General features: G+C 39.6%; 1 protein-coding gene across 5 annotated transcripts; it reads right to left on the bottom strand.

Annotated features, from left to right (window-relative positions):
* Nucleotides 1–119,564: 119,564 nt before the first annotated feature.
* Nucleotides 119,565–383,825, bottom strand: GLI3 (GLI family zinc finger 3). 5 transcript variants are annotated; one of them, XM_060781580.2, is made up of 16 exons: nt 383,417–383,825; nt 356,680–356,842; nt 291,592–291,834; nt 259,228–259,260; nt 236,158–236,263; nt 210,215–210,420; nt 201,648–201,794; nt 191,274–191,475; nt 175,796–176,012; nt 175,098–175,214; nt 173,329–173,469; nt 138,421–138,570; nt 137,167–137,331; nt 134,900–135,190; nt 131,152–131,479; nt 119,565–128,080 (listed from the first exon to the last, which is right to left on the bottom strand). In XM_060781580.2, exons 2-16 carry the CDS (start codon nt 356,801–356,803, stop codon nt 125,826–125,828), a joined length of 4,725 nt encoding a protein of 1,574 aa, XP_060637563.2. In that variant the 5' UTR covers nt 356,804–356,842; nt 383,417–383,825; the 3' UTR covers nt 119,565–125,825. The 5 variants fall into 5 exon arrangements, with proteins under 5 accessions (XP_060637563.2, XP_060637564.2, XP_067326275.1 ...); XM_060781581.2 differs by lacking the exon at nt 383,417–383,825 and adding an exon at nt 382,886–383,201; XM_067470174.1 differs by lacking the exon at nt 383,417–383,825 and adding an exon at nt 382,886–383,201 and having other exon boundaries at nt 175,098–175,211.
* Nucleotides 383,826–576,716: the final 192,891 nt, after the last annotated feature.

The following is a 576,716-nucleotide window of genomic DNA, read 5'->3' as shown; positions in this document are numbered from 1 at the left end:
TGGTGAAAAGCAAAATCATACCTTGGGAACAATGCCAACGATAGCAAAACCTACTCTGCTTTGGATTTTTAAAAAGCAAAACGCAAATAAGTAAAGGAAAGTAAAACTTGTTTCCCGTCACTAATGCTGGCCTTGATTAAATAGGATCCCACAGGTACTTGCAGTTGGGTGGCTCCTTCATCTCACATATGAATGTTTTTGCCTATTTGCATGCACACTCATACACTTCACCCATCATAACTGACATTTTGCTAGTCCACCTTTTAAAAATCATCTTTCACATGCAAGCTATTACAGATTCTGTGTGGTCTTGAGATGCATATTCATTCAGTTCATCTAGTGTAACTTGTCAGTGGTTTAATTAATCCTCGTACAGTTGCATCTTTGAAATTAACAATTTCAAGACTCCTTCTTAAGTGTGTGAAATATTTTCAGTGAAGCCTGAAACCACTAGAATGTGGCTTGGTTTTAATGTTAATTACACATTCATAACACAGATCAGCTGTGTTGAAAAACTTCTGTCCGTCTTAGAAGTTTTAAAAAATGACTAGTCTGTCTCTACCCCTTTTCAATTAGCTGCAAAACTCGGAGGCCCCTTCTCCACTGCCATATGAAATCCAGATTATCTGCTTTGAATTGGATTATATGATAGTGTAAATTCATATAATCCAGTTCAATCAGATAATGTGCATTATCTGCTTTGAAACTTTGGATTATATGGCAGTGTAGAAGGGGCCATATAATCCAGAGGACTGTGGCGCAGCTGGCTGGGAGTCAGCTGCATTAAGATCACTACTGACCAAAAGGTCATGAGTTCAAAGCCAGCCCGGGGTGGAGTGAGCTTCCGACCAGTTTGAGTAGCTTGCTCTCGACCTTTGCAGCCCGAAAGACAGTTGCATCTGTCAAGCAGGAAATTTAGGTACCGCTTATGCGGGAAGGCTAATTTACGACACCATAAAAATCTCCAGCAAGCATGCAAAGAATGAGGAAGTACTTCATCAGTGTCACAGTGTGGAGCCCCCGGTGGCTCAGTGGGTTAAACCCCTATGCCGGCAGGACTGAAGACCGACAGGTCGTAGGTTCAAATCCGGGGAGAGGCGGATGAGCTCCCTCTATCAGCTCCAGCTCCTCATGTGGGGACATGAGAGAAGCCTCCCACAAGGATGATAAAAACATCAAATCATCTGGGTGTCCCCTGGGCAACATCCTTGCAGATGGCCAATTCTCTCACACCAGAAGGGACTTGCAGTTTCTCAAGTCGCTCCTGACACGACAAAAAAAAATCAGTGTCACAAATGGACGGTAAAGCAACAGCTCCCCTGGTGGCCAGAATACCCTCATGAAAAAGCTGGAATGTTAAATAGCCTCTGTGTGTCTGTCTATATATGTTGTGTGTCTATGGCGTTGAATGTTTGCCATGTATATGTACATTGTAATCTGCCCTGAGTCCCCTGCGGGGTGAGAAGGGCGGAATATAAATACTGTAAATAAATAAAATAAATAAAATAAACACCCAAGGGTCACATGCTCCCTGTTCCTGTTTCAGTGAAGTCAATACCAGGCAAGATTCTGGGGATAAATGTTAAGGAAGTGGTCTGCAAACACTTAGAAACAAATGCGGTCATCGCTAATAGTCAACATGGATTTATCAAAAACAAGTCATGTCAGACTAATCTGATCTCTTTTTTGATAGAGTTACAAGCTGGGTAGATGCGGGGAATGTCGTGGATGTAGCGTACCTGGATTTCAGTAAGGCCTTCGACAAGGTCCCACATGACCTTCTGGCAAGGAAACTAGTCCAATGTGGGCTAGGCAAAACTACGGTGAGGTGGATCTGTAATTGGTTAAATGGATGAACCCAGAGGGTGCTCACCAATGATTCCTCCTCATCCTGGAAAGAAGTGACAAGCGGAGTGCCGCAGGGTTCCGTCCTGGGCCCGGTCCTGTTCAACATCTTTATTAATGACTTAGATGAAGGGTTAGAAGGCAGGATCATCAAGTTTGCAGACGACACCAAATTGGGAGGGATAGCCAATACTCCAGAGGACAGGAGCAGAATTCGAAATGATCTTGACAGATTAGAGAGATGGGCCAAAACTAACAAATTATAGTTCAACAGGGACAAATGCAAGATACTCCACTTCGGCAGGAAAAATGAAATGCAATGCAAAGATGCAGAACGGGGGACAATGCCTGGCTCGAGAGCAGTACGTGTGAAACAGATCTTGGAGTCCTCGTGGACAACAAGTTAAACATGAGCCAACAATGTGCTGTGGCGGCAAAAAAAGCCAATGGGATTTTGGCCTGCATCAATAGGATCATAGTGCCTAGATCCAGGGAAGTCATGCTACCCCTCTATTCCACCTTGGTTAGAACACACCTGGAATATTGTGTCCAATTCTGGGCACCACAATTGAAGAGAGATGTTGACAGGCTGGAATGTGTCCAGGGGAGAGTGACTAAAATGATCAAGGGTCTGGAGAACAAGCCCTAAGAGGAGTGGCTTAAGGAGCTGGGCATGTTTGGCCTGAAGAAGAGAAGGCTGAGATATGATAGCCATGTATAAGTATGTGAGAGGAAGTCACAGGGAGGAGGGAGCAAGCTTATTTTCTACTTCCCTGGAGACTAGGATGCAGAACAATGGCTTCAAACTACAAGAAAGGAGATTCTATCTGAACATGAGGAAGAACTTCCTGACTGTGAGAGCCGTTCAGCAGTGGAACTCTCTGCCCCAGAGTGTGGTGGAGGCTCCTTCTTTGGAAGCTTTTAAGCAGAGGCTGGATGGCCATCTGTCAGGGGTGATTTGAATGCAATATTCCTGCTTCTTGGCAGGGGGTTGGACTAGATGGCCCATGAGGTCTCTTCCAACTCTATGATTCTAAGACTTTCAAACTTGACAGAGTGTGTTTTTTCCCCCCTGCAACATCTTTCAGGCAAGTTTTTCTCCACATGCTTTCTGTTAAAAACAAAACAAAACAAAAACAACACAAGCTAACCAGTGGTTCTCAACCTGTAGGTCCCCAGGTGTTTTGGCCTACAACTCCCAGAAATCCCAGCAAGTTTCCCAGCTGTTAGGATTTCTGGGAGTTGAAGGCCAAAACTAATGGCCTTCAACTCTAATCTATTAGATCAACCCTCATAGATATAGAGATTCCAAGACCAAGAGTGAGGCAGCAGCTGCATCGTTTCTCAATAAGGGGAAGCAGGGATGGGAAATGCTGCACCTGTTCCTCTCACCTTCCCATGCATCTTTCTATTGTGAAAAAAGAGGTAGGTATGCTCTCCATTGTTTTGATAGAAATCTCAGGCATTTTTAAATGAACATGAGAGAAAACAAACCTAAAATGCTTTACTTATTCATTTTTATAACATTTTTAATTATAAATTTATCAAACAAAATGTATAAGCATCCATTCTTCCCTCTTTTTACAACATCTTAGATTTGTCTCCGAAATGTTAAGAGTGAGGGAGCCAAGCTACTCTCCTTAGGTAGGGCGTTCCATAACTGAGGGGCCACCACAGAGGCCATGTCTCTCATCCCTGCCAAACGTACTTGTGATGAGTATGTCATATTATATACAATCTAACAGTAAAAAAAAAAAAATCAAAAACATATTTAAGCATATTTCTTATCATTTTTGGTTTTAATAATTTTATTCATGATTTTTCATTGACAATAAAAACAGCTTTGAACTGGGGGGGAGTGCGTCGTCGTCGTCGTCGTCATCGTCGTCGTGTCGTGTCAGAGCAACCAGTCCATTATATTACATTTCTAACAGAACAAAGCAAACAAACAGAAAAATACAAAACTTGTGAGTTTGGTAGTTGGTTAAATGTCCTTTGACCAGTATCTGGCCACTTGGAGTGCCTCTGGTGTTGCTGCAAGAAGGTCCTCCCTTGTGCATGTGGTTGGGCTCAGGTTGCATTGCAGCAGGTGGCCAGTGGTTTGCTCTTCTCCGCACTCACATGTCGAGGATTCCACTTTGTAGCCCCATTTCTGAAGGTTGGCTCTGCATCTCATGGTGCCAGAGCGCAGTCTGTTCAGCGCCTTCCAAGTCGCCCAGTCTTCTGTGTGCCCAGGAGGGAGTTTCTCATTTGGTATCAGCCATTGGTTGAGGTGCTGGGTTTGAGCCTGCCACTTTTGGACTCTCGCTTGCTGAGGTGTTCCAGCGAGTGTCTCTGTAGATCTTAGAAAACTATGTCTAGATGAAAGTCGTTGACATGCTGGCTGATACCCAAACGGGATGAGCTGGAGATGTCACTGCCTTGGTCCTTTCACTATTGGCTGCCACTTCCCGGCGGATGTCAGGTGGTGCAATACCGGCTAAGCAGTGTAATTTCTCCAGTGGTGTAGGGCGCAGACACCCCGTGATAATGCGGCATGTCTCATTAAGGGCCACATCCACTGTTTTAGGGGGAGTGCGTAGGGATACGGGAAGAAAGAAGGGGGGTGAGGGAAGATAGGGGTAGGGAAAGACACTTGGGGGGTGGATGTTCTTCCGTCTCTCACCATATAAGCATATATTGTTGTTCATTCGTTCAGTCATCTCCGACTCTTCATGACCTCATGGACCAGCCCACGCCAGAGCTCCCTGTCAGCCGTCACCACCCCCAGCTCATTCAAGGTCAGTCCAGTTACTTCAAGGATGCCATCCATCCATCTTGCCCTTGGTCGCCCCCTCTTCTTTTTGCCTTCCACTTTCCCCAGCGTAATTGTCTTCTCTAGGCTTTGCTGTCTCCTCATAATGTGGCCAAAGTACTTCAACTTTGTCTCTAGTATCCTTCCCTCCAATGAGTAGTCGGGCTTTATTTCCTAGAGGATGGACTGGTTGGATCTTCTCGCAGTCCAAGGCACTCTCAGAACTTTCCTCCAACACCACAGTTCAAAAGCATCGATCTTCCTTCGCTCAGCCTTCCCTAAGGTCCAGTTCTCACATCCGTAGGTTACTACAGGGAATACCATGGCTTTGACTAGGCGGATCTTTGTTGCCAGTGTGATGTCTCTGCTCTTTATTATTTTATCGAAATTGGACATTGCTCTCCTCCCAAGAAGTAAGCGTCTTCTGATTTCCTGGCCACAGTCTGCATCTGCAGTAATCTTTGCACCTAGAAATACAAAGTTTGTCACGGCCTCCACATTTTCTCCCTCTATTTTCCAGTTGTCAATCATTCTTGTTGCCATGATCTTGGTTTTTTTTTATGTTTAGCTGCAACCCAGCTTTTGTGCTTTCTTCTTTCACCTTGATTAGAAGGCTCCTCGGCTCCTCCTCGCTTCCGGCCATCAGAGTGGTGTCATCTGCATATCTGAGGTTGTTAATGTTTCTTCCAGCAATTTTCACCCCAGCTTTGCATTCATCAAGCCCTGCACATCGCATGATGTGTTCTGCATACAAGTTAAAAAGGTTGGGTGAGAGTATGCAACCTTACCGTACGCCTTTCCCAATCTTGAACCAGTCTGTTGTTCCATGGTCAGTTCTTACTGTTGCTAAGCATATACAGTAAATATTTTTTTACTCTCTTCATTTCATCGGTAGTGAGTCTGTATAAATGAGTTTTATTCTTGTCATTGTTACTGTTCCATTAATACAAGTACTTTATTTTCTATCAGCCAACTATTTAAGGGGGCCCAGTCCGTCTTCTTCATACTTTTTTTGTGGGCCTCTTTCAATAAGTATGTCAGTTTATCCATACACATTATGTCCATCATTTTCTTTATCCATTGTTCTATCTGTGGTCTAGTTTCTTGTTTCCACGACTTAGCGTATACTATTCTCACTGCCGTAATCATATAGGAAAAGAGCCTGTCTTCGTTGATACTCCATTGTATATCTATCATCCCTAGAAGAAAACTTTCAGGTTTGAGTAAAATTTTCTTTTTTAGTACTTTTTGGCAAATTTCTGAGATTTCCATCCAATAGGATCTAGCCACTTCACAGGTCCACCACATGTGGGTGAAGGACCCTCTGCACTTCCCGCATTTCCAGCACCTATCAGGCCCGGTCCTGTTCAACATCTTTATTAATGACTTAGATGAAGGGTTAGAAGGCAGGATCATCAAGTTTGCAGACGACACCAAATTCGGAGAGACAGCCAATACTCCAGAGGACAGGAGCAGGATTCAAAACGATCTTGACAGATTAGAGAGATGGGCCAAAACTAACAAAATGAAGTTCAACAGTGACAAATGCAAGATACTCCACTTTGGCAGGAAAAATGAAATGCAAAGATACAGAATGGGGGATGCCTGGCTTGAGAGCAGTACGTGTGAAAAAGATCTTGGAGTCCTCGTGGACAACAAGTTAAACATGAGCCAACAACGTGATGTGGCGGCAAAAAAAGCCAATGGGATTTTGGCCTGCATCAATAGGAGCATAGTGTCTAGGTCCAGGGAAGTAATGCTACCCTAATATTCTGCTTTGGTTAGACCACACCTGGAATATTGTGTCCAATTCTGGGCACCACAATTCAAGAGAGATATTGACAAGCTGGAATGTGTCCAGAGGAGGGCGACTAAAATGATCAAGGGTCTGGAGAACAAGCCCTATGAGGAGCTGCTTAAGGAGCTGGGCATGTTTAGCCTGAAGAAGAGAAGGCTGAGAGGAGATATGATAGCCATGTATAAATATGTGAGAGGAAGCCACAGGGATGAGTGAGCAAGCTTGTTTTCTGCTTCCCTGGAGACTAGGACGCGGAACAGTGGCTTCAAACTACAAGAGAAGAGATTCCATCTGAACATGAGGAAGAACTTCCTGACTGTGAGAGCCGTTCAGCAGTGGAACTCTCTGCCCCGGAGTGTGGTGGAGGCTCCTTCTTTGAAAGCTTTTAAACAGAGGCTGGATGGCCATCTGTCAGGGGTGATTTGAATGCAATATTCCTGCTTCTTGGCAGGGGTTTGGACTGGATGGCCCATGAGGTCTCTTCCAACTCTTTGATTCTGTGATTCTATGATTCTGTGTTATCTATTCCACTGCATTGTCAAAAGCTTGCTCAAAGAGCCAGGGCATTACTTTCTTTTAGAAAGTAAATATACAGACAGGTACAATATGGTTTAATTTTGTTAAATACAATCTTAAATACAATCTTCTCAGGTTTATTTCCCCAAATATCTTCAAAATTTGCGATGGAATGAAAAACTAAAATCCAACAGCTTCATATATCCCTTCAGATGAGTTCTTCTTGACTGAACCATTCAAATGCAAACAGGGAGAGAAAGGGAGAAGGGAGGAGAAAATGCTAACAATTGCAGCTTTTTCATTGATGTGGGGCTTATGTTCTGTAAAAATGATGATCAGAGAGTAGACCTATATTTTACGAAAGTGAATAAAAGAAGGACATTCACAGATATTGACAGATCCCCTCACCAGGAAATAGATTTTCCCCCTGTTCTGGCAAGCTCCCTCCGTGACCCTGAGTTTCTCATGAATTTCAAAGCACACGAAAGCAGGAAGGCTCGAGTCTCATTTCATGAGGCGCAGAAGTACTTTCTCAACCTTTTATAAGGAATGAGACAGGAACACCAAGGTCTAAATTGAGATGGTGGATTTAAAAAAATGTACATGTGCATAGTAACAGTTTTCCCTAGAAAACATGCATGATTGAAGAAGTAAGGCATGCTTACTGCTTAAATGTTTTAAACTGGAGAATTAACTTTGGAAGTGGAAGGCAGAAAGACAGTCATGCTTTTCTCTTCCCCCGTTACCCATGCTCCTTTTAAATTTTTTGCCATTTTTGAATTGAGTTGTGTAAATAGGATATTGCTGGCATTGCCCCCTCCCTCTCCCGATGTGTGATGGAAAATTATTGATAACTGTGAGAGAAATAAGGTTGAAAACTGTGAAAGCTATCCACTGCATGGCTATCAGCTTCCTGCCAATACACTCAAATCAAGGAAAAGCTTAATGAGAACCACCACTTCTCTTAACATTCTCCCAGCTACAGCAAGAGTATCCCTCTGAGCAGGTAAACCAGGAAATCCCAATTGGTTAGTCCAGAATGGGCAACTTGGAAGTCCCTGAACAGACTCAGAAGTGGAGTGGGCAGAACAAAAGACAAGCTGGCAAAATGGAACTACTTAAAAGAATCCTCCACCTTGTGACTTGGCCACGGTAGTCCACGCTCTGGTTACATCCCATTTAAACTACTGCAACGCTCTCTACGTGGGGTTGCCTCTGAAGACTGCCCGGAAGCTTCAATCAGTCCAACGTGCGGCAGCCAGATTGCTAACAGGAGCAGGGTACAGAGACCATACGACCCCTCTGCAACGCCAGGTCCACTGGCTGCCGATCAGCTTCCGGGCACAATTCAAAGTGCTGGTGTTGACCTATAAAGCCCTAAACAGCTCTGGCCCAGTTTACCTGTCCGAACGGATTCTCCCCTATGAACCACCAAGGCTACTAAGATCTTCTGGGGGGGGGCCCTGCTCTCGGTCCCACCACCCTCACAATCACGGCTGGTGGGGACGAGAGACAGGGCCTTCTCGGTGGTGGCTCCCCGGCTTTGGAACTCCCTCCCACTAGAGGTTAGATCTGCCCCCTCCCTCCTGACGTTCAGGAAATCGTTAAAAACATGGCTCTGGAATGCGGCATTCAAAGACTGAACCTAGAACCTTCCCTGTGATGAATTATGATGAACTGTGACTATGAATATGATTATGACCATGACTGGATTGACGATTTGGCGTAGGAAACTGTAATGATGTAATGATGAGGTTTTTTATTGTACTGAGTTGTACTATTTTAATATGTAATGTTTTGTATTTGCTGTTTTATATGATTGTATTTGATATGCACTGTAAACCAACCTGAGTCCCTCGTCGAGGTTGAGAAGGCCGGTATAGAAATCTTCTAAATAATTGTGTGACTATGGAGCAGAATAAACAACTCTGCATCTGTATGCTTTTTCACAATGTACTTCCTCATGTGCAGAGGAAGATGACAAATATGTTTATGTATACCTTCTTTTTGTGCCTTTTAGAACAGGGGATAGATCTTCCATAAACATTAGAACCCTGACATCCTACTACCACCTACATATTCATCTTTCTTTGGGTTTTGACTATATAGTCAGCCCTCCATATCCATGGATTCAAGCATCCATGGATATGCTCGAATATAATAATAATAATAATAATAATAATAATAATAATAATAATAATAATAATAATGTATCCCAAAAGCAAACCTTGTTTTTGCTATTCTATATCAGAGACACAGAGTAGAGACATCACACTGACAACAAAGATCTGCATAGTTAAAACAATGGTATTCCCCATAACCACTTATGGATGTGAGAGCTGGACCATAGGGAAGACTGAGCAAAGGAAGAGAGATGCTTTTGAACTGTGGTGCTGGAGGAAAGTTCTGAGAGTGCCTTGGACTGCCAGAAGATCCAACCAGTCCATACTTCAGGAAATAAAGCCCGACTGCTCATTGGAGGGAAGGATAGTAGAGACAAAGTTGAAGTACTTTGGCCACATCATGAGAAGACAGGAAAGCTTAGAGAAGACAATTATGCTGAGGAAAGTGGAAGGAAAAAGGAAGAGGGGCCGACCAAGGGCAAGATGGATGGATGGGATCCTTGAAGTGACTGGATTGACCTTGAAGGAGCTGGGGATAGTGACGGCTGACAGGGAGCTCTGGCATGGGCTGGTCCATGAGGTCACGAAGAGTCGGAAATGACTGAACGACAACAACAAATCAGAGACACCATTTTACTCTGCTAATTATATTGAATGGGGACTTGAATATCGCCACATTTTGTGATCTGGGGGTGGGGGTTCCTGAAATCAAATCCCAACCAACTAAGCTCCAGTGTACTTACTATATTTTCAGTTTGATGTTTGTATATGAAGTTGTACACACACAAGGTTGTAAAGTCAGGAGCAGCCTGGACCCCAGGATTTTGGGAATGGTCCGTGGTGATGTCATTAAACAAATGTTTCCCAACTTCCACTTTACATGTGTACAAAATGTCATCACCTGTTGTTTAGGATGCAATGAACCAGTAAGAAAGAAAATACTTTCCATCTTTGTATAGGTGACTATATCAATATGATATTGTTGCAACTCCTAATTGTTTGAATCCTATGTTTCACTGGCAATTGTTGATTAAAAGAAGTGGATGGCACACATGGGCAATCCTTCTGTAAACTCCAATGGTAGACAGGATTCTCATTATTGGAGAGAGATAGAATCCAAGGTAGAAGTTTGGTTCATACAGAGAAAGACTTCAATTGTATGTTTTTTTTAACATGAAAACACTGTTTTTGTTGATGGTAGCAATCAATATAAAACTGCTTTATCAATAGTTTACATTTTTATTCCTGACACTAGTTGTGTAGGCAAGGGCCAGTGCATGGATGCCTATTAAGGTGTTATGACAGCCCTGCAATAGACTAACAACCTCATAACATGAGGAGAAATTGGCATCTAGGATCACTGCCAGGATGCTTCCTCCTTGGAGCCTGCCACATGACGTACAATAATTTCCAGTGGGGCCCTGTGCAGGAAGTATCCTGACAGCCTGGTAATATGCTTCCTAGGGAACAGTGGGGATGATGCTGGGGGAAGCTGCATGGTGACACTTCCCCATGTGTGATGGGGAAGCGTAGCTGCAGGTGGGGTGCAAGGTGATGGAATTGCCCCACAGATTCACCACAGAAACTGGTGAATTGCCCCATGCACCCTCATCAATTTAATGAAGTCCATAGACCTATGAAGATATATGTGACACTTACTCTTGCATTGTGGTTTATTGAGTAAACTAAGGAACAAGGTTCCTGTCCCTTTAAGTTTCCTTTTCTACAATAGTAGTAAAGAGGCAGGAGCAATTTCCTGTCCCTTGTTTCAGCTGAAAACCATTATGGACCAGTTAGAGGGAGCAGAAACAGTTTCTTGCCAAGCCTCTTTACTAAAATATAGTATTGTGTATTGTAGCCAACCTGTCGTATACCTCTTGAATGGGCCTTCCACCCTCAGATACAACTGGTTTGATACCTTCTCTCAAATGGTAAAATGATAATGCCTCAGGTAGCAAAAGGGAATCATATAATATTGCTGTTAGGAGACTCTAATGATACATGTTTTTATTGACTATGCGATGGTTTTATATTATCTTAATGTTTTAATTGTATTGTAATTGTATTTTATGGTCTTGGTACTGACTGTAAACCCGAGTCGCCTGGTACCCGAGTTGCCTGCAGGTTGAGAGGGATGGTATATAAATGTAGTAAATAAATAAATAAATAAATAACATACAAAAATGATAAGCACACACACTCTGGAATACTAGACATATACCTTCTTAAACACTGGGTGGTATATTTCTGAACTACAAAATTTGGCAGCACTATATTACCATGTGGCTTAAATCAAGAAAAGCAGAGGCTCACTCCAAAAAGAACATATATTTACCCAGTCAGCATGCCTTTGAAGTTGTCTGGCTGGACTGGACATTTTAAAAAATTTAAGATACTGGTAATCTCTCTACTATAATATGTGGCAACATTAGAGTGGAATGTTGGCACTCCATTAATTACGTGATTGATGGGACTGCGCCGGGGAGTACATTTAGACTATCTTTTTAGTAGCACACTATAGGCTAAAAATATGTTTTCCTTTCTTTCCATAGTATCAAGATTAGGAATGTTCTAAAGAAAGTCTCATGAACGTAAGTCTAGAAATATTCCTATCTGAGCAGAAGCCTGCTATCACACTGTGGAGTGAGCAGACCTGATTGTTTTTGACTGTTGATATTTTTAAAAACATAATTTGACATATATATAAGTCAAATTATGTTTTTAAAAATATCAACAGTCAACAGTCAAAAACAATCAGGTCTGCTCGCTCCTTACATATACACATACTTCTGTATTTGGATTTAAATATTTTAAGGAAATAGTTGTAGTTTTGATTTAATAAGCTAGAATTATCATCCATAAATGGGCATTTGCTCAGTATGATAATAAAAACTGGTTCCATTCACTGTTCTTTTGATGTATAAATGAAAAAGGTCTAATTGTGGTAAGTGACTTACTATGGAAATGCATAATTATCTGAATTTGACTATTTCAGAACTTTTGTTTGTTTGTATTGCAGAGATCAGAGTTACAAACAAGATAGGTTCTGTAGGTTTGTTTTCAATTTGAATTCATTTGTAAGCCCGAACAGGTATATTTTAAATGTAACCAGTGAGATAGATAGATAGATAGATAGATAGATAGATAGATAGATAGAGATAGATAGAGAGATTATAGGTTTTTCTGTTTGTGCCCTTATTCAGAATATTTCACCTCACTTTCTGTCCCTGCGATAATTGGATTTTGAAAAGATTGGTTTGTGAAAACAAGGATTAGTGAGAAAGCTTCAGTTGAGACAACTTTTCCCTCTTTCAGGAGTAGATGTCCCTTCCTAAGGGTAGATTTCTCAAATGTCCTGTTATCTCACCTCTGTTTTAAACTATGAGTTATTTGTAAGTCAGATGTTTGTAACTCGGAGACTGCCTGTATATGTATCCACCGAATCACATGGAGCTTAGACTAGTATTCGTAGAAATACCAAGATGCTTGTTTATAAATATATTTCAATTCCTGCAACATGTTGAGTCAACAACACCAATATCAATGGATTTTAAAGCACATTTAGTGCTTTAAAATTACTGCTACATTTTATTTCTAGCCTTCAAAACAATGTTAAATTTAAATAAGAGGAGGAGGAGAAGTAGTGTCATTTGCCAAACCAATTACACATTTTGAGTCATGTCCTGGGGTGCATCTTAACTGTATAATTAATGCAGTTTGACACCACTTTAACTGCCATGGCTCAGATTCCTCACCACAACTTTCATGATTCCATAGCATTAAGCCATGGCAGTTAAAGTGGTGCCAAACCTCATTATATACACTCTGTAGAACAACCCATAGTCCTATAATCTATCTATCTATCTATCTATCTATCTATCTATCTATCAAATGCTCTGTTTGTTTTGAGTGACATAGTAACTCAAAATCCTATGGATGAACTGACGCCAAATTTGGCCACAAGACGCCTACTAGCCCAAGGAGTGACCATCACTCAAAAAATTCATTTTGTTATTTGGGAGTTGTAGTTGCTGGGATTTTTAGTTCACCTAAAATCAAAAAGCATTCAAACTTGGCACACACTCCCATGACCAACAGAAAACAAGTTTGGTGGACATTGACCTTGAGTTTTGAAGTTGTAGTTCACCTACATCCAGAGAGCACTGTGGACTCAAACAATGAAGGATCTAGATCAAACTTGGCACGAATACTCCATATGTCTAAATGTGAACACTGGTGGAGTTTGGGGAAAATAGACCTTGACATTTGGAAGTTTTAGTTGCTGGGATTTATAGTTCACTTACAATCAAAGAGCATTCTGAACCCCACCAATGACTGAATTGGGCAACACATCCCACATGGAACCCCCATGACCAAAAGAAAAGACTGTGTTTTCTGGTGGTCTTTGGAGACCCTTCTGAGACCCCAGGGGGTCATGAATCCTAGTTTGAGAAATGCTGCCTTAATGTCATCCAGTCCAACTCCTTTCACCAGGGTAAGAAATCATAATCAAAGCCCTCCTGACAAAAGGCCATCCAGTGATTCACACACACACACATGTATATGACAGATGTGGTATCATAGAATTAAAAGGGATCCCTAAAAAAGAACAATTACATGTTGCAAGTTCCAGAGTAGGCAAACCCGACAATCTCTACATCAACACTGACAAAAAAACCCCCAAGAAATACTGTTTACTCACAAGCAAAACAAAATTACATATATGAGAAACCAACACTTTCTCATTACTTTATTTTCCAGATCACTAGACTGGGCCACAACAACGTGTGGCAGGGGATGGCTAGTTAGCTAGTTAATAATAAAAATATAATAATAATAATAATAATAATAATAATAATAATAATAATACTTTATTTATAGGCCGCCCAGTCTCCCCAGAGGGACACATTTACATTTGCTATAATGCTTTCACATTTCTTCCTTCCTTTCCATGAGCAAACCACCACCAATAAAAACAGTGGGTGATTGGAAGCAAAACTAAACCGAAAAGGTCTTCCAAACCTTTTAATGTGTTTTTCTAGATAGAATCTTCCACACTGTGTGAAACACTAAAACCTTTGTTTGTGTTTTTTTATTATTTTAAAATCCTCGAGCAGCCTGCAAAACTTCAAACGGTCACAATGTTTACTTATCCCTAATAATTATCACTTAATATGTGGCTTGGCTCCACACTCTCCCTGGCTTATAGAAATACACTGATTTATTTCACTGACTGCCAATGAAATAAATAAGTATATCTGTCTAAGTCTTGGAAAATGTGCATGTTCTTCCCTAGACACTGGTATAATCACATATAATGTGACTTCCGAAGCCAACTAGGAAATGTTAAGAGTGTTGCTATCATCTAATATTTTGTCCAAACTTCTGGTTCTCTAGCTGTAATACAGAAAGGAGAGAAAAAGATACACACACCCCCAAAGAAAACCCACCCTATCCTAAAGGATAGACATGGCTGGACAGATGTGATAAGAAATGAAGTCATGAATCCATTGAAATGTATAAACATGATCACCATATACTTTAAAAGAACTTACATTTTAAAGAAAAGTTATTTTATTGAGTTATCATTTCCCTGGATATTATTTGAGAAATCATTACTTAAAAATGCTGAAGAGTAAGGCTGATTCACCAAACTGTATAAGTTTGAAGAGAATTTAATTGAGGAATTAGGTAAAAGTGTAATTTTTATTAATTTTGTAAAATTGCTGCATGATTTTTTATAAAATATTGCTATTTATTTATTATTTATATTTCAAATATTTGTACCCTGCCCTTCTCTATCCCCGGAGGAGGAATTAAGGTGGCTTACAGCCGGCAACAATTCAATGCCCCCCATATACAAACAGATAAAAAAACAGTTACATAATAAGTAAACATTAAATTAGATTAAAATTCATTTAAAATAGTGCAAATTGAATTGGTTGGCCATATCTAAATCTGAGTTCTACGACCAACAACTTAGTCTAAAGCCTTTCCATAGTCCATTTCCCATAGCATTGTCATCATTCGGTTGTTGTAGGTTTTTTCAGGCTATATGGCCATGGTCTAGTGGCATTCTCGCAGATTCTTTTTGCACGGTCTGCCAAGGCTTTAATGGTGCTTCTTTTTTTGACTTGGGTGATGTTTGGAGTTTTTATGTAGATATCTATCTGTGTGTGTGGGTTTTCTGTAAACGGTGTCACCCAATTGTTGATCTGGTTTGCGGATGACTAGGACATGGTGAACTGGATGTTTGGGGTTTGAAAAGATGTTTGGGTGGATGTTGTTAAGATGGTCCAGGAACCTGTTTAGTTCTTCTTCTCTGTGGCTCCAAATGGTGAAAGTGTCATCCACATATCTGAACCATATAGTGGGCTTTTTTGTTGCTGTTTCCAGGGGTTGTTTTTTAAAGTGTTCCATGTAGAAATTAGCTATGACTGGGCTGAGGGGGCTCCCCATCGCTACTCCATCTTTATGTTCATAGAACTCATTGTCCCACTGAAAGTAGCTGGTGATGAGGCAATGGTGAAACAGAGCTGTGATGTCTTCTGGGAACCTCTGGTTGATTAGTGCCATGGTGTCTGCTACTGGGACCATGGTAAATAGAGACACCACATCGAAGCTGATCAGTTCTAGATGTCCTAGTTATCCGCAAAACAGATCAACAATTGGGTCACACCATTTACAGGAAACCAACACACACAGATAGATATCTACAGAAAAACTCCAACCATCACCCAAGTCAAAAAAGAAGCACCATTAAAGCCTTGGCAGACCATGCAAAAAGAATCTGCGAACCCCACCTCCTTCAAGATGAACTGAACCACCTCAACTGGGCTTTACAGGCCAATGGATACTCCACCTCACGTACCAGAAGAGCTGCAAGACCGAGAACAAGCCACGAGAATAAAGACGAAGATCCACCCAGAGGAAAAGTGTTCTTGCCATACATCAAGGGAACCACTGACCGCATAGGGAAGCTGATGAGGAAACACAACATACGAACTATCTACAGACCCACCAAGAAAATCCAACAAATGCTACATTCAGCAAAGGACAAGACGGATCCTCTTACTTCTGCAGGAATCTATAGTATACCATGCAGCTGTGGAGAAGTCTACATATGGACCACCAAATGCAGCATTGCCCAAACACGAGTCAAGGAACATGAAAGGCACTGCAGACTACTTCAACCAGAGAAGTCAGCCATAGCAGAGCACCTGATGAATCAACCTGGACACAGCATATTATTTGAGAACACAGAAATGCTGGACCACTCTTACATTGCTACTTACATTCCTTAATCCTAGCATGAGAAATATATTACAATTCAGATGTTGCATTACAACTCTCCTTAGCCCTAACCAGTAAATCCATTAATAAGGACCAAGAGAACTGTCATTGTACAAAAAATGGGAGGGCTGCACATTTCCATCCCTATATTACACAATCATGTAGCAACTAATGGTTTTTAAAATGGTCTGAAGCAGGGGTTGACTAGTTGTATCCTTTTCAGGATCTAGAATCCTGAAGTCCACCGATATGTTTTAAATTTACAAATATACAAATGTACAAAACAAGAGTTAATATTCAGAATTCCTTAACAATCAAAGCATAACTAAGACTGCATCAAAACCGCCCTGTATCCCAGGATCTGATCCAGATTATCTGATTTGAATTGGATCATATGAGTATACACTGCCAGATAATCTGGGATCAGATTCTGGGATATAGGGCAGTGTAAATCTAGTCCCTTCTATACTGACGTGTAATCTAATTTCTGATTCCAGATTATTTTCTTTGGAATGGATTATGTGGCAGTGCAGATTCATATAATCCAGTTCAAAGCAGATAATCTAGGATCAGATACCGGAGTATATGGCAGTGTAGATCCAGCCTAAATTATGAATCATGTAAGTTTTTAAAAGAAACAAATTATTTTACCCATAACTCTGAATCGAATACATTACTCACTATTGCCACTGCAGTTCAGAAAGATAACTTGTGTCCTTTCTTAGTAGTGTGTTATTTAACAAGCGAGGGGACTGCTCTCTGGTTCACTCGTTGGCCATTCAGATATCCTACTTTGAAAGTTCTGTGAAAATTACTAAGGATATTACAAAGCAATCTTTTGCTTTAAAACTCTAAATCAAAAACAAAAAAAGAAAATAATTATTTCAAGTACCCAAAGATAATTGAAAAATGACTCATTGTCAAATATAGAGTGAAATATGAAATGTGAACAAAATTGGAACTGTTAAACCATTTTCAGAATTTTGCAATCTTGTTATATTTCTATGCAGAACTAAGCTCCAATGAATTAAATAAGGTCTCTGCTCGGATAATGAAACAATATTGAAAATATTTTAAAATAAGAAATAAGCTGTCAAATAAGGGGCACCAAGCTGTCTGCTTTCTGTCATCAGTTTGTCCTATGTATTTGGATGTTGTTTGGATATATGACAAATGCTACCTTCATTGGTTTATCCTTACGTATTGAGACAGCGTTTGATGTTAACAAATAGAAGTCTTGAAATTTTTCATCTTAACTTATCCTTGAGAATTTCTAGATGTCACTATTCCATCTTCCCAAGCATCCATTATATGCTATCTTTGTGTGCTGTAGGAGGAGATTCCTAAAACTAGAAGACACTCAGCCATCTATTGGAGAATTACAGAGAACAAGTACAAATGGCACTGAGTTTAATTGTGCAACTGAACTCAAATTAGAAGGATATTCAGCCGCTGATTGCTCAGATATAAAAGGAAATTTTAGAGCAGCAGTACAGTGTATATAATAGGAATATAGATACTAGAAATAATAAAATAAATACAGTACTTGGTTACTTGGTGTAAGTAAACTAGAGTGGACAGGAATTTATAGTTTCTTACTTTGGAAGTGACAACCTGAAATGAACAGTGGGTGGCATCATGGTGAGATGTAATGTAGCAAACACAGTCAAGGGATATAATCTGACTGAATACTATCAACAAGGCTGCATGGAAAACCTGTCAATATCACACTAATCCCCATTATACTCCAGCTACAAAAATATAGAGAAAGAAATTGACACATTTTATGGAGGCATCTAGAGAAAGAAAAGATCACTCACTAAAACATGATGTGTTGACAGTTATAGGATACTGGAATTAAAAAGCAGGAAACAGAATAGAAGAAAATACTGTTGGAGAACTTGACCCAGGATCAGGAAATGAAGGAGGAGAGGGACTTATTGAATTTTGTGAAGCCAGCAATTTATTCATTGCAAACACATGCTTCAAGCAATTCAACAGAAAGCTGTGGACAACACAGGTTGGCCAAAATAAAAATCAAATAGATAACTAGAAGCAGAAGATTGAAAAGCTTTCTTTGCAACACACAACTAAAACCAGACTATGACACAGAGCAAGAACTGCTAATATGAAATTTTAAAGTAAAGCTAAAGAACATTAAATAGACCATGGTGCCAAAATATAACTGAAAGAATACCACTGGAGAATTTAAAAACCACACAATAAACTGTTTTGCACTATTAAACCTGTGGACCAAAACGACTTTAACTCTTCCAATAGTTAAGAAAAAGCAAAAATAGAAAATTAAAGATGGCTGAAATAGGATTAAAATTGTTGGATGTAATTGCCCAGAGACTTGCACATAAGGACAAAAATAACCCAAATTATAATAATCCCTTTAAAAAAAACACAACAGAAAGGTAGAAGAAAAGAGGTTTTCCACAGGCTACTAGGAATCAAAGTGAAATTAAACCAGGAGTAGAGGAACACATTATACCAGGAGTGTCAAGCTCATTTTCATCGAGGGCCACATCGGCCTTATGGTTGTCTTCAAAGGGCCATTGAATCCATGGATAGAGAAGCACTTCCCAAGGCTGAGAGAGAGAAGTATCCCGCATTGGTAAGCGTGTGGGGGAAAGAGGGCTGAGAGCGCACACCCAGGGGCCAATGAAGCACTCAGAGGAGAGAGAAAGGAAATTCACCACTCTGTTTTAAAATGCTTGCCCAAACTCCAGGCAGAAGCGAGAGGAGAGAGAGAGGAAATTCATCTGCTTGAGCTGAGGCCAGGGATCAGAAGTGGGGAAACATCATTTCCGACTCACTTACTGCTTCAGAACAGTAATGGCGGGAAAAGCTTTGGAAGGGCAAAGGGACTTCCACTTTCCTTAAAAACTTCAAAATTGCTTCAAAAAGCAAGTCTTTCCGAATTTATTCCGAATTACAGAGATTCCGACCGAACCTAACCATGCCTAGTATCTATTTGTCATCTCTCTCTCTCTCTCTCTCTCTCTCTCTCTCTGTCTGTCTCCCATTCATCTATCCATCATTGCCTTATTTGTACTAAGATCTTCATTTGACTTGCAGTGTTGCAGTAATTAACTAATAGCACAGTAGTTTTAGGAGTAAGGGTGGAATTATTCCCTTCTTTGTACTCACTCACAGTCCAAAAACTACATGAAACAATCACAATGATTAAGCTGGAATGACAATGAGCACAACATAGTGAATAGTTTTAATATCATATACCTTTATCAATTATACATATAAAATATATTTTTCTAGAAACTGTTTTAGTCAACAATCAGAAAAGGTGAACAATGGAGATTACAATCTGATTGCTGTTTAAACACTAATTGCTTGTAGTCCTGGTAGTATTTTCTCTTGATTTTACTTACACACCTTAAACTCTCCAGAAAGAGAAATTATCACATTTTACTGATTTAATAAGCTTCCTTAAACTTTCAGTCTTATATTAGTGTTGTATTATTCCTGGCCAGAGTTCTAGATAGGGTCTTATGTTTCTTATACTGTTTCCAAATTGCCCCTCTTCACTTTATACTTAAAGCATATCCCAGATCCACACTGCACATTAATCATGAGAAGGACTGATCTGAGTAGAGCCATGGGGGTGTACAGATTGAATTCTTTTTCAATGCTGAGGTTGCTACAGTGGGAAAACCTAGGCCAACACCATGGATTTTTTCCAGATGTATTATGATCCCTAAATTACAATTGTACTTCCTTTCATATTCAAATATAAAGAAAGAGTTGATCTCTGTTCAAATGAAAGGGCATCATTGTATGGATGCCATGAACAGCCTTAAAGGAAAAATTGATCAGAGAGCAAATAAAATCTTAATTCTCTCTAGATGATAATATGACTATATTATGATTCATTACAAAAAATAATATTACTGGTTAAAGTTGAAGGCTGTAGGAACAAAAAAGACCACATTCTGGACTGATAGGAAGTCATGGCCCTGTGTTTGCAAAGCCTGAGCATGGCTGTTAATAACAAGTCATCTTGCATGTCTCTCATTCAAAGGGTTGCCATAAATTGGAGTCATCCTGATAGCCATTAACATCAACAAACATGATGGTATGATCACCATGGAAAAAGTTCTCATTTCCATGCAACCAAACAACTAGATAAAACACATAAATCTGGAGTAGAAATTAGTAGTATACTAAAAACTTGAAAGTTTGAAAGAAGTAGTCATTCTAGGACAGGGTTGGGCAACTGAACTGGAGGTGAGAAGGAATAGTGTAACAGTGTTGTAAGACTGAAGCTCTTGTCCTTAAAACATCATGAAGAAACACGATAGTAAAGGAACACTGGGATCCCATCTGTAATGGATTGGCCTACCCTAAAGGATTGGTGTTTAAGGGGTTGGTGTAAAGGCAGAAGCCAGGACCAGCTTGCTGAAGCTAAGCAGAGTTTAGGTGTGGAGCAATCAGGCTGTCTCTAAGCCAGAGGTGCAGTCTGATTGGTTGAATAAAATTGGAGGGAAAGCTCAGTAGCTGGAGATGGGTGGAGCCAGAGCCAAAGGAAGAAGACAGCAGCCATTTTAAGAAGGAGAAGGAGCTAGGAGCCTGAAGGGAGGGAAGGAAGGAAGGAAGGAAGGAAGGAAGGAAGGAAGGAAGGAGGGAGGGAGGGAGGGAGGGAGGGAGGGAGGGAGGGAGGGAAGGAAGGAAGGAAGGAAGGAAGGAAGGAAGGAAGGAAGGGAAGGAAGGAAGGAAGGAAGGAAGGAAGGAAGGAAGGAAGGAAGGAAAGGAAGGAAAGAAGGAAGAAAGAAAGAAAGAAAGAAAGAAAGAAAGAAAGAAAGAAAGAGATTTGAGGAACTGTTTTGAGTTATAAGAAAGAAACCTCTTTGAGGAATAATAGTTAATAGGCCTCTATAGTGTTTAGAATGCTGTGAAGGAAAGAGGGGAGAATTCAGAAGGTTTTAAAGGATTCCTGTTTGAATTTCTATATGGGGAAGTTTGTTTAAAGAAACTCAAGAATATAAGTACCATCCTCTGTATTGAAGAAAAGCCTGACTAGTTATCTGCAACCATTAAGCTTATTGACTGTTCAAAATAAACAATTTCCTGTTTTATTCCAACTGAAATCTTTGGGTGGCTTTATGAACATCCCAGTAAAGGAGGTGGCCTAATGAAATAATAAACTGGTGGCAGCAGAAGGAAAAATCTTTAATAAATACTTGGAAGGAGCAAAGGCAAAATAAAAACATACAGTAGTGGCTTTCCACTGACTGGCTTTGTGTGAATGAGGGTGTCCATGTGCTCTAATTCCCTCATGGCCTTGCCTTGGGCCAAGCCTTATTGTTTGTCTTTTGTCCTCCATCTTGTGTGGGCAAATTCTGCCTACTGTCCCTCCGTTGTTTGTCATAATTGGGGGCTAGTTCTTCATACCATCTACACTGCCATGCAATGCAGTTTGAAACTGCACTATATAGTGAATGTAGATTCATATAATGCAATTCATTCACTGTATTATATTAGTCTATGCAGGCAATATATAATGCAGTTTCAAACTGCATTATATGACAGTGTAGATGAGACCTGGGACAGTACCGGTAATTTGTTTTCTGTGCACCCAATGGAAAAAACATGTAAAAAAATTAAGGTATCCCATAGCTCTAAGATTGCTTTGGACATTATTTTCCTGCCCTCAAACAGGATGCAAAAGAATATGTATCAGGCATAAAAGCAGTGCATCTGAAATGCAGTACTCACATCTCTCCCATCTGGAGTTTATGCATCTCATTTTTGGGGAAGTGCAAAGGCTTCATTTCAGGTGCAGCAATGTGTGGATGAAGAGGAAGTGTGGGAACATGTATGTCCTTTTCCTGCTCAGCAAGAAAGTCTGAAGTCAGTCTGAGTTATAGGCCTATTTTTCATTTGATCTGCATTAACCAGAGGGGAACTAGGGTGATTGAGGAGACGCTGCGCAGACAGGACATTCACCAGCTACAGTGCCAATTAGCATACCAGAATTCTCTCACTTCCACATGTTATGTTGTTTTCGTTGCAGCGGAACAACAGTTACATCCAGCTGCTTGCTTACATGGAAAAGTCATCTTCAAAAGAGGAGGTTGGGAGTGACCCAATTTTCCCATATTGTTTCCTATTGCTACCACAATATGTGTATTGGACACACAATATACTGTGGAAAATTTATGTTGTCTCTGAAACATCTGTGCTGGGCTACTGTGGGACTTTCACTAGAAAAAAAATGGTTTGTGGAAGGAGATTCATTGTTAAATTGGATTAAGAGGCTAGATTATTAAATTGGATTAAAAGGCTAGATTAAACTGGTGAAGGTAGTTTAAAACCTTTAAAGTTGTACATTATGATGCTATTATTTAGGACAGAGTCTCAACAGGGCTTTTTTTCTGGAATCACTCAGCATAACACTGATATGCATGACCGCATCTCCATTTACGAACCCACACGTTCACTCCGGTCATCTGGAGAGGCCCTGCTCGTGATCCCGCCCGTGTCGCAAGCGCGCTTGGTGGGGACTCGAGACAGGGCCTTTTCTGTGGTGGCCCCCCGACTCTGGAACGCCCTCCCAAAAGATCTTAGACAGGCCCCTTCGCTGGCAGTCTTCAGAAAGAACTTGAAGACCTGGCTGTTCCGATGGGCCTTTTCAGATTAGGAACCCCCAATACCAAGTCCTAGAAGCACTTTAGTAGAACTGCTGCACACTGCACTTACTTTATAATCCTACATACCTCCTGCCACATCAGCACTTTTAATCTTGTACCCATTTCTCTGGCCCGGCCCAGTTTTATAGTGTCTTGATGTATTGTTTATTGTTTGTTGTTTATACTGCTTAACTGTTTTTAATTTGCTTTAGGTATTGTATTGTTGTATTGTGTTTTGAGGCCTTGGCCTATGTAAGCCGCATCGAGTCCTTCGGGAGATGCTAGCGGGGTACAAATAAAGTAATAATAATAATAATAATAATAATAATAATAATAATAATATAATATGTGGACAGTGAAGATTGCCATTCAAATTTCACCTCAGCCATAGACCCATTACATAGACTTATGTGGGCCAGTTCTTTTGAGCTATCCAACCACATCATTTTATTTTTAAAGTACTGATCCAGGGTGAAATTGGTTCTGCAAAAGGTGGAGGGCATTATAGACACCCTCCCCTGCAAATGCGCATTAAGAGGTCCCAAACAGTGGACAGTGAAAAATGCCCCAAGGACATGGCTGGGCATGTTGTGTCCCTTTCCCTTTGTGTCCTTTGAATAGAGTTTGGACAGTTATGGTAGTTCCTCAGAGTTCCATTTGCAGAGAAATTCATTTGATGCTGCCATTCAGATTGATATGGATATAAAATCCTCTGAAGTGTATCATTGGAAAACTACAGTGCACATTGCAAGAACTTGAACGAGTACTTACATTGATATTACTGATAAGATTTTTTCAATGCACCGGGACTGTGGCACAGTTAGCTGGGAGTCAACTGCATTAAGATCACTACTGATCATGAGTTCAAAGCCAGCCTGGGTCGGAGTGAGCTTCCGATCAATTTTGTGTAGTTTGCTGTCGACTTTTGCAGCATGAAAGACAGTTGCATCTGTCAAGTAGGAAATTTAGATACCGCTTATGCCGGGCGGTAAATGTAACTAATTTATGAGGCCATAAAAATCTCCAGCAAGCATGCAAAGAATGAGGAAGTGCTTCATAAGTGTCAGAAATGGTTGGTGAAGGGACAGCTCCCCTGGTGGCCAGAATACCCTCAAGAAAAGCTAGAATGTTAAATTGCCTCTGTTTCTGTCTATATATGTTTTATGTCTATGGCATTGAATGTTTGCCATATATATGTACAGTGTAAACTGCCCTGAGTCCCCTGCGGGGTGAGAACGGTGGAATATAAATACTGTAAATAAATAAATAAATAAATAAGGGCAATGCTGGGGTTTACTCATTTGGGGAAAAGCTCTCCCAGGTATTCTCTTCGTGATTTGTGAGACTAGAGGTTTTTAATAATAGACAATTAACTCAAAAGTGATTCCAAAAAAGGTTAAGCAAAAGCTGTTTCCCTAATTAAGACGATAGATAAAGTTGCTAAAAAAAAACCCTTACTCCTGACCAAATCTAAAAAGGCTGTGGGTGGTGCGACTCAGCTTAAAGGAGCTTGAGACAAAAACACACGTGGATTTTATCGCCCACTGATGTGATGAAAAGTCCAAATAAGGCAGGGAAACAGGTTCTCAATAAAGATGAATTTAGACATTTCTGCTGCTCTTGCTTCTGTGGAAAATCTCTTTGGAATCTCTGCAATCTATCTGGAATCTGTGGGATTTCTCTCTTCTCTGGAACATACCTCTTCTCTGTGATTTTTCTTTGGAAGCTCTGGAATCTATGAGGACTCTTATTCTGGAATCTTTTACTTTGCTTTGCCCCTCTGCCTATATTTAGCCTATTTCTAACATCAGAGCTGTCACTCAGAGTGAAGAAAAAAAGTCTCCGTATGCTTGAAGGGAAGGGTGCAGAAAAAGCGTATATGTGCAAAGGGCAGAAATGAATGTGACTCTGTCATCTTTTAGTAATGTCTCCTAGGCCCCATCTGCATGGATCACTTTGGTTAATGTTTGATTGCATCAGCCCATGGGTGGCTGGCTACACACCACCCATGTGTTTTGTAAGAGTGATTCTCATTAATCCGGAGAAAGCTGCTTCATGTGGTTGTATCCTGGTTTAATATAACTCTGGGGGAAACCCAATTCTTGCATCAGGATTTGGATTCTCCCTCAAGTGAGTGTAGCCCAGACAGCCATTCTGCACTTCGCCTGTGTAGCAAGCAGCAACGTCATGGCCAACCTGTTCCTGGGGAGCTGCTTCTTTCTTCTTCCATGTCAGGTGACTCTTAACAAAGATATGGGGAGGGAAAGAGAAGTTCCCCCTCTTCCCCATATCCAGTTTCACAAGTTACATAAAAAGGGTAATTGCAGTTGGGTCTCTGACCAGCAGTGCTAAACTGGGCTCACTTTATTTGACAATGTAGAACCATGCCTAGTGATTTTAACTGGTCCTCTGAACATGCAATGAGATTGCAAGACACATTCCAAACCCAATCAATTATAAGGTATACACTTATGAGATTTCCCATTTAATAGGAGTCAACAAGATATTAAAGCACTGATTGCTCTCTTGCAGGCAACTATGGGCCCTTATACATTGCCAAAAATCTCAGGAGGAACTGAGTTATTTTAACACAGTTCCTCACAAGATTTTGTCTTCACCCCCAACCTAGGCTTTCTCTCGGAGGTGCACCATTTCCCCGCAAAATCATAACCACAGGCCCCTCTGGAGAGTGCAATGCAGGACCTTCTGGAGAGTGCTCCTGATGTACAAAAATGATGCTTCAGGAGATATGGGGGGAGTCATTTTTACATATCAGGAAAGCTCTCCAGAGGGCCTTGCTCTGCCGGCAGGCCCCTCGGGCAAGTATTTTCTTAGGAGAAAATGGGAGCTGGAGGGGAGCTGTTCAGTGCCATCCTGCTCTTTCATGCTCTGGGAGCTGTAGAAGCAGTCCCAGGAATCAATCCCCACAGACTCAGCACCTACAAAGATCCAGACCTTAGATTAAGGTCCAGACTTTAGCACATGTCAAATTAATCTGGAGAAAACGGATATCCCAGTTTTTTCCAGATTAATCGGGAGAAACTGATCAAACTTTTCCCCGAGGTGTTGTTTGGAAGCCTTAGGTAAACCTGTGACCCATCACAGATTTGGGCCCTGTGTAGAAGGGCCCTATGAAAGATTCCAGTTTATATTTTTAAACAAAAACTTGTCTTCTTCCAAGATGACCAAGGATCCAGATCACTCTTTAGTGGTCCATTGTTCAGAATACAACAAGAAGCATCTCTCTGTTTAAAAACCTGCTTGCGAGTCATATTTATTGAGCAAAGGGTGAGCAACTTTCAGCCATGAATTTAAGGGAGATTTAATATCAATTGGATCCAAGTCACAGTGTGCAAATAAAAGAAAGATGTGGATCCTTTTCCTTACTCCCTCAGCAACACACAGGGAAGAGAAATGTGAGATGAGGCATCCTTCCCACCCATGGGGAAAATACACATGCCACACACACAACCTTACAAGTACAACTGTTCCCACAAGACAATCACAAGACAACATACTTTTATCCAGAAGAGCACATACAGTTTGCTGGGTTTGGCCAGTATACCTAAGAGGTATACAGTGAGTCGGGCTCCCCCTGCTCTCTAGTAGTACTCCCACAGCTGACAAGAGGGGAAAAACAACTGCTTCCATCCAGGATTTTGAGGCTCCATGTTTTGGCCCAACAGCACCTCCCTCTTTGCCACTAGGGTGTGCACAATATTGTTTTGGTGTAGAAGATTCAAGGGATTCAGCTGCCGAATCCCTGGAAATATGCCTGGTGGGGGCAGCCAAAACATTAGCCTATATGGATCACAGCAGCGAAATCTTTTTGGCTAATGGGAACTAATGGGCACTGAGTGGCACACTATCTGAGGTGGAGGTGGCATGTGGGCAGCTTCACAAATCAGACAAACTGTGGCTCAGCAATAATTTGTTGGTGATGAAACAACTCCAAGTTACTCAGTCTCAGATACTGAGACAGGTTATATTTCAGATTACAATCCCTCTCTCAGTCTTGATGTATCTTAAAATAAAATTGTGTCCTCATGAAATACAGCTGTGTCTCATCCCTTACTTCTGGATAGGCATGCAATTACAAGATATTAGCTACATATTTCTCATTATAGTATCATTTCCTTTTAAAATGATAGGAAGGAGATTTTCAGTTGAGTACATTATTGGAAGAGCTAGTCAGTCCAGACTGTAAGGACAATTGTTAGTTTAATCTTATAACTGTGTACGGATATGATTCACACAGTTCCAGTAGTTCATATATTAACAACAAGGAATGAGCCATGAAATAATACATTGACTGAACTCAGACATTTTACTGCAGCTGTTCATGCTACTGGGAAAGCTGATTCATGTAAACTACTGTAAACAACTTTTAAAACTCCCATCTTGAAGAATTTTGACAGTGACCCTAAGGATAAGTAAAAGGGCATTTTAATAATCTTGTTTCAGTGGATAATGTAATCTTTCAAGTAAACTCAGTGTTTGAAATTATGGGAAGGAGACCTTGCTAAATTATAGAGTTTTGAAAGAAAACATTTTTAGTTGCATTACTGGCTGATAATATCATACGACAACATTTTGTGGGAAGGTCTTCACAAGCTTGCAGATTTCAATTGGAAGTTTCAGTCTGTACTTAGTTGAACTTCTGTAGAAAAACATATGTTGAACTCAAACTTTAATCTTTCATTCTAGATAGTCACTTTTAAGTAACATGGAAGATGATGTATCACTTTAGCAATTTAAAGTATTATTTCACTGTCCCATCTACACTGATCACTTCATGTGTTTTAAGGGGGATCAACCGCACAGCGGACAAATGCTGCACAAAGCTGATCTGGGGTAACTCAGGGCAATGCCACATTAACACAGCCTTGCTCCAAGTTTCCCAAAGTTGGGGGAGAAATTCAAATTCTGTCACAGATTTTCCCTCAAATTTGGACTTGTAGGAGCAGTTGCACTGGTTCTGAAATTTAACCAATTGTAACTGTCAGGGCAATGCCACATTAACACAGCCTTGCTCCAAGTTTCCCAGAGTTGGGGGAGAAATTCAAATTCTATCACAGATTTTCCCTCGACTTTGGACTTGTAGGAGCAGTTGCACTGGTTCTGAAATTTAACCAATTGTAACTGTCCCCATAGCCATCCCACCTGTTTTGGTGGGATAGGACAGTATCCCCACCCCTCCAATTGCATCTATCTCCAGACATGACACAGGTCCTACCTGTTCAATGTTACATGCCATGACACTGGTTGAGGTGATAGGGAGCACTGCAAAAAGAGAGGAAAGAGAAGGGGGTTCCTTCCCCTCTCCCTTGGCACCCCTTCACTCTGCTGTCCTAATGTCATGCACCAGAGAACAGGTAGGAGACCACCATGACACTGAGGGTGTGGGATGACAGTTAGAGGAACCACCCAGAAGTGCCAAATCATGTTCGTCACCGCTAATTGGTGGGAACCCTTTCCACCTCTACAGTAGGTGGGGAAATCTCTGTATGGAAAAACAGGCTAAGAAGAAGCTCAGCATGCCGTATTGGCCCCAGGTTATGTGTCTGTGTAGATCTGCCCACTGCTGAAAAAAGTCATTCATTCATTTTGCGTCTTATGAATTGTAGTAGAAGTTCCTTCTATTAAAATTGCTTCTCTTTAGTGGTTGCTTTGCATTTCATAGAATACTAGAGCATAGGAATAGGATGTATACAGTACTCAAAATGATTAGAGATTGCGTTTTATTTTCCTTATTACTAATGTCCTTTTCCCAAATGGGAAATAGGGATGCTGGCAGTTCATAATATTCACCTCAAATGCAAAACAAAAATGTTGGTTCTCTGAAATCCTTCTGCAGCTCAGATTCTAAGCCAAGCCAGATAAATGATCCAATATTTTCTTCTTCTTGCCTATCTACCCACCTCCAAATTTGCTCTCTTCCTCTCATAAAGCTGCTCGCTTTTGATCCTTTCCTCTTTGATAGAGGAAAGGGAGAGAGGTCGTTTTCTTACTCCTCCTCCTTCTAGTGTTTGCCATGGTACCACAGTTGAAAGACAGGTATAAGGAATAATAGAAAATATACGCTCGCAATGTAATTTGTCGGTAAAGCTTGGAAAAATACACTTCTAATACCATAACAGCATGACAATTGCCAGGGGATTAAAAAAAAAGAAATACCTCCCTCCTTCATCTTCTGCTGGAGCAGCCAGTGAAGTAGAGGTGGTGATAATGGGTAAGAAGACTGCTGGGAAAGTTTGGAAACTTTATAGTAGAAGTTGGAAGGTCCTTATAGTGTTCTGTAGAATACAACTGAGCTATGTGTTTGATTCAGAAAGTAGAGTAAACTACTAGGCCTGGGTAACAACGCAAAAATTCGTTTCTAAAATCGATTTGTATTTGGGTTTTTTTTTTGTTTCGATATTTAAAATAATTACAAAATTTTCCTTTTAAAAAGTTCGATATTTACGAAATTTCATAAATGGTAAAAAATTAACGAATCGATTTCCGAAACAATAACGAATTGATTCGTTAATGGCGGACGCGACCGCGAAATACGCTAAAAAACCTCCAAAAACTTCTGAAGCTTCCCTCTCCCTCTGTTCTTGACTGTTGGTGTGATATTATAATTTTTTTTCACTAATTAAACCATAAAACTGGCCCAAACATGCGGAAATAATAACGAAACAACCTCAGAACAATAACAAAATGAATACAATAACGAAATACGAAGCATTTACAAAACGCGTTTAAAAATTCGTTTTTTTTAATGATTGCTCCAGAATGGTTCGTTATCGTTTTGTAATTGGAAAAATTAATGAATTATTAACGAATTACGAATTAATGAAACGAAACCGCCCAGGCCTATAAACTACTACATTTTTCCAAGTATAATGAGAGGGTGACATATCACTGTACCAACACCATTCATTGGGCACATTTTTGGTAGCAAAGTAGGAGGCTGTTACTGTCTTCTGTGAAACCAACTGATCTGCTCAGCAATTTGTATGCAGAAGATAACCTAGAGCAAGAACATCAAGTCAAATTATCTGTCTCCTCCTTCCATCAGAAACAACAGAAAAAATCCAGATTTTTTGGATTAGATTTTTTTTTCTTGAAAATTTGCACAATTTGGGGGGAAGGTCGCCTGTCTATATCTGAATAGAAATCTGCACCTGAGTTTTTCATTTCCAGGATCAATCATCATTCCAGAATGTTCTTACAGACTACAGCTGAATTACAGAACTAACCTGTGGGTTTTCTTCTATTTTCTTTCAGAACTAAACTAAATCATTTTCATGAAACTAGAGTCAATGCATATGTTTCTGTGCACAAATCTCTATTGGGGATTCATGACCTTTAATTCATTGACTATAGATAGGTGATAACCTCTAAATGCCAGGAGCCCCCGGTGGCGCAGTGGGTTAAACCCCTGTGCCGGCAGGACTAAAGACCGATAGGTCGCAGATTGGAATCCGGGGAGAGGCGGATGAGCTCCCACTATCAGCTCCAGCTCCTCATGCGGGGACATGAGAGAAGCCTCCCACAAGGATGATAAAAACATCAAAATCACCCTGGCATCCCCTGGGCAACGTCCTTGCAGACGGCCAATTCTCTCATACCAGTAGTCACTCCTGACATGACAAAAAAAACCCCCCTCTAAATGTATTTAAGATTATAATCCCTGTTTCAAGCTCCATCTACCCTGCCATATAATACAATCTGAAACAGGATTATACGATCAGTGTAGATTCATATAATGCATTTTAACTTTGTTGAACTGCATTATATGGCAGTCCAGATGGGACCTAATATGACAATGCTGTATTTTAGCTGGAAGTTCTTCTTCTATGCAGATTTTTACTTAGATGATGTTCAGATTTTTACCAAAATATTGCATCTGCGAATCTGGGAGACAGGGTGGTCTTCTCCACTACCCTGCCTCCCATGTTTGAATCTGAATAGTGTCATAAGGATTGTCATCTGAAAACGTTCTGTTCCCGGCTGCCACAAAGATTCCTTTGCATTTTCCCCCTTTCTTCCTCCTACTCCAAATCCACAATGGGCAAGCCACAAACGAGCTCATTTCAGCATCATCCAAATCCATCAGAGCTTGTTGGCAAAGGTTACCATGAACCATAGTTCATGAAAGCAGAAATTTACAATGGCTCAAACACAAATGTGGAATATTGCAACCATCTACAAATTTACACCTTCTGACTATGTAAGCATGGAGAGAACTGAAACTCAAACTTCTGCTATGAGTGTTGGAATTTGCTCAAAACTATTAATTCCTTCCAAACCCAGAGCCCTTATACGTCTTTCAATTCTTGTCTCCCGTACACAAAGAAAGCCAATTTCTATCACACCCACTGTATACGAATAGAATTTGATCCACATGGAAATAAATGTAATTCTGCCTTGCAAACTTATATTTTATTAATAACTATCCATTATTCTAATTCTAATCAGTGAAGAATTTCTGCTTTCAAAAATGCCTAACAAATTAATTCAGGAAATAACGCTAAGTTCCCTCCTTTCAGACCAATTATACCACCCTTCCAAAAGCAAATGTAAAAAGAAAGCGGAAGAATACTAAGAATGCCAGTAATTAGGTGCTATTTGATTTTTTTATTGTATCAGAACTTGTTACAAATGCTTTTGTGGGTGGTACCAAGCTTTTGTGCAAGTTTCGCAATCCACCCAAATTGTATTAAATATTGGTGATAGTTATTGCATATTTGTGTTTTGTGTTTTGTGATCTCTTGGCTGATTTATTTGCGTGAAAACCAAAAGGAAACATATTGTAGCACTTTCTGAGTTGCTCTTATGTTAGTGTTTCATAACACATGAGGCACCAAACATCTCTTTAAAACTTTCTGAACATCTAAAAAAGGAAAGAAAGAAAATCATATTAGGAAGGAGTCAAAAGGTGAGAGAAGAAAGGAGATACCCCCTTTGTTGTAATTGCTAAAGGAAAGCTATATTTTTCAAACTAGTTGCCAAAATATTGAATAACGTTGATAAAAATGCCAAAGAAATGTAAATAGCTTGAAAGGACCTTATAGTTCTGCAACATGCACAGTTTCCTTCTTTTTGACCTACTAACATCTTATAAGAACAAATGTTTTTTCCCCATCTCACAGCGGTTCGAATCTGAGGAGCAGGGTGAGTGCCAGCTTCCCATATGGGGACATGAGAGAAGCCTCCCACAAGATGGTAAAATATCTGGGCATCCCCTGGGCTTCTTCTCAAGTTGCTCCTGACATGAAAAAAAAATCTCACATGAAATCACATGTCATCTTTCAACAAAAGGCATAAAAACTCAGCTAGAAATGATCAAATCGTAAGTGATTATGATTTGTGGATCATCATATCTTAAAAACTATTGTTGTTTATGTTTACTTGTTTGTGGACCATCATATTTTGCTACCTTGAGTCCACTAGGAAGGAAGTCATTTGAACCATTTCACTAATGAACTGCGAGCCTTTCATGAACCTTTGTGTATTCTATTGTGTAATACAGCTATTAGCTCATCATTGACACAATAGAATATTCAAAATACCTAAAATCTGATGCATTTTCCCCATTTTTTCAGAAAGAAAGAACTATTTCACAGTTCAGAGATATTTGAGGTTTGTTTCTTAAAGGTTTTTAATTTGGCATTGATTCTTGCATGATCTCCCAGATAATTTTACAAATACATTGTAGATCATATGAATCAGAACAGTACATGTACGTCTGAAATTTGTGAACAAATATTATTGCCATAAAGGGATTACCTTGATAATAATGCTGCACAGTTGCGGTTCTCTCCTAAGGACAATTTGTTTTGTTTCATGTAAAATGAGATTTTATGTTTTCATTAAAGCTAAAATGGTGATATCTTAGTGAATCTTCCATCTAAATCCTGGGAGTACATGAATATTTGAATTCCTATGTGCCATTTTCCGAGTCATGTAACTAAGATTACATTAGTTATAAAGTGGAAGCCCCATGTTTGAATCTCTTCCAGTTTTACAATGGGAGATGGATGAGGTTCTACAGGGCAATTTGCCACCACCCATGGTGAATCAGCAGGGTAGTGGAGCAATTATGGTGCCCCTTACCCTCCCTTGCCTGCAGCTGATGCTTCCCCATCCCACACAGGGAAGCATTGCCACCACAGCTTAGCCCTGTATTTTCTACAGAACATGGGAAGCTTCCCACGTTCCGAGAGAAACCTCCTGTGCAGCAGTCAGGACGGTTCCTCCACAAGGCCCCACTGGAAGTCACTGTGATGCCTTCCAGTAGGCAAAGAGGAGGAAGTGTCTCTAAAATGTTATATGATGCTTAATTTGCCTCATATGATGAGGCGCGTAATCACTCCACCAAACCATTAACTATGGAAGAAAAAAATACAAATATATTTATTTAATACTGTGCCGATCCCTACTCTGCAAGTAATACCAGCTTTGTAATAGTTGGAATGAGGGTACCCCCAGGATGAAATGGTTTAGCCACAGATTCTCACTACATAATATTAGCTGCACTTGATAAACACTTTTCCAGCTCTTGACAAAATAAAAGTAAATGAGAGCTCTTACAATTCATATATATATTGAAATACAAATCATTCCTCGTTCATTTGTTCTCAAGAATATGGCACTGGAATTTCGATCCCTGGTGCTTCCTCTGATATCATTCTTTTTTATTTTTATTAATAAGTTTTTGATACATAAAAACAAAAGGGGAAGAAGAAAAGGGAAAAAAGGGGGAGGAGGGTCTTGAGGAAAGTCTATATATATATATATATATATATATATATATATATATATCAGTATTTTCATTTTATTATCTTTAATCCAAGTTTTTACTGAAGTTCAGTCTGCCATCTTGATACATTTATTCTGCGTCTTTGTAATCAAAAAGGTCAATTTATCCATATTCTGATATGGATAAATATTGGGAAAAGGGGAAGGTAAAGTAAGAAAATAGACACAAGGGATGGAAGAGGGTAATGAACTGGGGGAGAAAAAAAGGGAGGATGGGTTTTAGGTATAGCGGGGAAGGGTAGATAATGGAAGGTTGGGGGAGGTTAAAAAAAGGGGCTGTTCTTCCATGTCTCTTCATAGTGGTTTTCTCCAATTTGTTGGTCTTCGCTTCTTTGTATTCTACCTTCCTTTCTTCTTTCGCCTTGTGGTGGTTTTCTGTCTTAATGTTTCTAGTCTTTTATATATATATATATATCAGCATTTTCATTTTATTATCTTTAATCCACGTTTTTAGTGAAGTTCAGTCTGCCATCTTGATACATTTATTCTGTGTCTTTGTAATCAAAAAGGTCAATTTATCCATATTCTGATATCATTCTTAAGATTGTTTTAACTGATTCATCTTTCTCATTACACATAAAATATAGAAATAAAATAAAATAGGAAAACATCATGGCAACATCAAGAAATATACTGAATACTTAAAATAGGAATTAAATTAAATAAAACTATAGTGTCAGATTCTGGAAGACCTTGGAGTTAAAATCAAGCTTACAGCAATAAAATGCTGGAGACACATGTTTTATTCCTTCTTTCCACAGTCCCTAAAAAAGACAGTTCTAAAGGATTCCTGAGCAAACTTCCGGTATCTATTCAGCTTCAACTCCCATCTGCCCCCTAGTGGCCAAACACTGTGCCCACAGTCTGTTAACTGCAGTTTCAATTTCCTTCACAAAACAGATGTCTTATATATACTACCTTCCCCAACTGTACTCAGCCTCCCCCCGCCCCCCATCTCCCTTCTTTATGACATAGAACTGAAGCAGCCAGTCTCGGGCTGATATGGTGATCCTGACATATAGTCTTAAATATATAAATCAAATAACTAAAACCAAGTAGATCTGAATAATAATAATAATAATAATAATAATAATAATAATAATAATAGTAATAATAAACAAGTTTATTTATATAGCACTCTATCTCCCCACGGGGACTCAGAGCAGTTCCCAGGTAACATCACAAAACATACAAAGTAAAACAACATAACCATAAAATTAACAAAACAATATAAGCATAAAAAATTGTTGCCATAACACACATATATCAAAAGTAATCCTGCCTGTTCAAGGCAATTAAAAAATTTACAAGGCTGGGCCAAGATTTGTGCAAGCCCAAAAATTCTAGGGTCACCAGGAATTAAGTGCAATGCTATGGCAAGCAACAATAATATTAGGTATGGGTCTGTGGCTGTTCATTCCGGGGCCGATTAGAGGAAGTGATCGGGGTAATTGGTAGGGAGAATAAGGCCATATTCGACAATGTGTAAGACTGAGTTCGAACTGGTCATTTTCAAAGGCTTGTTGAAACCACCAGGTTTCCAAGTTCTTACGAAAGGAGGGGAGGGACGAGGCCTGTCTTATTTCCCGTGGAAGGGCATTCCAGAGGTGGGGGGACACCACCGAGTCGGCCCTCTCTGTCGTCCCCACCAACCGTGCTGGTGGCAGAGGTGGAACTGAGAGGAGGGCCTCCGTGGAGATGCAATAACGGAGATAGGACTGCTGCTACAGTCCTTTTTCGTTTTCCGTTCATCCTCCCTTCAACCTACTTGGGCTGAAGGAGTCTAACATGGCTATCTCTCTGATTATTTTTTTGTCATGTCAGGAGCATCCTGTTGTGAGAGAATTGGCCGTCTGCAAGGACGTTGCCCAGGGGATGCCCGGATGATTTTGTTGTTTTATCATCCTTGTGGGAGGCTTCTCTCATGTCCCCGCATGAGGAGCTGGAGCTGATAGAGGAAGCTCATCCACCTCTCCCCGGATTCGAACCTGTGACCTGTCGATTTTCAGTCCTGCTGGCACAGGGCTTTAACCCACTGCGCCACTGGGGGTTCCATCTCTCTGATGACTGCTGCCATGGCTCACTGGCAACCCCCCCCCCCCAATACCCCAGAAGCGAGGCATTAAAGGTTAGCAGGCTTGGATTTAACATATTATTTCTTCCATGAATGCTGCTGCTTCTGCCTTTCTCCTCTTGGCAAATGTGAAAAAATACAACTGCACCTATAGCTACATCTTCTATTGACCTAACGTGTCTCTTGTATTTTTATTATTACACTATTTATATTGAATCAGTATGTACAACTTTTGCAAAAAGGCTAAATTGTGGTTAGGATATATATCCATTGATCATTGAGAAAATTTCTATATAAAGTAAACTGAGTTCATGCCTTTACTTTTCTATTTCCACATTAAGATTTCTTTTCCAGTATTTTCTTCTGGAATGAGAAGCCCAGATGGGGAAATACGAGCATCATGCATCACTGACCAGTGGCGGGGGAGGGGGGGAGAGAAAGCAGGGGAAATCCTCTGTATTGCAATATGCCCTTTGTGGTCACCAAGTGCTGTCATCAAGGAGGTTTCCAGGGGCTAGGAAGGAAGTGGAGTAGGCTGCAATCATTGTGCTTAGGCAATTCAGATGGGGAAGAAGGATGCAGAGAAAACATTTATCATGTAAACAATAAACTGTCTGCAGAAGAGGAAGATGTGTGTAGTGACAGGAATATGAGAATTAAACACCACTGAATGGAAAAGAAATGTTTAACAGAAGTTAATTTATAGGATAGGATGTTGACTTCAGTTTTGTTGGCCTTACTGGAAAGGACAGACTTTATTGTAAACAAGGAATATGTGATAGTACATTATAATGTTTTCGTTGGCATGAATTTAGATAAGCTGTTGTATTTCTAAGAGAAAAATGTAAAAAGATGACTTTTAAAAACTAAATATACTGGAAATCCCCATTAAACACTGTGTTACACCCAACACAGCAATTTCATTCTCTTTTGAAATATCTATTTGGCTTCTTTGTATGAAAAACACAGATTATGGTTAGAATTGCCAACACATTTTCAGTTGAAGCAAAATTGGTAGTTCTGGCCTCCTAGTTTTGGTAATGTCTCTCACCTGTCAGAGGCAGAACCACCATCTTAATATCCTGGGAACAAAATAATTGTTGGGTTGCTTTGACAACACATTAAAATAATTGTTAATTATTCTAGTGGAATTCTGCAGAGGCATACATATGTAACCCCACAGATCCCTAAATTACAACTCATCTTGCAATATTAAGAATCAATTTGGAAGTTTGTCTATAAATGATTAACAGAAGGTTCATAATGATGAATATGGGGAGAAAGTTATGATAAAGCTAGCAGGATTTCTAAAAAGCATTCTGGGCCTTTTTTATTATAGTAGGTGATAAATTCTCATGTTATCTTCTGAACAAACTTGAGAAGTTTGTTCTCGAGTTTGGAACTCCCTCCCTAGGGATATTAGATCATCCCCCTCCCTCCTGACTTTCCGAAAAAGGTAAAAACTTGGCTCTTTCAGCAAACTTTTGAGAATGCACCTGAATAGATAACATGAAACTATGAATGATGAGCATGTAATGGCCAGACGATGTTACTGGAAAATGATTTTAATATCAGTGACTACATGTTTTAATGGTTTTTATATATGTTTTTATAATGTTATGTTGACTGTATTTAATTGCACTTTTATGAATACATGGCATCAAATCGTGCCAATCGGTAACCTACCTTAAGTCGCGTTATGGTTGAGAAAGACGAGCTATTAATGCCGTAAATTAATTTATTAATTAATAGTAAGGCTGAATCTACATGAAGGCTATATTCCAACTCCACTGCACAGTATTCTTACCCCAATTTGACCCTTTCCAGTCACACATATCTGTTTTAACCCAAACAGGTATGTGTGACAGGGGAAAAACAATCTCCTCAGGCACCAACTACATGGATGTCAGGGTCCTCATCTTTCAAGAGTGATAATGAATTTAAGGGATAGGCAATTTAGCCATGAATTTCAGGGATTGTTAATGAAATACAGGAAAAATAGAAGGACAATACAAGAGGCAGGAGGATAATACATAGCTGCAATACAGGAATTCCTGGGAAATAAATGATAGTTGGTCATTCTACCATAGAACTGCCATGAAGGTCCTAGAAAGAAGAGTTGGTCACTCTACCATAGAACTGCCATGAAGGTCCTAGAAAGAAGGTCTCCAATTTAACTCTAATGGTATTTGGTTGTATCTGTACTTTCAGTTAATTGCAGTCTGGCCAGGAACTTAGCCTCTGTGGATAAAGGGGTCTTACTATATTTGCTTAATCAAATAATCTCTGTTTTCACTTTATTCCAATTGCCCACCCAAGCTTCTATAATATGAAGCCAACAAAGACCTGCAAATGTGTGCATACAAACACTATTTTCATGATTCAGTCCTCCCAGCTCCTCAGTACTTCTATTAGGAACTGGAGACAACAGCTGGGATTCCAGAGGCTTAGCCAGAACTTGATTTTTATTGGAAATATTGGTGGGGATTCCACCAGTATCAAACAGAAGGGTTGTCTGGGGTGTCTAATGAACTTGAGGTGAGAGGGCAAGATGGAGGAGGCCATGAATTAGATTAAGGACCCTCCATGAGTTGATTTAGGCCCGTGGCAGGAGATCCTTCACCCCTGTTATAGAAAGATGCCATTTAAAAAATCTCTCTAATTACCAATGTAAAAAAAAAAAACACCTTCCAACTCTTGCTATGAATTACTCTGTAGATCAGATTGGAAGTGAATTTAGGATGGGAAGAAATGAGTCTATTGCCTTCCAACCATCCCCAAATTTCTGACAAGCATTTGTTTTAAAGTGAATGAAAACTGAACTAATCCCATTCATTATACATTAATTTTAGTTTATATTTGTATTTCTAAAACATCTCCCTTTACATCTGACAGGGGAATATTTGCAAGTTTTTTTTTTTTTTGGCATTTAAATGGAAATTGACAGACAATGAAAGGGAAGACTAGGAGGCTACCAATAAGGCACCCTGACATTTTTATGAGTTATAATTAATAAAGATGATTTGCAAGTAAGTGTTTCAGCAAGGAACTTCTTTTTGTCAGATTCTGAACAAAAATCTGGGGGTGATATTCTGGATCTCTGGCTATTAGGCTTGTTTGATTAAAAAATGGTTCAAAACTCATTTCAGATGTGGTTCGAATCTAAATTCAATTCCAATTTTCACAAAAAAAAATGTTCAAAACTTTTTGAAACTTCTGAGACTTCCGAATCCTTTTGTTAATAGTTTGAAAGTGTTATTTCCTGTTTCATTGGGTGGTCTTTACTTTGAAAATAGTTGTTCTACTCCAGGAGTGGGGGAAAGCAAATGGAGGAAATTCCTTCTTTCTCCAGTTTAAAACTGGCTTCTTTGGCTTGAGCCAGAATCTGGAAAAGCTAATGGAGGAAATTCATCCTTCTCTGGTTTATAACTGGCTTCTCTGGCTTGAGCCAGAAATGGGAAAAGCAAACGGAGGAAATTCATCCTTCTCTGGTTTATACCTGGTTTCTGTGTCTTTAAAACTGTTTTCTCTGGCTTGAGCCAGAAGCGAGAAAAGCAAACGGAGGAAATTCATCCTTCTCTGGTTTATATCTGGCTTCTCTGGCTTTAAAACTGGCTTTTCTGACTTGAGCCAGAAGCAGTAAAAGCAAACGGAGGAAATCCATCCTTCTCTGGTTTATATCTGGCTTCTCTGGCATTAAAACTGACTTTTCTGACTTGAGCCAGAAGCGAGAAAAGCAAACGGAGGAAATTTATCCTTCTTTGCTTTAAAACTGGCTTCTCTGGCTTGAGCTGAGGCTAGAGACCAGAAGTGGTTGGGGGGGGGGGGGGAGCTGAATCATTTCCAACTCACTTCCTGAGTCAGAAGAAAAATGGCAAGACTAGCTTCAGAAGGGCAAAGGGATTTCTGGTTTCCTAAAGAAGTTCAATATCACTTCAAAAGGATTTTTCCAAATTTATTCCAAATTCCGAAAATTCCGACGGTACCTAACCATGCTACTGGCTATCTTGGAAGAAACCAAGATACTACAAATTAAAATTTTCCTTTGAAGCCCCCTCCTTCTTCTGGGAAGGAAATGGGCTTATGGTTACAATCAAAACAGCAGCCAGTGCTTAAGTATCTTTTTCACTTCTATTGAATGGAGATCCTGCTAAAATGGCTTTGACTGGTATACTGATAGACTGGTGCATTGTTGGTTTCCAGAGATCGAGTAATTATTTATTTATTTATTTATTTCACAGTTTTCTATACCGAGCTTCTCAACCTCATTGAGGGACTCAGCCCGGTTTCCAGCCATAAAAAACATATACACTCATTAAAATATCATATATCACAATTACAAAAACAACTTTAAAAACACTATATATAAAACACTATATATAAAACTACAGTGGTCAGTCGTCCTATTAAGATGGATCTACATCAACTTCCATCAAGGGTCCTATGATGTTGTCCTATTTGTAATCCTATTTGTATCTGAAAGACAACAAATGCCTTTGTCCCATGTGTACAACTCTATTATTTTCATCTCCTTAGACCACTTAAGAGCCCTAAGTTTGAATGGCATCAAATATTTGCTAACTGTTAGCTGCTCTGAGTCCCTCAATAAGGGAGAGAGGGTAGGGTATAAACCAAAGTAAATAAATAAATAAGAGTCATTACCAGAAGGTGACAGGCATATATTCACATCTGCTGTTTTATACACATATTCTTGTTTGCACACAAGGCACAAGCTTTATATTTATTACTTTAAGCACATGGGGTCTTTTTTTTAAAAAAAACTCTTCATAGAATAACATTACAGTCATGTTTTGCCCAATTCAGAGATGTCTCCCTCACTCCCAGGTGACAACGTACAAGTCAGGAATAGGCTATATATAGGCAAAAGGGCAGAACAAGGCAGATCCTGTTAAAGGGCGTGAGAGAGCAGTTGATTTTTCCACAGAGAAGGAAGCAGAACCTCCAGAAGTAAAGGGTCACCAGAGAAAGAGATCTTCTTCACACACTACTTTATTACACTAGGGTTTTAAAGCAGGCAGCCCCACATTTTGGGCTTCTTCTGCTGTCTGCAGAATTCTGGGAAATATAGTTTGGGAAGCCAAGGACCTCTGCAGCTGAAAATTCAAACGGACCCACCATAAACTACATTTTCCAGAATTCTGCAGGCAGCAGAAAAATCCCAAAATGAAGGGCCGCCCGCTTTAAAACCCTAGTGTGAAGTGGATGGTTCCTTTCATCCAGAACCTGTTTCCCTATCTTCTCAGGACTGTTCTACACAGATACTATATATTGCAGTATGAAGCCAGAACTACAAAATGCACACCACCAATGTGCACTGCAAACAAGAAACGGTGCGTTTAAACAACTCACACAAAATAAGCTAGATAATGTGCTGCAGCCGGTCAAAATATATTCCATGCAGAGCTAAAAAGAGTGTATCAGCCCATCTCAGACTAGTTAAGAAAAAAACTTTGCATTTTCCAGTGTCTGACTAGCCACAGTTGCTGGGTTCATTTTTGATCTGCAGCTAGTGGACACTGTGACCACCATTCTGGTCTCAAACTGGTTCCTGGCATGTTTGTGTGGTGCTGCACAGGAAAATCAGTTCATTTTAATCTATTTCCAAACCAAATTATAGTGTTTGTGTAGAACAGCCCTCAGCTGATAGTGCTGCTGATGCCTCTTTGCCTCATAGGGTGAGAGGGATGTGTGCCTTATCCCCATCTACACTGACCAATTAATGTATTTCAAAGCAATATTCAACTATGGAAGCCAGACAACAAACACCCACAAAAGCACGCAAAAGAAAGCTCTTAATGTGCATTTGTCTGTGGTTTGTGTAATCACCATCTGAGTATCAAACTGGTTCCAGGGTTTCCCCTGTGATCAGGCATGTAGCCCCGGGGGGGGGGGGTTGAGGGTCTTCAGCACCCCCCCCCCCCAAATTCTCAAGGCCTTACTGGTACATTATTTAAACTGTTATGTTTATTCATATCATGATCTGATCACCATGTTCAATAGAGCCCTCAGTGGCGCAGTGGGTTAAACCCCTTTGCTGGCAGGACTGAAGTCGCAGGTTCGAATCTGGGGAGAGGCGGATGAGCTCCCTCTATCAGCTCCAGCTCCTCATGCGAGGACATGAGAGAAGCCTCCCACAAGGATGATAAAAACATCAAATCATCCAGGCGTCCCCTGGGCAACATCCTTGCAGATGGCCAATTCTCTCACACCAGAAGCAACTTGCAGTTTCTCAAGCCGCTCCTGACACGACAAAAAAAAACCCCATGCTCGATATATCCCATATGCATGGGGGTATTGGGGTAACAATACAAAAGGTTTGCTAGGGTAGACCTTCTTTCACTCAGACTCAGCCCCCCCCCCCCCCCCCCCCCGAATCAAAATCCTGGCTACAGGCCTGCCTGTGATCATCTACTCAGAGAAACCACTTTTTCAGTACCAGTTTGAAACTCCATTAAATAGCCAGTGCAGATGTGCCCATAGTCTGCAGTCCCTTAATTTCAGATGTACCACTGTAATCATTTTAGATTGGTCAAGGATAAAGTACTTAGCACTCATTGTTTTTCTTTGAGAAACAGCTTGTATTGAGCAGACTGTTCTGTTGTGTTTCTACTGCCTTTTATGTCTTCTTAATAAAGAAATAATAATTTTGCATCAAAATCAGCTTGTCCTTGATTTGATCTCCCCCACCCCCTTTAGAGCTACTCTGGTTAATTCTGTTTTAAAAACCTTTAGCCTGTAAACCCCTGAAGAGTTAGTGTCTGGGATTGCTTTTTCCCCAAACCAGTAAATCCAACACTTTGCTCTTATCCTTATTAATGGAAAAATAAAATCAAAGACATATAGAAATCCTCTGTACCATATCTACTACCAGGCCCGTAGCCAGGATTTTGTTTTGGAGGGAGCTGAGTTTGATTTGGGGGGGGGGGGGGGCTGAGTCTGAGTGAAAGAGGGTCTACCTTAGCAAACCTTTTGTATCATTACTCCAATACCCCCATGCATATGGGATATATTGAGCATGGTGATCAGATCATGATATGAATAAACATAACAGTTTAAATAATGTACCAGTAAGGCTTTCTCATGGACCACCATAAGAATTTGGGGGGGGGGGTTGAAGCCCCCCAAGTCCCCCCTGTCTACATGCCTGTCTACTGCTATTTCAAATGATCTTACAACCCAGGAGCAATTTGTTGAAGGACACTAAAAAATGTTAGGAAATACAATTATTTGTCCCAATGTCCATGAGTGATAATTGGTAAGATAAAGCTAGCACTGGAAAGAATCCACCAAATTTGGTTCAGACTATTAATCATATGTTTGTCCTGTTGAAATCAATAGGGCAAATCCATCATTAATACCGGTAATTTACATCCCATACATTTCAAATAACCTTCACTGAATCTTTGTGGATTCAACCCACTGTTTTTTTCGATAATTTTGTCCAACCTTACCATTTTCAAATGTGTTTCCTCTCAATGTTGTAAAGCAGGAGCTTTAATTAAAGCCATTTATATTTTCAGAATGAAGAAGACATTCTGAAAAAGACATTGTTTTTGTAGCCAATTTGGGGAACTTCTGTCTAGAAAACTAGTTCAAGACACTTTCCCACCACAACTTTCTTTCCATTATTAGGAACTTACACCAAGTTGTATTTAGTTTGGTATTTAGCCAAAAAAAGTTCCTTGTGTCTGTCTCTATGGTATAGGATTTGACAGAAAACACAACACTGAAAAAAAATTCTATATTAAGCCACTATCCTGTTCCCGATTTTCCCACCAGAAAATATAAAACCAAAACATTGGTAGTATAAATCCTTCTCTATTCCAATTTTTTGCTTTGGTTATTTATATGCTTTACTTGTGAACTATAGAAAGAAGTCTAAAGTTAATCCATATGGCTAAACCTTCAGTGTATTTCAACTGCTTTGTAAAATGAATCAACATTTATCACATTACTTCTGCTGTTTTGATGGAAGTGAATGTGTTTACTTTTTAATCATTTTAATCATTTTGCAGTGTTGCTGATGTTTACATGCCACTGCATACATAGTAGCAAAATGAAAAACCAAATCTAAACCTTTGCCACAAGAATGTGGACATTTGTGGAGCAAGAGGAGTAAAGAATGGGAGGAAGGATAAAGAGATAGTAGGCCAATAAGTAACAAAATGCAGCAAATACAGCATGCAAACTTTTGAAGCTTCAAAGGCTTCTGAATCACCTATGCAAAATTAATTGCCCCCTTCTTAGACAGAATATATTGAAATGAAACTGAACTTTGAAAAGGGCAGTTAGCTTCACACAGACCAGAAGCAGTCTTTATTTCAAATGAAGTTTTTGTTGTTGTTGTTGCTAATGGGGTTAATCTTGTAAAGGAGGCACCCAATTTGTAATGATGCCACCAATTTGTAAAGATGCCACCAGTTTGTAACAGTTTGTAAAGGAGCCACCACTTTGTAAGGACTTACTAAATTGATAACACAGCTAAGAGCTTGTAATATTGACTTGGTCTTTTTAAAATGTGTAGTGTGGCTTGACTTGGAAGTATTTGTAACAGAGACCTGGCTTTAGAAGAAACTGTAACAAGTTTATTGAAATATAGAAGAAGCTTGATGGTTTCAATGTTTCTTAACTCTTAGAAGCACATTTCTTCAGAAGTTACATTTAATACATTTCATAAAACAACTCTTAAGAGGACTATTCCTTTCACTAAGCAGGTTTTGAACTTATTTTCCTTCAAAATGTGTTTCTTTCTTTGACAGATTACTTCAGGTACAAGCTTATTCTTTCCTTATATTATTTCTGTTGCAGTAAAGATTTTTATTAGGGTTCTCTCCCTCTTTTTCTCATACACTGACTATTAATATCAATAAGTCAACTCGACCTAGTTAAACCACACAGGCTAAAAGCCAAAACCTTCCTGATTCTCAACACAGTAGAATCAGCCTTTCCCTGTAGTTCTTAGACTACAGACTACCTTTCTAGTTCTCAACACACAACAGAACCAGCCTTCCCTGTAGTTCACTGACTAACTGTTTTAAAATGGTTGCCCTGCCAAGTGGTAGTTGGCTCCGCCCCTCTTCCATGGCAACCCAGCTCAAAGTGAGTTGAGCTGGCTACCATCCTCCTCAGTTATGCTAGTTTAAATACCCTTTTAAACACCTATCTATAATTATACATAACTGTAGATTAAAACTCACACTTCACCACAATCTTTTAATTGCCTGCCTTTTTATTGTCATTTATTCCAGTTCCCCACATGAACAAGAAAAGAAGTGCAATCTACCGGCAATGAGATCCCTCTAGACCAGGGCTTCTTAAACTTTTTCAACTCAAGACGCCCATCTCCTTATGAAATTTTTATGTGATCCCAGGTATATAGGTATATAAAATAAGTTTTAAAAATATTGGATGGTTAAATCCATGGATTAGAATAGCAAACAGTATCACAGCAATAAAATTAGTTCATGTCTAAGTACCAAGTATATAAAAACCAAAGTAAAATACAGTGGATCCCCAGTATCCACTGCAGTTTTGTTACAGGATCCTCTGTGAATACCAACACTTGTGGATGCTCAGGTCCCATGATGTACAAGCATGTAGTAAAATGGTACCACTTATATAAAATGGCAAATTATTCCAATTAGTGTCCATCAGTGATTACTTCGTTAAGGTACATACTGTTTTCTAGCTCAGTGCATAATGAAGCATACAATACACTGTCATGAAAGTTAAAAGCCATCGTTTTATACCTGTAGAACCAGATCAACCCATGCAGTTTTTCTTGGAAAAGGTCATACCAATGTTTATTATTTACCAGAAAGGGGGAAAGTGTAAAAATCAATCAGACAGCCATCACATTTGCTAAATGAACCTGCACTACCCCCTCTGTTCATAATAAGAAGACAGACATATACACATACACATGGTTTGAAATTGTTGGATGAGGTCTATTACCCAAAGGGGGGAAATCAATGAAATAGTCCACTAAAAATAGTCCACTATTTTTCTTTACACTAATATGGACAATCATTTTGAGAGGCTATTTGGACACAACTCATTGTGAAAAAAGCAATTGTACACCACCATTTTGGGACATTGGAGAATACATTGGAGTATGGGTTGTTAAAGTCAAATACTGCTCATAGATCATAAGTAGTAGGCCTGGGTAACAACGGAAAAATTTGTTTCTAAACTTGTTTCGTTTTTTTTAAAGAATTCTGAAATTTTCCTTTTAAAAATTTCAAAATTTACGAAATTTTGTATAATTATGAATCGATTCGTTAATGGCGGACGCGATTGCGCAATATGCTAAAAAAAACCTCCAAATGGGACAGGGGGAACTTTGGAAGCTTCCCTCTCCCTCTGTTGTTGACTGTTGGTGTGATAAAACAAACAACAACTATAAAACTTGCACCAGACATGCGAAAATAATAACGAAATAATTACACTATTCCTGCATGGCTCAATATTGGATCGTAAGCTAATTTAAATACGAATTAATAATGAATTATGAAATTAACGAACGAAACCGCCCAAGCCTAATAAGTAGTACACATTCATAGTCATACTGTGGTATTCAATGAAACTGGAATAGCACATGGAAGGGTTTGCTCTTTGCAGTGTGCTCCATGTATTGTGGTGATGCAAATATTTCCATACACAAAGTAAAAGAACAGAGCTCCTAAGCTAGCAGATCTAACTTTGTCTTGTAACAAAAATTGAAAAGTGTTCTGTTTCTGGTTTGAAAGTGTTATCTTCTGTTTAATTGTGCACTCCTTACTTTGAAAGTAATTGTTATACTCCAGAAACTTAATTTTTGTGACTGCCACGAACTATCTTGAATTGGTCAAGACTCTATGAGATATTTGTTGAAAAACTATAGCAAAATGTGCTGCAGGATGTCCCACAAAAACAAAGTTTTCTAACAGGTAGATGGTTATAGAGATGTACATGTGCACACATGCAAAACACAAGTTTCCCATGTTATGTGTGAATGATATCAAACATTTGACCTCTATATTAGAGATGGGAGTCTCCAAATACATGTAGTATGGATTTTGATCTTCTTCTGTACTGCTTGTCAGTGTAGCATAACTTTCCCCTATAGCATATTTCATCATTTTTAATCTCCCACCATACCACTAAAATGTGACTGTTCTACTAGGTTGGGCAAAGTGTGAGAAATTTTTTCCTAAATGCTTTCATATTTCTTTTTGTAGTGGTCCTCTCCACCAATCGTACAGTACTTTCATCTTGATTCCCTTCTCTGGGATCACCTTAAACTATTCATTTTCCCCTTAAGTGTTTGTTTCTATTGAATGCTCAGAGGTAATTCCTATATCTCACCTTTTGCCCTCCCAGCTGAACAATATGTAATCAATTCTCTCCATTTTTCTTCATCCCTTTACCAGTCCTTTAATCATTTCAGATGTCTGAAGTCTCTCCAACTTGCTGTCAGTTCAAACCACATGCAATGTGTTGGTAAGTATCACAACAGTAACTTCACATGTTAGGATTCCAGAGCCTCATCAATCCTCAGTGCTGCTATACCTTAAGCTATTTATCACAGTGAAAAAACAGAGACTGCTCAAAGAAGCAGGTAACTCAATAGCCTGGAAGATAAACCAAGAGAGAAAGGAGCAATGAGAATTGGACAGGAAATTTCACTACATAGAATATGGAAGGCAGAGACATATGACTTAATCACATGGAGACCGAGAAGCATCTTCTCCCCGATTCTCAGCGCTGCCAGCATAGAGTCTGCTGGAGCCCATCAGATGATGCAGGCTACTTCCAGCGGGGTTTTGTTGGGCTCCATGATGGCATTGTGCTAGCAGCACTGAGACATGGAGCCCTGAGGAGTTGGATGTACACCCAACTCCTCATATAAGAAGCTGGGGAGGATGTGGGAGGAAGCCAGGGACATCTTGGGAAAGGATCTTACGACCAACTACACTAAGGGGACGAAGCAATATGCTGCTCCACAATTTCCCCCACTGTCCCTTGGCTTCTCAGGCTCCATGTGATGTGGTCAAAAGAGAGACACACAGCACAGCCACATAATAATAATAATAATAATAATAATAATAATAATAATAATAATAATATAATACTTTATTTATACCCTGCTACCATCTCCCCAAGGGGACTCGGGGCAGCTTACATGAGGCCAAGCCCAACAACACATCAGGAAAAACAAAACAGCAAGCAAATAAAACAGTACAATTAATATAACTCACATATAAACAATAACACAGAGAATTTAAAACCTTATGGCCGGGCCAGATGTAATAAATTAAAATTTTTAAGATAAACACTGGGCGTGAACAGAGGTAGGATGTATCTAAGCAGGAGGGTTTTAAAAGATAATGTAGGGAGACCAACCCAATGGATAGTAAAGTGCTTCTGAGGAGAATTGCAGAGAATTAATCAGAGCAGGGCATTGTTTCCTTATTCAGGGAAGGCACACTGGAACAGCCATGTTTTCAGGCTCCTCCTAAAGACTACTGTGAGGAGGTGATCAGAGTGGAGAGAAAGCACACGTGCTGTCGTGTGACAGGAGAGTAGAGGGAGATTTATTGTTTATTTCTCTGAATTCTGCCACCAACTGGTATAGTGGAGGCCAATTGTTATATGTAATCTATGGTAACTGCCACCAACATGAGATATTACTGCTGAGATATGGCAATACTGACGCAGAATGGATGGAGATGAGATTGTCTTCAACAAAAGATAACTGGTTTATTGAGTACAAAGCGTGTGGTTGCAAGATTGTAACTTATTTTATAAAACTTTGAATAATACTTGGTTAGTTAAACATTTCACTCTTCCAGGTTACACAGTATCTTACTGAGGTGAAGCTCTTATTACTAAACATAGAATCATAGAATCATAGAATCAAAGAGTTGGAAGAGACCTCATGGGCCATCCAGTCCAACCCCCTGCCAAGAAGCAGGAATATTGCATTCAAATCACCCCTGACAAATGGCCATCCAGCCTCTGCTTAAAAGCTTCCAAAGAAGGAGCCTCCACCACACTCCGGGGCAGAGAGTTCCACTGCTGAACGGCTCTCACAGTCAGGAAGTTCTTCCTAATGTTCAGATGGAATCTCCTCTCTTGTAGTTTGAAGCCATTGTTCCGCGTCCTAGTCTCCAAGGAAGCAGAAAACAAGATTGCTCCCTCCTCCCTGTGGCTTCCTCTCACATATTTATACATGGCTATCATATCTCCTCTCAGCCTTCTCTTCTGCAGGCTAAACATGCCCAGCTCCCTAAGCCGCTCCTCATAGGGCTTGTTCTCCAGACCCTTGATCATTTTAGTCGCCCTCCTCTGGGCACATTCCAGCTTGTCAATATCTCTCTTGAATTGTGGTGCCCAGAATTGGACACAGTATTCCAGATGTGGTCTAACCAAAGCAGAATAGAGGGGTAGCATTACTTCCTTAGATCTAGACACTATGCTCCTATTGATGCAGGCCAAAATCCCATTGGCTTTTTTTGCCGCCACATCACATTGTTGGCTCATGTTTAACTTGTTGTCCACGAGGACTCCAAGATCTCTTTCACACGTACTGCTCTTGAGCCAGGCGTCCCCCATTCTGTATCTTTGCATTTCATTTTTTCTGCCAAAGTGGAGTATCTTGCATTTGTCACTGTTGAACTTCATTTTGTTAGTTTTGGCCCATCTCTCTAATCTGTCAAGATCGTTTTGAATTCTGCTCCTGTCCTCTGGACTATTGGCTATCCCTCCCAATTTAGTGTCGTCTGCAAACTTGATGATCATGCCTTCTAGCCCTTCATCTAAGTCATTAATAAAGATGTTGAACAGGACCGGGCCCAGGACGGAACCCTGCGGCATTCCGCTCGTCACTTCTTTCCAAGATGAAGAGGAAGCATTAGTGAGCACTCTCTGTGTTCGTCCACTTAACCAATTACAGATCCACCTCACCGTAGTTTTGCCTAGCCCACATTGGACTAGTTTCCTTGCCAGAAGGTCATGGGGGACCTTGTCGAAGGCCTTACTGAAATCCAGGTACGCTACATCCACGGCATTCCCCGCATCTACCCAGCTTGTAGCTCTGTCGAAGAAAGAGATCAGATTAGTCTGGCATGTCTTGTTTTTGATAAATCCATGCTGACTATTAGCGATGACTGCATTTGTTTCTAAGTGTTTGCAGACCGCTTCCTTAACAATCTTTTCCAGAATCTTGCCCGGTATCGACGTGAGGCTGACCGGACGGTAGTTGTTTGGGTCGTCCTTTTTTCCCTTCTTGAAGATTGGGACCACATTGGCCCTCCTCCAATCTGCTGGAACTTCTCCCGTTCTCCAAGAACTCTCAAAGATGGTTGCCAATGGTTCCGAAATGACTTCCGCTAGTTCCTTCAATACTCTTGGGTGTAGTTGATCTGGCCCTGGGGACTTGAACTCATTAAGAGCGGCCAGGTATTCCTGGACGACTGCTTTCCCAATTTGGGGTTGGATGTCCTCCAATCCCTCATCCACTCCATCTTGCTGAGGTTGAAGACTCTCTTTTTGTGAGAAGACCGAGGCAAAGAAGGCATTAAGTAGTTCTGCCTTTTCCCTGTCCCCTGTCAGCATTGCCCCATCTTCTCCTCGAAGAGGTCCTATCGCCTCCTTGTTTTTCCTTTTTCTACTGACATAAGAATAGAAGCCCTTTTTATTGTTTTTAATGTCCCTGGCAAGTCTGAGCTCGTTTTTTGCTTTAGCTTTGCGGACCTTTTCCCTACAGGTGTTGGCTATTTGTTTGAATTCTTCTTTGGTGATTTCTCCCTTTTTCCACTTCTTGTGCATGTCTCTTTTGTGTCTTAGCACAGTTAGAAGTTCTTTGGACATCCATTCTGGCTTCTTTGCACTTGTCCTATTTTTTCTCTTTGTTGGCACGGTTTGCAATTGCGCCTTGAGTATTTCACTCTTGAGAAATTCCCATCCATCCGTAGCTCCCTTGTCTTTTAGTATCTGTGTCCACGGAATGCTGCTCAGCGTTTTCTTCATTTTTTGGAAATCAGCTCTCCTAAAGTCCAAAATGCGGGTTTGACTTGTCTTAGTTTCAGCCTTCCTTTGTACCTCAAATTGCAGGAACACATGGTCACTTGCCCCTAAGGATCCTACCACTTCGACCGCATCGATCAGGTCCTCCGCATTTGTTAGGATGAGATCAAGAGTAGCCAATCCCCTTGTTGCCTCTTCTACCTTCTACCTTCTACCTTCTACCTTCTACCTCTACATGTTTCAGTACAGGAATATCTTCCCTATTTGATCTTTCCTTGATCAAATAAATTACCAAGCTTATCCTTTAGCCTTTCCCTTGACTAAAGAAAACTGGCTATGTTTCTCCTTTCAGCCTCCTTAGACTGAGAAACCTCCAGTAGCTATTCAGGCTTCCCAAAGCCACAATCTTTGCTTCACACTTCACTCTCCCACTCTACTCTTCACTTCCACTCTTTTACTCCTCTCAGATACAAAATCAACTCCTAACTGACTCTCAAACTGTCTGTTTTTCAAAACTCTCTCCACTTGGCTCCTCCCACTTCTCCTGCCAGTTTGCCTTGGTCTCCATGGTAATGCTGACTGAGGATCTCTGAAATAGGCTGCTTCAGTGTTACTGTAGCTAACCCAAACACATATATATACAGCTTAAAACATGCAAAGTATTAATAACTTCTGCACACTACCAATGTGGGGGCTTGTCTGATATCCTTGGGGAGTGAGTTCCAGAGTCTGGGGGCCATCACAGAGAAGGCCCTCTCCCTCGTCCCCACCAATTGTGCCTGCAAAGTGGGTGGGAGTGAGAGCAGGGACTCTCCAGATGATCGAAGAGATCGTGTGGGTTCGTACTGGTAGTATATTTTGGGTCTCAGAATCATAGAATTGGAAGAGATCACAAGGGCCATGCGGTCTTGCTCTACAGGAACTCATAATCAAGTACTCTCAATTGAAGGTCATTTGGCCCCTGCTTAAAAACCTCCAGAGAAGGAGACTCCACTGCACTCCAAAACAGCATATTCCACTGCTGAACATCTCTTACCGCCAGGAAGTTCTTCCTAATGTTCAGGTGGAATCTCTTTTCCTGTAATTTGAATCCATTGCTCTGTGTTCTATTCTCCAGAGTATCAGAAAGCAAGCTTGCCCTCTCCTCAATATGACATCCTTTCAAATATTTCAGATATTTATTGATGTCAATGCAACCATTATTTTCTGGAGGTGGGTGGGGCAGGGGATCTTGATGCTAACATTGGAAAATGATCAGCTGGACAGGCAAAAGGAGTTTGCAGCTTGTCTAAAGTATGGTGACTCCTGAAGAACATTGTTTAACAGGTTCCTTAGGCGTCTCAAATCTGCCGAACTCTTAGAAATGCTTATCAGAATTCATCCCTTATAATCCTGTTTTTATCTTTCTCTAACCCCCAAAAGAAAGCATATCACAGAACCAACCCAGATTTGTTTTATCAGTTCATTTTACAAAATGCTTTCTGCCTATGCCATCCCTAAAGTTATTGTTACTACTTGTGGGGAAAACTGTCACCAATTGAGCTGATGCTTCTACAGTCTCCTTGTGTGCTGAAATGTACAAAGGGCTAACATTACCTCATGGGAGAAGGGAACTGGACCACCATGTGTTTTGCAGCTGTATAAAGTCAGTTCTGTTTACAGGTTTTTTCCTTATGACTGTAAAACCTGTAGTGTATCATAATCTCCTGGTGACTGCCCTGCGGCTCAGCTTCTGGACCTTCCAGAAGGTTGTCGCTTTACCTCAGAAGGCAAACAGGCTTGAAATGGAGTCAGAAAAGATTACAACATATTTCAGTTCACAGGGAGGGATAAATTCTAAAGAAGGGCACTCTCTTCTCTGACGTGTATCCAGAAATAAATAGATGTTGTAAGATTAATGTAATGTTTTTGTAAGAAGTGGTGATGGAAGAAGAAGGCTCATTTCTGTATCAATATACAAAAAGGAAAAAAAAATGTAAACTGATGATAAAACTAGCCTAATTAGCTTTTGCTCTTTTATCGGAAGGCTAGATGGTTTTGAAGTTCAACAGTTGCATCAGGAAAAATATGTATTTTTAGCTTGAATGAGGAGTTTTAAAGGGTATTCCTAGTTTAGTCATTGTTCTGCCTTATTATTACATACTTACTTTGGACTAGCTGTCCCCTGCCACGCGTTGCTGTGGCCGAGTCTGTTGATCTGGAAAATAAAGTAATGAGAAAGTGTTGGTTTCTTATATATGTAATTTCTCTATGCTTGTGAGTAAACAGTATTTCTTGCTGTTTCTTTGTCAGTGTTGATGTGGAGAGTGTCTGGTTTGCCCACCCTGGAATATGCAACATATCATTGTCCTTCTTTAAGGGTCCCTTTCAAATCTATGATATTATATCTCTGTGTGTGCGTGAATCCTATCTATCTATCTATCTATCTTTATCTATAGCTGGATGGCTCTTTGTCAGGAGGACATTGATTATGTTTTCTTGCCCTGATGAAGGGAGTTGGATTGGATGGCCTTAAGTATTTTCGGTTGGTCATGGGGGTTCTGTGTGGGAAGTTTGCCCCAATTCTGTCATTAGTGGGGTTCAGAATGCTCTTTGGTTGTAGGTGAACTGTGAATCCCAGTGACAACAACTCCCAAATGTAAAGGTGTATTTCCCCCAAACTCCATCTGTGTTCATATTCGGGCGTATTGAGTGCTTGTGCAAAATTTGGTCCAGATCTATCATTGTTTGAGTCCACAGTGCTCTCTGGATGGAGGTGAACTACAACTCCCAAACTCAAGGTCAGTGCCCACCAAACCCTTCCAGTATTTTCTGTTGGTCATGGAAGTTCTGTGTGCCATGTTTGGTTCAATTCCATCATTGATGGAGTTCAGAATGCTCTCTGATTTTAGGTGAACTATAAATCCCAGCCACTACCACTTCCAAATGACAAAATCATAAGTTTTTGAGTGATGGTCACTCCTTGTGTTGTGAGATGTTTTGTGGCCAAATTTGGTGTGATTTCGTTCATTGGTTCTTTTGTTTTTAAGGTACTCATTATGCACAGAACATTTTTTTATATATAGATAAAGTCCTACCAAACTCAATGGGTCATGTTTACTAGTCATGTATAGGACTAGTAATCTTCACATTTTCAAAACTCTGGTGTTATGCATCTTAAAAATAGAAAAGGCACTTTGAAATGTAAAAACTTTGGGTATTTTGTTTATTCGACATTTGGAAGATGTCCTTTAAAGTCTTTTAGGCTCTATAATGAGGCGAAAACATGGATGAGTGGGAAGTCTGCAACATGTTTTTGCCTTGAAAAAAATGAAATATTCAATTAACAGGAAAAATGTCTTGGTGCAGACAAGGACTATTGCTTTGTTTAATTTTAAAAGAAGTACTCAAGATGATTTGGTGAGAAAAGGTCCAGGTTTTTTTTTCCTTTACAGCCGAGAAGGAAAGCAATTGGGCAACCAGGAGAGAAAAGATTAAGTTTTTCCTTTTGGCCAGGAAGGAAAGCCTACAATGGATGTCACATCCCCCAAAATTAGTGGCTAAGGCACACTTTTTTCATTGCACAGTAAAATGTACTTTGCAAAACTGGATGGAAACTGGTTCAAAAGCCATAAGGCAGAGACATTAAATACAAATTTGAAACAACTTAAAACTTGGTTTGAGACAAGATTAGAATAATGTGGTGCAGTAAATAGTATTTTTATTTGTGTCTAGGGAGCTTCTGATACAGTTTAGATACTGGTGTGATAATCTCCCTGGTCTTAGGAGACTTAATCTAACACTCAAACCACTAGCCACACTGACTCTCCATTGTGAATGCGTTGTATTGTAGATATACATTATGTTTTGTACATTGTATAATGGCACCTAGTGGTTGAAATGTGTTGCATAATGTTGGTGCTCTGCATAAGGATTGCATAGTAATCATGTATTTGGAATTTACAGAGACAGATTGTGAACGTGAAAGTATCTGGCTTGCTGAATTGAATAGTATTTGTTTCTTAATATTTGCACTAATATGTGCGATGCAAGGCCAGAAAGTTATTTTTGTTCTTTACAATATGTTCTGTCTACTTGATCATTATGAAACAAATTGCATTTTTGCACAGTCATAATTTGGACACCAGCCATATCACTGACTGGTGAAGCATCTATGATTTCATATATACCTCAAGAGGGTATCATTTTGCCAATATATGTGAATAAGTGGTAATATCACAACTTAAGGTAGTTTAAAGTGAAAATTATTTCTAGACTTTTTCTTGTCTGGTTTTAGAATGGAAACAGTTTTGTTCACATTAGTGGATGGTCCATATCAAGAGATACTCAAGGGGGTACAATCCAACTGAAGGCCCTTCCAGACAGCACCAAATCACAGGATTTTTTAGAGGGGCAAAAAAAACTGGACAAAAACAAACCCAGGACCCGAGAACAGGCCCACACACAGATCTGGTCCTGGGACTTCTGCCTCTGACATCCACACTTGCAACTTTGTCTCACATTATAGAAGCCCACAAGATGGCTGTGAGATGTCCACTGGAAATTCCAGCAGTTTTTTAAAAGAAAAAGTTTCAATGCACTGATGTGGATATGCACATAGCTTGTACGATTTTTGTTCCTGGTTTATAAATGTCGGTTCCTCATTGGTTCTTTCGTAAAACATGGGGAAAAATGATTAAATGGCAAAAACTTTGTCATTGCAGGAGGGACATTGTCATCCACCAATTTAATGATATCTCTCCTGCAATGACAAAGCTTTTGCTGTTTAATCAACTTTCCCCATGTTTTTATGATAGAACCAATGAGGAACTGACATTTATAATCTAGAAACAAAATTCATAGTGTAGAAACCAACATAAAGAATCCTGTATTTTGTTAGTGCAGGGATATACGGACATGTGAATATCTGCATCTTCCAGCCAAAACCAGGATATTCAAGCACAGTTTATCTCACAGTTTTCTGGCTTTATAATTATTCCTCCCATGTTTTCAGCTAGCGTTGTCTAGCCACCCATCATTTTGAGCCAGGAGCCCCTGGGATAAAGATACTGTGTGGATGGGGCCTGATTCTCCTAAACTCCTCAAGAGCTTTAAATACTATCAGCTATGGTATCCATAAGCAACTTGTAGTTTCTCAAGTCATGTCTGACACGATAAAAAGTTTTATCATTAATGGAGGAGGACTTATAGTGTTGCAGAAAGCTGTTTCTTTTCTAATCTCACAGCTATGATAATATATATATATATATGGGACCACATTCCCTTCCTTTGGCCTGTAGGGTTCTGTAGGGTGGCATATTGTCCTCCACACTAGTCAACATCTGCAGTGAATTACTACTACACTACTACTAATTTCAGAGTCCATTTTCTGTGCAGTCTCTGATTCCTTTGGATCACATCCAAACTGTCTGCTTTAGACTTCTGTTGCAAAATGTAACTTTCCTGCCTCAGTTTCACTTTATGTGTGATAAAGGGTTCTGCTTATCTCCCATACCAGTACAGGGCCAGCCCCACCCCAAATCAAGGCAACAGGAAATAGGACCAGAAAGAAATGTTATTAATCCCTTTATGGAACTACCTAAGAGAAGTACGTAAGAGAAGTTCATAGCCATCATTGCACTTCACAAAGTCCTGAGCCCACCCCAAATCAAGACAACAGGAAATAGGACCACAAAGAAATGTGTTATTGATCCCTTTATGGAACTACCAAAGAGAAGTGCCCTGGTTCATGGCCATCATTGCACTTCACATGGTGCTGAGCCCACCCCAAATCAAGGCAACAGGAAATAGGACCAGAAAGAAATGTGTTAATGATCCCTTTATGGAACTACCTAAGAGAAGTACCCTGGTTCATGGCCATCATTGCACTTCACAAGGTGCTGAGCCCACTCCAAATCAAGAGAACAGGAAATAGGACCACAAAGAAATGTGTTATTGATCCCTTTATGGAACTACCAAAGAGAAGTGCTCTGGTTCATGGCCATCATTGCACTTCACAAGGTGCTGAGCCCACCCCAAATCAAGACAACGGGAAATAGGACCACAAAGAAATGTGTTATTGATCCCTTTATGGAACTAGCTAAGAGAATTGCTCTGGTTCATAGCCATCTATATGTTCCCTGGTCCTTGATATATTAATTTTATCCCTTTGAATTTTTTTGAAAAAAAGGATTGAATGTGTCATTTAATATTTTGTCATTGCCTTCATGCTATTCATATTGGTAACTGCTTTAGTTGGTTGCATTATTTCTATTCTTATTCACTACGGATTGTGTGCTTATTTACTGCTAAAAGTAATATGTCAGAAGTGCTTTGGTTATGTATTCCTTCATGGCAGGGGACATGACTGTCTTCAGAACCAGTCAGCATAACATTTCAGGCTGAGAAGTCTCTGTCTATCTTGGTCTATTTTATTCCTTTGTTTAGTTTGTTTTGAAATTGTATGCACTTCACATAGAAATCCCACTTTGTTTAGCAAAGCTTGCTGTTGTGTGAGTATACATACGGACTGCATCCTTGCAGACTGACAGATTTAACCGTGGGCTTCAAATTGCTGGAAATGATTTCACATAGCCACACACAAAGGCACACATTGTGCGGAAATTACCTGGCATGAAGCAATCCTGCCTTAGCTCACAGAACTATGGCCCCTTTGACACAGCGGAATAAAATCCCACACTATCTGTTTTGAACTGGGGTGCATGGCAGTGTGGAATCAGATATTCCGGTTCAAAGCAGATATTGTTATTCTGCCTTGATATTCTGGGTTATATGGCTGTGTGGAAGGGCCCTAAGCTAGCATGGTTTCTCTCTCTACAATAACCTTTCTAAGTCAATTCTGGTTTTTGGACTAATCAATACAGTGGCCTGAAAAGTTACGCAAAAGCACAACATTAAAAGTATGTGACAATAACATTGATAATCAGTTAATTAGAAGCAAATATAAACAAACTGGAGGTTTAAAACTACTATATAGCTATAGAATCAGAACATGGAGCCCAAGACCCACCCACCTGGCATTCTGCCTTAAAACAGCAGCCATCTACCTGATTCCTCAAGATAGGTAATTGTCTAAGCCTGTCGCCATTCCCTCTCCAACTCCCTGCACCATTCTCACCCAGCATTGAATGTTTGCCGTGTATATGCTGTGCTCCGCCCTGAGTCCCCTTCGGGGTGAGAAGGGCGGAATATAAATTTAATAAATAAATAAATAAATAAATAATGATAAGTTGAAATAATGTCAACCAGAGCTTGTAAATACCACTACAGCTCCCAGAATTGTCTACGGAGCATTTCCTAAAAGGAAATAACCTAGGAAACAGCATTCTCTGACTCCCACACAACATCCATTGTCTGCAATCTCTTAGAATTAGTAGAATCCAGTTTTCTTTCATCCTTCATATGTAAGGAAAAGAGTTTTATTTTTTTTTTCATTCTAGGTTTGGAATAAACAGCAGTTTCCAACTGTAGCAAACAAGGACCTCATCATATTCAGGTTGAAATTGTGGGCAATTGCGGGGGTGTTTGCTGTGTATTGTGGGAAATCTAGCTGGAAACGTGGGGAACCTGCCACCCCACACTGTAGATTGCTTGCATTGTCCATTACCTATCCCACAGAAGGAAGCATCGCCACCTGGTTTCTCCCTGTTCTTCTCAATGAGAATGCAGGAAGCCGCCTGAGTTTTCTTTGTTCCCTCTTATGACACTTTCACCTCAGTTCAGGGACTGAGACCCACCAGAAGTAAATCTACATTGTTTGATGAGATCCATAGAGCTCTGTCCCTGAACAGAGGGTAAAGTGTCACTCGATAGGCAATTTTGCCTGTGTTATGAGGTTACGAGCCTTGCTTGTCACAAGATGTTTAAAGTTATTTACTATGACAGATCCTAATAAAAAGATTATTTTTTAAAAAACAAAGGAATAACCAGTTTCTTCTGAACCAGAATTAGTGCAGGTTACAACTCTCCTCTCTCCAATCACATGCTTGTCATTATAAAAAAAATAATTCTATTATGTTGATATATGCCAAATATGTTTTAAATGATTTTTTATTTTAAAAATATTTGAAACCATTTATATTTCTAAATAAACCCACTCTGTTATCATGCCAGCACTCCCTTAAAAAGTGAATAGGATTTTTTTAACATGTTGATTACAATAAGACCTAAGATTCTTAACATTTCAGAAGCATAACACTCTTTTGAGGAATCTATATATAGAATTTCAGATCTAGAATTATTATATAATCAAAATAAATTTGCAATAGAGTTTCAGGGTTATGGATTTCACCACGTAGTTTATTACCAGGTCACCACCAATTCGTTGAAGGATACATAACTACGTGATTGCAGCTACAGATAGAAGTGACATTACAGCATTGCCTTCAAATAGGCTTTCTGCCTTTTCTAGAGTGGAATTTATCTTGAGTTCCCAAATTTCTAGAATTACAGTAATTTAAAAGTTCCGTTGACCATTTAGAAATACAGTTCAGGTGCCCAAAGAAAGGTGGCAGACAGAAATACCAAGAGAATGTAAACTCACCAAATATGAGTATAAGAGTTCTATATGTGAATGATGTTCAGGGTCTCACTCTGCAATCTTAGAAATTTGGGGATGGAAGAAACATGTCATAGCGATGGTAGAATTCATAATTTTCTGGGACAATCTTCTCATCCTGACCCCCATGCCCACAGTCCTGTATAATATTGTGATAGTTTTAGAAGCAAAACTTTTTTAATATGCTGTTTTTGACATAGTACACCCTGCAGTTCTTATTGGAGATATACATTTTGTGACCATCCCTCCCTTGAGCTGGTTTTGAACTGCATTATACAGGATGAGGCAGCATAACTTCTTTTTTTCAAAACTTAAAAAAAACCATTGTATGAATCAGAAATTTTTTATAATGTAGGCGCATACCTAAAGTTTTGTTTTACGTAGTTTTGAAGATCAAATTAGGTAGGTAACGTCCCCCATTCTCCATACACTGAGTAAACCGATTTCTGGTGTTTGTCATGACTCATGCCAGCATAGCAGGTGTCATGTTGGCAATTTCTTCCTGGATGTTGGTCTTCAAATCTTGTAGGGTCCTTGGTCGGTTCACATAAACACGGGATTTCAAAAAAAAAAACCATAGAAAAAAATCACAAGGGGCCAAATTTTCTGGAGAACGGGCCGGCCACTCCAAATCCGCTGGAAAAGTAGGCCTCAGTGGCAAAAGCATGCTCCTCACTGTTCCAATGCATGATGGCGACTGAACTGTGTCAGGACAAAGCTTTATACTCCCGCCTCTCGAACGAGACCACTAGCACTCCACTACGTCCAACTGACTGAATGGTGCGCATTTTAAAAAAGGACGTTATGCTGCCTCACCCTGTAGTGTTAGTGAAGAACCGCCTTAGTCATTCTAAGTTTTGCCATCTCAATGAGATCCTTTTCCATTTCAGCTTAGCTGTCAAAAAGCCATACCTTTTTTTCTTGATCTAATTCTCAATGAAATCTCCTTAAAACTGTTATCTCTCTTCCACCCACCTGCAGTTTAGTCTCAGAGTGTTTCTGGAGGATTGAATCTCTCCTGTAAAATAAATGCAGTTTGATACCACTTTAAATAACTACTCTCGCTCAATGCCATTGAATCACGAGAGTTGTTTTACAACAGGATTTGGGCTTTCCCTTAACCCAGGAAGTAGCCACATTAAGCAATTTTTCCCAGGTTAAAACAGATTAGCCATCATGCCCTTTTTGGCAGCCCCCCCTCCCTCGTACTGACCCTGCACTGACCTGGTCAGTGGAGATGCGCCCATTGTTTCCAACTGCCTCTTTCAGCAGGACAAACTGTTTTCATGTATAGTGTATATATACCACTGTCAAGATAGCATTCTTCCAGAGAAAATACAGATTATTCAACTCAAGATGTATTGGAATAAAATAAGAAAGCAGCAAAATCTGTTTGGTACCATAATAATAACTAACAGTGAAGGATTGTTACGAAATTACCATTAGCTCACCAAATGGCACATCTGTGTTAATTTTGAGCAGCAGCTGCTTAATATCATGAAAAAAATTATATTCAAAAGAAATTGATTTTAAGATTTTATAGAGAAATCAAGTGCATCTGCACCATGCCAAATGTGATCACTTTAATTGTTATAATGGCTCGATGTTATGGAATCCTGAGAGTTGTAATTTGGGGAGGCACCAGCACTTTTTGGCAGAGAAGGCTAAAGACCTTATAAAACTGCAATTCCAAATTGGAATTTGTGTTTAAAATATTCCCATGTTTAAATAATAACCTTTTCTTAAATTTTTAAAAATTGTTCTGTCATGCCTGTAAAGAATTGTCTTTAGAACAGGACATGCAACCTTTGCCCAGCAGGAAGCCAGGGGGCCTAAAGAGAAGTTCTCAGAGGGTTTTCACCAGAAATAGTCTTTAGATGGCTTGTGAAGTACAACAAAGTCTTTTATTAATGAACAATCAAACAGAAACTTCTCTTGTCTTCAGTAAAGTTAAGCAAATGATTCCAAGCTTTTAAGCAACTGGTGAATTCCTAATCTTGCCCACGAGGGACAGGCAACTGTCTTCAATAACTTCTTCTTTAAAAGAAAATCCCCTTTTTAACTTCTCTCAGGCTGACTGTAATCTAACCCTTACTGATGTGGGCTCCGCTACCAGGTCGAACGCCGAGTGGACCTACCAGTAAAGGCTTAGATGTTCTCCAGCTGGAGTTCTTTGGTCTTTAGGGCTGTTTTCCTGGAAATTCTTAAGAGTTAAAGCTTTTGTACAGGGGAAGCTTGCACACGTCCTATACATTAGCTTTCCTGCTGAGACTAACTAAAAAATGGCTCCCTTCCCTTCCCAATTGCCCTGAGCAAGGGGCGGGACCAAAACTTAACGATGATGGACAGGTGACTTGCCCTACAACTGCAACCAAAGGAAGCCACCTTTCTGCAGAGTCCCTGAAACCTTGGACTGCAAGCAAACATTTAATACAAAGCAAATAAAGTTGGAGCTCCTGGTACAGCTGTACCAGAACAAAAATCATTGGGAATATTCCAGCTGGGGTGGCAGTCCAAAAGTGAGAAATGCTTCATATGTGTTCATAGACATCCTATTAAGAACTAAACTATCTTTTTTTTTAAAATAATTTTTATTAGATTATATAGTGAATACAACGAAAGAGGGTGAACATTTAAAAGAAGATAGAACAGTAGGAAAGTATAATAATAAAAATAATAAGAAAAAAAAGTAGGAGTAAGAAGAAAAAAAACACTCCACAAAAAGGGTGGAGGAGAGAGAAAAATAGAAGAAAAAAAACCACACACACAGAAAAAACTTTTAAAACTAAAAAGGTTTGACTTCCATCTCCTCATCAGGTGTTGTGTCTCAAAAAATTTTTCCATTATCTTAAAAAGATAGTCCTCTTATTTACTCTCCTCTTTCTCGTAATTATCATAAAGGGTCCAGTCTGTTCTCTTTATCGGATTTCCGGTATTTTTTTTCAAAAAAAAAGTTAATTCATCCATCTCTCTTATTTCTCTAATTTTCCCTAACCAATCTTCCTTGGTAGTTACATTATCCTGTTTCCAAATTTTTGCTAATGTAATCCTGGCTGCCGTCGTTATATAAGTAAAAAGTCTGTCCTCATTTTCCTGTAATTGTAAATCCAAGTCTGTAAAGCCCAATAGATAATATTCCGGTTTCTTCTTAAAAACTATTTTCAAAATCTTTTGTAGTTCTTCATGTATCATAGACCAGTATTTCCCTATTTCTTTACATGTCCACCACATATGGTAAAAGGTACCTGTCTGCTGGCATCCTTTCCAACATTTATCGGAAGTATTTTTGTTTATTAACGATAGTTTCTTTGGAGTGGTATACCATCTGTGGAACATTTTTATCCAATTTTCTTTCAAATCTGTTGCATATACATATTTCAACTTTTTGTTCCACATCTGTTCCCACTCTCTAAATTGTATAAGTCTTCTTAAATTTTCCGCCCATTTTATCATACATGGTTTAACTTGTTCACATTCCGTTAGCCAGTTTAGTAATGTATTATAAATAACTGTAATTATTTTTTTCTTTAACTTCAAAATCTTATCCCAAATTGATTCTTCCCAGTTGAAACCTGTCTTATTATCCTGCTTTATATATTCTTTCATTTGTAAGTAGTGCAACCATGTCAAATGGATATTTTTTTCTTTTAAATGCTGATAAGTTTTAATCTCAGATATCCTCTCTATCAGAATGTCTTTATATGTTAGCCACGTTCTCCATCCCAACAATCTTCTTTGGTACGCCTCCATTGGGGACACCCACAATGGCGTTTTATTATAAAAATAATTTTTATATTTCATCCATATTCTTAATAGAGATGCTCTTACAAAATGATTTCCAAATTTTTTTTCTTTTTTCTCTCTATCATACCACGTGTAGGCATGCCATCCTACTCGTAGATCGTGTCCTTCTAAATTCAGACCTTTTTCATTTTCCAACAGCATCCAGTCTCTGATCCATAAGAGAGCACAAGCGTCATGGTATGCTTTTAGATCTGGGTATCCAAGTCCACCTCTTGTTTTTTTATCAATTAAATTTAGATATTTAATTCTATGTCTTTTTCCATTCCACACAAATTTCAATAGTTCTTTATTCCAATTATTGAAAATTGTTTGATTTCTGATTACGGGTATATTTTGAAATAAAAACAGTAGTTTTGGTAATACATTCATTTTGATTAATGCTATTCTTCCTAATAACGATAGTTTCAGTGATTTCCAATTCTTGAGATCCTTCTGTATCTTACTCCAAACCAATTCATAGTTATTCTTCAATAATTGTCCATTTTTTGCGGTTATCCAGATACCCAAGTACCTTAATTTTTTAACTATCTCCATTCCCGTAGCCACTGCTATCTTTTCCTGGTTTTCCTTCTTTACATTTTTAGTTAAGATTTTAGTTTTCTCTTTATTCACTTTGAAGCCTGCCACTTTTCCATATTCATGCATCTTCTTAATCCAATTCTCAAGGTTATTCACTGGGTCTTCTACAATTCCCAACAGGTCATCTGCGAAGGCTTTAATCTTGTATTCATATTTCCCTACTCTTACCCCTTTAATATTTGTATCTTCTCTTATTTTTCTCATCAACGGTTCCAAAGCCATAATGAAAATCAAAGGGGATAACGGACATCCTTGTCTTGTTCCTTTCGTAATTATAAATTCTTCCGATTGCTGACCGTTTATCCGGATTTTTACTCTTTGTACTTCATAAATGGCATGATTGCATTTATAAATTTTGCCCCCATGTCTAATTCCTGAATCAAAATCTTAAAAAAGTCCCAGTTTAAATTATCAAATGCCTTCTCTGCATCAATTGATAAAATGGCAGCTTCCTTCTGATGGTTAACTTCGAAATATTCTATCAAGTCATGGACTGTTCGTATATTATCCTTCATGTATCTTCCTGGGAGGAACCCTGTTTGGTCCTCCCCTATCCAATCTGTCAAGAATTCTTTCAATCTTGTCGCCAGGATATTCGTAAATATTTTATAATCTACATTCAGAAGGGATATAGGTCTATAGTTTTTAATGTTCTCTGGTGTTGAACCTTCTTTATGTATCATTACTATTTCAGCATGGTTCCAGGATTCTGGGATTCTTTGATACAGTAATGCCTCATTTAGGACCCTTTTCAATATTGGTCTTACAGTATCCTTCATTGATTTGTAAAATCCTGCTGTAAATCCATCAGGGCCTGGGGCCTTATCTGCATCCATTTTATTCACTGCTTTATCTATCTCTTCTTCCGTGATCTCTTTATTCAACTTTTCCCGTATCTCTTCTGAGATCTTTTGTAGTTTCAATTGGCTTATATACTCCGTAACTTCCTCTTTCTTTATTCCATCACTGGTATATAATTTACTGTAATATTTTTTTAATTCTTCCATAATCTCTTTGTCAGTCGTGCATATTCTTTCTCCCTCAATTATTTTCGTTATCTGCATAGCCTGCTTCTTCTTGCGAACTTGTCTTGCCAACCATTTCCCAGATCTATTCGCATTCTCAAACGTTTGCTGTTTCAAAAATTTTAGCTCCCTTGCTTGTCTTTCTATCTCCAGACGGGATTTTTCCTGTTTGAGTCTTACTAACTCTTTGTTCAATTTTTTGCTGTCCGGTTTCTTTTTTAACTCTGACTCTTTATATACAATTTTGTTCAACACTTCCTTCATTTGTCTATTTCTTTCTTTATTTTTCCTAGCTCCGTGTTGAATAAGGCATCCTCTTAGTACAGCTTTCATCGCGTCCCATATTACCTGTGTTTTTGTCTCCCCAACGTCATTAATTTCAAGATAATCTTTAATAATCTTGTTATAATGTGCTTTGTCTTCCTCTGTCTTAATCAGATTTTCATTTAATCTCCATTTTCTTTGGTAGCTTTTTTGATTTATTTTTATTTCCAATGCGCAGTGATCCGAGATATCTCTAGGTAGTATTTCCATTTCTGTTACTTTAGTTGCTAAGTTTTTTGTAATCCACGCCAGATCTATCCTTGACCATGTTTGGTGTCGATGAGAGTAGAAAGTATAATCTTGTTTCTTTTCATTTCTAACTCTCCAAGTGTCCTCCAAATCGAATTCTTTTTGAAGATCGAAAAAAATTTGTGGTAATAGCCCCCCTCCATCTCCATTCCTTTTTGGCATACTCTTGTCTTTCTTTTTGTCCATCACTCCATTAAAATCTCCAATCAGTAAGAGTTCATCAAATTCTGTTTCTCTCAGTTTTGTAGTTAAAAATTGAATGAATTTAGTCTTTGGACCATTTGGTGCATATATATTACACACCAGGATTTTCAGAGTACCCATTAGAATTTTAAGTGCAACACATCTTCCCTCCACATCTTTAAATGCCAATTCAGGTGTCAGATTTTCCTTTATGAATGTAACTACTCCTCTTTTCTTCTTTTCATATGATGAATAAAACATCTTGCCTAATCTTTTGTTTTCCAAATGCGCCACATGCTTATGGCAGATATGTGTTTCTTGCAATAGTATGATGTCTAGATTTGCCTTTTGTAATTTTCCAAATATTTTTTTCCGTTTCTGGGGCGAGTTCAGACCGTTAATATTATTTGAGAAACATTTAATTTGTCTTTCCGCCATTTTATCCAAGTAAGTCTGTATCATGTCCTATTTCGCCCAGGCTCAGTTCCGAAATTCTTTGCGCTGTCACTTCCGGTCCGTAAGCTCCTTCTCCTAAAGCTTCTGACATTGGAATGCTACTCTCTTGACTCTTGCTGAATCTCCTATACTCCTCTGGGGTCTCAATTCTTGGTTTTTTCTTCTCTTTACCATTTCCATTTCCATTTCCCGGTGTCAGTGCTTTTTTGTCTCCTTTCCTTTCTCCAGGCTTTTCCTCTTCTGATTCCTTCATTAAATTCTCATAGAAGGCCTTGGCCTTCTGCTCTGTAGTCAACCAATATCTTTCTTCTTTGTAAGTTACCATAATACCCTCAATTCTTTCCCATCGGAATCTAATTGATCTTTTCTTAAGTTCGTCTGTAAGGAAGTAGTACTTTCTTCGTCTACTTAACGTCGCTTGTGGGTATTCTTTCAGAACTGCAATCTTGGTCTCTTTATAGTAGATTGGATTCTTATTACTTCTGTATAACACTTCATCTCTGGTCTTTTTCCGTGTAAATTGTACTATCACGTCTCGTGGCGTTTTATTCTTCCTTGAGTAAAATGAGGATACTCGATATATTTGGTCTAACTCCACCTCCAATTCGTCTTCTTCACATTCTAAACATCTTGCAATCAAATTTGTCATCAACTGACTAATATCCTCCTGTTTATCCTCTTGGATATTTCTAAACCTCAGGTAGTAGTCCATTTGCTTTTGTAATAATTTCTCCTGCTCAATTTCTATTTTCTCCTTTTGTCGATCTATACCTTTAATTCTCTTTATCATGTGGGATTGTGTTTCTTCCATTTTTTCCTTACTAGTTTTCAGTTCCTTTACTTCTCCATATAGGTGAGTTATATCTTTTTTTATTTGTCCAAATTCCTCTTCCATTTTCTTTTTCATTCCTTGAAACTCTTCCGTTATTTTTTTATAATTCTTTTCTTGCTTATTGAAGAACTCTTCTTGTTTATCTGCCATATCCTTTTTTAATGAATCTTGTTTTTCTGAGAGTTTTTTAATTTCCTTCAAAATGTTCTCCATGTTGAGGCTAGTATCTAGTGATCCTCTTCTTAGCTGAATCTTCTCCTTCTCTTGTTTCCCCTTTGGTAACATCTACTCTTTATTTATTTTCAATAACAATTCCAGGCCGGATTATATCTTTCAATTCATTCAAAATTCTATATTTAAATTTTAAACATTTAATTATTAATTTAATTAATTTAATTTAAATTTTTTATATTTATATATATATATTTATTTACTTATATTTAATTTATCTTCATCAATTTTATCTATTTGGTTCTGTTTTAAAATTTACACAATTTAATTCAAAATTTCTTCAATTTAATATTGATTTAATATTCAATCGATTAATTTATTCAATTTAATATTCAGAATTCATTCAATTTAATATCAATTCTTAGTATCAAGTTATTCTCATATATTCAAAACCTGTTTCCCCTTATCTCAATCAATATCTATCAATTTCTTATCTTTTCCAATTGATTCTCCAGCTCCTCCTTCTCTTCCACTGCTTTCGTCTGCTTCTCTTCCTGGATTATCGTCTTCTTCTCGTCCTAGATCTTGTCCTTCGTCTGCTTCTCTTCCTCGCTCGTCTTCTTCTTGTCCTGGCCTTCTCCTCCACCGTCTGCTTCTCTTCCTCAATATATTTCTTTCCGTTTATTTAGGTCTATTTACATCTATCTTCCAAGGTCTGCCATTCTTGCCGCTCCGTAGAAATTTTTCTCTATGATTCTTCCTGCTTCCGCCCTTCTTTCGACTCCCCTTCCGCCCTTCTCCTTCTTTGTTCCTCCTCTTCCTTGCCGTCACTTCCCTTTTCCCCTTTCGTCACTTCCTGTGATCTCTTTCCCACTTTGTTTATGAAGAAGAGGGATCGCTAGCCATAACAATATGGCGCCAAGGTCATGTAGTCTTTCCTTCTCTTTTTCTTTCCCCGATCTAAGGGGGAGTTGGGGAGGTTAGGGAAGGGAAGGGAAGGGGGGGATCTGTTCAATAAGGTCTCCGGCTTTCAAGACTCTTTGTCTCTCTCCTCCTCTCCGATCTTCTCCTCAATAACGGCATCTAATATTTAGCATTTAATATTGTGGTGTTCCTTAATAATGTATAATAATATAGTTCCAAATTTCCAAATTTCCCCTTTAATTCCTTTCTTTCCGGATGTGATTTTGTTTTGATCAACAGTCTAATAGATTCCTTTTCCAATTTTCTCTCTCACTTTAGCTCCTTTACTTCTTTACTTCTCAACTCCCCAACTTTGTTTGTTTATCTTGAGATATATTCTCTCGTTACCTGGTGTGGAGATCTTCTTATTTATCTCTCCTCCGAGATTTCTTCTTTCTTTGTTCTTAAAATGTTGTGTGGGCTGGCAGCGGTTCAAACGGGCTTTCGCCCGATCCCAGCGGGGCGCTTGCTTCCCACCGGCTCGGACCCTCTCGGCCCCCCTCCTTGAGGGAAGGGGGCTCTTGGGGTTCTACGAGCCTCTGTGGGTTCGCTGCACCCTTGCCTTCGATCCGGCAAGGGTGGGGGAGCTGTATGCTCACCCGTTAAGCACCTCCACGCTGGTCCCCGTCGGAGCTCCCTCTCAACGAGGCTTGCCCGTCGCCATCACCCACCGGAAGTCAAGAACTAAACTATCTTGAACGCTGGTCATTGCAATGAGCATACTCACTCATGCAAGCATTAATTACAAGATGCAGTCTGTAGATTTGCAATGCACTGATTTTAAACTACATAGAGGTCAACCAACCACAATCACTAATGAAATAATAGTTACTCAAAAGCAAGATTAATTGAGCTAAGTGGAACTTGCTCCCAGAAAAATGCTTCTACAACTGCATTTTGTTTGCCATTAGATATTCATTTCCATGGAAATAAAACCCCTATTATACAATAGAATCTATTTGTGAATAGACTTAAGATTGTACTATTAATAAAGGTCTTTCTATTTGATTTTGATTTTCGAGAAGGTTGCTGACCTAAAAGTGAATAAAATGGGTTGCTGCTTGAGCTCTTTTCCCTGATTGTTTAATAGTACCTTTGGAAAAGTATTCTCAATAATTAATTGGCAAAATAGTTTCAATAAAGAAATAAATTTCACAATCAAGTGTAACAACTACTTCAATCTTACTTAAACTGAAGAATTCCTCTTAACCCATTTCAAAGGCATTTAAAAAAATAAATTAAGCCTTAGGATCAAAATCCTGAAAGACGACATTAAAAAGCAACTTGAAAAAAAATGACATCCAGTAAATCACCTCTACTAGAGAGCTTTTAGTATAGGGATGTGAGAAAAATTAAGTGTGAAGTAGCTGGAGACTGTGGAAAAAAAGAAGAATGGGTTATATATTGTTAAACAGAGCTGTTATTCCTGAAGATTTGCAAGTTTGCTCAGCAAGTTCTTATTTTTAATAAAGAATCTAAGGAACATCCTGGCAGTCTTCACCTCATACCAGGAAATCTCCTTTCAGTACGGGAAAGACTACAATGAATCAAGTTAATGCTAAACCACTGCAGCATATTCAGAATTTATAGCTATAAGAGCCAAACCCACTCTGAATTTGGAAAAGTCACGTTTTTCTTAAAAGTATGTGAGGAAAAGTGTTCTTTGGGTTAATGCAGACACCTTTCCTAAATACAGAAGAACTTGCATATTCACAAGGGTTTTTTAGAATATATTTTGTAATAAAGTGTCTTGCTCTAAAGACTATTAAAACTATGGGTGTGGTGCTTCCTAGAGCAAATAATCACTTCCAAGTCACATTGTTTTCAATGGAAAACAGGTCAACATATCCTTACGTAGTCCCTTATACAAAAACATTGGATACAGGAAATTGCTTCATACTATATCAGTCAGACTTTTGGTCCCTGTTATCAGTTCAGATTTTTTTCTTTCTTTCCCAGCTCTACCTGGGCACAAGGTAGACCTGTTGTTGCTTTTGATGATGTTGTTGTTGTCTTCCTTTAAGTCATTTCCAACTTATGTCAACTCTAAGGCAACCCTATCTAGAGTTTTCTTGAAAAGATTTGGTTGGTCAAGGACCCAAATTCTGGTCTTCAGAATCCTAATACAATCCCGAAACCATGGCACCATGCTGGCAAAGGATTTGCAAGAGATAAAGTACCATTGAACTCTGTGATTTTTTTTCTGAGATAATTATTTTAAGATTGTGCTGCACTTAAGAACATCTAAACTAGTGGTTCTCAACCTGGGGTTCCCAGATGTTTTTGGCCTCCAACTCCCAGAAATCCTAACAGCTGGTAAACTGGCTAGGACTTCTGGGAGTTGTAGGCCAAAAACATCTGGGGACCCCAGGTTGAGAACCACTTATCTAAACCATCTAAAACAGTGGTTCTCAACCTGTAGGTCCCCGAGTGTTTTGGCCTACAACTCCCAGAAATCCCAGCCAGCTTACCAGTTGGTTAGGATTTCTGGTGGTTGAAGGCCAAAACATCTGGGGACTCGCAGGTTGAGAACCACTGATCTAAAATATATTCAGCTCTAGCTGACTCATACTTTTGCTTATTACACGAAAAGCATCTTCTACCATTTCCCAAACATCTGCATGCAGTTACAATTTAGATCATGACTATGACACTTGAGTTGATGGCTTCTAAATTTTTTCCTGATTAAAACTCCTTCCAAATCAGGATTTTTCTGGTGTTGAAAGAAAGCATAGAGAAACTCACTGATATTATTTATTTACATCAAAATATGTATCACCTTTCCTATCTTTTGATATCTCCATGCAGCGTTTAAGTACTATAAAAGGAAAGAGCACCAGGGATGGAGGAACCAATTTTAACTAGAAAAAAATCCCACAGAGAAAAGATTGGTGAGGTCCAGCTTTCCGATTTGCCAATCTCTATGGCAAATTAGGAGACAGTGGGGCAATCCCTGCACCCCAGATCCCCACCTCGCTGGCAGCTGATGCTTCCCCATCACATATGGAGAAGCATTGCCACAAGGCTTCCCCCTATGGTAGCCCTGTTGTTGCAAATGCAACATGGGAGGCTCCTATGTTGGTGGCACATCTTCACAGGTTGCTTCTGCCCCCGTTAACCCACAGAGTCCTGCCAGAAGTGAGGCTACATCATATGATAGGTGGCATGGGGCTCTGTGGGTCAACTGGGGCAGAACCATCCTAGGACACTGAATTTCTATTGTGTGATGAGGTCTCCTTCCAGGGTTATAGCCCTAGTCCCAAAATGACACATATATGGTGCACATCAGGTATTAGCTCTGTTTAGCATTTTCCCAAATTATATAGAAGGCTCTATTCCCAGTTCTTCTATTTTACACTGTTATATGAAAAAATGCACATACATGTACACACACATATCTGTCAAAATTTCTCACTCTAGAGGTTTATCGTTAGCAGCTCTGGGGTTAGCAAAAAGCTGTAAGGAGGGTGGGAATGATATGGTGGGTTGGCTGCATTTGACCTTTTGGGAGTAAACTTTGGGATTCATATTTCCCCCAAACTCCTATGAATAAGTCATGGTCAAACTTCATCTGTAAAGTGCTATTTGGAGGGGATTCCCAGTCCAAAGTAACCTTCCCATAATACTATGGGAAGTTATATATTGTCATTTCTAGTTACCCAAAGTGCCAGGTGTGATAATGTGCTGTGCTCACTAGTGGTTTACAGTAGTTTAAAACTGGATGGTGTGGCTTTTTAGGCTCAAGATGCCATGGAACCAATCCACATCTACACTGATCTAAATGGTCAGTGTAGATGTGCGCCATCCTTGCTCCTTGGATATGTTACAGCAGCTGTGAGATGAGGGTTTCTAGCCTCTTTAAGCAGCTGTAGAAGTGCTTTTGGGTATATTTTCTCTGCCTTGGAGCACCTGTAGGAAAAAGAACAACTTCCAGGCCCATGCACAACCTCATAGCTAATCAGTGTTCTAAAGAGCAGAGTTACACCCAAATTATTTGGAGATTTCTTTGGATATCATACAGCATGACAAATAAGGAAATGTAATGTTGTATCTGTTCATATCTGTAACAGATTGCATGTCCATGTCCAGGCCCGTAGCCAGGATGTTGATGCGGGGGGGGGGGGGGAGTTTGATTTCGGGGGGGGGGGAGAGGGGCTCAGGATCTACCCTAGCAAACCTTTTGTATCATCCCAATACCCCCATGCATATGGGATATATTGAGCATGGTGATCATATCATGATATGAATAATGTACCAGTAAGGCCTTCTTGCGGAACACCCTGAGAATTTGGGGGGAGGGGGCTGAAGCCACTCCAGCCCCCCCCCTCCCCCCAGCTATGGGCCTGGCCATGTCTAAGAAAGCAATGTAGAAACCTACAGTCAGCCCTCTGCGCCTTGAGGAGAAGGGGATAGCACTTATTTGTTCCATCACAGCAGTGGTCACAGAGCTCCAAAGAGCCAGCAAAAGAGAGAGAGGACAGGTATCTCCCCCCCCCCCCTTTCTCTAAGGTGCCCAACAAGGTCAGGAGCTCTCTGGAGCTCTGTGGCTGCCACTCCAGTGACAAATACAGGTATAGATGAGTGTCCAGCGGAGCCAAACTCAGTTCAGTCCAACTGAACTGTTACGACTCTGCTCCTGCCACTGCTGCAGTTCAGGAGCAGAGACACATAAACATTGTGGCAGAATCTGCAACTGTTCTTCGGGGGGGGGGGGTATTGTATTTTACTGTATTGTAATTTGCTGTTTGGGCATGGCCTCATGTAAGCCGTCTGAGTTCCCGTTAGGAGAGATGGTGATGGAGTATAAATAAGGATTATTATTATTATTATTATTATTATTATTATTATTATCCCTAGATTTTGTGGTCTTCACCTCAGCAATGTCTTGTTCTATTTCTGTCTTAAACTCTTAATTTTTATCTTATTTTATGTGGGTTTTTAAAATATCTCCTGTTTGGTTTTAATTGTTGTTGAGCCAAAATACCGGATCAAGATATATATTTTTAATAAATGAACATTTAAAAAACGGGTATATGGGTCATCTGAAGGAAATGAATCTGCTTTGTTTCATTTCATGTTATCTGGTTTACAAGAAAAGTACCAGATAACAGGAGGCAGAATTACAACTATTACTCTTGTATTTGCAATGTGGAAAAGCAGGCTATAACGTTATCCTAAGGGGAAATAATCAGACAGACCTCATAGGTTTTGTGACCACAAAATAGATTGTTACAGACCTAGCTCCTCACAAATCAAGGAATCAGAGAAACTTATGTTTTGATAAGGAAAGTAAAATATTTGGGGCCCTGAAGGCAATGAGGTGATGCACTAAGCATACTGAAAGCTGATATATGTCTGTGTCTTGCATGTGTAATTTGTGCCTAGACATATGGAAGTGAATTTCAACCAATTAATAGCCAACTTTTGATAGTTTTCCAAAACTGTGATTTATTTTGTTATTGTACTTTAAGCAACACACACATATATAAAACAGCTGTATCAAAGGATGCTTTGAACATGGTTTTGAGAACTTCTTCATTACAGGATGTAGAGCATCAAGTGTCTTCATGATTTAGTCAGAGGGCTATTGTAATAAATGCGTTATTTTTATCTATTTATCTATTTAGAGTTTTATAGCCCACCTTTCACCCCCCAGAGCAGCTTACAAATCAGTACTTCGACAGTTACATACATACAGGTTTACAAAATAAAGATGGTCCTAAACTGCCATATAATCCAGATTATCAAATTTGATCAGCCAAGGCTCTTCTACACAGGCCCTAAAATGCAAAAGAAACCAGAATAAAAGTGGGGACAGCTAGATGACATTTGCCGAAAATGCGATCTGGGTCACATGAACAGCTTCTAATGCCTTTACTTTTCCCCTCTTGAGCCCTGTTTCCTTTTGGGGTCACTTGCCTGCCATGCTAGTGCCCATTGTGTACATTCAAGATCTATGAATGTTTCAACTGACCACATTGATTAGCATATAATGGCCTGACAGTGCCTAGAGCAAGCTTGTTGAGAGGTGATTAGATGTCCTTGTTTGTTTCCTCTCTGTTGTTGTGCTGCTGTAATTTTGTAAAAAAAAAAAAAAACATTCACACCTAGCTCCAGCAGACAAGAGTCCTTTGTCTCACCCTGGTCATTCCACAGATATATAAACCCTTTTTCCTAGTTCCAACAGACCTCACTACCTCTGAGGATGCTTGCCATAGATGCAGGCGAAACGTCAGGAGAGAATGCCTCTAGACTATGGCCATATAGCCCGAAAAAACCTACAACAACCTAATGTTCCATCGTTGGTACATTACGCCCAGGAAACCAAGTTTAATGTATAAAAATACTTTAAAAAATGGTAGTTTCTTTCACATGTGGTGGACTTGTAAAGAAGCAAAAAAAAATTGGGAGAAGATACACTCAGAATGTCAAGATATCCTTAAGATAAAATTTCCGAAGAAACCAGAATTGGAAGCAAAAGGAAACACCAGATACAGATGAATGGATACAAAAAGTAAGAGAAATCAGAGATATGGATAAACTAAACTTTTTATTAAAGAAAAATTCAGGTAACCCAATTAGGCACACTCACTACTCCAAGTTTGAGGAATATGAAAAAAAGGAACAATAAATAAAATATCAAAAGGCATTTCTTTATTTCTTTTTGATGGAAAACAAGAAGACTAATCTATTTTGCTGTACATCTAATTTACTTATTTTTACTTTATTTACCCTCAACATAGAACATTCTTGCACAGATAAATGCAAGCTGCAAAGGACTAGATGGAAGGCACCAAGTTTTTTCCTTTTTTAATTTTTCCCCTTTTTTTCTTGACAAATCTTGAATCTTTTTCCTGTTGTTTTTATATATTTTTCCTTCATCTTACTTTCCTACTTTTCTATCATATTATTGTTCTCCCACTTTACTTGTAGAAGAAAATACCCTTCCAATTTTTAGCCCCATATCCCCATACCCCCTAACCTCCCCCTTGTATCTTTAATATATATCGTTACCAATTAAGAGTCACTTTCAAGTTTTTTTAAGACTTGAAACTTTGTTGCTGAAATAGAACATTGATTTAATTAAGTCTATTTAGTTAAGTCTATATCTATAAAAAAAACTCTAAAATTACAACAGCATAACAACAGACAGGAAACAAACAAAAATATCTAATCACCTCTCCAGAAAAGTTTGCCCTAGGCACTGTCAGGCCATTATATGCCAATCAAGGTGGTCAGTTGAAACATTCACACCTAGCTCCAGCAGACAAGAGTCCTTTGTCCCACCCTGATCATTCCACAGATATATAAACCCTTTTTCCTAGTTCCAACAGACCTCACTACCTCTGAGGATGCTTGCCATAGATGCAGGCAAAACGTCAGGAGAGAATGCCTCTAGGCCATGGCCATATAGCCCGAAAAAACCTACAACAACCCAGTGATTCTGGCCATGAAAGCCTTTGACAATACATTGTGTTATTTGTTAGATGCTAAACCAGGGGTCCCCAAACTTTTTAAACAGAGGGCCAGGTCACAGTCCCTCAAACTATTGGAGGGCCGGATTACAATTTGAAAAAAAAACATGAATGAATTCCTATGCACACTGCACATATCTTATTTGTAGTGCAAAAACACTTAAAAACAATACAATAATTAAAATGAAGAACAATTTTAACAAATATAAACTTATTAGTATTTCAATGGGAAGTGTGGGCCTATTTTTGGCTGATGAGATAGGATTGTTGTTGTTGTTGTTGTTGTTGTTGTGTGTTTTCAAGTTGTTTCAGATTTAGGTTGACCCTGAGCGAGGGCCGGGTAAATGACCTTGGAGGGCCGCATCCAGCCCCCGGGCCTTAGTTTGAGGACCCCTGTGCTAAACAATGCAATGATATAATGCAATGATAATGCTGATATATTACCTTTTAAAACTGATGTAATATTTATCATTATACTGGTTTGTATTTAAAAAAGCAGAAACTGGAAAGAATTTGAAGAAATTGAGGGTGCAAACCTTTTTTTACACCTATATAGCACCTTGAGATGTGTCACTAGTTTCACACTTGTTTTGTATTACCCATAAATTTATATGTAAAAAACACAATAACATTCCCATCTCAAAAATACTTTAATATTTTACTCTGCAAGGTCGCTGGCAACGAGAAAAGCTTGGTTTTGAACTTCTAATATTAGTGGCCAATCATAAGTTAGGACTTGAAATGGAAGTATGTGTTACTTTTTTCCACACCTGGTTTTTGTGAATGAAGGAGAACACTTCCTTTTCCAGTGGGCTCTTCTGGAAAAATGAAAAACAAAAGAGGAAAATGCAACCATTTAAAGTTAAGTCAGAGTTTGTGCCAGAAAAAAGCTACTAAGTAATGCAGGTAGGTTTGTCACTTCATGTCCTTTAGTCCAACAAATAGCTGCTGAAATATTTTTTTTAGCAAAAGGCAGACAAACAATAAATATTTGTGGTTAGATGTTTGAAAGAGCCTGGTCTCTGTTTAGACCTCAGAATTAACAGCTAGATTTTTTTAAAAGTTTAGCATGTTGGATTTTGAAAAACTATCAACAAGGGTTACAAAACAGCTTTTCTGTTCATTTTGCTTGGAAATGTGGCCATTCTTGGGCAACCTTGTTCAGGAAGTCTTGCTCCAAATAGATACAAAAACCGTAACAATGCAACTATATTTGAATTCAGTAAGATGACAGCCTTACAAGATACTAAGAAGAAGCAAGTACTTCCCATCATTTTTTAAAAACCTGTGAATAATTAAAAATATATTTCTGAAATATTACCCCACCACAAGGATCTATGCTTCTCCTGACTGGCTGCCAGGTCCCAGATTAAGTGTAAGTCATTACCGAATGTTTTCCTCACATGGGAATGACTGGAATTGTTTGGTGTTAGTTTTGCCCTCCAACATTAATTCTAATTACCTCAAAATGCAAACATGCTTGAGTTTCCAGCAGATGACATTATTTTCTCTTTGACATCAGACATCAAAGCTAGAAAAATAAACACGGGACAGTGACAGCACTAAGCCGCTAGTCATTTTTCAGAACTTTTTTTTAAAAAAAAGTTCTAAAAAATGTTTTATTCCAGATGGGTTCCTCTTTAAGTCTTCTACAGGAGATTAGGGTGGGAACCTCACAGTGTTTCAACCAGATGAAAGCATTTTATTTTCCAATTCTCTTAAAATAAGTGCAAGGGTAAGAGAAAGAGAGAGAGAGAGAGCAAGAGAGAGAGAGAGAAGAAAGAAAAAAAAGTCTGGTTTAGATCAGGGTTGGAGACTTGGTTTTTTAGAGGCATTCACTCCAAGACTTGCTTTGTTTATTTTTAGCTTTTCTTCTGTATGCCTGTGAATGATGCATTTATGTTTTCAAAATGAACTAATTCAAAGGGATTGGTAACTTGGCAATCACAGCAAATTTTGTGGTATGCCTAATGAACACAAATTAAGATCGGAAACTAAAAAAAAGTCGAGGCCAGGCTGCTGGAGCAAGAATCCTTAATGACCTACTACATTTGTCTTGTCAGACTTTATTGCTCTTAGGTACAGCTGATGCTACCAGTGCTGTGTGGTTGGCTCTGAATGCACTGCTTCTTGCATCTTCAGGCTTGAAATCCCATCATTTTTCTCAAAAGGCATACATGAAGAAATCATAGAAAGAAGATTGGTTTACAAAGTGCTGGGTTGACACAGGATTGCAGTACTTCATTCTGCGGGCAGTCCCCAAGTTACAAACATTCGAGTTACAAACAACTTGTTAAGAATGGGGTGAGACAACAAGAAGTGAGAGAAATCTACTCCTGAGAAGGGAAATTAACTCCTGAACAAGTTATCATGGGGAAAAGGTGTCTCAACTGAAGATTTTTCCCCAATTCTTGTTTTGACAACTAGCCATTTTTTTTTCAAAATCCATTTATTACAGGACAGAAAGTGAGGGGAAATCTTTTGAACAGGGCCACAGATACCAAAACGAACGCCACAGGAGTGTTAACTCTTCCCTATGCTATCCAAAACTAATATACGAGGGGTATTTTTTAAAGTAAGGTCTGTTTTGTTGTAGACACTAGTAGTTCACGCACATACCACAATGAGCATGTGCATCATGTACCGGCATGCCTCGGGAACAACTGTGCTCAGTTTCCACTCTGTAGCTAACCTGTACGGTTCTGTTCTGTGCTTTAAAAATGTTTAAGACTATCAACTCACTCTCCGCATGTGAGGTTCGCTCAGTGATACGGTTTTTGTCAGCAAGGAACCTGCCTGCTGTAGAAATTCATCAACAGATTTGTGAAGTGTACAGTGATACTGTTATGAGTGAAAGCAAAGTGCATAAGTGGGTACGACAATTCAAAGTTGGCCGTGACAACGTCCATGATGAGGACCGCTCCGGTCGCCCTTCTTTGATTACAGTGGACTCTTGGTTATCAGAGCAGGTGGCAAGTTTTTATGAAGAGGGTTTTTTAAATTTGGTTCAGAGGTATGATAAGTGTTTAAACAAACTTGGCAACTATGTCGAAAAATAGAGTGAAGTATGTACTTTCTGAAAATAAATTTACTTTTTTGAAATAAACTTTCATTGTGTACTTATGTTCAAACGGAACTTACTTTAAAAATACCCCTCGTATTTATATTTTTGGCTGGAGTTACAATTAAAGAATTGTAACTGTTTCAACTTACATTAACTACTTTGAGTCTCCCTAGGGGTGAGAAAAGTGGTATAGAAATACTGTAAATAAATAATAATTACATGCAAATTCAACTTAAGAACATACCTACAAAACCTATCTTGCTTGTAACTTGGGGACTGCCTGTGGTCTCTTCTTGGATTGGGTTGGTCAGTCTATGATTTTTAAGGCTGGTCTCCTGTTCTGAACTCTTGTCCCCACCCATGAAAATTTCCATTTAGTCCTCAAATTTCTAGCATTTGTGTAACTTAAGACTTCACTTGAGCATTTAGAAATACAGTCCACTGATCCAAGGAATAGAGGAAGGCAAGGTGATGAAAACACCCCAAATAGAACAATCTTGTGTCTGTCATTCTAAAGATGTAGAGACTGAGGAGTCTATGCTCTCACATAACTTGCAGTGCACACACCTCATTTTGGAAAATGTAAGTAGAGTGTTGACATGTCTGTGGGTATGATCCTTGTTTACACCATACTAAATGTTCAGTAGGCTTGTGCATGGATTTGATTTGCCTGGTTGCCTTCAGCTAATTTGACTAGTCCTGTTTGTTCAGCTGGCCATAACAGCAAGGGCTCAGCCTCCATTTTATTGGTCACAACAGAACAGTGGCTGTTGAAAAACCAGCTGCCTTCAGTTACAAGTGCCATGCAGAAGAAAGGCAGTTGATAGATGGAAAAACATGAAGGGGGGGGGGGGAGGCGCCACTCCAGGGCCTACAAATCAAGAGAAAAGAAAGGGTTTTTTAAAGGAAGCCAGGGTTGGATAGCTCCAGGTCAGTCTCTCTTCCTTCCCTGGAAAGTGGGAAATCCTCCTTAAAATGCCTTGGAAAGCTGCATGCTACAGGGAGAAAGTGCTGCTCATGCCTGCACTAGAGTAGAAGCAGCTTTAACTAAGTATTAAGCCTGGTCTCCTCAACAAACAGAAGGGAAAAGATCACAGAAAGAGTGGTATCTTAACTTTGATGCTTTTAATCCAGGTCTTAATGAATGCCTAAAATGATGGGAAGGGGAGCCTAGGAAGTCCCTCCCCATAATGGGCCAGATAGAAAATAAATCTTTTGACTTTCAGATTGAAAATGGATTTCTGTCCTCCCAAATTTGGGAGGCTCCCAAAAATGGATTGGGACCCCCACCAATATCAAAAATGGATTGGGATCCACACCTAGTGTTCAGTTCAGATGGGGTCTCTCTGAGGGTGAGAGTGTGGCTTGCTGAAGGTCATCCAATGGTTTTCTGTGGCCGAGCAGGGATTCCAAGGCTCGTCCCGCAGTATCCCAGTGTAATACTCAAACCACTACATCACTCTGTTCCCTCAATAATGTAGCACAGCAATGCAATCCAGAAGAAATATCACAACATATTAGGGCAGTGTTTCTCAACCTTCCTAATGCCGTGACCCTTTAATAAAGTTCCTCATGTTGTGGTGACCCCTAACCATAAAACTACTTTCGTTGCTACTTCATTACTGAAATTTTGCTACTGTTATGAATCATAATGTAAATATCTGATATGCAGGATGCATTTTCAATCAGTGGACCAAACTGGGCACAAATACCTGATACGCTCAAATTTGAATACTGGTGGGATTGGGGGTGGGGGCTGGGGAATTGATTTTGTCATTTGGGAGTTGTAGTTTCTGGGATTTATAGTTCACCTACAATCAAAGGGCATCCTGAACTCCACCAATGATGGAATTGGTGGAGTTCAGGACTCCCATGATCAACAGAAAATACTGGAAGGGTTTGGTGGGCATTGACCTTGAGTTTTGGAGTTGTGGTTCACCTACCTCCAGAGATCACTGTGGACCCAAATAATGGTGGACCTGGACCAAACTTGTGGAGTTTGGGGAAAATAGACTTTAACCTTTGGGAGTTGTAGTTACTGGGATTTATATTTCACCTACAATCAAAGAGTATTATGAACTCCACCAGTAATAGAATTGGGCCAAACTTGGCACACAGAACCACCATGGCCAACGGAAAATACTGTGTTTTCTGATGGTCTTTGGTGACCCCTCTGACGCCCCCTTGCGACCCCCCCCCCCAGGGGTACCGACCCCCAGTTTGACAAATGCTGTATTAGGACATAAGTATTTTAAATGTAGCCATACTTTTTCATATTTTTCTGAAGAATAATTGAAAAAAGTTAGAACAAAATCACCCCAAATATTTTGAACTGATTTAGGATTTATTTTGTAGCTTCAGTAGTTTTCTAGTGGAATAGATTGCTGTTACAGTGTAAACATAAGTATTCTTCTTTAGAAGCAAACCTCATGGAATCCAAAGATATTTCTAGTAGCATGTTTATATTTCAGGACTTCATCACTAAAAGCAGATGAGCTTAAGTATGCAAGTTTGGCTAAATTGTGCATTGTCACTCTGCTAAAGAAAACAGCTTTTTTGGCCACCTACATATTTTCACTTTGTGTTATTCTTCATTTAGCAATGGAATATATGTACTAGGAATGAAAAGTGCTTGTTCCTTTGACAAATTCAAGACCTGGTGACCACCCTCATTTTTACAACATTATTAGCATATCCCTTTGTTTTAGAAGGTTTCTATATTTTGCCGACTGTCTGTGTGTGGCCTGGATTAGATGCTTACTCATATGCTTAAAGAGTTATCCTTTGAGGAGCACTACAAGGAAATACATTGTTCTTAATTATTCTTATCTCAACAGCTGCATAATGCTTGCTCGTGGTTTTTAAAAAATAAAATAATTGTCTTAAGAAGGAAGAAGTTAATGATGGATCAAAGTTAATGATGGATCCCAACCAAATTACAAAGATTAGCAGCCTCCACGTCTGAACTTTGAGAACATTCAGATCTGGATCCAAATTTGTGACTTACTTCAACTGAAATATGCAATTTGTCCCAAGAAAGGAAAAAAGCTAAATTTAGTATGTTTTAACATTTTTTTTTATATCCTACCCTTTCTGTTAGAAACGATATACTGTTATGTTACATCTGCACTAGGAAACTGAGTGAAACCAGAGCTACAGAATAACATCAATTCAAACAAAAAGCAGAATTGTTTTAAAAATTATTTGACCACCATATTTCAAAGGTGAATTCCAGCCACTTTGAGAATTCACCTTTTGGTAGGCTTCTTTTGGTAGGCTCATACTTCAGAGTTTAATAGCTAGCTCATTCCCCTCTTTTTCTGGACATCCTCACTCTGTCTCAGCCATTGAATAAAAACCTTTTGTATGTCATAATACAGGAGGTTTGTGCTTGTTTTCTGAGGGGACATCTTTCTTTTTGACACACAGAGGAAACATCTAAAGATGAAGGACAATTAGATAGTGATATAATAACTTCACCTTTGTCTAGATTGTCCCAATGAAAAAAGCATGTATGCGAAAATGGATTTTTTAACTAGGTAGGGAGCCCCCGGTGGCACAGTGGGTTAAACCGCTGAGCTGCTGAGCTTGTTGACCAAAAGGTCGCAGGTTAATTGTGTTAATTTTATCAATATCTGTATGTATATATTTTTATTCTTTACAATTTTAGCTTGTAAATCGCCTAGAGCATCTTGGATGGAGGGCGATTAATAAGTAATTAAATGATGATGATGATGAGGAGGAGGTTCAAATCCAGGGAGTAGTGTGAGCTTTCGCTTTCCACCCCAGCTTCTGCCAACCTAGCAGTTCAAAAGCATGCAAATGTGAGTCAATCAATAGGTACCGCTCCGGCAGGAAGGGAACGGCACTCCATGTAGTCATGCTGACCACATGACCTTGGAGATGTCTATGGACAACGCCAGATCTTTGGCTTAGAAATTGAGATGAGACCACCCCCAGAGTCAGACACGACTGGACTTAATGTCAGGGGGAAACCTTTACCTAGCCAGGAAAGACTCTGCAACTGAAAATCCTCAACCCAAAACCTGAAACTAGAAATAGACATTTGGTTATTTCGGTCATCTTCTCTCTCTCTCTCTCTCTCTCTCTCTCTCTCTCTCTCTCTCTCTCTCTCTCTTCCTCTGTTTGTTTATCATACTATTTAAGGCATGAGTCCTTAAACTTTTTAAACAGAGGGCCAGGTCAGAGTCCCTCAAACTGTTGGAGGGCCAGATTATAATTTGAAAAAAAAACCATGAATGAATTCCTATGTATACTGCACATATCTTATTTGTAGTGCAAAAAAAAAACACTTAAAAAACAATAATTAAAATGAAGAACAATGTTAACAAATATAAACTTATTAGTATTTCAGTGGAAAGTGTGTACTTGCTTTTAGCTGATGAGATAGGATTGTTGTTGTTGTTGTTGTTGTCTGCTTTCAAGTCATTTCAGACTTCAGTTGACCTTGAGTGAGGGCTGGGTAAATAACCTTGGAGGGCCGTATCCGGCCCCTGGGCCTTAGTTTGAGGACCCCTGGTTTAAGGTATGGCCAATGGTCTGTCAAAATTTATTCTCTCAGTATGTATAATTTTCTAAAAGTAAGGGATGTTGTTACCACATCCCTTTTCTGGACTCAGATGCCTCAAAAAAGTGAATTTTCCTTATATATGAGTTGATTTAGCCTCTTTAATCTTGAATGTGCGTTAGAATGCCTTCAAGCAGGCATGTGGCCGGGGGGGGGGGGCTTGGGGGGCCTCAGCCCCCCCCCCCCCCAAAATTCTGATGGTGGTCTGCAAGAAGGCCTTACTGGTACATTATTTAAACTGTTATGTTTATTCATATCATGATCTGATCACCATGCTCAATATATCCCATATGCATGGGGGTATTGAGGTAACAATACAAAAGGTTTGCTAGGGTAGACCCTCTTTCACTCAGACTCAGCCCCCCCCCCCCCGAACCAAACTCAGCCCCCCCCCCCCCCGAACCAAAATCCTGGCTACAGGCCTGCCTTCAAGGTAGTCTTCTCTGTAACCCCAGAATTGTCTGCATTTTCTCTCAACACAAGCCCTACATAGGTCTTTACTGGAAAGTTCCCTGTCCTAGATCCAGCACCCTCCTTCAATGAAACCCACCGTACATTGATAGAGAGTGAGCAAAGCTGAACCAGGTCTCCCCTCAAAGGCCACATAAAGTGGTGGAAAATGGTTTACAAAAGTTAAACAAAGCAGTGTTTTAGGGCTCAACTGAGGAACATTGTATTATTTTTGTTTTACTACAGTCAATAAAATGTTCTTAATGTGCTTGTATAAAGCAAGGACCTCATGGTCTGAGCAATGAAAGGAGCTATTCCTTCAGCAGCAACAAACAGTAGAACATGGTCTAAAGGGCTCCCCTGGAAAGCAGAGCAATTATCACCCTGCAATCTCAACAGGTTTGATTATCTCACCAGCTTGGCCTCTTAAAAACAGTGATGTCATTGAGTGCTGGAGAAGGTGAGGAATTTCAAAGTAATGCCATTATTTCTATGCTTCGTTACCAATGCCATGGCCTGTAGTAATCAAATTGTCAGAGAATCATTGGTTCATTATTTATTTTCCCCTGTTTTAAAACAGAATTTTAGATTACCCTCCCCCTTTCCCTTGGCAATTCTGCCATCTCCAGCATTAGTGAAGTTCAGGAGAGTAGATCAGAAGCACTCAGTTATTTATGAATACACATACACACATGCAATAGGAAAATGTTACATTTTACTTTTACTGGGAAAGCCATCATGACACAGTTCTATAGGAGGTGTAAGGTCTATGTGGTCACACAAGGACCCAAAGCCAGGAAAAAAATGGGGGGGGGGAAGGTTGAAACATTTTTTTCGTGAATCATGAAGTGTAGGTCCATAACACAAAATAATTTAAATTCTATTACTCATTCTATATTTTATATAGGCTTAATTAAACCAATTTTCTATTACAGCAATGAAGTTTCAAGTCTTAAAAAAAACTGAAAATGACTCTTAATTGGTAACGATATATACAGGGGCAGCTCAACCCATTACGTAAAGTAAGCATTTGCAGTATAGTTGATTTTGTCCAGGGGTGCTCTTGAGGCGCTCTTGGGGGAAAATAGACCTTGACCTATGCGAATTGTAGTTACTGAAATGTATAGTTCACCTACAATCAAAGAGCATTCTGAACTCCACCAATGATGGAATTGAACAAATATGGCACACAGAACTCCCACGACGAACAAAATATCAGTGATTGGTTGGGGAGGGGGGGTGCCAAAATACTGTTTGCTTATTGTTGAAAAATACCTAGGGCCACCTCTGGATATATATATATATATATATATTAAAGATACAAGGGGGAGGTTAGGGGGGTATGGGGATACGGGGATAAAAAGGGGAAGGGTATTTTCTTCTACAAGTAAAGTGGGAGAACAATAATATGATAGAAAAGTAGGAAAGTAAGATGAAGGAAAATATATAAAAACAACAGGAAAAAGATTCAAGATTTGTCAAGGAAAAAAGGGGAAAATTAAAAAAAGAAAAAAACTTGGTGCCTTCCATCTAGTCCTTTGCGGCTTGCATTTATCTGTGCAAGAATGTTCTATGTTGAGGGTTAAAAAAGTAAAAATAAGTAAATTAGATGTACAGCAAAATAGATTAGTCTTCTTGTTTTCCATCAAAAAGAAAGAAACTAATGCCTTTTGATATTTTATTTATTGTTCCTTTTTTCATATTCATCAAACTTGGACTAGTGAGTGTGTCTAATTGGGTTACCTGAATTTTTCTTTAATAAAAAGGTTAGTTTATCCATGTCTCTGATTTCTCTTACTTTTTGTATCCATTCATCTATATCTGGTGTTTCCTTTTGCTTCCATGCTTAACATAACTAATCTTGGCAGCTGTAGTCAGATATGTAAATCGTTTGTCGGCATTGGGATCTAGTGTTATGCCCAAATCTGTTATACCTAATAAATAAAATTCTGGTTTCTTCGGGAATTTTATCTTAAGCATATCTTGACATTCTGAGTGTATCTTCTCCCAATTTTTTTTGTGCTTCTTTACAAGTCCACCACATGTGAAAGAAACTACCATTTTTTTTTAGTATTTTTATACATTAAACTTAGTTTCCTGGGCGTAATGTACCAACGATGGAACATTTTTAGCCAATTCTCCTTCAAGTCCATGGCATAAGTATATTTTAATTTTTTGTTCCAAATAGATTCCCATTCTGAAAGGGCTATTGTTCTTCTCATTTTTTTTGTCCATTTTATCATACAAACTTTCACTATTTCCCTCTCTTAATTGGTAACATAGTAGTTACAAAAGAATGCCACAACACCTGTGTCAATACACTTTGTCAGAAATCAGGCTCCATCAATTAACTTCGCTGGACACTCAAGAGTACAAGTCCAGTCAGTTTTTGTTGTCCCATTGTGCTTCTTATGTATGTTCTCAAAGTTGAAAACAACCTTTCATTTGTAGCTGTTGACACTAGCAATGTTGAAGAAATCTGAAGAAGTTTCTTCACCTTTGGATTTTTTTTTATCACAGACAAGATGTGCTTCCAGTGGATTTGATGGTTTTTCTGCAAGTGTAATCTTTTTCTATTTTCTACATCACACGTCAACCTCTTCCATTAGTTTGTCAGTATCTTGAAGGCATTCATTGTAAAGTTCTGTTCACTTGTTCAAGTTGGATTTCAAAAGGCCACAATTAATAGGGAAGAACACTTGCAATTCCTGAACTGCTTCCCTCTGCCTTGTAAACCTTTCTCGAAGCTGACTGCAGAAAAAAAATAATCAAGGAATGGGATGTTCCACATTTAGCCTATAATATTCCATTGGTGTAGGACCAACCTGTAACCTGCCTTGAGTTGCCGTATGACTAAGAAAGGCAGGCTATAAATATTGTAAATAAATAAATAAATAAATAATAGTGTGTGAGATCTCAACAAGGCCCTAACATTACCCTCATTGTGCAAACATTCTTCACAGGTAATAGGTCTTGAATATTCGCTCCCTCAAGTTTATTTCTGTTTCCTTCTGCTTTCTTCTTATTACTTTTATCAGGATGACAAGTTACATCAAGATGTTTTCCACTGTGAATTAACAAGAAGTTTTCAGCCAAGCACAAGCTGTTCTAGTTAGGGTTCCTCCACACTGCACAATTACTACTTCTATGATTCCACATTAACTGCCATAGCTGCACTCTGTGGAAGGCTGGAGTTTGTAGTTTGGTGAAGCAATAAAGATATCTGACTGAGAATTCTAAATGCCCCTCCCTAAGCTTCAAATCCCAGGATTCCATTGAATGGCAGTTAAGTAGAATTGTAGTTTTATAATTACGTATTTTGAAAACTCCCTTATGGAGCATCTACACAAGCAGAAAACAGGTAATCCAAACCAGTCCAGGGGCAGCTTTACTGCTGCTTCTATCCCACTGTGGTGGCAGCATAGAATCCTGACAGTTTGGTGGTCAGAACGCCCAGTTCAGCCCCTCTGGATGGCCACCTTTACCTTGATGTTCCTCTCATTATTTTCATGGTAGCCACAGACCTTCGAAGAACTCATAGCCATTTCTGGATTCCATTGCTGACATTTGCACCTACACAACTAAAAAAGGAGGGAAAGGGAAGGGTTAAGTGATCCCCCTCTCTTGTCCAAGTTTGTAGATGCCGTTGCAACAACAGCAGTGGCTCACAAGGACAACCAGAATCTCTTTGGAGCTCTGTGGCCACTGAAACAATGGCAGCAGGACTTCCAAGATATGTGCCATCCCACTATCCTCGGTGTAGAGCCCCAGGAAAGTGGGATGGCCATGTGAGTAACAAAGCCATTTCCAATTCAGAACCAGCCCAACACTTTACACAGCCCTGTTATGTGGGGCTGTGTTGGAGCTCCAGAGAAGCTCTGGAGCATTCCCTGACTGGATGATACATGGCAAAACTACGTTAAGCAGCCTTGTCATTTGTTGGGGGTAGAAAGGCCTCTGCGATACATGGATGCCATGAGGCCGGTTCTCACCCAACTTGCTTTAGAGTGCCCTTAAATGAGTCCAACTGCAAAAATAGCCAATTGTGTACTATTAAGCAATTCACAAATCAAAACTGGAACACATTTGGTCAAGCAGCAGCATTGTGTTATCAAGATTGGGGTGCAGCAGTTTGCTTTTGCTTAATTTTACAAATAAAGCCAACATTCCTCCTTGTGTCCCCTGCTCAATGCAAACTTCATGGTTTTCAGCAACTGAAGTAAGCTACAGCCAAAGGGGGAAATGGGAGAAGGGAAGAGAAACTGGACTGTTTTGATGCAGCTGAAAAATGGAATGGTAAAGAATTAATTGGGGCTTTCCTTGCCAAACTGGGAAAGTAGGATGATATGCAATAGTATAAAGCCACATACAATTACCCCTTTTACTACTAACTGTGCTTTGCTTTGCCTGAATGAGGGAACAGTAAAAGGAGTGGGGGGAGATTGCTTTCCTTCTGCCAGACCCTTTTCTATGGAGTTGGGCAGATCAGAACCAGATAGAAAAGGCTCACGAATATTAGTAAATAATTAGTTGCTTACTCAGAGACTGGGGCTGTAAGCAACTGTTAGCATTTCTTTTGGGGGAAGGTGGTTATGAGGGACACATGTGCATGTACAATATGTTCAGCTGAATGACATTCAGCATCTTGTGATGCAACAGCACTACAGCAGAAACCTCCAGAAGAGCCCAAAAGAGTAAACCATTCTCAAGAACTAAGAGCACAGTAATATGGTCATAAGGATAAATAATGGCTCTGCCAGTGCAAAGGATCTAATGTAAAAATATTAACTCCTTAATGCTTTCCATGCCAAAATCCAAAATGCAGTCTTGTGCTGTTTACAATTTAATATCCATAAAGGAACTAGTGCAGGCAAACAATCTTTGTGAGCTGTACATCTGCCCTCCAGAAGTTCTGTTTCCAATGTAAAAGCACAAATGAGCTCTCACATAGCCTTTCTAGCTATTTATAATGTTTGAAGCCACTCAAGGCCAAAATTGTTTAAATTTGACCATGCTGTAAATGTTCTCTGTGCAAAACTAAATTTTCAAAGCCAATAGAATAGAAAAATAAGAGAAGTGAGTGCCAATTTGATCCGATGATTTGGGTGTTGTAGTACAACTCAACTACAGAAACCCTCTGGGTGACTTTGACCACACAAAGCAAATTATCAATTAAAAAAATTGTTTCATTCTGTGCCTTATTCACCTGCTTCACATGGGCCAAACAGGGCAGGCATACTCAGCAGTTGAAATGATCCATTCACAGTTATATATCAAATCTAATATTTTACATCACAGAATTAAACTAACTGTCTTTCATCAATGTATTTCTGTTTTAATAGGCTTAGACCTGGTCTATCCTTTTCTTCTGCATTTAACCTGAGCTGACATCTTTTGCATTATTATTGTTGTTTTATAAGTACTGTATAAAAAGTGTTGTTTTTATAAGTATAAGTAAAAGAAACATATCTTTCAGTGATATTCTTTGTCTCATCTTAGAAACAAGAGAAACATTCTGATCTCAAAGTGAAATGATTCCAAATCTCAGTATCATTTTCACTAGTTTAAATCACAGCTTTGTTCCCATTTTTCCATTTTGTCTGTTCATAGATGGAAACCTACTTGCTAGTCCCACACCTCCACCATCATGCAAATGGGATAAGAATGTCCTGAACTTTGAAAGCCCTTGTGTAATGTAGCTTCAGGACATACACCAAAATACAATCAGGACGATAGTCTAGCAAGTGTCTATCATCGATAGACAATACCAAGAGTCCTCCACACTTACACAAACACCCAGTCTAGTACTTTTCATACATTTACCATAATATTAATAATGTATTTGTGTTGTGCCCTATTATTTTTTCTTCCTATTGGTTTTGCTGCCAGGAAACACCTGACCAAACCTTGATTTTATTGAACATCCCAGCAAGATGTTTTCCCTTGCCCACACTAGAGTTGTGCACAGAATTCGTTTCTCCCATTTCATCCATTCTTTCATTCCTTTCGTTCCCTTCAGAAGCATGGAATGGGAAGTCCCTACTGGTTTGAAAATCAGCTCGATACGAAAGCAAGGGGTAGCCGATACCTGGCTCTCCTCCTGCTTTCATGACCATGTGGTGCTCCTGGCTCAACTGAGCTCCAGGTCATTGGCTCTTCTTTCCCTGGGCCTCTTTGAAATGCTCAGCTGAGGAGCTCCCCTCTTCCTCCCTCAGCCTCTCTCTCTTCTCTGCAGGAGCCTGAATAAGGACAAAAATCCCAGGAAAGAGAGGTATCTTTAACCCTCCCAAGTCTGATCCCCTCCTCCCTCACCATGAACATGGAAAACTTCAGCAGCAGCCACACTAGGCTTCCAGCTCCTGTTAATGGAAGCGGCGGCAGAGGGGGGGGGGAGGCTAACCACGTGCAGCCAAGGAGCTTCCCCCTCTTTCCCTCCTTCCCTCAGCCTCTCTCTTGGGGAGATGGACCTGGCACCACAGGAGACTCAAAGCCAAGCTGTGTCCTGCCTTTCCTCTATAATAGAGCAGCTTTAAGAAGCATTAAACCCGGTCTCCTCCTCTACAAAAGGGAAAGGATCCCAAAAGAGTGGTAACTCTGGTGCTTTTTAAAATCCAGGTCTTAATGAAGGCTATGGAAGAAGAGCCTGTGGGAAGACCCTCCCATAAGGGGTGCTTTTTTAACCCTGTTGCTGTCAATGGGCCAAAAAGAACCGAGTGTTTTTTTTTGTTGTGTTTGTTTGTTTTTGGATGCTGAATGAAAGCCCCATTTGACAGCACTCTCATTTTTGGGTGGCACTGGAAAACGGATATGGGGGGGTTTCTGAAACAACAACAACAACAACAACAACAACAACAACAACAGCAATCTTTATTTATACCCCGCCACCCTCTCCCCGATGGGGATTCGGAGTGGCTTACATGAGGCCAAGCCCAAACAACAATTATAATAAGAAAATAACCAAAACACAAACCAAAGACACGAACAATAAACAATAGCATCATATTAACATAAAACATATGCATACTTTATTTTTTGTCGTGTCAGGAGTTGCTCCTGTTGTGAGAGAACTGGCCGTCTGCAAGGACATTGCCCAGGGGACGCCCGGATAATTTGATGTTTTTATCATCCTTGTGGGAGGCTTCTCTCATGTCTCCGCATGAGGAGCTGGAGCTGATAGAGGGAGCTCATCTGGCGCTCCCCAGATTCGAACCTGCGACCTGTCGGTCTTCAATCCTGCCAGCACAGGGCTTTAACCCACTGAGCCACCATGCATACATAACAATGTAAAAATTACAATAAGCACAGACCCAATCATAATGGGCGGACTACATGTAATGATTAAAAGACAAACTGATTAAAACTAATTAAAAACTCGGGAGAGATAAAGAAGAGAAGCAGGTAATTTGCAGAGGAGAGCTCAATTATTAGGGGGGTGGGGGTGGAAGCAGCCTTTCCCGCGAAGGGGGGACAAATACTCCGATGACAGAACTTGAGGCTGAGCAATAATGTGAAATTATATACCTACTCATCAAAGGCGCAGCGGAAGAGCCAGGTTTTGAGGTTCTTTTTCAAAATTTCTAGGGAAGGGGCAGAAACAAATAGCAAGTCTACATGAATATACAACCCTACCCTACACCCATTCTTCTGTCATCTGATGGTAGCTATTTTATGGGGGATTTACTAGGGCCAGAGATATGCTGCACTATCAGAAAGCAGAGATATCACTATGTCAGCCACCCATAAGGACAATTTTGGATTTTTGGGGGATATTTCAGATTTCAAAATTTCAGATAAAGGGTGCTCAACCAGTATTTATTTCATGTTGAAGGAAGTTCCATGTAGTTCAAAAATACTCAGCTAGTTCTCACTCAATATTTGGATTATAAAACAGTTCTACCGATATGCTTCCTGGAATCTGTTCTTCCCTATTTGCATTTTTAAGCATGTACCATCTAGTTGGAACTAGCAATTGGATTTTTGCCCTTTTTATTTTTATTGTTGCAGCTGGAGGTGAAATGGGCAGCCCCATTCTGCAATTCAGTTTCCTAGAATTAGGCCTCAAAACAAAAATCCTTGCACTCCGCATGGCCTTTCAACCAGCCACATCTCTTAATGTCCTTCACACATCTAATTACAATAAAGACCCCACTTGCCTGAAGGAATCAATTCATTATTGTTTTTACAACACAATAAACTTTACAAAGTTACAGATAATTCCCAAATGCATATAAGTGTGTGCTGTACTAGCTAGTCAGACAGAGATTATCCTATTTGTTTTGTTATAGTTTGATTTTATTATAGTTTGAAATCATTGTGAAATATTTATTTACCCATAATCAGTCCCACCTGTCTTTTCCCCTTCATGTCCCTTCCTATGAGAAAAGAGGTTTTGCACTAAACATATTAGTGCAATTACTCTTTTGATCAAAATCTTATGACTGTAGTTAGATTCACATTGTTCTTTAACATTTCCTTGAGACATCACTGCAGCTGATCCTTTCATAGTCTTCTGAAGAGCCAGACTGTTTATTTAGTTTTTAAAATATTGGAATCAGAGAGGGGTAATAATAATAATAATAATAATAATAATAATAATAATAATAATTTATTTATATTCCACCCTTCTCACCCTGAAGGTACACATACACAGCAAACATTCAATGCCACTTTGTATAGACAATACACAGATAGATAGAACAGAAGGGGGTGGTTTGTTTCGACTCAGTGTCCAGCTGTTTTTGTTGCCATGGGAGGTTGGGCTCGAGTCCAGGGGGTGCTGTTGCTCTATCTGAAGAACCATCAGGACTTCCTCATTTCTTTTGGTCACCCAGCATTTTCTGATATTTTTTCTTTATGGTGTCGTAAAACACCTCCCCCGCTTTAAGTGGTACCTAATTTCTCTAATCACAGCTAAAGCTGTTTTTGAATTGCTTAGGTAAACAATGAGCTAGGCTGACAGTTGGCAGCTCACACCAACCCGGGGCTTCGAACTTGCAACCTTTTGGTTGATAGATCTTAAAATTGCTGATGATTTACTAGCTGTGCTAAACCTCCAGCTCCTATCTTTGGAAAATAGGATTTTTTTAGATGCTGCCCATCTTTTAAATTATTTTTGAACCCCTTAACATATATATTTAGTGGGCTGCAAAGTTTACTATACCACACACCGGAATATGCCTCACCTGGGAAGTGAGACAAGCATAACGGAGACTACCAGTTTTCAACCAGAAAGAAAAGCAAGTTAGTTGCAAGTCTCTGAAATTTCCCAAATTCAGGCACACCCCCAGTTATTATGAATAAGATAGATTATGTAGGTATGTTCTTAAGCTGAATTTGTATGTAAATTGGAGCAGGTACATTTTTAAGAGTAACTCCGGTGTGAAGTCTTGGTTTGCCTTCTCCTCCTTTGCTTCGGTTTCCCCTTCCCAATAGTGTAGACTTTCCTTTGTATTCGTTTCTGGGTGGAGCTTAAATGTTTTGTTGATTTCCCCAGGCATTAACAAGCCATACCTAAAAAACTGCCAGGCCATCAAATACTAATCAAGATGGCCAATTGAAACATTCACCCACAGCTCCAACAGACACACATTCTTTCTCCCACCCTGGACTTTCCACAGAGATATAAACCCAAATTTCCTAGTTTCCAACAGACGTCACAACTTCCGAGGATGCCTGCCATAGATGCAGGTGAAACGTCAAGAGAAAATACTTCTAGAACATGGCCATCCAGCCTGAAAAACCTACAACAACCCAGTAATTCTGGCCATGAAAGCCTTCGACAATACATTTCTTAGTGCTACTGCTACTGCTGAATTTACCACCAGTCCATAGGACAATTGAAGCTTTTGGTCAACCCAAGCTTCATAAGGAGAGAAGATTAAGGCAGTTTGTAGCCATCGCTTGGCACCAGAAGCAAAAGAGACTTTCAAACACCCCAGAGATATAGAATCATAGAATCATAGAGTTGGAAGAGACCTCATGAGTCATCCAGTCCAACCTCCTGCCAAGAAGCAGGAAAATTGCATTCAAAGCACCCCTGACAGATGGCCAGAGGCGGCCCTAGGTAATTTTCAACAGTAAGCAAACAGTATTTTGCCCCCCCCCCCAACCAATCTTTGATATATATTTTCTGTTTGTCGCAGGAGTTCTGTGTGCCATATTTGGTTCAATTCCATCATTGGTGGAGTTCAGAATGCTCTTTGATTGTAGGTGAACTATACATCCCAGTAACTACACTTACCGCACTTGCTCCCTTGCCTGATCCGCTTTGAGTTCGGAGGCATGCCTGAAGATCCTGGCGTGTGCACCAAAAGTCACCTCTTCTCCTGACTTTCTCCTCAGCCATTGGGACCGAGAGAGAGAGAGAGGTGGAGATGCCCATCTTTCCTGAAGGTAGGCGCAAAAACAAAGGAGGGAGTGGAGGTGGGAGATACCTCTCTCTCTCTCTCTCTTGGTCCCAATGGCTGAAGAGAAAGTCAGGAGAAGAGGCGACTTTTGGTACACACGCTGGGGTCTTCAGACACGCCTCCGGACCCGAAGTGGGCCAGGCATGGTGGCTCTGCCCCTTGGTCCACCCGCAGATTGGGGACAGGAGAGGAGGCAGGTGGAGCGCCGGGGGATTGGGAAAGGGAGCCGGCCATGGGGAAGGGATCGAACGCGGAGAACAATTGAGTGCCGGCTCTGCTCGTGCACCTGGTGGCCAGGTGGAGCAGGAACGAGAGGGGCTAGGTGAGGCTCAAGGGCCCGGCCCCTTTGGGAAGAGGATCGCCCGGCAGCGAGGCAAGAGGCTCCCCCTGGACTGCTAAGGCTGTTGTGAGCTGAGGGGGCGCTCCTCAAGTGGCAGTCGAGGGGCATTTACAGAGGTGCCTCTGCGCCCCTGGCAAAAAAAAGTGTTCTGCGACCGCTTACTTCGCGTAATGGACGAGCCGCCCCTGCATATGGCCATCCAGCCTCTGTTTAAAAGTTTCCAAAGAAGGAGCCTCAACCACACTCTGGGGTAGAGAGTTCCACTGCTGAACAGCTCTCAGTCAGGAAGTCCTTCCTAATGTTCAGATGGAATCTCCTTTCTTGTAGTTTGAAGTAATTGTTCTGTGTCCTAATCTCCAGATGTCTTCACCCAGCAAGTGCTCCCTCTGTAATGTATTGTTTTAAGTTGTCTCATAATAGTCCCAGGCGGAGTTAACCCTTCATTCTTCTTGTTTCAGTAAACTTATTTTGGTTATCTTTTCACCTCGCCTCAAGGTGCCTCTGTCTGCTAAGGGTCTTAATCTCAACAGAAGGTATCAGATAGCTCCCAAGTGAAGCCATACAATATAGTTGTAGGCTCAAGTGTGTCAGCACATCCAGCCATATCTGTCTGTCTGTCTGTCTGTCTTGTCTGTCTGTCTATCTATCTATCTATCTATCTATCTATCTGTCAAAGCTCTGCAAAGCATAGGGAAGGGTTAACACCCCTGTAGCAGGCATGTAGCCGGGGGGGGGGGGGGGAGCTTGAGGGGCTTCAGCCCCCCCCCCCCCAAATTCTCATGGTGGTCTGCGAGAAGGCCTTACTGGTACATTATTTAAACTGTTATGTTTATTCATATCATGATCTGATCACCATGCTCAATATATCCCATATGCATGGGGGTATTGCCCTGACACGACAAATAAATTGGGGTATTGGGGTAACGATACAAAAGGTAGACCCTCTTTCATTCAGACTCAGCCCCCCCCCCCCCCGAATCAAACTCAGCTCCCCCCGGATCAAAATCCTGGCTACGGGCCTGCCCTGTAGTATTTGGTTTGCTGTTTGTGCCCCTGTTCAGGGATTTTGATTCACTTTCTGTTCCTGTGACAAATGGATTTTGAAAATTTCTGCTTGTTGTGGAAACAAGAATTGGCGAGAAAGCGTCAATAGACATAACTTTTCCCCATGATAACTCTTTCAGGAGTGAATTTCCCTTCCTAGGGATAGATTTCTCTCCCTGTTGTCTCACTCCCATTCTTAACTATGAGTCTTATGTAAGTCAGATGGTTGTAATTCGGAAACTTTCTGTATACAGTACTCAGAGTTGTATGCTTCCTGAAAAAGACCTAACCACTAGACAAACACAGGCAAATGTCCAAAGCAGGAGATAATAGAGCATATCCATTGTAGCTCTCTATTTTTTGCTTTGTGCTGTTCTAGTCTGCTGGAAAACAGAGCTGCATCTACCACATGTCCTGTCCTGACTACCCTAAACTAGACAGCTACCCTCAGGAATGGTGAAAACAGTGTCTCATTGCCCATGTTGAAAGATAGTTTAAATGTTCACTCTAGTCTAGTCAGCTTCTACATATGGATTGGGTGTGTTTGCCTCACCCCATCCTTTGACTCAACATTAAAATCACTTAGGCCGGTCCTTACCCGTCAACATGGGCCTGATCTCTCCTCTCTGCTTGGCTTATTGTTTCTTTTGGACTGCCGTTTCTCTCCCAAGCAGGTGCTGATTTGTTCTCGTGACACAGCACCAATGAATGGAGCCAAAAATGGGAAAGGAATGCTCTTTCTAAAACTGGCAGACAGAGCTTTGGCCAGAGGAGGTAAAAACAAGTAGGTCCAACCTGCAGAATTATAACAACCCTTCAAAAGGTATCAGTAATCTACACTCTTATGGTGTTGATGATCCTTCTCTCTCACTAGTTGTTAATCAGGAACTACTCTAGTGAAGTCAGTGGTGTTGACAGCATAGTAAAAGTGGTATGAGTAGAAGGCTGAAGCTCAACATGTGGTGGAGAGTGAATAACTCAACATGGGAGATAATTAATATGATGTGGCTCAATGCAACAGCACTACAGGAAATTGAGCCCTTCAGCAGAGAGGATGTCATATTAGGTTAAGCTATTAAAGTGGTTGGGGTGTAAGGCAAGAATTTAATCAAGGGAATAAGTGTAATCTGGGTACCAAATGTTGAAGCCATAAAAAGGAACAAATAAAAAAAAAGTTTGGGGCGTGCGATGACATATGCATTGCAGAATACAGATGGTGGGATTCCTGCACTGGGGCCAAGAACTGTGCTATCTTGGAAGTCTGAATGCAGATCTTTCTGGAAAGATTTGTACAATTTTTAAAATATGTTTCTGCGCAATGCAATCCTAGAAGATCAAAATGGATTACATTAATTGTAGAATTTATTTCAAGAGCACTGCATCTTTTTCAAGTTCTATAGTAAGTGATCTTTAAAAGTGCCATTGAAGAGTATCTCAATTAGTCTGGTGACAAAACTAGAAAATACCCAAATCAGTATTTTAAATGTATGGCCAGGCAGCATGGATACCAATCCTTTTTGTTTTGTTTTTAAATAGATTTTTTCTAATATCCATTTAACCTTGAGTTAATACGAACAAGAAAAAGTGGACCCATCTCAAATCCAATGCTGACCATGCAATATATTCCAACTTGTAGTGAGTACTGCTGGTTTTCTTGCTTTAACCCATCTTTGTACCAATTTGGAGGATACTCCAGAGTTGGTTGGAAAATCCTGGCTTTGTAGCTGTTTCGACAGCTGGATGGCATCCAATTTGGTCCAATCCCTAAACGACTCCGGCCCAGTTTACCTGTCCGAACGGATTCTCCCCTATGAACCATCAAGGTTGTTAAGATCTTCTGGAGGGGCCCTGCTCTCGGTCCCACCACCCTCACAAGTGGGGACGAGGGACAGGGCCTTCTCGGTGGTGGCTCCTCGGGTCTGGAACTCTCTCCCACTGGAGATTAGAACTGCCCCTTCTCTCCTGACTTTTAGAAAATTGGTGAAAACCTGGCTCTGGAATTTAGCATTTGATGAGTGAGTCAAGAACCTTTGATCACATGGATGGATGGTAATGAATTGTGACTTCTTTTTGGATGACTGGGCTTTATGTAATTATATGATTGCTTTTAATGTATTTTATGTATTAGTGTCTTATAGGGTAATGTTTTTAAACTACTGTTCATGAATCTTGTTGTAAACCGGCCTGAGTCCCTCCCCGGAGGTTGAGAAGACCGGTATATAAAAGTTTTAAATAAATAAATAAATTCCCTATCCAGATGAACAGTATGCTAGCAATCTTTCCTGTTCGGATCAACATGTCCTCGTGTTGCTCTCCCCACTTGACTCCGGCCACAGAGCTCCATGGGAGCATATGGATGCCACAGACAAATCTGTGATGTCAGAATAGGCACCGAGGACGGCATCACATTGAGGTCCAAAATGCGGGCAACAATGGGGGGATTCACCAGGCACCATGGTGATTCCATGGGGCAGCAGGTGAAAGAATCACCCCATGCCCTACATCGCCTTTTCCCCATCACATGGGAGAAAGTGTTGCTGCCTGGCTTCCACCACACTGGCCCCATTCTAAGAAATGACACTTCCAGGATGGAGTCAGGATAGGGCACTGCTGGAAGTAGCCCTGCATCATAGGATGTGCTCTGGCAGTCTCCATCCTGGAAGCATCCTATGATGGAACAAGAAGGTAATATGATGCAATCCCTATACAGCAAGAAGGAGGGGATTGATCTACCCCCTCCTAGTTGTGCAGGCACATTACAGATGCAACATACAATGGCTACGTATTTGCACAGAGCTACTTGGCCAGCAGGGAGTTGTGATAGCAACATGGATGACCAGATGTTGGTCCAGTCTCAGCCCCACTGGAATGTCTAATGTGCTGCTGTAGCAAGTTGTACTCGGTGCATCTCCCTGACATCAGGGTCATGCCAGGGCCAATCTGGAGCATAAATTTCATGGACTGGCCACTGCTTAATTGGCCCTTAGTTTTATTAGCTTACTTTATACATGTTTCAAGTTTCTGGGTGGATACTGTATCATATCCAAGTTGGATCCTGCTTAGCTTTTAAAAACAGTGTAATTGTGATGCATATTCTTGGGCTACTTTCAAAAATGAGTATTCAGGATTTATGGAGCTTTTTTTACAAATAATGTTATCACATTTTAAAGTGCCCAACCTTCTCCAACCTTTGAATGTTTTGATCTCACCATCATGAACCAAATGGCATGTTTTTATTTCTTCCTTCTGTGAGATACATGACAGTATTGTTTGAAAGGAATAGCAAATACCAAGTCCATATGGACTGAACTGGATAGAACTTGGATATTTTCTTTTTAAAAGTAATTTGTTCCTTTTACTCATTATAGTGCTTGAAAAAGTAGTCCATTAACTGGGTTGTTGTAGGTTTTTCAGGCTATATGGCCATGTTCTAGAAGCATTCTCTCCTGATGCTTCACTTGCATCTATGGCAAGCACCCTCAGAAGTTGTGAGAACCTCACAGCCTCTGAGGATGCTTGCCATAGATGCAGGCAAAACCTTAGGAGAGAATGCTTCTAGAACATAGCCATATAGCTCGAAAAACCTACAACAACCCAGTGATTCCAGCCATGAAGCCTTCGAGAATAGTCCATTACCCTTTCTTATTTGGCACTATGAAAATAGCTTGCTGCATTACTTACCGTTTTGCTCATCACTTCTCTTTTAAAAAAAAATTAAGATGTATTTGTGAATGGCATGTAATTTGGACAATTTCTTTCAAAATACTTCAAAAATTCCTTAAAATGCCCTTTTGAAATAATTAGTAAAACCATTACAACACGAGTATAGGGGAACCAGGAGCCATTTTCCTTTAGGAGGGACTGGAGAGGACAACAGAGGTATTTGGGTTAGTTCGGGGTTCTGGTCTGCTTGGGGGAATTTCTAATTGTTTTCATGCATTTATGGGACTTTTACATTGACTCCTTCCACACAGTTGTATAAAATCCAACTTGATCTGGATTATATGGCAGTATGGACTCAGATAATCCAGTTCAATGCTGATATTGTGGATGAACTGCCTTGATATTCTGGATTATATGACTGTGTGGAAGGGCCTATAGTCTGGAGGCCAAACATTACTCAAAAATCAAAACAAGTTTAAAAAAAATTAATGATGATGGACTGCAAGGCTTTAGGCAATTGGTGGGAACTTTGAGGCTATGGAACTACAAAAGGATATACCTGATTATGTCAAATGTTGTACTGATTTTAATTACATTCTAACTGCAAAGACAGGTTTAACTAATTTGGAAGAGTTGCCTCTTTATAGTAAGAAGCCTATCAGAAAAGGTGAAAAACATTTCTATTTTCAGTTTGGTGGGTGACTTTTCTCACCAAAAAGGGGGAAGAATCAGAATGCATTCAACTGAAACAAATGAAATAAATGAAAGTACAATTTTCGGAAGTGATAAAATATAGACTTTCTGTTGTCCACATTAGAGCTACCACTGATTTTTCTAACTCGGCAGTCTCCTAGAACAATTGGCAATGCATCACCATTAGAGAACTTGGTTATAGTTTTTTTTACCTACATGATCTCTCTCCCTTCCTCCCTCCCTCCCCCCTCTTTCTCATGCACACACGTACACATGCACACACACACACACACACACACTATGAAACACAGATGTAGAATCAGATGCCTCTTAGCATTTACCACTGGATAGTCATTTGCACTATTGCCCTCTGATGGACTGAAATAAAACTGCTCATATATTTACAATTTACTTTCTAAAGCAGTGTTTCCCAACCTTTCTAATGCCACGAGCCCTTAATACAGTTCCTCATGTTGCGGTGACCTCAATCATGCTAGTACATAACTGTAATTTTGCTATTGTTATGAACGTAATGTAAATCTCTGAAAAGCAGGATATATTTTCATTCCCTGGATCAAATTTGGCGCAAATACCCGATACACCCAAATTTGAATACTGATGGGGTCGGGGGATTGCTTTTGTCATTTGGGAGTTGTAGTTACTGGGATTTATAATTCACCAACAATCAAAGAGCATTCTTTACTCCGCCAGCAATGGAATTGAACCAAACTTGGCACACAGAAATCCCATGACCAACAGAAAATACTGGAAGGATTTGGTGGGCATTGATCTTGAGTTTTGAAGTTGTAGTTCACCTACCTCCAGAGAGCACTGTGGACTCAAATAATGATGGATCTGGACCAAACTTGTCATGAATACTCAATATGCCCAAATGTGAACTCTGGTGGAGTTTGGGGAAAATAGACTTTGATATTTGGGAATTGTAGTTGCAGGGATTTATAGTTAACCTGCAATTAAAGAGCATTCTGAAGGTCACCGATAATAGAATTGGGCCAAACTTCCCACTCAGAACCCCCATGACTAACAGAAAATACTGTGTTTTCATATTGTCTTCGGTGACCCCTCTGACACCCCCTCACAACCTCCCAGGGGTCTCTACCCTCGGGTTAAGAAGCACTGTTCTAAAGCAATGGATGCTTTCAATGGACCTCCCAGTCTTTTGTAAATGTTAGCAAAAAAAAAAACCCTTAAGGGTTCAAGTGATTATATTTTCAAATGATGCATATTGCCCATTTTCTCAGCTCAGAGGCTGAGCAACAGATTATGGTAGCTACATGCATTGTTCTGTCCCGCGCTGGGCTTGAAACAAATTGCTTTTAAAACAGGACGTGCAACTTTAGCCCAGCGGGAAGCCAGGGGGCCCGAAGAGAAGTTCTCAGGATTTTCACCATAAACAGTCTTTGGAGGGCTTGTGAAATATAACAAAGTCTTTATTGGTGAACAATCAACAGAAACTTCTTTTGTCTTCAAAAGATTAAACAAATACTTCCAGGCTTTTCTGCAACTGGTGGCTTCTCACTGTTACTTTTACTCTAAAGGAAAATCCCTTTCCAAACTTCTCCCAGGCTAACTGTGAACTTAAACCTAACTGATGTGGGCTCGACTACCGGGTTGATCTGCGTCTCAAAGCACCGAGTGGACCTACCAGTAGGCCTGTAGTCACTTTAGTTGGAGTTCTTGGATGTTCAAAGCTGTTTTTCCCTCCGAAATTCCTCAGAGCTTTAGGGCTGTTTTCCCTGGGAATCTTTGGGAATCCTTTTGCTCTTAAGACTGTTCTCCCCCGGGAGGTCATAAGAGTTGAAGCCTTTGTATAGGAGAAGTCTGTGCACGTCCTGAACATTTACTTTCCTTGCTGAGACTGACTGAAAATGGCTCCCTTTCCTTTGCAATTGTCCTGAACAGGGGGCGGAACCAAACTTAATGATGATGGACAGGGGGCCTGCCCTATAACTGCAAACTTTAACAGGAAGCCACCCTTCTGCAGAATCCCAAGCCTTGGGCTGCAAACAACACTTAATACAAGGCAAATAAAGTGGGAGCTTCTGGTACAGCTGTACCAGCACATGCACACAACACTATTACACAACTTGTATCTATAGTTAGCCATCAATGGAAGCAGAGAGGAAAACTGAAACTTACCCACCATCATTCTATGTCTTCTTGGGTAGATAAGATGAAAAATTCTTGAATGTGCCATCCACTGCAAAAAGCTCCAACCTTGGGGGAGTGGGGGGGGGGGGGGGAGTGCTCAAATTCCTGATCAGTATATGAAAAAGAACCAAAGAAAATACATTCCTACTTTTCCATTGCTTCCTGTCAATTCCAGAAGGTAAACACTTATATAACAAGAAGGTTGTAGAACGGAGTTCCTTGTAAAGAGAAAAGGATTTGGCACATTAAGGTATAACTTTGGCAAAGCCAGCTGTCCAGTTGTCAATCTGGCACAAAATGTGGGGAAAGCAACAACATTAAATTAAAATAAAAGTAAAACTATTATTAATAAGACCATTAGCGTGCGAGTTTACTGTATGACCTCTCACTAGAATGTTTTGTGCCCATGAAAAATGGCTTTAGAAGAGTGAGTCACCAGGTCAATACTTCTGAAGAGGATCCCCATAAAGGCAATTTGAGGAAGAGTTGGAGAGAAAATGCAAGTTTTCCAAGTTCAGCCAGAGGCTAATGAGGGGCTTAATAATACCACTGTGCTGCCTCCATTTTTGTCTATCAAAGCAAGCCCAACTGCTCTATTTCCAAAGCACTGTAATCAAAGAGGCTCAATATTGCTGGCAATGCTGCCAGAGATAAAGATCTCATTCCAATGAGAAACACCTATTTATTCTTATTCAAAGGCACTTATGCTAGAAGTTTCAACAAATAAGGAGCACACCTATTCTCTAGTTTTCTTTCTAGGATGCATCTTTGGAGGGACAACCATCTATCTCACTATTTAAATAGGAAGATATTCTTCCACAGCTTCTGTTTCCATATAGTATAGGTCTTCCCAGTTCAACTTCTGTATTTCAGGAAGTATCAATACCAACAAAAGTAGTCTTGGGCTGACAATTTGGAAACTGCTTCTGTTATTGTCAGTACTAATTTCAAACAGGGCATACTCATAGTTCCTTCCCCAAAGAGCTTGTCAAATTTCAGTTGTTTAGAAGCCTTTAGGTGTGTTGTTGACTCAGGGATTGTCCTATTGCATTTTTGTTCCCCATTTTAAGGAAAGGGAGTAGGAAAAATAAAAATGCACCCTATTACATCATACTCTATTGTTCCAATGCCATCTTGCATAGGATTTTAGTGATGTATCTTATGTTGTACTAGCTGTCCTTGCCACACGTTGCTGTGGCCCAGTCTGTGCATATGTGCTTTTTGTGTGTATATGTGTGCTGGCAAAAATATAAATATAAATATACAAATGTAATGTTCATTTGTGGGATTAACAGAACTCAAATATCACTGGACAAATTGACACCAAATTTGGACACAAGACACCTAACAACCCAATGTATGTCCTTCACTAAAAAAAAATTGATTTTGTCATTTGGAAGTTGTAGTTGCTGGGTTTTATAGTTCACCTACAATCAAAGAGCATTCTGAACCCCACCAATGATGGAATTGAACCAAACTTGGCACACAGTTCTCCCATGACCAACAGAAAACACTAGAAGGGTTTGGTGGGCAGTGTCCTTTGGTTTTGGAGTTGTAGTTCACCTACATCCAGAGATCAATGTGGACTCAAACAATGATGGATCTGGACCAAACTCTACACGAATACTCAATATGCCCAAATGTGAACACTGGTGTAGTTTGGGGAAAATAGAATCTTGACATTTGGGAGTTGTAGTTGCTGGGATTTATAGTTCACCTACAATCACAGAGCATTCTGAACCCCACCAACAATAGAATTGGGCCAAACCTCCCACAAAGAACCCCCATGTGGGCCACAGCAACATGTGGCAGGGGATGGCTAGTGTGTGTGTATATAGTTTATATATATAGTTTTGTGCATGCATTATAATGTAATTTTTGTTTTTTGGCTTTTTAAGACTCTTCTGCTGTGTTTTTCAGTGTTTCTATGAGTGATGGTCACTCATTGGCCTGAGAGGTGTATTGTGTCCAAATTTGGTGTTAATTCATCCAGTGGTTTTTGAGTTATGTTAATCCCACAAATAAACATTACATTTTTATTTATATAGATTTAATAATCTGGTTTTGCTTGCTTGCTTGCATGCTGGAACACCTCAGCAAGCGAGAGTCCAAAAGTGGCAGACTCAAACCCAGAACCTCAACCAATGGCTGATACCAAATGAGAGACTCCCCCCTGGGCACACAGAGGACTGGGCGACTTGGAAGGCGCTGAACAGACTCTGGCACCACAAAATGCAGAGCCAACCTTCAGAAATGGGGCCACAAAGTGAAATCCTCGACATGCGAATGTGGAGAGGAGCAAACCACTGGCCACCTGCTGCAATGCAACCTGAGCCCTGCCACATGCACAATGGAGGACCTTCTTGCAGCAACACCAGAAGCACTCCAAGTGGCCAGATACTGGTCAAAGGATATTTAATCAACTACCAAACTCACAAATTTTGTATTTTGTCTGTTTGTTTGCTTTGTTCTGTTAGAAATGTAATATAATTGACTGGTTGCCCTGACAGGATAAATAAATAAATAAATAAATAAATAATCTGGTTTTCATGCATTCATTTGTTTGCCTTATATTTGAAAGGCATATGGTCTAAGCAATATTCCTGCTTCTTGGCAGGGGGTTGGACTGGATGGCCCATGAGGTCTCTTCCAACTCTTTGATTCTATGATTCTATGATCAAATAAACTTGACTTATTGGATCATCTTCACTTTAAAAACTGAGTATACGCATTTATTTTTTGAAGCATATTTGCAGCATATCATTGTACCATAATTACAGATAAAGGTCTGTACACCATGTCCTTTTCCCTCTGTGAATGAGAATCACTAGCAGGAATATTGCTGTCATCCAGGTATACTGCAAACTGCCCGGTTGCTCCCTGTTCTTTCTAATGTTCAGCTGGAATCTCCTTTCTTGTAGTTTGAAGCCATTGTTCCGCATCCTAGTCTCCAGGACAGCAGAAGACTCTATTTAAAGACTCCAAAGAAGGAGCTTCCACCACACTACGAGACAGAGTGTTCTTCTGTTGAACAGATCTTACAGTCAGGATGTTCTTCCTAATGTTCAGTTAGGCCTTTTCTGTAATTTGACCCCATTGCAATGGAAAACAAGCCTGCTCCCTCTTCTTTATGACATCCTTCAAATATTGAATCATGGCTATCATATCTCCTCTCAACCTTCTCTTCTGCAAGCTAAATATACCCAGCAATTTCAGCTGCTCCTCGTAGGGCATGGTTTCCAGACCTCTGATAATTTCAGTTGACCTCCTTTGGACACGTTTAAATGTTCTTTTAACATTCTGTCTCCTTATATGGCAGAATTATTTAATGCATGCTTAAGTCAACGTACTTCCCATAAATGTTCATATATTTTATTTTGTTTTGGCTGTTGATGTTTTGATTTTAGTGGGAATGAATTATGCATATTGAAATCAATGGGATTTCTTTCCTGAACCGTTCTCAGAGAAATTTGCTCCAGGTCCATAACAGCAGGAATTTGCAACCAAGTCTTTACAAAGTCCAAGGTTCATCATAAGCGCACAGGTTCTTCTTCCATTACCTTTGTGTTTTATGGTAAAGCTGTTACATCAGAATGTGCTACCTGTTAGCACTCTTTTCCCTCATTCATTCATGTGGAAAATAGAAAGTAAATATCCAGGTGCACTTGAGTTCATTGGTACGTTTAAAGCTAAGCCAGTATGCAAAGTTCTGGATCAGTACACAAGCTCTAAGATTTAAATGGTAGCTAAGAAAGAACAGTAAATTTTCGGCCAATATTTGCCTTGGGTGAGTTATTACTAACGTTACATCACGTCTTAAGCAGGTGCAAGGAAATGTGTCCTAAAAGTATATACTCAAGAGGACTAGGATCAGAGGACCAAACAGGAAGCAGAGCAAAGGGAAAGGAAGGCAAGGGTTGCTGGGAAGCACAAGAGGATGTGTTTCTTTGTTCTGGGATGTGGCCAAGTAGCCACCATTATTGTTCCATGAACCCCAAGAAAGGTAGACTGTTTCTCACTAGTCTAAGATTTGTTTCCAAGTGGTCTGTTAATAATTTAACCGCACGATTTTTAGTTTTCCTCCTTTGTGGTGCCAAGGTGACTTATATTTTCACAGCACAATGAATTCAGTTCTGCTTTGGAATATATTAATGAATCAGTAGTGTTCCTCTTAAGAGGTCTATAAGGTCATAAGAAGCTTGGTTTATGGAGACATGGGAGCCTTTCACCTCTGGGCTGTTTCTCCCACATCTACTACTGAGAATCCAAAAGAGAATGCTGATCTTTACAAACAAAGGCCTTGGGTAGACCTTGCCTGTTACAAATATGCACATTCTAGAATGAGACATTTGTCTTTATCTTTTAAGTCTCTCTTCCTCCCTCACCTCCCTTTCCGTCTACCTCCTAAAGAGATTTCTTTAAGAAATTGAAAAGTGCTGCTCTCCTTGAAAGTTCAGGCTTCTCAGGGTCCTGGAGATATCAAGGAACTTTGTTGAGTGCGCTAGGTGTGACTTGCCAAGTTAACTTCAGCTAACATCACATCTTGACCCATGCAATGTGCTCTAGATCAGTGGTTCTCAACCTGTGGGTCCCAAGGTGTTTTGGCCTACAACTCCGAAAAATCCCAGCTAGTTTAACAGCGGTTAGGATTTCTGAATGTTGAAGGCCAAAACATCTGGGGACCCACAGGTTGAGAACCACTTCTCTACATGGAAGTACCACTGAAGAATGTACAGGAGCCAGGCCTGTAGCCGGGGGGAAGGGTTAGGGGTTAACCCCCCCCCCCCCGAAATTTTTCAGGTTAAAAAAACCCTGGTTTACTCATGAATTTTAACTGGTTAACCAAATCCCCATGCTAAGTCTATGAGACGCAAAAAATTAAGAGTCCCTCCAGAACTGCAAGCATTATCTCAAGCAAAGGTTGACAATTTATTCACACTGTCATTACTTGCAGTAATAGCCAATGTAGCGAAGCAACCAAGTTGGGGGTGTGTGTTGAATGCTCTCATTAAGGAGGCCAGACTTGGTGGAGGTGGTTGACAGGGGTGGAGCTGCAGGCTATTGAAGGCTGCTCTGCCCCCTGCTCTGCTCTTGGCTTCAACGTGAGCTAGGAGGCAGATTTCAACCCCCCCCATTTTCACCCCCCCCCCCAATTTTCAACACCCCCCCCCCTGAAATTTTCAACCCTCCCCAAAATTTTCAACCCTCCCCAAAAACGTTTTCTGGCTACAGCCCTGCCAGGAGCTGATTGCAAAATTTGACAGCTACTCTGTACCATGGTGCACTGATCAAAATAATATTATTCCAAAATGATAAGACCTGCCACTTTTCCAAGTTCTTCTTAAATCCAGTGGAAAGTAGAACAAGCTGTTACATGGCTGGAGAAGGCAGGGAGAGGTCTGTGTTCCTGCAATTAAGAGGAATCTGAAAGCAGCTCCCAGATAGTCAAGACTACAACTGAATCATGGAAAAGCAAAGGTTTTCTTACTAATTTCATTTCTATTTAGAATTCAAACATATAGGTGGCTTGCATTTCACCTCCTCTACGAGTCCTTCCACACAGCCATATAACCTAGAATGTCAAGACAGAAAATCCCACAATATCTACATTGAACTGAGGTTATCTGAGTCCACACTGCCATATATTCCAGTTCAAAACAGAAAATGTGGGATTTTATTCAACTATGTGAGAGGGGCCTGTGTCACCACTTCCCACTTCTGGCCAGTCATGGAGTACTGTCCAAGCTGTTGCACAGCAAGCGGATCTTAGCCACGTCCCATGCACAAGACACACAAACAAGAGTAGAAATGAACAAAAAAAAATGTATGGGTTGTTGTAGGTTTTTTCGGGCTATATGGCCATGTTCTAGAGGCATTTTCTCCTAAAGTTTCGCTTGCATCTATGGCAAGCATCCTCAGAGGTAGTGAGAAGAATCTTTAGTCCTAATAGCAGAGATGAAACACAAACTTGCAATGTTGCATACAAAACACAAACAGTGGAAGAAACTTACATAGTCTTTGTAAGTAACACAATATAAGGCATCTTCATCTTAAGTCAAATGAGAAAGCAAAACATAAACCTTGAACAAACAGCTGTTCCACCATAGACTCCTTTAGAGCAGCATAACGGCTTCCCTCCAACCTGCTCCTCAGAGCAGAGCCTTTGAGCATAGATCTCCTCAGAGAGAAAAAACTCTCCAGAACTGTATACTAAAAACCCATACAGTTATACATTATCAGGTATGGTTCAATATTGCTGGTTGACCTACATTACCAGCTGCACATAATAATTGCCATCATAAGGTTTTTCTTCAACACACACACACTTGGTCCTGCTACAACTTACTGTCACACAGGCTGCTGGGTATTGTAGGTGCCACTGCTGACAGCAAAATTGGCTGCATAGGTGTCCCATTCCAACAGAGGTGCCCGCACAACAAGGTTATTTGCCGATTGACTGATTGTGCTACTGCCCTCTGTTCTGATGTCAGGAGAGGTCCCTGTGATAGGAATGAAGAGTTTCAACAAGCTTGACAGAAACATACTCTTGGTTCCCTGAGTTGCTGGAACTGGCTACTCACTCCAACAAGTATCCACAATTTCCTTCACTTCTAAGATCACACTTAATGAGGAGTTATCAGCTACATAACAACCACATCTCTGCCTTCTGGATTTTGTTAAATTCTCCCACAGTTAGATTTTTGAAAGTATTATAGAGGCAGTATAAGAAACAGAATCTATTCCAGACCACCCTTGTTTTAAATAGCCTGGGGATTGGCAAAAACATGACAAAAATTCTGCTTGGCTGCAGAGGTTATTTGGGGACAAAATTTGAATTTTTTGAACTGAGGTGCAGTTCTCCAGTGTGGGCCGGTCTGCTCCCAGCTCCAAACATTTGCATGTCATGGAGTACATTAGGCTTGGGCGATTTCGTTTGTTAATTTCGTAATTCGTTATTAATTCATATTTAAATTAGCTTACGATCCAATATTGAGCCATGCTGGAATAGTGTGAGGAGTAATTAAGATTCGAAACAATTTTTTCAATTTATTTCGTCATTAATTCGTCATTAATTCGTAATTATTTCATAATTATTTTCGCATGTCTGGTGCAAGCTTTATAGTTGTTGTTTGTTTTATCACACCAACAGTCAACAACAGTGGGAGAGGGAAGCTTCAGAAGTTCCTCCTGTCCCATTTGGAGGTTTTTTTTAGCATATTGCGCAATCTTGTCCGCCATTAACGAATCGATTCGTAATTTTACGAAATTTTGTAAATTTCGAAATTTTTTAAAGGAAAATTTCAGAATTATTAAAAAAAACGAAACGCAAGGGCCCCCTAAAAACAAAACGAGTTTAGAACCAATTTTTTCCGTGGTTACCCAAGCTTAGAGTACATACATACTGCCAGTAACATGGAGAACAATGGAGTTTGGCATCGCGGGGAGCCTGTTGCATCCATTTGGGGAGCAAGAGCAGGAATGTCTGTCAAACTTGCTGAAATTATTTATTTCCAGTGACTGTGCATGGTGAGATATGTTGAAATACAGCAGCATTCCTCTCTGATTCAGGCAGAGGGCAAGTTCAATAGTTTAGCAGAGTCATCAAGGACACTGAAGCAGTTTGTTATCTGGCAAGAATGAGAAAAATTAAACGAAGGGAAAAAAACCCAGCATTCATGCAAAACAGCCAGTGCTCTGCCAAGGATTATCATGAAGGGCATTTGAGAGACCTTATGTGCACTCTTGTCCGAAACGCATGAGTAAGGATGAGGAACATTTGCAGAAAACAAACAGACTACTTTTCTAAAAAGTCAAATCCCTCTTGATCTCTTCTTGGTGTTTATAGCTACTTTGAGTTGCATGGTATGGATGAAGCTTATCTCTTTTGGCTGGTTACGTGGTCTGTCTCTTGCAATAAGCCTTTTCTAGGAATGCTGATTGAGCGACTGTCCTTATAACCCTGCATTTAGGCCAGAGTTTCACCAGCAAAAGGCATCTCACCATCACCATCCTGTTACTAATCAAGACAGATTGCAATCAAGGTTAGTAGTTACTCTGGCGCCTTAAGAAGCAAAAAAAAAGAAGGCATCTCCTATCTCAAGCACTAAGAATGCTACAGTGTTGTTTTTTAAGTCCACAAAACTAACAACTTGCTACCATTTCTCAATGCATAAAGTCAGCAGGATGAGGCAATAGCCTCACTCTGTCTGAAGGGTGGACTGATCCATCCACTTGCGCATATGCAACACATGCACATTTTGTTCTAGGCATCCACCATTGTGGTTCTTATGTTGGCAGGAGTGTAGCTATGAGGAGGTGTAGTCCCATCAATCCTTCCACGTCCCACCTCTAAGTTTAAGATCTTCTGGGGAGGCCCTGCTCTCTGTTGCAAAAGTGCTTGGTGGGGATGAGGGACAGGGCCTTCTTGATGGTGGTCCCCCACCTGTGGAATTCACTCCCTGGTGAAATTAGATTATCGACGTCCCTCCTTTCCTTTATAAAGAAGTTAAAAACATGGATGTGGGACCAGGCCTTCGGGTAATCTTTCTGACAATGACAGTGACAATGATGACAATCACTATGGAAATGGACTATTGACATGCTTGATGGAGTCTCTAACTACAGAATTCGGCTCAGATAAGGCCACCAGGCTATTATTGAAACAGAAACAGATTTTAATTAATTAATGTGATTTAATGTTTTAAATGTATATAACGATTGGATTTTATTATGTATTTTATTATATGAGGGGTATTGTTTAAGTAAGGTTCATTTTGTTGTAGACACTAGTACTTCGCACGCATACCGCAACGAGCACGTGCGTCATGTACCGGCATGTCTCGGGAACAACTGTGCTCAGTTTCCGCTCTGTAGCTAACCTGTATGGTTCTGTTCTGTGCTTTAAAAATGTTTAAGACTATCAACTCACCCGCCGTATGTGAGGTTCGCTCAGTGATATGGTTTTTGTCAGCAAGGAACCTGCCTGCTGCAGAAATTCATCAACAGATTTGTGAAGTGTACGGTCATACTGTTATGAGTGAAAGCAAAGTGCGTAAGTGGGTACGACAATTCAAAAGATGGTCGTGACAACATCCATGATGAGGACCGCTCAGGTTCCTTGCTGACAAAAACCGTATCACATGCGGTGGATGAGTTGATAGTCTTAAATATTTTTAAAGCACAGAACAGAACCGTACAGGTTAGCTACAGAGCGGAAACTGAGCACAGTTGTTCCCGAGGCATGCCGGTACACGATGCACGCACTCGTTGCGGTATGCGCGTGAACTACTACTGTCTACCACAAGATGGACCTGTCTTTAAAAATACCCCTCGTATGTACATTGGAGACATCAAATTGTTGATGGCTGGAAGCCATCCTGAGTCCTGCCCCCCCCCCCCCCCGGGGGGTTGAGAAAGGTGGGGGTACAAATATCTGAAATAAATAATAATAAATAAGAAAGGAGTTTCCACCACACTTCAAGGCAGATTACAATTTCAACATTCCTTACCTGGAATTTCAAAATCTGAAATACCCCAAGGTTTGTCCCCACGGGTGGTTGAGGCTGTGTACTTTTGTTTTCCATTGGTTCAATGTACACAAACTTTGTTTCATGTGTTTAAAATATTTTAAAATATTGTAAAATGACATTCGGGTGATGTGTATAAGGTATACCTGAAACATAAATGAATCTCCAAGACGTTGCGTTAAGTATGCACATACAATACAGGTATTCCTAAATCTTCACACACACCCCAAAGTGAAATCCAAAGCACCCCTGATCCCAAGCATTTTGGATAATGGATACTCAACCTGCATATCATTTGGTTCTTAAATCTAGGGAGAGGGAAAAGCACTGGTCCTGTACTCTATTAGCTGCCCACTGTCATCCAGGTCAGAAATTGGACCTCTGAAATGCTTTCAATCCTGAGATCATTGTCACAAAAACCATTATAAAGCCAGTAAAGTGCAAGGAGGTGCAAGGTGTGAGAAAGGAGAGAAGGGGACTAAAGCAACTGATGAAAGTGAACAGTTTCGGTCATGCTGGCTTTATGTCCTATGATGTATGCAGATATATCTCAATTAACAAAGTAGATGGATTCCTCCTTGAAAAGGATAAGATAGAATAGAATTTCATTCTTCTGCAGCTCCAAAGCAGACATGCTGCCACCAAAAGTCTGCTAAAAGTATTTCCAGCTACACAGACGACAGGGAGTAAAGAGTCTGAACAAGCATCAAAAGGCTATGTAAGAAGAAATTTCTTACCCAAAGCCTTTGTTAACTGAGAAATGTCTCTATGAATAATTTATGTTAGATGTATTTTCTTAAGCCGTAAGAATTGTGCTATATTGCAAATGTTATATTGTAAATGTTGGCTAAACGTTAGATAAAGCCTCTCCAGCATTTGATGATTGCTTTCTAAGAGAAATACAAATGATTCAATGGGATAGATGTTTGCAAGCAATTGAAGCAAAATTCTATGTCATTTTCTTTGAGGACCATTAGATGGCACTACTAAACAAATTTTCATTGCACCTTTCTAAAAATTTGTCAAGAATCCCGTTTCCGTATTAAAATAATAGAATCCTAGTTGGATGAGACCACAAAGCCCATCCAGTCCAACCCCCTTGCCATGCATGAACACCCAATCAAAGCACCCTAAACAGATGGCCACCCAGCCTCTCCTTAAAAATCTCGGAAGTCCACCACTGTCAAACAACTCTTACCAACAAGAGGTTCTTACTCATGCTTAGGTGGAAGCTTTGCCTGAATATCAAGCAAAAATTGGGAGCTAGAAACAATATCATACGAAAGCTGACCTGCACAACCTGGGGATCACAACCAGATACAGTAAAGACATCTGCCCTTGCGCTATGCTACTCTGCTGCTGAGTATGCACGCCCAGTGTAGAACACATCTCACCATGCTAAAACAGTGGATGTGGCTCTTAATGAGACATGCCACATTATCACAGGGTTCTGTGTCCTACACCACTGGAGAAATCACACTGTTTAGCTGGTATTTCACCACCTGACATCTGCTGGGAAATAGAAACCAATAGTGAAGGATCAAGGCAGTGACATCTCCGGCCCACCCCGTTTGGGTATCAGCCAGCACGCCAACAACTTAAATCAAGAAATAGTTTTCTAAGATCTACAGAGACACTTGCTGGAACACCTCAGAAAGTGAGAGTCCAAAACTGGCAGGCTCAAACCCAGAACCTCATACCAAATGAGAGACTCCCCCCTGGACACACAGAAGACTGGGCGACTTGGAAGGCGCTGAACAGACTGCGCTCTGGCACCACAAGATGCAGAGCCAATCTTAAGAAAAGGGGCTACAAAGTGGAATCCACGTCATGTGAGTGCGGAGAAGAGCAAACCACTGACCACCTGCTGCAATGCAACCTGAGCCCTGCTACATGCAACACCAGAGGCACTCCAAGTGGCCAGACATTGGTCAAAGGATGTTTAATCAACTACCAAGCTTGCAAACTTTGTGTTTTGTTTGTTTGTTTGTTTGTTTCGTTCTGTTATAAATGTAATACAATTGTCTGGTTGTCTGACACGATAAATAAATAATTGCAATTCATCTGATCCTGGAGAATTGGATTCATTTAAATTAGCCAGATATTCCTGTACTGCAGGGGTCCCCAAACAAAGGCCCACAGGCTGGCTATGGACCTCTAAGGTCATTTACCTGGTTCTCGCCCTAAATTTTTGACATAGGGTCTCATCAGTCAAATGAAGGCCCATGCTTTCCACTGAAATATTGGTAATTTATGTAGGTTAAAATTGTTCTTCTTTGTTTTGTTTTGTTTTTGCACTAAAATTAAGGTATGTGCAGTGTGCGTAAGAATTCGTTCATTTTTTTTCAAACTATAGTCCAAACCCAACAGTCTGAAGGACTGTGAACTGACCCTCTGCTTTAAAAGTTTGAGAACTTCTAATATATTGCCTCTTTACTTGATCTGTGCCGGCATTTCCCCTACTGCATTATATGCTCCATTTTCTTTCAAGTTAAGCACTGTTTACCTTTTGGGAGAAGACAGAAGCAAAGAAAGCATTGAGCAGTTCTGCCTGTTCTCTATCCCATTATCATTTCACCATCAGCTGTATGCAGAGGCCCTACCAATTCCATGTCCTTGGGTTGTAGGTTTTTTCGGGCTATATGGCCATGGTCTAGAGGCATTCTCTCCTGATGTTAGGCCTGCATCTATGGCAACCATCCTCAATGAGGATGCTTGCCATAGATGCAGGTGAAACGGCAGGAGAGAATGCCTCTAAACCATGGCCATATAGCCCGAAAAAACCTACAACAACCCAGTGATTCCATGTCCTTGCTTGTGCTACAGATATAACCAAAAAGGCTTTTTAATTGTTTTTACTCTCTCTACTAAGAGATTGTTCTGTGCTTTGACTTTTCCAACTTTCTCCCTACACATGCTGGCTATTTGTTTGAATTCTTCTTTGGTGATTTCTTCTTTGGTTTTTCGGCAGGAAGCTGCCAAAAAATATCCCAAGGGAAGAGCTGGGCCACAAGTAATGCTTGAAACAGGTAATTGATTACCTCTACTGCTGTCACTTTCTTTTACTTTTTTTCACCTCTTATGCCTCTGGAGTGCTGGTCTGGGAAATAGAAAAGATACCGAGGCTTCTGGAATAGGTTTGAGACCGTATTTCATGGTTAGTGAAATCATCTTCCTTGTCTCAGATCTGTTCCAAACGTGTCATTTTAATTATCCGCACAATGAAACCAATTCTTCCCAAACTGGTTCCAAACTGACCTCAGTGGTGAGCATAGATAATAATAATAATAATAATAATAATAATAATAATATTTTAGTTATATACCGCTCTATCTCCCCGAGGGAACTCAGAATGGTTCCCAGGTAAAAATCACAGAACATACTGGATGGTCATCTCTCAGGGGTGATTTGAATGCAATATTCCTGCTTCTTGGCAGGGGGTTGGACTGGATGGTCCATGAGGTCTCTTCCAACTCTTTGATTCTATGATTCTAAGGCAGAAAATCCCACAATACCTGCTTTGAATTGGATTATCCGAGTTCACACGGCCATATATCCCAGTTCAAAGCAAACATCATGGGATTTATCTGCTTTGAACTGAGGGCCCTTCCACACAGCCCTATATCCTAGAATATTAAGGCACATTATCTGATTGTGAACTCAGATAACCAAGTTCAAAGCAGATATTGTGGGATTTCCTGCCATGTTATTCTGGAATCTAGGGCTGTGTGGAAGGGCCCTAGGATATATGGCAATGTGGACCCAAGGCCCATCCATGCAGCCATAGAACCCAGATCAAGGCAGAAAATCCCACAATACCTGGCTTGAACTGGAATATCTGAGGCCCCTTCCACACAGCTGTATAAAATCCCAGACTATCTGCTTTGGACCTGGTAATATGGGAGTGTGGGCTCAGATATCCCAGTTCAAAGCAGATATTGTGGATTATCTGCCTTGATATTCTGGGATCTAGGGCTGTGTGAAAGGGCCCTAGGATATATGGCAATGTGAACCCAAGGCCCTTCCACGCAGCCCTAGAACCCAGAATATGATTCTATGTTCTGTCTCCCAAGAGCCTGGTTTGCCCTACCTTTCAGCTGCTTAAGGCTGCTTTCTTTTGCATTTTGTCCCAGGGCTGCTGCAGTTTGCAAGAGCCCCAAAGGTTAATAGTAGCAAGTCTGCAAGCCAGTCTGCAGGCCTGCTTTACAATTGTTGGCCCAGAGAGTAACTTTTGAGCCCACCCCTTTTACCAGGCCAGACCTCCATTTTGGAGTCCTCCCTGCCTTCAGTTTGGAAAGAAAGTCCTGATGTGCTGGAAGCTATCAAGGAAACCCTAGAGAAAACCATCGCAAGTACTAAACTAAACTGAATAAATTGGGCTGTAGATAAAAGGTTAAATAATTTAGGATAGAAAGGTCAATTAGGCTGTAGATAGAAAGAACTATATATAAACTAAATATAAGTAAATTGAGCTTATAGATAGATAGAAAGGCTTAGGGAGCTATTGAGCTATAGTTTATTGAGCTACAGAAAAGCAACTAAGTTCATAGAATTTTGAGATAGAATTGAGTTAGTTATAGATAAAATTTAAGATAGTTATTGAGCTCCATTTGCCTCATCTTTAAACTAACCCTGGGTTGGAATAGGGAAGGTCTACGCCTTCTATAGATAGTGGTTCAGGGTTAGGGTAAAAATCTCAGGATTTTCTACCATTTGAAGAAAGGCAACTCAGTGACTGGATAAGAAAGAAAAGAATAGCTATATGGTTTCATCTATTGATTGTCTGTAACTTCGTTAAGCTGAGCCAAGTCTACAAGGACTTTGTTAATAAATATTCTGTTTGTTCTTCAATACTCAAAGTGGACTTGGTTACTTAGAAAGTTTAAGCCCTTTAAAGAAAGATTCCAGCAGTCCGCTCAAACAAAAGGCAGCACATCATAATTCCATCTTTAAGGCGTTTAGGTGTGACGGCACACATACAAAGTAAAAACAACATAGATGTGCACCAAGTGAGAGAACAAAGTTGGTCACATTAGTCTACTTCCTCAGATACCTAGGAACAGACCCTTCTATGCAAAATGTGTTTGGATGCAAAACCTATGGTCATGATGATGAAGCAGTAAGTCCAGTTTAAATAATGGTTATTGGGGGACAAAGATAGTCAGGAGAATATTGCCCAAAGCCAAGATAAGTAGATAACCAGATGAATGGTGGAGGGAATTATTGGAATGTAGTGGGATGTTGGCTGGGAGCCAGAAATGAGATGTTATCAGCTGGCCTCATGAGCATGGGGTGCTAACTAGTGTTATGTGTGGAATGCCAGGAAAGCATTGTCTCTGTTTAGCTACTGCTGATGGACTGGGATTTGTGGATATATTCCAATTCCATTGTTTCCCTTTCCAGTTTTTATGTACAAAGTTCTGGGTTCAGAGATGGAATGCACAGAGAGACCAGGGTATTTTGCAACTGACTTTGTGCATTCCCAGTCCTAATGTCTATTTTATGTCCATTTATCTTCTGATATTCCAGATTAACACAGATACATCTTTGAATTCTAATCTACTACCACCGCACATTAAACCTGGTCCAGAATCTTGTTGGGAACTTAACACTTTTCTAAATGAATCTAGACGGCAGGAATTAGAAATGGGCAGTTCTATAAGACAATAAAGGATTGCTTTAACATTACTACACAAGGGAGCCAGAAGAGTGATTGGTGTGCACCGGTCCCATTGTACATTGGGACATCAGTTAGGAAGTGCCAATATAGATAGATAGATAGATAGATAGATAGATAGATAGATAGAGAGAGAGATAGAGAGATAGAGAGATAGAGAGATAGAGAGATAGAGAGATAGAGAGATAAGAGAGAGGGGGGGATACTCTTACTGGTGTCCATTTCCACATATTTGCAGTTCACTGAGGCTTTCTTAGAGCCTCTGCTACATAACTAAATATATGGAAAGTTATTTGACATACAGTTAAGTAATTAATTTGCGTTCACAGTTGCTACTTTGTCACAATTGTGACACTATTGTTTCTATTTCAGTAAGTCCTTTAACAAGGTTCCCCATGACATTCTCACAAAGAAGTTCATGATATGTTACTGTTAGGTGGATTGAGAATTGGTGAAATGGACGAACCCAGAGTGCTCACCAATGATGATTCCTCATCCTGAAATGAAGTAACCAAGTGGGGTCTCACAAGGTTCTTTCCTTAGCCCAGTGCTATTCCATTTTATCAATGACTTGGGAGTACATAACAGAAGGCATGCTTATCAAATTTGCAGATGACACCTCATGTGGGGAGGAATAGTTAATACTAGGCTTGGGCGGTTTCGTTCGTTAATTTTGTAATTCGTTATTAATTCGTATTTAAATTAGCTTACAATCCAATATTGAGCCATGCAGTAATAGTGTGAGGAGTAAATTAGATTTGAAACAATTTTTTCAATTTATTTCGTAATTGTTTCGTAATTATTTCGTAATTATTTTCGCATGTCTGGTGCAAGTTTTATAGTTGTTGTTTGTTTTATCACACCAACAGTCAACAACAGAGGGAGAGGGAAGCTTCAGGAGTTCCCCCTGTCCCATTTGGAGGTTTTTTTTTTTAGCATATTGCGCAATCGCGTCCGCCATTAACGAATCGATTTGTAATTTTACGAAATTTCAGAAATTTTGAAATTTTTAAGAGGAAAATTTCGGAATTATTAAAAAAAACGAAACGTAAGGGCCCCCTAAAAACAAAACGAGTTTAGAACCAAATTTTTCCGTGGTTACCCAAGCCTAGTTAATACCTCAAATGACAGGAGCTTGAAGACGTGGTTGTTCCAGTGTGCCTTCCCAGAATAATAATCCCATAGCACTTTGTCCTCCAAAGCACTTTATATTGTTTTAGGTCTGCTTGTATGTTTCCACAAATGCCCCATCACTTTTTCACCCATGTCCAGCATTATTTTTAAATTTTAATTACATTTGGCCTACCCATAGATTTTAAAGTGTGTTGTCCTATTGTTAATGCTTATATTACTCTCTTGTTTGATTTTAATTGCTTGTATTGTTGTTGTTATTGGTTGTATTGTTGTATTCTGGGCTCAGTCTCATGTAAGCCACACTGAGTCCCCTGGGGAGATGGTAGTGGGGTATAAATAAAGATGATGATGACGGTGATTATTATTATTATTATTCCACGCCCTCCCCATCCAATGACGCTTCACAGAACTTTCCCCAATTACCTCTGCACAGAACATCTGTTGAACCCTGCTAATAGCCAGGGCAGATTATCAGTAGAATCATAGAATCAGAGTTGGAAGAGACCTCATGGGCCATCCAGTCCAACCCCTGCCAAGAAGCAGGAATATTGCATTCAAATCACCCCTGACAGATGGCCATCCAGCCTCTGTTTAAAAGCTTCCAAAGAAGGAGCCTCCACCACACTCTGGGGCAGAGTTCCACTGCTGAACGGCTCTCACAGTCAGGAAGTTCTTCCTCATGTTCAGATGGAATCTCCTCTCTTGTAGTTTGAAGCCATTGTTTCGCGTCCTAGTCTCCAGGGAAGCAGAAAACAAACTTGCTCCCTCCTCCCTGTGGCTTCCTCTCACATATTTATACATGGCTATTATATCTCCTCTCAGCCTTCTCTTCTTCAGGCTAAACATGCCCAGCTCCTTAAGCCGCTCCTCATAGTGTTGGGGGGGGGGGGATGTAGAATTAGACTACTAGAAGAATAACGAGTGTAATTGAATATTACTGCTATGGAGAAGACTCTTTCCTCAAGATACCTTGAAATGCCCTGTTATAAAATTGCAATAGAAAAGAGGCTTTGGAGGAGAGGCTATGTTTAAGGTAATAATTTGTTCCAAGTAAAGTCTTTTCCTTGCAACTTTTTTCAACAGTACCTTTCAGTACTGTTAACAAAGCATTTCAGAATGAGGAAGCAAATGGATGTGTTTGGTTGTTGAAGATATTTCAAATTTCCACTAACGAGGTCTAGAGACTTCACAAATTTGACAAATGAAATGTATAATTGGTTCATAAAAGAAATATAATCAGAGAACATAAGTACAAATGATGTTTTTATTGACATTGTAAGAAACATTTTCTCATTACAAAAGTGGTTCTGAAAGCCTAAGTACAGTTGATATGTACACAGTGCTACAGACCCTTAAGGGTGATCTAAGGCTCAAAGAACATCAGATCATAAATGCAGGTTGATCAAATGAAGACCACAATGGTCTCTTACATCTGAACACTAGTTCTACTGAATGTAAATGTATTTACACATTTTTTTAAAAAAAGAGATTACACTTTTTATAAAAGTTAAAAAAAAGCTGAGGTGAAAAAAATGAACATGTGTTTTTATCTTACATGTCTGCAAACTTGACAACAGTGAACTTTCCCAAAGAGGACATTCAGTTCCTACATGTACAATGACATGTAAATGTCCAATATACACTAGACAATATTCAGACCGTCTTATTAACAGTGGTATGTGCTATTATATAAGCATAGCCTTATAAAGTTTGGCACTGTTTCTTCATGTTTCCTCCCTCTTTTAACCAGATCATTTCAAAATAAGGCACATCCATTGCAGGAATAAACACTGTTTTTTGTTTTGTTTTTTATATTTGACAAGTCAAAGTAAACAGATGGTAGGACTGTGACTCATCCAATAGTCTCTTTAACTTACTGAGAAAGAATGAAAAATTCTATACACCTAAAGATCAGAAAGTAACCCTTTAATACCTAGTACCATTATGAGGACAACCCTTAGCAAGAATAGCAATCCAAACAGCAGTACTGATGGTCAAACCCATTGTACTGGATTCCATTTCTTTCTGGGATGCTTCTAACTTCCCAAACCTAGCCACGTTTACTGAAATGTAACCCAAACTGACAGGCTTGTCCTAGCAAGAATGCGTAAAATTGCAAACAATGGCTTTCCTTTTCTACATTCAATTGTACCTTTTGTAGGCAACTGATGACACAGAGTAACACTGCTGGAAAATGGAGAGGAAATATTTCACGGATGCACCTAGGAACAGTCTTTGTTAAAAATCAATAGGATGACATCCCCTAATTGTTCTGTTGTGCAGCTGTTAACTATTGGGTGACAGTGGTAGCGAAACCATAGATTTACAGTAGCCTTTCTTGGAGCTTTTTGCCTACATGTGCTGGGCTATAGCTACCATCATTTCTGTGATGGCTGGGGATTGATGGTACTATAGTCCAACCCAGCTGGAAGGCACCAGATTGGAAGAGGCTAATTTATAGCTGTGTTCCCTTTTGCTACAATCCAAAACAAAGTCACATAGGTGAGATAGCCCACTGCTTCAATGAATACATTGACACAAATAACTACATGGCAAGTATCAATTATTATTTTGGTATATCATGTCCATCTCAGCCCTGGAGTGGTGCAATCAAATGTATTTTTTTGTAGCTGAAATTCTTAGAGTAGGTAAAATTGCATATAAAACAAAAAGAAAGGGTTGTAAATGGAAATGAAGACCTTGGACAGCTTAACTAGATCATGTGCTTCAAAAAGTTCCTGGACAGGGTTGGTCTGAGAATGCTTGGGAGTTACCCTCAGTGGTAGGCTCTCATGGAGTGAGTATCTGGGAGATTCTCAGATTTAGTGTCCAACAAGTCTCCAAGAGGAGTCAACATCTTCTCTTGGACTGATTAGGTGGGAAGTGAATCGAGGGTTAACAGCACCCCAGGTGCATTCATACCTACCTCTCTACAGCACTTCCCAAATGAACCCTGGGGAAATTCAGTTAAACTAGCAATTAAATGTGCAAGGTCAAGTATGCAAGGAGGCTTCCTGTAATTTCATTTACTCCAGATCTTGAGGCATGAGGGCCCACAATGTGGCAACTGTATAGTTGGACTTCTAACAATTTAGAAAGTCACCCCCTTGATGCTTACATCTTTAAAGTACCATAATGAATCTTTCCTCCACAGTAGAGGTTCATAAACTAAATATAACTGACCTTCACTAGCATGTGCTGATAGTATGTGCACAAATTTAGTGGGACATCTCCACTATGGACAAAAAACCTTTGAACTGAAGATCTGCATCCAATGATGTTGCTAAATTATTATACATAATTATTATGCATGATCAGTGTTAGTGCAAGAGTGGTATCTAATACACGCTTGGTCATGAAAGCAGCAGTCTAAGAGGTTCTGGAAAGTACAAACAGTTCATAATATATTTCACAATGGTGTAATCCAGCACAATTGTACTAATGAGGGGTTTTCCTATGCAATATTTAATTGGATTTAGACATAAGGCTATATTCCTCTACTGATGTATTCTCATGTCAGTTTCACTAATAGCTGTCTATGAGTTCACACACATTGCGGGACTCACTTTGTTCTGAAGGCTACAGTGGAATAATGGGGACAGGGTGGAGATCAATTTTGTCAAGTATCAGCTTTTGCAGCTCAATACATTTATCTAAGTACCTTCAGTTAAAACACATATACACAAAAGACATGATTCCAGAGGTGTAGAGGCTGTAAGAATTAGAAAAGAATGTTACGTTTTATATACTGGAGTCAGCTACTACTTTTGACTCAGAATGAAATACAGTATTAATCATTCCAGACTGAATTCAAACTTAGGCATATCTGAGAGTAGATTCACAGAAATAATTCTTGTTTGTCAAGAATAACTTTAAGTACTCAGTAAGTGTACTCAAAGTATGATTAAATCTGGATCCAACCTATTGAACCTAAGAGTGAAACATAATATTCAATTTGAAGTAGCAATTAACACAAGTATATAAAAGAGTAACACATACTGTTTATTAATGTAAACAGCCTTATCCCCATTTTAAAAAAACATGCCAAAGAGGGACCTGCCTTTCCATGGATAATCTTTATGTCAATGATTGCCAACAATATTATCTGAATTATCAGGAATATTCACTTGGTGGGTTATTTTCAGACACCACAGCTCACGTATGGAGAATCACTATATAAATATATTTTCAATGTTCTCAGTTTGAGTAGACAATGCTGCAATTTAAATGCAACATTTGTGAGCCCTAGGTTGTTGTAGGTTTTTCAGGCTATGTGGCCATGTTCTAAAAGCATTCTCTCTAGAATGTATTGTCGAAGGCTTTCATGTCCGGAATCACTGGGTTGTTGTAAGTTTTTCTGGGCCATATGGCCATGTTCTAGAGGCATTTTTCTCCTGCTTCTAGAACATGGCCATATAGTCTGTTGTAGGTTTTTCGGGGCAATATGGCCATATTCTAGAATGCTTCTAGAACATGGCCATATAGCACGAAAAACCTACAATAACCCAGTGATTCCAGCCATGAAAGCCTTCGACAATACATTTGTGAGACCATTGGAAAAATGATTAAATGAAAATATCATTTCAGGTATATCATCTGGAAGGAAAACTATCAGATGGGCTTAAATATAATTGAGGAACATCTTCTGAAATGTGGCCAATGGTTGTAATATTACTGAAACTGTTTAGTTATAGTCAATTCTTATAAAGTCCACCAGCACGAGAAGGTATGGAGATGGGGCCAATGGGGGAATAAAGTCCATTTTATAAAAATCTGAGTTGCAAAGGAATCTCTGAAAAAAAAAAACATTTTGTTTCTCCCATGAATTTATAATTTATCTGTACCATAGATCTGTAAGAAGCATGTGGTTGCCATTAAGATAAGAAGCAGAGAACCATAATCAAACACAAACACTGAAGCGCAACAATTGTAGTTAAGTTTTTGTTGTGGTGTGCAATAGAACTGGAAAAGGAATGTAAACAGTAGTGGAAAAAAATAGAATGTGAAAAGAAACAAACTGGACCCCAGATGTCAAACCAACTGAGCATACTGTATCTCCAAAATGGAAACAGGTTTGTCATAAAGACATCGTAAACCTTACATGAAGTCTCTTAAGTGTGAGCAAAAGTGATATTTGGGCAAATTCTACTAATGTAGAACAACAGAAACACTATCTTGGGGTTGGAACTGGTTCTGGTCTACCAAATGTTGTGTCAAATGCCCCATTTACAAGGAAATGCCACTTAAAAAAGAGAAATCACAGCGTTCAGTACAAGATACATTTCTACAGCTCACCTTTGTGCTGTGTATTTCTAATATTCTGCATGCTTTGTTTGTCGGATGGGAATTCTTATAGTGCCTTTGCATGTGTTGTTTTGATAGCCTGCATTGCTATTGACTTCCCTATTAAAATGCAAGAGGTGGTTATTTCACTCATGCCTCATTTATATGTGCTTCTCATATGTGCTCCTTATAGTGAATAGTTCAGGCCCCCAACATCATAATGGTGGGTTATATAGCATTATGTTGTGCATTTTGTTGCCTTGTTTTGAAAATTCCTAGAAGCGATTCCTTTGTGCTCTTAAGTTTGAAGAATGCTGATGTTTGGCTGAGGCTGATAAAAAAAAGTGGGAGTGAATAGGAAGAGGCCCTTGATTCAGGCTATGGAGCAGAGATGGGCAATATCTCAGTTTGCCTCTTTTGGTTTCCACAAAAGTGAAAATTCAACTGCATTCTCACCACACTGAGATTGTTTTATAAGACTATAAGATTATGGCTCAAAGCTATGTTTATTGGACCCTTTGGGATCTGTGCTTGTCATTAAATGAAGATTTGAATGGCCTCTATAAATCTATGTGTCAAACACAATAATCTGAACAAGTCTGCAACTAGGATGCTTTTAAAAAAACTGAGTTGTGTCTTTATATTGACAGAATGTTTGAAGTGCTTTCCCATTTACAATCAAGAACTGTGGAATGTATTATTATAATGGTATTTTGGAAAATAAAATCGAGCTGGACATACAGAATGACATCAAGGAAATTTTAAGATTTAGCTCTTTATGAAATGTAGTCTATTTTTCAATCTAGAGTAGTGGTTTCCAACCTGTATTTCAGAGGAATATAGTTGTTTTTCTGGTTCCACATTGAGCACACCATAATGAAAAATAGGATTTCTTAACAGGAGGTTATACATTATCCCTGACCCTCCCCTACAATATGAACCCAATGTGGTTTCAGGTACACTCTCAGTTCATACAGGGAAGGGATACACATCCTTGTCAGCACCGGGGGATGTATGTGCTGGCTGTGGGGCTATCCGTGAACATGTTTGCACACAGATGTGCACAAAGTGGTGTGTGAGTATTCACACAAATCATTGAGATTTTTAAATTGAGAAGTCCTTCTCCTTTGAGGATTCTGATACAACCTGTTTTCATCATGCTGCTAGATGATGTGGAATAGATAGGGGGCTTACAGGGAAGCAACAATTTACACTGAAAAATTATTTAAGAATTATTTGTTGTTAGAATGTTGGTAAAATAAGTAATATATTGGGATATTTGGGACCATTTTTGAATATTGAAGGTATGCAAATCTTTGAAATTGCTGCATTAGAACATGATACTAATGGGTAATCTCATACTTGTAAATCATGAATAACAGATCATTCCTTTTACAAAAACTTACATTAACTTACTGCAAAAATATTGCCAACCTGTGGTAACTTACACAGAGGGAGGTATGGGACCCATGAAGAGTTGCACATAAGGCTTGAGGTGACACAACTTTTGTACTACTGATATAGGAGAATGAAAAAACCAACCAGTCAGGACAATACTCTCCATCAACTGTGTGCCCTTGAACAAGTATTTGAACCTTTGCAGTAGAAAGACAATGTGGGAAGAAATCTTTAAAGGTAAACAATATGAAATTAAATGGTAGAGAGCAAGAGAAATGACATCTCAAGGCATTCGTACCTTCCCCACCCCTTTTAACATCAATTGTTCACTTTGTTTCAAACTAAACTAATCTTCCCGATGGATTTGCATAGGAGATTTGCTAAGTGGAAGGAACCCCAAATATCAGCTTGGTATCTAGTAATGCTGTGTATACATGTTAGAAACTGAATGTGTAAGAGCTCTGACAACATAATTTCCATTTCCTTTTGAGTAACAGGAAGTTGTAACATTTCATCAGAATTTCTTCAAAAATAAACCCACATGCACATCACAATTTTACATTGGTTTACAATTAAAAAATAAACACATAGAGGAGTTGTACAAACATTAAAAAATAAAGAAGGGAATTGCAGGTGTAACAATACTGATTCAAAACTGAAATGGAAGACAGTTTCTCCCTAGAACACTTTAGGGTTTTTTTTTAGTCCTTATTCCATAAAAGGAATATACTTGAAACACATCCCATTTAAGTGAGATGAGACTGCTAAAGTACTTAAAACAACTAAAAAAATGACTTTAAAAAATCTTTCACCTTTTAAGTTGTTCATAGCTATTGCATAACAGCAAGAAACTTGCTTTCTTCAGCAAGTGAGGTTAACAAAGAATTCATGTCCCCAATAGCCATGTTGGTTGTGCTTATGGGCATTGCTGGAAATGTAAGAGACGCTCGGGGAGTGGTGAGACGGGAGGAATTGTGGGAGAAATTCTGGGTGATGCTGGGACTTAGGGCTCCTGAAATTAAGCTGGCATGATCACCATCATCTATGATAGCATCGAAATCGATCTGCACGCCTTCAAGGCTGTTGGTATCAATGCTGTCAACAGTGCTTGTCACTTGGTTGGCCCCTGGAGAGAGAAGCTCTGATGAATTTGCATCACTAGTCCCCTGCAGCAAGCAGTTGGCTTCTGAAAGGGGGAAAGCCCCTGTTTTCAAAGCTTGCTGGATAAACCCTGTGGTTTGGTCATACAACTGACCGGAGTAATTCTGTATATTAGAACAGAATTGTTGCGACTGACTTTGAGACTCTACTTTGATGCCATTGACCTTGTGTGGCTGGCTGGCATCCCTACAATGTCCCTGTTGCACTGGATTATTCCTCATTGTGTTTTGCAATCTGCCACAATAGCTCGCAGCACAGGGCTGGTAACCTCTGCCCATCATCAAACCTGAAGGTTGGATCCCAACATTTTCAGACAGTGGCATATAATTCTGTGACCCGTGATGAAGGTTGCGTTGTGAGGGAGCAGTGATCTGCTCTAGCATTGCTTTACTGGAATGGTCTACTTCATGGTAGTGACTGACATCATCTGCTGATTGATGAGGAAAGTATTCCTGGAGGGCCATGTTTCTTCTCTGCATCTTATTCATCACATTGGCAGATGATTCATCTGAGACCACAGGGCAGCCAAAATTGTGCTGGTTCCCATTAGCTAACATAAAATTGTTTCTTACCTTTTGCCCTTGAACCACCATTTCAGAGGTATGGTCCATTGGTTGTCTGCCAGTACTTTCACTATATAGCTGTACCTTACTAGACTGAAAGTGGTAAGAATGACTGGTGTCACCATTATTCATGACCATGTTATGTTGTAAACTACAAGAGCCATTGTTGTCTAGAAGATGCTGGTAGCCATTTTGTTGGGTCACAGTATTTGTTTCCAGCCCATTATTCTGCGACTGGACAACTACATTATTATAGAAACCAGGGGTTTGATTTTGCTGTATCAGAGATCGTTGCCCACATTTTACTCTTGAAGGAGACAATTCAGAACTTCCTGAGCTTACTTCATTCCACTGAATTGGCAGATCATTTTTACTGGTTTCTGGAGGGGCTTGCCCAAAGTTGTTGTTGTTCCCTATTACTGAACTGTGATGTCCTTTGTTGTTATCTAATCCACCATTTGGCAGTTGGTTGTACATTTGATTCTGAGAATTCAGATATTGAACCACATCATCCGGCAGAAGATCTTCATCATTCAAATTGCCATCTGCCTCCATGATAGCGGCCTCCATAGCCACATTTTCAGAGATGCTTGGAGGACAAGGTGAACAGAAGTTGCGAAACAAGCCACCATCAGAGCGGGTGTAGTTTTGAAGGACGAAGTTGCGTTTTTCCACAGAGGGAGCCAAAGCAGGAGGGTTAAAGCTATTGAGGCTGTTGAAACGCTGCACTCTGGGGAAAGAAAGATTCTCAGAGACTAGTCTCACAGGATCACTGGCTCTCCTTGTACCATTCCCCAACACATCATGAGGCAGTAAGTGTCTCCTGCTGTAACCATTGGTCCCACCATCACTACATCTTCGAGGAGAATTAGCAGGGGGCAGTGGTGACATTCCAGATTCGCGGCAGTCACCCAACAGTGCCATTCTCGTTTTCAAGCTCATCCTCTCCATATTAGGTAGTGGTGTTGGTGGAGGTCCACCAGTAGCTGCTGCATATTTTGCTTTCAGCCTGTACTGTTGGGCAGGAGTAAGGCTGAGAAGACCTGGTAAGCCATCACACTGGCTGACTTCGCTAGATCGCCTTGAGGCATCGGTTGAAATGGGGTCATACGAATCAGTCACGCTGATATTATGGAGCCTTCCCTCGCCCTGGGAAGCATTGCTGGATCTCCGACTAGAGAAGCAAGGTGAAATTCCAGAGGACCTACGGCTGCTCATGTAGGCTGAGCTGATTGTGCTGGTATTGCTGTCCCTCCTGTTCAGCATGTTTAACACAGTGATATCAGTGTTTGTGAGTTCGTTTTTGTGGGTTAGAATAGCCATGTTTCCTCCTAGGCTACAGCTGCCGTTTGACTGAGTACCTGTGAAAATATTCCAATAAAAAAGAAAAAATAAATTTGGTTAAATTAAAATTTGATTCTGAGAAATATAAAAATTGTATGGAAAATGTTACAGGCATTTTCAGAAATCACTCTTATACTGCCAGAGCGGACATAGAGCTAAATGTTTAAATGTTTTTAAATGAAGACACACAGATTCATGAATACTGCTCAGGATTCAAACAATAGTCATAATGCAACCCAGAATGAAGTCTGCTTCACTTCATTATTACTGTATTGGCCCAGTCAACAATGTAGTGTAAATCTATGTCTGCACTGTTTTACTTCAAACTCATATTCAGGTATCATGGTCACATGACTGAATATAACAATACTGTTGTATAAAAACAAAACAAGATCTGTACACAAAATTTAAAAAATCAGTTCACAGAGAAAAAAAACATGTTAACGAAAAATAGACTACAACTCTTGTGCCAAATATCTAACTTTCTACATAGAAATATTTCTTTCTATTGAGGAGCATCCTAAACTCTGAGCCACGATTTGCAGTTTCAAGATATATTTCGTGCTCCGATGAGAATGAAGCCTAAAGTACTAGGCTTCATTCTGTGATGCATTATGGTGTACTGGGCTTCATTCTGTTATCTCTTGTGAGATTCCACTAGCTCATTCTATGAAATTATGCAGTCTGTTTTAATGCAGAGTTTTAGCAAAAACTTTAGATAAAATCAGACCTTTTGAAATAATAAAAAATAAAAATTGCTAGAGGTCCAATTTGGCAAAGTTTTCAGAGTATCTTAAATAACAATAATATGTTGCATGGCAGTCAAAACTGTTGTGTTGGCATCAGCAGTTGTAACAATTATTAATTTACTTTTATGGAGTTCCTTTTATTACAATGAACCTCAGCCAGGAACACCACAGGCATTCTGCATGGATGACTGCAGATGAATAAGTTATGAAACAATGCCAGAAGGAAAAATATTTGGCCGAAATCAAAATCCTCCTATTACAAAATACTGATGAGTCCTCTAGGCCTCAATGTGTTTTTAGTGTGCTTTGCTTCCTAACTCCATTGATGTTTCACATGCACACCTACATATTTTGGAACAAACTCCAGAAACTTGCCCCATCTTCCCTTCTTACTGTTTCACCATTGCAAAACCCTGCTGTGGGCAAAGACTAAAAGCAGTAACCAAATTGAAGAATCTTAAACTGATTAAGTAGAAATCCTAACTAGGTTAGCTTTAATCATACGATAATTTATATTCCACATTTTCCTTGGAACTGGAACTCAAGACAGCTTGCAATTAAAAAAAAACAAACAAACCCTAAATTGAACCTACTACATAACTGAAACTATTTAAAACAAATCCATTAAAAAACAAAGGCCAGCAAAGCAGTACCCTATGAAAAATCCTTCCAATCCTCAAAGTCTGTCAGAACATAAAAATTTCTACTTGCTAACCGATGGACAGCATGGAGAACAATTGTTTAACTTTTTAAATGTTTTCAGGTTGTATGTTTTTAATATGATCAACAGTTATGATTGGTTTTAAGACTGAGTTTTTTGGTTTTTAACTGTTATCTAGCTCCCTTGACTCCTGTCTTAGGGGAAAAGTGAAAAATGACATAAATAAAGTTAATAATAATAGCCGGGGTTTTTTTATCACCTGTTTAATTAAGTATAGTCACAATCTTGTCTAAGGGCTAATGTACAAATAAACCAATTACATTGTGTGTTGTTCTGCACTACATGACTACTTTTAATATCACAACTGTAATCCATGCTGAACGTGTATTGTTAGCCATAGTATTCTACACACTTCCCACAACTCCCTTTGAGATAAGAGAGAGTGTCCCACCACTTCCACACGATCACTACATGTGATTATTTTTGGCCACATAACTGCTGCTTATTTACTTTTTATTCCCAGAATGCATGGACAGATCTATCATCCAAGGTGTTTTATTGTTTACTGTCAGCCTGCATTCTCATTGGATGCTGATAGCAGCTTCTCACATACACCTCTTTGTTTCCCTTGGTATGTGGAAGGCCCTTTTCCCTCCTGGCATCCTGTGTGGCACTTTCAAGGAGCTAAACACCAGATTCCCAAAGTTAGTGTTTTTAAAAACCATGTTTAAGCCCCAGATATGTTCACTACAAAAGTAAGAGTGGCATCGTGTGGATAAAGGCAATGGCCTGGATCAAGGTAATGTAGAATTATCTAGCTAGTGTGGATCTGGCCTAGGTAGTGATTGTGGATACAAAAGTTATGTAGATTTACTTATCCAAAACACTTTTATATTAATGACAGCTACTTAATCACATTTGAAACACTATTGCTACAACCTTAATTCCCCTCTCCCCAACTTCTATCTACTGCATGGGGAGAAAGAGGCCCATTCTCCTGGTGGTCATGGCATTTGAAAGATGCTTTTGTTATGTTTACTGAATAAAACTTTATTCCAGCTTCCCTAGGAAAAAGTTTCATAGCTTGGAAGCAGCCCACAGACCAGATCCATTTTTCACTATTATTGTATTCTCCCCTATGAACTATCAAGAGAGTTAAGATCGTCTGGAGAGGCCCTGCTCTCGATCCTGCCACCTTCACAGTTGCGTCTGGTGGGAACGAGAGACAGGGCCTTTTCTGTGGTGGCCCCCCGGCTATGGAATTCCCTCCCGAATGAAATTAGATCTGCTCCCTCCCTCCTGACCTTTAGAAAGCTAGTGAAAACCTGGCTGTGGAACAAAGTACTTTGCAGAATTATGGTTGAGACCAGTAATTGACTAAAGTAAGTGACCACAATATATGGACTGAATATACAGACTGAGTTGGACATGTTTTTTATCTTGCCGAATGGCTTTTATGTAATTTTTCTTATATGTATTTGTTTATTTACTGTCAATATATGATGTTTTAGATTTTTACTGTTAGCATTGAATCCTTGCTGTCAGCCGCTCTGAGTCCCTCTACGGAGGTAGAGAAGATCGGGATATAAAAGTTTTAAATAAATAATAATAAATATTATCAATTTCTCCTCTGAAAACCACATACGAACACAGAAACAGATTATATTAAACATCTCACCATTTCCGATGAGAGGTGGCAAGGTTGGGCCTTTGGAAGGTGGCATGAGGTTCAGTCTTGGAAGCGCACCATTGATTTGTTTCAGCCTTTCTAGCTTGACTTGCTCCATCCATTTGGTCTCTGTCATATTCCTCCTGGCCTGTAAGCCAAGTGCTGTGGTTGCTGTTGAAATGGTAGAGTCCATGATAGGGGTTTCATCTATGACACTGAGGTCTCCTACACTACCTCTACTGGTCAGATTAAGCTCGATCCCATGGTTGGAATAGTTGCTGATGGGGGACTGTTCGCTGCTGCATGTAGACTGACCACCAGGGCTTGGCTGAGATGCCTGTTTGCCGGGGGGAGGAGAGACAGAAAGTACAATTAGATTAGAGTATCCCTTGGAAGCATTGGGTTAACAGAAAGGCAGGAAACAATGTGAACAAACAAACAAAGACGATACCTTGCAACAGGGCTGAGAAATAAGAACATGTCATTATTAGAGCACTGACAAAATCAAATTCCTGGTTCATCTAGCCTAGCATATTATCTCTGAAAGAGGCCAATAAAGAATGCTAAGGAAAGGTTATACAATTATACAGGGTAGGAGCAAAGTGGTCTGTCTTATCTCACCCAATTCACTTTAAGCTGCTGGAATCAAAGCTTTCTCTGAAAGAGAATGCATGTGTGATTGGTTCAACACTCCAAAGGAGGAGATATATTGGCATTCCTGAAGTAATAATTCCTTTCCCACATACACTTATTGACACGTGTGGAACAACTACTGAAAATAAAGAAGCCTCAAAATGATATGGCCCAAATGAATACTCTTGATAGGAAAACTCTTCAAAATCCTGACTAGGCCAAAAGTAGTTCTTATGATCATGGCATCCATAGTCATTTACATTTGAATGGTAGCCATGTACTATCAACATAAAACATAAAAATATTCAGAAGAAGCCCATTCTTGTGTCAATATTGTCTTCTAAAGTGCTCACTCAAAAGAACAAGCTAGAAGTTAAGAGATTGTATTATTATTAATATCATGCTATCGTCAATATCATGCTATCATCATCCCGTATTTTCAGGGAACGTTGTTTGGCCACCCTCTAGTTTGAACTGGGAGCTTCTGAGATAAAGGTACTGTCTGGATGGGCCCCAAATGTTTTCAGGACAAGTGGAACAATCTAAATTCTTCTGTTTTAATGATTGTATATGTGTAGATTTTAACTGTATTGAAATTCTTTTAATGTAAGCCATTTTGAGTCTCCTTGTGGAGAAAAAATGTGGGGTATAAATAATAATAATTATTATTATTATAATAATAATAATTATTATTATTATTATTATTATATTCAGAACAGCAAAATAAACATATCTAATCGTAAGATTTTCTGATTTTAACTGAGACACAATTTAATATATTTCCAGGCTTTTTCCATTATTGCCCATGTTACTCATAGTTTGCATAGAAATCTTCAAGATACTAGGTAAGATATAACATTTCAAATAAAATAAAATAAAATATTTGAACCAGTTGGATCCCCGTGAATCAGTTAGAACAGCTATTGTATCATGCAAGCTGACCAAAAAGCCACCAAAACGGAAGAGCCAGTTGTTCTTTCAGTTGGGAAATTGCTCACGGCATTCAAAAAATAGAGAATGATCATGGATGTGTATGTAAATGTCATGTAACATTGTCGCTGATTGGGATGGACTTCATGCCATTTTATTATAAAATGCCCATTTTATGAGCGCCATGAATGCATTCAATGAAATGATTTTTTAAAGTGGCAATGAAGGAACGGTGGAGAAGTGAAAATCATCTCACCTTATTACCCACTGTCCTTAGGAAGTTATAACAAGTCATTAGATAGAAGAAACAATGAATTAGTACATTACAAAAATTACATGGTAAATCATACAACACGAAGAGAAACACGCTGTTAAATGAATGAGCAATTTGAGTATGTCCTTCAGATTGTGCACTGTTTAATGTTATGTATGATTTTAATATTTTACATTTTTTTTAAAAGTCACTCCAATCACCTACACTGCTGAAATCTTATTTTTTGTAGGAAATATTTACCATTAAATCTGAAACATAAAACCTAAACATTCTTAAACATTGCATTTCAGATGCAAGTATGGTGTTTATTAATATGGGAGAGGAGGGAACCATTTCCTTTTCCTTTTGATACAGCACCATGGGCTTTGTGATTCTATATAAATAAATAAAGTGAATTTTACAATCAGTTATATTGCACATATTGTCCACAATCTGCAACTTCAAATCGCAGTCTATGAACTAATTATTTCTGAAGTGCTAAACATGTTAACAGGTCTGTACCAGAACCTGGAAAAGTTACTTTTGGGGTCTCTGGTTCCCCAAATCCCCTAGCCTTTGGTGATTCTGGCACTTTTGATCCAACAAGTATATCTTTCCTATGCTCTGAATTGTGTAACTTCAGATGGCAGGTGGAAAGCTCATCACAGAACCGAATGTGTATGCCTCAAAAAGATTTTATTTTACATAGTAAAGCATAAATAAGGAGAAGTCTCATTCTTGCTAGTCGCCCATTTGTAGGAATCTTTTCTGTTGGAGAAGCACTCAGTCAGCTCCCACATCCATTCTGAAGTTAAAGTTACACACAGGCTCATTCACTTCAGTGAAATCTGGGACATATAAGTGATCTTCATTATGTCCTCCCTTTTTAGTTGACATTTATGACATTTAAATTGCCCAGTTTTTTTTTTGTAATTTAGACTATTTAAGCAAAACTTTTATAAATGCCATCACTAATATAAAAACATTTAACTAAGGCCAAGTCTCTATAAAAGCACATTTGCTGGCTCAATAAGTAAGTTGACTCATGTAAATTCACCTGGTGCAATGGGTCTTTTCAGGTGGAATTAACAGTAAGATTTAAATTGAAGATCTAAATCCCTCTGCTAGCCTAAACTAGAGTTCATCTGCAACCTCATCAGACAGGCAATATTGTCCATCCTACAACACTTGGATTTCAGTTGAGGCATGGAGCCCCCTGACTTCCATCACATGACGTTTATCTACTTCTGGTGGGACTTTGTGCCTCAACAGAAGTCCAAACATGGTAAGAGGCTGCTTCAGCAACATGGGTGACTTCTTGTGCTGCATAGGAAACAACAGGGGGAAGCCGGGTGGCAACATTTCCCCCAGTGGGATGGGGTGAAGAGCAAGGCAAGCAATGTGGGGTGAATCCCGGTGATGAGGTCCTTACTGAAACAACTGTTGAATGGTAAATCAACACTCATATAAATCCAATTTAATATGTCTACTTATTAGCAACCTAATTAGTAATTTTCTACAAATATTTTTGATGTGAATAAATGAAAATTAAACTGAGTTGCCACCAACTAAGAATACAAATCCTAGGGAAAGTTCTCCTGTCCAATTCTTGCTGAAATTGATGGAAATTTCACAAGAGCACAGTGGTGTCCCATCCTTTCTCAGCTTGCCTCTCTAAGGTAACATTTCAATCAGTATTTTGTAGTAACTACAATGGCAACCCAGGTCAACAAATATGTCTGAACCAACCATCCAGTTCAGTTTCCTGTTTTGGCTGATTACGATCAACCTTATGGAATACTAGGCCAGTTAGATGTAATTTTTACCACATACTGTAAGACTTCATGCTGAAGGAAAACAACCTGAAGGTGTAGTTGCAATACATTTTGCAGTCCTCAACAACCTTTGGACATTAAGAATCTTTTTTAAAGTGTTGCATACCATTGGCTTCTCTGACTTGACAGCTTTGACCTGGAGGCATTCTTCACGCTTTGAGGTAGTGTTGCTGAGGTCTTTTTGCTCCCCAATTGCACCCTGAGTCTGATGGCCGGGGGATCTGCTTTGAGAATGGCTGCCTTGGTCTCGAGGTGGGGGATGACGTGGGTGGATATCTCCACGCTGCTTCTTGGTGACGTGGGCCTCAGGGCCGTGCACAGTCTTTACATGTTTTCGGAGAGAACTAGGATCTGTGTAGCGCTTTGTGCACCCGGGTATTTTGCAGACATAGGGTTTCTGTAAGTGGAAAGAAATGTCCACGTTCATTTGGGATTGATCCCTGGTGATGTTCATGCCATATAAATGATACATTCAAACTCACAGACACTGAAAAAACTTTTCTAAGAGGCAACTGGTTTTTACCTCATTCGCTTCCTAGAGTGTGAGGACTTAATTATAGACGGTAGTTAATCCCATGGGGCAAAATAAAACTAAATTGGATTACATCCAAATACTTCAACCTGAACTCACTATTTAGTTGGGTTAGGTACTATTTCAAAACCAAATAAATATTTGGCCCTATTTAGTACAGAGCAATCAGTTCTAAGTTACAGACTTCAGCTAAAGTCAGGTTGTGTGTGTGTGTCCCTTTTTCCAAACTATTTCCAACTTTTTCCAAACTATGAAAATTTCACTGAAAATTTCACAATAATTATGCTTTTCCATAAGGCCCAGAAAATAGGAAACAAAATGATATTACTTATGAGAAGATGTTTTTTTTTTAATTTAAATAATCAAGAAAGAACATGAACAATGTTGGATTATCCAGCAGATGTCACTAGAAAACAGCAATCAAATTCTTCCGAGGACTTTTTCCGCCTAAGGAAAGATAGATGGATGTACACGTGGAAAGAGATATATTTTTCTGTAGTTAATCAAGTTGAGCTGGTTAGGCTCGGCTCAACTTGAGCAAGACCTTTGAATCAGTTGCTGAATGGTGAGTCAACATATAGTTAGAGCTCACAATGGGATACACAGTAACATGTATACAGTACTATTTTATGCAAAACTGACATCTTTTATTTTGTTAAGACAAAGATTCAATTTCACACAAAAAAACAAACAAATAAATTATCACAACACCCATACCACTCAAACAGTAATATTTGTAAGCATTGGAAAATATGTAAAATGTGATTTAAGTGAAGTAGACTTTTATGTTAGAATTATCTCTTTCAACCCCACAAAAAACAAATCACATTGAGCTAGTCTATCTCTTACACTGATCACACACTGCTGTCAGATTCTGAAGAATTTTGAAAACATTTACATAAATCTTAGACTTCAGACTTATATTTGTGAGTAATAGTCCCCTCAGTTCACTGATATTGAACGGAATTTTAAAATGGGTTTGTGGTATGGAATGACACCAAAAGTAAGCAAAAGCTTAAGTTGATCTCAGCCCTTGTTCTAATTTATTCAACAGTATACTATCAAACTGATCTAGCAGTGGTTAAGAGCAATAGGATGAATAGACATAAGAGTGGTATGCGCTTGGTGGCATATGGCTGAATACATCATTTATGAAGGATAGTAGAAGAATGTATACAGTTTCCTTCCATAAACATTTTCCCATTTTCCTCTATGAGAAAGCCAGGAGATTTTGGAGTGCCATGGAGCTAGATCATTGGCTGGCTATAGCTTTGCAGCCAGGCGGAGAGAATAGGCATAATTTATCCCAATCGTCACTAAAAATGCTTTTAATACTTTATAACTCAATGACAAACTACAACAAAAAGGACCGTTTTCTAAGCAACCACTGTTTTGGGTCCAGTTATAGAAATCTGTACTTACATACCCTTGACACCACCCTTTGATGTCAGGGAGGGCACGAGAAAGTGATTGAGCTTGCCACGGAAGAAAGAAAGTGAACACATCCTTATACAACCTTCTTTATAGTGAACAATTCACATGAAGTTTGCACAGACTGGAACTATCCAATTATTTAAACACAGCATACTGTGACTTTAGATGTGACAGAATATGGAAAATAAATCAAAGAGATTTTTTTTTTCCAAAATAACTTTTTAAAATGTTTTAAAAATAGAATACTATTGTTGAAATGGTTTCTTGTCATATATTTGTAAGAAAAAACATGAACTCTTTAATGCCTTCAAAGCTTCCTTGGTATGTATTTTATGATACATTCTTTTGCCAGGATTATGTCTATAAATGGTGGGGGATTTTTACTATCCATGTGGTTCCTTCCTTACCTCATTGGAATGAGTTCTGTTTTGGTGCTTGGCACGATCAGATGCATTGGAAAATGCTTTGTTGCAGCCCTCATGTTCGCAGACATATGGTTTCTCTCCAGTGTGAGATCTCAAGTGGGTTTTCAAGTTTTCCAGCCTGGAGTAGGCTTTTGTACAACCTTCAAACTGCAAACAACATGTCAATGTGGAGTATTTCAAACACTTGGGATTACAGAAAAGGAGGGGCTGGGCTAGAGGGATAAGCAAATGAAACAATACCACATCAAAGGAAAAGCAGGGTTTTTTAGTCATAAAACCAATACGTTCAAGATTTTACCCCCCCCCCCCCCCTCAATTTCCCCTTTGTTTGGACCCACTATAAACTCCAAAAATATGCAAGTAAAATAAAGTCTATCTTGAATATCATTATTTAAGGGAGGGCTGTTAATGAAATTTAAATTTTGCAATCACAAACATACTTACTTGAAAACAGTGAGGCCCACTTCTAAGTAAACTTCTAATGGATCTGGCTGTTAGCCTGCCTCTGTGTGTGTGTGAAAGTGTATTCCTTGTTTGCATTTAGTTCAAGCTAAACATCCAGATGGAAAAGGTTATCTAAAAAGCAGTTGATGGGCTTATCTAAACATTGAACCCCCACCCCATTCCAGACTCTGAATTCTTATGGAATTTACTTTTGCAAAATGTGGTGACTGTTACTGACATATACAGAGGTTTAAAAGGCCAAATAAATAGGATTGTTCTATCTTAGCAGCTATCTTTAAAAATACAATTGGTGTAATGAGTATCTGTTGGGGGCACCTATCACTCATCCCAAAAGATCTGCATTGACATTCTATCTGATTTGGGTTTGAAATCAAGGTGGTTGTTGTGACTTACGAAGGTCAAAACAACTTGACCTCAGGGATCTGAAAGATCACCTCCTCCAATAAAAACCACCCAATGTTTTGGGGAGCAGGGAAGAATACCCTACCAACATATTACAATATCTTATTGATTTATGGACATCATTGGTACCCACAATGGATTTCTTTTTGTAAAAAAAGCAGGCCACAAATAAAATAGGAAATAAAAATGCTAAAAAACAAAATAAGAAATATTGTTGCCTTCCATGTATGACTAATTGGAGAGGTAAAGGTGCCATTGCTTTCACACACTGCTTTAGTACTTCCCAGAAGTATCTGACTAGGCATCAACAGAAATGCGAACATAGAGACTTTCTTTTATTTTCTTTTTATGAATGTCTTAGTTACTCACAGTGCATTTGTGTGGCTTTTCTCCTGTGTGCCTCCTCATGTGTACAACCAGCATGTATTGGGCTTTGAATGGCTTCTGCTCTCGGGAACAATCCAGCCATCGACATACAAACTCTTTTTTCTCCCCGTGTATGTGATCATTGTTTATATGCTGTATGGATACAAATAATATTAAAGATAAGTACTTTGAATGTGCTTAAAAACCACATTGAGTATTGATTTGGCAAAACAAAAAACACAATGTAATTTTTATATATGGAATACTGCCTATATAAGTATTTAACAAATGATTATGATTATGCTTTGAGTTTCCACAAAGGATACTAAAATCAGTTTACACTTAAAGCATTTCAATACATTTTAAAATCCACAAATATGCAAATATTAAAAAAATTAAACATCAAATTGACAGTTAAAATTCATAAAACTCCTTATAAACTGACTTAGTCTTCATTTCTTTGGGCAACCTCCAAGGGATTGCAATTATGTGACCCTCGAGGTGTTGTCCTACCATTCCAATGCTCTGGCTATACTAGCGAGGATTGGTGGAAGTTACAGATCAGCAGCACCCGATGGGCTATGTAATTCCCATCCCTGTGACTGGATAAGCTTGTCTGCTACAGCATAGGCCTCCAGCTCCAGTTAAGTGTAGGGGAAATTTCCCTTTAGGGTTCAATGTATAAAGGCTTAGTTGATCAAAGTAACAGGATATTTAAAAAGAAGCCGCATCAGGTAAAGCACACAATGGCTGTCTGATCAGAAAACGAAGTCTAACAAAGCTTACATCATATATAAAACAGGAGCAATGAACTATTGCAAAAGCCTGTGACAATAATAAAAACTAAACAATAATAAGCAAGCACCAATTCCAAACTACATGCCAACTCAAACTGATAATGTTCTCTAGAGAATCTGTCCAGGCTACACTAACTTGCTCTTGCTTTCCCCCTGAAATTTCTAAGAGCCGTAGCAAAACTGATTGGATATTACTGTTACAGTCTGAAAATATACAACAATGGATATTATCCTCTAATAATGACATGATTGGATACAAGTTCTAACACACTAGAGAAAATAAGGAAAATAAGGAAAGTGGTAATGAACTTTATTATCATTATGAATCTGGAGGACAAGAAGAGAATTAAAGGCAAGATAATTGTGGCAGGAGTTGTGGCAGTACAACTTCAGACTTTCTTTGGATCAAAGTAACAGTCTTGGTCACTGTGGTGAATGACCTGTGTCAAGAACTGGATATGGGAAGTGTATTCCTCTTGGTTCTGCTGGGCCTTTCGGCCTTTATATTATAAATCATGGCATCTAGCTTGAACATTTGGCATATATTGAGTCTTATGATGCTGTTTCATGGCTGAACATTCCCAAAAGGGGCTACTGAGGAATTGCTGTGTGGCATAATAGGCATTATCTTACAGGATCAATGCTGCCCCTTTTAAAATCCACATGAAGCCACTGCAGGCAACCAACCAGTTTGGAAGGAGTTTGGTCTCACATCTGTGTTGATGATACAACATTCTGATTTGCACAACACATGCAAAAGTATCTATGGAAGTTCTGAATCACTGCCTGGTTGCAGTAAGAGATTATGGTGAATACTGAGCTCAGTCCAGAGAAGAAAGAAATTCTGTTAGTTGACAGAAAGGTCACGCTCAGACAGAAATTTTACCCTGTTTTGGATGGGATTACACTCCCTGTAGAAGACCTGGCTATCAATCTGAATGTTTTCTTATACACACCATTGTTGCTAAAATGCCATATAGGTACTATGTCTAGGAGGGCCTGTTTTGGCTGGAGTGCCTACAACTCTCCCTACGATTGGCCACAGTAATTTATGTGTTTAATTATCTCCTGATGAGATTGATGAAATGCTCTCTACCTGAGGATACCTTTCAAAAGTGTTTGAAAGTGACAGAAAGCACAAAGTGCCCCAGTGACCACATATTGCAGTGGTTTCCAGATTGGTTCCAAGCTTACTTCAAGCTGCTGGTTTGAAGCCTAACTGTCCTGAAGCCAGAATATCTGCAAGATTGCCTCATCCCATATGAGGCTAAAACAGGACATCCTCCTTGGAGGCTTCATTGAAAGTCCCTCAACCCAAAAAGGCTAGCTTGATGAGTGATACTGAAACAACAGCAACCAGAAATGGTGAGGAAAGGTCTCTATCAGCAGGTAGGCAGGTGGACTATTAAATTTACTGCTGCTATTTCCCATGCTGGGGCGCATGTGTTTTCAGCAGATGAAGAAAGATTAAGCCTCCCCTGCCCTGTGCTATGCTCCCAAACCTGGTGACACTCACATTTCCTTTGAAAGTTTTTGGAAATGCCTGAAATTATTTGAAATAATGCCTTTAATATAATCATTTTCTGCTACAAGTTTTATTGCTAGTTCAATTAGGTCTCTCACTATTAACAACAGCCCGGTTTATTTGCCCCCTAAGTTGGCTCAAACAGCTGTCAATGTAATAGGAGGTTACACTGGTAGCTGTTTAGACCCAATAGAGCAGGGGTCCTCAAACTTTATAAACAGAGGACCAGGTCACAGTCCTCAAATTGTTAGAGGGCAGGATTATAATTTGAAAAAAAATGAATGAATTCCTATGCACACTGCACATACCTTATTTGTAGCGCATATAAACACTTAAAAACAATACAATAATTAAAAGGAAGAACAATTTTAACAAATATAAATTTATTAGTATTTCAGTGGGAAGTGTGGTCCTGCTTTTGGCTGATGAGATAGGATTGTTATTGTTGTTGTGTGCTTTCAAGTCATTTCAAACTTAGGTTGACCCTGAGCGAGGGCTGGGTAAATGACCTTGGAGGGCCGTATCCGGCCCCCGGGCCTTAGTTTGAAGACCCCTGCAATAGAGTATCACTTTCCATTCAGTCTGTTTGGGACTCCTTGCCATGTGTCCATTCAGTGAGGACTTTAAGAAGCGGTGCCATGCTTTCTCTTTACCAACACACTCATTGTGCAATGCTCTTCTCAGGCTAGGCCAGTCCTTTCAGTTTATAATTTACCAAATCTGTTTGTTTGTTTAACATAGCCCCCCTCTCTCTCAAAGAAGCTTTTGCTCTGAGTGCATCCAGGTTGATTTAAATAGCTACACATATTTAAACTTGATTTTTTAAATCAGGATGTTTTTTTAAATTATCATTTTATCCATTACAGATGGTGGGACGGGGGGAGTCTGGAGTTGTTTTCTTTTCTTTTGCAAACTGCTTTGGGGCAGACAGCCATATATATATATATATATATATATATATTTCCATCCATACACACACACACACACAAATAAGCAAATAATCATATCCCAGTGAAGCCTCTAGGTGGCTACCTAGTTCAGGTTTCACAGCAAAAAAGTTGACAGTAAAATGACACAGCACTACATGCTTCCTCCGTAACTGAGGATGGAAAATGGGGGTATAAGAGAACGCTGGAGGCATCCATGACCAAATAGAACTGGATACCATTGCCCAGTCCTCAACATGTCACTGTAATCAATCTTCTTAAAAGTAGAAGAATCAGACACAGCAATTTATACTAGATCACAAAAAGCCAACCAAATAAATTGTATTATGTTCATACCATATGTATTTATATATACAACCTCATGTATAAGTTGAGGGCAAGCCTTGGTACCAGGATTATGGCTTTCAATTATGTGTAGAAGGAAAAGGACCAATGGCAACCTTGGGAGTCTGCCACGCCTGGCCATGGTTAAAAATGACACCATGGAGAAGAGGGTAGAGGATGTTGGTGCTTCTCTGAGGTTCTCCCAGGAAAGAGTAAGGTCTTTTGTTCGACATTCAACTCAGAAAAGGGAATGGTTCCTTTTTAAATAAGATTTAAGATATAGCACTAGCATTGATTCATGAATAAGTCAACCCAGGTTTTTTGACTAAAATTGCTAGGGTAATTACATGCTATTCCAGTGAAATTCCTTTGTGTTTTAATGTTTGATTCTATATTGCTGTGTCATCTATTATATTGGTTTTTGCATTTTATGTATTTTATTTTTGGTTTTGTTATGTTTTTGTGTAATATTGTGTGTATTGTACTGATGGGTGTGGCCTCATGTAAGCCGCCCTGAGTCCTCCTGTAATAATAATAAAGTATCATCATCATCATCATCATCCCTTTGGCAATCAGATGTAACCTTCTTATAAAAATTAACTTTATTTTCTCGTATTTCCATTTGTACTTTTTAAAGTGGCAGCAGCATAGGCAGCATATGCAATTAATTGAAGAGAAGTGCTACATATACAGTATGTAGTCTTTTATGAGTTTGTGTTTCAACTGCGTATCTCTGTAGTCCATTTATGGGTTCTGCACTAAGAAAGCGAATCAAAGAAGTGTATACGAAGTCTAAGTTTCCAAAGGAAGAAATTACTGCAGAAAACTCACTCAATTAAGAGAATTTCTCAGCATATCATTCTGAATTAAGACAAAAGTTGCAGCAGACCTGACTTCACCAGAAAAGGAGAAGAAAAGGTAATTATCACATACAAGTACAAACTAGCTGAGCTGTGTAAATCTATAACTATGAGGTTTTGTTCGACTGCTAGAAAATCCTTTCCATTTTATAATCCACAAGTTTATTGTATAATCCACATCTCATTATTTCACACAACTAAAGTGCAATTCTTTAGAGAGTTTCTAAAAGCTTCTGCCTTAATCACCTCAAACTGCAGACCAGCATGTAATGGTGTGTGTGATCATGGTGGGGCATCTCTATCCCACTGACCTAAGATGGCCTGCAGAAGGTCCAGGTCTTTTGTAAGATCCAGATAACCGTCCCAACTAAGCGAGACAGAGAGGTAGAGAGGTAGGAGGAGAGGAGAGAAGTGGGAGTTTCTGATCCCAGAAATTACTGGTTTTGTAGTGAAAAGACAATTTGAGACAATTCAGTATGTGAATATTGATGATTCTTAGCCTAGGGTTTCAAAATCTCAGTGTTTTGATGTACCCCTGCTCCTCAAGGAATATTTCAGTCAAATGATGGAGGTATCTACTCTATAACGTAATAAGTTGAATGTGTACATTAGATAAATATGTATTGTGATGTTGTTAGATTGCCAGTTTTACCATTTGGTGCTCTGGCCATGAACGCAACTAATCTACCTCTTAGAGGTTGGTTTGAGGAACCAAATGGAACTCAGTCATCTCATTGAAAATACCAGCTGAAAGCAAAGGAGACAGGACCTTTGCTATCTCCAATCACTCCTAAGTGAAAGCTATTTTTCTTTCTCATCTCACTGATTTTTCCCAACACCTACAAAAATACTCTGTACAACTCACCTTCCCCTTAAGATATTTGTACTAATGACATTGTATTTGACAACCGGGTGATTACAAGGCACTAGTGTATTGTAGTAAAAAACCCTGCTCCATAATTCTGGATGTTAGCCTTTGGATCAAGTCTTTTAGAAAAGAATGATTCCAATTCATTGGCAGATTTATCATATGCCATATTACAGAATAATCAACTACCACAAAATTGTCAACCCCACTTGCTGAAAAACACCAGACATATAAGGTAAGGTTAGGTTGTGCTCTGGAAGGAAATGGGCAAGTATCCTGTGGATTGTCAATATCAAGCTGAGCAAAAGTATGCCTAGACTGTCAACTTAGAATACATTTGGACAGAAAATCTACTAGCTTTGTAAGAACAATTTTTATTCATTACATGCACACAGGTTTCAAGGTCAACATTTGCTTTCAAAGGGCCTTAAAAATAAAATTTCATCAGTAGGAAATAATAATAATAATAATAATAATAATAATAATAAGTTGTTATGCGCCTCTCCTCACAGTAGTGTGTATGTGTGTGTGGCAGATGGATTCTTTGCAGCTTGAAGTTCTACTTCAGTTGTGCTTTTTTTTTTTTTGCTTGCATGTTATGTTACTCTTACCATATTCCGTTTAGCTACCTTCCTTCTCTAATTAAAGTTACTTGTTGAATCTTCATTAAAAGCACGTACATAAACAGCATTTTGAATTGCTGCAATGAGATTTGTAGAATGTTTTATTTTTCTACAGCATGAAAGGAGGCACAATAAATCCTTTAAATTCCTTTTATAGGATTGCTATTTTATAGGATATCAAAAGGGGGAGAGATAATGATGGCTAAACTATGCTGGCAATCCACAGGAGCATTAAACATTAAAATAAGTAAGTAAGGCGTGCATGTCTTATTTGGAACCAAAGCCTTGATAATTTACCCTTAGATTGCACACATCTCCACAAATGGCTCTATATGTATGCATCTACATGTTATATAATATAATATACAGTCAGAGGATAGAGATCCATGAGGTGAAGTAACAACATCCTTCAAGATGTTGGGGCTTTTGAAGTCTCAAATCCCAAATACAGTTAGAGCAGGTTACAGTTGTAGAGCTGTAGTTCTCTTTCTCAATCTTCCCCTCCCATTTCAGACTCCCCAAGGAGGTACCTGGGGCTCCAAACCTTGATCCAGAAATCTCAATACCCAAGCCCAATGAGTGTCTGGGGCTGTGTACTCTTAGGCTTTAGAGTATATAAGAAAACAGGAATCCACAGAAAGCAGGAGAACTCTGGATAGGCTAGGGCTGGATTAGTATCAGAAAAATGTCTGGTCAGCACTGCAGCATTTTCTGTCTGTTCAGCTTTATTCTTGTTCCCATGCACTAGCTCTGATTCAATCTTGTGTGTGTGTGTGGTGTGGAGGGGGAATCTTAAATTACTAACCTAGCATGCAGGAGGTAGCCAGGCTAATGCCTGTACTCTCTAACCAAGTTTGTGCCCTTATGGGAAATAAGATTGTGCTCCTTGCAGTTTATCCAGTTTATCCAACAAGCTAGGAAGAGCACAAGCTCTTCCAGGTGCAGCAAAGAAGAAAACCATGCCATCATTGGTTTCTTTCCTCTCATGTTGCCTACAAATATTGGGGAAAGAAAAAAAGAAAGGAAGAGAAGGGAGGTAAGAGTAAGTGAGCCTGTGGTTCTTGAACTACTCCTATTGTTCTATTTCATTCCTTTGGGAGTAGCTGCAGCTCAGTGGTCACCTCCTTTGCAAGTGGAAGGTCCAAGACTCAGTTCTTTGCATCCACAGCTAGAAGGATCAGGTGGCAGAAAGGATTAATCTGGTCCAAAAACCCTATAGGGCCAGTCAAAACAGGGCCAGTCATTTACACTGGGCTGAATGAACAAGTAGTCTGAACAGATTCTCTTTTACTAGCCAACTTTACAAACAGAGAGCCTAGCCTTCAAAAAGAGAACAACTCGATTTATAAGTGAGTGACAAGAACACAATTGGTACTCCAAAAGATTCTGGGCTTTTTAACAACATGATTAAAACAACTGAAATGTTTTCTTTTTTTCTGGTGTTGAATAATAATAATAATAATGATATTATATTTATTTATACCCTGCTTTATCTCCCAAAAAGGGACTCAACTAGGATCATCTGTCTTGAGATGGAAAGCAGGAGAACAGGAAAATTGAGCAACTAGTGCATTGTTTCAAAGCACCAAGGATTATTATATCATAGCCTCTTTTATTAGCCATGCCTTATAATGAGCAAAAATCAGAGGCAAATAGCTGTAGAACTCAGGCATAATAAGACAGGAAAGCCACATGTGTTAATTACATTTACTTGCAGTACTATATAAAAGCAAAAGGTATCAAAAGAATGCCTAGTTTGAATATTTGGGACTATATTAAAATCTAAATTTGGATGCGGATAAGCAGGCATTGAGAACTGATGTACCTAGAACCATGTTAATAACAGTATGTATAATAAGAACTATCACATGTAACAAAAGTATGCAATTCACTTGGTAGTTCTGCTGTTTTCAACCCATTTGGGAAAAGGCCCTATCCAGTCATTAAGAAAACCATCCTGATAGTAAGAGCTTTGCATAGTGAAATACAGAGCTTTGCATAGTGGTGGACTCTCCTTATTTGGATGTTTTTAAAAATAAATTGGATAGTGATCTCTGAGATATGGTTTGGTTGTGTAATTCTTACACGTTGGAGAATTGGACTAGATGATCATTAAAGTCCCTTCCAACCCTATGATTCTAAGATAAATATTAAAATGCATTTTCAGTTGTCAACTCTGGTGCTATTTATTGATGCTGTAAGCATGCCTTGTCTGACATATGGTAACTTTAAGGCTACCTTATAGGGATTTTTTGGCCAAATTTGTTATGAAGGTATTTGTATTTGCCTTTCTCTGAAGCTGAAGTAGTATGCTTTACCCAAGGTCACCCAGTGGGCATCCAGGCTTTGTGGGAATTTGAACCCTGGTCTCCGAAATCATAGTCCAATGCTCAGACCATTACAACATGGTGGCTCATTATTAAATATATTGACTGTCTGGGTATATTTCATGAGCAACACATTACAACAGACCTATATGTCTCAAATGTAGTTTAGTAGGTAAAAGTAGGTGCTTGGACTGCCATCTATTTCATTATGTATGGCCCTAGAAGAACTTAAGACTGAATTTTTCCATTTTGTTTGGCACATGTATCTAATATAACACTGATCTGTTTTTCTATCTCCCATTACAATTCAAGAACTGTTTTCTTATTGTAAGGAGAATGAATAAAAATTGAAGTTGCCACAAATAAAATGCCATTTTTCAAGTAGCATTACACTTGCCACAGAATTCCCATGAAAATATTTCAAAGTCTGTGATCGACTTCCAGGTTCTCTTATTCTGATAATTACCTCTGGATTTTTCATGGTGCTTTTGACTCCCTTGGACTGTGCTTTGAGAAAGAATGGCTAGATTTTAGTCTGCAAAACAAAGAACCTTCTGAAATAAGGGTATTATGTAAAATAGAAGCTTTAGTACAGAGCATAATAAGGATTTAAAGTGTTTCAATTTATGTTTTTAACCTTATTACATCCATGAAATGTCACATTCCAGGGACTAGATCAGAAGGATTTTCTTTCTTCCTAATGAAATTGAATTTTGTTGTGACAATTTTGCCAACTTATGAGTATGAAAAATATCTATTTTTTCTGGACTACATAACTTACTATAGCCATTGGTTCATCTCTGGGGGGAATGAAGCACCTATGGAAGTTAATTGGCAGTCCTCTAAGGAAAATTTAAATAATGTAATGCCAAACACCTTAAAATATGCTTTATGGAAAGACTTCCGTGAATAAGTCTATTTTTGACTCTGAATCATGATTGCTTCATGACAAAATATGCTGGGTTCAGATAAAGAGGTTTGACCATCTCCTATGCTGAGATTTCTGAAATATGTATCTGGTCATTATTGAAAACAAAATATTAGTCTACATGAAACTCTGATCTGGCCTGATAAAGCAGTTCTTATGTTATCAAACAATACCTGACAAAACTTTACTAATTACCTTGCAGGCTAATTTTATCTCTCTTTTTAAACAAAGTTACAAGCTTGGAGAAGAGTAAAGGGAATGCTGTAGATGTAGAATATATTGATATTAGTAAGTCTTTTGATATGGTTCTCCATTATATTCTTCCAAACAAGCTAATAAAATGTGGACTAGACAATGCTACTGTTGGGTGGATTTGTAACTGGTTGATAGACCAAAATTAAAGGTGGCTCCTCCTCATCCTGGAGAGATGTGTCTAGTCTTGGGGCCAGTGCTATTTATCAATGACTTGGCTGAAGGAATAAGGACCATGCTTATCAAATCAGCAAATCATACCCAACTAGGCAGGGTTGCTAGTAACCCAGAAGACATAATCAGAATTCAGTGTGATCTTCACAGAGGGTTGGGTTAAAACAAATTAAATAATTTCAACAGGGTGGAAAGTAAGGCACTACACTTAGGCAGGAAAAATGAAATGTACAGATACAAAATGAGTGATGCTTCACTTGACAACAGTACATGCGAAAAGGACCCAGGAGTCTTAGTAGACCACAAACTGAACATAAATCAGCAGTGTGACGCAGAAGCTAAAATGCAGCCAATGTAATTCTAGGCTACATCAGCAGGAGCATATTATCTAGATCAAGCAAAGTAATAGTACCACTCTGTTCTGCTTTGATCAGATCTCATCTGGAATACTGTGTTTAGCTTGGAAAAAAGAAGGTAAAGAGGTGACATCATAGCCATGTTTAAATATCTGAAAGGATGCCAGATTAAAGATGGAGCAAGCTTGTTTTGTGAGCTCCAGAAACTAGGACATAGATTCAAGCTACAGAAAAAGAGGTTTCACCTAAACATTAGGAATAACTTATTGACGGTGAGAGCTGTTCACCAATAAAATATGCTGCCTCACAGTTGTGGTGGAGTCTCCTGCTCTGGGAGATTTTACATTTAGGCTGGATGGCCATCTGTCATCAGTGCTTTGATTTTGTATTCCTGTACTGCAGGGGGACTGCATGGCCCTTGTGCTCTCTTCCTCTTTTGTTCAGAATACAATCCTATGCTTGCTCACATGGAAGACAAACTGAACTCATGGAACTTCCTGAGCTCCACAGGTCTTCTGAACAGACATGTAGATTAGATATGTATTATGAGTCCTTCTCATAATCCTTCTCATAATACAAATGAAATATGTATTATGAGTCCTTCTCATAATCCTTCTCATAATACATATGAGATATGTATTGAGTCCTTCTTGAACCCAACCAAAAATACCAGAATAGTGCACCTTCCATTGTGGATAAAGAAGTGTGAAACACTGAACTAATGTCATTAAGCAATTTTCAGACTCATCAGTCTCTACAAATCCATAACAACTTATTCTTTTTTCAGTACTAAGGGTTATTTATTCCCACAATATTCCTCAGTGTTTCCCCTCTTCCCCCTATTTCCAAGCAACATTTCTCAAGTGGTTCAGTTTAATAGGAATTACCTAACAGTGCTGAATATTGCTTCACATACAATTCAAATGCCAACTCCACATACAGGTCTGAGAAGAAAAAGGAAATTGGTACCACCTGATGTGTGTGTATGTGCCTTCAAGCTACCTGTTGATATATGGAGATCCCATTAATTTCATATGGTTTTCTTAGGCAAGTATATTCAAAGTTGGTTTTTGCCAGTTCTTTCCTCCTGGCATTCATTAATAGTTTTCTATCCAGGTACTAACCAGAGCTGACCCTGTTTAGCTTCTTGGATCAGATAAGAACTGGTGCTTTTTGCGTATTTATTAGGGCCCAATTAGTCCTTACATAAATCTCATCCAAAATTCAACATGTAGCTAATTTTCTTCTTACAGAATATGAAATCCTTTACCTTTAATATGAAATAAGGCAGCATGTTCAATACACAATAAATTTATGTAGATTAAGGATACAATACAAACTTTCTGCAGCTAAATATTCAATAAGCGAATTATTCCAAGCTGCAAGGTTATGCAATGCTAATCAAGTTTGCTAATTACAACATTCACACTTGCCTGAAACAGACAAGAGTTCTTTCTCCCACATGGACATTCCACAGATATATAAACCCCACTTGCCTAGTTTCCAATATACCTCACAACCTCTGAGGATGCCTGCCATAGATGTGGGTGAAACGTCAGGAGAGAATGCTTCTGAACATGGCCATACACCCGGAAAACTCACAGCAACCCAGTGATTCCAGCCATGAAAGCCTTCAACAACGCAATATTCCATACCCTACTTGCTTGGTCGAGCCATCAACAGTTAGACTATTTCTTCTATAACAGAACACTGATGTTTTAACTCACTTAACTCATTGCTACTATTCTCATGTCAAATAGGAGTCATCCCCTATACTTTCTATGCCTATTAATCAATGCTAATGATATTTGCATCACTCATCAATAGGATAACCATGACCATCACATATTTTTAAATGCTAAAGATGGAAATGTCCCCAAGGATGCATCAATTTTTGACTACTGTACAAAGAAAACACTGTATTCATAGCAGCAATTTATACACAGTGAAGCAAATAAAATACCCCGGAGAGAGGAAAACCTGCCTTATTACATTCCTGACCTGAGAGAGAGAAAAAACCTACCCTTAGGACATACACTCAGTTCACAGGGGGCAGGGGGTTTGCAAAGGAAGTAATCTAATCTTGAAAGTAAAGACAGCAATTCATAATGCTGCATGACCTTCCTTTTAATCTCTGATCAATTATACACAGTATTTATACATGCAAACTAAATGTATTTTGCTGGTTGAGCCTGAAACAGTACTCATGTAATTACATTTAGGTCTCTGGGTGTTTGTGCGGGCTTTGGGAGCTAGATGACTGTGGAACAAAATCTTGGCAGGATTTCATTCTAGTGAGATCACACTTTGCTAATTGTTAATATAACATCAACCCATCAGTGAGGATACTAAATAACAGAAAAGCAAAATCATGGGATAGATGGCCTGCACTAGGCACCTATGTGATCAAAGGTAAGGATCTAAAAGTCAGCTACCTGGCTGCAACTATTTAAGGGCACAGGCACATAATGTGGCTCAGAACACGCATGAAAATTTCTGATTCAGGACTACATTATGGCCACATAGGGGTGTCGTGAACCTCCCCTGTGTGACTGTGCCATGCCAAAGTTGTTCAGCACTTCTGGACACCTTCCTCTTGTTTAGACAAGGGATACACAACAGGAGATCTAACCTGACTGGTAGACTATAATTTGGACTCTCGCTTGATGAGGTGTTCCTGCAAGTATCTCTGTAGATCTTATAAAGTTGTTTCTTGATTTAAGATGTTGGCATGCTGGCTGATATTCAAACAAAGGATGGGCTGGAGATGTCAATGCCTTGGTCCTTTCATTACTGGCTGCTTCTTTCCCGACAGATATTAGGTGGTGCAATACCAGCTAAACAGAATAATTTCTCCAGCAGCATAGAACGTAGACATCCTGTGGTAATGTGGCATGTCTCATTAAGAGCCACATCCACTGTTTTAACATTGTGTGATGTATTCCACTCTGGACATGCGTATTCAGCAGCAGAGTAGCTAAGCAAAGAGCAGACGACTGTGTCTGTGTCTGGTTGTGACTGGGTTATCAATGTTTACTCTCATTAGAAGACAAGATGTCCTGCACATTTGCTTCTACTGCATTCATAAAAGCCCTTGTCAGCTTTAAAGAGTGGGGTTATATTGATACAAAATTTTGTATATCATATCATCAGCTATTACTTGTAGCTGAGTATGACCGTCTTCCATGGGTAGAGTCTTGGCATCCAGAGGTGACTGCAGAGATCTATTCTGGATCTGCATGGTCTTTTGCAGTGAGATTTCCAGATGGAAGGTGGTCACAACAAAGGTTTCCTTGTCTCATGGATCCATATCTGTTGTGATTGACACCTCCATACCAAGAGTTTCATGGCCAAGGTCAAGGAACGAAAACATTAGGAGCCTCTGAGTGGGAATTAGCGTGATAACACAAACCAGCTCAGATTGCAAGGCCTGGAGGCTGGATGGAAGAGCATCCTGGAGCTGAGAGAGTGAGTTTTTGGGATTGAAATAGAGAAGTTGCCCACATTCTGTCATTCGTAACTTTGCTGTATAGTAGTAACCTAGCATTAAATAAATTTCCAAGATTTCTGCAAGGTTCTGCAAACATCACAGCTTTGCGCCTTCCTCTTTGAACATTTCTCCCTTTAATTATCTATTTGTTCAGTTCTTGTGGGTTTTTTCGGGCTATATGGCCATGTTCTAGAGGCATTTCTCCTGACGTTTCGCCTGCATCTATGGCAGGCATCCTCAGAGGTAGAGGTCTGTTGGAATTAGGACAATGGGTTTATATATCTGTGGAATGGCTGGGGTGGGGCAAGGAGCTCTTCCCTGCTGCAGTTAGGTGTGAAGTTTAGCTAATCACCTTCATTAGCATTTGAAGGCCTGCCTGAACCTGGGAAAATCTGTTGCTGGGAGGTGTTAATCTGTGCCTGGTTTCTTCCTCTCTGTTGTTTAGCTGTTATAATTTTAGAGTTCTTTAATACTGGTAGCCAGATTTTGTTCATTTTCATGGTCTCTTCCTTTCTGTTGAAATTGTCCACATGCTTGTGGATTTCAATGGCTTCTCTGTGTAGTCTGACATGGTGGTTGTTTGTGTGGTCCAGCATTTCTGTGTTCTCAAATAATATGCTGTGTCCAGGCTGGTTCATCAGGTGCTCTGCTATGGCTGACTTCTCTGGTTGAAGTAGTCTGCAGTGCCTTTCATGTTCCTTGATGCGTGTCTGGGCGCTGCGTTTGGTGGTCCCTATGTAGACTTGTCCACAGCTGCATGGTATCCGGTAGACTCCTGCAGAGGTGAGAGGATCCCTCTTGTCCTTTGCTGAACGTAGCATTTGTTGGATTTTCTTGGTGGGTTTGTAGATTGTTTGTATGTTGTGTTTCCTCATCAGCTTCCCTATGCGGTCAGTGGTTCCCTTGATGTATGGCAGGAACACTTTTCCTCTGGGTGGATCTTCATCTTGACTCTTGTGGCTTGTTCTTGGTCTTGCAGCTCTTCTGATGTCTGAGGTGGAGTATCCATTGGCCTGGAGAGCCCAGTTGAGGTGGTTCAGTTCATCTTGGAGGAGGTGGGGTTCGCAGATTCTTTTTGCACGGTCTGCCAAGGCTTTGATGGTGCTTCTTTTTTGACTTGGGTGATGGTTGGAGTTTTTATGTAGATATCTATCTGTGTGTGTGGGTTTTCTGTAGACGGTGTGACCCAATTGTTGATCTGGTTTGCGGATGACTAGGACATCTAGAAAAGGCAGTCTTCCTTCATTTTCTTTTTCCATGGTGAACTGGATGTTTGGGTGGATGCTGTTAAGATGGTCCAGGAACCTGTTGAGTTCTTCATCTCCATGGCTCCAAATGGTGAAGGTGTCATCCACATATCTGAACCATATCGTGGGCTTTTTGGTTGCTGTCTCCAGGGCTTGTTCTTCAAAGTGTTCCATGTAGAAGTTAGCTATGACTGGGCTGAGAGGGCTCCCCATAGCTACTCCATCTTTCTGTTCGTAGAATTCATTGTCCCACTGAAAGTAACTGGTGGTGAGGCAATGGTGAAACAGAGCCGTGATGTCTTCTGGGAACCTCTGGTTGATGAGTGCCATGGTGTCTGCTACCGGGACCATGGTAAATAGAGATACCACATCAAAGCTGATCAGTTTGTCGTTTGTATTTAGCTTGAGATTGCTGATTTTTTCTATGAAGTGGGCTGAGTCCTTGATGTAGTGTGTAGTGAGCCCAATATGGCTTTGTAACTGTGCAGCAAGAAATTTTGCTAGGTCGTATGTGGGGGATCCCCCACATACGACCTAGCAAAATTTCTTGCTGCACAGTTACAAAGCCATATTGGGCTCACTACACACTACATCAAGGACTCAGCCCACTTCATAGAAAAAATCAGCAATCTCAAGCTAAATACAAACGACAAACTGATCAGCTTTGATGTGGTATCTCTATTTACCATGGTCCCGGTAGCAGACACCATGGCACTCATCAACCAGAGGTTCCCAGAAGACATCACGGCTCTGTTTCACCATTGCCTCACCACCAGTTACTTTCAGTGGGACAATGAATTCTACGAACAGAAAGATGGAGTAGCTATGGGGAGCCCTCTCAGCCCAGTCATAGCTAACTTCTACATGGAACACTTTGAAGAACAAGCCCTGGAGACAGCAACCAAAAAGCCCACGATATGGTTCAGATATGTGGATGACACCTTCACCATTTGGAGCCATGGAGATGAAGAACTCAACAGGTTCCTGGACCATCTTAACAGCATCCACCCAAACATCCAGTTCACCATGGAAAAAGAAAATGAAGGAAGACTGCCTTTTCTAGATGTCCTAGTCATCCGCAAACCAGATCAACAATTGGGTCACACCGTCTACAGAAAACCCACACACACAGATAGATATCTACATAAAAACTCCAACCATCACCCAAGTCAAAAAAGAAGCACCATCAAAGCCTTGGCAGACCGTGCAAAAAGAATCTGCGAACCCCACCTCCTCCAAGATGAACTGAACCACCTCAACTGGGCTCTCCAGGCCAATGGATACTCCACCTCAGACATCAGAAGAGCTGCAAGACCAAGAACAAGCCACAAGAGTCAAGATGAAGATCCACCCAGAGGAAAAGTGTTCCTGCCATACATCAAGGGAACCACTGACCGCATAGGGAAGCTGATGAGGAAACACAACATACAAACAATCTACAAACCCACCAAGAAAATCCAACAAATGCTACGTTCAGCAAAGGACAAGAGGGATCCTCTCACCTCTGCAGGAGTCTACCGGATACCATGCAGCTGTGGACAAGTCTACATAGGGACCACCAAACGCAGCGCCCAGACACGCATCAAGGAACATGAAAGGCACTGCAGACTACTTCAACCAGAGAAGTCAGCCATAGCAGAGCACCTGATGAACCAGCCTGGACACAGCATATTATTTGAGAACACAGAAATGCTGGACCACACAAACAACCACCATGTCAGACTACACAGAGAAGCCATTGAAATCCACAAGCATGTGGACAATTTCAACAGAAAGGAAGAGACCATGAAAATGAACAAAATCTGGCTACCAGTATTAAAGAACTCTAAAATTATAACAGCTAAACAACAGAGAGGAAGAAACCAGGCACAGATTAACACCTCCCAGCAACAGATTTTCCCAGGTTCAGGCAGGCCTTCAAATGCTAATGAAGGTGATTAGCTAAACTTCACACCTAACTGCAGCAGGGAAGAGCTCCTTGCCCCACCCCAGCCATTCCACAGATATATAAACCCATTGTCCTAATTCCAACAGACCTCTACCTCTGAGGATGCCTGCCATAGATGCAGGCGAAACGTCAGGAGAAATGCCTCTAGAACATGGCCATATAGCCCGAAAAAACCCACAAGAACTGAGTGATTCCGGCCATGAAAGCCTTCGACACTATCTATTTGTTCCTCTTCAGAATCCATAGTACCATTGGTAACAGCTGACCACCAGATAGAATGCTCAAGTGCCAGGGCTTCCCAATTATCAGTGTTTATTCCACATTTTTAGGTTAGCTTTAAGCCTGCTTTGAAATCTCTGTTGTTGTCCACTGACATTCTGTTTTCCATTCTTGAGTTGAGAGTAAAGTAACTACTTTGGGCAATGATGATCAGACATTAAGACAATGTGGCCAGTCCAGAGAAGTTGATGATGGAGAATCATCTTCTTCTGCTTCAATGCTGGTGGTGTTTGCTTCTTCCAGAATACTGGCATTTATCCACCTGTCTTTCCAAGAGATTTACAATGATGATAGAACTGAGAGTGATGTCTGTACCTGGTCCCTGTTTTGCAAGTGTACAACAGAGTTGGAAGGACAATAGCTTTATAAAACAAGCATTTTGTATCCCTACAAATGTCTAGATCCTCAAACACACTCTGCTCAATTCAGAAAAAAGCTCGCAGAGCTCAGACAGTGTTGTATTTTAGCATCAATGTCAACTTTTGTGAAGAGGTGGTTGCCTAGGCAGTGGAAATTGTCAACGTTTCTAATGTTACCATTAAGTTTTATTTCTGGCATTGCAGAGGGATTGGTTGGTGCCTGCTGGTTGAGCCCTTTGTTTTTCTCAATGTTCAGTGAGAGGCCAAGCTTTTCATATGCTTCTGAAAAGGCGTTTAAAGTGGCTTGTAGGTATTCCTCTGAATGAGTACAAACTACATTATCATCAGTTTACTGGACTTCTATAACAAAAGTTGTTGTGACCTTACTTTTGTCTTTCAGCCTGCTATATATACAGCAGGAACAACCGCCCAAATATTCTAAAAGCCCAAAAAGCCACCTGATCTTGGAATCTGACCAGGGTCAATCCTAGTTTGTACTTGGATTGGAGATGTGAATACCAGGGGCTGTATTTCAGAGGAAGAACCTTGCAAAATAACATTGGAGTATTAATTTCTTAAGAAAACCCTATGAAATTCATGGGGCTACCATTAGTTGACAGACAACTTGAAAACACACAGGCATAAGAATAGGAACAGCATGGATAGGGAAGGGATTCAGCCAGTTCTATCATGTTTCCCAGCTACATATGTTCCCATAACTAAGTGAATCAATGCAATCAAAGGATGCAACCATGTGTTCAATAAAAATAAAACGTATTTTTGCTGATTCAGTTTCACATTCACAAAGTAAAGTATTACAAAAATACAGCTGTTGATTAGGAGCCACAGAAACCAATATATAAAATCACAAGAAGCTGTCCAAACTTCAGAAATTTCATAAAAATATAAAAATATATAACTTGAAAAGTATTTGTACTAAAATCAAGCACTGCCTTTTCAAAAATGCATACCAGTAAGGCTTATATAACAGCCTCTTTGAGTTAAAATGTAACTATATATTTCAGCAGTTTTTTATCAGTATAGATTAGAACAGACAGACTACTTAATCCCCCGAGCCTGCATATAAATCTAAGAACTCTGTAGTTTAATGGAACAAAGCAGATCAATTGTTAATGGGGTTATTTCTTTCTAAATAATCTGAACTGTCCTAAACTATCACACTTACACAAGATCGTGCCTACACCAGTAAAAAGAAAAAAAAAGGGGGGGGGGAGAGATTCACCTAAAGCTAGTGTTGGTAGTCCAAATGATGTATGGCTACTTCTATGGAGGATAGGCCTTGTTTTGCTCTTAACTCAATTTTGCTCAAAGATAAGCAAAGTTGGAGAAAACTTAACCTAAAACATAAGCACTCCAGAGTGGCCTAAATTTCTTCACCACATGGACAGCTAGATCAGGTCCAATTTGCTCCAACCGTCCACACAGAGGCAATGCCATTTCCCTTCCCTGTATGATCAACATGAAGGGGAGAGTTGTCCCTCCTTGCTGATCACATTTCTGGGTGCCCCTTTTCACCATAGCAGAAGATATGGCACATTAGGCAGCTCTTCTCCTGAGCTTTAAGTCTCATCAGGGAGCTGCAGATCACTGGGGCTGAAGCAATGCTGGCTTAGCTGGTCTTTGTGGACAAAATGGTGTTGCAAAAGGGTCTGCCTGGTGCACGTGGTCACTAACATGGTCAGTTATGGGGTAGTCTGGAGCCTATTGCAGTCTACAATATCTGAGAATTATGAACACCTTAAGTTTTGTTATATTGATGCATTTATTTAGTACTGTAACCACTGATAACAACTCTGACAGATAAGGATTATGCTTGATGTTAGCAGTTGAACAAGGAAGGACCCAAAAAATGCCTTTATCTCCTAAGCTTGTCACATTCACACACAGGACTGTGCTTGGTATGGAACCCAAAACACATAAAAACCAACCTCTTGGCCTCCAAAAAGGAATACATATTATTTAGATATAACCTAGATTAATAAATTCAATTAGGATAATCCAAAATATAGTAAAATTAAATGCCTGAAAAGTGATGTATCCAAGATGCAAAATGAGACAAGCCATTATAAAGATGGTATAATAGATTGTGCATTTCAGACAAGAAATAGAGAAGGTTCCTTGCAACTCAAAGCCAAACTCCATGGAACTAATCACAGCAGAAAATTAGCTGTTTACTTTCATTATCGCTAATGTTAATTGAGACAACTCATCTTCCTCTTTTATCTAAAGAGAATATAAAAAGCATATAAGCAGATTGAAGGGGCACAGTTCATTCAGTTATCTCATTCTATTGCATGTGTAGACCAGAACTAAGGCCCCATTTAAGTAAGTATGAGTGTGAATCAGCCTGTGGGGGGCACAAATGCACACGCAGACAGATCTGGTCAAACTCAAGGAAAAACTGCTTAATATTATCTGCCTCATACCTCCCAAAATCCTTTGCCAGTTACATGGCATGAAACCAGGAAAAGCTACAGACGAGTGCCAGCTAGGTCCCACTGTACCCACTGTAGCTGGCAGTGATGGGATGGGAAATGGGGTAGCTATCCAGCCCTTGCCCAGTGGTGCCAAATCAGCTTTGACATGGCTGGGTATGGAGGACACTACCAAGGAAACTTGGGGTGTCCCTAGCAGGCCACAATGCAGGTTTTGGCTCACATTATGTGTCTGTGTAGACCAGCTTTAAGTGATTCAGTACACAGCATGATTAGGTTTGAGATCTACTTCTGCTATTTTGAAGTATATGAAGATTTATACAGATCTGGAATTATGTGACTAAATCAGGAAATAACAATGTAATATTTGGGTAATAATTTAGTATGTACAAGTAATGACTCCCCCCCCCCCCCCCCGAATTTAGAAGCAATTCTAGCTGGTAGAGAAAAATGTGGAGTTCATGGATATCAAAAAAAATCAGGTGGGGGAAAACTAATGAATGGATGGCTATAGCTCAGCTATTTAATCTTCTCTATCTGAAAATTTAGCGTTTTCTTACTTGCCACTTCATTTCCCATTACTGTTCTGTCCTTTAGTGCTTTCCTGACACATGTACGAAAGGGTAGAAGCTAATGAGTGTGGGTGTCAGCACAATATAAATTACTGCAAAGGGAAAACTTGATGCATGGCTCAGGATCTGAAAGTGGAACATCCGCCATTGTTTGTGATTATGGATCACATCACAATCTAATAGCAATTTTTATTTAATCAATAATTTCCATGCTGAACAGACAGGCCTGTTACAGAGGATCGACAAGCAGGTACTGATAACAACGGGGCTCGTTATTAATCTTTACCCTGCCAGCTTATCAGCCAAACTACTGTAAAACCACCACCAAGATGGATTTAGAAGCAGCTTCCCTCTCTCTGCCCCCCACCCACACTTCAAAGCTGTGCTGTTTTCCAGGTACATAATGCTTCATACTTTATACACAAAATATATTTTGAGGAACCTGGGGTTTGAATTACACACAAAAAAAAGCAATTCATATTAAGCAATTTCACAAATCAGTAGGACCTAGCCCAGTACTCAGTACCATTATAGGCTAATAAATCATACTTTCTCTTTGAGATGTCAATCGCCAAAGCCCTTTGTAAAAATGTTGGCATCTGTAATTCAGCAAAGCCTTTTCATCTTGAAATAAGATGCTCCAGACTGATAACAAGAATAATCCTCTCCTGATCAAAAAAAAATCTGCATTTTACCAATTAAAGCTGCTGCCAGAAGCCAAACGGGGCAGCACTGAGACTCCACTGAAGTTTATCTCTGCTAAACATAAGGAGGAATACAGTTAAAGCTTTGTTTCATTTTCAGCTTGACTACTTTATCTCACTCTAAGAACTGCAGCATCTCAGTCCTGGCGATACCACAAGAATGGTATACATAGACCTCATACCTATAATACAAGCCACCACAGCTACCCACTGAAGACAAAGACACCACCCATTCATTTTCAAGATTAGACACCTTGAAGAAAAGTCACAGCAGCATGCAAGTTTTTTAAAAAGGAAAACTGCTGGATTTATTACACCGAGATAAAAGGATCAGATGCATCCTTCTATTAAAACACTGTACAAAGAAAGGGCAGAGAAAAACATAATAAAATATCCTACCTTTATGGACCTCAATCATTGCCACTCCATCCAAATCAAGTGAACACCTCAAACAAAGCTGTTATACATGGTTCTAGGGCATTTGTCAGGTACTTGCATGTAGAAGAGTCAGAACTTTAAAAGCTCTCTGCTTTTCCAACAATATACTTGGCCAATTCTGAGTGACTGACAAGCCTTGGCTAGTGATGACAGTCATATCCCCACTTTTGATTTTTTTTGTAGCTCAGTTTTGTAATGTGTATTGCTGTTTTGTGCATCTAAAACTATTAAAATTGTTGTGTCATTTTTAAGGCAATCTTGTGGTCAAAATGGCATTATTCAGCCAGAATTTCCAAAGTCGGTTGTATGGTTGTTCATCTCTTTGTTCAGAACAATTTCATAGTGCAAATTTGAGTTCAAATACTACATATTTTTAATTTACTCTCATTTATGCCTTTTTAAAAAATGCTGTTCATCACTAAACTTCTGTCAAGCAAAATTCAATTGGAAATTCTCCTCCACAAAATTGCTATTAAAATAAATGGAGGACGGGCAAGACCCACCACAATGAATTTGTCTACCTCTTGTACAGTTCTACTCATTTTAGATGGGCTGCCGATTAGCTTCCGAGCACAATTCAAAGTGCTGGTTTTGACCTATAAAGCCCTAAACGACTCCTGCCCAGTTTACCTGTCAGAACGGATTCTCCCCTATGAACCATCAAGGCTTTTAAGATCTTCCGGAGGGGGGGGGGGAGGCTGCTCTCGGTCCCACCACCTTTGCAATCACGGTTGGTGGGAACGAGGGACAGGGCCTTCTCGGTGGTGCCTCCTCGGCTTTGGAATTCCCTCCCACTAGAGATTAGAACTGCCCCCTCCCTCCTGACTTTCAGGAAACTAACAAAGACCTGGCTTTGGAATGTGGCATTTGATAACTGAGTCAATAACCTTTGCCCACATAGAAGGAGGATGATAAACGATGAACCGTGACTGTGATTGTATTGACGATTTGGCTCGTATAATGTGATGATAATGTTTTATTGTACTTATATTTTAACGTGTAATGATGTTGCATTGTGTTGTTTTGTATATTATTGTATATTAACACATGTTGTGAACCGGTCTGAGTCCCTCCTTCGAAGTGAGAAGATCGGTATATAAAACTTCTAAATAAATAAATAAATAAATAAATAAATAATTTTTTATATAAAACAAACCAATACTGCATAAGGCAGCAGTGACCAAATGTCTATGACAGGGTTCAAATGTAAATTAATCCAATCTTTTAAGAGAAAATGTTGCAATTTGGTGCTTTAATGCAGAGCACTCGTACTGCCTGTCTCCACAGTTTAATACAGTTCAAAGAAAGCTTCAAACTACAGTGGCCAGATAACAAACTCCAACAAAATCACAAGAAAAAAAAGACCTTAATGTGCACCAGTGTTCTATGCCTTGTGTAATCACCATTTGGGCCTCAACTTGGTTCCATCTGCACAGCAAAACCAGTTTCTACAATACCAGTTAGAAAATGCATTAAATGGTCAATGTATATGGAGTCCATGTGGAAAATTTAAAAGCAATCAAGTCAATATAAATGCAACAACTCTTTGAAATACAAAGAAACACACATCCTTATTTAGACATTTTGCTTACTGTACTCTGTGTTCTCATCCAATTATACTTTTAACTAAAACCAACAAAAATTAAAACAATAAGTTTTCCGTTCAAGACAGTATACGGGGAGGAGGGAATTGCTAGATTGCAATTTCAGCAAATGGCAAGTATTTCCATTTGAAAAACATTTTAGAACATTGTGCATAACTTTCAGTGTATCACTTTGGTTAAGTGTTACCTCTTCTTAAGCCACACTGGGTTCAAAGCTGAGTGTTGTATAAACATTTGTAATATTCATTTTAAACTATATTTTAGGATCATAGTTTATTTGAAAAATTCTTCTGTCCGTAATGCTTCAATTAAGATGAAAAAGTTAACATGACAAAGTAATCCTCAATTTTCCCCACTGGAAATTCAGCATGGTTTTGTATCGATTCTGAGATAGGTCAATGTTAAAGAAACTAAAGCTATTGTTAAGAGAAATCTTAAAGCACAACTAGATTTGCATTTTGTTTTAAATTTCCATTGTTTCCTGCCATCCCAAAATTGAAAATATTGTATTTAGGATGTTGCCTCCTTTGTACATCATGTTAATAATCAGCCATGTTTTACAGATGAGTGTGTTTGGATATTTGCATTCACACATGCTTGAATAAGACTTGATTAGAGTATGTATTAATTAATAAATACATATAAGATTTCACTTTGCCCTTACACATTTAGTTGGGTCTATATATGCAGTAGTAGCCGATCAGCTTGGCATACATCAAGTTCATGCATTTCTGACATTCTAACATGACATGCAAAGGAAATGTGACTTGATTTATGTTTGATGCCAGCTGCATTTATCCCTGCATGGGTAAGTTTCTTTTATATGCCCATCACTTTTAAACTGGGCCTCTCATTACCACGAGAAGTAGCAAGACATCTAAAAGATTTCAGTTTGGAAGCATCAGAATGTTACACAGGGTATTTTACTATCCTGCCAGTTTTTGAGTGGACATCTGAAACTAGTCACTGTACTATTTTTACAAAAAGCTATCCAAAATGATTCCACAAATCCAAGCCTCTCGATGCATCTACAAACTGGGCAAAACTGCTTTCCTTATATATTTATGTCTAAAAACTGCTACACAGTTTGTCAAAGGTATATTCCACAAAGGGTACAAACTGTCTAATGAACATTATTTTAAAAGCCATTGTAATATTTCTTTGGCGAGGGGTGTGCAATCCACAGAAGCAATTCTTTCTTTTGGTTCCTGACAAAAATATATTAAATAGCTACAGTCCTTTCCTAAAGGAGTTTACCAAAATGAAATAAGGCATTTCAACTACTTTTAAGAGAAAGATAGAAAAAGTTTGAGTAGGGAAGTTTTCAAGAACGGGGTTCTATTCAGTGTCAGTGACAGTTTCTCCTTTGACTCTTTACTTCCTCAATGAGCAACATAATTTGGCAGTGGTTATGCAAAAAGTCTCTGAAGGCCATGAAAGGCGTATTCACTACAAACACATTCTTGACTTGCCTTGATGAGAAACAACGCAGCCTGAAAGGGGGACAGAAAAAGTGCCAGGAGGTTACCGGCTTTGCAGGCTACATATGCAAAACAGCTGTGAGACAACCATGAGGTGCGTCTGGAATTATTTACCCTTGAGACCGAGAACACTTATGCAGTTACTTTTGATGAGGGTTAGAGGTCTGGGATATAATTTTCTTCTATGTATTTTAACAAAAACCTTCCATGTTACAGCTTGATGTGTGGACAAAAAAGAATGGGAGGGAGGGAGACATAAAGGAGACAGATTTATAGTCGGGACAGGCAAGAGTTTGTACTTTTACTTTGTGCAACAACATATAAATATGGTACAGACAGCAATCTTGATAACAGAGTTTCAGTATTTCTGTGATTTCTGACTGATGTACTTATGTAACAATCAAGGCGAATGTAAAATCTAAGATTCTCTACCTTTTCTCTTCCAAAATTGAGATAAAGATGTGTGTTTCACTTTATTACTATTACCATCTGGAAATATAAGAATGTCTACAAAACCCAAATAAGTAGTGAAAATGCTCCTTTGTCCTGAGGAGGTAAAGAGAAAAGAAGGGAAGGAGGGAGGGAGGGAATGTGTGAGAGATGTACGCTTCATTTATGCTTCTCTGGCTCAAGAAAGTGTCTCTCACTGCCTAGCTTGCTTTCCCTTATTTTCTGCAATAGCCATTTCTTTTACATATTCCAAATGCTCAATATTTGCTTCCTTTTTTCCTTATGGAATATTGAGTAATATAAACATTAAGAAACCCTATTTTCCTCACAAAAAGGAATGTATTTAGTTTTGTTTAATAAATGCCATAGACAGAATTAGTCAGTTCTGAAATAACTATCAAATAGCCAATTAGCCTGAGCTAAGATGTCTAGGGAAACTCCAAATATATCTGTTGGAAATGTGAAAAACAAGAATGGGCATTTTACCTTATGTGACTGACTTATGAAAAACCTAAAAGACGCTGGATGTGAATAAAGATGTGGATTTAGAGAATTCTAAATCTGTGAACTGTTTCTTTTGGGACTGATCATTTTGACAGTGTTACGGGAGACTATTTCAATGGCTGGATCTACACTGCAATAGCCACAGGGAGAGGCGGGATACACACACAAGCACACATACAAGCTGTACCTGCCACACGTTGCTGTAGCCAACCTTCCCTCCCTCTTTTTGTCATTCCTTCCCTCCCTCTTTCCTTCCCTCCCTCTTTTTCTTTCCCTTCTTCTTTCTTCTGTCTCTGTTTCTTTCCTCCCTTCCTTTGCTCTTTGGTTCCTTCCTTCCTTCCCTCCCTCTTTCTATCTTTCATTCCTTCTCTGCTTCCTTCCCTCTTTCTCTCCTTTTACTTCTTTATTTCCTCCACTCCTTCCTTCCTTCTCTACCTTTCTTTCTTTCCTTCCATCTCTCCTTCTCTTCTTCCTTCTTCCCCTCCCTCCCTCTTTCCCTCCTTCTCTTGTTACTTCGCGACTGTCTCTTTCAACTTTATTCTATGAGTCTATTTAATTTGTATTATACAGTAATATATAATAGTAACATATTATATAGTAATCTATATAACAATAATTTATAAAATATTGTAATTATATCATATATATATATAAATATTATGAAATACATATGTATTATATAAAGTATTGTAAGATATATATGCAACCAGTCAACCAACATCCGTAGACATATATATGAGTCTACACTGCCATACAATCCAGTTCTAAATAGATAATCTGGATTTTACATGGCAGTATAAAAGGGGTGACTGGGTGCTTCTACACTGTAGATTTAATGGAGGGAGGATGATGAGGTTGGTGAGGGGAGGGGTGGAGAAAAAGACTTGGAGAAGGAAAGAAGCCGGCATGGGGAGGAGGAAGAGACACTGGGAAGCGGAGGAGGAGGTCACCCTCCTGCCATAGCAGGGAGAGAAAAGCCTCCCCCCCCCCCCAACAGTGACCATCCAGTCCGATCTCGCCAATTCTGGCGGTCAGTGTGGGGAGGAGGCAGAGGCCACCCTCTCACCACTGCGGTGTGCCTCTGCTCCCAGGACAACCACTCCAGTGGGGGGGGGGGATGAGACCCGTGCGGAGAGGAGAAAGAGGCACAGGGAAGTGGAGGAGGAGGAGACCACCTTCCTGATATAGCAGGGAAAGAGAAGCGGCTCAATGTGGCAAGCCTCCAACTCCACTCCCATGGTGCCCACTTTCACTTGTGTGTGTATGGCTGTGCATGAATGCCTGGCTCCCAATGCTTTAATGGCCAGCTGTTTCCCTCACGGAGGAGGGGGCATGGTCATGGATGTCTTCGTGGACATGCGCTGTTTCTCCCTGTAGGAATTTTGTGTTTAGAAGACATTTCTGCTTCTTTTGTTTTGTTTTGTTGTTTTTTTTGAGTGAAGGACAAACATTGGTTTAGTTGGTGTCTTGTGGCCACATTTGGTGTCAATTCATCCAGTGGTTTTTGAGTTATGTTAATCCCACAAACGAACATTACATTTATTTATCTATTTATTTTACATGTAGTATCAGAATGCAGATTAACTGCATTGTATGGCAATGTTGCTTCATATAATCCAGTTCAATACAGTTTATCTGCTTTCTGGAGCCGCTGGTGGAACAATGGGTTAAACCCTTGCACCGTCAGGACTGAAGACCGCCAGGTTGTAGGATCAAATCCAGGGAGAGAGCGGATGAGCTTCCTCTATCAGCTGCAACTCCCCATTGCGAGGACATGAGAGAAGCCTCCCACAAGGATGGTAAAACATCAAAACATCCGGGCACCCCTGGGCAATGTCTTTGCAGACAGCCAGTTCTCTCACACCAGAAGCAGCTTGCAGGGTTTTTTTTTTTTTGCTACTGACATGAAAAAAAAATCTGCTTTCTGGAACTGGACTGCAGTATAGATCCAGCCTATTTTTGATTACAGTAGGAAGATTTTTTTTTTGAGAGGTGGAAGACTGGGTGTCAAAATTAAGGGTTGGCAGAAATTGCTAATTTTTCTAAGTTTATTAGAGAAAGTACTTTAATAACTTTAAAAAAAACTCATGATAGAATTTTTGAGGGGAAAAAAGAGGACAATTATCTTGACTAACAGTTTTCGATATTAGTCAGACTATTGTAGGCACTTTTTGATCTTGGTCTAGATGCTGAATCCATATGATCCTCAAGGGTGGATGACTGGAAGCCCAGTCCTGAGGAGTAAAACATGAAAATGTTTATCTTTTTTTCTCACACACACTACTTAGGAGTAAAGGAATGGGAATGAGACTGTTCTCAGGTTCCCTAAAAGGTACAAGCTCAATATGGGATGAACTTCCTGGTTCCAATGCTGGTTTGGTGGACATTCCAGGACTGAGACCAAAGGTACAGATTCCAAGCTGGTCTCAAGGGTCTTGATTTGCTTCATATGGCTTGATGGGAACTCCTTAAAGTGTGGAAGGACATAAATAATGACTTCTTCCAATGCTTACAATCCATTGTAAGTTATGCCATACAGTTCCTGAAAGCCTGTTTTGTGAAAGCCTGGAAATAGTAGCATTCGCCTGCAATGTGGGACTCACCAAAGGAGTAGTGAGAATGGCCATAGGTCACTGGCATCTTAGACCCTCAAATATGCTTCTTAAACAAAGCCCCAGAGGCCATAAAGCAACTGGAGTAATTACAAAGGAAGAAAGAACAAAGATGGTGAAAATGAACAGATGAAAATATTTTGTTTGAATAGTGTTCCATTTTTAAGAAAAATGGAAGGAGAAATTGAGAACACAAGGAAGGTAGGGTGTTTCCAACCTCGCTGCTAAAGCCACCATGATTGAAAGGGAATTAGGAAAGAGTATAAGCTGCACTGAACATAAGGAAGAAAGGAGATAAGGATGCCACCAAATGGGTACATTCGTACTCCACTAAGAGCTCTGAAAAAGTCATTATGCAGTATGTGCAGACATAAGAATGTCCCATTTTGTGTGAGTCACAAAGAGCATAAAGAAGAAACTACTTTTAATTGAGTTACACATAAAATCACAATGAATTATCTAGAAAGGAATGCTTCGTCTAAGACCAGGGGTTTGTCTACACTTGCAAAGAACCCTGGACTCATCCCAAACACACAGTGGCTTCCAGTTCAGGTGATTCATTCTCTTTGTGAAGATACCTCAGAAATGTAAACTCTTAAAATTATATGGTAGTTTTATCATGTCATTTTTGTTGGATGGGTTTAGTTACTCTGCTTTAAAATTATAACATTAAAATTATAAGGTGAAAACAATTGTAAATTTATAATCTAGTTGATAGATTTTAAGGGGATTTTAACAGAAAAATATTTGTAATGTCTAAACTTTCATACCAATCTATATAAATAAAAATGTAATGTTCGTTTGTGGTATTCACAGAACTCAAAAACCCCTGGACGAATTGACACCAAATTTGGACACAAGACGCCTAACAACCCAATCTATGTCCTTCACTCAAAAAAAAATGATTTTGTCATTTGGGGGTTGTAGTTGCTGGGATTTATAGTTCACCTACAATCAAAGAGCATTCTGAACCCCACCAACGATGGAACTGAACCAAACTTGGCACACAGTTCTCCCATGACCAACAGAAAATACTGGAAGGGTTTGGTGGGCAGTGTCCTTTGGTTTTGAAGTTGTAGTTCACCTACATCCAGAGATCACTGTGGACTCAAACAATGATGGAAACTCTACAAGAATACTCAATATGCCCAAATGTGAACACTGGTGGAGTTTGGGGAAAATAGAATCTTAACATTTGGGAGTTGTAGTTGCTGGGATTTATAGTTCACCTACAATCACAGAGCATTCTGAACCCCACCAAATGATAGAATTGGGCCAAACCTCCCACACAGAACCCCCATATGAGCCATAGCAATGCGTGGCAGGGGACAGCTAGTCTATATAAATAAAAATGTAATTTCGTTTGTGGGATTAACAGAACTCAAAAACCACTGGACGAATTGACACCAAATTTGGACACAAGATGCCTAACAACCCAATCTATGTCCTTCACTCAAAAAAAATGATTTTGTAATTTGGGAGTTGTAGTTGCTGGGATTTATAGTTCACCTACAAGCAAAGAGTATTCTGAACCCCACCAACGATGGAACTGAACCAAACTTGGCACACAGTTCTCCCATGACCAACAGAAATTACTGGAAGGGTTTGGTGGACAGTGTCCTTTGGTTTTGGAGTTGTAGTTCACCTACATCCAGAGATCACTGTACACAAATACTCAATATGCCCAAATGTGAACACTGGTGGAGTTTAGGGAAAATAGAATCTTGACATTTGGGAGTTGTAGTTGCTGGGATTTATAGTTCACCTACAATCACAGAGCATTCTGAACCCCACCAACGATAGAATTGGGCCAAACCTCCCACACAGAACCCCCATGTGGGCCACAGCAACGCGTGGCAGAGGATGGCTAGTAATATATAAATAAGCAAATATTCAATTCTCTGATTGCCATTGTATTCATATTTAACAATAACTTTAGTCTTTTTCTACTAGCGTTGATTTTTCTAAACAGCCACTGATCTTGATGCCTAACCTTCCCTCTCTCCAATAATTTTTCCTGCTTGTAATTTTGCAGATAGTCAGGGAAGCCACTGAAGTTAAATGAGAAGAATTAAAGGAAGGAGTTGGGCATGCAGTTTCTTTTTAACTTAATTTAAATATTAAATTCAATTTTAATCTAACATTTTTAAAACAAACTTGCACACTGCACAGAACTATAATAGTATCTTGTGGGCAGATAGAGTAATGAAAGAGCAGGATGATAAAGGGCCAAGTAGAAAAGGGAGTCTCAAAAATAAATAAACCTTTTTGTGTTGATGGTGGCTCTTTTTTCCCTTAAGGAAAAAGAAAGAAAAGAAATATTTCCAAATGGTAATATATGTAGGTAATCTTTTTTAGGAGTTCTGTGCGTTGTGAACGAGACTGGCAGGAAACCCAGCAGTCCAGGTCATAGTTCTGCTCTCCAACTTTGTGATTTGCTAATGTGAAACACATGCATTGCTTTTGCACAAAGTTCAAATAACCCTGGAATTCCAGTGGTGTAGCACAGCAACTGAACCAGAACAAGGGCAGAACTTGTCAGGATTTAAGAGCTTTCAGCAAAACCCTTCAATTGCAGTCAGCACCCCATTCCTTAGAAGGATATCAATTATAGATAGTGAGTTGCTTTAGCAAAGGGAGTCAGCGCTGTCAGACACTAGATAGACAACCATGAAGAATCATGAATCTTTCTATTAACTGTAAAGGAGAGGGAGGCTGGTGGCAGGGGCGGAGGTGGAGGTAGAGGAAAAGTATAGATAGGCACTATAAATAAGACAGACCATCTGAATAGTTTAACACATTGCCTCTTACAGCACACATCATGAAAGTTTTAACAGAGCTAAATCCTAAATGGCATACACATTTGAAAGTAAACCTTAACAGTGGAAAAATGGCTACCGTGTCAAAGTCTTCCAGGTGGACTGATTGTTCCTGTGTGGCTTTGCGTGTTTATGTAATTCAATTTCTTATAGAAAGGGAAGGTTTCAGTATCAATATAGCAGGAAATGATAAATGTCAGCAATGTCAGACTTTTTTGACTTAGGAGGCAAAACAACGAATAAAATCACAATTCTGCTTCTGTCTGGATGTTCAATGCCAATGTTCCAATCTTAGAAAGTATGAATTGTAAAATAACATGAAATGGCTCTCAAATATTATATGAGTGGCCAAGAAACTCCAGAGTTTATACTACTGGCATTGCAGTCTGTGGTAGTACAGATGTTTGTACAATCCAGTTATGTATCAATCCATAAAATGCTAACACATTTCATCTTTTGAGAAACGTTAATGCATATGAGTTTTGTGATCTATCACTGACTCTTTGCATACTGCAGGAGAGCACTTAGGGAAATAATGGCATTTTCAGGGAGCACCCCATTAGACCTATCCTTGGCCCAAAAGAATAGTGATGTGTTAGTATATGGTTTTTATATTGAATGAAATATTGCTAATAGTTTAAACTGTGTGATGTAATAATGCAAGAGTTAATGCATAGAGTTGTGATGTATTGCCAGAGCATAACTTTGGAAAGTTCCTGTGTAAGGTGGAAATGAAGAACTGACAAGACTGGAATGTGCTTCTTGCAATGTGTGCAGATGAAAATGGACGCGAGTTATTGTGCTCTTCTGTAAATAGTGTATATCGGAATAAAGTTAAGTGCCGCATCGGTTTTTGAAGCAGAATTCAAGGAATCCAGCTGCGTTATTATTAACTTTGCGTCTTTGAGCAGACACTTGAGAGGTCAAGGAATATTGAGATAAGAGGAGCAATTTATCTCAATAAAATCAACATGATGGTAGGAACTACATCTTCTACTGTATTATTATGTTTCATATTAAAGAATCAGTAAGTTTTTACAGAATAGTTTGCAAAACTACAGGCTCAAGTAGTTACTGTTTCAATAAAATTATTATCATCTCTACCACCAATTTTAAAAGAGCGGCAGTATACTTGCTTTTTAATATCTATATTTTAAACCATTTTAAATTCTATTCATAGTGGAACTATATTTTCTTTTGCTTCAAGAAAAGACAAGAGATTACAGGATCCAATAATACTCAGTGGTTTTTAAAGTATGCTAAAAGGGGCTCGGCGCTTACCTGATCCTCTCCCCCCTCCCCATCCCCTAGCCGCCCAAAGCCTTTTCCCCACCTCCCTTGCTGCCAAAAGGCTTTTTTCCTCATCACCTTTGCTGCCAAAAGCCATTTTGCTTGCCTTCCTTTCTGTTAAAAGCCCTATTCCATTAACTTTCTCACCACTGAGATCCTTTCCCCCTTGTCTTGCTTGCTTCCAAAACCTTATTTCCCTTCCACCACTCAGGGGGTGCTTTGATTATGCTTTTCCTGCATGGCAGAAGGGAGTTGAACTGGATGGCCCCTGGGGTTTCTATTATTATTATTATTATTATTATTATTATTATTATTATTACTACTACTACTACAAAGGCTGAGTGGCCATCTGCTGGAGATTCTTTGATTGTGTGATTGTGCTTTTCCTGCATGGCAAAAGGTTGTTAGACTGGATAGCCCCTGGGGTCTTCCACTAAAATACTGTTAAGTTTACATTGGGTAAATTGTTCTTCATTTTAAATATTGTATTGTTCTTGCTTTCCTTTTTTGCACTACAAACAAGATATATGCAGTGTGCATTTTTTTCAGTTAGTTCACACATGCATTCTCCATCCATCTGCCACTGGCTTAGCCCACCTATGAAATTTTAAAACACAATGTGATAAAATGTGCACCCATGCCTGAGATATATACATTATATAATATATAATATACTCTATAGACATTTCTTGGGGCTCCAAGAGAAACTTTTGCTTTAAAAAGGCCTCCATGGCCCAAAACGTTTGACAACCCCTGATCTATATACTCAATATTTAGACAAATAACCAACCCAAAACAACTGGGTCAACTTTCCCAAGGGTCAGTGTGAGTGATGTACCTTAACTCTTAACAGAAAGGAACAATTCCCTTCCCTGAATAGAGCAGCAAAAGTGAAGAGTTTAATCTGTCCTGGAAGAACTGAAAAGAAGCACTAATCCCCTTTATTCTTTGTACTGCAGTGCTGCTTTTGGCCTTTTTGAATGACTGAATGGAAAACTATGAGTGACTGGCCCCCTGAGGCAATGCTGGTGTATTTCCCTCTTGGCTTATCCACAAGTCATATCAAAATCCATAATTTAGGCTCCAAAATCTACCCTCGACTTATACACAGGAGTGACTTATACACAAGTATATATAAAGTATTTCAGTCATGGCCTCCTTAGTGTGCACATGCACATATCCAAACAATCTGGAGTACTCTGCTCTAGAGCTGTCCTGCATGCAGCATGGGAACAGTATCCTTTGGCTATCTAGACAAATGGCTGGGTTGAAAACACATTGAGGCTGCTGCTTGCTGTTTCACTGATGAGAACCAGCTCCCTGGTGGAGCTTTGCTGGTGATGTTGCTCCTGATGTGGTCATCATATGGTGCTCAGTCATGTAACCAGCAGAAGTGCCATCGCTAGAAAGGCTCTGATGGGGAGCTGCTTCTAGCTGGTGAGACAGTGGTGCATCTGTTGTATGTGTGGACACTGAATTGAGCTGGATTCACCTGTCTACTCCCTCAAAACAGTGGGTGTGGTCTGAAGCTCCCCTTGCATAGGATTAACAGCCAGAAGCAGCACTTCTGCTGCAAGATAAGCCATATATCATGGGGATCTTATACAACAATTGCAAGGTATCCACTTTATTTGCCCCTGAGTTGGACTTGATCAAATTCACTCTTAATTTTTATTTCTTTAAATAAACAAAAATAGTTTTAAATAAACAACAATTACATATTTTAAAAATGTTTATGCCCCTCTTTACTCCCAAAAACGTTTCAAAGTAGTTGCAGATTGCAATCAATATGACAAAGATTGTATAGTACTTTATGATTCTGTTGCTTCAATCCTAGACAAAGATCAGCCTACATTGAAGTTTTGACAAATTAATCCTGAGAAAATACAGTAGATCAAATCAGGTGACCAAAGGCAGTGGTCAACATTGACTTGCATGGATCCCCAAAGGAAGAAAATTATATTGAAATATGCTGATAATTCATCCTGTTAGTCAACTTACTGTATAAAGATCCCCTATCACCTAAGTTTGAATGTCCATTGTAAAATATGTACTGTAAGACATGCAAGGAAAACAGGAAGCATATGTTCCATTAATAACTAGTTTAAGTTGATAGTATCTCCTTCTCTGTCAGTAATGCTCTACAATTTTGCCTTTATTCATGGGAATTGTAGTATTACAATGTCTTCTCATTCCGCAAGTAATCCGCTTCATCTTATACCCACAACAGAAAATTGATACATAACACGCACCACAAATCCTTTAAGGCTGAGGGGGGAAATTTCTCTGTCTCCCTTTTCTATTGTTACAGTCCTGTCTGAAAGCAGTGAAGGGAAATCATACTTGGCAAGAGGTTAATAATAACTCATGTCCGGCTTACTATTACTCAATAACTATCAAAGCCTCTGATTCAAAATAGTATTTTGTGGCTTACAGGATCAGAGCCATTACACTCTCTATTGAAGACTTTATTGAATTTTACACTAAGCTTTAGCTGACTGAACAGGTCAAACACTGTAGCTCAGAGTTTTGCTTTATTCGCAAAAACTCATAAACCTCTCTCCAGTCTGCAGTGCTGTTTGCAAAGAAACTTGACTCAGCAGAGGGTCAAAGAACCCGACCCTGCAGAAAAGGTCACAAAGGTTTCAAACCAGGCTCCTGAATGCCATTAACTTACATGCACTAGCTGTTCCTGCGTGTCGAACTCCCGTGAACAGCCTTCCCAATGGCAGTTTGTCTCATAGACCACTTCAGGCTCTTGCTTGCTTTCATCTTTGTCCCCTTCCTCTTTTACTAAGGTCATTCCTTCTGGTGGTTCCTGGATGAGGGTTAAAAAGGGGGGTGAGTATGAATGTGTAGAAAAGAAAAGCAAAAGCCACTTTGCGGCAAACTTAGCAGGAAAAGTGTGGGGAGTCAATATTTTATCAGCCCATTCTAGGCGTTTAGGTAAAATACAAAAATGCACAGTTAAACATGTAACACAAAGAAAGCAAAATGATGGCATTCAGAGAGCTCTCTCTATATCTTCCCTCATCCTCTTGGGAAAATCTGATGGCTGTCTTTGTTCTGCATAGGCTTCCAGTGCCTAATTTTTAACTGCTAATTTTTTAATGTGTGTAAGTCACACTTTCTGACTTCTGAAATGAGGGTGACAAAAGTTCATTACAGAATAGTTTTGGAAATGCTGTTACTCAGTCAAAGACAGACGGAAACAGCAGGCTTCATACCTAAATGACAGGGGTAACAGAACAGTGCTCTTTGGCCCCATCTGCACTACTGTTTAATGCGGTTAAGGGGTTCATTATCATGAAGTGTCTAAATGATCCTGCATATGAGAAATTGTGATCAACAATAATCAACTAAAAGCAAGTGCTGTCCAAGTAGCATGGAGCTCAATAAGCTATTCTGAAATGGATTCCACCCTAACCCTGAGCCATTGCTTTTAACCCATCAGGGGTTTGCAATCGTTCCTCAGTAGGTGCTCATGTAATCATGAGTGACCAACCCGACCATCCCTATTTATAGAACTTCCAACACCTCCTCCTGTCTTATTTGGCAGAGAGTTGCTAAACTCTCTAAAATTGCATGCTCAATAATAATGCCTCCAATGGTACCAGCACTGAAAATCTCCAATCATAACTTGGCTAGATCTACATAAGTAGGACATTCAAACAGCGTGTCTCAAGATAGCTATGGTTTTACAAGTAATAGCCATCGCTTCAAATAATCAGCAGTTTGGACCTGAAAACTCCGATGCTGAGCACATTACATTACTCCAATGTAATTAAGGCGTACACTACTATGACCAGATCTGATATTCCAAGAACTGGCACAATTGGCTCACTAATCTTGGTGGTGGAAACACTTTTAGCCATTGCCCTTTACAGCTGGATTCAGGAGTACATCGAAACTACAATGATGGACATTTAAAGGGAATTTAACCATGTCTAGCACTATTTGAATGTATATCCAAAATGTGTTGTTTTTTTTTTTTTTAAGAAAAAAAGAAATTACCAGGGGCATTTCTGCATGAAGCTCTGATTAAGGATGGCTATGTGTTTGGGTACAAAACTGCAAAACTCTGCTGATCATGGCAAAGCAAAACCATAAGTGCCTGTATTTAATTTTATTCATACCCTAGAGCAGTGGTTCTCAACCTGGGGTCCCCAGATGTTTTTGGCCTTCAACTCCCAGAAATCCTAGCAGCTGGTAAACTGGCTGGGATTTCTGGGAGTTGTAGGCCAAAAACATCTGGGGACCCCAGGTTGAGAACCACTGCCCTAGAGCGATGAGGAATAAGTGCCCAAGCTACCAAAGGCCCAGAGAGAGCCAAAAACTGTTATCAAAAACTGCTGAAGATTGATTAAACTGTGATCAACAATAATCAACTAAAAGTAAGTGCTAAGATCTAAGACAGAAAAGAATCTGTGGATGAGGACATTTTACCTGAACGCTTCCTACACCCGGGCTGGGGAGGTCGTCATCAGGTTTTATCTTGGAACGTTTGTTATGCATCGGGTCTCCCGTGCTGCTCACTGCAGATTCACTTGTGGGTTTATTCTGCTGCACATATTTATATTCCAAAAGATACAATGAGATTGAGACTAAAGTACATTCCACTAAACACATGCAGACGCTTCTGAGCAACTTTATTTTGTCAGTCAAGTGTAAGTCACCTGCAGTTTATTGTCTGAGTTCATCTTTCTAAGACTAAAAAAGGCTTTCTAACTTTTCTTCTTCATTAGAGAAATCATAAAATGCAAGGCGAACCTATGTAAGACAATTTCTGGGCGCAATTTCAGTCTCTGAGTACAATTTAATGTCAGTACAATCACTGGAAATTTTGTCACTTCAGTGAGATATAAATTGACTTCCTTTATTCTAGCATATTACAGCTTCCTATACTCTTTGCTCAAACAGAAAGATCCAAATCTAAAATATTTATAGAGGATTGAAAACACTTTGTCAGTCTGAAGCCATGATATACTCTTAAGTAATTTATAATAAAAGATTGCATATACTGCAGCCCCAAGCTACTTGTTAACCAATCTGTTGAGTGGCTGGAGTGATTAATTGCTAACATGACAAAGTAGTTGGCTCTTTAAAAAATGAACTAACACAGTGTACAGCCAATGTTCCTTTACCTGTGTAGACTCCGATGGACCTGAACTCACTTGGACAGGATTCAAGATGCTAGGAATGCCAGGGATAGGCCTCTGGGTAGGAAAGGTTGGAGCAGGGTGAATGAGTGGAGGACTGTGTCCAAAGGCTGAGCCCAAGCTTTGCTGGCGACTGATGATTTGTTGGTGCATCTGCTGGAGGGATACTGGCGTGGGAGGATATGTGAAACTCAGGGCTGGGCTGCATTATGAGTGAAATGGGAGAGAAGGGGAGGGGGAGGAAAAGTCAGTAAATCAGGAAAAAATACATGTGACATCCACATCTTTAAAATAAAGAAATTGAAATCATGTCCTCTTCTATGGTTTTAGGAGCATCAGAAGAACAGACACCATGATTTTGTGGGGTGGGAGTGGATGTATATGAGAGATACATGTGACCAAAAAAGAAATAAAACAAAAGAAAATAAGGAAAATGATAGTATTAGTTGTTCAAACACCTCCATTGTGCACAACATTACAATATACATTAGCATACTATAAGCAACAGCAACACAGTGCCAAGAGGAAAAAAGGCTCCATGTTAGTAGTGGGGGGGAAGTAGATAGTGTCATCGCTATTTGAGGAGGAAGACTGCCTACTCCATTGTATTAGTGAACCAATTGGATTTCCATAAATATGACTTCCGACACCTTGCTTTATGATGTTTAATAATATTTATTTCAAAACTGCTTCATGAGATAGGCCAGACTCTGGAGACAGATTTCAAATGGTTGAGAAAACTAATGTGTCTGAAATTACACAGTAGCAAAGGTGAGATATAAAGATTTCTAATCAGCCACAATTATTACGTTTTGTTGTAAGCAACACTTAAACCAAAACTTCTTTGTTCAGACATTATGGAAATGATGCTTCAACAAACAATGATGTCTTTATTGACGCTAGAGACTTTTAGTCAATCCCAGGAGAAAAACAGCAGTTAAGACACAAGTAAAACCATAGAAGCAATAAATATTTTGAATTATACTAGGCCTTTATGAATGCCTGGGAGGGAAAATGGCAGCAGCAGAAGTCAGGGGTGGCTGGTCCACTGAGGCAATGCTGACACTTTCCCCTCTCCATGGAATGGCTCTCAACTACCCATAGGCCAAATCAAAATCCATAATTTTGCTCCCAAACCTGATGTCAACTTATCCACTCAACAAGTATATATGGTAATTTTCTGAGGCTACTTAGGCAAAAGAGTTGAATATTGTGGCCTAGAATTCTTACCAACTGTTGAAAGTACACTTATATTTAATTTATTCCACATTCACATGCACAGATCTCCCCATAAACATTATATATTTCCTCAGTTGCTTTAATGAATGTATATTATGGAACATCTTCTGTACTGGTCACAGTAATGTTCTAGTCCAAATTCCTGTTCACTTAGACATTTGAATAAAAAGAGATTTCCATTTTTTCTCCTCATTCCTCTTTTTTTTAAGGATTTCACTGAAATGCAATGTTATTGAGTGGACATCTACTGACAAGAGCATAAATGAAACCAACAACACCATTACAAGTCTAGATGATATCGAGACAGTGAAAATTCCTGTTTCTTAACAGCATAGCTATTTTGGATAGATATAGTAGTTAAAATAAAAAAATATTATTATTTAGTTTAATCATTCATACTTTGAGGGAGGTTTTGAGTTTTTAAAGAAGGTATGCATAATAAGTACTCTCTAAAACAGGTATCCTCAAACTAAGGCCCAGGGGCTGGATACGGCCCTCCAATGTCATTTACCCAGCCCTGGCTCAGGGTCAACCTAAGTCTGAAATGACTTGAAAGCACACAACAACAACAACAACAACAACAACAACAATCCTATCTCATCAGCCAAAAGCAGGCCCGCACTTCCCATTGAAATACTAATAAATTTATATTTGTTAAAATTGTTCTTCATTGTAATTATTGTATTGTATTTAAGTGTTTTTGCACTACAAATAAGATATGTTCAGTGTGCATAGGAATTCATTCATGTTTTTTTCTAATAATAATCTGGCCCTCCAACAGTTTGAGGGACTGTGACCTGGCCCTCTGTTTAAAAAGTTTGAGGACCCATGCTCTAAAAGTTCCAAGACATATTCTACCAATGAAAATGGAAGCTGGTGACAGACTCCATTCCTCTATGTTTGATGAACAATAATGTCTAATGTGGTTTCATACTTTCACATTAAATGTTAGATGTGGACTACAAATTCTCATTAAGCTCACTGGTTACTCTTGAGCTAGTTACTATCTCCCAGCCTTGCTAACTTCATGCAATTGTTATGAAGGCATGGACTCAATGAGACATCTGCCCAAATTGCTTCAGACACTCACTTACCCTCAGTTCACCTAGAAAAAAGGTCAGCTGCAGACAAAGGGTTTTTCTAAGCAGTTTTATTGAGAAGTATGACATTTTGCTTGAAAAAGAATTTCCTTATAGTACAATGCAAAGTTTTTTTCTTTAAAAAAAGCAGATATGTGTCTTATTTTTGTTGTGTTTTATTTACAACTTTATTCTTAAATCCCCTTGTTGTGATTGCTGTAAAGATAAAACAGGAAAACTGTGCCCTTTATGCCATTTTAAAAAATAAGAAATGTGTGATAAAAAATGTAAAAGTTCCTTTTTAAAAAGCCCAACTATCTTCTGACTTCACTGGAATCTATTTCACCACAAAAGGCGATTAGTAAACTTATTTTTATGAGTTTTTATGCATATATAGAGTTTAAAAATGATAAAAAATATGTAATAGGCATGTTAGTTTATATGCTTTTTAATAAAGCAAAGACAGTAGTTATACCCACTTCATAATCTGGTTCCTGAGCAGGAAAGTATATGTGTGTGTGTGTCTGTGTGTGTGTGTGTGAAATCATTGTGTTCCATGATGAATGGCTCATACACTGTAGAATAAATTGAACAAACTGGCATAGAGCTCAGTGAACATGAAATCAGCTATTAGAAGAAAGCTTGTGAACAAATTCTGAAGCTGATATGCATCTTTTGATTAATGTCCTATCAATCATCCACAGAGGCTACCTTAGCTGATTCCTGCAGTAATCATTCATGGTCGCTTACAGGGAACACAAGCAAGGACTAAGGGGGCTGCAATAACTGAATATTATTACCAATATCTCACTAACTCTCGGTGTGAACAATTACTATTTGGGAAACCTCTCTGGCTCCTGTTATTAAAATGATGCAGTACAAACTGAAAAGGGATTCCCTCAAAAGATTAGAAAAATTATCTCTTGTATTCTTTAATAGGCGAACTATTGTAATAGGGAGATCACCCCAAGAATAATGGAAACTTAAATTGCATTGCCATTCCTGCATCTCTTTGTGGACTATAGTAAAACTGACAAAATGTACAGTCAAGAGCTATAATTGTTCTTTAAAAAGGACTGGGATTCTTTCACCCATTTCATATTAATGTTTTCACCTAACGTACTTAACTGTAGCAATAATCGTACAATGGTAGACTTCAAATTTGCATTAAACCCCCCATTGACATTACAATGCATTTTGATACCTTCAGAGACGATCTACATACATATTTTTAAAAGTAAATTGAAGATTGTATTCAGTGCACACTAAATTTTAAATTAAGTTATTAGCAAAGAATTCACAACAGTCTGTAAGACCTTTGATTACAAACAATTCATTTCTACCCTATACATCAGAAATAAATGGCTTCTCTGTGTCATTTTGTCATGGCATCATTCTTTAGACTGGAGAATACTCTGGAAAATACAATAGAGTAATGAAGTGATGACAGGTATTAGCATGCATAATAGGCTTTAATAGACATTTATTGTTGTTTAACTGGATGGGGGAGCATGCTCTTTCCCACTGGAATATTTCTACATTGGGGCTCATTGATCACTAATTTCAGTGGGGGAAAAGGTTAATCCATCAGTTTCTGCAACCACATAGCACTGATAGAAATTCTTTAGGTGACATTCTGGATGGTCTGGGCTTTCCATCTCTGCAAACAAATGAGTGATATGACAAGCATGGTGTTCAAAACACATTTAACCAATTGATTTTCTCTGTCTTGTAATAAGATCTAGAGACATATGAAAGAGTGGACCATGAGCCAAGATTAAAGAAATTGCTTCACACAGAGGAACATAACACAGCAACATTATCAATAAAAGTACTGTAAAACATGTCACCCATTCATTTTTCCGTATCTAAAGTTTGTTATTGCAATAAATACTCCTATTGGACAGTTTTCCTTTTCCTCCAGTATTTCCCTCAGTTTTAGTTTAGATAGGTTTTCAGTGCATTCTTAGAACATGCGTAGCAGACATTTTTTTGTTGCAATTTCACATAAGTTTTGTGAAAGTGGCTCAACTTGGTATAGAGCAAAAATGAATGGTCATACAGTTCTTCATATCCAGAGCACAATAAAATCAATCTCAAGAACAAATTAAATGCACAATTGAAAATAATGAATTGAAATAAGGAATGTGACACAATCAAAGTTCTCATTGGTTTTAGTAATTCTTTCTTCTTCTTTTTGTCGTATCAGGAGCAACTTCAGAAACTGCAAGTTGCTTCTGGTGTGAGAGAATTAGCCGTTGCCCAGGGGACACTGGATGTTTTGATGTGTTACCGTCCTTGTGGGAGGCTTCTCTCATGTCTCCGCATAAGGAGCTGGAGCTGATAGAGGGAGCTCATCCATGCTCTCCCCGGATTTCAACCTCCGAGCTGTTGGTCTTCAGTTTAACCCACTGTGCCACGGGGGGCTCCAGTTATTGTAATGAAGATTTCATCTTGGACAAACCAAGGAAGGCATCAAAGAGGCTGTTCCTGCCACCCACTGTCTAGAAGAAGCAGGGTCAAATGCTTTCAGTAAAAGAAAAAGCACTACTCGTTCTGATCTTGCTGACTCTGGACAGAATTTGTCACATGTGATTGGGACAGGGAAAGTGCCCTGTTCTAATGAGTGCTCATTTGGGAACTAATACACTGACATCTAAGAGATTCTCATTGTGGAAATACTGAATCTTATCAGACACCAGGAAAAAAAACTCCCATGGGCATTGCAAAGTGGAATCTCCATAGTACAAGCTTATATCAATAGTACTTTTTCTGCAAGTCCTGCATTTGGATAACTGAAGGATACATAGCCTATTCCCAAACAAGTGACTGTCCACGGCTGAAAGGTGTTTTAGGTGTGTGGATCATTGACTGAAGGATTCTACTGCCTAAGGCTGTATTCATTGAATCATACAGGTACAGTCTGCTATGTTTATTGATACAGTAGAGCAGTGGTGCCAAATCCATGTTCACCAAGGGCCATATGAGCCTTATAGTTGCCTTCAAAGAGCCATTTGTAACGGTAAGACTGTGTTGTCCTGGCACTGAAGGTCTTACAGACCACATAAAATGACATGGTGGGCCGGATTAAGCCTGTGGGCCTCGTGTTTGAGACATTTGCAGTAGAGAAAGGGCTAAGACAATGAAGGAAGAGCTAATCAGTGAAAATCAAACTCTCTTTTTTCTGCCACTGGTTTAATACAGTCATATTACTATAACTCTCTTGTCCAGGGTTCTTCCATGATTGCTGACTGGAGAGATTGGAGATACATACATAATTACAGGGCAGGGATGTATTTTTACAGTTCTAAAGACTATTTTGAATAGAGAAACAGAGAAAGATAAGAAGAGGTGAAACTCTGCTGAAGTTTTCTCAAGTGAAGTCAAAAGAGAATTGCCATGGTCTCTATAAACATTAGCACCAAGAAACATAACAGTCCAACTATTGGAATGTTTTTTAAAGATAAAGTGGTATACAAACTAAAAAGATAAATATATACTGAATGATGGCTAGAAACTAAGGAAGAGATTCACGTGCTTATTCTCCCATATGTGCCCTGACTCTCATCTCATGACAAATCCACTCTCCAAATTTTGTACAACCCACTGCTGTAGCACTGATGAAAAAGAAATTGCCATCTGGATTGGGGTGAAGAGATGGGAAACCAGAGGTTCTCTATTCATTGTACATCCTTCTGTAATCAATGCAGGGAGACAGCCAGGGTAAGCATGCTCCCCCATTCTCACTCATGGATTGAAGTAAACATATACAAGATTGTGTGATGACAGTGTTGTTATTGTTGGCTCTCTACTAAAGCGATATATATTTATATACATCTACAGGCGAAAGATAAATTCTTGGAGGATTGTTAACATAATGAAAGATATAAAATGAATGACATAACAAATACTGGCTTTCAAAGGTTTTTTTCTCTTTATCTTTTTCTTCCCCCATTTTATAAGGAGCCTTTCATTTGCATACACAAGAGCAGCAGTTATTTTCCATTTATATGTGATTGCAAAACACCATATAAATAGCTTAAGACAGGTGACTATTTGGTCCTATAGCTTCTCTTCATCCATAGTTCCTTCATGTTATAATAATCAAGGTCTTATGTCCTGCTACAACAATATACCTACACTTGATATTAAGCCTGTCAACTTGTACTCCAGCAAAGAGCTTGCTCTTCAGAAGACAAAGAGGAATAATTAGCTTCCTAGAGTGAATGAGAAACCAATGAAAGGACCAACATCATAAGCAGCAGTGGAAGCAAAAAGACACAGTAGGGAAGAGACCCGTAGCCCTTGACTCTGTATTTCCTCACATATGCTCAGTTTCCTGCCAGAAAGGCTGTGACACTTGGAAATTCCCCTTAAGCAGACAATATAGATCCTCCAGAGTCCAGGTTAAATACACTCCAGGTTGAAACAAAGACTGGGTTTAGACAGAGCAAACATCAATTAGTGAAAGAGGATCTGAGTAGAAATACTCACTTAAACAGCAACTGCATGGAGCCAAAAGGACATTTAACTACTGTAGGTTCCTGCCTGTGAGAAATTCTCGCCAACAGCTTCTGAAGACCATTTTACAGGAAAAGTGACCTGGCTGGGATTAAGGGTCATTTTTATACAAGATGCTGTCATCAGGAGGGCTGGGCCCTGCTTTATGATTCAGAAAAGGTGGGAAGGAAGCAAAAAAGATGAAAAGAACCGATAGAGAATAGAGAGAATACAGACTGGTTGGGGAAGGGAATGCCTTTTGGAAATCACTCAAGAGGCTTTTGAAGGAGTGGGAGTCTTCCTATGTAAAATTTATGAAAACAAATGAGAAGGTTGAGCCTCCAAAATTTAACACAACCACTGAATTGCCCACTGGATAAAAGGTTGATTATAATATGAGGAATAATCTACATCGAATTCAGGCATAATAAAACTAAAAGAAAAAAAGAAGAAAGACGTCTTCATAGTAAAAAAAAATGACCTTTGTTTGTGGCCTGAAATAAAGTATTCTTATTTGAAATGAAGGCCAACAGGCCAGATGTGGCCCTCAAAGGTCATTTACCGTCCACCTGCCTCAAACTTTAGACCTAGGGTCACCCTGGGTCTGAAATGACTTGGAAGACACACAACAACAGCAATCCTAATTAATTTGACTATCTCATCAGTCAAAAGCAGGTCCACAGTTCTCATTGAAATAGTGGTACATTTATGTTCATTAAAATTGTTCTTAATTTTAAATATTGTATTGTTCTTTCATGTTTTGGTGCAGTGGCCATAGGTGTACATAGGGATTTGTTTATGTTTTTTTCAAACTATAGTCTGCCCCCCAACAGTCTGAGAGACCATAAACTGGGCTGCTGTTTAAAAAATTTGAGGAAACCTTCATTAAATGTTTCTAATATAAAATATAAATTTGAGGAACCCTTCATTAAATGTTTCTTATATGCAAAAGTATATTTATTTATTCATTTATCTCTGATATGTACCTGTACTAAATTTTCATAATCAATACTCAAATCTCCAAGGTCTAGCAACAATTCAAAAAGGACAACTATGAAATATGTTCCAATAAATCAAATATGAATTGTTGGTACTAAAACTTCTTCCCGGGGTAGTTAAGGGGTCATATAATTTAATGTTCTTTCATATAAAGAATTCCCCCAAACAAAGCATTACAAGAAGAAGAATTTCTAACCTAAGTGGAAGAATCACTTCTGTAAAAAGACACGTTATCATGTTAGCTTTCATTTGTACCCCAATGCAACCAGGTTACTGTCTCAGCCAAGCTTTCTGGATTGTATGATTCATACATTTTCAAACCTTTGCTCGTCCCATTCATGCTTTAGTATTTTAAGTATATGGCCACCTCATGTGTGTATAAGTAAAAAACAAACAAACACGGGATTAATTCTATATTTAATAATACTAAGAATTGCAGGAATGGGCCATCTGTACAACTGACCATCTGAATTGAAGTTCAACCTTGCAATTATGTCATATGTCTGGTGGATAAGGAACATGCAGCTCCTTCACAAAATGAATGTTCTTGATATGACTGCCAACTAATACCAGGTCGTGTTTCAGATGGAATAACTGGCAAAAATCACCTCTGAATATTCCTTGATTAAGAAAACCTTATTAAATTCATGGGGTCACCCTAAGGCAAAAGGCGACTTGGGAGTCGTACACACACAAACACAAAAAATGCTTTTAACCACATTTGACTCTCTGTGTTGGATGCCAGCCAAGGTATTTCACTACACATAACAGAACCAAAAGATAAAACATATTGTCCTTGATTCATTTTTTATTTATTTGAGGTTCAGATTTTAAGATGTGTTTCTAAAACTCTGCAGGAGCACAAATACCATTAATATAGTTGTGCTCAAGAAGCAAAGAGTTTTTTGAAAGACATAATTAGATTCCTTTACAATATTGTAACAAAACTACACAAGAAACATACTAGTTCCTTTTGCCCTGAACTTTGTGCTTCTATGCAGCAACCTTTTCTGCCTTTAATATCCATTTTCTAAAATTTTCAAATTGAAATAAAACAGATCTGTGGATTACACTGCATGAGGGCATTATATTTTATGGAAGTATCTTCAAGAAATAGAAATGCACACACAATCAAAACCAAACACTTTGGCTACTTTGTTGCTGTTCTCCTCATCAGGTTGTGTAGTCTTATAAAACATCTGTTGTGAAATGTTAAGATATATTATTATGTGTGAGCATTTGTCATGAGACATCAGAGAGTTCATGAATGTAAACATATAAAGGCAATCATTTTTTATTATTATTGGGAGAAGCAGAGGAACTCTTTTCAGTTGCCCATCAACTGCCATTTCACCAAAACTGGACAACAATTTTAGTAAGAAGACACTGAGGAACTTGTTTTTACAGATATATTTGCTTTTTATATTACATTTTAAATATTGAATAGCTTTTATAATTGTTTAAACTATATTTTGATATTTGTTACGGCTTCAAATCGCTGCCGACTGTGAACCGCCTTGAGTCGCCTCTGGCTGGGAAAGGCGGTATACAAATGCAGTAAATAAATAAATAAAAGGTAAAATTTGGTGAAGAAGTCTTTCCAATGGAATTCTTTTTTTATTTTGCAATAATAGTATTTTCACATTCTTTCAATAATATTTATTCATTTGTTTTCCTTGATTATTTTCTTGATAGCTTACAATTTTCATTTATCTTAACAGCAAACTAATAAGGTAGCGGGCTGCCATTATTTGATATGAATTAAGAAAACTGCACAAGGTATATCCAAGGTAGTGCCTCTCACTCTCATTACTCACAATGACACACAAACCCACTGATATAAAGGTTTTCCACGTGACACAGAGACATTATCAAACACAAATTTCTGAAGTGGAAAACTGTTTGGTTTTCCAAAAGTAGCAGTGGGAAAGCAATTTTTTTGTTTCAATTCAGGCTACTGAACCACATACAGAAGCAGCTATAGTTTAGCAAAGGAGGTCCTGCTATGCAACTGGCATGAATGGATATTGATCTAATCATGATGTTCACCCACTCCTTGTTCAACTTGATGGATGAGTGCGGTGTAGGTTTCGCAAGCATTTCCTGTTGGATTCTGGTCTGAAAAACTTTCAAATGACATATGAAAGCATCAGCCCAGAAAAAAATCTAGTTGACTGTACCTGTTTTCCTGTACAAAGTGTTTCATTTTCACTCAACTTTGTTTGACAAACACCTAACAAATTCAGGTTTGTTCAATCTGCTTTCTTTCAGCAACCCAGTTTCAGGCAAGTTATATTACATAAACACTATAAACTCTCTCTGTGTGTATACCAGCCTTTGGAAATTTCTTCTGGAGTTTCTAACCATACCTCTCATAAACATCACTGAGACACCAGATCTCTGAGGTCAGTAGGGTTAGCAGGAAAGATTTTCCTATCCAATCCTATAGCTATCACATACTATTATCTACCAACACCAGGTTGGCAAAGTTTCCTGATTACAGTTGGTCCTCCATATATGAGGATTTTGTACCCATGGATCAACCATCTAAGGCAAATGATTGGACACCCCTGATTTATAACTTGAATTTCAAAAATAAATCCAAAAGGGGAAGGCTTGGAAATTTTTACATCATGAAGACTGTCTTACTCCACACAGTGTTCTTGTCAGAACCGCTACCCATGAATAGAGGGAAATACAAAAAATATTCAGCAAGGTTCAAGTCATTGCTTTTGCTGAGAGCATGGAAACATAACTGCAAAAAGGCGGTTTTCTGTGAATGGGACACATGACTGATGGAAAGTGTGTATTTAGACGTCCCAAAACAGGCAAGTTTCCACAAATTGAAAATGAAGTGTTTGTACATGTGATGGAGATGTGCAACATGTGAGATGTTGCAGATGAAAGCACTAGAGGTAGCCTGCAAACACAACATTCCACTAACTCTGTTTAAGGCAAGTCATGGTTGGGCTATAAGGTTCATGCGATGACACAACCTGTCTGTGCAAAGGAGAACCACACTATACCAAAATCCGCCACCTGATTACACCAAGAAGGTGGAAAGTTTTCATCAATTTCTCTTGCATATGCCGAAGGAAACACCATACTTCCTTTCTCAAACTGGGAATGTTGCTCAGACTGCTGTGTTCTCTGATATGCCCACAACAGTACTATTGCACCAAAAGGTGAAGCCATTGTCACCATGAGAACCAGTGGTCATGATTGCAGTGCATCATAATGCTGACCATTACAGATGATGGAAGAAAGTTACAGCTTTATATCCATGTACGGATGCAGGCAAATGGTTGAGTGGACTTAGAACTCATGGTGGATTGGGTTAATATTATGTGGAACAGAAGACCAGGTGCACTATGGAAACACCCAGCTCTACTAGTTTTTGATAGTTTCCAAAGTCACATTGCGAATGAAGAGAAGCAACTTCTCAGTTACAATAAAACAGAAGAGGTAGTGTTTCCTGCTGTCTTAACCTCTGCCTTGCAGCCACTGGATGTATCAGTGAACAAGTCCTTTAAAGACCACTTGTGTCATTTGTATAATGAGTATATGACCGGTGATCACCAATTGACACCCGCTGGAAATGTGACGTGCACATCCTTAAAACTGGTATTCACATGGGTAATAAAGAGTTGGGATCTTATCACACAGAACAATGGTATGAAAAGTTTTAAAAACTGATCTTTCTAATGCACTGTATGGATCAGAAGATGATGCACTGTGGGAGAGCCATGGGGAGGAAAAAACATCTGCCATGAGCACTGCTGAAGACAGTGCAGCAGAGAGTGACAACAATGACAGTGGTGAAGAGTCTTCCAACAACGAAGATTAAAATATTTAACTATGAAAACCAAAAAAGCTTCCCGCCTCACATAATAGTCGCAGCACCCCTTTTTATAAAAAAGGGGGAAAGTGTTACTATTATGCGATGAAATACAGTAATTACCCAATATACTCTTGTATGAGTCGCAAAATTTCAGTCAAAAAATCAACCCCGAAAAACTGGGTTGACTTATGCAAGGGTCAATGTCAATATTGTACCTTAACTCTTATCAAAAAAGGAACCATCTTTGAATTCAAGTACAGAGTGACACAGACGAGAGCTTAATCTGTCCTGAGAGAACTAAAAAAGAAGTACCAATACTTCTACCCACTCAGCCATGCCACCACTTCTGGCCTTTCTGAATGCATGGGTGGGAAAATGACAGTGGAGACCAGACAGCTTTTCCTTCTCTGTCGAATGACCTTTTACTTTATCCATGGATCAGATCAAAATGTGTAATTTTGGTCCCCAAACTTGCTGTCATCTTATACATGTGTAAAGATGGTACTTGAATCAAGAATCCTATTTAGATAAAGCACTGGATTCAAAAAAATCTTCAGGATGCCCGATATTAGTCATATTAGAATATTTTAGTTCACTGGAATTTTAAGTGAATAGCACATCTAGCTTTACATATAAAAAAAAACCAGGGAGGTTTGCATTCAGGAACATTTTTTCAAAGCAGCGTTTCTATTTTGCTTCTCTTTAAACATCAAGTGGGTACAGACACTGTATTTCAGACCCTTGAAAACACACCCAGGATTTCTTAAGTTAGAAACATAGACACACAGGAAACAATTATAACATGTTAAGTGAGCAATTTCTCCTTCTTACAAAGATATGTTAAAACAAAGCTATTGTGACATCAGAAAATGAATGCAGGAGGATCCACAGGTTAAACTAAAGGCAGAATTCAGTCCTCTAAGCACAGTATCAGTGGAATCTGAAAACTTCAAATAAAAAAATGTTGTTGAGGCATTATTTAAAGCTTTGCAGAAACAAGGGGGTCTGACGCCAAGAGACATCTGGTTCTTTTTGTGCTCTTTAGCTTTTCAAATGACTACAATGACTCAAGCCAGTCCTTGCGTTTATTTTATCTGTTTTTAATTCATTATTCCTATCCTAAAAGATTAGTTTCCATGCAAGCATGGAAATACATGTTTTGTTTTTTTCTGATGCATTTTGCATGTTTGATGAGAAGGAATATTTTGTTGAAAAGTAAAACAAAACATATGAAAAGAAATTGCACCGCTCTTTAATTCCCAAGAATAAAGAGCCTTCCTGATCTAGAATTTGCACAACTTTCTGAACTCATACAAGTCAGCCTTTCACAACTTTCTTCTGATGTCCAGGACTATGTACACAGATCACTTAAAAGAATAGCAACAGCAGTACAAAACATAACAGATCAACAACATTTTAATCCAAAAATGAAAAAAAATAAGAACCACAAAAAAGCCATTAGTAGTCATATTCCTGGACTTATGACACATGTATGTGTTCTCTCTATATGTTTGTGCACACATATGTGTACTCTCGTATAGTGCAGGGTTACATGGAGAAAGGGAGAAATGCATAATGCCACTCAATTGAAAGCCCACTCCTAAAAAAACAACTGGTTTTTTTAGATGACTCCAAATCCTACTTTGCTAGCTAGTATTGTATGTTCAAATTCAATTTAGAAGATAATAGTACTTTCCTTCTCTTGTTTATTCATATTTCTAGTAAGCAAAAGTTCCTACACTCAGTTACACATGTGCAACACCATTTTAATCAGTTTTAAGGATTTAACTGTTAATTAATGCCATTGATATTTAAATGCTACTTTAATGTTTGTATATTTTTGGATTTTAAATTGTATTGAAAGGCTATTGAGTTTCCTTTCTGGAAAGAAAAAGCAGGATATAAATAAACACAGTAATAATAATAACAACAACAATGTTCCAAAAGAAAAAAATCAATGTCTCCATTTAAAGAGAATAAGTAACTTTCACTACCACAAATCAACTATAGCAAATTTTCTTCTTATAAAACAAATGGCTATGGTAGGAAAATTGACTGAGGTGACCAAGCTGATTTTACTGTGCTTGTATCCAACCCTTTCAGCCTTGGCTGTTCTACTCCTTCCTCCTGCTGTTTGAACTTGCCTCAACCTCTTGGCCTCCAACTGCGTAATCTCCTTCCAACATTGTTTAGTTTAATCTAAGCCAAGCAACAAAGTGAAAGTAATCAGATATTGCAAAAACCTGTTTGTAATTAAGAAGACCTTGTTAATTTTGAGCTTTGGTGTAGTCTGTGCAAATGAGTAACAGAGAGGGTCAAATATCAGGGAAAAAATTTAAAAAAAACTTTTTTCAAACTTTGAAAGAATCCTCAGAGTATACTTCACTTTACACTTTACAGAACACCGTGTTGCCAATTTTTGAAGTTTTTAAAAGGAATAAGCCTACTTCTGCTTCTCCCCCTCACTTCTCACTCATACTTCAGGTGAGCTATTTTTTTATATAGCATTTTGCTCCTCGTGTAAATTCATATTGATAACCTTACTTTAAAAAAAATCAACCGATCTCCTTCCCCTCAAATGTAGAACTAGTTGTAGAACTGTTGCAGAGAACCAGAAATAAGGTACCAGTAGATTTGTTTGGCTGGAAAGCAAAAAAAGAAACCTGAATGGCCTTCCTATTCTTAAGCAGCTGCAGATTTCTAAAAGTTTATTGATTTGGAATGCAAATTCTCCCAGACAACATGAAAAGTATTTTTCCATCTGCCAAATGCACCACAAACACATATTATCTGTGTCACTCATGCACCAAGTCATAATGGAAATGGCCAATTCCTGTAACACCAAAAAGGAACTTTTATAAGTATTCTATGTTATGTACTATAAACAATAGGATCAAAAACTTTCATCAATTTGAGAGGATACATCTTAAAGAAAAAGTTATTTGTCGGGCATATGTTACTGAAAAAAAGTAAGTAAAAAATCAGGGTGGATTTCTAACAAAAATACAGTAATAGATTGTTTAGATTCTCACATGCAGTTATCACAAAAGGACTTTTACACTGATGTTTGGCAATATGTAAGATTTACACTTCACAGATTATTTTAGCACAGAAAGTTAACAGAATGCAATTAACCAAAGTGCCAAACGTTCCAATGAGGAGGGGGAAATATGTACAATAGTGGATTCTTGTGGGTTTCTCCACACCAAGTTCTTAAGAAGACCTCCACATTCAGCAGCCCCTGAGTATCACATGTTCCTAAAGCTGGCATTCTGACAGAACAAAAATGCAGTCATCTAATGAAGTTGATATCATATATGAATAAGATACACTACAGCTAATTCAGATGGTTTTAAAAGAGGATTAGACAATTTCATGATGGATACAAATTGTGATAGGATAGCATGCATCCAAAAGCTGGAAAACAACAGCAGGAAAGTGCTATTGTCCTCTAGCCCTGATTGTGGGCTTCCCAAAGGAGTATGGATAACTTCAAGAGAAATGGGAAATTGGTGCAGAGAGGTGTTTAGTCTGATTGTATATTCTATTAAATAAATATGCATATAACACCACAACATAAGCAGCATGGAAAAGAAATCTCAATTCAATAATTCTACTTGTTCTGGATCTTTTATTTTAGGCAGAAATGAGTCTCAAGAATTGGCATTTAAACATTGCAACATTCAATTTCCTGATTACAAATAATGTTCTCTGGACTAAAGCTTGTGTGCGGTGGTATATATATTGATGTATGGTCAAACAGTTTTCCAACACTGAAGGTTCCCTGCATTTCCCCAATGCTTACCTTATTGCACTTGCAGATAAATGGCCATAGGAGCCACTTGCTGAAGAACTGCTACGGGAATTGTTAAGAATTGTGACTAAGGAATTTGGAGATGTCCGGATCATGGTCTGAAGGTCAAAGCTGTGATCAGACAGAGGCGATAGGGACAGTGTTCTCTTTCGGCTTGGTCTCGTTGGCAGCCTGGGACTCGGAAACCTGGCGCCTGTTATGTAAACAAAAACAATTATCTACTCTAGTACCTGACCCTCTTTATTTATTACTGCTCACAATGGATATAAAGAGCTGCCACAACAGTACGACATGCTTTTGACAAGCTCACTCTTTCCACTTATGATCTACTGGCTACGATTGAGAAAAATTAGGAAGAAAAATTTATCTTTCCATTGCTTACCTCAGGGGAGCTCTGTTTATTAATGTGCAAGCAAAATGATAAATTGCTAAACAAAAGGAAAAGACTTTTATGTGTTATCCCTCTCATTTCTAGTGATTTATGAATCTGATGGCTGCTTAGACATTCACATCATTAATTCACTAGAAGCAAAGAGATGGAGTGGTTCAAATCTGAGCTACCAGCAAACCCAGAGTCTACCGCATTAATGAAAAGAGTCAACAAGGGCTTCTAACATGTAAAATGGATATGAAAAGTCTATTTTCCCCCTTTGTTCGTAATTCTGTTTGGACAATGAGGCAAAGATAAATAAGAAAAAAAGAAGATCCTTCTGAAAAAAAATTATCGCTATATATCTTACGAGTTGTTTGAAAACTTTCTAACAATCCTATGAGGCAGACTTAACGTTGATTTAACATAATATTAAAAGACTATTCAATACTGACTTTCCCATATGAAGTGAACAGTTCTTTCCTTCTTTATTTATACAATTTAGCTGAGCAGCAGTAAAGGTTTATTATACATTTCTTAAGTGGTTGTGGGTAGTTGTGTTTAGTTTGTGGAAGTAAAAGTGTAATAGCTTGTTAAAATGGAGGATTAGAAGTTTTCAGCAACAATTCAGATATTTATTTTCAGCTAAAAAAGGTTGTGAACAAAAATTAAATCCAGCCAAGATTAATCATTTTTAGAGTGGGGGTGATTTTGGAATATATATAACCTTCCTACTGAATTCCATAGAGATGTGCTTAAAGTGACATTTTTATTTTTGCTATCACCCTTTTCAGCTAATTGATCCAAGATTTTTAGCATCAGGATCGATGCATCACTTTTTAACTTTTCAGTAACAATAATACCCTTCTTGTAGCTAGAAAAAAACAAACACAGTCCTATTGGATTTTAAGAAATCCACCCAACCCAGCAATTAATCTCTAAAAATGCCGGGATTCATGATACAGGGAGGGTGAGGGCATGAACAGGACAGGGCACCAAGAAAATGCCAACTGATTGGTTTTCCCCTGCTTTGTATCCATTCAAAGTCTTAAACTTGGTATTTGGATCCTTGCTTTATTGCTTCTATCATGACATGATCTATTTCTAGTTAAGTTACCATCTGTGCTTCATTTTGGGACTCTCTTCAGCCATAGCCCCACAGATAAAACTGCCAACAAGAGTGTCAGTTATCTTTGGTGTCTGGCATGTGGTTCACTTCTCCCTTCTTCTACATCTGCATAACAAGCACGCACCCATGTTGTTCCAATCTTAGTCCGGATACCGTGATGACTAGTCAGCATTTAAAAGTGAATGTAACTTTTTTTTTCATCTCTTAAATTCCTTATAATTTAACCTTTTTCATCTCCCTTTTTTTGGGCCTGCGATTTAACTGTGTGGCTGCCTGCTACTTCATTAAATGCAGTATTTTGCTACTTGAGAACGGTGATGTCTTTTGCTTGTCTTAGAGCAGAGCTTTCCAAACTTTTTATGTTGGTGACATGCTTTTTAGACAATGCATCCTTTTGAGAAACATTAATTCAGTTTTACTAGCAAAATAGAGATTAAACCAAACTCTTATAAGAGTGTCATACAAATATTATACCATATATAAGTTTAATATAAGCCTTACACTTTTGGCGATTTTTTCCCTTTACACTTCTTATGTACTACAGTTGATTCCTGTGTAGTTTCCTCTATAGCTGTTCCATGTGGTTCATCACTAACATCATTGTCAATAGACTTTCTTTTCTTAATTAGAAACGTATTCATTTTAGTGGTAATGTAGGACAAATAAAATCTTAGAGCAGTCAACTCATTTAGCTTTCTGGCAGAAGTAATGGCAATGAGAAATGCCTACTTGAACTAAATTAAATTAATGGCTGTAGTCACAAGAGGTTCAAAAGCATTGAGTGAGCACTACAGTTAAAGACCAGTTAAGCAATGCACACGTACAAAGGGGAAACAGTGATTTAATCAGAGATAAGTAAAATGTAAACAAGAGCCAGTCTTGAAGCAATGATTACCAAATATATCTTAAAGATACCCAGTCCAAGGTGCTATAAAATTAATGCAGGTTAACACCACTTTAACTACTTTAGCTATGTCTCAATGCTATGGAATCATAGTTGTAGTTTAATGAGGCACCAGCACTATTGGGCAGAGGCTAAGGCTACGTAAAGCTACAGCTCCCATGATTTCAAAGCACAAGGCAGTTAAAAAGCTGTCAAATTGCATTAATTCTGCAGTGTAGTTGCACCTCAACAGATTAAACATGTAGTAAGAATTTTATAACATGGGTAACAGAGACTGAGCCCTCAGAAACATTATATTATTTCAAAAGGATATCAGATCTTATCGTTTTAGCATGAAAATATTTATTTGTAAATGGTTTCTAAACCAGGCTGGGCTTTAGCACAGCAGGTTAACTGCCAGCTGCAGTAAATCATGCCAACCAAAAGGTTGACAGTTCGAAGCCTGGGACAGGGTGAGTTCCTGGGCTTTAATCCAGCTTCTGCCTACCTAGCAGTTTTGAAAACAGCAATGTGAGTAGATAAATAGGTATCGCTTAAGCAGGGAGGTATTTAAGGTACCCATAAGGAAATGCCAGAAAAATGTCAGTGATTCGATCAAAGAGGAAGTTTACAAACAAAGCTCTTCAGCACGGAAAGTGGAATGATAGCACCCCCCCCCCCAAAGGCAGGAATCGAGCACAGTCTCCAAGATGCCGAAGATGAGAAAGCCTATATATACCTTTATCTATGTACAGTTGTCTATCTTGTCAGTGTATAACGGCATTGAATGTTTACTGTATATGTGTTGTGTGATCTGATCTTAGTCCCCTTCGGTGTGAGAAGAGTAGAAGATAAATACTGTAAATAAATGAATAATCAGTTCTCATTAACTGTCTTAAGATGGGATATGAAAGCGGAATTCCCCATGCTGTTAGGCAAATTGTTGCCAAGTCCAGGTGGAGAAAGACACCTTTCTCTTGCATCAGGAGGTCCTCCTAAAGAAGCAATCTGATATATTGGCCATGAGGTAGATGAAGCACAATAGAAAACTACAATTGATGTGGCCATCAGAGTGTGAGCAGGATGGGAGACACTCTAGAGACTGACCAAAGATTGGAATAATGTCCTTCAAAACTGACAATACTGTTTTTGCTGCCTTTCGTACCAACACTGACTCAAATCTTGATACGAGAGGCTGACAGCAGGGAATTTGGTTAAGACTTGATCTCACTCTGGAATAAAGTGGAAAGAGCCATTGATACATTTTCTTCCAAGCATGTAATCTAGTGCAGTAGTACCTATAATTCATTTTGGTTTAGAGATGGTCTAAGGACAATGAAAGAGGCAGACATACCTAGAGTGCAGGTAGCATAGGCCACAGAGGGAATGTGACCAAAGATCAGGATCACTGTATCTATTACGCAGCAGTAATATCATCAAACAAAATCTCATAGTGTCTGTACCTTCTCATTCTCAATATGCTGCCCAGCAGGGTTATTTCAAATGGTGAAAGCCTATTGAGATCAGACTCAGAGAGATCAGGAATAGAACTCTTGTCTGCCTGCTATGATAAGTAACATGTATCTCCTTGCAAGTTCATGTCACAGCTATCACAGAGTCCTGACAAGTGTCCAGTATTCCAATCTGGTCAGGTTTCTTGGGACAGGTCTCAGTTGGAGCAGACTAACAATGCAGACAAGCTGCTTCAATCAGTCAGTTCCACCACATACAAGCTAGACAGCTGACCCTCTTGGCTGATAAGATCTAGCAGAGGTGATTTGACTGAGTTCAGGAAGACATAAATGCCTCAATATATTAAGGATTAGGATGAAAGAGAAGATATCAAACTAGTTCATACACTGATGGTATCATGATTACTACAACACACTCTATGTATGGTGTTACCTGACTTTGCAGCTGCTGGTAATAAATAATACAACAGCTAGATTAGTGTTTCAGTGGGTTAAATTCTTAATAAAACATCAGTTTTCCTAAAGATATTTATTATTCTCACAAGTTGTCTCATGGCTTCTTTTCTCACCACACTAATAAAACTGGTAAAGAAGACTGAAAATTATACAAAATGGTTATATGATGATGAAGATGATGATTAGTAGTAGGAGTAGTAGTGTAGAGGTAGTAGTGGCAGTAGCAGAAACAGAAGATGTGGTGTACATATCACTAACAATAACAAGAGACATGGTTCCACCTTACATTTATAATCCTAAGTGTAACTTAAAAATACATTACTTGAGCAGAGCATGTCCAAGGGGTTGACTGACAGTAATATGAAAATAGATCATATACAGTGTTCCCTCAGTTATTGTGGGTGTTACATTCCAGGACCACCCGTGAAAAGTGAAAATCCGCGAAGTAAAGATGCTATATTTATAGCATCCCTACTTCAGCTAGCCCTCACACTTCCTTACCCACCTGCTGCGCTTGCCTGGTGCGTTAGTGTCACTAGAGCTGGGGAAATAGACTCGAGAGGCGAAGGGAAGGAGGCCGGCCCTGGCTCCTCCTCCCTCTACTTGCTAGAGCTGCCTTTGCTTTTGCTGCTGCTACTGCTTCTGCCTCTATTGCTGCTGCCGCCTTAGCTGACACCTGTACCCTGCCGGCCGAAGGTGCATGCTGCCAGGGAAGGAGGAAAATCCCCCCTCCCCAAAGAGGCATCCCGAAGGCAAGTTATACACGGCCTTCGGAATCCATACAACTCTTAACTACCACCCAATAAATGCCTCCAGAGCCACTTCCAGCAGGCCTTCCCCACCATGCCTCAGGACCGGCCCACACACCAACCTCCCTTTCTGAGGCCCGTTGGCTGCCAGATGGGAGCCAAAGATTAATGTAAATCTTTTACATTAAGATTTATTGAAAAAACGCGAAACACCGAGTCTGTGAAAAGCGAACTGTGAAGTAGCGAAGGATTACTGTATTCTCCCCCCCCCCCTTTTTTTTTTGGACAGAAAGCACCTGACTTTAACACACCACAACACTGATTGCAACTCTTAGGCATGAAATGCAAGCATGGGCATTCTATTTTATTTTAATTTTTTTTTTGCATCTTAATCCTAGCTTCTTGCTAATTGTTTTGTTTTCCTGCTCTCATCTAAAATTCTGACAAAGAAGAAAGTGGTTTCTTCAGCATGATGAATGGGTAGGACATTCAGATTCCTAGTTAATGACAATTAATTTACTGTACACCCATGCAAGTTAAGATACTTTTAATTAGTTTTTACAAAGTAAAGGGCTAGCGTCATCCTCTATTTAGATAAAAGCACTACTGCCTGACTAAACAAATTCACATCAAACAGGGAAGGTGAGGCTATATGACCTCTCCACAATTCACTCTTAGTTTAATTCTCTATTTACTGTTTAAAAACAAGCAATTTGCATAATACCACTGCACATTTGTGTGCATTTTAAATACAGTAAACAGTTCTTAATTGAAAAGTTGCTGCTGTAATGAAGCTTAAATGTGTGATCTCAACTTAAGAAAACCTTCAGACACATCTTTGTTCAGCTCAGCAGCAGGTAGGGGAAAAAGAGCACAGTTCTTTTCAATTGCCTTCCTGGTCTAATGTCCCTGACTTTCTCTCTCTCGGGATGCTATCAGTCATCAGCTACTTTGAAGGATAGCAAAACCAGAGGGAAAGCAAAGCCTAGGTCTTCTTGGCCCAAACTTTGCACTTTGACAGTCAGACACTACAGGGCCAGCACTGAAAAACAATGAAACCCCATTATATGGGGCTACTTTGATGCATTGGTTTCTTGGCAGAGCATGGAAAATCAGCTTTCATAAGAATGAATATGATGACATATGGAAACCAGAGCATTCTCCTACCATTAAATGACTTCGGCATGACATTACATACATTTTTTTTAAAAAAAAACAAAACAACTTTCCATGTCGATAACCTTGAAAGGTCTGCCTGACCATCTAAATATGTATATACATTACTAAGTCCAGTTATACAACTTGATGCTCACATAATATTGGACCAGAAACCTAGAGATACTGGAGATTATTAGAAGCCAAGCAATTATCTTCCTGCACACAGATGTTTTGGACAAATCCAAAACTCTCTATGCACTTAGGATTCCTCCAGATGAATTCAAAAAATTACTAATATATGTACTTGAGGTTCATATATGAGTAACTTTCTATAGGCCCACTTTCTTATATGCCATGTATTACAACAGAGAAGGAATGAACAGGTAAACAGAAATAAAAGAAATAGCGAGAGCTGTATGTGGGTCTTCAAATTAGATTCCCATTTTGAATGGACTGAGCTCCTAATTATGAATAATGAGCTTCATAAACATAAGAGACTGTTTTCATTAATTTCTAGCAAACGGGAAACAGATCCAACCTCAGCTAGAAAAAACAAAACAAAACATTGGCATCAGCTTTGAGGTTCTGATAAGCCAAGAAGCCAAACCTATATTCAGGAACATGCTTCAAATTTTGTAAAAATCTCTTTCCTGACTGGGTCTGCAATCATTCCATTTATATATATTGAGTGACACGAAGAGTTTAGATTCTGGTATTTACCACTTATATTTTCGAAACATTGAAGGTCTTATAAGAATTCTAGTGTTCCCCGTGTTCCCCAGGGTCTCTCCTGCTTTCCCTGCAGATTCACCTAGGAAGTAGTGAGGACTGAATTCACTCAGTTCTTGCAATATTGGTCTTGATGACCATGAATGACTCTGACACATGTCAGAGCTCAAGTATAAGTATTTTACATTGATTTTATTTAATTCCACAGGTGAAATGGGAGCACAAGGAACTGATTAGTCTTTGATAAACTCTCACTATTGTTTTATATGTTTTGCATATTAAAATATTTATATCTTGCTCTATATTTTATGCTGAGGAGTTGTTTAGCTTATGTTTTTCTTCTACAGACTTCCCTTCAGGTAACCAAAATCTTCCAAACAAATCCCTGAAAAATACCATGGATTAAGAGATGGGTCTGGGGGTCTAAAACATTCTCTAAAATCTTCTGGTTTTGAGCTTATAAGTTTCACAACCATGCATATGATTAGAGAGATTAGAGAGATGGGCCAAAACTAACAAAATGAAGTTCAACAGTGACAAATGCAAGATACTCCACTTTGGCAGAAAAAATGAAATGCAAAGATACAGAATGGGTGACGCCTGGCTCGAGAGCAGTACGTGTGAAAAAGATCTTGGAGTCCTCATGGACAACAAGTTAAACATGAGCCAACAATGTGATGTGGCGGCAAAAAAAGCCAAAGGGATTTTGGCCTGCATCAATAGGAGCATAGTGTCTAGATCTAAGGAAGTAATGCTACCCCTCTATTCTGCTTTGGTTAGACCACATCTGGAATATTGTGTCCAATTCTGGGCACCACAATTCAAGAGAGATATTGACAAGCTGAAATGTGTCCAGAGGAGGGCGACTAAAATGATCAAGGGTCTGGAGAACAAGCCCTATGAGGAGCGGCTTATGGAACTGGGCATGTTTAGCCTGAAGAAGAGAAGGCTGAGAGGAGATATGATAGCCATGTATAAATATGTGAGAGGAAGCCATAGGGAGGAGGGAGCAAGCTTGTTTTCTGCTTCCTTGGAGACTAGGACGCGGAACAATGGCTTCAAACTACAAGAGAGGAGATTCCATCTGAACATTAGGAAGAACTTCCTGACTGTGAGAGCTGTTCAGCAGTGGAACTCTCTGCCCTGGAGTGTGGTGGAGGCTCCTTCTTTGGAAGCTTTTAAGCAGAGGCTGGATGGCCATTTGTCAGGGGTGATTTGAATGCAATATTCCTGCTTCTTGGCAGGGGGTTGGACTGGATGGCCCATGAGGTCTCTTCCAACTCTTTGATTCTATGATTCTATGATTCTATATATTTATTTTGTAAAATTCATCAAATGGCATAACTGGTCCATAACTGGTTGAACTGAAATTCCTTAGTTAAGTATTGATACTTCATAATACCACTACTTCTGATAGTAATGTTACTACTACTGCTAGAAGGGAGAAGAGGGCTGTGCAGGTGTTGGAGGAGGAGCAGCAGCGAAAGCGAATTAGAGACATATTCATGGCTCCACCTGATTCCAAGTCCTTTGAGGGTTTCTCAGATTGTGAAATGGGAGAAGGAGAGGAAAGCAGGGGAGTTAAGCGGACTACTCGAGAACAAGAATCAGATGAGGAGATCCAAAGGAAGTGTATCCGTGATATACTTAGCGCTCCAACAGAAGATGAAGACTTTGTGGGTTTTGAAAGGAGTGATGGGACTGGAAGTGACAATGGGGAGGAGGATGCTTTAGACTGGACCCGTGTGCAGGAGATTAGGGACATCTGTACTCAGCCTACATCCAGTGATGACTTTGAGGGGTTTGCAAAGGACTGGCAATCTGGGAACACTTGGGAAGACCTAAGTCTTGAAAGATGCTGGCAAAGGTGGAGAGATGGGTGTTAGTGCTCAGCTGCAGGGAATGGGACAGCTGAAAGTGATGATGAAAGGGTGGGGAGCAGTTCATCCTCCGATGAGGAGTTATAGGATATAAATTGGTTTGATTTCAATGGGTCTTTGCAGAAGGTAAAGTGTCTTATTGGGTTTGGATCTTTGTTACTGCCATTACTCTCAAGTTTGGGTCCTTGGACTACAGATCTCCGTGTTTCCGTGACTTCTGGCTGGAACTCCATAAGTGCTGACTTCAACCTCCTCTTTGACTCTGGACTGTGTTTTGATGACTTTGCTTTTTGGACTGCTTCATCTCATTTTGGACGTGCCTGGACTTTGGACTGTTTTCGGACTTTGATTTTGCATGCTCCCACCTTGTTTTCTTGTGCTTTTTGGACCTTTTGAATTTCAAGCAGATTGCTGTAACTTTCTGTTATCCAAGATTATACTTCAGTATAATCCAGATTATATTTAAATTGGGTTTTTTGCTTAGCGATTGAGATAGACTTAGTTTGTGCTAGAGACACTGAGTTAAGTGTCTCTAAGCCTTTTTTGTGTTTAATAAACCTTTGTTTGGACCTTTTATACTGTGTTTGGCATTTTTGAGGCTTCTGGGTCTTGACATTGACCTAGTTGATAACTTCCCATTCAATGTGCACTCAATGGAGTCCCTGAATTAACTTTTACTCAATGTGTCAAATGATCCTTAAAACCTAATGCTGAACAATAAGGCATCAAAAATAATAAAAAAACTCTTTAAGTGCTATGAAGATGTCATTTAGACGTTGACTAAAAGAGCGACCAAAGAAGTATTAAAGGAAATGCATAAAAGGTAAAGTTAAAGGTTTCCCCTTGACATTAAGTCTAGTCGTATCCAACTCCGAGAGGTGGTGCTCATCTCCATTTCTAAGCCAAAGAGCTGTTGTTGTCCAGGCACCTCCAAGGTCATGTGGCCAATCAATAAAAACTTTGTATTTTTGTTTTTGTTTTTTGTTGTTGATATGTTCAGTGGACTGATAAATAAACAGATCTGTCTATTTAAAAACTGGGATACTTTTCACAAAATAAGAAATGAAAAATACAGTGTGTTGTAGATTAACTACAATGGGGAATGGGAGGGGAAAGAACTTCCCAGAGAATGTTGTGAAGGCAATAAAGTAACTTTGTTTTGAATGGTCACATCCAGAGACAGTTTAACCATTTGGATGTCAGATGTCTGGGAAGGAGAAGGAGAAGATTAATCTCACTTCCTGGCAAGCATGAATACTAGTGCAGACTAATAGTAGCATTGATGATGAAGAAGATTGTGATGGCAATGACAACAACAACATCAAACACCAAATAACATCGAACAATAACTCAAACTCAATATTGAAAAATTAGACCTTCAATTCAAATGCTTAAGTCCGGAGAAAACATTAACAGTTATTCACATTTTCACATCCAACAGTTCCATGTCACAACTGCATTATCTTTTGAAATTAAGTTTATTTTCAGCGAGTTCAGGAGCTTTGATTAAGATATTTGGTTACAACATTCATCACTTACTGTCCATAGCATGGAGATACTCCATATGAAGGGCACCAGCTCCTGCTGTGGCTGCCGAAGGAATGATGTCTGCATATGGGCTGCGCTGACCTGCCAACAGAGCCATCTGATGATAATATTCAGCTGGACTAACTCCAGCATGTGGTACTAAAAAGAAGACAAAAGAAAGATAATTTAAGGCAGTGGTTCTCAACCTTCCTAATGCTGCTACCCCTTAATACAGTTCCTCATGCTGTGGTGACCCACAACCATAAAATTATTTTTGTTGCTACTTCATAACTGCAACTTTGCAACTGTTATGAATTGTCATGTAAATATATGATATCTGGACCAAATTTGGCACAAATACCTTGAAGAGACTCGCTGGCATGAGCCTACCTCCAGCCTTGCCTGCTCTCCCTCACCCACACATGCACACCATGCTGCTATGCACCAAACACTCCTGCTCTCCTTTCACTGCCCCCACCTTGGCTGAGAGGCCAGCCATTCACAGCGGAGAAGGAATTTTGGTGGGTGGATTCACTGGCTGTGCCCAAAAAGGAAGAGAAGGACAGGCAGAGAGATTTTCAGCTTTCTCTACCAAAGGGGTTCCTAAGACCATCAGATATATATTTTCTCATGGTCTCTGAGATCCCCTCATGACCCCCCCCCTCCCCCGGTCCACTGGGGTCCTGACTCCCAGGTTGAAAAACACAGATTCAAGACAATATGGTAATCTGGAAGCAACTTTTTAATGTTATTCTCTTATCCATGGCAACGACTGTTTCTGTTCTGTGCATTTTAAATCTCATCCAAGCTTGTGTGACTTTGAGTTTCATCCCATTAATGGACATAATTGACCACTTTAAGTAAATACTAAAAATGTTTATCCTGGTAAAGTTCCTTTGAAATTAATATTAAAATTAGCTGTAGCTATTTTATGCATCATAGAATTCAAACTTGCTCTGGGCCCACTTGTGTGATTTGACTTATACGTATTTTTAGATTGAAAATAGGGATATACGTGTTTCAGCTTGTTTCTTCCAAATGTAAGATCTTCTAAGGATGAAACTCCAACCCTGAACAACTCTCAAACGTCTGGGCAGAAGACCAGAGCAGCAGGCCTTAATTTAAAATGGAGTTTACCTCTTTAAAAGGTTGAACTTGTTCAACAAAACAACAGCCAGCAACCATCTAGCTACCTACACAGCGCCCCTCGATCTATGGCAATTCTTTGGATTCCAGTTTATGTCTTTGTGAGTTTATATTTATCTTTGTTGTTCATTTATTCAGTCGTTTCTGACTCTTTGTGACCTCATGGACCAGCCCATGCCAGAGCTCCCTGTCGGCTGTCACCTCCCCCAGCTCCTTCAGAGTCAAGCCAGTCATTTCAAGGATGCCATCCATCCATTTTGCCCTTGGTCGCCCCCCCTTCCTTTTTCCTTCCATTTTCCCCAGCATCATTGTCTTCTCTAAGCTTTCCTGTCTCCTCATGATGTGGACAAAGTACTTCAACTTTGTCTCTAATATCCTTCCTTCCAATGAGCAGTCGGGCTTTATTTCCTGAAGTACGGGCTGGTTGGATATTTATCTAGGGTGCTCAAATTTTAGTTTTCAGAACTGGATAAGAGACAAAAATTCTTTATGTAGAGGTTAAATGTAAATAAAAAACCATTTCAGGAATTTTTAAACATCAAGTCAAAAATTCGCCAACCCCCAATCCCCTCATATACATTACACACCATAAAAGGATGAAGAAAAACATTTGAGCAAAAGACCTGACAGGAAATCATTGATTTAAAAGTTTTACAGTATTAGACAACTGTGGTATCTTTCCAGACACACTTAAAATACTTCCTGAGTTTTCTGACATAAGTGTCTGGGTTAACTAACAATAACATTAACTGAAAACTTTAAGAAACATGTCTGAAGAAACTGCAAGGATATATAGTATAAGATAAATTGGACTACATGTATTATTTACTCTAAAATTTGCTTTAGTTTCTGAAGATAAGAAAAATAGCTTTCCTTACTGTAAAATGTACACGGAAAAAATATTGTAAGAAAGATTCTGTGTTTTAGTAGCAAGGTGGTTAGCATATCTCAGCCTGGAGGGGACAATCATTTGAGGGCCAACAAAATATTGTTTATGAATAAGATTTCCTCCACCAACTGCAACACAAAACCCTTAGTGTTTATTAAGTCCAAGGGTGCACCTATACCAGGCATGGGCAAACTTCAGCCCTCCAGATGTTTTGGACTTCAACTCTCGCAATTCCTAACAGCCAGTAAGCTGTCTGAGATTTCTGGGGATTGTAGTCCAAAACACCTGGAGGGCCGAAGTTTGCCCATGACTGATCTACACTGTATAATTAATATAGTTTATCACCACTTTAACTCCCATGGCTCCTGGGATTTGGAGACATCAAGACCACAGCTTTGGATAACACTTCTGTACAGAATTTAACATAAAAGCCTACCTATTGCATAATTTTTTGAAATGATGGGAGTGGGTGATGGAGAGAGGAACATATGGACAACTAGTATTAAACATTTTATTCATCATTCTGGAAAAATATGATTTTCCCAGAAAAATAAGACTTTGGAGGGAGGGAGGGGAATATTTTCAAAGTTTTTCCACTATTTTTCTAGGACTTCACATGTCTAGCTGGCTGAAAAATACCAACAGGCAGTAAACACATCTGCTTTCTGGTGCTTTCAATCATAACCACAAACATCCCAACAACTTCATTGTTGTATTGTGACTGGTTGTGATTATATTTTGGGGCTCCTGCCCTCACCAAAATTACAGTAAACAGTTGCAGAGATACTTTATGGATGTGTCAGTGCCTTCTCATTTAAAACTGTACCCAACAATTTATCCAGAGGTTTAACCCTTGTGGCAATGATTTTTTCCCCAGAACTTTCTTCCTCTTTATCACAGGGAAAACCTTGGCCTGCACCACAACATATATCCTAAAAGGAAATAACCAGAAGAAAAACAGGCTTATGTGTCATCTGCTATAAAGTCAATTATTGAGCAAGTTGAATTTTGTAGTATCAGTGTAATCTCTATAAATAAAAATGTAATGTTCGTTTGTGATATTCACAGAACTAGAAAACCACTGGGGGAATTGACACCAAATGTGGACATGATACACCTAACACCCCAATGTATGTCCTTCACTCAAAAAAAACCCCCAAAGAAACAGCAGAAACTCCAAAAATCCACACAAGGGAAGAGCGGATGTTACAGCATTGAGAGCCAAGCGCATGCGCACGCACGGCCATACAAGCAGAACTGGCACAGCAGGCAGCACCAAGCTCCCTTCCTCACTGCGGCAGGGAGCTTCCTCCTTCATGGCAGCATACTCGGGAGCCTATCCCGCACACATGGCCACACACATACACACAACTTTGCCTTCCCCCTTGCCCTTTGCATTTTCTTTTAAAGTTGAGGCAAGCAGGTGCAAAAGAGGCATTTTGCCCGGATGGTTGTGTGTGTGAGAGAGAGTGGAGGGAAGGAATCTCCCCCCAAGGCTAGCAAGCCCTCTTCCTTTTTCCCTTCCAGCAGCTTCCTCTCCTCCTCATTCCTCCTTCTCATGCCTCTTTCCTTCTCTCCCTCACTCCTTCCCCTTGAACTTGCCAAGCGATCTCCATGGCCGCCATGACACCTTCCTCTTCACCATCCTCCTTGCCTGCTGTGGCGACGGAGGAAAGAAAGGAAGAAGGGAGGAAAGAAAGAAAGAAGCATGGGAAAGAGGGGAGGTAGAGAGAGAGAGAGGCAACCTCCTATCTCCCCTCCTCTTGGCTCTTCCCGTTGCCTTTTGCAAAGGTGGGCACTTCCAAGGCTTCCAGCCCCCACCAAACTTCTGAGGCAGGAGAGAGACTGAAGGGACCCACAGAGAGGAAGAGGAGGAGGCAGAAACACAGGCAGCAGTAGCAGCGGACCCCAGGCTCAGAGCCCATCACAGCCATTTCCGTTGCAACTTGGTGGGGATGATGAAGCCAAGCAAAGCAGGAGGGAGCCAGGAGCTGGGGGGGGGGGATAGTGCCCGACCAATGAGGGGGGTCTGCCCCTGTCAGGAAGGGAGGACAGTTGGGAAGGTAGCGTAAGATATCTATAGTCCCACAATTTGTTCACAAAACAAAACACACAATAGCATATCCACACTGTGTGTGTGTGTGTGTGTGTGTGTGTAAAGCTAAAGGTTTCCCCCTGACATTAAATCCAGTCATGTCCAACTCTGGGACTCTGGTGCTCATCTCCATTTTTTAATTGAAGAGCCAGCGTTGTCCATAGACACCTCCAAAGTCATGTTGCCACTGGTATGACTGCATGGAGCGCCCTTACCTTCCTGCCAGAGTGGCACCTATTGCTCTACTCACATTTGCATGTTTTTGAACTGCTATATGAATTGAAAATCATTCTATCTATCTATCTTTAACAACTTGGCAACATAAACATGTTAGCAGAGCAACAGTGAGTGCATATGGGTGTGTGGAGTTGTGAAAATATAGTGGAATTAATGCACATGCAAGATCATCCCCACAATACCCCCTCAAGACATGCACTCCAGCAGAACCACTTATTTCCCACGTGACTGTGTGCATTTGAGGGGAGAGTTGAGGAAATATAGTAAAATTAATATCCATGTAGGTATTCTCAACTTCCTATCAACATAGACATTGACATATTATCCACACCCATATGTGTATGCGTGTGTGCGTATGTGTGCATGCACTATCTCTCCCCCCAAAGAAAGGAAACAAAGAGGGAAGGAAGGTTGGCCACAGCAACGTGTGGCAGGTACAGCTAATATATATTAAAGTGAGTCTGTAATGCACTCATAGCTAGGAACTGTAATATATAAACTAAATACTTAATACCACAAATTAAAGCTGTAAATGTATGATATACTGTTAAACTATGTAACACATATACTTTAGATTACTGATATTTTAAAAAATGTAATGCCATAAAGTCATTTATGGAGGCCTTACTATAGCTAAGAGAGGATTAACAAATGTTTTAGGCAATTGCTAAATTTTCTTTATCACTATTACAAATGCCCTGCATATGTAATACAAGTTCTGATTGACAACAGGTCATTAAAATTTATTCTCATAAGAACAAGTACCCCTAACTAATGGATTATCTGTAAAAGTATATGTTCTTATATGTGAGGATTAATTAATTAGGGTATTATCCATTTGGGTAGTGAGAACAGTTCATTTTTCAAACTCAGCTAAAGGCAGATTGTCTGTTTTGTAAATGTGCTATTTTCATGTCTGGTGGGAAGTACTTTTCACTTAATTGAAATAGTATTTTAATTGTCATCCATACACACTGCCTAGGCTAATTTAACCCATATTAGCTCAATTTAGCATAATTACTACTTTAAATACTGAAATTGATTTTCCCCCCCGAACAATTAACAGAGACCAGCACATGCACTTTTGTTGTTGTTATCAATTGTGTTGAAATTCTTAATATCTTTTTTTCCTCTTGGATGTATAATATTTATTCAGAGCTTGGACATATATTTTTAAAAGCAAAGAGTTATTGTTATGTCACACTAAACCTACATTGTATATTTAGATGCAAGTACAGTTACTCTGCAACGACTGACATTGGACTTATTGAGTTATAGTTATAATGCAAGCTACTTATGCTGCATTTATTGCTAATTACAAGTAACACATTATGCGTAACTAGCTATTTCCAGGATCTACCAATAAAATTGAACATTTCCACCATTTCCATGTCCCAAAAATAATGTTTTCAGTCTGCTTAGGATTTCAAGTGTCTAGTTTTATTATTTTTCATGTTCCGAATGATGAACCATCCATGGAACATGAATGTGCTCACTCAACATCCTATCCACAACATGTAGCCAGAAGGAACACCAAACTAAACAGAACAATAAAAACCAAACAACAACAACATAAAATATTCATTTTAAATGTATTTTTAATGTTCATACTATTTATTATAGCTTTGTAATTCTAGTGATGCTTGAAGAAGGCCATATCTAAACTCATATGAAACTTCATATGGATTGCTTGAATGTTTTTTCACCAGTTATACACAGCTTTTCATGTAAAAAATCTGAAAACGGTTCACAAGATGTGGTTCCATATCTGTATCCATGCTCTCATATATATATATACATACACATATAAATGCACACACACACACACACACTTGCATGCATACATACTTTAGATAGCATAGGAATGGTTAACACTCCATGTGGTGCTTGTTTTGTTGACTATGCCACTGTTCAGAAGATTTCATCTCACTTTCAGTCCCAGCGATAACTAGATTTTGAAAAATATGGCTTGTGGAAACAAGGACTGGTGAAAAAAGCTTCAGTGGAGACACCTTTTCCTTCTAGGGGTGAATAGCCTTCTTAGGGGTAAATTTATCACACTTCCTGTTGTCTTGTCCCCATTCTTAACTATGAAACATTTGTAAGTTGGATGTTTGTAACTTGGAGACTGCCTGTATTTTAATAGTGTTTTGCTTTGCCTCACTATTTTAACCATGCTGTACCTTGCCTCAAGCTGCAAGAAGGGTCACATAAGTAAATCACAGTATGTCACAAGAAATGAGATCTATATCCTGGATTTCATAAGATAAAATTACAAGTCAAACACTTCCCAAGCGTCTGTGTGATATATTTTCGAATGATGCGTGCAGATCCAAGTAAGGTGGCCTTTTGCAGTTCACAGATTGTGATTTTGTCAGTGTTCATTGATTTCAAATGCCGGCTGAGACCTTTTGGCACAGCACCCAGTGTGCCGATCACCACTGGGACCACCTGTACTCGTTTATGCCAGAGCCTTTGCAGTTCAATTTTGAGGTCTTGATAACGGCTGAGTTTTTCCTGTTGTTTTTCCTCAATGCGACTGTCACCTGGTATGGCGACTTCAATAATCCAAACTTTTTTCTTTTCCACAATTGTGAGGTCTGGTGTATTGTGTTCCAAAACTTTGTCAGTCTGGATTCGAAAGTCCCATGGTATTTTGTGTGTTCATTTCCACTACCTTTGCAGGTTTACGATCCCACCAGTTCTTTACTACTGGCAGGTAGTACTTGTGACATAAGTTCCAATGAATCATTTGGGCCACAAAGTTGTGCCTTTGTTTGTAGTCTGTCTGTGCAATTTTCTTGCAGCAGCTGAGGATATGATCAATAGTTTCATCAGCTTCTTTGCACAGTCTGCATTTTGGGTCATCAGCTGATTTTTCGATCCTGGCCTTAATGGCCTTTATTCTGATGGCTTGCTCCTGGGCTGCAAGAATCAGGCCTTCGGTCTCCTTCTTCAGTGTTCCATTCGTGAGCCATAATCAGATCTTCTCCTTGTCCACTTTTCCTTCAAATTTGTCAAGGAACTGCCCATGCAATGCTTTGTTGTGCCAGCTGTCAGCTCTGGTTTGTAGTGCAGTTGTCTTGTACTGATTTTTGTCATTATTATTATTATTATTATTATTATTATTATTATTATTATTCAGTTCACATAAATGAGATGGCACTGATCACATTTTCCTTCCTGCAGCTTAATTTAATTTTGATAGGCAAAGCAATTCCTTAAGTGGGAAGAAACAGAGTGACAAATTTCAAACTGTATCCCAAGCCTGGCACTTTATGCCAGTCAAAGCAAGACATGTGTTTTGAGGGTGGTAGTTTTACTGGACTGCTCAGCCTAGCAGATCTGTACATCACAATGCAAACTCACCCCTGACATACTAAACACTTCAGTAGGGCTGGCTTTAACTGAACTAGCTCCAGGTCTCTTAACCTTCATATGGTGGATCAGGCCCATCTGTGAGAATGCAGTAGTTTTAAATCAAGTTGAAAGATGCTGAATTATATAAGAACACTAGTTTTCCACTCACTCAACTAACAATGCCCAAACCTTTAACCACAAATATGCGGTGAAATGCATTCTTAATTCCATTAACAAAGTAGGATTTAGGCTTGTTACATCTGATTTGTTCAATTGCTTTCAATGAGACCTAGTGTCAACTAAATTTAACTTGATCAGATTAATTAATATTATTAAAATTAGATTAACGCAATTCTAACTTCTTAAAGTCAAACACAACTTATATCACCTTCAAAAAGCATCCCTATTTCCAAACTATTATAGCTTTAAAGATTACAAAACACCAGAACCATAGTGTCCCGAATTATCAAGATTCTGAACGATAAAACTTCTATCTCATTAAAAAAAGAAGACTGAAGTTTTCCTGCCAACTTTAGGAATTTTTCATTTACACTCATACAGCTGGGATGAAAAGCATATTGCTTCTATCACTTGTCATAATGGCAGGTGATAGAAGCAATAAATATACTTCAATTTTTTTTAATTTTGAATAAGATGGTACTTTTGGTTGATGTTTCAATGAAGTGTACAAATGATCGGCTATAGGCTGATGAAGTATTGAAACATTTATGACATAATAAATGTGTGACAAATCTACTACAGCAGATTGGAAGAAGTATAAGAGATACTCTGACAAGATTAATATAACTGTTGCCAAAGTGAAAGCAAACAGGAAGCCAGTCTGAAACTCACCATCTGTAGGGCTCAGTCCTCGGGCTGCTGAAATCATAGACAGAGAAGGGCTGCTGTGCAAAGATCGGATATAGTCCATGTAAGGGTTAATATATGGATGAGGTGGGCTAAAAGGAGACTCTGATGCTGCAACAGGATTCCTGTGTGGGGATATTCTGATGAATGGCAAGTCTGAATATGTTGGACTACTTGATAGAGCAGAAGGCCTAAAAAAGAAAGAGAACAAAATATATGCATAAAATGTATATTTATTTCCAGGTCCATGCAGTCTGTTCTCCTCTAAAGTTAAGTAATGTTCCAACTGTAACAAAGAAAAATTAAGTATTAATTCAAATACCTAGCAAAAATGGACATCAAGTTTGTTCAAGATGGTAGGATGCAGTACATGCGGCAAGACAAGACAAATCCTTCTGCATTCAGTAAAGGATCCCTACACCGTGCTGTCAAGAGTGTAGTGTCACATCTTTTACACCACAAAACCCTGTATTCAAGTGTAGGCTAAGCATTTTCAAAAAGGAAATTGTCTGCCTGGCCCAGAACCTTGTCTGAGGTGACAACATTCCTTATCATACCAATACTCCAAAGCTGTGCAGAGTGACCATTCCCATCAGTCCTCATCTGAACCATCAACTTGCTTGCCCTTTGTCACAGGCATTAATTAAGCCTGTTTTGAAGTCGAGTACCTAACTGGATGACCCTAAATAATGCTTTTTAGTCCCTTTTACTCTAATTATCTTAGCATAGATACAGCAAAGTCTTGGGCAGCAGCTGAAAGAACTACTGAGGGTATCAATTTCCTTTGATCTTGCTCTTTAGGAATATTTGAAAGAGTGTTTTCTGTGGAGTGAGGGAATAAAGAGGTAAATTTTTAAAATGCAGTCTCATAGTAGGATTTCTAGCCATTAATCAGGCAAAACAGCCACATTAAAATGACTTGTACTTTACTCTAGTTTTGAAAAAAAAATCATTCTACAACTCTGCATATCTAGATGTATTCCTAAATAAACCTAAAAGTAAGAATCCAGTACCAGAGCAGAACAAAAAAATATATACATCCTTTCATAATATGGCAAACACTCAATTATCAGATTGAATGTGATTGGGTTTAGAACCACCGAGAACCGTGATGGCGAACCTATGACATGCGTGTCAGCACTGACACGCGTAGCCATTTTTGATGACACGCAGCCGCATATAGAGAAGCATGGGGTCACATGCCAAGGACGTATCATCCTTGGCTCCTGCACAGCCAAGTGCAGTAGCCGAGGATGAAACATTTGCTGTAGTGTAAACACGCTGTGCCGGAGGTCTGTAGGCCAAAATAACAGAACTCTGGCACAAAGCGTCTAGTTTTGGGACTTCTGGTTAGGTCGTTATGGGATCTTTGACCTCACTTCCAGCCGGTGGAGCAGGGAGCAGAATGCCACAGGGACGCATCTTTGGGGGCCTTGTGATCGCCATTATTAGCAACCACATAACCACAACAACCATCATCCAATCTACTGTTCTGGGGTGTCGTGGATATCTAATTTACCATCATTACTGAAATAAGTGAGGGGGAGGCTGGGAGAGGCAAGAGTTTGTGCTATGGATGCCATTTCCCGCCATTAGAAACAGCAGCAGCCATCTTAATTTACACTAAGAAGGTAAGTTAAATAATTAGTTTTTGGTTTATTAAAAATTGTATATTATAATTATACTTTTATGTTATTTGAACTATAAATATCATAAAATTAAGTTTTTTTCCCCTCAAAGTGACACCCCACCCAAGTTATGTTTGGTTTTTTTTTGGTGAATTTTGGTGAATTTTGACACACTCAGCTCAAAAGGTTGCTCATCACTGACCCAGAAGATGCTTAGCAGAGAAGCATTTGTTACTTGAACTGATGTAAACTGAGGTCACTGATATAATAGTGACTCTTCAGGTTGTGTTTAAGAAAAATATGTGTTGACAAATTCACATGGTGAAAAATTCACATGGTTGGGAAGCAGACTTAGTGGCATGTAATTACTTTCTTGCTTGATCATTATATCATTAACTCTATTGTTTGTCCCTAACAAGATTGCCAGTTTACCAGTGATACATGTGAATGGTTAAAAATCTCATGTTGATATTCCTGTTTGCCTTCTATATATACCCTATGAAATGGATTGGCTCAGGTCCTCTCACTTAACAAATTCAAGTTATTCTTCATGATTTCTATCACAACAGTGTACCATTTGGAACCTTCTGCAGCCAATTTGAGAGTGACTATGTCTCGCCTGGATGTGGTGAATTCTGACAAGGTCTGGATGGTATGGAAGCTTATATGGTGCCTTGAGACAGATAAAAACACAGCTGCCTGCACCAACAATGGGCAATTAGAATGTACCATATCATACCTCTTCTAATCTTGGATATTACTCTGGTGATGTGAGAAAACAAAGGAAAGGCATTCATGAGACCTCCTAAATGAAAAAGAAAAGCATCACCAAATGACTTTTTTTCCCCTCAGCATGTCCTGCTAGAGAAAATCCAACACTGAGCATTTTGGAAGATGGGGAAAGAATCCACTTCATATTGGAATGAAGTTCCATTTGTGACACGAAAGTAGACCTCTGATCAGACCATCCATCAGAACATTCTTCTTCCAGAAAAAGTGGATCACTGTAATGTATTGTTTCTTTCTATGCATCAGTCCTACAGATGGAGAATGAGATGGAGCACGGTCTTGCACGCCATTCTGCCTTGTTTGTTCATGTAATGCATTATTGTGGTGTTGTCAGTGACCATCTTTACAACTTTGTCCTTCAGAAAGGGTTTTAAGACATGGATCTCTATGTCCACATCCATCATATTAAAGGTGTTAATGTGAAGAACAGTTTTCTTGGTTGACCAATGACCCTGTATTGAGAAACCTTCTGTGTGAGCTTTCCATCCTTCCATTTGAGTGTCAGTTATAACATGTACCCAAGATTGTGGAAGGAAAATGGCATGCTGACCAGAACATTCATCAGATCAATCCACCACACCTGAAACAGGTGATAGACTAGAACGAGATTTGTAAAGGACGTATCCTGAGTCTCACTATCAGTTTTACTAAAGTAATGGAAACCATGAACCCAAGGAGCACTGATGATGTTCATACCTTTGTGAAACTGATGGAACAGGATGGCAACAAAAACAGAACAGTCTGGTCTAGTCTGTATGTAAAATCAGAGGAAAGTTGAGATGCCTTCATCCATTCCGGTGTTCCTATCATGTCTAAAATTAGCTCATAGATTAGGGCCCACTCCATCTACTATATAACCTATCTCCAAAAAGATAAATGGATTAGATTGTATTTCAGAGTCTGGTTCTGAATTCTTTTGTGGTTGGAATCTTGTAACAATATTCTTTTGTGGTTGAAACATCTCAGTCAGACTCCATGCAGAAGAAGCATACCATCCCATCTGATGATGGTGAGAAACTGGATTTGATGGCTAAGAAATTGTACTCCACCTCAGCCTTTACCTTCTGGATTGGAAATGATAATGCACAACAGGGGAATCAACAATATCCCCTTCTGACAGACAGACAGCACAACTCTGGATTATTCCTGCAAAATAGGTATAACTTGATCATCATGAGAACAATCAATATAGTCCACTTCTATTAGTGATGAAATGTCTTTGTTGACTCTGATTTGAACTTGTGGACTGGTGAGCCTGAGAACACCCTGCTGAAAGAATGATGATTCTACTTGGAAATCCTCCATTTGCCCTGATCTTTTCTTTTTCTTGTGGTATCCTTTTCCATTCCAAAAGCACACAGATTGAGACATACAGGGATTGAAAGCTCTAAAGGTTGCAGGGCAGTGCTATGAGAAGCAGCCAGTACAGAGAAGGTCAGTATCGAATATGGCAGCATGGCATGTTCATCCTTTCCTTTCTTTTTTGCTGAATCTACTGAGGTGGGGGTGGAACCCATGTCCTGCAATGACCTATTAACCATCAAACTTACCAATAATTCTTATGCTGTCAGGGTTAAGGAATGCTGAAGTGAGGCAGATGCAGAAATCAAGAAAGAAGGTTTGATTATATAAAAGTCTGAAAGAGTGATATTCCCATTTATGTGCAGTAAAAGGTTTACAATTACAAAATCCACATTGTGGCTTTCACCTAGGGACAAGAGGCATTGAGATGGTTAATTGGGATTAACCATCTCTCTAAATGTTCTTAGCCCTACAAGTAGAGCCTTCTTAAAAGATTCTGAAGAAGCAATAAGAGGTATTTACCATAGAGGAATCAACAATCCGAATCAAACCAAGCCAAGACAAACAACCATCCAAATTGCAGTCTGAGAGAAAATACCTATCGAAACCGTAGAAAGCCAAAAACCAGATGAACAAAGCTGAGTCAAATCCAAAATCCAGCTGAGAAAACAAGCCAAAAGTTAAGAAAGCCAAATGAAAATAATTCTTCAAAGCTGCTGTAGTGGTGGATGAAAAACAAGAGAGACAGGAAGCATGAGCTGCTTAAATGTGGGTGAGTATACCACCCAAACACTTATATAACAGCTTGGGAAGTTTTTGAACAATGCACCTCACAGGCACAGACAACCCATTTTTGTGAATCACAGGGACCATGAAGAAGAACTTGGAGTTGAGCCAATTCATATCACACAGCAATAGCTTGGGATATTTTTGTGCTGAGGTGAATTTGGCAACAATGTAAAAGATTTACATTATTTTAAAATCTATAGTCTGTGAAATATCACCTGATGTGTAATAGCAACTAAACAGTGTTTGAATTTCTGTGGAATATATAAACTAGTCCTACATTACTTTATCTGTCTTTTACATATTACAGTCGGAGTCCCATGCTGGGATTAAATAAATAAACAAACAAATAAATAAACAGATTTCCACAGAGTATTACTCAATGCATGTAGGCTATTAGATCCTGGCATAACGTTTAATGTTATGTTAATGTTATGTTTAATCACACGAGAAAAATGATGTAGCCATGGATGTCTTGGTTCACAGTTACAGATTTGTGAAATCTGGCATACATGCTTACTTACAGATCTACGTTATTCCTAGCTAAACTCTGAGCCACTGCAGCAACATATACAAATGACTCTGGAGACTTGATAAAATCATGCAAATCTCAGTTTTCCTTTTAAAATATTTCACTAGTCTTCATGTTTGCAGAAAAGATCTTGTAAATATGACTTCAAGTATGTGGTTACAAAAATCTGAAAAAGCAGGGGCAAATAAAATGAATGCTAACTTTTATTAATAATAAAATTAAGAATTTGAGGAGCCATTCTCATTAGTTTTATGAGCACTCGGAAATCTTTGAGCATGGCAATTGCAAGGGTTGTGGTTAAACAAGCTGGCTGGAAGTCTGGATTCTGACCTACCTTACACACAAGAAAACTTTTCCGGTTATTAAGGAGCATATGATCTCTACAGCTTTTTTATTATTTTGTTCCGTGGTGCCTTGAAAACTCTTTGTGATACCCACAAAGTAGTCTGTCCTTTTGAGGTGCTTCTGGGAATGTATTTTTAGCAAACAACAGTATCAAGATTTCAGGAATCTAAAGCAATAAGCATATCCTGTCCCTACTTTTTACTCAACTATCCCTAATTGGCTACAGTTTCTAAGTTTTCCAGTCATCATGTCCAATGTCTGCACCATCTAGGTCAGTGGTTCCCAACCTTTTTTAAAAAATCTGGGTCCACTTGATCAGGGTCCACTCTGACCAGGGCCTAGTTTGACCAGGGCCCACTTGACCAGGGCTTACCAAAAGGGGTGGGGCTGGTTAGCTCTGTGACAAGGAGCAGAAATACAATAAAATAAAATAAAGATGAAGGATATTTGCGGACCAGATTTTTGTTCTTGCAGCCCATTGCTGGGACATGGCCTATAGGTTGAGAACCACTGATCTAGGTGATGTGAATTATAACTACATATCTGCAAGTTGCCACAGATCTTGGAAAATTCCCCTTCAAAAGTGGCTATAATGGCATCCTAGGTACTGCACCATAATACTGCCACTGCTGGATCAGCATGTCATTATATTCATTTTCATTAAAACTAGCCTCCCAAGCTCTAGCTTAAAAAGGCTAGGGCAACTTGCTGTTTCTTAGCTATCTGCTCCCTTTCTCACTCAACACTCCATCCCAAATTTATTTCTAGTACTTCAAGTAATGAATCCTAGATGTTTTCAACCTCCCACCACAATTCACTTCCATATCCAAAGGAATGGATATTTCATTATTTAGTTTTTTTAAAAAATGCTGGTCTGGAGATCCCAATCTGAATTGGAATCCTAACAGTTTGTGATCTTGATAAAAGTATGATTTATTCTCAGTTTTTTCCTCACATGGTAACATGCAGCCCAATTCTTTCTGTCTTTTTGGATAAAAAAGATCATTATTGGAAAGAAAATCACTTAAATTTTCAATCAGAATGTATTCTGCATATAACAGAATGAAGGTGAAATTGGAAAGTCAGTGTAGTATAGTTGTTGGAGCACTGGATTATGACTCGGGAGACTAGGGTTCAATTTCTCAATCTGTCACAGAAACTGGGTGATCTTGGGCAAATGATAAATTCTGTCCCAGAAAACTCCATGATAGGTTCTCATTAAGATCATGATAACTTGGGAAAAAACCTGAAAACAGACACAAGAATGTAAATGAGACAACATATGTAACAGTTTGAATGTTGGATTATGACTCTGGAGATCAGAGTTTGAATCACTGCTCAGGCACAGAAGCCTATTAGGTGACCTGGGTCAAGTCATACTTTCTCAGTCTCAGAGGAAAGCAAGGGTAAATTCCCATGAAACATTATATTCTCCTGGGCTGCTTCTCTGCAATGGAACTTGAGCGCACTCATGGGGTCCTTTCAAAGCTGTTTTGCCCCCTGGTATTTTAACGTGCTGGGAAAGGTCATTTGGAATGTTGCAGTTTGTCAGGGAGTGATATGCTGATGACACCCAACTCTTTCCTTTTCATTTGATTCCAAGGAAGCTGTCTCGGTACGGAACCAATGTCTACTGACAATAATGGACTAGATCAGTGGTTCCCAACCTTTGGTTCTCCAGTGTTTTTTGGACTTCAACTCCCAGAAATCTCATCCAGTTTAGCAGCTGTTAGGAATTTTGGGAGCTCAAGTCCCAAACACCCAGAGGACCAAGGAACCATTGGACTAACTGAAGCATAATCCAGATAAGCTGGATGTGCTTCTTTATCAAAATGTAAATCAGGGAATAGAGACTCTGGTTATGCTAGATGGGTTTAAATTTCCCCTGAAATCTCAAACTTGCAGCTAGATTGTTCTCCTAGACTCAGATCTGACCCTGGAGGACCCAATTTCAGAAGCAGCCAGAAGTTTGTGGGGCTGCCTTAGAAAACTTCAGAAATGTTGGTGGGTCCAAAGTCCTGCGGCCAAATGTAGATCCAATTATAAAGAGCACGCAAATTCCATGTTAAAACAGCTTAACTAGCTACTTGTTTGTTTCTGATCACAATTCAAAATGGTAGCCATGATCTATACAGCCCTATACATCTTAGGTCCAAACTATCTTAAAAACGGTATCTGTGTAGATTAACAGTCTTAAGATCTACATGTGACGATTTTCTCTCCATCTCTCCATCATCACAGGCTCACTTGGTGAGGACATATGAGAGAGCCTTCCCTGCTGAAACTCTTGCTGCTTTCCTTTCAAAACCAGGTTTTCATATATTAGCTCTCACAGGAGCCCTTGTTATTGGCATATGTACTTTTATATGTGATGTTTTTAATTGTGTTTAAATGTTTATTGTTGAGTTTTAATTCATTCCATTTATAATGCATCTTGAAATAAATAAATAAAATAACCTGTATTGACATGCTAATTACTTTCCCCAATTAGGACTAATTTATTTTAAAATAACTGCCTAATAAAGCAGGGTTGAAATGATAATAATAATAATAATAATAATAATAATAATAATAATATTGCTGTGAAGGAATATTCTGAAAATTAAGTAAGTCAAGCTACAGGCAGATAACATGACTAGGATACCAAACTGATTGGATCTCAAAATACCATGATCAGAGAAATGCTGAAAATGATCTGTGATTCTCTACTGTATCTTCCCAAGGGAAATCAATTTAGATCCAGACTGATACCACCTATTTTTCTTTGTCAGAGACCAATTTTTATATACCTGAGCATGTATGGTTGAAGCCATCTCTGTCATTGCCCATATCCCTCAAAGTTTAGGATGGCCTATAAGGCAAAAACCTTTACACAGATTTGAATGAGCAACCATGGATGTGTGCTATGCTGGAAGAGGTATTTCAGAAAGTGGTGCAAGCTATGTTATCTTGCAGAAAGTGTTAAGGAAATTATATTACAATTGACACTCCATATTTGCAGGGATTAGGAGTATAGGGCATCAACAAAAGTAGGAAAATAGTGATTATCTTCAACCCCACAAAAATCATATTACACACACACACACACAAAAGAACAATACATCACTATAATTTCGAATTCTCAGTTCATCCTTATGAAGACTTGCTTCTGACCATAAGCACAAATGGGTGCTTCTTTCAAAGCAAGCTGAGGCTGAAAAAAAGGTGCCAAGCCCAGATCAGATAAGGGGTGGTATGTGGATGGAAGACTAGAGTGCTGAAAAGGGCATACAGCCACCTCTGTGTTTCTAAAGCGGGAAGCTGGTTGCTCTTTGACTATCTGTTGTTCACACACAGACACACTGCCCAACAATTTTAACTTTCTGGAACAGAAGTGGCATAATTCTCCTCTTGACTTAAAATATGTTATAACTATTATGTAATTTACCATGCCTCATTACAGCTGAAAAGTTTATTTGTTGATTTGCACCAGAGTACTGTGCTTTCTTATATGATGTGTGCTGAAATTAGCATGCATGTGCAGTAGATTTTGTTACAGTAAGTTGTAGCAGGACTGTGTGTGTGTGCTGAAGAAAAACCTTATGATGGTAATTATTATGTGCAGCTGATAATGTAGGTCAACCAGCAATCTTGGACCACACCCAATAGGGTATAACTATATCAGTTTTTAGAAGACAGTTCTGGAGAGCTTTTTCTTCTGACGAGATCTATGGTAAAAGGCTCTGCTCTGAAGAGCAGGTTAGAGAGAACCGTTATGCTGCTCTAAAGGAGGCTATGGTGGAATAGCTGTTTGTGCAAGGTTTTTGTTTTGCTTTCTCATTTGACTTAAGATGAAGATTCCTTATTTTGTGTTACTTACAAAGACTATGTAAGTTTATTGCACTGTTTGTTTTTTTGCATGCAACATTGCAAGTTTGTGTTTGATCCCTGCTATTAAGAGTAAAGTTTTTTTCTGTTCATTTCTATTCTCGTCTGTGTGTCTTGTGCATGGGACATGGCTAAGATCCATTTGCTGCTCAACAGATTTTTCTTCAATGAACTAGTGCACTGTTTTATATCTTTGAAACCTTCAGATGTGTTTAAACAGCATGTCAAGACTACATTAGTGCAGGGAAGTATAATACGATTCCCTCCTTCCCAACCACAAAAAAGGTCAAAGAAATGTTACTAACCTTCTCTCAATTAACTAAGATAAAGTAATTTAACCATTGTCTATATAAGATGTCTCCCACTTTCACTAATGCACTGTTAGAAAAACACAAATTCTACCCAATCATTTATTGGATAGTCAAAGGACATTATTTGAAAAAGAAAGTGTTGTATGCCGTTGTAAGAGTCTTCAACTGTAAAATTACAGGCTGAATGCATTATAACATTAACCTGCATGTCGCCTGATGGTAGATGATGACTGATTAGAAGAAAGCAGAACAATATACCTATGCAAACACTTGTTGTGTGCCTTCAAGTCATTTCTGACTTATGGCAACCCTAACGTGACCTCATCACAGGGATTTCTTGGCAGGATTTATTCAGGGGGAGGGAGGTTACCTCTGTCTTCCTCTGAGATTGAGAGAATAATCTGTCCAAGGTCACCCAGTGGGTTTCCACAGCCAAGCAGGAATTTGAACCTTGATCTCCCAGTGTCCTAGTCCAACACTTAAACTACAACAACATTCTGGGTCCATGCACACATATAAAACACAAAACAAAAAATTCAATAGTATGCACAAAATCATATATTTAAACACCAAGCAGCATTTCACCAATGACTTTACAACCATTAGATGTTTCCAAATTAACAGCATTTCACACATCCAGGTCTCTGCATTTTATCTTCTTTATTCTTTCAAATCCTGAAATTGCCTGAATAAGAGCAGAGGCTTTTTTTAATACATACATTTCTAAGAGCAGCCTGAACTTTTAGGGGAAATTGAAGAGGCTTTCTGTCAAGTACAGCTAAATCCTGCCTTTCTATATCAAAACCCCTTGGTAGAAAATTACTGTGCAGACGATAAGGCTGAAAGATATAATAAAAAGTGACTCTACTCAATTTACACTGCAATATTGCTATGACTGAATATTTTTCATTCAGGTGACTGATAAAATCACCAAACTATATTGGAGATAAATAAAGGAGGCTTCTGTCAAGAATAAACACCATTAATCATGAAGTCTCACCCTCTAGAGTAGCTATGCTATGCATCTGCACAAATACACTATTGCAAGTGGCATATAACCATTTGCTCTTTCACCATTGTTTGCTTAAGGATTATTCCCTTTTAAAGTGTTTTATTTCTTTGTTCCCACATGCTTACAGGACATGGACTGGGCAATGATGTGCAAAAGCTATGTGTCTTTTACAATGGACAACTGACTTGTTTATGTAAATCATGTGTGTTTTATTCAATAGAATTAACATAACTGTGTATCATATTCTTCAGCAAACATAAACACATCTTTTTAACCAGTACGATGTAGAATAGAGTAGCTGTTACATATCTATCTCATATAATTAACTACAGGTAAACTGCACAACAGACTTTAAATCAATTGGCTTGGTTTTCCCCACTTGCAGATCAGACAGCAATAATTTCAAATCCTGTGACCTATTCAGAATATTTGTTGGTAACATTATGTGTTTTTCACATCCAAGTTGAAAAATTATGAATATGCAAGTCATCCTTATTTTTTTTCAAATTAATTTTCAATGCTTGACATACTGAACACAACTTACATTTGATTCTAGAGAACTAAGTTGGCATTTGGTTTAACTCTGAGTAGGCTCGATTCCTATCCAATACACTATGTGACCATCAGAATTGTGGTGGCATGTTTTAATAGACAAACTGCAGTGTCTTGCTATTATGATAAATTGGGCATCATTCAAAGTACTTAATACAGAATGGAATGCTGCAGAACACTGATTTGTATATGTGTGTGTTTCTTACTTATTCATTCATAGTTATTCTTGGGAGGGCGGAGAGCATAACTTGGGAAGATGACAAGACTACTCTTTCACCACAAGTGGACTTTTTCGTTTGTGGCCTAGCCTACATGGAATGCAATTGCACAAATGATCTTTCCCCAGTCCACGAGTGACATGCCACTGCGCACCTGGTAGGGTTAGAAAAATCTGTTACTGGTGTTTTTCTAGTCAGTGGAAGGGACTGGTGTAACAGCTGATGTCCAAGAACAGCAGGCAGCCTTAGGCATCACTTTACAACAATGGGCTTGACCAGTTTAAGATAATTTTTAGAGAAAACAATATATAATACACTATAATATATTTCCTAAAGTATATGATTCACTCACTATTAAAATGGAATGTGCAGTAATGAGTACAAAACTGGAGCTAGCACTTTAAGACACTTAACAAGCAGTTTGCTTCCTTGGCAGAAACCAATAGCAAGTTGGAGCCACAGCCTAATCATCCAGGCAGGAACCAAATCGACTGGAAGAATCAGGAGACTTGCGGCCCCGAGGAATGTAATTCATGTGGAAAAGCAGTTGCCAAAGTGAGGCTAGGGGACCGTGTGGGAAGAAAACAAAATAAACAGCCTGACAAAGAAAACAAAGCCTCTAGGATAAGGGCTTTTCCAGTGCTTGAGTATACTGAAACTTCATAGGGTGCCCAAGACAAAAACCCTCATCAAAGGCAGATCCCTTCAAGAGCAAATACACTGGATAAATAGTGTACTGGGTCAAAAAGTAGTCACAAATACTTTCTTAAGGTTTTTTTTTTGTTTTGTTTAAAGCTTGATAAGATTTTGTTGTTTTATTCCTGGTTGTAAAAGAGCCAGATGGAGCACTGATGATCCAACAATGGGTCATTGTTAAGCTACAAAGACAAGAGCAGGATTGTCTTTACTATTATTTATGATTTTTTTTTCTTTTTAAAATCTCACTTCATCAACAACAATGACAAAATGCATGTGTGAGAATCAGCTATTCCTTACTATGGTGCCATAAGGAAAATGAAACTATACGCAGCCACGATGGACAACTGTGGAAAAAAAAACCACCCAAACTGTTTTTGTCCCCAAAATATAGTATGGCGTATGGAAGCATTTTCACCATAAGGCCAAACTGGTCCAAGAGGCTTACAAAATATTGTGGAAATGAGCCCCACAATACTTAGTGGGCATTTTGTAAGAGAAAAATTAAAAGGTTTTTGCCCCAGGGACCTTCAAAGGTGGTAGAAATGCGCTCCATACCCCCTAGAACACTGCTTCTTAAAATGTGGGTCCCAAACCCAAATGGGGCCCTGTAAGAAAAACTGACAGGGGGTGTCATGAAAATTTTGGCACAAGTAAAAAATTTCTGAGCCCTGGTGGCTGCTTTAGACATTCCACAAATCTGTTAGCAACAATGTGCTGTTTTTACATTGGACTTTGCAGAAAATGCTTCAGTTGTACTTTATAAAAAGGAAAATCAACCTGTTTAGTAAGCCTCCCAATGCTGATTTATTATCATTTTTTTTGTTTCAGATGGGATTTTAATAGGCTTCATAAAGTCTAACACTCAGTACAGGAACTTCGTTATCCACTTCAAATACAATGTCAAACGATTTATGCATGTTTCTTCCAGTAAAAAAGGGAAATATAAACAAACATTTTCAAGAACTGCTCAAAGTTCAAATTTGAGTTCTGGGTTTACTTTACAGTAAAACGGTTTTTACTAATGACCAAACGTGAAATTATTGAATGCTTTAGTAATACAAAAGTGGTTCATTTATTATTATTTATTATCACTAAATATTCTATTTTATATACATATATATCAGGGGTTGTATAAAAATTATTAGATGGAAAGGTGTCACTAGTGGAAAAAGCTTAAGAAGCCCTGCCCTAGAGTGCATTTGGGAGCATTCTCGAAAAAAAACTACCTTGATCCATTGTATTTCATAGGTCTTGTTTACACTATGGGAGGAGTCAGTGGCTTTGTGAAAGTGATGGAATACAGACAAAATTAAACCTCAGTCATAAACAAATAAATCTTTTTGCATAATATTAATAAATAAATATGATTTAGCAAAGGTTTCAATAGGGTGCAGTTCAAATCCCAAGAACCTAGCTATTAATAATGAGTTACTTATAAGGTGATGCATACATGGTTAGGGAGGGAAGGAGGGAATTTCATATACAGGCAGTCCCAAAGTTATGAGCAAGATAGGTTCAGTAGGTTTGTTCTTAAGTTGAATTTGTATGGAAATTGGAACAGGTACATATTTTTTTAAGTGTAACTCCAGTCATACAAACTTTGCATAGCATAGAGAAGGGTTAACACCCCTGGGAGGTTTGTTTTGCTGATTGTGCCCCTGTTCAGAAGATTTCACCTCAGTTTTTATCCCTGTGATAATTGGATTTTGAAATAACTTGTTGTGGAAACAAGAACTGGTGATAAAGTGGAGACACCTATTCCTAAGGATAACTCTTTCAGAAATTATTTTTTCTTCCTAGGTGTAGTTTTCTCTCACTTCCTGTCATCTTAGCCCCATTCTGAACTATGAGTCATTTGTAAGTCTGATGATTGTGACTTCTTGTATATAGTTAGCTCTTCATATCCATGAAGTCTTCATCCATGTATCAAGTTTACATGGCTTGAAAATATATTTTTTTAAAATCCAAAAAGGAAAGATTTGAGAACAGAATTTTATATCATAGGACTTGAGCATCCACAGATTTTGATATCCACAAGTTCTAGAAGTAATCGCCAGTAGATGCCAAAGACCCTCTGTATACTAATAGGAACTGAGCTAGCAGCAACTGACCAAGAGGAGATCTTGGGGAGATCTCAATAAAAACATGATTTTGTCTGTTGCAGAAAATATGGTGAAATCTGGTGTTGGATATAATTAGAAAGGGAAATAAAAACAAAACTTGACACTCCTTTTGCTATTGACAACTTTTACAGTTATAGGTTGCATGCAGACTCACAACCTTGGCATACATTGTATTGAAGGCCAGTGGTTTATAACTCTCTGGTGCTGTGGCTTTTAAACTAAATGAAACACCATCTCAATTCCCAATTCCCAAACTGTGATGAAACATTCCTTTGGTAAGGTGTATATTATTGAATATTTATGGTACTAAAAAGTACTCATTTTAGTTATTTCATAATGAAACAATATACAGGGTTAGTCAAAATGCATAGGCCAATAAGCCATTCAATTGAATGGCTTATTGGCCTATGCATTTTGACTAACCCTGTATTACTTTCAGAAATGCTTTCTTTTTTGGCCTTGGAATCCTATCTAGCTACTTTAAAAAATAACATTCCAAGTTCTCTTTCAAAGATTTGCAAATAGTGCCCTGTAATTACACAATAAATAATTCAGAGCTTTTGAAGAGAGATTCTGCTAAGTTTATTTTGATTTGTGTGTGCGTGCACGCACAAAACTAACCACGGTAACTGAAAGAATCAACTCCTGTCTTTATATCATTGATCATTATGAAGCAGTGTTAATTAAATCTGGAGAATGCTAGACTTACTATTTCAATACGTTTGAGCCACTCTGCTTGCCTTATGTATTTCTCCTATCAGCGAAGGCATTCTTTATTCTTGGATAACTGCCTAGAAAAGCTCTCAGGTTACCCTGTATGCATGCAGACCTCAATGCCTCCTTTGTGACTCTAAGATATTTTAAATAATTTTTAAAAATTCATTCCATTTCAAGCACCTAAAATAAGTCATGTTCTCAACACTAAGCAACAACCCTCTGGGAGTTCTGTTTTAATTACAATTTTACATACTGTAATGTGAAGCGGTGAATTAAAAGAAAATAAATGGGAAGGAGTAGCTGCACATTTTAAGTCAAATTTCTTTTTCGAAACATTAAATGCATCAAAGATATTAAGTTTGCTACAGGGATTCTGTATGTGTGAAAAATATTAATAAAAGTATTTCTGAAAAGTTATTAGATGACCACAATAACGACTGATAATATTGATTATCTAGTTTGTTTTCATTACTGCATTGATAAATGTGTGCTTTCACACTTTAGGATTAATAACTGCATTAGTTGTCATAATCATAAGTTGTTATCCAAACAGAGAAGTTCTGTAAAATGTGCTTTAAAGTCATCAGTGAAACAACCCACTACTTCTAATTCTAGCCTTAGTATAAATTATTTTCAAATGTCAGAGTCTGGCATAATATACTTAAGCATTAAAAAGCCAGTCAACATTAATGCCAAAAATCCACTTTCCCAAGGAAGTTTTGACTATCCTGTTTAATAGAGGATTTTACTAGAGCTGCCTAAAATCTGTACTGGAATTTAACACCGAGTTTCTTTATTGTTCCCAAATTTCTGACTGCTGTTTCCTCCTGCAAACTACAGCTCACTTTTCAATAAATTACTTGAGAAATCAAACTCTTGGTATGGGCCATTTGTCATTATCTGTTATTGTGAAAATACATTATATATTGAAAACAAACATAAAAAGTATTTTCATTTTAAACATTAATTTAAAATAGGCATTAAGATATAAAAAGAAACAAAAAGATAGACATGATTCTAAACTCTCTACTCTGGTTCTGCACTGATGGCAGTTTTGTGCTGTACCCACCTAGAAACTTTAAAACACTTGGTTAAGTCATTATATCCATTGAAATACTTGAGGATTAGAGTCATTATAGGGAGCAGTTCTCTGTGACATATAATTTCTACAGAATGTTTTGGGAGATGGGTTCCTTGGTGCATTGTGTCTTTGAAAAGAGACCAAGGGCTCTACACAGCCATTTTAACTGATTCGGGATGTGAATTAAAGTGAGCCAGTTTGCTGCAGAGAACCCCACAGACACCCCAGGAACTGAATGGAGGCTGGGATGATGGCCACAAAGAAACATGGATTGCGGATCAATCTGAAACCAGGACTATTTTTTCTTCCCTCATCCAGAGGGATATGCCGATAGACATATCCTGGACCAAGGCAAAGCACCAAAACCAAGGGGCAGAAAGCAAGTATTTCCATGGCAACACTATGGTTTCGTCCCCAAACGCTTCCCCTTCAGACTTTGTAAGGTGTTTGATTCAGCACTAGCCCTATTCTGATGAGCATTCCACATTTCTCTGTCTCAAGTCCGGCTCTGCATGGGATATACACTGATCAGCTGCTGTGGATTTTATGTCTTATTCTGGAATTTCCAGTGGTTTTTCTTTAATACACTGTTTCTGGTGGGATATGTGCTGCAGCACACTGATATGTACATTTTATAGATACCCTAACTTCAAGATAGCTTTGAACTGCATTTTACCCTGAAAGTCACTTGCGGCTCTGGGCCAACAGTTAATGAAGATTCCTTGAAATTATCCGAAGTTTTTTGTTGTTGAATTCTTGTTACTAAAGACAGGCAACCTAAATCAACAAGTTACCTACTAGGACAGGACTTACACTTAACTAGTAACTAGACAATTAACAATCCGTCTGCAGTCTCATGGTACTGTCTTGGACAAATAAAATCCAATGTATCTAGTACCTTTTTTCCAAGCATTGATCAGATGGGCAGCCTAAAAATAAAGTATGTGTGAAGAAGGCCCATGAGAATACATCTGGCATTGTTGGGAGTGTGACTGCTAATAGTTTTCCAGAGCATGAATTATCCAGCATATTCTTACTATCTTAATTTTTAAGAAGCTGTAGTATTACAATGTATGCAGAAGAATTTTGAGCCATGATAAAAGAAGACATCTCTACTTAAAATGTGTGTGTACACATGAAGACATGCTTATGTTTCTTGTGACACAGAGCAAAAGCTCCATTGGCAGTTCTAAATAACATTTAAAATTCTCAATTGTTAGTTCTCTTCCAAAACACTGAAAAATACTACAGACTTTGGCTACTTGAAACAGGACTTAACATAAGTAAAAGTATTGCATTTCTTTAAAATCTGTCACATTTCACTACCACATAGGAAATGGCAACAGGTCTGACAGCAGCCTTTACAGAGCCAGTAAGCTTCCAGTTGACCAAATTTGAATACTGCAATTAGCATCTGCTCACTGGCTAATAATGTTGACTACAGCACAAAGAAGAATACAAGACTGTTGTCTGACAAGCCAATATCCCAAAAGCACTGTATATTTGGAATGAGTATTCTTTAACAGATAAGAAAAGAATAATGGATTTTCAATTATAATAAAGAAGCACCTTTAGAGAAATGCACATTTATTTTCTAAAATATATTGCCTATGTGTACAATTTCAAATTGAAACATTTACATTTACACATGTATATAATACCTTACTGTGTAAGACATGTTCTTGAATTTCAATGCCCAGCCGTGTAAATCTAGCCCCATATATATATTCAGAGAACAACTCAGACATTTGCTCCCAGGGAGCAATTTTGTCATATTAAGGTCATATAGCACTGGACTTGAGAGGCACTCAATATCCTTTACCTGTTATGAGCATCAACTGTAAGATATGTTGCAGGCAACTTCCAAAGGATGATTTATGAACTTCAGACCTGAGAGTTTCATACATATATGGATCTAAAGATTGCTAAATCTATATAAAATTCCCATTGAGTTCTGCTAAATGATCTAGTATTTCATACCTAAGTAGGAGACCACTATTCCAGTCTAGATACATGGCTTCCTCTTTCCTATCTTGCAAAAAAAAAGGAGCCCCCGGTGGCACAGTGGTTAAATCCCTGTGCCGGCAGGACTGAAGTCCGACAGATCGCAGGTTCGAGTCTGGGGAGAGGTGGATGAGCTCCCTCTATCAGCTCCTCATGCGGAGACATGAGAGAAGCCTCCCACAAGGATGATAAAAACATCAAATCATCTAGGCGTCCCCCGGGCAAAGTCCTTACAGACGGCCAATTCTCTCACACCAGAAGCTACTTGCAGTTTCTCAAGTCGCTACTGACACGACCAAAAAAAAATATTGCAAAAAGTCAATTGCTGGATGGGAAAAATAATATGCAATTGATGTCTCCATTATAAGAATAAGGTGGAAGACCTGCTATTCTGTTGTATTAACTTATATATACTTAGTGTGAATTGCCTCTACCCCAAGCCATTTTCAACATTTGATGCCCACCTTTTTCCAAACAGACTTCTCCAACATCTCACTTAATTATTCTTAAATGTTTAGCAATTTAAACCTTTTTAAAATTCACTTAATATCAGGAAGAAGATATGCTCTAAAACAAAGCTTCTTAAACTTTTTCAACTCACGACCTCTTTCCCCCGCCCAAGAAATGTTTATATGATCCCAGATTTATAGGTATATAACATAGGTGTACAAATAAAACTTTTTAAAAATATTGGATGGGAAAATCTCTAAATACGGAAGGCTAACTGTACCACAGTAATAAAAAATAGTGAATGTCTAAGTCTAGTAGTGCATAAAAGAGACTTCTTAAGTAAACTACAATAGGCTGTCCACATTCACTGGGGTTTAGTTCAGGGTCCTCTGTGGATATCATGATCAAAAAGGATGTAGTAAAATGGTGTCACTTATATAAAGTGGTTTGCTTTGGGATGTAGGTAAATAGGTAGGTAGGTAGGTAGGTAGGTAGACAGACTGAAGCCATGGATGGTTGAATCTGTGGATAAAGTGGGCCCACCTTATTCCAAGGCAAGATCTGAAGCAAGATTAAGGTGAATTCTTCAAAACAACAATTAGATTTCTTTCAAGCAAGGGGTGCAGTTGGAGCTGGCAGAGGTTTCCTTCACTTCCAAACATATCTCCTCGCCTCAATCCATATCACCCTCCTTCCTTCTCCTTCCTCCTTCTCCTCCTACATTGCCCAACTTGTGCCAGTTTCTTTCTCTCTCCTTCACATCCCCTTTCCTTTCCCCCAGTGATTTGGACACCCCCTATGTGTGGGGGGGGGGGAGCCTTTCGTCACATCATCATTCACCTACGGCACTTTGGTACACACAGTTTAAGATGCTTTGTCTAACACACAACTTGGTATAACAACTAAGCAACCATACATTGAATGTTTTTTTCTTTTCAGTCTCAATATTCAGTGCTACTGCAAACAGCCATGTATATTGGATTACATACTGTCATTTCTTCATAGATGGAAAAGTTGTAATGAATGAAATTCCATGAACCACAATTTAACAGATTTTTCTTTTACATTTTTTAAGTTTACTGAAAACAATTTTGCACAAATTGTCAACTGTCAGAAGAAATTTATAACATGTGCATTATTTGGTCCTTGAGCAAGCAAAACCACAGCGGTTTTGAATATTAATATTATTTTAGTTATTCAAATATTTAATGTACATTCAAACATAGCTTGGTTTTGGAATTGTTACTTTTAAACACAGAAGTGTACCTTGAGTTTAGAAAGCAACATGCAAACAAATGTTCTCTAAACGCTGCTTCTGAAAAACAGTTTAAATGTTATGCTCCTTCATGCTAAGCTGTAAACTGAAGATGTGCAAGAAGAATTCTAAGAAATCTAAACAAGTCCTAACGAACAGGTTTCATTAACTCAAAGTGACACATTTCAGTACATATTCATAAGGTTGGGGGGGGATTATTATCCAGCTGTAATTGCAGTTGTTCTAACACCTAATAAGCTATGGTTGGAAAAACAAAGGCAGGTTAATTTGTGATTTCCTCTACTCATTTGGAGGCAAATTAAGTGTCAAACAGCTAATACAGAACATATTTCATTTTATGAGATTCTAATTTAATTCTGTACCATATCGTTGATGCCTTAATATGGGGTGGTTTATCTAAGATGAGGAGTAATTTATAAACCTTTTTTCAATGGAATCTTTAATGATAGGATATGATAGCATAATTATAACAGCGGCTGCTTGTCTTAGAGTACACAACAACATTTGACAGCAATTCCATCATCAAGCCAAACCTTTATTTTGAAGGGTTTCTCACTCTTATGTATGTATTTTTCCTCCAGAGTAACACAGGATAAAGAATTTCCTTCCTTAAGTAATTAAAATGATTTTCTAAGATCTCATTTATCTTTCAATGAGAATACCTAGTAAGAATAATCCTTGCTGTATTTAGTTTTCATATATGCTCTTTTGAATTTAGAAATGTGCTAATGCAGTAACTTTTTTTACACATTCTTTACTTCAGTTTCACTCCTAGTAATTCCAGGGAAGGAAGACTTAAGCCTGGGACAAAATGGACATGTGGCACACACAAAGAAGTTATAGTAACAAAACCATCAAAACCATCTGCCAAGTCTGCCAATCAAACCAAGTGCTAAGTTACAAATAACCTCCAGCCTCATTACCTAATTGCAAAATTTCCAGTCCGCTGTGGAAACTTTCCTTTTCTTAATCATGATTTTTCTTAAATATGAAAAGTGCAAAAGTATCAAAAGTTAAACCAGCAATATTCCATCTTAGAAAAAGTTAGACATCTCTCATAGATACTGCAAACAGCAAATGGAACAACACTCGTCTTTCATACTCTTGTCTCTGTCCTGCGGACTATTGTTACATACATATACACCAATATGTACACACATTCCACTTTATAACTCAACACTAGATAGGTTATAAATTAAAAATAAGAAGTGCCTCCTTGGCAAAATTCTACAGATGAAATATAAAATATGATTATTTGATAACTCTGTGGTTGTGTCCAAGATGAACAACCCATGCATAAAAGTAAATTACTGATGCAGCAGTTAGCCATATGTAGTCAGAGACTATTATAGAATGAAGATGAATCTACAATTGTTATCAACAAAAGTCTGTTGGAAGTTCTAGGAGAGAAATAGGGAATATGCAGCTTTCCATACATTGTTGGACAGCCATTCCCAGCATCCCCTACAATTAATTAAAGGCCACATGTTCCCCATTGCTAACCTTTGAAGATTTTCAGGACAATGTTTATAAATATGTATTTTAGAAAATCTTTCAGCTACCAACAGGAAACTATTGATACATCTAAAGACAAAGAAACAGCAGAAGTCAGATATCCTCCATTATGCTAGGATGGAACTCTAGCTGATAGTCCCCTGCCTCCAGCCACTACCTGCCACTGTTGTGTCAACTAAAAGGATCCAGCTTGGTGATCAGCTGCACAAATTGCGCAGTGAACTAAACTTACTACTTTCCAAAACTTCTTAAACAAGAATCAAGAATCCCAAGCTGACAATTTCCTCTTCCTTTTTAATAACTTTCCTTTTGCATTACAACTTTTGGTGGTGAGGCTGTGTCATTTCTACCATTACGGGACTTTTTAACTAAAATATTAGTAGAGAATTGTGCTGCGAGTCAGATGACAGAAAGTCCTTCATATTGATTCATATACACTAGGTCTTCAACCATTGAGATATACATATTTAGAGAGAGAGAGAGAGAGACCTCCTATTATATGGTTTGGGTGAGATCTCTAGAATTTTACACTGAACCCTTTCCCTGAAATTATTACTAGAGATGAAGTAGAACTGGATTTGGAATTGTACACATACACATAAAAATTCAGATCAGATATATAGATCAAAGAGAAGACTGCTAATGGACTTCTGCTGCAGTACAGATAAAGAATGAATGTTATATATTTGTTGGAACCTATGAATGATGAAAGAAGGAGTTCTGGTGCAAAAAGGTACACTTGTATTTTGTAAGCACTGTAATGCCATGAAGCTGATGCAAGAACAAGAGATGCTCCCATGAACATATGATATGGGATTCAAAAAATCACCCCCTGGCTAATGAGAAATTTTGCAACTCAGCTCTACAGCAAAGTGTAAGGACTTGTTTGGCACTAGATTCAATATATCAGAAATGCTGTTTCCTGTGCAGAAAATGCTATTTTATGTTTAAAACAAACATACGTAAATTCTGAACAGAGTAAATCCCAGCTGACAAACAGTCATAGAAAATGACGCAGTTTTTGAAGACACTTGCAATGAAATGGAAATTGCTAAAATTGTTTGTTGCTTCCTTTAAGAAGAAAATTGGTGCAAAATTGCATCCCTATATCATTCTATTACTACTTTTCTATGTATACTATTTTTCTAAAAAGCCGCTTTCCAAACTTTACCTGAATGACACCAGTATGTGTTTCAGGGAGAGGCGTTTGGTTGTCTGTTATTGCCTCCTCTCAATAAAACTCCATTTATTAAGAAGTCTGAACCCTTCTTCATCCAGTCCGACACAGCAGCCAAGCACCAGTTGGTCTGGACAGCCTCCTTGGTGACAGGCGAGAAGGAGTGACAGATTTGGACATCATCTGCATAGAGATAACATCTCATTCTGAAACTCCGAATGATCTCCCCCCAGCAGCTTCATGTAGATGTTAAACAACATCGGGGACAGAATTGAACCCTGTGGGACTCCACACAACAATGGTTGTGGGGTCGAACAGGTGTCATCCAGTAACACCTTCTGGGACCATCCCTCGAGAAAGGACCGGAGCCACTGCAAAGCAGTACCCCCAAGTCCCATGTCTACGAGGCATCCCAGAAGGATACCGTGGTCAATGGTATCGAAGGCCGCTGAGAGGTCCAGCAGAACCAACAGGGACACACTCCCCTGTCCAGTTCCCGGAGAAGATCATCTACCGAGGTGACCAAGGCTGTCTCAGTCCCATGTCCCGGCCTAAAACCAGACTGTGCTGCATCTAGATAATCCGTGTCTACCAGAAACCCCTGGAGTTGCGATGCAACCACATGTTCCACGACTTTGCTCAAATAGGGGAGATTGGAAACTGGCTGATAGTTGTCTAATTGAGTGAGGTCCAGTGATGGTTTTTTCAACAGCGGTTTTATAATAGCTTGTTTTAAGCTCGCTGGAAATTTTACCTCCTGTAAGGAGGCATTAACCACCACTTCTACCCACTCTGCCAAACCCCCTCTGAGTTCTTTTATCAGCCAGGATGGACAGTGGTCTAGGATGCATGTGGTAGGTCTCACTTCTACAAGGATCCTGTCCATGTCCTCAGGCTGAACCAATTGAAATGAATCCAATAAAACCGGACAAGCAGGTGCTCGTGTTACATCCTCAGAGACTGCTGTTAACATGGTGTCGAAATCAGACTGAATCAGTGCAACGTTATTCGCAAAGAATTGAGCTAATGCTTCACAGTGAGCTACCGAGTCATCAGGGATCTCGCTCTTCGGCGGGTTTAACTGTTCTCTGACAACTCAGAATAGTTCAGCCAGACAGTTCTTTGCAGATGCAATATTAGCAGCAAGAAATGATTTCTGTGCCGCTTTTATTGCCACGTCATAGGACCTTAGAAAGGTATCCAGTCGTGTTTGGGCTGATTTGGAGGGCCTTCGACGCCACATATTACTATTACTATTATTCATTTATTTATATAAAACCATGTATTAGGTCTTCAGTGCCAGATCATCATAGTTGCATCTTTCTATGATGATGATGATGATTCGTTTTATGATTAGTTTTATGATTATTACAATTATCATTCATTCATTCATAACCATGTATTAGGTTTTCAATGCCAGGGCAACATTTCTACAGTCTTACAATTACAAACAGCCCTTGAAGGCTCTCAGTGAAAATGAAGCACTCTGGTCGAAACAGCAACTCACCTCTATGTGGCTCTCCCAAAAAACAAACCTCTAATAAAAATGCTTTCTTTTTTTCCTTATGACTGATTACTAACTGTGTCTATTTAATAACAGTCACTATAATCATGCGTGCACACGCACACACACATACACGTGTGTGTGTGTGTGTGTGTGTATGTTTTGCCACATATCTGGGCTGTTTCCAAAAAGGCAGTGAAAAAATACACAGCAATTCACAGTTGTGAATACCATTAACTAGTTGTGAAAAACCATTAATTCTCATGATGAATTTACAGATAATCCTCAGAAATGACTGTACTGGGTGTCTTTAAAATGATCGCCCTTTTAAGCCAGTTTAATTCAGACCATTCAAATAAATTTTCCTGTACAACTAAATACATTTCAAACAACTGATGCAAATCATCTCAATGGAAAAAATAAATCACAAGTTCTTGGAAGTCTCCTCTTCTTTTTATCCCCTCCCCTCCTCCATCGCTGCTATAAATAAACAGAGAGATTTTTTAATGGTGATGGAAGCCTGAAACACAGATTTATTGCTAGCCTTCAGGCCAATTTCTTCTGAAATTACAATTTGGCTAATAAGCGACTGATCCAAAATAACTGCTGGTAAAATATTGTGTGTGTAACTTGGGTATGTAGTTAGGATAGCTAATATCAATTAATTCTGCTCACCGAGGAGGAGTTGTTTTAAAACAACTTCATTTTTTTTTACTCCGGCATATATGTAATTACACAGCTGTAACTAATAGCCATGGAGAAGCAATCTGCCATCTAAACAACTAGCATTATTCTTCAATGAATTACTTGTGCTTTTCTTCTTTTCTTCACTGTTCATGAGGGATTATTAGAGATGATTAAATGTATCTATCAAACCTTTTAGTAAAGACTGAATTTGCTTTGCGGATTTGGGTTCTTATGGAGTAGTTCTTCTGCATTTTACAGTCCAAGATGCAAGATATTTTCACCACTATCCCCTTCCAACTTGTTGGCATACCTCTCTCCATCTGCAACAGGGCAATTTTTAATTCTGCATAAGACATTTTTCTCTTTCTAGCACATAGTATCACTACGATTTTTACTTTATCTTAGTGTAAACTGTGTGCTCTGTCATATGTCCTACTCTATTTGGATGACAGTCCCATCAATCAAGAGACTAGATGCAGAATCACCACCAACCAGCCTGTCCTAGATTACTTCTTGCCCTCTTTTTTCAAGGAAACTTCTCCAAAGGTATAACAAAACTTTATTAAATGCTTCATTTTGCAAATCAATAGGCAGCTTTGTGGAAAGACAGTTCCTACTTCACTCCCATTTCCAATACAAATTCCTCCTCCTTTCCTTTGCCTGGTTTAAACATTATACATTGTTCTCTCTATGTATGTGTCTTCAAGTCACTGTCAACTTATAACAACCCCGTGAATCTCACAGGGTATTCCTGTGCAAGGAATACTCAGAGGTGTACCATGCAATTAAACCTTTAACTAGGATCAGAAACCAGAATATGAAGCAGTTTTATTAATCTTACAAGGAAAATTTATTAGACTTAACCACGTTTTCTTACAAGGAAACTTTATTAGACATAACCACATTTCCTTGTCATCCAAAAACTATCTCCTGAGTGTTACCCTATCTTGAATCTTGACTATTTATGACAATATTTGTTGACTTAATTTCTTAATTTATCAACAGATATTAAATCAGAGTTCCCCGTTTTGGGCTGGAATGGAACAATGTGGTTTAAACAAACTGGGCTCTCTGCATTAAAGCCAGCATGCAAAAGGAAGGAAGTAGAGAGGCAGTACCATATTGTGCCAATGTCATGTTTTTCAAATATCCAGGGTATGTTTTCTGAACTTGGGAATATATATTCAAAATAAGCCAGAATGCCAACATGTATTGGAAGGAAATCTCCAACTATTTCAGCACAATGTTGCCAAACCTGTAAAGCTAAATGCGAATACACTAACATTCATTAGGCCTGATCTCCATAGTTCCTCTATAATGTGCCTGTTGAGTGGTACAAATATTCATACTTACACATGTAACGGAGGAATGGGGGATGGTTCATAATGATAACGTCCCTCGTGATGTCTTGCATCAATTGGTACAGGAGGGTGGAATGCAGGAAAAAGGTGAGGTGGATCTGGAAAAAAAATATTTTCACATGTTATTCTAAATCTCAAGAGAATGATTTTTTTTTAAAAAAATCCAGCAAGAAGGATTATTTGTACATCTTACACTACAAATAAAATGAAAACATAATTATGCACCCAGGTAAACAGAATGTTAAATTCTACGAGGGGTATTTTTTAAGTAAGGTCCATTTTGTTGTAGACACTAGTAGTTCACACGTATACCGCAATGAGCGCATGCGTCGTGTACTGGCATGCCTCGGGAACAACTGTGCTCAGTTTCTGCTCTGTAGCTAACCAGTACTTTTCTGTCCTGTGCTTTAAAATGTTTAAGACTATCAACTCACCCTTTGCATGTGAGGTTCACTCAGTGATACGGTTTTTGTCAGCAAGGAACCTGCCTGCTGCAGAAATTCATCGACAGATTTGTGAAGTGTACGGTGATAGTGTTATGAGTGAAAGCAAAGTGCGTAAGTGGGTACGACAATTCAAAGATGGCTGTGACAATGTCCATGATGAGGACCACTCCGGTCACCCTTCTTTGATTACAGTGAACTCTTGGTTATCGGAGCAGGTGGCAAGGTTTTATGAAGAGGGTATTTTAAAATTGGTTCAGAGGTATGATAAGTGTTTGAACAAACTTGGCAACTATGTCGAAAAATAGAGTGAAGTATGTACTTTCTGAAAATAAATTTACTTTTTTGAAATAAACTTTCATTGTGTACTTATGTTCAAACGGACCTTACTGAAAAAATACCCCTCGTATATCTATACAGATGCTGGAAGTAACACACATTTCTACATTTTCTATTATCTTGTATGATACATTCCATAATTTTAAACTATTATATATTATCAAGTAAAGAAAGCAGATTCAGTGATTAGGCAGTCCATACGCTATCAACCGCCCTGAGTCGCCCACGGGCTGAGAAAGGCGGTATATAAATATAGTAAATAAATAAATAAATCAAGTCTATCCTAGGAATATTTCCTGATCAGACTTATGGACCCAGCTCTATTTACTTCAACAGAGAGGGATTCTTCTAGGTCACAAGCAGTCTTTCCTATCAACAGCTATTCAATCATTTTTTTGTCTGGAGAAAACAAACTGAACCAGAAGTTTTTCTGCAAGCAAAAAAAAAAAAAGTTCTAATGAGGTAAGATTTATTCCCATCATAGCCACATGGCTCTTTGGAGATGGGAACATGCTAAACTTTTTAGAAAGTTAAATGCTATTCCAAGACCAAATTTTAAACATCATGTTCTTTGGCACCATTACATAATGGTAGAAGTCCTGCAAATAAGAGTAGAGAAGCATGATAGGATAGCATTCCACAGAGACCATGTACTTTTCATTTACATGAGTCCAAGCAAAGTGTACAAGAGACAGAGTTTGGCTCATCCAATTTGCCTTGGAAAGCATGAATATTCATGTCTTAATTTTAATATTCTCTTTTCATTGCTTTAATGGAAAATTACATAAAGAAGTCCTTAATAAATAATTACTACGTGCATATGTGAAGTGTCAGATCAAAGGGATCAGCCAGTCTTTCACAAGTATACCCTGATATTTATTTTTATTAAAACATGCTTTTAAAAAAGTTACAGAATAAAGAAATCTTAATAAATACTAGTAAGATATAATATTATAATGTATATCAAAAATCAAAACATCAAAACTGCAGAGTAATACTTCAGCAAGTACAGTAATATGAAAAAGAGAACCCTGTATAGCTAATATTGAGGAACTTTAAACATATCTGCAGTTTTAAAATGAACACATTGAGTGGAAAACAAAGTTATTGATATTTAATACCTTGTAGAAACAAGCAAATATGCACAGGGGCACAGATATTTCAGAATGTTAAGCCTCATAATTATTTGTCTTTGAATTCTGACACCACAGCTCCATGAATCATACCAGCAACAACAGGCAGTCCCCAAGTTAGGAACAAAATAGGTTTTGTTGGCTTGTTTTTAAGTTGAATTTGTGTGTAAGTTGGAACAGGTACATTTTTAAAGTGTAACTCCAGCCTATGTCTGGTCTGTCTATCTATCTTTGGATAGCAGAGGGAAAGGTTGACAACCTGTGGTGTTTGTTTTGCTGTCTGCGCCCGTTTAGAAAATTTCACCTTGCTTTCTGTCCCTGTGATAACAAGATTTTGTAAAATTTGGCCTGTTGTGGAAACAAGGATTGGTCATAAAGCTTCAATGGAGACACCTTTTCCCCATGATAACTCTTTCCGAAGTGAATTTCCCTTCTGAGTGGTAGATTTCTCTCAGTTCCTTTTGTCTCACATTTGTTCTTAACTGTGAGTCTTTTGTAAGTCTGATATTTGTAACTCAGGGACAGCCTGTATAAGCAAACTATAAACTTTGTTTTGCTTTGTTTCTTCAAAGTCAATGCTAACACACTACAGCTGTTGATGTTAAATGGAGAACAGAATGTCAGCTTATATTTTTCAAGAAGGTGTCTTATGGAACTTGTGAGACAACAGAATCACAGAGTTGATAATAATCCTATAATCACGTGGCACTTAGCTACACCAAAGAAGTGGAGTAGCCTAAATGTGATATGCTTTAGACGTAAATAGAGAAGCAGTAAAGAAAGAAGCAAGTAAAACTAGAAATAAATGAGGACTTGCCCACGGTATGGATAAGGAAGGGAAAAGAAAAGAAGATTGCAAACATGTTGAAATGTTGAGTACACACATACATTCAAGCAATACCACTCTAACAGTACAACTAGAAGTGTCAAAATGCTGCAGAGTTGCTACTACTATAGAAACCAACAAGATGTAGGAACCGTTTATGGTTACTTTATATAAACTACATGGAAAAGCAGCCTCTAATTAAGCTACATGATTTGAACACTTATTTTGTTTGTTCATTTACGTTATGTTTTATCCTGCCTTTCTCTCAATATAGGAACTCAATAAAACGACTCAATGACGGTCATCCTTCAGTTGTGACGGCGCGAGTGGCGCCACCTATGTATAGAACTGTTAGTTGCAAGATTTAAACTGTTGTATCATGCTTAATCCTGCCCCTTTTACCCTGCTTATGTATAGTTGTCTGGATTGGTTACTTATAGCTGTCAATCAGTACTGTTTGGCTCCACCTCTTCCTGCAGGAGGGGAGTGTTTCCCTTCTTTTCATTCTGCCATCAGAGTTTGTACCAGATGGACATGAGTAAGAGACTTGACTCTAAAAGACCTTGATTTAAGTTACCTCTTAGCACCAGTTCTGAGGTTTTTTACCCTTGAGACTTGTGCTTCATGTTCAGACCAACCTGAATGACGTTGGAAGTCTCAAGCGCCTTCAAACTGGTTCTTTTGGCACCAAAGGAAGATCCTGAGTCTTCAAAAAAGGTCTTCAAAACATAGGCCATCTGAGCTGGGGTTGTGGTTTGCTCCGGCATTCACAGCCATTGAGGAAAGAGGAAACTTGATGAGGCTTCTCAGCTTCAAACACCTTGGACCCCGGACTAATTGAGACTGTAACATATATTTTCCTTCGCCCCTCTGAAGTTTCCAGCTTATTGTTTTAAGAAATAACTCTTTGTGATCAATAAAACTTATTTTGAGTTATTTACAGCGTTTTGGGTTTTTGAGAGTTCCAGTTTCCTTAAGGAGGGCAAGAAGCAATCCCTTGGGGGAAAGATGCCACGTCCATCCCTCCTTCATTAAGAATAATAGCCCCCAAGCATGACGGCACATCAGTTGAGGAGCCTCAAGAATAATGGTCAGCTAGAATATGCTTTGAAATGGTCCACACGATTATAACAATACTAGATGAAAAATTCTCAAGAGTTTTACAGAACAAACAGAATTGTCTTCCTAATCAAAAACAAAAGCCTAACCAAACATTACAGAGGAATTCATGCCTACTACATGATTGTGTGTATCCCAAGGTGTGTAGTAAAAGAAATGTATAATAGTAGAATGTGACATTTTTGTCAAGCCATAGCAGCTGCCTCCCCAAAATATTATGAACAATAAGAAAACTTCAAACAAGAGATATGATTTTTAAACCTTTTTCCATGGTTTCTAAGTTTTGCAATATCGAAACTGCTAGAGGCTCCGGTAGGACCTAGCAGCAATTGTAACCCAAAATCCATTAAAGCTAGATCTTTAATAAATGTATCAAATGACTTTTTGTGTAACTTGTATTGTTTGTATACTGTACCAATTTATGAATATATAAATTTGTATCAAATTTATCTTGAAGGCAGCTACTGCCCCCATGCCCCCTGTATGCATAAGCTCCTGAGAATGGAGAGTCCTACATAATTAACAAAGGGTTCTTCTAACGATCTCCCAAGCCAGATAAAATCCAATCGTTTGTGTAAACATGTAAGACAGGTGATCCTTTTGTCACCAAGATGAGCTTAAGATCTCAAGATCCACTTAACTAAGACTGGAGGCTTGACATTCCCACAGAAGAAAAGGATAAACAAATATGAATACATTAGTCTCCTAAATGGGAGGCAAGACTCTCGTTATTTGGAGCTGTCACCTTTGTCTTCTTGAATCTTGCATCTTCGTTTCAATTGAACTGCACACTTATGTCTATCAAGAAATCATCTGCATACCCATGTCATTACTTCCCTCCACATGGGTGTCTCTGCAATGGACTTGGCCTGACCAACCATCAGGTGTTCCTCTTCTCGCCTGCCTTTCATATCAACTGCATTTTCATTTCAGGAGGGCTTTTCCATTTCGTGGAATGAAACAGAAACACGAATGAAATGAATGGGACAAATTTCAGGCCCATGACTAGTAACTACACGATACTGAAACTGAAATAATCCATCCAGCTTTTATTGTTTGATATCTTATTAATGGTTGTACATGGGTTGGAATTTTTTTTCTACTGAAAAGTTGTCAGGAAAGGTTTCTTTCATTTGTAGAGTACTGCTTCTACTCTTCTATTCTTACATTGAACTATATAAAACCAATCAAGAGGTTATCTATGGGCAGTTATCATTAAAATCTAAATTGTGAAACTAGAGTCTACAAAATCTCATCTGAATTTACACAGGTTCCAATTTGGAGTTTGACTACACTTACAAAAAAATTGTACTCACCCAACCTGGCAGGATGGCTGTCCCCATGTCACTTCCATTTAGTGTTGAGGTTTGTTTGTTTCTTTTATGCTTGAAACTGACTTTGTCTCACTTTAGGCAAAGACAGGAATACATTGGCATTTGCTGAAAACTCTGGAGTAACTCAGACTTTGGGGCAGTCTTGATAGTGGGACTGGTCCAATTTGGACTGACTTACTGTTCAGATCAGACACCATCAGTATCACTCTTTCCCTGCACTCATCAGCAAAGGTAAAGTGGGTGAATTACAGTTGTGTTGCTGCCATTGCTGCTCCTAGTTGGGCATGGAGTTCAGTGCAAGCACCTGGCTATTGCAGACATCTCTCCTGACATCAGAACAGGGCATCCACGTGACCTCCTTGTTACATGGGGACCCAGTTCTGATATCAGCAGGTGAGGCCATAAGACCAGAAAGGAGGGGAGATCACCACTCTCCTTCTTGCTAGTTAACCAGGAGACCTGATGTCAGCAAAGGCACCTGTGTTGGCCAGGAGCTCACATTGACCTTCGTGGCTAGCTATGAGTAATCATGGCAGTGATATGGAGGCGGTTCAATGTGGACTGCCCAGTACAGCAGATGAGCTCCCAGGCTATCTATGCAATGGTCAGATCCAGGGCTGCTTCAGTGGTAAATGGGCCCCAGGACTCTGATTAATGATGGCATGGGCAGTGCCATCTTGGTCCTTTTTAAGCTCAAGAGAGCCATATCTCATGTAGTGCAGTCAATTTATTTCATTTATCTTGTTCTACAACGCAACATGTTGTAAGTACACAAAGTTATTGGGTTTGTTTGATGAATCAAAACAACTTCATGGACTACGTATTAATGAATAATTGCATACTGACAGTGCTCACCGAAAGTCCTACCAAGTATATAACAACAACAACAACAACAACAACAACAACAACAACAACAACAACAACTTTATACCTCATCCCATCTCCCCAAGGGAGTTTGGAGTGGTTAGTAAAGTAGAAAGGATCTGATGCAAGTTATTGATTCTATTACAATGATACATGTCACAACAGTATGTTTCCCATTTGGAAAATAGATAGGGCTGCCTCACACACTAAATGAGACTTATATAGAGCATCTCTGATTTGTTAGCATTCTGTCTCCCTGTTCTTTGTCTATAGGTAAACAAGGAATGGGGGAGGAGTAAAAACCCATATGACTGCTACATGTTATGATCTACTTCTTGGTTTCTCACCAATCTTTACAAAGAACTACAGTATGTGACCTACTCTGCAAGTTGTTATAGGCATGTATAGTGTACTTTGATATTACAGCAGTCCCCTCCCCATCTTCAGGGGATCCATTCCAAGACCCAACATGAATGACTGGAACTGTAAATAATACCAAACTGTTAATATTTTCAGATTACAGTTGATCAGAGATAACAAATCTGTGGATAAGGGGAATTTATTTTTGGGCCGCAGTTAATTATGGGTAACTGAAACTGTGGAAAGTGGCCTGATAGAAATGGGGGCCTACTTTACATGCAATTAAAACACTGTAACCATACTCCTAAAATGCACTTTAAAAAATTATCATGAGTCTTCTCACATTAAATTCTCACTGTATCTTGGTTCCACATTATTTCCTGATTCCAGTAGTGGGGGAATGGGGAGGGAAGAATGGCAAAGTATTCCATCATTGTAAGAGAGCTGTCTATGCCCACCTCGCATGTCAAGAAGAAATCCACATAACTGGCATTCACCATAATTATTCAGCTCTGAGTTTATTATTTACACATGAGCAGTACAGCTATAGAACATCATAACTCAAGTAGTATGTGTAATAAGTTGATGAACTCTAACCATTTCCTGTAGCAATCCTTGACAAAATACCCCATGATGATTTTTCCAAAGTCAAGCTAAAACTGCTGAAGCAGAATAAAGTGCCACTAAACCTGGCTACCCCTTATTTATCATACAATTTCCTGACTGATGGTTTCACAAACCAGCTGCTAAGTGCTGTGTACTCTACTGCCAGAAAAAGAACGTGCTAAATGAGAGACAGGGAGAATAATGTACTAAACCAGCAGAATCGGTTTTACTGAGGGAATGAAAGCTCTTCAAACACAGGTAAGTAGTAAATGCTACATGACAGTGGGCACAAAACATAGAACTTCGAAATTCTGTCGGTATTCATATGGAAATCTTTTTCAAACAGTTATTTAAAACAATTCCATCAGAAAGGATTTAAATTGGAGCAACTACACACACCTCAATTGCCTGCTTGGTTCCCTACTGACTTATTTTATATTTCTTATTACAGTCCTACTAGAAGAAGAAAGATTGCCAAATTGAAAGGGTGGGGACAGGATAATTTGAACTGAAATGAAATGGATGGTAGATTGAAAATGGAAGACTGTGTATGAAGCTGCTCTGGGAAGTCCGAGCAGTGCTAGTCCGAGCAGTGGACTAGAATCTCCCCAAACCAAAGAGTGAATTACCATCAAAAGATTCTGAGTATTTTCCTGTTTTTAAAACAATGGTTCAGCTACTGCAAACTACTGACAGTATGGGTCACAAAGGATTTTGCTAGGCAGTTAGAATGACAAATGTAATTTGAAGCATACCAATGGTAGAAAAAATGCATAGCCATCACAGAATATTTTTAAAAGTAGAATACATATTCATAAAACCCATCAGCTGAAGGCTAGAGTGTCAGTTGGCTTTATCACTAGATGGCATGACAACAACAACAAAACAACAACAAAACTTTATTACGGTCACTGATCAGAACAAATTGGGGCACAAGCATCCTGGGAGGGGAAGCACAGCTCCCCAGTGAAGTAGTTATTTAAAATTAGATTAGAAAATAGTTTAACATCACAATTTAAAACACAGGTTATTGTAACAGATATGGAACCAAGGGGTGTGGAAATTGATAAGAGGGATCAAAAACACTGGGAGAGGGACACTAAAGGAAAAGGTAGATGGCATGAAAATATCTCTTGTTTCAACATTTACCTATTGGAAGACATGTAGAAGTGCACCCAAGATTCTGATGCCAGTATTAGTACCAGTACTATTGTCTGCTCTGCCATACTACCGTAAGAAACACAGAGCCTTCTTATTTCTCTGTACTCTTGCAGTAACAATACAAAGCATTTGGTTTTGAAGCAAAGGTGGCTTTCTGACTACTTACAAAAATATAAGGCTGATGCAGCTTTTTTTGCAAGAAACACATCAAAGGATGACAGTATATCAGACTTAATAGTACAAGAGAGTGGTTCTCAAAGTGTGCTCCGTAGAGCCCTCGGGGCTCCACAAAGCATACTGAGGGGCTCCACACTGCCCCTCTCCTCCCCCTCCCACTCCAAGCCCGCATGGAAATGTGCAGCTGCTGGCAGCCAATTTGTATTACCAAAGAAACTGTGCTTTTCCCTCTTTCTGAAGCCTTGCCTTGTTCCCTTCCAAGTTCCTCCACCAGAGGCAGGGGAGGAACAAAGGAAAAGTCACAGAGCTAGGTCTGGATTCTCTGTTATTGTATGGCTCCTCTATTTGGATTTCTGCAATCAATTTCTGCACAATTCCTGATTGTGAGAGCTGTTCAGCAGTGGAACTCTCTGCTCCAGAGTGTGGTGGAAGTTCCTTCTTTGGAATCTTTTAAACAGAGGCGGGATGGCCATCTGCCAGGGGTGCTTTGAATGCAATATTCCTGCTACTTGGCAGGGGGTTGGACTAGATGGCCCATGAGGTCTCTTCCAACTCTATGATTCTAATAAATCATTTAGTGCACTACATTCCAAGTTTCTCTGGAAACTAATGGAGCTTCTTAGATGTGTGCCTTTTGCCGTTCTGTGCACTGAGATGGGTCAAACCAGTCTTGAAACTTTGGCGTGGATTAGAGCTATAAAATTCTGGCTGCATATACCATTTTAAGCAGATCCTGAGCGCTATATTCCCTCTCTGTTATCAGATCATTTTATTTCAGAATGGTATACTTTGATTCTCAGAAAAATTGAAGCAAGTGGCCTGTCTTTGGAAGCACTCTTAATGTTCACAAATGTGGAAGCCTGCAAGTCAGTCAAGAGCAGACTTTTGCATCTTGAGTTGTTGTAGGTTTTTTCGGGCTATATGGCCATGTTCTAAAGGCATTTTTCACATGGCCATATAGCCTGAAAAAACCTACAACAACCCAGTGATTCCAGCCATGAAAGCCTTCAACAATTTTGCATCTTGACTTTAATCTGACTCTTGCAGCAAAACAACTGGTTTCCCCTACCATCATTAATTCCATGCAAACATGGAGTCATAGCAAAAAATCTTTGCATTTTGATTAATTCCACCCAGAGGTGAGCTTTGGTGACTACAAGTTGTAATGTGTTGCCATCAGCTCTTTTCGATGAGAGATATATAAAAAGTGGAACGTTCTAGTGACTTGGTTTCTGTTCAAACACTTCATCATTCTTTATTTGTTTGCCCCAAATATGATAATATATAGCTGAAATACAGGAATTCCATTTTTCAGAGTGTTCTCAATGGCAAGGGTGTTATAAAATTTCATATCTTCTGAACAACTTTTATCCATTCTTTTGTGAGACTGCTGCAATTTTTATGCTTGGTATTAATAACTTTTAGACATAGTTTATTTTTATCTGTGTCTTCCTTTTTTGTATATACCTGTGTTGTGATTTTGTTGTTGTATGACAATAAAGACTGTGTGTGTGAACAGTTATATTCTATTTCTAGTTACTAAGGACAGAAATCATAAAAATGTAAGGAATGTTCTTATATGTATAGAATATATTCAAAGAGTAGAGTATACTCACTAAAACAGAAGGTTCAGAGTGTGGGGGGCAGCTTAGAAAATTTATTTTTTTAAAGGAAGATAGTTACATTTTGTTGAATTATACAACTATAATGTGAGCTGTCATAATTATACTGCAGACATTTAGCCATTACAGCCTTTTTAGGCAATTTCTGAGAATGTGGAAAAAACAAGCTAAGGTAAAAAATGAATGGAAGAAAAAAAAGAAATGCCAATCCCAAACAACACATTATTCAAAACCGATTTTGGCAGCAAAGGAAGTTCAGCAGAATAAAGTTCTAAAGACTTGTTGAAGCCATCATCATTTTGTTGAGATAATTGCCATCACATCGTCTTCCAACTTATGGCAACTCAGAGATATCAAATTCATAAAGTTGTCACGTTGCCACCTTGTCATCTTGCAAATTCAGGGTCATGGATTCTTGCAGTCTTCCTCTTTTCCTACTATTTTCTACTGTACCAAACATTGTTGTCTTATCTAATGAGACAAATCTTCTCATGATATGCACCATAGTATGTTGCTATCGTCACCACTGAATTATTTTGGTACATGATGCATTCAGATTTTATGTACTTTAAGGATGACATGGCACTTCTTTTACTACTTATGCCAGTCCTGGGCATGTATTATCACTGATAAAGAAGCAGTACCTTTCTTCTTTGGTAATGTATAATATATTCATAGTCACCTTAATTCCACGGTCAGCTCGTGCAGTGTGCCCTCCTATACTCTGGGGGCATGAGTGTACTGGAAGCTACACACGTTTAAGAGTTGAAAAGATGCATTGTCTCCATTCAAGCAGGGTCACCTCAAATCCTTGCCTGTTTTCTATCATGCCTGCCTGCCTCCACTGATACATCGCATCATAAATGATCAATCTAATACCGTCACTCCCAATGCATAGTTTCCACATTAAAAGACAGACTACGCATTGCAAGGAAAGCAAAGTGAATCTTTCCACCTATCAGTCATCCCCACTTAGTCTCCTTAATATTGAGAATCAATCCTCTATCCAGAAGGTATGTGAAAAGCCAAGATTGAGCCATGGCTCAGTGCTAAGACACAAACTTTGTGCTATACTTCTAAGATTTAAAAGATGTAAAAAGAAATATATGATACCTGAATATAACCAATTGGCTTTCCATGCTAGACAGCACTGGGATCCTATCAGACCTATTAACTGAATTATTTCAATTGAGTACAGAAGATGGGTGAAGTCCGAATGAAGATGCAAAAATCTTTAATAAAGATTCATCTGTGGCATCTTTTTAATAAGGTGGATGACCAGTGCTTGTTCAAAATTAGACAAATTTATGCATTCAAAAAGAATGAATAATAAGCATGCATTTTATCTATAGGGGATCCAGAGAAATTTGACAGGGCTGGGATACAAGTTTCCCTCTTAATCAAAAGCTCCAGCATCTCTTTTAAATTATGCACAGTTCTACCTCACAAGCGTGTGGATATAGTCTCAAGAAAAGAAAACAGAAACAAGTGAAACATTTTGTCCATGTCATTATGCTATTTGAAAGTGGACTTTCCCTGGAAGAAGTGGAGATCTTATTCGCCACAGGCCCTTTTTTCTTAACTTCCAGGCCCTTCTCATATTCTTAAACCTAATAATGTGCTCTCTGCAAGAAAATGACAAATTGGACTCTGCCAGAAAACTGACAAAAAGAACCCCCTCCCTCTGCTGTGAGAAAAACCAATTTGTCTCTCCCCTCCTCCAAACAGGCATTCTGGTCTGCCTTTGTTCCTCCATGAACTACCCACATATTGATATATTCACCATGACTAACTTTTCACCCAAACAAGAAAGTAAGCAAAGAAACTCAAGAAAGCAACAATGGTTTCATGTCCAATTTCCAAAAAAAGTCAACTCTGTTTTAATACAGCTGCTGCTAAATGCTCTAAAATGGTCTATCTTTAGCTACACTGTTGCAATTTCCCCTGAAAACAAATGTTTACGGCTTAGGTAAAAAAAGTAAAGCGTATTGACTAGGGCTGGTCAATTCGTTTCGTTAATTCGTAATTCGTTAAAAAATTCGTTAATTTTTGAATTACGAAACGATTACAAAACATTTTTTTAACCTGGAAGTGTTTTTAAATATCAAAACGGCAGGCGCCAAAAAATTTTGTATTTCCGTCCATTTCGGAAATACGTAAGATGGCCGCCTGCCGATGCTTGCTGAGAGGGGCGAGCGAGAGGGGCGAGCGAGCGGTGAGCGAGAGGGGCGGAAGCACTCTCTCCTGACATTTCACCCACATCTATGGCAGGCATCCTCAGAGGTTGTGAGGTCTGTTGGAAACTAGGCAAGTGGGGGTTGATATATATCTGTGGAATAATGTTCAGGGTGGGAGGAAGAACTCTTGTCTGCTGGAGGCAAGCGTGAATGTTGCAGCTGGCCAGCTTGATGAGCATCGAATGGCCTTGCAGCTTCATGGTCTGGCTGCTTCCTGCCTGAATGTTGCAATTGGCCAGCTTGCTTAGCATTGCCTATTAATAATAATAGCGAGCGGCGAGCGAGAGGGGCGAGCGAGCGGCGAGCGAGAGGGCCCGCCAGAGTGAGTGCCTGCCTTCCCTCCTTAATAATAATTAATAATAATTAATCCCTATTCTACTAAATTAATAATTAAATTTAAAAAATATTTTAAAAATATTGGAAAAAAAAGGGCGCCATCTTTACAAAATGTTTTGTAAATATTTACGAAATTTCGTAAATACCGAAACTTTTTTTGGGGAAAGTTTTGTAATTATTTTAAATATCGAAACAAAAAAACCCCCCAATTACAAATCGATTTTAGAAACAAATTTTTGCGTTGTTACCCAGGCCTAGTATTGACTAGTCCACTGACCATTCAACAGTAAAAGACAAAAACACACACACACACAAATGGACACTAATCACTGTCCTAAACCTCCTGTAAATTTAGCCTGGTAAATTTATCCATCTCAGCTAATTCACAAGTCTTCATCAAAAGTTCTTGTCCTCCTCCTTCTCTTCTCCATGTATTTGGTCCCCTTCTTTGTCTCTCCTCCTCTGATATTATCTAATCATAAACATGTTCAGTTGATGTACAATCAAACCATAAATTTGTGATCTTATGAAATTAGCCACCACATCTTTGTGAAGGTTTCTCTGTCTGGTCTCATAGGAATGCAGTTGATAGATTTTATCAACTTCCTAGCTGAAATCTTTGTATGAAACTTGCAAGAAATCAGGCAGGATTTCAGTCATTTTGACATGAATGCTGTTCTGGATGGCCTTGAACTCCCATGAAATTATCGCTCTCCTTAAAATCTGGTGCTGGTATTTCTTTTAAAAAATCTTCTGCTTGTGATTTCATTTCTCTGAAATGTTTGTTTGATTCTAAGCTCTGAGTTAAGGTTCCACCAGCTCCCCAGTCAATTTATCCAAAGAGTTTATTTAATTTATTTCCTTTATTTTTATCTCACCTTTCATCCCAGAGTGGAAATGGGACTATACACACATATGCATGCATACATACATATCACCATACTGCCCTTCCTGGATTGACAGGTGCAAAGTGTTGGTTCCAAGACTTCCACCTTTCCAGTGCTCCTTGCAGCAATCTCTCCAAGGTCTCCTTGAGCACAGATCATACGTGGTAGTCAGGCTCATATAATAAAGACCATGCCCTGATAACATGGATTTGAGGGGAGGATCACCAAATGGAGAACCAGGAGTGAGGGGGAGCGAACTCTGCTGCCTATGGCTTTTCTTTTGTTTCTCCCATCCTCCAGCTGCAGCTTGGAGCTGAAGACAAACGTATTTACATAAAAGCAAAATATTGTTCAAATATTCATATATATTATCCAGATGTTATCTAAATATCTATGTCCAAATAGCTACCGTTTCTTATGTTCTGATATTATTCTTTGGCTGAGAGAAAGGCCCTTGGAGAGCAGACATAGTAAACACAGCTTTCCTTCCATTATTTACATCTCACTCCCCTCAATGTGAATATCAAGTCTACATTTAAGCATTAAGATATGCTGTTATCACATCTAATTTGGTTTTCTATTTGTTAACTGCTGGGAGAGACCTGGGAAAGAACCAACTAAGAGTGCTGTTCTTACTAATCTTAGTAAATAGGGACAAATGAAACATTAAAAAAATAGATTAAAGTAAACGAAAAGTGTTCAGGTGAGAAAATTAATTGAAAGGGATCAAAGGGATTGGATTTGAAGGTGCCATATGTGTTTGTGTATGTGCATGCATGCACAAGAGAGAGGGAGAAACACTTTGGGGGTAGAGAGGGAAACAAACTTGGTATTGGGTGCAAATATCGATGGAACAGAGGTAAAAGAGATTGCAGAAGAATAATTCACACATTTAAAGGCTTGGCAAAGTTTTGGTTCCTAGAAACTCCCCATATCTATTATGCAAGTTTGTAACATTAATCTGCTAGTCGGTCAGCTTGATCTGTAACTATCTTCCTCAGACATCACAGTATGGATTAACATTTGATGCCACATTCTTAATTTTCATCTGACTTTAGGTAAAAAAAAAAATGCATATATTTAGACACTTATTTAGACAGAGCTGAATCTCAAAAAAAAAATGAACAACACACATGCTCTCCCATAAGATTGTAGTACATTAGGAATTATTGTTTTAAGTATAGCTCACATTTCCACAAGGAATAAGAAAAAATCTTCATTTTAAATAATAAAAACAATGTTGAATTCTAGCAGCAACTCTGTCTTTCCTAGAAGAGCCCTGAGGAATCCCTAGTATGAGGAATGATTGTCGCAGAAGGCCTGTAAGAAACCCTGGCAATATCCGCTTTAGCCCTGCCTTTTATTATTTAAACAGTTCCCTTAACTGCTCTTCCCCGAGGTAAGCTGTAGCCAATTTGTTTTCCATCCTTCTACAAAGCAGATATGCAGGGGGCATATTTGGACAGCACTACAGTTTACTTTAGGCCTTATTTAAATACCTCCTACCACATATTTCAAACAAACAGTTCACTTCATTAGAAAGGCAAACAGTTTAACTTTAGAATACTAGCACTTGAGAAGAGCCACACTGGGTAGACCAAACCCTCTGCCCCTGTGTAAACATTTCTATGTCTTCATCTCTAAGCCGCAACCATGTGGAACTTCACTTCAAAAAGCCTTTTTACAAATACTTCACACATCCATTTGTTAAGTAAGTGATAACCCTGAAGAGATTATCTGCAGGGGCCAAAACCCTCTGCTGATTATCCATGCTGTTATGTGGGCTAAGGAAGGGGAATTTGAAAGTGCATTCCCTGATAGTTGCCTGATTCCAAACAGTAAATTAATGTCATTATTGCCACACAACTAGATGTAATACATTAGCCTGCAAAGAAATAGCACTATTCTTATATACAGGCAATAGTAAAATTATGGGCCTCAGATCTTGTCTTTAATTATAGAAATAATGTAAGACTCTGGAGAAAACATTTTTCTTCTTCTGGCAGCTATACTGACCGAAGTATTCTATTCTACCAGATTTCTATCCATTTCTTCTCAGTAAGAATAATGGCGATGCTTTAACAACAGGTTTTGTAAAATACTGTATTTTTTTTTTTAAAAAAAGCTCATTATACAAATAAACAGAATCATTTAACAAACTGAACTGCACAGGGAGCTAAAATGCAAGAACCGAAACTATCAGTTCAATACTAGTAAGCAGGAATCTAAATCATAGGGAGATCCATATCCTAGATATATCATCAGGGCATGCCTTTTGCCAGCTCGGGACTTGGAAGGTGGGCACAAAGCTGAGTAGTGCCAGAACCAAGTTGGTGCTGCTCTACTATGACCCTTACCTTGCTCGATTGATCTGGCATTTGTGGTGCCTACTGGTGCTTACCTATAAATGGTTCCTCAAGTGGTCATCTGTGAAGTCACATAAATAGGTTATCCAGTGGCTGTGCAGAGAACCATTAGGAATCTTCTAGAGTTGTATTGAAACATTTTGGTTGTAGTCCTGTCCACCCTCTGTATGCCACACCCTCACAATTCCCTCCTAATTCTCAGTTCAATTGATGTGAAAGGAGCAGTCAAGGTTCTAAAGAGAGGCAGGACATGACAAGGGGAGAATGGATAGGGTTCAGTGATTTCACAGATGACCACTCAAAGAACTACCCGTAAACAACCTGTCCTCCTTCTTCCTTGTCTCTGTGAATCACACAAATGGCAGACTTGTTGTTCATTTGTTCAGTTGCTTCTGACTCTTCATGACCTCATGGACCAGCCCATGCCAGAGCTCCCTGTTGGCCGTCACCACCCCCAACTCCTTCAAGGTCAACCCAGTCACTTCAAGTATGCCATCCATCCATCTTGCCCTTGGTCAGACTAGCAAACTACTAATCACAGGAGGAATGAGTGTCATGCCTTACAGCAGGGGGTTTCAACCTTTGGGTCTCCAGATGTTTTGGCCTTCAATTCCCAGAAGTCCTAACAACTGGTAAACTGGCTGGGATTTCTGGGAGTTGTAGGCCAAAACACTTAGGGACCCACAGGTTGAGAACCACTGCCTTACAGGAAAAGGGCACAATCTTCCCATGGTAGCATCCAATGGGAACATATACGTCTTTGGCAAATATGAAAGTTAATGGTCCTATTCAAATAGCAGTGTATGGATGCCATTTAGAGAAATTCATATCAAGACATAGTCAATACTGCCACTGCCACAGCTGAGTAACCTCCCGCCTGTGCAGGAGGGGTTTCCCTATAATTGCATACACCAGTGGAAGAGTCGCTAAAACCAACTCAGCAAGACATTGATTAGAAACAGTGCAGAGGACACACCAAGCCAACAGCAGGGTTCTGATGGACACAGAGAGAATGTCCTATTCGGTGGGAATAAACACAATCTTCCACAAAAAAAGAAAGTGGCCTCTCACTGGACCAAGCTATTCCTACTGAAGCAATGGTAGGGATGACTATGCAGAAGATCATAGCTCATACGTTCTTTTTGATGTAGCTACCACTAAAAAAGCTGTCTTTCACATGAGCAATCATAGATCATAAGAAGCCAAAGACTCAACTGACTTATTGGACAGTTGAGACAGAAGCAGTTATGGGTTCTACGAGGCAAGAAGACCACACACAGATGGCTATAAGTTTTAACAACTCTTCAAAAACTCCTTAATTGATGGGTTTGAGAGAGGAACTGGAAATCCCAACATACAGCATCAAGCAGTGCTTGAGGGAGGAAAAGGACAGTCCTCTGGAAGAAATGGGAACCAAGCAGTCTAATATGTGAACCACTTTACCATCCACTGGAGAGGACCACGCAGGCTGAAAGAATTCAAAGACTTTGTACCATTTAAAGGCACGGAAGAGCCCATGTCAAACAGGCTTCCCTAAAAGAAGAACTCCCGGTATGGAGTGAACAACTGTACCAAGGAATAGTCCTCAGTATGGAGCAAATAATGGTACCAAGGAATGGCTTTCTGTATGGAGAAATCAATGTGCCAACACAGCATCCTTGTAGCAAATCTTGTTGCTTATCAGCACTCTAACTCGAATTTCTAAAGTTACAAATCAAATCCAGAGTTTAGGAGAGTTGTTTTGAACTACAGCTCTCGGAATCTTTAAGCCACTGCAGTCCAAGCACGTAATATTTCTAAAATATGGTTAAATGTAATCTCAGAGGCCTGATTTTCACAACATGGCATCTTAATGGCCAAAGACTGAAATTGAATAAGCAAGTATTGTAGTTTTTACAATTTTCAAATCTTGTGATATTTAAGTCAATTTTATGATTTCTTGTTGACTAACTCAGGGGTGTTTTTTTAAAAATATACTCCAATTAAATATTGCAGCACATAAAAAAGGGAAGATGCAAAAGGGTATTCAATTTTAGTTCCTCATTTAGAACATACATACAAATGAACACAAAACATGTTAAGTGCATGCAACTAAAATGAACATGGAGAGAGGAGGAGGATTAATGGATAGATGAGTTCTGCTTTCACCTCAAACACAGACCTCCTGTTGATACTTTTGGGATTTACACTTGCCTATAAAGAAGAGAATTCACCCTTAAGAGAGCATAGCATTTCAAAAAGAATGAAATTTGCTGTCACATCCTGCTGCTTCTCCTGTCTACTGTCAGAGATAGAAAAAAGTTTAGAGGAAGAAAAATGGTATTTGTGCATTTTAAAGTGAAGCGATACAAGTCAGTTTGGTAGAAGTAACTGGTTGGATTCACAGAATCAGATGCTATTCCCAAGAAGACAGCCATAATTCCAACCTTAAATCAGAAATACTTGAAAACCCATCAAAACCAAATATAGTAAAACAGACACAGCTATTCGTTGAATGCCCTGGTAAACTATGCAGAGCATGTTTAATCTTCCGGCACATATTATCTGCCAAGAATATATTTCAGAAATTGGTAATGTGACAATGAATGGCGCTCAAACTGCTGAGCACTAGGAAAATATTAGTTTATTTAACAATTCTAGCCAAAAGGTTACATATGCCCTTGCTAATCCAATCAGCATTCAGTCCATTTAAATCCTAGATCAGAGTTGGACAACATGTCTCAGAATATTCTTCTCCTACAATGCAAGCAATCGTCTTTTCCTTTGTTGTGTTTGAAGTGAAAGTGCTCCTTAGTTGTAATTTATATTGCAAAACATTGATTCAGCATTTTGGACTTGAGTGCCTAAAAAGCACAATAAAACACAGCCTTTATCAGCGTTATTTATTTATAGCATTTTATTATCCTTCTCTGAATAGAATCAGCTTTAATTTTGCTTTTAAAGATACTATATTTCATTGCGCACTTTTCTCCATAGCTTCAAGGGGGCAAGCGTGTAGGGGAGTCGTGCCATTCATTCATTCAGCTAGGCAGGTTTGCAAGCAAGGGAATAAAGGGTCCAACTATTGGGCGAGGAATAGTAAAATATAAATTTTGACATCTAAAAAATGGGGATCCAACTTATATGTGATGGCGTCGATTATGAAAAAAACATAATGGTGAAAAACAGTAGTCCCTGTGTTTATGGACTTACCAACTTCACAGATATAACACAAAAGGAAAACAAGATGTGGAAGGAATAGAGGAAGCAAGCAGTGTTTTAGCAAAGCTGATGGGATGGTACCGTTTCTCCCAATGTTTTCCTCTGTTTCAGCTAGCTAGAAAGCATACTAGAGGGGAGAGGTGAAAGAGCCTCCAGGGAGGTGTCTTTCAGAAGAGTTTGAAAGGAATGGTCCTGTTTCCCATCACATTCCCCTCTTCTGCAGCATAATGGAATGAACGTTAGATGTGCCTGTAAAGCACTGGTTCTCAACTTGTGGATCCCCAGATGTTTTGGCCTTCAATTCCCAGAAATCCTAACAGCTTGTAAACTGGCTGGGATTTCTGGAAGTTGTGGGCCAAAACAGGTTGAGAACCACTGCTGTAAAGAAAGGAGCCTGATGGAGTTTCTCTTTTTAGCACAGCTAGCGCTTGCTTCCCACCTACCAATTGCTGAGAAAGTGGGACATTCTCTGTGACAGCAGAACTCCTTCCTGACCAGAGAAGTACCAGACAACCACCTCCACTGATGGGGGAAAGAGCCTAAGGCCTTGGGAAAATAAAGGTTCTACTCTATCTGTATTTCATTGCCGGAATCACTGGGTTGCTGTGAGTTTTTTCAGGCTGTATGGCCATTTTCCAATTGCATTTTCTCCTGACGTTTTGCCTGCATCTATAGTAAGCTTTCTCAGAGGCTTCTTCAGAGGTCTGTTGGAAATGAGGCAATTGGAGTGTATATATATCTATGGAATATCTATCTATTTAACTAAGAAATAGTCTACTCTATACTCATTTAATAGATGATAGAGCTTTTGCTTTTTGACATCCCTCTGAAAGATTTGGCATGTTTATTAACTCTACCTTATTTTTAACTATTATCCAAGTTTTAATGTCTGATTTTATATTTATATCCTGAATAATTTACTAGAAATCATTATTGTGGTTTAATCTGGTGCTTTTAAATAATATGAATTCATTATAACACTTTACCTATTTACCTTCTGAAAGCATGGTCTACACTCTTTTACCTTCTGAACTTGTATTGCCTTTTGAAAACATGGTCTACAGTCCAAAAGCCATGGTCAGTATTAATTGTCACTCAGTCACACAAGTTTAACTATCCAGTTCTTGATAGCATGGTCTGAACAAAGAAAGTTAACTGTATGCTCAGTGTTTTCTTCTAGGTGTATGTTATTATTGCCATTAGACAAAACCAGATAGCAGAAACAATGTAAGTTTTACAATAATTGTGGCCTTTTTGCACTGGAATGTTTACGAAAAGCAAATAATGAAAGTCTTGTCCCCTCCCCCGCACCCACACACACTATTCAACATAAGTCATAATAATGGTCTCCTTTGTGGAGAAAAAAAGTGGGTATAAATAGAAATAATAATAATGATAATAATAATAATAATAATGGAAACCTCACATTTATATGACTATTTAACTAATGAGAAAAAAGATGAAGATATTTTTTTTCATGTTCATAAGGCAACTATGACAGGAACAACCCTGGTTTGACAGAATTTTTGCAGTTCAGCAATTATTCTGTACAGATTTTACACATTTTCAAAATACTGCATTTGATAATTTGTCTTTTATTGGCACAATCATCATCATTTGCCCATAGCAAAAGAGGTTAGCACAAAGCATTTTTAAATATATATATATAATAAACATACATGGGGGCAAAGTGATAAAGTAAAGAGCCCCACGTTTTGCAGAACTGCTTATAGAACTGAAAGGCAGCAAATGCACAAAGGGAATGACAAGGGAGAGAAACCAAAAGAGCAAAGAAATTGGCACTTGGATCAGAGATAAAGAAAATGAAGAAATTGGCTGCCTGCCAGGATACTTTTGTGTGTGTGACTAGAAGGATGTGGAAATACCACTTCCTTAGATTTCCAAGGGGCAAAACCTCAACTTGAACATTAGTAAAATGATTTGACAGATACATTATTTGGTCATTTTTCCAATCTTTTGGTTCACATCCACTGAATTATTTTATTCCCTTAGGCTTTTAGGGGGGAAATGAAGCACTGTTTTATGGTTTCTTGAAGGCACTCCATCTTCATGTAAAATTGTAAATATTTGCATCACCCTATCTCACTGCATGACTACCACACTGTCACAACAGAAAGAGGGCAGTATTATTTGGTGCAACTGTTTACATACCCTAATTTCAAAGTGGTGTGCAAGAAGTCATAGGACTGGGATCATAACGTGTCTATATATTTTTTTTAAAAAGCAAGTGCTTTCAAATGAGACTAATATATCACTTACATTATTTCTCCATAATCATTTTTGTTTTGAATTTTCTGTAAACCAACTGAAAAGATTTATCATTCACTAGATGAGCATATAGTCTTCCTGCACTCTGCATTGCAGCCGTCTCTGCCCATAAATGGGTTCTACCTGTTTGTCGTTGCCTTCAGTGACATCAAGCAAGACCATGGGGCAATCAGGGAAGGGTGGGAGACAGGGGAAATTTCCCCCTCCCTTGGCACACTGTTGTCCTGGCTGATGTCACTGCACGTGATGCCATCCAGAAACTGTCATGACATGGAGGATGGGAGGGGACCGTTACAGTGGCCACCTGGTGATGCTCAACTGCATTCGGAATTTCCCTCTGCCTCCAAAGTGGCCAAGGCCACACCATGGCTGATCCGGCATACTCCACACTGTATCGGCCCCAGTATACTGGGAAGGTGTAGATTTGCCCAGTCCACATAGCAATAACAGGACTAGATGTAATGTAGTCTCTAGATCAGTGGTCCTCAAACATTTTAAACAGAGGGCCAGGTCACAGGCTCTCAAACTCTTGGAGGGCCAGATTATAATTTGAAAAAAACACAAACGAATTCCTATGCGCACTGCACATATCTTATTTGTAGTGCAAAAAACACTTAAAACAATAATTAAAATGAAGAACAATTTTAACAAATATAAATTTATTAGTATTTCAATGGGAAGTGTGTGCCTGCTTTTGGCTGATGAGATAGGATTGTTGTTTTTGTTGTTGTTGTTGTTGTTGTGTGCTTTCAAGTTATTTCAGACTTAGGTTGACCCTGAGCAAGGGCCGGGTAAATGACCTTGGAGAGCTGTATCTGGCCCCAGACCTTAGTTTGGGGATCCCTGCTCGATATTGTTCTTAACATGAAACAACTATTTCCAGTAAACAGTCATGTCCTGTATTTTCTTTCTTGTGTTGTCTTAAATCATTTTCTGTTATCCTTTTCCCATGAACTCTGGTTTATTCATAAAGCATATATTTTCATGCCAATTTTAATCTTGTTTTCCTCAGTTAAAACAATCATAGCCTATCGGAGGGCTCTGAAGCTTCTCTGTCTGACACCTTAGAACGCTGCTACCAATCAAAATTGGCAATACTTGATTAGATTCATTTCTATATAAGGAAGCTTCATAGGTACAGAAATTAATCGAGAAGGCTGCCATGGTCAAGAGTCATTTTCAAGCCATACAGAATAAGACAGTGCTCTGATGGGCTGCCCTCCTCAAAGGTTTGAGACTTAAAACTTAAACAAACTTAAACAGAGTGACATATAACTGCAAAATAGCCTATAAGGGGAGAATTGAGTACTTCAAGAGAACAATCATGAACAATATAACTTTGTAAGGCTTTTGCATCAGTACCCACTAAGGTAACAGAACAGTTATTGTCCATTCTTGATTTACAGCTCAGAGTGTAAAATACTATAATCAGATGTCTCTTTCTAGTTAGTTTTCACTTCAGATTTCAATTATCACTGAAATTTCACCAAAGGAGATCTCCAAAATAATGTCTGTGGCAGCAGGGTCAGTGAGGGTTATCCTTGGATAAAGTATGTGAAGAACTTAGAGAGAAGCCCTAGCAATAATATTGGGGAAATAATTCTGCAAATGATTATTTCAAATATCTTTTAGATAGGAGATGTAGCATATTAAATGGTAAATTTAAGGTAAAATAACAGACCTGTACATTTCAGATAGCAACATATAATTGCAAATATATGTTAACTGTTATAAAGAATGTACAACAAAGAAATGTACTTACAGTACTTTATAGAATTCAAAGCAGAGGCTGAATCTGAAAAAAACAACAAAGGAAATAGTATGATTTAATTTTTTTTAATTCTTTAAAAATTACACACTTTAATAGCAAAAGAAAGCACTCTAAACCTGCTATTTTCAATCCCTTGTTGCCTTAGTTATCTGTCTGTAATTTCAGAATAGATCTTTAGAAAACTTTTGTTGTACCAATGAAATTAAGTTTAATTACATATAATTCATTTTAAATGTATATGTTTCATGGAATGTTTTGAAAAACAAATTATAATATTTCTTAAAAGCAAACCATAGGTTGAGCATCTCTAGTCTGGAATCTTGAAATCCAAAATACTTCAACATCCAAAATAGTCCAGATGGGTGGCTGAGATAGTTACACCTTGGCTTTTGAACAATTCAATGTACACAAACTTTATTTCATGCACAAAATATTTAAAATATTGTATAAAACTTCATTCAGGCTATGTGCATAAAGTGTATAAAATCCAAAATACCTTTGGCTCCAAGCATTTTGGATAAGGGATCCTCAACCTATATATGTTTAAAGGTCATAGTAAGAAGGAGCATACGTGTTACACTGCCAGAGGAAGGTCTGCTTACAGAATGGTGTCACACAGCACAAAAGATGCCTCATGCAGGATAAGATAAGCAACCAAAAGAAAAACCCAGTTACTGCATTAGACATGAGTGTATGAAAATCACTTCCTCCCAGTATTGTTTCACCTACATATCAAAGAGTATAACTGCATGTAACATGAAGTTTTGCCACAAATACCTGCATTCTTGATATTGTTATTGAGCAATGAGAACAGACAAGAGGAAAAATGTCTTCCAGTACATATACAGAATAGTTCAAGTTTTGAAAAACCCTAGCATGAACTATAAAAATCATCTTATTATTTCATAGTTAAAATAGCAGCTCGATTTGACAGTGGAACAATTACATGGTGGAAGTAGTCAAACACAGGGAATTAAATACATGAATAAAAGTTACCTACAAAGGATAAGAATAGAAAGACTTACAAATCATGTAGCAAATACTATGATGGAAACTTTCCCACAAAAAGCTTTTAACATTTTTTTTAAAAAATTAGATATATGGCTGATGAGCTTGTAGCTAATTATCTACTTGTTTATAGAACAAACTGCATGAAAGCTACATATGCTGAAAACTCCTGTTAAATACAACCATGAAAGATAGAAAAGGCCTGTTGTACTTTGTATCCGGTCACACTGAAAGGCAAACAATAATAATTCAAAGGGAAAACTTAGATTTTACATCTTCTTAAGTGAGAAATGGTAATCAGGTTGAAATACTGAGAGGAAAGTTCCAATCACTTGAAGCAAGGGTTGAAGTGTCTTACTAAATAATAATACAAATCGACTGGTATTTCCCCAGGTCAACCTCCTTCCAAAAATTCACAAACACCAGATTTATTAATCAGTTTTTCTCCAATAATGAAGGTTAACAAAAGTTACAAAATCCACAAAGTAATGGAAGTCAAGACACTTATCCCTTTTGGTACCCAGTGCTCATCGGAAAATGTACAACAGGAAAGAACCAATTTCTCTCTCTATTATCGTTCTTTCCACATTAAACAAATTCAAAACACATTATATTCTTCCCTCCTCATAATCAAGTTCCCTTTCTTTCTGTTAATCTGCAAAACGTACTGGAAGCGAATATACATAATTGTTAACATACACGTGGTTGGATGTTACAGCCTAATTAAGACATACTGAATAAACATTCCCAATTTTGCATGTTTTATTCTGCAGATTTTTTTACTGTTGTATATAATTTACTTTGGTTCTGCAGATCATGGGAGAGGGGCAACAATCAATACAGTCTATCATAGATCAGTTGTTGTCCAAAGTCTGGCAACTGTCACCTATCAATACCAGAAATCTCTATTTCTATTATCTAGACAAGAACAACTTTTGCTAAGATATTTATATATAATGAAACCTTCTTCTGAAATATGATATCCTTGAATTTAAGAATGAATATTCAAATAAACAGTTGAGTAACTCTCAATCCATCCTACACAGATGGACTGCTCCAGTCTTTGGCCAAGTACCAGCTATCACAGCCATTGAAGTAAAGGCAGCCATACAAAAAATGAAGAACGGAAAGGCCACTGACCCAGATGACATACCAGCCGTAATCTGGAAAATGCTCAAAAGCTGTCGGGCTAACTTTCTAGCATCACTTTTCAACAAAATCATAACAGAAAAATCCCCCCTCCCCGCAAAGGACTGGACTACCAGTATTACCATACTAATTTAGAAGGGCAAAGGAAACATCTGCAATTGTTCATCATACCTCCCAATATGCCTGTTGTGTCAAGCAAAGAAAGTATTTGAAAGAATACTGGACAAAAGGCTAAGAAGTCACACAATCATTACACCAAGTCAGTGTGGCTTTGTCAGGGAATGTGGCACATTAGATGCAATACATACTGTCTGGTTACTAACGGAAAAACATTGGGAAAAAGAAGAAACCACTGTATTTTGCATTCTTTGATCTTGAAAAAGCATTTGATCAGGTTCTTCATGACCTGATCAGGCAAGCACTATGGTCACACAGAATACCAGAAGACTATGTAACATGGATGAAGCTACTAGATAATAATACAACAAGTATGGTTTGCTGCCCTGCAGGGATTTCACCAACATAATGGTTAGTGTGCATCAGGGAACAACACTCTCACCATTACTATTCATACTCTGTATGGGCACTACTACAGCAGATTTGCAGACTATGCATCCCTGGACACTCCTATATGCAGATGACATAGCACTTGGCCATCAAAAACATGCAATCCTCCTACAACTGCCGCAGAAATGGAGTGATAGATTCAGTGAAAATGGATTTCAACTGAACATACCCAAAACAGAGTATCTTGAATGTGACCTACAAATAGGAAAAAACGATTCAAATTGATGGACAAACACTAAAGAATGCAACACAATTTAAATACCTATTTATTTATTTATTTGTTTATTTACTTTGCTTATATACCGCTGTTCTCAGCCCAGGGGCGACTCACAGCGGTGTACAACATAAGAACAACAAAATTCAAGACATAGTATAAAAACAATTCTGGCCCCAGAGTGGCCGTTGGTGTTGGGGGAGGGGCGCTGATGTCACAGGGGACAAGATGGCAATGTCCTCCCGGCTCCCCTTCTTTCTTCTGGCCCCAGAGTGGCCGTTGGTGTTGGGGGAGGGGCGCTGATGTCACAGGGGACAAGATGGCAATGTCCTCCTAGCTCCCCTTCTTTCTTCCTAGGGTCACTGGTCTCCATAGATGCCAGATGTATGGTCATGAACAAATGCAGCTTGGTAACTATTGGCATTCTGTGCGACACAAAAATGCCTGAATAATTCAAGGCTAAGATCTACACTATATTTGTTCACCCAGTAGCCCTCAATAGGGCAGAGTGCTGACCAGCCACAAAGAAACATAAATGGAAATGAAAATACTAAGATGGACACTTGGCTTGACACTTCTTGACCATTTGCTGGACCATGGGAGAAATGACGGCATCCATCAAAGACTAGGAATAAAAGTGATCAGCAAGAAAATACAAGCAAGACAACGGTGAGAAGAGAACCAACATCAGTAGTACAAATAGCACTACATTTGGAGATTGAAGGATGACAACCAAGTGGACGGCCAAAGAAAAGATAGATGGACACCATCAACTAATACAAGCATGCTGCCAACCTGACACCTGAGGATGCCGAAAACAAAGCCCTATGAAAATGACAGACACAATGCTAACCTCTCCACTGGGAAAATAGCTTAGAAAGAAGAAGACTGAAATAAACAGTTTAAGGGAATTCCTTCAACTCTGAATGATATGTATAAAATGATACATATCATTTTAAAACACGAACATTGGAGATTTATAAAGGACTTTAGAACAGAGAAGTATGAAGAATAATGTGAATGTGGTTTGTGAAATGAACCTATTATTTATTTATTTATTTACTGTGCTTATATACCGCTGTTCTCAAACCGGGGGCGACTCACAGCGGTGTACAACATAGAGAGGACAGGGTGCAAATTACAAGACACAATCTAAAATCAATCTAGCAGTAACAAAAGCATCATAATCAACAACATCAACAATATCAATATCAATAATACAAAAAGCCATTCGCAAAAAGTCCTCGTGGGCTCATAGGCCGAGATGCGGTCAGATAGGTATCTTGGGCCGGAAGAGTTTATGGCTTTATAGGCCAACGCCAGCACCTTGAATTGAGCCCGGTAGCAAATCGGCAGCCAATGGAGCTGGTACAACAAGGGTGTTGTATGCTCCCTGTGTCCCGCTCCTGTTAGTAACATGGCTGCCGCACGCTGGACCAGTTGAAGCTTCTGGGCCGTCTTCAAGGGCAACCCCACATAGAGAGCATTGCAGTAGTCTAAGCGGGATGTAACCAGAGTGTGGACTACCGTGGCCAAGTCAGACTTCCCGAGGTACGGGCGCAGCTGGCGCACGAGCCTAAGCTGTGTAAATGCTCCCCTGGTCACCGCCGAGACCTGGGGCTCCAGGCTCAACGATGAATCCAGGATCACACCCAAGCTGCGAACCTGCGCCTTCAAGGGGAGTGCGACCCCATCCAGCACAGGCTGTAATCCTATACCCTGTTCAGCCTTGCGACTGACCAGGAGTGCCTCTGTCTTGTCTGGATTCAATTTCAATTTGTTCGCCCTCATCCAGACCGTCACAGCGGCCAGGCACCGGTTCAGGACCTCGACAGCCTCCTTAGTAGCAGGTGGAAAGGAGTGACAGAGTTGGACATCATCTGCGTACAGATGACACCGCACCCCGAAACTCCGGATGATCTCACCCAGCGGCTTCATGTAGATATTAAACAGCATGGGGGACAGTATTGAGCCCTGTGGAACCCCACAAGACAAAGGTTGTGGGGTTGAACAGGTGTCCCCCAATAACACCTTCTGGGAGCGGCCCTCCAGGAATGACCGGAGCCACCGTAAAACAGTGCCTCCGAGACCCATCCCCGCAAGGCGCCCCAGGAGGATACCGTGGTCGACGGTATTGAAGGCCGCTGAGAGGTCCAGCAGCACCAACAGGGACACACTCCCCCTGTCGAGCTCCCGGCGCAGATCATCCACTAAGGTGACCAAGACTGTCTCAGTTCCATGTCCCGGTCTGAAACCAGACTGTGCCGAATCCAGATAATCCGTGTCTCCCAAGAATACCTGGAGTTGTGAGGCCACCACGCGTTCCAGGACTTTGCCCAAGAAGGGGAGATTGGAAATTGGCCGGAAGTTGTCGAATTTAGTGGGGTCCAGTGATGGTTTTTTCAACAGCGGTTTTATTATAGCTTGTTTTAAGCTCGCTGGAATCTCGCCTTCCCGAAGGGAGGCGTTAACCACCACCTCAACCCACTCAGCCAATCCCCCTCTGGCCTCCTTTAGAAGCCAGGATGAGCAGGGGTCTAGGATGGACAAAGTAGGCCTCATTCCTCCAAGTATCTTGTCCACATCCTCGGGCTTCACCAATTGAAATGAATCCATCAAAATAGGACAAGCAGGTGCTCGTGTTACATCCTCAGAGACTGCATTTAATATGGTGTCCAGACCGGAACGGATCAAAGCAACTTTGTCTGCAAAGAACTGAGCAAAAGCTTCCTAAAAGTAGAACTATATCTGGGTACTGTCCTTCTAAATATAATTATTGTAAATTCACACCAAGATCAATGGCAAGATTTAACAGAACACAGCATCGTTTACTTCAAACACACATATCAATATGAGTTTTTATTTCAGTCCTCCAAAGCACACAAATGATACAAACAGGGCAATATGACAGAATTTCTCAGGTAACAGGTGTTTTTCCATGTTAACATCAAGTATCTAAAAGAACTGGAGAAGAAAGATTCCACACTGAGATCACTCATATGCTAATTAAAGCTCCATACCTAGTTACCATAAACAACAGACATCTTGGGATCTGAAACACTATGTGTTTCTCTTTGATAAGTCACCTTGTGTATGACTAAAATCCCACAAAATATGTTTTAAGGTATTTGAAAGCCTCAGAAACATTAGCAGCAATGAAGAAACTTATAAAAACAATATTTCACAGACTTCACATTTCTATAGTTTTGAGCAACTTGGGAACAAGAGATTCTGACACAGAGTCCCAGCCCATACTTCCCAACTCACTGGGAGCTGAGTTGATGGTCCAGGAGCATGACAGATTCCTGGACTGTTCTGACTGCAATTTGGACTTATTCTTCCCAGAAGGGTCTGCACAAAGTAGGAAATGCCAGTCAACCGAATCAAAGCTATTGCCTGGCAGGTGGAGCTTGAGGGACCCTTTCAGGAGAGAAATTCAGGTATTTTAATAAATTTCCCAGCACCAGGGCCTCTATTTGTTTTTGAGCTTAACAGAAGTGAATCAGAGAAGCAGCAGTGGCAGCAGAAGATGTGAGGACAATGAAGCAGTAGTGAGATCATGAAGCAGTAACTGAGTGATGAAGTGGTGTGAGGATAGCAATGGCTGCTTCTACTCTGCTCTATATCCAAGGATCTGATCCCAGATTATCTGCATTAAACTGGTTTATATGAATCTAGACAGCCATATAATCCAGTTCAAAACAGATAATCCGTTTTTTATATGGCAGTGTAGAAAGGGCCAAAGTGGATCAAAGAGGAGGCAGTAGAGATATGGCAGCAAGTGGAATGGTTGCTTCATGCACAAAGTACATGTGACATCGTTATTTGATTTTAACAAACTCCTAAAAGTGTTATTGAGCTGAAATTGCTGCCCTGGATGGTTGGCTATGGAGCAAAAAGAGACTAGCATTATTGGCCTTGAACAACAAGCAGACATTTTCAAGGAGCAGGCCTACTTGAATCTTGTGAACTGGCAGGAAAACAAGGTAGCTGGAGGATCTTTAGGCAACAAAGCTGAATGGGAGTGCCACTTTTTTCTTTCTTTTTATTTCAGGTTGCTAGTGCAGGCATTGCTTTGTTGCAGCATTGGAAAGGAGAAGTCATGAGCTGGAAAAGCTATAACTGAACTGAACTCTAGTTCGGGAGCTCGGCATATCACTGCCAAATTTCTATGAGTGCATTACTGCATGTGTTTTTGGAGTAGGGCAAACCTCTCAAACACAGCACAACCTTTCCTTTATTACCATTACTGTGTCCCATTACTTAAGGTGCCTAACAAGCTGATGTCACACAATCTATTGCATAGTGTTATTCTAGGTAAAGTATCTTTGAGAAGGATATTTATGTCTGTTTGCACAGGTTAAGGGCATTATGCCACCTAAAGGCAAAAGGAGCAGCAAGAACCACTTCAAAGAACCAGGGGGAAGATCAGCTGAGCACAAAAATCATGGACGAACTTGACCGTGACTGGCGGGGGGGGGGGGGGGGAGAAAACCACCAAAACACAACATGCAGCTGGAAGAAGCTGGAACTGTGTGTAGGCTAGTATAAATGAGTAGACATTGTGCGGCTGTCTGGCTAAGGCAGTATTTTGCAACCTGCGGGTCAAGAGCCCTGGAGGGTCGCAAGGGGGTGTCTGAGGGTTCGCCAAAGACCACCAGAAAACACAGTATTTTCTATTGGTCATGGGGGTTCTGTGTGGGAAGTCTGGCCCAATTCTATGATTGGTGGGGTTCAGAATGCTATTTGATTACAGGTGAACTATAAATCCCAGCAACTACAACTCCCAAATGTCAAGGTCTATTTGCCCCAAACTCCACTAGTGTTCACATTTGGACATATTGAGTATTCATGCATTATTTATTATTTATTTATTATTATTTGCACTTGTTAACCGCCACTCTCAGCCCGAGGGCGACTCGTGGCGGTGTACAGAACATAGAACATATAAAGACAACAGTTTACAGTAGATTAAGACCATAACACAACATCTTACTAATACACAACTAATTAAACTAAAAATCCGCTTCGTCTTGTTTGGGGTCATAGTCAATCTCATAGTCATAGTCCATTCCGGTGGTCATTCCAAAAAAAACATAGCACTTAGTTGAAGGCCTTTTCGAAGAGCCAGGTTTTCAGGCCCTTACAGAAGGCCATGAGGGAAGGCGCCTGTCTGATTTCAGCAGGGAGGGAGTTCCATAGCCGGACGAACTTGAATTATTGTTTGAATCCAAAGTGCTCTCTGAATGTAGGTGAACTACAACTCCAAAACTCAAGGTCAATGCCCACCAGACCCTTCCAATATTTTCTGTTGGTTATGGGATTTCTCTGTGCCAAGTTTGGTTCAATTCCATTGTTGGTGGAATTTTGAATGCTCTTTGATTGTAGGTTAACTACAAATCCCAGCAACTCCAACTCCCAAATGACAAAATCAATCCTCCCCCTCAACCCCACCAGTATTCAGATCTATGCGTATCGAGTATTTGTGCCAAATATGGTCCAGTATCAGATATTTACATCCCGATTCATAACAGTAGCAAAATTAGTTATGAAGGAACAATGAAAGGAATGTTATGGTTGGGGGTCACCACAACATGAGGAACTGTGTTAAGGGGTCGCAGCATTAGCAAGGTTGAGAAACACTGGTCTAAGGCATCAGCTGAGATCAAGTCTCCCAATCATCCCATTTGACTCCAAGGACCTACAGGAAAATTGATGATGATGATGTTTTATGTTTATGTTTATTTATACCCCCAATTTTCTCTCAACAACAGAGCCTCATAGCTACTTACAATAAAACCAATGCCGTACAATTTAAAACATAAAAATATGCAAACATTAAAATATTATTTTATATTCTTGTTGTTCATTTGTTCAGTCGCTTCTGACTCTTCGTAACCTCATGGACCAGCCCATGCCAGAGCTCCCTGTCAGCCATCACCACCCTCAGCTCTTTCAAGGTCAAGCCAGTCACTTCAAGGATACCATCCATCCATCTTGTCCTTGGTCAGCCCCTCTTCCTTTTTCTTTCCATTTTCCCCAGCATAACTGTCTTCTCTAAGCTTTCATGTCTTCTCATTATGTGACCAAAAAAATACTTCATCTTTGCCTCTAATATCCTTCCCTCCAATGAGCAGCTGGGTTTAATTTAATATTAATGGTATTAAATACAAACAGTAAAAAATTCTTACAACTGAATAAAACATATTCAGATTTAAAATTGTAGTTGTACTTCCTGGCAGGATACCAGGCTTGGGACTTTGTATCAGGGTGAGGATGCACACGTTTTGGTTTGGAGGCTAGATACTCAGGCCCCTTCTACACTGCCATATAAAATCCAGATTATCTGCTTTGAACTAGCTATGGCAGTGTATATCATATAATCCAGTTCAAAGCAGATAATGTGGATTATCTGATTTGATAATCTGGATTATATGGCCATGTAGAAGGGGCCTCAGTTATACGTGGTGCATTACAAATTGTGCAATTGGTTGCAGCTGCTGTGGTAGGTTGGCTGAAGATGTCTGAGAGCAGGGCCTTCCCTCCTACATATGTGGTAATTTGGCAAGGGATTTTGATTCATGAATATATATATCTATATGTAACTGGTCAGATTCAAACATAGTTGAGAATTCTTCTTAGAGGACCTTGGAGCTGTGGATAGCAGAAAGATACCTTGTTGGGAGGATATTGCCCTCACTACATGCCCAGTGACAGAAGAAACCATGAAATAGCATCCAACCAGGTGGAATCTTGCATCTGTCATCACTCAGGTCATCCAGTAGGTTCTGGACACAGTCTAATGTTATCGACCAATAAGCAGGTTGTCCGATATCTAGATATGGTGCCATTATTACACCAAACTTTTGCACAGCTGTAATCCATAATGTTGTGGCCTTGATTTTCTCCTCTAAGGTGTCTAATGTGTGAAATTGTCCCTTGAAACTGCAAGTTGCAGATACTTAAGCCCTAGATTTGATAACTTACACTTGCCTGCACACGCGCATAATTATGGACACATTGCGAGTGATACCTATAATTTATATAGTGTTTCACACATAGCAATCTTAAAAGCACTTAATTATCATTATTCCCATACTACGTTGTTGGAGGTAAATTCTGCATGAAACCACTTTGAAATCTATTGGGAAGCTGCATGTACCTTTTAAAAATAAGTTATTAAATAAATAGGACTTATAGAAGGCTGAACAAGAGGCAAGATGAAAAGAGCCACCTAGTGAGTTCATGCCTGAGGGTGAGCAACTGTACCTATTCTTAACCAACAGCTTTTGTATATACAATCTATATAAATAAAATGTAATGTTCATTTGTGGGATTAACAGAACTCAAAAACCACTGGATGAAGTGACACCAAATTTGGACACAAGACACCTAACAATCCAATGTATGTTCTTCACTCACAAAAACACAGAAAAACACTTCCCCCTCTCTCCTCCCTCCCCTTTCTAAGTGACGTTTAAAACCCCACAAATGCTATAATTTTAATCTTTTAATGTTAAAATATTTAACTGTTTAACTTTAAAACATTTAAATCTAAAAATATTTAATTAACTTAATAATATTTTACTATTACTATTTTAATTAAAAAAGTATTTAGTTTTCTACTTTTAAAATATTTTCCATATCACCAAGCTAGGCCATAGTAACGCCTGGCTGGGAGGGAGGGGGATCACCAGGGAAGAGACCCTTTGATGCTATGCACAGAAGGGCGGGTGCAGGAACCCTTTGGAGTATAGGAAGGACCCCCATAGGCCATCCAGTTCAACCTCATTTTCCAGTAAAGGAAGACACCACAAAAGCTCTCCCGACAAATGGCCATCCAGTTGGAGGGCAGCCCCAAAGGCCATCCAGTCCAACCTCATTTTACAATAAAGGAAAACACCATCAAAGCCCTACTGACAGATGGTCAACCAGTTGGAAGGGAGTCCCAGAGGCCATCCAGTCCAACCTCCTTTGGCTGTAAAGCTGTCTGTCTGTCCATCCATCCTTCCATGCGTCAATTACTCCATCTACCACTCTATCTATCTATCTATCTATCTATCTATCTATCTATGTTCTATCCATGTACCTTCTGTTTCATCTGTCAATGTCCCTTCCGTCTGTCCTTTCTGTCTATTGCTTCAACTGGAATTCCTCTGTTTTCTGAGGGCCACAGCAACGTGTGGCAGGGCACAGCTAGTCTTTAATATTTTCTGCTTGTCATGCTAATCATATTACTCCTCTGTACTGTTCTCTTCCTGGTTTAACTTTACATTTCTTGGACTTAATTTCAAACGTCTTGAGTCTAGCCCTTCTCTATTTATCTTGTTTTCTTTTATATCAGCTCCTTCTTTGTCTCCTAGTTTTTCACATATGAACCGCCCTAAGATTGTCCTTTCCCTTCTCCCCTTAAAACAGCAATAGTTTTTTGCATCACTTCCAACTGTCTTTCTTTTCACATTGAAGTGTTCCTCTAACATACATGGTTCAACCCAACTGATCCTCCTCTCTTTTTCACTTTGCTTCATATTATTTATATGATTGAGAGAGAATGTTTTATCTCTAAACTATAGGTCTATGTATAGTGCCTGTTTGTTTTTTAATTTATATGCAGCACATAATAATAACAGTAGCAAACTAGATCAAAATTTGCCTTTTTTTCTCAGAAGTGATTCTGATAACAACATTTTCTTGCTTTTAATTTCTCCTGTAGTCCTTTTCTAGAATACTGAGTTTCTATAGTCAAAATTTGGGAAATTATGTGTGGTATATTCCATGTGGGTACTGATAGAAGGTGTAGCCCCTTGTAGAACTCAAGAACAACCTGGATCATCCCCAAAATTCCTGTCCCATTTTATTTTTTGTACAAATAAAGAAATATATTCATGAGATTTGTGTTCTAGATATTTTGACACTTCCATAAACATTCTCAGTCAGGACAAAGGAGATGTAGGGCTGCCACAGACAGCATGGTATTTCTTTCCCCTTTGGTGATATTTAGTAATCAAAAACATATGATGTGGCATCAAAACCCTTTAGGTTTCTCTCTCTGCAAACAGCAGCCAGTGGTGAAAAGGGGATGAAGAAATTTGCCGACATGCCACACCACTCATTTTGTATTACTAGCAACAAAGGGGAAACAGGAGGAAAAGATGTTTTCAAGCAGCAAGTTTCACATCTTTCGAACATTTAGTTCTGGGTACAGTTTCAATTTTAAGAGGAAACAGACAGCTCAGATGTTCTCTCAGGGAGACCCACAATTCCTGTCATCATTCTGGTGTGCTGAGACACAATGCCCTAAGAAGAAACTATGGAAAACAGTACCTTTAAAACAAAGAACCCAGAAAACCTCTTGTCTCTTGTACCCATGTAATTCCTCTGGTTTTAGAAAAGTACTAGAACTGAACAGTCTTTCTGGCGGAAATGAAGAACCTGCATATAGTCTACAATTTCACTACACATCCAAGAATGTTGACTCCTCAAATTCCCAACCATTATGGAAAAAATACAGTAATATTTCCCTGTGTGGTTAGGCCACTTTGGGTCTGAGAACTATCTAACTAACTAAAGAGGTAATCTGTTCCAGGCTAACAAACGCAAACTGCATACACTCTTTAATGCACAGAGGAGATTGTATGTCATTACAAAGCTAGAGTTTCAGAGAGGCAGTTGGCATCTAAGAATTGTTTCCTTTATGCAATATGAGCTTTCATGTTTTATTTTGTTTTTAAATCAAGTAAAACATGAGCTGCTCTTTACTGCGTCCCTAGACTTGGCCTCCAAACAAAGCCATTAATCAAAATACAGCATGTTTTCCGCCTGGCATGAGTGTCCTGTTCAATCAAGGGAAAGCTACTGAGAATCTTTTAAATATCCTATTTGAAAGGATACCTACAGCAACATGCTTGATTTTGATTTATTGAATAATTTAACTACAAAACACCTGTAGTCGCAACATTACATGCAATCACTTCCATTCCTTTGTCGCACATAAAAATAAAATTACCAAACACAAATTGACAGCTTAAAGTTGCCCAGTGTTTATCAGCTAGACTGACTTAACCACTTATATTAGCATGTATGTATTTAAAATATGGTTTAGATTATCACAGTTCGCTGATTTTCATAACAGTGAGATTTTCCAGCCTTGGTTGCCATGTGTATGTAAAATATATATATTGAAAATGCTGATTTGGAAAATACAAAAAGAAAAAAAGAAAAAAGAACCTACACAATTGAAGACATTGTGTATATCACTTCTCGCTCTGCAAGAAATTGCTAAGATTAACTTTGAAAATTGTTATAAAGCAATTTTCACACAGTTAGGTTTTTTTTTTCTTTAATCAAGAAATCTGCCTGATTGTGAGCTTATTTCCCAGAGGCTAGAATTGAAGGTTATTTCATTAGGCCTTTTGGGAGTAGCAATCTATCTAATATGTTTCAGAATTATTCCAGACTAAGAGGAGCTGAACATGAAAACAAAGCTCAGATTCTGCTGTAAGGAAAAACTAGCCTAACTCCCAGCTGGGAAGATTTAAGGAGAAATTTATGTCCAAACAAATACTAGAGACGTTTTCCAAGTAATTGCAGCAATTTGTCCACTGTTGTCAAATGCTGTAAACTATTGTTTATTAAAATTCGTCAGCAAGGTGCTGCTTATTATCCATCTCTCAGGGTCTTAAAATAAGGTAGAACATAGAAATCTTGTTTGCCTTCATTCTTTACTTAATAGTGAGAGTAAGAAGGATGAAAAGAAATCAGGCTAGTTACTAGTGTCCGGTACTTATTATAACAGTATCTACAAAGTATTGTATCAAGGTTTAGCACAAATTGTAGTTGCTCTCATGTAATTTATTATGTGGGAGCCAACCAGATATGACAAAATGAGTAACATCAAGTTATGTTAAAAACCTTATCAATAAGTAAGACTTATTTATATGTATTTATATCCTATCTTTCTCCCAAAGTTGGGAATCGCAGCAACTACAGAGACTCAGTTATGTAGCATGGACTTTAACTTTACTTCCCAGTACCAGCTTCTTTTCAATTTTTTTCAAATAAACTGCATGTGACTGAAATGGGTGTCATTTCCTCCATTCATACCCAGATCTGGATTCAGAATACTCTGAAGCAGGGACAATGCAGGTTATAGTGCACATAAGCCCATCCTAATTGGCTTTTTTCCTCATCCCTTCCTGCAATCTCCACTAACATTGATTGTGGAACGGCTATGGTTTAAACAACAGTAACATTGTTTAAGAACTAACATAGTTAGAGTAGTGGACTATGACTTTATTGATCAGGGTCTCAATCCCTGTCCTGCAATGGGTGGTTTTGGGGAAAGCACACTCTCTTAGAACTCAGAAAAAGGCAAATTCAACTCATCTGTGAACAAACCTATGACAGGTTTGCCTTAGGTCACCATAAGTTTAAAAAAAATGACTTGAAGGCATGCAACAACATACCTTTAAACAAAGCATGTTGTTGTGTGTCTGTTACAGGATGCTCCTCTTCCCCTGAAAGAAGAGCAGCAAAAGCCTGGGCTTCCATGTTGGCACCTGGCCCTTTGCCATTTGAGTCAATACAACTCAGTCACACCATCTCATCACAAAGGGCTAAAATTGGCAGCATGCACCAATTTTACACCAGGTCACCCACAGAGCCAGCCAGCTCCAATCACATGATGCTATGCCAACTCCGTGGGTGAAGGAGGGCAACGCCAGTGCATACCACCAGCAGGGTAACAATGGAGAACTCCTGGGTTGCCATACAATTTACAAGAGGAAGCCATGTGCTCACGCTCCCCCCCCCCCATGTGATCACCCTCACTTGGATCCAGGTGATGTGGGGCATGGGGCGCCGGATTTCCCATGTCCCTATACAAATCGGAAGCTACTTGCCACCAGCTGCCTGATGAGGTCATTAGAGTCCATAAACAAAGCATGCAGGCTTGTCAGTGTAGTTACAAAAGTTTGTGTAGTTAATACTGAAGCCTGACTCAGCCTTTCTTTTAAACCCAGAAATGCTTCCCCCCCCCCCCCCCCCCGAAATTGCCATCTGATTGTCTTTGGACATTTCTTCTTAACCAAATCAGTTGAAGAGAAAGCTAATCTAGGAAAATGCGGTACAAAATTCCTGTAATATCCTGCCAACCCTCTTTCTCTTACTTTAAGGCCTAGGCTACTGGACCACCTAATAGACCTTTCCTGGCACCAGTCTAATCCTAGGATAAAACCCTAGTAAGGTTAACCCGGATTGTGCCACTTTACATTTCTTAGAATTAGCAGTGAGACCAGCCTGTCTAAGATCCTTGAGAACTGTTTCCAAATGGATCAGGTGTGCTTTCCATGAGGAGCTAAAGATAATATTATCGATAAAGGCAGATCCACAATCCTGTACTGATCATAACACAATATCCATAAAATGTTAGACAATAACTGCTGCTCCATGTAATCCAAAAGGTTTTCCTTCCTCGGCTTTCCAAAGTTTTTTAGTTTCATTTTCATATATATTTTTTTTAGTTAACAAAGGCTTTAATAAACAATGAAAAGGTTTAAACCCCAACTGCTCCCAAACGCCTGGCTAATAAACTCTAAAGGGGGATGGAGATTGCTATAAAGATAGTCTTTGCGTACTCAATTTCTATGTTTCTTCTTTCTTAGCCTTTATACTTGAAGCGAAGTCTCTTTTGTCCTTGGAGTTAGATGGTCTTCTGTTCATTTTCAAACCCTAGGAATGTAAGTCAAGCCTCGTGGCTCCTACCAAGACTTTTATTTTGTTTTAAAAGCTAAACAGGGGATGGGGGAGAGGGGGACACCCTTGCCTATTACGAATAATCAGGGGTGGGTAATCTAGCCACCCCAATCTAAAATGGCAAGGTTTGGGGCTGGTGCCTGTGTGGAAGTAGTCAACTCAAACCTCTTATTGCAAAGAAATCAAAATAAATAAACGAGTATCACCTACCTCCTCTAAATATTGGCACCTAGTATAGAAATTCAGAAGTAATAAGGAAATAACTTAGAGCTGTTCTGGTTCAGTGAAGGGGACTCATATCCACTGTGTGATTGCATCACCACACTTGTAGAATGGCCTCTCTCTGGAAGCACAACTGATTTCAACATGGGATTTGTGTAGCATTAAGATAAAAATTAGCATTTTAGTAAAGCTTTTTGGTCTAATCGTTCCACTGAAATCTATATACATACATGGTTTGTGGCTGTTCCTTTATAAATGCCTCTACTATTATGATTTTAATTGTTTATTGTTATTGTTTTTATATGGTTTATACTATATGTAATTGTTTTTGACTGAATTTTATCTTGTAGGGCACTGATTGCCAAATGTAAACCGCCTCGAGTCGCTTCCGGGCTGAGAAGGGCAGCATACAAGTATAGTAAATAAATAAATAAATAAACTATTTTAATTGTAAACCACTCAGAGTCACTTTTAGGAGAGAAAAAGCAGGGTATAAATAAACATTGTTATTATCAAACTGATTTATATGTTTATTTTGGGGGGAAAGTAAATTAAACACACAATATTTATTTATTTATTTATTTATTTATTTAGAAGTTTTATATACCGGCCTTCTCACCTTGAACGAGGGATTCAGGTCGGTTTACAGCATGTATGCAAATACAATAATATACAAAAACAACAGAGTGCAACATCATTACAGATTAAAATAGTACAGTAAAACAATATTTATTTATTTATATAGCCACAAAGGCTCTCAGTGGCTTAGAAATCATTAAATTGCCCTCAGGCTTACAGTCTAAATAGATGCGACAGAAAAAGAAAACAGAGTGGTAATAAAGAAGGAGATTAAATTCAGTAATTTGCTGCCAGTCCTTAAGTCCAGTAGTTGCATAATATTTGAATAAGCTTTAATGTTTACTTCCGTTTTAATGTTTGCATATTTGTATATTTTATGTGGTCATGCTTTTAAATGTAAGCTGCTCTGAGTTTCCTTCGGTAAAAAAGCGGGGTATAAATAAACATAATAATAATAATAATAATAATAATAATAATTTTTCCTTCTTTGGCCAAAACAATAACAGTTGGGATGAGGGGAGAGCCTTTCATCTGTTTTTCAAATAATCCATAAGATATGATCCTTTCCACTCTCCATAATTTATCCATGAGTTCCATCCGCTTTGTTGTATTTCCTCTATTTTTGTTTACTCATGATGACAACAAAGTAAATGATTCATATACCTTTGTGGACCATGACTTTGGTAAATCTGAATTTCCTAATCCATGTCATTTTCCATCATTCATGAGGTTTTAAGAAAATGGTGGAAATAAAAGTATTAACATTTAAGTGTTTTCTTGTTGATTTTTAAAATGTCTGATGCTTCTCAGTTGGGTGAGGGGACAGGCTCTCGCAGTTGAAGACAGGGAGAGGGTCTCACCAACTGCTAGATCAAGACACAATGGAGCTGTGTCTGGCTGACTGCCTCCCACTCAGTGACCAGAGGAATGGCAGTTGAAGACAGCGGGAGAGGCTCTCAGCAGCTGCTGGTCCAGGACACAAGCAGCCTTAATGAAGATGTCCAGTTCCAATGGGAAACACACCTGCAAACAAAATATCTGACACAATTCCCAGCTGAAATACCCATATATGGATGGAGTATCACTCTCTATCCTATAATGTAGATACAAACGCACATCAGCATATGTATATTGTCTCGGGTTTTCAAAAGTATGCAACAAAACAGGTGGTTTGGGTTGACAGTGTGCTTTTATTCCTGACTTAATACAGGTTAGGTATCCCTTATTTATTTATTTTACATACTTGCATAGAGAAATATCACTAGGAGACCCAAGTCTAAACACAAAATTAATGTATGTTTTACTTTATATACATAGCCTGGAGGAACTTTTATACCCATTATTTTAAATAATTTTCTGTCTAAAACAAAATTTGTGTGCATTGCACTATTAGAGAGTAAAGGATTCACTATCTCAGGCACCCATGCGTAAAATTTTGGAGCATTTTGAGTTTCCAGATAAAGGATATTCAACCTGTATTCAAATCAGCCATAATATACTTATCCTATATGCTCATGTATACGGCTAAAACATTTAATCAATAAATCAACCCAATTTATCCATAGGTCAGTGTTAGTAATATATTTTAACTCTTATCAAAACAGATCAAAACAATCTATAAAGTGGTAAAAGGCAGGAGCTTTTTCTATCCTGGGAGAACCCAAAAGAAGCACCAACCCACTTTCTCTGCCTTGGTATCACTTCCAACTTTTTTGAATGCCTGTGTTGTAAAAGGACTGCATTGTAAAATGACTGTGGTAGTCAGAGCAGCTGACCCCTTTAACTGGCACTGGAGCTTTCCCCTATCCACTGAATAATCCTTCCCTTATCAAGAGATCATATCAAAATCCATAATTAAGATGTATATATAAGATTAATCCATACATGCATATAAAAGATTTTCAGAAAACGTTGTGAATATTACATGCAAATATTACAGGCTTTGTTTTCTTAAATTGCCTAGAAGTGATACTGAGAAACAGAGTGGACTGGGTCAATCTACCCACAAAATGCTCTGTGCTCTGCCCCCCATTTTGAAGTGGAGCAGAAAAGCAGCAGTCATTTTTCAGAAGGGTTTGATGTACAAGCCATGCAAGAGTTTGTAGTCACTCTGCAAGCTTTGCGAGTCCTACAGAAAGACCTACAGAAAGGCCTACAGAGGCCTTGTAAGGCTTATATAATAAGTTCCTATGAAAAACAGTAGTCACCTGTCCACTTTACCTCAAGTGGCCAAAATGGAAGAGAGCACAGAGCTTTGGGGAGAAGACTCTATTAAAAATAGTGGCTGCTGCTCTGCTTTACCTCAAGCACCCAGAACAGTGGGTGTATTCCTGCTGGAAACTACTTGGGCCAAAAAAGAAGGTGATGATGGAGGGATGACTGCTTTTCTTTCTCTGGTTTATACAAGGAAGGAGTAATGGCGTGGGAGTGAATCCATGCCCCACCATACCAAGGGGCATCTTGATTCTATTTCTTGTCACTGCTGTCATATTTTGTCCCTAACAGAAGTAGGTTGTATTGTTGAAGGCTTTCATGGCCGGAATCACTGGGTTGTTGTAGGTTTTTCGGGCTGTACATGGCAATTTAGCCCGAAAAACCTACAACAACCCAGAAGTAGGTTGCTTTCCTTTCCCATTTCCCCTTCCTTTCTTAGGCCACATTTTCATTCTATCTTATATTCCTTTCCATATGAATTGATGTAGACATTTTCAGGGTCAGCAGTAGAATTTACACACACATTCATTGTAACCCCTCAAGTAAAAAGATCCTCTTTCACTCTCTCAAAATCTCTCTTCCTAAGCATGCTCACTCTATGCATTTTAAAATGAAAAGAAAAAAAATATTTGTTACATGCCCCTAAAGTTTATCTTCATATATACCATCAGTCATAGCAAATCTATAATTTTGGCTCTAACTTATACATGATGTCAGCTTATGCACACGTATATGCAGTACATACCTTCAGTTACACATTTTGCCAATTTACTGCTAATAATCCAATGACTTTTCAAGCTAGTCATGGGTCAAAAAGCCCCACACCACCACCATGGTGAAAGCCAATGAAGAAAGTCAAATACCATTAATATGGAGATGGTAAAAAGAAAAATGATGAAAAGTAACAATATTTTATATAGGTGCTATCAAGGTCACCTGGCTAGTCATTCCAACAAAGCCATTCCCATGTAAAACTTAAAAGACGATTAATCCACAAGGACCACTGCAACAAGAACAGCAGCCTATCACTGAGATGGTAGCAATAGCTTGTTCCCAGAAGTCTTTTCTAGCAGAGTTTACATCAAAGCAAACTGGGACCAGATAGCAGGATTCCGTGAGAATCCCTTATCTCAGCTTTAGCGGATGCTTCTCCCTTGATTGTCTTGAACTGCCACCTGTCCCAGGCATCTTTGAAGGCAATGCTAAGTCTGTGATGGATCTGACCTCCTTGAGCTGAGATTCTTTTATGTCTTTCTTCATTTTCTGCTCTGTTACATTCTTTCCCTGTAATGCACACTACATGAAACAAAGGGAGTTCTCACTCCTTGACTCACTGTCCCCAGCTATTTGAAAGCAGAAGGGAAAGAAAAAACACAATGTTAAGGATTATACTCCATCTGCAATGTGGAGTTGTCCTCTAGAGACAAGCCTCTTATTTTTGAGAGTTATAACTAGATGGCTTTTACATGAAGATGACTTCAAAATAGAGGGTTCGGTGTTGCTAGAAGCCAAGATGAGAAGCCTGCATGTCAGAGATAACTTAGAAACAAAAAGACTCACACTACAGAGATGTATTAAGAACCACATTAAAGGAAAAATAACCAGGAAGCATCAACCCACACACTCATAATTAAATAATTAAAGAAATTGCACACAGTGCTTCATTACATGCAAATGTCCTAAATGTTTATGCCAATCTTTATTTAAAATGTACAACAATAGGATTTACTTTTGAGTAAAACCTAAGAGGCCAGCTTATATCATTATCACAGATAACACTTAATGGATACTGATAATGCTATATTCAAAAAAATATCTATCACAAGCAGTTCCGTAGGCCAACCATATGCTGTGTTAAAAATGGAGTGAAGAAGAGAGAAAAGCTGAGGTATTATCTTTGCTTTAAACCAAACATTCTGTTGGATAAACTATGGTCCTTCATATAACATAAGACAGATCCATGCTATATAGGTCATAACCAAAACTTTGAATTCTCCACAAAAACAGACTGCTAGCTGGTGAAGTTGTTTAATGTGTGAATAGTATACTCCCTGTAACTAACCCTAGGTCAATAGTCTCGTTGCAGCTTTTTGAACAGATGTTTCAAAAAGCTGCAACTTTATTCAATGGCAGTGCTTCATCACAGAAATTCAAAATTGATGTAATCATCACAGAAATCCAAAATTGATGTATGTATCACTACAGGTAGCTCAAAAGCCTGCAAGAAGAAACACAGCTAGTAGACAAGCCTTAACTGTGCAAATATACTCCTTGCCACCACGGAACCCTTAAGTTTCAGGGCTGAACAAGATGCAAATGCCTGTCTTGAAGAACAGTGCAATCTATAAAATCCCTATTCCTTCATCACTATGAATGACAGACACTTTCCTGGGTAGAGGAAGAAAAGGTAACAGGCTCTGGTATCTTTTGCATACTTATGACTTTGTTGTTGTATGTTCGGGATGAATTTCCCTCCACAATACAATAAAAAAATCGAGGACATAAAACACAATATTGAACAAAAAAGGCCACAACTTTATTACTTGCGGTTGTCAGTACAGTAGTTCTGGCCCAATTACATGGGCCTTGGATCCAGGTATCAACCAACCCATTTATTGATCAATGAGCCCTATGCTCCACACAGCTGCTGGAATCCTAGGAATGACAGGAAAGGAACCATGGGCCTAAACCCCCCTGCCATCAGGGGTGTCCTAAAAGTACCTGACCCCAAGACCAGAGCCAGACCTACCTCTACCACATATCCACATCTGAGTTTCATACAGTTACCACTGTCTGGGGTACTATTAATCTATGTCTCAAATTCAGGACCTGAATGTTAGACCCTAAAACTTCAGAAACCTCTCCAGTGGTTTCATACCTTTCATACCTTTGACTATTGGGTCGAACATAAATCTCCCAGGATCACTGATTCCATTTGTCAGTTTAGGAAGGAACAAAGTTTCCAAGTACCCTCCTACAGCTGATGAAAACATTGAAAGACTGAGCAGAACCAATAGGAGTGTATTCCTCCTGGGTAGTTCCTGGCAAAGTTCATCCACTAAGACAACCAAAACAATTTCTGTGCCAGAGTCAGGCCTGAAACTAAACTGAAATGGATCTACACAACTTATCTCATCCAGAAAGCCCTGGAGGTGGGGTGGCACCCCATACAGTAGTACAGTACCCAATAATGAGATGCTGGAAATTGAATTATACCCTTCACCCATCCCACTACTGGATATCCCATCTTGATATTTTCATCTTGATATTTTCTTTGAAGAAGTATCACAGTTATACATGCATGAGCAACACAGTTTGAGTAGGCTGAGTAATACAGGGAGAGAGGACAGTTTTCAAGTCACCTCTCTCTTGTTATCCACTGGCTTGACTATAAAAAAAATCACACTAAAACACAGGAATTAGGTTTGCTAAATTCAGGGAGAGTCTTGTACTTTTTTTTCTTGATCGTTTCTGCAATGCTAAGAACTTGTAAAGTAAGTAAGGCAGCATAACCAATTCAAACTTCCTTGACTAGGACAAGAAGAGGAATAAGGAAATTTGAAATAAGTACAAGCGTACCACAATTAACAGAACTTCCAATGAAGTTAATTTTTACAGTCTTTTTGATGCATGCCCAGCCCTTTTTTTCATCTTCTGTCTAGCATTGGCATTGGAAACATTCCTAAGGGGGCTGGAAAAATACAATTTCAGTATCAGGTTGCAACCGACATACTATCAACAGTAAAGAATACAAAGAGCTTAAAGTGAAGACACTTAGGATTTACTCAACCAATTATACTATGTGCCAGCGGAATCCCTTACTGCACATGAATTAATTGCAACAGGGAGTGAGTTGATAAGCCCCCCCCCCCCACTTACCCATTTCCTCGTTGTATGTTTTAAAAAGAGTGAGACAGCATAGATCATACGTTTGCACAACAAAACAGAAATCATAAGAAATGTGGATGGTGGAGAAAGGTAAAATTGTCCCTGCATACATTTTGCAAAGAAGCTTTGAAGTGGTCCCTAGAAGGGTGAAATTGGTTTTATTTACTTATACAAGACTTTGTTGTTTCATTGCTAGTTTTAGCTAAAATGTTGAACTGTTCTTTTTGAGGATGAAGGAATCTATCCCTATGCTATCTGTGTTATTTCTGATTCTATTACCGAAGTTATACCCAGGAACACATTTGCTTTGTTCACCTGTAGGAGATGAAAGACAAACTCATCCACTTCCATTTCTCCTAACTGAAACCAAGTGGAATTTCCTAACCTGAGCAGAGTTATTTCTGACTCTACAATTTAAATTTCTGAACATGCTCAGAAGCAGCATTCCTACCACAGACTCTGTGGAGTCCCAAGGAGGAACAACTCCAATCCCTGGTCACTCACAAATAGATGTTTGAGCGGCTGAATCTTCACTCAGCCATTTGCCCAGCCATGGGAAAGACTGCTCCCGAAATCAAGGGATAGTTTTACAAATAAAATAATAAGAAATTTGTTACAGGATGAGTTTCATGCAGAATACTTCAAATATATGAAATGCAATAGAAAGAGGCTTATGAATTTACGCAGTAGGTATAATGGGGTGGGATATTGGCAAACATATCAGAGTGAATATACCTAGAAAAAGTACTGAGGTTGATAATTTTATCATTAATACTGACCATCAAAATGATGATGGTCATTAAGACAAATTGCTGCCTGTGGTCCTGAACTCTTGATTACTGAATTATGATCTATCAACCTGAATTGTTTCCACAAACCTAACCTCATTCCAAAAAAATTGGCTTGGTTAGTCCTGACCATGCTTTCCATCAGTTTAAGCTGCCTCTTCCTCACAGAAATAGATCAAGACTTCTTGTTAAATCCTGACTTGTTTTCTAAGAACAACAAAAGAGGCTGCATAAAGTTCTACTGAAAATGACTGGCACAGATTCAAGCAGGAAGTCCCTGTTAAAAATGACAATTGCATCTCAGATCCACCTCAAGAACCAAGAATGGCTCCCCCACATTGCCGCTGAACCCCACTCAGCTCGGAAAAAAAATATGAGGAAGGCCTGCCTTTCTGCCTGTTTGAGCAAGGGGAGGTAATGGGGCCTCTTGTCATTGTTTTCATGTTGAGTCCGGCATCTACCTATGTGGAAATTGAGCCAGTTTTTCAAGGATGTTTTTTGTCATTTTTTTTCAATCTATACACAAGTATACATAGTAAATTACTTCTATAAACCAACTGTTTGTTGCTACACTTACAGTGTCACAATGCCATTAGGACAGTCACCACTTATTACAGTAATTCAAAATATCCAACAAATGAAGCAAAAACACAAAAATACAGGATTGGCAGGGACCTGAAATCCATATAGTTCAATATCTGCACTAGGAAGACTTAATACCGACCTATATCTAATGAAATTCAGATTATCCCAGTCCATGACTATGCCTACTCCCAATCTATGACTATGCCTACTTTATACTTGACCCTTAAGACCAGTCAAGAATAATAAAGACTGGCTGTTTTCAACTAGAGAGTTCTAGATTTTATTAGATTTAAATTTCCAGAAGGCATAGGGCATAATTAGCTGGGACTTCCAAAGATGAAGTTCAACAATACTTGGTGACAACTTGAGCTTCACCCTAATTGAGAATCATTGATATAGGGCATGTAAAGATGGATGTTTGTAGGGCAAAGAATGTAGACTCGGCCTCTGAGTTAGGGTACCACAGCTCTAGGTCTAAACTAGGTTTTTTTGTCCATTTGGAGTTTTTCAAAGCCTTCCTAGAGGATGGAGAGTTCTTTTTTGCCAAACAGAAATGCATAACGCACTGCTGACAAAATCTACATGTTGATGGTCCTGAAAAAAAGAAACGGTATGCAAATAAGTGACAAAATATTAAACAGGTTCTAAAACAAGATCTTATGCTTTGGAATATTCTTTCCCAACCTATTGCTTTCCAGAAACTGAACTTCCAAAATTCCCCAGCTAACATTATTTTTGTGGGACTTACAGGCCAAAAGGGGAAAGTGCTAGACTAGGGAAGGCAAATCTAAAACAATGAAAAGAGGAGAAAATAAGAAATGTGACCCTAGATATAAATCAGGGGTCCTCAAACTAAGGCATGGGGCCCGGATACGGCCCTCCAAGATCATTTACCCAGCCCTCGCTCAGGGTCAACCTACATCTGAAACAACTTGAAAGCACACAACAACAACCCTATTTCATCAGCCAAAAGCAGGCCCACACTTCCCATTAAAATACTAATAAATTTATATTTGTTAAAATTGTTCTTCATTTTAATTATAGTATTGTTTTAAAGTGTTTTTTGCACTACAAATAAGATATTACAGTGAGCATAGGAATTCATTCATGTTTTTTTTCAAATTATAATCCGGCCCTCCAACAGTTTGAGGAATTGTGACCTGGCCCTCTGTTTAAAAAGTTTGAGGACCCCTAATATAAATGGTGACAATTTCCTAGCAATCCTCCTTTGAAAACAAACAACCTATTAATGAAATTCAATGAATCAAACAATGGCAATAATCAATAATAATGCCAAGACATTTCCAAAGTTAGTATTCGGAATTAATAAAGCATTTTCATAACTTGCCATTCCATCTCTGTACATTTCATGGACAAGAAGCATTCATGTGGTATATGAATGAGAAAAAAAGAGAATCAAACAAAATCTTTATATTAAGACCATTACAACCAAAGTTTTTTAGTTCTTTCTTAAGAACCCCATGCACTTAATATCTCTTGACATCTTGAGGCTCAAAAGGCAAAGAAAACTGAAGTAATTTCAGTCCATCTTTCACACAGAACCATATGTTTATTTATCCAACACAGTTCATTTAATTGGTCAGTATAAACTGTAAGGAAATAATCTATGAAATCCCCAAATTATGTTTGTGTGTTTAACATAAAAACTAAATAAACCCAATTAAATATACTGAAGAAAAATATTGTAACTGTTCATTGCTTTCATGTGCTACATACAGCCATGCAATGTTCTGTCTCATTCACAAGGTAAGAAATAAACATAAAGAGAATATGCAAATTAACACCAAGGAGGTTTCACAGGGGCAAATACAAACCTGAAGATTAATTAAGATGTTTAAAAACATAAATATAGCATGGGACCAAATAAGTCCTTATTTGTTTTGTGTTTATGATGCTTACACACAGAGGAAGGTCTGGATATCAGTATATCCAAAATCCACATACCACATGGGACCATACTGATTTCTGTAGTACTCTCTAATTAGTCTGAATGGCAGACTGGGGAATTAGGGCAACCACCAAGGATAATATGATCTAAAAACTCTTCATTCTGTAATACTGTAGCTTCATACACAAGGTATAAGCAGACAAATAGATACTAGAGAATGGAATGTTGCTATCTACATACTCCTAGTATCTACAGAGTGTTTCAAAATTATTTTTAAACTACATATATTAGCAGTTGTTATATTCTGCTCATCACAAAACTCACAGAGAGTCAAAGTAGTTTCTCTAGAAATGTCTGCTCCCAAACCAATCTGCCCACTAACTGAATTCTGGTCTTAGGCTATTCTTTCTATCAAGTATCTGGTTGGAACATAGTTGGTTGAAACATAGGAAAAATGCCTTTCTAGGCAGATCTTGGCCTGAGAGTTTGTGGTTTCATCTTTTGCTACTTAGTAAACTCTACTTAAAGTTTGATATTTAAAATGATGCCTTTTAATTGTTGCAAGAAAAGCATGTAAAGAAAGGATGAATGAATGAACAGATCTAAATTCAGTCTCTTCAGCACTTTTGTATTGTGTGCCATACATTTCCTGGGACATAAAACGCACCAGGGATACTATGATTCAACTATTTTGTCCAAACAAATGACAGCAGATAATTTCCAAAGAGAAAAAGATTATTCCTGCACAGTTCTTGCCTGGTACTCATCTTGAAGTGTTTTCAGAAATTATTCTGCTCAGGAATTCATATTAATTTCAGTGTGCATTATGAAGGTTTCAGAAAAAAAAGTTTACAAATAGCCTTGATTTTTGTGTAGGGCAGATTTCTATATAAATACAACAATCTTGCAGAAAAAGTAACACAGAGAAAACTATAATCTTGTACAGGAAAATGTGTGCATTATGCACAAAATGACTTTCGCAATTCTTATACATAAACTCCATGTGCTTTATGCACAGAATGAATTTCTGAAACATTTTGAGCTGCGTGAATAAGGGTTAACAATTGTGGGAAATTCTCACCATTCTTCTTGACTGACTTTCCCAAGTGTCTGGAAACTAATCTTTTGGACACAAAACAAAGGTGAATATTCTACCTCTAATACAAATGCAGTGGTGACATCAAAAGTTACTACCCAACCTCAAATCCTTTTCTCCATCCTATCCATGAGTTACATTACAATGGAAAACACCTTTGGGGCAGTGGCTCCAAATGTGGAGGATCATGTTCTAGTGGGGATGTGCAAGATTTTCTCTCTTCCCATCTTAACAGATGGTACAGTGTTCTCTTCTTTTTATTTCTAGTTTTGTAATGATCTGTTTTCTAATACTGCTGTAGTTTGATATTGCTGACTCTTTTTGTTATTCCTTTAATGACTATATACTTCTACTGTTTCATTGTACTGTATTTTGCACTGCTTTACATGACACTGCTTTATGTATTACGGATTGGGTGTCCCATATCCAGAACTCTAAAATCAAAAATACTCCAAAATCCAAAAATTGTCCACCTGTGTGGCTAGATAGCGATGTCTGTGCTTTCTGTGCACACAAACATTGTTTCATGCCCAAAATTACTGTTTTTACTTGAATCTAATGCTCATCTTTTTTGACTAAATTACCTTTCCAAAGTTAGGGTGCACATTAGAGTTGCATAATATGGTAAATATCTTTTGGGGTTTCGGGGTTTTGAAAAATGAGGTCCGCATTAGATTCGATGGCAAATTAGAATCAAGTAGATATGGGTATTTAAAATATTGTGCAAAAATTCCTTCAGACTATATATATATATATATATATATATATATATATATCTGTTATGAATGAAGGCTGAATGAATTTGCTGTTTATTATGAGATTGCATCTCCAAGACAACTCATTGTATATGAATCTGCAAATACAGATATTCCAAAATCAAACACTTTTAATCCCAAGCATTTAATCCAAGCTCAACGAGTATTTTAATAGAAAAGTGTGAAATTTTAATAGAAAACTGTGAAAGTAAATAAGTGAAACTGAAACCAAACTTTTACACTGGTCCTCGCATGAATAAATTACATTGATCTCAATATAAATTACACTGGCACAGAAGTGAAGAATGAAACTGAATTAACAATAATCATCTAGCCAGTTTGGTCAGTAGATATAAGTTTATTTTCCATGCTTTCCAGAGTACTGAACACAGGACTATGTTCAGAGTATTGGAATACACTGCATCACCCCAAATGCTTAAGTACAGTATTTGTTTTCATTGAAGTAGTGAAGCTGTATCTGGCCACTATTCTACAAACCCTCAGGTAGTGAACAACATCACATAACTAAACATCCCTTCCTTTCTCACTATCTCATACATATACATCCATACAGTCAGCAAAAATTCCTATGTACAAAAAACAGCTCATCAGAGAAGAAGCTAAGCTTGATTCTCCCTGTTGTTCACTTTTGTATGCAAAGGCAATAAATTCCTATGTTAAAATATTAAATCATGCAAGTTCCCCCAACAGTCTGAAGGGACAAGGAGATCTAGTTTTCAATGGCTTAACAGCAGATGACAGTTCTCTCAATAGAAGGCTGTGCTATTCCTATCCCAAAATCACATGCCCTCAAAACACATTATTCTGCTATGTTATAACAAACTGATTCAATAAGGGATACTCCCTTAAATAGTTAGACCCTTAAAACTTAGTAATATCAATCTTGTAGGTAAACAGTTACATGCTTACATGTATAAACAAAAAGATTTCAAGCCATGCCTAACATTTGTACATTCCAAAAAGGACAAAGAGAGGAAGGGAAATTATATTTTCTTTTTTTTCTCCCCTTGATGTAGAAAAACCACCTTCGATTTCCAGAAAAACTGGAATATATAAAGAAACACAAAGCAGACATTGAGAAAATGTCACATTTTCCAAACACGGGCAATAAAAGAATTGCATGCCAAACTGCAGTGAAAAATGCTGGTTTTTCTGTCCATTGCTCACCCAAACTGACAAAAAATTGAGAGAAGGGGAAAATTCTCCAGTTCACACTCTTCCTATAGCAACAAGAGGATGTGTGTATGATTACAGAATTAGGCAGTCTTAACAGGAGCTCCTGAAGGCTTCAAGTATAATGTAACTAATGTTTTAATAAAGGTATAGGCAATCACCAGGTTATGGACAAGATAGGTTCTGTAGGTTTGTTCTTAACTGAATTTGTATGTAAGTCAGAACAGGTACATATTTTAAGTGTCGCTCTAGCCAGTTTTAAAGTTTTGAATGCATAAGGAAGGATTAATACCCGTGTTATTTTTTTTCGCTGCCTGTTCAGAAGATTTCACCTCACTGTTGATGTGACAACAGTATTTTGAAAAAAATTGGTTGGCGTGAAAACAAGGATTGGCGCTAAAGCTTCATGATAACTCTTCCAGAAGTGAATTTCCCTTCCTAGGAGTAGATGTCCTCTCACTTTCTGTTGTCTCACACCCATTCCTAACTTGAGTCGGATGTCAATCGTATGCCAGTAACTCGGGGACTACCTGTACACCTTTACACCTTACAAACATTTCTCCACACGATTATTCCCGTGCTAATAGGCTATACATATTTCTCCCTATGTATTTCATCCTCTGTTACATATATAACATACTTCCCAAGGGCATAGTGATTCATTGTATTGTAGAACCCTTCATACACATCCATATGACCATATGACAATGTACATAACAAGGAATCATACAATTATAGACCTAGAGGTGACCACAAAGACCAACTAATCCAATAGTGCAGACTACAGCCACACTATGGAAAGAACTTATTAAGCATATAGAAGCAAATGTTCACTTATCTAAATGTAAAAGTATAAATGTGAAAAGTTTGTGTTTCTTCTCCCTTGTTAACTTAGTCAGATATTCTTATCATTTAATTGTCCTTCTGTCTGAAAGTATACTGTAAGTAAAGAGGAAAATGAGAGAAAGTGTGTATGTGCAGGATTTAATATATGGTAAGGATGAATGTTCTCGAATTCTTTTGACGGGATGACTCTATAAATAACACACAGTAGATTTATGCTGAAGATACAGGATATTTTCCAGTTCCTTGAGGGTTCGCCTCAATTAGTTCTTCTGTTTAACTCTGAGATTTTTGACAGAAATCAATGAAGATGGAACTAATTCAGGTGTTGATATACCAGTCACAATAAATATTTATTCTGAAGAAGTAAATTTATAAACTTATCAGATAACTGGGAGTGAGATGTACAGGGCATGTGCTGTGCAAAAAAGCATCCCACATGGCCCAGTGTACTATTTAAAGTTTCATGACCTATGTACCAGTCCCTCTGTGTACTGCATTCACATGAAGTGATCCATGGCCCATAAGGAAGCTCCATTAGAAACTATAGGAAGCTGACACAAGATGCCAAGATACAAGGAATCTTGTGTTTTCTAAAAATTGAATGTCTTTTATAAACTGATCATTTTCAGTGAGATTATTTACAGGAATCAGAACCAACTATTTATTTACAGATTATTTGCTTAATTTCAGTTTGTGAACTGACCCTTTATCTAGTAAATGATGTCTGTAACACAGGGGACAAATTTTGGAGAAAATGCAGCAACAAGTGAAAGAGTCAAAGTAGCACACGTCATGTCATATCTTCAATAAGCTTAAAATATATGTCTGTTTTATTTCTATTGAAATAACTCCATTTGGGTGGGGAAAACTGTGATTGCAATCACATTTTGACTTTTGACAGTTCTTGCTTAATCTTCAAGAGTCTCACTGAAAATAATCAAAGCAGTGAATTTTGACCAAATCATTTAGGTCCTGTAAACCTGAAGATGCATTGCAGAATTTAAACCTGTGAACTGTCTGAAATTCATCTGCTTTAAAATTCTAGCACACTCTTGGGTACATTTTGTCATCTCCATATTTTGTATGGAAACATGCTCAGAATTGCAGGTTATTATCTAGCAGAGTTACACAGTTAGGCATAAATAATGGCATTAGAGTTTTCTCGTATGTGTATGGCAAGCCCCTCAACACCCTTTTTTAAAGACAAGAATCGTTTTTTAAGGCTTTGAAGAGGCTGAGTGCAGGAGATTTGTAGAAGAGCAAACAAAATCATTCACAAATCTACTGGGTACTAAAAGCATAGTCAGACCTAGTACGTGAAACCTCTGAAGCATTAAGCACTTGAACACCAACGTAACCGAATGTCCTTCCTGTTACACCATCTATATCTTTTATTATCAGATACAATCTTTTATTATCAGATTTTATTTAAAAGAGATGCTGTTCAGTTTGGGTGAGATTTAACATTTCTGCGTAAGACACACTTTGATCTGCCCCCTGATGAGTGAACATTCTCCTTTGCTGCTAACCCAACTAATGAAGGGATAAAATTAGCTTTTATCCCTACCACTTTCTTTACCCAAAAAAAATTACTAATCAGCTGTCTTCACTAATCAGTCATCTGGCTAATGACCTTTTGCCTCCAAACACTAACATTTCTGAATGAATTCGGGAGGGAGCAGTGAGAGCAGAAAGGAGGGAGACCCAGACTAGTCCTTCATAATGGGTCTTACTCTATCACCTGGTATCAGAAACTAAAAGGTTAAATGCACAAGCACAAACCCCACTAGATGATAAATCTATAATCAAAAGGCTGAGGTTGACACCTCAAGATGTGCTTCATTACTACCCGGCTACACGATTTCCCCTCTTTTAACTAGAAACAGATGGAGGGGAAATTGTTTCAAACTCCTTCCTTCTTTGCTAGTACACAAATCTTTTTGCACATCTGTACCCAAGAACCACTTATTTATTAATCCTTTATTAATTTCTAATCAAGTATTCCAAAGTTACAAATTATCCATGGTCTTTCCACTCTTGCTGCATATTGTTGCTACAAATATTGATGGCCACATCTGCTGCCTTCCATTCCAACCTTTGAGAAACTACTGTTCGAAGTAACACTATATACAAAGAAGACTTTTCTAATGTTTTGCAAAAGATCTGATCAGACTGTTCTTTAACATTAAATTCATTGCTTTCTATTCCATTTCCAGTCCAAACATATTATTTCTTCTGTAACAAATTACCACTAGCAACAGTTAGCATACCCTTCTTTATAGAGGCACCAGAGAACTCCTTTGGTTAGGCACATGGGAATTTACAGAACTTGCTCAGCAGAATATTAAGATGGGACATATTCAGAATAACTTTATAGGTCCTGTATCTTGTGTTAAATTTTAATGGCATAATATAACAGTGTACAGTACTTTTTCCCTTCCCAACCCACTTATTTGCCCTTTTCCACAGAACAATATTTTAAAACCTCATCAGAAATAAATTCCTTCTTAAAGTAATTTTAAAATAAAATGGGAGATGACAGCTTGCAGATCTTTCTACTTTTAAAAAATCAACTTGTAAATACTTACGGTAAGGAGGATCCATATAACCATTCCTGGGATCCATAGCAAAGACTGTCCCACGATAAGGTAATGAAGGCTCAGGAAGATGAGATATAGATCCATGGATCTCCTTCTTGATTAATGAGGCCCTTTCCTCGCTAGATGTCGAAGGCTCTTCACTGATTTTACCGAGGCCTTGCCCACCCTGTGGCTGCATTGTGATTGCGTTTCTTCTCTCTCTGTGATAGGTCTGTCCAGGACTTTCATCCTCTAGGGAGGAAAAAGAGTGGGGAGAGAAAGAGAAAGAAAGAGATTTGGGAGGGGAGAGAGGAGGAAAAGAAACTTTTAACTCAGCTGTCACAAATAATCAAAGTTTTCTTTAAAAGTTTCCTCTGTCTTATAAGTATGAGCAAAGCTACAAGGCAAGTTTAAAGGAGCGGGGACATGTGCAACAATGAAAGATGTTCCTAGAAACAAGTTAAAGGGGGAGGGGAAGGGAGAACCTAAGCCATTCAGTGTGAGGGTCTGTTGGGCAGTAGATCATCATCACCCCATTCATTGGTGCATTTACCAGAGGGGCCATTAATCGTACAGGAATGGACACCAGCTTGCTATTTCTTTCCACTGGGACAAGAAGGCTAAGAAGCGTTAGCTGTTTGACTGGGAAGCAAAAAACAATTTGTCACAAATCGCAGAAGATGAACCCTGCTAGAAGAAACTAAATCAAACCTAGCCACCCAGTGGTGCTTTGTACTGGCCAGCACACTATTTTTGGAAAAAGAAAGCTCCTTGGCATTAAAGGGAGATATCAGTTATTCACATTAAGGAAGGAGGGGAGGGGGTGCTTGCCTCCAAGCATATGTGAAGCCATGTGCTGCAGTACATGGGTGCACAGAAGTACAGGAATTAGAACCAACTATTTAAAACATATTTTGTGGGCATGCATGCCTAGTATGACAGACATAGGCTAATACTCAGTTCTACTTGACTTTTAAAACTCTAGCCATGGTCCTACGACACACTGAAACATGCCTTCTATGTTGTGTTAATACAATCATTGAAAGAAGAGTGTATTATGGCAAAGAGGAGAAGAAGTTGCTATCCAGAGTTTGAAAAGTATAATTCATTTCATCATAACTATATAAGCATAAGCGTCAGAGTGAGTCGTTTGTTGATTAGGATTTCCTCATATGTATAATATCAATGCAATGTTTTAATGCTTATGTAGTTTAATCAAAATGAATTTGAGATTCTTTTTAAAATATATGTACGGTGTGTGTGTGTGTGTGTGTGTGTGTGTGTGTAGGTACATTACTTTTCAATAGATGAACATTTCCTCATTTTTAGAATCTAAAAACCAAAACTATCTTAAGAGTTTGTCAAGCAAAATTCTTGTTACACAACTGGGGATTTTTTTTTTAATGAAGTTTTCTCATAATTTGAACAAATTGAGTTTCCCTATCCTCAGTTCTCGGACGTGGAAGTGTTTGGATTGGGGTGGGGGGGTTGAGAAACCTGTATTTCTGTTTCATATATATCCTAAACAAATAGCCTGAAGGTGATTTTATACAACATTTTAAAACAAATGTGTACACACTGAACCATCAGAAAGCAAAGGTTTCTGTCGCTCATTTCAGCTTTTGAAATATTTCAGAGTTATGGATAAGTGATGTTCAATCTGTATAACAAAGTTTTAAAATCAAATCTGTCCCTGTGTATAGATACCTTAACCACATCAATAAAGAGTCTCTGAGACACTTGTTTTTTATGTATGAATGAGGTGAATATAATGAACACAGTGGTATCTAAGCTACTCTGTTCCTAAATCATCTTGTGACAGCCAGCCACTACAGATGCAAATACAATATTTTCTGGGATCAAATCAGATACCCAGTTCAGCTGCTATAGTCTCCATTGCCCACTAAGCTGACCAAAGAATAGTATGAACCATCTAGGTGTGAGGAGGCAAGCCCTAGGAAGGAGTACACTTGAAAACTATGATACTACTCTACAAGAAAGAAGCAGGTAACTCCAACTGCAGTTTGGCTTCACTTCTTCCTGGAGTACTCCCATGGAAATACTAATGGAAACAGGCAGTTAGGCATAGTAACAACATCTCTGTAGAATATTGCTCTGACATATGTAAACATCTGAAGAAAAAGTTGCTTTTTAGTCTCTTGCTGATTTTTTCAACACATTTTAAAAATAATACCTGGACTTTTTAAGAGTAGATAATAAATTATACTTTAGGAAAAAATGCCTAACACACTGAAATTCCATGCCAACTGAAATTACATGCCAACAATATACAACCAACATGTTCTGTCAAATCAGAGAGCTGTGATTGACTGTAATTCCAGAGCAGTCATAAACATGACTGCTCTGTTGTTTTTATTGTTGTTGTCATTATTTGTTTATTTATTTATTTAGTACCATCAATGCAAATGACACTTCATAGAATACTCTGTAGTGAAGAAGGAACCAATCCTAATTTTCTTTTTTTAATGTGAAACAGTAACCTAAGATGGTCTGAAAGTTATTTCAAAGTTATCTGTAATAGCCAACCTATCAAAGGTAAAGTCTTCTTTTCAGAAGATTAAAAACATATTAACAAGAAAAATGGTTCAGACATATCTACAAAACAAAACTAAATGCCCAAGGACATTTAAGCATGAAACGTTAGCAGCAGAAAATTCAGTTTGTATCTTTTTTAAAAGTTATGGTAATTGGAGAGTGATAGAATATCTTTGTATCATTTGTGAACATTCACTATAAAATATTAATACTAAAAAAAAGCAGAAATGAAAACTTAAAATTGAAAATAATGTGCATTGTCTGCTATTAAAAGAACTAGAAATTTGTTTTTACATAAGACTAATACTGCATTTACTTCAATGTTTTAATATAAACCATTAGATTTATTTAAAATTTGTTTCATGCCAGAGCACTGTAAGGCAACAAAAAGACAAAGCATTTATCCTTCAAATCTTACCATTACTTTGCATTGATTGTAATAGTAATACTACATAAACATAAATGCAGGCTTTAAAACATTCCATTACAGTTATATGAAGAGATTGAAATTATATTAGGCATGATTCTACTTGGACCTCAGGTTTCTAACACTTTGGGAAACTAGGAAACAATTTTTTAGGTTGTTTTTTCTCTTGGTTTCAGAATAGAAATAAACTATTACACAATCCTCACTATTTTTAACAATTTTGCAATTAAAATAATTTTGTAAAATGTATAATTATAATCATGTATCTAAAAGGTTTACATGTAGAAATAAAACAATTAATAGTAACCTTTACTCTTTTTCTACAGTTAGGACATTTTAATTATGTTCTCTAGTAGTATACCAAATAATACTCTATTTGTTAAATAAACAGATCCTTATTATGTTTAGTTTATCCCAGCCCTCTTAATTAGACAAGTTTAGGTTCAATATTATATTAAGATTAATGACCAGTGAGTGTATTATACAAGCACTAGAAATACACATAAGACCTACATTATTTCTTAACGATATAATTTACTGGATCTTAGTTTGACATCACTTTCACCCTATTTGACAAGCTGCAATCCTAATGCTAAGTCATATAGTCCAGCAATCAGTTTAATTTAAAAGAAGCTTTCTGAAATAATTACGTTTAATTTTCAATTTTGTTTCAAAATGCACTCAATTGTACACTTCATTAAAGTTTTCCAACACAAAATACAAGATAGTAACAAGTGGCTGAGAGCTTCATCTTTTTGTTCTTTTCCTCCAAATGCATGATGTTTTAAACAATGGAAAGTATATAACAAATATATGGACAAAACACAAAGGGAGTAGGGAAACCCCCCACCAATAATATACTTCTCTCTCATGAAAGTAACACCACTTGTTGGTGAATCACAGACAAAACCATCCCCTTCCCTCTCCCTTCTTTTTCTGCACAATGGCATTTCTGTATTAATGAGAAATTCCATTGGACAAACCGTTTGTTAAGAGTTTACTTTGCACTCTGTACTGCAGCGTTTCTTTTTAAATAGGGCAGATGAAAAACTTGACAGGACAGACACTCCAGAATACAAATAGCCAAGTGGTTTGAAATCACGCACTCTACAAACTGAGAGGAAAAACTTTTCTTGAAATAATTCCGCCAGCTGTTATAACTGCAGTAAAACCACTTCAGTGAGCCAAAAGGTGAAAGCTGTCTAATCTTGTTCTGTTTCAGCTGAATTGTTCAATAAAATTTAAGAGTCAGTGCAGAAAAGCTGCGCCAAGCCAAATTATTGACAGAAACAGACAGTCTGCCATGGCAACAAGTGGCAGTCTATAGCAAAAATGTAAGCAAACAAGCCACTTCTTCAGCAGCATCTGCCAATCCAGCATTAAAGCCAAAAGTGTGAAACTGTTACAGCTTGCCCATGTTTCAGATGTCACCAACTCTGTCAGCAAAAGTCTATATCCACCCTCACAAAGACATTGTTGCAGTAGGCCAAGTGGCATTTAAAAGTCAATATTTTATGCTAGTTAAATGCATGGTGCTTTAGAATCTTATGCATTTCTCCAGTTTTACCCTATGGTAAAAGAAAGAACAGTAAGCAAAATATGTATAAGCATTTCCATCAGTCCACATATACTTCTCTCTCAGTTTGCAAGCATTAAACTAAGAATTCAATCCTGGAACTATATTTAATACCACAGATCACAGATTTGACAAGGAGATTTTTTTTACACTTGCAGGCTGAATAGAGAAAATAGTTCCTTTGATCACGTGAGCACTTATGAGCTATCTTCTTAGGGATTAAACATGGAGATACACTAATAGACAGTCAGAGGCCACATTAGTCCCAGTAAGATATAACATGAATGTGACTTGGACAAAATCATAGAGTTAAAATGAAAATTTTAGTTGAAGAGTATGACCAGAGCTTTTTGCCCACCCAGACATAGGTTGATTGCTACTCCATTTAAGAGGAAATACACATCCATACAAACACATGTTAAATTGTTAAACTTGTTTTCTCAACAAAAAAAAAACCCACTCTCACTTCTTTACAAACTTAGTTTCAAAGGTGGACCTTCCTGATTTCCAAAAGCCACTGGTCAAAAAGTTTCGTGTTCAGTTAAAAGTGTTCCAAAGTACCACCCTTAAGCTCAGGTTCTATGGAAAAGCAGATATAAACAAAACTCTAAAGTGAATGGCTATATCTTTTTTAAGTCAATGTCTTACAGGCAGTTAAGGAGGATATGTTACTTGTATTTGTTTAAAAAACAAAAACAAACAAGGTACTCACAACTCAATCGGAAGGATCTTGGCTTGTCTCTGGAAGCTCTCGTCTTGAGTGAAATTCTCTAGCTACTGATGTGGGGGCAATCCTCTCTTACTGTCTCTCACTTTCTCCCTCTTTTTCTCCCTCCTTGCCTCAGTCTCTCTCTCTCTCTCTCTCATACACACACACTGAATCCCTCCCTCTCTCTCAGGCAGCGCTTCTCCCATTAGAGGAATTAAAATTGGTTGGTGCCATGCTAAATTTAACAAGCTCATTAGTATTCTTCCTGTGCGCTTGGTAGTGAACTCTCCCTATTCAAGCCGCTCTCTCAAGCTGAGGGGTCAGGCGGCTAATCATTAAATCAAACTAATGTCACCCTATCACAATCGGCCCTAAGAGAAGGAGGGTTTATTATTTCAGTTTATGCTAAATAAACGGTTTTACAAATGGTCTTCGAGCAAGGTCAACAGCATCTTCAATTACAAGGCAAACTTAACAAGAGTTACTATAAACCAAAGTGCTCCATATTGACTTAAGCGCAAGCTCTGCTCCACAGATTGCCACTGGCAGACTTGTACAGGAATGCATATTGTAAATTTCTCCTTCTTCTTCTTCTTTTTAAGCAAAGGGTAATCTTTTCTTTTGCCAGAATTGGTGACTTGCGTAGAGACTGCTCATTCACCTCTCCCCAACCAGCTAGCTGCTCAGCTCAATTCACCCCACACAAAGGCTGAAGACCAGACCTCAATGGACCGAGTGAAACATGTTCAAAACTAGGCTCTCTATTGTGACTGAATTTCTTAACATCTTTTCAAAAAGCGGAGAATGCCTTGAGGCTAAAGGAAGAAACAGGCTAATGGTGAATTGGGAATACTGAGCAAATTTCAGAGCCCTTTCCTCCTAGCTTTTGAGGTTGAAAGCAAGCTCTATCCTTTCAAGTTTCAAAGTCTTTTTTCCTCCCGCAGTGTCACAGAAGGATTTGAAAAGAAGGTAATTGTGCTCACAGTCTTCCTGATCAGAGCTTACGTCCTATTTCTGGTATTTCGGAATACTTCTCGCAATAATGGTGCATATAGCTCAATCCCTTAACCGGCCTGCAGTCAGCAATTGCTCATTAAATGAACAATTGCTGGTATAAAATGCCTTTTATGTTCAAGGTCTGGATATAAGATAAGCATTCTAGTACTCTAGATTTGGTTTACTAAAGAAGCACACCATCATTAAATTACTAAAATGATGGCAGAATAAGAATCCTTATAACAGTAGCACTTAAAGCTAATGCTCCCCTCCCCGAATTTAATACTAAAATGTTTAATAGAATAGATAACCAATAATGAAGAGATTTCCTATGTGTAACAAGAAGTTCTACATTTTGGAGGCCAGGTACACTTCTGAATGACAGAACAGTATCGTGACCACTTTTATTATATGTGTGGTTTCTCATGTACCTTGATCACACATTTTTGGCCACAGTAAGAACTCACTTAACCTACTCCACCTCTTCAATTTTCCCCTTGCTTTATCTGTAGACCCTCTAAAGAAACTCTACAGTGATTACTTCCCTCAGTCTTACACAAGTTTATTGGGAGGTAATTTATGTGGAAATCAATGTAAATCTAAATAATCATGCATAGGACCAAGCTATAAAGTTTACTGTATGAAGGAAAGTTTCCAGGAATATTCTTTGTTCTAGCTTCAAGGATGTTTACCCTGCAAAATGCTATTCTTAATGTAAATGCTTTCGAAATGCATTCACAGAAAGGAATTAACAAACCAGATTTCCAGCCCATCATGAACATATAAATCAAAATTATCATAGTAGGCTAGATAGCAAACATTGGACTTTCTTTATACATAGCGCTTGCACATTGTACAAACATTCTATGCTTTCCAGCTAGTCTATACTATCTGACCTAACAATATTAAAATGTATAGATGTATATTTTCTTTGTCAAGTATTTTCAACTTATCAGTAATTTTTAAAATACTTTTTTTGTTGTTGCCTTCTTTGGATTGAACATCTATAATGCCTTCGCTATCTTTTATTTTCATACCTTGATCCATGGGGAGGAGTGTATTTTGCTTTTCTTTCCCAGAACCTTTTTAAATATCTGTGGTTATAAAAGAAGAAATGGGAGAAATTGCATATTAAGAAAAGAGGGAAAGATATTCAGGCAATGGACTTGATCTTCACACTGTCTGCTACAGTAATAATTAGGTATTATCCATATTCCCACAAAACTCTAAAACATAAGTTGCAAGCATAGGGGTTCACAATCCTGTTAAAGTGGATGGGAAAAAGACAGCAAAGCTAAGAACATAGGAAAGGATGTTAATATGAATTAAGGCAATTTTCTCCAAATCAAGATATCAATAGTTCATGGGATAAGATAAGTCTTCATGTTTAGCAGTCCTCCATGCTGACCATATTATATTTCTACTTGGTCTCTTTCTCTCATCTCCTAACTGTAAAAAAAAAGGAGGATGGAAGTATTTCATACAACTTGAACTCTGTTCCAGATCACATTCAGAACTCCTTCATAATTACTATTTTCAATTTTTAAAGTCTATTTTTTCCCACATGAGACTTCACTCATTCTTCATGGTCCTTCCTCTTCATGTGTTTTTTCTTGGAATGGGGCGCGTTAAATCAGGGATTTCCTTCCGCGATCCACATGTATTCTAAAAGAGTGGTGGCTATAACCTAACCATAGTACTATATATACTTTCCAGGGTCTGTTGGGAGGGAAGGAGGCGAAGTCAGAAAATAAGTAAGAAAAAGTATGAGTTCAAAAAAATGGTAGAAGTGGGGTGGGGGGTGGGGCAGAAACAACTGAAAAGCACGTAAAGTTCCTACAGTGCTGTAACGGTGGATGAAAATGAATTGGGGGTTTGGCAGCAACCTCACATATATACCAATGGGGAGAGTGGGTGGGGTATCTTTAAAATTCTACAATGTTCCAAAGATGCTCTGCACAGGTGCAGGATAAGCCCATTTATGTGATTTACAGAAACCACAAAGAAGAATTCTTCTCCACTTCCTCACAAGTGTTCAAAGACTATACTTCAATTCAACATGAAGCTGTAATAACCAACCCATCAATTCCTTAGGCAGGTTATTATTATTATTATTATTATTATTATTATTATTTATACCCCACCGCTTCTCACAAGAGCCATGGCAAGTGCTGATGACTGCTGGACAGACCACAGGTTAATCCGATCCACAATGGCTATCAAGATCGCCCCAAACGCAGATTCCAAGGAAGAAAGATAAGGTGCAAAATGAACACCCAAGCCCTTCAGGAGCCCTCCAAATGTGCCCTTCTCCAAACAACACTCAAGGATAATCTACTCATAGAACATCCTGAAAATGTTGAGGAACATTTGCAGGCTCCATTATCACAGCCTGCAAAGAAACCACTGGATATCAAACATCAAGATTGATTTGACAAAAATGACAATGAGATTCAAAAATTAATTGATAAGAAAAGCAAATCCTTCCAAACATGGGACCAACTGCACTGCCGGTGCAAAAGCTGAGGTCCAAAGAAGGACCAGAGAACTCAAGGACATCTGGTGGGCAAAGAAAGTTGAAGAAATCCAACACTTTGCAGATGCCCCTGATGCTCAGGGATTTTTTTAAAGCCACAAAGGTAATCTACAAACCAAGAAATCATGGCATACTCTCATCAGATGGAACCAAACTTCTGAAAGACAAAAAAATCAATTGGAAAGAGCACTACCAAAACCTCCTGAATTGCTGCTCCAACATGGCTGAAGAGGTTCTCTCACAAATCCCGCAACAATAAACCAGGGATGAGCTTGCAGCACTGCCTAGTTTGGAAGAAGTCAGCGACGCCATCAGCCAAGTAAAAAATAACAAAGCCAGCGGACCTGATGGAATTCCTGCTGAAGTCTTTAAAGAGGGTGGACCTGAGCTAACACAACTCCACTAGCTCATTGAGGGTGTGGATGACTGAGAAAATTCCAGCAGACTTCAAGGATGCCACCATCATCACCCTTTTCAAAAAAAAGGAGAAAGAACAGTCTGTGGAAACTATCAAGGTATCTCCTTTCTAACCTCCGCAGGGAAAATCCTCACAAGAATCCCTGCAAAACATCTTCTACTTGTCTCAGAAGATAACCTCCCAGAATCCCAAAATGGCTTCTGCCCCTCCAGAGGAACAGTGAACATGATCTTCACTGCATGACAGCTCCAAGAAAAATGCAGGGAACAAAATCAACCTCTGGACCATCCTCCAAAAAATCGGGTGCCCTGACAAATTGGTGAACCTGCGGCTCCTCCACTATGACATGATGGCAACAGTCTTGGACAGCAATGGCACCCAAAGTGATCCATGTAAGGTGGAATCAGATGTCAAACAGGGATGTGTTATTGCTCTAACTTTATTTTCCATCTTTATCACTATGATACTTCATCTTGTTGATGGGAAGCTTCCCACTGGAGGGGAAATTATCTATCAGACAGATGACAAGCTATTTAACCTCAACAGAGTGAAAGCCAAAACCAAGGTCACAACAACATCCATTATAGAACTCAAATATGCTTATGACAAAATAGACCATGCACATTCAGAAGAAGATCTACAAGCCATTCTAAACACCTTCGCAGAAGCTCAGCCTGTCATTGAACATCGAGAAAATCAAAATGCTCTTCTAGCAGTCACCAGCCAATCCCTCTCCAATGCCAGAAATATAGCTTAATGGTGTAACATTAGAAAATGTTGACCAGTTCCATTACCTTGCCAGCCACCTCTCCACAAAATTCAACACTGACACCAAAATACAACACTGCCTGAGCTCTGTGAGTGCAGCATTTTTCTGATTGAAGCAGAGAGTGTTTGAGGACCGGGACAGCATCCCCTGAATTGATCTTTAAAACCTTCATCTTTAAAAGGCTGCCTGAATAGAAAGGTTTTAGCCTGTCACCAGAAAGACAGCAGGGAGGAGGCCATTCTGGCTTCCCTGGGCAGGGAGTTCCAGAGTCGAGAAGCAGCAACTGAGAAGGTCCTCTCCCTTGTTCCCACCAACCAAGCTTGGAATTCAGGTGGGGCCGAGACAGAGTAGGGTGTTATAAGTTTTTTTTTATATAATTTTGTTAAATTTTAATTTATATCCTAACCTAATGTAAGCACTGCACTGATGTGGATGGATGGAATAAAGGTTAGGATATTGTGAATGGTAATTTAGTCAGCAAAGTTATGACCATTACATCTCCATTTGCCATCGTTAGTTTCAGGGTTCTTCAGAAATATGACCAGAAATTATTGTTAGCACCAACATAGGAATGGAACAATGGATGACGAATCTGGATCATGTTTTAGTTATGAGACGCTAGTGAATGGTTACTGCTGTTAATTGTTTAATGTGTTTATGATGTTAATTGTTTTTATATACCGTGTTGTTGTAGCATTGAATTTTTGCTGTTCTGTTGTTAACCGCTGTGAGTCGCCTAAGGGCTGAGAACAGTGGTATACAAATAAAGTAAATAAATAAATAAATAAATAACTAGAGCAGTGGTTCTCAACCTGGGGTCCCCAGATGTTTTTGGCCTACAACTCCCAGAAATCCCAGCCAGTTTATCAGCTGTTACGATTTCTAGGAGTTGAAGGCCAAAAACATCTGGGGACCCCAGGTTGAGAACCACTCAACTAGAGTAAATCAATTGAATCAATGGAGTTACAAAAAGTACAGAGGGCCAATCTATCACAAGTTCAGGCAAGGGCAGTGGGGGATCAGCCTGGTCATGATGACGTCCTGAAAATAGATCCCTTCCTAGGTGCTAAGTCAGATGGGAAACTCGGCTGTATAGAGCTATACACTTTTCTCTGCCATGAAAGGAGTTAGTCTCCTTTGTCTTATAAGAGAAGCAATGGAAGTCTGGCTACACTTCTGTCCATTGAGAAAGGAGCCTGTCTGTTTCCTCAGTGGAGAGAAGCAAATGAAGCCCAACTCTGTTTCTGTTCACAGAGAAAGGAGACATACTTTCTTGGGGAGAGAAATGCAGTTGGGCTTTGGTAGCTTCTCACCCAAGAAAAAGTAGAAGGACTCTGGACATTTCTCTAGAGACAGAAATGCAGACAGACTTCTGTCTCTTCTCTCCAGAGAGGAAAAAAACAGAACCCTTTATCTGCACAGTGCAGAGTATGGTTCTGCACAGTTGGGTTTCCTGCTGAATTTGGCATATGAGGCGGGACTGCCTTCTAGAGCTCAGTAAAGGCTGGGCATAGGCAAACTTTGGCCTTCCAGGTGTTTTGGACTTCAAATCCCAGGAATCCCAGCCAGTTTACCAGCTGTTAGGAATTGTGGGAGTTGAAGTCCAAAACACGTGGAGGGCCAAAGTTTGTCCATGTCTGATATAAGAAGTCTGTGTCCCAACATGCAAGTCTTCCGTTTAACTATTCTTCCTTCAGCAGGACAACAGGTGAAAGAGGTGGAGTGGATATTTTGACTCTATACTTACAGTATTTTCGGATTTCAGTAGCATGCTGTCTGGGAGGAAGGATTCCAGATATATTAGGCAAAGAGTCCCTGAATGTCTCTCTCATGTAATATTGTACTAACTTCCTGTCCAACAATTGATTCAATAGCTCTGCTTGAGTTGGCACAAACAACTGGATTTAGGTCCATGTTTTAAGAACAGGTACAATCTTGGAATGACAAAATAATAGATTTTAATATCCCCTTTCTTAGAAATTGATAGCTAAGCAAAAGCTACAGAAATGTATTCAATGGAGGATAGAAACATTATTTCAGATCTCTGTCTAAAAACATTTTTAAAAGCTGTTTTACATAAAGCAATAAGAAAGCTAAAATTATGATTAAGAATCTAAATGTACTATGAAGTTCCTGCTATTAGCCAGTTGTTAGACTGTTAGTCACTGTTTATTTTGAGTGGGCTAATTAAGTCACATCAAAGGCACTACAATAAACTCCCAGGAGATTTTAAAAATGGTATTTCTCATCCCTCTAAATGCCGTGTTTACTATCTGTGGGTAACAGGCTCATTCTGGCTTTAGAAAATATACAACAACATTCTCTAGTGTGGTCCCACTGTGCAAAGATATCTACGAAATGAATAGCTCCCTATGTACCAGACAGGATCTTATGTATGTACTGCACACAATATGCTCTAAGTAAGAACTTAACACTATCAATATACTATTTTTCCAGTGTTTCAAGCAGTTTTTTGTTGTTTCTCCAGTACTTAACTGTGCAATGCTTCCACGTCTATTTACTTTAACCTACCATGCTGGGTGTTTAGTTGTTGCTGCCAAATTACAATAGTATGCAACAACAATTACTTGAATGTACTTGTGCATACACACCAATAACTCTGGTAAAGGATCCAAACGGGAGAAAAATAAAAAAAACAGAACCCTGAAATTTGAAATATGCTCATGATACTGTTTGACATGGGAAATGTATCCCATCTCACCATGGTTATAAAAAGTCTGACAACTCCCTATCTCTAAATTGTCAGAAGGATATAATAATACTTTAGACAAACATCCATAACAGTGTTGCTGTGACAGTAAAACACCATTGAAGTCAGAGCATGTATCATATTTCTTAGTAGAAGTAAGTTCCCAAACTCACATTTTTTTCAAGTCATTGTTAATGCTGTTAAGAGGGAGGTAGAACAGTACTTGCAGAGAGTGCTTAACTTTTCCCAGCATTTTCTCCTTGTGAAATCCCTTCCTCCACAGTCTTTATTCCCAGCCAGAATATTTTCCCCTTTTGGAAAATTAATGACAAAAATAATTGCGAGGGAGTATTTACAGGAAGATCTTTGCAGGTATGTAAAGAGTTGGTCACTCTTTCCCCATCTACTAGTTTCACATGCAACCATTCAATCATGCATTAACATTAAAAAGACAGCAAAGAAGTAGAAACCCCATGGTTCCTTCAAAACATGTATTTGAAATCTGAGTTTAGTTTGAAAGACCATGAGTTACCAGAAGTGTGATATTAACAAAAATCCACACTCTCTTAAAATGTATGAAAAATCCACACTCTTCTAAAACATAATACATCCATCACAAAGTAGCCATGTTAAGACAAACTACTACTCCATGTACACAACAAAGGAAAATGATGCCTGTTACCCTCCAAAGTACATGCAGAAGACATTGAAATTATCCACACTGCAAAATTATACTGGTTTTCCATCAGTTTAACTGCCATGACTCCATCCTATGGAATCTTAGGATATGTAGTTTGTTGTGGTACTAGAATTCTTTCTCTGACAGATAAGGGTAAATACCTCACAAAATGACATATGCCACAGTACCATAGTATTTATTTATTTATTTACAATATTCCTACTCCGCCCTTCTCAACCCCCGAGGGGGACTCAGAGCGGCTAAAACTAGCAACAATTCGATGCCGCAATATCAATATAAAAACAATATAGAAACATAAATACGCAATAGATTAAAAACAATAACATTAATTATACAATCACATAGCCGTTTCCAATTATCATAACAATTATGGTCCAGTTCAGTGTCCAAGTGCTACTGTGTCTGCTAAGCGAAAGCCTGGTTCCAAAACCACGATTTCAATTTTTTCCTAAAGGAAAGGAGGGAGGATGCCGATCTAATCTCGTTGGGGAGCAAATTCCACAAGCGAGGGGTCACCATTGAGAAGGCCCTGTCCCTCGTCCCCACCAGATGCATTTGTGAGGCTGGTGGGACCAAGAGCAGGGCCTCCCCAGTGGATCTTAAACTATGAGGTGGAACATAGAGGGAGATATGTTCAAACAGGTAAGCTGTCCGGAGCCGTATAGTACTGAGTCATGGCAGTTAATATATTATTATATTAACATTATTATTGTTGCTGTTATTCTGCAGTGAGTATACAGCCAGTGTCTATTATCTCAAGACAGGTCATGACTCCAATGAATCTTTGGAGCATGATGAGAATTTTTTTATCTAATGAGCCCTTTTCTAGGGAAAAAAGGAAAATCTTAGCATGTTAGAGAGCTGGAACAAGTGAACAGAATTTACACAAATCTGAACTAAAAGAAGTTTGCGTAGAAGCTTCTACACAAAGAGACCCATGAAGATGGATTGTTCTTGCACAGACATTGCCCCATGTTGTAAGTAAAGATCAGTTAAAGAATTGTTAGGAAAACCTGAGAACTTGAGGCTTAGCAACAGAACAAGACTCCTAGAAAGGTTAATTGATTCATTTCCCTAAAGATTTTCAGATTCCGGTAGCTATCAAGCCTGAGTGAAAGTCACACAAAGTTGACCCTAATCCAACTTTCGTATTTGTATAGTTTCCTTTAAAAGAGAGTGACCCTTATTTATTGAAAATTAAAAATATGGCCTTTTTATACTGAATTTTTCTTGTCTGTTTCTTGACAGATGAAAACCATCTGTATGGTGTTTGTGCAATCATTCTAATTTTCATATATTGTTGCTCTGGTTAATTCAGGCGTTGTTAAATAATTTTGGAACTCATAGGAACTCATCAGTAAACAGAAACTATAGATTTAGTGCTCCCACCCCCTAGTCCCCTGACTGTACCCTTCCCTCCTCATACTCCCTCATACTCAATGAATGCTCCTACCCTTCCATCCAGATTTTCTTCCCTTTTCATTTCCTTCTAGCCTTTTCTTTTTTCTAAATAGTATTTTGTGTTTTAGCCTTTTAATATACCTCCGTATTCTAGCCTTTAGTCTAGACTCTAATTATTTTAATATATAATGCTTTTATGAGACTGTATCCCACTTACCTTATGCTGGTCTATGACCGTAATATTTATTTATTTAGGTTTGGTTCTGAAATTGGCATTGGTTAAAAAAAAAACCTTACACAAACTAAGATCTGTCTCTCTCTCTCACACACACACAACACACACCAAGGTCACAGTGACTACATTTACATGACCTAGGAGATTCTTGCCACTATGAGGTTATCTCCTATGTACCTTAGATTAAACAGAATTTCCAGATGAACCCATTTTTTACTGCAGGTAATGCTGCTACATGCCAAACCAAAAGTGATTTTAGGTAAAAGGTACATAACTCGAACTTATCTCACCACAGCAAATTCTGGTGACTGCAAAAATAGATGCAGAGAAAAGAGCCCCATGGTATTCTTAAGTGAAAAAAGTATCCAGTGATTTTTCAGGCAACAAAGATATAATAATGGGCATTTGGACTTACTTTTAATCATACTCATGTTTTATTAATTAAAGGTAATTTTAGTTGTTCTATCAATCTTTCAGGGTATTATGAGTCATACAAAAAATTATATGCAGTGCACATCTTGGGATGAATGGGCTGACACACAGCTTGTAATTAGGGATAAAACATGTAATCTCCTAGGAAAAAGTTTTTGAAGAAGTTGAATTATAGCTTTAACTTTCAGTCTGAATACATTTCCTGTGGGTACATCAAGCCAGAATCTTAATGTTTGGTTGGATGTATATAGTACTCATATGATTCAGTAACAGAGTTTCCCAGGAAGAACTTTGTTCTCATTTACTAAAATTCAACAAAAAGAGGCAAAAAACCCCATAAAACGTAAGTGGAAACCAAATTTAAAAGTCAGGGCAATCTCCTGAAAGACAACAGAATTTAAGACTATTTGCAACTGTGCTAATGATGGAATTAAGAACTTTTTAAAAAGGTGCTCTGTGGAACGTTATGGTATCTCTGAAGGCAAATGTTGCATCATCACACATTGAAGAAATATGGCCATAATGCTGTTTCTCTTCATGGAAATATTTTACTCAATTAAATAATTTCATTTTATTAAGATTGCTTGATTTTCTATCAGACCTTTAAAACTAATCAAAACTATTTTGTAGTCTCATAGTTTGGGCAGGTCTACTGTAAATATACACTAGACAACTTGCTAGGGATACTCTAGCTCAGAACTTTTCAGCCCATCATAGGGATATTTAAAGTTAAAGTAAAAGTTGAAAGAGAAATGAGCCAGGACTATTTACATACAACGGCTGTGTCTTTCTGTGATACGTGATTTTATGTGCTATATTTAATAATGTTTCATCAGGGGAGGGTCCATTTTGATGTTTTATACTGTATTTTATCAATGGCATGGAATTGTTGCCAACACTGTAAACCACCCTGAGTCCCCTTCGGGGTTGAGAAGGGTGGTATACAATTACCACAAATAATAAATAAATAAATGTTTCTACTTGGGGCCCCTTTTAACCCAAGAAATGTTTGCATGACCCCCAGTATATAGGTATATAAAATAGGTATAAAATAAAATATTTACAGATAACAACATTTGCAAGGCTAATTCTCCTTTTTATGAAGTACAGCTGAAGCATCTTCTTCAGAGTCCACTGTATACACTGCACAACACATTTGTGTCAGTGTCTAAAACAGCCACCCAGTGATGTTCAGAATTTAAACTGGTGTCAGGTACCATCTATACAGCATTTTATTAAAAAAATTATTTCAAGTCATTACACACTGTACATTTCAAACTCGTTGTCCAGATTCTTTCCCACTGTTCCACTTGTATTTGGCTACCAAAATTTTGTGCCCATTTGACCATAAATCTTCCACCTGTTCTTCCTCCATTTCATATTTTAACAAGAATGTATACAACTTAGCAAATAAATGAGCATCTCCAGAGTTCAAAACAGTTTCAAGTTCGGGTTTATCAATAACAAATCCAAACAAATGTGTTTTTTTCATTTGAAATTGTTCTACTAATTGTCTGTAAGGAAACCATTGTATTGGGAAGTTTTTGGACAGTAGTTCCTCTCACATCTTTATTCTATACTGATCCTAATCCAACACCAACAAGTCATTATAAGTCAACCATTTCTCTCTCAAGGCAATTTCCTTTGTAAACAGAGCTTCGTGTGGAGAGTACAACAATGACTTTCTGCTGTAATAATTTTTCTTATACTTATCCCAAACATATGATAATGATCTTCTTATGTACTGATTATTAAAAATAGAGTCCACCTCTATTTTATCATACCAGAGATAGGCATTAATCCCAAATTTCCAAACTTGTTATACTACTAGTTGTTAAACATTCATTTCTCAAGAACAACCAGTTCTTCAACCAAGTCAAAGAGCATGCAGTTTTGAGACTAGGAAGCCCTCGTCTTCTTTTCTTATAGTCTTGTACTACTTTGAATTTGACCCTTGGCCTTTTTCCTTGCCAAATAAAATTTCATAGGTCTTTTTGCCATTGCTTAATTTGAGATAAATTAGTTTAAAAGGATTTGTTGTAAAATGACATGTTTTCAGTTTCTCAAATGAAAGATGCAAGTCTGTGAGTACATGGGAAAGTGGAAGTGCATTTCAGTAAAATCTGATGTGCCTTGAGTTATTTCATTTCTAACGTTTATTTCCTTCCTATTTGAAAACATTAAAATATGTACATTCTCTTTGAGTTCTGCTGTTATTTCTTTATCATATAGTCAATAACACTATTTGGATGTTTCCAGTCAAACCTAGAACACGAACTTTCATTTTTCAAAATGCACATTGTTATTGTGTGCCTTCAAGACTCTGGGTTCTAGTAATTACCAAAATGTCTGGCTCATTTATTTGAGAGCAATGACCAATTTTGCTAAAATAGTGAAGAGTAGAGACATCACACTGGCAACAAAGATCCACATAGTAAAAGCAATGGTATTCCCTGTAGTAACCTAAGGATGTGAGAGCTGGACCATAGGGAAGGCTGAGCGAAGAAAGATAGATGCTTTTGAACTGTGGTGTTGGAGGAAAGTTCTGAGAGTGCCTTGGACCACCAGAAGATCCAACCAGTCCATACTTCAGGAAATAAAGCCCGACTGCTCATTGGAGGGAAGGATATAAGAAGCAAAGATGAGGTATTTTGGCCACATAATGAGAAGACAGGAAAGCTTAGAGAAGACAATTATGCTGGGGGAAATGGAAGGAAAAAGGAAGAGGGGCCAACCAAGGGCAAGATGGATGGATAGTATCCTTGAACTGACTGGCTTGACCTTGAAGGAGCTGGGGGTGGTGACAGCTGACAGGGAGCTCTGGCATGGGCTCGTCCATGAGGTCAAAAGAGTCGGAAGCAACTGAATGAATGAAGAATAACAACATTATAAACAGTCTCTCTCCCTCTCTCTCTCTCTCTCTCTATATATATATATATATATATTGCTGGGGAACACAAGAACCTCACCCTGCTGCCCTTATCCTCCTTTTGTGGGGTTTGCAGGGGCAGCTCACATTGTGCTCAATGGGCACAAATGCCAGCACTCGTATCTTATTATAATCAAGATGGCTGCTGTTTCCAGCTGCTTTGTGGCATAATATTAACCACTGCTTCATAGTATCTGACTTTAGTTTTAGAAACCAGTATAAACTTGTTGTGATAATTTCTTATTTATACCGCGTATACATGTATGCTGTCTTATGAGGTACAAGACAGCAGGTACCTGCCACAAAGTGCATGCAAATGTAAGGTAGAGGGATGGAGAAATAGAATTAAGTGATTCTTGCAGTTAGACTTTCAGAGACTTATAATATTGTTCCAGTAGTATCAGCAGAAGTAATGAAATCAGACAATGTTTACTTAGCCCAAAACCTTAATGGAAAAATGATGCAAATGAGCACAATTATGGCAATAATTCATCCACCATTATGATTTAGAAGAGGCTCTGTTTAGTCAAAGGAACACTTCTCATTCACTTTACTCTTGAAACAGGATCTGTCTAATACCATTTAACATCCCATTTTACATGAGAATGAAGCAAAAAAGCACAAATCCTTTATTTTGTATACTTTTTGAGTAGACATCAGTTCTAAGGGGTTCAGTTTCATCTGTATAACCTATATTTTTGAGACAGGCAATAAATATGAACGCTCTGATCAATACATTAAAGTCTGGACTGAGCTATTCTGTCTCATAGAATGTGTCCCATTTCCAAACAAATAGAAAAAGACACTAATTTTAAAGAATTATGAATTGCTAATTCTGCTTTTTAGCAAACACTGGGCAAAAATGTCAATGTACAATACCTGGTCAGTAAAAGCACCTGTAAGCATATCTGTAAACTACTTCTCCATGTTTAGGCTTTCCAGAACAGAGATGTCAGATGAAGATTTCACTTAAATGAACCATTGCTGCTATAGCTCTGTTCTTTGGGAGGATGGCTCCCTGGAACTGAAGCTAAAAGCTAAATATGCTATAGTGTACATCCTGTGACAAAAATGCAATCTTTTTAAATCAAAATTGCCATTAGGAGTAATCCAAAGTGCAGCAGAACTTTGCTACTCAGAGGATTTACTGAGGGCAAGTCTACCCAGACATTATAATCCAATCCAAGACGGTTCAAAGATGGAGTACCCACAAGATTTAAACCCTCAATGCTCACTGTATTACTGATCAATTTTTAAAACTCACCTAAAAGTCAGGAACAAACCAAAAAAATCACCTGAGGCTGATCAGAATGTATCCCATATAGGGTTCAAAACTGGGATCAGAAAATGTGGAATGCTTGTTAAAGCTGAAGCACTTTAAAAACACACATAGCTGGATGGAAGGTAAACAATGACTCTCCCAGGACTTGAAGCCACATAATTCCTATGGGAACTCTCACTTTCCGCCCCTTTATTCCCTTTTTATGTTCCCTACCACAGCCCAGCACTGATCCCAAATGGACATGGATCTGTTTATCAGCACTGTATAAGGAAAAAAGCCTTTATTTTCTGGAGGCTGTCTAAACACATATACTGTGGTTCCTAAGTTCTGTTCTGATTCACCACCAGCGGATACTGTGTGACCACTGTTCTAGCCTCAAACCAGTTCCTGGATTATTTGTGTAGGTGCTGCACAGGGAAACTAGTTAGTTTTAATCCACTTCCAACTGGATTATTGTGTCTGAGCTTTACTAAAACAGACTGAACTTATCCTTACTGCCCATTTTGCCAGAAGCCAAAGTGGCTCCAGAAAGTCAAATAGTACAGTCCTATGCATATTTCCACAGATGTAGGTACTAATATACTGTATTAGGTAATTTTTCTCCCTGATAAATGTTATTGAAATTGCATGCAAAAATCATATTCTAAAACCCCTTACTATAAGAACAAAGAAGCTAAAGAACTTTCTCTGTCAGCAGGCATTTGGAGGAGGATGTGGCAGGGTGGTTGTATGCGGCAGAGTGGTTGTGGGTGGGATTCTGTGGGATTGTGAGTTTCAAACGTAATTCTAAATGCATTTTTATATCTTAATTGTATTTATCCATGACACAAATATTTAATTGTTCTTGTTTTTTTATTTATTTTTGTATTTGCTGTTTTTAAATTTATTATGTTGTCTCATATAATTGTGAGTCACTCAAGCTCCCACAGGGAGAAAGGCTGGGTAGAAATAAAATAAATAAATAAAAAATAAATTAAAACTGGTGAATTTTTAAACAAAAAATTAAAAATATATATTTATAGTTTTTTATTTAATTTGGATGTGTTTTTATAAATAAAACATTAAATTCTCTTGACTCTCTTTAACAATAGCAGTTAAAATTATAATTCACAAACAAGCTAGTTACACCTATACTTAGATTCTCATAAAAATGAATTGGCTTCATCACATTTACACATGTTTACGTTCTATACAACATGAAAAACCAAGAAAACTCTTATTTCTTTTCCAATCTACAGTTTTTTTAAAAAAATGTTTGTGAAGTTGCAAATTAACTCTAGTTGTAGAAATGTTAAGTATAATTGCCAATCTTCTACCTTGGCTATTTACCAGTATTGTAATTATTTATGCATAACTAAGTAATATCTTTTGGCCCAACTCTTCCCTTCCCAATCCATCTTAAGAGCCAGCAGTCGTATCAGCAAAAAGAAGTCAATTCACTTCTGATCAGCTCGCAAGGAGGATGACTTTTCTACCCTGCTCCTGCAAGCAACCAGGAAGAAGAAGAAGAGGAGGAGGAGGAGGAGGAGGAGGAGGAGGAGGAGGCGGCGGCAGCAGCAGCAGCAGCAGCAGCAGCTTTATTTAGACCCTGCCCCCTCTCCCTGAAGGGACTTGGGGTGGCTTACAACAATCAACAGATAGAGAAAATAATATAAACAATAGACAATAGACAACAATAAACAAATTGTTGCAAGGATGCAACAAGGACTTGCATTAAGGTCATGCTTCTGACTGGTACACCTTCACGTACTGATAGAAAGGCAGAAGAAACCTCATCCTCTTGTGTTCAGAGTTTGAAGATACCTTCTTTTCCCAAACCAGATGCTATTTCTTAAGTTTACATGGGGTGGCATTCACATAGTTTCACAATTAAGAGTATATAATCTTGCTGAATACAGAGCAGTTATGGATCACAAAATGAGAAGATAAGAGAATCTTAGAGTTGGAAGAGACCACATGATGACCCACCAACCCCTGCCATGCAAGAAAGGTCCAATCAAAGCACATCCGACAGACTGCCATCCAGCCTTTGTTTAAGTCTCCAAAGAAAACTCTGCGGTAGAGTTCCACTACTGAAGAGCTCTCACAATCAAGAGGTTCTTCCTAATGTTCAGGTGGAATCTCCTTTCCTTTCATTTGAACCCATTGCTCTGAGTCCTAGTTTCCAGGGCACCAGTAGCTCCCTCTTCCTTATTACATCCTTTTGAATATTTAAAGCATTTTTCCTGATCTCAATTTTTTATTTTTACAATCATACTGCAAAAATTACATTTTTAATCAAAATTAAATAGAAATCATTGGTATGATTGCTTCCAATCTTCCCTCCCTCCCAAAAACTACATATACTGTGTATGTATACATAAAAACATACACTTCTGAACAGCACCTACAATAAGTGTTCCTCATTATACTATCTCCGTTCCCTTTCAAATATGGCTATCATGTCTCCTCTCAACCTTCTCTTCTGCAGGCTAAACAGGTGAGAGAATAGAAGCCAATGTCTCAAATCAAGGGTTTCTGTTGATGATTTAATGTAATCCACCTTGCATGACTTTGACCTCAACTGAAACTAGATGAATTAAGGAACTGAACAATTTATATGCCATTTATCCACAAGATTCTGCTAATCCAAAGTTTCATTTTATTTTAAAAATCAACACATTTCTTTGTCAAATGAATAAACATGTAAGCTTCATTATGCCTGGCCATTTTCTCATGTTATGGGAAGCACTGAACCTGAACAACTCTTTGTCCAGATCTCCCTCCAATATCTAGCAAAAATAATATGAAGATATATTCCAATATGCTTATTCTGTATAATGCATATACATTAGTCTCTGTCACTCTTACACATTTTCTCCAGCGCAGCTTTTATCTTAAATTTCCAAAGCATATCATCCTCTCATTTGACACTCCATATATTTGTCCCTAGAAATGACTAAAGATATGCTTCTAAGATTAAATTGAAAAAGAACCCAAGCTTTTTTTAAAAAAATGGTTCAATTTAATTCAAGTTTCTTTATGAAATCACTGAATTTCTTTGCTGCAATCTATTTGTCTATATTAGATTTTTAGATTTTCTTTTACAATAGTAGATGCAAAAAAATAGCATCTTAATTCAATTCAAGTTTGCTAATAATGGATTATATCAAAGTACAACTACTGTGTGTATGTGTATATATGTACGAGTCGTCCCCTGCCATGTGTTGCTGTGGCCCAGTCTGGTGATCTGGAAAATAAAGTAACGAGAAAGTGGTTTCTAATATATGTAATTTCTTTATGCTTGTGGGTAAACAATATTTCTTGTTTTTTCTTTGTCAGTGTTGATGTAGAGATTATCTGGTTTGCCTACTCTGGAACAGGTAACATATAACTGAACTTCTTTATGGGTCCCCTTCAAATCTATGATACATCTGTCATATACACACATATATATGTGTGTGAATCATATCTATCTATCTATATCTATGGCTGGATGGCTCTTTGTCAGGAGGGCTTTGATTATGTTTTCTTGTCCTGGTGAAGGAAGTTGGACTGGATGGCCTTAAGGCAACGTTTCTCAACCTGGGGGTCGGGACCCCTAGGGGGTTGCGAGGGGGTGTCAGGGGAGTCGCCAAAAACCACCAGAAAATACAGTATTTTCTATTGTCCATGGGGGTTCTGTGTGGGAAGTTTGGCCCAATTCTATTGTTGGTTTGATTCAGAATGCTATTTGATTACAGGTGAACTATAAATCCCAGCAACTACAACTCCCAAATGTCAAGGTCTATTTCCCCCAAACTCCATCTGTGTTCATGTTTGTGCATATGGAAGATTTGTGCCAAGTTCGGTCTAAACCCTTCATTGTTTGAGTCCGCAGGGGTCTCTAGATGTAGGTGAACTACAACTCCCAAACTCAAGGTCAATGCCCACCAAACCCTTCTAGTGTTTTCTATTGTTCATGGGAGTTCTGTGTGCCAAGTTTGGTTCGATTCCATCGTTGGTGGAGTTCAGAATGCTCTTTGATTATAGGTGAACTATAAATCCCAGCAAGTACAACTCCCAAATGACAAAATCAATTTTTTTTTGGTCACTCCTTGGGTTGGTAGGTGTCTTGTGGCCAAATGTGGCAGCAAATCATCCAGTGGATTTTGAATTATGATGTCACTCAAAACAAACAGAGCATAATATATATATATATATATATAGAGAGAGAGAGAGAGAGAGAGAGATGTATGTATGTATGTATGTATGTATGTATGAACTGCAAACAACAGGCAGTTCCTGCAAAGGCTCTGATATTTCTAGCTTTAAAATCCTTATATATTTTGAACTGTATGTTATCAGAATCCACTATCTTAAATGTTGTGAAGACTTTATTTGCCATGGACTGATAAGTGTCGATGGGAGAATTTCAAAACTCATATCATCCTGGAAATGTGGGAGGAGGCAAATCCAAAAAGATAGGAAGGCAGTAAAAAACTAATCTGGGAAATAAAGGACTAGATAACTACTTACATAAAATTATAAACGCTCCTGCTACAATAATAGGGCATTTTGTAGTGTGCCTTCAAGTAAATTCCATCTATGATGACCAGAAACCAGCTTCCTTTGGTATGTTGATTCATACACACACACACACACACAACTGGAAGAAATAGAATATTAGTAAACTTGGAACACTACTTAAATATAAACATTTCTTCAAAATCAAATTTAGATTGAATTAAGAAGTAGTTCTACATATATGCTGTGATCATAAAGCTAGTTTCTTGGAATTAAGATGTGATGGCTCATAAGGATATTAACATTACAACATAGACTTGACACAGTGGAAGGGAAGCTAACATGGCTCAATTCTATGCAATTGGTCAATCCAAGGCAGGACAATTCTAATGAGTAGCTACACTGGCAATTCTGTCCACATGAATAGTAATTTATTATTATTATTATTATTATTATTATTATTATTATTATTATTATTTACATATCACTATCTCCTAAAAGGGACTCAGGATGGCTTACAAAAGCACGTGATAGTGCAGTAAAATACACAAGATATAATAAAATCATTAACAAAGAAAATTTACATAAAACAACATACATAAAATAGTATATAAAACCCATACTAAATTAAATAAGATAATCAATAAAACATAGCCAAGACTGTAGGTTTAAAATAGGCTGTATTAATATCAGTCATATAAGTGCCAGAAATGAGACAAAAGATTTGGTTTTGAATTCACCTGATATTAATGTCAAATGGTTGGGAACTATTGATGTAGAAGGAGCATCAAAGCACAACTGACACTTACTGCATGCAATGCAGTGTAAGGCATCAATCCTGTATCTACTTGTATGCCTAAGAGTACACCTGAAGTAAAATTAATGGGGCTTTTGAGCAGGCATGACAGGATTGCACTGTGAAAGGACATTTACTTAGATTTTCCCATGAACACATTTTGATGCCTAAATAAGCACACACAAAACTATACTATAATGAACTATACTACACTGGCATTTCACCTAATCCTTGTTTTGAAAGAATGCATGGTTCCATGTACTGTACCCATACATGTTATTCATATACTGAAGTTCTTCCTCTTTTTTGCTTTCTTCTTTCCTGCAAATACTTTTCATTTTACAAATGTAATGTCAAGAATCAATTTAGAGAATGAAAACAAAGTATGTTTGAAGCACCAGATAGCAAAGTATACCACATTCCCTGTGAAATAGTACTCACACAAATTAGACTTCATGGATCTCTTTCTACATACAAAAAGTAATGTTCCTAAGAGAAAAAAAAAAAGCTTTTACCATCATCAGTAATATCAAGCCTCTGTAAATCTTGTTAAATAAGTCAGCAGAAAATGAGCATGACCTAACAGAAAATAAACACATCCATCACCATCTATTCCAATGGGGAATGCTCAGTGGCACATTCCTATGCATGTCTCAGAAGTAAGATCTACTTATTTAATAGTGCCTACATCCTAGAGGCATCATATCCCATCTGATCTTGGTTAGTACTTAGATGGGAGATCACCAACAAATACCAGTTGCCATCGGCCATTAATCACCTGTGGGGGGGGGGACTATAAGATTCATGGGGACACCATAAATTTACAGATACGTTGAAGGTACATTGGCCTGCACGCACATACCTACTCCCAAGAATACAGTTACAGATTTACAATTTAAGTATTACGTTACAAATATGAGGGGTGTTCACTAAAGATTTCTCCTGAACCACTTCCTGTAGACTAAGAGCAATGTAACTTGGCACAGTTATTAGTCCTTCTCTAAATAGCTCCCACCTAGAGACACACACTTCTTTCATCTTTTTAAGCAAGTGTAAACATCTTGTTTGTAGAAGTTGACAGGTTGCTTGCTCCAAAAGCCATGTTGTGACTTTGGAAATCAAAGTTGCATCATTTGAAAAATGCTTTTGCCCTTCAGAAATAACTTCATTGTTGGAAAGAGGTGGAAGTCCAATCATGCAAGGTCAAGTGAATAAGGGGGATGCGGTAGAATTTCAAAGTCACAGGAGCATGCTCCCATTTGGGCAACATGTGAGTTGTGAACTGTTGCAATTGTGAACTGTCTAGCAGAAAGTGGACACCTTTGGTGAGCATGCCACATTTTTTTGTTTTAATGGCCTCCGGCAATTTCTGCAGCAGTGAAGTATAGTAGGTCCCAGTGATCATGGTACCCTTTGCTAGGAAATCCATCAATACCGCTCCATGCTGGACCCAAAATACTGTGAGCCTGCCGAGATTTGGGCACGTGCCTTCTTTGGAGGTGGTGAGTCATGATGCTTCCATTGCATTGACTGGACTTTAGTCTCAGGATCATAGTGACGGACCCAGCTTTCGTCCTGTGCGATCAGTCTGTTGAAAAGGTCCTCCTGGTTTCCATGGCACATTGTCTATAGAGCGTGAGAGCATTCAACTCGTTCTTGCTTCTGGAAAGGTGTGAGCAGCTGTGGGACCTAGCAAGCGGATACCTTATGCATGTGAAGATAGTCTTGGATTTTTTCGCGCAGACCCCATACTAGTCTTGACATTTTGGGCTAAGTGGTGAATGGTTACATAGTGATTTTTCAAAATGGTGACCTTCACTTGCTGGGTGGTGTGTTCATAAATAGCAAAGTGGGGTCATCCTGGAAATTGAGCTGTTTGCATCAAAGTCTGACCACATTTAAATTGATGATGCCAGTTCTTGACTACATCATATGATGGGGAATCATTACCATAAACCTCTTTCATCTCATTGAACGTCTCCGTTGGTGTGCAGCCTTTCAAGTAAAGGATCTTGATGACTGTTATGTATTCCACTGGGTCCATTATCAAACCTCACAACACTTCAGCACCTGTAAAATCAAGACCATTATCAGTTCTGAGTTGTAAATTGGCATGTAACCTATAGAGACTTATATCATTCCACATGTGCAGTTTCAGCATCCTGCGATAAATAGAAATGGATCATGGGAAATCTTTAATGAATGCCCCTCGTATAATCAACCAGTTACAGTATATGTTGCCAGATTTGGCTGATCGTCCACTACTGATAATGTACTGTTGTTACAGTGACCATATGAACACAAAATTCTTAATTTCCACATTTCTCTTAACCTGGTGCAGTGGGCCAACAATATGTCAAAACAACCAACAGTTTATGCCAACTATTCCTCAATGTAGCACAGCTGTTAAGCAAATCAACAGTGTTACTCTATCCTAACCCAAATGTTTACATAATATCTCTTGATACAACTTGTTTGGACTGTTAAACATCTGGTGCATGTTGATTACACAGCACACAGATGCCTCTTCAGCAGGAATACAAGTAGGTTTAAAGAAACTATTAACACATGGTAAGGTAAGACAGACCATTCAGCAAAATGTGAATGTTTGTATGGAATGGTTGAAATATACCTGCTATAACCCAACACAACTTCATTTGGTTTTTTTACTTGTTATTTAACATCTGTGCTGTTCTATAACACTAGAAACTTTGCAAATTCCTTGGTGAGAGAAAAAGGAAAATGCAGGCACTATCAGCACATTTTTTCCTTTTGGGCTCTATTTGTGCCTCTTCAAAAGACATAAATAGCACCATTGGTAACAGCTGACCTCCAGTTAGAATGCTTGAAGGTCAGGGATTCCCAGTTCTCAGTGTTTATTCTACCTTTTTTAAGGTTAGCTTTAAGACCATCTTTAAATCTCTTTTACTGTCCACCGACATTCTTTTTTCCATTCTTGAACTGAGAATAAACTAACTGTTCTGGGAGATGGTGATTGGACATTTGGACAATGTGGCCAGTCCAACAAAGTTGATGGCAGAAAATAATCACTTCAGTGCTGGTGGTCCTTGCTTCTTCCAAAATGCTGACATTTGTCCACCTGTGTTTCCAAGAGATTTGCAGGACTTTTAGAAGGCAATGCTTGATGGAATCTTTCCAGAAGTCGAAAGTAGTTAGAAAAGTTAGAAAAGGCTGTCAACATTTTCTAGCATTGCGCCATTGCTTTATTTCTGGCATTGCAGGGGAGTTGGTTGCTTCCTGCTGGTTGAGCACTTTGGTTTTCTCAATGTTCAGTGAGAGGCCAAGCTTTTCATATGCTTCTGCGAAAGCGTTTAAAAGTTTAAATACTTGTAGGTCTTCCTCTGAATGAGCATAGATTATGTTACCATCAGCATGTCGGAGTTCTACAACAGAAATTGTTGTTACCTTACTTTTGGCTTTCAGCCTGCTGAGATTAAAGGGCTTGTCATCTGTCCAATATGTGATTTTCACCCCAGTGGGAAGCTTCCTATCAACAAGCTGTAGAATCATAGCAATGAAGATGGGAAATAAGGTTGGGGCAATAGTGCATCCCCGTTTGATACCTAATCTCACCTGAAATGTGTCACACTTTAGGAGCCATTGCTTTCAAATCATGACATCATTGAGGAGCCACAGGATGTTTACAAATTTATCAGGACATTCGATTTTCAAGAGGATGGTCCAGAGAGCAATACAATTTGCAGTGTCACAGGCCTTTGCAAGCTTGCTCCCTCCTTCCTGTGGCTTCCTCTCACATATTTATACATAGCTATCATATCTCCTCTCAGCTTTCTCTTCTTCAGGCTAAACATGCCCAGCTCCTTAAGCCGCTCCTCATATTAACATTTTAACATGTTATCTCTGTTCATGGGGTTTTCTAAAAAGAACATAACATATAGTTACAAATCTAAGCTGCTTAATAAAGCACAAGAATTGGTGGGGTTTTTTTTCAATAATATTTTAGGCAGTACAAATTATTCCTATAGCTGATCAAGATCACCACAAACCACCTATCTGCTATGGCAAATAGTGTCTATTGCCTGAAGCAGTGATCCTTTCTGATTAAGAGATTTAGAGTAGTGCATAGGTTGGCATGTCTTCAGGACTTGTACCAACAGGTATGTTATTCATCAAACAGGAAGTTTTTAAAAATAATTCTAGTATTTATTTTCAACCAAAGAGCTCAAGGCACTCATTCATCATCTTATCTTGCTGCAACCAATACTGACTGCTTTTATTAGGATGGTGGAAACTATGAATGAATTAAGATGGAGAAGATCCAAAACAGAATTTTTCACATTTTCCTCTTTAGTAATTATGTAGCCCTTTTCCACAATTTATGGCATTCTGCAGTGCAGTATCTTTTTTCAGTCCCTTGATAAATCTATCTATCTTGGGGTAAAAAGTGAACTCTAAGCTTCAGTACTTTCTCCATCCTATACCATGTGTGTATAAATACTGTTGCAGGTGGTGTGTGTCAAACAAGGTCAGAAAAGCTACACAAGCTGAAATCCCAGGCATTTAGAGATGAAGGAGTCCTGTAATCCTTTGTTCACTCTATTACCCCATCCCACATCAGTTATATTAGCACATCCGTACCTATGTTATACCTCTGCCAACTTCCTTTACTCAAGAGAGAACAACTTACATACCTACAGATCAATTACTTCAGCTCAAAAATGCTCATGGTTCCATACATGGTACAGGCAGTCCCCAGGTTATGAACAAGATAGATCCAGTAGGTTTCTTTTCAAGTTGAATTTGTAAACAGGCCCAGTGTGCACATTTCTAGCTGCCACCCTCCAGGGGTGGCCAGAGAAATAGGCAGGACAAATAACCTCTTCTGTTTATCCCGCCTCAGCTTCCTTGGGGGGCATATATGCCATAAAAGGAATGCACTTTGACAACACTATAATAGCCATGGCTTAGTGCCATGGAATTCTGGGGGCTAAAGTTTAACAAGGCCTTTAGCTTTCTCTGTCAAAGAATGCTACCACTTTACCAAACTACAAATCCCAGCATTGCATAGCATTTAGCTATGGCAATCAACATGCAGTCAAACTGTATTTATTCTGCAGTGTTAATGCTCCCTCGGAAGGCTAGAAAGTGTTTTAAATGCATTAAGAGCCACTTTGGGTCTTAATTAAGAGATGAAAATGGGATAGGAATAAATATTAAAAACAACAACAGTGGTTCATGTTCATGGTTCAGCTCTCGGCCACAGTCCGAGAATTCAGGATGTCAAGATAGCTAGCATCTGGGGAAAGGTCTTATAACCTCAGAGATAGGATACCTAGGACAGCTTGGGAGACAACATTTACTAATCACTGTTCATCAGCATTCAACTGTATTGATTTAATCTTTAAAAAATATTTCTTCATAATCTTAGTGACTCACGCATATGGGTCATTCTGTGCCTGCTTCTGTGCCATCAAAAGCTACTAGAGGTGCATTGCGGCAGTAACCCTATCTCTTCATCTGCATGCATATAAACTGTGTGCAAGGGCGACTCAACCCACTATGCAAAGTAAGCATTTGCAGTATAGTTGATTTTGCCCAGGGGCGCTCTTGGGGTGCTCTTGGGGAAAAATAGACCTTGACATATGCGAGTTGTAGTTACTGGGATGTATAGTTCACCTACAATCAAAGAGCATTCTGAACTCCACCAATGATGGAATTGAACCAAATATGGCACACAGAACTCCCACAACGAACAGAAAATATATATCAGTGATTGGTTGGGGGGGGGGGGGGACAAAATACTGTTTGCTTACCATTGAAAATGACCTAGGGCCACCTCTGACTGTGTGTTCCTGACAAAACTCATGTTCCTTTTTTGACTGCCATCATGGTAGGATTGTTGGGAAGTCTCAGAATTTTAGCATTTTGCCAATCCATCAGTTCATCTTCTTTTATTGTTCTGAAGATTTAATTTAGAAGCTGTGGGATGAAGATCCCATATTCTACTGTCACGCAAATTTCTTTTCTGCCTGGGTGAGGAACCTGTGGTTGGTTCATGCCTATACTGCCAGATCTTGACACTGCAAGGAACGTATAACAACCTTCCGATTTTAACTATCTTCAGTGGAATCAGGCCCTCCAGACTTCAACCCCTACAGCCTGAAATAAGCCACATCATATGGGTTCTGCGACTATGTTTTGGAATTCATGATCAATCATGAGCCTCTCAATAACACTGCTATTTTGAATCCTGTAGTAACACTGTTACTGGGAGGACCATTGATATTCTTAGCCTTATAATTGGGTCCAATACACAGCATACTAAGAGGGCCATTTGTTTCCTCCTCTTTATTATTGGGGCCAATATACAGCATATTAACACAACCCCCCCCCCCCAATTGTGAACGGGAATCAAATTCAATAATTACGCAACTTGTGAAGATTACTGTAGAAAGTTGCAGCAACAAATCTGTGAAGGTTTATAAAATGTATCTATGTTTCTCTCTATATCCTACAACAGTGGGGGTGAACTGTTGGCACACATGCCAGAAGGAACATGCAGTGTCCTCTCTTCTGGCATATGGGCCGCCCGCCCCCCACTCCCGCCCTCACATGCTTGCTTACCCATTTGCCCACCACCCACCCTCCCTTGATCACTTGCTGCTTGCCCGCCACCTGCCCCCTTGCTCATCGCTCATCACTTGCCCACCACCTGCCACTCTCCAACCCCCTTACTCACACAACACTTTCCTGCCACCAACCTACCAGCTACCATCACCACTCCCCCCCCCCCCCAGATCATTCTAGCACCCTCCAGAGGCCAATATTGCTCACTTTGGGAAGCACTTCCCTAATGGAATGCCTGTTTTGCAAGGATAAAAATACAGTTTTGATCTTTCACTCTGAAGCAGATGAATTGATGACTAGCCAGATTACCATAACAAAGGACAGAGCAGACTATAATGCAAAGGATTGCATTATATTGAGGATCACTATCTAAATGAATCCTGCCCTTGGACTTCGTTAAGTTTGTGGCATACCCCTTCAAATCCTTTAACTTCCTGTGACCTTCACCTGTTCTCCAGTAAGACAAGTTTCCTTTTACTACCACTCATAAAGACAGTGGACTGGCAGCATTTAGGGTGGTCCCAGCTTAATTTTCTTTTCACTGGGACAGGGTGTTTTTCTCCATAAATGTCTCTTTCTTCCCTAAAGTGATTTCTGCTTTCCATCTTCATCAACTGCTAGTGCTTCTCGCCTTTATACAATCCCTATTTAGACATAAATGTTAGATAGGTACTCTATTTCTCATCTGCTCTTCACCTATGCCACACGAAAGAAGAGAATGCTATCTTGCTTAATTGTACTGAGTAGTGAATCTATCCACCTTCCCTTCTCCCTTTGCTGGAAAACATATTCCACAATAGACAAAGTTCACTTGACTCAGGTGACACCCCATTGGCACGTCAAAAGAAATCCTCTCCTGGAACTTTCTCACACAGCTGCATTGTTGCAACCATGTAAGAATATTTTGCTACCTCATTACAGACTGGATGTTTGGTTACAAGTAAATGTAGCTTTTGGTTAGGTACTACACTTGATCTTAGTCAAAAGGCCGAGAAGCATTAGGTGAGACTGGCATCAGTTCTGATGTGTCCAGTTTACTAATATCTTATATGCCTGCCATCAGTGAACTCACACAACCTGCCCTCCTCCTATCTTCATGCCAACTCTCTCTCCATGCCTTCCAATAGTGAAGCTGAAAGTGCAATTTGGAGCGAAACCATGGCTTATATGATTGCAGGTGAGGGGGGGGGGGTGAGTTTATCATCAAAACACAGGTCTAAGAAATCTACACAGAGAAACAATATGACCCATATTTCTGAGTTCACAGAGAACTTGTAAATAATCACAATTACAAATAGGAAACTTTACTTATTCATTTATTTATTAACCTGCCTTTCTGTTGTCTTAGTACTCAAAAAAGTTAATTCACACACACACACACACACACACAAATCAGACCAGTGGACAGAAAAAGAACATAAACTTGCAGTTGAATAAAAATTCAGTACTTCTCACTCTCCCTTTTAAAACATGAATCATACAATTTGGTACCTCCCCACATTTTTCCTGTCACACTAAATTATTATAATTTTGAATTCTGCCATAAGTTAGATAATTATTATTCATATTTATACATCTTCTAACACTTCTTCACACCCACCCCAAAATTATTCTTTTGATTCTAGTATAATATCAATTTATCCCACTATCTTAAAAAAATCTATCATTGTAGATTATTTGCAATTCCCCAGTTTTCTTATACATATAAAATACATTCATATTTTTTACTATTAAAAGACCACACTCCTTCTCGTCCATATTTTTGCATTTTTAATATCTCTTTTATCCTGCTCCCCTATATTACTGCAATCCCTTCCTGACTTCCACCATCCTTATCCCAGCAAAACACAAATACAGAGGTTGAAGTTTTGCTTGTGGTCTTCACTTGTAGGAACCCCCATTAGAAGATTGTGATACCATAGCTAGTTACTATGAGGTCACTTCTGGTCGCTTCACCTCAGCAAGCGAGAGTCCAAAAGTGGCAGGCTCAAGCCCAGAACCTCAATCAATGGCTGATACCAAATGAGAGTCCCCCCTGGGCACACAGAAAATTGGGCGACTTGGAAGGCACTGAACAGACTGCGCTCTGGCACCATGAGATGCAGAGCCAACCTTAAGAAATGGGGCTACAGAGTGGAATCCACGACATGCGAGTGTGGAAAAGAGCAAACTACAGATCACCTGCTGCAATGCAACCTGAGCCCTGCCACATGCACAATGGAGGAACTTCTTGCAGCAACACCAGAGGCACTCCAAGTGCCCAGATACTGGTCAAAGGACATTTAATCAACTACCAAGCTTGCAAATTTTGTATTTTGTCTGTTTGTTTGTTTGTTAAAAAATACAATGCAACTGTTCGGTCTGCTCCTGACACGATAAATAAATAAATACTATGAGGTCAGGCAAGGTGACTTGTGGAGCAGTCTTAACACTACTTCCTTGTACATTAACCACAAAGTTATTAAGCAGCAGCAAAAAATATGTAACTGGATCACTGCCCTGGCTTTCCTCTCTGCAGTATAGCGCACACAAAGGCTTCCTATGCTGCCCTGATTATGTTCCATATCTGTCTAGGAAAAGCCCTTTCAGGCAAGTACTGTCATGAAACAAAGTCACAGATTGTAACAGGACAAGTATGCTATGAGAAAAAAGCTGTGTGCTGCTATGAAAAGCACAGCACACCAGAACTGAATGAACACTTTGCACACAGGCAAACTGCAGGTTGAGAGGCTGCAGTAGGTGACTGATACATGGATTTTGGTAATCTCCACTTTGATTAACAACAGCTCTCCAATATCTCAGCAGGCACACTTCTTTTCCAGCTCACTGCCTGAGACAATCCAATGACTGAATCTAAGACTTTCTGCAGGCATATGTTTAGGCACTAGACTATAAGCACATCTCCAAAACAAACAGAACACCCTCTGTCTTTCTGTCACAGCAAGGTAATTTTTTTAATTGCAAGCAACAACTGCATTGGATTGAATATCTTGAAAGGCATTTATGAGGCAGGCCAATAGCTCTCTTGTGAATGGGGAAGCAGTACAGGTATTCTGGATTACAGTCTGAACTTTGAAGTTGTTATCCAAAGTATTAATCCTTCTTGGGAATAGGGTTCAACATCTTGCACAAATTCAGAGTAAAATCAGGACTAAAAATTGGAATTCACTATCCTGCAGACATTGGAACAACCAGACTTCTCTGGAACTTTGACATGGGTTTAATCCATTCCCATTTTCCTGTGCTGCTGCTCGGCTGAGATAATGGGAAATGTGATGGAGACACTGGCATGTATGGACTGGTTTGCTGGAGCATTCCCTGACTTAATGTGAAGTTACATGGGTTTTACCTTATTTATCCTGTGTTAAGGATCAGGAGTCTCTGGACATCAAGAGCTCCATTGGCTGCCATTCATTTTCTGGTCTCAATTCAAGGTGCAGGTTCTTACCTATAAAGCCCTGAATGGTTTGGGACCCGACTACCTGCGTGACCGCATTTCTGTTTACGAACCTACACAATCTCTTTGATCATCTGGAGAGGCCCTGCTCTCGCTCCTGCCCTCTTCACAGGCATGATTGGTGGGGACGAGGGAGAGGGCCTTCTCTGGAACTCCCTCCCCAAGGATATCAGGCAGGCCCCCACATTGGCAGTCTTTAGGAGGAGCTTGAAAACATGGCTGTTCCAGTGTGCCTTCCCTGAATAAAGGAAATAATGCCCTGATTTGACCAATTTTCTGTAATATGTCATCTAAAGCACTTTATCTACCCGTTGGATTGATTTCCCTACATTACCCTCAAAAAAACCCTGTTTAGATATCCTACTGCTGTCACGCTCAGTATTTAAAAAAAATTAATCTACTACATCCAGCCCTGCCCACAGTGTTTTAAATCTCTTATATGTTACTGTTTATATGTTATTTATGATATTTGTATTGTGTTTTGCTTGCTTGGTTGGTTTGTTGTTTTTACTGATGTATTTTGTTGGGCTTGGCCTCATGTGAGCCGCCCCGAGTCCCCTTGGAGAGATGGTGGCGGGGTATAAATTATTATTATTATTATTATTATTATTATCCAGAAGCGACTTCCAGTCAACTTCTGGGTATAGGACAAGTGTAGTTAAGCCCTCAGTTGGCTAAGCTAACATAAGTCTCCTCTTTGAAACATAAATGTCATGTGACTAAGATCCTTGTTAAAAGTGCCACTTATACTATTCTACACAAATATTAAAGACTAGCTGAACCCGCCACGCCTTGCTGTGGCCAACATTCACTCCCTTCTTTCTCTTCTTTCTTTCTCTCCTTCCTTCCTTTCCTCCCTATTTCCTTCCTTCCCTTTTTTTTCTTTCTATTTCTCTCCTTCCTTCCTTCCTCCCTCCACCTTTTCTTTCCCTTCTTCTTTCTCCCCTTTCTTCCTTCTCTACCTATTCTTGGACTGCATCTCCCAGCAGTCCTCCTAATATATCTTTCTTTCTACCTACCTACCTACCTACCTATCTATCTATCTATCTATCTATCCCTATCTAATCTATCTATCTGGAGGATTGCTGGGAGTTGCAGTCCAGGAATAGGAAAATGGAAATATGCAGGGAATGGGACGTTCAAAGAAATCCAAGGAGAAGAAAGTTTGTAACTTGGAATAAGTACATTTTGCTTTTTTTGCTTTTTTTTTTTTTTTTTTTGGCTTTTTAACTCCCCTTTGCTGTGTTTTTATGAGCGATAGTGTCCAAATTTGGTGTCAATTCGTCCAGTGGTTTTTGAGTTATGTTAATCCCACAAACAAACATTACATTTTTATTTATATAGATATAGAATTGCAATAGTTTTGCATACGTTAACTATCCATAACACCAAAATAAATCACTACTATATGGGATGAAGAGAAAGTAAATGTTTTGTCAAATGAGCAGGCACGTCACACTGAGAAGTGGTGTATATTTCACAAGTTTGTATTAACTTTTCATATTTCCAGCTTTAATTCTAAGCACATTGGGATATGTAACTATGTCAGTGTTAATGTCCGTTTTATGTAATACATATTAGTTTCCCACTTGATGAATCCAACATGTAAAACTTGAGGGGAATCTGTATTCAGATGTACAAATATCACAAAATTTTACAAACACCACAAAAAAGTGTTATTACAATGATAAAGAATAGCTGGATAATCTGTCAAGTAAAACAAAAAAACCTTTGCCTTCTCTGTACATTTTTAAAGGGTTGAAAAAGCTGTGTTGTTTGAATTATCTAATAACTCTATTATGCATCACCAGAGTCTAATTCTCACCCCATGCATGTGGAAAGATAAAGGCAAGTCCTTGAGATAACTATCAACACTTTCCAAACACGGATTGTTAGATAGTGCTGTAATTTGTACACATGGACTACAAGAATATTAAAATATACCAAGTGCTCAATTTTAATATGTTTTAGTCTATGTGGAAAAAGTACAGTACTCCTGCTCCAAAACATAAAAGCTTCTCATGTAATTCTTGACTGAACCGGAAAAATTATGACATTGAAAAATATCAACCCTGAAACAAGTTTCAGGCCACTGAAATCCACAAGCATATGAACAATTTTGGCAGAAAGGAGGAAACCATGAAAATAAACAAAATCTGGCTACCAGTATTTTTTAAAAATCATCTAAAATCAGGACAGTAAATAAAGAGCAACAGTTAAAAAAACAGGAGAATTGCAGGCAAGAATCAATCAGGGCCAGCTAACACTTCCCAACAAAGATTTCCCCCAGCAAGCAACCAGCCAGGCTTTATAGCTGCAAGGCCATTCAATGCTAATCAAGGTGACCAATGGCAACATTCACACTTGCCTCATGCTGCCAGTGGACATTCCACAGATATATAAACCTCACTTGCCTAATTTCTAACAGACCTCACAACATCTGAGGATGCTTGCCATAGAAGTGGTCGAAACGTCAGGAGAGAATGCTTCTTGAACATGTCCATACAGCCTGGAAAACTCACAGCAACCCAGTGATTCCAGCCATGAAAGCCTTCGACCACACAGTTTATTTTCACTCCACAGGGCATAAGACAAGTCATTTCAATAGAGAACATACACTGCTTATAACCAAGGCACCACAAAATTTCATGAACAACTAAGTAAGATGCTAACAATAAAAAAATTGCACATATTTGTATTTGAAATTTTATTTTGTTATTTTATTTTTTATGTTACTAAAAAAACTAATAGCAGTATGAGCACTGCTATTAGGAAGTTACAGCATCATGCCTGTTTATATGCATTCTACCAAAAATGTTAACCTCGAATTCTTAGAATTCACCACGGCCACATGGGAGACATTCCATTCTATGAATTCCCTGGAAACAAAGTTGCTCTACACCTACACCATGTGGAGGGAATGCTGTTGCAAAGGATCAAAGACAGCATCTGTAAAAAGGGAGCAAAGGCCATTCACACCATAAGTTAAAAGAATAAGATCCAGTCTTCCATTTTCTTTAAGAGCCATTTTCTTTAGGTTTCGTCCTGGGTTCTGCAATTAATCCTGGGTAAGTACTAAACATGCTTAATGAATATACATACTGACCATGCCTGTACAAAACAAAGGTGGCTATAAGCATGTTTTGTTGAATTCACCACTTACATTTTAGGTGTATGTTTAAAAACAAATTCATACATTAACCAGACCAGAGGTTCTTAAACTTATTTGGCTTACTGTCCTCTTTTCAGAAAAAAAAATTCAGTGCCCATGTGGAATTCCACTTTCTTTAAGTGAACAATCCGAATTCTTGTATGTATCTGCATTTCTCCCTATGTTCTACAATGTAGTAAAGAAAGAAAGATGTTGTAAATAACATCTTGCATTGCGGAATTACAAAATTATTTATTAAAATCAACCAGAGTAATTCCTCATTTCTTGTTACTTCTATCAGATCTTCTTGTAATTTTTGAGACTCTTCTGTGTTTGCACTTGAAAAATGTCCCAAAATCTAATTGTGTATGTTCATTTTAAGAATATCTTCAAATTGTTGGTTGAAATCAGAACTGAAAGCCTCCAACTGCTGATTATGAGTAAACAAATCATCATGGGTTTTGTTCTTTGCCTACCATTACATATACGGTATGTATTTGATATTAAATTGTCAAATAAAATACATTTATCAAGAAATAATTAATGCTTTAAAATACACCAATATGCAATTAAAATCAGATAATAGTTTTAATTTAGTTTGCCCTTATTTAAATAATTTGTTCCTTATTAACCCACACCTTATTTACAAATTACCAACAATTCAATAGACATAAATGTCAATGGTTAATACGAGTTTTTTTTAAACAAATTCATTTCCAGTTTTGTTAAGACTGTAATACAAAAAGGGAAATTTGGAAAATAAATACACAAAATCACTTCATGTTACACAACAGGTGAAACATGTGTATACATGAGTTCAACATTTTCTTCTCATTTTTCTTGATGCCCCTTTATTTTTATTCAACACCCCTCCCAGGTTGTTCAGCAGGGTGGTATTGCCCATTTTGGGAATTCCTAAACTAGCCCTATAGTGTACATTTTTAAAGGAGGGGAAATTATTTCTTTAATATATTTACATGGTTATTTTGTATTTATGTGGTTATTTTGTTTCTCATTTTACTCAATGACATTTCCTTCAAAAGAAGTTTGAAGTCAGAAAAGCTCTTTCAAAATCTGAAATGTTATATGTAAAGGGTGATGAGAATGCAAAGTAACTTACTTTCTTTCTTTCTTTCATACATTCATTTTTCTTTCCTTCTTTGTTATGGAGCTGCTTCTTAAAACACTGGTTAAAAACTATAATTAAATGGCAGAAGTGTCTACCTTCCTCTTTTCTCACCCAAGTTGTAATTACTTTAATAGTTTATGAAAAAAGAGACATTTGCATTATTTGCTATCTTTAGATACTCACCCTATCTGTAAACAGAGTTATCAATCCCATTCTGAGGCCAGTCCACAAATTGAAGTTTTCTACAGATAATTAACTACAAATAAGCCTAAGGCAAGTTTGTTTCACAGCCAATGGTAAAGCAGAGGAAGTAACTTTTAATAGCGATTTACAGTTCTTTTCTGGTTTCCAGCCAACGTTTCCTTCTTGTTCTTCTGTTCCAACTAAAAAGGAATTTTTCAGATGTTCTAATTTCCCATTCAAGATGCAATCAATCCCAGCTCTAGGTGCATCTAATCTAATTGTTATGGTATGTTCACGGGCCAGCACTAAAAGGGAAGCGGGGGTGGGGGGGGGACTCTCTTTTCATTCAATGGTCTCCACTGCAATCACAAGGCTTGTCACCACCTGGTGTGAAATGTACAACAGTAAAAAGAGAGAGAGGGAAACAGCATGGCCAGAGTGCAAGGGAGGGAAATGCACCATAAAATGCCAAAAGGGCACACATTCAACTGGACTGGGAAGTTTAATCAAGCAAAATTAACATTTCTAATACAATTCCTTGGAATGAATTCCACTGAAATCAATGGAAATTACTTCTAAGCAAACATGTTTAAAAACACACTATGCATCACCTTAAATGATGACAAATTCTGGACTTTATAAGACAAAATAGTTCTCTCTTTCTAATGTTTGTTTTGTTGGGACATTTATAGCATTTTATTGCTTTTTTGTACACACCTGGGAGCCCTCTGGGTAGAAAAGTGGCTTACAGCTTCCACTGGAATCGAAGGACAAAACTTCCTGGAAACTTCAATAAAAACTAACAAAATTGATCTGTTTTATTGGGGCTACAACTTTTCATCAATCAATTAATTAGCTTCATTGATTAAATGCATTTTTAAACTAAACAATAGTTCCAACTAATCAGACAAGGCTTGTAAAAGAATACTCCCTACCATTGCAATCAACAAGAGAGAAATCCCCCCCCCCCCCAAAAAAAAGCACTGCATTGGAGATGAATGAGTTAGGTCATGAGCACGTCACCAAAACTACTTTGTTGCTTTCTAAAAACACAGCAATTACAATTTGTGCATTTGACATCTACCCACGTATCAGAAGAATAACAAACTTTTTTAAAAAAATTAGATACATTGAACATTATTTGGAGTAACTTATAAAAGGAGAAGAGAATAAAGATATTTTTTTCAAATTTATATGGAAATTCTGAACCTCACCCTTCCTTGGCCATAGGCCAAGTCTACCATTTCTAGGTAACTAGTTATATTGATTTAATCTAGTAGGTTTCTGATCAGAGGTTTTTGGACTGCAAAACTTATAATAGCCTAGCTATCATGGCCATTGACCATACCAGTGTGGGATTCTAAGAGTCATTCAAAATAATTTTTTCAAGCTCTGATTCGGATTCTGGAGAAAAGCTGCTACAAAACATCTTCTCATTTCAGAAGATTATAAGGATCAAGTTCACTTTATAGCCACATACATCTTAGGGCTCATTGTTGTAGTAACAAGAGTGTACACTAGAATACACCCAACATCCCTATTACTCAAGAAGAAAAAGACAGTAGTAGCAGGACACTAGTCTGATAGCAGGTAATGTGTCCACCAGCACTCAATGTTTTCATTGAGTAGTCTAGTCTCTGGAAAACTTTCAAAGGCATTCCAGGAGGCCTCCAAGTCTGATTTGAAACATACTGATTTAGCTCATTTATGTCCTATGGCAAATATAGAGATGGGAATACTGTTCCTGTTCCTCATATTATATGCAAGACAAACAATTCTACAGAAAACATTCAAACACTATGAAGCATAATGCTACTGCAGTTTATTATACTTTGCATCTGCACAGATTCTTTGCCAATTGCTAGAGAGCTCTGCTCATGTGTGTATCTTTTAGGAGTGACGTTTTACATACAGTTCATTCATTACAGAACTGTTATTATATTTCACAGAAGAGTTGTATGAATTTCGCTACTACTAGATTCTAGTGTAAATATACTGGATATGAAAATACAATGGGAAGTGACTACTTCAGAGCTTTCAGCTTCTTGACCCAATTCTTAAAGCCTGCCAAACACTTTATAATGAACATAGGTGCAGCTCTTTATCCAATATTGTAAAAATATATAAACATTAATTTTTTATTTAAATACACCAAATATAGAATTGCCTTTCAATTACTACTGATACTGTTCTTACAGAAAAACGATGAGGTTCAATCAAAAGTAATCAGGCTGGTTTGAAAGTTATCAGCTGGTATTCTGTGCATCGGTAGGTTCAAATGCTTGGCATATTTTTAAATGAATACTTATTATGCAACAGAAAAAGTAAATATCTTCCATAACTCTAGTCTTAGACAATAATAAAAATCTAAACCCTAATGATAGGCACTGATTTGAGATAATAACAAGCAAATGCCTTACAAAACTCTCAAGGGCTCCTGTTCCTAATCAGCAAAGATCAGTGACATCATTAAAACCTTTGATCTCATATCCTCTTTCAAGGTCAAAGGGGGGGGGGGGTGAACTGACCCTTGCTTACAGAGACAGAGCTTTCCTCCTTTTTCTTCCTTCTTGGGTTCAATTCACAGAAAAAAGATGGTCATTTAGTACTATTACTATTTCCAAAAGGCATGAAGATCATATTTCAACTAATCTACAAGTGAAATGGCCTCTGTTGCTGCCAAAAACCTGTAGGATCATTATTTGTTGGTGTGTGCCTTCAAGTTGTTTCCAACTTATATGATCCTAAGGTGAGTCTATTTTCTTAGCAACACTTCTTCAGATTTGTTCATCCTCTTCCTGAGAAGAGAGGGTAATTTGCCAAGGTCACCCAGCCCAAGATAACCTAGTTTCCATGTATGAGCAAGGATGCAAAACTTAAGTTTCCCAAAGTCCTTCTTCAATGCAGAAACCACTACAGCGTGATAGCCCTCACAATGCTTTTAAAAGACTCATATATGCAGCTAATTGCAGTTTAAACCACATTATATGAGTATACACTGACCATATAAGGAAGTTCATACTGAATTTTATTTATTTATTTATTTATTTCAGTTACTTCTACCCCGCCCTTCTCACCCCAGAGGGGACTCAGGACGGCTTACAAAGGCACAATTCGATGCTGGAATCAACATAACAGTAGAATAAAAACAATATAGCAGCAATTAAACAATTAACAATGAGTTTCTGCATTGCAACAATAAAACCAATAAAACAATTATATGGCAATATAGATCCAGCCTCTGTCTTGATCCCAGGTCTCACTGCAGAGATAAACTACAAGCTGAAACTCACATGATCACCCATAAAAATACGTATGGAAACTAAAATGCCAGGAGGAAGAACAAAAACTGACATGTTTCCATACTAGTTATCAACAAGCAATTACACTTTTGTATAGTGGAACATTCATTCATCTGATCCCCAACCCACATCCAGGAATGCTAAAACCCAGACATAGGCTTTCATCTCAGTAAAAGCCAGCCACAGCATTTGTAAATAATTTTGATTAATTGTTTAGATTCCTCACAATATAGCATTACATTTCAGTATAAAGTAACAATGAATACTTATAACAGTATTAATAGAACAGATATCCCTCAAATTTCTCTCTGGCTAATTTTGTTCTGTCAATATGGCACTATTTACTTTTTAAAAAACCCAAAAAGTCCAACCTTACTATTTGAAAGATTCAAAGGATGAGCAGAGTGTTTTATAATCTAACAGCCAGAATTTTAAAATGATCCTCACAGGAAAAAATGTAGATCAATTTTAAGTATTTTAAGCTTAATCCCCTGTCTTTCTCCACCACCACCACCCCACCTCCCGCAATCTTTTTAATAAATTTAATTGCGTTTCTTGAATGGCAGCAAACTGCCGTTTATTATCTCCCTCATCAGGTGATCAATGATTTCATTAATAAGACAGATAACAAGACTGTCATATCATCGACACTGTTATGAAAGATGATCCTGGCTTCCAGCTCCATTTTCCAAGGTCTGGGATTCTCTGTGGCAGCTCTGAATCCATTCAATATTTTCCACAGACAGAGAAAAGTGAAAATCCATTTTGAAACCAATTTCAATTAGGATCCAAAAGCTGTTATCACAGGTGTCGCAGAATGGGTCCGTAAGTGGAAATGTCGCCTATCCATTCTGAAATGAAACCTTATCAGAGGCTACAAAGATGGCTGAGGACAGCCTATCTGTAAATTACTTTTCACCCTGTGTTAACTCAACCCTAGTTCTGTCATATAGAAGCCTTTTCCATCCACTTGTTATAATGTAATGACTAACTAGGCCTTGCACCAGAACTACTTTTATTCTGCCCTAGTTTCCCATGCAAACAGGACAACAAGTGCAAAATAAATCCAAAAGAAGCGGGACAAGCCGGCATTTTTCCTAAGAGCACTTAAAGTTCTCCTCCCTTACTTGGGGGTGGGGAGAGGGTAACAGAGTTGCATTCTGAAGTCTATCTCCACCCATTGCATTCCTGGTGACTTTTCAATTGCAAACTCCAAGGCCCAGCTATTTCATTAATTCAGCACCCAAGTAGCGAGGCTTTTCTCTCACATCTTTCAGTCTCCTTTTAGAAAATTATCCCATGACGGAGGATTTATTCAGTCAAAGACCTCGGACTTTGAGAGGCAACAAAAGAATCAAGAGACTTTCTGGTCCACCTGCCTGGCGAATGATGAGGCAGGGAAAAGCCTCCCCTAGAGAAACCAATCAAACCATTGTGTGGCGCAGTCAGACCTTTTCAACTGTCAAGCCAGGAGAGCAGGAAAAGAGATGAAAGAACTCAGGATGAAGCTACCATTTACAGAACCATGTGGGAATGGTCTCCAAAGATTTAATAATTGGGATGGAACTCAACTTTCTACAGAGAAAGAGAGAAGGGGGGGAAGCATGTGCATAAGAGGCACAGGGAAAAGGAGAAAGAAGTGGAAAGGAGAAGGAAATAGAAAACATTAAGACTCACATAAATATTTTTACAAAACCTCCTCCATGGAAAAAAATAAGGGGGCAGAGAAATTTTGCACTAGTCACTATCCTTTCAAAAATTCTAAATTTCATTATGTATTCTGGAAAAAGAAAATAAAACATTACTAGGATTGCTTAGCACATTTGCAAGAATTTTTCCAGTCCCAAAAAGCCTTCATAGTTTTTTTTATAAAAATGCCTCCCAATACATACCATATAAACACATGATTGAAAGAATCCATATGTATTTTAGTTTGTTTGTTTTTTACACAAAACAAACATGAAGCTGGAATCTCCTTTCCTATAATCTGAGTCCTCATCCCTCAGGTAGCATGAAACAAGCTACTCTCTCTTCATTATGACATTCTTTCAGATATTTAAATATGGCTATCAAGACCGCTCTCACCCTTCTCTTCTGCAAGCTAAACAACTCAGCTCTTTAAATCACTCCTCATAGGGTATAGTTTCCAGATCTTTGATCATTTTAGTAAACCCTCAACCCCCCCACCCCCACCCCACGCTGGACACATTCCAGCTTGTCAATATCCCTCTTGAATTGTAGTGCTGAAAATTGAACACAGTATTCCAGGTGAGTTCTGTCCAAAGCAGAATAGAGGAGCACCATGACTTAACTGGATTTAGACACTATATTCTTTTTGATGCAGCCCAAAATCCCATTTACTTTTTTTAGGTGCTACATCACTTTGTTTCCTCATGTTCAACTTGTTTACTAAGACTTCAAGATTTTTTTCACATGTACAGTTGTCAAGTCAGGCATCACCCATCCTGTATCTGTGCATTTCATTTTTTCTGCCTAGGAATAATATCCTACATTACTCCTTGTTGAAATTTATTTTGATAGTTTTGGCCCAGCTCCCTAATCTTTTGAGGTCATTACAAATGCTGATCCTGTCTTCTGGAGTACTAGCTATCTCTCCCAATTTAGTGTCATCTGTAAACTTATTTATTTATGTATTTATTTAGCAGTTTTGTATACAGGTCTCCTCACCTCCATAGAGGGACTCAGGCCAGTTTCCAACATCAATATTACAGACAATAATTAAAAACATCATATTCTAAATCACACTAAAACATTAAAATAGCAAAATACAGTCATATAATTACAATGGTCAGTCGTCATCAAAAAATCATTGTTCGTCATCATCCACCCATATCACAGGATCGTGGCACATACTGCTGTGCCACATCCTGATCTCCTAAAACTAGCCTCTACTTCATCAATGAACTCCGTTTTGCAGGACAGTGATAAGTATGTCCTCTAAAACTTAATCCAAGTAATGAATAAAGATATTGAATAGAACTAGGCCTATGACAGAACCCCACTGGTCACTTCCTACCAGCAAGAAGAGAAACCATTGGTGATCACCCTTGTGTTTGGTCGCTTAACCAATTGCAAATCCACCTAACAGTAATATATAGGTTTGTGCATTTCAGCTGAAACTTGAGCCATTTCTGCTATATGGATTTCGGGGCTCCACAGATCCGTTTTCGTGTGCCTCCCAAAAACGGGCAGGCATTCGAGTGGATGTTTTCAGTCTGCAGCCAGAAAATATGGCTAGATCTGGCTCATTGATGGCAATGGGGGTCTTCATGGGCTCCCCCTCCCATCATTTTTAGGGCTATCAGGATAAAAATGGCCACACTTGGAGGACACATCTACCACTGCTGATCCACCAAGTTCCATAACGTTTGGGTCATCCCCTTATGACATATTTTTGCAATGTTCACTCACTACCTCATCCACATTAAGTACAAATACCATGATTATCATATTTTCACATTTCTTGAGACAGAATATGGTTCTGCTGTCAAGAGCCAAGGAAAGGCCTCCAGGTTGATTTAGTGGAACATAAAAGCCTTAGTCTAATGAAAAAACTATCCCAAATAACACTATCCATCCTGCCTTTTCTTCTGTGAAATCAGAATTCATACTAGTCTAGTGCACAGCTCCTTAAAGTTTTATGTCTGGGTGGAAAACTTTGAGAGGATTGAGGGTCAAAATTTCACTTTTCATACTGACCACATCAAGATCAAAAATGATGAAAAAATACAAAGAGAGAGGGAGGAAATTAAAACAAAAGTTCCAAGACATGGACTTTAATTTTTGATATTTGGAAGCATTTAGGTTTATTCCATTTGGCAATTACTCTAAATACAAATGATCCCTCCAAGATCAGAGAAGCCTGATTTTGAAATTGTTTGTATTTATAATACTGGGAAGGGAGAGAATGGGAATAATTGCCACAAAATGGTTTTTGGGGCTGCATGTGAATGTATAATCCAAAAATGTATTTTATTCTTCAGTGTATATATACAGGTATGTAAAAAATTGAAATCCCAAACGTTTCTGCTCCCAAGAGTTTCAGATAAAGGATACTCAACCAGCAACAGAATCCACACTGTCTCAAGTGAAGAGATGCTCCCCTTTGAGTCACAAGTGCTACATTGTTATGCTTGTCAAGCTTACACTAGGTAACAAATACTAGGCACGCAATTCTTACTTTGTTTCCTCCAAAACAAACTCTTTTACAAGTAATGGTAATGGCAACAATATTAATCCTAGAGTAATATTAATAAAGTCAGAAGGCACACTGAATACCATCGATGATGCATCTACAGCAAACTTGCCCAACATAAAAAAAGTACTGACTGAGGTTTTTCAGGGTTAACCTGGAATGATGTGAGTTGTAGTTCACCCACAACTTTGTGAATTTTGTACAATTAAAAAATGTCAAAGTTGTAAGTCGCTTTGAGTCCTCCTATGGGGGTGAGAAAGGACGGCTATAAATGAAGCAAATAAATAGATAGATAGATAGATGATAGATAATGTGTATAATCCAAAATTGCACTTTATTTGAAATGCCATGCATTCTAACATCTTTTAATCATCACACTATCACATCTCAGAAAACAAGGCTAGAACTAGAAGATACCTTTCCTATCCCAAATAACACTCATCAAATCCGTAATATCTAAGACAAATGACACCATATTGCTTGCTTTTCTGCAAACATACAACACCAGCAAATTCAGGAGTATAAACACTGAAGCAGATGTGGGTTTTTTTTGGGGGGGGGGGCATATTAATACACACTGTAATGTCTGATTCTAGCCTAAAGCATCTCAGATTTCAAAACAGACTGCACATTAGAAACACAGACAAAATAGGCCTGATCATTCTGTACATACACACCATGCTCAGAACTTAATGTGTGATGCAAACAGAGATAGCCTTGGTTCAAGCAAGGGTGAGTATTTCATCCTTAAATTTTGAGATTATGCACTCTCCACTCCCTGCATGGACCACAAGCCAATGGATAACGGCATACATACATCTGGAAAAATCACAAACAATTTACTAAATAAATATTGTAGATTTATATGGGCTAAACAGGTAGAACAATGAGACCATTTGTGTACTAAAAGTTACTTTATGCCATGGTCTTTAAAAAACTTTTATAAGATGATGTATCACTGGTATATGAATTCCAAGAAATTGTGTAAGATGTATCAAGGTTTGCTAATAAATGCTGGAAGTGTGGAAAACAAAAATCATAGAATCATAGAGTTGGAAGAGATCTTGTGGGCCATCCAGTCCAAGAAACAGGAAAATCACATTCAAAGCACTCCCAACAGATGGCCATTCAACCTCTGATTAAAAGCCCCCAAAGAAAGAGACTGCACCAAGAAGGGGCTTTCTACCTTGCTTGATAGACTTGTGAGAAAGCTAAAAGATTTTGGACACAAACACACATACTATGTCACAGCATTCTGAAAAGAAATGTTCAATTGAGGGGTTTTTCCCCTTAGATGGATAAAATGACTATCCTTAGAAAATTTATTGAAGAGTAAAAGTCTCTTGTACACTTTTTAAGGAAAGATAAAGATGATTTGGTTGTCACTGAATTTGACCATCAGCAGATAGAAGTATGCAGTAGGTAAAACTAGATGTTATGCTAAGGTTATTTTAATATTGGGGTTGGAAGTCGTTTTTTCTCTTTTGATCTATTTTATATTTCCATTGGAAAATATTTTGTAACTTATTTTTTTTATTGCTTCTATATTGTTCTATTTAAATTGAATAAAATATATACTGCCGGGGGGGGGGGGGGAGGGGGGATACTACAGGTCTGAAAAATTCACATGAACACAATTTTTCATGTCCATTTTCTTTTTTTAGATAAAACAGATGGTATGAATCTGAATTTTCATGTTCAGTGGCATTCGCATCTTAAACTTCAGCTCCACGTCTTCCTCAGTACATGGTTAGTATTACAGGTAGGTTGATCAAAATAGATGAATAATTGCTTGGCCTGGCACTTAGTAAAGACAGAATCAGATAGTCAGACTTCTTACACACCACAGGCAAATTTCTTTTGAACTGTGACCTCTCACCAGGACACCAAATATTTTACTAAGAGGCCAAAAATGGGTAATCCCCCTTATGTCTATTCTCTGGTATGTTAAAGAACAAGATTTGTAAAAATATAAGCAAAAGGCAGGAAATATGACTTCTGCAGAGCAAACTTCTGCTGAATGTTCCCCCGCCCCAAATCTAAAAATCCCCACATGGTTTCTCCTCTAAAAAGATTAAAAGGGACAAATGACATTCCTTCCCTTTACTCATCTATCAAGCTTGGTTTCAAGTTACTGTATCATTAAGATAGTAATTTCTGCTTTCTGTCGCATTAAAATATGTCCCCAATACGTTTTGATTCTGATAAAAGTAGTCAAAGGTCACAACATACATATGTTTATAATTATCCTTTCCTTCTTTTAGTTTTCTTCCTTTAAAGCAGAATAATAGGTTAATAAGGAATATCAGATTACATTAGAATGAGTTCATGGGTCAAAAACTAGACAAAACATACTCTGCTGAAAAGAAGAACTTGTCTGTCAAATAACTCCAGCAGTTCTCAGATAATGCTTGCAGAGCCTGCAACATTTCAACCAGACAAAGGAGTCGTACACTTCATCAAAATTGGGGAGAATGGATGAAAGTGTCCTGATTTTTCTTTGAAAGCTCACAATTCTTGGATAAAGCTTAGTACACTGGAAAACCTGAAGACACGACAGTGAGAAGAAATGTCAGGGCATACATACGCATGCATGTATGTTCACCACAACCACTTGTATCACCTAAGGCCTGTTGAAAAGTGCTTACTGTGTTGGAACTCATGAAAGCATGAAAGAGACTTTTAAAGTAGTTTAGTATGTCTATATTAAAACTATTTAACATTTCTCCTAAAAAAATTACATCAATCCAGTATCAAGACCAAAAATACCCCAAGAAAACCACACAAGATATTGTTGTTGTTGTTGTTGTTGTTGTTGTTGTTATTTTTTACCTGCCTCTCCTCAAGGCTTGAGGTGAGGCCCAACATAGTTAAAAACACATAATCATAAAACATAATGTAAAATAAATATATTAAAATACACAGAACAAAGATTAAAATACAATAAACACATGACTTGAGTTTAAAATTCTTAGATAAAAATGACTAGGTAGGCCTGTCGGAACACATAGATCTTCAGATGTCTCTTAAATTCTGACATCTGATTTAGCTGTAGTAGCTCTACTGACAGGTCATTCCACAGTCTTGGGGCAGCCAATTAAAATGCCCTCTGGGTTATGGTCGCTAGTTGGGTTCTGACTAGTTGGAGTAGATGCCCCACAGAAGACCTAAGTGTACAGGAGAAGGCAATCCTGTAGATAACCTGGACCTAAACCATGTAGGACTTTAAATAATTACAAATCAAACCATGATACAAATGATTGAGCATGATACCATTTGAAAATAGTAAAAATGTTTTGTTTTTTTAAAGATCCCACTTATAGTAAGAAAAATGCTACGTGGTAGTAATTCGGATCAACCATATTTCACAATGTAAAGTAGGCAAACGTACACAGGTATATTAAAACAATTGAATTAAATGACACTGTGTAATTAAAATACCTAATGGCAATAATATATCAGTAGTCACATACAAAATTACACAACCTTTTCCAACATAGCACATGCCATCCAAAGAGTTTATGCACAATCATTACATTTCACTTTTGTATCAGTCAACCAGGCAAAACGTTACAGACAAAAATGTTGTTGCGATACTGATGATTTTGGGAGTTTGGCTGATATTTTAACCCATATTCAGGAAAAAAATAGAATTACTGGACAAATGGTACACCCTTCAGATTTCATGAATTAAAGATGCAGGATCAGATCAGGACTGAGATTCTAACTTCCAAGAATTGTTCACCCCAGTGTAGATGTTTAAAGACATGTGGAACACAGCACCCTTAAATTGCTTCAAAAGCCAGTGGTCATGAGACAACAACAGGAGACCTTGTACTTCATACATCCATTCCTCTAGAAAGAACTGGAACCACTATAAAGCTGTACTCTTCAGTGCTACACAGGCTATCTTAGAAGAATATTGTGTTCACTGGTACTGGAGGCCACTGAGAAGCAAAAAAAAGGGGGTTCTAGTCTCCCTGCCTGTTCTGTTCATAGAATCATAGAATCAAAGAGTTGGAAGAGACCTCATGGGCCATCCAGTCCAACCCCCTGCCAAGAAGCAGGAATATTGCATTCAAAACACCCCTGACAGATGGCCATCCAGCCTCTGTTTAAAAGGATGAACAGGCTTTTTCCACACTAAAACTAAGGTGCAAATCGTAATAGAGCTTATACATACCTTCATTCAAACCTCTGGTTGTCTAAAGGGGAATCTACACCAGGCTTGCACAACTTGACACTTGTAAAGGGCCAATTTCTTTTAAAAAAAAAACTTCTGTGGGCCACTCTTCCCCCCTCCCTCCCTGCCTGCCTTACGAGGAAGGCACGCAGTGAAAGGGTTAGGCAGAAAAGGGAAAGCCCAACCCTTTCCATAGACTGCACGGACTACTTTTGCAGGCTGCATCTGACCCATGAGCCATATGTTGTGCAGGCCTGATCTACACTGCAGAATGAATGCCGGCGGATACCATTTTAACTGGCTCAATACTATGGAATACTAGGATTTTTAATTTGTTGAGGCACAAGCACTCTTTGACTGAATAGGATAAAGGCCTTGTAAAACCACAAATCTCATGGTTCCATAGCATTGAGCCATGGCTGTTAAAGTGGTGTCAAACTGCAATAATTCTACAGTGTAGAAGCACTCCAAGTCATCAAAGTATTATTAATCATGTCAACTACTTGCCCCATAGAGGAAACGGCAGATATTGTTGGAATGTAAAAGACTCTTGGGACAACATGACTTTTAAAAAAGCTTCTGCAGGCCACTCCTCCCCGCTCCTTGCCTGCCTGCCTTACCAGGGATAACATGGACTTAAGGAGATAGAATTTTTGACTAAATTCAAGTTTGCCCTAACCACTAAAATCATTTAGTGTTTAATAAATGACAGCTTTAAAAGTTACATTCATTTCAACAGGACTCTAGTTGGGAGCAACACTGGATTTAGTCTTTTGTGTTCATAACACAATCCATCAGAATCTCCAATAACATCTCAATGGGCCTGCTCTGCTCATGGATGTTATTCTGAACTGGGTTTTAAAATTTTATTTTATTTTATTTTTGCAAATTAGAAACAGGAAAAAATGAGGAAGCATAAGCAAGAACAATCTGCAAACATTTATTCAGATTTTAAATCAAGAACTTTAATGGCTTACTGTTATCCAACAGAGCCAATTTTTAAAATTATTGAAAGCATACCTTTACTTTTTAAAAATAAATTTGTATGTGCAGGTTTTTAAACTTTGAATGAACGCCAGCATTCACTCTTTATACAAGTTTCAGCCTGGAGCAGATTTTAATGGCCAAATAGCTGAAATTAAAATTTTATAATGGAAATGCTGGCAGCTTCTGAACTCTTACAGTGCTATTTTAACCCTAGAGCTTTATTCGTGGTTAGCCAAGTGCAATGCCTCGTATATTCCATAAGGGCATTGCATTTGGCACACACATATTTTTGGGAAACTGGAACTCCAGGGTACTAAGAAGTTTATATGGATGAGAAATGCATATGCCCAGGATAACCATTTCATAACAAGATCTCATTCACGTGAATCATTTTCACACTAACTCAACATATTACAAAAGATTTTGGACAGCTTTGTTTTTATCTATGTTATCCTCAAATATGTTCCTCTTAGTACATTTTAGAAGTTAGTTATGTTAGTGCAGGAACTCTTCAATGTAACCTAGGCCTGAATCTCAAGCCCAGAGCAAGTTCTGAATCTGAGACCTGAGAAATGTCAAAAAACAACAAGAAGAACAAGTTGTTACCATCAAACATGAATGGAAGTTGCCAGATCAGTAGCAACACTTCTTAATAACAGACCAAAGTTGAGAAGATATCTATACCACACTTCAATACAAGGTCCTACATCAGAAACATTGACTTGTCTAAGCAAGAAAGATAATATTTTGCTGCGATTTTTATAATCCCTTCTCACACTAACAAAACCAACCTTTCAACTAGGGAAAGAAAAGAAGTCACCTCTGACTCTAGGTGTGCTGAAAATGCATGGAAGGCTATAATGAAATCCCTGATCCATTTCCTCTGCTGGAGGGCAGCTGTGCATTTGAAACAGCCTATTCATTTGTTTTATTTCTATTCCACCTTTCTCTCAAAGTGGGACCCAAGGTGACTTCCAAAAACCCTATGAATTAGTCTGAAAGTGTCAAGTAAAATAATGGACAATGAAGATGTGGGAGGGAATAACCATCTTGTCTTTTGTTCATGGTCATGAAGAGAAAGTATTACAAGAGCATGAACTAAACAGGAAGCATGGGATGCACACTGTAATTTAAATAAATAAATACAGATTTCTTTGATGTTATCAATCTATATAACACAATACATCAGAATTATAAGAGTGTTTCAAAAAAATGGATGTGATTTGAAATTGCTATATCCCTGCAAACACAAACTGCCCATCAATAAAATTCTTACCACTTGAAAGGGTTTCAAATGATGGCCACCAAATGCATCTCCAACCGTACAAACAGCCCCTAGCCTCAGTCATTTGAATGATGGCGACCTAGTAACGTAAGGTCAGATGCAGTGTTTCTTAACCTGTGGGCCGTGGACCACCACTGAGCTGCGAGGACAAAAGTCTGGTCCACAAGCCTCCATCCTCTTTAATTATATATTTTATTTTATTTATTTCTGCTCTTTTCACACTGCCTTCCACTCCTTCCCTACCGCTGACCAAAGCATATGTTCGGTATCAGAAACTAATACTGATGTGGTCTATCTGATACAATTTTCTAAAATCAGCACACCAAACTGAATCTAAAGTTGACAAATAACTGATTCATAACCCTTTTGGTACTGATGTTGGAGAGTAGTTCCTGGTCAAAGTGGTCCTTGGCCAAAAAAAAAAAAGGTTGGGAACCACTGGTCTAATGAGATATTATCCATTTTGAAGTTATTTTTTAGATTTGTTTCTAGCTCAAAATGGTTAGTAAACTTGATAACCTGATAACTCATTAAACCGTTTATAACTTTTTGTGTAGTGGTACCATGTTGCTACCATAAAATATACTGCTTTGAAATAGGGTCCATCCTGTAACTAACAAGGCACATCTGGATGCAAATAACAAGAACATGACAGACGCTATCTTCATCACTTTGTTTCAAGCATACGATAATATCTTTATACAAAGAAGTTGTGTTTTGCCAGAATGGTTAATAGCAATTGATAAGCTTATCCTCCAAAAATTAATACTTTTCAACCAATCTAAACAAACAGCCTTAAAGCACTTTTACATGTTGTTGGTGGAAGTGTTTTAAAAAAGATTCTGGCCTGCAAGATTAGAATTTTTTTCTCAAAATGAATCTACTTCACTTATCAGATATTTTAGAAAGTAATGGAGCCACAGAGAAAATGGTCTCGTTCATGCCCTTAGGACAAATGCTGCTCAAGTAATGTATGGCCCTGCATACTTCGCTAATAAGTGTTCTATCCAGAAAAAAATAACACTGTTTTAAAAACCCAGACAGCTTTATGAGGTGAAGCAGGTATAGCTGGAAGATGTATGCACAGACTTACTTGGCAAATACAGCAACGGTACTTTAGCACGTTCAGAACAACCTTACCTTGTTTTGTTGTTCTTATTTTTAAATCTATCACACAGAAATCTGAAAAAAATATATGAGCTGGCCTTCCAGTAAATAGCTATAATTTTTGTTTCCATATTATAACAAAAATGTGCTATACGTTCTTAAATGTTATGTTTTATCAGCTGGCATGGAGCACTTAGCATTATTACACTAATAGCAAGAAAATGTAAATAAATTGTAAGACAGACTTTTCATTTCAGTTTGGAGAACTGTGAAAATGTGAAATGTGAAAATATTTGTATGCAGGCTAAAGAAATAAATGGAATACAGAAATTATTCTTTATTTCAACATACCTATATATTAGGCCTGGGTAACAACGCAAAAATTTGTTTCTAAAATCGATTTGTAATTGGGGTTTTTTTTTGTTTCGATATTTAAAATAATTACAAAATTTTCCAAAAAAAAAGTTCGGTATTTACGAAATTTCGTAAATATTTACAAAACATTTTGTAAAGATGGCGCCCTTTTTTTTCAATATTTTTAAAATATTTTTTAAATTTAATTATTAATTTAGTAGAATAGGGAGGAGAAATTAAAATTATTATTAAGGAGGGAAGGCAGGCACTCACTCTGGCGGGCCCTCTCGCTCGCCCGCCGCTCGCCCGCCGCTCGCTCGCCGCTCGCCCCTCTCGCTCGCCCTCTCGCTCACTTGCTCAGCCGGCGCCGAGAGAGGAGAGCTCCCAGCAAGCATCGGCAGGCGGCCATCTTACGTATTTCCGAAATGGACGGAAATACAAAATTTTTTGGCGCCTGCCGTTTCGATATTTAAAAACACTTCCAGGTTAAAAAAAAAGTTTTGTAATCGTTTCGTAATTCAAAAATTAACGAATTTTTTAACGAATTACGAATTAACGAAACGAATTGACCAGCCCTACTATATATACTCGTAGATAAGCCGAGTATTTCAGCCTTTTTTTTTAGCTGAAAAATCCTCCCTCGGCTTATTATGGGGTCAAGGCCAGGCATTGGAGCCTGGAGGCCATTGCTTGCAATATATGATATATTTCTCTCTCCTCTTATCTCCCTTAAAAGTGTTTTCTTTTCCAATCAAATGGGATGGAAAGAGGAAAAGAAACTATATTTCATGTCCTCCTTATTTGTATGGCTCTCTTTCAAACCCACCCAATTTCCTGGCTTTTTTGTGCATCTCAATGTCCTGTATTAACTTTATATGTGCATATTTATTTATTTATGACATTTATATGCCGCCCTTCTCACCCCGAAGGGGATTCAGAGTGGCTTACATATATACCTACATACATACATACATACAATATATTATATTATAAGCATAGTACAATATCAGTACTATATATTACTATATTGTACTATACCATTATATTGTAATATTATTAGTAATATTACATATAAGATATTTAATTATAATATCATATTATTATTATTTAAGATATTTAAAGCTTTACCTTTATGTATTAGCATAGTAAAAAGATGATGGACTGATTATCTCTTCTACTGATTACTTAATTAATTGATTCAATTAAGTGATGAAATCTCAACAAATGTATAAAATCAAATGTACCATTTGACATAATATATTAAAAGTCATGTTGTAGACCAAAAATAAACAACTGTACTTATAGTAAGGGGAAAGGACCATATTTAATTTTTTTCTCACTTTACACAACAGTACACAAAACACAAATAAACAGAGATGCTACAGACTTATCAGTTAATACTGTCCTGTGTATGTGATTAATCCTCAGGTAGTGGACCAATCCCATGTTCTCTGGGAAAGCAGCTGCAAAACATGCTTTGCCTATCAGAAGGCCCCCCAGTACAACCACTGAAATCTCCACCATCACTGTTGCATCCATTTAGGCAGCCACTGTCATGATGGATCCTAAACCAGTCATCCAACACCATTCCCCAAATGAGTCTGGAGCTGAGAAATATCCCTCATGCTAGCATAATAAATTCCCTTCCACTTGAGTCAGTGAAGGGAGGAGAGATTAAAAGAGGGAAACATTCTTCACATAAAGTTGTCAGGGCCTTGTGTGTAGAGAAGCAGATGCCCACATATTTCCCATCATGCCTATAACCTAAAGAAGGTTACCCAGCACTACTGAATGGAGCTTGTCATTCTATTTACTAGTTATGAGAATAAACTGACATTTACTTATTTACTTACTTAACTGACTTCAATTCCAGCAAAAAAGAATTAGATGTATGCTTCATATTTACTCCTGTCTTATTTTGGGCCCAGTTGTGCAATGATATAAACACAGATTTCTTATCATCCAATCTGATCAACATCCCATAGAAATCACTCTGTCCTGTAAAGAACTGTACAGCTTCACGATAATAATAATAATAATAATAATAATAATAATAATAATATAAAACTTTATTTATACCCTGCCACCATCTCCCCGAGGGGACTCAGGGTGGCTTACATGAGGCCAAGCCCAAGAAAATACATCAGTAAAAACAACAAAGCAAGCAAGCAAGTAAAACACAATACAAATATCATAAATAACATATAAACAGTAATACATAAAAGATTTAAAACACTGTGGACAGGGCTGGATATAATAGATTAAAAAAATTTAAATACTGGGCGTGACAGCAGTAGGATTTCTAAACAGGGGGTTTTAGAGGGTAATGTAGGGAAATCAATCCAAAGGGAGAAATGCTTCTTTAATTCAGGCCACAAAACCTGATGTAGCTTTTCATTCATGCTGATTAATAAATCAAAACACCTGATTAACTTTGTAATTTGATTAAAGATGGGATGATTCCTAAGCCATAAAAAAACATTTCTGTCTTGCTGCAGGAATTCCAGTATTTATTATGTGTTACTTAAAATACATTTGGAATGGGTTGCTGTAAGTTTGGAATGTTTTTATATCAGTCTTTTCCTTGAACATATCACCTGTCCTCTAAAAGTCTGGGAGTATTAAACAGATAAAATAGATAGATAGATAGATAGATAGATAGATAGATAGATATTAATAAACTTTAATTTACATCTCTTTGAAGGTGCTGTTAACCACATTCCTGAGTACAGATGTATTTAACCTAACTGGAGCTCAGTGCACCCACCAGGACCTTTACATAAGCTTTCAGGCATGCTGCTACTTGAGTGCTTTGGCCAACACATGTAAAATTGTATTCCTAAAGGAAATTCACACCCACTAACCCAAAACTTCAGTTTACATTATTCCAAATAAGTATACTGGCCAAGGTCCAAAGACCTGCTTATGATCATACCAAATGGCTTGTGCTACCTCAGTGGAATTTTTGACTTCTGTCTTTTAACAATGACATATAGCCACAGTTAATTCACCTCAATGCAAAGCAGTTTAAAAGCTCACTCTGTTTCAAAATCAGTCTTCCAAGTCTAACAGGATCCCGCGACCAGTTTACCTTTTTAGGATCCTGTACATATAACCAATCCTGTCCTGTGCTAGGGCACACTGCACTAGCATTTTCAGAGTTACCACAAGTGCAACGAATAACACAGTTTTTAGCTGCAGAAGGTATTGTACAAAACAGTTGTATAATTAATTATGTAAAATTGTGCATATAGTTGTCACAGCTCTTTTGCAATCACCTGCTGACACAACACCTTGCACAACTAAGTTGCACAGATACATGTGTAAAAGTATAACCCAGATTTATTTTCTGCTAAAGTTGAATTGGATTTAGGCCCTGATTGGTGACTCAATCTATTATTAAGTTATATACAGTGAAGAGCCTGAAACAGAAATATACAGCTAGTCCTCCACATTTGCAGGTTTAATTTTTGTGGATTTTATTATTCACAGAGTTGATTAATATATCCTCTCTATGAATCATGTAGGTCCTCCATCACAATTGTATTGTCAACTTCCAGTACCTGCTTGGACACAAAGGTTCCTAGAGAGGTGTTCTCTCAATCAGGATAAAACTTTTGTTCTGACTAGGTAAAGGTAAAGGTTTTCACTTGACATTAAGTCCAGTCATGTCCGACTCCATTTCTATGCCGAAGAGCCAGCATTGTCGATAGACACTTCCAAGGTCATGTGGCCAGCATGACTGCATGGAGCGCTGTTACTTGTTCTGACTAACAATATTATTAAAAAGGAAATATGTTCTCTCCATTTTAGAAAAATGTGGTTTCTTATTCGTGGTTGCTCCAATTTCCTCTAAGTCCTATGAAAGTGGAGGGCTTGTTATAGACTTCAATTGTGTATGTACATCTGGAAATAAGTACCAATGAATTCAATGGGGATTTCTTTAGAGTAGATATGCATACAATTGTACTGTAATGCGTTAAAACATGAATAGAAGGATTCTACCTAAAATAATTTTTTGTTCCACACTCTGACAGGCACTTTTATGCTATTACTTAGGGCTACCTCATATGTTACTGAAAAGATTGGTCTCCAAATTACCCTAAGATATTTATCATGTTTTTGGCATCTGAAAGGAGGACTACTGCATGTAAACACATGGGGACCACATGCCCTGGAATTGATCGAGGGAAAAGCTTGACAGCTAACAGGATCTCTAACCTGATAAACACCAGCTGTCTCTGTATGTGGGCGCATTCCTGAGAAATATTCATTGCAAGAAAAAGGTGAGGCAGACCATCCTGTGATAACTTTAACTTAAATAAAAAGGAGTTTAGTCCTAATCTTAGAACCTATCTGATAAATCTGTTTATAGGTATACCTCAGTTAATAAAATAGATGTGTTCCTGGTCTTTACTTCTTTAATAGAATCTTTGATAACAGAGGTATAAAATAACATGGAAAGAATAAGAATAGGTTACATCACACACACAAAACACAGCATGCTCTAGCAAAACTTGTATTCAAAACTAAAATGCACATATAACATGAAACAACTAGGATGTAAGTAAACAAAAGCATTTTGAATATTCTGGAGGCCACATGAAAACTTCTCACAAAATGCATACTAGGGTGATTTTTCCTTTTTTTCAGCAGTCTCCAGTTTTCTTGATTTCCATCCCAGTGGCAATATATCTATGCTTTTTCAATGTGCTGGAGAAGCTGGTGATGCCTTGTCCTTTTAATTCTGGTTTGCTCTTTACACATGATAAGTAATTGTTTCTGGAAGCAGCTGTTTACCCCTCATGTTGTATCTAAGAATACACACCTACAATACAACAGAATTCTATTTTCCACAGGTCCAGCTTTATTGCATTTTTTTTTACTGAAGACAAGCTGTTGAAATACAACACCTAAACTGTGTCTTTCTCCAGCCCTATTTCACCATACTTCCACTACCAATGCTGCTTTAAAAACGTCCAGATAGATAGAAGACAAGGAAGAGAAGGCTGAGGTAGGAGAGACTACTGTAAAACGACTTTGTAAAAAGGAGCTTCTTTATCAGAAGCTTTGTTAACTGAAATATGCCTGTGTTTATAAGTGATCAAAACTGTTTGTAAGGTTGGTGCTCAGTGCCTAATCCATGTTCAACAACTTCAGATGCAACTGATACTGAAAGCAACTATAATCGAGATCACATATATAAAATGTTGTGGTTTCTAATCTCATTTCTAAACAAATCAAACAAAACATCTTCAACAGCTGAAAGAAAATGGATGAATGGCCTGTTCCGCAGCAAATGCTCATTCCAGCCTTTTAATCTGTCATGAAAACAACTATTCCAGAGCTCCAGTGTTGTTGACATGTGGACAACTGGATCCAGGTTAATCCAGTGTTCATATCATCAGAAGCAACCTTCTGGCAGATTTTTATTTGTAACTTGCTTATTATGATCACATCATTGGGCATACTATTGTGGCCTCACCAGAAGCAATATCACCAACAACATTCTACCGGAGAGGTGTGCTGTCAGCCCAGTTGATCATTTAGACTGCAAAACAGCTTCAGGACACTTCCTTGTCAGTATGTGTGGACTCCAGCAGCTCTGGAGCAAACTACTCTGGATTATTTCCCCAGGTGTAGGCCCCATCTACACTGCACTATAATGGACTGTAGAGGCCCCAATATTATGATGCCTCAGGATAATGCAACTTAACCCAGAATAACCCTAGAAATCTAGGTTTATTCCAGCTTTAAATAACACTGCCAAAGATTCATATCTTTCAGTCAGGTTTCGATCTTTGGGGGTGTGGGACCTGTAGACACAGCTCCTGGGATCGCCATTCCTGATCCCAGGAGTAGTCCTGGGATCTACACAGCAATCCCATGTGAGGGAGGGGGACAATGCCATCCTCCCCTCCTTGGCCACCTTTCCTGTCTTTAAAACATTAGAAATAGGCTCCTTACCAAGACTGGAATGTTTCCTTTGGTCCTCGGAGCCTCTAATGATGCAATGGCACTTTTGAGAGGGGAGGAGGGAGTTCTCCCTTGAAAGCTCTGTGCATCATTGAAGGGCACCACAGTGCAAAGGAAACACTCCAGGCTTGATAAGGTGCCTATTTCTAATGTTTTAAAGTCAGGAAGGGGGCAAGGGGGGGCATGGGACTGGGAGTGATTGCAAATCAGCATAAGTGAACATGTTGTCACCCCCTTGCCAAAAAGCCAAGATTTTGGCATTCTGTCTGGGTAACAAATGGACAGGGAACTGAATATTTAAACTCCAGTTCCCTGGGCATTTTCTGCAGTGTGGAAAAGCCCATAAATGCAATTTGGAACTCCCTGGTTTGAATTTCATTTCAGCAATGAAGATAACAGAATAATCTTTGGATATAGTTGTGCAAGCCATGTTATTCCACCCGCATCTAAAACTTTTAACTGATCCAATCTGAAAAGGTTATTATATAGATTACTGAAATGTGTGTGAAATATTTTTAAGTGCTAGTAACAATCTGTAAATGCTAATAATTAGTAAGCATTATTCATATACATCTGGCACTTTCCTAGTGTTCCCTATGCTACCATGAAGATGTAATTAAAATATAAGATTCAAGAGTTGTAAAAAAACAACAGGCTAACAAACAACCTCTCTAAAAGCATAGAGGCATGAGCGAGTACAGCAGTCCCACACTGTTGACTACAGAAAGAGAGAATCTCTACGTCTACAGCATACACAGAGTTGCAACCACTTGCCACAAAATAAATATGACTTATATAAATGAAATTCAAGTGAGCAAACTAAAAAGAGTAGGCATTTACAGTCAGCAATACTACTGCATCTAGACTAATGGGCTAAGACTTCTGTGTTAATTAAATGTATTTGGTTTTAAGGAATGCCATAATTACACAAATGATTAATATGGCATATATATGGAACTATTCTTGATTAATATACATGGATTGTTACATAAATATCATATGAAATTAACGAAGTTCAAGGCACAGTTTGCAGTTATTAGCACAATCTGCAATCCACAAGACTTCAGTTCACAGATCCACAACACTGTCAAGAGTATTTACACTACACCACTGCATCCCCAGTGATGTACATGTATCTTCCAAGTTCTGAAATGTGCCTTCCTAGAGGCACACCCATGTGACATTTTTCAAGTCTCGTTTAGTATTGCAGCAAATCCTTCATTTGTTCTTCAAGTTTTCCCTGTTCCTTTTTGAGATGCATTATTATAAATAGGTATTGCATACCTTTAACTGTAGCTCGTCAAGTAATTACCTGGGAAATCACACAAATGGATTATCTGTGCCTGTGCAGGGTTTTTGGTGCCAACCCCACCCACACTTAGTTGCCTCATGCCCTCTCTGCTTGCCTAATCTCTCAGTTCCATTGACACTGAAGCAGTAGCATCCAGAAACTAAGGAGAAGCAGGACACAAGAGAAGAATAAGTATTATTGTGTAAATTCACAGAGTTCACTCAAAGAACTCCAGGTACATGTATGCAATCTGTCTTTCTTATTTATGGACTCTGCGACTCACACAAATGGGAGTTTAGCAAGCTACGAATCCAGGGGAAGGGAATGTTAAGCTAAGTAGCGAAATGGCACTGCTTTTCCAAAACTGGTGTCATCTCTGAACCATGCACGAGGAATAAATGTTAGAGGCAGTAACCACAAAGCTGCTCTACAGACTTCTTTCAGAAAGAAAGCTAACATATTAATAGACTTCATGAAATGGCTATGGACACAGACTGGAGGCTCCTTTGTGGCCAGCTCATAAACCCAACTGAGGGTCAAAGCCACCCATTTTGAGAACAGCTGTGAAGAAACTGTCACTCCCCTTTTCTTTGAATAACAAAGAGCTTTTGAGAAATATGGAATCCAGTAGTCATGCCCACATAAAAGGCTAAAGCCCAACTATCATAATCTTAGCCACATAATCAGAAGCTTAGTTTCCTTGAAGTAAAGCAGGTAAAACAACAGAGTCAGATCAGGAATAAATGGGCATTGGCCACATGTCAGATAACAACGTTGTTCATTGCAAAGAGCCAAAACACTAAGGTTTTATATCTTAAGATTTCAGCTACTGCTTGGTTAACAGGTGTTTTTCAGCTAATATCTGAGACCTATGATACCTTGCCCATTCTATCTAACACTCTAAAAATGTTGATATGTTTAACCCTTCTGTAGCACACCTATCCAAAACTATAAAAAGCCAAAAACCAGAAAACCAAATGCATGTCATAATCCAATATCAAACTGGAAAAAACATCTGGAAATCAAGAAAAGTCAGAAGGGAGTAAGATTCAGAACAATTCATTTGATGCACTGCAGTGGCTGATAAAAAGGAACTCAGGGTTTTGACAAGAAGAAGGGATATGTGATGCCAAAGGGTGGACAGGGTTACTGTCAAAAACCTTACATAATTGCTCTAAAAGTGTGCAAATAATACACTGCACAGGCACAGATAACACATTTGTCTGAATCAGAGGGACCAAGAAGAAAAGCCTTGGAATCCCTTGATGCAGACAGATACAAGCACACACACACACACAAATATTTGAAATAGCTTTTAACTTGTTTATAATTAAATGATGTTATTTCTTTATCAGAAACTCTGGTACCAAAGGCAGAAAGTAACATGAAAAGAATAGGAATAGGTTCCTGCATCACAAAACACAAGACGAACAGGACGAAAGATCAGTACATATGAAATGAAACAACCAATTGAAGTAAGCATTGCATAAGTAGAATTTTCCAGAGACCCCTTCGCTAGTTCGTCCAAAGTGCATCCATTCATTTTTGTTTTCTTTCATCAACTGGTTTGACTAGAGCAGAATCCTGCTCCTTCCCTGGTTAAGGTTTATTGCATTGTTTACTAACTAAAATATACCATTAATCTATTCAAATATATCTATGTACTATAGCTTTTCTTAAGTTTAAACATTTGTACATGATTTGCCCAGGTAGTATACAGTACTGCCTAGTTAAATCATACATAGTTATATTAAGTTTAGGTTAGTCATATTTAGTCTGAACAAAATCAGTGTGACTGGAGTCAGCAATCACTAACTTGTCCATTGATTTCAGCAGGACTAAGTCATAACTTACTCTTGTTCTAACCGTTAATGTTAAAACTACATATTTTCATGTCAGGCAGCAAATTCCAACTCCTATATATTTAATAAAGAAAGAAAGAGAAGGAGGAGAGAAGTGACATAGTGCTAGTAGCAGTACAGGGAGAAACGAAGAAAGGATGTTTTCAAAGGACAGAGGGCACTTACCATCCTTTACGGACTGAAATAAAATGAATAAATGTGACAGAAATAGAGAAGAGCCAACTGCACATTTTCTGTTTTGGGGGAAAATGCTACATATATTACAAAAAGATTTCTAAGTACATCAGACAAAAGTCATAGGCTCATGCTCTTCTGCTACTTTCTGAAGGAAAGGTGGTTCTATTACTGCAAATGGATTTAAACAATGCTCTTTGCTCAATGCTCTTTTTTAAACTAAATCAGAAACAGAAATTAACAGGAGAAAGTCTAGATAGTGTGCATGTTAAATTACCAGGAATGCAAATGTATTCTGAATGGGCCTGAATATACAGTATTTCTGCAAATTATATATTCAGATTTCTAAATATGAGCATGTTTTCTTTGTAAATAAACTGTTTTGTGTTTTGTGGTTAAAAAGACTCTGGGGGAAATAGATCCTGAGCAGAGGATATTTACAATGGACAGGTTTATGTTATTTTATAAAGGAAAAGAAAACCTTAACATTAATTCCTCACAAGGCCACTTTTGTTTCTTTCATACTAGCCAAAAATCTGAGTGGAGTAAGCAATTTCCATGGCATAATGCAAGGAAAAATCATGATTATTTTCCAAAATGCCACAATAAGATCTTCGCATAATAAATTACATCAGTATTCATAATTTAATTTAGATAATTTAGATGACAAAGATCAGATTTCATACCAGAAAAGAGCTTATTGTATTATTTACATTCTCTATTTCCTTCCCTATCAATATAAACTTGGTTGTTAGCTTTAGCTTTAATGCTACAACCATGCTGAATCCAGGTGCAAAAGCTCAATTCACATGGAATGCAGTACACATTAAATCACTGCATGTCTGGCTGCTAGTAAATCCCTGCTGTTACTCACCATTGGATGTTGTGCTAGAAGCAACAGCCTTCTCACTGACATCTGTTCGAGTTGAGCATTTCACTATGGGATTCTCAACTTTTTTCTTCTCACCCGCAGTAGAGCTATGGGACTGGGCTTCCATGATGACTTCTCATTACTTCAGCTCTCTTCACACTAATATCTGAATAAGAAAAGAGGCACAAACTTTTTAAAAAAAAGACAGGTGGATGGAAACTGCCACATTTCTCACTCTAAGAAGAGTATATTCCACATTTTCATGAGCAATCCATAAACCATCTCACAAAGCCAAACAATTTATCACCTCTCACCGCATCCTCCTCAAAACTGCTGAGAACAACCAAACAATGAGTTAGTTTGAGCTAGAAAACAGTGAGGCCAGCATGAAGTGTTACGAAGTTGGTTTGATTTTATTTATTTATTTATTTTGCTTCTACCTTGTCTTAATACCAACCCAAATACACACTGTGGATGAGAAAAGCAATCCAGAATTCTTTTACGTCATAGCTATATGGCAGTAATACTACTATTGTATAAACCGCATTGAGTCGCCTGTTAAGGGCTGAAAAATGCGGTATAGAAATAAAGCAAATAAATAAATAATAATAAATATTGTTACCCATTTTAAGATCTCTGTAGAACATTCTGGTCCACCAATCAAAGACCAATGCTTTAGTTTAGCGATTCCCAAACTCAGGTCTGTTATGTGATGTGCATTTCAATTCCCAGAAGCTTCTGCTGAATTTCCTCAAGAACCTCAAGAATTTCAGGAGCTGACATCCAAGTTCAGAGTTTGGGAAACACTGCTCTAGACCACCAGCCAACTAGTCAGAGATTCAGAAACTCTGCTCACATCTTGTTCTGCATCCACAACACTACATTACTTTTCTAGGACTCTTTGCTAATTTCTGTAGTTTATGTTAATACAATATGAACAAATAAGTAATTTAAACCCAAGGGTGTGACTTCCAAGTAGGGCAGAAGAGACAAGAAACTTGACTATATCATCCCCTCTTCCCAAGCTAACTGAACATTTTCTAAGGAATCTGGCAAAAAGCCAACTGTTTCTTCCCAACCATCTCTTCACAATTTGAACTACACAGCAGAAGTTGAACTGATCGTCGACTTGACTGTAAATCCAAATATTTAAACTTCAACATTTACTTCATTCCAGCTAAACTGCAGTGGATTACATCATCAAGGCTGATAGCATAAACAAATTCATTTTGTTTGTTTTACAACTGTAGTTCTGAAAAACATTGCTGACATAGCACACCTGTGAGAAATGCAGGTAGAACGATAGTAACAGAAGAATTGCTTTCTCTAAACAATCCTAAAATGGAAATTCCTAGAGAGATATTGTTATGCTATCTTTCACCATCTAATTTTAGGGTCACTCAATATTGTTAAGCAGTCATTCATTTTATCAGTCTTAAAAAGTACCTAGTTGTCCCTTAGCATCACGGTCACCACAGAAGGTAACATCATTGGTCATTCCTTCTCCCTCTCTCTCTCTCTCTCCCTCCCTCCCTCCCTCATTCACAAACTCATTGGTCTATTCTTTTTTGGAACCACTGTATCCTCTCTACTAGCTACTTTATGTCTTTACACATATACCTGAAGTTACACCAAGATCAACACAAATGATGGATAGCATGGAAGCACGAATTGCTATTATTTGAATTGTCCTCTGGTGAAGACAAGATCTACATGCACTGGTGGTAGAATCTAGAGAATAAGATACAATGGTACAGTGAGCCCCTGGTATCTGCTGGGATTTGGTTCCAGTGCCTCTTGTGGATATCAAGATCAGTGATTGCTCAAATCCTGTTGTATTCAATGGCAACGGAAAATAGTGCCCCTTATATAAAATGTTGGACTGCTCAAGAGAACCTGAGATTCTGTGAAATGGGGTAAGATTGAGAACCTTCAAAGACAATTGGAGTACTATTAGATTGGACATATCAATTCAAGATATCTGAGGTGCATAAAACCATTATGACACCAATTTAACTGTTACATTTCCACCAAAAGAAGTGCAGAAATCACTGATTTTTTTTCTTCTGAAAGTTTCATAATTTTCATAGAACAATATCCATGTTTTCATCTATGAAGAACAAAACCCTACTCTACCAGCAAATAACCCTACTAGAATGATTTCCTTGTGTCTAGTTTAAGGATCAAGAATCTGAAAATACCGGAAAAAATATTTTTATACAGTGTTGTTGTTGTGCGCTGAACTATTTCTGACGTATGGCAGTTCTAACAGTTTCTTGGCAACATTTGTTCAAAGGAGGTTGGCCTTCCTCTGAGGCTTAAAGAATGAGAGTTGCCCAAGGTCATCTAGTGGCTTTCCATGCCTGAGTGGGGATTCGAACCCTGGTCTCCAGAGTCAAAGCCCAATGTTTGAAACGTTGCACCATGCTAGCTTTCTCTTTTATATATATCCTTTGAAATGATACTATGGGCAGAATATAAACAATTTTCAGAATCTGTCCTATGTTCTTTGCTATGCTGCATGACATAGTGCACTTTTAACATGCATACTGCTTGTACATTTCTTTCATCCATTTTTTCTTCAACATGCTTATGCAGGTTGAAGCATAAGCAGCTTGTAATTATTATTATTATTATTATTATTATTATTATTATTATTATATTTCTTACCTGCCTTTCCTTCTGGCTTGAGGCGGGTTACAGAATAATTAAAACACATTAACATTGTAAAAATACCCCAAATACACATTTTTAAATGTATTTCTAAAAAAGATTACGCAAAAATTAACCAAAATTAAGTTTTCATTCCCAAGCATTCAGCTTCTACCACTTTCCTAATGAATTCATTAATGTTTCTTTTTAAACTATTCAGAAGTGAGCGGAAGATTAAGAAAGAGATTTGTCACTATGGTCTTTCCTATATTGCAGCTTCCCAATGATAATAATGGCAGAGGTAATTTATAAAGCTAAATAAATAAAAGCAAACAAACAATGCTACTTCTGTTTCTGCCTCATTGTCTCAAGTAAAGGCTGGAGTTGATGAAGTAAATGACAATGCACACCTGACATACAGATACAAAATTCAAAAAGGAATGCCAAATTCTTTGTTCTTTATTGAACTGCAAAATACAAAACCTGATCTATTAAGTATTTATTTATTACTTCTACAGATCAAAACATTCAAAATAGTTATTGGTGGTAATACTAAACTATTACCTATGGGTTTATTATGAGGCAGTAGAAAATTTAAAACGTTTTATTCACATTCTCTCCAATTGGTGGAAGGCCTATTCAAAGGTGTTTGCTTCCTATGTTCTTAATTGATATTATTAGTCGCAGAGCTTGAAAAGTTTACTTTTGTGGACTACAACTCTCAAAACCCCCCAATTAAAATGGTCACATGGTATTTTGGCTGGGGAACTCAGGGAGTCATTCTCAAGTCTAAGCCCTGATTTGTCTTGTAAGAGTCAGAGGATACAAATCATTAAACTCTTTTCAACAAAAACAGAACATCTACCAAAAAAAAACCTGATTCCCATCATTCATCCTAATACAACTAAGCATAGTGCTACCAAGCGATCTATACACAAGCCATATAATGATACTATTCACACATTTTCAAACCATAGCAATTTCAAATCATTTTGAAACACCCTGTTCTAGATATGGAAATCTTCTTTCAGAGGAAAATCTATGAAAAACTTGCTTGTTGCATCAAAATCCGCAACATCTATAGGCCTTTATGCTAATTGTCAACCAGACCATACCAAATAAAATGTGAATGCTCTTAAAGTAATGGTTCCCTTAGGTCATTCTGCCCTTAAATGTGATATTCATAACATCCCAAAGCTTTGCCTAAAACAATGTCACAAATTGTTCCATACAAATACCACACAGCCTATAAAGCCTATACAAGCACAAAAGCTCTTGCCCTCAATCTAAGTAAAGGGTTCATATTCATTTTGTCCTCACATTTTGCAGTTGAGAGAGGGAGTAGACCTTTACTTTGAAGATTTCTATTCTAACACCAGTTATATGTCTTACCGGTGCCCCAACTTATTGTTCCTTATTACTAAAATCTCTCTATGCTTGCTGTAGTATGGTCCTTTAAAACGTTAAGTCAAAACAGCACTGTAAATGTACATTTTTATTTACTACAAAATGTACTACAAAATTTCATTTGATCAAAGTAGTGTCTAACATCACTAAAAATGTTTAGTGCATTCTAGTTGCCTTCCCAACAGTTAAAATCAGGAAAAGTAGTTCACCAAAAACAGGTCCCAGAGAAGTCAGATGGTCCAAAGAATGATCACTGTACCTTTGGGAAAAATTAATATTTTGTGCAGTCCTTTTCTTAAATAACAGCAGCCTAAGTCTATTTAATTGGGCTTTTAGTTGAATCATATAAAACATTTTTGCATAATCATAAGCATTGACATCTAAATATAACAGGCTTTGCAGGATGATGTGGTTTTGGCTTTTATTTCAAAGTTTTCCATCAGTAACTTTCAAATCAGCCTCTCTTTTCATATCACATGAGTATTTCAACTTTGTTTTCAAATAGAAGCAAGCTAGCTTCTTATGCTACTATCTTCTGTCTTCATATGCATAAGAATGATGACCACAGCCAAGAAAAAAAGCACACAGCCCTGAACTTTCATAGGTAAAATAGAGGGATAAACATTCCTCTGTGAAAGCAAACATTCATGGTCTTTTTCCATCCAACCATGCCTGATTCCTTTGCAATTTTCCCGCAGGCTTGAGTCCATTCATCAAATTAATCTGAGCCCCACTTTCAAGCTAATCCCTCTCAGGCCAGCAACCTGCTTGCAGGTGCACCTCTGCTTTTCAAAACATTACAATGCAAGCTTGCACCAAGTGCAGCTTAATTTACACTGATGACGCAAACAATCTGTTGGTGCATGCTCAGTGAAAAAGGCAAAACAAATTATTCATTTGAATAAATACTGAGGGCAATAAATAATATGAAATTACCCTTTGTTACATCCATACAGTAATTACATCCTTTTTGGCACTTCCTTTTTCAGACACCTATAAATTAACTTTTGGTAGCCAGCCAAACATCTGTGCTCCCTGCTGACCCACCCACATGGTTGGGGATGGATCCTGTATGTGATATCACTATGAGGTCTGGAGTTGCTCCAAGTGCTTCAAACAAACAAGACAATTATGGAGGCAAGCGTATGACTACCAGCTCCATGCTCAGGTATTAGGTCTCACAATGAAGCATTCCAGATACTTTGTATTTCACAGCTTAGTTCTATGTATCCCCAAAACATAAGCAAGGAGCAACTAGACTTTGCTTCAGTCCCAAAACCCATTTCTTGCTTTTCCTTGAACACTTCTTGTTTCCAAGAAATTCTGGTCTGTTGCTATGTTTTGCTAGATATGTGCAATCTAGATCAGGGGAGCTTCAGGGAATGAGATAGGTTCCTGGAGTAACAAGTGTCCCATATTTAAAATATATATCCAATAGTAATTCTTGGGTAAGTGCTTTGTAACATTACAGATTATTTTATTTGTAAATACTAGGGCTGTGCAAAATTTTGATTAAAATTAAGAATTGAAACTTTCACCTGGTATTTTTGCAAAACTTACAGTTTCAGTTCACAGAGCAACCAAGCACTACTGGGAGGCGAAGCCAAATGTGTTGCCATGCCTCTCAGCCAATAAAGGCTAGGGGAAAGAGGAGGTGGAGCTCTGGCCATTGCTCTTTAAATTCCCAAGCGCCATACCGCAACCTCCATTTGCGATAGGCAGGGAAAGAGGAAGGAACTCAACGTCGGATTCAGTTTGCAGGGTAGTATTTGTTTATGTTTTAGTAATCATTTAATCCACCTTGCGCTGTGAGGAGAGGTGCGAATTTAATAAAACTACTACTAGTAGTAGTAGCAGGCAGGCACTGCATTGGAGAGAGAAAGAAGAAGACTAGCTTAGCTTTAGCCGACTCAAGTCCGTGCTGGAGAAAGAGGACAGAAGCTTTGCATGCTGTGGGTGAGGCACTGGCAAGGGCTTGGTTTACTGCTTGAAGGCTTGCATATTCTTTTAGGGGTGAGTGGGTGCCTTTTCCCTTATGTCTGTTTTATGTTTTTGCTGCATTTTAGACAATCTTTGAGGGCTACTGGGCTGCTGAGTGCTCACCTATTTGTGAGCACTGTGAGTCAACAACCACACAACAAGCTGTTTTAACCAAGCACCAGCCTTTTTGCCACATTTTCTAGGGCTACTTCCATCCTACTTTTGTAGAGAGAAAAAACCACACAGCTAGGCACCAGCCTTTTTTGCCACATCTTCTAAGGCTACTGTCATTCTAAATATGTGTGTTGATCCAGAAACCACACAAGAAGTTGTTTTGGCCAGGCACCAGTCTTTTTTGCCATTATCTTCTAGGACAGTGTTTCTCGGCCTTCCTAATGCTACGACCTCTCAATACAGTTTCTCATGTTGTGGTGATCCCCAACCATAAAATTGTTTTCAGTGCTACTTTTGTTGTACCTGAACAAGCACTAACCAACACTGAGTCTAGAGGGCAAAACTGGAGGCAGCGGCGGCAATGGCCGCCAGAATACTTCCACTTCCCCTGCTGCCATGGGGGAAAGATGTAGGCTACTCTCTTCCAAGCCAGGCCCAGGAGGGTCTTGTCATCACCTTCCGCCTTGGCTGTCACACCTCCAGTTGATTTGTTTTTTGTTCATTTAGGCATTGAATGTTTGCCACTCTGTTACTTTTGTTGTAAACCACCCTGAGTTCCTTTAGGGAGAAAGGGTGGTATAATAATAATAATAATAATAATAATAATAATAATAATAGGGCCATTCTGAAGTGGGTCCCTAGAGTTTCGTTTTGGTTCCTCCTTAATAAATTGCTGAAAATGCTGGAATTCATCTGACCCTGCTTCTTTTGATGCTCTATGGCTCTATGGCAGTGTTTCTCAACCTGTGGGTCCTCAGGTGTTTTGGCCTACAACTCCCAGAAGTCCCAGCCAATTTACCAGCTGTTAGGATTTCTGGGAGTTGAAGGCCAAAACATCTGGGGACCCACAAGTTGAGAACCACTGCTCTATGGCATCAGTTGGTTGTTTTTTCCTTTTCATGTTAACCTCCGGGTCAGCATGAGAATACTCCGGGTATGTCTCATGGGTCCTGAAGTGGATGGTCATTGAATCCCATGGAAAAAATGAATCACATAACATTACATTATTATAGTACTGTTGTGTGTTGTGCTGGCTGCCTCAGGTAGTAGTAGGAAATGCAGAAAAGTGGTTTATCACAGGTTTCATATAATAGCTTCAAACCTTGCCAGCACCTGAGAGTTGGAGTACTACTGTTTGGGGGTGGGAATCCTGGGGCCCCAAAATATTAAAATGAAGAACAATTTCAACCAACACAAACTTAACAGGTTTTTTTTTTGTTTTGTTTTTTTTTTTTTTTTTTTTTGCTGCAAAGGGCCTTTTGGTAGCAAGAAAGGTGGGGAGAGGAGCAGGAAAGAGGAAGGAAAGCTTAGAGGGGTGAGTAGGGAGGACAGAGGAGGAAACCGTGGAGCCCCTCAGTATGCTTAGTGGAGTCCCAAGGTCTCCACAAAGCACACTTTGAGAACCTCAGCATTAGTGTATCAGCTGCAGTGTAAAGATGAGCCACGCAAATGTAAGAAGACACCTCTAGGTCTCTGTGGAATAAGCAATAAATGATATTTTTAAATAGAAATTCAAGATCTTTGTGAGATATATTGTGTCCTCATACATATCTTCATTACAATTAATATGAGTCCGTATCTCTTAGAAGCAATTGGTTCAACTTCCAGTTTGCTAGTAAAACTGAATTGCTGTGTTGCAAAATGATGCATCTCTAAAAAGTGTGTCGCCAACATGAAATGTTTGGAAAACTTTGTTATATTGACTAAAATACTGCATTGCTCATACTGGATATTTGTTTTCTCTTCCCTTTCCTGTTTGTTTTTGTCAATTTTTATAAATGTAATTTTTATCACTGTAGAATTCATTTTGGTCCGAAAGCTGCCTGTAAACATGGGGACCATACTATAGCAATCTAATCCTTAATTTTAGAATTAGATTGCTGATTAGATCCACATGTTCAGACTGTTCACATAGATACTGTTCAGCCATGGACAATCTGTCAGCTGAAATATTGAGTGGTTTGGGTTACTTCAAGAAGCATAACACAGCAATATTCCTCTGTATTGGTTCTTTATAATAAAAAGGTAAAGGTTTCTCCTTGACATTAGGGTCTAGTCATGCCTGACTATGGGGGGGGGGGGGGGTGCTCATTTTTATTTGTAAGCTGAAGAGTCAGCATTGGCTGGCATGACTGTATGAAGTGCCGTTAACTTACCGTCTGAGCTGTACCTATTGATCTACTCGCATTTGCATGTTTTTGAACCGCTAGGTTGGCAGAAGCTGGAGCTAGCAGCAGGAGCACACCCCATTCCCCAAACCACTGACGTTTCGATCAGCAAGTTCAGCAGCTCAGAGGTTTAACCCGCTGCGCCACCAGGGATAACAATATTGGGTCCTTATTTCACCAGTTCCTTGCAACACACTCAAAGCCATATTCCTGCAAAAATTCCTACTCAACGAGAATTTATGACGCACCCACTAAAGTGATGTCCAGCACCTGGGTGATTACAAGAAAGGTCACTTTCTCTTGTAGCACTGCAAGTGCACAGGAGAAAGTGAGATGTCCATATTCCACTTAGGTTCTAATCAGCCAAATGCACCATAACAATGTGTTTGGCCTGGAAAATGTTGAAATGTAGAGTCCAGAGTGTACAAGAATATAATGCTGCTGCTGATGGACTACTAGGCCTTCACTGATACTATCATCTTTGCTGATCTACAGTAAGTCTACAAGGTTTCAAGGAATGAAGGGTAAATTACTATCTTTCTTTCTTTCTTTATTTATTTATTTATTTCTTGCATTTATTGACCGCCCCTCTCAGCCCGAGGGCGACTCGGGGCGGTGAACAATAACAGAGAAGACAGTGTACAGTGAATCACGACGATACAAACTAGACAGATACAACATAACATATACTTATACTAAAAATCCGCTTCGTCGAGTCCTGGGGTCATAGCCGAATTTCGTAGTCCTAGTTCATTCCAATGTCATTCAATACACTCAGTTGAAGGCCTGCTCGAAGAGCCATGTTTTCAGGCCCCTACGAAAGGCCATCAAGGAGGGCGCCTGTCTAACTTCAGCAGGGAGGGTGTTCCACAGCCGGGGGGCCACCACCGAGAAGGCCCGTTCCCTCGTCCCCGCCAGACGTGCCTGTGAGGCAGGCGGGACCGAGAGAAGGGCCTCCCCGGATGATCTCAAGGCCCTCGTGGGCTCGTAGGCCGAGATGCGGTCTGCCAGGTATTTTGGGCCGGAACCGTTTAGGGCTTTGTAGGATAACACCAGCACCTTAAATTGGGCCCGGTAGCAGATCGGCAGCCAGTGGAGCTGGGACAGCAGAGGCGTTGTATGCTCCCTGCGTCCAGCTCCCGTTAACAACATGGCTGCCGCGCGCTGGACTAGCTGAAGCTTCCGGGCCGTCTTCAAGGGCAGCCCCACGTAGAGAGCGTTGCAGTAGTCGAGGCGGGATGTGACCAAAGCATGTACCACCGTGGCCAAGTCAGACTTCCCAAGATACGGGCGCAGCTGGCGCACGAGCCTAAGCTGTGCAAATGCTCCCCTGGTCACCGCTGAAACCTGGGGTTCCAGGCTCAGCGATGAGTCCAGGGTCACACCCAAGCTGCGAACCTGCGCCTTCAAGGGGAGTGCGACCCCGTCCAGCACAGGCTGTAACCCTATACCCTGCTCGGCCTTACGACTGACCAGGAGTACCTCTGTCTTGTCTGGATTTAGTTTCAGTTTGTTCGCCCTCATCCAGACCATTACAGCAGCCAGGCACCGGTTCAGGACTTCGACGGCCTCCTTAGTAGCAGGTGGGAAGGAGTGACAGAGTTGGACGTCATCTGCGTACAGGTGACACCGCACCCCGAAACTCCGGATGATCTCACCCAGCGGCTTCATGTAGATGTTAAACAGCAAGGGGGACAAGATGGAACCCTGAGGAACGCCACAGGTCAACGGCTGCGGCGTTGAACAGGAGTCCCCCAGTAACACATTCTGAGTACGACCCTCCAGAAATGACCGGAGCCACTGCAGAGCAGTGCCCCCGAGACCCATCTCTGCAAGGCGCCCCAGAAGAATACCGTGGTCGACGGTATCGAAGGCCGCTGAGAGGTCCAGGAGCACCAACAGGGACACACTCTTTCTTGTCTGAAACATTGTTTCATCTTTTGGTTTGTTGCCTTAACCTTTTTTGTTAGCTGCATTCTTTAAAATGCTTATCCCTGTTTCTTTTTGATACTACTGGAATTGCATTCTATCCGTTAACAAGTGACTTGCATCCACTGAGAAGAGCTGTCTGAAATTACAGTGTCACAGCATTCATCATCATTACATCAGCAGTAGGGAAAGTTTACGCTGATTGCTATCAGCATCTAGAGTGCACTGATCAGTGTGCATGCAAACAGAGGATGTTTAATTTTTTTTTTCAGAAATAACTCTAGGTATTTATGGTGTTCATATGCTCTGCTTTGATCTGCACTACTGGCGGCAATCTTTGGGGATCTGATTCAATAGAGCAAAACCATGTGAAAATGTAAAAACACAAGGGGTAGCATGTAGAACAATCAGAAAATTAGTTTCTTTCAAGCATAAATATCCTTTTATCAGTTTTATCCAAAGTTGTTACTCCATTTCTGGGGAATATGCAATGATAAAGAAAGCTCATTCTTTGTCAGAGCCCTTCAAAATATTCGCAAGATAATATAATAGTAGAAATACTTTATGTAGATTCTACAGTCAGAAAAGTTTAACAATGATGTATGTTAATCTGTTGTGGCACAATTTTCTGAAAAACAGGCTTGCCCAGAAAACATGATACATGCTTAAAGACTTTCAATTACTTTATATTCTCAGCTGCCCTGTCAGTCCCTCACCCCCTTCACCTTCTCCTCCAGCAAGGTAAGTATGTTGTGTGTATATGCTGTACTTTACAAAAGCACACAACACACTTAAAGATGTGCTAAGTATATTGGAAGAAAATATCTTGTGTGTAATCTAAATAGAACTTCATTTACCTGATGAAAGAAGTAAGTGTATTAAAAATACAGTGGGCTCTTGGTATAAACCTGGGTTTGGTTCCAACACCTCTGCCCCAAATCAAAACCAAAATCCGTGGATTCTCACAAGCCCCATTATATGCAACAGTGTATTAAAATGCTTTCCCTTATAGAAAATAGCAAAATCTGGGTTTGTTTTTGGATTTTTTAAAAAAAATATTTTCAAGCCTTAGAACTATGAGTCTGTAGGTTCAGATTTAGTGGCTATGGAGGTTCAATTGTATGAAACAAAAACCCTACTTACTCCAACTAACAATATCTTTCTTAGATATCAGGGAGATGTCTTTTCAAGGTTCCAAAACCTTTAACCCAAGTTTGGTTAGCCCTCCAAATGTTGGAGTCTACTTTCCACAATTGCCAACTGGCACAGTCAATGGCTGAGGATGATGCAAATTGTAATCCAAGAACAGCATCACAAATAGTTTATTCTCAATCAAAAACTGAGGTCAAAAACTGAATCTTCCCAAGAGAGATAGTATAACAATTGTCAATGTATGAATAGAGTGAACCTACCTCAAACCCTATCACACAATTTTAATTGACTAACTTTGAGTCATTTACCGCCTGTCAACCTGGTTTATCTCAAAGTTCAAAATTAGATCATGACAGACATGCAGGACTACTTCATATAGAGGTTTTTAAGAATGCTGCTAAAATATGAGGAATTAATGAAGCAACTCTAACATGTAAACAGAAGAGATAGAGAGCACGGTTTCCCGTTTACTGTGGAGTATTAAGTACCTGGTGCTGTTGGCTATTTCAGATGAAGGAACTAGCAAAATGAGAACTGAGTATTCCTTGCCTAGGAAAATCTATAAGGATGCTATAAATCAAAAGATAACTACAAAGCATACACACGCAAACATACATTAAATAAGCCTGACTTTGCCACCATGAGCAGTTCTACACTAACCAACAAAGCAAGTTCAATCCAGTGTCATGTATTCTCTGAGCCAACTCAGGGATGGCAGGAAGTCCCTACTGCCATTATGCTCCTCCTATGTCATGCCTCACCTCCCTGGTCCTTGGCTCAGCCTCCATAGTGAGATTGCAGTCTGGCTGAAGGCAGCCAGCTCACCCAAGAGCAGGTTGGTGGATGTGTCACAGCTGGCAACTACCATGACTGTTACCCTGTATCTCCAGGCCTGGGGAGCATGGGATGGGTGTGAAGACAGCTGGATCCGGTTCCATTTAGAAGCTGGTCCAGCTGCTTTGACATGCTCTAACAGCTCATGAGACAACTGAAATTCTGGTTCAAGATTTTGGGCATCAAATTGTGCTACTTTGTAAACCGCCATGAGTCGCCCTCGGGCTGAGAATGGCGGTATAGAAGCATAGTAAATAAATAAATAAATAAATAAAAGTCCATACAAATCCTCATTGTGTCTTCCAGTGAAATATATATATATATATTAACCACTGTTAGCCAACCAGAAATAGTAGCACTATAAGAGCCGCCGCAAACTAGCGTCTTGGGAGAGCAAACTGTGCCAGCCTCTGTCTCCGCGCCTGCGTGGTTTTCCCTTTGCTAGGGCAGCGATGCGAGCGTACTCTCGCTGTTGAATTCTCTCAACATAGAGAGTACACTCGCATCGCTGCCCTAGCAAAGGGAAAACCACGCGGGCGCGGAGAAATAAGCAGAGACAGAGGCGGAGTCCGACTGTGCTGGCACAGTTTGCTCTCCCAAGACGCTAGTTTGCGGCGGCTCTAAAACATATAAAATGCATACACTCAAGACAACACTCTATCATTTCATATATTCCACTTCTCCAGAAGATGTGATGTAATTAAGACATTTCTCAGTTAATTTTATTATATGAAAGTTTTGGAAAACATCAACTGGAATCACTATGAGATTCCATAAAGTTTCTTTGGACCAGATTCAAGTATGAGTTACACTATGTGCCATTCCACAATTTTTAATTAAGTAACAGCCCACTGGTATCAAAATAATATGGAATTATATAATGCCGGAAAACATACAATAAAATAAAGCAATGATTATGGGCTTGAAGCATCTTCTCTAGGAGAGAAGACTGAAAATAAGACAACACACAATTAAAATCCAAGTTTCACTACTTCAAGAACTTGATATGTTACTAGGTTAGCTGGTCTTTAAAGGGGATAGATTTGTAAAAGGTAAACCTAGCTTTAGGTATTAACTGGAAAGAACAACAAAATAAAACCCCCTCATATATAAACAGAGACTAGTTTATAACATATCATTAAACTGCTAATATTTAAATGAACCCATCATTGGGTTGTTGTAGGTTTTTTCGGGCTATATGGCCATAGTCTAGAGGCAATGCCTCTAGACCATGGCCATATAGCCTGAAAAAACCTGCAACAACCCAGTGATTCTGGCCATGAAAGTCTTCGACAATACATTAAACCCATCATGCCAAAATACAACCTGAAGAACATGTACATAGGACTAAAAGATAATGTAAAAAAAATAGATTTGCACAATTATGCCTAATTGATCATGAGCCAGAAGAACATTGGATTGAAGCCATGGACACTGTTGAAGAAGAATACAAAAAGGCAGCATCTTCAGACAAATGAAAGAGAAGCCTCAATTGATAACAGGTGAAACTCTTCAAGAAGTTATGGAATGATAAACAAAAGTAAAAGATGATACAAAAACAGGGTCAGAATCTAAATTGTTCAATTGTTCAACAACTTGTGTGCAAGAACAACAAAAATTACTATAATCATCAATGTAGAAAAATACAAGGTGACAACAAAAAAGAAAGAATAAGAGATCTCTTCCACAAGATCCCGAAATCAAAGGGAAATTTATATTGTTGTTGTTGTTGTTATTGTTATTATTATTATTATTATTATTATTTCTGTTTATTTATACCCTGCTTCTTCTCTCCACAAGGAGACTCAAAGTAGTTACAGTAAAAACATTTCAATACAATTTAAAAATCTATAAATATACAAACATTAAAACAGAATTAAACATAATGGTATTAAAAGAGTGAATATGCTCTATGACCAGCAGGGAAATACATTACGTGACCAAATATGAATAAAAGCTGGTGGAAACAATACACCAATGAGCTATGTAAAAGAGATGAAAGAATAAGGGATCAATTCAAGGAAAAACTATTTGAATGTTTTTTGGGAGAAAGAAATAACCAGGAACCAATGCCATATCAAGCTATAAAGACAGAATCTACTATCAGTCTAAATAAAATCTGCCAGCAAATATGGAAAACAAAAGAATGACCCACAGAAATTCTCCATATATATTCCTGATACCCCAGAAAGGGGACACCAGAATTGCAGGACTATTGTATTAATTTTCCATAGAAGCAAGGTGATACTCTAAATTTTACAGCAAAGCCTTTTACCATATCTGGAGCAAAAAATATCAGATGTTCAGGGGAGCATCTACATTGTATGAATCTTAATATTAAGAAACATTAGCAAGGTAAGTATTGTAAATAATCAAGATTAATTGTTAGCTCACTGAGAATTGAGGGATGGCCCAATGAAGTTTTAGTGGGTTTTATATGTTATATTTCCTCCATGGTCAGTACAGTCCTGAATGTTTCCTGAAATTGAAGGTATCAAATTATGTCACAGACAAGGAAATCTTTAAGGAGTGGGGGGGGGGGGGGGGTAATGGACTGGGACTTAACTGAGGTTTCTGCCTCTGATAAAGGTAAAACTCATTTATTTAGATTACAATTGACAAGTTTTACCTATGTGCACACCTGCCTTCAAATTACATGTTGATTTCAGGTGATTTCAAATATTTCACGGGGTTTTCTTAAGCAAGGAATACTCAAGAGGTTGTTTTGCCAGTTCCTTCCTCTGAAATATAGTTCATATATCACCTAGAGGATTTCTTGAGAAATTCTGTGTTCTCTGCCTAACAGTTACTTCATACTAAACAGGGGCAGCCTGCATCTCAAGGGAAGTTACTTTTTTGTTGCTAAAGGAGTTTAAAATTAACACCTGCCTTTTGCCTTTAAGCCCCACTTGGCAAAGAATTGGAGATACCTCTGCATTCACTGAGATCCCTCCAGACCATCCTGACAACAGAAGTAACATCCGAAATAAAATGTAGATTTGTGACCCTAACATCACTTTTCTTCTCCAGTATGATTTTTAAAATATTTGCCTGATGAAGAAGCCAGTGAAGCTTCAAAAGCTTTTATTCTGTGTATTTTGGTTGGCCCACTAAAAGTAAAACTTGTGTGGTTTGGGGATTTTGTTGTATTTTGCTACATAGTCAACAGGGCCATATCTTTGTCTGATGGCCTAAAAGTGAAGAAGTGGAGAGTCCTTGCAGTTCTTCCCCACTGAGTCACCTAGAAGTGGAACTTTATTTATTTATTTAAAACTTTTATATCTTGATCTTCTCACTACAGAGAAGGGACTCAGACCAGCTTACAGCAAAGATTCAATGCTACTAATACAAACTAAAACATCAAACAACAATACAAGATTAAAATACATATAGGAAAAAATACATATAAGCCAAATCACCAAGATAAAATCATGTTCAACTCAGTCCGCATATGTGGTCACTCACTTTGGTCTTTAACTGGTTTCAGCTATTATTCTGGGAATGCTTCGTTCCATAGCCAGGATTTCACTAGCCTCCTGAAGGACAAGAGGGAGGGGGCAGATCTAATCTCAGGAGAGAGTTCCATAGCTGAGGGGCCACCACAGAGAAGGCCCTGTCTCTCGTCCCCACCAGATGCAATTGTGAAGGTGGCGGAACTGAGAGCAGGGCCTCTCTGGAAGATCTTAGAGTCCTTGATGGTTCATAGGGGAGAATACATTCAGACAGGTAAACTGACCACAAGAACACTGAAAACTAGCTGTTGTTTAAGCTACTTACAGATCAAAATCAGGTCAAAACAGCATCTGCTCTTGGATAAGTCTCTTCTACCTGGTTTTAGATCTAACCAACACTTCGCTGTCAATACTATATATATCAGGTTTTTTCAACCTCTACATCATATTAGCCAGATATTTAATTGGAATTGTGTTTTATTACTATATATATTTGTGTATAAGTCAACCTCATGTATAAATTCAGAATGTTTAGGAGCCAATATTATGGTTTTGCTGTGACTCATGTATACATCGAGGGTAAAACTCAGAAACATGTAACAAACATTTTTTTTCTTCAACAAATGTGAAGAGAGAATATATTTAAGAAGCTCTAAAGTGAAGAAAAGGGTTTGTTTATTTCAGCTGTCCCACTCCATTACTCCTCCTTTGCACAAAATGGAGAAAGGAAGCCTTCTTTCCTTATCTTCTCCTTCTTTTTCAGCCCAAGCGGCACTCAGAAGCAATGTGAGAGAGCCCAAAGAATGTGATGTATCCTCCATTTTGGGTGCTTGAAATGGGTTTGAGTGAGCAACAGAGACCATTTTTAACAAGAGATACTGTATAGACCTCACAAGGCTTGGCAGTCATTCAGAGAGGCTTACACAAAAGTCCCTATTAAAAGGGGGGTACTGCCACTTTGTTCCACCTCAAGCAACCAAAATGGCAGGCATGCCACATTTTTAGGTTCCCCTATTTTGCTGCTGAGCACTGCTCAGGTCAAAAAAGAAAGGGAGGAAAGAGCAAAGGCTGCTTTTCTTTCTTCAGTTTGAGTAAGGAAGGGATAATATGGTGGGAGCACTACTTCCATTCCCCAACATGACAAGAGGCATTTCTTGCCTCTAACTTTTATCTGTGTTTTTGTGTGAAGTCCCCAATTCCAACACCAACCCATGTATAAGGCAAAGTTTTTGGGGTCAATATTTTGCCTTATTTTAAACTAATACACAAGTATATATGGATATTTCCAAGTATGGAAAACTGTATTTAAATAAAATAGTATTGCAAATTCTGATTGTAGAGGCAGGCTTGAAATCCAATTCTTAATTATTAATTACTCTTAAGTACCTCATTAATATCTAGTAAACTCAGTGGCTATTAGTGAAAAAGTGACATGTTAAAGGTGTCCTATTTTATTATTTTGCATACTTATTACAAGATATGTCAATGCCAGTTATATATCCTTGAGAGGGCAATACTGCTATAAAAGCTGCTTATAATTATTTTAGCTAAATTACATTCAAATTCCAGCACTGGGCAAATCACAGTGTCTGCTCACCCAGTCATTTAAAAAATATGGTATCTTAGCATTTGATTTTTTATGCTTAAAAATGAGGAATTGGCATCCACGTTTTTCATTTATTTGCAGCCTAGATCAGTTTTCATATTAAATAGAATAATAACTAATGACACATGCTCATATGAGACAAGATGAAAGATCAGGATTTATGTCAGGTCCAACTATCTAAGGTAGCTAGCATTAAGCAAAATCAATCACTGGAAATTTACCATCCAGGTCCTGTGTACATGACACTGAAATATCTAGGGTCTTACTAGCATGGAAAGTGTTTATGTTTACAATATATGGGTATAATATGTAAGGTCTGAAGAAATATCCTATAAAATTTCTGCTGAGTGTTGCAAAGCAATATAGCTTCATGAATGTCATGCCTAACACCTTATAAACCTCCTTTGGATTCCACTGGAATTTCTTCTTCTAACCTCATATCTGCTTCAAGTAGAGTACAGAACAATTCCCATGATTCCATAAATGTTCTGTCTAAACAAAGTAGGGATGGGTAGATTTTTTTTACTTTTTAATTAGTTTGTTAGATATGACAAAATGGTGTATTTGACAAATACAGAAAGGTGTTTTCTGCCATCTAAATGTAACTTGCAGAATCTCAAAAAGCTCATCAAGTCGCCAGTAGGCTGAGAATTGCAGTATATAAGCGTAGTAAATAAATAATAAATAAGTAGGTTTCACAGCATTAGTAAATTACAGGGAAGTAGAAAGGGAAGAATGCATGTTCTATAAGATTTGTTTAGGGAAAATGTATTGATCCTAAATGGTGAGCAAAAGCATGCTTGTGGATTTTAAATTCTTCTCCAGACCTGCTATTCACATTCCTACCCCCTTGTACAACATAAATCCATGCCAAGCATGTGTCAAGGGAAATGCAGAAACCCCTTTAAGATTTGCAACATGCACCTCTGCTCTAAGACAGCCCTTTCATAATCTTAATCACAGCTATTCAAAATTATAAAATCACACCTCAGAAAGAGACAATCGCAATCTCTTGTACCACTCATATCGATATAATCTCAGTTGAAACTTTAATACTACTGTAAATGTTTGTGATAAAAGTAAGCTGTTTCACACTTGCTGTTTCCCTCATCACAATACAATAAAATAATCTATATAACCAACAGTTGCTTTTGGTTTGTATCCTGATGTCATTTTAACAAACAGAAAATCCAATCAGGTATATGCTGCCAGAGATAGCTTTTCCTTTTTAGTACTAACTATTGGATTGTGGTGGCGCAAATAATTTCTTATGGCCTTTTTCCATTCTTGTTAAGATATTGCTCTATGGCATCAATCCAATTACACTGAAATTCAAATCCATCAGTGTCACACAACAGGGTTCAACAAAAATATTTTTCACACACAATAGTCTCCAGAACACAGTTGCAAGATCACTACTATTTTCATGGGCCCTTCTCTGTTTGATTTAGCATATGTAAATCACAAGCTCCTACACTCAACCTTTTATCAATCAAACTGTTTACACAAAGGTATCTTGGAAAGCTACATCCAAGTCATGGGGCTCAGTTTTGGAATTCCGTCTTGCCTGCTCAGTGTACTTTGGTTAAAGATGGAACAAGGTTTCACGTTCTAAGCAAAGCCAGATGTTTTTCACCTTTCCAGTAAAAAGCATGACAAATGTTATACACGAAAGAGAAATTCCATTTGTAAGGATATATACATATCAACTCTTTCCCTGTTAGCATTAAAACTTCATTTCAGACTTTATTTCCATAAAACAAGAATCAGAAAATGTAAAAGATTGGGGACAGGTTTTTTTGTTTTATTTTGCTCAACACTGTAGTTGAGGGACAGAACTGACTTAATTGTTTTGCTACAATAGAAATTAGAGTCTGAGAGATTCCCCAAGAATCACAACAAACTCTGTCTTTTTATTCTAAGTATAAACCAATTTTAGGGAACATTAGAAATTGAAAACCTTTCAGATTTGCAACACTAACCCACATAATCAAGTTAGTGCACAAAGGGTTGCAGTTTAAATCTTCTCCTTTGAATTATGTCACACTGATTTCAATAGGATTTCTTTTTAAGCAAACACACAGATAGGCTGAGGTTTAAGAAACACCTATCAGGAAGTCCCTTTTAACTGAGCATGAGGTAATTTTGAGTAAATATATATAAAATCTAACAGCAAATACTCAGAAACAATTACTATTTTAACACTAGTTATTGCACTGGAATAAAGTATGTAATAAAGGAATTTTTTTAAAGAGTACTGTCCATTTCATTTTAGTAATATTGTAGAATTTAAGTTTGGGACAATGCTTATGTATTGTTCACAGCAAAACAAACACACAGGATGAAGCCAACTGTCTTAAGAATAAGGCTTTAACCCTTCTTGTCTCTCGACACACTCCAAATCTCTGTAGAAGGCAGACTCCAAAAGAAAGCAGGAGCTTAGAGATTGAGCTAGAAGGCAGGGAGGAGACTTACCTCAAAACCTAGCCAAGTGGAAACCTGAGCAGTAATTCCGCAAGTCGGCAGAGAACACACTGTTAAGAGCAACAGCAGTGTGAAGAAGTGTTGTACAGCATTGCCTGAGGGCATCACTAATACACTGATGACTAATGACTGGGCCAGGAAGACAATGAATTTGGGGGCTGAAAACTAAGCGAAACCATGCAGTACCTTGACAAATGAGCTTCCACAATTTCATTCACTGAATAACCTTTAAGCACAAAATTAGCTCAAGTTCCCTAGGGAAGAACTTGACACATGTTGTGGAACAATGTTATAGGTATTTTCTTTCTTTTCTTTTTTAACAAACCACTCTTATATTAAATACATAGACATGACTGCAGTGAACAAAACTTGGGAGTTAGTTGAAGAACAGTTAAGAGGAATCAAAATTCAGAACTGAAAGAGCAGACCAAATGTATTGTTCCTGATTTGATGGCTGGAAAAATACTGTCACTTTCAAATGGTGTGGATGGCTATAATTTACATTTTTCCTTACCTACTTTTTTTTGGGGGGGGGGGGGACAACAAAAAAGTCAAAAAGACACACATTTTTCAAGACCCATCACAAATCAGGAAGAAAGGGGGTAATGAGGTTTTGTTTTATTGTTGAATTTCTAACACAAGTTTCAGTTTTCAGGGACACCAATCGTTATTATCAAATAAATCAAGTTTCATGTAAAACTTTACCATGCTGTGTTCCTTCCCCAATCAATGCCTGAGGACTACATCTCTTTTTTAAAAGGGAGAAGGAATTGGTAGCTGTGATTGAACATAAATAGCTCTCCAATTTAAAAATAACAATTTGGACTATTTTTACAGACAGAATAAAATATCTGAAGTGTCTCTAAATTAACAAGAGCCATTTAGCCCAGACAGAATTGCCTTTAGCAGCTCCTAAAAACTTCAGAAAAGGGGAGATCTTAAAACAGGAAGCTTAGTAAGCTCATAAAACTGTTGTTGGAGCCAGGAACACATAGCATATTTAATCTGCAAACTGTGAGAGAGTCTACAATGATTTCAGCAAGATCTGAGGCATGCCCTCAAGGTTTGCTGGGATCTGGGATTAGGGAGTTGATAAGAACCTCAACTGCCTATGGACATGTTTTTCTTCTGCAGTTAAACACAAATGCAGAGAGACGTTTGACTGCTGCTTGGCGTTACTGCTCAAGTTATATAAAAGCTTTGCAGCTCCTTTTGCTGTCAATATATCAAAGTTGAAAAAAATCATCAAAGTGTGAAATTTCATTTAAAGTCTTTGCCAGTCTACAGCTCTATTTCACAGACCTATCAAATGAAAGTAAAGATGAGGAAAATACACAGAACTTGAAAAAAACTTTTTCACTCTGCCCCCTTTTTTGTTCATTCAGTCTATTTGCTTTATTTTATTTAGCTAGAACAAAACAATTCCAGGTTAGAAAAACAACAGACCAGGGTGAGTAAAAGAAAACGGTTCAAAGTATGTTTTAGAAACACTTTGATGAAATGCCTGCTTGAATAATTATTAAAGTGAGCCTTTTGTAAAAGAACAACAACAAAAACTTCCTCTGTGATTTTAGCATCTTAATTTAAACTGCAAACTAATTGGACGAAATATGTCTTGTAACAGACCAAATGAACTGCATAGCATAGAAAACTTTCTTCCAAGTATCTTTTCAGCTCAGGGGATTTACCACAACTGCATACAGAAGAAAACTCTGACTTTTGAGATAATCTACTATAGTCTAAAAGCATTAACATTCCATTACTAAGGTCTTCCTGAGGATTTCATGACTCATTGATTCACTCTTCCTTCAAGCCTCTTCTTCTTAGTACGTTACTGTCTCCTCACGCTGGACTGCATGCAACAAAGGCCATTAAACCATTTCCTTTCATAATTCTCGGGCCTCTCTTTTGCCAGAATGGATCCTCATTTTAATAAGCATCAGATGCTTTAATGAGAATATATTGTAAAAGTTTCATAAAATGCTTTCTTATAACAAATAAACACCATCATGGGGTGTAGATGAAGACTAAACTGTGCATTAGAACAAAACAAAAGAGCAAAGAAAATAATTGTATATGATATCAGCATGTACTTCATTAGCAAAATTAAGGAAATAATCATTACTTCATTTAAATCAATGAGAACTTAGCCAGCAGCTTCAGGGGGGAAACCTGGACTTTCTTCAAATAAATTTTAAAATTGTTCAGTATGCACAGCAGGTACTTTGATTGTCTTGTTTCCACAGAAGTTGAGTTTTTCTAATCATTTTTACTAATAAAATGTCACCTGTTTACACATAATTTCTAAAATTAAAATTCCTTAGGAAATCAATACAAACTATCTGAATCATATTACAAACCATTCTCATCTCAAATTACTTCCAACTTTTCTAATAGACTTCTACTTGATGTTGACGAGCATGCAAATTTTGCATACTTCTTGTCAAGATATTACATCTATCATCTTTGGTTTGGAATTTCTATGGAAATAAGTGTTTTAACAAAGAAAGTCACAGTGATGAGCATGTGCAGTCATACGATTTAAGTTATACACACATGCACACCTTGCAATACATTCCTTTCTCTCTAGCTTTACCATTTTTCTTTTAAGAATCCCCCTTATGAACACATCATCTTTCTATTATTCAGTAGACTCCCATCACCTTGATTTCAGTTATAATAATTTCAAAATAAACCCTATCCCACTGATTCTGCTGGAACCTATTCCTTAGTGTGTCTTAGAAACAGAATCTAACCATCAAATTGGCTGCAATCTGCTAAATGCACTTGCTCCCAACTTTAGCAAGTGTCACTGACGTCAGTGGGACTTGTTTCTGAACAAATGTGGAAAATGAAAGCTATAGTTGTTTTCTGTAGGTTTTTAAATTAAAGTAGCAGCTTCTTGCAGTAAATTCAATATTAATTTATGTTGGTTTAAAACTAAGCACTAGCAGCAAATTAAACAACTGACAGTCATGTATCACTATGCTGCAAGCAGTATTTCACGACTTCTTGAAAAATTGTATAAGCAACACAGTTCAAACTGTTCTTAGTAAAGTTTTATAAACAATTTCAATTTATCCAAACTAAAGTGCTATAAGATTATTTCTCAACTCTTCCCTTTTAGACATTTTAATAATTTTCTCTCTAAATAATATTTGAGATGTGTAATTAATAAAGTGTCATATTCCAATTAATATTTAATAAAGGGCCTAAAGGAAACAATTATAGGTATCAATCACCAAGTCATCTTTCCAAATTAAGACTATATAGCTGAATAAATACTCAAAACAGTTACAGCTACTTCTGGCAAAATTCAGCCTGTAATGTAAATGAGTGGGGGAACAATAATTTCTCTGCTTCCCACTTAATTGTAAGCATGGCCATTCCTTAGTGCTCAATAAATCCAAGTAGGCTCCTGAACTGGTGCTCCAGCATAATGTGGGCACTGAAAAAGAGGCATAAAGTGCTTTTCTGTTTAAAACAGGTGGCAATTTAATGAACAATTTATTTCAAAAGGTTTGAAAATGGGTTCTGTGTATGTGAAAATAAAGTTACAAGTTTAAAAATCAAAATGGATAAGGCCTGGAAAAAATGCAAAATGTAGTGCCTACAAGGAGGAGGCAAATTATGGTGATGTCCCCAACTAGTCAAGAGTGACCTATTTAAAGAGAAGTCTACATGTTAACTTGCAAAAAACAAAAACGAAAAAAAACTGGCAGTCTTCTCTGGATTTTTTAAAAAGTTCTGTTAGGCTGGGATGTGAACAGCCCATCATTTCAAACTGAAGTGGCAGCTGGAAAATGTGGAACAGCTGGCAAAGAGCAGCGAGAAAATGTTTTACATAAATATCTCTACGCATAAACTGGCAGAAGGCCACAAACACCAGACCCAAAGGATGGGATCAACGTGATACACCAGAGGATTCTATTAATTGGGGGTCGGTGGTTAAGTTTTTGCGCACACACACCCACACACACACGCATGGTGCTTGCAACAGACAATACCCAACTATAGGCATCTTGTTAGGGAAGCTTCCATTGTGATCCACACAAAGTTGCAAAGTTACCCGAAGATAACAAAATAGATACTTCCCCAGAGCATTGAAAGTGTTTTTTAATTGTTATTTTTTTGCCCAAAAATCTAACCCAAATTTGGTCTGCAACTATTTACTTTGTTTCATTTCCCAAGCTCCCTCCAACCTGTTTTAATACATGACTTGCAGCTAGCAGTTTTTCGAACTCAGGAGAGTTTGGGAAACTGCTGGATAGAAGTTGTGCATAGTTGTTACTGCCATGCAATCTTTGCCATCCAAGGAATAAAGTTTGAAAGAAGAAAAAGACACCCCCCACCCCCCCCCCCCCCCGCCAAAAAAAAAAGCAAGGAGAGCAAAAGTTTGGAGAAGAGAGGATAAAGAGGAGGGGAGGAGAAGTGTGGGCCCTTCCACACAGACATATAACCCAGAAAATCAAGGCAGGAAATCCTAAAATATCTGCTTTGAATTGGGTTATCTGAGTCCACATTGCCATATACCCAAGTTCAAAGCAGATAATGTGGGATTTTATTCAGATGTGTGGAAGGGGCCTGAAATCCAGAGAACTTCTGCACAGAATGAAGCAAAAGTTTGCACCGACAACAGAAAGCCAAGCATCGCTTTTGAAATCAAGTAGCAATCACTACAAAAATCGATGCCAAAATCAAGTAACCAGAATAATCCCTTTTTCTGTTTTGCAAGAGAAATCATCATTAAAGTTTCAAGGCCAAACTTTCAATGTTTGGACCTGAAGTGTTGCCCTCCGTCTCCCTTTCACACTCCCTTTCACACTCGCTCCCCCTTTTTCCCCCAAGACCTTTTCAAGCAAATGAATCACCTTGGAGGAAGGGATACTTTGATGGCGCTTTTTTCCTGCAAGGCAGTGGAGTTGGACTAGATGTGGTCTCTTCCAACTCTATGACTCTCCTTCTATGAAAGGGGAGACTGAAGAGGCATCCTTCCTTCCTTACCACTACAAATAACAGCAGGCGGTTGTGTCCGGGACCACATCCGATGGCTCGCCTTCCACCCTTCCAGATGTGGCAGGCATCCAGCCACCGCAGAACTACTGCTGAAGAGAAAGTAAGGGCGATTTCCCCCTCTCCAAATCCCCCCTCCCTGCCTGAAAGTCTGGGAGGGAAGGGAAAACTGAGGAGGGGGCTCAAATCTCAGATTCTGGATCTTCATTGCCATATAATGCAGTTTCAGAATAGAGATGAACTGTGTTGAATAGAAGAGTTTATTTAACACCCTTTGTGCCCTTTAATGGAAAACTGGGGTGGGGGGGGGGACTTTGGATTCTGGATCTACATTGCCATATAATGCAGTTTCAGAATAGAGATGAACTGCATTGAATAAAAGAATTTGTTTAACACCCTTTTTTGCCCTTTAATGGAAAACTGGGGGTGAATGGGGGGGGGGGGAGCTGAAACTTTGGATGTATCTTTTAATGGAAAACTGGGGGGGGGGGGAGAGAGAGAGAGACTGAAACTTCAGATTCTGGATCTACATTGTCATATAATGGAGTTTCAGGAAAGAGAAGACCTGCGTTGAATAAAAGAGTCTATTTAACACCCTTTGTGCCCTTCAATGGAAAACTGGGGGGGGGGGTGAAACTTCGGATGTACCCTTTAATGGAAAACTTGGGGGGGGGACTTCGGATTCTGGATCTACATTGCCATATAATGCAGTTTCAGAATAGAGATGAACTGAGTTGAATAGAAGAGTCTATTTAACACACTTTTTTGCCCTTCAATGGAAAACTCGGGGGGGGGGGGGGAAACTTTGGATGTACCCTTCAATGGAAAACTGGGGGGAGGGGGCCTGAAAAAACTTCGGATTCTGGATCTACATTGCCATATAATGCAGCTTCAGAATAGAGAAAAACTGGGTTGAATAGAAGAGACTATTTAACCCCCTTTTTTGCCCTTTAATGGAAAACTCGGGGGGGGGGGTTGAAACTTCGGATTCTGGATCTACATTGCCATATAATGCAGTTTCAGAATAGAGAAGAACTGCGTTGAATAGAAGAGACTATTTAACCCCCCTTTTTGCCCTTTAATGGAAAACTCGGGGGGGGGGGGAGACTAAAACTTCGGATTCGGGATCTACATTGCCCTATAATGCAGTTTCAGAATAGAGATGAACTGCATTCAATTGAAGAGTCCATTCAATACAGTGGAATGGAGTTCAGCTCAGCCTGGGAGGAGGGAGAAAAGAGTGGACAGAAGGGATGGAAGGATCGTCCGAAATAAGTTAGTGATGGCGAAGGAGTCTCCAGCTGAAACGCACCCGCAAGTTGAACAAAGAAGTTGTGACAGCCCCGAGATGGCCTTACCTGCCTCCGCCGCCGCTTCTGCCGGGCTCAATGGGCGCCCCAAACTTCCCATAGGAAACAGCGACTCCTCACAGCCCCGGCCCCCGAGGAGGAATGAGGGCAGCCTGGGAGGGAGGGGGAGAGAGAGAGGAGGAGGGGGCTACTCCCCTCTTTCGAGGAGGGAGGGAGGGGCAGGGAAGGGTCTGTCTCTCTCTCTCTCTTCTCCCCCAAGATCCTACAACCACCAGTCCCACGGATCCTGCCTGTATGTATGTAACCCGATCCTTTTCTGACTCACTCGCCCTGAGTGACACTTCTCCGCTTTGGTGCAACAACAACAGCCAGAAGAGGCGAAGAGAGGCAACGAAAAGCTCCCCCTCCCCCTCCCCTCCGTCGCCCGCAAATCAAAACTTGCGCTCAAAGGAAAGGAAAGGGCGGCCTTCCTCCTCCTCCTCCTCCGCCACGTCCCCCTCCTCCTCCTCCTCCTCCCATAGTTCTTCCCCGAGTTTGTTTCCTTGCAGGAAAACCCAACTCCAGCCCGCTCGCACTCACGTGTTTGGAAAGTTCTCTCGCCCCGTTGGATACAGATGTTGCGAGGCAGCTCCGTCCGCCTCCTTCAGCAGAGGCCTCTCTCTCTTCCTTCCTCCTCCTCTCGCTTTTCGAGGCCCTCAACTTTGTGCGCGGGCGAGAGCGGGGGAAAGGGGCATGCCTGTCTCCCTCAGCGGCCTCCTCCTCCTCCTCTTCTCCTTCTTCCTCCTCCTCTTCCCTTTCTTCCTCCCCTCAGTCCTGCTGCTTTACTCGCGGGCTGCCGAGTTTGAAAAAGGGCCTGAGAGGAAGGAGGGCGAAGCGGGAATGGCGGGAATCCGAACGCGCCACTGAGGGCCGAGCAGAGCGCGAGCCACAGCGCGAGCCAAGAAGAGGGAAAGGGGCTCGCGCGCACTCACACACGCCCCGCGCTCAGTGTCCCCCTTTTTCTGCCTCCTTCCCTCCCTTTCTCCACACTTTCCTTCCACAGTGAAGCCACGCCCACATTGGGAAGGGCGGGGGAGAAAGAGGTGCCCCTCAGTCAGAAGAAGTTTCCCTCTTCTTTCCCAACTTTTCCTCTCCACCCGATGGGCCTTCCACATAGCCCTAAACGCCAGAATATCATGGCAGAAAATCCCACATTACCTGAATGTGGACTCAGGGCCTTTCCACACAGCCCTATAAATCACAGCACTTCAACACAGCTCTAAATCCCAGAATATCATGGCAGAAAATCCCACATTACCTGAGTATGTACTCAGGGTCCTTCCGCACAGCCCTATGAACCAGGATATCATGGCAGAAAATCCCACATTACCTGAATGTGGACTCAGGGCCCTTCCACACAACCCTATAAATCACAGCACTTCAACACAGCTCTAAATCCCAGAATATCATGACAGAAAATCCCACATTACCCGAGTGTGGACTCAGGGCCCTTCCACACAGCCCTATATCCCAGAATACCATGACAGAAAATCCCACATTACCTGAGTATGGACTCAGGGCCCTTCCACACAGCCCTATATCCCAGAATATCATGGAAGAAAATCCCACATTACCTGAGTGTGGACTCAGGGCCCTTCCACACAGCCCTATATCCCATAATACCATGACAGAAAATCCCACATTACCTGAGTATGGACTCAGGGCCCTTCCACACAGCCCTATATCCCATAATACCATGACAGAAAATCCCACATTACCTGAGTATGGACTCAGGGCCCTTCCACACAGCCCTATATCCCAGAATACCATGGCAGAAAATCCCACATTACCTGAGTATGGACTCAGGGCCCTTCCACACAGCCCTATATCCCAGAATACCATGGCAGAAAATCCCACATTACCTGAGTGTGGACTCAAGGCCCTTCCACGCAACCCTATAAACCAGAGCCCTTCCACACAGCCCTACATCCCAGAATACCATGGCGGAAAATCCCACATTACCTGAGTGTGGACTCGGGGCCCTTCCACACAGCCCTATAAACCAGAGCCCTTCCACACAGCCCTATATCCCAGAATACCATGGCGGAAAATCCCACATTACCTGAATGTGGACTCAGGGCCCTTCCACACAACCCTATAAATCACAGCACTTCAACACAGCTCTAAATCCCAGAATATCATGACAGAAAATCCCACATTACCCGAGTGTGGACTCAGGCCCCTTCCACACAGCCCTATATCCCAGAATACCATGACAGAAAATCCCACATTACCTGAGTATGGACTCAGGGCCCTTCCACACAGCCCTATATCCCAGAATATCATGGAAGAAAATCCCACATTACCTGAGTGTGGACTCAGGGCCCTTCCACACAGCCCTATATCCCATAATACCATGACAGAAAATCCCACATTACCTGAGTATGGACTCAGGGCCCTTCCACACAGCCCTATATCCCAGAATACCATGGCAGAAAATCCCACATTACCTGAGTATGGACTCAGGGCCCTTCCACACAGCCCTATATCCCAGAATACCATGGCAGAAAATCCCACATTACCTGAGTGTGGACTCGGGGCCCTTCCACGCAACCCTATAAACCAGAGCCCTTCCACACAACCCTACATCCCAGAATACCATGGCGGAAAATCCCACATTACCTGAGTGTGGACTCGGGGCCCTTCCACACAGCCCTATAAACCAGAGCCCTTCCACACAGCCCTATATCCCAGAATATCATGGCAGAAAATCCCACATTACCTGAGTGTGGACTCAGGGCCCTTCCACACAGCCCTATAAACAACAGCACTTCAAGACAGCTCTAAATCCCAGAATATCATGACAGAAAATCCCACATTACCTGAGTGTGGACTCAGGGCCCTTCTACACAGCCCTATAAACCAGAGCCCTTCCACACAGCCCTACGTCCCAGAATATCATGGCAGAAAATCCCACATTACCTGAGTGTGGACTCAGGGCCCTTCCACACAGCCCTCAATCCCAGAATACCATGGCAGAAATTCCCACATTACCTGAGTGTGGACTCAGGGCCCTTCCACACAGCCCTACATCCCAGAATATCATGGCAGAAAATCCCACATTATCTGAGTGTGGACTCAGGGCCCTTCAACACAGCCCAATATCCCAGAATATCATGGCAGAATATCCCACATTACCTGAGTGTGGACTCAGGGCCCTTCCACACAGCCCTACATCCCAGAATATAATGGCAGAAAATCCCACATTACCTGAGTGTGGACTCAGGGCCCTTCCACACAGCCCTACATCCCAGAATACCATGGCAGAAAATCCCACATTACCTGAATGTGGACTCAGGGCCCTTCCACGCAGCCCTATATCCCAGAATATCATGGCAGAAAATCCCACATTACCTGAGTGTGGACTCAGGGCCCTTCCACACAGCCCTATAAACCAGACCCCTTCCACACAGTGCTACATCCCAGAATATTTATTTATTTACCATGCTTCTATACCACCATTCTCAGCCCGAGGGCAACTCATGGCGGTTCACAAAACAGCACTATTCGATGCCCACAACAGTGCAAAAATAATTTAAACATTAAAAACATTTAACACGGGTAAAAATTCATTACAATTAACATCAGTAACACAATAAAAATCAGAATACCATGACAGAAAATCCCACATTACCTGAGTGTGGGCTCAGGGCCCTTCCACGCAGCCCTATAAACCACAGCACTTCAACACAGCTCTAAATCCCAGAATACCATGACAGAAAATCCCACATTACCTGAGTGTGGACTCAGCGCCCTTCCACTCAGCCTTATAAAACAGAGCCCTTCCACACAGCCTTATATCCCAGAATATCATGGAAGAAAATCTCACGTTACCCGAGTGTGGACTCAGGGCCCTTCCACACAGCTCTAAATCCCAGAATATCATGGCAGAAAATCCCACATTACCTGAATGTAGACTCAGGGCCCTTCCACACAGCCCTATATCCCAGAATATCATGGCAGAAAATCCCACATTACCTGAATGTAGACTCAGGGCCCTTCCACACAGCCCTATATCCCAGAATACCATGGCAGAAAATCCCACATTACCTGAGTGTGGACTCAGATAACCCAATTCAAAGCAGATATTGTGGGATTTTATGCCTTGATATACCACAATATCTGCTTTGAATTGGGTTATGAGTCCAAACAAGGAAATACTACCCGGGATACCTTGTAGTAATCTCTGTGACCTCTTAGAACTCTTCCCTGATACTACAACTTCTTAGGTGACAAACGGTTCTCCAAGAAACTTAGGAGTGATGTTTTGAACCATCAGACAGATCCTGTCAATACATTGGACTTCTGAATTGCCTTTACTAAGAGTAGATTGATGTCTCCCTTCTTAAATTTATGTATGTAAATATATACATTTACTTGTACTAGAAATAAGAATTGTATTTGAATGTTGTATATTAAAAATCTCTGTTACATAACAGCATATTTGATGTTTCAATAATTAACAATAACATACTATTTCCTGTGCACTCCGTTATATAGATATCTGTGCTCTAAGTATATTATGAGTTCACACTAGTATCCTCTCTCTCCAAAGGAAACCAACTCTGCCAACAACAAGGATTATACAAGCAAGAGGTCCAAACCTTCACCCTGAGCCTGCATCAGGACCAAAAAGCAGGGGGCTTTTGTTGCAGCATAGCAGTGAAGATGTTTCTTTTAAAGATGCAGGCAGGTAAGTTAGGGTTTCAAGATTGGAGACAGTGTCTGTACTTTAAGAGAAGGGAATTTAGACGACATTGAACATTGAGAAAACCAAAGTTCTCTTCCAGCAGTCACTAGGCAATCCCTCTCCAATGCCAGAAATACAGATTAATGGTGTAACATTAGAAAATGTTGATCATTTCTGCTACCTTGGCAGCCACTTCTCCACAAAAGTCAACATTGACACTGAAATACAACACTGCCTGAGCTCTGCGAGTGCAGCTTTTTTCCGAATGAAGCAGAGAGTGTTTGAGGACTGGGACACCAAGGTGCTTATTTATAAAGCTATTGCCCTCCGAACCCTGCTATATGCCTGTGAGATGTGGACTGTCTACAAACGTCACATGCAACTCCTGAAACAATTCCATCAGTTCTGCCTCCAGAAAATCCTGCAAATCTCTTGGGAAGACAACCGGATAGATGTCAGCGTGCTGGAAGAAGCAAAGACCACCAACATCAAAGCAATGGTCCTCCACCATCAACCCTGCTGGACCGGCCACGTTGTCAGGATGCCCGACCACCGTCTCCCAAAGCAGTTGGTCTACTCTGAACTCAAGAATGGAAAACGGAATGTTGGTGGACAGGAAAAGAGATTTAAAGATGGGCTCAAAGCCAACCTTAAAAACTCTGACATAGACACTGAGAACTGATAAGCCCTGGCCCTTGAGTGCTCCAGTTGGAGGTCAGCTGTGACCAGCAGTGCTGTAGAATTTGAAGAGGCACGAATGGAGGGCGAAAGAGAGAAACATGCCAAGAGGAAGACACATCAAGCCAACATCCACCAAGACTGCCTTCTACCTGGAAACCAATGCCCTCACTGTGAGAGACGATGCAGATCAAGAATAGGGTTCCACAGTCACCTACGGACCCACCAGTACACTGATCTTGGAAAACTATCCTACTCGGACAATGAGGGATCGCCTAAGTAAGTAAGTAAGTAAGTAAGTAAGAAGGGAATTTAAGCAGATGTTACTGAGAGTATGAGAAGCAATGCTGGTTTAAATCCCACAATTCTGGGAAGTTACTTTGTTACAGCTGGAAATGAAGTGGCAACAACACTTGTATATAGAGAGCAATTGGGCCAGAGGGAATCCTGTAGTGCAGGACTCTGTTTAGTAGATTTATGTAACTCAAGGTGTTTTGCTTCTGTTTGCATGTAGAAGTTACTTCTCCCTTCTTCCCAGGTACCTTTAATGCATTTTTGAGACACCATGAGACTTCCCTGCCTCAAAATGACTAGTGCATGCATGAGAGTCAGCATTAGGGAGTCTTGTACCAGTTAGGTAAATAGTTTTTCCCTTTTTAAAACCTTACCTGCACATTTTTGCTCCTGTTTCCTATCATAAGCTTATATATAATTTCACTCTACTCTACTATACATACCACTTGTTCCTACAGTTATTGCACTTCTTTGTAAATCTGCAATTGCAAAACTTTGCTGTTCCATGAGCCAAGAGCCATATTTCCTATTGGGGAGGGAATCCCACTCTCCTCTAGTTCTGTAGCTACAAAACAATTAAAATAGAATAAATTTTGCTCTCTCTACAAAGTTTAGCAAAAAAAGAAAAGAAAAGAAAACATCTGGAGGAGAGACTGTGGGCCCTTTCACACAGCCATATAACTCAGAACATCGTAGCAGAATATCCTACAATATCTGCTTTGGACTGGGTTATCTGAGTCCACACTGCCATATATTCCAGTTCAAAGCAGAAAATGTGGGACTTTATTCAGCCGTATGGAAGGGGCCTGTGTCTACACTGCCATATAATCCACATTATCTGCTTTGCACTGCATTATCTGAGGTCCCTTCCACACAGCCATAAAAACCAGAATATCAAGGCAGAAAATCACACAATATCCACTTTGAACTGGGATATCTGAGTCCACACTGCCATATATTCCAGTTCAAAGCACACAATGTGGGATTTTATTCAGATGTGTGGAAGGGGCCTGTATCTACACTGCCATATAATCCAGTTCAAAGCAGATAGTCTGGATTTCATTTGGCAGTGTAGAAGGAGGCTGACAATCCCATCCCCTTCTGTGCCTGCTTTCCAGCACTGAAGCAGTTGAAGATCATTACAATTGTAAGTCCCAGTACTGTGGCACAACCAGGAGCATTTGAGGGTGTTTGCCTTTCAATAGCAAGCAATGGATGTGGAGGACCGGTGAAGTGGTAAAGTCCTTAGACCTATGGAAGTCCTATGAATGAGGATTAGAATTCAGTTCTTTTGATCAACGTCTCAATAATCCTTTCCTCAGTTTGTTTCTATATAATATCCCATTGTCTTTCCTCCCTTTGTACTAAATATTCTTATTTCATCAATACATAAAATGGGGGGGGGGGGGAGTCAATTTTTTTTAAAAAAATCACCATAATTTAGTTTGTTTTCTCAGAACTTCACAGTGGCCCTGTGTTATGTTGTGGGTTATGTAGTATAATTATAGAGACAGTGTATGTATACTTCTTACTAGATATTAGGACTGTGCCCCTGGTGGTGCAGTGGGTTCAACCCCTGTGCCAGCAGGACTGAAGATCGACAGGTCGCAGGTTCGAATCCGGGGAGAGGTGGATGAGCTCCCTCTATCAGCTCCAGCTCCTCATGTGGGGACATGAGAGAAGCCTCCCACAAGGATGATAAAACATCAAATCATCCGGGCGTCCCCTGGGCAACGTCCTTGCAGACGGCCAATTCTCTCACACCAGAAGCGATTTGCAGTTTCTCAAGTTGGTCCTGACACGACCAAAAAAAAAAAAGGACTGTGCAAAATGCCGGATCTTAAGTCAAAGTCAAAATTGGCTCTTGTATTTTCTAATAAAATTTTGAACAGTTAATTTGAGAAGAAAAAATACTTGCCTTTTCAGTTGGGGATGTTCTCAATCTTCACTCTTCTTTTAAATTGAATTATTATTCTAGTAGAAATCTAATTTTTAAAAAAATTATCCAGCTTGAAAGCTAGAGCAAATTCCAGCTAAAGATGGCTGACCTTGAGCCATTGTCTTTCCTGTGACCGTTAATCCCATATGGATTCCTGGAACACTAAGATCCCACTATACACTCATTTATGAAGCCCCAAAATAGCATTTTCTCTGCTATTTGCATCTCCCCAACATCAAGCTGATTTGGGGAAGATCTCCATTCCAATAACTGAACATCCTTTCAGCTTGAGTCCAGTTGTATCATGAGCCACAACACTACTTATACTTTTCTCTGTTGTAGCCCAATAATGTGTTGATAGTCTTCTGACTTGGGATTTTATCTTATAACACCAACTCTTGTTTCATTTTATAGGTGGGGGGGCGTTAGGTAAATGACAATCAGAAGGGATTTACTGTGGCTCCTTCTGCACAGTACTACAAAGTGTTATCTATGGTGCCACTGCCATTGTCACTGAGAGATCATCTACCAGTGTCACCACCACTACATCTTCCAGCCATTAGCTGTTTGACAATTTATTTTGGCCTCTCAGCAAAAATCTGTCTGGCGTGGGAACCCCTACCAGAAGCACACTTGACTGAAAGGAGAATGCAATCCCACAAGCCTGGAAAAGTAATGACATGGTGCTCTCTTAATGCAACCATTAAAACTACAGGAGTCCTGTGAAGGTATCAGTCTCACAGGGCTAAGCAACACATCAATGATAAACACGACTTCTTCATTGAAGGAAAAGATACACAGTGGATCCTTGGGACTTGGTTTTAGGACTCCAGTGGGTACCAAAATGTATAACTACTCAAGTGGTATAATAAAATGACATTCTTTATATAAAATGAGAAACAACTCAAATGACCTAAGGATTTGTGAACTGGTGGGAGGCTACAGCAGGATATGGCTAAACACCATCACAGTACTCAGTAAATCAAAGAGTTGCTTTTGGATTTTATTTTTTGAATGTTTTAAAGCTATGGTTGGCTGAATCCTTGGAGTCAGAATTCATGGATAGGGAGAGCTGACCATACAAGAAAGCTTTTTTTTACTGGGTAGACTACAGTATCATTTCCTTTGACTAACAACAGATCTCAATTGACTGATTTTGAGATTTCCCCCCACCACTGCCTATTTAATTTCAATGGGAAAAACAATAATGCTGGGAAAAGTGGAAAGAGGTAAGGAAAGGTAGATAATATTAAGATGGATTAATTCAAACTAGAATCCATGGCACTGACAACAGCAAAGAGGCTTGGTGAGGGCCAGAAGTTCTCTAGAATACTGCGGCTGTTGTTACCATGACAAATAATGCAAAAGGTATCATATTTACTTGAATCTAATGCTCATTTTTCTTGGCTAAATTACATTGCCAAAATTGAGATGCCACATTAGATTTAATGGCACATTAGAATTGTGCACATAAACCCACCGGTGTGAAAACACCCAGAGGAACCCAGAACCCCAGAGGCGACGGACATAAGGAAACATGAAGAGGCTGTTCCTGGTGGTGGCCACAGACTTAGGGATCTGTGGCAGCCAGAGGAGGAGGGGTGCTCAGCTGGTAACCCAGTTATTTCTGCCACTTAGCCATGGATCATGTCTCTCAAGTGTTCCTTGGGGTCTCTCGCTCTCACTTTCAGACTCTGTCCCATGTGGTTCTCAACTGGCCTCATTCATGAGGTCTTCAAAACCTACCCCTCAGTTCTGAAGGCATCATGAATCAGGCCATTTGGGAATTGTGCAAGTCTATTGAGTTCATTCATGCTGCCTCCCCCACCCCACCCCCCACCCCCCAATATTTCCACACTGTTAAGTGTACTAAATTCAAGGGGAAGGCCATTTTTTATAATGTGCACCTTCAAAATCCAGGTGCACATTACATTCAGTGGCACATTTTACTCAAGCAAATATGGGTCAGTAGATGATCCTTTTACCTGTGCCACAAAACTCTGGGAAAACAGGGTGCCAGCACTGGACCATTTGAACAGTGGGACATGTTCTGAATGAAAACTATTCCAGCTGATCATACCAAGCCTAAAGTGTAGTTCTGCTATGGAGTTTCAGGAAAGTTCCAGAGTTTTCTCTAACTTCTGCTAACACATGTAAAATTGGACTAAGCAGTTTTACCTTGCATTAGAAGCTGGAAATCTCTGACATCATCCAGATACCTAGGAATGACTTCTTGCCCAATTTGGGGTTTGTGGCCTGTGTAAAGGGCCCTTAGCAGACCACAGCCTGAATATAAGTCAGCAGTTTGAAGCAGCAACTTAGAAAATCAAAGGAATTCTAAAGTGCAAATAGTATAGTGTAGATCGAGGGAAGTAATTGCCCCACTCTGTTCTGCTTTCAGTAGACCTCACCTGGAATACTATGTCCAGTTCTGGGCACCACAATTCAGGAAGAATATTGTCAAGTTAAAATGTGTCCAGCCAGAAGATTGATTTCTTGGAGAATGAGTCGACCTGGGGAGAGTGTTAAGGAGTGAAAAGAAGACAATTACAACGACATACAAAATTATTTTACTGTGGAGCACTGAGAGTGAGCAAGTCAAGGCCTGTATGACTAAATGGGCTAAAAACATTAGGAGAACAATCATGATGGAGGAATGGGAGAAGATCTGGACTAAAAAATTAAAATATGCACATGTGCACAATATTCAAGAAAATTGGCTGAAAATGATGTACCAATGGTACATAACACCTTAAAAACTATCTAAATTTAACAAACACATGGGCAATAATTGTTGGAAATGTGGGAAGCAGGAGGAGAATTCCTTACACATGTGATGGCACGGTGAAAAGGCGAAGTGCTATTGGAAAGAGATTCACAAAACTTGCCAAAAAATTCTAAAGACAAAAATTCAATTCAAACTGGAACACTTTCTATTAGGAATGATTAATATAGACTGCGACATCAATAACGATAAAATATTCTATCACCTGACAACGGTGACAACGATTGTGTACACTAGAATGTGGAGACAAAAAGAAACACCTACAGATTTATGGATAGCCAAGATATTGGATATGATGAGTATGGATAAACTGACCTTTTTATTAGTAAAAACACAAGGCGGACATTTAAAAACAACGAATTGGACATTAGTTATGGATTACATTAAAGAGATTAAAATTAATTTGAAGATATAAAGAATATTCACTTGTAGATAGCAATAATAATAATAATAGAGAAAGTAAATGATGACTACTCCAAGACATCAGGCAGAAGAGAAGCAAACAAAAAAGCAAAAATAGAAGGAACAGTATACAACCACAAAGATGAAGACTGGGAAGGTCAACACAATAATTTTTATTTATTTATTTATTTCAATTTTATTTTTTCCAATTTTCCCCTTTCTTTCCTTCTTTCCCCTCTTCTCCCTCTTTTCTATTTTTTCCCTTTCTCTCTCTCTTAAAGTATTTTTAAATTTATACTGTAAAAAACCACAATATTTTTTAAAAAAAATAAAATATGTCCAGAAAACGGCTGGTAAAATGATCCAAGATTTGGAACCCAGCCCTATGAGAAGCAGCTTAAGGAGCTGGGTATGTTTAGCTTGGAGAAAAGAAGGCTGAGGGGGAAAATGTTAGGGCACTTCCAGACAACACAAATATGCAGATTTTAAATGTAAGACAAAAAAAAAATCCAGGACCTGAGAACATGTCCCCACACAGACCTGTGGGTCCCTGGATTTCTTCCCCCCACAGTCCTCACAGGCTTCCTTTGTATCAGAACAAGATGGATGGTGAATGAGGGACATTCGGCGAAAGGTTTTTTTTAAAAAAAAAATCAGGTGCTGGACCGTATATGCACACATGAGAATATCTTAATATAAATACAAGCAGATTTGCATGTGTGCATATAAGATTCAGCATATAACAGAGGTTTTTGGGGGTGAGTTTTGCCGGATTTCTCTCTTCCCCCAAATGTTTAGTCATGCTCTATTTATATTACAAAGTTAAAAATAAAGAATTTTAGAGAGTTCTAATTGCTCTCCATTCATGCTTTCTTTGAGTCAACTATGTGTCCATTTCACAACTCAGTCCATTGATCAGCTCTTTTGAGTGTTTTAATAGCAGACATGTGCTGGAGCAGTCTCCACAGGGGGGATGGATGCAAATCATACGTTTTTTGCAAGTGCAGGGATATACAGTGATGAGAATATGTGCATTTTCTGGCCAGAACTGGGATAAAAGCGGACCTTTTTACCCCGTTTTTTGTCAGTTGCAACTAATCTGCCTGGATTTATTGCTAGTGTCATGTAGCTACCCTGCCCCCCTTCGACTCAGAAAGGCTCATGTTTTAGATGCTTTGTAGATGGGCCCTTAGACATGCCTGGATATTAAAGGATGCCACATTGAAGGGGTGCTGTTTTCTGTTTATCTGGAGGCTAGGATATGGAACAATGGATTCAAACTGCAGGAAAAGAGATCCCACCAAAACATTAGGAAGAACTTGCTGGTAAGAACTGTTCAACAGTGTAATATGCTGACTTGGAGTATGGTAGTGTCTCCCTCTCTTGAGGCTTTTAGGCAAAAGCTGGAGTGCTTTGCTTATGTTTTCCTGCTGGCAGAGTGTTGGAGTGGATAGGCCTGGTGGTCTTCTCCAAATTTATGATTTTAACATAATGATAAATAACTTGTAATTTGTTGTTTTTGTAAAACTCAAAATCAATTTCCTATTTATTTACTGCATTTTTATCCCGCTCTATCTCAACCCTAAAGTGGACTCAGAGCAGCTTCCAAATAGGCAACAATTCAATGCCACAATAAACATAAATATACAAATACATTATACATTAAAATCAATAAAAACTATCAAAACCATAACAATTAATACATTAAATAAACTGTTAAAAGCACAAAGACCCAAAATCGTAATCCAGGAGCCATTCCAATCATTTTTCCGTCACTTCATAGCTGCCTATTGCACTGTGCTGCTCTTCAAACGCTGGTTCCACAGCCAGGAGGAAGGGAGCCAATGTAATTTCACTGAGAAGGGAATTCCACAGCCAAGGGGCCTCCACTGATAAGGCCCCATCCTTTGTCCCCACCAACCACAACTGTAAAGGAGGTGGGACCGAGAGCAGTGCCTCCCCAGAAGATCTTAGTGACAGAAGATTTCCTAATGGCAGGACTGGCCCTCTTTCTATGTGCCTTTAAATTCTGTCAACTTATGATAACCCTTGAATTGATACTGGATTTTCTTAGGTAAGGAATAATCAGGGATGGCTATGCCAGTTACTTCTTCTGAAATAATAATAATAATAATAATAATAATAATAATAATAGACCTGGTTATGGCTCATTAATGCAACCCTGCAGAAGGAGACAGAAGGCCTGATTCTTGCAGCCCAGGAGCAAGCCATCAGAACCAATGCAATTAAGGCCAGGATTAAAAAAATCAACGGATGACCCAAAATGCAGACTGTGCAAGGAAGCTGATGAAACCATGGACCACATCCTCAGCTGTTGCAAGAAAATCACACAGACGGACTACGGACAAAGACACAACTCTGTGGCCCAGATGATTCACTGGAACTTATGTTACAAGTACCACCTGCCAGCAGTAAAGAATTGGTGGGATCATAAACCCGCAAAGGTTGTAGAAAATGAACACGCAAAATTACTGTGGGACTTTCAAATCCAGACTGACAAAGTTTTGGAACACAATACACCAGACATCACAATTGTGGAAAAGAAAAAAGTCTGGATTATTGATGCCGCCATACCGGGTGACAGTCACATTGAGGAAAAACAACAGGAAAAACTCAGCCGCTATCAAGACCTCAAAATCGAACTGCAAGGGCTCTGGCATAAACTAGTACAGGAGGTCCCAGCGGTCATCGGTACACTGGGTGCCGTGCCAAAAGATCTCAGCTGGCATTTGGAAACAATAAACATTGACAAAATCACAATCTGTCAACTGCAAAAGTCCACCTTACTTGGATCTGTGAGCATCATTCAAAAATACATCACACAGTCCTAGACACTTGGGAAGTATTCTACTTGTGATTTTGTGATACAAAATCCAGCATATAGATCTTGTTTGCTGTGACATACTGTGCTTTTGTATCAATAATAATAATAATAATAATAATAATAATAATAATGTGTCCGACCTGTGATCCAATACAACAGCCAGAAGAGTGTCTGCTGTGGACTCATCTTGTTGTGTTTCAAATAATAATAATAATAATAATAATAATAATAATAATAATCTTTATTTGTACCCCGCCACCATATTCTCAAAGGGGACGCGGGGTGGCTCACATGAGGCCAAGCCCAAAATTACAGTACAGGAAAATAAAATACAAAGAAGCAAAAATAACATCAAAATAAAATACATCAAATAACAACATTAAATAAACAGTTACTAAATAACCTGATAGAGAAATAGGACACAATGGGTGGGCCAAATGCACAGGATAAAATTGATAAAACCCTGAATGAGATGAGTAGTGGAAGAAATGAGTTTCTGAGGGAGGAGCTCAAAAGGGCCGAACAGTGTAGTTAGACCTTCATTGAGGGTGAGGGGAAAGTGCACCATGAAGACAGAATTGTAATCGGAACAGACAAAATATGGAATATATGTTCACTCGTCTATAGCACCTGATATTCATTCGCAGTTTTTCATCCAAGTGCTAACTAGGACTAACTCTGCTTAGTTCCTAAGATAAGATGAGATCTGATGCCTAGCATAGTTAGGCTGTACTTTACCATTCAAGAATTTCTACTAAGAAAGATTTAAACTTATGAGTACATACTTAGAATTGCACACCTGAGGTCCATAGATCCCTAGGATTTTTGTAAATTATCCGTAACTAGATCATGAACAGAATACAAAACATTACTTTTTCTTTTGATTTAAGTTTTGTTACTTTGAATGTTTCTTATTGAAGGGAAGTATAAGGTGGACGTTTAGTATTTTAAAGTGTTCATAGCTTTTCCTCTGTTGAAAGGAAAAATACTTCAGTACAGTAAAATTAATTCTATAAGATTATGTATAGCTTTTTATATCTATTTTTCTTTGGGGGTCATAGCATGTTGTTGTTCTTCATTCATGCCGTCATTTCCGACTCTTTGTGACCTCATGAACCAGTCCACGCCAGAGCTCCCTGTCGGCCGTCACCACCCCCAGCTCCTTGAAGGTCAATCCAGTCACTTCAAGGAGGCCATCCATCCATCTTGCCCTTGGTCAGCCCCTCTTCCTTTTTAATTCCATACATACATCATACATACATAGCATATATCAGTCATATCAGCCTTCATGTGCTGATACACAACTAGATTGGTGTAACTCAGTGTTTCTCAACCTGGGGGTCGGGACCCCTGAGGGCAGGCATGTAGCCGGGGGGGGGGCTTGGGGGCTTCAGCCCCTCCCCCCCCCCCCAAAATTCTCATGGTGGTCCGTGAGAAGGCCTTACTGGTACATTATTTAAACTGTTATGTTTATTCATATCATGATCTGATCACCATGCTGAATATATCCCATATGCATGGGGGTATTGAGGTAACGATACAAAAGGTTTGCTAGGGAAGACCCTCTTTCACTCAGACTCAGCCCCCCCCCCCCAATCAAACTCAGCTCCCCCCAAAACAAAATCCTGGCTATGGGTTTGCCTGAGGGGGTCATGAAGGGGTGTCAGAGGGGTTGCCAAAAACCATCAGAAAACACAGTATTTTCTGATGGTCATGGGGATTCCATGTGCGACGTTTGAGCTAATTCTATTGTTGGTGGAGTTCAGAATGTTCTTTGATTGTAATGAACTATAAATCCCAGCAACTACAACTCCCAAAAGTCAAGGTCTATTTTCCCCAGGCTCTACAAGTGTTCACATTTGTGCATATTGAGTATTTGTGCCAAGTTTGGTCCAGATCCACCATTGCATGAGTCCACAGTACTCTCGGGATATAGGTGAACTACAATTCCCAAACTCAAGGTCAATACCCACCAAACCCTTCCTGTGTTTTCCGTTGGTCATGGGAATTCTGTTTGGCAAATTAGGTTCAAATCCATTGCTGGTGGAGTTCAGAATGCTCTTTGATTATAGGTGAACTATAAATCCCAGCAACTACAAAATCAACCCTCCCCCAACCCCACTAGCATTTATATGTGGGTGCATTGGGTATTTGTGCCCCAGTTTGGTGAATGAAAATATATCTTGCATATCTGATATTTACATTATGATTTATAACAGTAGTAAAATGACTGTTATGAAGTAGCAACAAAAACAATGTTATGGTTGAGGGTCACCACAACATGAGGGACTGTATTAAGGGGTCACAGCATTAGGAAGGTTGAGAATTACTGGTTTAACTGGTTGGATACATTGAAGTCCTTGATTTAACTAACATTTTTGCTAAAGTCCATTCTCTTTCATACACATTAAAATAGCACAATAAAGCACAATATGTTTGAAACACAATTCTTGTGTTTCATTTTTGTATTTATTTGAAGAGTGAAAAGGCTGGCATGACCTCATATGGTGAGTAACAGCCACGGATTCTATTATCCCATGGTAATATTGCCTCATAAGCTTTGTGCAATAAAAGTCCTATGAAAAGTTAAATGAAACCCATTTCAAGGTTTCTGAATACTCATGAAGCTAAATACATGTTAAATACCAAATCTGCTTACAGTTCAGTTGGTTCAAGTGCTAAAAACCAGGTTTCAACGTCAGCAACAATATGTCACACAGTTTTCATCCTGCAGAACAGTAATTTGTCTAGAATTAACATATAAGGAGGAATGTAAAAACAGAAAGAGGATTCCCCCCTCCCCCACACCATCATCCTCAAACCAGATGAAAAGAATTCCAAAGTTTTCCATGATTTTCCAAGCTGTCATAAATCTAGCTAAAACGGGGTCTTTAGGCAATCTCTACAAAAGGTACTGACCAATCCCAGACTTTACTTATTCAACTTTGCTACAATACGTGCCTTCTAGTATGGTTTTTAATATATTCCTTTGGTTTCAGTTAAAATGAAGTGTTCTTTTTCTCATATTGCAGCCAGACTATTTTGATTTTTAGTTAAATGAACATGCACCCACACACACAAATGTTGCCAGATCAGATTTACAGGTATGAACACCTCAACAAAAGGTGAAGCAAGACACCCCGGCTAAATAATAAATCCAAGGGGGAAATGAAGGAGACATACTTTTGCCAATTGAAAAATACTATAAATGTTTCATCACTCTGACAATGAAAAACACAGCAGAAGCTTAGAACAGTGTCGGCCCTTCAGCAAAACAAATGAAACTAGGCAGTATTCTGTTAAAGTAACAGCCTTCCTAGCAATCTTTCACATCTGTTCCAGCAAGTTTATGTCATTATTTCCATTACTTATTTTTTTAAAAACACACAAGTCACATTGTTTATTAAAGTATTTATTAAAGTATCATACCCAGAACTGGTTCACTGTTGCCTTCTAACTACTTTCACAGCACATGTTCTTCATGTTTGCCAATCTTCTGTCTGTATAGCTTTATTGGTATCTATATCTGTCTTCTTCTATATACATACACATCTAATAAATAAAAATGCAATGTTCATTTGTGGGATTAACATAGCTCAAAAACCACTTGATGAACTGACACCAAATTTGGACACAATACACGTATCTGGCCAACAAGTGACCATCACTCATAAAAACACTGAGAAAAACAGCAGAAAAGACTTAAAACATCCAAAAATTATGTGACGGCGCGAGTGATGCCACCTATATGTAGAACTGTAAGTTGCAGGATTTGAACTGTTGTATCATGTCTGATTTTGCCTTTTTACCCTGAAAATGTATAGTTGGATTGATTGGTTATTTATAGCTGTCAATCAATGTTGTTTGCACCAGTTGAATTGCTCCTCCTGCTCAATTGTTTGACCCCCACCTCTTCCTAGAGAGCAGGATAGTGTTTCCTTTTCCATTCCACCATCAAACTTTCTATCAGATGGACGTGAGAGAGAGACTTGGCTCTGAAGCACTTGATTAAGTTACCTCTCAGCACCAATTCTGAGGTTCTTACCCTTGAGACTTATGCTTCATGTTCAGATGAGCCTGGACGACGTTGAGAAGTCTCAAGTGCCTTCAAACCAGTTCTTTGGCACCAGAGGAAGGCTTTGTCCCTTCAAATATAGGCCATTGGAATTGGGGTTGTGATTATTCCGATATTCACAGCCATTGAGAAAGAGGGACTTGGAAAAGCTTATCAGCTGCAAAACTCCTTGGACCCAAGACAAACAGAGGTTGTAATGTATATTTTCCTTTACCCCTTTGAAACTTCCAACTTATTGCCTTAAAGGGATAACTCTTTGTGAACAATAAAATCTATTTTGAGTTACCTACAGTTTTTTTGGTCCTTGGGAGTTCCAGTTTTCCTAAAGGAGGGCAAGAAGTAATCCCCTGGGGAAAGATGTCACGTCCATGCCTCTTTCACTAAGAGTTATAGCCCCCAGGTGCGACGGCACAAATTATAAATACATTCACACATATACACAAAGCACATATACACACATTGGGCCACAGCAACACATAGAAGGGATATACATAATAAAAGTGAAAATGTGTGTATGTGGCAGGGGTGTCTACTTACACAGACAGAGCCCTTCCTCCACAAACAGATTATAATTCCCACTGAATCGGAGACACCCAAGGCCCTCCCAAAACTGACATTGCAGGTTACCATGAACATGTCCAGCAGCCTTGCCAATGTCCACCAGAATCGCCATCCTGCCCACCACCCAAGCTTTCATACAGGGACCATGCAGGGATTTGGGGTGGAATTGGCTTTGACATTTGTTAGTTGTAGAGACTGGGATTTATAGTTCACCTGCAATCAAACACCATTTCAAACCCCACCGATGATGTACTGGGACCAAATTTGGCACAGAGAATTCCTGTGACCAACTGAACATACTGCAAGTGTTTGGGGGTAACTGACCATGATTTGAGAAGTTCTAGTTTACTTGCATCCAGAGAAACAGTGACCCCCCCCCCCCCAACAATGGACCTGGACCACACTTGGCACAGAGAAGCCCCATGACCAACTGAACATACTGCAGGAGTTTGTGGGGAATTGGCCTTGATTTTGGGAATTGTAGTTCACCCTTATCCAGAGAATACTGAACCTAGCCAACTACTGATCTGGACCAAATTTGGCACGCAGACTCAACACAGCCAACTGTGGATACTGGTTTCAGGGTCATTGCCCTGGGAATCTGGGAGTTGTAGTTCATCATTATCCAGAGAGCACTGAACCCATCCAACATCGGATCTGGACCAAACACACACCAAACATGGCCAGCTTTGGATACAGGCAAGGTTTGGGGAGGACTGACATACAATTTTGGGAACTGTAGTTCACCCACATCCTTAGGGATTTTCCAAGGGAAGCATCCATTAAAAAAAAAGTAAAGGCAGAATTTTACCTAATAAATAGTGTTACACATTACCAAACTGATAATAACAAATACCCCAAAACAAACAATGCCTTCTTCTAATAACCTGGGCACCGCTGGGTCCCCAAGCTAGTAGCAAATAAAATATCTATCTCCCAGAATATTCCTGGGCTTCAGCTCCACTGCCTGATACTGATACACAACTAGATTGGTTTAACTGGTTTTGGCTCCAGATGTTTTTTTTGCCTTCAACTCCCAGAAATCCTAACAGCTGGTAAACTGGCTGGGATTTCTGGGAGTTGTAGGCCAAAAACATCTAGGGACCCCAGGTTGAGAATCACTGGATTAGATTCTTGCATGCCAAGGAAACAAAGAGTTCTCCAGGGCTAAGCTAGGCTTAAACATAAATTTTAAAAATACAAATTCTTATACACAAAAATATAGATAAAATTATAATATCGAGAAAGCATGACAACATCACTAACAATTTTATGGTCCAGAGATGAACAAACACTAGCCAAACTTTGAGATCTGTCTACCTAAAAAGTAGTTATTGATATAATTGATATACATTCTCAATTACTGAATTTGGAGGAATTATTGCTACATCTATTAGAAGTCTGGAATTATTGTGCATGGGATTCTCCAAATCATACAAGATGTGGAGAGGCACACTAAATTTAAGTGAGATTAATCCAAGACAATATTAAGCTGGGTAACCATCCTTGTGTGCTGATGGGAAAAACTATGTATTTTTCTAAATGTGCTGACTGGGCATGCAACAAGTTGATTGAGTTGACTTGGGCATGGAACAAGTTGATTGAGTTGACGTCCTGGAACTGACTTTTCAGTGATCCAAGGCAATGGAGAGTTTGCCATCAGACGTCTTGTTGACATCTTATATTGGAGAACCAAGCTATCTGTTGCTGTGTTGAGCTGTGAGTTTGGTTTTCTTCCAGATAATATTCTTGCAACATGTATAGAGCTTTCTCTTTACAAAAGGCTAAACATTTCTTCTCTCCTCCTTCCCCCCATTCCTTTTCTTTCTGCATCTCTATTAAACATGGTAGGGCTCCCAAGTAATGTGTAGACTAAAATCACAATACTGCCAGACATCCAATACACTATGAAAAAATATTAAGAAATTTTGAGTCCTCTTCTCTTCTTTTTCTATTCAGAATCTCTTTTGGTCAAACCCTTTGGTTGTAATTCCATGTGGTTTCATTTACACCTTTGGTGGAACAAATGCACACTAGTACACACAATGAGGAGGTTTATTTCTGTTATGTAAATATCTGCTGGTGTATGATGCTGTAAGTTCTGAAGACAAGCATCTTTTTGTTGCACTAAAGTATTTTAAATTATGTTCTGTGAATAATTGGACAAAAAAATAAGTTAATTTAAGCCAATCATTATAGGACATTTGTTTTATGAGTATCTTCAGGTAAGGAGATATGAGACTTGATTCACTGAAAACTATCTCCTTCCCCAGGCAAATACACAAATTTAATATGCCCCAAATTCACATGCATTTTCTTCTTCCACATACATCCTGAAATCAGGTCCTGCACTGATACCATATACCGTGCTTGTAATTCTGGGTTTAGTACAGATGTGTCAAATTTATAATTCATTGTATTGCTGTGAAAATATATATTGGGACTTACACTGTGATTGTGTTTGCAATATTCAATTGTAGTTGACCCCATAGACTCCAGATATATTTACATTGACACATAGTTACAGTACTTGTAGAATCACTTTCAAATTTATTTATTTATTTTTAAAGAAAACTTTCGAATGGCAGGTCTTTCATTAATTCTTTGTCTTATTAGTGTTTATTTCAAACTGAGAGGATTTCCCGTTCTCATTCTGAGGAAAGGTAGTCTTCAAAGCATTTATCTTACTAGCACTGAATTATTTGTTTAAATGTATTAAGTCACTGTCTGTCGGTCTGTCAAAAATAGCATGCAGTGCATTGTATAAAGGGCAAATTTAATAGTTTATATAACAGAAGCCCTTGTAAGATTACAAAACAGTCAACATACTCAAATGCAGTTAAAACTGCAGTTTGTGTCTGAAATATGCATATAAGGAGACATACAGATGGACAGATTACATTCATATCACAACTTGCATTTTGTGGAGTATGTAAATTGCTTGCTTGTCTTTATGGTAACAAGGAAGGATTTTTCTGTCTGGTCATAATTACTTCACTGTTGATTCATTCTGGCATCTCTAATCCTGCAAGTCTGCCCCGAACCCATGCCAACAAACACTGAAGCAGCAACTAGGCTTGCTTTTATTGGAAGGTCATTTTGGCAAAAGGTTAATTTTTGGGGATGCACTTAAGAAGTCAAAAGGCAGGCTCATTAACTTTAGTCCAGCTGTAACATTATGCAATAAGCAGGACTGCAAAGGGGCTGGAGGGTCTGGCCAAGTACTGTAGTAAGATTTTGTAGAAAAGTGTGAGATAGAGCAAGCTAGTGAGAACAGTAATCTTTTTCCTATGGTTTCAATGTTTCAAGAAAACTGACCATGGAACAACAGGCTGGTTCAAGATTGGGAAAGGCGTACGGCAGGGTTGTATACTCTCACCCAGCCTATTCAACTTGTATGCAGAACGCATCATGCGTTGTGTGGGGCTTGATGAATGCAAGGCTGGGGTTAAAATTGCTGGAAGAAACATTAACAACCTTAGATATGCAGATGATACCAGTTTGATGGCCAAAAGTGAGGAGGAGCTGAGGAGCCTTCTAATCAAGGTGAAAGAAGAAAATGCAAAAGCTGGATTGCAGTTAAACATTTAAAAAACCCAAGATTATGGCAACAAGAATGATTGGTAACTGGGAAATAGAGGGAGAAAACATGGAGGCAGTGACAGACTTTGTATTTTTAGGTGCAAAGATTACTGCAGACGCAGACTGCAGCAAGGAAATTAGAAGATGCTTACTTCTTGGGAGGAGAGCAATGTCCAATCTCGATAAAATACTAAAGAGTAGAGACATCACATTGGCAATGAAGATCCGCATAGTAAAAGAACCTACAGATATGAGAGCTGGACCATAGGGAAGGCTGAGTGAAGGAAAATAGATGCTTTTGAACTGTGGTGTTGGAGGAAAGTTCTGAGAGTGCCTTGGACCGCCAGAAGATCCAACCAGTCCATACTTCAGGAAATAAAGCCCGACTCCTCATTGAAGGGAAGGATATTAGAGGCAAAGATGAAGTATTTTGGCCACATAATGAGAAGACAGGAATGTTTCGGGAAGACAATGATGCTGGGGAAAATGGAAAGAAAAAGGAAGAGGAGCCAACCAAGGACAAGATGGATGGATGACATCCTTGAAGTGACTGGCTTGACCTTGAAGGAGCTGGGGGTGGTAACGACCGACAGGGAGCTCTGGTGTGGGCTGGTTCATGAGGTCACAAAGAGTCAGAAGTGACTGAATGAATGAACAACAACATTGTAATTATATTTTATTTTAACATTTTATTGCAAGCTGCCTTGGGTTCCACTTTGGGAGAATATTTATAAGTATTATAATATAATATAAAATGTATATACATACATAGAATTGTTGGTATATTCTGGTCTCTTCAGTAAGCAATGTACCTAAAGCTAGGAATAACAGTGTGGTGTACAGTACAACTGGCCCAAAAGAATAGAGTGCACTGAAGGATTTCCCTATGCTAATGTGCACTATGTACAAAGTTCTAGAGGCAATATGTTAAACCTCCTTCTTCCACAGAGAAAGTGATCAGTTTAGCTGACATTGGGCCCCTGCATCAAATTTGTTAGCAAGCCGCTTAACCTAAAAGCCTGAGCCTTTTAAAAATATTTTAAAATAATGTTTTTATTACTTTTAATACAATCTATATCACAAAGTAAAATAAGTTTAGTAAAAGAGGAAAAATGAAATAAAAAAGAAAAACAGGCCTCACTACCTCTGAGGATGCTCGCCATAGATGCAGGTGAAATGTCAGGAGAGAATGCCTCTAGAACATGGCCATATAACCCGAAAAAACCTACAACTATCCAATAAAAAGAACTGTTATCCAAAACTGATATCCTGAAAAGTTGGTCTTAGATCTCTTGTTAAACCACTCAGCTTTGGAAGCAGGAAACACCTCCTCCTGGACAGTGTTGTCAACTTCTCTTATTTCCACCATCACACAATGGGCTCAAAATACCATAATTTCTGTGTATTGTCGAAGGCTTTCATGGCCAGAATCACTGGGTTGTTGTAGGTTTTTCAGGTTATATATAAACCCATTTTCCTACTTCCAACAGACCTCACTACCTCTGAGAATGCTTGCCATAGATGCAGGCGAAACGTCAGGAGAAAATGCCTCTAGAACATGGCCATATAACCCGGAAAAACCTACAACAACCCATCATAATTTCTCCTTCAGCCAAGCCGCTAGATGCAATATTAAAACCATAATACAGATGCACTGAAAAGGCACCCCAATCTCACAGTAGCACAAAGGGTTCTACCGAGAGGAATCCTAAATCCATCATTGCAGTATTGCTATCTATTGTTTCATCAAGAAAATGATGCAAGTCTGACTTACTTGCAAGCAGCACTGCTTGACTATCAAGCAAAAAGTGGTCACTAGAAATAATATCATACAAAGGCTGACTGGTACAACCTGTGGATCACAAGCAGACACAGTGAAGACATCTGCTCTTGTGCTTTGCTACTCTGCTGCTGAATACGCATGCCCGGTGTGGAACACATTTCACCACATTAAAACAGTGGATATGGCTCTTAATGAGACATGTCGCATTATCACAGGATGTCCACACTCCACACCACTGGAGAAATTAAACCGTTTCATCAGTATTGTACCCCCCCCCCCCCTTGATAAGTTGTGTAGAAGGGAATAAGGAGCTGGAGAGTGGCTGGATGCCCTTCTGGGTCAAGCAAAGATTGACGCGGGAGGGCATCTAGCCACCTCCTAAGGGAAAGCCCGAGGTTGAGGGTTGGAATGGGGACAAAGTACTGAAAGGAATCCAGATTTTGTATCCCAATTCCTCTTGGGACTTTGATATGTCTGAAAGGGCCCTCTGTATAATCCTGTTAGAACTCTACAATCATCCAGAGAAGGCTTTCTCTCCATCTCTCAAGTGCGTTTCATGGGAACAAGGGAGAGGCCACGTTGGTGCCATCCCTGCTTGCCTTTAATAGACAGGTAAAACGATACCTCTACTATCAGCATTTAGAGTGATGAGAGGCAGGCTGCTGGTGTGACTGAGAATTGGGGGAACTGTGTAGGTTTGAAATGTAGTTTTAACTGTATTTTAGTATTTTATGTTCTATGGCACAGAAAATTTAGTTATTTAAAAATGTATATGCATATTTTAACACATTAGCTCTGTTTTTAGTTGCATTGTCATGTTTGCTGTTAACTGCTTTGAATCATGAGAAAGGCAGGACAAAAATATAACAAATAAATAAATAAAAACTGTGGATTACTGGACCCAAGAATTTGCAGGTGAGGTGTTGGCGAGGAAGATTTGCAGAGGTGAAGAACATTTAATGTTTCCTCCAGGTATTTATATTCTGAACAAAATAATCTTAAATATTTCAAGCCAGCAATTATGTTGGCTTTCAGGGAGGATGTGAACTCCAGCCAAGATGAGAAGTTTCTACCTGTGACTCATGAAGACAGCAATGCCTGGTATTCCTGTGCCAGATGACATCTCTCATGGCCCAGGAGCAGATGATTAATACTTCTGTTTTTGGTTCTTTCAAATTCTGGAGGGTAGTAAATTTTCCCATTCTGCACCACCATTTCCGAGGCTTTGCTACAAGCATTCTTGTTGGAACTGTGTGCCTGCAATGTCTTTGCATGGCTGAGGCACAAAGGTAAACCGCCTCGAGTCGCCTTCGGGCTGAGTGGGGAGGTATAGAAATAAAGTAAGTAAGTAAGTAAATAAATAAATAAATAAAGCATCTTTCAATCAGTTACATTAATGACCAGGGCTGAATCCACGCCTGCAGTATAATTTGTCCTGACCTCAATCTTGGTGCTGTTGGAACACATGGCATTGCTCCATTTTTGAAATAAAAGTGTCTTTTAGGGTTTAATATTTTTAAAATTGTTTTTATTTTGTACTTCCATGGAATGATTGTCTTTCAAAGATGTGTGCCCTGCACTTCAAAATGGGATGGGGGTTGGTTAGATGTGAGAGGTCACCTAGGCCTGTCCATGGAAGGTTACCTCAATTTGTGCACTAGATGACTGCATAAGAGTGCAAGATGAAAAGAGAGGTCTTTCTGATAATGTGTGATCACAATTCACAGAGCTGGAGTTCTTCTATACGAAGCTGAACAACTTTCTCCATAGAGATGCCACAATGCATGCAAAATATGTAGCTCACAGCCAGGCCCGTAGCCAGGATTTTGTTTCGGGAGGGACTGAGTTTGATTTGGGGGGGGGGGGGCTGAGTCTGAGTGAAAGAGGGTCTACCCTAGCAAACCTTTTGTATCGTTACCCCAATACCCCCATGCATATGGGATATATTGAACATGGTGATCAGATCATGATATGAATAAACATAACAGTTTAAATAATGTATCAGTAAGGCCTTCTCGTAGACCACCCTGAGAATTTCAGGGGGGACTGAAGCCCCTCAAACCACCACCCCCCCCCCCCCCCGGCTATATGCCTGCTCACAACACAATGATGGAGTTCTGATAGGGTAGGCTCCCAGTGTGCAGCACGTTTATGCATGACAAAGGACGCCGAGGAACTTTTCTTTAAAATCCAAAGATACTATTAATGAGTTGGAGTTTAGGGCTGTGATGGCAGGTAGAACCTCAGATAACACAGTTCAAAGCAGATATTGTGGGATTTTCTGCCTTTATATTCTTGGATATCGGGCTGTTTGGAAGGGCCCTATGTTGAATTGTCTGACTTATAAGACCTCAACACCTCATTGATCATTGATCACCCTGACAAAGCACTATATGACTAGGGGGATTTTCCTCTTCCTCTGGAGAATGCAGTTTCCATCATGGAATTGTTCATCATTGATCTCTTCTCCAGTGTGTGGAGCAAGTCATGGGGAGCATTTAGCAACAAGTGTTTGACGGGGCATCCAGAATAAGCTGGGTGGATTCCTCTTTAAATACCACTTTAAAATCCAAATCCTTCATTTCACCACAGCCAGCCACATTTCCCCTGTGCTACACCAGCAATTTATGCCCTTGCTTTTAGTTCATTGCTCTGTGTTACCCTGCACCTCACATTGTCTTCTTTGGCAGATAATGGCATGCCCAACTGTATAGTCACTCTTTTTTCTGCAGACAGAACACAGAAAAAAGAAAGTGAACATGAAGCAAGGGTGGAAGGGACAATGTTGCTCATTTTATCATATATTTCACAGTCCAGATGAGGGAGCTGATTGATTATTTTGAGAGGGAGGCCCAAGAGTACCTTGACCATATGTGCATGAAGAATGGGCATGCATGGAGATATCACAACAGACTTACCACTTGCATTGAGCATCTGACTGCACTATAGATTACCTTTTCAAATGCATGGATAAAGCTCAGAATAGATAGAAGGTGGTGCCCAACCATCCAGGTATAGGACCAGGTATAGGCCCCAGGGAAGTAATTTGGGTGTGCCAGAGAACAGCTAAAACCTTGTAGATGGTCTACTCATCCCATTAGAAGCACCATGCTTCTGTTCTTGTTGGTATTTTTTGATTGTTACAGGATTATCTGCTACTGCTACAAAGCATTATAAATGTCCTGTTTCTGTGCTAGCTCTTGAAGTGTGCCCCTTGCTCTCTGTGATGCCTCTAGTCATCCCTGCCTAGATAGTATGTTGTGTACTCTGAGTGAGTGGTAGACACATGATCAATCCTACAGTTTGCACAAATGTTTAATTGTTCACAATTTGTTTATTTTTCTATTTACATAAAGGATTTTTTAAATTGTCTAATCTTGTTTTGTAGTCTGTGGATACAAACAAGAACAAAAAATAATAACTACTAATGTAACCCCTGCAGCTCCTTGAAGAGTAATGTTATGTTGTTGACAGACTGCTCCATCCTGTCCATTCTCTCCTCCGAGGTGATGTCCCTCCACTCCAGGCACCATACAGAAAGGCAACAAAGGGGACAGGTTGTCAAAGACCTGTAAACTTTGTCATCTTTAGTGCTCTTCTAAACAAAACAAAAGAACACACCTAACTATAAAGACAACTTTATGTCATCCAGAGGGTGCCACCTTGAATAGGCAACTGTTACTTGGTTGGAAATACTTGCCCAGTAGAGACTGATGGGGACTGTAATTCCAACTTCCATTTGTTTTTACCAGGCTAGCTCTTGCATCACAGTGCTACAAAGTCTATTCCTAGGTAGCACATGTTTGAGTTAATTGAGTGAGTGTTGGAGTAGGACTTAGGAAGCTTGGCTGTGAACAGCCACTGGTTCACATGAAGCAAGTTGCACAATATATGCCCCAGAAAAAGGAAATGCCATGCAACAGCTGAACAAATACAGCAAGAGTAGACCCTTCATGACTCCACATTAGCCTCACCATGAGTCCCTTTCGGTGGAGATAAAACAGAGTATAAATAAATATAATAAATAATACATGTTATTAACTGGACTCTTACTGGCTTACTATATGTCTTTGTGGCTATGTTAATGGTAGAAATGTTAATATATTTCTTACTGGTGTGCAAACTGACCAGGTAGGCATTGACAAACAGGAGCAGTGTTCCCATTATGGGCCTTAAGTGCCTTGAAGAAATGGGGCTTTGAGATTTTAAACTTTATGTGACACTGGGTCATGGCCCTGTTGAAACCCCACTGTTTGAGGTCACAGACAGCAATCACAAAAAAGAATCTGTGCCTCTGTTAGAGTATGTATATCCAAGCATGGTGGCAAATTCAGGAAACATTTGCCACCATTTGAAGTCTGAATATCAACAATGGCAGCAAATGTTTCTGATGGCAAATGTTTCATTTATTTGGATATTAGAATAAATGGAACATTGTGATTTACTATGTTCCCTAAAGGAGAAACAGACATTTGTAATCACAGGCAAGACACACTTCAGGTTAGAAATTTTATTTCTATATTTGTCCCAGCAAACAACAGAAAGAAGGGGAAAGATGAATTCTACCCGACCCAACCTCAGTGACGGCTCAATGCAATACAGGTTTAACAACAAAAATAAAATGCAACCACCAAATAGTATCCGAAACAACTCCATAACTTCCTCTCCTCACAAAAACAAACATGATGGAGGAGAACCTCACAGTCTAAATTCCCCCACCAGTCCAAAAATATTTAGCCACTGAATCCTAAAAAGTCATCCCTTAACATGTTTTACTCACCTCACCATTGGCCATTTGCACTCCCAAGATAGTGCAATACATACCTTTGCACACATCATGGAATACAGTCCTCGAGTTACAAACATCTGACTTACAAATGACTCATAGTTAAGAATGGGGCAAGACAACAGAAAGTGAGAAAAATCTACCCCTGGGAAGGAACATCCACTCGTGAAAGAGTTATCATGGGGAAAAGGTGTCTCAATTGAAGCTTTATCACCAATCCTTGTTTCCACTACAAGCCATTTTTTTCAAAATACGATGGGACAGAAAGTGAGGTGAGATCTGAACAGGGGCACAGAATACAGGGGTGTTAACTCTTCCCCATGCTATCCAAAACACACACAAACACACGTGTGTGTGTGTGTGTGTGTGCGCGTGTGCACACACACACATAACTGGAGTTTAACTCAAAAATATACTTGTTCTGACTTGCATGTAAAATCAACTTAAGAACAAACCTACAGAACATATCTTGTTCATAACTTGAGGACTGCCTGTATTTGTCAGAACCTCGTCTTGCAAATGTAATGTAAGATGGCACCCAGAACCAATGATGCAGTCATGTATTACCATCATGCTTTCAAATGTGTAAATGTCTTTTCTACTACTTCACTCAAAAGATTTAGGTGCTCTGTGGTTCCTTATAGCAGGGTGGAGTAGATGTGATTCCTATTAATGAATTATTTACTGTACCTTGTCTGGTTGAAGAGGCTATCTCTGCCAATACCTTCCAGCAACTGCCCCAATTGCCTGTGGACATCCTAAAACAAGGGAAAGAAGAAAAATGACAATTTAAGTGAATATACAAATTGACTGTGGTTTGCAGAAAAGAGGGGGGGGGGGAGAGAGAGAGATAAGGAGAAGGACAACTTACATGAGTATCTGATTCACCGTAGAGAAAGGGGGCAAGGGAAGGATAATTCTTTAAATATCCAGATCTCTGTAAATCAACTGAAATATGTTGTTGCATGATTCTATGGTAATGTTGCTGTTAACAATACACACCTCTTGAGCCTTTTCCAGGAATATGGTCCAAGGCAGATGCACCAATTCCATAGCCAAGTACACTTCTATAAAAAATATTCTGCAGTTGAATGACCCACAGCAAACGGGTGGGCTGCAAGCCAATAAACACAATGGTTTAGAAAAAGAATGCAAAGGATAAGAATGACTCTTTATTCCACTAAGATTGGCATCCTCGTGATTATGTAATTCTGCTGTATGATTGGACAAAGTGCATCCACAATGGCAAAACATGGATTGAGGAATATGGAAACCGTCAACTTGTCTAGACTGAAATGATGAAGACATCACACCGCTTCGAATGCATAGAAAAACCCAAAACTGCTTAAAAATATCTGGGGACCCAAATAATATCTTACCCTAGGACTCACACCAGTCATGGAAATCCTGGTTACCACTTCTTATATGTTTCCCTAGTCCCATGAAGCTGGAGCACAGGATTGCTAGAGACTTCTTGTTTGCCTATGAGTAGCAATGTCCAGCTACTCACAACATGATAATGTTTTGTAATAATGCAAACACTCTCAAGAACAACTCCAGTGTGTTCTCTGTTTCAATCCTCCAGTAACTGAATATCTGCTACAATTATAATAATGGTGGAGGGAATACGTGTGAGGTCTAGTGTAATTTCCCAGATAGATGCATACCTTTCCAGAAATACATGCCATCTAGTGCAGGTGGGAGGTACAAAAAAAGATATTAGTTTATTTGAATGTTTGTGTATATATGTATACTAACCGTGCCCTGCCACGCGTTGCTGTGGCGTAGTGTCGTGGTATGGAAAATAATGTAATGAGAAAGTGTTGGTCTGTAATATATGTTATTTGTGAATGTTTGAGGGTAAAGAAGAATTCTTGTTGTTCATTTGTCGGTGTTGATATATATATATATATATATTGTGTGGTTTTCCTAATCTGGAACATGGAACATATAATTGTCCATGTGTGAAGTATTAGATGTCTAGATGTATGTCAGACAAATCTAATGATTGAACAGAGGAATGCCAGACATGAAGCAATCACTGCCAGGTCGCACCTTTCAATCAAGGTTTCCCGCAGTTTGTAAGAAGCCTGTAAGGTTATTCAATGGTAATGGTAATTCAATGGTAATCAAGGTGGACATTTGGAACATTTACACTTGGCTGAAGTAGAAAAGAGTTCTTTCTTCAACCTTGGACTTTTCAGAGATCTAGAATGAGAAGGCTCTCTCAAGTTGTGAAAACTTCTGGGTGCCCCCTGGGGGACATCCTTAGAGACGGGCAGTTATGTTACACAGGAAGCAATTTGTAGTTTCTCAAGGTTTGGGAGGTATGATGTCCCCAAACGGATATTACATTTTTATTTATATGGAATGTATACAGGTATGTGTGTCTGTGTATATATATGTGTGTGTGTGTATCTACAGGCATGTGTGTGTGTATGTATGTGTGTCTGTGACTGATCTATCATGTGTGTGTATATGTTTGTCTGTGACTGATCTATTCCCTGAGCTATCACATCTATCTGAAAAATATTTGTTATATTCCATGGCTATCTATCTATCTATCTATCTATCTATCTATCTAGGTATTGCTGGGTATCTGTCGGGAGGGATCGGATGGTGCATTCCCTGTCTGGATGGGTCAACTATATAGGTTTCTTTGATATCTTATCTATCTATCAATCTATCTATCTATCTATCTATCTATCTATCTATCTATCTATTGGAAATGATATCTGTTTCAAGCATACCTGTCATTATTATGTAGAGGATGGTCATTTTTCGGGAAGGATCAAATGGTGCCTTTCTTTCTGGGCCAAGGGTTTTGGGCTTGTGTCCTCACAGGGTGTGGTCGGGACCAGGGCTGCTTACAGCGGTGGCAGGAACAGCATGGTGTCTTTGTCAAAGGGAAGGAGGAAGGAAGGAAGGCAAGAGGGAAGGAGGCTGGAGTGTGGTGATGAAGAGGGGCAGGGCCAGAGCAGGGTGGGGCTATAGCAGGGGCAGGGCCACAGTGGGGGGCGGAGCCTCTCATTGCCCCTCCACCAGATCCCCCTCCCTTGTTTGCCAAAGGCAAAGAAGGAAGGAAAGAAGGAAGACAAGAGGGAAGGAGGGTGGAGAGTGGTGAGGGAGAGGGGATGAGGCTAGAGTGGTGGGCTGGGCTGGGGGGCAAGGCTTCTCATTGCCCCTCCACCACATCCCCCTCCCTTCTTTGCCAAAGGGAAAGAAGGAAGGAATGCAAGAGGGAAGGAGGGGGGAGTGCGGTGAGGGAGCAGGGGTATTTTGCGTGCACACTTCCATCCCTACACGCATGCGCAGTATCCTTTGAACAGTTTTTGGATTTTTAAGTTAACTTCGAGGGATTCTTTGGAAGAATTTTATTGTTGGTCACTTCTTGAATTGTCTTCCATTTTGTTGCCAAATTTGGTGTGTTTTGGCCCAGTAGGTTTTTTGTTTTGTTTTTAACATTCTCACGACGCACAGAGCATTTATATATATATAGATTTGCACATATGCCCAGAAGAAAAAAATGCAGCCACTGCAGTTGTGTAGCCTAAGATAATTTGGCACAGTTAATGTGGTAAGAGATGGTATTTTGTAGTGATGCAAACTCATGTGGGGGAAATATGTGGCTGTCAATACTAAATTAGGTTCTGATTATAATGATACTTATGGGGTCAAACCTGGATATGATTCTGTAGACTGGAGCTGGAATGTAACCCTAATGGGATTCAGCTTAGAATGCCACTCCTCCAAATGGTTAACACAACATGCAGTTATCACTATTGCAATCTGTCTTTTGACTGAGCTTTGAAAATAAGTGGAGGTTGGGATGCTAAAATGCCAAGAGGGCTTCAAAGGGGCTCGTTTGGACACTAAAGAATGCACATTTGTTTGACTAACCTCCTGGGATCTAGTTATATCGTTTCAGGACAGGAAAAACATATTGTTTTTAACCTCATTTCTGTAAACTCTAACTGAGGAAAAACCCTTTTCGATCTCTCTCCCTCTTAGCAACGCTTTGTTTGTTATTTATTTTCATCCTGTATCTTTGGATGCTTTCCAAAGAAATTAATTAAACAAGGATATGTTTGTTTCTTGTCTCAGCCTCTTTCTTGGATTCCTGCTGTTGGGCGTTGCCCTTAATTAATCACATTTTTATTTGATATCACATTCTTAATGATCTCTGTGCTTTTGCTCTTTACTTAGTTTTGCTTAATGCTTTAAAATAACTGATTTAAATGCAAGCGTTTATCCAAAAATAGTGCCTTTATTGGACAAAGAAAACAAAAACTAACTTTTCTGCTACTCCACAGTCTGAGCTAATCGCTCAATAGCTTCTGTGTTTTCCTTGTGTGTGTGCCTGCGCTTTACTTCCAGCTGTGCAATATACATCAAAACCAATCTGTAGTTCTCCAGCTTGGTAAACTATGCTACTTCTATTTTCATTTCAAAAAACAATTAGTCTTTGTTTTCTTTCAGCAAACTAAAGGAAATTACTATAATATTCTTTTCAGTTGTATTGAGATACAGGATAATTGATTTCTTCTTCCCACTTCAAAAAGAATGTAGTTTTGTTAGCATAATGGAGGGAATAGAGGAAAACTCAAAAAATTAATGCTTTTAATAGAATTATACACTTTTTGTTGCAAAATTATTTTTAAAAGACATCAGCAATGGATTCACAGTTACAGCCCAGTCTTAGTTCTACATTTGCATTATGAGAACAGTGCTATCCATAAGCAGGGTGAAATGTTTACTTTGAGCATTAACTGGACTTACTTTGGGTAATATGTGTCTTGGTCTGAAAAAACGTGTGTGTGTCATATGTGATCATGCCATTGGCTCCCTAACTTCGGACAGTAAAATGGTTCTGAATATTTGTAGGCCTGATGGATATAATAATATGAACTTCCTAGAATGTTATTGAGTTCCAGTTGTCTACAGACTGAGTAGGAGTCAGTGTGGGGATCTCATCCTGCAGTAGCAGGAAACAGGGCCCAACCCACTCAACCTACATCTCATGGCTGCATATATTAATCGCTTTTTGGACATCCCACAATGTAACATACATACTATGTATTCTTAAATTGAATATACGGCCATGCAATTGTGTTTGCAACATGGTGTGTTTATATGATATTTTTAAGGCCTTCTGTTGTAGTCATTCATTCAGTTGTACATAGTATCCCATCTGAGCTTTGTGCATCCCTGGTAGAGAAAGACGACATATGGCTGTGCAAATAAATAAATAAATAAATAAATAAATAAATAAATAATTTATACCCTGCCTCCATCTCCCCAAGAAGACTCGGGGCGGCTTACATGAGGCCATACCCATCAATATAGTAAACACAATATAACACAAAAACACAAGTAGCCTTCATTTGTTATTGCAGAAATCTGTCACATTACCATGCAAAAGGATTGCATTTATTTTATTTACAATATTTATATTAACTAAGACTCGTAAGCCAACTGCGACCGTACCTCGGGAAGGCGGATCTGGCCAAAGTGGTCCACGCCTTAGTCACTTCTAGACTGGATTACTGCAATGCACTCTACGCGGGCTGCCCTTGAAAACGGCCCTTGTTGTATTTTAGCTCGGCCTCATGTAAGCCACACCGAGTCCCTTGGGGAGATGGTAGCAGGGTACAAATAAACTGTTATTATTAATAATATTAATATTTATACCCCATCTTTCAACCACAAGAGTTCCCAGAAACTTAGTTCGACAGTTCCCTGCCCTCAGTCAAACAGTCTAAACAAGTCAGGGCATAAAAGGGAAAGGGGATGATGGAGTAGGAATTAAGCACAGTCTCTGGTTGCTCCATTCTCCCTCAGAGGTCACAACAAGGACAACTGCATGAGAAGAAGGACTTTCACCAATCACTGGAAACTAGAAATTATAAAGTTGTGTTCGGATGCTCTTCTCTCCCTCAGAGACAATAACATGGTATCTGGAGCAAAAGGGAAGAGGATCTCAGCAACCACTAGAAGTCAGACATAATGGAGATGTACCTACCTGCTTTTCTCTTCTTCAGAGGTTACAGCAGTGATAGTTGGAGCATGAAGGAAGTTCTTATCAGCTGCTGGGATCCATGCATGATGGAGCTGAGCTGCTCTTCTCTCCCCAAGAGACACAATAAATCTTTTTAGCATCTTTCTTGCGTGGATTGCAATGTTTATACCCACCTATAATATAGAGAATCATAGAATAAAAGAGTTAGAAGAGACCACATAAGCCATCCAGTCCAGCCCCTTGCCATGCAGGAAAAGGACAATCAAAGCCCCTTGACAAATGGCCATCTAATCTCTGTTTAAAAGCCTCCAAGGAAGGAGCTTCCACCGCACTAAGAGACAGAGAGTTCCACTGCTGAATAACTCTTACAGTCAGGAAGTTCTTAGTAATGGTCAGGTGGAATCTCCTTTCCTGTAATTTGAACCAATTGCTCCGAGTCCTAGTCTCCAGGGCTGCAAAAACAAGTCTGCTGCCTCTTTCTAATGACATAATTTCAGATATTTATACATGGCTATCATGTCTCCTTCAAGCTTCTCTTCAGCAGGCTCAACATACCCAGCTCTTTAAGCCCCTCATAGAATCATAGAGTTGGAAGAGACCTCATGGGCCATCCAGTCCAACCCCCTGCCAAGAAGCAGGAATATTGCATCCAAAGCAGCCCTGACAGATGGCCATCCAGCCTTTGTTAAAAAGCCACCACACTCCGAGGCAGAGAGTTCCACTGCTGAATGGCTCTCACAGTCAGGAAGTTCTTCCTGATGTTCAGATGGAATCTCCTTTCTTGTAGTTTGAAGCCATTGTTCTGTGTCCTAGTCTCCAGGGAAGCAGAAAACAAGCTTGCTCCCTCCTCCCTGTGACTTCCTCTCACAAATTCCTCATAGATGGTTGTTTTACATACCTTCAAGTCATTCCTGACTTATGGTGACTTGAAGGTGACCCTCTCGCAGGATTTTTTGGCATGTTTTGTTCAGAAGTTTTGGCTTTGCCTTCCTCTGAGGCTGAGAAAATATGACTTACCCAAGGTCACCCACAGGTTTCCATTATTATAACTTTAACTTCTGTCCTGCCTTTCTCCCCATAGGGACTCAAGGCATTTTCCATGGCAGAATGAGGATTCCTCTTTTATTCATTTAATGTTTCAATTATATTCATTCTATTTCATTGTAACTCACCTTGAGTGGTTTTCTCCAGACAAAGTAAAAAATATAAACTTAATAAGGAACTAAGTAAATAAATAAATAAATATACAAGTTGACAAATACAATTATTTGAAAAATGAAAATAAAAATAATCTGCTTTACATCTGGTACAGACCAACCTGGCTGACTTTAGAGAGGCATTGACCCCTGAAATTAGGTGATATGAATACTCTTGATGGAATAACCAAGTGATCAACATACACAGCTACTTCCGTGGCCGGAATGTGAAACTAAAGTAACAATGGAAAATGCTCTACAATGGTGGAAACCGATGCTTGGAATGACGGAAATCTATGGTTTTCTGTAACTCAGGAATATAATATCATATGGCATTGAAGGAAAACATTCCTCTTCTGGTTTCAATCAATCTAAATTAACATCCATTAAGTTTCTTCAACCATTCCTCTCAATAATACACTCCCTTGATTCTTTTTTCTTCTTATATCATATTTGCTATCTTGTCCTTTACCACCTTAAGCCAAAGAATTTGTGGCTAATGCAACCCAATAAATATAAGATTAAGAGGTACTTAAGAAGAGACACGCTGACACTTGCACACCAACCAAAAGTCATTGGCTTTGTAAATTATTACAAAAACGGATTTGTGTGTGTGTGTGTGTGTGCATGTGCTTTTGGATTAGAAAGAGGAAATGTGTTAAACCTTTCAAAATACAGATTAATCAATTATGTATGCCAACAAGGGCCCTAGAATTAGTGAAAGGCAGAAGCGAATTTCATAAGTACAATATATACCGCTGGGATCTTTCAGACTCAAATCCATCAGAAGGATGTAGTCTGCCTTCTAGTATGTCTGTAAATCCCATGAATGTCAAAAGGACACTGTTAAATTACAGCCAATCCAAAACTTGGGCTTAGTTTAAAAGAAGAAGAAGAAAGGTTTTGGAAAATCCTAAACATAACAGTCGTTTCCTTTTATCATTTTCTGATTTTAAATTCCAATGAACATTCAGAGAGCCCTCTGCATGGCCACAAGCCCAGCAGCATTGTGTTTGCCTGATTAAAGCACACAACAAAAAGTCTGTGGCATTAGCTTACAACAGCCGGCATTCACAAAGGTGCAAATGGTGATGTACTAGCAATCACAGCACCAGTCACCAAATCCTCTGGTGAAGCACCTCTTTTCCGAGCATAATTTCTCAAGGGTGAATCCTCTCTACCCCCCACCCACCCCCGCTCTCTCTTTCACACATACATACATATTTTTCTCCTCTGTCACTTCTTCAAATGCCCTGATGGAAGCCTGTGCTAAAAAATGAGTGGGGTTAATGTAACCCTGGGACTCGCAATGGAGTTTGACTTCATTATATTTGACTGGTCATTATGCCAAGAGAGGACTAAAGCAGGCACTGTTTTTAATTATTGTCAAATGTTATCAAGGAGTCAGCATGAGAATGTGATGCTAGGATTCTATGGTTCTGTTCATTGCCACCTCTTCTCTCTCTCTCTCTCTCTCTCTCTCTCTCTCTCTCTCTATATATATATATATATAATATGTAAAAACTGCACTAAATCACAGAGAAAAAATTGGGCTTGTGGCATCCAATTCTATCTTTCCTTTTAATCTTTTTGCTCAAGTGTTAGATGGGGTCACACTCCCACTGAAAACACAGGTTCGTAGTTTGGGGGTGGTTACTTACTTAGCGATCCCTCATTGTTCAAGTAGGATAATCCTCCAGGGTGGGTCCATAGGTGACTATGGAGCCCTATTCTTGATCTGCATCGTCTCCCGCAGTGAGGGCATTGGTTTCCAGTAGGCTTGGGCGGTTTCGTTCGTTAATTTCGTAATTCGTTATTAATTCATATTTAAATTAGCTTACGATCCAATATTGAGCCATGCAGGACTACTGTGAGGAGTAATTAAAAATCGAAACAATTTTTCCAATTTATTTCGTATTGTTTCGTAATTGTTTCGTAATTGGTTCAAAATTGTTTCGAAATTGTTTTGTAATTGTTTCGTAATTATTTCCGTATGTCTGGTGCAAGTTTTATAGTTGTTGTTTGTTTTATCAGTGATAAAAAATAAATTATCACACCAACAGTCAACAACAGAGGGAGAGGGAAGCTTCAGAAGTTCCCCCTGTCCCATTTGGAGGTTTTTTTAGCATATTGCGCAATCACGTCCGCCATTAACGAATCGATTCGTACTTTTACAAAATTTTGTAAATTTCGAAAAATTTTAAAGGTAAATTTCGGAATTATGAAAAAAAACGAAATGCAAGGGCCCCCCTAAAAACGAAACGAGTCTAGAACCAATTTTTTCCGTAGTTACCCAAGCCTAGTTTCCAGGTGGAAGGCGATCCCGGTCAGGGTTGGCTTGACGCGCCTACCTCCTGGCATGTTTCTCTCTTTTGCCCTTCATTCGTGCCTCTTCAAATTCTGCAGCACTGCTGGTCACAGCTGACCACCAGCTGGATCACTCAAGAGCCAGTTCTCAGTGTCTATGCCAGAGTTTTTAAGGTTGGCTTTGAGCCCATCTTTAAATCTCTTTTCCTGCCTGCCAACATTCCATTTTCCATTCTTGAGTTCAGAGTAAAGCAACTGCTTTGGGAGAGGATGATCAGGTATACGGACAACGTGGCCGGTCCAGCGGAGTTGATGGCAGAGAACCATCGCTTCAATGCTGGTGGTCTTTGCTTCTTCCAGCACGCTGATGTTTGTCCACTTGTCTTCCCAAGAGATTTGCAAGATTTTCCAGAGGCAGCGCTGATGGAATTGTTCTAGGAGTTGTATGTGACATCTGTAGACAGTCCATGTTTCGCAGGCATTCCTCGATTTGGCTCTGAACCTGGAGGCCCAGGTTTCAGCAGTGAACAGGAGTGCTTTTGCACAAATGATCTCTTCACAAGACTCTTTTAGGCCATGCTGTTGCACATGGAGGAGGTGAGACAGGATGTATTGGTACCCTTCCCCTCCCCCATCAGATGGCAGAAAGAGCAGCAACATCGAGCCCCGTCATCCTTTCTTCCATCACATGAGAAAATGGGGAGGAAAGTGTGAGTAGCTCCATTGGAGCTACCCAAAATACCCTTTCCTCCCCATAGTCATGGACTTTGGGAGGAAAGTGGGTGGGGCCTTCCACATGTCATGTGATGGTGCACGGCAGTCCCCATCCTTGTGGCAAAACAGAGCAAAAATGTCCCATATGAAGAGGCAGAAAGCTAGTCCATGTACTGCATCTGTTCCTGGAAAAGTAGGATCTAGCCATGGTAGTATATTCCTTGGTTACATCCTGGTTGGGCTACTGTAATGTGTTCTACTTTAGACTGCCATTGAAAGGTGCTCTGAAACTAGTCCAAAGAACAGCAGCCAGGTTATTAACTGGATACAGGGAATGAACAATTCCCCTGTTGCAATAGCTCTGCTGGCTGCCAACTCGTTTCCCGTTACAATTCAAAGAGCTGACTCTGACCAATAAAACTCTTTACAGCATAGACCCAGGTTATTTGAAGATCATGTGGAGAGGGTCTTCTCTCTGTCCCATCACCCTCTCAAGTGTGTTTGGTGGGAACAAGGGAGAGGGCATTTTTGGTGGCTACTCCCCGACTTCGGCGATCCATTGCTAGAGAGACCAATAGAGCCGCATCCCTGCTTGACTTTTGCAGACAGATGAAAACGCCATCAGGCATTTAGAGAACAATGAAGGCAGGCTGAGTATGTTGCAGATTGGATTTTGTGAGAATGTCTAGTTTTAATTGTAATGTTATATTATTGTACTTTAATGTATTTTAATGTTTACACTCATTACACAAATATTTACTTGTTTTTATTTTTTTATACTTTATTTCTATAGCTTATTTTGTTTTACTGAAATAGTAAAGACATACAAATAACTCTAGACAGAAAGGGCAGAGATATTATAATTCATGAAAGGAGAAAATATCCATTGGAGCAGAAGATTTTTCTCTGTTCAAAATGATATACTGTTGATAGCCATGCTTGATTCTTAGAAATTTATCTCACTATCCTGTTTTCTTACAGCAATTGTGTTGTTTAAAGAAATGAAAATATACTGGAATGGAAACAATCACTATTACATTTGCTTGCAATAGCATTATGATATTACTTTGATCCCACCATCAGAATGTCTTGCTGTCCCTGCTTTTCTATTATGTGTTGTTGTTGTTGTTGTTAGTTCACATGGAAGATTACCCCTGTTGCCACATATACACACACAATGGTTCATGGGCACATGCATAAACCTGTTCAGAAAAAGAAAGAGAGAAGAGGGAGTAGAGATTGTTGTGGTAAGTCATAGCAGGACCAAGTGTGTGTGTTGAAGAAAAACCTTATGGTGGTGATTATCATGTGCAGCTGGTAATGTATGTCAACCAGCAAGATTGGTCACACCCAATGAGGTATATCTGTATAGGTTTTTTGTATACAGTGGATGTGGGTGCTGGAGAGCTTCTCAGGAGCTTTTTCTCTGAGGAGATCTATACTCAAAAGCTTTGCTCTGTGAAGCAGCATGGAGAAGCTACTCTGAAGGAGGCTGAGGCAAGGGAGAGAGACTATTTCCACTTTAAAAACCTCTATGCTGCCTTATACTGATTCAGTTTCTTCTTTTATACTGGCAGGGACTTTCTGTGTGCTGTTAAACCTTTGTACTTTATATTGCAGGCAATGAAACACTTGTGTATAACCAAGTTTATTTATAACTTCTGGCTCCAACGCTTGTGGTTACATTTGTGTTTTGTTGCAATCTTGAGGCTTACAGTCAGTATCATTTACTTGGTTAACTTTTCTGAATAAACTATCAATGTTTCACATTCACAAACATGTTACTTGCTTTACACACTCTTGGCTGAATTATATTCTGAACTAAGGCAACACTAGCCTTCTTTATGTTCCTTAAAACTCGAGCTCTATTTAACTAACTGTTTCTCTATATCAGAAGTCTTTGACACATCTTCATAACTGCTTATTTCTATCAGGCACTCAAAAACCAACTCTCCTCTTCACACACAGATTCCTAACTATCATTTTCAAACTCCCTCACTCTAACTGCCTCTTTCAGAACCTTGGCTCCCCCCCCCCTTTGGAATGTTCAGCTCTGCTCTCCCCAACTGTCATTTTGGCCTAGCAGCCATTTCAAATCCTGGGCCTATACTAATCTGCATATGACCAATCGGCTTCACATATGCAAATGAATCCTATCTCTGCTGTTGCTACCCTGTCTGTGCCTATTCTTCCCTATCTGCCATATGTAAACATAGTGCTATACACCAAAACTTTAACATAGAGTAGCAATTTCACTACAGAGGCTATGGTGGAATAGCTATTTACTCAAGGTTTATTTTTGCTCTCTCATTTGATTTAAGATGAAGATGCCTTATTTTGTGTTACTTACAAAGACTATGTAAGTTTCTTGCACTGTTTGATTTTTGTATGCAACATTATGTTTCATCTCGGCTAAGAGTAAAGATTTTTCTGTTCATTTTTCCTCTTGTCTGTGAGTCTATTGCATTTGGACTTTGGGCACTGGGTAAAATCCACTGCTATGAAACAGAGATGGGGAGGCACAAGAAAATATCATGAGGGAGCTTAGGAATAGTAAGGGGCCATGTGATGTTTATTCCCATTGCATGACTGCAGCTATATCACCGTGGCAGTAGAAGTAAACAATTGCACCAGAAACAATAGTGGAACTGTAGTGATATTTGCACCTATTAACTGTTTTTCCCATTAATGAAAAGTTGCAAACCAATAATAAAATGTGGAAATGGGAAATTTGGCAATTTATCACAATTTATCAATTTGTGATAAATCTTTGTTAAAGACACTATTGCTCAGGTATAATTGAGATTTATTGGTTTGGGTGATAATTATTATGTAGCAAAACATGAATTTAATATGGCTTATGAGGTGGGAGTTCGTACACATTTGTCTCTTAACCTTTTAAAAAATCTGACAATAGTTTCAAATAATTTAAATAAAAGCCACAGACATGTGCACAAAGCCAGGCTTCGGTTAAGCATTTATTTTACTACATTACTAGAGGTTTGAGATTTTAAAAGAAACCACAAGATAAAAAGGTATTTCTCTTCACAGTAATGCTGCTTTGAGATGACAAAATATGCATTAAATTAAAATTTTGTAGGACAGTCATGCATATAATTGCCTGTAACCTAATTATTGTTGAACAATGTAACTGATATGTACATATGACATAGTTGTAAAATTTCCTATATCATCTAACAATTAGAAACATCTTCTAATTCACTAGATAATATGAATCCTTGTTTAAAAGAATAAATCTTTTCTAGACATCAAACCCAATCAGAATGGCCAAAGATGGCCTATGGTGTGTGGAAGTAAGGCAGGGAATAACAGATGAAGAGGAAGACTTTGGGATGCTTCTTCACCCTTATTATGATTTTTTTACATTAAAAACATATGAGGGAAGTGCACACATTGCCTAGAAGAATTGCAATAGACATCCATTGTTATGCGGAAGAATTGAATTAAGTTGTTAATCAGGTATAATCAACTTTTTGGCCTGCACATGTTGTGGTTTTTCCTATCATTGTCCAAGCTGACTGGGACTTCTTAGATATGAAGTTCAAAACATCTAGATAACCCAATATTCCTTCTCTTGTTATAAAGTAAATCTGAAATCATTAATACAAGTTTTCTTGTGTCTATAAAGGATATCTAGACGTTCTGAGATTGGGAAGAAGCATTGATAGAACATAATCAGCAACTTCCTCAACAGAAACCACTGTTGGCTCAGGTCCTCCTTTATAATGGAAAAAGACTTATAAAGCACCATTTCCAAGTTTTCTTTATTTACTCAGGGGGAAAAGGACCACATCCAGTTGATGTGGCCCAGAATTCATGTTTCTGCTGGTTTATCCATTATTCACCTGTCAAGACCCAGAAGCCTCAGTAAGCCAAAACACAGAGTAAAAGGTCCAAATACAAATGTATTGTTCACAACAGTCTTTGGAGCACTTAAATTCAGTGCCCCAAGCTCAGCCAACAATTTGGCAACAAAAAAGAAAGCGTTACGAGGAACTGAAATAAAAACCGGATTATTCTGGCGTTATAATCTGGTTTAAACTCAAACTAGCAGCAAAACACTGTAAACACACACAGTTCAAAAGCACAGAACAAGGAAGCCAAAAAACAGTGTCCAAAGAATGTCCAAGGTCAAAGCACATAGTAGACAAGTAGTCCAAATCCGAGTGGCAAAAAACGTTGGTCAAAACAGTCCGGAGTTAAGCAGCAGAGTAGAAGTAAATGCAGGAACACAGGAACACAGGAATCTGTAGTCCAAGGACCCAAACCCGAGAATTGGCAGCAACAAAGATTCACACTCCAAAAGAGACACTTTGCCTTCTGCAAAGAGCCATACAAACAAAACCCATATTTATCCTAAAGTTCCTCATTAGAGGATGATGAGCTCCCCACCCTTTCATCATCGCTCTCAGCTGCTTCCAACCCCGCAGCTGAACCCGAGCGCCCATCCCTCCACCTCTGCCAGCGTCTGTCAAGACTTAGATCTTGCCAAGTGCTTCCTGGTTGCCAATCCCCTGTAAAGCCCTCAAACTCATCACTGGAGGTGGGTTGGTTACAAATGTCCCTAATCTCCTGAACACGGGTCCAATCCAGCTCATCCTCCTCCCCCATATAACTCCCAGACCCATCACTCCTTTCAAACCCCATGTAGTTCTCATCCTCTGTAGGAGTGCTAAGTATATCACGGATACGCTTCCTTTGAAGCTCTTCGTTGGACTCTTGTTCGCGAGTAGCCTGCTTGACTCCCCTGCTTTCCTCCCCATCACCCATTTCACAGTCAGAGAAGCCCTCCAAAGTCTCGGAATCACTCGGAGCCATGATTATCTCTCTAACCTGCTTTCGCTGCTCCTCTTCCAGCACCTGTGCAGCCCTCTTCTCCCTTCTACCAGTAGTAGTAACGTTGCCATCACGCTGAACTACAACATCACCTGTATTTGTAGAGAGAAAATTGGAACCTAGAATATCTTTCTCAAGATATGAAACCCTGTTGCACATCAATGGGGAATCCTATACATATGAAATAGATTACCATGTATAAACAAGCTCCCCAAACGTGAGGGTTAGGAGTTGGCCCTTCTTAACTAAGTGAAGGACATGATCCAAAACAATTAAAGAATGATACATGTTCTAACTAGTTTGAGAGCTCTTGGTTGCATTTCCTTCACTCAGGTAAGAGAACCAAAGAAAAGAGATAAGCACCATGCTATCAGAAACTGAGGGGACTCAGAGCGGTTTCCAAGTAACATCATCAATACATACAAAGAAAACAGCATAAACATAAAATTAACAAAACAATGTAAGCATTTTTAAAAGCCTCCCAAAGGATGGTAAAACATCTGGGCATCCCCTGGGCAACATCCTTGCAGACGGCCAATTCTCTCACACCAGAAGCGGCTTGTAGTTTCTCAAGTTACTCCTGACATGAAAAAATAAAATAAAATATTGATGTTAACCCATCACAACGAGTTTGGAAATCCTCTTTTTAGAATCCTCTTTTTGGCACCTTTATCTAAATGGATTGCATTAGGTTCTTCATTTGTTATAATAGATTGAGTATTGCCTATAATTTTCACAGTTAGAACTGTGCTGCAAAAATTATCACACCAATTACAGTTTAATCCATATGCGAGCTAAACTGACTCTATGGGGAATCCCGGTTTAAATATTTCGGCGGGGGGATGATATCTGTGGAAGACGGGAGCAGAAAGTAGGATTTCGATTTCAAACAATGATTACTTGCTGATGGTAAGTTTTGATCTTTTCTAGTTTTGCAAGATGAGTTTACCATCATAAGCCAAATGTCAATACTTGCAGTTATAACACTTACTGTAATCTAAATTTGCTCCAGCAGCTTTTTGTGTTACAAAATCTCTTTTAATTTTAGAACCACTCATTGAGTACCTAAGACACACATACATATTTTTATTATCCACAGAAATATGATATGGAAGATTACGAACAGGAATGGAATAGAGAATTGGAATTCCTAATCTTGACCAATCAATGGTATGCAGTTTTAAAATGTATGTTGTTGTTGTTCATTCGTTCAGTTGTCTCCGACTCTTCGTGACCTCATGGACCAGCCCACACCAGAGCTCCCTGTCGCCCGTCACCACCCCTAGCTCCTTCAAGGTCAGTCCAGTCACTTCAAGGATGCCATCCATCCATCTTGCCCTTGGTCGGCCCCTCTTCCTTTTGCCTTCCACTTTCCCCAGCATAATTGTCTTCTCCAGGCTTTGCTGTCTCCTCATGATGTGGCCAAAGTACTTCAACTTTGTCTCTAGTATCCTTCCCTCCAATGAGCAGTCGGGCTTTATTTCCTGGAGGATGGACTGGTTGGATCTTTTCGCAGTCCAAGGCACTCTCAGAACATTCCTCCAACACCACAGTTCAAAAGCATCTATCTTCCTTCGCTCAGCCTTCCCTAAGGTCCAGCTCTCACATCCGTAGGTGACTACAGGGAATACCATGGCTTTGACTAGGCGGATCTTTGTTGCCAGTCTGATGTCTCTACTCTTTACTATTTATCGAGACTGGACATTGCTCTTTAAAATGTATATTGGTCATAAAGTCTTTTAAATAAAGTCTTATGTAAAATAGGTAATAGTTGATGGTGTAATACTGTTAATGCTTCTCCAGCCCATATGTTTTGGATGTGCCCCATAGTTGTCTTAGTCTGGGAACAAATAATTACAAGAATAAATCTGGTATCAAAAATGTCTTTGGTATTTAGTAATATATATATTATCTTCAACTATGTACTCACATTTTGACATTGAATACTAGTTGGTGTAAATGGAGTCTCCAAAACTTCCAGTGCACTTCTTCTTAAACTGTGGCTCCGAACCCCAAATGGGGTCCCCTTAGCTCCATGTTGGGGTCACAAAAAATTTGGCAACAATAAAAGGTTTCAGAGCACCACCCAAATCTGTTACACAAATCTGTTTGAACAATGTGCTGTGTTTACAGTGGATTCTACAGAAAATGCTTTAGCTGTACTCCACAAAAAGGAAAACCAGTCGGTTAGAAAACCATGCAAGTGCTGATTTACTATCTGTAAATGTTAGGTTTTTATAAGCATTATATATACCTGAGGTCACAAAAAGAATCACAGGTGGAGAGGGGTTGTAAGTGGAAAAAGTTTAAGAAGCCCTCTTCTAGACTGCTAAAAGATTGATCCTTCAGTACCTGCATTATACAATTTGTAAATTGCATGTATCAATTAAATTTACAAATGGACTTATATGTAGGTATTTGGTCTGCTTTTATCAAAATTTACATACAATCATTTTTATTATCATCTTTTTCAATAATGTTTTAATGTTAGAAAATCACAATATGTAAGTGCAATTTTGTAATGAAATTTTGCTTTATACCATAGTTCGCATCTCTCATCTGTACTTTTACACTATTCTTTTACATAATGTGAACATTTGTTTTAATTTGATTTATTAAATATATTTACCATTCAAGAACTGAATAAAATTTTTGCGCAAACAGAATCATAGGATGAGCATTATGTGCGGCTGCTTCAAAATCAGTATGGAGTGCTGATCGATTCCAACATTTAAATAATTTTGTACACTGCCTATAAGAGTTCTTTGATGGGTGACTTCTAAGCATCTTTAAATCTATATATATAATAAAAGTCAGCATTTGAATGCGGAGGGAGGACAGCGTATGTGGCAGCTTTCTGATTGGCTGCCACTTTCACAGGCCACTGTGATCAGCATGGGTGACAGACCTGGACCAAACTTGGCACACATAACCCCCATGGCCCCTTTACATCCTGGTGAGGTTTGGGGGAGTACGGACAAAGGATGATGGATTTGTAGTACTTTCAAACCCATCAGTTCCCACAGACCACTGTGGCCCCCAACAAAGACTGATAAAGACCAAACTTGGCACACAGAGCCCCCATGACCCACTCTACATCCTACTGCAGTTTGGAGGAGGGCTGACCATGGATGATGGGACTTGAAGTACCTCCACACACTTCCGGAGACCGCTGCGACCCTCATCCAATGACCAATCAAGACCAAACTTGGCACACATAACCCCCCATGACCCTCTCTACGTTCCAGTGAGGGTTGGGGGAGGATGGACAATGGATGATGGGATTTATAGTACTTTCCCACCCCTTTTGTTCCCACAGAATACTGCGGCCCCCAACAAAGACCAATAAAGTCCAAACATGGCACACAGAGTCCCCATGATCAACTCTACATCCTACTGCTGTTTGGAGGAGGGTGGGCCATGGATGATGCGACTTGCAGTACATCCACTCACTTTCCGAGACCACTGCAACCCTCATCAAATGACTAATCAAGACCAAACTTGGCACACAGAGCCCCCATGACCCACTCTACATCCTGCTGCTGTTTCGAGGAGGATGGACCATGGATGACAGGACTTGCAGTACCTTCACTCACTTACTGAAACCATTCCGACCCTCATCCAGTGACAGAAAAAGACCAAACTTGGCACACACAGCCCCCATGACCCACTCTACATCCTGCTGCAGTTTGGAGGAGGGTTGACCATGGATGATGGGACTTCAAGTATCTTCACTCACTTCCTGAAAACAATGAGACTGTCATCCAATGACCAATAAAGACCAAACTTGGCATACAGAACCGTCATTACCCACTTTCTCTAATAACCCCGGGTAGCGCCGGGTCCCCAAGCTAGTAAATAAATAAGTCACTGAATAAATATGCAGTGTACTATTGTGTTTTCCACTTCTCCAAGTAGTGAGAACAGAACACCACAAGCAATGTTACATAATTTGTTTGCTTTAAGAGACAGTACTAGAAACCTAGTTCTTCTATTCAGTGTATATTTGTATTTACAAGCAAACATATAAAAGTTAGACTTGGGCCCAAATCACTGTTAACAAAAAGATTTGGGTAAAAGTATGATAGCTGGGACCCAATGCTGGTTATGCTAGTTGCGCAACACGGGTCTGAATTAATGAGGGGAACATGTGTGCAAGATAGCTCATTGTTTGCCAGAAAGGGGGAAGGAAAAATTTCTATCCAGTTTACAGTCTTTGTAAGCTATGCTTTAGCATTTACCAGTAAAAAAAAACCTCTAACATTCCTTTATTTGCCTTAAGCACAATGCTTCCCTGTTTATTGTTCCCCCTTTTATGTCCCCCCACTTCTGACCCACATTGGGCAGATCTTCTTTTCTTCTATTCTGAACCGCCTTATGCAAGTAGCATACCATTGGGTCCCAGCTATCATACTTTTACCAAGATTTGTAATTTTTGGAGGGTTATTTTCATTTACTTTCCAAAAACAGAAAGGGGAAGAGAGACACAAAAAGACTAGCAAAATGGATTCAGAGAAATGATATTTTCAGAAAAAGTTAAGTCCACAAAATACCTGAGGCAGGGGGATCTGTGGTGTTTTTTTTCTCTCCCCGCCAGAAGACGCCTCCTCCATTTTTCCTAGGAAAGTTATCTCCTCCTCCAGAGAGGCCGCTAGCATAGGGAGGCCACTGAAAGTTCATCTCGGAGTAAGATGGGAGTTGAAGTTTTTCTCTTTCTTTGTCTCTTAGCCAGCAAAAAGCCTGGTGGTGTCCATGCTCTGCTTGGCTGAGAATGGACACAACCAGCAACTACAATTCCCAAATGTTATGACTAAAACTTAAAATAATTCCAAAAAAATCAGTAGATTGGTAAAATGCTTTGAAACTTGGCAGGCTTGCAGTTCTAAATTGGTCTACAACTGAGGTAGGTTTCATGCAGATAGGCCTTAAAATGGCTGAAGATTGAGCCTTTAAATTTTCCCATTGCAGCCAATGGCCCGAATCTCTGCCAAATGAGCGGGAAAACACCTCTCCCCTTTCGGGTGACTTCCTGGTAAACAAAATGTGGGGTAAGATGAAAAGGGACCTGAAAATGGCATGCCTTTTTGGCCCAAATGCATATGTCTAATGGACGTGCTGCTGAAGAAATCGTATTTACATTTTAATGCACATTTATAGAAAGCTCTGTGCTATTTTTACAGAGAAGTGGAGACATCAGTTCCACTTTGGGTAGCAAATTAGAGACACATAGAAGCAAAAAATCCCTCCCATAAACTAAATAATATTTGAAAATATTGTAACAAGATGATTAAATAAGGGAGGAACCATATGAAAACATCTTTGTCAAGTGTACAACTTGGAGAAAACTTGTCTATTGAATGCATGCTGATTCAACATTTGGTAACACAGTTAATTGCTTAGCCTCACTGAAAGTCACTGTAAACTTTATTTTCTTCACAAAGTTAATCTGTTATTCTTCATGTTTTGCTTGTTGTCGTATAAATATACATCTCCCCACCCTTTTCCTTTAAGTAGTGATGCCCAGGATGATTTCAACACCCCCACCCCCATCACCCACATCCTATTAATCCTATTAAAGGAACAGCCGGGATCTAGAGCCAAAGTGATTTGTGTTATGCACAAACAGTTTCCAGATCCTAATGAGTCCCTTTAAATCTGCCATCGGATGATTTTATTAACTCTTAAGATCATAATTATCCAGACATTTACTTTCTGGCTTGAAGTTTCCATCATCCCCAAGCTGTGGATTTTCCAATGACATTTAATAATCAGTGATTGAGTGCTGTTTGCCGGAGCTTTTAGTGTTTCTAAGAAATTGTCTCAATGTGTGAAAAGCCCAGACAGGAATGCCTTTGAAACATCCCAACGTTTTTTGACATGTAAGCAGTGCATTAATAAATAGGAAATAGAGCCAAAAACGACCTGGCTTCAATACTGGCAAGTCAAAGAGAACTATAAAGAAGATAACAAAAAGGGATTTGAAATTAAAGAAACGTTCTGGGACAAACTCATAGAGACTGACAACAAATTGATAAAGAGACTTTATCAAGAACTATTAATATGGGCAACAGAAACAGAACAAGTTAAAGAAGTGATGATAAAAATTGAGAACCACTGGTCTACACAGATGTAGCCCCTTTCAGGTTCAGTTATAATTGTTTATATAAATGTTATATAGCAATTTATTATATTCCTGTACTCAAAAGTAAATCCCGCTGAACTCAGTGGGACTTTCCCTCAGGATTGCATATAAATTTTGCATAATCATGAACGGTTGTTATTGCTGTAATATGACTTTACTTTGACTTGTACTTTTGTGATCCTATAAATGAGTGACCTCTATTGTCCAGCCCAGGGTTAGGCTTCCTTAATTGAATCTCCCTGTTTTCCTATTCCACTTTGCCCAGCATGATCACCTTTTCCAGTAGGTCACATCATCTCATGATAGGTCCAAAGCATAACTCTTTCAATTATATATTCTTTTGTACCACTTGAACTGCTGTGGCTTCTCCTATAGAATACCAGGAACTATACTTTCTTTGAAGCAACTCCATTCAAGGGACTTAAACGTAACACAAAATATCAGTTCTGGTAAAGTGATCTGACCTGAAAATACACTCACTTACAATGAGGGTTTCAAATTATATTTTGATGAATACTAATTGAAACTTTGATAGAATTGCACAAAAGAAAAAACCCCCCACAAAATCCCTTACATTTCTAGATACAACAAAAACAGTAACAAACAGAAAGCAAACAAAAACAAATTCCATTGAGAAGCTTTGCATTTCACACATCTCTAGTAAAAAAAAGTATTTATTTTTAGTATGCCATTTCTTTTCCTTTTTCTGATTTGAACATCCACTCTTAAAAATCTTGATTCTGAACTCTCACAATGCATTGATTCCATTCTACTTTTCCCCGACTGTTCACATTTCAAATGTGTATTGTTTCTTTAGCTCTTCTGGGATTATCTTTTTAAGAGGAGTATCACTCACTCAAGGATTGCTGTTTTTCCTTCCCTAGTTCCTCTTTCTTTCTTTCTTTCTTTCTTTCTTTCTTTCTTTCTTTCTCTTTCTTTCTTTCTTTCATCCTTCCTTCCTTCCATCCGTCCTTCCTTCCTTCCTTCCTTCCTTCCTTCCTTCCTTCCTTTTTACCTTCCTTCCTTTTTACCTTCCTTCCTTCCTTCCTTCCTTCCTTCCTTCCTTCCTTCCCTGTATGATAACTACTACCAACAATTTTTAGCTATGAAATTTATTAATCGGGTCATAATTTAACAAATCCATTGACATCAGTGGGTAAAGATTTTTGCCTAAAGAAATAACATATTTCTGAAGTGGGGCAAATTAGTTACTTGCCTTGGTAACAATTTTAACAAATGGAATTCATTACACTGTTGATGAATTGTAGATTCAGTTTTTCTACTTTTTCAACTTTAGCATTTATAGAAATCTCACACTGTTAGGAAAAAGAAAGGTGCAAGAGTGCACATCCACCCAACCAACACATAAAGCTTGCATAATCCTTGAGGCACTGTTCCCAATAATATCCTCCCATAAACATCCTCTCATAAATAGCACCTTTTTGAAGAACATCTGGAATCAGTATGGATGCTACTAGATTGCCCCCAGTTGATTTTTCCCCTTTGTTCCCTACGACTGACAGAAAGGAAGAGAAGTTGATTTTATGTAATCCTTTTCACTCTGAGACTGCACTTTACAAAGCACCGACTCAGACACCATAATACCATGAGTATATTTATTACCACTTTTACTTCAGTGACATTCATTGTCGTGTACTTTAGACATCACAGGATGCTATGAGAGGAACATTTAATTAAATACAGCTGGGCTGAAATAATTGGAAGAACCGATCTAACATTTCTGTTTGGTAAGAAAGAAAACGAAGGAATACATTGAGAAAAGAGAAGCAAGTGTGTCCAAAGAAAAATGTCACATCAAAAGTGCCCGAGTGCCCATTAAATTACTCAGGAATTTAATAGGTACTGAATTTAGCCACACATTTGTACCCAACAGATTTTCCTACTCCTTCCTTTTCTTAGATTGCTAATCATCTGTGTTTGTGTGAAACGATACTTGCCAATGTGGGCTTCCCATGTGTTGATATACCTATTATAAAGAGTTAACATTTAGCAATTGATTGTCTTTAGCCACATTGCTCCTCATACCAGAGAGTTGATCTGAAGATGGGATTAAGAATCCACTGAGGAAAGGTTTTTAATATATATATATAAAGTAAATAAGGATTAGTGCTTGGATGCAGAAGTTTCTGCTATTTTCCACAAAGCAGAAGAAAAGACCAAAAAAAAAAAAAAAACAACCTCTGACCACACAGATATTGGTTTAAATCAGTGGTTTTCAGCCTTTTTTTTGGCCATGTCTCATCTAAGCATCTCTAAAATTCTGATCCTCCTCCCCCATGAAATATCATTCTTATTATTCAAAAAGTGATCTTCTATTCACATGAAGGAAGCCTAAAAGGCCATTAATTTGATCAAAACAAACTTTCAAAGAACACGACAACTATGAAAGAGGAAAAAATAAAAGAACAAAAGGTCAGCTGAAGTACTGGGGAAGAAATGGCTTAGAAATTGTTAAAAAATAAGAATGATATGAAGATACCTCAGGAAATTTGTGATTTAGCAATCAAATCAAATCATTTATTTCGGTCATTGACAGGAAATAGTCACATTTTCATACAAACTTGGTATGTTTGGTACATTAAAAATATAAATATAACTACTGAAGCACAGTATGGGTGAGGGAGCAGAAGGGAAGGGGAAACGGTAAAAACATACAATGCCCAGATCCATCACCAAATTGTAGATTCAGAGAAGAAGATTACTGGACACACAGTTAACTTTTCGGACTAGTCATTCCCTGACGGATTTTGTATGCTGCTGCACAGAACTTTGCAACATTGTAGGTTGTCGCTGAATTAATATCTGCAAGTATCATGGAGGTATAAAATTGTCCTGAATGGCCTGGGTGCTTGTATATCAGAGGTAAGATAAGCCTGGCACGGATATCCCTGTAGAACGGGCACTGGAGAAGCACATGTTCTATTGTTTCTACATGACCCGAGTCAGAAGGGCAGAGTCTCTCTGGGAAAGGGATCTTCCGGTAGTGGCCTTCGAGTACAGCTGATGGGAGAGCGTGGCATCGAGCCACGGTGAAAGCCCTTCGATAGATGGGAACCTCTAAGTTGGTTAAATATGCCATAGGGGAGGCATGATTTAGCAACAAGGGAATGTATGGCACTTTGATGTGGGTCCCATGCTTTATAAAGTTGCCTCACTTTTCTAGTGAACTCTATGGTCTCTCTACTTCTCTCTATGAGCGGGCTTTCTCACCCTCCATAGAAACTCTATGTGTATTTTACTGCATCACTGGCCCAACATATATAGCAGAATATATGTTGGACAAACTTAATGCTGCTGGTGGGGTTGTCAGATAATTTTCTTATGAAATTTGGTTTGACACTACAGGACCCTCCCTATGAGAGCAGAAGAAGCAATAAGATAGAGACTCATCAAATCTAGAAAATTCCTGAATGTTCAGGGTGATATTTCAGTTGGCAGCATTGACAGTTTGATCAAGCTTTGATCTTACTATGAAATTATGATCTGGAAAGAGCTATCAATACAATCACCCAATCCAGTGCCATGGAGCTAGTCGTTCGTCTTGGTTTACAGAAGATCTACAGACAATGAGTTATTTCAAGCAGTGAGGGTCTTTATTTATTTTATTTTATTTCCTATATTTATACCCTGCCTTTCTCCCCCCGAAGGGGGACTCAGTATCAGATAAGTCAAGAGTGGAACTGTTGTGTAAATTGGCCGGACCCTTTAAGGAGAAAGCATTTTGTATTTGCTTAGAACTTGACAGCACATGTAACACAGAATTTGGATCAGCTTTGAACAGTTATAGCCTGATGATATGCCACCTCATCAGATGGGCAAAATTGCCCATCCTAAGATGCTTTCACCCCTCTTCCTGCATGAAGCCCACTGAATCCCATCACATGAAGCCCACTGAATCCCATCACATGATACTTACACCTCTCTGTGCCTGAAGAGAGGTGTAAGTATCTCAGGAGGCAGCACCAGCATCACGGGAAGCTTCCTGTGTTGTATACCAAACAATAGGGGGAAGCTGGGCTATGATGCTTCCCCTGTGGGATAAAGTGAGGGGAAATCAGCGTGATGTGGGGTGTGGGGCAATGAGTTCCCCATGCTCCGAGCCAGATTCGCCAAGATTTGTGGTGAATCCCCTCCCGCCTGGATCAGAGTCCTCAATGCGATGAGCTCCTTGAACAAGACTATTTAATCTGTTCATCTCAACTGCATGCAGGTGTATGCCTTCTTCATCTTGAAAGATAAGGTCCAGTACAGATAATTTGATTGAGTAATCCCAGTTGCAGAATTAAATAGAATTTCCTGAGAATTAACACTCATTCAAACTCATGGAATTCTCTTCTGGGGAAAATTAGGATATATTGAGCTGTAAATATGTTTTGCATGGAAAAGGAGAATTCAGAGTGAATTTTAATTATTGCCTTTAAGACTTCACTGTCTAAACTGTGTTAATGGTGGTAGAGAACAGCACAGAAGGGCAACGAAAGCAATCAAGCCATGGGGGGAAATGCAGTTGCATGTAGTTCAAAACTGTATTTAGGATGGGAGCACAGCACTGTCATTTTTAGTTTTTAAAATTCTACAAGGCAATGTGCACACTAATAATTCCTTTATTAGCATCATATAATAGCCAAAAGACAGCTCTGAGGGAAATTGTAAGGTTCCATGGGAATGTCAACCATTTTTTATCTGGAAGTTGGGATTTGTCTGCCATTTTCCCCCAGGGCTGCTGATGGCAATTTCATTTGAACTGCGGGCATTTCCCCCACATATTTATTTTAGTCTAGTATGCAATTACATATGCTTTGTACAGGAATGGACAAAGTGTGCCCCACAGGACATCCTTTATCCAATCCTCTTCTGTGCCCCACACTACCTACAGCATCCCAAGTGGCTCCTTTGTCTATTTTAACAATATCAGAGATATATTATTAAAATAGGGCACATTTTAGAAACTAGAAGTGACCTTTTGTATGAAGAAAATATGGATGTCAACACAAAAGTTTCAAATGATTTATAGAAGTGATGCATTTGTTTTATAATAGTCATCTAGAACTCATAATGCATGTTTTAAAACATTATTTAGATACATTTCAGAAATAGAAAGACTCAGAGGCAGGATATGATTTAGACTTAATGATTCTTAAAGTAAACCAAATGTTCATATGCAGCAGAGGTTATTTTTTTCCCTTTGCATAGTTTTGTCCAGATGTTGTTTTGCAAACAAACAGATTTTGTGTAAGTTTCACATCAAAGTAGATGGGAATGTTTTTAAATTTATATGGTTAAGTGATTAGAGTGTTGCATTGAGACTTGGAAGATTCAGGTTTAAGTCACAACTGAGCTTGAAAACTCACTGGGGCCCCATCTACACTGCCATATAATAGTCAGTGAAGGCACATATAATCCAGTTTGAACTGCATTAAAATGGTCAGTGTAGACTCGTATAATGCAGATTGAACTGCATCGAACTAAATTATGCATGTCTACACTGTCATATAATCCAGTTAAATCAGTTAATCTGTATTATAAGTCAGTTTAGATGGGCCCTGAGTGACTTCAAGCCAGTCAGTTTCTTTCTTTCATCCTTACTTCCATTTCAAAGCTATATTAGCAGGGCGATGTATACTACTTGGAACTTCATGGAGAAAAGAGTGATTATAAATGTGAATAAAGGATCTGACATACCCATAGCTTGTTCTAGAGCAAGCAGTGGCGGCTCAACCCATTACGCAAAGTAAGCATTCGCAGTATAGTTGATTTTGCCCAGGGGCACGCTTGAGGCGTTCTTGGGGGAAAATAGACCTTGACATATGCAAGTTGTAGTTACTGGGATGTATAGTTCACCTACAATCAAAGAGCATTCTGAACTCCACCAATGATGGAATTTAACCAAATCTGGCACACAGAACTCCCACGACTAACAGAAAATATATATCAGTGATTGGTTGGGGGGGGGGGGGGGGAGGCAAAATATTGTTTACTTACCATTGAAAATTACCTAGGGCCGCCTCTGAGAGCAGGAGTCCTCAAACTTTTTTAAAACAGAGGGCCAGGTCACAGTCCCGCAAACTGTTAGAGGGCCAAATTATAATTTGAAAAAAAAAAACTATGAATGAATTCCTATGCACACTGCACATATTGTATTTGTAGTGCAAAAAACACTTAAAACAATACAATAATTGAAATGAAGAACAAATATAAACTTATTAGTATTTAAATGGGAAGTGTGGGCCTGCTTTTTGCTGATGAGATAAGATTATTGTTGTTGTTGTGTGCTTTCAAGTCATTTCAGACTTAGGTTGACCCGGAGCGAGGGCCGGGTAAATGACCTTGGAGGAACAAATCCAGCCTTCGGGCCTTAGTTTGAGGACCTCTGCTCTAGAGCATCTCTTGGTGATGTCTCTGGAGAGGCCTGAGATAATCCTGATGTGCCATTAGGTAGTAACCTACGGATGTGAGAGCTGGACCATAGGGAAGGCTGAGCGAAGGAAGATAGATGCTTTTGAACTGCGGTTTGGAGGAAAGTTCTGAGAGTGCTTTGGACCACAAGAAGATCCAACCAGTCCATACTTCAGGAAGTAAAGCTCGACTGCTCATTGGAGGGAAGGATATTAGAGGCGAAGATGACATACTTTGGCCACATCATGAGAAGCTTGGAGAAGACAATTATGCTGGGGGAAATGGAAGGAAAAAGGAAGAGGGGCCAACAAAGGGCAAGATGGATGGATGGTATCCTTGAAGTGGATCAAGTCTCTCCAGAACTTTGTAGAGGTGGCACAACAGGGAGATTGGTCTGTAGCTTTTTGGGTCATTACGGTCTTTGCCTGGCTTCAAGATGGTGATGACTCTTGCTTTCCTCCAGATTTTGGGGATCTGACAGGATGCAGTGCAGTTGTTCATCAGCTCCAGCACCCAAATACCTGGGAGTCACTTTGGACCATGCTCTTACCTACAAGAAGCACTGCCTGAACATCAAACAAAAAGTGGGTACCAGAAACAATATCATACGAAAGCTGACTGGCACAACCTGGGGATCACAACCAGATACAGTGAAGACATCTGCCCTTGCGCTGTGCTACTCTGCTGCTGAGTATGCATGCCCAGTGTAGAACACATCTCACCACACTAAAACAGTGGATGTGGCTCTTAATGAGACATGCCGCATTATCACGGGGTGTCTGCACCCTACACCACTGGAGAAATTACACTGCTTAGCCGGTATTGCACCACCTGACAATAGTGAAAGGACCAAGGCAGAGACATCTCCAGCTCATCCCCTGTTTGGGTATCAGCCAGCACGTCAACAACTTAAATCTAGACATAGTTTTCTAAGATCTACAGAGACACTTGCTGGAACACTTCAGCAAGCGAGAGTCCAAAAGTGGCAGGCTCAAACCCAGCACCTCAACCAATGGCTGATACCAAATGAGAAACTCCCTCCTGGGCACACAGAAGACTGGGCGACCTGGAAGGCACTGAACAGACTGTGCTCTGGCACCACGAGATGCAGAGCCAACCTTCAGAAATGGGGCTACAAAGTGGAATCCTCAACATGTGAGTGTGGAGAAGAGCAAACTACTGACCACCTGCTGCAATGCAACATGAGCCCAGCCACATGCACAATGGAGGACCTTCTTGCAGCAACACCGGAGGCACTCCAAGTGGCCAGATACTGGTCAAAGGACATTTAACCAACTACCAAACTCACAAGTTTTGTATTTTTCTGTTTGCTTGCTTTGTTCTGTTAGAAATGTAATATAATGGACTGGTTGCTCTGACACGACAAATAAATAAATAAATCCTTGAAGTGATTGGCTTGACCTTGAAGGAGCTGGGGGTGGTGACGGCCAACAGGGAGCTCTGGCGTGGGCTGGTCCATGAGGTCACAAAGAGTCAGAAGTGACTGAACGAATAAACAACAACAAAATGGGGCCATAGTGACATTATTAGGCAGCAAGAGGCCAGTTCTTCACTTTGTACCACTTGCTGAAAGATGTGCACTGGGCATATCTACACTGATTCAAATGTGTTGGGGGTGAATCGGTTCCACTCAGACTGCATGATGCATGGAGCTGATCTGGGTTACTAAGGCCTTGAACTATGTTACCAGAAGCTGTAGTTTGCTCCAAATTCTCCATAAGAATCTAGAACAAACTGTAAGTTTGGGCCTGCGTAAGCAAGGCATTTGTATTTGAAATGCTTGTGTATGTGTGCGTGCGCGTGTGTTAGCAAGAGGGAGTGAGGAGAAATACCTTGAGGGTATGAGAGAAAAAGAGAACTAGCATCATCTTGGTTACAAATGAAGATCCTTAGAATAAGAGATCATACTAAATAGAAATTAACAAAATCATCTGTCCTGGTTATGTACATGAACAGGTGATTAATTCTAGTGCTACTGCCACCACCATCATTATTTTAATAGCGAGCATACTATTATATCTTACAGAACTAAGAAGTATTCAGGCAAACCAATTAGCTAAGTGGAATACTGTAGATATGCTGTACTTCTATAAAGAAAAGAAAAAACAAGGAAAAGGTTTTGTTTTCTTGTATAGTTATTGTCACTCCTTATCTGATATGTGCATTTAACATTCTCTGTGATATTCCAGGATGAATTTTTGTTTTGCCAGAGATATTTGCCAATTCGTTATATAGTGCAAAAACAGAGATAACAGAAAAGTTGGTTGTGACAAGTTAAAAACATAATTAAGGCCAGTTATGGGAAGGAGGAGGGATTGTGTCTTTTAAAATGCATTTCAATTGTATTTATTACATTTTAACTGTATTTTAAACTAACCCATACAGTAGTTTTTAATTTTTTTAATTTTTGTATTCGCTTTGATTTCAATGGTGACCAAAGTGTGTAGTGGTTAGCCATCTTGAGTCCATATGAGGAAAAAGGCAAGGTATAAATAACAATTATTATTATTATTAGTAGTAGTAGTAGTTGTATCATTATTTGAAACACAGCAAGATGAGTCCACAGCAGACACTCTGCTGGCTGATGTATTGGATCTGTTGAGACTCAGCGTCTGTCTCATGCACCTACTACTAGTAGTAGGAGGAAACGTAGCTTAGAGAATGATGAAGCTCAGCGGCAGCTGAAAAGGATCAGGGATTTGTTCCTAGAGACGACTGATGAAGAAGATTTTGCAGGTTTTACTCGCGAGGAAATGGAGCTGGATGATTACAGAGGTGTAAAAAGAGTAGCCAGCAGCTCAAATAGCGATGTAGGATCTGTTGCTAAACGCCTGAGAGATGTAGCAGATTGTGGGGAATTTGACAGTGAAGAGGAAAATCTGGATTGGACTAAAGTGCAAGAAGTCATGGATGTTCTTAACGCCCCCACCTCAAGCGATGAATTCCAGGGGTTTCAGGATAGTTGGGATGTAGATAATTCCTTGCAGGATGGAGCACAGAGTGCTGACTGGCAACAATGGCGCAGCATGGATTCACCTGAGGAATTGGACCCAGCTGACAGTAACTCCAGCGATTCGGATGAGATTTAAGCAGCAGCTTGGGGACAGACTAATCGCAGAGTTCAAAGTGTCGCATGCCGTGTGCCTTGTGTTAACTCCTGCCTGAGTTCTTGTTACAGCTTCATGTTACCTGATCCTGTGAACAACCCTGCTGGTTCCTGACTCGTGAGTCTTCTGTGCTTTGACCCTCGGACTGCCTGACTACGCCCCTGCTTAATCCTGTTAACTTCGTTGAACCGCTCCTCATGAGGATTGCTGTATGCTGTTTCGTTGGCTTTTGGAATGGACTATGTTTTCCTGCTGAATTCAAGCTGTTTGTTTTGGTTTAAGAAAGACTTTCCTTTTCGTCAGCCAAGCTGACTGGGACTGCTTTGTTTACTTCTCTGTTGCCTGCAAGCCTCTCTAATTTACATCTCTGAAGCAAGAGTCTCCTTTGTTTTGTTAATAGACATTAAACACCTTCTTTTAACTCTAACGGTGCCGTTTGTGTTCCTGCCTGGCCTGGGTCTTGACAGGATCACACGTTGGACACTTCCCAAGTGTCTAGGACTGTGTGATGTATGGGCGGATAATGCGAGCAGATCCCAGTAAGGTGGCCTTTTGCAGCTGGCAGATGTTAAACTTGTCAGCGCCGATTGTGTTTAAGTACAGGCCAAGGTCTTTAGGCATTGCACCCAGTGTGCCGATCACCACTGGGACCACCTTTACTGGTTTGTGTCAGAGTCTTTGCAGATTGATCTTTAAATCCTCATATCAAGTCAGCTTTTCCAGTTGTTTCTTGTTAATCCTGCTGTCACCTGGGATTGCAACATCGACAATCCATACTTTGTTTTTTAACATGATTGTGAGGTCAGGAGTATTGTGCTCCAAAACTCTGTCTGTCTGAATCCAGAAGTCCAGAGTATCTTGACGTGCTCATTCTCTGTAACTTTTTCTGGCTTGTGATCCCACCAGTTCTTTAGCGTAGGCAAATGGTATTTGTGGCACAAGTTCCAATTAATCATCCGAGCAATGATGTTATGCCTCTGCTTGTAGTCTGTCTGCGTGATCTTCTTGCAGCAGCTGAGGATGTGATCTATTGTTTCATCTGCTTCCTTGCAGAGTCTACACTTGGGATCTGTCATCAACTTTTCAATTCTGACTTTGATTATTATTATTATTATTATTATTATTATTTACTTCTAGTTCATATAGTGTTTTTCTGGGATTTGGAAAGGCCAGGAGTGATTTAAATGGATTTAGAACTTATAGTGTTTTACATCTTAGCACTATCTAGAATAATAGCTGCAAGAGGGAAGATAAACAGCAAACAACCTGCTTAAAAGGGTCAAATATGTTCGTGGGTTACCTGGGGTATCTATGAATTTGTTGTGCATACAGATGAATAATTAAAAGCCTATATGAGGGATGAAAGCAACCAGAAGGCTGCTGCATATAAGAACCGACCACTATGTGGAGCTGATTAAAATTCTACTCATATTATTGGCAGAATTAAGAACAAACCTATGTGCATCATAGGGGGTCATTTGCTCTTTTTCTCCGGCCTGATTCCTAATTAAATCTGGCTGGAGAGATTGACATGAGGGGAGGTGCTTCGGGCACATTGTCCTTCTAATATATTCAAGCCATACATCAAAGAGGTTCTGAACTATTAGCCTTGAAGAATAGATCTCCGCCATGATGATTAACATGCTGGTTTCCTGCCTTGCTTTCCTTTCAGATGCTGCTAAGGAAGACACGAAGTGATCTTATATGTATTACCCTGAATATCTTGAGAACTGGATGGGTATCAGTGTAATTTATACACATAATAAAAGTGAAAATATATATTTGTGTATGTAGCTGGGATGTCCACTTACAAGCTCCCACTTCCACAAACAGCCATAACTCCCAGTGCTGAGAAGCCACCAAAGGCACTCCATCCAATGACATTGCAAGTTATTGTGAGTGCCATGAACATGTACAAGAGTCCTCCCAATGTCATCCACAAACACCATACTGTCCACCACCCAACTGAAGGCTTTCATACGAGGACAATTCCATCCTGGATTTTCTGTTTTTCCTCCACCACAGACATCCCAGTGTTTCTGACTCTCTCCAATGGTGTGGAATTTGCATGATCCCACCCACTATCCCTCCCTTAACTCTTTTCTATTTTTTTCCTATGGCACACAGCAAACAGAGGACCCCTCGGGTTAAAGCACTGAGCTGCTGAACTTGCTGACCAAAAGGTTGCAGGTTCGAATCCGGGGAGCGGTGTGAGCTCCCACTGTTAGCTCCAGCTTCTGCCAATCTAGCACTTTGAAAACATGCAAATGTGAGTAGATCAATCAGGAAAGTAACGGCAGGAAAGTAACAGCACTCCATGCAGTCATGCTGGCCATATGACCTTGGAAGTGTCTACAGACAATGCCAGCTCTTCAGCTTAGAAATGGAGATGAGCACCAACCCCCAGGGTTGGACACAACTGGACTCAATGTCAGGGGAAAACATTTACCTTTACCTTTTATAGCAAACAGAAGAATTGATCAGCCACTGAACATACTATAAAGGTTTGGAGAGAATTCATACCCGATATGTCCAAATTTGAATACTGGTGGGTTTTGAGGGGAGTCACTGGTACTGAGATTTATAGTCCGCCTGCAATCAATGAACACTTTGAACTTCACCAAAGATGGAATTGGACCAAACTTGACACGCAGAGGCCCCATAACCAGCAAAAATACTGGAGGCCTTTGGGGAAAATTGACCTTGATTTGGGGGAGTTGTGGTTCACCTTCATCCAGAGAGGACTATGAACCCAAACATCGATGGATCTGGACCACATACCTAATATGCCAAAATTTGATTAGTGGAGAGTTTTGGGGGGAACTGACTTTCCTTTTGGGAGTTGTAGTTCACCCACAACCAGAGAAACTGTGACCTCCACCAATGATGGACATGGGCCAAACTTGGCACACAGTACCCCCATGACTAACTCAATCTACTGGATGGGTCTGAGGGGACTCGCTCATCATAGTGGGGAGTTGTAGTTTACCCTACAGCCAGAGAGCACACTGAACCCTACCAATGATGCATCTAGAACAAACTTGCCCAATGTAACAAATTTTAAGTACTGATGGAAATTTTTGGGATTAAACGGGCATGATGTAAATTGTAGTTCACCCACAACCTTATGCATTTTGTACAATTTTCAAATAACCCGGGCAACGGCGAGTACCCAAGCTAGTAAATAAATAAAATATAGTTGGTTTGACTTTTGCGTTGGTTTCCAGCTCAGCATCATTCTGATACTCCTGCCAGTTAACTATACATGAATAAAAACACCAGTGCAGACATTTCTTATTTCCTATGTTTCCGTACTAATAAACGGCCATTTCAGTACCAATAAAAACAGGGCTGTTCCTGATTGAAATAGAAAACTTGCATTCATATCAAACTTCGTTCATTGACAAACTGAAGCAGAGTGTCGAGCATTACATTCTAAAAGTACTGTATTCATTGCTCATAAGAGACACTTTTTCCCATTTAAGAGATTTAAAAAATGGGGTAAGTTTTACATTCATGGCTGCGTCTTGCAATCACATTTTTTCCTTGCAAAACTGTCTTACCTTTGAGAAAGAGGAGGAGGAAGGACCCCAGTCCTAAATGGCTCTGCCATGTTCCAACCATTTTGTCCTCAGCCTGACGACTGTATATTAGTACTTGTGATGACTTGTGTGTTTCTTTACACACTCTCCTCACCACACAGGAAAGACTGCACTACAAAGAAGCATTGGAAAGAAAAAAAAGAAAAGGTATTTTGCATTCAAAAGAAATTCTAAGATATTCTATGCAAAAAGTCTTTTTTCCAAAAATAGAACCTCCAGAAATGGGGTGCACGTTATATTTGATAGTGCTATAATTTTTAGTCATTGTAGTACGGCACAAAACTTGAGAAATACGTGTCAAATTGCTTTTAAAAGGCCTGTTAAAACTAAAAATAACGAGAAACGGTTCTTCATTACACAGATGAAGTGACCTGTTTCCTACCCATCTGTCATGTCAGCTCTACTGGCTGCCGGTCCAATTCCGAGCACAATTCAAAGTGCTGGTTTTGACCTATAAAGCCCTATATGGCTCTGGTCCAGCTTACCTGTGCAAACATATCTCCCTCTATGTCCCACCTCAAAGTTTAAGATCTTCTGGGGAGGCCCTGCCCTTGGCCCCACCTTTGGTACAAACACGCTTGGCAGGGACGAGGGACAGGGCCTTCTTGGTGGTTGCCCCCCACTTGTGGAACTCATTCCCCAGCAAAATCAGGTCAACAACATCCCTCCTCGCCTTCAGGAGAAAATTGAAAATGTGGTTATGGGATTAGGCCTTTGCGTAGCTGGCAGATAACTGACAATGATAATGAAGATAATGTTGTGGAAAATGGACAGGCTTCCAATGGTGTTGTGCTCGCTGAATTTGTTTCTACGTAAGGCTAGACAGCCAATATTATTGCACTTTTTATGAATGTACTTTTTATTTTAAAACTAATTTTAAAATTAATTTACTGTGTTCTTATATGTAATGACTGTATGTATTATTTATATGTAATGGCATCAAATTGTGCCAGATATAAACCACCTTGAGTCCGTCCCCCCCGGGGGGGGGGGGAAGGTTGAGAAGGGCGGGGTACACATGTTTGAAATAAATAAATCAATAAATTGTGTTACTTTTGAAATGAAGTTACTTAAATCTGTAATGCTGGGATCCTGTCATAAGCACCTATGTTACCTGTATTTCACTACTTCCAAGTTCTGCACAAATAAGTATTTTTCAGAAAATCGCACCACTAGATATTCCTTTTCTTCGTAAGTCTAACTCTTTAAAGGGCAAACATTTTAGAACATGCAAGGTTTCAGAAGCTGCTGTGCAGAATACGGGCCATGGTTTATCCTTCTGGTTGGAATGAACTCCCTTTTTCATCAGATGTAAGGAATGGAAAAAGGGGAGCTATTTATGTGTATGAGCCTTAAGGGAAATAAAAGTGTCCATTTGAGCTCTCCATTTAACTGCAAAACATCTCCAAAGGTAAACATTAGTTTCAAGGGAAAGGTGTAGCTTTCCCTGTTGAATTTTCACTTTTATTAACACAAGATATGAAGGAGCCCAGGGGCCAGAAATCGTACACATGGGACATTCAGGCCATATTATCATGCTGAACATCTTGAAAACATCAACTTGAAAAGAATCTGCTTCATATATATTCCAGCCAGAGGCAACCTATTCACCTGTGATGCTAGGATATAGACAAACTCCAATATGGAAACTTTCTTGATTTGTTTCTTTCTGCCTGCTTCAGTTGCCTGGGCTATCATTTAAACGCCAAAGAACATCAAGTTGCTATCTAAGCGATGTCTTTTGCTTTTTTCCCCGTGCATAGTATCAGTAAAAGAAGTTTCATGAAATAATATATGTCACAGGAACCTGCCTGTAGCATGCCACATTAAAACTCACCCACTGAGAAAGATGTCAAAGCATAACTCAAGGGAGAAAAATCAATATAATCCAAAATGTTATCATTATGTTTGACATTAATCAGTTTTTCAAAAAATGTCTTTAGCAGAATTCAAGGTTTTCTTGGAAGCTCATCCAGAAAAGATAGTCTTCTTGAGGAGAAAAAATTGGGAAGAAAACTTTCCAGAAAGAGTATTCGCCTACTTCTATCAGTGTTTCATTGCAATGTGAGATTACAGGACAGACTGAGGTGTTTAATACTCAGAAACCATGGAAAAACAAGCATCAAAGTGACTTCTAGATAGAAAATATTTTTAAAAACAAATTTAAAATGTGGGCTTTTTTTTAAAAAAAAAGATATTATTTATTTATTTACTTACTTTATTTGTATACCGCTCTTCTCAGCCCTTAGGCGACTCAGAGCGGTTTACAACAATTTCGGTATACACAATACAAAATCATTAAGCATTTAAAAGCAATAGCATCACAAATCATTAAACATCAATATCACTACATCAATATAACAAATCCATCAGGTCTCATCAATGAAATAAGAATCCAAACTCGTTATCCGATATTCCGTGTTCCGATAGTCAGTCAATCAATCACACTGCTTAGTCGAATGCCTGTTCAAACAGCCAGGTCTTTACTTTCCTCCGGAATGCCAGCAAGGAGGGGGTCGATGTAATATCTACAGGAAGGGCGTTCCACAGCCGAGGGGCCACCACTGAGAAGGCCCTGTCTCTCGTCCCTGCCAGGCGTGCTTGTGAAGCCGGCGGGATCGAGAGCAGGGCCTCCCCAGACGATCTTAATGTCCTAACTGGTTCATAGGAGGAGACGCGTTCGGACAGGTAGGTCGGGCCAGAACCGTTTAGGGCTTTAAAGGCTTAAAGCCAGCACTTTGAATTGTGCCCAGTAGCAAATTGGCAGCCAGTGGAGCTGGCGCAGCAGTGGAGTGGTGTGCTCCCTGAGTGCCGCTCCTGTTAGCATCCTGGCTGCTGATCGTTGGACCATTTGAAGCTTCTGAGCAGTCTTCAGAGGCAACCCCATGTTGAGAGCATTGCAGTAGTCTAAACAGGATGTGACTAGAGCATGGACTACCTGTGGCCAAGTCAGGCTTCCCAAGGTACGGGCACAGCTGGTGAATGCTCCCCTGGTCACCGCTGAAACCTGGGGTTCCAGGCTCAGCGATGAGTCCAAGATCACACCCAAGCTTCGAAGCTGTGTCTTCAGGGGGAGTGCGACCCCATCCAACACAGGCTGTAACCCTAAACCCTGTTTGGCCTTGCGACTGACCAGGAGTACCTCTGTCTTGTCTGGATTCAATTTCAATTTGTTCGCCCTCATCCAGATCGTCACAGCGGCCAAGCACCGGTTCAGGACCTGAACAGTCTCCTTAGTAGTAGGTGGAAAGGAGTGACAGAGTTGGACATCATCTGCGTACAGATGACATCGTACCCCAAAACTCCAGATGATCTCTCCCAGCGGCTTCATGTAGATGTTAAACAACATCCAAGGCCCATTCCCGCAAGGCGCCCCAGAAGGATACCGTGGTCGACGGTATCGAAGGCTGCTGAGAGGTCCAGCAGAACTAGCAGGGACACACTCCCCCTGTCTAGCTCCTGGCGAAGATCATCGACTAAGGCGACCAAGACTGTTTCAGTTCTATGTCCCAGCCTAAAGCCAGACTGTGCCGAATCCAGAAAATCCGTGTTGTCTAAGAATACCTGGAGTTGTGAAGCCACCACACGTTCCAGGACTTTGCCCAAAAAGGGGAGGTTGGAAACTGGCCGATAGTTGACGAATTGAGTGGGGTCCAGTGATGGTTTTTTCAACAGCGGTTTTATTATAGCTTGTTTTAAGCTTGCTGGGATGTTGCCTTCCCAAAGATGTTTAAATTAGATGTTTAAATTTATCTAATGAGCCTCTAAAACAAGCACCAATAGCAGCAAAGTGAAAAATGAATAAGCATTAACTTCAGTGCCAGGCTAACAGATCTTCATCTATTTTATTTTTTTAAATAACTGGACAGTGTAACATGGTAATCTAACAGGGATGTGCTACATTTTCATGGTACATTTTCTCTTGCTTAATCCATGCCCTCCAAGGGATCTGATTTGGCAGGTGCAGTCCAGATTCATCCTTCGTCCTTCCACTTTTAAAGCAGCTTTTAAAATGTCTTTTTTTGTCCTCTTCCAACTTTTCCCCTTTACCTTCAGCTGACTTCAATTGCTACAAGTCCAATTCAAAATGAGAAAGCAGTTTGCACTCAATTAAAGGCCCATCTACATAGTACCTAAAACATGGGATTTCCTGTGTTAAAAAGGGGAGTGGCTACATGACGTTAGTGCTAAATACAAGCTGATTCACTATTTTGTTTATCATGTCAGAAGCAAACCGAGGGTACAGTTGTAATGTATTTAAAAAACACTAAGTTTTAAAACTTAGCATTATAGTAAATATCCTTTAATTCGTCATGCGCTGTCGCACACTGGGCCTGAAATAATGTCTGTTTACAGGACGTGCTCTCTGTATGCCCAATGGGATGCCGGGGTGCCTCAGCTGAAGGGCCCTTTAGATTTCCCAACACAAAGTTCTATTGAGGCTCAAGATAAATTCAACAAAGTTCTTTATTTGGGCTTAAATCTTCAAATAAATGAATTAAACACTTTATAATCTTGGAAAACCGGTAGCTTCCTCAATCTGCTATCAAGGGGCAGGCAACTGTTCCTTTCTTCCTTAGGGAAATCCTTTGACCCCTCCCTGGGCAATCTCTCTCTACCTTGCTGGCACGAGGCCCCTACTCCCGGCTCCAAGCTGCTTTATGGATAGCCCGAGTGGTCCCTTACCAGGCTAGATTCCTGTAGATCTGCCAAGCTGAAAGGTGTTCTTTAGTTTCTCCACAAAGGCTGTAGGAATTATTTCTTTACTCCCCAGCAGAGCTGTGGATCTATTTCTTTAACCCCCAGCAAAAGCTGTGAGAAGTGAAGCCTTTGTGCAGGTGGGAGAGAGAGACCCACACGTCCTGCTATTAGGCTCCAAAACAGTGAGACTGAACAGAGTCCTCCTTTCCCTCCAAAACCCTGGGAAAAGGGGCGGGTCTAAAGATTCTAACCATGATTGCTAAGTTGTTGGCCCTATGATTGTAACCTGAGGGAAGCTACCTTATTGCAAAATGCATGGCTTAAACAGATCAAGTAAACTAGCAGTGCAAGAAAAAGAGGTTAAAATCACCTGGCACTGCTGTGCCAGCACACGTTAGCATACAGAAATTAATTCAATGTAATTCTTGTGCCCTGCTTTCTTGGAATGTCTGATGAGTACAATGTAATAGAATAATGTATGTTCAAATAAAGTATAAGCAAACATTCTCCGCCTTATGATGTCTTGAATAAACTACTTTCTAATTCGTACAGTCAGAGTTTTTTAGGAAATCTTTTCCCTATCACTTCCAGCTGTAGATTCCCACCCAAATTCTGTTTTGAATTATGATTTAATAAATACCCTTCAATTGAAATCGTCTTTTCTTTTTGTCCTTCCCAAGTTATAGTTTCCCACACCCTTCATCCTTCCAGTCATGATTAATATATAATTTATGTTTGAAAGAAAAAAAAAACTTCTCTTCCTGCCTTACATATTCCAGATTCAGATTTCTAGCACCACCTCAAAAGGGATCCCTGTGAATTGGTGCTTTTGCCCTTTATATCTATTTTATAATCTTAGCTCATCTGCAGAGTCCCCATCTTGTCTTGTACTTATTTGTGTCCAATACTGAATTTCCAAATAGGAAGAAACAGGGGTTAACACATATTTGAAAAATTATTATTTCTGGCAACAGTTTTACCTCTTCGTTTAAATATATGCAGGGACTATCATAATCCTCATCATTGTAGAAATCGATTATGTACATTCTATGTTGGTTTTTCTGCCAATAATGCATATAATAAAGCATTTTTGTGGATATCTTATATAGAGAGGAATGTATTCTGTACATATTCAAAGGGACTGTCTTTCTTATTAACAGTAGAGAGTCTCATAGCACCTTAAAAACGATGACATTTATTGTAGTACTAGCTGTACCCGCCACACGTTGCTGTGGCCAACCTTCCCTCCCTCTTTCTCTCCTTCTTTCTCTCCTTCCTTCCCTCTTTCCCTCCTTCTTTCCTTCCTTCTCTTCTTTCCTTCTCTCCTTCCTTCCTTCTCTACCTCTTTCCTTCCTCCCCCCTTTTTCTTTTCCTTTCTTTTTTCTCTCCTTTCTTCCTTTGTTGCTGTGGCCAACCTTCCTCCCTCTTTCTCTCCTTCTTTCTCTCCTTCCTTCCCTCTCTCCCTCTGTCTTTCCTTCTTTCTCTTTTCTTCTTTCCTTCCCTCTTTCTTTCCTTCTCTACCTCTTTCCTTCCTCCCCCGTTTTTCTTTTCCTTCCTTTTCTCTCTCCTTTTTTCCTTCTCCACCTCTTTCCTTCCTTCCTTCGCTTTTTCCTTCTCTCCCTCTTTCTCTCCTTTTCCTTCCTTCCTTTGCTCCCCCTTTCCTTTCCTTGTTTCTTTCCTTCTCTCCTTCCTTCTCTACCTCTTTCCCTCCTCCCCCCTTTTTCTTTTCCTTTCTCTTTCTCTCCTTTCTTCCTTCTATATCTCTTTCCATCCTTCTTTCTTTCCTTCGCTATTTGCTTCCATGCTTCCTTCCTCCTCTCTCTCTTTCTCCCTTTCCTTCCTTCCTTTTTTGTATCGTCATTTAGCTTTTTGTCATTTAGCTTTTGGGGTTTTTTGAGTCCTTTCTGCTGTTTTTTTGGGGGGGGGGTTATGAGTGATGGTCACTCATTGGTCTGTTAGGGATATAGTGTCCAAATTTCTTGTCAATTCGTCCAGTGGTTTTTGAGTTATGTTATTCCCACAAACGAACATTACATTTTTATTTATATAGATAACCTTTGAAGGTGATGAAGTGAAATGTAATCAACATAAGCATATGCCATACTAAAACTGTAATCCAGCATTCCTTCAACATAGCGTAAATATCCACATGCAGAGAGTATCGTTTGCTTGTGCCAGCACAACCTCATGCAGAATAGTAACATTAGACAGCACATGTTAGTGACTGAGTGCCACTGTGTAGTGTGCAGTGAATGATACACAATGTCTAATGTGCATTGAGGAGTGTGCAAATTCTGCAGCTCCACTTCTACCCCTATCAGCAGAGTAAACCTCTTGTGCTAGGGAGAATAATTTGCCCCATATGCATAGTGTGACATGCATATGTACTTCTCTAACTGAATGCCAGCCTAAAATTGTTAAGTCTTTGATGTGGCACAACATTGTAGTTTTTGCTGCAACAGGCTAAGATGGATAACTCTTGTTATGCTTCTTGTTTTTACTTCATATGTTTCCAAGTTAATTCTAGCATTTATCATGTTTCCACTGCTGAGTCCCAATCAATTTGGCCTCAAATAATGCACTGCTTCCAGGTCCCTATGGTCAGAATAGACTCTTATAACGCAGTTCAATGTAGTTAAAGTGCATGATATGAGTCTACTGTATTTATTTCTTTATTATTTCTTTATTTCACACATTTGTACTCCTTACTTCTCACCCTTGGAGGGGGACTTAGGGTGGCTTCTAGGCCTGGGAGGTTTCGTTTCGTTAATTCGTAATTCGTTAATAATTCGTTAATTTTTCCAATTACAAAACGATAACGAACCATTCTGGAGCAATCATAAAAAAAACGAATTTTTAAACACGTTTTGTAAATGCTTCGTATTTCGTTATTGTATTCGTTTCGTTATTGTTCAGAGGTCGTTTCGTTATTATTTCCGCATGTCTGGGCCAGTTTTATGGTTTAATTAGTGAAAAAAAATTATAATATCACACCAACAGTCAAGAACAGAGGGAGAGGGAAGCTTCAGAAGTTTTTGGAGGTTTTTTAGCGTATTTCGCAGTCGCGTCTGCCATTAACGAATCGATTCGTTATTGTTTCGGAAATCGATTCGTTAATTTTTTCCCATTTACGAAATTTCGTAAATATCGAACTTTTTAAAAGGAAAATTTTGTAATTATTTTAAATATCGAAACAAAAAAAACCCAAATACAAATCGATTTTAGAAACAAATTTTTGCGTTGTTACCCAGGCCTAGTGGCTTTACAACAGGCAACCATTAAATGCCAACACAGACATTGTAAATAAACAATACAGTTAAAAACAGCAGTAAAATATCAATTATTAAAACATCCATTTAAAATTTGGCCAGTGCATAATCATAATCCAAGGTCAGTCCATTGCCAGTAACATAAAATCGCTCTCATTCTAGTTGCTGCATCTACTGCTCGAATGCTTGGTCCCACAACCATGTTTTCAGTTTTTTCTAAAGGACAGGAGGGGGGGCTGATCTAATTTCATTGGGGAGGGAGTTCCACAGCTAAGGGGCCACCACTGAGAAGGCCCTGTCCCTCGTCCCCCTCCAGTTGCATTCGTGAGGATGGTGGGACTGAGAGCAGGGCCTCCTCCGGCGGTCTTAACCTCCTTGATACTATACCTATAACATAGTTTCAAACTGCATTATCTGGCAGCGTAGTTGGGGCTTAACACAGGTCTACCACCTTCCTTATTAGCCAGCAGATAAAGGTGTATTTTAATTAATACTGCAGAGAAATGCTTCCTCAAACCCTTCAAAGCTGTTGCTCATCCCACTTGCCCAACATGAATGTAATAATTCTGCCTGGAAATACTTTGGAATATCTTTTTGCTTAAAAAACACGCCAAACCTCCCAAGCATGAGGTGAAGACAAAGGAAAAACCAACTGGGGAAAATTGCTGCGGGGCAGTTTACTACCCTGTGGTATCTTTACTACCCTGTGATGTTGCTTGTCCATATATGCCTTTATTTTCAACTGTTTCTTCAAAAGTTTAGACTTAGCGTAACTTGAAGCTTCTCTATGCCTCCATTAGGCTATTGTTAGTCAAGGTGTTCATCTGACCTTCATTTTGTAGTCTGAAGTTCTGTCATTCATCCACATCTGAAATCTATATATAACACAACCTATTTACTGCATTTCTACACCGGTCTGTTGCTGTTTATTCGTGCAGTCACTTCTGACTCTTCATGACCTCATGGACCAGCCCACGCTAGAGCTCTCTGTCAGCCATCACCACCCCCAGCTACTTCAGAGTCAAGCCAGTCACTTCAAGGATGCCATCCATCCATCTTGCCCTTGGTCAGCTCCTCTTCCTTTTTCCTTCCATTTTCCCCCAGCATCATTGTCTTCTCTAAGCTTTCCTTTCTTCTCATGATGTGGCCAAAATACTTCATCTTTGCCTCTACTATCCTTCCCTCCAATGAGCAGTCGGACTTTATTTCCTGAAGTATGGACTGGTTGGATCGTCTTGCAGTTCAAGGCACTCTCAGAACTTTCCTCCAACACCACAGCTCAAAAGCATCTATCTTCCTTCGCTCAGCCTTCCCTATAGTCCAGCTCTCACATCCATAGGTGACTATGGGGAATACCATTGCTTTAACTATGTGGATCTTGGTTGCCAGTGTGATGTCTCTACTCTTCACTATTTTATCAAGATTGGTCATTGCTCTCCTTCCAAGAAGTAAACATCTTCTGATTTCCTGGCTGTAGTCTGCATCTGCAGTAATCTTTGCACCTAGAAATACAAAGTCTGTCAATGCCTCCACATTTTCTCCCTCTATTTGCCAGTTATCAATCAGTCTTGTTGCCATAATCTTGGGTTTTTTTATGTTTAACTGCAACCCAGCTTTTGCACTTTCTTCTTTCAACTCGATTAGAACACTCCTCAGCTCCTTCTCGCTTTTGGCCATCAAAGTGGTATTATCTGCATACCCCGGTCTGTCTCACCCCAAAGGGTATTCAGAGTGGCTATCACTATAAGATGTGCTGGTACGGCTGTACCAGGAGCTCCAACTTTATTTTCTTTCTCTTATCTGTTTGCAGTCATAGGGCAGGCCTCCTGTCCATCATAATTAAGCTTTTGTTCCGCCCCTTGTTCAGGGCTCGGGGGGGGGGGGGGAGGAGCCATTTTTTTGTGCAGTCTCTCATAAGGAAGCTAAACTATAGGACATAGACCAGCTCGTCCCGGAGAAAAGCTTCTTTTTTCAAGAACATCCGGGGAAACAGAAACAGAAATTCCAGGAAAAAGGTCCCAAGGCTCTGTCTGAGAGCTCACAGCCTCTCAGCCTCACAGCAATTAGAGGGAAAACAGCCCTGAAGTTATCAAAGAATTCTCTGAGGGAGGACAGCACTACAGATCCATGGAACTCCATCTGAAATATCTACAAGCCTCGGCTGGTAGGTCTATTCGATACCCAGATGCATTTGGAATCGGTAGTAGGACCCACACCGATGAGGCATAGATACTAAACAGCCTGGGAGCAGTTAAATAGGGTTTTTTCCTACAGAGAAAGTACAGTTAATCAAAGTCAGGTACCAGCCCATTGAGAACTAGACTAAGAAAGCCTTGAAGTGTTGTTTGAACCATTGAAGATTTGTTGTTTGTTCCATAATAAAGACTTTGTTGTATCATTAAAGACTCTAAAGACCATCAGAAAAATCCCTGAGAACCTCTCTTTGAGGCACCCTGGCTTCCCGCTGGGCTTAAAGTATACGTCCTATAGAAAAGACAGCTATTACAGGCCCAGCGCGCGACAGAACAATAAGATGTTATAAAACTCTTAATATGTGTAAGTGAACTGCTTTATGTGTTTCTCCTGAATCAGATTAAGCCTGTTTATTTCTCTTCTATACCTTGTATAAGTGTGTGTGTTGAGGTGTGTGAGAGAGATGGCACTGGTCATTGCTCACCTGCTTCTGAGTACCAATGACTCAGTGACAAACACTGCTATCTCTCACATAACCTAACAGCAGATTAGAACATGTCTAATTCCTTATTCATACTTAATATAGATTAGATTTCTTATTCCTACCAGCCTTTGGATCTTGTGAATATTTTTATATTTAAAAACTCTTAAAATTATTAAATAATGTAATAAATGTGGCTTTACCCCATTTTCTTTGAAGTGAGCATTGTCATCAACAGATGTTAAAAATGCTCTTTGTTTAATCAAAAAACGTTCTCTTCCCTATCATGAAGGTTGCCAAAAGAACCAGAGACAAATTGCAAGGGCATGGCAATGTATGGTGTACTTCTATTTGCATGAAGGCTTGTAGAGTTAAGCCATAAGTGAGTCATCCAATTCATTTCATATAAATGACAAATATGTGCTTTAATATAAAAACATAAAACAATTTGCCTGTGAAATGAAACAGATGGGGAGGGTTAAATTTTTAAAGTCACAAGTTTTTCTTTTAAATTAAGAGACATGAATTTTCAGTTGTAATGGAAAACATCAGGCTGTATGGAGAGACATAGTTACAAGAGGTAGCTGATGTCCAGGTCACTAATGCCCCTTTCCTTAGCTCCAGGCCTTTGAACCTGACCATTTACCTAGTACCAACTAAGGGCTGAGAAGGGCAGTAAACAAATATAGTAAATAAATAAATAAATAAATAAATAGTGTAGGACAGTTCAGCAGGTATCTGTAAGGACTTCAGAGAGTCTTCTGTGGATTATGTCATTGGCCAGCATCCAGCTACATGAAGATTGCTGAGTGCTTACCTGCTCCTCCCACACATTTCCACTGTCCAATAGTTGCGTTTCAGGGGTGGGAAGATGTTTACAGCTGAGAAAAGATGGAGGGAATTGCTGCATGGTCAGTAGACAGGTCCAACATCTAGAATGACCAAAATAAGTGAATTGTGGTAGCAAAAACACATGTTACACCATCATACGTCACAGACAAGATGCTGGGTCTGCTCTATGATCAAGTGTTCAATGGTATGTCCTGTATTGTGGCTGAAGACAGTTGTGACATGAAGAGTGGTGGGTTGACAATTAGGATAATATTGTTGGGCAATTGGGACTTACTTAGGCCTCTGCGGCAGCTAGGGAGATCCCTATGGGGACACTTCTCAGGGCCAATCCTGCATCCAGCATGCAGGATTGTCCCCAGTTTAGATGTGCTCCTCAATTTGAATTCTCACATAGTCTTCCAGGCCTCTTCCATACAGCTGTATAAAATCTACATTGAACTGAATTATATGACAGTATGGACTCAGATAATCCAATTCAAAGCAAATATTGTGGATTATCTTTCTTGATATTCTGGGTTATATGGCTGTGTGGAAGGGCCCCCAGTTTATAGGTTTAGGGCTATAATTCTTGTTCTGAAGGTACTCCAGGATTGACCTAGCAGCAGCTGTACCCTAAAAGCTCTATCAGATCTAACCGTTTAATAAATGTATTAATTGGATGATTTATATGCTGACATCACAAGCCAAGGACATCTCCAGTTCTGAAGCTGAGATTGGGAAAAGTTTGTTTTTAGCTTTTAGCATAGTCTCAAAAACTGAACAGAATGAGATTGGAGAATAAAGTCGAAAATGGCAGTCTTGTCTTCCTCTAGGTTTCAATAATGAGGAGTCAGTTGCTGGGGAGGGGAGTAGATGTCCTCAAAAAGTATCTGAATATTTCCAGAAATGTGATAACAAAGTACAGCTGGCCATGGTAGATCATTACATTTGAAAGCTGGATGCTGACTTGACATGATATAAGGCGAATCTGAAGACTAAGCATAAAACCTTTTGGAATACAAAGTCTAAAAGAGTAATTATTTTTAATAACTTATTTTCTTTTAAAAGAAATGAGAAGAAGGGTCATGACTACTCAACATCCAAGGAAAGCATTCAATGGAAAAGAACCCAAATTTTAAATTTATTAACATTAAACCTGTTGTAATCTCCAACTGATTTCAAGCAAGGCATTACCTATCTTGATTTTCTGCTGGAAGATGCAGATCCCTTTAGTAAAATATTTACAAGTATTGTGCCTTGCCTACTCTTCATTTAAGCTGGCCACTTCCATTGTACTCAATGACAACTCATAATTTCTGGCTATAGGCCCCTGTCTAAGTATAGTGAAGGAAAATCATTGACGAAGACAACCCCAATTGTCCAATTAAATTGATTTGTTTCAATTGTTACACCTGACCACAAACTCAAAGAGAGGTGATTTGTCTTCAGGAGAAGGAAAAACAGAAAGATTGAAAATGTACAATTCAGTGGAGGAAGGAGGGTGATGTATTCCTTTTGATAAGCCAGCATGATGTAGTGCTTTCAGCATTGGACTACGACTCTAGAGATCAGGGTTCAAATTGCAGATCAGCCTTAGAAACCCACTGAGTGACCCTGGTCAAATACCTAACAACAACAACAACAACCCACCTCTCCTTGTGGCTCAAGTTGAGGTATAGCATAAACACACATAATCATAAAACATTATAGGAGCCCCCAGTGGCACAATGGGATAAACCAGTGTTTCTCAACCTTCCAAATGCTGCGACCCCTTAACACAGTTCCCCATGTGATGGTGACCCCCAACCATAAAATTATTTTAGTTGCTACTTCGTAACTGTAATTTTGCTACTGTTATGAATCGTAATGTAAATATCTGATATGCAGGATGTATTTTCATTTACTGGACCAAATTTGGCACAAATACCCAGTACACTCAAATTTTAGTACTGGTGGGGTTTGGGGGGGGGTTGATTTTGACTTTTGGGAGTTGTAGTTGCTGGGATTAATAGTTCACCTACAATCAAAAAGCATTCTGAACTCCACCAACAATGGAACAAATCTTGGCACACAGAACTCTCATGACCAACAAAAAATACTGGAAGGATTTGGTGACCTTGAGTTTTGGAACTGTAGTTCACCTACATCCAGGGAGCACTATGGACTCACAATGATAGATCTGGACCAAATTTGGCATAAATACCCAATATGCCCAAACATGAACACTGGTAGAGTTTGGGGAAAATCGACCTTGACATTTGGGAGTTGTAGTTACTGGGATTAATAGTACACCTACAATCAAAGTGCATTCTGAACTCCAGCAATGATGGAATTAGACTAAACTTCCCACACAGAAACTCCATGCCTTGAAAGAACTCTCTGGTCCGAGCCTCCCTCAAGCCTTGCACACTCTTCCTCGCTCGCACATGCGCACCACGCTGCCATGTGCCAAGCCCGCCTGCTCTCCCCTCCCCACTTGGAGTCTCAGGAACAGCCCTCCCCTTGGCTGAGAGGCTAGCCAATCACAGCTTTTGGTGGGTAAATTTGCTGTCTGTTTCAAAAAAGGGAGAGAAGGACAGGCAGAGAGATCTTCAGCTTTCTCTGCCAAAGGTTCCTAAGACCATCAGAAATATATGTTTTCTGATGGTCTCTGGTGATCCCCCCCTGAAACCCTCTTGCGACCCTCCTAGGGGTTAAAGAGGTAGAGAAGGAAGGAATGAGAGAAGGAAAGAAACAAGGGAAGGAAAGGGGTAGCAAAGGAAGGAGGGAAAAGGAGAGAAGGAAAGGAAGAAAGAGAGAAGGAAGGATGGAAGGAAAATCCCAAATACTCCAAAATTAAAAATTGTCCACATGGGTGACTGAGATACGATCAACTTTGCTTTTTGTGTTTCGATGTACACAAACTTAATTTCATACATGACATTATTAAAACATTGTGCATAAAATTATCTTCAGGGTATGGGCATACGTATATGCAAATATCCCAAAACACTTCTTGTCTCCGCCATTTTGGACAAGAGTTATTCAAGCTGTAATAACTTTAAAAGTATAAAATTGAGATTTTTCTCTAGTTTTAATTTAGAAAAATAACATTTGGCCATTGGACATTTATGCAGTTTTCTAATTAATGTTATAATCTAATTGGTTAGAGAGGGCAAGGGCATAAGATAATCCCTGTTGGAGGAATTTCAGTATCTGAGTCTATTATCCATGATGGATAATTTTGCAGAAAGAATATTCCCAACCAAATGAAAAGCTACCATAATCAGTGATATATAGGAGCCCAAATTCTGCTTGTTAGGCAGGTATGTTAAAAAGAAGATGCTAAAGCAATATTTCCTTGATCAGATCATTGCTTCATTGGAATCCTCTCAGCTTTGGTGAAATAGAAGTTAACAATTTCAGGCATATCAGATGATGCATCAGTATTCTGTAAACAGGAGACTGTGCAACCCACTTCATTGAAAAGCTGTTTCCGCAGCTCTTCTAGATAGAATCTCTCAATTTGAGAAGCAGGTCCATGAAATAAGACGTTTGCATGCAAAATCTTTCAGATTTCCAATGAAAATGTAAAACAAAGGAGAGTGAGTTCCCTTGGGGATGGCACCTATCTTGGATTAGATCGTCTCTGATGTTCTTGCATCATATTATCAATGGCTTCGGGGAAATGAAGCAGCAGTTTTCTTTCACAAGAACAAAGGCTTCCAGAGTTTTTAAAATGATAATATATTTAAAGAACTATTTCTAAGATTTCTGGGAGGAAAATAATAACGTATTGTATTTTTATTTGTCTGCTTTAATTATATTTGGATTATGTGTTAACGAATTGGAGCATTCATATAGAAGTTAGCGGTCTATTCATACCATAAGGATATATAGTCTTTATAAACATAGACAATGCCATCACTTAACAGAGATCAAGGGCATAGACCAGGAGTCCACAAACCTTTTAAACAGAGGGCCAGGACACAGTCCCTCAAACTGTTGGAAGGCCGGATTATAATTTGAAAAAACCATGAATGAATTCCTATGCACACTGCACATATCTGATTTGTAGTGCAAAAAAAACTTTAAAACAATACAATAATTACAATGAAGAACAATTTTAACAAATATAAATGTATTAGTATTTCAATGGGAAGTGTGGGTCTGCTTTTGGCTGATGAGATAGGATTGTTGTTGTTGTTGTGTGCTTTCAAGTTGTTTCAGACTTAGGTTGACCCTGAGCGAGAGCTGGGTAAATGACCTTGGAGGACTGTATCTGGCTCCCTGGCCTTAGCATTCTGAACTCCACCAATGATGGAATTGGGCCAAACTTAGCACACAGGGCTCCCATGACCAACAGAAAAAACTGGAAGGGTTTGGTGAACATTGACCTTGAGTTTGGGAATTGTAGTTCACCCACATCCAGAGAGCACTGTGGACTCAAACAATGGTGGATCTGGACCAAACTTGGCACGAATATTCCATATGCCCAAATATGAACACAGATGGAGTTTAAGGGAAATAGACCTTGACATTTGGGAGTTGTAGTTGCTGGGATTTATAGTTCACCGACAATCAAAGAGCATTCTGAACTCCACCAATGATGGAATTGAACCAAACATGGCATACAGGACTTCCATGACCAACAGAACACACTGGAATGGTTTGGTGGCATTGACCTTGAGTTTGGGAGTTGTAGTTCACCTACATCCAGAGAGCACTGTACACTCAAACAATGATGGATCTGGACCAAACTTGACACAAAAATTCCATATGCCTAAATATGAACACAGATGGAGTTTGGAGGAAACAGACATTGACATTTGGGATTTGTAGTTACTGGGATTTATAGTTCACTACAATTAAAGAGCATTCTGAAACCCACAAACGACAGAAATTTATTTATTTATTTATTTATTTATTTGATGCATTTGTTAACCGCCATTCTCAGCCCTTTAGGGCGACTCATGGCGGTGTACAACAAATATAAAAAGACAATTTACAAAAAGGCAATTACAAACAACATATTAACAATACAACAATTACAAAGTTACACTAAATAATCTGCTTCGTCTCATAGTAGAATCATAACCAATCTCATATTCCTTGTTCCATTCCAGTCATCTTTACCACATTGTTATAGCACTTAATTAAATGCCTTCTCGAACAGCCAAGTCTTAAGGCTTTTTCGGAAGGACATAAGGGAGGGCGCCTGTCTGATGTCTGCAGGGAGAGTGTTCCACAGCCGGGGGGCCACCACCGAGAAGGCCCTCTCTCTCGTCCCCGCCAGACGTGCCTGTGAGGCAGGCGGGATCGAGAGAAGGGCCTCCCCAGACGATCTCAAGGTCCTCGTGGGCTCGTAGGCCAAGATGCGGTCCGAAAGGTATTTTGGGCCGGAGCCGTTTAGGGCTTTGTAGGCCAAAACCAGCACCTTAAATTGGGTCCGGTAGCAAATCGGCAGCCAGTGGAGCTGGGACAACAAGGGCGTTGTGTGCTCCCTGCATCCCGCTCCAGTTAGTAACATGGCTGCCGCGCGCTGAACCAGCTGAAGCTTCCGGGCCGTCTTCAAGGGCAGCCCCACGTAGAGAGCGTTGCAGTAGTCAAGGCGGGATGTGACCAGAGCGTGTACCACCGTGGCCAAGTCAGACTTCCCGAGATACGGGCGCAGCTGGCGCACGAGCCTGAGCTGTGCAAATGCTCCCCTGGTCACCGCTGAAACCTGGGGATCCAGGCTCAACGATGAGTCCAGGGTCACACCCAAGCTGCGAACCTGCGCCTTCAAGGGGAGTGCGACCCCATCCAGTACAGGCTGTAACCCTATACCCCGTTCGGCCTTGCGACTGACCAGGAGTACCTCTGTCTTGTCTGGATTTAGTTTCAGTTTGTTCGCCCTCATCCAGACCGTTACAGCGGCCAGGCACCGGTTCAGGACCTCGACAGCCTCCTTAGTAGCAGGTGGAAAGGAGTGACAGAGTTGGACATCATCTGCGTACAGATGACACCGCACCCCGAAACTCCGGATGATCTCACCCAGCGGCTTCATGTAGATATTAAACAGCATGGGGGACAGTATGGAACCCTGTGGAACCCCACAAGTCAAAGGTTGTGGTGTAGAACAGGAGTCCCCCAATAACATCTTCTGGGTGCGGCCCTCCAGAAATGACTGGAGCCACTGCAAAGCAGTACCCTCAAGGCCCATTTCCGCAAGGCGCCCCAGAAGGATACCGTGGTCGACAGTATCGAAGGCCGCTGAGAGGTCCAAGAGCACCAACAGGGACACACTCCCCCTGTCTAGCTCCCGGCGCAGATCATCCACTAAGGCGACCAAGACCGTCTCGGTACCATGTCCCGGTCTGAAACCAGACTGTGCCGAATCCAGATAATCCGTGTCTCTCAAGAATACCTGGAGTTGTGAGGCCACCACGCTTTCCATGACTTTGCCCAAAAAGGGGAGATTGGAAACAGGCCGAAAGTTGTCCAATTTAGTGGGGTCCAGTGATGGTTTCTTCAACAGCGGCTTTATAATAGCCTGTTTTTAGGCTCGCTGGAATCTTGCCTTCCCGAAGGGAGGCATTCACCACCACTGTTACCCACTCAGCCAATCCCCCTCTGGCCTCCCTCAGAAGCCAGGATGGGCAGGGGTCTAGGATGGACGTGGTGGGCCTCATTCCTCCAAGTATCTTGTCCACATCCTCGGGTTTCACAAACTGAAAAGAATCCATCAAAATAGGACAAGCAGGTGCTCTTGTTACATCCTCAGAGACTGCATTTAACGCGGCGTCCAGCCCAGAATAGATCAAGGCGACTTTGTCTGCAAAGAACCGAGCAAATGCTTCACAGCGCGTGACCGAATTGTCAGGGCTCCCGCCTGAGGTGGCGGGAGTTAAAAGACCTCTGACAATCCGAAACAACTCCGCCGGACGGTTCTTTGCAGACGCAATAGTGGCCGCAAAGAAGGTTTTCTTTGCGGCCTTTATTGCCGTGGCATATGCCCTAAGAAAGGACACAAACCGTGCTCGATTTGACTCGCTCGGATCCGAACGCCACACGCTCTCTAGTTCCCTCTTCCTTCGCTTCATCACTGCCAGCTCCTCAGTAAACCAAGGAGCTGGTTTAGCTCGGCTACTTGAGAGGGGACGCTCCGGAGCGATCATGTCAATTGCCCTGGCCATCTCCCCATTCCAGAGAGCGACCAAGGCCTCGACGTGGTCACCTACCGAGGTGGCGGGAAAATGGGGCAAACTTCCCACACAGAACCCCCATGACCAACAGAAAATACTTAAGGCCATCCAGTCCAATTCTCTTCACCAGGGCAAGAAAATGTAATAGGAGCCCTCCTGACAAAGAGCCATCCAGTCATAAATATTGATAGATAGATATGATTCTCACACACACACACAGATATAGTATCATAGATTTGAAAGAGACCCTTAAAGAAGGACTATGATATGTTGCAAATTCCAGAGTAGGCAAACTAGACACTCTCCACATCAACACTGACAAAGAAACAACAAGAAATACTGTTTACTCACAAGCATAAAGGAATTACATATATTAGAAACCAACACTTTCTCATTACTTTATTTTCCAGATCACCAGACTGGGCCACATCAACGCGTGGCAGGGTACAGCTAGTTGTAGTAGTAGTAGTAATAATAATAATAATAATAATAATAATAATAATCTTTATTTATACCCCGCTACCATCTCCCCAAGGGACTCGGTGCGGCTTACATGAGGCCGAGCCCACAATATATCAATAATAAAACAATAGCAAACAAACAATACAAAACTGTTAAAATACATCTCATAAACAAAAATAAAATAAAATATAAGCAGTACAGTAACACAACATATATACAATTTGTTCTTGAAACTATTAAGAGTTAGGGTTTAGAAACTGGAACTACTGTTTATTCCCAGGATCTAGGACACACACTCCTTAAACATGGAGATTCTCTCTGCATGAAGAAGAGATCTGCCCCAACTGCAAAGTAATAATTTACCAGATTTTCCTGAATTGAATGAAAGTTTACTTTTAGGGCACTTCCAGACATTGCAAAAACCCCGGGAGGAAGCAGGTTAAAATAACCTGCTAAATCCCATGTTTCTGTCCCTACTCCCCAACCCAAACACCAGGCTTTCCCTTGATGCCAATCCCCTCCAGCTCCCCATTTCACCCAAGAAAACCCAACAGTCCCTCTGCACAGTATTCCCGATGCACAAATGATGTCAACAGGTGGTGTTGGGAAGTACGGAAATACCTCCTCTCCCTACCTCCTGACATGCCCCACCGGTAAATATTTCCTTGGGAAATGGGGGCTGGAGGGAAGATAGGGAAAGGAGGGATTACCTTTGGGCTCTTGGAGCCGGAAAAACTGAGATAACTAGGGGATTGACCCCTCCCCGAGACTGAAGAAGTAGTCTGGGACTCAATCCCCATAGTCCCAGCCCCTGGAAAAATGTGGACCTTAGCTTAAGGTCCAGATCTTTCCAGGTGTCAAATTAATGCAGAACAAACTGGGAAAATCCAGTTTGCTCTGCATTTACTTGAAGCATCATTTGAATGCCTCAGGTAAAAGCAAGACAGGTCCCACATTTTGGGAATGTCCAAAAGAGCCCTTATACAGACCACTAACGATTACATGGGGCTATGATGTAATTGCCTTTGGCCTAACAGAGTATCTCAGGATTGCAGCCTTTAAAGTATTGGCTGGTTACGGTTACAGGATGCAGAATTTGTATGACTGAATCTGCATTTTATTTTATTATTTCTTTATTTCTTTCTGGTATTTCTATCCCATTCTTTCTCAACCCCCAAAGGGGGACTCAGGATGGCTTACATTTGGCAGCAATTTGATGCCACTACATATAACAGCAATTAAAACAATAAGTAAAACATTCATTAAAACAGTACAAACAGTATTAATAGCCATAACATCATTCCAGTCAATGGAGTCCCCAGTGGCGCAGTGGGTTTACACCCCTGTGCCAGCAGGACTGAAAACCGACAGGTTGCAGGTTCGAATCCGGGGAGAGGCAGATGAGCTCCCTCTATCAACTCCAGCTCCTCATGCGGGGACATGAAAGAGGCGTCCCCTGGGCAACGTTCTAGCAGATGGCCAATTCTTTCACACCAGAAGCGACTTGCAGTTTCTCAAAGCGTTTCTGACACGACAAAAAAAAAACCAGTCAATTCCATATCCAATTCCATGTCCAAAGTGCTTTTTATGTCTGTTGTCCAAAAGCCTGGTCCCAAAACCACAATTTCAATTTCTTCCTAAATGACAGGAGAGACAGAGCCAATCTTACCTCAGTGGGAAGCAAGTTCCACAGGTTCCGAGAAGTTCTCACAAGTTCCGAGAAGGCCCTGTCTCTTGTCCCCTCCTGACATATTTGTGATGCTGACAGAAGCAAGAGCAGGGCCTCCCCGGATGATCATAAACTTTGAGATGGGACGTAGAGGAAGATGCGTTTGGACAAGTAAGCTGGGCCAGAACCAGCTTACTTGGGCCAGAACCAGCTTACTTATGCATTTTAATGTGCTAGAAAATAGAGAGATTTCTTGTATTCTTGGTTGTTTGCTATGGAACCAAAGCAGAACAAATGGAAGCTGCTCCTTGGGATTTCAAAGGACACTCAGATGAAGTAGCAAAGCAAGGATATGCTGGCACCACAAATCCAATGGTCTTTCTCATTGGTAACCAAATCACTGACATACGTAAATCAATATTTAGTGAGGACATTGATGTGAAACTAATAGCTAGTTAAACCTCATTGTGGTAAGCCTGAAACTCAAAGCATGCCCACTGTCACTACATTGTATTTAGGACTATGTTCTGTGATCAAACATTCCTGTGCAGACATTAGGAAGGCAAGAAAAGCTGGTTGTTAGGTCGGGGGATCTGTAGTTCAAAAATAACTTTTCTAAGCATGGTGTTACTCTGGTGTTCGGAAAAGGTACTTCTCATAACCTGACCATCATACTTTGCACCCGTTTTGGGTGACAGGCTCATTCTAAGGACAAGGTATACATGATCAGAGATGCTTGCATAGACATCTGATCATACATTGGCCTACATGTGGGAATGGAATGCAAATTGAAGATTGTAAGTATGGTTTTACAACATATATTTTATATACTACGAGGGTTGAATGAAAAGTAATGCCTCCATCTTCGTAACTCAAGATGGCAGTACTGGTATGAGGCAGGTACTGGCTTGTTCAGTAGACTCTCCTCTACAGTTCCATTTTGGCGGGAAGCCTTAGCATTGAACAGTTGTGTTGTTTACGTGCAAAGTATGGAACCCTACACAGACGGTCAGTCAATGTGACTTAAGCAACGTGCAGTCATTAAATTCCTGACAGCAGAAGGTGTCACCCCAAAGGAGATTCATCCGAGAATGCACACTGTTTATGGTGATTGTGTTGATGTGAGTACTGTGCGTCGTTGGGCAAGTAAGTTTAAAGATGTTGAGATGGGAGCATCTGACTTGCGTGCAGAGGCGGCCCTAGGTAATTTTCGATGGTAAGCAAACAGTATTTTGGCACCCCCTCTCCCAACCAATCACTGATATATATTTTCTGTTTGTCGTGGGAGTTCTGTGTGCCATATTTGGTTCAATTCCATCATTGGTGGAGTTCAGAATGCTCTTTGATTCTAGGTGAACTATACATCCCAGTAACTACAATTCGCATATCTCAAGGCCTATTTTCCCCCAAGAGCACCTCAAGAGTGCCCCTGGGCAAAATCAAGTATACTGCAAATGCTTACTTTGCGTAATGGTTGAGCCGCCCCTGCTTGCGTGATAAACAAAGAGTTGGATGTCCTATGACAGCAACCACCGAATTTCACAAGCAAAAGGTTGACAGATTGATTCAAGATGATCGTCGTATCACTCAGAGAGAAATTTCAAGCTCAATCAGCATTTTACAAGAATGTGTGGGTCACATTGTTGCTTTGCTTGGCTGTCAGAAGATTTGTGCATGATGGGTTTGCGGAAACGAAGTGTCAACTTCTCTTCCATGATGGCTTCAGAAAACTTGTTCATCGTTGGCAGAAACGTATCCAATTGTGTGGTGATTATGTGGAAAAGTGAATTGTGGTAAAGAGCACATTCTAAGGGTTATTTCTGTGTTTGGTTTATTAAAATATTCCCATCCAAACCAAAGTAACGAAGGTGGAGGCATTACTTTCTATTCAACCCTCGTAGAATCATGTGAGAATTGGCCCAATGTGCAGCGGCATATACTTCAAAGTGTACCTTCATGATTTTCTTTCTGAAACAGACTGACAAATAATAGCTTTGTCTTTTTTTCCTCCTTGGTATTTTTAATTGTAGCCTCACCACTCCATGTATTTAATGGGAGACCGTCCCAATGGGGGAAAGGAACTAGCTGATTGCTGAAAGCTTTGAGTGAAATATGAAGAGGCTATTGAACAAGAAGCTTTGTTCTTTGCTTCTCAATGGACCAAGCCCAAGCAGAATGGCTTCCCTGTCTTGCAAAAATTAATGTCTAGTATACACAATGCTAATGAGCTCCTTCTGGGGCATAGAAAATATGTTTTCAGGGCAACCAAAGAGCAAATTGCTTGTTTTCTTCTCCCTGAAGGTGAAGGGTTAATGAGGGGGGTGGAGTGAAGGCTAATGGGAAAGCAGCCTTAAGTCTGAGCTTTAGACTGGAAAGGAGAAGACAGAAAAGTGGAACACAATAGGACTGAAGATGCCCCTCGGATTGACATGGTACAAGTTAATTGCTTGGAGCACAATCACAATCTCCGTATTCTGTTTAGCTCATCCTTCTCGGCTGTTGAAGATGTCTGTGGAATTTGACAGCTTCATCACATCCACCTTCCACATTCAAAGCATTGTCTGACTAGCAAAACTCTGAAAGGATAAGACTTGGGATAAAATTACAGCAGATCACAATTATTTTTTGTGAAACTGCAAGTTGCTTCTGATGAGAGAGAATTGGCCGTCTGCAAGGATGCTGCCCAGGGGACGCCCAGGATGTTTTGATGTTTTACCATCCTTGTGGGAGGTTTCTCTCATGTCCCCGCATGGGGAGCTGGAGCTAACAGAGGGAGCTCATCCGTGCTCTCCCCGGATTCGAACCTGCAACCTGTTGGTCTTCGGTCCTGCCAGCACAAGGGTTTATTTATTATTTATATATTTACAGTATTTATATACTGCTTTTCTCACCCCTAGGGGGACTCAAAGCGGTTTACGCATAGATAATGGCAGAAATTCAAGGCCTTAAAACTACAATAGTAAAACCACACTATAAACATAAAACATATTAAAAACAGTACATCATCAAATATCAAAACAGTTATTAAAACCATAAAACAATCTCATCAGTCGAGTCCCCGTTCCAGTCCTTGTCCCACTAAAAAGCTGCATACATCCTACAGGATTTATTTACCGCAATGAGTCGCCCTCGGGCTGAGAATTGCGGTATATAAGCATAGTAAATAAATAAATAAATAAATAAATAAATAATTTATTTATTTATTTATAGTATTTGCATACCGCTTTTCTCACCCCGAGGGGGACTCAAAGCAGTTTACACATAAGTAAGGGCAAAAATTCAATGCCAGTACAAACAATTACAATTATACACTAGAATTAGACATAAATAAAGTTAAAAATTAGATCCAAGGATAATAAAACAATTATTAAAACAGTAAAACAGTCTCGTCCGTTGAATCACTGTTCTAGTCATTGTCTTTCCGAAATGCTGCATACATTTACCTCTACTGCCTGAAGGCCTGGTCCCAGAACCATGATTTTACTTTTTTTCTAAAGGTCAGGAGTGAGGGAGCAGATGTTACCTCCTTTGGGATTGTGTTCCATAGGCAGGGGGCCACAGCCAAGAAGGTCCTGCTCCTCGTCCCCACCAGCTGCATTTGCGCTGTTGACGGGAGCAAGAGCAGGGCCTCCCCGGGTGATCTTAAATTGCGAGGTGGGATGTAGGGGCAGATGCATTTGGACAAGTAAGATGGGCCCGAACCATATAGAGCTTTATAGGTCAAAACCAGCACATTATTATTATTATTATTATTATTATTATTATTATTATTTAGCGCTTTTATAACCCGGTCTTCTTGGCCTCCGAGCAGGGACTCAGGCCGACTAACAACAGAGAATCAATATACAAATAAACTAAAGCATAATAACATCATAGTACATTAATAGGAGCCCCCGGTGGCACAGTGGGTTAAACCCCTGTGCCGGCAGGACTGAAGATCGACAGGTCACAGGTTCGAATCCGGGGAGAGGCGGATGAGCTCCCTCTATCAGCTCCACAGCTCCTCATGCAGGGACATGAGAGAAGCCTCCCACTAGGATGATAAAAACATCAAATCATCCAGGCGTCCCCTGGGCAACGTCCTTGCAGACGGCCAATTCTCTCACACCAGGAGTCACTCCTGACATGACAAAAAAGTACATTAATACATTAAAACACATTAAAATACAGATCAAGAATTACATAAAGCCAACTTGTCAAGGTAAATCACAAATTCACCACCATCCGCCTTGTGGTCAACAGTTATTGATTTGATCATCAATCTGAGAATGCTAAGTTCCAGAGCCAAGATTTGACCATCTTTCTGAAAGTCAGGAGGGAGGGGGCAGATCTGATCTCTATCAGGAGAGAGTTCCACAGCCGAGGGGCCACCACCGAGAAGGCCCTGTCTCTCGTCCCCACCAGACACGATTGCGAAGGTGGTGGGACTGAGAGCAGGGCCTCTCCAGAAGATCTTAAAAACCTTGATGGTTCGTTTGAATTGGGCTTGGAGATGGACCGGCAGCCAGTGGAGCTGGCATAACAGGGGGGTGGTATGCTCCCTGTATGCCACCCCAGTTAGTAATCTAACTGCACCACCAGGGGCTCCTTAAAGAGATACAGACTCGAAGAGGATCATAGTATCCTCGTTTCACCCTCTTATCATGTTGACAAGGCTTCTCACTTCAGAAGTGAGACACCATTTAGCAGAGAGAAGAATACTTCATCCATGAAATGGTCCTTTCTCAATATTTCTGATGGCATTTAAACTGCCAGCCGAATGCTGTTTTTATTGACACTCAAAGCATTCCTTGTACTACATCATCAATAGGGCAGCCCGGTAAGCAGCCTCCACTTGGTGTAAGAGGCCACAGAGCTCTTAGAGGAAAGAAAAGCTTCACTAATGATCACAATGAAAAAGGGGAAGCTGTGTTTTTCAGGGCTCACAAACAGTCTGCAATCTCACTGAATGCACTCTGGAGCATGGGAGAGAGAGAAAAGGAGGAACATAGCTAATTAACACTTGGATTTGTATGTTGGGAAGTGGGCAAGCAAGTACCCTTTAGAGCTGCGTGGAGGTTCGATTTCCCTACTTGCAGGAGAAACTAAAACAGAAAGCAAAACATTCACATATTTGTAGTTTCTAGAGGGTTCAGACACAACTCTGACACTGAACTTCCAGACATGAATTGGAACATTCACAATTCTGCTCTTTAGTAAGTTCTTTATGTAGGTTTTAAAAGATTGAATAGGGAGGGGAAAGCATTCCAAGTATCCTTAGATTTCAAGATATAAAGAAAATGATAGAACCGTCTACATCAAACAAGGCGTCAGATAACCTCCCGGTGAGTTTCCTACTGATTGTATGCACACCCTTTCAGACAACTATTTCAGCAAAAGCTCTTGTTTTTACAAAACAAATCCAGATAGAAATAATGTGAATCCAATTTGGTTTAGATTACAATTAAGGGAAAAGCATAGTGCAAACATGGTTCATAAAGAATTAAATAACAAATCAATTATTCCTCCCCACCCTACTATAATTCTTCATACTTAGATGTTTTGTATTTAAGAATCCAAAAATATGGCCAGCATATTGCTCCACTGAGAACCTTGAAATCTATCCAGACATTTCTCAGCTTCATAACAATTCCCCAACTGATTCATATGAAACTCTTCTGGGTGCCCTATAAAAATCTTTGTTTAACGGCTGTGCATTTCCGCTGCAATCTGACTATTTTAAATCTCTAGCTTCTATGGATGAGCATATGCATATATGCTACATATGTTTTACATTTTATGTATACACAGAGAACACATGAAAAAAGGGAGGGCCTAAGGGCAGGGCTTCTGGCATCTAACAAAGGTTATAAAATGGCACTTTGCAGGAATTGGGTACTGCATCAATGGTTCTTGGGGCTGAGAATTTCATTCAGATCCTGTCAGATAAATGGTGTAATTTCCTTAAAGAGAAGGAAGATTATGGGGCAAATTTTCAGAGTTCCTGATTTCTTTCTTAAAAAAATTATGAAATCTACTTCTTTGCCAGATGTTTGGTCAAAAGACTATGAATCAGTTTAAGGAATCACACTGGAGCACTGGAGCACACCCAAATACCTGGACTGTGCTCTGACCTACAAGAATCACTGCCTGAATATCAAGCAAAAAGTGGGTGCTAGAAAAATATCATACAAAAGCTGACTGGCATAATCTGAGGATCACAACCAGACACAGTGAAGACATCTGCCCTTGCGCTATGCTACTCTGCTGCTGAGTATGCATGCCCAGTGTGGAACACATCTCACCACGCTAAAACAGTGGATGTAGCTCTTAATGAGACATGCCGCATTATCATGGGATGTCTACACCCTACACCACTGGAGAAATTACACTGCTTAGCCTGACATCCGCCCGGAAGTAGCAGCCAATAGTGAAAGGACCAAGGCAGAGACATCTCCATTCTCCAGCTCATCCCCTGTTTGGGTATCAGCCAGCATGTCAATGAATTAAATCTAGAAATACTTTTCTAAGATCTACAGAGACACTCGCTGGAGCACCTCAGGAAGCGAGAGTCCAAAACCCAGAACCTCAATCTATGGTTGATACCAACTGAAAGACTCCCCTCCTGGGCAAACAGAAAACTGGGCAACTTGAAGGCACTGAACAGACTGCACTCTGGCACCACAAGATGAAGAGCCAACCTTAAGAAATGGGGCTACAAAGTGGAATCCACGACATGCAAGTATGGAGAAGAGCAAACTACAGACCACCTGCTGCACTGCAACCTGAGCCCTTTTAAAACTACAGTGTTACTAGTAATCAAAAAGTCACTATTCCAAGCTCTGTCTATTCCAAGCCTCCCTCGATGGACTGTCACCGTGTCATGGTGAGGGGGCTTGTGTATTCCAATGAACCTGCGGCACAACGACTGGAGTTGTGCATTCCCAGGAGTGGCAACGGGAGAGGTTCCAGATCAAGCACAGTCCGAAGACCCAAAGACCTCAACGGCGGAGCAGGCGGAGGATAACATGATACATGTTACAGTGGCTATGAAGGCAGAAGAAGGCTGCAACAGATTGAGAAGCCACGGCTGTCATGTAACTATGCCACCAGTGGAACCTCACTGGTCAGTTGTGCACTGACCTCCACACATTAAAAAAACTCACACACAGGCATCTTCCAAGTAAAATAAAAACAAACCAACTAAAGTCCCATGGCGATCAGCAAGTGGCAACGGAGGCAGGACTGTGGAATCTGGAAGCCCCTAGTCACAGACTGGCACATGGGCAGTGTATATGGACTCAGTCATTCTACCTCAAGTTCCGAGGCAGTTGAGTAGTTCAGCAGTTGTATCCATGACTGAGCAGCCCTCTTTAGGATCCACTCTGCTCACCCCACATGGGGAAGGGGCTAGAAAAGGTGCCCTAAACATAGTCTGCCTCTCTTACCCCTGATTGGATTGCCGTGTCCAGTGGGGTCACCACCCTGCGGCCAAAAAAGAAAAATGAACTTTGGAACATGGAGCATATGGACACTGATGGACAACACTGACAGTGAACACCCCGAACACAGAACTGCTATCAATGCAAGGAAGCTGGGATGCTTTGACATTGACATAGCAGAACTTCAGGAGACCCAAAGAGCAGGAGAGGGAAGCTGAAGGAAGAAAAAGGAGGCTACACCTTCTTCTGGAAGGGACTGCCTGAAGAAGACCGAAGAATGCACGGAGTTGGCTTTGCTATCAGAAATGATCTAGTGAAGCATCTGACTGAAGCACTCACTGGCATCAACGAACGACTCTCAACACTCTAAACTGAACTTGCCAAAAACCAACAGGCAACCATCATAAGTGCCTGCCTTCCACCTGGAAACCAATGCCCTCACTGCGAGAGAACATGCAGATCAAGAATAGGGCTCCATGGTCGCCTATGTACCCACCGCCAGTACACTGATTTTGGGGGACAATCCTACTCGGACAATGAGGGATCACCTAAGTAAGTAATTGCTAAAAATAAATTTATTAAAATTTCCCCTAAAAGCTAAGAATGTGCAGTTTACTAGGATATTGCTTGATAGCCAGCTAAAACAATTCAGGCACTTCTCTTTCCCTCCAGCCCACATCAAAGCACCATGTCACAAATTTGCACCCAACATTCTTCTCTTTACTTATCCTATGAAGACCATGAAGGCCATGAAGGCCAACTCTAGCAAATACAGGGTGAGGCAGCATAACTTCTTTTTTCAAAATGCATGCCAGTTGAAGATGTAGCGGAGCGCTAGTGGTCTCGTTTGAGAGATGGGAGTATAAAGTTTTGTCCTGACACAGTTCAGTTGCCATCATGCGTTGGAACAGTGAGGAGCGTACTTTTGCCGTTGAGGCCTACTTTTCGAGCGGATTTGGAGTGGCTGGACCACTCTCCAAATTTGGCCCCTTGTGATTTTTTTCCTATGGGTTTTTTTTTTAAATCCCGTGTTTATGTGAACTGTCCAAGGACCCTACAAGATTTGAAGACCAACATCCAGGAAGAAATTGCCAACGTAACACCTGCTATGCTGGCAAGAATCAGAGAATCATAGAATCATAGAGTTGGAAGAGACCTCATGGGCCATCCAGTCCAACCCCCTGCCAAGAAGCAGGAATATTGCATTCAAATCACCCCTGACAGATGGCCATCCAGCCTCTGTTTAAAAGCTTCCAAAGAAGGAGCCTCCACCACACTCCGGGGCAGAGAGTTCCACTGCTGAACGGCTCTCACAGTCACGAAGTTCTTCCTCATGTTCAGATGGAATCTCCTCTCTTGTAGTTTGAAGCCATTGTTCCGCGTCCTAGTCTCCAAGGAAGCAGAAAACAAGCTTGCTCCCTCCTCCCTGTGGCTTCCTCTCACATATTTATATATTTATACAATAGTCATGGCAAACGCCAGAAATCAGTTTACTCAGTGTATGGAGAATGGGGGACGTCACCTACCTAATTTGATCTTCAAAACTACGTAAAACAAAACTTTAGGTATGCACCGACATTATATATATAAAAAAATCTGATTCATACAATGGGTTTTATTAAGTTTTGAAAAAAGGAAGTTATGCTGCCTCACCCTATAGCTCTCATTAAGCAAATATCATTAGTTAGGAAAGGAATGATACAATAACTTAAAAATGGTTTTCACCTGATGCAGCCATCTCTCTAATAATATAATATGATCTGGGTGACTAGAATAGAAGATTCAGAGAATGCACCAGGGAACATCTGCCAGCAAATGAACCATTTCCAAGACAAAAGATCCAGTCGGCTAGAGATGAACTCTGACTGTCCTATAAGTCAAGAGGAACTCTTGTTGCGCTTAAAACATCACTCGTGATGGGAACTGTATTTCACTTCCATCTCAACATTATCCACAGAGGCATCGTGCAGTGTGCACCTCCATGGGTTATCAGCATCTCGTCTTTCACAGTGCTTCCCTTTGAAATACAATAGTATTCACAAAGTATTTCAAAGAGGCATACAAAGGAAATTTTAAAACCCACACAGCTATGGAGAATGGACACAAAATGTGAGATCATGTAAAGTTTTTGAAAGATTGACTGAAAGGGAATGTTTTTCAAGCATCTGTTAGCTATGATTTTTTTAAAGCTTTCTCAATTCATTTTGCTGTGGATATGACCTCATCTCAGGTGGTTTAAGAAATCCCTTTTGAAATGTAATTAGGCAGGAAAAACATACACATTAAAACAGAAGGATCTGAAAACCTGGCTTGAATTTGTCGGAAAGGATGCACTAGGGAAAGAGAGGGGAGCATTGCCATCTAGGAGCAGAGAGGCAGACATTTTCAAACATAGAAGGGGTATTGAACAACGGCCATGGATATCAATGGCAACTGCCAATTTTCATTCCATGTCAGAAGTGAACCCTCAGAAATATATGATCCAGAGCTTATGCCTGTTCTCTGTAGCCTGTTCATACATTGTTCAGATGAACTTTTTAAAAAATGAAATACTTTTGATGGAAGTAAACAGCTCCCATGATGATTTCATTTGATATTTATATCAGGTTTAATAGCATGCATCTGTAGTACCTTGAAATACAACTTTCTGCTTAGTGGAACTTAACTATTCATCTACTCATTCTTGCCCAAACCCAATTAGAAACAATAAGCATCCTTTTTAAATACAAGAGTTAATATATTGACTTGTTAGTAAAAACTGTTTGGGCCATAGAAATATATTACCTTTTGGCAGGCATGTAGCCGGGGGGGGGGGGGCTGGGGGGCTTCAGCCCCCCCCCCCCGAAATTCCCATGGTGGTCCGCAAGAAGTCCTTACTGGTGCATTATTTAAACTGTTATGTTATCTATATCATGATCTGATCACCATTCTCAATATATCCCATATGCATGGGGGTATTGGGGTAACGATACAAAAGGTTTGCTAGGGTAGACCCTCTTTCACTCAGACTCAGCCCCCCCCCCCCCGAATCAAACTCAGCTCCCCCGAAACAAAATCCTGGCTATGGGCATGCCTTTTGGTGTATTGTAGGACAGTGCAAAGCTGCCTTGAGATCATAGAATTATAGAATCATAGAGCTGAAAGAGACAAGAAGCAGGAAAATTGCATTCAAAGCACCCCCAACAGATGGCCATCCAGCCTCCGTTTAAAAGTCTCCAAAAAAGGAACCTCCATCACACTCTGGGGCAGAGAGTTCCACTGCTGAACAGCTCTCACAGTCAGGAAGTTCTTCCTAATGTTCAGATCTCCTTTCTTGTGGTTTGAAGTTATTGTTCCGCATCCTAGTCTCCAGGGCAGCAGGAAACAAGATTGCGCCCTCCTCTCTATGACTTCCTCTCACATATTTATACATGGCTATTATGTCACCTCTCAGACATTTCTTCTTCAGGCTAAACATGCCCAGCTCTTTAAGTCGCTCCTCATAGGGCTTGTTCTCCAGACCCTTGATCATTTTAGTCGCCCTCCTCTGGACACATTCCAGCTTGTCAACAACTCCCTTTAGTTGTGGTGCCCAGAATTGGACACAGTATTCCAGGTGTGGTCTAACCAAGACAGAATAGGATGGTAGCATGACTTCCCTGGTTCTAGACACTAAACTCCTATTGATGCAGGCCAAAATCCCATTGGCTTTTTTTGCCACCGCATCACATTGTTGGCTCATGTTTAACTTGTTGTCCACGACGACTCCAAGATCTTTTTCACACATACTGATCTCGAGCCATGCGTCCCCCATTCTATATATTTGCATTTCATTTTTTTTTTCTGCCTAAGTGGAGTATCTTGCATTTGTCACTGTTGAACTTCATTTTGTTAGTTTTGGCCCATCTCTCTAATTTCTTGAGAATGTTTTGAATTCTGCTGCTGTCTTCTGGAGTATTGGATATCCCTCCCAATGTTTTGGTAGACTTATCAAAACTGTTTTTGTTTTACTCAAAATTCTTTAGATGTTTTGCTTGAGTAGGAAACTACAAGTTCTCAGTGATAATACTGCTTTGGACAGCTCAAGCTTATTGTAAGCATTTTTATTGTTGAACTATTCCCCATCATAGATTATGCATCAGCTCTGGGAAGGGTTATGTGATAACTTCATTGCCTTGGAAGAGAATGGGGGTAGGAAGCCATTACAAAGATTATCCCTTGAAAAGAGGAATCCTAGTGACTGCACCTCTTCCCTTCTTCCCGAGGAATCCTAGTGACTGCACCTCTTCCCTTCTTCCCGAGATGCTACTCTGAGACTTATAAAAGTGATACCCTCAACCAACATAGCAATGATTTTCCAATGGACATTATCACATGTCTCCTTAAATAGGTTGTCCAGTTTTTATGTAGTACTGTGAGACAAATGGTCCAGCCAACAGGCACTGGGGCACTTCTGTCTTGGCTAGATCATCTGCAAAATGAGGAGTTTCTGCTCAAAGCATTTATGGAATTAGAAGGTGGTATTTTAGGGCTTTCAAGATTTTTATTCACCTTAGGTGGGTCTTACTTGGTAATGCATTATTTGTTAGTTTCATCCCTTGCATGACAGCACCTTGGATGTTGATCTGGATTGAAATTGCCTATATGGTTGATGACAATGTTTTTAACGTATTTTAACTTAATGTTTTATTTACTACTAGCCGTCCCCTGGCATGCGTTGCTGTGGCCCAATCTGTGTATATCTGCTTTGTGTGTGTGTGTGTGTGTGTGTGTATATATATATATTTGTGTATATGTGTATATGTGTATATGTGTGTGTTTGCGTATATATATGCATTGTAATGTATTTTGGGGTTTTTTTTGCTTTTAAGTCTCTTCTGCTGTGTTTTTCAGTGTTTTTATGAGTGATGGTCACTCGTTGGCCTGAGAGGTATCTTGTGTCCAAATTTGGTATCAATTCATCCAATGGTTTTTGAGTTATGTTAATCCCACAAATGAACATTGCATTTTTATTTATATAGATTCTAAACTGTTGCTATTTGTGTTTATATTTGTATTATATTGAGGCTTCGAATTGTGGCTGGTTTGTAAGCCACCCTGAGTCCCCCTCGGAGGTTGAGAAGGGCGGGATAGAAATATTGGAAATAAATAATTGTCTCAAGTAAGGCCATATCTGTGAGTATTGTACAGCCATTCCTTCACATTTGCAGATTTGATTATTCACAGATTTTATTTAACATGTTGTTGTTGTTGTTAGGAATTTAAGAGCCTTCAGTGCAGGGCTGTAGCCAGAAATTTTTTTGGGAGGGGTTGAAATTTTCAGGGGGGGGGTTGAAAATTTAGCGGGGGGGGGGTGAAACCTGCCTTCGAACTCACGTTGAAGCAAAGAGCACAGCAGGGGACAGAGCAGCCTTCAATAGCCTGCAGCCCCGCCCCTGTCAACCACCTCCACCAAGTCTGGCCTCCTTAATGAGAGCATTCAACACACACACACCCAACTTGGTTGCTTCACTACATCGGCTATTGCTGCAAGTAATGACAGTGTGAATACATTGTCAATATTTAAGGCCTTGCATGGTCTGGGGCCGATGTACCCGAGGGACCGCCTCACCCCGTCCCAACCCCAGAGATCCCTCCGTTCTGAGGATCAAGATTTGTTGGAAATTCCCAGTGTCAAGACCTTGCGTCTAACAGCAACCAGACACATAGCCTTTACAGCAGTGGAACCATCACTCTGGAATACTCTGCCACCTGAAGTCCGTGCCTTGCGGGACTTATCAGCTTTCCGCAGGGCATATAAGACATATCTGTTTTGATGGGCCTTTGATCTCTGATATTGCTGTTTTTAAATTGTTTTAAATTGTTTTTAAATTGTGTTCGATTTTAGCCTGTTTTTGTAAGCCGCTCCGATTCATGCCAAAGGGAGTATTTTGTGTCCTTTATTGGCAATAGCATTCATGCAAAGCCACGATCTGGCTCCCCAATTGCTGTTATTCTGATAATGAGGAAGATGACTGTAATGCATGAACCGATGGAGAGGGAAAAGTTGGAGCTTCAGGCCCTTATCAGTGTTCCCTTTATTTCTTTTCCAGTATGATCACCATGTGTTTGGACTTAATATAGCAATATAATTGTTATGTGGGCATTAGGGTTGTGCAATCCGGGTAAACCACGATCCGTTTGTGGGGGTCCTGAACCATTTTTGGGGAGCCTGCCAAATTCAGGAGGATAGAAATCCATTTTTGATCTGGGAATCCAAAAGATTCATTTTCTATCCAACCAATTATTGGGGGGAGGGGGGGTGACTTCCCAGGCTTCTCTTCCCATTATTTTAGACATTGTTTGTCCTTATATACTTCATTAAGACCTGGATGAAAAGCTTCAGAGTTAAGATACCACTCTTTCTGTGATACTTTCCCTTCTGTCTGTAGAGGAGTCTGGGTTTAATGCTTTAAGCTGTTTCTTTCTACTGTAGAGGTGACAGGTTCTGCAAGCACGCATGACACTCTCTCTCTGCAGCACACACAGATTTCCGAGGCATTTTAAGGAGGCTTCTCCACTTCCCAGGGAAGGAAGAGTGATCGACCTGAAGTTATCCTACCCTGGACTTCCTTTAAAAAGCCCTCTCTTTCCTCTTGATTTGCAGGCCCTGGAGTGGTGCCTTCCCCTCCCCATCCTTCAATCTTCTTTCTGCTTCAGGGTTAATGCTTAGTTAAAGCTGTTTCTACTTTAGAGAAGACAGATGCTGCAGCTGTATGCAGCACTCTCTCCCTGTAGCACACCGCTTTCCAAGGCATTTTAAGGAGGCTTCCCCACTTCCCTATCTTACTCTGGGCTTCCTTTAAAAACACCCACTCTTTTCTTTTGATTTGAAGCCCTTAGACTGTTTCCTTTTCCCCCTCACTCTTCAATTTTCTTTCTCTTTGGGTTTAATGCTTAGTAGTTAAAGTTGTTTCTTGTCTAGAGAAACAACTAGATTGTCTTGTCTAGATATCTTTATGCTTGTGGGTAAACAGTATTTCTTGTTTCTTTGTCAGTGTTGATGTGGAGATTGTCTGGTTTGCCTACTCTGGAACATGCAACATATCATTGTCCTTCTTTAGGGGTCCCTTTCAAATCTAGGATACTATATCTGTATGTGTGGGAATCATATCTATCTATCTATATCTATTGCTGGATGGCTCTTTGTCAGGAGGGCTTTGATTATGTTTTCTTGCTATGGTGAATGGAGTTGGATTGGATGGTCCTAAGTGTTTTCAGTTGGTCATGGGGATTCTGTGTGGGAAGTTTGCCCAAATTCTGTCATTTGTGGGGTTCACAATGTTCTTTGATTGTAACTGACTATAAATCCCAGTAACTACAACTCCCAAGTGTCAAGATCTGTTTCCCCCAAACTCCACCAGTGTTCACATTTGGGCATATGGTATATCCGTGCCAAGTTTGGTCCAGAGCCATCATTGTTTGAGTCTACAGTGCTCTCTGAATGTAGGTGAACTACAACTCCCAAACTCAAGGTCAATGCCCACCAAATCCTTCTAGTGTTTTCTGTTGGTCATGAGAGTTCTCTGTGCCAAGTTTGATTCAATTCCATCACTGGTGAAGTTCAGAATGCTCTTTGATTGTAGGTGAACTATAAATCCCAGCAACTACAACTCCCAAATGACAAAATCAATTTTTTGAGTGATGGTCGCTCCTTGGGTTAGTAGGTGTCTTGTGTCCAAATTTGGCGACAATTCGTCCAGTGGTTTGTGAGTTATGTTAATCCCACAAACTAACATTACATTTTTATTTATATAGATACACACACACAGACACATTATATAACATTATATTTTCTCTTGATTTGCATGCCCTGGAGTGCTGCCTTTCCCCCCATTTTTCTTTTAGTGGCTGCCTCCCTTCCGCACGCCATTTTAAGGCAACTGATTTTCAACAGGCATTGGTCTGTTTCAGTCGAAAAAAACCAGATACAGTGAAGACATCTGCCCCTGCGCTGTGCTACTCTGCTGCAGAGTATGCATGCCCAGTGTGGAACACATCTCACCACACTAAAACAGTGGATGTGGCTCTTAATGAGACATGCCGCATTATCACGGGGTGTCTGCGCCCTACACCACTAGAGAAATTACACTGCTTAGACGGTATTGCACCACCTGACATCCGCCGGGAAGTAGCAGCCAATAGTGAAAGGACCAAGGCAGAGACATCTCCAGCTCATCCCCTGTTTGGGTATCAGCCAGCATGTCAACGACTTAAATCTAGAAATAGTTTTCTAAGATCTACAGAGACACTCGCTGGAACACCCCAGCAAGCGAGAGTCCAAAAGTGGCAGGCTCAAACCCAGAACCTCAACCAATGGCCGATACCAAATGAGAGACTCCCCCCTGGGCACACAGAAAACTAGGCGACTTGGAAGGCACTGAACAGACTGCGCTCTGGCACCACGAGATGCAGAGCCAACCTTCAGAAATGGGGCTACAAAGTGTAATCCACGACATGCGAGTGTGGAGAGGAGCAAACCACTGACCACCTGCTGCAATGCAACCTGAGCCCTGCCACATGCACAATGGAGGACCTTCTTGCAGCAACACCAGAAGCACTCCAAGTGGCCAGATACTGGTCAAAGGACATTTAATCAACTACCAAACTCACACATTTTGTATTTTGTCTGTTTGTTTGCTTTGTTCTGTTAGAAATGTAATATAATTTTACTGGTTGTCCTGACACGACAAATAAGCCGAAAAAAACATGGAGATGGAGCCATTGCTGTTACGATCATCCAAACAAGCCAAACTAGCTGGATTAGCTGATGGGAACCAGCCAAATTTAATCCATGCGCAAGCCTAATGAGCATTGTAAACAAAGTGACTTGTACCTTTGTGGACTTTGTTGCACTACTCGGGGTAGCCAATTAACACAATGGCATCTCTGGTAGGTTGGAGTTGAAACAGGCAAGATAATTGGCTGTTGACAATCAGTGATGAATTCTTGCTTGGTTCCATGTCTTGCAGCAGTTTAAGCATAGGAACAGCTAAAGGAGACGGATCCCGTGCTGCAAGATATCTGGATCTTGGCCCCATGCTGTCACCAAGTCTCTTCAGCTGTAGCCAATAAAGGCATTGTCTGATATATGCCAGTTATTGTAGGTTATGCCATTATTGCCAAGCGGAACCTCACTCACTAGTGAGTCCGCAAACCTGGAGCAGACACACCACAAACATGTTTTGTATTATCAGAAGTTGTTAGCACTCCATGTAGCCAACTATCAGCCCTTGCAGGCTGTGGTCTTTTACACAGCTGCTTCCTACTATACGGGCACACTAAAGATTAAACCTGGGAATGTGAGCAGTGCACTGCTGTGTTAGAGTTGCTCCCTGCGAAATGTCCATTATAAGAAATGTGTGATATGTGGATTCATGCTATATTTGTCTTCATTCTTTAATTTTATACATGACGGCAATCACCATTTGAAACATGAATGGCCCCCATTGTACAATCACTGATATAAATCACAGCTGCTATATCATGAATCTCAACCAAAAAAATCCAGCCAGTGATGGAAAGGGCTTTTGGGATCTCAGGAATGAATTTCAGATGTTTGCACAGTCCTTAGAGGTGCACTGCAAATCACACTAGGGAAATTGTGCCAGGTGTTTGGAGTTTCATGCCTGCTGCTTAAGTAACACTCATCATTTTAAGAAGTCATCCTCAAAGCAGCTTCACCAAAGGGAGCAAAGAAGAACATGGCATAGCATCGTTTCAGAAAAAGAAAACAGAAGTCTTATCCAATAAAAGGTTTTAACCATTTCTTTGGTCTCTGTTGCCATGCCTAAAACTCACAATCAAAGATTTGCTTTTGTTTTCAGTATGGTCTTAATAAAAAAATATATAGAGCAAGCAAGTGGTTTTATTTCTAACTATGGTGACAGGGAATCCTGACAATACTTGGCAGGGTTGTTGTAGTTTTTTTGGGCTATATGGCCATGTTCTAGAAGCATTCTCTCCTGACATTTCGCCTGCATCTATGGTTGTGAGGATGCCTGCCATAGATGCAGGCAAAACGTCAGGTGAGAATGCTTCTAGAACAGTGTTTCTCAATTCCCTGCTGGGTCGTGAGGGGATTTCAGAAGGGTCACCAAAGACCATCAGTAGACACACATTTCTGATGGTTTTAGGAACCCCTTCGGCAGGGAGGGATGAAGATCCCTCCTTGGAAACAGACAGCGAATCCTCCCACCAAAAGCCCTCCTCCTGTTGTGATTCTAGATGAACTATAAATCCCAGTGTAAAGGGGCCACCAGTTTGTAATGATGCCACCAATTTGTAACGGTTTGTAAAGGAGCCACTACTTTGTAAGGACTTACTAAATTGATAACACAACTAATAACTTGTAATATTGATTTATGCTTTCTTCAATGTGTAGCGTGGCTTAACTTGAAGTATTTGTAACGGAGACTTGGCTTTGGAAGAAACTGTAACAAGTTTATTGTAGAAGAAGCTTGATGGTAAAAATATCAAGAACTTTTACTGAACAAATTTGGATATGTCAGGTACAAATGCTTGATAGTTTCAGTAGAAATCTGGCATTCAAAGCTTATGGTTACGTTTGAGAAGAGATCTTAAAACTTCTGGGTTTCGAGTCTTTCAAGTCTGGGTTTCAAGTCTTAAAAGTTACAGCAGAGAAAATTGCTTCAGGAAATGAATCTCTGAAAGTAACTCCCACAAAAATCCCCCTTAGGAAACTATCCAACACCTGAACTAGCCTTCCTTAAGGAAAAACCTAGCAGTTCGAAAACATGCAAATATAAGTAGATCAATAGGTACCGCTCCAGCGGGCGATACTTCAGTATGTATTTAAACTAGCATAATTGGGGGATGGTGGCCAGCTCAACTCACTTTGAGCTGAGTTGCCATGGAAAAAGGGGCAGAGCTGTGGACTCAAACAGTGATGGATTTGGACCAAACTTGGCACAAATACTCAATATGCCTAAATGTGAACACTGGTGGAGTTTGGGGGAAATAGACCTTACATTTGGGAGTTGTAGTTGCTGGGTGTGGTGAAGTGTGAATTTTAATCTACAGCGGGAAAGTAACAGCGCTCCATGCAGTCATGCTGGCCATATAACCTTGGAGGTGTCTACGGACATCGCCGGCTCTTTGGCTTAGAAATGGAGATCAACGCCACACCCCAGAGTCAGACACAACTGAACTTAATGTCAGGGGAAAACCTACAAACTAAAACACAAATGGTACTACAAAAGTTTGTGATACTATTTGTTAGCAAGTTACAATGGTAATGTAATTTAGTTATGCCTTAGCTATTGAAAACAAATTGGACATAATAGATTATAATTTGTGGTGTGTTAGTTCTGAGCTCTGGGACTATCAAAATTCTAGTTGTGATGGCGCGAGTGGCACCACCTATGTGTAGAACTGTTAGTTGCAAGGTTTAAGCTGTTGTATCAGAAGACGCTTACTTCTTGGGAGGAGAGCAATGTCCAATCTCGATAAACTAATAAAGAGTAGAGACATCAGACTAGCAACAAAGATCCACCTAGTCAAAGCCATGGTATTCCCTGTAGTAACCTACGGATGTGAGAGCTGGACCTTAGGGAAGGTTAGGCGAAGGAAGATCGATGCTTTTGAGCTGTGGTGTTGGAGGAAAGTTCTGAGAGTGCCTTGGACCACCAGAAGATCCAACCAGTCCATCCTCCAGGAAATAAAGCCTGACTGCTCACTGGAGGGAAGGATACTAGAGACAAAGTTGAAGTACTTTGGCCACATCATGAGGAGACAGGAAAGCCTAGAGAAGACAATTATGCTGGGGAAAGTGGAAGGCAAAAGGAAGAGGGGCCGACCAAGGACAAGATGGATGGATGGTATCCTTGAAGTGACTGGACTGACCTTGAAGGAGCTGGGGGTGGTGATGGTCGACAGGGAGCTCTGGCGTGGACTGGTCCATGAGGTCACGAAGAGTCAGAGACGACTGAACGAATGAACAACAACAACATCATGCTTAATCCTGCCCCTTGTTACCCTGCTTATGTATAGTTGTATGGATTGGTTACTTATAGCTGTCAATCAGTACTGTTTGGCTCCACCTCTTCCTGCAGGAGGGGAGTGCTTCCTTTCTTTTCATTTCATCATTTCATTCATCAGAGTTCCTACCATATGGACGTGAGTAAGAGACTTGACTCTAAAAGACCCTGATTTAAGTTACCTCTTAGCACCAGTTCTGAGGTTTTTTACCCTGGAGACTTGTGCTTCATGTTCAGTCCAACCTGAACGACACTGGAAGTCTCAAGTGCCTTCAAACCGGTTCTTTTGGCACCAAAGGAAGATCCTGAGTCTTCAAAACATAGGCCATCTGAACTGGGGTTGTGGTTTGCTCTGGCATTCACAGCCATTGAGGAAAGAGGAAACTTGGTGAGGCTTCTCAGCTTCAAACACCTTGGACCCAGGACTAACTGAGACTGTAACGTATATTTTCCTTCACCCCTCTGAAGTTTCCAGCTCATTGCTTTAAGAAATAACTCTTTGTGATCAATAAAACATATTTTGAGTTATTTACAGCATTTTGGGTTTTGAGAGTTCCAGTTTCCTATAGGAGGGCAAGAAGCAATCCCTTGGGGGAAAGATGCCATGTCCATCTCTCCTTCAATAAGAATAATAGCTCCCAAGCGCGACGGCACACTAGTCATTTCTTCACTTTCCTCCTCTTCCTCCTCCTCCTCCTCTTCTTCTTCTCCAAAAAGAATGTACAGATTTTCCTCTGTGATCTCTCCTTTCTAACTGTGGCACTTTCTGACTTCCACCAACCTCTTTTGGATCTACAATGACAAAGGTCAACCAGGTGGGGAATATAAGGGACCATATTTCTTTAACTGGCTGAATAACAGATATCATAATTAGACTTCAAAAATATAAATCACAATGTGGCAACTAGTAGGTTCTTGCAAGAGAAGAGCAGGGTAGGAGAAGCCTGATGAAATGATGAAGAACAGGATAAGTTCGCTTTAGAACTGCAATTAATGAGTCAAAGGCACATTACTAAAATGAGATTGTGATGACAGATTAGTCGGTTGCTGTTAAATATACTGCTTTGCTCACTTTCTGTCTCCCTATTTTATCACAAGGGATAGAGTGAAGACGCAAAGTCTGGCAGCTTTTTTCTGTACTAATTGGAAACTCTGTAATGGAAGATTCCAGCAATCCCATCGGGGAAAAATTACACTAATCCAGTGTAGATGAAATGAAGTCATAAAAACGAGACTGCATTTAGGATAGATTTCAAAATAGGAGTGAATTTGAAAGAGAGCAGTACACATTACAACCAAAGAGGGGAAGCTGAAATGCTGGTTCAGATTTAAAGTTTGTGACTGGAAAAGGACAATTTCTGTTCTTAGTTATGCATGTATGTTGGTATGTTTCTGGGATTATGATGACACAATTAAGATATTTAGATATATGAGAATATTAAAAAAAAAACAGTCTTGATGGATCTTCCTCCATGACCTTCTGGCAAACAAACTAGTCCAATGTGGGCTAGGCAAAACTACGGTTAGGTGGAATGCAATTGGTTAAGCGGATGAACCCAGAGGGTGCTCACCAATGCTTCCTCTTCATCCTGGAAAGAAGTGACGAGTGGAGTGCCGCAGGGTTCCATCCTGGGCCCAACCCTGTTCAACATCTTTATTAATGACTTAGATGAAGGGCTAGAAGGCATGATCATCAAGTTTGCAGACGACACCAAATTGGGAAGGATAGCCAATACTCCAGAAGACAGGAGCAGAATTCAAAACTATCTGAACAGACTAGGGAGATGGGCCAAAACTAACACAATGAAGTTCAACAGAGACAAATGCAAGATACTCCACTTAGGCAGAAAAAAATGAAATGCAAATATATAGAATGGGGGACGCATGGCTCGAGATCAGTATGTGTGAAAAAGATCTTGGAGTCATCATGAACAACAAGTTAAACATGAGCCAACAATGTGATGTGGTGGCAAAAAAAGCCAATGGGATTTTGGCCTGCATCAATAGGAGTATAGTGTCTACATCCAGGGATGTCATGCTACCCTTCTATTCTGCCTTGGTTATACCACATCTGGAATATTGTGTCCAATTCTAAGCACCACAATTGAAGAGAGATATTGACAAGCTGGAATGTGTCTAGAGGAGGGCAACTAAAATGATCAAGGGTCTGGAGAACAAGCCCTATGAGGAGCGGCTTAAGGAGCTGGGCATGTTTAGCCTGAATAATAATAATAATAATAATAATAAACCTTTATTTATACCCCGCTAACATCTCCCGAAGGACTCGGCGCGGCTTACAAGAGGCCGAGGCCCAAAACATCAATAAAACAACAGCATAACAAATACAACAATAAATAAACTCATAAAACAAGCAATAAACATTAAAACAGTAGCAATAAACATTAGACAATAACACCACGACACATTTAAAACTAAGGCCGGGCCAAATGTAATGATTAAAAATTTTAAAAATGCTGAGCATGACAGGTGAAATGGATAGATTTTTGGAGATAGGTGCGGTGTGCAGACAATCTTAAATCTCTAGTAAAGTGCATTTGGGACATGATGCTTAGAGTTTCCTATTCTGGGAAGGCACACTGGAACAACCATGTCGTCAAGCTCTTCCTAAAGACTGCCTAAAGACTGCCAATGTTGGGGCTTGTCTGATGTTCTTGGGGAGAGAGTTCCAGAGTCAGGGGGCCACCATGGAGAAGGCCCTGTCCCTTGTCCCCACCAACTGCGCTGAGGAGGAGACATGATAGCCATGTATAAATACGTGAGAGGAAGTCATAGGGTAGAGGGAGTAAGCTTGTTTTCTGCTGCCCTGGAGACTAGGACGTGGAACAATGGCTTCAAGCTACAAGAAAGGAGATTCTATCTGAACATTAGGAAGAACTTCCTGACTGTGAGAGCTGTTCAGCAGTGGAACTCTCTGCCCCGGAGTGTGGTGGAGGCTCCTTCTTTGGAAGCTTTTAAACAGAGGCTGGATGGCCATCTGTTGGGGGTGCTTTGAATGCAGTTTTCCTTCTTCTTGGCAAGAGGTTGGACTGGATGGCCCATGAGGTCTCTTCCAACTCTATGATTCTATGATTGCATCATCTACCATCCTTTTCCCAAAAGCTCAAAAAATTCTCCCTCATACACTTGGTGTCTCTGGTCACATCTATACTGACCATGTAATGCAGTTTGAAAGCAGCTTGGCAGAATAATATGTGCTGAGAAGCCCAAGTCAGGGAAAACTCTGAAATAGTATTAATGCACATCGATATTTATTTATTGTGTCAGAAGTGAACCAAGGGTATAGTTGTAATGAATTTAAAAACACAAAGTTTCTAGAAACTTGGCATTATACTAAATGTCATTTGACCAGTAGCTGGCCACTTGGAGTGCTTCTGGTGTTGCTATAAGAAGATCCTCCACTGTGCATGTGGTAGGGCTCAGACTTCATTGTAATAGGTGGTCTGCAGTACATCAGTGTACTCCAGCAATATGTTCATATGCATTATGGTGGGGTGGGGGGGGGGGGGCATTCTCTGCAGCTGTCCTGGAACCAATTCAAGGATAGCTTCTATGGTGCATATAAACAGCATCCAGGCCTCGAACCGGGTCCAAGACTTTCCATCTAACCACCCACACGCTAAAAACCACTTTCTTCTCTACGGGTTTCACACATAGTTGTAAGTGTAGATCCCACGCCCCTCAGTGTATATGTTTGTCTGTCCATAAAGCGTAGATTGGGAAAGGGTTACTTTTGGTGTGAAACATCTTGCAAAAAAAATTTTTTTTCGCAAAATGATACATTTTGCAAAAAAAAGGTTTTGCTTCTCCCTTCTCCTCCAAACACGTAGACTACAGATAATATTTTCTATGTCTTGAATCCCATGATGACATTACATTTGCAATGTGGTGGGATTTCATGTTCCTGTGTGACAAGACGCTATTCCTGTTCCAACCCATGACTTTTCAGCTGCTAAAACAGATCAAAACCAAACATAACAGATAACAGAAAGAACTCCAAATGCAACTGTTTAACAACAGTTTGGTAGAAATAAAGAAAACTTCTATAGGGATCAATGCAGGGAATAGAAGATAAGTATGGAAAACAAAACAATAGTCCACGGATAGGACCCCCATGTTGGGGGGAAAGTTCCTGGTGATGCTTTCACCCCTATTTGGGGGCAGGACCTCTGCTGGAAGTCACAGGTTGTTGTATGATGTTCAGCATGGGGCTCAGTCTTCTAGATGGGGTGAAAGCATCCTAGGACTCTGAATTCACCCTATGTGATGAGCTCCTATATTTCCCATGCAAGGAAACTGATGCTCAAAACTTTTACAACAAACAGGTTTACCATATATGGAGCAAGAAATGCAATAACCAGTAGCTAAGCATAATGGACATTTTCGAGTTAAGGGGCAAGTCCGTCCCGGCTTGTGCAATATAACTGCCCGAACAAGAGTGGATGGTAAAGCGGTAAAGTGCGAGAGGTAGATTATAAATTAAGGCTGAAAGGGCCAAGTCAGATTAATACAGTACAACTTTAAGGCAGGGACAATAGTAAAGTGCAAGATTTGAGGAGGAGGTTATGGCTAGAAGGGCTAGAAATTATGGCTAGAAAGGTCAACAACAACAACAACAACACCAACAATAATAATTTGGACAGAAAAACAAGAAAACTCATGACCATTCATAATTCATTACATCCTCGCAGTGATGTTGACCGGCGCTATCTGCCTAGAAAGTCTGGTGGCAGAGGACTTTTTACAAGTAAAACAGGCAGTCAAAGAAGAAAAACACGCCCTGGCAGAATATGTCAAGGAAAGCCAAGAATCTGCTTTAATTTAAATCAATAATCGGAAATTTCTCAAAGCACAGCAGACAAAGATTCAGTACAAGAAAACTGTACTCCAAACCAGAGCTGACAGCTGGCACAAGAAAGCATTGCATGGGCAGTTCCTTGACAAAATTGAAGGAAAAGTTGACAAGGAGAAGACCTGGTTATGGCTCACGAATGGAACCCTGAAGAAGGAGACAGATTCTTGCAGCCCAGGAGCAAGCCATCAGAACCAATGCAATTAAGGCCAGGATCGAGAAATCAGCTGATGACCCAAAATGCCGACTGTGCAAGGAAGCTGATGAAACCATGGACCATACCCTCAGCTGTTGCAAGAAAATCGAACAGACAGACTAGAAACAAAGACACAACTCTGTGGCCCAAATGATTCACTGGAACCCAAGTACCACCTGACAGCAGCAAAGAATTGGTGGGATCATAAACCCGCAAAGGTCGTGGAAAATGAACATGCAGAAATACTGTGGGACTTTCGAATCCAGACTGACAAAAATTTTGGAACACAACGCGTCAGACATCAGGATTGTGGAAAAGAAAAAAAGTCTGGATTATTGATGTTGCCATACCAGGTGACAGTCTCATTGAGGAAAAAGAACAGGAAAAACTCAGCCGCTATCAAGACCTCAAAATCGAACTGCAAAGGCTCTGGCATAAACCAGTACAGGTGGTCCCAGTGGTCATCGGCACACTAGGTGCTGTGCCAAAAGATCTTAGCCGGCATTTGGAAACAATAAATATCAACAAAATCACGACCTGTCAACTGCAAAAGGCCACCTTACTTGGATCTGTGCACATCATTTGAAAATACATCACACAGTCCTAGACGCTTGGGAAGTGTTCGACTTGTGATTCTGTGATACGAAATCCAGCATATAGATCTTGTTTGCTGTGACATACTGTGCTGTTGTGTCAATAATAATAATAGTAATAATAATAATAATAATAATAATAATAATGCTTTGTTGAAGGCTTTCATGGTCGGGATCACTGGGTTGTTGTAGGTTTTTCCGGGCTATATGGCCATGTTCTGGAGGCAATTTTTCTCCTGATGTTTTGCCTGCGTCTGACCTCACTACCTCTGAGGATGCTTGCCATAGATGCAGGCGAAACATCAGGAGAAAAATTGCCTCCAGAACATGGCCATATAGCCTGGAACAACCTACAACAACCTAATAATAATGCTATCTAGTTGAAAATGAAAAGAAAATGCCAGTTTGGGTAGTGAATATGTTCACCAGATTCTGTCTATGAAATAAATGGGTTGCCATAAACCAACATGCAATTTGAAGGTAGAGAGAGATTGCAAAGCAAGCCTAAACTCTCCCTAGAAGTTGAGACGACTGTAATACTTTGGACAAACTTTCTTCTTCTTCTTCTTCTACCACTACTACTACTATCAGGAGACATACTTTATTAGAAAAGGATGCTGCTACATCCCTCTCCCCCCCTTTTATATTGCAAGAATTTCTAATCAAGCCTTTCTAATAGGAAACGGTTAGCCGTATCTATTCCCAAGCAGATTCTACTGTGTTTGGTGGGGCTTAGTGTTCAATACGTTTGTTTAAAATTGCAGGCTTCAGAGACATCAATCTCTACTCCTGGTGTTTCCATTTAACATCTCTACAATTATAGCCTCTGTTAATCTTCCTAAAAAGGGCTTCTGGTGACTTGCCTAGCCAGAGGGAACTTAAATCCTTCTTTCTAGAAGGAGTTAGCAACTTTCCTTATGCAGTCTATTTAAGGAGGTGAAAACTACTGATGCTTTCACTTCAACTGGACCTAAGAATATTTCATTTCCATCTTAGTTTTCCATCTTAGGGTGCATCTACATTGTAGAATTAATGCAGTTTGATGCCACTTTGTTTATTATTTATTTATTTACTACATTTATATTCCAGCCTTCTTATCACAAAAGGGAACACAGAGCAACCTTACAAAAAGGCAGCAATTTGATTCCATGCACATACATACAGTAAAAAAAATAGACATATACATTAAAACAAAAAATCAGCAACAATATCAAAACAATTATTAAAATGACATCACCCAGAGTCCAATCCAAGTCCATTCCTATTGATTAAACTTAGTAAGCATTGTGGCTTGAAGGACATGCTCTGAAGCTTACTATATCAGGATTAATAATACAGGACTATTTCTAGGTTTCAGGTTCTGGCTTTGAAACATCAGGGGCTGGCATACTCCTATCTTAGCAATCCTTCGCTCTTTGGTGAGTGCAAACCTGGGACAGACACACACATTAATACATGTTTGAAGAGCCACAACACCTTTTTACACTTGTTGTTGTTCATTCGTTCAGTCATTTCCGACTTCGTGACTTCATGGACCAGTCCACGCCAGAGCTCCCAGTCAGTTGTCACCTCCCCCAGCTCCTTCAAGATCAATCCAGTCACTTCAAGGATCCCATCCATCCATCTTTCCCTTGGTCGGCCTCTCTTCCTTTTTCCTTCCATTTCCCCCAGCATCATTGTCTTCTCTAAGCTTTCCTTTCTTCTCATGATGTGGCCAAAGTACTTCATCTTGGCCTCTACTATTCTTCCTTCCAATGAGCAGTCAGGCTTTATTTCTTGAAGTATGGACTGGTTGGATCTTCTAGCAGTCCAAGGCACTCTCAGAACTTTCCTCCAGCACCACAGTTCAAAATCATCTATCTTCCTTTGCTCAGCCTTTCCTATGGTCCAGCTCTCACATCCGTAGGTGACTATGGGGAATACCATTGCTTTAACTATATGGATCTTTGTTGCCAGTGTGATGTCTCTACTCTTCACTATTTTATCAAGATTGGTCATTGCTCTCCTCCCAAGAAGTAAGCGTCTCTGGCTGCAGTCTGCGTCTGCAGTAATCTTGGCACCTAGAAATACAAAGTCTGTCACTGCCTACACATTTTCTCCCTCTATTTCCCAGTTGTCAATCATTCTTGTTGCCATAATCTTGGGTTTTTTATGTTTAGCTGCAAGTGCAACCCAGCTTTTGCGCTTTCTTCTTTCACCTTGATTAGAAGGCTTCTCGGCTCCTCATCGCTTTCGGCCATCAAAGTGGTGTCATCTGCATATCTAAGGTTGTTAATGTTTCTTCCAGCAATTTTAACCCCAGCCTTGCATTCCTCAAGCCCCACACATCGTATGATGTGTTCTGCATACGAGTTGAATAGGTTGGGTGAGAGTATACAACCCTGCAGTACGCCTTTCCCAATCTTGAACCAGTCTGTTGTTCCATGGTCAGTTCTTAACTGTTGCTACTTGGTCCTTATACAGATTGCTCAGGAGAGAGATAAGGTGATTTGGTATGCCCATATCACCAAGAACTTGCCACAATTTATTATGATCATTTATACACTACGCTAGCAAAATAAAATAAACAATATCCGTTAGGAGAGGGTATTATATTTAACCTGGTATACAAATAAAGTAGGTGTAGACTGCAGACATATCCTCTTTGGATGAATAAGTAACATATAACAGCATTTCCGAAGTGGGTCACAAGCCTGTTGCAATTCCACAACAACAGAACCCATTTGTCAACTGCAACTTTAGCTCTTGCATGAAAAGGAGCTGACAAAGTATGAACAACACAGGATTTTCAGGGTTGTTTGAGGAACTGGTTAAGATTCATGAATATTGTAAAAATCAAAAGATAAAATGGATATCTCGGCAGAACAGAACACAGTTCCCCCTTCTCCAAAACGTATTAGATTGTATCACCGTGGAAATCCAAGAGACAAGAATTTTCAAAGGTTCTGGAGGCTGATCTTTAACTGTTCCCATGGCACAATTACAGCCTCCCTCTTAAAGATTATTTTATAAGAGCTGTTTTTAAAAAGAATATTCTGTTACTAATTAGATTTAGATGTGAAAATGATAAAAATTGGTCAGGTAGAGTTTGAGTGGAACTTTAAGTTTGAGCAAATATAGATGAGAGGTGGCACTTATTGCAAAAAGTTTTGGACTGTAATTTCCAGAATTCTCTGGACACTGCAGTCCAAAAAGTTTTACAAAGTCTTTAGCCTTCTCAGACAAAGAGTCCTCACCAAACTACAACTTTCATGATGCCACAGCACTATGCCATTGCAGTTAATGTGAGGTAAAGCTGCATTAATTGTAAAGAGAAAGAAGTTTGTATCATAAGCTTTTGTTGATTCAGTTTACTACATCTGATCTGATGTACACCAAGCCTACACTTGCAAAAAAAAAAAAAAAAAACACAGATTCTCCCTGAATGGAAGATGCACAACTATTATTATTATTATTATTATTATTATTATTATTGACACAAAAGCACAGTATGTCACAGCAAACGAGATCTCTATGCTGGATTTCGTATCACAAAATCACAAGTCGGACACTTTCCAAGCATCTTGGACTGTGTGATGTATTTTCGAAGGATGCACGCAGATCCAAGTAAGGTGGCCTTTTGCAGTTGACAGATCTTGATTCTGTTAATGTTTATTGCTTCCAAATGCCGGCTGAGATCTTTTGGCGCGGCACCCAGTATTCCAATGACTACTGGGATCACCTGTATTGGTTTATGCCAGAGCCTTTGCAGTTCGATTTTGAGGTCTTGATAGCGGCTGAGTTTTTCCTGTTGTTTTTCCTCAATGCAACTGTCATCTGGTATGGTGACATCAATAATCCAGACTTTTTTCTTTTCCACAATCATAATGTCTGGTGTGATGTGTTCCAAAACTTTGTCAGTCTGGATTCGAAAGTCCCACAGTATTTTTGTGTGTTCATTTTCCATGACCTTTGCGGGTTTGTGATCCCACCAATTCTTTGCGGCTGGCAGGTGGTACTTGTGACGTATGTTCCAGTGAGTCATTTGGGCTACAGAGTTGTGTCTTTGTTTGTTGTCCGTCTGTGCTATTTTCTTGCGCACAGCTGAGGATATAGCCCGTGGTTTCATCAGCTTCCTTGCACAGTCTGCATTTTGGGTCATCAGCTGATTTCTCGATCCTGGCCTTAATTGCATTGGTTCTGATGGCTTGCTCCTAGACTGCAAGAATCAGGCCTTCTGTCTCCTTCTTCAGGGTTCCATTTGTGAGTCATAACCAGGTCTTCTCCTTATCAACTTTTCCTTCAATTTTGTCAAGGAACTGCCCATGCAATGCTGTCAGCTCTGGTTTGGAGTGCAGTTTTCTTGTACTGACTCTTTGTCTGCTGTGCTTTGATAAGTTTCCGATTATTGACTCCGAATAAAGCAGGTTCTTGGCTTTCCTTGACATATTCTGCCAGGGTGTGTTTTTCTTCTTTGACTGCTTGTTTTACTTGTAAAAGTCCTCTGCCATCAGACTTTCTAAGCAGATAGAGCCGATCAACATAATAATAATAATCATCATCATCATCATATACACAACTTTACTCTGCTTTGGAGCAACCCAAGGTATTTTGTAGCACAGGCAAACTTTGACACTCCAGATGTTTAGATTTCAACTCCCACAATTCCTAACAGCCAGTAGTTTGCCCATGCCTGTTGTAGCACCTTTAAAACTAACAGGGAGAAGGAATACTAAGGAATTCAACACATTGAGGTCCTTGATATGGGGGACAGAAGGGCAGCAGGGCAAATCATGAGGGAGTGGAGTGAATCTGTTGTCTGGTTCCCTGCATCGCCCACACCACCCACTTGACTGGCACAATCCTGTACTGTCCCCATGATTCCTAACTTAGTCTCCCATATTCAGGTTTTCCACTCCTACCACAGCTGCCAGTATGAAGCGGCACTGAAAGTAGATGTGTGTTGTGGGATGACGATCTGGTGGGCTCCGTGCCGGCTGCATCGAGGAAGTGTTGTAAGATGGTAATTTAGGTAATGTGATGAGGCCATAAGTCTACAACAAGCTTAAGCAAGAAAATTCCTTCTAACATTCAGTTTCAAAGGTGTTACAAGATACCTGAGTTTTTTCAATGCTAGGTGGTATGTTTTACCATGGAAGCACTTGCATAAGTTGCCAGGTTTATGGAAGAAGCGGGGAAACCCACTCATAGACTTAGTTGAATACAAGGGAATATCGAAAGGTTTTTAATTCTGATATGGGAATTGTTCAGAAATCTGACCAAATGCTGATGGCAGTTTTTAGAAATCTGTGAGCATTACTACTTATGTGCTACTATCCCACATTGTTCCTGTGATGCTGGATAGCAGCAACTTATTATCATGGTAACGGGCAATTTTACACAGATACTGCCATCACATGATTATGATGCTGAAGCTGTATAAAACTGCACTTCTGGATAAGTGGTATTTATTTTATTATTTATTTTATTTCGGGTATTTTTACCCCGCCCTTCTCAACCCCCTAGAGGGGACTCAGGGTGGCTTCCAATGGGCACATATTCGATGCCTACAATTAAACACAGTAAAATACAAAACAACAGTCATTATAAATAATTAAAATATTAAGTTAATACAATACAATCTAATAAAAAAGAAGCCAGCCTGGTGGCCATCGTTTCGCCGAGATCTGTAATTAGTGAGTCCATTCAGCTTATCATAACTTGTTCCAAAGCTCTCGTTGTCATTGTCCTTGTCAGTCTGCCAGATTACCCAAAGGTCCTATATCCATGTTTTTAATTTCCTTCTAAAAGAGAGGAGGGATGACGATGATCTAATTCCCCCGGGGAATGAATTCCACAGGCAGGGGGCCATCACCAAGAAGGCCCTGTCCTTTGTCCCCGCCAATCTCGTTTGAAACAGGGGCAGGGCCAAGAGCAGGGCCTCTCCAGAAGATCTTAAATTCCTAGATGGGATGTAGAAGGAGATACGTTCAGACAGGTACGCTGGGCTGGAGCCGTATAGGATTAATTTGGTATACCGTATATACTCGAGTATAAGCCGACCCGAATATAAGCTGAGGCACCTAATTTTACCACAAAAAACTGGGGAAATGGATTGACTCAAATATAAGCCGAGGGTGGGCAATGCAGCAGCTACTGGTAAATTTCAAAATAAAAATAGATACCAATAAAATTACATTTTGAGGCATCAGTTGGTTAAATGTTTTTGAATATTTACATAAAACTGTAATTCAACATAAGACTGTCCAACTCTGATTCAACCATTATTCTAACCTTCAATGTAAATATGCTTGCGTATCCTTCCAATAATAATAAATAGAGTAAAATAATAATAATAATAGAGTAAAATAATAAATGTAATAATAACAATAATAGAGTAAAATAATAAATGTAATAACAACAATAATAAAGTAAAACAACAAAAATAATAGCAACAACAAAGTAAAATAATAAATAACTTTGCCTCGAGTATAAGCTGGAAGAGACTTTTTCAACCTAAAAAAAGGACTGAAAAACTAGGCTTATACTCGAGTATATACAGTAATTTGCTTTCCCTCATTTTTTTTTGTTCTTTTATAGGCATTTTACAAAAAAAAAAATGGAACAAGGGGTGTGGAGAGATGCCACAGAAGCACCTAGACTCCCCAAACAAGGTAGGTCCCATAAGAGTGGTGCAACCAGGGATTAGGAGGCAGCAGACTGACAATGGGTATCACATGATGGGACCATCATCAAAGGTGACAGTCTTTCTACTGTATTGGTTCGCCACCTCTGTACAATAAATTCCTTTGGGGGTTTTTTTTAAACTACTTACAACCTAATGGCCTCTTCTCTTAAAAACTGTCTTGTATCCATAACAAAGCATTGTGATATTGAACTTTAAACTACACACAAATAACTAAATGTTTATTTTCCTCAGTTAAAATTTCATCTGTATTTTGACATCGGCAGTGAGATACTTATAACCTTAACTGACTCTGCATTTGCTTAGCATTTTCCTTTATGACCTCCACGTTGTATCCCCTCAAATCTACTGCATAATTGGTAGTTCTTCTATGTTTGGTCATCTTTCTCATCTTTGGTTTTAAAATTTCTTTAATTGCAGCTTTGGCATCTTTTCCAACTTTCTAGCATTCATTTTATTTTACTAGTTTCCCAAAGCTTGCTTTAACACCATACATTTTAGCATTGCTTCCCACCACTGAATAGTCCACATATAATTTAAAATATATTTTAAGCAGTGCCTGGTTTCCCACTGCTTTCAAAGTTGCTTCTCTACCATTGGAATCTATTTCCCTCACCTTCCAACAAATATAATTGAAATTTCTAATGTTTTCAGATTGCTTTCACCAACTTTTTTTCATCAGTGTACCCATTTAGAATTTGAAGGAGTATCATGGGGAATGTCATAAAACAAATGTTGTGGGGAGTTCATTCACAAAATGGGTTAACATAACCTTCTTGATCGCATTTCCTTCTATGAACCAGCGCAAACTCTAAGAGCTTCCGGGGAGGCCCTCCTTTTGATCCCATCACTGTTACAAATACGGTTGGTGGGGACGAGAGAGAGGGCCTTCTCGGTGATGGCCCCCTGTCTATGCAATGCCCTTCCAAGGGAAATAAGACAGGCCCCATCTCTTCCCTCCTTTCATAAGAGCTTGAAGACCTTTGAGAATGACCAGTTCTAGCCCAGCCCTAAACATTGTTGAATATGGCCTTATACTTCCTACCTATTATCCCAGTCATCCCTCTAATACAGTGGTTCTCAACCTGTGAGTCCCCAGGTGTTGTGGCCTACAACTCCCAGAAATCCCAACCAGTTTACCAGCTGTTAGGATTTCTGGGAGTTGAAGGCCAAAACATCTGGGGACCCACAGGTTGAGAACCACTGCTCTAATAGGCCCTGGAAATGAGCAGCCACAGATCCGTACTTGCTATTACTATAAGCCTGTTATAGCACTGTATTTAATTCCCGGTCCCCTCATATTTTAAGTTTGCACTAGCCTCAACTTGGCCTTTTAATTACTCTGAACAGGCAGGATTATTTTATATATATGTGTGTGTGTGTAATTGTGATAATTTTATGCTTATGTTGTTTTGTTAATTTTGTTATGCTGTTTACTCTGTATGTTTTGGTAATGTTGCTTTGAAACTGCCCTGAGTCCCCCTCGGGGAGATAGAGCAGTATATAAAGTATTATTATTATTATTATTATTATTATTATTATATAGTAACAACAATGTCAAAACATTGATCTGTGGTATCCACTGGGATTTGGTTACAGAGATTCCTTGTGGATACCCAAATCTGTGGATGCTTTGGTTCCATAATATACAGTGGTTAAGACTTTGTATAAAATGGTGAACATCTCAAACAAGTGTGGATATGGACCAAGAGGACAAGTCATTTGCCCAAGAGCAGTCTAAGCTTCTGAACAAAACATTCTTTGAACCTACTATGATTGTCTAATCATCAGCTTTCTATTCCATGAAATATTATGGACATGAGACTAGATTGTGGGACCTTGTAACATCATAGAAACATAGGGAGCATGAGCCGAAGGCAAGTCATTATATATAGCTGACTGTGGAAATATATATGAAGCCTTTAGATCCAGGATTTGGACAATACCTGGCTGAGCACTAAATATGCCAACCTACTGCTGGGGAGGGGAGAACAAAGTATTTGTTCAATGAAGGCTTTCATGGCCGGAATCACTGGGTTGTTGTAGGTTTTTCCGGGCTATATGGCCATGTTCTAGAGGCATTTTCTCCTGACATTTCACCTGCATCTATGGCAAGCATCCTCAGAGGTAGTGAGGTCTGTTGGAAGTAGGAAAATGGGTTTATATATCTGTGGAATGACCAGGGTGGGACAAAGGACTTTGTTGACAGCACCTGGAATAGTTTATGTCATTTATGCTAGGGCTTGCATCACATGTGGCTTTATTTACAGCACGTGTAATTCCTGGGGCTGTTGCTGGAACATTTGGAAGGCTCATTGTCAAGTCACAGGGAGATTTCCCTAAGTTATATGACCCCTGAGCCAGGGTTTCTGTCAGAGTCTGCAGCCTTTCTTCCAAAGTTTGGTCAGAAGCAATTTGAGATTCAAGCCAAAGTCTATCCAAGATAAAAGGAGCAAGCAAAGCAAATTCCAATGTCCATCCCAGAAGGTCAAATGCATGGAGACTCACCAAAAAGTCCAAGTCTGAAGTCCAAAGAGAGTGGTCTGTGGTTCAAGACACGAGGCTCACTAAAGATTACCAGCTATAACACCAACACAACAATTACTTCCAGTAACAAACTATTACAAACACCAGCTGTTTATGCTGCTCCAGAAAAGTCCTTGCAGCTGCAAGAGTCTCCTTTGAGCCATCTGATTGGACCTTCACAGCTAGATGGCATCAGCCTAAGCTAAAACTGGTCCTGACAGTTTGCCTAACAAGAAGTCTCATGAGTTGCAATGCTAATAATCTATTCACTGCTTTGCTCCAAATGGCATAGTAAGCCAAACAGCATGACCAGCTCTTTCTCCAGTTCCTTCCCTTCCCTTTTGTCCAACCATTGTCCAGCATTGTCCAATAATAATAATAATAATAATACTTTATTTGTACCCCGCTACCACCTCCCCAAGGGACTCGGTGTGGCTTACATGAGGCCGAGCCAAAACACAACAATACAAGCAATAATAACAACAATACAAGCAATTAAAAAACCATAGACAATAAAATACTCAGCATTATCAATAAGACAACACACAATTAAAAACAGTGGGGAGGCCAAATGTAGAGTTAAAATTGGAAATAATGCTGGAGCATGGACGAAAGGTGATACCAGTGTTTGTGGAAGGGCATACGAGCAGACCTAAAGAAGTGTAAAGTGCTTTGGAGGACAAAGTGCTATGGGATCATTATTCTGGGAAGGCATACTGGAACAGCCACATCTTCAAGCTCCTCCTGAAGACTGTCAGAGTTGGGGCCTGTCTGATGTCTTTAGGGAGTGAGTTCCAGAGTCGAGGGGCCACCACCGAAAAGACCCTCTCTCTCGTCCCCACCAATCGCGCCTGCGATGCTGGTGGGATCGAGAGCAGGGTCTCTCCGGATCATCGAAGGGATCGTGTGGGTTCGTATACAGAGATGCGGTCACGCAGGTAGGCGGGTCCCAAACCATTCAGGGCTTTGTAGGTAAGAACCTGCACCTTGAATTGGGTCCAGTAGATGAATGGCAGCCAGTGGAGCTCCTTGAACAGGAGGGATGACCGCTTCCTGTAAGGAGCCCCAGTTAACAACCTGGCTGCCGCCTGTTGGATCTGAAATCTGAAATTTCCGGGCCGTTTTCAAGGGCAGCCCCACGTAGAGTGCATTGCAGTAATCCAGTCTAGAGGTGACTAAGGCGTGGACCATCTTGTCCAGATCTGCCTTCCCGAAGTACGGTCGCAGTTGGCGCACGTCCAACCATAACAAAACATTTTTGTCTAAGCCAAACAGCCCTGATAATGAATGCATATGGGTTTGTTGGTTTCAAAGCCAGTTCACAAAATGATACTTCTAAAAAAAAAAAATCAAAATTCTCCCCTGCTCCAACTCCACTTAACTTCAAAATTGCATTCCTACATGGAAATTTAGGCCCTTCTACACTGCCATACAAAATCCAGATTATTTGCTGTGAACTAGATTACATGGCAGTGCAGACTCATATAATCCAATTCAAAGCAGACAGTCTAGATTACCTGCTTTGATAATCTGGATTATATGACAGAGAACCAACACATTCCCTGAGACTTCACCAGACATGGTGTGGCATTGCAGTCCTAGTTTAATGGTGTATATTAGAAAATGTTGACCATTTCTGCTCCCTGTAATATGCATATCGAGCCACACAGAGTTTATTTAGCTTTGCTTTTTCAGATGGATCTACACTGCCCTATTTCACAGGAACTGAGGCCAGATTAGCTAGTTTGAATTGGATTATATGAGTCTACACTGCCACATATCTGTGATAAGCAGATAATCTTGGATCAAATCCTGGGATATAGGGCAGTGTAGATCCAGCCTCTCTCTCTCTTTCGCACACTCGGACTCACTCACTCATTCTTGTATTTTCTCCTTGATATCCTTGGTGAATTGTTCTCCTTAACCTCTGTAGTACCTGTGTTGTGCTTCTGGACAAATTTGTCATATTGATTTAACTTTGCAGCCCTCAAGCTGCAGTGAGGTTTCAAGAGGAAAAATAATGGGGCTGCTTTGTGGAGAGGTTTTTGGTCTGCTAGTACCTATAAATAGAGAATTGCAGGTCTGTGGTTGAAAGGCTTGCTCATGATTGATACTATTATTACATACTATTATTGATACTAAAAACAACCCTGAAGATGCTAAGGCTCTACTCATATTAGGAAGCATTGGACTATCCAAAACCACAGGTAGCTCTTAAGCATTGCTCTGATTTGCCAGCATAGATCTGACCAAGGGCCCTATATCCCACACAGCCCTATATCCCAGAATATCAAAGCAGAAAATCCCACATTATCTGAGTGTGCACTCGGGGCCCTTCCACGCAGCCATATAACCCAGAATATTAAGGCAGAAAATCCCACAATATCTGCTTTGAACTGGGATATCTGAGTCCGCGCTGCCATATATTCCATTTCAAAGCAGAAAACGTGGGATTTTATTCAGATGTGTGGAAGGGGTTTCAGATAAACCAGTTCAAAGTAGATATTGTGGGATTTTGTGCCTTTTTTGTCGTGCCAGGAGCGACTTGAAAAACTGCAAGTCGCTACTGGTATGAGAGAACTGGGCATCTGCAAGAATGTTGCCCAGGGGACGCCCGGATGTTTTGATGTTTTATCATCCTTGTGGGAGGCATGAGGAGCTGGAGCTGAAAGTGGGAGCTCATCTGCGCTCTCCCCAGATTTGAACCTGCAACCTGTTTGTCTTCAGTCCTGCCGGCACAGAGGTTTAACCCACTGCACCTTGATATTCTGGGATGTAAGGCTGTGTGGAAGGGCCCTATATCGCAGGATCTGATCCCACATTTTCTGTTTATTCCAGTTTATTTGGCAGTGTGGATTCGTATTATCCAGTTTAAACTAGAAAACCTGGAATCAGATCTTGGAATATAGGGCCTGTCTGGAAGGGCTCTATGTGAATTTGAAATGACTGTGTGACATATTTTCAGTCAGTAGTGTTTTTATCAATGAATACTCGATACTTTTTACATTTAAACATAATGTAATAGTTTCATTATTTGATGACATTCAACAGGCAATATTGACAAGCTGAACGTGTCAGAGGAGGGCGACTAAAATGATCAAAAGTTTGGAAAACTTGCCTTATGAGGAGTGGCTTAAAGAGTGGGATATGTTTGGCCTGCAGAAGAGAAGCTTGAGAAGAGACATGATTGTCATGTATAAATATTTGAAAGGATGTCATAAGGAAGAGGGAGCAGGTTTGTTTTCTGTAGTCCTGGAGACTCAGACTCAGAGCAATGGGTTTAAATTACAGAAAAGGGTTTTTTGTATGTGTGTCAGGAGTGACTTGAGAAACTGCAAGTTGCTTCTGGTGTAAGAGAATTGGCTGTCTGCAAGGATGTTGCTCAGGGGACGCCAGGATGTTTTGATGCTTTACCATCCTTCGTGGGAGGCTTCTTTCATGTCCCCACGTGGGGAGCCGGAGCTGACAGAGGGAGCTCATCGGCGCTCTCCCCAGATTCGAACCTGTGACCTGTCGGTCTTCAGTCCCGTGCCACCTGAAAGCTAGGCAGAACCACCTGACCACGAGAGCTGTTCAGCAGTGGAACTCCCTGCTTCGGCGTGCGGTGGAAGCTCCTTTTTTGGAGGCTTTTAAACAGAGTCTGGATAGCCATCTGTCAGGGATACTTTGAGTTTGCTTTGCCTGCATAGTGGTTGGACAGGATGGTCCATGCGGTGTCTTCCAACTTTATGATTCTCTGACTCTTAACACAGTAGTTCCCAATCTTTTTTTTTTTTTTAACCAGGGACCACTTTGACCAAGGACCACTCTCCAGCATTAGTTCCAAAAGGTTTACGAATCAGTTTTTGGTCAACTTTACATTAAATTTGGGGTGCTAATTCAGAAAATTACATTGGATACATCACATCAGCCCTAGTTTCTGATACAGAACATATGCCATGGTCAGCAACAGGGAAGGAGTGACAGGCGATGCAAAAGGAGTAGAAATAAAATAAAATAAAATAAGAGGAAGGAGGCTCACGGACCAGATTTTTGTCCTCGTGGCCGACTGGTGGCCCATGGCCCACATGTTAAGAACCACTGCTCTAACAGTTAATTTTAACAGGCACCTTTATTTCTTATGTTTTGTAATGATTTTGGGGGAATTCAAACAAGCTTTGTAGCCTCATTGTTAATTTTAACTTTCTATTAATTTTGTGAATGTCTGTCTCTGGAAACATAAGCCATGAAATGGGGGTGGCAGATGCCCAAGCCAGAGCTTGGAAGTAATTCATTACTGCTAAGTCACAAGGTGGGATGGATGGTTATGCCATTATCACTAACACATTCCTATGCAATGTAATGAGGTGATGCCGAAGTAGAAGTATGCTTATATAACATCATTTAAAGGGAGTAGATTAATAATGGATTTTTAAAAATCAGCTAGTGCAGTGTTTCTCAACCTTCCTAATGCTGCAACTCCTTAACCCAGTTCCTCATGTTGTGGTGACCCCCAACCATCACATTATTTTAGTTGCTACTTCATAACTGCCATTTTGCTCCTGTTATGAATCGTCATGTAAATATTTGATACGCAGGATGTATTTTCATTCACTGGACCAAATTTGGCACAAATACCCGATTTGCCCAAATTTGAATACTGGTGGAGTTGCAGGGGATTGATTTTGGGAGTTGTAGTTGCTGGGATTTATAGTTCACCCACAATCAACCTACAATTCTGAACTCCCCCAACAATCGAATTGAACCATACTTAGCACATAGAATCCCCATGATCAACAGAAAATACTGAAAGGGTTTGGTGGGCATTGACTTTAAATTTTGGAGTTGTAGTTTACCTACATCCAGAGAGCACTGTGGACTCAAACAATGATGGATCTGGACTAACTTTCACATGAATAATCAGTTTGCCCAAATATGAACATTAATGGAGTTTGGGGAAAAATAGACTTGACATTTTGGAGTTGTAGCTGCTGGGATTTATAGTCCACCTACAATCAATGAGCATTCTGAATCCCACAAACAATAGAATTGGGCCAAGCTTCCCACACAGAACCCCCATGACCAACAGAAAATACTGTGTTTTCTGATGGTCTTTGGTGACCCCTCTGACATCCCCTTGTGGCCCCCCAGGGGTCCCGACCCCCCCCCCCCCCCGGTTGAGAAACACTGAGCTAGTGAGCAGTAGGTTCATAGATTTGTCTGTTTGTTTGTTTGTTTGTTTGTTTGTTTGTTCAGGTTTGTGTGTGTGTGTTTGTTTGTTTTAAGTGTTTATGCTCTGTTATTTTAATAGGCATTTAGTTGTAGTTCTGTAGTACTAGGTAGAATGTAGTTATGTAGTGTGTAGTATTAGATATGCCAAAAAATCCGAAGGAAAAAAAACTGTGCATGTCTAAATGAAGTAGTTATTGGGACAATATGACTTTGCTTGTTGATTTTGGAACGTTTACTTAATAATAATAATAATAATAATAATAATAATAATACTTTATTTATATACTGTTCTATCTCCCCGAGGGGACTCAGAGCAATTCCCAGGTAACATCACAAAATATACAAAGTAAAAGCAACATAACCATAAAATTAACAAAACAAAATATAGCATAAAAATTGTCGCCACAACACACATATATTAAAAGTAATCCTGCTTGTTCAAGGCAATTTAAAAATTTAAAAACCGGGCCAAGATTTGTGCAAGCCGAAAAATTCTAGGAGGCCCGGAAATTAAGTGCAATGCTATGGCAGGCAACAATAATATTAGGTACGGATCTGTGGCTGTTCATTCTGGGGCCGATTAGAGGAAATAATCTGGATAATTGGTAGGAAGAATAAGTCCGTATTTAACAATGTGTAGGGCTGAGTTAGAACTGGTCATTTTCAAAGGCTTGTTGAAACCACCAGGTCTTCAAGCTCTTTTGAAAGGAGGGGAGGGATAGGGCTTGTCTTATTTCCCTTGGAAGGGCATTCCAGAGGCAGGGGGCCACCACCAAGAAGGCCCTCTGTCTCGTCCCCACCAATCGCGCTTGAGACGGTAGTGGGACCGAGAGGAGGGCCTCCCCGGAAGATCTTAGAGCTCATGCCGGTCCATAGAAGGAGATGCGATCATGGAGATAGGCAGGGCCCGAACCGTTTTCAAGATTATCAGGGATGCTAATGTTAGAATATGGGGGATAAACAACATGTACGAAGGTTGAATGAAAAGTAATGCCTCCACCTTTGTAATTCCTCAGCAGATGGCAGTACTTGTATGCAGCAGGTACTGGCTTATTCAGTAGACTCTCCCCTACAGTTCCATTTTTGCGGGAAGCCTTAGAATTGAATAGTTGTGTTGCTAAATGCGATGTATGGAACCTTGCACAGATGGTCGGTCAATGCGACTTAAACAACGTGCAGTCATTGAATTCCTGACAGCAGAAGGTGTCACCCCAAAGGAGATTTATCAGAGAATGCAAGCTGTTTATGGTGATTGTGTTGATCTGAGTACTGTGCATCGTTGGGAGAGTAAGTTTAAAGATGTTAAGGTGACACCTTTTGCTGTCAAGAATTCAATTGCTTAAGTCTCATTGACCGACCATCTGTGCAGGGTTCCATACTTTGCACTTTAACAACACAACTATTCAATGCTACATCTTCCCGTCAAAATGGAACTGTAGAGGAGAGTCTACTGAACAAGCCAGTACCTGCCACATACCATTACTGCCATTTGTTGAGGAGTTACGAAGGCGTAGGCCTTACTTTTTATTCAACCCTTGTAGAAGTTAATATATTGTAGAACAGTGGTTCTCAACCTGGGGTTCCCAGATGTTTTTAGGCCTTCAACTCCCAGAAATCCTAACAGTTGGTAAACTGGCTGGGATTTCTGGGAGTTGTAGACCAAAAACATCTGGGGACCCCAGGTTGAGAACCACTGTTGTAGAGGAATTATGATATCTAAGTACCTACAACCATTCGTGGGAATGTTGGAAGTCAGTTGTTTCCCCTATTTTTTAAAAAAACAATTGTGTATGTGATAATTTAGTGCAATAACTTACTTTCATTTGTAGTTTGGAGTTGTTTTGTGTAGCTTCACCTTGTGTGTGTTTTTTATATTAAAAATGGAGCATGTTAGTAAAAAATAATTTCAACAAAGGATTCAGTAGATGTGTCAGCATAGTTTCCACACTGGATTGTTGTGGCCTTCCTTTGTAACTTCCTTTGGCTTATTAGCAAAGCTAAAGGTAGATTTCAGGATCCATTTCAGTCCTAGATTTCCGTAGTGAACACAGCCAGCTGACTAAAATGCTCTGGGCAAATATGCAAAGAATTTGAAAAGGAAATGTAATAAAAGAAAAAATTGCAGGGATTTCTTTGAGAAATTCCACCCTGTAGTATAAGCTACATCAGCTGAATTACATTATGTTACATTACCCAGATTGGTATTTAAAAGTCTGAGTTATTTTTTAAGGGCAAATCTTCTGAAATCCACACATGTATCCCACTGAGATGGGGGGAAGCCACACAATCCCATTTGGCAGTTTAAAACATTGTGGTTGTGCAGAAAGAACAGAAGGAAAACATTTTCTGCCTGTCAAAATACTATAATATGAGTCTATTGGATATAAAAAAATAACACTTTGGGACAACCGAAAAGCATCGTGCTTTCCCACAAAATATATTTGTAATGGAAAGAGATGGTAACAGCATGTTTTGTTAGAGTCTACAAGGAAGAGCAATATAACCATCCTCTCTTCTCTCCTCCCGTCTCATGTTAATTGAATGCAAGCTTCTTCCTAACTTTGAACTCAGTTCGGTTTTACACTGACCAGTGAAGGGGGTTGAACTAGGGAAGTAATGCTACCCCTCTATTCTGTTTTGGTTAGACCACATCTGGAATATTGTGTCCAATTCTGGGCACCACAATTCAAGAGAGATATTGACAAGCTGGAATGTGTCCAGAGGAGAGCGACTAAAATGATCAAAGGTCTGGAGAACAAGCCCTATGAGGAGCGGCTTACGGAGCTGGGCATGTTTAGCCTGAAGAAGAGAAGGCTGAGAGGGGATATGATAGCCATGTATAAATATGTGAGAGGAAGCCACAGGGAGGAGGGAGCAAGCTTGTTTTCTGCTTCCCTGGAGACTAGGACAAGGAACAATGGCTTCAAACTACAAGAGAGGAGATTCCATCTGAACATGAGGAAGAACTTCCTGACTGTGAGAGCCGTTCAGCAGTGGAACTCTCTGCCCCAGAGTGTGGTGGAGGCTCCTTCTTTGGAAGCTTTTAAACAGAGGCTGGATGGCCATCTGTCAGGGGTGATTTGAATGCAATATTCCTGCTTCTTGGCAGGGGGTTGGACTGGATGGCCCATGAGGTCTCTTCCAACTCTATGATTCTATGATTCTATGAACTGTCTTCTGAGGTGTGTCGGTTCCAGTACACATTGTGATCTGACAAGGACACTTTGGATATGTGTTTAGTGTGGAGTCTGCTAATGATGAAGAGAATTGGGACTATCCCTGGACACACACATTCTCATGGAATCATTTCAGAAATGGAATCCCATAATATAGAGATACAATATCATGCTATATACGTTCTCAATAATATTTGAGCTCTTGCTTACCCTCCTTTACTATAAAACTATCAACTAGGGACTCATCACTGTCGCTTGAAGCTCAGGCGTCGGCTGTGGCCAGGAGGGCCTTTGCACAATTAAGACTCGTGAGCCAACTGCGACCATACCTCATGAAGGCGGATCTGGCCAGGGTGGTCCATGCCTTAGTCACTTCCAGATTGGACTACTGTAATGCGCTCTACGTGGGGCTGCCCTTGAAAACAGCATGGAAATTTCAATTGGTCCAACGGGCGGCAGCCAGGTTGTTAACTGGTGCTCCTTACAGGGAAAGGTCAACCCCCCTGTTTAAGGAACTCCACTGGTTGCCATTCATTTTCTGGTCCCAATTCAAGGTGCAGGTGCTTACCTATAAAGCCCTAAATGATTTGGGACCCACCTACCTGCGTGACCGCATCTCTGTGTACGAACCCACACGTTCTCTTCGTTCATCTGGAGAGGCGCTGCTCACAATCCCACCAGCATCGCAAGTGCGATTGGTGGGGACGAGGGATAGGGCTTTCTTGGTGGTGGCCCCTCGGCTCTGGAACTCTCTCCCTAAGGACATCAGGCAGGCCCCGTCGCTAGCAAGCTTTAGGAGGAGCTTTAAAACGTGGTTGTTCCGGTGTGCCTTCCCAGAATAAGGAAACTCCTAGCATTATGTCCCAACGCACTTTATCAGAGATCTAGGATATCTGCATGCCCATCCCTCTCCAAACACTCTACCTGGTCACGCCCAGCATTTTTTAACTTTAATTATTACATTTGGCCCTGTCATTGATTTTATTTGCATCATTGTGTGTTGTTAATATCATTGCTTTGTTTTTTGAGTTATTTTGCTGTTGTTGTTATTGTTTTTACTATTGTATTTGGGCTCGGCCTCTTGTAAGCGGCACCGAGTCCTTCGGGAGATGGTAGTGGGGTACAAATAAAGGTTTTTATATTATTATTATTATTATTATTATTATTATTATTATTATTATTATTAGGGACCCCATCACATTGAGACTGGTATTTGCCACACATAGCGATGAATCTGGCAGGGTGTGGCGTGGGGACCCTGTCACCCCACACCCAGGATCACATGGCTTCCCCCTCATTCTATTCCACAGAAGGAAGCGTCCACCACTCAGTTTCCCTTTATTGTTGCGTATGCAACATGGGAAGCCTCCCATGTTACCACTGCAGTGACTTACGATGCTTCCTTTTCACTTGCACCACGGAGCTCTGCCAAAAGTAGATCTACATCATGGGATGGGAGCCAGTGGGCTCTGTGCTGGAAGTAAAGAGGAAGCATTGTATGATGGGCAATTTTGCCCATCTGATGAGGTTATCGATCTGATATCTTACTTCATCAATTATGCCAACTGGAAGTTTTCATGGGTTTTTTAGGTGGCCTTAAACCTGCCTTGGCCTAATTATAATTTTATAAACTATGAAGATTTCCATCTGGGGACTTCCAAGTGTGCTTTGTTGTGCTAAGCGTATTTCAGTCAAGTCCAATGCAGAAGACACAATAATGTTGCACCCAGGCAAAAGGAAAAAAACAGAAAAACTTTACTCTTATCAGCAGAGTTAAAACATAAACTTGCAATGTTACAAACAGTGCAACAAACTTACGTAGTCTTTGTAAGCAATACAGAATAAGGCTTCTTCGTCTTCATCCAAATGAGAGAGCAATAGAAATGGTTGAGCAAAAGGCTCCTCAAAGCAAAAACTGAACTGTATTCTAAAAACCATACAGTTATACCCCGCCAGGTATGGTCCAAACTTACCAGCTGACCTACATTAGCAGCTGCACATAATAATTAACAACATAAGGTTTTCTTTAACAATCACACACATACTTGTTCCTGTTACAACTTACTGTAACTTACTGTACCTTTCCAAATCAAGACTGGACTTTGTTTGATAGCATTCAGTTAGCTGTTGCTCCTTGTGAGATTTTTTCTGACCTGGCTGTGTTTAAGAGCAGATTAACCTAGCTTGCCACATTTCAGAATTTTTGTTCATCTGCATACTGCTATGCTGATTGTATTAGCCTTCAAAGTAATGGTAGCTAAATGTCAGGAGTGTGATATATAAATCTGTAACAGAACTGTCTGACTCCAGGAAAGTTGGATGTGAGCCTTAACATGAAAATAAACTGAATGGAGAAGAGACTTTTCATATGAGAACATATTGGACACTTTGTACTTAATGTTAGGGTTTGATTTGTGGGTTCTGTCATTTTATTCAAATTAATGAAGAGAGTATTAAAAACATAAAGCCTTTTAGACAATGGAGAAGGAAAAGATTCAGACACTGGCAAACGTTTATCTAGCTACACTTTGACAACAAAAAATGTTCTTGAAATTGTCAACTCACATTGCTCATCTCCAAGGTATCTGCGTGAAATTGAAATCACTCCTCTTCTCGGTTTTAATTTTTTATACATCTCTCCCTCCTATGTCTCCTCCACATTCCTACACTCACAGAAAATACAGTTAAGATGAAAACCCATTTTTAAAGATAAGCATGATAAAAAAATACATTTTATATAATAGTTTAAAAAAAAAATCCGTTGTGTGCTTTCAAATCATTTATGACTAATGATAAATCTAAAGTGAACATACCATAGGGCTTTCATTTTTTTACAAACTTTGTTCAGAGGGGTTTTCTCAATGCCTTCCTTTGAGACCTAGAGAGTATAATTTTCCCATGATCGTCCAGTAAGTTTACATGGCTAAGCATGGATTTGAACCCTGGTTTCCCAGAATCCCAATCCAACGCATATAACATTCTGCAGCACTGAGCCACAGCAGTTAAAGTGGTGTCAAGCTGCAGTCATTGCATTCTGAGTTGCAGAACCATGAAAAAACACATAATGGCATTAATTTTTGGAAGAATATCTTCCTCATTCCACTAGTATCCTGTTTACGTTCCCCATGTCCTCAGGTGCCTAAACATCTATATAAATAAAAATGTAATGTTAGTTTGTGGGATTAACATAACTCAAAAACCACTTGATGAATTGCCACCAAATTTGGGCACAAGACACCTACTAACCCAAGGAGTGACCATCACTAAAAAAAATGATTTTGTCATTTGAGAGTTGTAGTTGCTGGAATTTATAGTTCACCTACAATCAAAGAGCATTCTGAACTCCACCAGTGATGGAATTGAACCAAACGTGGCACACAGAACTCCCATGATCAACAGAAAACACTTGAAGGGTTTGGTAGCCATTGACCTTGACTTTGGGAGATGTAGTTTACCTACATCCAGAGAGCCCTGTGGACTCAAACAATGATGGATCTGGACCAAACTTGGCATGAATATTCTATATGCCCAGCTGGAGTTTGGGGAAAATAGACCTTGACATTTGGAAGTTGTAGTTACTGTGATTTATAGTTCACCTACAATCAAAGAGCACTCTGAACCACACAAACTATGGAAATGGAGCAAACTTCTCACACAGAACCCACATGAAAATATTTAAGGCCATCCAGTCCAACTCGCTTCACTAGGGCAAGAAAACATAATCACAGCCCTCCTGTCAAAGAGTCACCCAGCCATAGATATAGATAGATATGAATGATTCACACACAGAGATATAATATCATAGATTTGAAAGGGGTCCCTAAAGAAGGACAATTATATATTGCATGTTCCAGAGCAGGCAAATCAGACAATCTCCACATCAACACTGACAACGAAACAACAATAAATGCTGTTTACCCACAAGTAGAAAGAAATTACATTTATTAAAAACCAACTCTTTCTCATTACTTTATTTTTCAGATCACCAGACTGGGCCACAGCAACGCCTGGCAGGGAACGGCTAGTATCACAATATATATGTGATAGACTCGCTTAACCTTTTACATATATGGTTATGGCTCAGTCTTCTTGATTTAAATTGATCTACTACATAATGGGTTGTGGAACTGGTCCCTGAATTTAAGCTACTTCTTAAAGGTTAAAAAGGTACATCTGCACAGTACCGGCACACAGGGATCTAAAAGTTCATATCATAGGTGAAATGGGAGGGGACTGAAAACTGTATTGAGGTTTGTAGAGGAGGAGTGGGAAACGATGTCAACAGAAATTGCTGTTTTTGTTCTTTCAGCAATGGGAGGCTGTTGTTCAACAAATTCATTATTTACCAAGATTGTATACTCAACATGAAGCATTATTGAGAGCCCTTCCACATAGCCATATAACCCAGAATATCAAGGCAGAAAATCCCACAATGTCAGCTTTGAACTGAGATATCCGAGTCCTCACTGCCATATATTCCAGTTCAAACCAGATAATGTGAGATTTTATTCAGCTGTGTGGAAGGGGCCTGAAACACGAGTATCATGCATTATAGGCATGCACTCAGCCTACAAAAATAATCATATAAGCTCATAAATAATTTTGCATACCTTCTGAACTGAATGGAAAGTATGATGTTGTTATGTCAGTATTGTGACATAACAATTATATACCCTTAGTCAATAACTAAGAAATAGCCATTCCTGTTTCTACAGCTTTTCACTTTTTCTACAGGGTGAGGCAGCATAACTTCCTTTTTTAAAATGCGCGCCATTCAGTCAGTTAAAGACGTAGCAGAGCGCTTGTGGTCTCGTTCGAGAGGCGGGAGTATAAATTTTGTCCTGACACAGTTAGGTCACCATCATGCATTGGAACAGTGAGGAGTGTGCTTTTGCCATTGAGGCCTACTTTTCTAGCTAATTTGGAGTGGCCGGCCTGCTCTCCAGATTTGGCCCCTTGTGATTTTTTTTCTATGGGGTTTTTTGAAATCCCGTGTTTATGTGAACCGTCCGAGGACCCTACAAGATTTGAAGACCAACATCCGGGAAGCAATTGCCAACATAACACCTGCTATCCTGGCAAGAGTCATGACAAACGCCAGAAATCGGTTTACTCAGTGGATGGAGAATGGGGGACGTCACCTACCTAATTTGATCTTCAAAACTACGTAAAACAAAACTTTAGGTATGTGCCTATATTATAAAAAAATAAAATTTTCTGATTCATAAAATGGGTTTTATTAAGTTTTGAAAAAAGGAAGTTATGCTGCCTCACCCCGTATATTCCACCTGACATCTGCCGGGAAGTAGCAGCCAATAGTGAAAGGACCAAGGCAGAGACATCTCCAGCTCATCCCCTGTTTGGATATCAGCCAGCACGTCAACAACTTAAATCTAGAAATAGTTTTCTAAGATCTACAGAGACATTCACTGGAAACCTCAGCAAGCAAGAGTCCAAAAGTGGCAGGCTCAAACCCAGAACTTCAATCAATGGCTGATACCCAATGAGAGACTCCCTCCTGGGCACACAGAAGACTGGGCAACTTGGAAGGCGCTGAACAGACAGCGCTCTGGCACCACGAGATGCAGAGCCAACCTCAAGAAATGGGGCCACAAAGTGGAATCCACGACATGCAAGTGTGAAGAGCAAACCACTGAACACCTGCTGCAATGCACCCTGAGCCTTGCCACATGCACAATGGAGGACCTTCTTGCAGCAATACCAGAAGCACTCCAAGTGGCCAGATACTGGTCAAAGAACATTTAATCAACTACCAAACTTGCAAATTTTGTTCTTTGTCTGTTTGCTTGTTTTGTTCTGTTAGAAATGTAATACAATTGACTGGTTGCCCTGACATGACAAATAAATAAAAATAACCCTGTATATTCGTCTTTCTTTTTCAGGTTGGCAGTTGAAGGAGTTGATATTTACCCCACGAGGCCAGAATTTTCCAAGAGAGTATTAGTTGCTCTATCTCTCACAGACTCATTTAATTGGACAGTAGTCACTATGATAGGTGTGAGTATAAAGATCATTACATGGTATAAATCTGTTGCAAAAATTATTCATGTTCAGCTAAACTCTCACTCCTTATTTGGAATATGCATCGGAATCCTTGGCCCAGATTAACACTAAACATCTTTAACACATTCTCCATAGTAGATGTTTTCATTCCTATTTCTCCAGCACATCATCTGAATGATTGAACAATTATCTAGTGGCCAATTTGGAACAGTACTTACTGTAGTACAGGGTGCTTAAAAGGAAATATGCACCATTATCAGAGTAAATTCCAGTCTGGCCTGGACATGACCTCTTTATGCTGGACTGTGCAAAATGTTCTGTCTTCTAAAGTCTGGAAAGTTTGGGTAGATTTGCCATTCCGGAAATTGAGCAAAAGGTCATGGTTTTCCTGGATTATAGCTTCATGGTCTACTGCAAAGTATACTGAAAATAGTAGAATAAATAGTATTTCACATAGATCATCATCTCTTTGATCTGGACACTTGTCTTCAGATCTCTTACATTAACAAAATTATCAGACAAGCCTTTCCCTGTTGCTGGGAAATTGGTTGCTTGTATTATGAATTGTTGTTACCTGCCGTTGACAGCATCAATATACTGTACCATGTACTATATGTATATCACATTGATATCTCACTTACTATTTCTTCCCGAAAGGCAATAACTAGTACATGACATTCCTTTTTGCATCTTTGTGAAAGTATCTGGTGTTTTGCCTACGTAACTGATGCTACACCACTGTAACTTTATTGTTTGACAAGTTAAACATATGAACCATGCTTCAGGAACACAGCAGTAAAGAGTAACGATCTGCATATAACTATCCTCATAATTCCTTTAGGACTTGAAGTTATCCATCCTATTTTTAAAAAAACAATGAGAACGACAGTCTTCATCTCATTCTTTCTAATCCTTGTGATTACAAAGTAGATATTCCTAATTTGAATAGATTATTACAGCACTCTACAAGAACAACCCCAGATGTTTTTTACCTGAAGAAGAGGGAAATATGGCAGCCAACCAGTTTGGAATCTGAACCTTATTATGATGATGGCATGTGGAGGCCCTTATTATATGCAGGTGGCCATCACTGCATGGCGATAGATAAGCAAGGAAGGGAAAGATGTGTCATCATGGAGTAAGGGAAGTGGGAAAGCACAAGTCCAGTCAAGAGAGGAAAGGAGGAAAGAAAGGGATAGCTGCATCAGGATGGAGCAAGGATGGAGCAAGATAACACTGGATTGTGAACTGGGTTTCAGAATATATTTTGCAATAAAACTGCAAGCTGCTATGTCATTCTGAAAAACATGCTCATCAAGGAGAGAACCCTGACCAATTTTAAGAAAAACTATAGTATTTATTTATTTATTTACAGTATTTATATTCTGCCCTTCTCACCCCGCAGGGGACTCAGGGCGGATTACAATGTACACATAAATGGCAAACATTCAATGCCAATTTGACATACAACATATACAGACATACACAGAGGCTATTTAACTTTTTCTGGCCGCCAGGGGAGCTGTCGCTTTCATCGTCCATCTGTGACACTGATGAAGTAATTCCGCATTCCCCGCATGCTTTTTGCTGAAGTGCTTTGCTGGAGTCTTTTTTATGGCCTCATAAATTAGTAAATTTAGCCTCCCCACACAAGGTGGTACCTAATTTTCCTACTTGACAGATGCAACTGTCTTTTGGGTTGCAAAGGTCGACAACAGGCTACACAATTGGTTGGAAGCCCACTCCAACCCGGGCTGGCTTCAAATTCATGACCTTTTGGTCAGAGTGATCTTAATGCAGCTGACACTCAGCCAGCTGCACCACAATCCCAGTGCCATTACTATTTTAAAATCAAAGATAGAGGCAAACATTGACTTTTGGTTTCTGATTTAGAAAAACATTATTAAAAGCAAAATGGCAGTTATAAAGTGATATTTTAAGAAAGCTGAAAATTGAGAACTTAAAATCAACAGGTAGGCAGTATGAAGCATATAGATTTTGTCATTGTATGTGTGGTATATGTTTAGTGGTGTGGGGTTGTATTGGTTGACATGATTATTTTAGAGTGAGTTCTGATAGTTGCAGTTAAATTATATCTAAAGAAGAAGCTTTTTTCTGTTTCTGTGGAGGAAATACTGTTTTCTAGGGGTGTGGAATTTTTTCATTAGTCATCGTAAGTTGTATCAAATTTGTTAAATTTGTACTTACAATGCGATATCTGACACGCAAGCATGGCCTGCGCCAAAAACTTAAGAATCAAAACTTACCCAATCTTTTGTTTGAATTTTGTACATCTCGGAAGCCTCCCAAAGTCAGTTTCATTTTCAGTGCAAGGAAGCAAAGGTTTGAACTGTGTAACATGCCCAAACTTGCTTGCCTATCTTGTAAATGTATAGTTGGATTGATTGGTTATTTATAGCTGTCAATCAATGTTGTTTGCACCAGTTGAATTGCTTCCCCAGCTCAATTGTTTGGCTACACCTTTTTCTAGGGAGGGGGTAGTGTTTCCATCTTCATTCCACCATCAAACAGCTCTACAGATGGACATGAGAAAGACTTGGCTCTAAAGCCCTTGATCAAGTTATCTCTCATCACCAATTCTCAGGTTTTTACCCTTGAGACTCATACTTCATGTTCAGATCACCCTGGACGACATTTTGGAGTTTCAAGCGCCTTCAAACCAGTTCTTTGGCAGCAAAAGGAAGACTTTTGTGCCTTCAAATAGAGACCATTGAACTGGGGCTGTGTAAGTTCCAACTTTCACAGCCATTGAGAAAAGAGAGAACCTGGGAGCTTCTCAGCTTGAAAACTCCTTGGACCCAGGACTTCAGAGACTGTAATGTATATTTCCTTTACCCCCCTTTAAATACCAAGTTTCATGCCTTAAAGAAAGATAACTCATTGTGAACAATAAACCTATTTTGAGTTATCTATAGTGTCTTGGTCCTTGAAAGTTCCAGTTCTCTAAAGGAGGGCAAGAAGCAATCGCCTGGGGAGAGATGTCACGTCCATGTTTCTTTCACTAAGAACCATAGACCCCAGGCGCGACGGCACACTGGCACTCCCTAATTTTGCAATGAGTTTTGAAACATTGTTTTCATCAATCTCACAGTCCTACTGTTTATAACTTTAGGTATTTTTTCTATATATGTTTCTATGTATGTGTATAGGTTTATTTTCATGAAAAAAATTAATGTTAAAAATAAAAAACATACATCATAACCCACTTAAAAGTGGAAAGACTGGCACACATTGAACATCTAAAATGTGTTAATGAAGACAAGTCATTTCAGTGTAGATTTGTTTTCCTCTGTTTTCTCAGCACTGGAATGGGGTTAGAAGGGAAGGGTCTTTCGTAATCCTTTGTTTCTGTAATTACTTCTTTTTACTTCACTGTACCTCTTTGCTGAATAAACGAAAACAAGATTTTGAAAAAATAAAAAAGCAATAAAAAAGAGCAACAGCCAATTACTAAGCTAAGGAGTTATAATTAGAAAGGAAATGAAGGAAAAAGACAGTGGGGTGCCGTGATGTGAAATGCGACATTGATAAATCAAAGGAAACTTGGAATTCAATAGGAGATATTTCAGGCTATTAGATATTTAATTTTCTTCATTAACAAATTCAGTCTCAATTTTTTCCCAGAGACTAGAAGTAGTAATTGAAACTGTGACTGGTATACCATGACAAGAGCCCTGTCCAAAAATCTGGAGTTGGTCCTGTAAATGAGAACGAAGCAGGTAAACACTGAATAAGAATCCAAACGGGTATTACACAATCCTTAACAAATAATCTTTGACTTGGTATCAAATAAATGGCAGGTTATAGAGAAGCAGAGAATACAGACTGACTCTGTGATGTTCCCAAATAATTCCTCCCTTTCTCTGTTTAAAGATGCATGCAAATCTATGGTCTTAAAAACAAATAAAAGGAGCATAGTTGGAAAGGGTTAGAGCCCGACTGCTCATTGGAGGGAAGGATACTAGAGACAAAGTTGAAGTACTTTGGCCACATCATGAGGAGACAGCAAAGCCTAGAGAAGACAATTATGCTGGGGAAAGTGGAAGGCAAAAGGAAGAGGGGCCAACCAAGGGCAAGATGGATGGATGGCATCCTTGAAGTGACTGGACTGACCTTGAAGGAGCTGGGGGTGGTGACGGCCAACAGGGAGCTCTGGCGTGGGCTGGTCCACGAGGTCACGAAGAGTCGGAGACGACTGAACGAATGAACAACAACAACAACAGTTGGAAAGGAATAGTTTGGTAAAAGCAAGGTCCATTTCTTAATGAATTGAGACATTTGCTTTCCAAGTGAATGTTGCAGTGTACTGGTCACTGTTCCTTTGATAGTTGTTTTGTGCTTTCAAGTCATTTCAGACTTAGGTTGACCCTGAGTGAGGGCCAGGTAAATGATCTTTTAGGGCTGCATCCGGCCCCCGGGCCTTAGTTTGAGGTCCCCTGGTTTAGGGCTTTATAGGCCAAAGCCAGCAATTTGAATTGTGCCCAGTAGCAAACTGGCAGCCAGTGGAGCTGGCGTAACATGGGAGTTGTGTGCTCCCTGTATGCTGCCCCAGTTATTAACCTGGCTTCCTCTTGTTGGACTATTTCAAGCTTCCGAGCAGTCTTCAAAGGCAATGCCATGTAGAGTGTGTTGCAGTAGTCTATCCTGGATGTAACAAGAACGTGGACCACAATGGCCAAATAAGAGCATCCACCTGATGAGCATGAGGTTTGTGGTGTCTTCCTTGATGCAAATGTACTGGGGTCTGTTTCAGTTAGTCTAATCCTAACTAGAGTCGGCCCACTAAATCCATGGGATTGACCATTGTATTAAACCATCATTCAACAATTACTTGTATGGGTCTCATTAAGTTAGGACAATCCAACAGGATGCCAACCAAAGTGCTTCACAAAACTGAAAACCACCACTGGAATTACAACTGAATACAATACTATAAACACTGTTAAAAGTCCTGGGCCCATATAAAACTTTCTTTAAAAATACTACTTTTGGAAATAAGAGAAAAAGAACATTTAATTCTGTGAAAGTATTTAGTAGACTGGGGTTTTTGAGCACTTGGTTTCCATTTATTAACGTACATTCAACCAACTAGGGACCACTCAATAGCCAGAAATATTTTTATCGAGATGTCACATAACACCAAGCCGTGCAAGCATACTGGAAGAAGCAGAGCATGAGTTACTAAAGAATACATCATGGGCAATATGAGACTGGGAGGTTTTTGCTGTTTAGATCCAGGATATGACTCATCTTTCATTTGAGATGTTTAAACGAGATAGACAGCTAGCGTTTGGAATGTTTTACATGAGGGTACATCGGTATTGCAGAATTAACTCTGTTTGTCACCATTGTAACTACTGTGGGCTCAATGCTATGGAATCATGTGATGTGAAGTTTGTTTAGGTACCAGCACTCTTCAGCACTGAAAGCTAGAGACCTTTTAAAACCACAACTTGCATGATTCTGTCGCAATTAAAGTCAAACTATGTTAATTCTACAATGTAGCGACACCTTTAGGATGCTTGTATAGCAAAGAGGAGTTGTGTTGCAGGGGATATATTTGGGTTTAGGGTCCTTGCCAACTATGATTCTGTGAAACAGACTCGCAGGCAAAAGAACACTTGACATTTAATGAGAAATTAGTGAAACCGTATAATGGTAAGAGAAATAATATGAAAGAAGTTTGTGAGACAGGCGTTGCGATCCCATCTGAAGAAAGCTGCATCCCATTCCTGTATCCCTCTGCCCACCTTTCCCAGGCATCCCCTAGAACAATGGTTCTCAACCTTCCTAATGCCCCAACCCCTTGATGCTGTTCCTCATGTTGTGGTGACCCCCAACCATAACATTATTTCGTTGCTACTTCATAACTGTAATGTTGCTACTGTTATTAATCATCATGTAAATATCTGATATGCAAGATGTATTTTCATTCACTGGATCACATTTGGCACAAATACCCAATACACCTAAATCTGAATACTGGTAGGGTTGGGAGGGGGGTTGATTTTATCATTTGGGAGTTTTAGTTGCTGGGATTTATAGTTCACCTACAATCTAAGAACATTCTGAACTCCACCAATGATATAATTGAACCAAGCTTCCCACACAGAACCCAAATGACCAACAGAAAATACTGTTTTCTGATGATCTTTGGAGACCCCTCTGACACCTCCTCGCGACCCTCTCAGGGGTCCCGATCCCCAGGTTGAGAAACACTGCCCTAGAATCATAGAATCATAGAGTCGGAAGAGACCACATGGGCCATTTAGTCCAACCCTCTGCCATGCAGGAAAAGCACAATCAAAGTATCCCTGTATTTTGTGTTTTTTTATTGTATTATTTTGCTATTATTTAGCATTTTATTTTATTTTATGCATTTTATTTTATGTTATTGTTTGTTGTATGTATTTATTTTGTCTTACTGTAATTTTTGGGCTTGGACTCATGTTAGCTGCCACGAGTTCCTTCGGGGAGATGGTGGTGGGGTATAAACAAAGATTATTATTATTGTTGTTGTTGTTGTTGTTGTTGTTGTTATTTGAAACACAACAAGATGAGTTCCCAGCAGACACTCTGCTTGCTGTTGTATTGGATCACATGTCGGACACTTCCTAAGTGTCTAGGACTGTGTGATGTATCGGCGAATAATGTGTGCAGATCCCTGTAAGGTGGCCTTCTGCAGCTGGCAGATATAGTTTGATCAGCACCGATTGTGTTTAAGTGCAGGTCAAGGTCTTTAGGCACTGAACCCAGTGTATGATCACCACTGGGACCACCTTTACTGGTTTGTGCCAGAGTCTTTGCAGTTCAATCTTTAAATCCTATATCATGTCAGCTTTTCCAGTTGTTTCTCTTCAATCCTGCTGTCACCTGGGATTGCAACATTGACCATCCATACCTTGTTTTTTAACACGATCATGCGGTCACAAGTATTGTGCTCCAAAATTCTGTCTGTCTGAATTTGGAAGTCCCAGAGTAGCTTGATGTGTTCATTCTCTGTAACTTTTTCCTGCTTGTGATCCCACCAGTTCTTTGTTGCAGGCAGATGATATTTGTGGCACAAGTTCTAATGAATCATCTGAGCAACGATGTTATGCCTCTGCTTGTAGACTATCTGTGCGATCATCTTGCAGCAGCTGTGGATGTGATCTATTTATTATTATTATTATTATTATTATTATTATTATTATCTCTTTCGAACTGTGGTGCCCAGAATTGGACACACTATTCTGGGTGAGGTCTAATCAAAGCAGAATACAAAGACACCATGACTTCCCTCAATCTAGACACTATACTCCTTTTGTTGCAGCCCAAAATCCTATTAGCTTTTTTAGCTGCTGCATCAAACTGTTGGCTCATGTTCAACTTGTCCATGAAGACTCCAAGATCTTTCTCACATGGACTCAACCCATTACACAAAGTAAGCATTTGCAGTATAGTTGATTTTGCCCAGGGGCACTCTTGAGGCGCTCTTGGGGGAAAATAGACCTTGACATATGTGAGTTGTAGTTACTGGGATGTATAGTTCACCTACAATCAAAGAGCATTCTGAACTCCACCAATGATGGAATTGAACCAAATATGGCACACAGAACTCCCACGATGAACAGAATATATATATATATCAGTGATTGGTGGGGGGGGGGGCAAAATACTGTTTGCTTACCGTTGAAAATTACCTAGGGCCGCCTCTGGTGACGGCCGACAGGGAGTTCTGGCATGGGCTGGTCCATGAGGTCATGAAGAGTCGGAAACAACTGAACGAATGAACAACAACAAACAAGATATCTAAACATATTGTTATGTTAGGAACTGCAAGTGATTGGTGGGGGGGGGGCAAAATACTGTTCACTTACCATTGAATATTACCTAGGGCCACCTCTGCATGGACCGTTGTCAAACTAGGCATCACTCAGAAATCAAGGAAACTACGAAGAAACTCCTTTGTATGTAGCATCCCCTTCTATTCCAAAACACAGAGGGTAGGATATTAACATTGCTTTCCTTATAGTGTACCCTGCAGCAGAGCTTTCCAACCATTTCATGTTGGAGACAGAGGTGGGCAGAAAATGTGTGCCAGTGACTGAGCCCAGAATATATGGGGATGTGAATGAGTATCTACGAATTAGGCAGTCCATCTATTGTTAAGATGGACCAACATGGGATTCCTCGCCTTAAGCCTAGGTCGCCTCCAGAAGAATCTGGCAGACGTATCACAGCACTTTATAAGGAAAAGCCTGAGGAGTTTTTATTTATTTGAAGCATTCATTCTGCCTATAGAACAGCTGCCATTTTAGCAGGCGCTCACATCTGGAGCTGGAATGCTGTCACTAGAAAAGGAAATGAATAGGAAATGGAATGGTTATGACAGCTGTCACTTTAAAAAAAGCAGCTGGCACCTATTTTTTTAATTAACCTATCAAGACAGAAACCATCTGTAAATAAACAAGCAGGAACAAGCTGCTTTTGTTTTTATATTTTCTCTGGTGATGTTTATATAGGCTTTAAAAACAAAACAAAACTTGGCCCTGTTGCCATGAGGGCACTGGCAATTTCCTATTAGAACAACGGCTGCAAAGGCCTGTTATCACTTTGTGCTATTTATTATTACTATTATAATAAGTCATCGATGTATGTAACACTTTATATAGTTACTTAAGCAAAGAGGTTCTTGGGCAGAAAACCCTACAGTGGCAATAAAGAACAGCTGCAAACTATTTTGATAGGAAGAGCAAGATAACAGAACTCATAAAAGGTCAAGTGAGTGAAATAACACTCTTTGGATGTTTTCAAGTGGAAAAGTAGAATATGGAGATATGGGAAGAGATGTCACCTCCCCATAGAATAATATTTGGGGGGGGGGGGGATGACGCAAAGAGATGTACAAAGCCCATTCCTATACTCACAGGGTGGGCAACGGAGAGGTGATTTGCAGGAATGTTGTTTCCCCCACTGAATGTGAAGCCACACTGGAGTGTGTGTGCTGTACATATATCTACTTGTAGACCTATGGCAACCCCATGAATTTCACAGGATTGCCTTAGGCAAAGAGTACTCAGAGGTGAGTTTTCCAATTCCTTCTTCTGAAATATAGTCTAAAGTAAATGATACTTGTTGGAGATCCAAGTAGTAAAAGAACTGACCCTTCTTAGTTTCCAAGACCAGATATGATTTGGAGCCTTTAGAGCAGTGTTTCTCAACCTGGGGGTTGGGACCCCTGTGGGGGTCATGAGGGGATGTCAGAGGGTTCACCAAAGACCATCAGAAAACATAGTATTTTCTGTTGGTCATGGGGGTTCTGTGTGAAAAGTTTGGTCCAATTATATCAGTGGGGTTCAGAATGCTATTTCATTGTGGGTGAACTATAAATCCCAACAACTACAACTCCCAAATGGCAAGGTCTATTTTCTCCAAACTCTACCACTGTTCACATTTGGGTATATAGAGTATTTGTGCCAAGTTTTATCCAGATCCATCATTGCTCGAGTTCACAGTGTTCTCTGGATGTAGGTGAACTACAACTCCAAAAACTCAAGGGCAATGTCCACCAGACCTTCCCAGTATTTTCTCTTGGTCATGGGAATTCTGTGTGCCAAGTTTGATTCAATTCTATCATTAGTGGAGTTCAGAAGGCTCTTTGATTGTAGGTGAACTATAAATCCCAGCAACTCCAGCATTACCAAATGACAAAATCAATTACCCCTAACCCCACCAGTATTCAAATTTGGGCGTATCAGGTATTTGTGCCAAATTTGGTCCAGTGACTGAAAATGCATCCTGCATATATTTACATTACGATTCATAACAGTAGCAAAATGACAGTAATGAAGTAGCAATGAAAATAACATTATGGATGGGGGTCACCACAACATGAGGACCTGTACGGCATTAGGAAGGTTGAGAACCACTGCTTTAGAGCAAGACGTCTTAAATCTTTTCCACTTACGACCACATTCCACCCAAGGACTTTTTACATGATCCCAGGTGTATAAAACAGGTATTAAAATTAATCATGTTATGATAATAAATCAACATTTTCAACACTTCCTTTTTATGAAGGAATAACTTGTCAATAGATAGATATGGAGTGATGTGAAATGACTATTGGAATGGCCCGGATTATGCTTGAGGATTGCGTGATTAATTGAGAAGATATTGCCTTAAATGTTTTAATTGTTTTAATGTATTGTATAATTCTGTTTAAATGTTTATTTTAATTGTACATTGTTTTATGGCATTGAATAGTTGCTTATTCATTGAATAGTTGAATAGTTGCCTATGTGTAAACAGTCCCCTCTGGGGTGGGGAAAGGCAGGGTCGAAATGTCATAAATAAATAAATGATGAAGCACAGCTGAAGCATTTTCTGCAGAGTCCATTGTAAACACTGCACCATTGTTGCTTACAGATGTAAATGAATGATGTTCAGAAACCTTTTACTGTTGCCAATTTTTTGTGATCCCAACGTTGAGCTAATGGGACCCCATTTGGGGTGTAGACCTACAGTTTAAGAAGTTCTGCTTTGGAGTATTGATGCCCTTGCAATTTATTCTAGAAAGAAGAGACACTTTCCTCATGAGGCAACAGCAGCATCAGTAAGGAATTGTCACCAAAGAGTCTGTCACAATACAGTGGTTCATTGATATCTACTTGGTTTTGGGACCCCCAATGGATAGAAAAATCTGTGGCTGCTCAAGTCCCATTATATACAGAGGTATAGAAAAATGGTGCCCCATATATAAAATGATCAAAATCAAAGTTTACTTTTGGGGGGGGGGGGAGGTTCATAGAAAAGACCTCAAAATCTCTTCTCCACTGCAGAAACACAAAATCAAAGCTGTGCCAAAAGATCTCAGCCGGCATTTGGAAATAATAAACATTGACAAAATCACGATCTGTCAACTGCAAAGGCCACCTTACTTGGATCTGCATGCATCATTCGAAAATACATCATACAGTCCTAGACATTTGGGAAGTGTTCAACTTGTGATTTTGTGATATGAAATCCAGCATATAGATCTCATTTTTGTGACATACTGTGTTTTTGTGTCAGTAAAATAATAATAATAATAATAATAATAATAATAATAATAATAATTTTATACCCCGCTTCCATCTCCCCAAAGGGACTCGGGGCGACTTACATGGGGACGAGACCAGACGAACGGAATGCAATAAAATCAAATCAAAAATAAAGTAAACACATCACAGTAACACAACACAACATCATAAAAACAATCCCTAGCCTGAACAGTAATAAATACTGAACTCGGAGGGCTAGGAGCTTGTGCAATAGACTGCGTGTAACCTTAGCTAAAGCAGTAGCATAGCTGGGTGATCTCATAAAAACAGATAATGCATAATGTATTGTCAAAGGCTTTCATGGCCGGAATCACTGGGTTGTTGTAGTTTTTTTCGGGCTATATGGCCATGGTCTAGAGGCATTCTCTCCTTACGTTTCGCCTGCATCTATGGCAAGCATCCTCAGAGGTAGTGAGGTCTGTTGGAACTAGGAAAAAGGGGTTGGATCACTCTCACAACCACCATGTCAGACTACACAGAGAAGCCATTGAAATACACAAGCATGTGGACAATTTCTACAGAAAGGAGGAAACCATGAAAAAAATCTGGCTACCAGTATTAAAAAAACTCTAAAATTACAATAGCGCAACAACAGAGAGGAAACAAACAAGGACATCTAATCACCTCTCAACAAAAGTTTGCTTGAGGCACCGTCAAGCCATTATATTGCTAATCAAGGTGGTCAGTTGAAACATTCACACCTACCTCTAGCAGACAACCCTGGTCATTCCACAGATATATAAACCCCTCTTTCCTAGTTCCAACAGACCTCACTACCTCTGAGGATGCTTGCCATAGATGCAGGTGAAATGTCAGGAGAGAATGCCTCTAGACCATGGCCATATAGCCCGAAAAAACTACAACAACCCAGATAATGTATAGTTTAAACAATAAAAATGATTTCTTCATTTAAATCAGAAATGGCATAGTACTGAAATGCAGAAAGGAAGGCCTTTTTAAAACAACACAATGTAAGAATTGCACGGCAGGCTTTTCAAACACTGGTTACGATGTGTGTCTCATTAGGAGGGTCCTTACCAGCTTAGTTACAGAGAACAATCCTTTCCTCGTGTCTGCAAACAGAGATAAGCAGATGTGACCAATAAAGGAGCAAGAAATCAGGATGGGCCAGATTTTGGCCTGGACACTGTAGACCAAAAGGAAATCCCTCTCTTAGGCACAAAGGTACCTTACAAAGTTCAAGTTCTTAAATTTGTACTAGCCAAATTGAAACTGAATTTCAACCCTCAAATGATCTTCATCAGCAACACTACAACAGCAGCATCAATAAGCCCATAGATGTAATTATGAAAGAGTAGCTGAAATGATTGGTATGAAAATTGATGTTAGCCTGTGCTATAAAATAAAGGAAACCAAGTTTAGTTACAGGGGATAAAATAGGAATAATAAACAAGCTTGTGTCCCATGGTTCCGCTTTCCAAAACTACACTGGCTTCAATGATCAAGCCACTTATTTCAAAGCAGTCAGACTAAGATTACTCCAGAGTAAACAGCTCAAATATTTCAGCCCATATGTTTTGCCACTTAATCCTTTCTGCGACATTCACTGGTGTGTATTTCAGTGGGAGAGTGAATGGTTTTCTCGGAAATACAACCTATAGCCCTACAGTTGTAATACATCAAGGCAAGCCAAACAATTTGTAATCTCGCTTTCTATAAAGCATAAGCCAGAACAGCTATACTTCTAAAAGGTGGAGTGAAGGTTTAGCTCTCACCTCGAATATCTCAGCTTTTCTCAGCTTTCCAGACCATGAGATTTAACTTCAAGTGAACATCCTCAGCCTGTGTGCGAATCTCTTGTCTTAAATAGAGTTTGCAAGGTAAATCTCAGCAGTGTGGCTTTAGCATGATCCCTCCTAGGAAGGATGAATGTGAACTAGGCTGGAAATTCAAGAGATACGGATCAGACTCAGGCACTGGGAAACACCACTGGTACATCTTCAGTTAAAAGACGGGATAAATTGGCCTTGTTAACTCTTGAGTTCAAAACTATGGATCCAGTTTTAAAAGAATGTCAAAGGTCACATGCAAGACTTCAGGAAACTTTACATTGGATAGAATATACTTTCTCGCTAAAAATGGGCATGAGGGGAAATTTCAAACTGTCATTACATCTAAGTTGTTGTAGGGTTTTTTTGGGCTATATGGCCATGTTCTAGAGGCATTCTCTCCTGATGTTTCACCTCCATCTATGGCAAGCATCCCCAGAGTTTGTGAGGTCTGTTGGAACTAGAAAATTGGGTTTATATATCTGTGAAATGACCAGAGTGGGACAAAGAACTCTTGTCTGTTGGAGCTAGGTGTGAATGTTTCAACTGACCACCTTGATTAGCATTTGATGGCCTGGCGGTTTTTTGGTGTGACTTGTTAGTGCTTAAGGGAATCTTTTGTTGAGAGGTGATTAGCTGTCCCTGATTGTTTCCTCTCTGTTGTTTTGCTGTTGTAATTTTAGAGATTTTTTAATACTGGTAGCCAGATTTTGCTCATTTTCATGGTTTCCTCTTTTCTGTTGAAATTGTCCACGTGCTTATGGATTTCAATGGCTTCTCTCTCAACTGCAAAAGGCCACCTTACTTGGATCTGCACGCATAATTCGAAAATACATCATACAGTCCTAGATATTTGGGAAGTGTTCAACTTAACATGGTAGTTGTTAGAGTGGTCCAGCATTTCTGTGTTCTCAAATAATATGCTGTGTCCAGGTTGATTCATCAGGTGCTCTGCTATGGCTGACTTCTCTGGTTCATGTAGTCTGCAGTGTCTTTCATGTTCCTTGATTCTGGCTACCAGTATTAAAAAGAACTCTAATATTACAACAGCAAAATAACAGAGAGGAAGAGCTGTTCAGGGAGAGCTAATCACCTCTCAACAAAAGATTCCCTCAGGCACTAACAAGCCACACCAAAAAACTACCAGGCCATCAAATGCTAATCAAGGTGGTCAGTTGAAACATTCACACCTAACTCCACAGATCATTCCACAGATATATAAACCCAAATTTCCTAGTTCCAACAGACCTCACAACTTCTGAGGATGCTTGTCATAGATGCAGGCAAAATGTCAGGAGATAATGCCTCCAGAAAATGGCCATATAGCCCGAAAAAACCTACAACAACCCAATGATTCCGGCCATGAAAGCCTTCAACAATACATTGTCATTACATCTCATCAAAATATCACTTGTATATACAATGAGAGTTTAAAAATTAACGCTGCCGAGATGAAGCTGTGCAAATCGGATTTCTGAACTCCAGGAAGTCCCAGTTAGTCAGTTCATGAGTTGGAGTTGTTAGAGAGAAGTTGGAGAGTTGGTGTTAGTGAGAGCAAGTTTGGGTTTAGAGAAGATTGGGTTAGTATTTTGTGAGATATTCAGAGTAGCTATTAGTAGATATCTAGAATACTGTTGTGGCGGAGCAGTTAGTGGACTGTTCCTTTTCTAGGGAAGTCTAGTTCAGGGTATTTTTGGCTAGATTCCTAAGGGGCAGTTTTGGGAGTTACTTTCAGAGATTAATTTCCTGAAGTAATTTTCTGTGGTGGAACTTTGAAGACTTGTAACCCAGAAGAGTTTAAGATTTTACTCTTAACGCAACCATAAGCTTTTATTGCCAATATTTTCTGAAACCATTAAGCATTTGTACCTGAATTATTTCAAGCTTGTTCAATAAACATTCTTGTTCTTTTATTAACTTATACCAGCCTCAGTGTGTGTGCCTTTGTGGTGAAAGCATTTTCTAAAGTCAGCTTCACAGCCGCCACTAAGAAACTATAGTAGCACAATGTGTGTTACAAAACAAACTCACAATATTACCTCAGCCTGATTAATACTGGAATGGTGGTAGAGGAATTCATTTGAAGTGGCATTTTAAGTCTCTCAGTTCTAGTGTTTCCTAGTTCCTACCTTTTAAAAGGCTAAGTGTCTATTCCCTTTTCTGCTCTAATCTCCCCTGATTTTGGTATAATCAGTGGAATATATTTCAACAATTATAATAAAGAGAAATTTAAATATACAGCTGTTTCAACAACCTTTTGCCGGCTTCATATTTTTGGTGAACACGTGTTCATATTTTAGGTGCCTGTGCATTATAACATCCATTGACTCAATGGGACTTATCTATGGACCTCATCAAACTTACCAATTTAAGTTTCCTAGGATACTTGCCAGTCAGTTGAGGGATGGATGGGCATGCAGCCCATCACATTACATCCCCAATTTCCAGTGGAGGACCCACCCCCAATTGATGTGGAAGTGTCTTAGGACACTTCCTTGTCAACACAGGAAGGTTCTAACAGAGCTGGCACACTTTTGCCCTGGTTGGGCAACACTTCCCCTGTGTGATGGAGAAGCATCACCATGACAGAGCGGTGTGCAATGTGAAAGAGTTGTCCCATGTGTCTGCCGTTTTGTCAGGCTTGCTGGCAAAACGACACCGGGGGACATGTCCTATGTGTTTTGTCAGGCTTGCTGGCAAAACTACACCGGGGGGGCGGGGGATGTGATAAGGTCCTATGTGTTTACTTGCTTTTCAGTAGTTGATGACATCTACTGTAATTGAAAAGCACCCACCAGTTGCTAGCCCAAGGGTTACAAAGACCATTAACTATTTGGGACAGCCTGGTTAGAGGATACTGAAGTGAGCTCGCATTGCTACCAGCATCACAACATGAAAGTCACAGGAACGCACTGTTATCCATGCCTGCTATTTACTATGGGATTTATACCACACTTTGTTGTCGCGAGCACTCAGGAGTGATCACATCGATAAGCCTGCTGACAGGTTTACTCTTAACAATCTTCTTACACAGCAGTGCTCCCAGTTGAAAAATGCTGTTCTCATCTTAGAGCACCTACCACCTACATTTTAGGGTGATCTCTCTGTGTATTTAACACTATCTCACAGCTTAAAGCAATGCTGATCTAATCCTGAATGCAGAAATCCTGACATCTCATTCTTTAAAACAACGAAAAGGAGGCTCGCTCTTTAAAGCCCAAGGGGCCTTTCAGCCTAAAAATCTTATTAGGCAGATGAAGGGACAGGCAGAGAATCAGTTGTGACTGTCAACCACTTGGTAAAGGTAGAGGCCAAGAAGGAGAACCTCCCAGTATTAAGATGCTGAGCTGCACAGCCCAAAGTTTAAAGATATCAGACCCATCCTGCCCTGGCACACTTAGTCTGACTTCAACTTGCTGAGCTGCGTTAAGCTCTCTGTCAAAACGGCATGAGTCTTAGCGATTCATTTTCCAACCTCAAGGCACCGGTGGAGGGCAAACCTAATGCAAGCTGGGAGTAGTTGGATCAGTGAGATACGACTCTTCTGTCTAAACAGGGCTTTGAGCTGAGCAGGGCTGGCTTAAAGCAACTTTCACATAACAAAACCGAATGGCTAAACGAAGCAGCTAAAGCACTTTCTCTGATGCTTTTGTCCTTAGTGGCAAGGGGAACAAATACACTCTGCTGTTATTGTGAGACATGTCAGATGATGGCACAGAAAAATCCAAAGAATATTAGTTCTAGAAATTCCTTGATCAATCTAGCCAGATGAAAAAGAAGGGGGAGAAACCCCAAACATCCAGGGATTGTGACTTCCAAATGTCTGTCACAACAAAGGCATTTTCTTCTATTTGAAGGGGGGGGGGGGTGTTACATCACTTTCCATAAAGCCTTCTTTTTGAAAGAAAAAAAGACAAATATCTCCAACTCTGATTCTTTGAAACAGAGAGTGCTCACTGTAATCTATGATAACACTATCCAAGATAATAGCTCTAGAAAGTGGCAGAATGTGTTGTGTTACCTGACCACACAAACAGTATTCGTAGCCCTCTAATAAACTACCACAAGAGCTTATCAGTGCAAAGACTTGATTGTATTGTGGCATCTACATCATCTGGGATAGCAGTAATTTACTGGGATAGTCGCCCACGCTATTGCACTTCTCCGTACTGCCATTCTTTTGATAATTCATTGTGCTATGGTCTTGCGTCCACATTTCCTGTTAGGGATACAACTCTACCTTCCTACAATTCCACTGCTTTGTGAAGACTTAAAAAATTTGAAATTATTTTTTAAAAAAATCAAGCAAAGCTTAGTATTTAAGCAAAACAACAACAATTAATTACTGAGAAGGGGAGTAGGAAAGAAGGGATGATTTGAATGCAATATTCCTGCTTCTTGGCAGGGGGTTGGACTGGATGGCCCATGAGGTCTCTTCCAACTCTTTGATTCTATGATTCTATGATTCTAAGGGAAGAATAGGAGAACCCACCCTCTGATGCCAGTACAGAAGCAGATTGGATCACTGCATGCAGTAAGTGACAGGACTGTGGCACAATCAGGGCCAATAACAAGGGACTGGTTTTTGGCAGGGAGGTGGCCGAATGAGAGCAGGTTGTGCACAGCATTGTGCAATTTACCACCTCATCACATTGAGAAATTTCCCCGTCGTAGGACACTTCAGCCTCTTTTCAAGCATGGAGAGGCACTGAGCTCATCACATGACGTTAAACTACTTATAGAATCATAGAATCAAAAAGTTGGAAGAGACCTCATGGGCCATTCAGTCCAACCCCCTGCCAAGAAGCAGGAACATTGCATTCAAATCACCCCTGACAGATGGCCATCCAGCCTCTGCTTAAAAGCTTCCAAAGAAGGAGCCTCCACCACACTCCAGGGCAGAGAGTTCCACTGCTGAACGGCTCTCACAGTCAGGAAGTTCTTCCTCATGTTCAGACGGAATCTCCTCTCTTGTAGTTTGAAGCCATTGTTTCGTGTCCTAGTCTCCAGGGAAGCAGAAAACAAGCTTGCTCCCTCCTCCCTGTGGCTTCCTCTCACATATTTATACATGGCTATCATATCTCCTCTCAGCCTTCTCTTCTTCAGGCTAAACATGCCCAGCTCCTTAAGCCGCTCCTCATAGGGCTTGTTCTCCAGACCCTTGATCATTTTAGTCGCCCTCCTCTTGACACATTCCAGCTTGTCAATACCTCTTTTGAATTGTGGTACCCAGAATTGGACACAGTATTCCAGGTGTGGTCTAACCAAAGTGGAATAGAGGGGTAGCATTACTTCCCTAGATCTAGACACTATGCTCCTATTGATGCAAGCCAAAATCCCATTGGCTTTTTTTTGCCGCCACATCACATTGTTGGCTCATGTTTAACTTGTTGTCCACGAGGACTCCAAGATCTTTTTCACACGTACTGCTCTCGAGCCAGGCATTGTCCCCCATTCTGTATCTTTGCATTTCGTTTTTTCTGCCTAAGTGGAGTATCTTGCATTTGTCATTGTTGAACTTCATTTTGTTAGTTTTGGCCCATCTCTCTAATCTGTCAAGATTGTTTTGAATCCTGCTCCGGTCCTCTGGAGTATTGGCTATCCCTCTCAATTTGGTGTCGTCTGCAAACTTGATGAGCATGCCTTCTAGGCCTTCCAGTCTTTATGCATACCATTCTGTGGTTGAAAAGCGCCTGAAGTGTCCTGAAAGGAGGGAACTCCAGTAATCGTGTTCAGGAACCTCATCACATTGAGAAATTTCCCTGTCATAGAACACTTCAGCCTCTTTTCAAGCATGGAGAGGCACGGAGCTCATCACATGATGTTAAACTACTTCCAGCCGTCATGCATAGCTCTTGGTGGTTGAAAAGTGATATAAATGTCCTGAAAGGAGGGACCTAAACATGGGCCAGCAATTGTGTTCAGGGCATCAGATCTGTAGTTCCAGTTGGAAAGCACGTGAGATGGGGAAGCAGTGGTTTGTTCTGATGGGTGGTCTTCTTAAGAATTAGAGAGTGGGAGCAAATGTGGAAAAAAAGTTAAAATATGTCTATGCGACAGACTTAAAGGAAAACTGGATTAAAATGTTCCACAGATGGTACACCACACCTAAAAAATTGGCCCTTATTAATAAAAATTCTTCTGACAAATGTTGGAAAGGATGTCAACAGATAGGTACCTTTTATCATATGTGGTGGACATGTAAATAAATAGTGAAATATTGGTCGATGGTACACGAAGAAACACAAAAAATCCTTAAGAGAGTATTCAAGAAGAAACCAGAATATTATTTACTAGGTTTTAGAGATGTAGAACTACAATTAGATGAAAATGAGGACAAATCTTATGACGGCGGCAAGAATATCTTTAGCAAAGCTTTGGAAACAGGACAGTATCCCTTCCATAGAAAATTGGTTAGGGAAAATTAGAGAAATAAGAGAAATGGATGAACTAACTTTTTTCTTGAAGTAAAATACCGGGAATCCGATAAAGAGGACAGACTGGACCCTCTATGATAATTACGAGAAAGAAAGAAGAAAGTAAGAGCCAATGGGTATTTTGTTTTTAAGCAACGGAAACATTTTTTTTTTGAGATACAACACCTGAGGAAGAGATGGAAGTCAACCCTTTAAAAAATTCTCTTTTTTATTTTAATTTTAATTTTTATTCTTATTTTTATTTTTGGGGTTTTTTGGGGTGTTTTTTTTTTACTTTTTTTACTGAGGGAGGGGTTTTTCTTTTTACTCATTTAATGTTTCCTACTGTCCTATCTTCTTCTAAATATTCACCCTCTTTCACTGTAATCTTCATAATACTTCTTCAATAAAAAACTATTTAAAAACTATTTTAAAAAAGAATTAAGCAGCCCATAGAAGTGTATTAAGAATGGGGCTTGGAAGGAAAGGAGCCCATAAAGTGTTCTAACACCAGGGATTGGAAGGAAAGCACCTCATAGAAATGTCTTAACAAAGGGGCTTGGGAAGGAAACCAGCCCATAGAAATGGTGTCTTAAGAATGATGCCTTGTGTCTCCTCTAAATTGAGCATGGCAGAAGATTTCCCCATTTTAAAAAATAAGATGGAGAGGGTGGAGAAAAATCTTCTTGTGTAATGATTCGGAATCAGGCAACAAGAGGGAAAAGGTAGGCCTGGGTAACAACGGAAAAATTTGTTTCTAAAATCGATTTATATTTGGGGTTTTTTTTTGTTTCGATATTTAAAATAATTACAAAATTTTCCTTTTAAAAAGTTCGATATTTACGAAATTTCGTAAATGGTAAAAAATTAACAAATCGATTTCTGAAACAATAACGAATCGATTCGTTAATGGCGGACGCGACCGCGAAATACGCTAAAAAACCTCCAAAACCTTCTGAAGCTTCCCTCTCCCTCTGTTGTTGACTCTTGGTGTGATATTATAATTTTTTTCACTAATTAAACCATAAAACTGGCCCAGACATGCGGAAATAATAACGAAACGACCTCAAAACAATAACGAAACAAATACAATATCGAAATACGAAGCATTTACAAAACGTTTTTGAAAATTCGTTTTTTTAAATAATTGCTCCAGAATGTTCGTTATCATTTTGTAATTGAAAAAATTAATGAATTATTAACGAATTACGAATTAACGAAACGAAACCGCCCAGCCCTAGTAAACAGGTGTGATGGGAAGGCAGAACTTGAAACAGAATGCTTGGCGATTGAATGGGACTATTGCCTTACAGACCCCCAAGCTTCTCAACATCCATGTGATGGGGCCATTAGTGATGGTCCTGTTTTTATGCTAGTTTGCCATCTTTGTGTGATAAAGTCCTCGATCTTCTACTGATTCTCGATTTTCTACCCTCAGGGTCCCATTGAGAACACAGCACATGGCTGAGACCCACTAGTCACAAACTGATAGTGCCAGGACACATCAGTTGGCATTTCCTGATGCTTTATATGAATATCAAAACCCTCCTTGGCAATAGCTAAATTATTTGGCATCATGATTTAGTTCTATTAATGAATTTCACAATGAATAATTTCATAAATAGCTTTCCCCAAGTGAAGAGCACGTTTTTAGATAATATTGTTCATTTGCTTGTTTAAAAGCTGGGCTAACATATGCTACATGGGAATGTAAGCTTCATGTGCATGACTGAGGAAAAATAACACACTAGGGTGAAGCAGTAAATATGTTGACCCTGCATTTCCATCACATGTTTGTCATTAACATTTTCTCATGCTAACTGCAAGATTAATTGTATTGAGATACCAAAACAAGACAAATTTGCATTTTGGATGAGACTAACATCAACAATTGAAGTCCTGCATGCCAAGGCTGGCTTCTTTTCAGGAATGCAGAATGCTGCTGAACAAATTATGTATAGACATGTTCTTAATAAAAAATTTTTAAAGGAAAATGGATGTTACCATTCTGATTTAAGAAATGTCTGGTTTTCTTTTCATTCAAACACCCATCATAAATGTGTATGAAATTAGGTATTATGTATTTTATTATTATAGTTATTTTTATGTACCTTCAAGATGACACTGGCTCATGCTGACCTTATCATATGGTTCTCTTTGTGAGATTTATTCTAAGGAAGTTTCACATTCAGTGGATTGTTATTCCTTGATCTCCCAGGCCCCTTCCACATCTATCTATGTATATAATAAAAGTCAGTGTTTGTGTGTGGCAGGAGAGAGGGCGGTGTATGTATGTGGCAGCATTCTGATTGGTTGCCACTTTCACAGGCCACGGTGACATGCACAAGAGACGGACCTGGACCAAATTTGGCACACATAACCCCCATGACACACTTTACATCCTGGTGCAATTTGGGGGAGGTGGACCACAAATTATGGGATTTGTGGTTGCTTGGGCAACCACAGACCACTGTGGCCCCCACCAAAGACAGATCAAGACCAAACTTGGCACACAGAGCCCCCATGACCTTTTTATGCTTATGAACGCTTCTAGCCCCCAAATCTCCTATCCCAGCCTCCTCAGACACTTCTGCTAAATCCTTGAAGGGTGGCTCCACCCTGCTAGGTCCCAAAGAGGATGCCATCTTCCTTTTCAACACTGGCCCAAAGAAGGCAGCTTTTGCCAGGGTGTTTTGAAAAGGTATTGTCCTTTTACAAAGTAAGGCCCTACCATGGCCAGTTGTGAATACTGGTGGAGTTTGGGGAAGGTTGACCCAAGATTTTGGGGAAATGTAGTTTAGCCACATCCTTATGCATTTTCTAATGGGAGCATTCATAAAAAAACAAAAACAAAATCAAAGACTGAGTTTTTTTCCTAAGACATAACATAACAAGTGACAAAACATATATTGCCTAACATCTAAAAACGAACAATACCCTTTTCAAATAACCCAGGCACTGCCAGGTCCCCAAGGTAACAGCTGTATAAAATCCACATTAAACTGGGTTATATGGCAGTGCGGATTCAGATAATCCAATTCAAAGCAGATATTGTGAATTATCTGCCTTGATATACTGGGTTATATGGCTGTGTGGGAAGGGCCTCAAAGTTCTAGTCCTATTCTCAAACCACCACACCATAATAGATGTAATAATATGTATTTATATTTAAGTTCAATCCATGGCCCAGAAACAATTTCATTAGTTGTGTATTTTTCTACTGTCTTGTTTCTGATGCATTTCATCTCTCTTCAAACACAATGCAAAATATTAGAAGAAAGAGAAGGTTATCTTCCCATTCTTGTGAACAACACTCCCACCTCAATATCCTTTTTTCCTTCCCAGATCAAAACAAGGAGTTCCATAAATCAAAGTAGGGGCTGATTGCCTTCTGGACCAGGAACCAAGCACCCTAATCAAACATGCATTCAAGTATGAATTAGAGCAGGCCTTTCCCACTCACGAACCTTATGGACATGGGTATTTTTTTTGTAACTTCAGATATATAAGTATATATATATATACACTTTTTGCTGGTCATGGACTGTAATGAAGTTTTGATTGATTGATTGATTGATTGAGTATATAAAACAGATATGAAAATAAATCAGCACTTGTACGGTTTGCAAAGTAGGATGATATGCCTTTTTGTGGAGTACAGCTGAAGCATTTTCTTCAGAGTCCACTGTAAACACTGTACATTATTACTAAAAGATTTGTGTAAATGAGTGGCATTCAGAGACCTTTTACTGTTGCCAACACTGAGCTAATGGACCGCATTTGGGGTCGGGTCCCACAGTGTAAGAAGCTGGGAATAGTGCAGATGCTATCCATATATGTTATGTTGCTTTCAGCAGGCTATGCAGTTGGATATATACTCACTCACAGATATTGTGATCTCAATACAATACTGTGCTGATAGATTGCAAGCCCTCCAGATACTTACTCATTTGACTGCACATCTGATTTGCCCTGAAGTCTCTTGAACATACACAGAAACACACCAATGTTGCTGTTTAAGAGAGCATAAAGAGAGCATAAAGAAGCCCAATGGTGAGCATAAAGAGAGCATAAAGAAGCCCAATTTAAAGGATCCTTTCGGCTTCAGAAAGGATTCTTTCGGCTTCAGAAAGGATTCTTTCGGCTTCATTTCCATCTGAGTCTGCATGCCACAGTGCTGCTGCCCACATTCAGGGATTACTCCCAGGAAAAAAGCAAAACACAAGTGCAACCCTTGGTGACAGGCATGTAGCTGGGGGGGGGGGGCTTGTGGGGCTTCAGCCCCCCCCCCCCCCCCGAAATTCTCATGGTGGTTCGCGAAAAGGCCTTACTGGTGCATTATTTAAACTGTTATGTTCATATCATGATCTGATCACCATACTCAATATATCCCATATGCATGGGGGTATTGGGGTATTGGGGTAACGATAAAAAAGGTTTGCTAGGGTAGACCCTCTTGCACTCAGACTCGCCCCCCCCCCGAATCAAAATCCTGGCTACGGGCCTGCTTGGTGACTACCTACACTTGGGTAGAGTGGCCAGAGTGAAGGTTTCCTTCTCTTCCCCCCACCAGCAAGATTTGCCTGTGTACTTTGAAACTCTTCCTAATTTGGTTTTCACTCCTTTTCTTCTTTTGGACACCTTGTACATCCAGACATAGGAATTCAAAACACTGAGGTAATGTAGTTGAGTATTTTCCAACAGAGAGAGTAATAACCAAGTTAGGACCTGACTACATGGGGCAGCTTAGGCCCGTTCCACACAGCTATATAAAATCCACATTGATCTGGATTATATGGCAGTGTGGATTCAGATAACCCAGTTCAAAGTAGATATTGTGGATTTTCTGCCTTGATATTCTGGGTTATATGGCTGTGTGGAAGGGCCCTTAGTTGTCAGTAAGTCAGACATTCAGCTTATTTAAACTTGCAAGACGTGGAAAGCTAAAAAAAAAACCCATCAAATTAAACATCTCATTTTAAAATTAAAACAAATCTCATAATATGCAATGTGTTGTAGTAGAGCCTGTAAGTAACATTGCAAGTGGCAGTATGGGTGTCAGAAGGGGGAAAAGGAGTGCTCTTGAGGAACAACAAAGGAAAAGGATCCAGGATATACTTATGACACCTACCGATGAAGACTCATTAGAAGGGTTCTCTGATAATGAAGGGTGTATGAGTGAGGGAGAGGAAGGAGATACAGTGGATGTGAATAGAGGAACTAAGAGGGTTACTCGGGAGCAAGAATCGGATGAGGAGCGACAAAGGAAGAAGATCTGGGACATACTTACTGCTCCCACAGATGAAGAGTCATTTGCAGGGTTCTCTGGGAGTGATGGGTTAGAAAGTGATGAAAGTGATGAAAGTGATGATGGCACATTGTACTGGACTAAGGTACAAGAGGTACAAGATGTATGTGCAGAGCCAACATCTAGTGACACGTTTGTGGGGTTTGCTGGTGGTGGGGATTGGCAGTCGGGGAATACTTCTGAGTATTGGGGAACAGAAGTCTTGACAGAAGTCTTGACAGAAGATGGAGGAGTTGGAGGGATGGGCATCGGAGTTCATGTGTGGAGTCAAGGACAGCTGTAAGAGATGATGGTCGGAGGTCAGCTCATCTTCGGATGATGAGGTGTAAGATAACAGTAGGCTCTGAAATGGAGAATCTTTGCAGAAGGCAAAGTGTTGGTTTCGAACGCATCTCCCCTCATGAACCATCTAGGACTTTAAGATCGTCTGGGGAGACCCTGCTCTCGATCCTGCCTTCATCACAAGTACATTTGGTGGGGACGAGAGACGGAGCCTTCTCTGTGGTGGCCCCTCAGCTATGGAACACCCTCCCTATGGAGATTAGATCAACTTCCTCAGTCTTAACATTTCGGAGACAAATTAAGACATGGTTATATGACCAAGCATTTGCAAACGCAGAGTAACTGACAGGAAACTGAATCACTTGACGATGGAATTTGGACAACGTTTTTAACTAGAAGACGCTGATGATAATGATGTTGGTTTTATTGTTTCTATTGTGGTTTTATATTGTTTTAATGCTTAATCTGTATTTTGCTATTATGTGTACTGACTTGTAAACTGCCTTGAATCACTGATAGGCTGAGAAAGGCGGTATACAAGTATAGTAAATAAATAAACTCAAAAGGAAGGCCTTGTTATTTCACTTCCATTATACATCTTTTTAGCCAAAGCTTAACCTGTGAGAACATGAAGAAACTGACAAACGTCATGTGCCAATACAGGGCTAGGAATTGGACTGAAATTCGTTTTCAGTCCTTTATAGATTAACCCCACAACCCTTTAGTGTGATTACTTTATTATCTCTTCTATTGATGTTGGGGCCAATTCTTGATCAGCTAGTTCATTTTTATAATGAGATGTGTATGTATATATTTTACAGCTATGCTCTGTTCTTTGCTGTTATTTGTAACTCTGTTTTTATCATCATCATGTGGTTTTATTTTGGATTGTAAACTGTTCTTGTTTCATTTTAAGAACAGGATACAATAAACTATAATTAACAGTGCAGTGTAATGCATATAAACGCAAATAATCCACATTCAGGGGAGCGTTTCCCATACATTTGGAAATGAGTAAAATATTTTCAAACAAAGGATTCTAACCTTATAACCTCCCTTATTAATTTGAAATATGTATGTCTGAACCAATCTTTTGTCTGGAATTGTGAGTGTGTATATGTTGCATAGGCACCATTTTAAAAGATGACTATCCCCCTGGTTATAAAATAAGAAATGCCTCTGATGAGATGGCATCTGTACCTCTATTTTTAAAAGTATTTTCAATAATAATAATAATAATAATAATAATAATAATAGTGGTAATAGTAATTATAATCATACTGTATATTCTGGTGTATAAGACTACTTTTTAATCCAATAAAATCTTCTCAAAAGTCAGGGGTCGTCTTATATGTGGGAGTCGTCTTATACGTGGGGTAGTCTTATACACGGGAGTCATCTTATACGCTGGAGTAGCCTTGTGCATGGGAGTCATCTTATATGTGGGAGTAGTCTTATACTCCGGGAGTCGTCTTTATAGAGCAGGTGCTGAAACTTCCAATCCGGATTGGAGAATCTGTGGTTGCTGCATATTGTGGGAGAGCTCAAAAATAGCAGTGGCGGTGTCCCTACCATACGCAGTGACTGTATGAAAGCATTAAGGGCAATGCTGCACAAGTAGAAGAAAATCCATTCATTAGGATTTGTAGACTTAATGTGGTCCCAATGGTGAGGTGAAGGGGCGCCTCACCGGGAAGGTGTAAGTGAAGGGCGGAGCAAGCTGCAGGCATCTGGGGTGCCCAGGGTATGGAAAAAAGAGATAGAGTGGCTCTGGGCCCAGAAAAACACAACTCTTTTACCTGTCTGGCCTGCCCTTATATCCTATTACTGTCCCTCCTCCTCTGCCTCTCAGATCTCGCTCCTGAAGACTGCGGTGAAGCAGTGCAGGTGCACATGTGTGAGATCTGAGAGGCAGAGAAGGAGGTACAGTAATAGGAAAATTACCATATTGAAATCAAATCTGACGCTTACAAATATTTTATTTGGTGTGCGTTGGAAGAGGGGTAGTCTTATATGGCGAGTATATCCCAAACTCTATATTTTAACTGGAAAAGTTGGGGGTCGTCTTTGTGATTGCGCGAATGGCGCCACCTGTATGTAAAACTTTAAGTTGCAAAGGTTTGAACTGTATAGCATGCCCAAACTTGCTTGCCTATCTTGTAAATGTATAGTTGGATTGATTGGTTATTTATAGCTGTCAATCAATGTTGTTTGCACCAGTTGAATTGCTTCCCCATCTCAATTGTTTGGCTCCACCTCTTCCTAGGGAGGATGGCAGTTTTTCTTTTTTCATTCTACCATCAAACAACTCTACAGATGGACATGAGAAAGACGTGGCTCTAAAGCCCTTGATCAAGTTATCTCTCATCACCAATTCTCAGGTTTTTACCCTTGAGGCTCACACTTCATGTCCAGTTCACCCTGGACGACATTGAGGAGTCTCAAGCACCTCCAAACCAGTCCTTTGGCAGCAAAGGAAGACTTTGTGCCTTCGAATATAGGCCATTGGACGAGTTGTGATTGTTCCAACTTTCACAGCCATTGAGAAAAGAGAGAACTTGGAAGCTTCTCAGCTAGAAAACTCCTTGGACCCAGGACTCCAGAGACTGTAATGTATATTTCCTTTACCCCCTTTGGAACTTCAAGTTTGATGCCTTAAAAGGATAACTCTTTGTCAACAATAAAACCTATTTTGAGTTATCTACAGTGTCTTAGTCCTTGAGAGTTCCAGTTCTCTAAAGGAGGGCAAGAAGCAATCTCCTGGGGAAAATATGTCACGTCCATGTTTCTTTCACTAAGAGCTATAGCCCCAGGCGCGACGGCACAGTCTTATACACTCAGTTGTCTTATATGCCAGAATATACGGTAATAATAAACTTTATTTATCCCCCACCACCATCTCCCCAAAGGGGGCTCGGGGCGGCTTACATGAGGCAGTGCAATTACAATAACATAACACAAAAGCGTAAAACAAACATCACAATAAGATAAGTAAAGCATAATAATACAATTTTAAAAAGGAACATTAAAACAATTCATCTTGTAAGGAAATCAAAACATTTAAAACTGATTTATCTAAAATAATAGATGTGCCGAATGACTTAATAATATGACCTATGAAGCACCTCCAAGGAAAAATTAATCTGAGAAAGGTATTTCTATTTCAAATAGATCAATATAAAGATAAAGCCAGGATATTTTATAATACTATTTTGCCCTGTGATTGCATTAAACTCAAATAGAAGGCTTTGTACTGTGTAAAGGAAAATTGCTTCCAGAAATTTTGTTGTGTTGTTGTTTTTTCTTTTTATTTCAACAGGTAAAGTTAGAAGAAAGCCTAATCTTTAGCGAGTGGAAGAACTTGAAAAGGAGACGAGGGAGCCACTGAGATGGCAGCTGGCATTCTCATTTGCTGTCATTAGCCTGGATCACATGTCCGTACCGAGAGAGTCATTTTCTAATTCTTACTGGGAAGAGAAGAAAGCCAGAAAAGAAGGAGCATTCATTCCATGTCATTCAGAAAAGACCTTAAAGACCTTTTTATTATGTTGCCGTCTTCAGGGAGTTTGCTGGGAGAGTCCGATTTCAAGCATGATATCCTAACTAGTGATGGAAAACAAGGTTCTGTAGAAGTACTCTCCCATCCTCCAACAGTGTGAGTGCATGCACACAATTACACAGAGAGAGGGAGGAGGAATCTAATGCTCGGGTCAATTGCTCTGCTTTGACTCTTCACAAGGGGAAGCAGATCTACTCAAGATAATCTCCCATTAAGATCCAAACTTCAGTTCTGGTAAAATACGGCTAAAATCACATAAGCCAGCAGTAGCGCTCCTGAGATGACAATCTTTGCACATTCTCTTTTCTGTATTTGCTGAACAATTCTGGGAGTTGTAGTCTAAAAAGGTAACATTTCCAAGCTCAGCTAGAGGCAACATACAACCAATGAAGCAAATGAGAATATTTGTAGGGTTTGCATTTCATAGCAAAAGAATGCAGCAATTTTTTTGATTCCAATAACATTTCTTCAGATGGATCTGGTACTTTTTGAAAACAATCTCCACATTTCTTTACATTATTCTATGCTGACAAACTGACCTGAGGTCAAATAATAAATTCTAGCCAAACCATAATCACTGCTAATCTATTTCTGGACCAAATTGGGATGGGTGGTTTGTTCTAATACTTGAGCTGTGGGATCAGAACTTTGGTCTGAATCCTCACTTAGTCATGGATTTTACCTAGGGTTACCTTAGCCAAGTTACATTCTCTCAGCACAAGAGGAAGGGACACCTCCCCTGAACAAATCTATCAAGATTAATGTCACCATAAATTGGAGCTAATTTAAAGGCACCTAAGAATAACAATAATGGATAATCTGGCAGTTTAATCCAAAACAAAGTTCAAATTCAGTGCCACAATCTACTACTTTTGTGGATTGGAAAAGGATGATCCTCCAGATGTTGACTGCAACTGTGCTGATACAGCTGTACCAGAAGCTCCCACTTTATTTGCCTTGTATTAAGTGTTTGCTTGCAGCCCAAAGCTTGGGATTCTGCAGAAGGGTGGCTTCCTGTTAAAGTTTGCAGTTATAGGGCAGGCCCCCTGTCCATCATCGTTAAGTTTGATTCCACCCCCTGTTCAGGACAATTGTGAAGGGAAGGGAGCCATTTTCAGTCAGTCTCAGCAAAGGAAGTCAATGTACAGGATGTGTACAGACTTTCTCCTGTACAAAGGCTTCAACCTTTAAGACCTCCCGGGGGAGAACAGTCTTAAGAGCAAACGTATTCCCAAAGATTCCCAGGAAACAGCCCTAAAGCTCTGAGGAATTTTGGAGGGAAAAACAGCTTTGAATATCTAAGAACTCCAGCTGAAGTGACTACAGGCCTACTGGTAGGTCCACTCGGTGCTTTGAGACGCAGTTCAACCCGGTAGTGGCGCCCACATCAGTTAGATTTAGATTCACAGTTAGCCTGGGAGAAGTTTGGAAAGGGATTTTCCTTTAGAGTAGAAATAACAGTTAGAAGCCACTAGTTGCACAAAAGCCTGGAAACATTTGTTTAACCTTTTGAAGATAAAAGAAGTTTCTGCTGATTGTTCACCAATAAAAGACTTTGTTATATTTCACAAGTCCTCTAAAGACTGTTTATGGCGAAAATCCTTACGAATTTCTCTTCGGGCCCCCTGGCTTCCCGCTGGACTAAAGTTGCACGCCCTGTTTTAAAAGCAATTCGTTTCAAGCCCAGCGCACAACAGAACAACAACTTCTGTATACTTCACTATTAGTTATACTGATTTACAACCTCATCAGACTTGTCACCGGAATTACCACACATCATTGCAAATCCAGTGGTGCCCAGCAGAGGGGAGGGGAACCTGTTTCCCCATGTCCCCCATCACCCGGCTTTCCCCCTACTTCAATCCACAGGGGGAAGTGTCTACTATCCGGCTTCCCCGCATTGACTCCTAATGTTGCCAGCATGACTGTATGGAGCACTGTTACCTTCCTGCCAGAGCGGTACCTATTGATCTACTCATGTTTGCATGTTTTCGAACTGCTAGAAGCTGGGGCTAACAACTGAAGCTCACATTGCTCCCCAGATTCGAACCTGCAACCTTTCAGTAAGTAGGTTCAGCAGCTCAGTAGTTTAACCAACTGTGCCACTGGGGGCACCAGGAGACATCATGGTCATGTATGTGAGGGGAAATCATAGGGAGGAGAGAGCAGGCTTTTTTCTGCTGCCATGGAGACTAAGACACAGAACAATGGCTTCAAACTACAGGAAAGGAGATTTCACCTGAACATTAGGAAGAACTTCCTAACTGTAAGAGTTGTTCAGCAGTGGAACTTGTCAATGGCATCTCCTCATAGCAAGGCAAGGAAACACATCGATCACAGTTTCCTTTAAGCTATCAGCTAATTTATTATATAACTATTTACATTAGAAGCTAAGCACATCGTAAAACTGCTTCCTCTCCATTTGGCAGCTACATCGTGAACATAGAACATGTTGTTATCAGCATTAGTCCACACCTCCTGCATTCCAGAGTGACGTATGACGTTGCACTACGTTGTGTCCATTGCTCTCTGCACTATTTATGACCTCTCTAGGAATGCCAATTCCCTTCATGGTTCAGTTAACTCTTTCCACACAGGAATTCTCTCAGCACATAGCATTGCAATTTTTAAACACACTTTGAAATCTACAGTACACATTTTCAAAACACCTTAACAGAACTCTCTGCCCCAGAGCATGGTGGAGGCTTTTTCTTTGGAGGCTTTTGAACAGAGGCTGGATGGCCATCTGTCGAGGGTGCTTAGAATGCAATTTTCTTGCTTCTTGGCAGAGGATGGCCCACGAGCTCTCTTCCAACTCTATGATTCTATAATTCTATAATTTATTTATTTATTTATTTATTTGCTTTACTTCCATACCGCCTTTCTCAGCCGAAATGGCGACTTAAGGCGGTTTCTAGAGTAAAATTCTATAATTCTAGAGTAAAAGCACCACATTTTACCCAGCTTTCCATAAGAAATTACCTGCAAAGCTGTGCAGTTACTTGAATTCATTTTTTACAAAATGAGTGAATGGTGTTAAAGTAGGAAACTACAGCTTTACAGCCAGTGGTCCTCTCTGTTTGCCTACCAGAAGTTAAAATGGCAGCCACTTGTGAACAGGAAAGTTCAAAAGAAAGAACAACTCACAACTCTCCCACAATCAGATATGACTGTTCCCAAAGAAGATACATGAGTGCTTTTAGATTATCACATGACTGAAAACACTTTGAACACCTATTCAGCATGCTTTCATCTCCTAAAAGGTGGGTCCCCCTGATTGTAGAAAAGTACTTCTTCAACACAAAATGCAAACTGGTTCGCAGTGCATTTAGAATGACATTGTGTGATGCTAAGTGCCTCTGTTCATGGTTTCGAAGCTTTAAAGGCCCACTAAACCTCGTGCAATAATGTCCTTACAGAATCAGGTTAAAGGCCATTCCATCTAGCCAGTGGTGCAGTGGGTTAAACCGCTGAGCTGCTGAACTTGTTGACCGAAAGGTCGCAGGTTCAAATCCAGGGAGCAGCATGAGCTCCCGCTGTTAGCCCCAGCTTCTACCAACCTAGCAGTTCGAAAACATGCAAATGTGAGTAGATCAATAGGTGCCGCTCCGCCGGGAAGGTAATGGCGCTCCATGCAGTCATGTCAGCCATGTCAACCTTTACCTTTAATTACTTTCTTTTATCAAAAAAAGGGGGGTGAAGAACAGAGCTAAGCTCAGGTATCACAACAACTGGGAGGGAAGGGGGCAGCTAAATAAATACACAGGCATCACCTCCTTTTTCAAAAAGTCTTTACAAGTTGCAGCAAGAAACCAATGAAGCCAATTCTAGCAAGCGGCTGTTCTATCTTAGAATGTGATCTGTAGAGTCCTCTTGCCTGGTTGCCCCAAACCTGAGGAATTTGTGCCCTGATCTGCTTGGAGACGAACCTTGAAAACTAGAGACATCAGTGAAATCCTGAGATCTGGCATTGCTATTATACAGGTGTGATGTCTTGGCCTAGCTTTTTTCCCTCCTCTGTTTCATTTCCTTGTTTTGCTCTCCCTTTTGGGGTGGACTTTTCCATTTGTGCTGAGTTTTAGGGGTGGAGCTTATAACTCCCTAGAGGCCTGGCTCAGTGGCTTAGCCTTTTGCCTCAGAACTTGTCTGAAAGGTTTTTCCCTCCTCTTTAGTCTGTGTCAGAGCTTTAGAGAAGAAGGCCAGAAATTGTCTGGGTTCCTTGGCCTGGCAATATAAACAGGCATTCTGTAGCATGTATTTACCCTATAACTTAGTATTTACCAAATTGCATATACCATATAGTTTAGTATTTACCAAACATATTTACCATTTTAGTTCTGCATTATATCAATAGCCCAGAGTGCTTTACCATCATAGCTTGGCATCTACCACATAGCCAATATAGCTTGTGCTTTTACCATTCAGTTATTATAGTTCTGTACTTCACCATTTTAGTCCAGTGTTTTACTTTAATAGCTGATTATTTTACCAAGTGGCTTACCACAAATATAGCTAAGTGTTTATTACCAGTGAAACTAAGTTCAATCAACAAACTGCATCTTTGTGATATTTTATTTTGATTCGCCTTTCAAGAACTCTGACTGAAGTTAACTTTGCCTTTTGTTTGGGTGTGATCTTGGACTCGTCGCTGAGCCTGGAACCCCAGGTTTCAGCGGTGACCAGGGGAGCATTCACACAGTTAAAACTTGTGCGCCAGCTGCGCCCGTACTTTGGGAAGTCTGACTTGGCCACGGTAGTCCATGCTCTGGTTACATCCCGTATAGACTACTGCAACGCTCTCTACTTGGGGTTGCCTTTAAAGACTGCTCGGAAGCTTCAAATGGTCCAGCGTTCGGAAGCCAGGTTGCTAACAGGAGCGGCACTCAGGGAGCATACTACTCCTCGGTTGCGCCAGCTCCACTGGCTGCCCGTTTGCTACCGGGCACAATTCAAAGTGCTGGCGTTAGCCTATAAAGCCCTAAACGGTTCTGGCCCTACTTACCTCTCCGAATGCATCTCCTCCTATGAACCGGCTAGGACACTAAGATCATCTGAGGAGGCCCTGCTCTCTGTCCCGCCTGTATCACAGGCGCGCTTGGCGGGGACGAGAGACAGGGCCTTCTCAGTGGTGGCCCCTCGGCTGTGGAACTCCCTGCCTGCAAATATCTGATCGGCCCCCTCCCTGCTGGCGTTTCAGAGGAAAGTGAAGACCTGGCTGTTCGAACAAGCATTTGATTAAACAGTGTAATTGAACATAGGAAAACGCAATAATAGATGATGAGACTGGATTCTGATTGTACTGTTGAGGCGCTAATGATTGTTATACAGATGTTTAATGATTTATGTTACAATTGTTTTTAATTGCCCTATACTTGTCTCGTGATGTTTTGTATTGATGTTGTTCACCGCTTTGAGTCGCCTGAGGGCTGAGAAAAGCAGTATATAAATAAAGTAAATAAATAAATAATTGTTCCAGTAAACTTATTTGGTTAACTTTAATCCTCTCTCATGAGTCTTTATTTTAAAGAACTTAAGTACATCAGAGGGTATACCGATAGCCACCGGGAATAGCCAGACATATAGTTTTCCTTTTACCCCCGGCGTGCCATCACAACAGGCTTAAGACCGTACAAGACCCAGTGAGCCCAAACTCTAATTCTGAAAGTCTCGGCATTAAACAAATGTGTGGGCTGACCCATTTGTTTCACCTCTGCCTTCCCAAACAAGTCGGATCATCTCTTTCTTGAGCCCTCTGCTCCTTACTCTTCTCATTATAGCACTTTTTCTTAAAAGCTAGGAGTGGAACAGAGGATTATGGCCGTGGAGTAGATTATGTGACAGATTACATATTGCATGGAATTGTCTTCCTGCTGCTGATCTTTTCAGCAAAAGCTTGAGACAAAACAGAGTGCTCCGCATTTTTTTAAAAAAGTGCAGGAGGGAAACAGAAATAAAACAGAAGTGACAGAAGAGAGCTCCTTCCTTATGGGGCTTAACCTAATATTTTATGTGATCGCAGTCAGTTCTACAGGGCTTCCCCTTAAAAGGCCATTATGGTACATTAATTGTGATCTCTGGCACTCAGCCAGCATAGTCTTTTCCATACTTTAAAATTCCTGAATACAGCAGTTGTGTCGACATAAAACTTTACTTTAGTAAAAGGCATTGAGCAGCTGCCTCTGGCTACAGTGTTTCATTTCTTCCTTCTGATTTAGATTTCTTTTTGATACTCCAATTTTAAATGAAGGGAGAACACAAATGCTTGGGACCAAACTTTGCCTACAAGCTGTGCAGGACGCCCTCACCGAGACGGCTGAAGACAAAATGATGTAAATAATTCAACCTGTAGTGTACCTAGAAAGCTTGCCAAGAAATGTCTGGTGGGATAAGAAACTGCTTCCTGTTTAGCACTGCAGTCTGGCACTGCCCCAAACTATGTCAAGCAAAACTCACTTAGCACACAGTTTGAGTGGAGTCACCAGCAAATTTAATTCAGTGCAATGAATGGAGCTCCCTCTTTTACCCAGGGCTTAGGACTATACTTTTACTTATTTGTGTAAGGCATTTAGACTCTGCCTTTTAATTTCAAAGTGATTAAATATAGTTTCAGACCATAAAACAGAAGAGCAAAATAATAAAAATAAAATTGCATTATAAACCAAATGCCTTAAAAATATGCAGCAACAGAAGCAGCATAAAAGCAGCAGCAAAGAAGCACTTATTAAGTCCTTTCGTTTGTAGCCTCCCTAGATAATTTTCAACAGTAAGCAAACAGTATTTTGCCCCCCCCCCCACACACACACACACACCCAACCAATCATTGATATATATGTTCTGTTCATCATGGGAGTTCTATGTGCCATATTTGGTTCAATTCCATCATTGGTGGAGTTCAGAATGCTCTTTGATTGTAGGTGAACTATACATTCCAGTAACTACAACTCGCATATGTCAAGGTCTATTTCCCCCCAAGAGTGCCTCAAGAGCGCCCCTGGGCAAAATCAACTATACTGCGAATGCTTACTTTGCGTAATGAGCCGCCCCTGCCTCTCTGGCATTGAATTTTGCCATGACCAGGGGCGGCTCAACCCATTACGCAAAGTAAGCATTTGCAGTATAGTTGATTTTGCCCAGGGGCATTCTTGAGGCACTCTTGGGAGAAAATAGACCTTGACATATGTGAGTTGTACTTACTGGGATGTATAGCTCACCTACAATCAAAGAGCATTCTGAACTCCACCAATGATGGAATTGAACCAAATATGGCACACAGAACTCCCACAATGAACAGAAAATATATATCAGTGATTGGTGGTGGTGGTGGGGGGGGGGATACTGTTTGCTTACCGTTGAAAATTGCCATTGGCCATGACTTATGTGTAAACAGCCTTGAGTCCCCCTCGGGGTGAGAAAAGTGGTATACAAATACTGTAAATAAATAAATAAATAAAATAATAGCGTTCTTGCTCACTTTTGTCTCACCCGAATAAACTGAAAAGGAGAAACAAAGCTGAGAGTCAAGATGCGAATGAAACCTGACCCAGCATTCTGAGATGTTCTTCGACAGAGAGTGAGGCTGGATCTACACTGCCCTATAATCCAGTTTCAGAATGTAGATTAAGGCCCAAAACTAACAAAATGAAGTTCAACAGGGACAAATGCAAGATACTCCACTTAGGCAGAAAAAAACGAAATGCAAAGATACAGAATGGGGGACACCTGGCTTGAGAACAGTATGTGTGAAAAAGATCTTGGAGTCCTCGTGGACAACAAGTTAAACATGAGCCAACAATGTGATGTGGCGGCAAAAAAAGGCAATGGGATTTTGGCCTGCATCAATAGGAGCATAGTGTCTAGATCTAGGGAAGTAATGCTACCCCTCTATTCCGCTTTGGTTAGACCACACCTGGAATATTGTGTCCAATTCTGGGCACCACAATTCAAGAGAGATATTGACAAGCTGGAATGTGTCCAGAGGAGGGCGACTAAAATGATCAAGGGTCTGGAGAACAAGCCCTATGAGGGCTAAATTTTGGCTACAAATGGGGCAAGTATGAAATTGAATTCAAAAGGCTATGTCTGTTGAAAGCAGTAATGTTGCAGTGTCTTCTTTCTAGAATTTGGAACCATGAATATTTTTATGTCTGTCAGTTTGTCATTTTCTGAAAAGGCCATTTGGTGTCATTTGCTATGAACTGGTTGAATCGAATCCCCTATTTTGTCCACTTAAAACTTGCCAAAATAATTTATTTATTTATTTAGAAGTTTTCTATACCGGCCTTCTCAACCTCAACGAGGGACTCAGGTCGGTTTACAGCATATATAAAATACAATCATATAAAAGAGCAACAAGTACAAACCATTACATATCAAAATAACACAACACAGTACAATAAAAACATTATCATTACATCATTACAGTTTCCTACGCCAAATCGTCAGTCCAGTCAAAGTCATAGTCATGCTCATAGTCACAGTTCATCATAATTCATCACCGGGGAAGGTTCTAGGTTCAGTCCCCGAATGCCACCTTCCAGAGCCAAGTTTTTAGTGATTTCCTGAACGTCAGGAGGGAGGGGGCAGATCTAACCTCTAGTGGGAGGGAGTTCCAAAGCCGGGGAGCCACCACCGAGAATTTAGCAAACACAAACAAAAATCTTTTATAGAACCACCAGCAAAAATCCTACAAGTGTCAGTCTTATAAAAAAAAACCATGATTTATCAGCTGATAGCTAGTCACATATCTCACTTCTTTTTAAGGTTTTCAGAACTTCTTCTCCTTAGGCCTGAAAGTCTGCTATCATTGTAAGAAACTGCCAAAGCAGAAGGAACAATAGCAGCTTAATCATTGCATAAAATGTAAATCAGTTTCAGTAATTATCATAGTAGATGTTTAGTGCATGTATTCTTCCTAGACCAAAAAAATACCATGTCTTATAAATTCTACAGTATTGTAACATCAAAGGAACAACACTAGAATGCAGATTTGGAAAAGATGCAGATATGTCAGGGTACAGATTTGATCTTCACAGATTTCCTGTGAAAGACCATCCATCTTGGCATCTCAAAAGTATTGTGTGATGCTCTTTAATGAGTTTTTTTTTAATCCTCCAAAAACCTTGGTCAGAAATACAAGCAGATCTGAGCTGATGATAGGCACTCTGAGAGCTGCATGAGCCATAATAATTTTTCAAGAGTAGTGCTTTTTGATCTCTCTTAACACTGTTATATTCAAGTAGTATTACCCAAGTTTACCATAACTAAGATTGTTCCTTTCATTTTCAAGCAGGTGGTCGTTTTATAGCTGATAGGTGCAAATATGAGAATAATAATAATAATAATAATAATAATAATAATAATTTGAAAAAGGAGACGGAGGACCTGATTCTGGCAGCCCAAGAACAAGCCATTAGAACAAACGCCATCAAAGCCAGAATTGAAAAGTCAACGACAGATCCCAAGTGTTGACTCTGCAAGGAAGCAGATAAAACAATAGATCACATCCTCAGCTGCTGCAATAAGATCGCACAGACAGACTACAAGCAGAGGCATAACACCGTTGCTCAAATGATTAATTGGAACCTGCACCATAAATACCATCTGCCTACGACAAAGAACTGGTGGGATCACAAGCCAGAAAAAGTTAAAGAAATTTAACACGTCAAACTACTCTGGGACTTCCGAATTCAGACAGACAGAGTTTTGGAGCAGAATACTCCTGACCTCATGATTGTGTTAAAAAAACAAAGTATGGATTGTCGATGCTGCAATCCCAGGTGGCATCAGGATTGAAGAGAAACAACTGGAAAAGCTGACATGATATGAGGATTTAAAGATCGAACTGCAAAGACTCTGGCACAAACCAGTAAAGGTGGTCCCAGTGGTGATTGGCACACTGGGTGCAGTGCCTAAAGACCTTGGCCTGCACTTAAACACAATTGCCACTGACAAAATTACCATCTTCCAGCAGCAGAAGGCCACCTTACTGGGATCTGCATGCATTATTCACCGATACATCACACAGTCCTAAACACTTGGGAAGTGTTCGACGTGTGATCCAATACAACAGCCAGCAAAGTGTCTGCTATGGACTCATCTTGCTGTGTTTCAAACAACAACAACAACAACAACATCAACAACTTAATTTTTGTACCCCGCCTCCATCTCCCCGAAGGGACTCAGGGTGGCTTACATATTGCACAAAGTCCCCAAGACAACTCAAACCAAGACAGTGAAAGTGCATGTGTACATGATATTGAGAAACTGGACCCCAAATTATGAAATGTATAAAAAATATTAATTATAACATGCAGCTCCATTGGGATTCACAGCAAGCACATGCCTTCTTGCCTTACAAGAACCTTTTGTTATGAATTATGTCTGGAATCCTGACTGTACACACCCAGACCAGGTCCGTAGCCAGGATTTTGATGGGGGGGGGGGGGCTGAGTCTGAGAGAGAGGGTCTACCCTATCATTACCCCAATACCCCCATGCATATGGAATATATTGAGCATGGTGATCAGATCATGATATGAATAAACATAACAGTTGAAATAATGTACCAGTAAGGCCTTCTCACGGACCACCATGAGAATTTCAGGGGGGGGGGTGAAGCCCTTCAAGCCCCCCCCCCCCCCCCCAGCTACATGCCTGACCCAGACCCCTTCCTTCAATTTCTATAATCCCTCACCATGAACTGGGAGACATGAGTGGAAAACATAATGAATTGATACCAAAGTTCCTGATCCACTTCCTGCTTCCCTTGATAAGATAGAGGCTATCTGTGTGAATGACCACAGCCAGCCTCACCCACTGAAACGTTTGTCTTCTTCAAGTACCCATCATGGACATTGCACCACAGTCAAATCATTATGCTCATTATAAGCCCATTGCCAATGCCCAATGCCCCACTGCATTTTCTTCTGATCATATCCCTCTCAGAGGCAGAAGAAAAAAAGGGACTGACACATAAAATGCTCAGAGGACAGTTTGAATCCCCACTTGCCCATGAAAGACCCATTAGGTAACCTTGAGCAAATCACACACCCTCGGCCTCAGAGAAAGGCAATGACAAATCTTCTCTGAAAAAAAATCTTGTCAGGAAAACCCCATGATGGCATCACCTTAAAGTCACTATAGGTCAGAAGCAACATGAAGGCACAGAAAGGTTGAATTCTCAGACTGAGAGCTCTAGGACGCTTCCAGACAGGCAGTTATCCCAGGACCATTTGTGTTTTAGAAATGCAGATTTTCCTGGGGGCTTGTCCACACCCACCCCAGAAAGCACGTGCTTTCTGGGGTGGGTGTCCAGATGTTCTCGTGGAACTGGCCCGTGAGAACATTTGGAAGCCCTCCCCCAAAGCCCCCAAACCCCCTTTAAGAGTAAAGAATACTTACCCGGCCTCCAGTACAGTCTTACAGCAGCTCTCCCAGCATGTAGAAATGACAAGCTAGGAGAACGAGAGGGGGGGAGGAGCAAGAAGGGGGGAGGAGGAGGAGGAGGAGATGTGCTCTCCTGGCACATCATTTCTACGCACCGGGAGAGTGGCTGCAATAGTGTACTGGAGGCCAGGTAAGTTTTCTTTACTTTTAAAAGGGGGTTGGTGCTTTAAGGAGGGGGGTGAGTATTCTCATAGTTTTCCAGACTAATTTAGTGCAGAAAACAGTGGGAATGGTGTCTGGACTGCGGAATAAATCCACTATCTAATTAATTCGCTACAAACCAGGGTTTTCCTGGTTTGTGGCGAATTAATTCGGGATTGTCCAGGATGTCATCCGGACAGCCCCTTCTTTATTGCGGGAGTTACCACAATAAAGGGGCTGTCTGGATGCTCCCCTAGTGTATCACCACACTAGCACCCTATAGGATGCTATCATGGCGATTGTAGTGAAATTCCCGTGCTATAATTGTGCAGTGTGAAAGTGCAGTGTGACAAATAGCAGCAAGCCACCTTCTGTTTTAAATTGGCCTCCATATCAACAGCAACGCTTTGTAGATTCTAGATAATTAAAATTGTGAGTAACTTGCAGTCACTTATTTCATATTGGGATACAGTGATTACGGTGGACAATCACCCACTAGACACTTTTGCAAGTGCTTATTTAATATTGTAAAAATTAGACTACTTTTTAGGCCACAGTCTCTTGAGACATTCTGCAATATAATTGTTTTAAACAATTTAAAAAATTGTGCAAGAGAAAAATCTGGGAAGGGAGCTATCTGATCCACATGCATGAATTCTTGACTCTCCTGATTTGTCTGTGAACTGTCAGGAATGTAAGGGGGGGGGGGGAGAGATGTTTTCTCCCATTGCTTTACATTGCCTTTCCTCCAAACATGCTGCACTTTATCAAAACCAAGTAGCCCTTTCCCCTGAGATACCTATTAAAGTTTAATTGACACTTTGTGGAAGGGAGGGGAATTTTGTGCTGTGGTGTTTTCAAGATTGGGGGGTTTGCTCTGAGTGAAGTAGCATGTAGATTTATGGGGCCTTGTTTCCCCTAAATCACTCCAGAGAGTTTTATTACTAAATAAAGTATTACAGATTAAGCATCGAAGTGCTTTATATGTTATCCTCCTTTTCACAATACTAAATAGTACTGGCTAATACTAAATGGTACTGGCTGCATCCAAATCATCCTTGAGACTAGATTGTCCTTCAAACCAGTCCTTCCAAGCAAGAATTTGATATTATTATTATTATTATTATTATTATTATTATTATTATTCCATTGGGACATTGTGGGTGTTGAAATCCAAAAAGTAACATTTTCAAACTTGGTTCTAATAAATGTTCTGAATTTTTGAAAAAGCAACGAGCCTATGCAATCTCCCTCTTTCTTTTTACTGTTCATAAAAGAGTTGAAGCTTCCTGTTCCTATTACATTTTTCACTTTGGACTGCATTCAGAAACCTCTGGTTTGCACTTCAGGGATGGCCTTCAAACAGTTTTATCCAGGGTTCCAATAATGCCTAGAGGGTGCAACATAATTTGTCCAATTTGAACAACTATGGATTGCCATATATTGGGAATGGGAACTCTTACCACCTCATTGGGATAGAACCTGTGTGTACTCACCATCTGTGGTGAAGTGTGAATTTTAATCTACAGTTATGTATAATAATAGATAGGATGTTTAAAAGGGTAAGTATTTAAACTAGCATAATTGGGGGGATGGTAGCCAGCTTAGCTCACTTTGAGCTGGATTGCCACGGAAAAAGGGATGGAGCCAACTGCCACATTGGCAGGGCAGCCATTTTTAAATGGTTAGTCTGTTGTCAGCAAACTACAGGGAAGGCTGGTTCTGTTGTGTGTTGAGAACCAGTAAGGTAGTCTGCAGTCTAAGGACTACAGGGAAAGGCTGATTCTACTGTGTTGAGAATCAGGAAGGTTTTGGATTTTTGCCTGTGTAGTTTAGATAGGTCGAGTTGACTTATTTATATTATTAGTCAGTGTATGAGTAAAAGGGGGAGAGAACCCTAATAAGAATCTTTACTGCAACAGAAATAACATAAGGAAAGAATAAGCTGTACCTGAAGTAATCTGTTAAAGAAGGAAACACATTTTGAAGGAAAATAAGTTCAAAACCTGTTTAGTGAAAGGAATAATCTTCTTAAGAGTTGTTTTATAAAATGTTATAAATGTAACCTCTAAAGATATGTGCCTCTAAGAGTTAAGAAACATTGAAACCATCAAGCTTCTTCTAAACTTCAATAAACTTGTTACAGTTTCTTCTAAAGCCAAGTCTCTGTTACAAATACTTTCAAGTTAAGCCACGCTACACATTGAAGAAAGAACAATTCAATATTACAAGACATTAGTTGTGTTATCAATTTAGTAAGTCCTTACAAAGTGGTGTCTCCTTTACAAACCGTTACAATCTGGGTGCCTCCTTTACAAATTGGTGGCCTCTTTGCACCATGCTACAAGACAGATCACTGGAAAAGATCAGGAACACATTAATTGTCTTCAAACACCCAATCCTACTCCCCATCAACACCACCATATATGCAGTTCTGAAACTGCATTCTTGTGATGAAGAAAGAAAATGTATTGTTTGAATGGAATTGTATGAAAGATGTATGGATGGGGTCTATATAGCCTAAAGATGCCATCCTAAAATTGAAGGCTGAAATACTACAAAAGGAAAATTCATGAACTGTAATTAAAAGTTGCTGAGCTGCTGACACTGATGACAAGAGACAAATGATTAACTCTTGGTGGAAAACAACAGGTCTACATTAGCCGAGACAACGACTCTTTAAAGTTAAGGAACTCAACACAGTGGTTCTTTATGTTAAGAAGTAAAATCTCTTCTTATCTCATTCGAGTTTTTTAACATTTTCTCTTGTACATGTGGCCCGCCCACTGTTACCATGATTGTGTTTATTGTAATGTTATATTGTTACTGTATTCATATTTTTATGTAACTTTGATGCTGTTGCTTGTTGTTTATGTTTTGGTTTTATTTTACTGTAATATGTTGTCTTGGCCTCATGTAAGTCTTGCGGAGTCCCCGTTGGGGAGATAGTGGCAGGGCATAAATAAAGATGATGATGATGATGATGATGATGATGATGATGATTATTATTATTATTATCAGTTAGGAAGAAAAGCCAACATCTGTCCAGGAACTGATGGAGTCAGGATGTTTTAGCTGGAAAACACCTGCCATTCATTCATAACAATTTGAAACAGCATCATCAAGAAATATTGCTATATAAGAGACACTTTACTATTCCAAAATTGTGGCAGATCAGAAAAGTCTGGTCCACCCAGCTCCAAGGGATGGAGGAAGATGGTGTATCACAGAAGGGAAGATTTGCTGGGAACGCAATCTTACCTACATGCAGCTCTCATTTCCAGGAGAAGGAAGAAGAGATGGTAATGTATGCATGATGATGAATGAATGAATATATGTGTGTAAATGCAGAGTGAAAATGGAATATCCCCTTTGTCTGTGTACCCAATGTAATTATATATAGAGTCTATGAGTCTGCCTTCTTGCCTAATACTCTGTCTCATTGTGAGTGAAATAAAATTTATTTGTTTATTTATTTATTTATTTACTGTATTTGTATACCGCCTTTCTCAGCCTGTCGGCAACTCAAGGCAGTTTACAACAAATCAGTTCACATAATATCGTAATACAAATTAAAACATTAAAAACAATATAAAACCACAATAGAAAAAATAAAAACCAACATCATTAGTGTCTCCTTATTTAAAAAAACATTGTCCAATTCCATTGTCTAGTCATTCAGTTTCCTATGTCAGTTACTCTGCATTTGTAAACACTTGCTCAAACAACCATGTTTTAATTTTTCTCCGAAATGTTAAGAGGGAGGGAGCCGATCTGATATCCCTAGGGACAGGGGCGGCTCAACCCATTACACAAAGTAAGCATTCGCAGTATAGTTTATTTTACCCAGGGGCACTCTTGAGGTGCTCTTGGGGGAAAACAGACCTTGACTTGTAGTTGTAGTTACTGGGATGTATAGTTCACCTAAAATCAAAGAGCATTCTGAACACCACCAGTGATGAAATTGAACCAAATATGCACACAGAACTCCCATGACGAACAGAAAATATATATCAATGATTGGTTGGGGGGAGCGCCAAAATACTGTTTGCTTACCTTTGAAAATTACCTAGGGCCGACTCTGCCTAGGGAGGGCATTCCATAGCCGAGGGGCCACCACTGAGAAGGCCCTGTCTTTCATTCCTGCCAACCGTACTTGTGATGAAGGTGGGATCGAGAGCAGGGCCTCCCTGGATGATCTTAAGGTCCTAGATGGTTCATAAGGGGAGATACAATCGGACAGGTAGATTGGGCCAGAACCATTTAGGGCTTTATAGGCTAAAGCCAGCACTTTGAATTGTGCCTGGTAGCAAAATGGCAGCCGGTGGAGCTTGGGCAACAGAGGAGATGTATGCTCCCTGAGCGCTGCTCTTGTTAACAATCTGGCTGCCGTCCGTTGGACCATTTGAAGCTTCTGGACAGTCTTCGAAGGCAGCCCCACGTAAAGCACGTTGTAGTAGTCTATATGGGATGTAACCAGAGCGTGGGCTACATTTTAAGGATTTTTAAAGTATTTGTGACATTAAATGTTCAATGCAGCCTCATATAATCTAGCTTGATGCAGTTAAACTCTATTATATGAATCTACACTGACCATATAATGCAGTTTCAAACTGCATTGTATGGCAGCGTTGATGGGGTCATAGTCCTTCTTGACAGAAGTCCACTTTTACAGAGATCCTCTCAGCATGCTAACTCCTCTGTATGATTCTCCTACTCGGTCTTCTTTGATTCTTTGTGTTTTAGTACACATTGCTGTGTCACATTTCTTTGTTGATAAGTCATTTGGGCCATGTTCCTCTTGTATTCCTCCCTTTACAAATTAAACTCCACTCTTTGTGCCAGACCAAAATTCCTGCATGGATAGTACCTCCATAGCTACATCATTGGACTAATTCATCTTCCACTCTGGCAGAATTTAAATATTTGTGAGCATTCCATAACATCATATCAAGCCAGTCAGTGGAAAGAAACATGCAATTGACATTCCGTTTCCAGTCCACTACTATTTAAATGATGACTTACATCTGCTTTTGCTTGGTTTCTTTTGGGGAGGCTCTATGAAATTATTTTTTCAAGATGATGTATCAGTAATAGAGCTTCAGCTGGGGCAGTGTTTTCTCCCTTTAAAAAATACAACATTAGGAAAAATATGGGCAAAAGGCTCAGATAAATGAAAACAAGATTTAGAAGAATGGGAATGGAATTGAATTCTGCAGAAGAAAAAGACAAAACAAGTCAACGGCCATTTCAAAAACAAAACTCATATTCTAATTATCTTTGGATACGACTCTTTAGAAATGCTGTGTTCTTCAAACTCATCGAAGAACAGGACAGCAACTTGAGAGATATTGGCAACTTAGTCCTAACATATATTCCATCATTCAAATGTATGGTGCATGTGGGCAAGGAAAGAATAGCACTTTCTTTCACAAAATCTTGATAGCAAAGAACTTCATCAAAGTGTATTTCTGTTGAAACCATGAGAAAAGGAGTGATGGAAAATACCTTCCAAAATGACATTAGGACTCTCATGGATGGGAAGCTTCTCACCGGAGTGGAAATCATCTATCGGACAAATGGCAAGCTATTCAACCTCAGCAGACTGAAAGCCAAAACCAAGGTTACAACAACATCTGTTATAGAACTCCAGTATGCTGATGACAACGTTGTCTGTACGCATTCAGAAGAATATCTACAAGCCACTCTAAACACCTTTGCAGAAGCATATGAGAAGCTCGACCTGTCATTGAACATTGAAAAAACCAAGGTGCTGTTCCAGCAGTCACCAGCCAACCCCTCTCCAATGCCAGTGATACAGCTTAATGGTGTAACATTAGAAAATGTTGATCATTTCCGCTACCTTGGCAGCCACCTCTCCACCAAAGTCAACATCGACACCGAAATACAACACCGCCTGAGCTCTGCGAGCGCAGCATTTTTCCGAATGAAGCAGAGAGTGTTTGAGGACCGGGACATCCGTAGGGATACCAAGGTGCTTGTTTATAGAGCTATTGTCCTCCCAACCCTGCTATATGCCTGTGAGACATGGACTGTCTACAGACGCTACATGCAACTCCTGGAACGATTCCATCAGCGCTGCCTCTGGAAAATCCTGCAAATCTCTTGGGAAGACAGGCGGACAAACGTCAGCGTGCTGGAAGAAGCAAAGACCACCAGCATTGAAGCGATGGTCCTCCGCCATCAACTCCGCTGGACAGGCCACATTGTCTGGATGCCCGACCACCGTCTCCCAAAGCAGTTGCTCTACTTCGAACTTAAGAATGGAAAACGGAATGTTGGAGGACAGGAAAAGAGATTTAAAGACGGGCTCAAAGCCAACCTTAAAAACTCTGGCATAGACACTGAGAACTGGGAAGCCCTGGCCCTTGAGCGCTCCAGCTGGAGGTCAGCTGTGACCAGCAGTGCTGCAGAATTTGAAGAGGCACGAATGGAGGGCGAAAGGGAGAAGCGTGCCAAGAGGAAGGCACGTCAAACCAACCCCGACCAAGACTGCCTCCCACCTGGAAACCAATGCCCTCACTGCGGAAGAAGATGCAGAGCAAGAATAGGGCTCCACAGCCACATACGGACCCACAAGAACACTGGAAGACAATCATCCTTGGAAAATGAGGGATTGCCTAAGTAAGTAAGTAAGTAAGTAAGTAAGGACTCTCATCTACAACTCAAGGGCCTCAGCCTCAGATTAAAGACTATTTTAAATTTGTTGAATTGCTAAAGAAAGCCCACTGTTCAAACTGAAGAGTGGAATGTATTTTAACAAGGCCTTCCAAAATGACATTTTAACATCTGTAATTAAAACAGAGCCACAATGGAAGAATTCTCCTTAATGCGGGTTACATAATTCATTCCGTTCTGGTAATTTTGCACACTGGAAAAACTTAATAGTGATCATTTTGGCAAACTTATATGAACACGAGGGGCATGCTCTTTCCCAAACTGAAAGCAAACCTCCTAAACTGCTTAGTGCTAAAAGTGCAAGGATTATTAATTGACCTGCATGAAAGTAACATCTTTTCTTGAGCCCAACGGAAATGATAATCAATAGGTTTATGTAGAAACAATAAAACTCTCAAACCTAATTAATCAGGCTATTGTTCTCGTCATAGATTCACGGGGCCAAACAGAAATCTGTAATACATCAAATGCCAGCAGAAAATGCTGACCACTAAAGGAGGTGGGTAGGTTTAGTACATAGTGCATTATGATTTTAAGCACTTAGGAAGGGATAAATAACAATGGAGGCCTCATCCACACAAACCCTTTAATGCAGCTTCAAGTTGACTTGAAACTGTGGCAGCTACAAAATGCGAACAGTTCTCAATGACCTCTTTTCCTGCTATTGTCCCACTATAATTTCCAGTGTGAAAGCTCAATTCTGCTTTAATGCTGACTTTGGGTGGGCAAAGTGGTCAGTGTGACTTAAGTAACCTTAAGTGATTGGGGAAAAGAAGAAAATGTGATAAATTTAATTTGATTTGCTTTCAGTTGAACTGTTTTCTCTATTGGGAAAACCCATTGGCAAATGACCCCTCTGGGGTTTTTCAGAGAAGTCAAGAAGGTAAAATTTTGCTCAATGCCCCACTGCCTCCTTTTCCATGGAGTTGTATTTGAATGAATGAAGTGTGAGGCTTCTTGATGCACAAGTTTTCTGAAGCCGTCATAGAAGAAGTCGACACTCTGTTTCTGCAACCAGCGTCTCACAGTTCTCTCATCCTAGGTACCCATCGTGCACAGATCTTCCGATAGCCAAGCAAAGCAACCATTCAACTGTCTTAATAAATGTTACGTGTGTAACATTTATTAAGACATTTACTATGAGGGTTGAATGAAAAGTAATGCCTCCACCTTTGTTACTTGGGTTTGGATGGGAATATTTTAATAAATGCAGAAATAATCCTTAGAATGTGTTCTTTAACTACCACTATTCACTTTTCCACATAATCACCAGACAATTGGATACATTTCTGCCAACGATGAACAAGTTTTCTGAAGCCGTCATAGAAGAAGTCGACACTCTGTTTCTGCAACCAGAGTCTCACAGTTTTCTCATCCTGGGTACCCATTGTGCACAGATCTTCCAATAGCCAAGCAAAGCAATAATATGACCCACACATTCTTGTGAAATGCCGATTATGCTTGAAATTTCTCTCTGAGTGATATGACGATTGTCCTGAATCAATCAGTCAACCTTTTGCTTGTGAAACTCGGAAGTTGCTGTCACAGGACGTCCAACTCTTTGTTTGTCATGCAAGTCAGATGTTCCCAACTCAACATCTTTAAACTTTCTCGCCCAATGACGCACAATATTCACATCAACACAATCACCATAAACAACTTGCATTCTCTGATGAATCTCCTTTGGGGTGACACCTTCTGTGTCAAGAATTCAATGACTGCATGTTGCTTAAGTCGCATTGACCGACCATCTGTGCAGGGTTCCATACTTCACACTTTAATAACACAACCATTCAATGCTAAGGCTTCCTACCAAAATGGAACTGTAGAGGAGAGTCTACTGAACAAGGCAGTACCTGCCACATACCAGTACTGCCATCTGTCGAGGAGTTACGAAGGTGGAGGCATTACTTTTCATTCAACCCTCGTACAATACATGTTACATGCATAGTGTTTAAACCCAGATCTGGTGTCTATTGAGCTCTTATTCTGTTATTCCTAAAGTTGGATCATCAACACAGTTACCCCAGGCAAAGGCTACATTTGGCAACAGAATAGCCCAAGCCCTAAGGCCCTTCCCACAGAACTGTATAAATTCTCTGCTTCGAAATGGATTATATCACAGTGTGGAATCAGATAATCCAGTTCAAAGTAGATATTGTGGATTATCTGCCTTGATATTCTGGGTTATATGGGTGTGTGGAAGGGCCCTCAGACACACACAAAGGAAAATGTAGAAAGGTCATAGAATCATAGAATCATAGAGTACCATACCAATCAGAAGACGCTTACTTCTTGGGAGGAGAGCAATGTCCAATCTGGATAAAATAGTAAAGAGTAGAGACATCACACTGGCAACAAAGATCCGCATAGTCAAAGCCATGGTATTCCCTGTAGTAACCTACGGATATGAGAGCTGGAGCTTAGGGAAGGCTGAGTGAAGGAAGATCGATGCTTTTGAGCTGTGGTGTTGGAGGAAAGTTCTGAGAGTGCCTTGGACTGCGAGAAGATCCAACCAGTCCATCCTCCAGGAAATAAAGCCCGACTGCTCACTGGAGGAAAGGATACTAGAGACAAAGTTGAAGTACTTTGGCCACATCATGAGGAGACAGCAAAGCCTAGAGAAGACAATTATGCTGGGGAAAGTGGAAGGTAAAAGGAAGAGGGACCGGCCAAGGGCAAGATGGATGGATGGCATCCTTGAAGTGACTGGACTGGGGGTGGTAACGGCCGACAGGGAGCTCTGGCGTGGGCTGGTTCATGAGGTCACAAAGAGTCAGAAGTGACTGAACGAATGAACAACAAATTCTGTGTGGAAGGGCTCTCAGACACACCCAAAGGAAAATGTAGACGGGCCATAGAATCATAGAGTACCATATGGGCCAAAAGAGATGCTCAAGAAGACTGAGGCACCAGATTTTTGTTCTCCTTTCTGACCGACTCTCAAGAATGCCATTATTTAGAAAACAGATAATTGAGATATCCAAGGTGGGCACCTTCAATTAAAGCTGAGCACATTTAAAAACTAACGTGGAAAATGAAGTGCATGAGAACTTTGAGGCAAAATATCAGCAAGAATGTGTTAAAGTTAAAATGGCTGAATTAATATTTGTCTTTAGGGATGCAAGGGAGGTTGTTTAATTATCTGCTTGGCATTTCCTTGACTCCGCAGGCATACACAAACGCCACTTAACTTTAGTGAACAATCAGGCACATCAGGGTACTTGTTATGTTATAATAATTGTCTTTCTCGGGTATATTGTCAGACAGCAATCGCAAGGCCAAGTGCAATTTGTTACCTGATAAGTGTGATAATGATTCAACAAGGCATGCCCTGTTGAGTCTTACTGCAATTATATCATCTATTGTGAGGTGCCTGGGGAAAAAAACACAAGTGATACATTTAGCAGGCTATGGAGATTGAAGATTTGACTCCTGCTGCTATGGCACACTAGCAGTTAATCAGATTGCTCCAGTATTATTTGAGTTACAACATACTAACACTCTGTCCTTATGTCAGAACAGGATAAAAAACAGCTACCTTTCCACCACCCAAAAACTGACAGGATTGGCAGATGAATCTACCACTTCTAACCATATTTTTACATGGGCCAAATAAAATGTTCTCAACACAAATTCATTGTGCTGTTTGGTTGATACACAACCAGTTCCTCAGCAGGAACGCTACTTCCAGTTACACTGTGGTTCTCCAATGTTTTTGATATGTGGAGAGCAAAATTAGGCTGGATCCAGGGCAGTCCAGTGCCACATATGAGGGTTGAATGAAAAGTAATGCTTCACCTTCGTAACTCTTCAACAGATGGCAGTACTGGTATGTGGCATGTATTGACTTGTTCAGTACTCTACTCTACAGTTCCATTTTGGCGGGAAGACTTAACATTGAACGGTTGTGTTGTTAAAGTGCAAAGTATGGAACCCTGCGCAGACGGTCGGTCAATGCGACACAAGCAATGTGCAGTCATTGAATTCTTGACATTAGGTGTCACCCCAAAGGAGATTCATCAGAGAATGCAAGCTGTTTATGATGATTGTGTTGATGTTAGTACTGTGCATCACTGGGCGAGTAAGTTTAAAGATGTTGAGTTGGGAACATCTTGTGTGACAAACAAAGAGTTGGGCGTCCTGTGACAGCAACTACCGAGTGTCACAAGCAAAAGCTTGACAGATTGATTCAGGACAATCGTTGTATCACTCAGAGAGAAATTTCAAGCATAATCGGCATTTCACAAGAACGTGTGGGTCACATTATTGCCTTGCTTAGCTATCAGAAGATCTGTGCACGATGGGTACCCAGGATGCTGACACCTGAATTGAAAGCGCCCAGACTTGAAACTTCAGAGACTGGATCTCCCCACCGTACGACATCCTCTATGCAGTTCAGATTTAGCACCGTCTGACTGCCATCTGTTCCCAATAATGAGAGAAGATTTGCGGGGACATCATTATGCTTCTGATGAAGATGTTGAGAGAACTGTGAGATGCTGGTTGCGGAAACAGAGTGTTGACTTCTTCCGTAACGGCTTCAGAAAACTTGTTCATCGTTGGCAGAGATGTATCCAATTGTGTGGTGATTATGTGGGAAAGCGAATAGCGGTAGTTAAAGAGCACATTCTAAGGATTCTTTCTGCGTTTGATTCATTAAAATTCCCATCCAAACCCAAGTAACAAATGTGGAGGCATTACATTTCATTCAACCCTCATAGCTAAAACACCTACCAGCCAGAAACAAGAACAGCCACGACTGGCATGCAGATGTGTTTTAGACTGTGATGACTCCCAAGTCAAATTGCACTGATTTATCCAGATGTGGAAGAGGCATGTAATGAAATCTGAATTTCGACATGGCTGAAAATGTGTTAGGATGCTGCATTCAGAGGGTAACAGAGTCACAAAATGTTCTCCCCAAAATAGATACGTTTCTCCAGAGTTCTCCATATAAGGAAAATAACAAGCGAAGGAGAGTTTTGTGCCTGGCAACTCCAGATGTTAATCACAGTGAATGGTTTTACCAGGGCTTTCCACTACCACTTCTTTGTAAGATAGATGATGAAGTAATATATTACAGGACTAACCCAGTGTACAATGATGTTAGCTAAGAGCAGAAACATTTAAAAATATTTAAAACATGAATTCAGAAATCTGAGAAGGTTCATGCTTGAAAAATACTGGATGTTGAAGTCCTTCTGTATCAGATACTGTATGGATTACCGTATATCTGACATCCACTCCTCTAACTTCACTATCAACTGAACAGAAAATGAAAAAAAAATGCTTTTTGATCATCATAACTCTCTAGCCTCTGCAAAGTTTGGAGATTTCTTGTTTGAGACCTCAGTAACATTGGCAATTTTCACACAAATTGTGAAGAATGTAACAAAATTTGAAAAAAATTCTGTTCCTGGTTTGAAAGTGTTATTACTGTTTAATTTTGCAGTACTTACTTTGAAAGTGGTTGTTATACTCTAGAAACTTTGTTGTCGCACACTATGTTGAATTGGTTGAGACTCAATGAGATATTCAGTGAAAAACTATAACAAAATGTGCTGCAGGATGTCCTGTAAAAATGAAGTTTTTTGTAGTTTAATACACTTATTTCATATTTTTATGATAAAACCAATTAGGAAATGACATAACTCAGGAACAAAAATTGTGTTACATAATGTGATCTATAAAATCCCATAGACAGTAGCAGTAAGGTGAAGCAAATCACTTCATAACTAAATATTAAGAAGATCTCCCGTGATGGTAAAAACTGTTTGGCAGGAAAATATGCTGCCATAGAATGTGGTGGAGTTTCCTTCTTTGGAAGTTTTTAAGCAGAGGCTGGTGGGACATCTGTCGGGAGTGCTTTGATTATGTGTTCCTGCATTACAGGAACACATTATTTATTTCCAACATTTCTTCCCCATCCTTCTCAACCCCCGAAGGGGACTCAGGGTGGTTTACAATGACAGTAATTCGATGCCGACAACATACAACATTGGGTCGAACTGGGTGTCCCTTTGAGTCTCTTCCAACTCTATAATCCTACCCCAAATCCTCCAATTATCCTTTTGACATTTTGCAGATTTCCTATCTCTAGCAACATCTATTCTGCATATTAGTTTCATAAAAATTGTCCTTCCTTGAACAACCTTTTGATTTTTTTTGAAAAGCTCCTAAACTGACAGCAGACGGTGTCACCTCAACATCTTTAAACTTACTCACCCAACGATGCACAGTACTCACACCAACACAATCACTATAAACAGCTTGCATTCTCTGATGAATCTCCTTTGGGGTGACAACTTCTGCTGTCAAGAATTCAATGACTGCACATTGCTTAAGTCGCATTGACTGACCATCTGGGCAGGGTTCCATACTACTTTAACAACACAACTTTTTAATGCTAAGGGTTGCTGTCAAAATGGAACTGTAGAGGAGAATCTACTGAGCAAGCCAATACCTGCCGCATACCAGTATTGCCATCTGTTGAGGAGTTACGAAGGTGAAGGCATTACTTTTCATTCAACCCTTGTAGGAAGCAAGAAGAGCTAAAGTTTCAATTCAAGAGTCAAATTTATATCTCAGATAAATTAGGCAGCCTTTGATCAGTTTAACTACATTATATGGGTCTACGCTGACTGTACAATGCTGTCCTAAACTGCATTATATGGCAGTGTAGATCAAGCCACTGTTCCATTGTGGTAGCTTTCTTTTATCTCAATTTGTTCATGGCTGAGTGTTGCTCATTTAATATCTGATGTTATTTTATGTTACGTAACATGAATATTTCTTTATTCTCTGTTTTTTTTAACCAAACTTTGTCATTTCCTGCTTTGATGTCTCTTTAATAACACAAAATTCCCATTAGCATCATCTTGGAACCAGAGACTAATAGCAAAAGAATGTAAGGCATTTGACACTCATACCGATACTTATAGGAACAGAATGTGTCATGTATGCTGAGAAGGCTCTTTCACCTTGAATACGGGAGATAGCTTCCTACAAATGAAGCGATTGTGGGTGACTTTTGAGATGAAATCTGAGCCTCCTCAAAGCTTCTCCAGGATAATAGGTGCCTTGAAACAAGGGCTCAGACAAAAAGCAGGGCGGGCACAAACTGTCAGCCACAGTGCCCTGTTTTGAAAAGGCAGTGAGAATCTTTTAAAGTTAAGAAGCTTTGGAGTCTGCAAGTTTTTTTTCTCAGTCGACAAAATTTGGAGTGGAAAAAAAGTGTCTGGTGTTAAAATCTGAAGTACGGTCAGATTTATTTATATACCGCCTTTCTCCTAGGGGAGACATGCAGTACATAAATAAATACAGTAGGACCTCTACATAAGAATATCCCAACATAAGTATGTTTTAACTTACAAATCCTCACTCGGACTCGAGACACTTTTGACATCCAAATGCTGTTTTGACCTATAAACAGTACAAAAGAGGCCTCTTTGCCCCCTAAACCAACTGAAAAAGCAAGGCAAAGAGAAACAAAACATGGAGTGGATTCCCAGCCAGAGCAACTCTGGGTCTTCCTGCAAGGCAGAAACTCCAGCTCAATGTGATTGCTTCCTCTGAATGTTCTGGGAGGAGTTCAGAGTTCAATCCAGAAACTCCACTCCAGATATTGGAGTGCACCCTGGTGCATCAGAGCCTCAGCCTAAACAGGGAGTACAGGGCTTCCAGCAGACCGTGTAGCCATTGTACCTTGTGGCTATAGCGCCTCAGCCTGCATGCCTTTGCCCGCGTGCTCCGCTTTGGGGGATTACTGTCTACTGAGGAAGTTTGGGTTAGTTCACTTGTGTGCTATTTTTTTTCTAGTACTGTATGTTTCACTTCAAAAAGAGGGAGAGAAAGACAGCAAGGGAGGAGAGAGGCTAGAATGACAGTATGAAGAAAAGGATGCTGTTTTATCTTTCTGTTACACTGGACAATACACATTTTGTTGCCACAAATGTGCTTCCTTGCACTTCCTATCTCTGAACATTTTATACATTATTTTGTTATATATAAAGTACATTTCCTTATTTTAAAACACATAACAAAAAATGGGGTGGTTTTCAGGGAGGCGGAATTGATTAATAATATTAATAATAACTAGCCGTCCCCTGCCATGCATTGCTGTGGCCCACATGGGGGTTCTGTGTGGGAGGTTTGGCCCAATTCTATCATTGGTGGGATTCAGAATGCTCTGTGATTGTAGGTGAACTATAAATCCCAGCAACTACAACTCCCAAATGGCAAGATTCTATTTTCCCCAAACCCCACCAGTGTTCACATTTGGGCATATTGAGTATTCGTGTAGAGTTTGGTCTAGATCCATCATTGTTTGAGTCCACAGTGATCTCTGGATGTAGGTGAACTACAACTCCAAATCAAAAGACACTGCCCACCAAATCCAGTATTTTCTGTTGGTTGTGGGAGTTCTGTCTGCCAAGTTTGGTTCAATTCTATCATTGGTGGGGTTCAGAATGCTCTTTGATTGTAGGTGAACTATAAATCCCAGCAACTACAACACCCAAATGACAAAAACATTTTTAAAGTGAAGGACATACATTGAGTTGTTAGGTGTATTGTGTCCAAATTTGGTGTCAATCCGTCCAGTGGTTTTTGAGTTCTGTTAATCCCACAAAAGAGCATTACATTTTTATTTATATAGATAATAATAATAATAATGCTTTATTTATACCCCGCCACCATCTCCTCAAGGGGACTCGGGGTGGCTTACATGAGGCCAAGCTCAACAATACATACATCAGTAAATCAACACTGCAATAAAATAAAAAAAATAAAAATACAATTATAAATAACATATCAGCAATAAAACAAAACATTTAGAAAGACAAGGATCCAACACTGAGGGCAGGGCCAAATCTAATTGATAAAATTTAAAACACTGGGTGTGGACAGCAGTAAAATGAATCTAAACAGGGGTTTTTAGAGGGTAAGGTAGGGGTGATTAACCCAACAAGTAGAATAAAGTGCTCCAGAGGACATTTTGCAGAGAATTGGTCAGAACAGGGAATTATTGTTTATTCAGGGAAGGCACATTGGAACATCCAAGTTTTCAAGCTCCTCCTAAAGACTGCCAATGTGGGGCTTGCCTAATATCCTTGTGGAGTGAGTTCCAGAGTCGAGGGGCCACCACAGAAAAGGCCCTCTCCCTTGTACCCACCAGTCGCCCCTGCAAAGGGGGTGGGAGCAAGAGCAGGGCCTCTCCGGATGATCGAAGAGATTGCGTGTGTTTGTAGATGGAAATGCGGTCATGCAGGTAGGCAGGTCCCAAACCTTTCAGGGCTTTAATAGCATTCCAATACATTTCAATGGATAAATTCACTTTGAGATAAAAATGTTTTGACTTAAGTGTCAGGATTATTTAGTTATGCATGTGTGTTTTTCAATGTGTTTCTATGTAATTCAAGATTAATTAAGATGTATTTCAAGATGGAGTCTATTCTGCTCTTTTTTGTATTGAAAATACTGTGCTGAGGCAGAGAAAATGTAACCTTGACAGAAATGAGATAACGTGTTCTCTGGCTGGGAAGAAGAGGGAGGATCTGGTCTCAGCCAGAAGTCAGATAAGCAGATGTTCAGAGAGTTTTTTGTTTGCCTAGTTGTTCCTGTCTGTTGCTTGCTGTGAATGGACGTGTATAGATGTACTTAGTAAACTTAGTTTTCTGTTGTAACAAAAAGCTTGCAGAGTCCTGATTTCTGAAACACAGTATCTGCTGCTCTAGCAATCCTTCTGCTGGCAAAGTTTCAATACTCTGACAAAAGGTTATGGGCCCAGAACCAGCAGATGATTAAGATTTGCTATCGATCCAGACCTGTAAGCTGATCCAGAACCGGAGTTAACCCAGTTGGCTCGGATGGTTGCTGGTGGAGGAGACTGGAACAGCCTGACTGCAGCAGGAAGAAGTCATTGAACAAATCAAATTCAATGTATCACTGTATCAGTATAGATCCTGGATGCCCAGGTATGGTAAATCCCACTCAAGGGAGGAGGTGCTTTCTATTCTTTTCCTGAGGTATAGCAGCACTCAAAGCCAGACCTGCCACGCAGAAGTGCAAAGGGATACTACAAATGCAAAACACTGGCATTTGAACAAAAAGAAATTGAACCACTGATGCCCTTAACATGTAACAACCAACTTATTTTGCTGTGCTTTCATACCAAATGGGGTATAATAATTCAGAAGTGGCGTTAGGAGGATCAGTGTACTTGCAAATCCCTTCCCCAGCTCTCATTTGACTTTATTATGCTGAATTCTTTGTATATTAAGCGGGAAAATCAGGAAATGATGTAATATATGTCCTAGTTTGGTGCATTAATACTCTCAGGTTTGCTTCAGCTCTGCAACACACACCCACATGCACACAGAGAGAAATGCACAGCTATAACAAGGCCTCCAGGACAGAAATAAAGCTGTTCTTGTCCCCTTTTCCTGGATTTCCCATTCTGTGAGTGAGGCAGAGTACATTTGAAGTGAATCAAGATGTTTCACATCTGCCTCTTGTTATTAGGAAATTCTCTTCCTATTTATAAACAAAGTGCTTTGTTGGGGTTAGGCAGTGGATTCCATTGCTTGGCAGACTTGCATTTCCTTCGCCTTTTGAACTTCAGTCCTCGAGCAAAGGTATGTTATAAATCTTCTGGAATCCATCAATGAACAAGAAGGTGGAGGAGGGAAATGGGGGGAGAGAGAGGTGTAATTAGCTAACAACCAACATGAACCATTTGCTTCTTTTTCAACTCTGGCTGTCAAGGCCTGAAAGAGATGAAGAAAAATTGTGACAAGACGACTCAGAGTGCATTTGCTGGCTCCAACTAGCTGGCTAGCAATTACAACACTTCAGGATTTATCAAGTTTCCTAAACCTCAGAGGTGTGTGCGGACAAACACACACACACATGCACACACGGACGCCTTCAAGTTTCCTTGTCGACATATGGTGACCCCATTAATTTCTTGGGCAAGAAATACTCAGAGGTGGTTTGGTCAGTTTCTTCCTCTGAAACATAGCTAAAGGCACCTGGTCTTTATTTGCCACCTCCCATCCATGTGCCAACCAGTGATGACCCTGCTTAGCTCCCAAGAGCAGGTAAGATATGATGTTTTCCAAACATTTCATGTTGGTGACATACTTTTTGGACATGCATCATTTCATGACAAAAGTAATTCGGTCTTATTAGCAAACTAGAAGTCAAAGCAACCTCACATGTAATAAAGAAAGGACATTTTCTCAAACCAAGACTTTGCTTTATACTTCAAGAGAAGAACCTATTGTTTCTACTTATATGTATGTGGCAGTTTTTGATATGTATATTTGTAATGTATACATTGAGTTAATCTAGTTATTTTCATATCACCACTATCAGTGGATTTTGCCTCCAATTACTCACACCATTTTTTACTTGATAAATTCTAATGAACCAATTAGTGGTGGTTACTCTAAATATTCCATTGCTATGTTTACATTTAACTGGATAGGGATGAATCACCGCAAATAACGGGTACTGAGGCCTCTTTTTTTTTCCTAAGGCTGCTTCAGCCATGCCTCAAGTATGTATGTAAGAGCCAAGATTACACAAGTTAGACCAGGCCAATATTGCACAGGCTTCTGGGAACATAATGTCAAAGTGGTCAGTATGATGGAACAATTTATTCATGTTGTCCCAGTCCTCTCACACAAAGTTTCTCTGTTGTTGTTGTGTTTTTTTAATCGCAACATTCAGAACTTGCGAAAGTTCTGCAAGTTGGGTCACTTCATGTTAAAATTCAAGCCAAGCAGATTTCTTCCTCAAATATTCCTACCAACTGTGTGGTTGGTTGGTGGAATGCGGTGAGACAGAGACGTAATGTTGTCATTACAACACACCAGTCAAGAGGGTGCCCAATACTCCTCCAACTATGCAACAGCCATAGTAAACTGATGATTATGGAAGCTAACTATACATAATAATCACTCAGCATACACATGTGCTGCACACTGATTTTTGTGGAACGTGGCTTTCTTGTGTACTTGTGCAATGATGTTGCTCTGTATGGGGCTTGTATAGTTCTAGCACAGCATGTCTCCACTATCAGATATTTACATCATGCTGTAATGATACAGATTGTAGTCTCAGCTGCACATCTATATAATTCTGTTTTCCTCTTACTCTCTGTCTCTTCCTCCTCCTCCATCTTCTCATTTCTCCCAAATCGGAAGTCAAAGTGTCTTCCACTTCAAAAAACAAACCACCTTCTCCCTTCCCAACATACATACACACACTTTGGACTTCATCACATGGAGAAAATTCCCCACTGTAGATCATGCCCATGCAGCCAGCATAGAGCCTGCCTGATTTAATCACAAGGTGCATATCTGGTGGGGCTCCGTGCCAGCTGGATCTGCGAAGTGTGTTATGGGGGAGAAATCTGAACAAAGGAGACTACCCATGTTCAAATCCGAAATCATGGAAACAATGAAGGAGCATACCAGAAAAGTACACTTTCCAGCATGTGATGGGCAAGCTGATGCAAGAGTGGGGCAAAAGACAGTTCCATCTTGTCTCCTGCCTATATCATCAGTTGGGAGGCCTCCCCCCCCCCCAGCACCAACTTCTGCTCTGCCCAGAGTGAAGGGGGGGGGGCAGAAGACAGTTCCCTCCTGCCTATATCATCAGTTGGGAGGCCTTCCCCCGCTCGGCACCAACTTCTGCTCTGGCCAGAGTGAAGGGGGGGGGGGGCACCGTTGAAAACAGTTCCCTCTTGTCTCCTGTGCTTTACTAATAATATAATATACTATAATATATATATTGTGTGTGTGTGTGTATATATATATATTTTATATTACATGTAATATTACCAATATTATTACAATATAATGGTGTAGTACAATATAGTAATATATAATACTGATATTGTACTATGCTAATAATTTAATATATTGTATGTATATATATGTTGTAAGTCACTGAGTCCCCTTCGGGGTGAGAAGGGAGGCATATAAATGTCGTAAATAAATAAATAAATAAATAAATGATGCAGGCAGTGTGGGGCACTGGGTAATGGAGTTGCCCCACTGCCCCACATCAAGGATTTCCATGTGATGAAGTCCTAAGGTACCATTGCTGCTTAGTGGCAGGAATGAAGGTAACTAGAATATTGTACAGACAGCCTCACATTATTTTGGAAATCTCTTTATTACTATTATTATTATTATTATCATCATCATCATCATCATCATCATCATCACCACCACCACCACCACCACCACCACCACCACCACCATAATTATATTTTATGGCCATTACAGATAGAGGCAGGTAACACTCCTGTCCAGCTGTGCTATCTTTTATCTGTCTGTCTGTCTGTCTGGTGGTCAGATATAGATAGTGGGGTGTGTGAGAAAGTAAGCATTTTGCAGTTAGGTTTCATCTGCAGGGCAAACAGAGAAACAGGCATTCTCTTCAGCCTCCTCCTGACTGCATTTCCTTAGCGTGCCTGCTAGCAATTTTATCGTTTCCAAATAAATTGCTAAAATCACACAATATCATCATTGTACATTTCAACAAAGAGATGTGCCAAGGTTATCCAAAGCAAACCTGACTCAGGCAAAATTCTCTAGTGGGTGTCAAAGTAAGAATCTGGCTTTTTAGTAAAGCTATAGCCAGTCAGCTTATATCCATTAAGTGTGGTTTTATTTTATTTTATTTTATTTGGGCCTTCCCCTGACACACACACACCCATTCTCATAATGCAGTTGCTCAGGATTTCTATATTACTCTAACATTTCCTATACAGAGTAAAGCAGGGGATTGTTCTGTCTTAAAATAATGTCTTGCAGTTGTTAGACTTCTTTTTCCTGAACAATTACAATCCTGGTTTCTATAACAAAAGCCATCAGCTACTTTTCCAGATCTGGTTTGTGAAATCCCAACAGGAAAGCTTCTTTTCTCACATTTCTCTACTTTTTCCTTCTTCTATTTCAGCCACCTGGACTTTCAGTCCTTCCCAGGAGTCTCTCTAGTTTTGGAAACAATGAACTGTTTCCCTTAGTAAAGGGCGGTTTTACTATCTAGCTCCTTACGAAGAAGGGTGTCAGCTCACTGCCTAGTGAAAGTCATGACAGGCATTCTCACACACACTCCAAATTCAATTTCATACTGGACTCAAACATGCACCATACCATTCCCAGAAACCCCCCTCCCATCCGCCATCATGGTCAAGCTACACCAAGACAGCTGCCTGTTGCTGCTCAGTAGCTGGTCAAATCCTACTAAATGCTTGTCATGCTGCCCAAAACCCATTGAAAGTGAAACCCTTAAATTACATTTGTTGAAAGATCCTTGATGTCTGTCCCTGCTTTCCATTTTATTCACAGCTAGGAAACACTACTGTAAACCGTTTCCAAGTCTCCTCATCCTACCCAAAGGCCGATATAGATTAACTGGATTCCGGTGAGTCTGGCTACCATATGTGTCTGAGGAAGGCAGTACTGTTTTCTTTGTGTAGAATGCTGGTAAAATTGAAGATCCGTTTACATTTAATTTTATTCAAAGCTAGATGTTCTTTATGAAGGTGATGGAAACAACCCATTATATAATTGGAAAGCATTGTTCCGTATGTTTTGAAAAGTAATAAAAAACCTAGAAGCCAACCATTTTTTCTAAAAGCCATCTTGAAAGAGAAGGGATTGTGCCAATGAGAGAATGCTCCTAGGTCTCATTCATGAGTTCTAGATCACTTGGTCTCCCTAGTTCTCTCCTGTTTGTCTTCTTAACCCAAAACTGGCCAAGACATTGTGCTGTCTGCATA

This window comes from Anolis sagrei, chromosome 6, assembly GCF_037176765.1.
Source record: "Anolis sagrei isolate rAnoSag1 chromosome 6, rAnoSag1.mat, whole genome shotgun sequence".
Lineage (NCBI taxonomy): Eukaryota > Metazoa > Chordata > Lepidosauria > Squamata > Dactyloidae > Anolis > Anolis sagrei.
The sequence above is the reverse complement of the archived record's forward strand: the minus strand, read 5'-3'. Positions and strand labels throughout refer to the sequence as shown.

Excerpts from the sequence above, each read along its gene's own strand:
- GLI3 (XM_060781580.2), bottom strand. The coding sequence starts at position 356,803 with ATGGAAGCCCAGTCCCATAGCTCTACTGCGGGTGAGAAGAAAAAAGTT. Across the intron at positions 236,264-259,227 it reads TTTGAATTCTATAAAGTACT|ATCCACCTCACCTTTTTCCT; the intron begins GTAAGTACATTT and ends TTTTTTTTCCAG. Across the intron at positions 175,215-175,795 it reads GTCCATCGGAGTCTACACAG|CAGAATAAACCCACAAGTGA; the intron begins GTAAAGGAACAT and ends AAATATGTGCAG.